The sequence below is a fragment of the Corvus cornix genome, chromosome 8 (assembly GCF_000738735.6).
Source record: "Corvus cornix cornix isolate S_Up_H32 chromosome 8, ASM73873v5, whole genome shotgun sequence".
Taxonomy (NCBI): Eukaryota; Metazoa; Chordata; class Aves; order Passeriformes; family Corvidae; genus Corvus; species Corvus cornix.
This window is the reverse complement of record NC_046338.1, coordinates 1,095,331-1,576,194: the sequence shown is the minus strand read 5'-3', so window position 1 is coordinate 1,576,194 and position 480,864 is coordinate 1,095,331. Positions and strand designations below refer to the sequence as shown.

At 50.4% G+C, this 480,864-nt stretch overlaps 15 protein-coding genes and 1 long non-coding RNA gene across 34 annotated transcripts; 9 read left to right on the top strand and 7 right to left on the bottom strand.

Annotated features, from left to right (window-relative positions):
- Positions 1-7,399: 7,399 nt before the first annotated feature.
- Positions 7,400-36,825, top strand: LEPR (leptin receptor). Of its 6 annotated transcripts, none has more exons than XR_005602532.1 (20): positions 7,400-7,542; positions 10,993-11,051; positions 13,206-13,499; positions 14,422-14,539; positions 18,912-19,117; positions 20,988-21,133; positions 21,841-21,985; positions 23,582-23,878; positions 24,033-24,147; positions 26,341-26,540; positions 28,019-28,170; positions 28,398-28,557; positions 28,640-28,722; positions 29,248-29,464; positions 30,205-30,387; positions 30,924-31,019; positions 31,395-31,497; positions 32,114-32,189; positions 33,242-34,567; positions 35,913-36,825. XR_005602532.1 is itself a non-coding variant. In XM_039556436.1 (19 exons), the coding sequence occupies exons 1-19, from the start codon at positions 7,478-7,480 to the stop codon at positions 34,022-34,024; spliced, it is 3,498 nt and encodes a 1,165-aa protein (XP_039412370.1). In that variant the 5' UTR covers positions 7,400-7,477; the 3' UTR covers positions 34,025-36,825. The 6 variants fall into 6 exon arrangements, 4 of the variants coding, with proteins under 4 accessions (XP_039412370.1, XP_010407026.2, XP_019147197.2 ...); XR_005602531.1 differs by having other exon boundaries at positions 33,242-36,054; positions 36,543-36,825; XM_039556436.1 differs by having other exon boundaries at positions 33,242-36,825.
- An 8,396-nt stretch (positions 36,826-45,221) lies between these two features.
- On the top strand, positions 45,222-214,542 carry PDE4B (phosphodiesterase 4B). Of its 7 annotated transcripts, none has more exons than XM_039555792.1 (17): positions 45,222-45,457; positions 61,466-61,565; positions 66,194-66,302; positions 154,806-155,000; positions 156,827-156,863; positions 156,952-157,022; positions 161,074-161,123; positions 186,757-186,869; positions 202,073-202,166; positions 205,696-205,874; positions 206,249-206,347; positions 206,465-206,629; positions 206,860-206,959; positions 207,665-207,819; positions 207,911-208,033; positions 209,427-209,609; positions 212,508-214,542. In XM_039555792.1, the coding sequence occupies exons 3-17, from the start codon at positions 66,298-66,300 to the stop codon at positions 212,871-212,873; spliced, it is 1,935 nt and encodes a 644-aa protein (XP_039411726.1). In that variant the 5' UTR covers positions 45,222-45,457; positions 61,466-61,565; positions 66,194-66,297; the 3' UTR covers positions 212,874-214,542. The 7 variants fall into 7 exon arrangements, with proteins under 7 accessions (XP_039411726.1, XP_039411725.1, XP_039411724.1 ...); XM_039555791.1 differs by having other exon boundaries at positions 61,466-61,600; XM_039555790.1 differs by lacking the exon at positions 61,466-61,565.
- A 6,892-nt stretch (positions 214,543-221,434) lies between these two features.
- On the top strand, positions 221,435-267,953 carry SGIP1 (SH3GL interacting endocytic adaptor 1). The gene is given in 27 exon segments (XM_039555968.1): positions 221,435-221,545; positions 222,871-222,915; positions 235,473-235,536; positions 238,199-238,223; positions 239,471-239,527; positions 239,930-239,984; positions 240,768-240,943; positions 242,737-242,748; positions 243,260-243,271; positions 243,848-243,872; positions 244,223-244,274; positions 245,166-245,251; positions 246,552-246,644; positions 247,497-247,505; positions 247,508-247,570; positions 249,376-249,822; positions 252,435-252,556; positions 253,298-253,424; positions 255,784-255,843; positions 256,620-256,679; positions 261,645-261,756; positions 262,357-262,512; positions 263,364-263,496; positions 263,791-263,993; positions 264,797-264,861; positions 265,370-265,534; positions 265,964-267,953. Coding segments are annotated over 27 exon segments (2,460 nt in total). The 5' UTR covers positions 221,435-221,532; the 3' UTR covers positions 265,987-267,953.
- Positions 267,954-272,226: 4,273 nt separating this feature from the next.
- DYNLT5 (dynein light chain Tctex-type family member 5) lies at positions 272,227-287,855 on the top strand. 2 transcript variants are annotated; one of them, XM_039556345.1, is made up of 5 exons: positions 272,227-272,330; positions 272,407-272,531; positions 273,035-273,221; positions 285,940-286,122; positions 287,766-287,855. In XM_039556345.1, exons 1-4 carry the CDS (start codon positions 272,294-272,296, stop codon positions 285,978-285,980), a joined length of 390 nt encoding a protein of 129 aa, XP_039412279.1. In that variant the 5' UTR covers positions 272,227-272,293; the 3' UTR covers positions 285,981-286,122; positions 287,766-287,855. The 2 variants fall into 2 exon arrangements, with proteins under 2 accessions (XP_039412279.1, XP_039412280.1); XM_039556346.1 differs by lacking the exons at positions 285,940-286,122; positions 287,766-287,855 and adding exons at positions 273,515-274,582; positions 275,575-275,792.
- On the bottom strand, positions 273,985-275,643 carry INSL5 (insulin like 5). The gene is made up of 2 exons (XM_010408718.4): positions 275,445-275,643; positions 273,985-274,241 (listed from the first exon to the last, which is right to left on the bottom strand). The coding sequence occupies exons 1-2, from the start codon at positions 275,617-275,619 to the stop codon at positions 274,006-274,008; spliced, it is 411 nt and encodes a 136-aa protein (XP_010407020.2). The 5' UTR covers positions 275,620-275,643; the 3' UTR covers positions 273,985-274,005.
- DNAI4 (dynein axonemal intermediate chain 4) lies at positions 277,219-290,337 on the bottom strand. 4 transcript variants are annotated; one of them, XM_010408716.4, is made up of 17 exons: positions 290,301-290,337; positions 287,819-287,963; positions 287,102-287,175; positions 286,327-286,424; positions 286,040-286,175; positions 285,263-285,402; positions 284,071-284,226; positions 283,380-283,544; positions 282,813-283,048; positions 281,643-281,729; positions 280,845-280,996; positions 280,054-280,211; positions 279,789-279,910; positions 279,082-279,180; positions 278,472-278,701; positions 277,694-277,844; positions 277,219-277,372 (listed from the first exon to the last, which is right to left on the bottom strand). In XM_010408716.4, the coding sequence occupies exons 1-17, from the start codon at positions 290,330-290,332 to the stop codon at positions 277,328-277,330; spliced, it is 2,226 nt and encodes a 741-aa protein (XP_010407018.3). In that variant the 5' UTR covers positions 290,333-290,337; the 3' UTR covers positions 277,219-277,327. The 4 variants fall into 4 exon arrangements, with proteins under 4 accessions (XP_010407018.3, XP_019147409.3, XP_019147410.3 ...); XM_019291864.3 differs by having other exon boundaries at positions 278,472-278,698; XM_019291865.3 differs by having other exon boundaries at positions 286,040-286,169.
- A 156-nt stretch (positions 290,338-290,493) lies between these two features.
- MIER1 (MIER1 transcriptional regulator) lies at positions 290,494-322,786 on the top strand. Of its 2 annotated transcripts, XM_039555774.1 has the most exons (14): positions 290,494-290,845; positions 290,972-291,064; positions 302,732-302,756; positions 303,643-303,788; positions 307,322-307,489; positions 310,497-310,629; positions 312,246-312,310; positions 312,626-312,698; positions 314,294-314,445; positions 315,056-315,137; positions 316,067-316,161; positions 316,811-316,938; positions 318,529-318,668; positions 319,738-322,786. In XM_039555774.1, exons 4-14 carry the CDS (start codon positions 303,690-303,692, stop codon positions 320,061-320,063), a joined length of 1,461 nt encoding a protein of 486 aa, XP_039411708.1. In that variant the 5' UTR covers positions 290,494-290,845; positions 290,972-291,064; positions 302,732-302,756; positions 303,643-303,689; the 3' UTR covers positions 320,064-322,786. The 2 variants fall into 2 exon arrangements, with proteins under 2 accessions (XP_039411708.1, XP_039411707.1); XM_039555773.1 differs by lacking the exons at positions 290,494-290,845; positions 290,972-291,064 and adding an exon at positions 291,742-291,869.
- Positions 322,787-323,139: 353 nt separating this feature from the next.
- Positions 323,140-332,347, bottom strand: SLC35D1 (solute carrier family 35 member D1). Its single transcript, XM_039555775.1, is given in 14 exon segments — positions 323,140-325,284; positions 325,847-325,929; positions 326,089-326,167; positions 326,532-326,599; positions 328,981-329,073; positions 329,613-329,715; positions 329,993-330,061; positions 330,618-330,689; positions 331,147-331,214; positions 331,593-331,679; positions 331,754-331,787; positions 332,133-332,232; positions 332,235-332,319; positions 332,321-332,347. Coding segments are annotated over 14 exon segments (1,077 nt in total). The 3' UTR covers positions 323,140-325,175.
- Positions 332,348-339,367: 7,020 nt separating this feature from the next.
- IL23R (interleukin 23 receptor) lies at positions 339,368-352,042 on the top strand. The gene is made up of 15 exons (XM_039556052.1): positions 339,368-339,425; positions 340,327-340,428; positions 340,479-340,620; positions 340,720-340,842; positions 341,642-341,808; positions 341,977-342,122; positions 342,746-342,905; positions 343,461-343,543; positions 343,773-343,977; positions 345,740-345,937; positions 346,342-346,425; positions 348,055-348,105; positions 348,621-348,717; positions 349,104-349,194; positions 349,828-352,042. Exons 1-15 carry the CDS (start codon positions 339,368-339,370, stop codon positions 350,428-350,430), a joined length of 2,310 nt encoding a protein of 769 aa, XP_039411986.1. The 3' UTR covers positions 350,431-352,042.
- A 3,470-nt stretch (positions 352,043-355,512) lies between these two features.
- IL12RB2 (interleukin 12 receptor subunit beta 2) lies at positions 355,513-370,802 on the top strand. Of its 2 annotated transcripts, XM_039555741.1 has the most exons (17): positions 355,513-355,967; positions 358,325-358,390; positions 359,351-359,677; positions 360,540-360,654; positions 360,865-361,040; positions 361,229-361,368; positions 362,076-362,220; positions 363,931-364,010; positions 365,736-365,952; positions 366,486-366,686; positions 367,230-367,331; positions 367,410-367,565; positions 368,057-368,194; positions 368,510-368,606; positions 369,238-369,337; positions 369,603-370,030; positions 370,191-370,802. In XM_039555741.1, the coding sequence occupies exons 2-17, from the start codon at positions 358,333-358,335 to the stop codon at positions 370,237-370,239; spliced, it is 2,529 nt and encodes an 842-aa protein (XP_039411675.1). In that variant the 5' UTR covers positions 355,513-355,967; positions 358,325-358,332; the 3' UTR covers positions 370,240-370,802. The 2 variants fall into 2 exon arrangements, with proteins under 2 accessions (XP_039411675.1, XP_039411676.1); XM_039555742.1 differs by lacking the exons at positions 362,076-362,220; positions 363,931-364,010.
- Positions 370,803-373,865: 3,063 nt separating this feature from the next.
- SERBP1 (SERPINE1 mRNA binding protein 1) lies at positions 373,866-389,389 on the bottom strand. The gene is given in 11 exon segments (XM_039555743.1): positions 373,866-374,299; positions 375,144-375,182; positions 376,068-376,241; positions 381,737-381,914; positions 383,601-383,675; positions 384,241-384,312; positions 384,454-384,591; positions 385,680-385,842; positions 388,911-389,193; positions 389,195-389,215; positions 389,217-389,389. Coding segments are annotated over 11 exon segments (1,257 nt in total). The 5' UTR covers positions 389,274-389,389; the 3' UTR covers positions 373,866-374,242.
- Positions 389,390-403,337: 13,948 nt separating this feature from the next.
- GADD45A (growth arrest and DNA damage inducible alpha) lies at positions 403,338-405,303 on the top strand. Its single transcript, XM_039556522.1, has 4 exons — positions 403,338-403,510; positions 403,594-403,695; positions 403,765-403,978; positions 404,528-405,303. Exons 1-4 carry the CDS (start codon positions 403,467-403,469, stop codon positions 404,639-404,641), a joined length of 474 nt encoding a protein of 157 aa, XP_039412456.1. The 5' UTR covers positions 403,338-403,466; the 3' UTR covers positions 404,642-405,303.
- Positions 405,304-406,901: 1,598 nt separating this feature from the next.
- Positions 406,902-424,134, bottom strand: GNG12 (G protein subunit gamma 12). Of its 2 annotated transcripts, none has more exons than XM_039556238.1 (4): positions 424,053-424,134; positions 417,292-417,349; positions 408,865-408,984; positions 406,902-408,325 (listed from the first exon to the last, which is right to left on the bottom strand). In XM_039556238.1, exons 3-4 carry the CDS (start codon positions 408,958-408,960, stop codon positions 408,200-408,202), a joined length of 222 nt encoding a protein of 73 aa, XP_039412172.1. In that variant the 5' UTR covers positions 408,961-408,984; positions 417,292-417,349; positions 424,053-424,134; the 3' UTR covers positions 406,902-408,199. The 2 variants fall into 2 exon arrangements, with proteins under 2 accessions (XP_039412172.1, XP_039412171.1); XM_039556237.1 differs by having other exon boundaries at positions 408,865-408,981.
- A 38-nt stretch (positions 424,135-424,172) lies between these two features.
- On the top strand, positions 424,173-429,476 carry LOC109145904. Its single transcript, XR_002047585.3, has 3 exons — positions 424,173-424,234; positions 425,692-425,833; positions 428,915-429,476. It is a non-coding gene; the product is annotated as an uncharacterized LOC109145904 (long non-coding RNA).
- A 3,908-nt stretch (positions 429,477-433,384) lies between these two features.
- Positions 433,385-434,959, bottom strand: DIRAS3 (DIRAS family GTPase 3). The gene is made up of 2 exons (XM_010408711.3): positions 434,650-434,959; positions 433,385-434,497 (listed from the first exon to the last, which is right to left on the bottom strand). The coding sequence occupies exon 2, from the start codon at positions 434,410-434,412 to the stop codon at positions 433,816-433,818; it is 597 nt and encodes a 198-aa protein (XP_010407013.1). The 5' UTR covers positions 434,413-434,497; positions 434,650-434,959; the 3' UTR covers positions 433,385-433,815.
- Positions 434,960-438,768: 3,809 nt separating this feature from the next.
- Positions 438,769-465,293, bottom strand: WLS (Wnt ligand secretion mediator). The gene is made up of 12 exons (XM_039556120.1): positions 465,122-465,293; positions 453,648-453,920; positions 447,641-447,765; positions 447,015-447,176; positions 446,114-446,250; positions 445,586-445,754; positions 445,322-445,419; positions 444,863-444,926; positions 444,510-444,653; positions 443,122-443,205; positions 441,505-441,658; positions 438,769-440,912 (listed from the first exon to the last, which is right to left on the bottom strand). The coding sequence occupies exons 1-12, from the start codon at positions 465,225-465,227 to the stop codon at positions 440,803-440,805; spliced, it is 1,626 nt and encodes a 541-aa protein (XP_039412054.1). The 5' UTR covers positions 465,228-465,293; the 3' UTR covers positions 438,769-440,802.
- Between the last annotated feature and the right edge of the window lie 15,571 nt (positions 465,294-480,864).

Below are 480,864 nucleotides of genomic sequence, written 5' to 3'. Positions count from 1 at the left end.
GAGACCGTTGTGGCAGCAGAATTTAGGCTGATTTGGTCCCATTTAAACCTCAGAACTCCTGACCTGAAGTGAAACCTTTCGAAATTAGTGTTATTAATCAAGTTTAATAGTCAGTTTTATCTCTTATTAACCCATGTACAAAGAAAGGAGTGGTGATGTGGAGGGAAAGAGCTGATGTTTAACTGGGATGATTCAGGGCTGCTCAGATACCCTGCAGCCAGATCCAGGATGGAATAACTCTGCATTAAATGTGACCTTTCTGAGGGGAAAACTGAATAATCAAATTAGATTTGTGTTTGACAGCCTTTAAGTGGAGACTTTTTGCCTCAAATACCTGATCAGTAAGGGAGAGCCTTGATGTTTGGAGATGCAGAGTGTCTCTAGAAGTCCAAAAATGGCATTAGAAATGGTGCAGGGCCTGGGATGTGAGCGGAGACTGGAGCGTGTTGTGTGTGTGGATGTTCTGCTCTCACCTCGTGTGCTACGAGCAGCTCTGTGTGCAAACAGCACGGAGTCTGGCTGTGTGGAAGGGCTGGAATTCCTGCCTGATTCCCTTGGGATCCAGGTTCTGCTCTTTGGGGAGGTGCTTTCCGAAGCACCCACTGTGAGAGCTGCTCATTCCCTGCTCATTCCCTGCTCGTTCCCTGCTCATTCCCGTCTCCTGCAGCCCCAGCAGTGCCTTGGCCTCTCCCTCCTCCTGCAGGAGCACTTGGCAGGGGGTGGTGGTGCTGGCTGAGGGGACATTCCCGTGTGGAATTCCTGTGGGAAAGGCACAAGCACGCAGATCACCCCTCTCCATGTGCCACATGCTCCCAGCCTGGCCCAGAGGCACCAAAAGCTGGGAATGGCTGTCCCAGGCAGTGCTGCTCCCATTTTTCTGCCAAGTAAAGAGAGAACAATTTCAAAATCCAGCAATCCAAGTGCTCCCATAAATCTGAGGGCAGATCAGTCCTGCCAGTCCCCTTCACAGGGACTTCATCCCCCCTTTTATTGGGACTTTGTGTCCTTGACCCTTTCCCTCCTATCAGAATTCCAGGATCATTCCTTCAGCCACACTTCCTCTGTGCCAGCACTACCTGGACACATCATTCCCACCCCAGAAGGATCCATCTACTTCTTGTTCTTGCCTCTTCCCATATCTTCCCTTCCAAGCCCATTTTTTCCACCACACACTCTATATCCCTGTATTTTTTTCCCCTCATGCAATTCCTTCTCACTCATTATTATCTAGGAAATAAGCAGAAAATCAACACCTCAGCAGATGCATCCAGCCATTCCACACTCCAGCTTAACAGGGATGAAATGCTGCCAGATTTTGGACACTGAAACCCAAATCTTCCAGGGATTTACCCTAAAATTAGTGCCCAAACCTGTGCTTAGTAGTAGTTAAAAGCTTAACACTTATTCCAAGACTTCCCTTGATGTTAAGGTAAAATAATTTGATTTTTGAGAATAATGCAGCTGAAAAGAGCCATGAAAGATGTGTGATGATGTCTCTTATTTAGGAATTTTTTCTCCCTTTTGGGATGGTGGGACAAGGTGGGTAAGGATCCTTGTGCCCATTTCCTAACTTCCCCTGCTCTAATGAAAAAATGGTGGCATTTTAAAAAAAATCCTTAAGGCCCCTTCCAACCATTACATGATTTTCATTTATTGTGGGCATGAGTAGATGGGGTTTCTATTTCATGTTGGATGAAACTCATCACTGAGATATAAACATTTAAGTAAAATCCTCTCTCCATAGCCAAAAACACAAAAGTGGCCTCAATTTGGATTAAACCACTCATTTGATATTTTTTCCGAGTCTGTGAATACGACAAGCTGAATTTTTGACAGATTTAGAAACATCTAAATTGATAAAAAGCCTAGAATTTTAATTTTTTTTTTTTTTTAATGAAGGCATTTATTCAGAATACCTTCTCATTTTCTGCAGCATTTCTCTCTCTGCCGGCTCTGCGCTGTGAATTCCTGGCCTCTGCGTGAGATCCCACTTGAGAAACCCAGATTGGTGCCAGGTTTTCTAAAGTGCTGCTGGAAATAGATTCCCAGCACCACCCCCTAAGGGAAAAAGTCGTGGTGTTTACTTTCTCCTCCCTGTGATGGAGCTGAGTGGTGCTGTCACCCTGGCAGGGACTGTGGGGATAACAGACAAACAATGCTTTGGAATCTGAAGTAAATCCTGGTGTTTTCATGGTTAGGACATCAGCAAAGAGTAGCTTTACGTGGCCAGCAGTGTTTGGGTTGTGCCACAGGCCCATCCAGGGAGGTCTTCACTAAAATCTGATTTTAAATGATGCGCATCAGGAAGGAAAATAGAAGGAAAATCAAGTCAAGCCATTGGAGAGATGTCTGGTGGCTCTAAGTTGCCTTTACTCTTCCCGTTGTCCTCTTTATTTCCCAGCTGCTAATTCCTGTTAAAGACATGCACAACTAAAAAGTCTTTTGAGTGGAATTGAGGAGCCTGGGTGGTTTCATTTCCTCATCCAAAGAGGATCACGTTTTGCTGTGTAAACATTCTGGTTCTGTAGAACGAAAGGAGAGTTGGACCAGGAAAACCTCATGGAGAACTAGAAGAGCAAAATTCGTCTTATTTCATGGAATTGTAGAGTCCTGGAATGGTTTGGCTTGGATAGGACCTTAAAGCCCATCTCATTCCCACAGCAGGGACACTTTCCACTATCCCAGGTTGCTCCAAGAGTCCAGCCTGGCCTGGAACACTTCCAGGGATCCAGGATGGATTTCCCCACGCTGCAGTTTCCTTTTTATGCACATCCTTGTTCCCCCTGGCACCACGAGTCCTGTTCCCACACACAGGACTTAGTCATTGCAAAGCCAAGCAGAGCAAATCTAGTTTCATTTACAAGCTGAGGAGGAAAATACTCAGAAAAAGGAAATTATTTATTAGAAAACAGGTTTGTCATGTAAAATACTGGAGTGAAGTACAAAGGTGAGCAGAGCAGATTGGTTTTCTGTACCTCAGAGGCAGCATGAGCACAACCTCTGATGTAAATGTTACTATAGTAACAGTGGTTTTATTTAAAAGCCCATTAAATAGACATATCAAACCCATCCAGCCTGTCAAAATGAAAGTTAAACTGCACAGCCTGCTGCTTCAAGGACCACTTTTTTTGCCAAACTTGTGGTTTTTTGCTGCAATTTCCCCCTTGAATGCACTCAGGATCATCATCTTGCCAAATGACACTGTGGCACTTGGGAAATAAGCTGCACTAATGGTGACAGCACTAATTACCTGGGACCTCTCATGCAGCCATATGAAGGCTTAAAAAGGGCTGAAAATTCCTTCTGGGGAGTTTGCTGTAGATCATTCCCTTCTGCCTCCCTCAAAAGCTTATTCCTCACAGAGCTTAACTATTCAAAAAATAAAGAATATGTTATGAAATACTGTCTATTCATCCTTCCCATTCCACTGGTTCAGCTGAACTTCCTTTGGGAAGCCAAGGGTGTTTAGTGCCACTTGGTTTTCCTCCCTTTTTTCCTTCTTCCCTCTCCATGAGCGGCTGCTGTGGCTCTGTGCCCCTCGGGGCCTGGTGTTGGGGCTGCTCGCTGGGGTGTCAGTTCTGCCTCTCAAATGGTGCTTTGATTAGAAAGTAGTTACACATTTGCATAAATGAAGAGTCATATCTGGTGAATGTCAGGGTTTTATGGGTTTTGTGCTCCTGTTTTTCATTTTGGAAACTGCGCTGTGCTTGCTGTGGTGTAAACTCCTCGTGTTCTTTGCCTAAATGTGAATAGTTTGGACAATGGCCTGGAGTGACAGGAAAACGGGGAATGGCTTCACATGGAAAGAAAGTAGGTGTGGATTGGATATTGGGAAGGAATTCCTGGCTGGGAGGGTGGGCAGGCCCTGGCACAGGGTGCCCAGAGCAGCTGGGGCTGCCCCTGGATCCCTGGCAGTGCCCAAGGCCAGGCTGGACATTGGGGCTGGGAGCAGCCTGGGACAGTGGGAGGTGTCCCTGCCATGGCAGGGCTGGCACTGGATGGGTTTTGATCCCCTTCCATCCCAAACCAGCCTGGCATTCTCTGATCCTCCTTAGATAATCTGTATGGATGTAGAACTGGGCAGGAGACTGGAGAGCTGAGGAGGGGATTAGGAATTTTTATTTGTAAGAGAGCAGGGAATTATTATTCTCTGCCACACAGAGGCTCTGTGTCTGCATCCAGCATAATTGGTGGAAGGAATTGCTTTAATGTCACATCCTAAAAATAAATAAACCCTCAAGACTAAAGTTTTGTTCTGTGTTTCTTGCTCACACTTAGATTCAAAACATGCACATAGGTCACTGAAATCTTCTCATGTGCTTTGCAAAACCACTTGGGGCTTGGTATTTTATGGTATTTTGTTGTTCTTCAACATGAAACTTGTTGAAAGACTTCTGGACCCTTGTTATTTTTATAATGCTTTGAGGGAGAAAATCTGAGGTGAAGTGTGGAGGCTGAGAGAAAAAACATTTCCTTGTTTGTAGTTACAATAAAAGACTCTTCAAAAGTTGTTCTAATTCCACAAACGGGGAGGCCCTTAGCAGAGAGGATTCTGTGCTGAGGCTGGAGAACATCGTGGGTCCTGGATGTCCATATCCAAGTGAATAAAGCACGGAGACACTGGAAATCCTGGAGACAAAATGGTAACGGCACTGGCAAAATAGAAACTTGGTGAGGTTAATTCAGACATGAAGGGAAACAACAGAACAGGAATGAAAATATTTGAGCAAGAAGATGTCAATAAACCCAGCTAAAGTAATAGAATCATGGAATCACTGAGGATGGAAAAACCCTTCAGGACTGAGCCCAGCCTGTGCCTGATGCCCACCTTGTTCCCAGCCCAGAGCACCGAGTGCCACGGCCAGGAATTCCTTGGACAGCTCCAGGGATGGGCACTCCAAACCTCCCTGGGCAGCCCCTGCCAAGGCCTGAGCACCCTTTCCATGGGGAAATTCCTGCTGCTGTCCACCCCGAGCTTCCCCTGGCCCAGCCTGGGGCTGTTCCCTCTCCTCCTGTCCCTGTTCCCTGACTCCCACCTGGTTCCCCCCTCCTGTCAGGGAGTTGTGCAGAGCCAGATCAGCCTTAGGAGGTCTCCAGGAAAGCTGATCTATGAAGAGAGACAGGAAGAACTGGAATTTATGTTTACACAAAGGGTGATCAGTATGAAACGATGACGTAGCACACGTCAAAGAACTCTGAAAGGAGGAATTGCCTGTCTTCTGTCTTCCTCAAGTCTGTGAAAAGGTAAGAGGATTAAACTCAAGGAAGATTTAGTTTAGGTGTTAATGACAGGGGAAAAAAACCCTTCAAAAATAAATAAATATGCACTAGTGGCAGCTTTGGAGGGGATTTTTTTTTCCTGGTTTGCTGAACAGCATTGGCACATGGGGAAGTGAAAGAAAACTCTGTCAAATGTTTGACTCAAGATATTCTAAATAACAGGATTTTCTAGTTGCAGCTTTTGACAGCTTTTGCTTATGCTGTGAAAGTCTGGGATACAAAAGCTTCAGTGGCTTCCTAACCTCAGACATGAGTTGTATTTAGTCAGATTTCCCAAACTGCCATATTAGAATCAGGAAATATTTTAAAAATAGAATTTATCAATTAAGAGATGGTTATTTTAATAAGGAGTGAAATTGGCTGATGCTGCTTTGAGGAAATGGATCGTGAATTACAGAAAGTCAATAAATAAATTAAAGCAAATCAGTGGGTTTGCTCATGGGAGAAGTGTTTACACCACTCAAAAGATAGTTCCAGTCTGGTTACGTGAGAAGAGCTTGCAGTAGGGAAACAAAAATATTTGTCTTCATACCTCATGAAGCAGAGAAAGCGGGTTTGCATTTCTTTTGAAATAATATTGCTAAAAAGAAAAAACACTGTATAAAGCCCTCAGTTGGGCCTGGCTGGGACTTTCCAGACTCTGGTTTACTGTTCTAAATTTTGCTGCCTTTTACAGAAGGATCAGTGCAAGTGAGATTAAATGTGCATCTTTTCTAGCAGGGCTCAGTCCTTGCTTGAAATTCCTTGAAATAATTTTTGGGTGTTGTTTTTTAATTGCAAGTTCCTGTTAAATACGTGGTATTGCTTTTCATCTGTCAGCTCCTCAAACACTGAAGTGCAGAAGGGTCAAAAATGTGATTTAGTCCATTACTTGTGAAGTAAAAGGTGATTTATATCAACTGCTCTTAAATTTGAGCCAGCAGATAATGGATATGTGCATTATAGCACAATCAGGTGTTGAGATATTTGAATGAATTAACCTCAGTAAGAGGTGCCAGGCCAGGTTGGATGAGCCTTGGGCAACCTGGTCTAGTGGAAAGCAGCAAGGGTGGAATGAGATGTGATTTAACTCTTCCAATGTTCTCCTACTGTGTCTGTAGGAATTTTAGTTTCCTGCTCCCTTGTTATCTGTCCTGCTCCTGGTCAACATTGGTGTCTTTATGACAAAGCGAGGAGATTCTGATCTAACGTGGGGAGCAGAGCCCGAGCCCCCGGCTGTCCCCTCCTGTCAGGGACTTGTGCAGAGCCACAAGGTCCCCCCTGAGCCTCCTTTGCTCCAGCCTGAGCCCCTTTCCCAGCTCCCTGAGGAATTCTCCTGGGGCTCCAGCCCCTTCCCAGCTCCCTGAGGAATTCTCCTGGGGCTCCAGCCCCTTCCCAGCTCCCTCAGCCTCTCCTGGGGCTCCAGCCCCTTCCCAGCTCCCTCAGCCTCTCCTGGGGCTCCAGCCCCTTCCCAGCTCCCTCAGCCTCTCCTGGGGCTCCAGCCCCTTCCCAGCTCCCTCAGCCTCTCCTGGGGCTCCAGCCCCTTCCCCAGCTCCCTCAGCCTCTCCTGGGGCTCCAGCCCCTTCCCAGCTCCCTCAGCCTCTCCTGGGGCTCCAGCCCCTTCCCAGCTCCCTCAGCCTCTCCTGGGGCTCCAGCCCCTTCCCAGCTCCCTCAGTCGCTCCTGGGGCTCCAGCCCCTTCCCAGCTCCCTCAGTCGCTCCTGGGGCTCCAGCCCCTTCCCCAGCTCCTTCCCCGCTATCCCGTGTGAGGGTCCCGGTGCTCCAGCTCCTTCCCCAGCTCCTTCCCCATTATCCCGTGTGAGGGTCCCGGTGCTCCAGCCCCTTCCCCAGCTCCTTCCCCGCTATCCCGTGTGAGGGTCCCGGTGCTCCAGCCCCTTCCCAGCTCCTTCCCCGCTATCCCGTGTGAGGGGCCGGGGCGGGCGGGGCGCACGGCCGGGGCGGGGCGGCGGAAGGGTCGGGGCTGAGGGGAACCGGGGAAGCTGAGGGGAGTCGGGCTGGGGACGGAGGGATCGGGGCTGAAGGGAAGCGGGGCAGCAGAGGGGAGTCAGGCTGGGGACGGAGGGATCGGGGCTGAAGGGAAACGGGGCAGCAGAGGGGAGTCAGGCTGGGGACGGAGGGATCGGGGCTGAAGGGAAGCGGGGCAGCAGAGGGGAGCCGGGCTGAGGAAGGCTCCCGTCCGGGGCTCGCCATCGGAGCAACATGTGGCAGCGTCACTTCAAGCCGCCGTCACTTCAAGTCGGGACCCCGAGAGCAAAGAGAAGCAGGTCGGTGAATTTACTTTTTTTCCCTGCTTTTTTCCCCTCTCATTTCCTGAAACGTCCCCCCTAAGCACAGCCCGCAGCCGGCTCCACATCCCCTCGCAGATCCAGGCGATTTTAGTGTACCCGAATCAGCCCTTTCCCTCCTTACATTCCCTGAGATTCAGTGTCAGAAGGAAAAGGAAAATAAATCTCAGCGGATGTGGGCTGTGAGTCCCTGATGCTGCGGGAGCTGTGATAGAAGAGCACTTTGGAAAGTTAGTGAGTGGTACAGCACTTATAAATAGAGTTTATAATGAACACGCTGAGAGCCCTTAACTTCTAAGTGTGCCTGTAACGTGGATATAACCTTTAAGTGCCAAGGAATCCCAGGAGCTCTGCACGTAAGGAAAGACAGGTCCACAGCGTGAACGAGGAGTGGTTTCACTACAAACAAGAGAAATTCCACGATCTGGAGAAACTCTGAAGAGTTTGAGACGTTTTGCTGTCGAGTCTTGGGGAAGAGGCTCCACCAGCAGCTTTAGAGCTGGATTTGTAGCTGTGCTTCTGCCTAACTTGGGTTGCTTTTATGAAAGCTTTAATATTAGCAAGCAAAATTATTCAGTGTGGGTCATACTCGTTTCTGTTTTGTGCATACCACTTACTCAGAACTCTTTATTAAGAATGATTGCTAATATACTCAATGGCAAACATATGCAATGAAATTCCATACTCGGGAAGGTCTTGGCCGAACCCACAGGACTGGAAAGCCCCTAAAGAACAGGTCAGAAGATGCTGTGCATAGACATTATTACTAAAATATTTTTATGCTTTCTAGAGATTTTTAATATTTAAAACCAGCTGTAGTGCAGTGCTTGCAAGAGTCAGGGATGGTTTCTCTGGCTTTCCATGCCCAGTGCAGGTGTTTGTGGGCCCTGCTCATTTCAGGTTGTGCTGAACACGTTTTCCATGCTGATAAACCAGGGGATTTTATGATTTCTCACCTGACCTGTAAATAAAAATGATTTTATTTCGTTGCTCTCCTCCTTGCCTGTCATATCTGCTGTGTTTTGCTTTTAACCCCAACTCTACTTGCTGAGCTATTCTGTGATTCTGTTGGTATGGAGCAGAATATAGTATTTACATAAGAAATCAGAAAATTTCTTGTACACAGCAGTAGCAAAATCAGTGGTTCCAGAAAAATTCAAGGTATGTTTGTTAAAAAGGACCTCAATTCCTTCCTTGTGTATGGACACTTCCCCAGCCACAAATAAACCAATTTGTCCTGGCTGTGTTAATTTATTCTCTCCAGGACAGAGCTTACAAGTTTTAATAATTCTCTTTATTGAACTCCCCATTCTCTGTAAATGTTCTTGTAAAACTTGTATTCTTTCTTTCTTACACTGGAGTAAGGAATTCTGGCAAGTTCACTGTTCTCACTGGAAAAGATTTTGGGGAATCCTGTCTGCTCCAGTAGTGCATTTATCCTGCCCTGGGATTTATCTGTACATACCTCTTTTTTACCCAATTCTCCTGTAAAGTTTACACAAGGAAGGCTGAACTTTGAACAGAAAAGGGGCTAATTCTGGGATCATGCAGCTTGCAGGGCTTTTTGGTCATGTACAGCACTGGTGTTGTTCAGGAATGTTGTTGGAGCCTGGATTGGAAAAACACCTCTATAAAAACCAGCCTAGGTTGATGTGATAGGGGAGATTCCAAGCTGGGCTGAAATGTGGTTCTGCCTTCTGCTCCAAATATTGTTAAATTAGGGCTGACATCAGAACATCTGATTGCTCTTTATGGTAATTTTTTATGGGAAAATCCCAGAATCATTAATGTTGGAAAAGCCCTCCAAGACCATCGAGTCCAACATTGTCCCCAGCCCAGAGCCCTGAGTGCCACCTCCAGCCCTTCCTTGGACACCCCCAGGGATGGGCACTCCAAACCTCCCTGAGCATCCCCTGCCAAGGCCTGAGCACCCTTTCCATGCAGAAATTCTCCCTTAATTTTTTTCACTTCCATCAGGAAATTAAAAAGCCTTTTTCTTCACTAAACTGCATATCATTATAATTTTCCTTCTGTATGGGGTTCTGGGGCTCTCTGATTTCTTGTTGGTGTAAATGGGTATTTCATGGGAGAAACTCTAACACCCAGGACCTATGGATAACTTTAGACGTTTTGGAAATGCGTGTCCAGTTTTCTTGGAAGTGATCTCTGCCAGTTTCCTGCTGAGAAGTGATTGAAGTATGAACAGGGAATTTTTGTTGCACCTGTAAAAGAGGAATATGGGCTGTTTGTCATTAAACCCCTTATAGTGTGAATAATATACATTTATGTCAAATAAACCCTTTTAAAAGGTTTTTTCTTTTACTTCAGTCAGAAATCAGGGAAAATCTAAGTAACTTCAAATATAGGCTCTTGGAAATAATTCCTGCCTGTATCTTTGGGAAATGACAGACCTGATAGCTCCATAATTCCTCTGGCCCTCATGGTAGGAATAAACTAATGGAAGAGGAGCAGGTAAGGTGGGCCACCTACCAGCTGTGCTGAGAGCCAAATTGTCCTCTGAAATAGGGGCTGGGAGAAGCTGAGATTCCCTCTTCAATTGCTGAAAATGGAGCTTAAAAAGCACCTGGTGGATGGGGAGAAAAGTGGATGGGACTGATTCATCCTGCAGAGCACAGTGCTGGAGAAATTCTGCTCCAGCTGAATTTGTGGGAGAGCAGGGGGAGACAAGGATCTGGAAATTGTAACTTCACTGGGCAGCTGGCTGCTGCTTCAGGTAGATATTGAATATATAAGTGTATTTATTTTACAGGACATGCAGCCCCAAAGTGCAAGGCCAGTGCATTACATAACCTTGGCACTGCCTCTTTTGGCTCCATGGATGTTCTCAAGGAAACTGTCCTCAGAAGTATTTAAGGAATGGAACACTTTGGAGGGGTTCCCTAACTCAAATTTCTTGCCCTGGCATTTGCTGTCTGACTTGAGCTGTGGATTTTACTCAGCACTCAGTTCTGCTGGACTACAACAGCAGCCAAACTCTCCTCTATGGAGCTTTAAGTATAAAAATATATTTAGATTTTAACAGAATTTATGTAACTATTGGATGAAAATAAACAAAAGAAAAAAAAGTAACTGAAATGAAAGAGCAATAATGAAATGTTGCTGTGAAGTTTGGTGGAGTCTTCACTGTTGAAATGGGTGAGTGATTTTGAGTGTGTTGCACTTGGAAAATTCTGATTTTTTTCTTCCTTTCCGGCCTGTTCTTCCTTTCCTGCTCTAGAGAGAAGTGTCTCTCCCCGTCCCAGGGTGTTGGAATTAGATGATCTTTAAGTTCCTTTCCATCCCAAACCATTCTGGGATTCCATGATTCTGCTTACAAAGGTGTGAGCCTCAAATGAACTGAAGTGCACTGAAATGAAATAAGAGACTGATAATTACAAGCTTTCCATTAATTTTCTACTTGTTTTTCAGGTCAGCTCTACAAAACAAGATGTGTGGGCAAATCATCCCAACCATGTTTGTGTTGATGGGTAAGTCACTAAAAAATATCCCAGAAACCAGTTTGGGATAACTTTTCAGATCAGGAAACATCAGTAAAAAGTATGTGGTGAGTCCAGGCACATCCAAACAAATGCCCTAGACAGAACTAGAAATTTGTGGGGAATTTGTTTTGTTGCCCTAAATTGTAAGGAAAAATACTATTTCCACCAGAAGTGCAGTTTTTTAGCTGAGTGCAGCCAGGTTTGAGCTCTGCTCCTGGGGGGTGCTGCCATTCCTGCTTCCATGGGCACAGGGCTGCCAAAGGGTGCTCAGCTCACTCCAAATGCTGGATTAATAAACTGCTTTCCTGATTGGGAAATGCCTCGGACAATATTGGCATCTGCTGTGCAGGGACAGCTGGTATTTGCCTTTCTTTTCTCTTTTTTGTTTAACTCTAATAAGAACTATTTAAATACTTCTGATGATGATGCGTAGGGAGAAAGCAGACCCTGTAATCCAGTGAAGTTATTTTGAAAATTTGTGTCATCTTTACAAAATATAAATGAAAAAGATGAAGAAATCATTAGATATAGGCACCTTTTTATATACATACACACCTTTTTATCTTGCTATCTGTACTCTTTTATCCACTCAGTATCAAATATTGCATCGTTGACATTCTTTTAAATACCCTTTGTGATCTAAACAGATTGAGTAGCTTTAATTGGAAAACCTGGATGCTCCAGGGAGGTTTCCTGGGATTCAGAGCAGTTTGTCACCATCTGATGGCCCTGTTAGCCCAGCCACACTGCTGCTCTGGGGACAGAACTACAAGTCATGGCTTCCTCTGGGTCATTTTGACTTTATTTTGTCCATTTCTGAAGAAGGGAGCTGAGCACATTTTTGACTTTATAAGATTTAATTAATCCCTGGAGATGATCTGTGATACATGAGGGGGAAGTTCCTGAGAAAAAGAGAGGAGCTGGGGACAGTGTTGCTTCGCTGTCCTGCTCCATGGCACTTGTTTGTCCCTTTTTTAATCGTGGATTATGGCCTGAGAGTCTGTTTGCTCCACTGCCTCCTGCAGGAGGCCTAATGAAGCCGGGATTCACAGAGGCACAAACTCTGTTCCGTGGGAGGGGAGGGAAGAGCAGAGCCCCGCAGGAGTCTGGCAGCACGAAATCCGTGTGGAGAGAGAGCAGAACGCTCTGCAGAATAACACACTGCATCTCCTGTTTTTAACAGCTTTTTAAAAGCTCTCCGTGCATATTTGGGTATTATTTAGCTCATGCTCTGTGCTATTAATCAAACAGTGCTAGAAATATTCTGGTGTATCTTATTTTGGCTATTGCAAGGCATAGAGCATCAGTTAATTTCTATTTAATGAACTGCTTAAAATTTCTGCCCTTCCTGAGCAAAGAGCTGAATGCAAAGTGCACAAATGGCCCTGTGCCTTGCTGCAAGTAGAGCTTTAATCTTTGAATTCACAGAGTGTTTTACAGGAAGTTGTTTCCTGCTCATCCTTCTCTGAGCCATTGCGAGCACAGGTCAAGCTATGACTTATCAACAAATGTGCTCAGAGTGGTTTTATTTGGAAGGATCCAAGTCTGATGGGAAAAATGATCATTTTCCTGCCTCTCATTTCCCAGATAATGCCCTGGGGCTGTGCAGTTGCACCCACAGTGATATTGTCCTTTTTTATTTAAGAGTTACAGTGGGGACTGTGTTTTATATTTAAAACAGGATTATTTTTTTTATTGAAATGGAGCTGTTTTAAAAGAGCTGGAGGGAATCTGTTCCAGCACTGCATGGGAAGATGAGGCTCATACCCAGTTTAGGATTCCCGTCAGTTCAGGATTTTTGGTTAATAAAAGGCAATTTCTGTCAAAGAGATGCTTCACCTACAATTTTGGCCTTGACCTATTTCAAGAAATTGAGAAAACAAAAGTTTGGGTGCAGTGAGGTTGGGGTAAAAGGCTGGAATCTGTCACCTGTGACACCAGTCAGAGGGGATGTTTTTAGTAATTTTGTCTTTACCTAGAGGGGATGTTTTTATTAATTTTGTCTTTACCTCAGGGAACAACCCATGGAAACCACCTGATTTTTACCTAATGAATGCATTTCTCCATGACATCAGCCACTCCCTTTGTACTGTTTAATAATATGAACTTTCATTTCCAATGCTTTTCCCTTTATATTTGCAGACTTCCTTCAGATGGCAGCTGCCCATTGCATGGTCCATCCAGTTCCTCCCAGGAACTTCACACTGCCCTGTGTGCTGCTGAATGAGACCTTTCTGAGCCCTTTCTCAGCTGGGAGCTGGTCTGGTCTGAGGAGAGAACTTGGAACACCCAAAACCAAGTCTTTAATGAATGAAGAAAGTTTTCTGTGTTGCCTTTGGAGTGCCAGCAACATTGGCTGTTCTTTGTACAGAGCAAGCATGCAGGCAAGGAAGTTTATTCCTTCAGAAATAAATATCTCTGCTCATCAGCAAATAGGTGGGTTTAGCACTCAAGGGCACAAGAAGTTAATTCTTAAAATATTTAGGTTTTTTTGTTGTTTGGGAGGAGAGGGGTGGGTTGGATTAATGGGGATTCACTTCTATCTCGGGCAGGCAAGGCAGTGTGGTAAAATCCTTCCTCAGCGTGGTAAAATCCTTCCTCAGCGTGGTAAAATCCTTCCTCAGAATGTAGTGGAAGATGGAGGGAATTGTACAGCAGAGTTTCAAAAGGGGAAGAAAAAGTTGGCTGTCTTTCCAGGGGAATTGTAATTAAAATATAGAGCACTGCATAAGAGGACATAAACCCAGATCTTCAAAGGAGTTTAGACACTGTGAGGAATATTTTAAATATTTTTGGTGGATATGGGCTTTAAACTCCATCAGAAGGCAGGGGAGATGGAGAGCAAATGGCATCATTTCTACATGAATTATGGTGCTTTAAATAATAAATATGCAGTAAATATCTGTACATGGATTAGGATCTTTTTTCCCGAGGTTTTTTCCCTCCTCCTGTCTGAGGAACACGGAGCTGGCATCCTGCTGCCAGGAATCTCATTGACCTCAGTAGATAGAATTTCATTTCACACATCCCCAGTACAGCCACACTGAGGCTGTGCCACTTCCCAGGACACAATGACCACCATCAGCTTCATTTTTCTTCACCCTGCAGCCTTGTCCCTAAATCCAGGTTAAATATATTCCTTCTTTAATCATGACAGTGCAGGACCACATGGATTGCAAGCCTTGGAAGTGTTTAAGGTGCCCAACTTGGATTATTCATAAATATTTTCCCATTTGTGCTGCAGCCTCACCTTCATCAATATCTGTTCCTTGTCCTCTCTTTGTGAGTGAGTTCTATCCTGTTGTTTTATTTTGTTTTAATACAGCTCAGAAATGTGTAATCCCTTTCTTTTGCCCAGATTGGAGCTGGAACGTGGAATGTAGGATTAGAGGCAAGCTGGACCTGTTAGTTTGTAACCTGCAGCTTTTGAAGCTGGACCTGAGAGATGACCTGAAGGTTAATCTTCTATACTCTGGGTAAGTACAGGCTCTGTTAAATTTGCCTGGAAATCTGAAAGCATTTTCTAAAGCAGCAGCATTTCAGCTTCCAGCACGGTGGGAGCTTTAGCTTCGCAGATTTTACTTTGTCCTGTCTAAAAGTAATCCTGGACCATATGGAAAGTTTGTGTATCTTTGAATGAAAAAGGTTGGAATGGAGAGTCCCCCTTCTCTGCCCTTCCCATGTTTCTTAAAATGTTTTCATGAAATCAGCATTGACTTCTTAAAGTATCTTTGTTGTTAGAATTTCTTAATTTTAAAGTCTTGGGTCTGCTTTTTATTTGCTTTTGACCATAATATTGTCTCTCTTGAAGTAAGTGTGGTACTTCAGCGTAATCCAATGGCAAATGCTGCTCTCATCTCATTGTCACTGTGGTGAATATTCCCTGGAATGCTGAGAGATGGAATCATCCTGGCTGTGGGGTGGGCAGGTCTTGTGTACATTGCTTATCAAAAGATCTGTTTGATTGCATGAAGCCACTCTGTTTCTTTCTGAATTGATTTCTGATTTTTTGATAGATTTGAAGGGTTGGTATAAACACCCAGACTTCATTTCCTTGGCAAACAGGAGAAGCCGAAATAGTTGAATTAGCTGAATTTATAGGGGAGGACTTCCTAACCAGCCAGATACCATTTGGCACAAATCATCCCTGTAGTCAGGGTAGAAACCAAGTGTATTATCCAGGAATAAATATGCTTGTTTAGCTGACATAATATTTTAATCCTATTTTGGTGAAGTGGGTTCCCATTTCCAGTGTTCCTCATGACTTTGATTCCCAAAATACCATTCCATGGGTGTTTGTGGGGGAAGCAGCTCTGGCTTTGCTCTGCTCCATCCAGGCTCAGCTGCAATAGGAAAAGCTTTGCCAGTGGTCCCAGTGCAGTAATCTCTATATTGAATTTTTTTTGGGATGCCAGCAGATTGGAGCCCCAGCTGGGATGAAGAGGTTCTTTGTGTTAGGAAGGGAATTCAGTAAGTGCCGTGCAATTTAGGAGAGCAGGCCCTATGGACTCACCAGAGTCTCTGTTTGATTCCTCTTTGCTGCAAAGATGAGAAACAAAGCAAAACCTTGGAGCACTCATTTCCCTCCCCAGATCCCACATTGCTATTTTCCTTTTAGGGTCCCTGTGTTCTGAGGGAAGAGCAGGCACAAGCATTTCAGACTTTGGGAAGGTGACAGCTTTCCCTGTTGGCTCTCTGATACCTTAACATTTTATTCCCGAGCCAAAATACCTTGAAAACATTCCCAGTTTTAAAAATATGCATTCCTGGCATGTGTTTCTCCCTGGGAGTCTGGAGATCCAGCCAGGATTCTCACATACAGGGCAATGCACAAAAATAATGATCCAGAGGAACCTACAACACAAAACCTTGGGTCTCTCACAGCTTTTGTTTTTTTCAGCATTAGAGAAGTAACCTCTGATTTACCACATCCACAGTTTTCCTGCTTGGAAATGGTATCAGGGATGGGAATGTTTTGTTCTGCCCATGGCAGGGCTGTGTGAGAGGCTTAAGTAAGGGAGATGATGGGGTTTTGGGGGAGAAAAGGTTATTCCAAAGCTTCGTTTGGCAAGTTGGGTTAATTGTCTACCAAACATCTTCCCAGCTGTGTGATTCCAGGAATGCTCTAAAGCCCATGGTTAATTCCAGGAGCTGGAACCTTGGGGAGTGCTCCCAGTTTAATTTTGAGCACTGGTTATCATTTGCCCTTTGAGCTCATGAGGCTGCACTCGTATTTTGACTTACTTGAAGTACCTGTGAGGCTCTCCTTCAGTTCTGGGACTAAATTTCCGTGCTTTTTAAGGAAAAATCATGCAATTTGCCTTAAGTGCATCAGTTGTACATTGAGCCTCTCCAGCCAGAGAAAACCAACCTTTCATTAGAGATTTATGAGCTCAGCAGCCCTCAGATCTGCTGCAGTTTAATGGGGCAGCTTCTTCAAATAAGTATTTTTCTGGAGCTACCATTTATCAAAAACACTGGAAAATGTTTATGGAAAGTCCTGGAACCCCCAGACAGCTTTTCTCCATCCATTCCTAATAAAGGCAGTGCTTGAAAAGGAATAATGACAGGAATAATGACAGCAGGGTTCCAATGGTGACCCTATTTCAGAACCACCTGCTTGGGATGGACCTTCCCTGAAATGAGAGCAAGCGTAGAAATTTATGTAATTCTTCCTAAAATAAGTTTTACTTTTTCTTTTCAATTGCAAGAACAGGATTGAAATCCAGTCAGGACATTTTGCAGCATCTATTTGAAAGTCTCCAAGTTCACCATGGGGCCACAGATGCAATTAGCAGGAGAAGCATCACCTTCTGAAGAGGGTTGAATATAAATATAAAACATTTAGGACTTCCTAAATGTTTTTTTCTCCGAGGTTTTCCAAGGTGTTGGCTAAAAGAACTCTCTGTGACAGGGTTTGGAGTGGAGGAGCCACTGACCTCCTCAGCTTGCGAGGGCTAATAAGTCAGAAGAGGAGCTCTTTAGCACTTTTCTCCCTTTACACTGGTTTTTTTTGGTGCAGACAATCTCATTTTGATGGTTAAAAATTGAAATATTAGGAATGATGAGGGGCTGGGGTGGTGGTAACCACTTTCCAGTTAGATCAGATCAAAGACATGGTTTGAAGAAAAAATACATGTTTTATGGACTGATTGTGGCTTTTGGAGACCAATAAAATCTTGTGAGCAACAGGAGAAGGCAGGGAAGCTTCAAAGAAAATTCTGCGAAGTCTTTGAAAGGAAATTCAGGAAAAACCAGTGGAGCCACATGTAGAAAAACAAAATGATTCCAAGTAACTGAAAAGCTCTATGTCTGCCAGATACCATCAGCATAATTCCTGTGTCCCAAAGTCTGGGAGTCCTGGAGAGAATTATTTTAGGAATGTCAGGATTGACTGTCTGGAGCATTAATGAACGTAAACCATACCCCGAACGGACCTGCTTGGGGTTGTTCCTGCAGAGCACAGGGCTGGGAGGGCAGTGCTGCTGAAATTCCATGATTTTCCAGCCTCAGGGTATCCCAACCCCAAGGTGGATGCACAAAGCTCAGTGAGGGATGAGGGGAGTGGTGCTGGGATGATCCAGGAGTGGTTTCCCTGCAGTCCCAGCCTGTGCTTTGCATGAGCTTTTCCCATCCTCCATAAATCCTCAGTTTTTGACCTTTTCCTCTCTAAGTAGGGCAGGATATGGAAATGGGATTGGTGAATCATGCCCAGTTCCCTGTGCTCTGCACTCAGATAAATGGACCAGATAACAAATGGACTAAACCCAAAAAATAAAGCACCAAATCTTGTCCTTCCCTCTCCTCCAGTGCAGAGATCTCTGCCCTCCCTGAATCCGAGGGTTCCAGTAAGTCATGCCAGCTATAAAACCGTTTGAAAAATGAACCAGAAAAAGGCTCTGATTCTATGAATTTCCATTTCTTTCTCTGAATTAGTAAAACAAAACCCTTACTGGACAGAAATAACGCCAAAATCACTTCAGAACAATTCAAAACAGGAGCTTTTTTTTTTGGGTGAGGATGAAAAAGTCAAAAGCAGGAAAGAATCCGAGGTGATTGAACTGTCAGGATTTGTCTTGGCTTTGCTGCTGTGAGAAATTTGGCCACAAATTATTTGCACTATTGAATTCCCAGCCTTAGGGAGGCCTTTGTCACTGGATACCTGCAGAACTCCATCAGTGTGGATCTCTGGAAGAGCCTGAAGAGTAGAGGTGGCAATGAAGAATCCTTTGGGAACTGCTGGTTCCAAAGATTTAGATGGGAGATTGAGAAGGAATTGTTCCCTGTGAGAGGGGGGAGATCCTGGCACAGGGTGCCCAGAGCAGCTGTGGCTGCCCCTGGATCCCTGGCAGTGCCCAAGGATGGAGCTTGGAGCAGCCTGGGATAGTGGAAGGTGTCCCTGTCCCTGGCACGGGATTGGGGTGGGATGAGATTTAAGGTCCCTCCCATCCCAACCCATTCCATGATTATAATATTCCCTGTAAAGATTAACTGTAGCAGGAGCTGGAAGGAACATTTAATTGTTTTGATATTATTTCAGTGCCTCAGGAATGGGAAGTAGAAATTCATCTCTTTTGGGATGGCAGGGAGCTGCCATGGGAAGGTAAAACAGTATTGTGTGCCTAGAAAAGATCTGGGAATACTTTAAGGGAATTGTGTTCATTACCTGGAAACCATTTAAAAAGGGAGAAGCAGCAAAGTTAAAGCAATAGGTTACAATTACTACTTTTTTACCTTAATTGATTTTATTTTCTGATCAATAAACCATATCCAGATGGACAAGCCTATTGGGATAGAGAAGAAAAGATTTCATTGTTTTGTTCCCTGGTTTGCTTTGTCCCCCTGTAGATCAGAGCTGTCCCAGGGAGCTGCATCCACGAGCTCTCTGCAGGGGACAGTGAGGGTGGCTCGGTGTGACTGCAGGGAGCAGGACACCTGTGAGTGCCCGGTGGCCTCCCCGAGCCTCAACCACACCTACCTCCTGTGGCTGGAGATGGTGGCTGGTGGCACAGCCCTGGGGTCCCCTCCGATGTCACTGCAGCCCACGGACATAGGTAAGCAGCCTTTAACCCCGTGTCCATGGAAAACAGCAGCAGCAGCACGGCTCTGCTGGGAAAGGGGGCACAGACAGGACAGGAAAAGCTCCCTAATCCCTGTCTGGGCTCCAGTGCAAACCACACTGAGCAGGGCCCAGGCAGGCAATAAATTGGTTAGTTGTAGTTTTTTCCATTCTAATCAGGAGCTCTCTGTGCCCAGGACTGGGCCAGTGGTGGAGCTTTTCTGGCCATGTTGCTGAGGACTTAAATTTAAAAAGCTGTTCCAAAAGTTGCTTAGCAAATGCTCCCACCCATTTTCCCGAGCAGCTCTCTGATCCTGATGTTTTCTTCCTCACCCATGCAACCCCAGCGTTTTCCAAGCTGGGAAATATTCCTCTGTGTTTGATCAAGCTCAAACTCTCCTGACATGATGAATTTGATATGTGTTGCTATCCAACATGCCCAGTTATTGCAGATTTGGGCAGATTTCATAAAGGTGGGAGCTGTCAGCTGCAGGCGAAAAAAATTAAAGTTTTATGAACATCTTATTAACTTAAAAACTTGGGAATTTTATGAACTTCCTCCTAACTGATGCGCTCTGCAGACAGAACCAGTTAAAAGTCTCTGGGTGGGCTTGTTTGGAAGATGAGAGGTGGCATTTTTCATCCTGCTGGTTTGAGATGATGCTACAGGAAGAAATTAAAAATTCAGGCTGGAGTCTGCCAGTATTTAAAAATGACATAATGAGTTTGCTCTGCTTAGGGAAGTATGTTTTAGAAATGCATAATATTCATATATGTTCTGCCAAGATTTAGCTCAATTAAAACTATTTTGAATGTAAAACTCTGAATGCTTGTGTCATGTGGATTTTATTTGCTTATAGTGGAGCAGGTGGCATCACAACCATCATTATCTGTGTTCAGGAAGTGGGATCTGAATCAGGGAATTGTGATGGAAAAGCCACTGACTTTGTTTGCCTCCTCCCCAATCACTCCCTGCTGGCTTTCATTAAGTTAATTGCTTTGAGATGGTTTAGAAGTAGAAATTAAATAAAATTTGACTTAGTGTGGTGGATTTACAGTGAAAATAATAAGATATTTTTGGTGTAACTGAGTGAGATTCCAGTAATACCACTTGGAGAGCTGGACACCAGTGCAGATGGAATTTGAAGGGAACATCTGCCCACTGCCCAAGATTTTTGGGGATGTTTTCCCTTCAGCTTTTGCACGTGGTGTTCACCCTGCAGTGGTTTGGAGCGGGATTTTACTCTTCCATGGGAGAAACTTGGCTGTGAATGAGGACAAGGCCAGCCAAGGTCTCAGTAACAGGTAAAAGTAGGGCCTTGATTCCTTGTGATTGTCCAAGGAGTGTAATCCTAAGGATTGCCCATCCATTCCCCACTCCAGAGTTCCCTTCATCCTGATGGGACTATCCAAACTCCCCCTTTTTACTTTGTCCTAATGCAGCTCTCCTGGAGACATCCTTTCAGAGCCATAATCCCTGTGGAAGGATGGGAATATTTAGAAAATCCTTGTGTGCAGTCTGAGGCCATTTTAAGGAGCAAATTGATTTTTGCAGCACTCCCATCCCTCACTTCCCCATTCCCTCTTTTCAGCAAGGCAGGTAAACCAGGGAAGAGTTGTGGCCTGAGAGAAGAAATTCCTGCAGGTTTAAGGGAAGTGGGAGGTCAAACAGCATTTCTTGGTAACTGCACCAGTGCCTGGGTGACTTTTGCAGGGGTATTACACATCACTGCCACGCAGCAGAGCAGCTCTTGAGAATGGAGTTCAGGAGAACTGAGTTCAGTTCTGAGGGAGAGTTGTGACTCAGTAAAACCCAGCAGTCCTGGGTGAAGCTGGGGCTAAATTGCCAATGAATTTGTGTGCAGTGAAGCCTGAGGCCCCTGTGAACCTGCAGCTGGAGCTGGCTGAGAGGGGCCAGGTGAAGCTCTGCTGGTCCAGCCCCGTGCTGCTGCCATTCCCTCTGCAGCACCAAGTGAGGATCTCTGCTCCCCCGGGACACGGGGAGTGCCAGGTGAGGCAGCGCCGGTGCTCGGCTTTCCAGGGTGGGGGGCTCTCCCAAATCCCGGGGTTCCCACCACCCTCCTTGGCCTTGGGTTGAGAGTATGGCTGCTCTGGTGGAGCTGGGCTTAGCACGCTGCTTTCTCCTGAGCTGGAAAAGCTGGGAAGCTGGACTGGGCATCTGTAAACACTGAGAGAAGCCCCATCTCCTGCTGGGTCTTACAAACAAACTCCCATTTTTCTCTTTGGATGAAATCCTGGATTCTGTGACGTCTAAAGCCATTTTCTTTCTGCACTCTGTATGTTCTGTAACACATCTATGTTTAATATTTATAAGTTTTGTATAAATAGGGTTCTTTTCTGTTCTACCACGCAAATAGCTCTGGAATAACAAGCAGCTGTTAATTAGCAATCCATAATGATACAACTTGTTTTCCACAGTTATGCAACTTCTACCACTCTCAGATTGACAGTAAATTTAAAGGAGAAAGCTTTTTAATCCAACTTGCTACCTAAAAACCTAGAAAATCCTTGTGTAGAATAGGAGGACATTATCTCCTGTCTCTTAAGGAGTAAATCGATTTACTCAGCACTCCCAAAAACTGAGTTTAAAGAGAAGGCATGAGGAGAATTCTGACTTTATAGATTATTTGTTTTGCTTCCCTCTGTCTCTTTTCCTGTTTCATTTTACAACAATAATGGATTTTGATAATCCAACAGATGCTTCAGGTTGCTCTGGAAACCTCAGTGGCCATAGACAGTGCCCTACTTGACTCTCCATCCTCAGTGCAAGTGAGGAGCAGGAATCTCCGTGGTCCAGGGTTCTGGAGTGACTGGAGCACACCCTACAACCCCACTTTGGGAGGTAGGACACCTGCAGGCTTTTGGAATAAAACTGATTTCCCAGTTTGTTTAGTGGATTTGGTATTGGAGAACATGAGTTGGGATGAAAAATCCTGTGGGAGCTTTTCCCCTTCTGCCCTCCCTGGCTGGCTTTGCCTGAGGCTCAGCTCCTCCCCTGTGCCAGGCTGGCGTTAGGGGCTCTGGAGAACACACCTCCGTGGCTGTCACTCCCTCACCAGCCCCTCTTCAGACCCAGAAACAGCTCTTTGCCTCAGAGCTTTTCCATCCAATTTCAGTTGGCAGCACTGAACCTCTCCTCAATTCAAGATTTTTCTCCTAATGCTTTCTCTCACCTCTGGTTTTGGTTTTGTAGCTGAACTAAAGGCCCAGAGCAAAATGAAATGTACTTTTTATATAGTCCAGCTTGGTTTGCAATGCTGAGCCCTGTGCAAAACTGACTTTCTGATTATTTTGTATTTTTCCACACTCTGCTTAAATATTCCCCACCTGGGAATATTTTGGTCTGTGCTGTCACAGGAATTCTCTGAACTCTGTGCTTTTCCTGGGCCTTTACATGGGCACCTGTGCTCTGTGTTAAACTTTTGTGTTGTGGGCTTAAACCAAGTTCCAAGGAAAGAACTAAACCTTGGAAAAAGAGCTTTTTTTCTAATAAAACCTTCAACAACAGATCCTAAATCTGTTTTGCTGCCTGAGAAAGGGAAATTTGGGGGAAATCCTAAAAATCTCTGCTTGGTTCCTCAGTATGGGAAGCAAACCTCACCTTTAAAGGATTTTCAGGCTGGCTTTGGGTGATCTTTGCAAACAGCTCCGTTCCAGCTCCACCTGTAGCTTCCCTGAATCCCTGAGTGATGGGGGCTGAGCTCACACATCTTTAAATCCTTGGAAAATTCAGTGTCTTTAAGCCTGGATTGTACTACTGCTACAATTTGGTGTTAATTGCAGTGTAAAACCAGGTTTTGAGACTTTAATCTCCTGCTGACTTCAGGAGGAGGAGGAGGAACAGCAACTCCTGAAAAGATTGATTAATTTTATTATGTTCCCCTTGTGCTGCTGTGTATTGCTTGCACTGCACCCTCCAGTGATTTTCTGCTCATTTAATTCAGATTTGCCTGGGGATATTAAAGATTATTTGAATCAGAGTTTAGAAACTTCAGGTGTGCAGGGAGACAGTACAAGGCTCATTTCTGCTCTTGTTCATAGTGATTAAGAAGTAGGAGAGTTAGAAATAAAACTGGATGATGATAACAATAATAATAATGATATTTTTCTATTGACAAATATGTTTATGGTTTTTTGGTTCAATTTTGAGTCTCAATGGATCTTTTTCACCTTTTTTTCCTTTTGTGTAGCCTGGGGATATTGAAGATTATTTTAATCAGAGTTTAGAAACTTCAGTTGTGGAGGGAGACACTCCAAGGCTCATTTCTGCACCTGTAGTTGTTCACAGGGATTAAGAAGTAGGAAAGCTAGAAATACAACTAGACTAATAATAATAATAATTAATAATAATAATAATTTATTGACAAATGCTCTATGTTTTTTGCTTCAGTTTCAAATCTCAATGGATTCCTTCCCCTTTTCCCCCCTTTTTGTGCAGCTCAAGTCCTGTACTTCCCTCCCAAGACCCTGACCAGTGCTGGCTCCAACATTTCATTTCTGTGCATCTATAAAAACAAAAGCAAGCCTGTAGAGGCCCAGGAGGTGGTTTGGTGGCTGAATTTAGCAGAAGAAATCCCAGCCAGCCAATATTCTCTTGTGAACAATCGTGTAAGCAAAGTTACTCTTTTCAACTTGAAAGCAACCAAACCTAGAGGAAGTTTCTTCTATAACGCTTTGTACTGTTGTCACCAAAGTAGGGAATGTCACCATAGATACGCTGAATTATATGTAGTAGGTAAGATTCCAGAGGATTTTCCATTCTCCTTTTGGGGCATTTTCCTAGTGAGGATGGAATATTTCCATTGAAACTCCATTTATTATTGCCTTTGGGGTTTTTTTGTAGCAACCATTGTGTCTCATTAATTAAGCTTTTAATGTCTTTTAATTAGACATGGATTTTAATATCTCCTGTGAGACTGATGGATACTTAACTAAAATGACTTGCAGATGGTCTGCAAACCCAACCACCTTGCTCCTGGGGAGTTTGCAGTTAAGATATTACAGGTATGGATGGATTTTAATTCTCTTTTTATGCTTGGAAAGCATTCCTCAAAATATTACTGCATCAAAGAATTCTGGATAAATGTACTTATAAAATGAACAGATTCTTTAAGGAGGATTTATTCTGTGTGCAGGAAGGGAACCAGAGATACCTGAGTATGTAACAGATCATATTTATAAGGTTTTTCAGCATTTTGCAAACAGTTTGGGAGGCAGTTCTCTTCAAGCAGTTTGCTTGCAGCAGTTACAAAAATTATTCCAGTTGCTCTTATCTCCAAGTTGTAAGGAAATAAGGGAAAAGCCCATTCCCAGTGGGAATGTCTGGCCTGGGGGAGCTGTAGAATCCCTGTTCTTGGAGACTCTCAGATCCCAGCTGGATGGGACCCTGGGCAGCTCCATGTGATTTGAATTTAACCCTGCTCTTAGTCTGAGATAGGACTTGAGACCTCCTGAGGTCTCCACTCAGTCTTTGATTTTTCTGTAATTCTGTACTTTTTTTCCTATGTACAGATAGATAAAAATAGAGGATGAAATAAATTCATTCCAAGATGGAAAAAAATCTTGCTTAGAGAATCAGACCTTAGCTCACAAAGGGAATATTGCTTTGTGAGGCAGCAGCTTCGACTGCAGCAATTCCCAGAATCCCAGACTGGTTTGGGTTGGGAGGGACCTCAAAGCTCATCCCATTCCACCCCTGATGTATTGAGCTTGAGAGCTTCCTAGAACCACTCAGACAGACAGACAGACAGACAACCCTTCCTGAGACAGAAATCCATAATTTTACTGCTCTGCTGGGCTGGAGATGCAGAAATTTTGGCAAACAGCTTCCATCAGCTCTGAGGGCTTAATCCTTTGGGAAGCCAGCCTGTCTTCTCTGGTGGAGGTGGACTGGAGTTTTGAATTATGCTGGTGCCCAGGTGAAATATTTCTCACGGTTTTGTGGACTAAAGGAATAACTGGAATGCTGGAAAGTTCAAGTGGAGGCTTTTGGGGCAGGATTAATGCCTGGCCGAGTGCTGAGGTAGCTTTTGCTTGAACTGCCTTCACAAATATGGATATAATGAGTGCACTGCTGGGCAGGGAGCTGGGAATAAACCCCATGCTGCTCATCATGGCTTGTATTCCCACTTCTTCACTGTTCAGGTTTAGCTAAAAATGTAATTTTCTAGTAGGAGGTGATAATGTGTAGATTTGTTAGTGTTCCTGCTCGATCAAACAGTGACATTCACACTGCCTGCAAATCCTTCCCAGATGCTGCCAATCCTTCTTTTTGTTCTTATTTCTGTGGTTATTTGTTCAGAGTAAGACCTGAAAGACGAAAATGCAATCAAATTCCTGCTGCTGTTCCATTTTGGAGCTGGAGTGCAGCGCTGCTGTGCTGTGTGTGATGCTTTGGCTGCTGGGGTTTTGTTTTGCTTGGGTTGTTACTACGTCTTCCTCTGCAGTCGGTGCTGCCAAGAGAAACAGCTCCTGTGGGATCATCCTGAGGGAGCAGGGAATGCCAATCCCAACCTCCAAAGCACCAGGCACTGCTTTAATCCTGGAGACAGGAAGAGGAGACTTCAACCAAGAGTAACTCTGGTGGTTCAGCTGAGTAACGCACGCCCTCTCTGGCCCTCTCCTCACGAGTCTGAGGAGAAATCTGAAACCTTCCCACTCCAAGAACGTATCCAGTTCCATTTCATCCAGAATCCAGGGCTCCTCTCTTCTGTTGCCAGCTGTGGTAACTGGACGTGGGATTTTTAATCCAGAGTTGATGTTTTTATGGGATTTCCATCTCCTGGAGACCTCTCTGGGTCTGACTGGTCTGCGTGGCAGCTTCCCTCTGGTTGCCAGTTGGGATTTTGGAAGTCATTCCTGACTGGAGTCAATTCTTGGCAGATTTGCCTTGCTGTGTTTATTGCCAATACCTAAAATGCCACAATTGATGAGGATTTGGAGCTGCTGTACCTGTTGCTTTTTGTCACACCAAAACTTTTCGCAGTGGGAAGAGCCTCCATGTCCTGCTTTTTCCGGAGCCAAAGCTTTGAGCAGTGACACTGGAGTGTTAATTATCCATTCCATGCAGATTCAGCTTCAAGATCCAAATAATCCTCAAAATCCCAGGCTGCTTCCAGTGCCACCAGTTCTTTTAGTTCCCTCCAGACTTACACTTGCAATGTAGCAACTGAATGTGGTTTTTTCCCCTCTTTTAAGGAGCCAAATTTATTGCTCTGACTTTCCAAGCCCATCTCCAAACTCAGAGGTGAAGGAATGCCATTTGCAGAGGAATCATTCCTACGAGTGCACATTCCAGCCTATTTTCCTTTTATCTGGATATACCATGTGGATAGAGTTTGAGCACTTCCTGGGAACACTGGAATCCTCCCCAACTTGTGTCATTCCAGCAGATGTGGGTAGGTCGAGATCCATGAATCTCTCTTCCCTTGTGCCCCTGGATTTTCCATGGTGTAGGGAGAGTACTTTTCCACAGGCTTTAAATAAAAACATGAGAGTTTTGATATTACCTTAAAAACCAAATGGGATTAAATGTTATTTCCATACATTTAGCTTGGCACAGGAGCAGTTTGTAAATGAAACATCCACTCTTGCCTGTTATTCCCTCTACAGAAAATGCAAGTGTTATATTGAAAAATGGAGCTTATTTTTAAGGGTTTGGTTATTTAATTTTTCAGACTAATTTGTCTTCAATTAATTAAGTTTCTACTCCAGTACAGTGTATTGTTTACGCTGTCATATATCCATTTAAAATCATGGCCACTGCCCATGCTCTTTCCTGCTACTGCAAAGTTTTGTGACACACAGAGCACTTAAATTTGGATGAAAACAAGAGGCAGGAGCACTGTTTGGGTGCACCAAAATGTGCAAATCACCTCTTCTCATCTGCTCTGTGACAGAGTATTCACTGGGTATCTTTTGGGCACAAATGTGAACATAGGTGAGAGCAAACAAGGCAGCTGGACCCTAGAGGTGCTACATTAAATAAGTTAGAGTCATATAATTATGAAATAAATTAGTTATTTAATTATGAAATGCATTTTTTATGTGGTGACAACGAATAGAATGATTTATCCTGAATGCAGTGTGCTCTGTTTTGTAGTAAACCAAAACAAACCCGTTCTAGCACCATCCAAAATGAAATTTTTTTTTTTTTTTGTTTTTTTTCTCCTCTTTCACATCTGATTATCCAAAATAAGTTATTCCAACTTGGCTTGCTTAACAGTCACGGGCTTTGGGAGATTCCTGTTCTGGAGGAGCTGGATTTGGGGGGAATTTCCAATTAATAAAATAAAACCATTTCCATTAATCACTGCACAGTGTCTGTCACCAGCTTTACAGGAGCTGCTGCTTTCTGCAGGGCTGACCCCATTAGGATAATGGAATTGTGGAATTGCTAAGGTTGGAAAAGCCCCTGGAGACCATGGAGTTCAACCATGCCCGGGTGCCAAGGCCACCACTGACCATGTCCCCAAGTGCCACATCCATATGGATTTTAAATCCCTCCTGGAATGGGGACTCAGCACTGCCCTGGGCAGCTGTTCCAATGCCTGACCACCCTTTCCATGGAGAAATTTTCCCAAATATCCAACCTAAACCTCTAAATTTATTGCAAGGCTCTGTCTTTTGCTCTTTATCCCAGGGCAGGCACCAGGTGCCAGCACCAAAATAATCTGTTTTGCTTTAAATGAAAGTGAAATCCGTGGAAACATTCCCATGGATTCTGTGTTTCCAGCACAGTCCTGCTTTCCTTGGAATAGCAGAGGCCGTGTGTTACCTGCCACTCTTGGGACAAGGAAAAGTAATCCATGCTTTGATTTAATGGGAATTGTCAGTGCAGACACTGCAGTCATTTCTCAATCTTTCCATTTTCCAGTAAAGCCTCTCCCCCCTTCCAACGTGGGAGCAGAACTCACCAGGAACGTGGGGCTGCTGAACGTGAGCTGGACCAAGCCTGTCTTTGCCAACAGGGATCTGACCTTCCAGATCCGCTGGAATGCAGGGAACAGGGAAGGGATTCCATGGCAGGTAGTGTCTGTTTCATTTGGATGGGAGCAGGGATCATTGCATTGCTGGCCTGTAGTGTGGAGCTGCTTTTTATGGAATTTATCCATGGAGGAAATCACAGTGTCTAGCAAAGGAATATTCCTCATAACCCCACTTCCTCACTGGATTCATTTTCAGGAATTTTGACTCCAAGAGCTGCCTAAACATCCTCCTGTTCTCACTCTGACTTTTTTTGCCTTCTCTCCCAGCTTTATGAAGTCCCAAACTCCACAGGCAGCTCAGCTGTGATAAAAGTTGAGCAGCTTTGTGTGGAATACGTGGTGCAGGTGCGGTGCAGGGAATTGGATGGATCTGGATTCTGGAGCGACTGGAGCAGAGCAGCCCAAACCCTCGTGCAGGACATCAGAGGTCTGTGCTTCCAGGGACATCCTGAGGGCTGGGATTTTCCAGACTCAGGTGTGACTGTCCTTCCCAAATTGTCGTTTTGCAGCTCCTTTGCACGGCCCTGAATTTTGGAGAATCATTTCTGAGGATCCAGCAAGGAAGCAGAGGAATGTTACACTTGTGTGGAAGGTGGGAGCAGCTGCATTTGGGGCTTTCCCTTTGATCCTAAATCCAGGTGGAATTGCCAGAAAGGGAGTCTGACACGCACATGAGGCAAACTCAGGCCGTCAGTGCTTGTGGGAATTTGGGATTTGCCTTTTTCTGTGTTCCTGACAATTTCTTGGCTCATCCTAGAGGCAAGAGGTGAATCCTGGTGGTAATTCTGGGTAATTCTGGGATTCCTGTTTGCTCATGTGCTGCTCTGGGGTTTGAACTCTGAAAAATGTGTAAAACAGGGAATTCCTGTGGGAATCCTAAAGTTTGGCTTTCCTTGTCCTTCACTTCCCTTTGCTGGGAAAAGAGGGAATAAGGGTCAGCTCTCAGAGTGGGACACAGGAAATGAAGTCTTTCAAAGGACTCCAGTCCTTGGCTAAAAGGCCAGGAGTCAGAATATCTTACTGAGTCCTGTTTCCTTAAAATTGGAGCTTCCCACTCAGGGAATCAGGGAGTAGGGAAGGAATTCAGGAATTAATGCCCAGTTATTAATTGCTGCAGCCCCTGATGGAGAATCACTCGTTGTGCAGCGTGAGCAGATACATCATAAAGCACCAGATCCCAGGAAACCCCTCCTGGGAGGAATACGTGGATCATGGCACCACCTGGTCCTTTCCATGGATTGAGCCAACACACACCATCACCATTTTAGCCATGAATTCTGTTGGAATTTCTGCAGTTAATTCTAATTTAACTCTATCCCAGCAAATGAGCACAGGTAAGAGCAGCAACAAGTGGGATGTGGAAAATGCTGGGAATCCTTGTGATGTTCATGGGGAAAGCTTTCTTTGGGATAAAATTCCCTCTGGTAGGAGAAAGAATATTTTATGGGGATACATTCAGCACCAACAGAGCTGTTGGAAAACTGAAATTTCCATCATGAAAATCCTGATGATTTTTGGGCTGGGAAATGAGTTGTCTGCCTCTGGGCTGTCTTCCCTTTTCTAATAAAATATAAAGCACTTAATCAAAGAACAATTAAATCCTGCTGGAGAACTGATCTTCCATCTCCTTTGATTTGGGAACACCCAACATTCCTGCTGGGGAATATTTTGTTGTTTCCAGAATGAAATGTGGCCTTGTTTTGGGCTGCCAGGGTACAGAGTCCTCAGACTTCCTGAGCAGCAATTCCTGCTCAACTTCCTAAGCAGCAGTTCCTGGATTTGGCTGCACTCTGCTGAATTTATTCTTGAGAATTCAGGAGCTGTTAATTTTTTGGTTAAGGGTAATTAAGGAACTGCAGGTGAGAATTGGGATATTTCATGTCTGTAAGAAACTTGATCTGTTTAGTGCTTGGGACTGGTTTAGTGCAACCCAAATTTTGGTGACTTAAAGAAAAATCTCTCTGCTGCTGTGGCTTTATCATAGAGAAGATCGTGAGAGTGATAAAGTGGTGGAGCTTTAGCAGTGGTGCAGTTTATAGGATGTGGATCCCAGGTGTTTTTCCTGTTTTCCCAGTGGATGCTGTGCAATCCCTGAGCGCTTACCTGGTGAACAGCACCTGTGTGGTTGTGGTTTGGACTCTGTCCCCCCACATCCCTGAGGTAACATCCTTTGTGATTGAGTGGAAGAACCTCAACAAAGAGGAGGAGATGAAATGGCTGCGAGTTCCTCCAAATCTCAGGAAATATTTTATTTATGGTGAGCGTGTGCTTGGAAATAAAATTTATTATGTTAATTGGTGTGGAACAGAAAAAATGTAGAATTTCTGAGCTCTGAGCCCTTGTTCCCCCTTCCTGTTTCTAATGACTTTCATTGTAAGGACCAATAAACCAAATTTTGATGCTCATTAGAGGATTGACTGTTGCATTAATAATCAGTTTAACAGAGAGTGAAGCTCTGGAGCGAGTTCATTTTGTGGCAATACAATAAAATTAGTTCTGGAATATTGAACACACCAGCTAATTATTCAAATCAATGTGTGCATTTTCTTTGCATTTTGACTTTATCCTTAGACATTATCGCAGTAGCTCCATAAGGTGTTCATTCCACGACAGAATAATGCTGGATTAATCGTTTTAATCTTGGGATACTGAGGTAGGCATCTATAAAAGATGGATGCATTATTGCCCTCTCTGGGCTGATCTGAACTCGGGTGTGTGACCAGAGCCTCTGTGGAGGGAATTGTTTAAAAGTTGGATGCCAGTGGATTCCAAAGGCTGATTTCCCCTTTCCAGATCACTTTATCCTGATTGAGAAGTACCAGTTCAGCCTGTACCCTGTGTTTGCTGGAGGAGTTGGCAAAGCCAGAGCCACGGATCAGTTTGCCAAAGGTGACTGACAGGATCTTTTTCCATGTCTTTTATGAAGTCGAAGTGACCTTTAAATGCAAAAGTCTCTGTCTCACCAGAAAAAAAATGTGCTAAAGTCATTGTAGTGTACCTACAAACAGTGAACAGGCTTCAGCTTTAATTTGAAAACTCTCTGTGGGCTGAGCTGAGTGAGGGATTAAATTCCTGTTTAAAATAATTCCTTTTTGTCTATTTATTCCCAAGGGAAAGGTTTGTCCGTGTGCAATAAAACTGTTGCTCAAGGTTGTTTCCCCATCTAAGCTGTTGTTTCTACTGTTTGTTATTTCCCTGTTGCAAACTATTTGCTCACAGAAAAATTATTTTGCTGCATTAATAGCTGAACTCCTTTATTTCCAGGTGGATTTGAAACTGGGAATAATGGCAGCCTCCACGTGGTTCTGCCAATTGTTTTTTCCACCTCAGTGTTGCTGCTGGGAGCGTTGCTGGTTTCACATCCAAGGTACCTTGTTCCTTGTTATCCAAAGGTCCAGGTGGTGCAGCTGCACTGGTGCCACTCTGCTGAACTGGTGTCACAGAGTTCCAGACTGGTTTGGGTGGGAAGGGACCTTAAATCCCATCCAGTGCCACCCCAGGGACACCTCCCACTGTCCCAGGCTGCTCCCAGCCCCAGTGTCCAGCCTGGCCTTGGGCACTGCCAGGGATCCAGGGGCAGCCCCAGCTGCTCTGGGCACCCTGTGCCAGGGCCTCCCCACCCTCCCAGGGAACAATTCCTGCCCAAGATCCCATCCAGCCCTGCCCTCTGGCACTGGGAAGCCATTCCCTGTGTCCTGTCCCTCCAGGCCTTGTCCCCAGTCCCTCTGCAGCTCTCCTGGAGCCCCTTCAGGCCCTGTGGGTTGGGCTCATTCAGCACAGACCATACCCTTTGTATTTTCCCAAACTGCCACCTGGAATGTCCCTTCTTTATGGTTTGGATTAAATTGGGGCCATTTATAATCTCTCAATGATTATTTCATTGCCATAGTGCTGTGGATAAATAAAATTGCAGAGATTCCTTCCCTGCACAGTGCAGCCCCTATGGGAACAGTGCCAACTCCAGCATTTCCCTGACATTTCAGGATGAAGAAGCTGTTCTGGGAGGACGTTCCCAACCCCAAGAACTGCTCGTGGGCACAAGGAGTTAATTTCCAGCAGGTTTGTGTTTCCCTGGGGCCGCTGCTTTCCCCTACCCAGCTCTTGTTCCTGCTCTGTCCATGTGCCTCCAGTGGAAATCCAGCCCTGTTCACGCCATCCAGAGGTTCCCATTTCCCAGGCCTCTGGATTATGCATTGGATATGATAAATATCTGCCAGCTCTTCATGAGTGATGTGGCAGAGGTGACAGATGGTGGCCTTTGCCAAAACACCCCTGGCCTTGGCTGTGAGGGGTTTCATCTGCGTTTGCTGTGGTGCCCATGGAGCAGGGGCTGCGCCGAGGAAAGGGATACAAACCCCTCCATTAGGGATAAACCAGGGGCAGCAGGAGAAAAAAATGTTATTGTTCAAAAGCTCCCTGTTCATTTTGGTGTGGGAAGGTGATGGATTTGTGTGGGACCAACCCCAAATTCAGGGCCCACATGTCACCAACAGCGAGTCTGGGCTGAGTAGAGCCCAAGAGTTTTACTCTTTAATTTCCCACTACTCCAGGTATTTTGACATTTTCCTCATTATTTTGGCAGCTTCCCTGCTGTAAAACATGGTTTGTTAATGCACAAAAAACCTGGGTTTCTTCTGTTTTGTTTGGAATCCATTAGGAAATACAAGGGAATTATCCTTGGAGCTCTCGTGCTGCTGTCAGTTCATCCTGGTGGATAATGCATACGTGCATGTATTAGGGAGCAGTAAATCCTGCATTTCTCCCAAATAAAGGTGTTTCTCACACTCAGTTCAAACAAGCAGCTGCTACTCAGGTGGGAATGCTCCAAAAATCCTATGGAAAGGCTGGATTTGACCTGGATAATCCAATCCTAGCAGGGAAAGCTACTTCAGCTGATGTATCAATGATTAAATCTGTCAAGGAAATTTTGTTGTAGAGGATTTTCAACTATAAATTCTTTAAAAACGCTGTGTGAACTTGATGTGGCAAAATTCCAGGGTCCTGGGAATGACCTTTGGTGTTGGGTTCTGTGATCCATAAAACCAGAGGCTGGATAGGGAAATAAAGCTGTTCCATAATAAATGAGCTTTAAAATCTCTCTTTTCTTCCAGCCGGAAGCTCTGGAGCATCTCTTTGCCAAGCATCCCGAGCCAATGTCATTTGAGCCTCTTCTCCTGGAGGCAGAGATCGTGCTGGAAGACATCAGTGTCACCAAAGCCTTGGAAAAAGAAGAGCCACGGGATTTTTTAGGAATTGATTCCATGTTTCCAACCCCCCAGGAGTCGGAATGTGACTCCGCGTGCTCCAGCAGCCACTTCCAGGGCAGCAGCTTCTCCAGGAGCTCCCAGGACGGAGAAACCACGGCTCAGTGTGACCTCAAATATGCCACTGTCATCAGTGATTCCCAATCCAGTGGGCTTTGCCGACAGAAAACGAACCCAAGGAGTTGTTTTGATGAGTGTTTCCTAGCAGAAGATTCCGTAGTTTTCAGGGCCTTCTCCAGTGGTGCTTGGGAGGTGGGCAGTGGGGCACTGGTGGCATTCCCTGGCTCCCCTGGCTGGCAGCCCAGCAGGGCTCTCTCCCTGACTTCCTCAGAGGGATTCTCGGAGCCTTTGGATGACGCTTTCCCAGGCAGCGCTGAGCGGAGCCTCTATTACCTCGGGATAACATCCCTGCAAAAGGGAGAAAGGGACATTTTCCTGACAGAAAGTTCCAGGGGGATGTGTCAGCTCCAAAGCACGGATCTGCTCACGGAGGGGGCGGTTCTCCAGCACATCCCAGCAAATGTCAAGGAGTTTATCCACAGCAGCCTCAAGCCTAAAGCCACTGTTCCCTATGTTCCACAGTTCCGGATGGCTGCATCCAAAGGGCAGGAGGCCACGGAGAAAAAGTGACATAATCATCCCCAAATTCAGTATTCCTGAAGTGTTTCCAGGTGTTGATGCATTCCCCATTTTTCCTCTTCTGACTTCTCCAGCTTGTTCTGTTTCAGGCTTCGCCTGGAGCCCCCAAGGGTGAGAGAGCAGGGAGTGAGCTGATCCGGGGCCTGAAATATTTATGTGGGGGAAAAGCTGGAATGTGCCATTTCCCTGGGAATGATCTGTGTCGCTGAGTCAGCCTGGACGTGGTTGGAAGGAATGGATCAAGTAGTGAAAGGCTCAGCACTGCAGGAAGAGAATCTGAATTCCTGTGTCTCTGTTAATTGGATAAAATGATGTATTTAAAATGAAACATCCACATTTTATTGTTGAACACAAGATTCCAAACAGGGCGCTTTTAGACTGACCTCTCTTCCCAAGCTCTTTCCTAAGATTCCATGGGAGAAGAGACAGGAATTTGATCCAAGGAGCCTGCATTTTGGATTTTGGGGGATCCAACCTGCCTGTATGGCCTTGGAGAAGTCACTTTGCCTCTACGACCCTGCCAGGAAGCCTCAGGTGGGAGGAAAACCAGGTCTGGATTTTCTGGGATAAGCAGGAAAACAAACCCACTCCTATTTGCAAGCCAAAGCTTTTTTTTTTTTTTTTTTTTTTTTAATTTCCTAGTTCATAAATATTTTTCTACACCTGCCTTTTCAGAGATCTATTTTGAGGAGACAAGAAGGATGAATTTATTGTGTATTCCAAAGAATAAATTTCTGTCAGACTTCAGAGAGACAAAACCAAAAGGGCAAAACCGACAATAGCAAAAACCAAAGCAAGAGTGAATTTAAGCCCAGCTTAACACACACAACCCCACTGCTGGTTTTTGTTAAGCTGCTGACCTAGCTCTTGTGGGGCTGGATGTGACACAGATTTGTTGTTCTGGTTTCCAAAATGTTGTGTGGGGTGAGGAATGAAAACCTGTTTTATGTTAGGAACCAAAACTTGGCACTGTGATTGGAGAGAAACCTGCAGGTTCCTGTAGCATTCCAGGGGAAAGCTGTGGGGGATGCTGGATTTAGGATTCGCTTCCTGCTGTTGGGAAGGGACAGGAGAGCCCAGTTCTCTGGAGAATGGAGTGATCCTTTAATGGAAGGGTCCAGAAAAATGATTTGGTTGTGTTTGAAGATCATCTTTCCCAAGAAATAAAAAGCTGGGGTTGATTTTAGCCTGCACAGTCCTTTCCCAGTAGTTCCATAAGGACAGGGGGAGCATTAGCCATGGGAATGATGGGCTGAGGGACCAGGGGAGGCTTTCCTGGGAAATGGGAGAATGCAGGAGTTAGGAGATGTGCAGGAGGTCTTTCCTCAGTGGACACTGGCAGATCCCCAGGTTTCACCTCCTTTGGGAGCCCAGCCTGTCCTCCCGCTGCCAGCCCATGATTTTCCTAATGGCCAGAGCAGGTGGTGCTCCTCAGGAAAACAAATGGATCTCCTCTGCAAAAATCCTGCAGGAAATGCAGCAAATCTGAGCTGCTTCAGCAAAAGGAGAAGATTTTGGTGTGATCAGTGTAGAACCAAGGGATTGAATCCGTTCCACACCCCATCTGCAATCCCAGCGTTCCTGAGCGTGCTGCAAATCCAGGTGCTGACCCACAGCACAGGGCAGGCCACAGCTCCATAAATAATTCCTAAAACTGCCTCCCAGGCTGGCATTTCCATCCTGATGGAAGGGACATTCAATCCTGCTCGTCATCTCGCTGTGCTCCCACAGAAGGCCAAAATCTGCATATCCTGAACCCTCCATCTGCTGCCTCTGGCTCCGGTTACGGCTCCGGCCGCTCCCTCAGGCAGCAGCTGCCTCGGGGAGGGAAAACTGGGAGCTGGGGCCAGTTATTTTCCATCATTATTTTTTCCCTCAGCTTCAGGTCAGGTTGTTTCCCACAGCTGAGCCCTTCCCAAGCCATGGAGGATTGCTGTTTCCAGCCACAGGAGGAAAATGTCCCTGGCTTATTCCTGGCTGAGCTGGAGGTGGGAATGGGCAGTGCCTGGGGATTTTGGAAGGTAAGGACATTTTTGTCGGAGCCAGAAGAAGCTCCCACTCATTCCAGAACAACTGTCCCTGCAAGGGACACAGGTGTCACCCCGGGGAGGGCTGGAAGGGCCTTTGTTCCAGGAGCTGTCCTTGAAAATGTCTGGAGTAGGGAGTCTGCTCACTGCCTCTCCTGGGCTCCAGCTGCATCTTGGCAGGAGAGCTGGGAAAGCCCTGCCAAGAACCAGGGAGAAAGTAGGGAACAGGGTCATGCCGGGATCTGCGCTGGGAGAAGAGGTGCTGGGGGAAAAACGGGTTTAAAGGATGATCTTCACCTTCAGCTCTGCCCTGAGGGGTCTCCTCCAGCCAGCGCCACTCCTGGGCTCAGTGCCTGGCACATCCAGAGGGTCTCACCTGCCCCTGGGCACGGGGAGGGAAGAGGAACCTGTGGAATTGCATTTGGGAGCATCCCAAGAGCAGCCACAGGAGTGACCCAGCACAGTTTCTGTTTCCTTCACAGGGAAAATGTTGCTGCTTCTCCAGAAATGTTCCTGTGCCACAAACAATCCTGAGCCAATTCCCAGGGAATCTGGGCATTTTGCAGAGAAATGGGATTTTTTGGCCGTGGCCTCACACTCAGCAGGAGAGGCCTTTTCAGTTTGAACCGAACAATTTTAGGAACCATGTGCAGCTTCTGAAGTACAAATTAAGGTCCTGCAGATTCCTTTTGAAGAGCATTCAGGAGTGCAGCTCATTTATGTAAGAAAATGAATCAAATGGGTCATTTTTCCTTTGCCATGTCACTTGCAGCTCCAGTTAAATTCCCCCTTTTTAAAAAAATCTGGGATTGATGTTTGAAGCAGCAAAAAAAGTGATTTTCATGTTTAGAATCCCAGAATGGTTTGGGTTGGGCGGGACCTTAAATCCCATCCCATTCCACCCCCTGCCATGGGCAGGGATGCCTTTCACTATCCCAGGGTGCTCCAAGCTCTGTCCAACCTGGCCTGGGACACTTCCAGGGATGGGACAACACTTCCAGGGATTCCACAGAGCCTGGGTGGCACCTCCCTGCCTGGGAGTTTGGGAACAATGGATCACTGATCTTGGGACACATGAGGAAAAGTCCTGGGATGCCAGTGGGCTTTGCAGCTGGAAGCTGGAGGGGAAGAGGGATCAATGGAGGTGGACACACAGAAAGTTGGGTTTTTCCGGGAAATCCACACCTGCTTTGGTGGGGGCTGCTGGAGGAAGGGTTTGCCTTTAAATAAGCACAAAAAAAGGTAAAACTGCCCCTTGAGGCATTTCTTTTATAGCTCCAGGGGAAAGGACTGAAATCCATGTTTTCTGTGTGCTTCTGGGACAAGAAAGTCCTCCAGCATCCCGGGCTGTGCTCAGAGCATTTCCTGTGCCAGGGATTTGGAACTAGGTGATCTTTAAGGTCCCTTCCCACCCAGGCCATTCCATGATTCCCTGATTTTAAAGCACAGAAGGGATCAATACATCCTTCAAATCCTTACCCAGGCCCTGCTTTTGCCAAGGATATTGCAGATGTCCTGTTCCCTGTTGGAGAAAAGGGAATTAAAATGCAGGTTTCTGGTGGGAATTTCTGCAAGAGGAAGGATCCCATTCCTCCAATCTTCCTTCTGCTGGGAAAGCAACTTGTGTCAAGGTTTGAATTAAATCTATCTGGGGTGTGCATCCAGGTTTTTCTGAATAAAACACCGGGATTTCAGCGCCTGACCCAGTGCCCAGATCCTGCTGTTGACAAGGACACTGCAGCACTGGCACACAGCCCCAGGAACACCAAAAAGACCCCAAAACCCCCAAATCCCTTTCAGGAAGAGCCAAACTGGAAAGCCACAGCATCCTTGTGGCTGGAGAACCGCGGGTTTGGCAGGTGCCATTATGCTCGCTAACGATCCCAAACAAAAAATAGGGAATTGTCTGTGGGAGCCGCTAATTACCGACTCCCCGTCAGGAGCTGCTTGTGCCGGAGCTGTCAGCAGCAGAGCAGGGCCGGGCGCTGAGAGCCTCTCCCTAGGAAGCTGCAAAACAGCCTTGATGGCTCCTGGAATAATGCAGCGTCCTGCTGGGACGGAATGAATGGGAAAACAAGGGATGCAGAGGGATGGAGGAAGGGACAGCCCGGGGGGGGCTGTGAATGGTGATGAAAAGCCGTGGCCAGCGAGGTCTGGGGGCCTGTGAGAGATAAAGGTCACGGCGGTGCCACCTGTGCAGTTCAGAGCTCATTAAAGGGTCTTGTCTGGCCTTTTTTACCCTTTTTTACACACAACGGCCCTTTCCCCCCTTTTGCCATCGTCCTGGATGGGTCCTTTCGGGATGCAAATGAAGCTCATTTCCTATGCCTGAAAATCACTTGAAAAGCAGCGTTTGTGCCTTCAAATCCACGAGGAGAGTTAGGGACAGGTGACAAGCACAAACCTGCCCGGTGCTACTTTCCCAGAGCTTTTCCAGCAATGAAGCTCATTTCCCTATGGATCCAGCACCTGGCAAAGGAGAAGGAGCAGCCTGGGCTGGTGGAAGGTGTCCCATGCCCTGGGTGGGACGAGATGGGCTTTAAGCTCCATCCAAACCCAAACCATTGTGGGATTTTAGAATTCCGTGAGTTCTGTGAATGGGATTTTAGAATTCTCTGAATGGAGGGGATGGGAAAGCCAAGGAACAGCTCTCCGTTAGATCTCCCAAATCCATCTGGGACACACCACCCCAGGTGGGCAGGAGACCCAGAGCAGGCTGCAAAGGAGCACTCAGAGCCTCATTTAGAGCTTCCAACGATGGTTAAAGATCTGGCAGGGAAAGAATTATTTAATCTTGTGCCTGCCTAATGTCAGAAGCTTGTCGGAGACCGGCTGCTGTTGGCAGGAACAGCTTGGAATCCCTCTGCTCCAGCTGGGTGGTCGGGAAAACTCCAGCTGGATGGTCGGGAAAGCTCCAGCTGGATGGTCAGGAAAACTCCAGCTGGGAGGGGACCAACTCCCTCCTCAGCACAGGGACCAGCAGGGACAGTGATGGACTCAGCCCTGATCCCCATTTCTGCCCCCTGAACCATCCCACACACCCTGGAAACAACTTCTGGCAGGAGCAGGAGATGGTTCCAGAGAGATTTCTTCCAACAGCTCCAGCTGAAGTGAAGGATGTTGGCTTTCTTTTTGTGTTCAGTCGGCAGCGTTTCGAATATGCTCTGAAAGGAAAAACATCGTTTTAGTTGCTGCTTGTCCTGGAGCTGGGAGGGGGCTGGAGCCCCAGGAGAGGCTGAGGGAGCTGGGAAGGGGCTGGAGCCCCAGGAGAATTCCTGAGGGAGCTGGGAAGGGGCTGGAGCCCCAGGAGAATTCTTGAGGGAGCTGGGAAAGGGCTGGAGCCCCAGGAGAATTCCTGAGGGAGCTGGGAAGGGGCTGGAGCCCCAGGAGAATTCCTGAGGGAGCTGGGAAGGGGCTCAGGCTGGAGCAAAGGAGGCTCCGGGGGGACCTTGTGGCTCTGCACAAGTCCCTGACAGGAGGGGGCAGCCGGGGGGGGTCGGGCTCTGCTGGCAGGGAACAGGGACAGGAGGAGAGGGAACGGCCTCAGCCTGGGCCAGGGCAGGCTCAGGGTGGATATTATGGAAAATTTCTTTATGGAAGCAGTTTTCCACCCCTGGCACAGCTGCCCAGGGCAGTGCTGAGTCCCCGTCCCTGGAGGGATTTCAAAGCCCTGTGGATGTGGCACTTGGGGACGTGGGGCAGTGGTGGCCTTGGCCTTGCAGGGAAACAATTGGACTTGATGGTCTCAGAGGACTTGTCCAAGATTAATGATTCCAGGATTCTGTGGTTTTATAAGTGTGGGAGCCTTTTTCTCTTTTTCCCATCAGTTGATGTGAAAATAGATGTTGAAGCAGGAACCCTGCCCTCATTCCTGTGAGGACTCCAATCCAATTCCCTGTCTGGAGCTGGGAGAGATTGCTCGGAACCCCCTCAGAGCTCTGTGGCTTCTCTGGCTGAAACAGGGAGGTTGAAACTGCAGAGATGGAAATTCAGGAGATCTGAAGATTATTTCCCTGCAAGTCCTGCTTTGTGTCACCTGCCCAGACCCTTTCAGTGGTGACAGCACCCAGAAACACAAGCCAGGGCTGTCAGCCTAAAACACAGAAGGGTTTCTTGTTTCAAAAATCTGCTCTGGGTTTTTTGTAGGCAAAAAGACAGTGGAACCTTTCCTGCAAATTTGACATCCTTTTTCCCTCTCCAAAAAAACCAGTCCCAGGATTAGGGACTAAAGTCTTTATGGCTACTGCTTTGGTGTGGTTTTAGGGAACTGATGTTAATTAACTGAGCTCTTTACAGTGAGGAAAATCCCTTCCCTCTGCACTTCCCAGACTCTCCCAGGGAGGGTGCGGAGGCCCTGGCACAGTTTCTCTTCCCTGGAAGCATCCAAGGCCAGGTTGGAGCAACCTGGACTAGTGGAAGGTGTCCCTGCCCATGGAGGGGGGACTGGATAATCCCTGAGGTTCCTCCCAACCCAAACCATTCCAGGATTCTATTCCATGAGGAATTCAAGCTTCAATGCCAGGACTTCTTGTCTGTGTGTTACTTGTGTTTATTAGACAAAATTTTAGCAGCTTCCTTCATCAAACCCAAGAACCTTCCAGCCTTGGCTATTTTGCAGGATGAAAAATCTTGTCTGTGGGTATTTTTTCCCAGAATTTATTGACTTCCATACACAAATCCTCCTCCAGCTGGATAAACTGGGCTGAGGACAAGCTGTGGGTTCAGGGCTGGCAGCCAGAGAGGAGAATTTTTCCCCAGCACCTCTCTCAGCCCTGACCCACAGCTCCACCTGGACCCTCTCAGCGATTGGGATGCTCCTAGAGAACTCGGTGGGATGAGTCAGCTCCGTGTCTGCCAGCCTGGTGGCTGAGGGGGAGGAAGAGGAGTGAGGAGCTTGTGCTGATCCAGGCTCTGGGGAAGCTGCAGCACAGGAGAAAAGTGACAGAAGCTTCCTCCTTTCTCAGTTCCTTGCCTGAAAAATCCGCCTTTTCCTGCTAAACCAACCCCTGATCCTGGTGGCACCTTCGGGGCTGCCCTGAAAGCTGAGGTGGTGGGAACATCCAGCTTTTCCAAAGCAGGCACAACATAATCCTTATCCACCTTCCTGCTGCTATTTTTTCTGCTCTGATCCATGTTTTTTTCCAGAGCATCCAGCACTTCCCAGCTCTGTCAGGGATGATGCCCATGGCTAAGGATTCAAGCCCAGCCTCCCTCTTAAAGGCCAGGCTACAGAGAAAAATGGGAATCTGAGATCTCAGCCTCGCACCCCAGGAAGTGCTGTAATGTTCCTTGCTGTGGTCTTTAAACAAAATATTTGGGTTTCCAGGCTTGGGTCAGGAGAAATCATTCATGGAATTACCCTCGTTGTTTTAGGACTATGACAAATCCTTCCCACTTCCCATCTCCTGCACCTGCCTGCTGGTTTATGGATGAGGAATTCCAGTGGTTCCATTCCAGCCCTGGCAGTGCTTCAGGGAAATGGCTGCCTTCAAAAACTGCCCAGCATTTTCAAAGTAATAAAAAGCTGCAGTGGTTCCATAAGCTCCTGCCCTTTTCCTAGGAAAGCCAGGTGGTCTTTTTTAGGGAAGCCACCCTGTTGGAGGGGAGCTGCCTGGATTGCTGTGTTTATCCATTTACATGGAGGATTTGGGACTCCACTGCAGCCTCCTCAGCCACTCCCGAGAGTGAAAAGCCTCGTGAACGCCTCCCAAAGGGATTTTGGAAGGGATAGGAAGCACATCCATCACTGCACAGCTGCTGCTCCATCCATGTCTCCCAGTAAATCCCTGATAATGCTCAGGAAGCAAAGGAGGGATGGAGTGTCTGCCCTGCGCCTCTTCCCTCCTTGCTCAGCTCTTCTCTCCCCTCTTGATATCCAACCCAACAATTCTTCCACTCCTGGTATGAAATGGGGAGGTAAATTCCAACAGCTCCCAGCATCTGTTATATCCCATTTAATTCCCATTTATTTGATATCCATGAGCTTCTTCAGCTCCTTCAGCTGAAAGGACAGAGGAGGGAGCACAAACATTCATTAATTCTGCCCAATGAATTAATTCACGGATCTCTTACAGTATCCAGGGTATTTGTTTCCTTTCCCTGTTTCCATACTGTCCTATCAATCTGCCAACAATCCACAGCCTCCCATCAGTTTTCATTTGGATCCCTTTTCCTGGCACCAAGATCTTTATGGAAGAGGAGAGAAGATGACAAAGACATCTGGGTTTGATGAGCTGAGGGCACAGAGGGGAAGAAATCCTGCGGGGAGTCACTGGCTGGCTTTGCTTGGTGTTGGCAGTGCCAAGAAATGTCCTGATCCTCCCTGAAAAGAGGGATTTTGGAGCAGGGAGGGCACCAAATCCAGAGCAAACCCAGAAAACGGTGTAAAATACCCCAAAATTATCTCAGTGGAGGTTCTGAGTCTGCCTTGGGGGTGGTGGAGGGCACAGGAACCAGGACCCCCTTGTGCTTGATACCAGCCATTCTCATTCCAAACACATTTCCTTGTGCTGCCTTCCTATTTTAATGGGAAATGTATCCTTTGACAGGACCTCACCAAATCCATTTATCCTGTTCTGTACCAGCTCTCCCGCCACATTTGTCACCCGAGGATCTGAGTGCATTCAGCACAACCACAGACATCTGCCAGCTTATTTTTTTCCCCTCTCAATCTCCTCAGGAAAAAAAAAATGAAATGAGTGCAACAGTTTTCCTATTTTAGGAAGTTGGACTTTTCCCCCAGCCTCTCTCACACAAACACTGCTTCTGTTTCTTTTCTAGTAGAGAATACAAATCCCCACAGGATCCACATCCCCAGGTTTGGTTCTGAGACAGTTCTGTTTTCCAAACACAAAGCTGGACCATCCCTCCACTGCCCAGTGCTAGGGAAGGGGTCAGGAATATCAGGGCAAAGGCGGTGACTGCACAGTGTTGGCCACTGGGAAGTGACCTTTTCCCAAGGCTGGCAGGATCCCAGCCAGATTTATGGCTGTGGAGTCCTTTAGGATGGTTAGAGCTTCTCCATAATGAAAAATTGGTGCCTGTGAGTGGTGTTTGGTAACTGCAGCAGGGCAGAGGCAGATCAGGGAGTGCTGCAGCTCTCAGGATCCACTTTGGTGTGGATTAGGAGTGCTCAGGGCCTCTGGAATATCTCAGTGCCAGGGATGACTTCTTGGAGTCGGCTTGGCAGACTCAGAGGAGGGAGATAAGAATGACATGAGCCTGTGATTATGATCGCAGCAGGAGCTCTGCGGAGTTCCTTAATTTCATCCTCCTGCTATCAGCCTTCCCTACCTGCATCCAAGCTTCCAGGAGGATGTCAGCCAGCCAGGGAAGAGAGGAGGAACCCTGGGAGCTGCTGCTTCCCACAGCTGCTTGTTCCCAGGCTCTGGAATTGCATCCATGACTCTGAATTGCTGCCCGAATCAGGATTGCTGATCTTTCCTGTTGCCAGGGAGTTGAAAAGCTTGGATGTGCTGCTGAAGGCTGGGAATGACCAAGAGCAAACTTGAATTTCCCTGGCCTTGTAGTCTGGAAGAGCAGAGTTTCTTTCAGCCATTTGGGAATTCTGTATCCTGCCATCATTTGTGTTGTTCAGTGCTTACAGATAAGAAACAACTCCTAAATATTCCAAGGACTTGCCTGAGCCTAAACCACAGGGTTCAAACCTAGAAGTGACTTCTCTGTGAAGTTTCACAGAGTTTAACACCTTTGCACAGCGGACTCTGGACCAGATTCCTCACACCTGACTCTGTGTCCAAGGCAGCAGAGAGAGGGAAAAATTCCCCGTGGTTCTCCTCACTGCAGCCCAAACTTTGTAGAAGGTATTGGCATGTTGAAATTTGGTTGATAGTTAGTTTTATAGTTTAAAAAAAACTCCTGTATGTTATAGAAATCTCTCAATTAATTATTAACTCTTGATTTTACTGAGCTGGACAGACAGTCTTTTCTCCTCTGTATGATTACGTGGCACAAAACTTTCATTCAATATTGTTCTTTGCCTTCATAAAGACTGGTTTATCAAGACCTGCTGTGGTCTGGCCTCTGGGTCTGTGGGATATTGGGCCATGGGATGGTACTTGAGCAAGAATCCCAACACAGCAGCCTTCTGTTCACTTTTCAGAGGCTGCAGTCATAAATCCCTGGAAAAAATCAAGGGGCTGTGTGTCATCCACAAATAACCAGTTTAGCTCTTAATTTAAAATGTTTTATAATGAATAGATTTTATTTTTCTCTGCTGGACTCTGAGGTTTTGGGGAGTTGGGGTGGGTTCTTTAAGCCTTTTAAATGCTGCTCCTCAGCCCTGAAGACCAGAACATTCCTCTTTTACCACGTGAGCCAAGTTCTTCATGTTGTTACTCCAGAAACTTGGCCTTTGATGAGGACATCAAACACCCAAAGATCTCATGTTTAGGATCAAACCGAAGTTCCTACTGTGACAAACCATATAAAGAGAACTATCCTTTATCTGCTGGGTGTTTGGGGTGGTGTGACCAGGCGGCAGCTCCCATAGGTGTGAGATGTGAGGCTTTGCCATGAAATCTTTGAGGTGAGCAGCTCTTGTTTGCCAGGGCCTCAGCTCCCTCAGAGGGAAGGATTCCTTCCCAAAATCCCATCCCAGCCTGGCCCAGCTGTGCCACCGCGGTGTCCCGGGGTTTGTCCCTGCTGCTTGCCCTGGGTGTGGATTGTCCTCTGCTCCAGGCAACATTCCCTAGGGAGAGTCTTCAAACCACCACCAGCTGCTTCCTCGCTCCTGCTCTGCCCCTACGGATGCAATGATACCGATAAATTTGTGCTCGATTCCTTGGAATCCCAGACTGGTTTGGGTTGGGAGGGACCTCAGCGCTCCCCTCATCCCACCCCCGCCATGGGCAAGGCATGCCACGCACCAGCCCAGGTTGCTCCCAGCCCCATCCAGGCTGGAATTTGGCTGGATTTGCTGCAGAGCTGCTCCCGGAGCTCGCCTTGGCTCAAACCCGGCCGGGGGGGACCCGGGGCCGGGGCTGCGGCGGGGGAGGGACAGAGAGCGGGGCGGGACGGACGGAACCGGGAGGGGAGAGCGGAGCCGAGCGCGGAGGGAAGGAAGGAGCGGAGCGGAGAGGGAAGGGAAGGAGAGGAGCAGGCAGGGAAGGAAAGGGAAAGGAGGGGAAGGAGCGGATCGAGGAGCGAAGGGAAGGCAGGGAAGGAGCCGAGCCGAGCCGCCAGCGCTCCCGGCCCCGCTCGCTCCGCAGCGCTGGGGAAGCGCGGCCGCCGTTCCGCCGCCAGCGCCGGGGCCATGGGGCGCTGAGGGGCCGCGGGAGCCTGAGGGGAGCCTGAGGGGAGCCTGCGCGAGCCTGAGGGGAGCCTGAGGGGAAGCTGAGAGGAACCTGCGGGAGCCTGCGGGGAGCCCCCGCCGAAGGTAAGCGCTGCCCGCCTGTGGGGCCGCGGCCGCCGCCCGGGGCCGGGGCTGAGGCGGCACCGGGCTGTGAGGGGACCCGGCCCGGCCCGGCCCTGAGGGGGTCCCGCTGGGTCCCAGTCCCTGCTCCGTGCCCGGGGCTGCGGGGCCCATGGAGCCCAAGGACTGAGTCACTTGTGGGGTGTTTGGGTGGCCTCAGTTAAGTTTAGTCGTGGGGAATCATCACATGGCATTGAGAGGAAAAACCCCCAAACAAACGAGGGTTGTGGTTTGCCAGAGAACGGATATACACTTTAATTGGTTTTTTTAAAATTACTTTATTTCTGTGCTCTCTGCATCTTCTAGATATTCTATGTATATGTTTATATCCCTTCTATTTCTTCCTGTATTCTTTCTGCCTGGGTTTTCTGTTGGAATCGCTCATTTTATCCTGGCGGTGTTGAGGCTGCCGAGTGGCAGCATGGTGTTCCATAGAATCGCATTCCCGGGATTTGTGCCTTCCCAGCAGCCTGGGATGGGGGCTGCCCTGCCGGATTCCCCCTCCCAAACAGGCCAGCCCCATCCCAGAAACCTCGATGCACCCTGGATCCTCGGAACTCCGTGTGGGATGAGCGCTCCCGATGCTCCTCTCCCGGAGACATTTCCTCTGCATCATTTCCCTGACTGGTGCTTTGAGTCAGTTTGTTTTTCCTGAGCCTCCTTTTCTCAGTTCGGAGCCTGGTGGGAGTTGCGAGTTCAGAGAGGATCTGGGAGTTGTTGCCTTGCTGTGGCTCCACATCAGCTGCCTCAGAGCCCGTGGGGCAGAGAGAGGAGCTTTTTCCCCTCCTCAGGTGGAGGCTGAGGAGTTACAAATCAGTTCTGCTAAGGAACGAGGTGTTTGCTGTGATCTCTGGGGCTGGGATGTAGCCACGAGGGCACTGAATTGTTCTTTGAGATTCTCAGCATCTGTTGCAACAGGAAACATCCTAAGAGATCACCTGCACTGAGGAGAATTCCTGCTAGATATCTCTTGTATGAGATTCTTTTCAGCAGAATCCGTACAATGCCTTTTATTTTCTCCCTCTGGAATTCTGGTGTCCGTAAGAAGCAGCAGTGAATAAGCTGCATAATTGCATTTGCAGGTTGTAAATCCAGTGGAACACAGAACTTTTTAGGCCACTTCGAGAGAGATGCTCATTTGTTGTGCCCCTCATTATCAGCTCCAGAGAGGGAGATGATGGTTAAAAAGGTTATGAACAAATCTGCGATCTATAAATCATCTGGAATAAAAGCTTGTTAGTACAACAAGTGCTTCTCCTGGCAGATTATTCATTGTAATTCTCTGTTTCTCTTGTCATCTCATCTATTATAATGTTTCCTTGTACCTGCTCGGGTGCTCCAGGTACAGCTTTGTTCTCGTTTTTGGAATTTTAGATTCCAGGAAATAATTTTTAATGCAGTACTTTAATATGAACCTGAAGTAAAGGATGATACTGAGTCTTGTTGGTTGTTTTTTTCCAAAAATGCATTCAGGTTTTTCCTCCACCACTTCTGTATTTACTTCCCAGCTCTTCCCACGTCACATGGAAACCTCTCCTTGTTCAGCATTCAAATCCTGATTTATCCATCAGGAAGCTTAACCCAGATTAGCTGAGTAATCGTCTCTGGGAACACAAGGCTCCTTTAAAAAGTCACTCCAGTCAACTCTCTGGAATTTCCATGTTTGAAATGGATAGCCACGGATGGAGCTGGAAAATCCTGCCTAAAATGGCAGTTTTTAATTGGGATGGTTTCTTTCACCCACACATCCTTTCCTTGGAATGATCCACGTGGAGCTGTCCCTGGAGAGATGTGGGAAGTTTGAAACATTTGGGAAAAACAGTGACAAAACAATGCTTGGAAACACCTTTATTCCTTTAAATTAAGTGCCCGTTTTTCCAATTTTCAATCTTTATATGGTTCCCTTAGCAAATAAAATTGTCTGATTATGGCAGTGCCGTAAGTCCAGCCTTGGCAGATGGAAAAAAAAAACCTCTGGGGAAGGTGTAGGACAAACAACGAGGTGAAAAACCTCCCTTAAACTTGCTGACTGTTGCAAACAGATGAGTAGATATTTATATGAAATATTGCTTTGAAGGAGAAGGATTTTAAGCTGATGTTATTACTCATGCTCTGGGTTTTTTTCCCCCTTTCCCTCAGTTTAGAGAATGAAAATAATTTGTCAGCTTCACTTTGGGCTCCTTGCTGCTGCAGTGTTTTGGTTTCAGGCGATGCAGGGGGATGCTTTAGCTGGGGTAGGTGAATTAGAGCTGAATTTCTTTAATTATGAAAACAGCTTTCAGCTTAAAGCTTGTTTTTACAAAAAAAGAACAAATTGATGCCACCCTGTTGCTGCTGAAAACATGCAGGGGAAGCCAGGCTGTGTTTCCTGTTACATCTCTGAGTGTTCTGATCATCTGTGAGCCCTTCATCCCGTCATATCCCACATAATTTAGGATACATCCATTATTCAGATTAAAATCTTAGAAAGAGCTTGATGAATGGTACAGAGAAAGTAAATTAAGAACTTTTTTCTTGGTTATGCAGCAAAATTGAAAAATCCAGGCCTTTGAATTTAATCTTTTAACTTAATTTTTCATTAAATGTCTAATTAGACCAAGGGCCCGTTTGCTGCAGTGTTCTTGAAGCACAAAACTTGGCAGAATAATTCCTGTAAATCACAGAAGTCTCCAGAAGTCTGAGCAATTTTGCAAATGTAAGAAGACCATTTTTAGAGAACAATAAAAAAAGGTAAAATGGGTTATCCTTTGTATTTGAAACCAGTCTGAGAAAGAAGAGGAAACTTCCTGGGAGAGCAGATTATTCCATGTCTGCCTCCAGTGGAATTCCTGCACTTTCTGGTGCAGCATCTGGCACTGCTGGCAGTGATGAGAAAATAGATTAGAGGATGAGGCTGGATTAAATCTGTGCTTATTCAGCTGCTTAAAAAATGTCATTCTGTGCACCCTGAGTTTGGCTTTTCCTCGTGTTTGGGCACCTAAGGATACACTTTGTTTATAAATAGCTCAGGGGTGGAAAATCCAGAAAACTCCCCTAGTTTTGTTGTTGTTTCTCCCTTTTCTGCCTGTCCATGTGGGGTTCTGTGTGTGTGGATTATGAGATTTTTTCCCCTCCCCTCCATCCATTTTCTTTCCTGATTTTTCTCTCCTCTTTGGAAGCTGAGCAAAGAGGGTTGTGGATATTTTTACCACTGGGAATGAAGTGGAACCAAAGCAGATCCAGGGCCTGGGAGAAGTTAAGGACAATCTTGGTGGTGCTGAAAATATAGGCTGGAAATTGGGACAGTGTGGAGCAAAGATATTGCATAGAGTGAGATATTTGATAGAGCAAAATTGGAAAAAAATTGCTTATTTGGGGTAGAATGATAAAACTTGGTACCTTTAGGGCTGAACACCAGAAAAATGCTGAATTATAGGCTTTGAACTGTGGGGGCTGGAGCCAAGTGGGCAAAATCTCTTTGGATTGGAGATGAGCTGTGGTTAAGGCCCAGTTTTCCATTAAAACCTGCTGTGGTTCTGGGATTCCCTGTTGGGATTTTTCCCTCAGCTCTTTCTGTTGGTTGCCCAGGGAATATTGCAGCATTCCCATTGTCCTGTGGGCTGCAGGAGAAGTGAGGCAATGCCAGTATTTCAGTGGATGGTCCCCTCTGTGGTAAATTAAATTAATTTCTGGTGACAGAAAAGCAGCAGAAGCCACCAGGATCCTCTACACCAGAGCAGTTGAGGGGACTGATGTCCCCTTTGTTTCTCGGAGTGTCCTGGAAGAGGATGGAAAACCTCCTCGGTGGTTTTGTGTTCTGTGGAAGAGCTGGGCTCTGTTCCAACGGATGCAGACTCTGAGATGACGTTTTTGAGGAATACTTGGAATATTCATTTGCAGGCAGCTGTTGAGAACTATCCACTGAGCTGAGCCAGCTGCTGAAGAGTTAACTCAGCCTCATTTGCTCTCTAATTAATTTGCTGGGGGATAATACCCCACATTTGACCTGGTTTTGGCAGCAGATTTGGTGGGAGCAGCTGCTGATGCTGGCACAGCCTTTGCCTCCCGTGCAGGAGGTGTTCAGGACCAGTGTGACCACAATGAGCACATGAAAGGCTGCTGGAGGTGCTGAGACCTTCCTCATCCAAGCCTTGCCGGGCTGCAGGAAGTAGGACAGGGATTGTTGGCAATAAAAGGATGTTTTTTCACGAGGTAGTCAAGGCAGATCTTGTGAAACAACGGCCAGAGCTCGCTGTGCTACAAGTGAAGGTGTAGGAAGAGAGAAGAGGGGAAGGAGAGGTCAGCTAAAATAAATCCAAGGAAACAATCCAGCCTTGGAGACTCCAGAGAGCCAGGGAAGCGCAGCAGAGAGGGAACAGCAAATCAGCTCATGCCAGGGGGGGTTTCTAAGACAGGTCTGCAGGAGAATTCACCTGAGCTCTCCTAAATCCAGAGGGAATCTCGACCTGCTGTAGGGACAACATTCCCTGGGTGTTTCTGACCCAGGGAAGCTGCTGGAGACAGCCTGAGTGGAGCTGCCAGAGGATTTGCTCCTCAGGATTCTTTTGGGTGCTGTGCTTTTATTTCAGTGGTTCTGAACCTGTAAGCAAGAAGTTGACCCTTTGCTTGAGTAAATAACCACCAGATTTTCAGTTTTGTTTCTGCCTGGGCTCCTTGGTGAGCTCAGGTGCCTCTGGCACATCCGAGGAGCTGTGTTCCTTCTGGGAGATAAGGCAAATTAAGGCACTGCCTGAAGCTCGTAGGGAATCTGGGAGTTGTTGGAGCTGTGGTGTTTTCTCACTGATGTGCAGGAATCAGCTTTGGTGCCTAAAATCTGAAATGTAAAGAAAAAAGGGGAGAAATTTCCCTTGACGGAAGAGAACCTTCTGTAACCTTGTTGTTGCTAAACAAAGCTCAGCTTCTGAGTCACTCCCATTGATCTGGATTGAGTATTTGCTGCCTGCAGGATGGGCACCGAGGGATAAATCCCTCCTGAGCTTTGGGGGAGGATTAGGACCATGCTCAGCTGGAAAAATAAATTCTTGCCATTGATTTTTGTCCCATTCACGCTTCTGTAATTCAGTCATTGCTCAAGGAAGCCACAGACTGCATCCCAGCACGGAAAATCTCAGGCTGCCAGAGCACTTGGGAAATGTGGAGGATAAATCTGGCGAGGAGCTCCTTGCAACAGGGACACTTCCAAGGGTTCTCCTACAGAACTGGACACACACAGGTAACACATCAAACTCTGGAAGTACAGGCAGGGATTTCATGAATTCAGTAGGAAAGTGCGGGGAAAGGGGCTTGGAATAGGAATTTTGGGATGAATTCCAGAAAGGAAATGCAAAACCGAGGCAGAGAAAAGAAAGAAGAAGGCCAGGTCTGCAGGAGAATTCACCTCCTAAATCCAGAGAGAATCTCAACCTGCTGTAGGGACAACATTCCCTGGGTGTTTTTGAAACAGGGAAGCTGCTGGAGACAGCCTGAGTGGAGCTGCCAGAGGATTTGCTCCCTTTATATTCCTATAAATAGTGGAAGCAGGAACTTCGAGAAGAGAGGAATCCAAAAGGATGAAGCCTCGGGAGTCACCGTTTCTGAAAGCAGCAGCTCAAATGAGAAGCAGAAAATGATCCAGCAGCACAAGAGCTCTTGAGGAGAAAATAAGTGTCGGACATATGGGAACCTTCAGGGCGAGGCTGCTGTTTGATGGGACTCTGCTCAAGGAAAAGCAGATTCTGGGGATGCACAGCGTGCTCAGGAATGCTGATCAGGAATCTCCCAGGGCCTCTGCTGCTGGGGCTAAACCCACTCCTGCCTGGAGGGACAAACATCCCACTTTAACATTGGAAAAGTGTCACTGGCACAGCACAGGATTCTCCATTTTCCAGCTGGGAGTGGCTGCTGGTGGTTGAGTTCCCAGTAACACCAGCGTGGGCAGGAGCAGAGCAGGATGTGGGATGTTCTTTGGAGGGTTTGGATTCCCAGCCCTGCTCCTTCCAGAGGTGCTGCTCTTCCTGCTGGAGAAGCCTCTGTGTGGGTGTTTTGGGATCCTCAGGGGAGGGCAGGGAGCTTGTCCCAGATTATCCTTGGAGAGAGGCCTCTCCAGGATCTCAGTGATGAGGGACAGGGCAGGGAGAGAGGAGCAGGACGTGGGATGTCCATTGGAGGGTTTGGAATCACAGCCCTGCTCCTTCCAGCAGTGCTGCTCTTCCTGCTGGAGAAACCTCTGTGTGGATGTTTTGGGATCCTCAGGGGAGGGCAGGAAGCTTGTCCCAGGTTGTTATCCTTGGAGAGAGGCCTCTCTGGGAGTGGGTTCCAGGGCAGGAAGAGTAGAGCTGGGGTTCCATGGCGTGCACAGCATCCTGCTGATCCCAGAGATTCCATGGCAGGCTCTTGCTGGAGACAATTCCAAAGGAGGCTCCTCGTAGGAAACTCCAGGAAAAGTGTCTCCCACTGCCATAACTGTTACTATTCATCCCAAATAATTGTTGGGATGCCCTTTCCCACTGGTTCTTCCCAGGTGTGCCAGGCTGGGAGAAGGGAATATTCCTCTGTTGCTTTTGTGTCGCTTTTTCTTTCCCTTCTTTCTGCAAATTCTTTTTGCATTTCCTTTCTGGAATTCTTCCCAAAATTCCTATTCCAAGCCCCTTTCCCTGCACTTTCACATAATGAATTCATGAAATCCCTGCCTGTACTTGCAGAGTTTGATGTGTTATTTGTGCATGTCCAGTTCTGGAGGAGAACTGGGCCTGGGTTTTTCCCATTTTCCTTATTCCTTCAGGAGCCATGGGAACATCGTGGGTTTTTCCCAGCTGCTTGTGGGTCACTGATGAATCAATTCCATTCTAAATGGAAGGTTTTCCATGCCTTTTTCCCAGAAAAGCAAGAACAAGGCAGTGTTCAAATGAAGTCAGGCAAAAGAACTATAAAAATAAACATTTATTTCACCTAATTCTTTGTTTCCTTCTGGAGCCGTATTCCCAGAAAATCAGATATTTTTAAAAAAGGGAAAAATAATCCACTCACAGGCACTGAAAGGAAGTAGAAAAATACATTTTTTTTATCTTCCCTTGTTTTTTATTCACCCACTCTCAGTATAAGAATATTTAACACTCTTTTAGTGCAAGACTCCTGTCATGTAAAATAATTGTAATTAATTCCTCAATTCAGGACTGTGTAGGAAAATTCAGGATGAATTTCCCAAGCGCAGGATAAGGGATTTATTTAGACTTATGGAAAAACAGAGATGCTTTATGATTAAAAAATAATGATTGAGCTCTGAGCAGACTCTTCCTGACTTTTAAGAAGCTTTGGTGAGTTTTCCTGGATGAAATACTGGATTTCTTCTGTGACCTGAGGTGTTCCTGGTGTGGGTTTTGCTGGTGGCTCTCACTGCAGGAGGAATTGATGCAGCATCTTGGGGTTGTTTGTTTAGAAAGCCAGGAATAAGCAGGAGAAATCTCCCAAACTCCTCTCATGGAATAGCAGCCAATCCCCCCAAAATTCCCTTCTCCCTTCCATGAGTCACTGTATGATCAGGCTGGAATACAGTGCAATCCCTGGAGTATTCCTGGCTATTCCTTTTCCCATTTTACTCACCAGAGATGTTTAATTATTCCATTTTTTTGTCCATCTGGTGCTGTCTCATGGATCCAACACCAGTTTGGTGCTGGGCATTTGCTTCCCAGTAGAGCAATTCCTACGTTTTTGGTTGGATAAACCAGATTTTCTTTAACTTTCCAGGAAACCAAGCCTATTTTGGGGTTTATTGTTGATACTGTGCCTTTGGGAGCAAGGAAGTTGTGCCTGGATTGATGCTGGGAGTTCCAGCAGCTGCCTTGTGCTGCTTTGGATTTCAGACCCATAGTTCCATTAATTTTTTTTGGAAGTGTGGTTGCATGGATGGGTTTTTAAAGGGTATTTGTAGGTGTGTTACAGCTGCCCTTTAATGGGAGGAATGAAATTTATGGGAATTTGTCATTTGAGATGGAAAAAAATTGGAGGCAGCATAAAAATGTTCCCCCTGTATTTATCTGTGACTTGGTGACTAAAGCAGTGCAGCTTTTCACACTAAATATAATCAAATCATCTTTTCCATGATTCTTTTTAAGGTAAAATATCTGGAGAAGGCTTCTTTCCCTGTTGGAATCCTGTGGGCTCAGATCCTCTTCCCTTTTCCTGCAGAGGAGGGTGCAAGGAGTGTTCTCCATCTGGCTGGGGGCTTAAAATTATCCTGTGTTTTGATGGCTCTGCAGATGAGTTCAGTTCTGCATTCCATGCCTAAAACTGGGAAATTAAATGGAGAAAAGAGCAGGAATGCTTCATTCCTGAGCCATTCCAGCTGCAGGAAGTTCAGGTTCTCCATTGCACCCAGTGGTTTTTGTATTTTTGGGCTGGCATATGAAGTGGGACTTCTTTCTTTCAGTGAGCAGGAGACACATTTCCAAAAATAAACGGATCAAGTGATATTGGAATTTTCATTTATAAATTCTCTGGGAATCTGCCAAAACTTCCATCAGAGACCTGCAGTCATTTGTGAGGAGGCACAGGCTGTTCCCAAGCCAAGGGAAATCGGGTGGGAGAGATGTGGTGAGGGGGAAGAAATTCCTGACTGTGAGGGTAAAGTTGAGCTTTTCCAGAGCAGCTGGGGCTGCCCCTGGATCCCTGGCAGTGTCCAAGGCCAGGCTGGACATTGGGGCTTGGAGCAGCCTGGGATAGTGGAAGGTGTCCCTGCCCATGGTGGGGGTGGGATGGGATGGAATTGAAGGTCCCTCCTAGCCCAGACCAGTCTGGAATGCTGTGGTTCTGTGGGGTCAGTGCTGTTTGATCCCCGTGGGAATGGAGCAGGCAATGCCCTCTTTCCCTGCTATCCTTCCCTGCTCTTCAGCCTGAGGAAACTCTTCCATCCTCGCCATCCCATGGTGCTGCCAAGGGAAGGGAGGGGAAATCCCTCTGTTCTCCTCTCTTGGGTAGAGGTGGCCCTTCAGCTCTCCAGCTCCAAAGCTGATGCAGAGGAAAATGGAAGGGGCTCATTCTGCTCACTCTGGCACCTCAGGACCTTGGCATTGGCCTGGGGTTCATTGCCTTTTCCTGCCTTTTCCAGCAGCAGAGGTTTCCCACTCATGCCCCGAGGATGTGCAGTTCAGACCCAATAAATCAGGTTCCAGCTGCTTCTTTGCTCTGGCTTTGCTTCCAAAGGGCTCATTCTCTCCGTGCTAGGCTGGATTATATTCCAAGCTGTTCCCTGCTCCACATTTGCTGCGGGAAAACAGCTGAGGGCCCAGATTTTGCAGTTTTATTTTGGGCATCTTGTTTGTTTTGAGGAAAAAATCCATTTCCTTCTATTCTGAGTTTTCAAAGGGAGGAATATGAGCATTTCCTTATCTCTGGGGAAGCAGCTTCATGAGGGCAGCACCTGAATGTGGGAGCGAGCTGGGGATGAAAAGCCCTTGGCAGGGAGAAGGGAAAAGGGAAGCTCTCCTGGAGTGCTTCCCCCTGATGCTGGAGCAGCAGATTAGGGCAGAATGTAATTAATAATGAGAAGAAATCCATTAAGTTGTTATAGTAACTGGGAAGCTGAGGTTGGAATGTATGATCCGAGTGACTCAGCTCCGGGGGAAGGGATCTGGGAGCCCACAGAAGGAGAGCTGGAGCTTCGCTTTCCCTGCTTTCCGCTCTGTCTGTGCCTGGGAAGCTCTGGAATAGGCATGGAAAAGGATCTCCCAAACCTTGAGCAGGAAAACCAACTCATGCCATCACTCTCGTCTCTCTGCATGTCTGGTGATCCATGAAAAGTTGGGAAAACTCACCCCAAATAAGTGGCAGTGTCATTCCAAGAGGCTCTTTCAGGATGGGGAATAAGGAAGGAGGAATCTGGAGGTTCCTGTGTCCTTCAAAGCAGCACCAGCTCCTTTCTGGAGGCCCCTTGGAAGGAGGATACCTACAAAAAAAAGGAATTTATTTCCCAGAATTTATGTGGGATCTTCCTGCAGAAGGAAGTGCATTCATTTTGTTGTCCTCATTAAAAATATTGGTGTAAAATGGGAAAGTTTTACTGGAAAATCTGTATCACCTGCCTCTCTCCAGGTGTTTCTGGCAGGGATTCATGGATGAATCGAGGAGTGCAGAAATCTGGGATGCTTCTTTAATGGAAGGTTTCCCTGCCTGTGGAAAGGTTTGGCATGAAATGATCCTTAAGGACCCTCCCAATCCCAACCAATCTGGGATTTTGGCTGCTTTTTGGAGTATTTTGCATCCAGAATTAATAATAAACCTTTCTAGCCAAGGTTTGTTATTCCCTAATTCTCCTGGCTGTGTGCAGCCCCTTGGGAACAACGAGGTTTTGGTGAGGAATTAACTGGGTAATTATTTTCCGGTTGTAAAGCTGAAGTAATTTGCTGTTGGAATGGTCTGTGGTGATCTGAAAATCCCTGGGCAATATTTAGGGATTTCTTGCATCTGCTCAGGTGTAAATGAGTTTTTAAAAGGGCAAGAATTTGGATTTATTAAAAAAAAAATATAGATTTAAGACTCAACTTGGAGATGTCTCTGTGTTTGCCCCTCAGCTTCAGGTTTATGTGGAATTCATGTGTTCAGTTTAATTTCTGAACCAAATTTAACCTTTTATCTATCAGCAGCTAAGGTTCAAAACAATCAGTCTTCATTTAATCAATAGAAACATTTATTGTGAGATCCCTGGAGGATCTTTAAGGTCCCTTCCGACCCCGCCCGTTGTGATTCTCTGTTCCTGCAAGATGAATGAACATACATTTAATGTAAAAAAATTGCAGGGGAGTGTCTGATTGTAGTAAAAATTCCAAGAAAATATTCTGTTCCTTGGATAACGTGGGATTTTTGATCTTCTCCTTCCCGAGGTGATGAGGACAGGTTGAAAAACTGATTTTTAAATTCTGTTTTAATAATTATCTTCTCCAGCTGTAAGAAAGACGTTGTTTTGCTTTAAATTTTACAGGGAGGAAAATCCCTGCTGTCAAATCCATGTAGTAATTAAATCCTGCTGGCTTTTTCCAGGAATACAGGTGCCCTTCAGCTTTCCAGCAAAGTAGTCCCAAAAGATGAGAGTTTAAAACTCCTCTCCTGGTGCTCCTTGGGGATTCAGGGAGCTGGGCAGGGATTTCATGATTTGGGAGGCTCCAAGTGAGTTGTGCATCCTCTTAATCCACATTTTTTGTCCAAGAAAAACACATCCTAAGAATAAAACGGGAAATCCTGCAGAGAAGTTGGGTGGCTCCTGTGACTTGAAGAATTTCTGTGTTGAATTTTTGTATTTGCAGCACTGGTTGCCCAGAAATAAAATACTTGGGTGTTGTTGGGACATTGTTCTTTCCAAAGAGCCTTAGGTTAGGGTGGAAGAATATCCTGGCTTAGCTGGAAATGATCCTTTTGTGCCTCAAAGCCTCAGCCTCCAAAATCCCAGGATCCCAGACTGGTTTGGGTTGGAAGGGAAATTAAAACTCCTCCAGTGCCACCCCTGCCATGGCAGGGACACCTCCCACTGTCCCAGGCTGCTCCCAGCCCCAATGTCCAGCCTGGCCATGGGCACTGCCAGGGATCCAGGGGCAGCCCCAGCTGCTCTGGGAAATCCATTCCAGGGCCTCCCCACCCTCCCAGCCAAGAATTCCTTCCCAATATCCCATGGAATTCCATCCTCTGGTGGCTTTTGACATCCAGGCTCCATTTGCAGTTGCTGCCCTTTCCCAGAACTGCACAGAACTGTGATTTTCCTGGTGAGGCTGGATGTATCCAGGTTGGGATTCCTCTTGGAACACCCTGGGACACGCCCACATCCCAAAATTCTGGAATTTCCACTTTTTCAATTCCCTCTGTAACTTCAGCATTGAATAACCTGGCCAGAAGAGCCAGATTTTTTATGGTGTCACACACAAAAGGGCGCTGACACGGAGCTGATCCCTGTGGAATGATAATTCCTTGCGGGAAGCGCCGGGATTTTGGAAGCAGGGGTTACTGAGCAGGGCTCTCCTCGTTAATTGCAGCCTTTGAAGGATGGAATTGGTTCAAAACTTCCCAAAGTGTTCAGCAAGAGGCAGCCCTGGAGTGCTGCAAGGATCACTCTACATAATTAAAGGAGGTTTTGATAACTGGGAAAGAAATTACCGGGAGAAGCTGGAAGAAAATGCTGGAGTTGGCACTCTCACCTCACTTCACAGCACTCCATTTTGGAGCAAATTGCAGAATGAGCTAAGTCACTTTTTCATTTAAAAAAAAGAAAATAAAACCTGATAATTCAGCCTGGCATGGAAAATAATGCAAATATTTTCCCAATAAGCAAAATCTCAGATCCAGAAGGAAGGAAAACAACCACAGTCAAAGGAAACAGGAACATCTGCTTTGGCTCCAAGGAAAAATCCTGGAAGAAGAAAGCTGAAATATCCCTCTAAATCAATTTTCCCCCCTAAATCTCCTGCTATAAATCAGTGTTGTCAAAGATGCCACTTGGAATATAGGAAATCAAATATGGAAGTGCTCGTGGTGGCTGCTGGAAAACATGGGAGCATCTCCAGAATGCCAAATACTTTCCCTTTAGTCTTAATTTCCTTTTTTTTTAATTGGATGGGCAGACAGAAATTTCAATGTGGAAATTGCGAACATGGAAAAAAACCCTGGGATAAAGCTGGTTTGGAGCTGACCACGGTGCTGTCGTGGCTTTTTTAATATTCCCAGTGCCAGGCATTGCCTTTGCAGTTTTGGGTGAATATTTAGGAAAATGCGATTTCTCTGCTCCAGAATCCTTTTCCTGGGAAAAGAGAGGACGTGGATGGTGGAATTTAACCAGCAGGAGCTTGCTGTGGCACAGATCCCCATTTTCCCTTTTTAGTTGGATTTTGGGTGTCCCTGTGGTGAGAAAAGCGGGATACTTGTCTGGAAATGGTGGTTCTAATTGGCCATGGAATGTGTTTTTCCTCAGGTGTTGGAGTTGATTTTTAGCTGGTGTTCCCTGGCCCTCAGGGTTGTGTTTTGGAATCTGGGATGTGAGAAAAGCAGGAGCTATCGTGGACAGAAAACCAGGATGCTCCATCCTGGAGAGCCCTTTTCCCACTCTCGGGTCAGTCAGATCCTTGCCTCCCATGTTCTGGGAATAAATCATGGAATCCTGGAGTGGTTTGGGTTGGGAGAGACCTTAAAGCTCATTTTTTCCCAACAACTTCCGCTTACTCAAAGCTCCCTCCATGCAGGTCTCAGCTTTCCCCTGGTTCTCCAGAGTTCTCCTAGAAAAAGTGGATTTAAAAACCTAAAAAAGGTGAATTTAAAAGCCTAAAAAAAGTGGGGTTTGGGGGCGATTTTTGCCTCTGCAAAGATGGAGTTTTGGGTTTAAGGACTTTTAGGTTTCCGTGATGGAATTCTGATGTTCTTGTGGTGTTCCCGAGGGGGTTGAGCTTAGAAAGCCTAAAAAAAGGGGATTTAAAGGCCTAAAAAAGTGGATTTTAGGACAATTTTTGGCTCTGTAGAGGTGGAGTTTTGGGTTTGAGGGGTTTGGAGATTCAGCCTGGAATTCCTTTGTGGAATTCTGGTGTTCTTACAGTGTTCCAAGGGGGGTTGAGCTTGGAAAACCTCCAAAAAGTGGATTTAAAAGCCTAAAAATGAAGTTGCTGCTCTGATGATGGATTTCATCTTTCCCCACTATTCTTAGTGGTTTTTCCAACAGGAAAAACGGGCAAAGTGAGGAATATCCTGCTGTTCCAAGACTTCTGGAGGATGAGGATGAGGATGGTCTCTGTTTGTAGGCTTGTTTCTGTTCTGTGCTTGGGGTCATTGTGTGGCTTTGCTGCTTGGCTCTAAAAAAAAATTTTAAAAAAGGGGGGAAAAAAATCCTTCTTTTCGGGATATTTGGCTCTTCCCAGAAAAACAAAGAAAAGGATTTTAGAACTTTTTCTCTTGGAGCAGAGCAACCTGTGGGTGAGTTCAGGACGGGAAGAAGTGAACGAGGGGCAGGAGCTTTGCTTCTCCGGTGTTTATCCCACATTAATCCCGATGGATCTGCAGCATCCCCCTTCTCTGGGAAGGCCAGCAAGGCTCAGTGATGCTGCTCCTTTCCCAACAGAAACACAAGGGGAACATCAAATCTAATTTTTAAAAAACCAGCCTGAAAATCTACAGGGGGAAGATCCACGTGGGTGAATTTTCTGGGGTTTGGTGTATTTTTAAACTGATTTTTAAATAATAATAATAATAACAATAATAAATAATAATAATTGTTCTTTGCTCTCTGAGAGCTGCTCAGCTGCTCTGAGGAGTGGGAGGCTCTGCAAGTCATTTGCTCAGGGAACAAGGAGGAGAGAAATTGCATCTTTTAATAGTCTGCCTCATTTTTCCTGGTAATTACCTTGGAATTCCTGATGCAGGGAACACTTCAACTGAATCCTTTGGAGCTGTCAGAACTGATTTTTAATTTCAGTTCACTTTCCCACAATAGGAGATGAGCTTTTGAGAAAGAGAAGAATAAAAGTCCCTGACATAGTCAGGAAAACAGAAATTTTTTTTCTGCCCAAGCTGTGAATATTTGTCTGGAAGTTTCCTGTCAAACCAGGGCCATATATTCCAGTGAAAATTCCAGCTCATGTTTCATGGGAATGCTGCAGAGCACGTCAGGCCTAAGGACAGCAAAATACACATTTTTTTATTGGAACTGAAAGAAATGAAGAGAAATGACAACTTGGTCATCCCCTCTGCTGGAAATCCAAGAATTACTGGAATTTCTGGGACAGGCTGACTGGGTTATTGGCAGCCTTAATGATTGGATTGACTCCAGGGAAAGAGGAGTCCTTGCAATCCTCTTAATCTTGCTGATACCCTGGGAAGGAACCTCCTAATCAAAGTTAAGGCACTGTTTAATAATAATTAATTATTTTGAAGGGATTTTTTTGGGCCATGCCCAACTTTGTTGGAATTTTCTCAGGCATCTACAAACATCATCCTGCCTTTAACATTTTTTATAGTAGGAAAATTGGTTGGATTTGTTATTAGAGATAAATTTATGACCTTATCCTGGTGCCTGTTGGCTTAAACCAGCAAACTTGGGATTTAGACTCAGCCTGGCAATTAGGACAGAGCTCAGAGCAGCTTTGGGAGAGGCTGAAGTGGAGGAATCCCTTCTCCAGAGCCTTGGGGGAGGCCAAAGTGGAAAAATCCCTTCTCCAGCGGGATGGTACTGGTAGGTCTCAATTAGCAGAAGTTATTTGTGATAAGAATTGCAGTGACAGGAAATAAAGGTGCTGCCGGCTCTCAGGGAGAATCCTGCTCATGGAATCAGCGTAGGGAGGACATGGAGCTGTTGGAAGGAATCCAGAGGAGGCTGGGAATCCCAAACTTGCACATGAAGCTGTGTTTTAGGAATTTCTGTAAGTAGTGGATTTCCCACTGGATGAACTGGGGAGCTGTTTTTAAAACCAGCGTGTAGGAAAATCAGGCTTCATCCCATGCATCCGTGGGATTTTATCCTCCATCTCCAGGATGATCCAAGGGATGGAGCAGCTCTGCTGGGAGGAAAGGCTGGGAGAGCTGGGAATGTTCAGCCTGGAGAAGAGGAGCTTTGGGATGACCTCAGTGTGGTCTTGCAGGGCCTGAAGGGGCTGCAGGAGAGCTGGAGAGGGACTTTGGACAAGGGATGGAGGGACAGGACACAGGGAATGGCTTCCCAGTGCCAGAGGGCAGGGCTGGATGGGATCTTGGGAAGGAATTCTTGGCTGGGAAGGTGGGGAGGCTCTGGAATGGATTTCCCAGAGCAGCTGTGGCTGCCCCTGGATCCCTGGCAGTGTCCAAGGCCAGGTTTGGATGAGGCTTGGAGCAGCCTGGGACAGTGGCAGGTGTCCCATGACAGGGATTAGAACTGGATGAGCTTTAAGGTCCCTGCCAACCCACACTATTCCATCATTCCATGAAATCCCTCCTTTCTGAGTCACTTTTCCCAAGTTCCAGCCATGGGTGCTAATAGATGCCCTTGCTTGTATTTTGCAGAGTGCTGTGAAATCTTCCCAGCTTTTGATGGAAATGAGAACAGATTGAGTTTTCTGAGGAGGAGGGAATTTCTCGGAGCTGCCAGGAGCTCTTCAGAGCAGTTGAGTTGCTGCTGTTCACAAGAAAGAGGAAAAGGTCACAGAAAAGAGCAACGTTTTCCTCAGCAAATAAGTAACCAAAAGGGGCTGGTTGGGAAATTCTTAGGGATGTGTCCAGGGAGGGCTGGAGCAGCTGAGGGAGCTGGGAAGGGGCTGGAGCCCCAGGAGAGGCTGAGGGAGCTGGGAAGGGGCTGGAGCCCCAGGAGAGGCTGAGGGAGCTGGGGAAGGGGCTGGAGCCCCAGGAGAGGCTGAGGGAAAGCTGGGGGAAGGGGCTGGAGCCCCAGGAGAGGCTGAGGGAGCTGGGAAGGGGCTGGAGCCCCAGGAGAGAGGGCTGAGGGGGAGCTGGGAAGGGGCTGGAGCCCCAGGAGAGGCTGAGGGAGCTGGGGAAGGGGCTGGAGCCCCAGGAGAGGCTGAGGGAGCTGGGAAAGGGGCTGGAGCCCCAGAGAGGCTGAGGGAGCTGGGGAAGGGTGAGCCTGGAGCAAAGGAGGCTCAGGGGGGACCTTGTGGCTCTGCACAAGTCCCTGACAGGAGGGGGCAGCCGGGGGGGTCGGGCTCTGCTGGCAGGGAACAGGGACAGGAGGAGAGGGAACGGCCTCAGAGGAGGTTCAGGTTGGATACTGGAGAACAGTTTTTCCCTGGAAGGGTGGTGAGGCATTGGAATAAGTTGCCCAGGGAGGTGCTGGAGTGACACTCTCTGAAAGTGTTCCAGCCTTTCCCTCCTTCCTCATTGCCCAGAGCAGCTGGGGCTGCCCCTGGATCCCTGGCAGTGCCCAAGGCCAGGCTGGACAGTGGGGCTGGGAGCAGCCTGGGACAGTGGGAGGTGTCCCTGCCATGGTGGGGGTGGCACTGGATGATTTTTAAAATCCCTTCCAATCCAAAGCATTCCATGATTCTATGTTAAATAGGAGCCCATATGTTCCTCCTGGGAGAGGCAGAGCTGAGATTGTCACTTTTCTTTGGTGGCTGTCACCCTGTCTGAGTAGGTGCTTCTCCCTGTGAAGTTCTCACGGATTTTAAGGATAATCCAGTTTGAATCCCAGTTCACAAATGATGTAATTCCCTGTGGGATCAGATGATCTCCTTCATCCCAGCCCTTTCCTTAGCAAAGCTTCTCCAATAATTCTCAATTCAGGTGCCTGGGTTTATCTCTGAGCATTTTTAGGATCGGCATTTTGTTGGGAGGAAAAATCCTGCTCCAGGAATGTGGTGGAGTTGAGGAAGAACAGGTGTGGGACTGCAGGATGTGCTGTGTTACGGGACTTTCACTGGGGTTTGTTGTGGTTTTTCACTGTGGATTTGTGTCCTGCCTTCTGCAGAAGTGGGAGGAACTGGATTTAGAGGCTGGAAGGAGCTGGATAAACAGCTGCTGTTCCAAAAAGCTGCTGTTCATCCAGGGAACAGCTCCACAGGAGCAGCAGGAATGGGATTCTGACCCAGCCTTGGCTGTGTTTTGGGAGAGAGGAGGATCTTCAGGGGTGAGGGGATCAATGGGCTCCTCACATCCCCCTTTGGCTTTAATCCTGCCCATGGAGAAGCCCAAATGTGTGGGAGAACGGCACCGTGATGGAATGTGAGCCTCATATTCCAAACCTTCCCAAACTTGCGTGTGAGGATGTGTTTTAGGGATTTCTCTAAGTAGAGGATTTCCCGCTGGATGAGCTGGGTAGCTGTTTTTAACCAGAGTGTAGGAAAATCAGGAAAACCAGTGCATCCATGGGATTTTATCCTCACCACTGTCAGCTGCCTGTTGGGAACCCTGTAATCCCTACCTTGGCTGGATCCCTCTGGAATTGCTGGAGCGTTTTCCCATCAGTTTTGAAACACAAGGGCATGGAACACAAAAATCTTCAGGTGTAAAAAGAAAATGCATATTCCATGTAGGGATATATTCCAAGAAAATAGTTTACACCCAACTGCAGCACTGATTTTTCTTCACAAATTAGTAACAAATCCAAAGCTTTGCTGCTGTTCAGCATTCCCTGCTCCCACACCCAACCAATCCTCTGGGATACAGGGTTTTTTTGGAGGATTTGGGTGCTGGAGAGGAACTCGTTGCATGTAATAAAAGTCTGCATCAATGAGAAAAAGTTCGTGAGGAAAAAATTCCCAGGAAGCCTCTTTGGAGTGTTTTCCTCTGGTTTATTCTCCCCTTAAATGTTCATCCCAAGTGTCAGATTTTCCTGGGAAGGCACAGGAAAGAATGAGTCAGATTTTAATGGGAATTTAGTCATGACTAAAGGAAGCATTGGGTTTTCTTCAGGCCTCAGAACTGCAATTCCCACAGAACAAAAGCTGGGTTTTGTCTTTATCCGTGTCCTGCTTAAATTTGCTTGGACAAATTGATAAATATTTATGAAGTTGTGGTGTGAGCAGCCTCAGATTTTCACAGAAATGATCTTCCAGGTGAGTCAGCCTGGTCCATCCCTCCACATCCCATTTCCTGCTGTCCAGCCTGATCCTGGAGTTCAGCAAAATTTTGGAGATATTCTTAAACTCTTATTCCTCCAGATTTTTTTTTCCCAAAGAATGTGTGGGTTGAGGTTTAGTGGAGAATGTGAAGGTGGTGCTGGTTGAAATTGATGATCTTAGAGGTCTTTTCCTGGCCTTGATGATTCCGTGATTCTCAGAAGTTTCCCTGGATATTTGTTTCTGTGGGTGTTTCTTTATTTTGTCTTCGCTTACTTCTCCATGCCAGTTTGTGAACTTGCACATTTTCAGGAAGGAAATGCAGTTTGTGTTGGGATCCCAATCCCTGTAGAGCAGGGCAGTGACAAACACCCCAAACTGGGCTTTATTAAGCCCAAATTGGACTTCATTAAACACAATTCTGCTGCTTCCTTTTGGTTTTTCCATGGATTTTGCCAACATATAAAGGGGAATCCGTTTCTTTTTCTGGCAGCAAGCAGTCATCCCATGTTATCCCTCTGTGTGCATGTCATGGGAATATTTAACATTGATATCTGGGAATGGATCATTTAATCCTTTTAGTAACAGGGTTTTAATTTCTCATCATTGTTGAAGATCAATAAAATCATTCAACCTAATCTAAACTTCGACTGCCTCTTGAGCACAACTTCAGTGCTGCTGGAAGGGCGAAGGCTCTTGGAGGCAGGAGGAGAATTGGTCACAATGGGATCATTCCCCAGGGAAGCAGTGCATTCCCAGCAGTGCATTCCCAGCAGTGCATTCCCAGCACCGGACACGTTCAGCTGCAGAGGGTGCTGGGGCTCGTCCAGACAGGGGTGCTGCCAAGGAAGGTGGGAGCAGGTGATCCTTGGGGTCTCTTCCACGTTAGCATTCCACAATTCCATGATCCATGATTCCATGAGTTCTCTCACTCCTAAATGTGCTGAGGGTGAGGAGCCAGCTGAGGTTTGTGGAGATGGAATTTTGCCACGCTTCGGGGTTTTAAAAACCCTTCCACTGCTCCAGGGTCTAACCCCACCCTGGGGGCTGTGCAGGTCACACCTTAATCTTAATCCTAGCCCTAATCCTAACCCTAAACCCATCCTGGGGCTGTGCAGATCCTGCCCTAACTGTAACCCTTCACACACCCTGGGGGCTGTGCAGGTCATGCCCTAAACCTAATCTTAACCCTAAATTCACCCTAGGGGCTGGGCAGATCAGGCCCTAATCCTAACCCTAAACTCACCCTGAGGGCTGTGCAGGTCCTGCCCTAACCCTAACTCTAAACCTAACCCTAATCCTAACCCTAAACTCACCCTGAGGGCTGTGCAGGTCCTGCCCTAACCCTAACTCTAAACCTAACCCTAATCCTAACCCTAAACCCACCCTGGGGCTGCGCAGGTCATTCCTGTGGGTTCTTACCATAACAGCAGGGTTCCACCAGGCCATACTCCTGCTTTTCCCACTGTCTGGCTCTGGTGACGGCCGTGGATCCTGGGGGAAGCATCCCCGAGTCCTCGTTGCTGTCCTTGGCTCATCCCTGCCCATGCCTGTGTGCAGAGAAGCTGGGGAGGTGCTTTGGGACACAGATCCCACAGCCCCGGGATGGGCACTGCTGCAGCAGCACCATCCACAAACGTGGTGTGCATGTGAGCACTGGGAATGCTCTGGCTGCCAGGGAGGGATAAATGGGAGTGCTGCATGAGGAAGCCCAAGGAAATGGAAACAACTGGGAGTGCCCCAGCTGCGAATGGCAGGAAGGAAAACCCCTCTCCTGCAGGAGGATCTGGCTCCTCCTGCCTTTTCCAACAGGCTTTGGTAATTATTTGTAATTATTTGAGAAGTGCCCAGCAGGCTTTTGTGCCTTCCCAGCACATTTGAGATGGTTTTCCATGAAAATCAGGACTGAGGACTGAGCAGATCCAGCCTCGTGCTCAGGAAAAGGGCCCGTGGAGCTGTGCAAAACTTGGGATAAGAGTGGGAAACAGAAGTGTGGGAAGCCAGCGCTGGCGTGGGGGTGGCACTTGGGGACACAGATTAGTAGGGGACACAGAGGTGCTGCTTGAGGGTTGGACTTGATGAGCTTAAAAATCTTCTCTCCAGCCTTAATTCGATAATTTTATCTGAATGGGGAGCCAGGGATAAACCAGCTCTGAATTTAGCAGTTCATTTGTTAGCAAACCCAGCTGGTTATTCAAAAATAGGTTGGTTTTTTTTCTTTCAGCTTGCCCCTCGGAAGAAATTGCATTCACCAGAAGTTTTTTATCCGGGGCTGCACTCAAATCTCAATAATGAAGAAAAGCAGAAGTGTCATGACAGTGACTGCAGATGAGGTGAGTTCCTGCTGAAGTTCTAGTTTTCTTTTTTTCCCTTTCCTTTTCCGTTTTTTTCCGTAGTAAAAATGAGCTAAAAAGATGATTTTGTCTCATTTTTTAAATATAATCTGGTTTGGTTTTGATTGCTGACGGATCATTGTGGAGGATTTTTATATAATAAGCAGAAAATAAGCCCAGCACATTAAAAAAGGAACCTGTGAAAGGTTTAGAGGAGTTTTATACAGGTTTTGTATGGGCTGGTGGTCTGTGGGCAGGGAATGTTGGTGGGATTTATGGAGTATTTGCTCTGGATCCCACCTTCTTTATGTATAAATATATTGGTATTTCAACAACTCAACACTTGATATGATGATGGATTTTTTATTTCGTTATTACCTTTGCTAATTGCCATGGAAATTCCCAAATAATTGAACCCCAGATCCCATTCCCTGGGGAAATGTCTCCGTTGGGAATGATGGCCTGATAACCACAGCCTCAATTGGCTGGTTTGTCATAGGGCTCCCAAAAAACGGGAAATCACTTGGAATGTTTAGGAAAAGAGTGGAAAATAAGGGTTGGTGTATCCTGGAGCAGTTCTCCAGTAAATAAGTGTTGTTTCCCACTCTTATCCCAAGTTTTGCACAGCTCCATGGGCCCTTTTCCTGAGCACGAGGCTGGATCTGCTCAGTCCTCAGTCCTGATTTTCATGGAAAACCATCTCAAATGTGCTGAGAAGGCACAAAAGCCTGCTGGGCACTTCTCAAATAATTACAAATAATTACCAAAGCCTGTTGGAAAAGGCAGGTGGAGCCAGATCCTCCTGCAGGAGAGGGGTTTTCCTTCCTGCCATTCCAGGAGTGTTTTCCACCCGATTTTGGGCTGTGAAAGACAATGGAGAGCTCGTGCTTTGCATTCCATGGAATCATTTAGGTTGGAAAAGACCTCCAAGATCATGGAGTCCAACCAGTCATGAAGGACTTCATAAGTGATGATGGATAACTAAACCTCACTCATTTTCTCTGGGTCCCCAGTCCTGGCTGAGAATGTGGTAGGGATTTATAGGGAAAGTGAACAGAGGGATTTAGGGTTTGGAAAAATTAAAATTCGGGAGCAGGTAGAAGAAGAGGATCAATGTGGCCATAAAGATAAATATTCTGTGATTAAATTCAGCTTCTCCTGAAAGCTCACCACATGGAATACAAAAATAACCTCATTTATTTTGGACAACTCTCTTTGAGGAGCTGAATTCTTTGGGTGACACCAAAGCTGTTCTGCTGTGGGAGAACTCCTGGATGAGCTTCTGGGAGACTGACAGCCCACTCTGAGATCATGGGGGTGTTTCAAATAAAAATCAGGAGGAATTAGAAGAGGGAAAAGCTTCAACTGATCAAAACAGAGATCAAATTGGAGAAATCTGGGAACAGCCCTGAAGGATTTTGTCTGCTCTGGGATTTTGTTTTCAGTCGGTGCAAATATTTCCTGGTCTGTTCAGGGCTTGTTCCTGGGAATGGAATCTGGATTTGGTGGGAGCTTGGAGTGCTGGGATCCCTCAGGCCAGTGGGAAAAGCTGGGAATGTTGCTGGGAGATGAGAGTCCCTGGGTTGTCTGCAGGTGGATCATAAAAATTACAGGTGGGCACCAAAGCTGGAATCCGTTTGAAAAGCCCAAAGTGGGAAGCAGGGGCCTGGTTTGGTGTGGGAAGAGGCAATTCCTTGGATTTTTCATCCTTGTTGCTGCCATTTTAACACCTCACAGAGATCTGGAGGAGGAAATGGTGATGGAGAATTTAGGGAAACGACTTCTCCAAAATTTGTTGTTTCCTCACACTGTGAAGTGTTCCCACAGGGAATATCCCATCTCCTGCACTGCTTGGGCTGGGGTTATTCCCAATGTTGTGAAGTGTTCCCACAGGGAATATCCCATCTCCTGCACTGCTTGGGATGGGGTTACTCCCACATGGAACAGAGGCTCAGTCAGAGCAATGAACCCAAGCCATGGTGGTGCGTGGCACTCACAGGGGTTTGGGGGGGTCACATCTGACATCCCACCTCAAATCCTGGAGTTCTTTTATAAAAATAAACCCCAAAAATCCTTTATATCCAGAAAAACCCGTCTGCACCCTGAATATCCAGTGGTCACTGCTGCTGTGTCAGTCCAAATGCCAACCTATCCCAAAAAAACCTGGGAAAAAAGGTGATGACTCTGACTTAGCTCTGCAGTTAATTCCCAGCTAAAAATACCCAGAGAAGTGTTTTGTCTGCCTATATTTAGATTTTGGCTGGTGCCATCCGTTTCTGGAGCTCTTGCAGCTTCCAAAAACTTTATGTTTCCTTGGAGGCCTAAATAAAATACCTATGATTAATACCAGGTGTAGTTGCACTGAGGGATTTTAAGATGGATTAATCATAGGTCATGAATTAAAATTATCATTATTTCGAAATCACTTTTTGGCCACAACTTCTATTTTGTTGTTGCCACCTAATCTTTTAATCCATTTACATTTATTAAATTCATTGAATTTTACTCTAAATGCTCCAAACACAACACCCCCTTTTTGTGTGAATTGCAAGGTGATCCCAATAATTTTATTAAGGATCAGCCTGAAGTTCGGAGCTGCACGATTTGCCTGGAGATAAAAGTGGTAGAAAACAGAGGCACACACCAAAAAAGGCTTTTAATGCTTCAGTTTTAATTATACACCTCAACCCTGAGTGCAAAAAGACAGCTCGGGGTGTGTGTGGAACGGGAAGGAATGAGTCACTGTTAATCAGCAGAAGACAACGAAGCTTCTGAAATATTTTCTTCAAACTTCACCCTCGCTCGAAGAGAAAATAAATGAAAATTATGGAAATAGACTTGATGGAAAAGCTGAATCAGACACGAGTTTGACAGAATTCTCTGACTAATGATAACTCATCTCAAAGGAAAGAGCAAACCCAGTTTGTTTTTACCTGCAGAACCTGCTGGGTCTCAGCTGATCCAGGACATTCAAGCCTGGGGAGTGTCCAAGGCCGAGGATTCGGAGCGAGCTGAGCTTTGAGGGCCCTCCCGACCCCAACTGTTCCATGACTCCATGATTAGATGGCTCTCGTTCAGTTTTGGTTGGCTTTGGTCAGGATTTGATTCTTTTCCTTCAGGTTTTGGTTGGCTTTGGTCAGGATTTGATTCTTTTCCTTCAGTTTTTGGTTGGCTTTGGTCAGGATTTGATTCTTTTCCTTCAGGTTTTGGTTGGCTTTGGTCAGGATTTGATTCTTTCAGTTCCATTTTTGGTTGGTTTTGTTCAGGATTTGATTCTTTCAGTTCCATTTTTGGTTGGTTTTGTTCAGGATTTGATACTTTCCCTTCAGTTTTGGTTGGTTTTGTTCAGGATTTGATTCTTTTCCTTCAGGTTTTGGTTGGCTTTGGTCAGGATTTGATTCTTTTCCTTCAGGTTTTGGTTGGTTTAGTTCAGGATTTGATTCTTTCCGTTCCGTTTTTGGTTGGTTTAGTTCAGGATTTGATTCTTTCCCTTCAATTTTTGGTTGGCTTTGTTCAATATTGGATTGAACAATTTTCAATTTGTTCATATTGTTCAATTTTGGTTGGTTTAGGTCAGTTTTTCCTCAGTTTTCTTCAGTTTTAGGTTGATTTAGTTCAGTTTTTGGTTGGTTTCATTCAGTTTTTGGTTGTTTTTGTTCAGGATTTGGTCAGTTTAGTTCAGTTTTTGGTTGGTTTTCTTCAGTTTTAGGTTGGTTTTGTTCAGTTTTTCATTGGTTTTGTCCAGTTTTAGGTTGATTTAGTTCAGTTTTTGGTTGGTTTTGTCCAGTTTTTGGTTGATTTAGTTCAGTTTTAGGTTGGTTTCATTCAGTTTTTGGCTGGTTTGGTTCAGTTTTTCGTTATTTTTGTGCAGTTTTTGGCCTGCACACCATCACCTGTCCTCTTCTCCCTCACACTGCCATAGAGGAGAAACCCATGGAGTCCAACATTGTTTGACAAGGACTTAGGGAATATATTGAGGTTGCTCCTCCCTCTGCCTTCCAGCATCATTCCATGTCCATTTGACAGCCCCTCTGCCTCTCCTGGGTGTTGTCATTTGGGAAGTTTGAATGCCTGGAGTTTATCACACACGGATTTTCTCATTCCTCCCAGGAACAAGGGATAGGATGAGCTGAAACGGCCTCAGGTTGTGCCAGGGGAGGTTTAGATTGGATATTGGGGAAAAATTCCTGCAGTGGGGTGCAAAGCACTGGGACAGGCTGTCCATGGAAGGGCTGGAGTGAGCATCCCTGGAAGTGTTCCAAAGCACATGGATGTGGCAGCTGGGGACACGGTCACTGGTGGACATGGAGGTGCTGCTGCTTGAGGGTTGGATTTGCTGATCCTAAAGGTCTTTTCCAACCTTAATGATTCTGTGATTCCATGATTTTGTGATTTCCCAAGTAAAATTCACCAAAATCCACTTATAAATCCTGGTTTTAAACACTTGTGGCCAAGTTGCTCCCTCAGTTTCCCAAATTCCTCGTGGTCCATCTCCAGCTGGCCCTGGGGAGGGCTCCGATGCCTTTGGACCTTTCCTTGTGTGCTTTCAGTACCCATGTCTGGAATATTTCCAGACTTTTTGTGGCAGTTCCCTGCTGGAATATTTTGAACAGAGGCCTGGATAACACTGGGAATGTCACTGGAATGAAGCAGAGGATTGGGAATGTGGGATCATCTTGCGCTGGTGCCTCAGCCACGTTCTCACCCCGACTGCAGATCCAGAGGCTTTTGACCCATCACTGGAGACTTCTTATCCATTAAAAAATCATGGAATTTTTTATGTCCTTGGACAGGCCACAGCCACCTCCTCCCTGACCCTGTTTTTATTGGCAGTGGCCCCGAGCTGCTCTCGAGGATTTTTGGCTGTGGATTTATTCCTTTAATTAAGCCATAATGGACAAAGCTTTCTGGGAATTCTGACAACTGAGCAAATCCCATTCTTTCCCAGCTCCCAAACATGAGGCACTGGCAAAGCTGGAGTTGTTGAACAGGGAATTTTGCCTGGAATTCCTTAGGGAAAAATAACTATAAATAAATCCACCTTATAAACCTGATCCTGGTTAATCCAAGGGAGCTGAGAAGGGGGTGATGATCTGAGACACAAAGAAATCAAAATAACTGGAATGAAACTGGAATTATATCCTGTCAATCAACTGAGAGGCTGGAAAAGCAGGAGGAAAATACAAAACCTTGGATTACTGGTGGAATTTTCTGTTCCTCAGCCATTGTGAGACCAATATCAGAGAAATCTGTTGGCTCGTGAAGATGATTTCAGTCATTTTGTGGCAAGGCAGAGGAGGGTGCTCCAAGGCTAAACATTCCTTTTTGTCCCTTTTTTGGGGCAGTTTTCCATGGGAATCCATGGCAGGATGCAAAAATGGCCTGGCAAAGTGGGTGCCTGGATTAGATCCATGGGATTGTTTGGGAGTACCAAGAAATGGCAGAGCAATACTTGGGGTTTTTTTGTGTTTGTCATTGTATTAAAAAATCATGGAATTGTTTAGGTTGGAAAAGCTGCTGAGGTTATCAAATCCAGCCATTCCCCAAGGCCACCACTGATCCGTGTCCCCAAGGGCCACATCCACATGGATTTTAAATTCCTCCAGGAAAGGAGACTCCACCACTGCCCTGGGCTGGAAAATCCTTTCCATAAAGGAATTTTCCCTGCTCCATCTCTGCATTAGAACAAAGCCTTTTCTCATCAGCATGTATCAAATTTTCAGAATTTTTTCCATTGGCTTCTCCTTTCTCTGGAGTCACCCCAGAGGTCTCTGGCTGTGAGGAATAAATTGAATTTTTTGGGTAATATATTACAAATATCTCCTCCTCTACTTAACTTGCAATAGATGAATCTATAGCTGTGAAATGAGGAAATAATCACAATTAATACAGATTGCTCTGCCATATGGGATTACTCACTCTGGATATATAGAAGGCATTTCAGTGTTCTCTGGGAATAAATCAGGCACAATCCCAAGTTGCTAAGCAAATTCCCTTCTTACGTCACGCCCTGGTGGCTTATGTAATTTGATGATAAAAGTATAAATGATATAAATTTATAATGAATTTGTAAATATCAATTTATTCTCAGTCACTAGGAGGGAACAGCAGAAATACCTGTAAGAAAGAGGGGGCATTGCAGTGTGGTAAGAAATGGTAATTTGTGGCAGATAAATTGTGTTTTGTGGGGGATTTAATATGGAAAAAACTGTTCCAAATCCAGTTTAGGACAACTGGAAAGGGAAAAGCTCCAGGTTTGATGTTATTCCCAACTCCTTCGTGCATGTTCTGAATGCAGATAATTTTCCTGTGCCAGGGAATGCCTTGTAAAGCTCAGCTCAAACAGAACCAGGCCTGGCTGACGTAGGGAATTAATTCAGGGTGAGCAGATGAGCACCCAGCCACTCCCAGCTCCCAGGGAATGTTTCCTAAAGATGGAATTGATTTTTTGGGACTGATCTGAGAAATATTCTGGGTCCTCTTGGCCTTGTTGAGATACTGGGTGTTTTAATACTGGAAAAGCTACGGAATCATAAGGAGAGGCTGCCTTCCCAAACACTCCCCATCATCTGTGGGAATGGAGATCCAAAGTGTGTCATTTTAAATTATTAAATACAGAAAAACTTTATCTCCCAACAGGAATCTAAAAACAGTGGATTGTTATTAATTTTTTTTGCCTCTCAAATGTGGGGAATTTGTCGCATAAACCTGTAATTAGGGATGGATTCCTGCTTCTCATGCAGCAGGAAACTTTCAGGCAAGGAGGAGGAAAATCCTAAACATGTAATTTCGAGTTTCCTGTCATGGAGCCATCCTTCAGGAGCTCAGCCTGGGAGGCAGCAGGTGCAAAGGCAGGTGGTTTTGGGGAGTTTTTTCCTTAAAAATTAACCAGCTGAGCACTGTGAAACCTTCTGCTTTTGGGCTGGAAAGATTTTCCTGGGATTTGCTCAGCCTTCTGTTAAAAAGAGATTATGAAGGGAGCGTTGAAGATTTTATTGTACAGAATCCCAGACTCGTTTGGGTTGGAAGGGATTTTAAGGATCTTCTCATCTCGTGCCATGGGCAGGGACACCTCCCACTATCCCAGGTTGCTCCAAGCCCTGTCCAGCCTGGCCTTGGACACTCGCAGGGATGGGACATCCACATTATCTCTGGGAAACATCCTCAGCCCCTTATCACAGATGAGGAGATGATGCTCCCAGGTGTTTCTCTCCTGTTCCCTTTTTATTCCTGTTAAACCCTGGGATTGGTTTGTGTGTTCTGGAAGGGGGGCTTTGCTTTCCTGCCTTGCAGGGGGATGTGGCTGATCCAGTGCAGCTCAAATTCCAGTGGTGAATTCCTGTTTTTCAGGTGAAATCACAGTTCGGTGTGGTGGTTAAAATGCCAGTCTCGTGTTTAAGTCGAGCCTAGCAGTAGGTTTGCTGCTACTCTGAGGGAGCTAAAGTAAAATCGGGACTAGGATGGAGTGGAATTAACTAGGACTGATCTGTCTCTGATGGAATTAGTGGCAGTCACCAGTGTGATGGACACAGGGCATCTCTTGGATGTGACAGAAGGGAAATAAGGGAAAAATGAATTTATTTTGTATCATTTTCTCTTGTGTCAGTCCCTTCCGTGCTGCTCTCCTTTCTTTTCCATTTCCTCCACTCCTGTTGTGTCTCCAGAGCTGCTCCATCCCTGCAGGGGTTTCAGTTCTGTGCCACAAGCACATCCTTCCCTCCAGCTTTGCATTTCCTTGGAATGTTCTCCCGCTTTTCGCAGTGCTGCTCCCAGCTCTCCTTTCCACATCGCTGCCACCTCTCAGCTCTCTCCTCCCAGCCACTGCTCGCACTCCAAGCCTTGCCTGTTATTCCCTATATTTACATTTTCATCCACTTCCAGTTCCCCATTAAAGCCCCATTCCCTGGCATCCCTTTCCTGGCTGCTTCCCTTCTCCAGCTTCCAGTTCATTGATGTTCTCCTTGTCTCCCTGCAGACATTTCTCTCCTTGATTCTTTTTCTTCCCCCCTCACATCTCTGCCTGTCTCCCATTCCCGGGGTTGCTGTGATTTATTCCCGCTGCTGGCTCATCCTGGCACTTCCAGCTGCCGCCTCAGGGGCTGAGCTGAGGATCACATCCCTGTCAGTCCTGTGACATTTCCACCGCTCATTTATTCCGTCCTCTGCTGCCGTCTGTGGCACTGAGTTATTTTCCAGTACAAATCACTGTTCCCATGTTCTCCACTCTCTCATTCCTTCTCATTCCCTCTTCTTTCTCTCCAGTTGCTGTGTTGGTTTAGTCCAAGACAAAGTTGTCATTTTTTCCTGCCTTAGCTTAGTTTGCTTTTCCCTTTTTCCTCAAAATCTTGTTCTTCCACCCCTTCCCAAAGCCAGACATTCCTCTTTTCCTTTTATTTCCTAACGGGAACGTGCTTTGGCTGATTTCCCTGCCTCCTCTTTAGGCTCACGTTCATCTCTCCCAGAGCTAATGGAGCTGATTGGCTCCTGGAGTTTCTCTCCTGGAAATCCATCGTGGATCCTTTCCCAACCCATTTGGCAGAAATCCACATTAAGTAGGGACAGTGCAGTGAAATTCCATAAAGTCCTGGCCCAATAATGGTTTTATTTCCCATCAAATGTGGTCTAATTTTAGTCTAGAAGGGATTTTAAGGGTTTGAATCCTTCCTTTGTGCATCCTCAGCTTCAGTAAATGTTCTGGAATTGTCCATCTCTCCTGGCCTTCCAATCCTGTGCCTGATTTAAGCCAAGGAATCTGATGTGGGTGAGGGACCTTCCAAGCCCTTCCAGGACTAACCGAGGAACAGCCCCTGTTGCTCCAGGAGCACATGGATATTGCATGGATTAAACAACAAATTACTGAACAGCAATTAAAACACCCAGAGAGAATCTGTGGTATATATTTTATAAAAAATAATCTTAATTTTCAAATTATTTCAAAGTTTGATAAGGATTTTATTTTTCCTGGTAAAGAGGGAATTCTACCAGGCAGGATTTCTGGACAGGAGACTTTGTACTTCATTAAAAATCTTTTCCCTGGGTTTCCTTGCTTGGAAAAAGAAGTCCGAGCAGCACCAGCAAAGCACAATCCCTTGAAATAATTTCTTAAATGATTTCTGTAATTAATTTGCAGTGGGGTTGGCGGGATTCATCTTTTTGGGATGCCTTTGGGATGGATGGAATAATGACTGGAGCAACAGAGCGGAGTTTCTGACTGTTCTTATCTAAATGTGCTCTGGCCAATTACTGTGCCCCTGGCTGAAAGTGCTGTGAAAAGTCAACTAAAAGCTTTTCCTTTGCTACTGGAGCGTGTAGGACACTTCACAATTCCCTTTTCCCTGGGGTTTTATTCCATCCTGGCTATCAGGACTTGGGAACAGGTAAATAATGGTGCTGCTAAAGAAAAAAAAGATGTGTTCTAGTTGCTTAGCAATTGCTCTCAGCACACTCCAGATCAGCTTTTGTTGAGGAGTTGCGGGCTTGGAAATGTTGTTTCCCACCCTATCACTTATTTTAATCAAATATATTAAAACTTCCAGCACTTCCAGACTCTTCAGGGAGTTTGGAAGCGTGGATGGAATCTCACCCAAGTGCACTTACACTGCTGAAAGCTTCCTTGCTTGTCCTGTTTCTTCCAAGTGGTCCCATTTTCCTGCCAGACACTTCCCTTCAATTATCTTCTCCTCCTCCTCAACAATTCCTTCATATTTCTGATCCCTTTTCTGATGGAACTGTTATCTTGGACTGCAGACAATAATCTGTGCTGATGGACAGGGTATTCCAGTCCCAGGTGTTCCTGGGGTGTTCAGGGAACATCTGCCATCTCTCCTGTTGCTGGAGGTAACCTCAGTAAACACAGCAAAATTCCTTTGTGGGAGTTCCTGCCAGGATTTTCACATCCCAGGCTTTCCTGCCAGTCAGCTCCAGTGTCTGGTTCTCACCTCCTCTTGGCTCATCCTGGAGTAAAGCAGCGTGTCTGGCCAGAATTCCAGGCTGTAAATCCATGGAGAATACGGAGCTGTTGGCTGCAGGGTTGGTCCTGTGTGTGTGGAACACCAGGAGTTGGCAGCGTGAGGGTGGGAGCTGGAGCACCAGGAGAGCTGTGCTAGGACCTTTCCCAGGGAATTTTGTCGGGGAAATGTGGATCCATTGGCACCAGGAGCTGCGTGATGTTGGAAAAAAGGAACCTCCTCTGCTCAGGGTCAGCCTTCAAAGTGCTCCAAGCAACCTCAGCTTGGAGAAACCCCTGCATTCCGGCTCCCTGGGTGGGTGGCGCTTGGTATTCCCACTCCTTCTGCTTTCCCAGGGGAATGGAGCCTTTCCTCCTCCCCCAGGCTCCTTCTCCCTTCTCATCAGCTCCATTTGCTGGCATTTCTGTGCCCATCTCACCACAGGACCTCGTCCAGGCTGTGGGGCTGCCAGTTCATTACCAGCTGATGGATGTCCAGGTGATGGGAAGCACTCCCTTAATGGACACATTGGAAAGCACCTTTAGTGCTCTTCAAGGGTGACTTCCCTCTGTCCCCCTGCCCTTGGAAAAGCTTTAGGAAAAGGCAAGTGTATCCTCAGAAACCCTCTCCAATATCCCATCAGAGTTAGAAAGTTCATTTGTTATTTCTGTTAGGAATTCCAGGTTTTATTTCTGTTGGGAATTCCAGCTTCAAAACATTTGTGTGGGTTTGATTCCTCCTTCAGCTCCCAAGCTTCCCTTTGTCTCTCCCTGTGTGTCAGTAACAGATCCCAGCCGACCACGTCATAATTCCTAAAGCATCCAATATTCCCGTTTTGCTGCTGCCCGAACCTGTCAGGATTGAATCCCACTGCAGTTCTACTGCCCTTGAGTGAGGCTTGGGCAGATATTTTGGTTTATTTGGGTTTGTAATACCTGGGAATGGTGAATAGGGCAGGTTGGGTGGGATGTCTGGGAGCTCCTCTATAGGGAAGTTCTCTGCAATAAAGCTTTGCTGGAAGCTGAGGAAGGCAGGCTGGTGTTCCTGTCAAGTGTTTTGGGATATTTGAGGGAAAACCCACTGGAATGGACAGGGATTTGCTGTGGAATTGATGCCTGCACTGTGCAATCAGAGCACTTTCCCCACATGCTCTCCCTGTCTCCTCCTGCTTCGAAAAGATTTCTTGTATTTGAATTTTTCATCACCTATTTTTGACCAGTTTAAAAGGTGCTCTGCCCCTCCCTCAGGGATTTATTGTGCTCTTACACTCAGCTTCTGGTCTTTGACTTCTTTCCCTGAATGTTGCTTTTTATTCTTGGAAGAGTAGAACTTGCTTTTGTTGTGTTTACATCCAGAGCTAAAATTCCTGGGGTTTTTTGTTTTAGACACATAGAATCCTAAATGGATTGGCATTAACTTCGCCAGCTCCCCATCCTTTGATCTGGCAGTGGTTTGACCCTTCGGCTCTGCATCCCAGGACAGTGGAGCCTGTCCACGGAGCAGGAATTCCTGCATGCTTTGTTCCCGCAGAACAGTACTCCTTGCCTTTGTTTCTGTTCCCTTTTAGCCTTTTTCTCCACTCCTAGCGCTCTCCCATCTCTCCCAGAGCCGGGGATCTCTCCGGGTGTGCCCGAGAGCAACGTCGGGACGTTGGACAGGTCCTTAAAATTCCCTGGGAGTGCTGCCCGCTCCCCGCAGGGCAGGACAGAGTCCGGCTGTCACAATAACCCCGAGCCAATGAGCGCGGCTCGGGTGGAGCCACGGCGGTGCGGGCAAAACTAATTCTCAATGGAAGGCTCGGGCGCAGCGGGGCGCGCAGGCTGCGCGGTTCCCGGAGCGCCTTCCTGACAGCGCCGCGCTTCTCCCGCTCGGGGAGGGCGGGATGCTGGAGTGATGAATTTTGCATGAGCGGCCCCGCCAGCGCTGACACAACAGCACCGGGAGCATCCTCCCAGGAAAGCCGGGCTGAGCGGGGCTTGGCGGCAGCGCTGCCGGATCACCCTGCCGCTTATGCCGCTCCAGGCGGGCTTTGCCTTCGGAGCGCAGCCCGGTGAATGAGCGGGGCTCGGGGGATGCGCTCCCGTGGCGAGCCCTGAGCGCTCGCAGCTCGCCCAGCGCCGCAGCGATGACGGCCAGGGAGCCTTCCCGGGAACTCGCCACTCCCGAGGCCGAGGTTTACATCAGGACTTTCAAAGAGCAGATGCACCTGGAGCTGGAGCTGCCCAAGCTGCCCGGGAACAGACCCACGTCGCCAAAGATTTCTCCTCGCAGCTCGCCCAGGAACTCTCCCTGCTTTTTCAGAAAGTTGCTGGTGAATAAAAGCATCCGCCAGCGCCGTCGCTTCACGGTGGCACACACTTGGTAAGGTCTCCCGGGCGTCACCTGCGTTTAAACTGGGTTTAACACCAGTGTAGCTGTGGTTTGAACTGGGGAGGACGAGCCGCGGGTCGCTCACGGGTTCTCCTGGCAGTGAATAGAGCAGAGAGGCAGCCAGGGGATGTTTAATGCAGGGCCTGACCGTTGTCATTCAGCCGCTGTTCTCCGGGAGAAATCCAGCCCTGTATTCCTGAGAGCCGGAGAAATCCAGCCCTTTATTCCCGGGAACAAAGGCAGCAGCCGGCAACTTTCCCAGGCGCGGTGTGGTTGTGTGTGAGAGCCCGGGAATTCGTTGCAGGACCTGGGAATTCATTTCAGAGCCCATCAGTGCATTTCAGAACCGATGAAATAATTTCAGAACTCAGCAATTCATTTCAGAGCCCGTGAATTCATTTCAGAGCCCGTGAATTCATCTTGGAACACATTTCAGGACCCATGAATTCCTTTCAGAGCCTATGAATTCATTTCAAACCCAGGAATTCATTTCAGGACCCATGAATTCATTTCAGGACTCATTTCTGAGCCCATGAATTCATCTCAGGACCCATGAATCCATCTCAGAACACATTTCAGAGCCCAGGAATTCGTTTCAGAGCCCAGGAATTCATCTGAGAGCCTTCAGGACGCGTTTTTTCCGTCACTCTCTCAGCACAGGGCGATTGGCGCAGGGCACTCTTGGAGTTAAATCCTGGCAAAGGCTTTGAGACAGTTTTTGCTGGCTACAGATCTCCCTCCTTTCCACCTTTTTTCCAAGGGAATCCTGGCTGAGACTCTTCTTTTCCCTCCCCACAATTTTCTAACCCCAAATAGTCAATTTGGGTGCCATTCCAGCTGATTGGGGCTGCCCCTGAGGGTCACTTATCCTCCTTAAACCATAAACAGCCATCAAAAGATAAAATGCAGGAAAATCCATGAGGATCTCACTGGTTCATTTCCTAAATTTCCTCTGGATGTGCCTTGCATGATCCACCTCTTAAATCCCAAAAGTCTCCTTAAATATGCACCAGTTGAGTGTGGGAATTGGACCAGAAAACTTTGGGTAATGTGAATTTTTTAATATTATCCATTACTTTCCCATTCCTTCAGAATTCTGGAACCATGCAGATTCCCTGCTTTTTTTGGTTTTTTTTTATTTAAATCCAAGCAGTAATAACGACCTGAAGCTGGTTATGAGCTGTAGCAGCTCCAGAGTGTTCTTCGGGATTTTAATTGCTTGGAGTCACTGGTGTTTAGGGTTATTCACATTAATTCCCTGGAACATCTGTCATGGAGCTCATCTGATCCCAGCAGCCTATCCAGAGAAATGAGGGAGAGATGGTCCAGATGGGAATTAGGGGGGAGCAGGATGTGGCCAGGCTCAGCACTGAGCATCTGTATTGTTTGGTGAAAAAAGAATTCGGATCTTTCATTTGGAGATGGAACTTGGATCAACTTGTGAAGGAGGTGGGGTCCCTCCAAATGGAAAAAAAGGGAAGGTTTTCTACTCAGTTTTTAGAAGTTTTTAATCTCAGGTGATTTGGAACAGTTTTAAGCTTAGATAAGAAAGAAACAATTGTAGAAATGGAGAAAATCACCTTTTGAAAGGTTCCAAGAATGTTTGAGTGTGAGCACACCCTCAGCACAAACCACACGCCAAGCCCAGCTGCCTTCTCAGTTTAAATGAAATATTTCCCTGTGCTCCAGCATTTCCTTGGAGTCTGGAGGGTGTTTGTTCCACGTGTGCCGTGGGCAGGGGGGTCCCGCTGAGCCCCTGGATCTGTGAGGAGCTGTGGGATTGGGATGCAGGGCATGGAGCAGCCTCACCTGTGCTCAACCAAATGCCACTTACATAAGGTGCCCTTTTGTGGGAGCTGGGGAGCAAAGGAGTTGCCTCGGGAGTAAACGGGCACTAAATACCAAGCACGCAGCAGTGCCAGGCCAGGGAATTAATCCATGTTGGATTTTCTGGAATGTCTGACTTTTACAGCCTCCTAACCAGGGAACTTCCTCACTTTGGGGTGGGAAATGAGCATTTTCCACCCCGTCGACGCCGTTGTGGGAGGAATCTTCTGCTCCTTTTTCTTCTTTTCAGTTTGCTGCCTCCCCTCATTCCTCGTTCCCTTTGAAATAATTGCCTATTCCCAGGCCTTCTCCTGCTTTTAGGACTGCGTGCACGGCAGTTCCCTTCTGCTGCTGGTGCTGATGGAATCTGTGTCACCACAGGCTGCTCCCATATCCAGTCAGCAGATCTTGCCCAGAAAAGAAAAGGAAAGCAAATGCTGAGGGATTTTTTTTTTTAAGAATAAGGCCATGATTCAAGTGTTTCCACGATCCACATGGTTCTTTTCCTCAGGGAAAGGCAGTTTCCGCTGGCCACGATCCACATGTCACCACAGTGACCTCTGAACCTGTGTCAGCCTCATCCCTGCCTGCTCCAAGCCCTGGATCCCATCTCCAAATGCCTCATTCCCATAAAATAACAGCACAAAACCTCGGTAGCCTTTGGGATTTTCCTCCACCACAATCTGCCAGTCTCGTTGCTGTCTTGCATCTGTCAGTTTTGCCTCAGAGATCCCAGAATTCCATATGCTCCTTCTTCCTTTGATAATTCCCCTCATATCCCGTGGTGCATTTTGGGGGGATTTTTTGGGGAAAAAGGCAGGCAGAAGCCATGAAAATTTTGGGCATGGAGAGTTTCATTTGGAGTGACTGGAGAGGGAACAGCATCTCTTGAAGATGGTCCTCAGGGCTTTCTCCTGCCAGCCAAATCCCAGTGTATTCCCATTCCACAGCCCACAGTCTCCTCTCCCTCTCCCCATCCATATCTTGAGGATTCCAAAGGAATAGTTTTAAAAATATCTTTGATTTTTACACCTCTTCCATCTTATTTTTGCCAAGCAAGAGCTTTAAATCATCCATTTTACACCCATAGCAAACTCCTTCCCAGGAGGAAGAGCTTGGAAGATCCCAAAATTCAGCGCTTCCCAAGTGCACTCTGCAGTTTATAAAACAGATTCCTTTGTTTTGCTGGATTAATCCTCAAAATTATAAATACTTCCTCAAGGCTGGGTTGGACAGGCTTGGAGCCACGTGGGATATGGGATATTCCCTGCCCATGGGAATGGGAAGGGCTTTAAGGTCCCTTTGATCCTCCTGGGATCCTGGGAATACTTATCCAGCCTAAATCACTTACTCAGTTTTTATTTATTCAGGCCCTGCTGGGCTTTTAAAGAAGGGATTTCTACAATATGATGTTGATTGTCTTTTCTTAATTAAGACTTTTTTGGGTTTTTCCCCAAATTAATTCACATTTAGCTTCGTTAATTTAATAATTACCTGTTACCTTGTTGATGAAGAAACTACAGAACAGAAATTAAATATTAGGAAATTTTGCTCTGCTTTTCCTCTTGGTTATCCCTCAGTGCAGCAAAACACTGCCAGGAATTTGCTTTTTAATATCCATCTTTTTTTTTGAAAACGTGCTCAGTTTTCATGGCACAACAATCTCCCGTGGTGGAATTCAGGGAGTTCAATAAGATGGCACAATCCAGTTGAGATTTTTCTAAGCCTGGTGAGTAACAACGGAACTCTTGAATTCCTGGAAGCTGCAAAATTTAATGGAGGCGTTGGAAATGATCAAATTATCGTGTTGGGTTTTATGATCATGGAGCCAAATAGGAGAGAATTCCATGGAATGTGCTTCAGAAAGATGGAATTTTGGAGAGTGTTTACTTGGAATTGCTGAGGAGAATGGGAATTGATAAGATCCATGGATTTCTCTGGTGGTTTGGAGGTGCTGGAGGAGCTCAGGTGCTGCTGGTGGCTCCCTGGAGTTGATAAGATCCATGGATTTCTGTGGTGGTTTGGTGGTGCTGGAGGAGCTCAGGTGCTGCTGGTGGCTCCCTGGAGCTGATAAGATCCATGGATTTCCCCCATGGTTTGGTGGTGCTGGAGGAGCTCAGGTGCTGCTGGTGGCTCCCTGTGCCACCCCTGCCTGTCCCTCTCTGCTGAGGTGGCCCTGCGCTGTGCTGGCATTCCAGGATCCCAAATCTGAGCTCTCCTGGGCACCTTCTCCCAGGATTTGGCGTGGAGGAGCCGATTCCCGCGCTGGATCAAACGCAGTGTCTGTCACTAGTGCTGGGTGATGCCGATCTCCGAGGTCTCTTCCAACCTCGGCGATTCCAGGATTCTTCAGGATGTGCTGTTGGAGCCGTTTCCACTCCGCTCCATATTTAGCAGGATGCATTCCCTATCCCAGTGTTGGAAACACCCTTGGCTGTGCTTTGATGAGCTGCTCTGCTTGTGTTTCTCACCCTCTGTTGATGTGATTTCAAGCTTCTTTTCCCAGTGTGGAAAAAACAGGATGATTCCCATGCTTCCTGCAGTTTCTCTTCCAGCCTGGGGCTGGGATTGGACACAGTGTGTTGCTCAGTTCTCCACTGAAAGTTCCAGGAGAAACAAGCTGAACAGGGAAAAGGATGGGGGGGGAAGCAGAAGGTTCCTCACTTTTTCTCAGCTGAGTATGTTCTCCCATCTGTCTCCATCTCCAAGGAAAGTGCCTCAGCACTTGGAGGAGGGATTGCAAAGGACATGGAGGTGAGGAGGAGACAGAAACAAGCCCACACAACAAACACAGAACCAGCTGTGCCATCCCTGCATCTGCTCTCTCCAGGGAAATTGGCTCCCAGCCCTGGCTAAACCCATGGAAAACAGAAAGGAGCAACTTCCTTCATCCCCCGGCCACATATGTGGGAAAAGATGGTGTTAAAAGAGTGCCCAGCTGTTCAAAATTCCGGCAAAATACAACAGATCTTTGAATTAATGATAACTGGAGTTTGATGGATTCAGGCATTCCCTGGGAAGGGGAGAGGGGAGGAGATTCCTTCTCAGAGGAATTATTTCTCAAGGTTTTAATACCTTTGAATAAGTTTTAATCCCTTTAAGTAAGTTTTTAAATGTTTGCCGTATCCTGATCTCTGAGGAATAAACATTCCCAGAGGATCTCTGGTGGCTGAGGCCTGCCTGGAGAATCCCTGACCTCCAACCCTCACGCACAGGCTTAACTGAAATGAAATTTTCTGTGGCAAAATGGTTTCTCCAGGAGGTTTTCCTGTTGGATTTGGCTTTGTTGGAAGTGTTGCTGTGTGGAACTTCCCTTGTGGAAGTGGCAGCATCCCTGCGTTTGGACTGTGTGTTTTTGGGATGTACTCTTGGCTTCTCCCGGGCTCCACTTGGGTGCCAGGACAGACTGTGGCAGACACATTCCTGGTTTATCATAATTTATGTGCTGTGGCTTGGCTTCACTCGACATTCTCTGATCCCTTTTTGGGTTTTTTTAGTCTTTTCCAGCTTTTTGGTTCTGACTAATCCCAAGGTCTTACTTGGGTTGTCCGGCGTCGCCTCATGGGTTCCACAGGGATCAGGAGATCGTGGACTCATAAACCCAGGATGGTTTGGGATGAGAGGGACCTTAAAAATCCTCCCATCCCACCCCCTGCCATGGGCAGGGACACCTTCCACCATCCCAGGTTGCTCCAAGCCCTGTCTCCACCCCTGCCCTGGGCAGCCTGTTCCAATGGATCACAGCCCTTTCCATGAAAAAAATTACCTGGATATCCACCCTGAGCCTGCCCTGGCCCAGCCTGAGGCCGTTCCCTCTCCTCCTGTCCCTGTTCCCTGCCAGCAGAGCCCGACCCCCCCGGCTGCCCCCTCCTGTCAGGGACTTGTGCAGAGCCACAAGGTCCCCCCTGAGCCTCCTTTGCTCCTCCTTTTTTTTTTCCTAGGATTTTCTGTATATTCTTAAAATGTTTTGTGCTGCAGCTCCGTTTCCAAAAGCTTTAACGAGCCCTGCAGGTAAAAACTGCCGAGTGATGGACAACTTCATTAGGTGAAAGTTTCCTTCCCTAACAATAACAGGAAATTAGCTTTTCCATGTTATTGGGTTCGTTATTCCTGAGCTGACTGGGGAAGCTGAGCCTGATGTATTTTGGAGCTCATCCTACAAAAACGAGGTTTAAGGGACCTCAGCAACGTTCAAAGACATCCAGGCCTTTTAGGTTCAAGGGTGTTTTCAGATTTCTGTTCCTTAAAAAAGCTTGGGAAGTCAAATTATGTGTTACTGATTGGAGTTGTTAATGCTCCAAGCCTTGGGAACATGGACAGCGCTCCCTGGGACAGGCTGGAATTCGGAGGTGTCTGCAGGGCCAGGAGCTGGACTGGATGATCCTTGTGGGTCCCTTCCAGCTCAGGAATTTCTCCTGCTTGGATAAACAATCCTCTTGCTTATCTAGGGGTTCTTCTATTTTGTATTTTTTTTCTGAGGAAGGTGGAAAAAGAATGGGAAACTTTCAAATATGAAATGTTGGATTTTGGGAAGGGGTTGACAAGGAGCACGGGACAAAGCAAGGAGAGAAAGGGAGAAGGGCAAGTAACTCCAGCTCCTGGTGCTGTCCATACATCCTAAAGCTTTGGGGAAATAAGCAAAATTCATGGCCTGAGACACTGGTATTCCTCATCCTGCCTTCTCTTCCAAACCTGGCATTTTATCCTGGAATTGCTGGTGGGTATTGGAGTGCTGGACAGCGTTTTATATTGAGCATTTCCTTAGTGGCTGACTGAAGGAGGAAGGTTTTGAAAGCAAATGGTAATTATAGAACTGGGATGGCTATAAATTAATGATGGCAAGAGCTGAGTATCCGGCTGTTTTCCAGAGCTCTCTCGTGTCCTTAGGGAATGTGTCCTTTTAAATGGGGCTTGTCAGACCGGCTCCTCTGAACGAACTGTTCTGTGGAGCTGCTGGAGGTCAGGGCTGGGACAGGAGGACAAATGGCCCTGGTGTCATCCCCCTATGGATGGAGCTGCTGCCAGCTGCTGCTGGGCTCCGTGTTCCCCTTTTCCAGGAGTTTCCCATAGGATGAAACCCCTGCATCCATTTGTAAACACGCTCATGGAGAGGTCACAGTGTGCTCATAAATTACGACTTTGGGTTTGATACCATTTGATATCAATTTCATCTGGAGCCTCCTTCGGCTCCACAGGAGATGGATAAAAGCAGCAAATGGATTTCTGAGGCAGAGCCAGGGACAGCATTTATGGATTTGGTTTTCCTCTCAAAGACAGCTGGGAACAAGGGAGGAATTATGTCCTCACCACAAAAAAATCCCACTAAAAACGTCAGACAACTCCATTGTCGTGTAACTGATACTGGGCAGACAAAGATCCATCAATACTGAGGGGAATCCATGAGGAACAATCCTGCTGTCTCAGGAGATGTCTCCACCATCCTGTTGGTACTGAGATCCGGGTGATCCCGCTGGGATAATGGCAAAGGAGGAACCAGAGGGAGGAGGTGGGATGGGATGGAGGAGGAGGCACTGGAAGATGCATGTGGAATGAGAATTGGGGTGATGGGCAGCCCCACTCTGTACAGACCTGACCTGGAAGGGCTTCCCTGGAGCACCACGTCTTGGCAAGCTCCAGTCTGGGATCCAGACTCAGCTGCTGCCATCTTTCCAGCTTTTCCTTCCCTAGAAACATCAGGTTCTCTTCTCCCACCCTGCCTCCAACACCACCTTCCCAAGTCACCCAGACCTCAGACTTTGCACTGGTTTTTCAAGCAGAGGTTGATGGAAATCTGCTCAGGCTGCCTCCAGAAGGAAGGAGAAAAATCCTGAAATGTCAGCCTTGGCTATTTTTACAGCCTTTCCCAGGAAGCAGCTCCAGCTTTGCCGTCTGCATCCACAGTCGGGATCCGCTGGAGCCCATTATCCCTGTTTGTCTTGGCCTTGTCAGTTGTTGTTCTACAGGGAAAAAGCTGTTGTAGCAACTTGTAAATGCCTTTGGTTGGTCAGCCCGGGGTGAACGGAGTGGGAATAACCCTGAGCCGTGCTTGGAATGCATTGGGAGCTTTGGGGAGTAGCCTTGAAGCTTTGGGTTGGGATGTCACGGATTCTGTGAATTACAGAATCCTGGAATGGTTCGGGTTGGGAGGGACCTTAAAGCTCATTCCATGGGCAGGGACACCTTCCGCTATGCCAGGCTGCCCATCCAGCCTATCCTTGAACAATTCCATGGGGAGTCCACACCCCTGGCATTCCCTGACAACAACAACAGCAGCCAGGTCTCCACGGAAGGTTAAGGAAAAAAGGCAGGGCTCCGTGGGATGGAAATCTCTCCTGAGGGCTTGTTTTGTGGTGTTTGTATTGTTGGGAATTCACATGTTCCCGCTAACAACCTTTGACAGGGCCCTCCCTCCCTTTGGAGGGAACTCGCTGGAAATCGCCTCCAGCTGAGCTTGAGGAACGGGTTTGGGCTTAATGCTGGGCCCAAATAAGCTCAATTTCATTAAATGGATTTAAATTGATGTTAATCACAAAGCAAAGCTTGAAAAATACTGTGAATTAAGCTCGTGGATCTATTGTGTAAGAATAGATGGAAATAGGAGGAATTCTCCCCGTGGGCGGGGCTGACAATTGGATTGTCAGAGAATTCTGTCAGTCCCGGTTTGGATCACTCACTGCCCATCACCTCTGTCACTGGACATCATTCACACTCAAATACCTCTCACACTCAAATTTCAGACCAGGTTCTTTACTCATTTTGCTGTTAATTAACTTATTTTCCTTTATTATTTGAATCTCCAAAGCACAATTAGATGGAAAACCAGGATTTCCTTCAGTGCTGGAGGGTGGGAGAGGAACAGCAATGGTGGGACTTGATCTTAGAGGTCTTTTCCAGCATTTGTGGTTCTGTGGTTTTAAGGAGCAGGAAATAACCAAGCACAGTAATTAGAGCTGCTTTGTTAATGGTGTAATTAATGGGGATGGAAGCAAGCTCAGAAATATTTGGGGTTGATGTTTTAAATACTCATTTAGAGTTCTGTGCGTGGCAATATGAGGTAAATATTGACAGATCTCGAAGAGATGGAATTTATGAGTTAAAATTTACAAAACCATTGACTGGACAGTCAGAACTGGTGTCAACTGGGCCCCCAAACTGGGGACAACTGGAGAGGTCAAGCTGGAGATTCAAATCTCAGGCATTTCGTTCTGTTGGTTGGGTTCTGTATTTATTTAGTGCTTCCCACTGTATTTTAGTGTTAAAAATCTAATTTTCGAGCTGTTCAGGATAAATTGCTCTCCTAAACCAGGTCTTAGATTATTTCTGATTTCTCTTAATGAAGGCAAAGAGAAGGAAATTCGAATTATTTCAAGGCTTCAAAGAAAACATTCACAGTGCAATCAGCACCCGGGGTTCGTTCATTCAGGTGTCCTGCAGTGGGAAGCGATTCCTTGGGGAAGCAGTAATTTGGGAATGAGTGGCAGCAGCCATTGTCACATCCCAGTTCCCTCCTTGGAAAGGGAATGGTCCCGGGGAGCAGTGACACAAACCGGGAATGGCATTGCCTGAGGCAAATCAGCCGCTGTCGGGCGGATTTGATTTTGCAAAGATAACAAGCTGAGCTCCATTTCTGCTTTGCTTCCATTCGTGGCTCGAGGAAAGGGAGGAGAAGAAAGTGGAACAGATTATTAAATGTGCCTTTTAGCCTAGGATCACTCCAGGCAAAACCAGGCATGCCTTAAGGAATCTTTGGGAAAAAAATTTGCGGTGTTTAGAGAGAAAAATAGAATATTTAATGTGGTTCTGTTTAGTAGAAAACGACTGGGGGTTTGGGGAGAGCATTTGGCTAAATAGCTAATGAATAATTCAGGGTCACTAATTTAGGAACTCTGTCACAGAGATGAAAATCCAGTGGGTTTGGCTGTAAACAAAGAGCATAAACACCCAGCATTTATCTAAACAACAAATCAGGGGTTGAAGCCTGTGGACCTTTGAAGGGCACCAGCTCTTGGCTGAGAGAGGCACAATTTAATTAGCATGGATTTTTTTATTAGTCAATATTAAAATCTCTCCCCAGAAGCTGTAATTCTGATTCCATAATATTATATTCCTAAAGCACCAGGATTTATGGGGAGAGAAGTTTGGATCCAAGCACACAGGGGGACTTCAGGAGCTCCATCTTTATCCCATAATTCCATGGGTATTTGTTGAACCAAATACCTGAGGCTGCTGTCCCTCTGCCAGGCCTGATAGGGAGCTGGAAAACAAAGGGGAGGATGTTCCCTGGTGAGCTCGCAGCCTTAATTAACACGACTTAACAAATACAATTACCACAGAGAAAGGTTAAAAAGAGATAGGAGAGATAAAAGCAGATCTCCAAGTGGGACAAGAATTAAAGCGGGGATATCAGTGTTCAATCCTGGGAGCAGGACACACGGATCCAGACGCTTTTCCCAGCTCCAAGTGCCCCATTTTCGTCCTGGATCTCTTGATCTGCATTTGCGGGATTGAAATGCTGCATTTCAAAGGCAAAGGAAGAATTCCTGAGACTTCAAGAACAGAGGATTGTAACATATGTCACCTTTCCAGGCAGACACAGTTGGGAGGCATTTGGGATTTACAAGAATGCAGAAATCTCTGGAAAGTGTTTGTTGTACTTGAAAAGTAACCCTTTAGTTCCCATTCCAGTGGGGTCCCAGCATAGGGAATACTCTGATCTTCCCATTGACAAATAACCCCTCATTTCTCACTCCAGTGTGATCCCAGTGTAGGGAATTACTTGATATTCCCATTTGCCATCTCCCTGGGTTGGGAATCCTGTAGCCTGTAAGAGTTGAGTGGATGCTGCTACTCCAAGGGAGAGCTGCTCCCAAAATCCCAGCTAACTTTACCTGAGACAAAAAGCCAGCAGTGATCAGTCAGAGTTTCAGAGCTGTCCCTTCAGTGCCCTTGTTTTGGGACAGACTTCTCCTGGAAATCCCTTTTTCCTTGATTTTTGCTGCTCCACTGGTGGCTTTGGCTGTAATTTTATTGATTTGTTTATTTAGAAGAGGCAGCAGGGATGTGTTGGGGTTTTTTTCTGAGGATCTGCTCTTCCGTAGGGCTTTCCTGTGGATCTGGGAGCTGGGCTGGGAGGATTTCGTGGTGCTGGCAAATCGATCTGTGCAGCTCCGTGCTCTGAATTCAATTGGTGTGAGAACTGTGCCTGGTTTTGTCACCGATAATTCCTGCCTCCAGCAGGATATTAAAGAGGACAAATGAATTCAAACCAAAAGCACCACCAACCACACCTTTTTATTTGACTTCCTTAATGTTCAATTAATTGTTGACAGAGATTCTTTGGGTAGATTGGGTTGGGGCTGCACTTTAAATTAAGCTTTTGTGGGTTTACTTTGCATGCAGGGAAGATCCTGCCCAATTTGGAAAAGGTCACCACCATTAATCATTTCAGGAAGGCAAGAAAATATTCTAGTAGTGACTCAGCTGAAAGGAATAACCAAGATTAAAAGCTTCTTAGTGCTTAGTAAGTGTGATCTTGATTAATTCATGTTTTGGTCACAAAGGATCGATTATCGAGCTGAAAAATATAATTTTTTGGGGGGGGTGTTATTTGGTTTTAGGGTTTTTGGCTCGCTGCCACAATGAAAAAATTGGAGATTGATGAGTGCACAGCAGAAGGAATAACAGGGACCTGATGCAGCCATTCCTGCTCTGGAATTGTCACAAATGTATTTTCCAGGATGGAAAAATGGTCACAGGTCTCATAGGAACAAGATCCTGTTTTCGTTCTCAGGCTGCATTATTTGTCCGCATTTTTAGTCATCCTTTCAGCACCACCACCAAGTGATTTTTGGGTATGATCCATCAGATTTCCATACAGCCTGAAACTTATGGTAAATAGGAAGTATGGATATAATACAAATAGAGAATTGACCATCTTTGGAGGAACTCAGAGTTACTTCTCTTGTTTTCCTTCCCCTCATCCCAAAGTCTGTCATTCCTGGCTAAACACTGAAGGATTTATCACAATAATATTCATTTATTGTATTTTTTAATATCTGGCCTGTGTTTAAATGTATTTTTAATACACCGAATTATCAGGACTATTCATACTCAGTAAACACTGTGGTCTAGAAGGTTCTTTTAATAATCCACACTTCTATTCTGCATTTCATTCCATTATTGCTGGTAATACTTTTATCTTCTACCACTCTAATATGATTTTTTTCTTTTTTTGTATTAATACCTGCAAACAAATGTTGACAATCAGCATAACTACTTTAGCTAAAAGAGAGCTGTTTTCTTATCTAAATCCTTCTATATTCTAATCCTGTGGGCTTTTTATGCTGTTTTTTAATTTCCTTTCAAACCCATCTGGTTTCTCCCACACATTTCAGGTGTGAGCATTGAGTGTCCATGCCTGGAGTATCCATATTGTGCTAATTTTTCTTGATAAACAAGGGAATTTTGAATGCTTCAGACACATGATCCAAAGAATCCAATTTCATCCGAGTGTCCTGCTGCTCTTACATCTCTCTAATGCATTTTCCTGCAGACAATTTGTTTAGCTGAGGATTTAATCAGCTGTAACATCTATTTTTGGTCTTGCTTTTACCAAGCCGGGCCTTGTAGGGAGTGGATGAATTTGCACTCAAGCTGAGGTGAAAAATGTGACATTTCTAATCTTGCATCCAGTTTTTAGAACGATGGGGTGCATCTTCATATTTTTCAATATTTTTAAGGCCCTGGCTCGAGCTTTTAAAGCATTTTCCCTCGTTTGACTGCTCTAATCCTTTGCTGAACTGCTTTTGATTGGTGTGACATGTGTGGGCCTCCCGCCGCTATCCTTGGATTTACGTTCCCTGCACAAGATTAATCTCCAGGCCATCAAGCTGAAGTCTCCTGAGGACAGAGCAGGAGGCATTGTCTGTGCTGGATGTTTCTGAGTTTCAGGGGCTTCACCAGCATCCAGGCAGTGGCTGCTCTCCCTCTTCCCTGGCCCGTTTGGAGTGCTGGCAGGCAAAGCCAGGGGTGTGAGTGCCCAGGGAAGCGGTGGCACTGCTCTGCACTGGCAGGGGACAGCAGCAGGGCTGGGAGCGGCTCTTGGCTCCCGTGGGATTCCATCCCACAGCCTGAGGCATCACCGCTGAGCTGGCTCATCCCTCGGGTCCAGGCTTGGATATTTGGGTGGATATTTGGGAACTGGGAGCAAGACCAGTGGTCACTCTGGATGTGCGTGAGGAGGAGCTCCAGAGGGAGAGGAGATGGAGAGGGGGGCTGGTCGCAGAGGGAAGGAGCCACACTTCAGATAGGATTTAAGTTAAGGGGGAACGATTTTAAAGTGCCAGAGGGCAGGGCTGGGTGGGATATTGGGAAGGAATTCCTCCCTGTGAGGGTGGGGAGGCCCTGGCACAGGGCTGGAGGGACAGGACCCAGGGAATGGCTTCCCAGTGCCAGAGGGCAGGGCTGGATGGGATCTTGGGCAGGAATTGTTCCCTGGGAGGGTGGGCAGGCCCTGGCACAGGGTGCCCAGAGCAGCTGGGGCTGCCCCTGGATCCCTGGCAGTGCCCAAGGCCAGGCTGGACACTGGGGCTGGGAGCAGCCTGGGACAGTGGGAGGTGTCCCTGCCATGGAATGGGATGGGATTTCAGGTCCTTCCAGCCCAACCCATCATGTGCTGCCAGCTCAGGGGTGCAGAGGAGCTGTGCCAGGCCGTCCCTCTGCAGAGCTTGGCATGGGAATCATTAAATCGCAGACTCGTGGAACGCTTTGGGTGGAAAGGGACCTTAGAGCCCATCCATCCCCTTCCCTGCACTGAAGGTTTCACTGGAGTCCCCAAGGGATTATCCCAAAGTGCAAATCAGTGAGAAGAGATTAAATTCCCTTTTTTTATTATGTATTTTTAAGCTGAACTTAGCCCAGGTTCTGTTGGTAGGGTTTTTTTGGGTTTTCTGTTCCTGGCAAACCAATATTCCAGGGCACCATGCTGTGTTTGTAGCAGTAGCAGACCCAATCCAGCAATTAGCCCAAAAAATGTTTAGGTTCATCTCCTGTTTTTAATTGGGTTTTGGTGCCTTAATAAGCTCCCTGTGGGTAATTCTGTGGAAAAGTGCAGTGTGATCACTTTATTTCTTCATTCTCAGCATGCCTTTGTGTGGAACCACCACGGTTAAACCTGTGATCCCTGACAGTGTTTTGGGTTTTGTGGAGCTGGATTTTATGAGTTTGGGAAAACAATTTCCAGTTTCCTTCAATTAATGCGTTAACTTTTAATGGCTGAAAATATCCATGGAGTGTCCTGACAGAGTACAAATGAAGATGGTTCCAGTTTTGTTGTTGAAATAAGAATTGGAAATTCAGCCAGTCCAAAGTCTGAGTAGTTGTGTGATTGGGGGCAGTCAACCTCTGATAAAAACGAGGCTGAAAACCACGAATTTCCATCAGAAATCCCAGTTCTTTGTTCTGCTTCCAACCCCAGTTGACCAAGGGTTCTTTGCAGTGCCTATGGGTGAGCTTTGAACTCAGCACAGCACGAGGGGAGCTGCAGGTTCCTTGAAATGCTTCATTTTGAAGTTCTCTGATTATGGATGTTCACAGTCATCCCATTAATTTTTTTGGGATTTTAGTCGTTCTTCCCTAATGGAATAATTAATATTGCAGGTAGAAATTATTTGTATCTGAGGGACTTTAGTGAGTAGTATAGTCAGGATTTGTGGGGGACTGAGTGTGTCTGGTTTGTTGTTTTCCAGTCAAAATCATGGAAAAAAGGTTTGTGGAAGCTCTCTTTGACCTAACCACAATTACCGGGCTCTGGTGTAAGTTATGGTGGGAAAAAAGAGGGAAAGGATATGGAATGTGGAGATTGCTGCCTCATCTTGGCTGCTGATCCTCCCCAGCGTGGGGAATTTCCTCTGCTTGGAGGAGTGGCCGTCCTGTTGTTGTTTTCCATGGGATTTTGGGACTCTCTGCAGACACCTGTCAGGTGAAGCTGCTTCTGTGTCAGATCCCAAGGACCACCTGGAAGCTGTGGGGAATTCTGGAAGCTGGGAGTCACGAGAGATTGATTTTCCCCATTATTTCAGCATGTTCATGGCTGATTTTTCCCTTTGAGGAGCATGACTGTTCTGATGATTCACGGCTGCTTTCCGTAGGCATTCCAGCAAGGAATCACAACCACAGCGCTCCTGGTGCTGCTTGTTTACTGCAGAAAACATCCAGAACACAAATTGGAATTCATTAATCTGGCTTGCATCTTCCCAGTTATAATTGTTAATTAATTTTCGGGGGTTTTGAGCCAATTTCATGGGGATGATCTCCGTGTGCACATCACACTTCAACACTGGCCTTGTGCTGAAAGCTGAGCTGCTTTCATATTGAAATCTTGATTTTAGGCCAGCAGAGAGGATTGATATTTTTGCCTCCAGCACTAAAAAGGAATTGTTTTGTGCTTTGTAATCTGTCACAACAACAATTTGCTTCTTCTTGCAATACATCTTTTTATTTGGCTGGCTGAGCAGTATTTTCATTTGTAACCTCTGTGTCCAGAAAGGAAAACGTAACATCAGAGCAGCCCGAGGAAACCCCCTCAGAGCAAATAATTTGCATTTTCACAGGTTAACTTTAGGAGATGCTACAGAATTTTGCTGTGAAAAAGTGTGGAAGAAGCAAAGTCAGATTTTCATCAGAAAAGAAAAAGGCAGAAATAGCAAAACATCAGGGGAGATTTAAAAATTGGTATTATTTACTCTTCAGGCAGTTACTTTCTCTTATTTCCATGAAAATTGCAGGAGAAGGAAACTTCTTCCCGTTTAGGGCAAGGAATAATTAGCAAGACATGCAGCAAGGGACACAATCAGGATCTGGGCACAGGGAAAAGCTTTGGAGGGAGGATGGAGAGGCCTGAGCTCCATTCCCAGGGCAGGCTGGGAGGTCCTGAGCCTGAATCCTTTGTTGAATGAGGCTGGGAAGTTTGGGATTAATTAGGACCAGCTTTGGATGGTGGGAAGAGATCAGAACATTCTGGAAACGCCTCCCAGGGGTGGTTTTCAGTTCACAACAGAGGTACGGTGGGAATTCCAGGGAACTTCTGTGGGGAATGGTGGAATTCATGGAGCAGATTGGGTTGGGAGGGATCTCAGGGATTATCCAGTCCCCCCACCATGGGCAGGGACACCTTCCACCATCCCAGGCTGCTCCAGCCTGGCCTTGGATGCTGCCAGGGATCCAGGGGCAGCCACAGCTGCTCTGGGAATTCCATCCCAGCCCAGGGAACAATTCCTTCCCAAGATCCCATCCAGCCCTGCCCTCTGGCACTGGGAAGCCATTCCCTGTGTCCTGTCCCTCCAGGCCTTGTCCCCAGTCCCTCTGCAGCTCTCCTGGAGCCCCTTTAGGCCCTGGAAGGCCTCCCCATAACAATGTAGTACAAAGTAGTAAATCAACAGCTCTGAGCATAGAAGAACATTTCTGCTGAAAACCATTACTCATTTATCTATTTAAAGCCCCTTTTTAATGCAGGTGAGTACAAATCTCATTGTACTCCATAAATCCAGGGAAAAGGAGCCTCTGGCAGCAGAGCCAGGATGTTCTGCACTGTCAGTTGTACTCCACTCCCACCTGTGCCTCTCCGGGCTCTGTTGGCCCACTTGACTCCAAAGGAGTAAAAGCTGGATCTGCTCTAAAAAAAAGCTGGAGAGGGTTAGAGTGCAGTGGGAAGGGAGGGTTGGAGCAGTCACATCCCTGCTTTGACTGGAGGGTTTTTTTCCATAAGAATCCATGGTTTTGGTGCATGTGTTGTGTCACAGTTCTGCTGCCCAAGCTGATTAGTCACTTAATTAAAGCCTAAACCTCCCTGGGGAGGCAAAAGGCCCCTGATTTCTGTGAGTGTTGTTTGAACTGCAGGTCAGGGAGGGGAATAATCGCTGGAAAATTGATGGCTGCAGTTCCAAAAGTCACAGATCCCACTTTGTGCATTCTCACACTCCCAGGGTGTGATGTTAAACGTGTCAGGAATGTTACCAGGGAACAGCAGCAGGGGCAGCAGGAGAGGGGGGATTCTGCCCCTCTGCCCCTCTCAGGTGAGGCCCCACCTGCAGAGCTGCCCCAGCCCTGGGATCAACACCAGGAGGACGTGGAGCTGCTGGAGAAATCCAGAGGAGGCCCCGGAGCTGCTGCAGGGCTGGAGCCCCTCTGCTCTGGAGCCAGGCTGGGAGAGCTGGGGGTGCTCACCTGGAGAGGAGAAGGCTCCAGGGAGAGCTCAGAGCCCCTGGCAGGGCCTGAAGGGGCTCCAGGAGAGCTGCAGAGGGACTGGGGACAAGGCCTGGAGGGACAGGACACAGGGAATGGCTTCCCAGTGCCAGAGGGCAGGGCTGGATGGGAGATTGGGAAGGAATTGTTCCCTGGGAGGGTGGGCAGGCCCTGGCACAGGGTGCCCAGAGCAGCTGGGGCTGCCCCTGGATCCCTGGCAGTGCCCAAGGCCAGGCTGGACATTGGGGCTGGAGCATCCTGGGACAGTGGGAGGTATCCCTGCCATGGAACAGGGGTGGGATGGGATGAGCTTTAAGGTCCCTCCCAACCCAAACCATTCCAGGATTCTTTAGTCCTACAACATTCCCATCCTCACTGGGACTGTTCCCAGCAGATTATTGACTTCCATAAAGACTCCAATCCTCCAGGTCCCTTCAGTGAACTCATTTTATTTATAGGAGTTTTTCCTTGTTTAACCTGGAGCAGCAGCTGTGTCTCTCCTGCCTCCCTTCTCCAAATGTTGGTATCCGGATTGTTGGAAAAGCTGCATTCCATTATCCCCTCCGCTGTGGGCATCCCTCTCCCTGTGAGACCAAAGCCCTCTCTGTGGGGAGGTGGTGCTGCTGCCATCTTTGCATCCCCCAAGCAGGAAATCTCCCTAAAAGTCTTGTCCCCCTGAACTATATCCATGTTTTCATGGAACCAGAATGGAATTTTTAAAAAAATCCATTGGAATTGTGTCTTGTCCAGCACTGGAGTGAGGCTGAGATTGCTTTATTCCAATTATCGAAACGAATGGTCTGTGAAATCCGGGAAATTCTTATTTAATTCCATTTTTTATGGAATTGAGGAGCTGGCAAATGGTGCAGCTCTTCCAGAGGAATTTTCACCTGGTTGCAGTGGTGGGAAATGGTGCCAGTTACTGCCTGTATTCCCAGATTTTGTGTATCCAACTCTGTGATGCCAAAACACTGCAGGATTTTCCTGGGCAGGATTTAATTTTGTACTTCTTTCTTACTGAAGTATAAATCTTTGTGTTGTTAATCCAATTCCTTGGTTTCTGTCTTACAGAACAGAATAAAATCAGCCCTTTATGTTAGGCAGGACCTGGATCCAAGGTTAATTAGAATTTAATGGATAATCCCTCACTCTGTTCTGGACACAATTGGATAGACCGACCCAGAATGTGAACATCACATCCTTAATAAGCTTTTATTTTGTTTTTAAAGCATTTTAGTGGCAGTGGATGAGTGTTCCCACTCAGGTATCACCTCTGGAGTGTATTCCTTGATTGTTTTATTTTTAATTTATTTGGCCATTACTTTGTCTTAGGTTAAAAGCTGCTCTGCTTCCTGGGACACCTTGTCCCTTCACCCAGGAGTTCATTCAGTGAGGTGAACTCATGGAATTCACACTAAAAAAATAGAAATCTAGCTTTTGTTAATCCTGTTATGCCAATTACTGACCATTTGCAGGGGTTCAAACAAAGATTATTTCTTTTGGCTTCTCTTCTTAAATCCCTCAAAATGTTGTTTCTGTTGTAAGGATATTATGGAATCGTGGAATGGGTTGGCTTGGGGTGGAACTGGATGAGCTTTGAGGCCCCTCCCAACCTGAACCAGTCTGGAATTCCATGTTCATGGTGAGATGACAGAATTGATTTAGGAAGGGAGTGAATTTTGTCCTGTTCCTGGGAATTTCTTCTTTGCTCCAGAGAATCATTGAGTGCTGTCCAATTCCCAGTACTGGGAATCCTTTCTGCTGGAATCTGCCCTTCTCTGTTTGCTGCTGTGGATGCAGATCCTTATTTTGTAACTAATTCCCTCATTCCCAGATTGGCAGGACCCTGTTGCCTGCATATGGAGCAAGGTTCAGTGCCAACAAATCCAGAACAAGAGGAAATGATTGGATAATTCCCTGGGTCAGCAATAGTGGGGACTAATTCAGGGTAGTTTGGGAGATTGAATTGGGATTTGAAGTGGATTCTTTATTAAGAGCAATTTCTGAGGGTCTCCTTCACCATCAAGCACCAATTCTTAGGGGAAAATGCTCCAGACACCTCAAAGCAGACACAAAAAAAGCGATTTTCAGTGCTATTTGTAAGAGGGAGCACTGGGAGTTTTGACCTCTAAATACACACATTTTTTTGTCTTTTTGATATTTAAATCAAACAGGGATTTTTCTTTCCTGTGTTGGGTGTTACACACACATTAAAGGAGGTGCCAGCACCCACATCCTGTTCAGTTGTAAATAAATAAGAAATAATTACTGATTTTGGGTTGAATTGCCCCAAAGATGGCATTGCATGCAGAAAAATCATCCTTATTTTAGGGAAATGGCATCAGCAGAGCCTAATAAAGGAAAATAAATTCCCACCACTAAAAGAATTCCCTTTTTTAAGCATTTCCATGGGTGGAAGTTTCCATTCTGTCCTGCAGTTGGATGTGTTTGAGTTTGAGGTGACTTAGGGAAATGCTGGATGTTATTCCAACACTGGAAGAAGCAGGAGCTGCTCCTCTTTAATCATCAGGAATCAATAGATTTTACTTAAAGTCAAACAATATTCATTTCTGACAGGGCTTTTCCATAGGATCTCCTGGTTGGAATCGCTCTCAGAGGTCTCTTCCAACCTAAACAATTCTGCTGGAATCTTAAGACCTGTTTTTGTAGGAACTCTAAAGGTTTAAGGTGAGGGACATGGATGTTGTAGCAGCGTCGGGATGTTTTTCCAAGGAATCTTTCCCTGCTTTTATTTCAGTGGAAGCCTTGCCTTCCTCACTGATTTACTGAGGAACGTGCTATCAGTGTCAGAACTTGGGAATTCAAGCAGACTTCCCCTGAAATTGGGGGGTTTTAGTTGAATTGAACTTAAATTTTTAATTTAGTTGTGCCAAAGGCTGGGCGTCTTCGACTGCAGACACATCCCAGGCATTCATCTGATGATTAAAACCCCAAAAAAAAGGTGGAAAGAGCAAAAAAACGGCTGAAAACAGAAAGATTTGGGGGTTGGCCTTTTCAAATTTGTTTTAAATTTGAACTAAACCAAATTTAAACCAAATTTGGCTTGTATTCCGTGGATGCTGTGGCAGGGAGTGGTTTGGAGTAGGTTCAGTCCCAAATATTTTGCTGTCATTTCCAGTTCCCTGTGACATTTAATGTCTGTCACTTGCTCATCACTTTAAAAACAGTGGTGGAGGGGGAGAAAACTGGGAAATAATGGGAAAGCAACGCTTGTGTCAAGAAAATGCTTGAAATCCTGCACTTTAATTACTGCCTTCTGCCATGAAAGGCACAGGTGGGAGTCATTAACTCCAAAATAACCCCCAAAAAACAACACACCCCAAAGCAGCCTCTTTGAAAACAGATAATGGGGAAATTACAGGTGAATTCAGTAATGATAAAAATGAGAAAATTGCATAACAAGGAGAGGATTGACAGGAGTAATCTTCTTCTCAGGAAGGACCAACAGGGAACAGAAAAGGGGGAATGTTTTGAAATTCCAGTGAAGATTTCGACTTGCACACAGGGCCTGAGATAAGAACAAATATTGTGAGGGAAAAACCACTGCAAATTCCAACTGTGGGGATTCCTGCCTGGAAAAGGGTCTCTTACCTGCACTGCAGAGCTGTTATTTGGGTCTTAATCCCAGGAATGTTTGGGAATCCCAATGAAAAATTCAGATTGCACACAAGGCCTGAGATATGAGAAAATATCGTGAGGGAAAATCCACTGCAAATCCCAGCCATGGAGATTCCTGCCTGGAAAAGGGTCTCTTACCTGCACTGCAGAGCTGTTATTTGGGTCTTAATCCCAGGAATGTTTGGGAATTCTAATGGAGATTTTGAATTGCACACAAAGCTTGAGGTACAAAATAATATTGTGAGGGAAAAACCACAGGAAAGCCTAACTGTGAGGATTCCTGCCTGGAAAAGGGTCTCTTACCTGCACTGCAGAGCTGTTATTTGGGTCTTAATCCCAGGAATGTTTGGGAATCCCAATGAAAATTTCCAAGTGGACACAAGGCCCAAGATACAAGCAAATATTGTGAGGGAAAAACTGCTGGAAAACCTAGCTGTGAGGATTCCTGCCTGGAAAAGGGTCTCTTACCTGCACTGCAGAGCTGTTATTTGGGTCTTAATCCCAGGAATGTCTTGGCAAGATGGAAAGTGAGCGGGTTTGGAAATGAGGGAAAATGGGATGGAGAGCAGGCTGGAATTACACCTCACAGGGAAAAGGTTCAAAGGCCTCTCCTGGAGCTTCCAGGGATTCCTGAGTGTCCCTCCAGTCAGGAATATTGCTGGTTGTTCTTTGTGGCACGGAATGGGGACTGTGACAAGTGACAGAATATTCAGGAGAGCTCGGAGCCGGCTCGGGAGCCTTTGGAATTGCTGCGTAACTTCTTTAATAATCAAAGCCATTAAAATATAATGAGAAGGCGAGGGGAGGGGGGGGCTCATCCTGCCTCATCCTGCCTCATCCCGTTATTTGCTGCTGTATGGGGGCAAATTTCCTGTGGATTCTTCCCAGGGTATTAAAACACCGCCTGCCCCCTCCAAACCCCGCCCTTGATGTGGGATTCAGCCTGGGGAAGGGATCTGTGCATGGCTCAGCTGTTCCCGAGCAGGAGAGGCGAGGGATGCTTCCTGCGGCATTGTTGTAACCATGACTCCACGGACGTCATCCCGGGAAAATAGCGCTGGGAACATTTGTGGAACAAAGCTGAGGGTCCTCGGCAGAGCGCTGCCATATGCACGCCGCTCATTTGCATATAGATTAACTCCCTGGCTGCTCAGAAATTGGAATTGGAGCTGCAAACTGAGCCACAGGAATCGTTTCAGGTTTCAGGAAGGTGCTTCCAGAGGGATGTTGGGATGGGGACTGGGCAGGTTCATTCCCAATGATGCTTTGACTCTGCTGATTCAGCAGCTTTGGTCCTGCCCTCTCCGGAATAATCCTGGTGGGAGCTGGGATGGAAAAGCATCAGAGCCCTGGAAATGCTCCTAAAGTCATTTTTATGGCTCTGTTGGACCCTGAGTGACCCTGTAAATAAAAACGCCGGGAAAAGGGGGGAAACAGATGGAAAGACAGTGTAAAGGTAAAGAGAGGGATGAAGGAATGCCAGCGGAGAGGGAAGGACCAAGGGGATGGAAGCTGGAGGAGGAGTGAGGAAGGAAGGAGGCAGAGCGGGGCATGGCGTCAGCAGAGCTCGGACTCTGGGGCCTGACCTCCCTCCTCTTCCCTATCCCATCGAGATTCCATTCTGCTGCCTGGTTTTCCCTAAAAGCTGGGAAGGGGACAGGAGCTCTGGGAGCATCCATAGGCACGATCCTCTCTGGATGCACATGGATCCTCTGCTCCTGGGAATGTGGGGCTTCCCTCGGCCCTGCTGCCCTGCTGGAGGCACATTCCCTCTTCTTCCCAGATGCTCCAGGCCGTGGTTGGGATATTTTCCACCTGGAAGAGCCTAACAAGGTACAGACATTGCACCTGAGGGTTTCTGTGTGTTGGTACCTTAGGATTTGTCACAAAAACACTTCACAGGGAGTTTGGGGGTTTTTTTGTTTGTGCCAAGGCCTCCCAGTTCTGTTCCAGTTTCCCCTGGAGCAGAATAAAAAAAAAATAATGGGATTAAACAGGAATGATCCCATTGGAAATGCCCAAAAGGGAAATCCTGCCTCGTTCGCAGCGGAGTTGTTTGGCAGCAGGTCAGAGCAACAAGAAATCCTTCCAAAGGAATTCCCAGGTGTCCTTCCAAGCTAGAAATCATTCCAAGGGAATTCCAAGGTGTCCATCCAAGCTGACAGGGTCTCCCTGGAAATATGAAACCCACTTCCAAGGAACAGGGGCTTTTTCCCCCTTGAAAATGGAAAGTTTACCAGTAATTCCCAATTCTTTTCCCATGAAAACTGAACCTTTACTGGTAATTAACAAAACTAATTAACAGGAAGATTCATTATTATTTTGGATATTTGACCTTTTAAAAAAGATGGAGTTTATCCATTTAAAATTAATTTTAAAATTAATTGTCAGGAAATAAATTGATACTGAACATTTCTATCTCTTGACGTAGTGAGAGGAAAATGAAGTTGTGAATGAATTTCTGGATTTTTTTTGTGCTGCTCAGAGAAGTCCAGGGAAGATTTACTTCACTTCAGGGAATAAATTCAGTAGAAATCCTGGAGAAATTAAGATTTCTTTTAATTCCTGTGGGCTTTTCCAGTCGAAAAACTGGATATCACTTTCCCAGTCAGGAACATTCCTGTGCTCGGGTGATTCTCCTGCCTCTTTTAAGCAAAAAAAAAAAAAAAAAAAAGCATGTTTTTCCCAGTAAAAAAATCCAATAAATCCTAAAGTAGTTACAATCCATACCATATTCCATGAGGCTACTGCTTTTGGGATTCTCCCATCATTTAGGAAGTTTTTCCCTGTGTTTTGAGGGCTTCCAGATCATCTGCAGTAGTTCAAAGTCCCTCTTCATGGAGTGATGGGTCTGACTCATCCTCAGCTGAGTCATCCCTAATATTGGACCATCCTTCAAAGAAAGGATATCTTGGAAAACTTTGCACTCCTGGCATCTGCCACAACAAAGACTCGAGTCAATAAATCCAACACAAGAGAGGTGACATCAAAGGATTCCAAGTTTTCTTTGGCAAAACACATCCCAGCGTGAGAAGAAAGGTAAATCCCTTCCCAGCCGTGCCAAAATCATGGATCATCTGCATCAAAGGGGCCGTGTCCTGGGATCAAAGCTTCCTCTCTCCATAATTTATCCTCACTGGAAATCATGGATGAGTTTTCCATAATTCCCTCGCGCTCTGCATATCCCTGAAGGTGGAGTTTGGAGCGAGCCACGGGAGGGAGCAGGAAGAGAGGATGGGTGGGATGAGCTCAGGCAGAAACTTGGGAGCAAAGGACGGGGCTGCTGCAGTGATTCCCTGCCAGGGATTGGCCGGATGCACCCCTGGATTTGTGCTGGGTGTCGTTGTCCAAAGGGATTCCTGCCAGCCCTGTGCCAGCCTGGCAGGAGGCGTTGGAGTGAGGAGCATCCAGGCTGCAGCGCAAACGTGGAATCGTGGCATGGGTTGGGAGGAAGGACCTCAAAGCCCACCCAGTGCCACCCGTGCCATGGCAGGGACACCTCCCACTGTCCCAGGCTGCTCCCAGCCCCAATGTCCAGCCTGGCCTTGGGCACTGCCAGGGATCCAGGGGCAGCCCCAGCTGCTCGGAGAATTCCATCCCAGCGCCTGCCCACCCTCCCAGGGAACAATTCCTTCCCAAGATCCCACCCATCCCTGCCCTCTGGCACTGGGAAGCCATTCCCTGTGTCCTGTCCCTCCGTGCCTTGTCCCCAGTCCCTCTGCAGCTCTCCTGGAGCCCCTTCAGGCCCTGCCAGGGGCTCTGAGCTCTCCCTGGAGCCTTCTCCTCTCCAGGTGAGCACCCCCAGCTCTCCCAGCCTGGCTCCAGCGCCGAGGGGCTCCAGCCCTCGAGCAGCTCCATGCTATCCTTTGGAATCCCTCCAGCAGCTCCACATCCTCCTGCTCCCGTATTCCTGGTGTCTACAGCTTTAAAGCTGAGCTGGATTGACTCAAATCCTTTCGCTGGGATGTGTGGAAGTGGGACTTGTACTACTCCATCTGCTACCTGAGGAGGAGGGAGAGAAACGCACTTGAATAAGGAGAGCTTTGGGAAGACAAACATATGGACTTGGGAATTTGATGGATTCTTTTTTAATAGTGTGGAGCTCTCAAAGTGGGCTGGAAGCATTCTGATTCCCAGGAAAAAGGCACAGGGAACAGCTCTTGAATTGGACCTGAACAAGATGATGTGAATGGAAAACAGGGAGCACTGAAATAGCTTCCCGTGGTAGATCCTCCATCAGGGGAGTTTTGCAGGAGTTCTTCCCTCGTAAATCAACAATTTAGGATAAAAACCCAGGAATTTCTCAGCTGGATTTTTAAGTGTAACAGGATTGTACGAATTTGGGGGGAAATGGAACAACTGGGGACTTCCAGCATAGTTACACAACTCACACTGAGCTGTTTTTATTCCATATCCAAGTGGAGTGAGGTGGAGTTACAGGGATGGGGTTTGGAAACAGAACAGATCCTTTGGGAATATTTCTTTGCCACTTACAGTTTTTCCCTGGCTTCCACCTTTGCAAAAAAAATTCCCTTTGGATGGCAGGTCACAGCCAGCAAAGCTGCATTCCCACCTCCTGATTCCTCTGCTTTCCACCTCAGCATTTCCAGGTTTTTCCTTCCTCTTTCCTGGCTTTCTCCCAGAAATTTACGAGCTTTTTTAAAGCCTTTAAAACAAAAGTTTAATTAAATGTAAACAATGCAGCCGAGTTCATTTTAATTTAGATTTTAAGGATTCATGGAGTATCCGTTCCAGGCTTAGGGAATACCACAGTGGTGTTGCCACAGAATTCCAGTGGTGCTTTTTATCTGCTTATCCTCTTCCAGACCTGTATTTTTAAGGATTCTGATCCATAGGCACTAAAAGAGCTAAAATTCAATGTTTTGTTCTCTTAGAGGATTTAAATGGCTTTGGGAAAGAGCTTTTCAATAAATTATTCAAATAATAAAGTATTTGGGAAGTGTTCAAGGATGGATGGGACTTGGAGCAACCTGGGATAGTGGGGGGTATCCCTGTCCATGGCAGGACGTGGAATGGGATGGGATTTCAGCTCCTTTTCCATCCCAAACCACTCACAAAATACAGATTTATCTTTTCATCCTAAATGTGAAATCCATGCTTTTATTGACTTGATATAGTGTTTAGTGTTTTTCCCAAATTTCTTACGTTTATGGAAAGCTTCCTAATTGCCAGCCATGGGATTTGGTGGTTTCCTTGAGTTTCTTCCCAGAGAAGTCTGGGAGAATATAGGATAATAACTAGGTGCTACTTTCTTCTATGTAGCTATAAAAAATACATATAAATATATAAATATGGATCTAAAATCCTGGAATGACAAACACATGCACAGCCAGGATGCAGCTGTTTGGGAAAAACATCCCTCAGTCACGGGAGCAATTGGGAAAACAAACCCTGTGCCGTTTTTAGGCCGTCTCAGGGAAGGGCTCATAAAATCTGCATGAATTCCGTCCCAGAAATGGCTCCCAGTTCTCCCTGTGCCCGTGTTTTTTCTGGAATGTTGTGTTCTGCACATCCAGGCAGGGTTCAGGGGGGTCAGCACTGCCAGCCGGCTCTGATGGATCGGACTTGGCAGCTCCGTGGCCTCAGGGCTTCCTTGGGAGCTTCCTTGGCAAGCAGGTGAGCTGCTGGTACAGAGCAATTCCCCTTTGGTGTCCCTCCTGCCGTTTTCCCCTGGAACTTTCCCTTTTTTTTGCATTTCTATGGATTAGTTGGTGATTTAAAACATCCATCAGCGTTCCCAGCTGATGGAAAAGGCGGAGCAGCTGGAGCCCTGTGGGACACACGGGGTCAGAGGTGTCCTTGGGACGTGGCACCAGGGCTCCTTTGGCTCATCCAGGTGTAGGATTGGATTTATTCCAGTGGGATTCCATCAGAGTCAGCCAGGCTGGGAGCTGTCACAGGTGGTGGTTCTGAGGGGACGTGAATGTTGTGTGAGGGCTGAGAGCTGCTGGCACCCTCTCTGTCACCAGTGATGCCACCAGGATTAAACCTCTGGGCTGGAGAGGAGAAGGCTCCAGGGAGAGCTCCGAGCCCCTGGCAGGGCCTGAAGGGGCTCCAGGAGAGCTGCAGAGGGACTGGGGACAAGGCATGGAGGGACAGGACCCAGGGAATGGCTTCCCAGTGCCAGAGGGCAGGGCTGGATGGGAGATTGGGCAGGAATTGTTCCCTGGGAGGGTGGGCAGGGGCTGGCACAGGGTGCCCAGAGCAGCTGGGGCTGCCCCTGGATCCCTGGCAGTGCCCAAGGCCAGGCTGGACAGTGGGGCTGGGAGCAGCCTGGGACAGTGGGAGGTGTCCCTGCCCATGGAACAGGGGTGGCATGGAATGAGCTTTAAGGTCCTTCCCAATCCAACCCATTCCAGGAGTCCATGCTAGAGCGGGGAGTGCCACATTCCATTTTTCTGGATATTTTACCTGGAGAACAAATGGGAGCATTTACAACAGCTGGGGAAGGATCCTGGAGTTCTTGAGCTGCTGCCTTTTCCTGGCAGAGGATTTTTGGGAGCTGCCATGGGATCAGCACTCCTGGAATGCTTTTTAATCTCCCAGAATCAAGTCCATCATCAACATAATGAATTCCCATCCTGCTGCTCTCCTTGGTTCTCATGGAAAACCATCCAAGATTGCTCAAATGCTCCTAATTCAGGGGGAGGATTTCCCTGAAGTATTCTGGGTAATTCCCTCTTGATCCAGGTGCTAATTGCTAATTTTGATGGCATTTGTTTGACCTGGAGTTACCTTTTCCCAAAGTGTGGAAAAGCTTTGGCAGGGAGGTCTCTTGGCATAAATTTAAACCCAAGAAAGGATTTTCCTGCACATGGAATTTTTTGTGGTTGTGTTGGAAGTTTTCCATGGTCGACTGGGGCTGGAATTTCATGTGAAGAGTGAACTTTGCATTCTCATTTTATTTTATGATTTTAGTTGAATGCTAATGAGCCTTTAATTACCGTTTCTGAAAGTTAATGACTGAGCTAATGGGCTCGGGGCTGTTCCCTCTGGTGCTCCATGGGGGATACCCACATTCCTGCACATCCTCGGGATGAGCAGCTTGCATACAGCCTCAGGGTGGGAATAAACCCTGCTTTCCCCAGCTCTGGTTGGTTGAGGAGGAATGGAAGGGCAGGTGCCAATCCTTCCTCTCCGTGACCAGGGACAGGATCCAGGGAATGGCTGGAGCTGTGCCAGGGAAAGTTTAGGGTGGATATTGGGGAAAGGGGGTGGTGGGGCACCGAACAGATCCCCAGGGAATGGTCACAGCTCCAGGAGCATTTGGAAAACAGGCACAGGGATTGTTGGGGTGGCTGTGCAGGGCCAGCAGTTGGATCGATGATCCCTGTGGATCCCTTCCAGCTCAGGAGATTCCATGATTTTATGATTGTGACATTCCTTTTGTCCCTGATGTTCTGGACTGGCACCACCTCGTTCCTGTCCCGCTCCACCCCTGCGTGGTTCTTCCTGGGCCTGGAAGCACAGGATTGATCCCAGTGCTGGGAATACCCAGCTTTCCATCCTCATCCTCATATTCCCTTTGAAAATTCCCCAAAACTGTTGAACTGGGTTAATTAAACCCAAATTTTGAACTCTTATCCTCAAGACCCCGGCGCTCGTTCTGCTGTCGCTGCTGCAGACCCACTCTGCCTTCCCCAAGTTGTTTTCTTGTTGCTTTTCCTTGGAAAAAGAGGATTATTCTGGTTGCAATTTCCATGGAAACAATTACCATAAAGTATTGATTGCCCAGGATAGATTAGGAAGCATGAAAGGATAGAGGTTGTCTCCATGGAAACACGGACATTTCGAGCTTTCTATTCCTTAAGAAAAGCATGATTGTGGCTTTCCTTGGAGCAAGTTTCTGGTCCAGTTGAAAATAATTTGTGGTTTTAATTACATTTGTTTGTGTAATTGATAATCTGTTTTAATATCATTTCTATATCACAAGGAAAAGTCTGGAACAGGGTTTTCCTAAAAAAAAAATAAAGGATTTGCATCATTTGCACGGCATTTTTCAGGCTGAAAAGGAGCTGAATTGGATCATTAACTGTCAGGGAAAACAGGTCCAAAATTGGTCTTTTCCTTGTGGAAGGTAGCATTTTGTAGGATTTTAATGGATTGATAAAGGGATCCCCAACCTGGGACAGCTCCGGGTGGCACAGGGAGTTCAGCTCCTCCGGTTGGATTTGGTTTGGGAAGAGCTGAGGTTGGACTTGAATTCTTCTGATTTCAATATTTTATTGCTCACCTCAGAACCTGCACAGCTTCGGTTGCTGGGGATGTTTTAGGCACTTCAGGAATTCCTCCAGACAAATGAAGGGAGAAGGGATTCTTTGTTGTTTCAGGAATGGTTTGGATGCTCAGACTTTGAATCAGAGAATCCTGGAGTGGTTTGGGTTGGGACTTAAACCCCGGACACCTTCCACTGTCCCAGGCTGCTCCAAGCCCTGTCCAGCCTGGCCTTGGACACTGCCAGGGATCCAGAGACTCCACAACATCTCTGGTTGAAAAGTCCCAAAATTTGAAAATAACCCATCCTCACTGCCAGCCTGGAAATCATTCCAAGCCTTTCCCTGGATGGTTTGGTACCAGTGGATACTTTACAGGAGCTTTTAAATGGATTTAGAAATCCAGCGGAATAAACAGCCCAGAGGAAACCCTTGGAACATCCAAATCCTTATGGATGAGTCTGGAACAAGATGGGCTTGGAAGTTCCTTCCAACGTGGCCTCATGGAATCATGGGATGGTTTGGGTTGGGAAGGACCTTAAAGCTCATCCAGTTCCATGGGCAGGGACACCTCCCACTGTCCCAGGCTGCTCCCAGCCCCAGTGTCCAGCCTGGCCTTGGGCACTGCCAGGGATCCAGGGGGCAGCCCCAGCTGCTCTGGGCACCCTGTGCCAGGGCCTGCCCACCCTCCCAGGGAACAATTCCTTCCCAAGATCCCATCCAGCCCTGCCCTCTGGCACTGGAAGCCATTCCCTGGGTCCTGTCCCTCCAGGCCTTGTCCCCAGTCCCTCTGCAGCTCTCCTGGAGCCCCTTCAGGCCCTGCCAGGGGCTCTGAGCTCTCCCTGGAGCCTTCTCCTCTCCAGGTGAGCACCCCCAGCTCTCCCAGCCTGGCTCCAGAGGGGCTCCAGCCCTGGAGCAGCTCCGGGGCCTCCTCTGGATTCTCTCCAGCAGCTCCAGGTCCTCCCTGTGCTGTTGCTCCCAGAGCTGTCCCTGCTCAGTTCCATTGGGAATTTTTCACACATCGCTGCTTTCAGCAGTGCAAGTTGGGTTTGGGATGTTTCTTGCCATCGTTTCTGCTGGAATTTGTTCTCCCAGCTGTTTGTGCAGCGTTAGGAATTCCATGGCTCCATGTAATATTGATGCCCTCTCCAGGGGAGAAGTGGAGATTTTCAGAAGGAAAACGTGTATCCGATGTGTATTCCTCCTCCTGAGGAATTCCACGTGGCGCGTGGATGGGAATCACTGGCGTTTCATGGCAAGCTGAAAATTGGGAAAAGAGGCACATGCAAAGGGATAAAGAAATCTCCTGAATGTTCTGATTTTCTGGATAAGGCTTTGCCCCAAGTTGTTGCTATTACTATAATTATTATTATTATTAAGTATTAATTAAGCACAACACATCCTTTCTGCCGTTGGATTTTCCCTGTCTTGCTCCTGGATTGCATCCCTTAGACTTTGAAAAACTCTCCAAATTTTAGGGATTAAAAAATAATCCCAATAAAAAAATCCAGCCATCCTAAATCCCGGAATCAATTAGGCTGGAAAAGACCTTTAGGATCGCTGAGTCCAACCTTTAGGAATTAAAGGAATCAATATGAAGTGTTAATTAGCTTTTGATTTCATGAATTTTATGGACACCACTCTCTGTTTTCTGGGAAAGAAGCTCTGTGAGGAAACCAGCATCATTAGGTCATAAAATCATGGAATTATTAAGGTTGGAAAAGATCTCCAAGCACCACTAAATGATCTTAAATTTTTATTTGAAAATATCCTTTCTTATATTATAATAATCAAACTGTGTTTTCCATTTCCATGGAAATTCTGGGAATCATCAGGCAGCACTGCTTTATTGGAAGTGCAGGCTGGGATGCTGGAGCCAAGGGAAATCCTGATTAAATCCTGCCCTGTGAATTCCCATCCGAATCTTTGGCTTTGTTTCCTTTTTTTTAACGTATTCAACCCAAATCTTTAATTTAATTCGGTTTTTTTTTAATGAATTCCAAACAATTTTCTCCCTCCAGTGTCTCTTCCAGTGGTTATTTTTTAGGAGATTCATCCAGATAAACTTAATTTGGGAAGTTTCTATCCAGATCTCTGGATCCAAACCAGCTCCCTTATTCCTGGAATATTTAATTCACCTTCTCCCGGTGATGGGGATCATTCCAAGCCAGGTCAATTCCTGGATTTTGATTCCAGGATGGATGAGCTGTGGGTGGAATTGTGTTCACCTTCCTGGCAGTAAATCCTGGGATCTGGGTCTGCTCTTCCCAACCTGAATCCCTCCACCTCCTCCTTTTTTCCTGGAATTGCAACAAGTTTTGACATTAAAGGATTGGGAGGCAAGAGGTGGAATCTCACTTCTGGAAAACAAAGGGATAAATGTGTTCCAAACCTGGTTCTCCTGGATTTCTCTGGGAAATAGTGCAGAATTCCAGTGGTTGGGGATCTTCCTGGTGCTGGAAGGAGCCTTTTCCCAGAGGGAATATCACTAAAAAAACTGCATTTTGGGGAATAAGGTGGGGGGGCTTTGCATGAAAGAATTCCATGAAAAACAGAATTATAGAGCACTAAAGTTGGAAAAAAATTCCAAGATCATGGAGCTGAACCACCCCTGCCAAGGCCAGCCCTGCCCCATGTCCCCAAGTGCCACATCCACAGGGATTTTAAATCCCTCCAGGAATGGGAATTCCACCCCTGCCCTGGCCACACAAACCGATTTAGGGAAGTTCTTTGGAAAGGAGGAGAAAGCCAGGCTGGAAAACGGGAATGAAATACTCTGGGTTTGGCTGGGGCAGAGTTAATTTTCTTCCTGGTGGGATTTCCAGGTCCAAAGCCGTGGGAAGAGGTTTATTTAATCCAGCAGACAGGAATGAATTATTAAAGCCTGGGAAATGGAAGAATTTTGTTTAAGTTGCACGTCAGGGGTGGATGGGGTTGTGTGTCCTGTCAGGGCTTGGAATTCCATGTCCTTGAGCCAGGTCTGGATCTTTCCTGTGCCTCCAGAGAGCTCCGAAAAAACCATGGATGTGGATGACAGCAATGGCGTGGCCAAGTTTTCCCGAGTTTTAGCAGAGAGACTGGAAAGGAGGTGGAGTTTGGGGTTGTTTTCCCATTTTGCTTGGGCTTGGTTGGCATCCAGGGGTGTCAGGAAGGGAAGGGATGCTGGGAATGCCTAAACATGAGGATATAGGGAATATTCCTCCTGCCTGGCTCCTCTCCACCCGCTGGATTCCCAACTTCCCACATTCTGGGATAGGTTTGGCTGCTCAGTAATCCCCGTGTGGGACATGGCTTTGAACATGTCCTGCTGGTGGATTTCTCATTCCAGAATCCCGGATCCAGCAGAATTTACCTTCCCCTATTTCTTTCCAGTTTCCAAGGGATTTTTGGGAGGATCAAACCAGGCTGGGTGACATTTAGGGACTCAGCCTTGAATCTGTTCCCAGGTCCCCAGGCAAAGCTCTCCAGTACAAACCATCCCTAAATCCTCATTTTCCTGGCCCAGTGACCTCCTGGGATCCCATCCCTGGGATTGGGATTTCCCCACATCAGGATTTCTGAAGAATGGTTTTAGGAGCCCGCTCTAAGCTGGGCTCAGCTTCACCACCTTAACCTGAGCCAGATGTACCCCACAAAGGAGCGCTGCTCCCTCGGACTAAATGAGTCCCTCTCCATTGGAAAATCAGGAATTCCCCTGGAAAATATGGCCTGGGAATGGATTTTTTGTATTTAGCTAAATACTGAGAAATTGATTTTTGCTTTTATGGCTTTTTATCCATTTTTTGCACCGGACTCCGGGGAGATTTTCATAATTCCCCTTTTGGAGTCGGAGGTTCGGAGCTGACCTCACTTCCCCGCCCTGCTCTGCATCATTCCTTACGTTTAGATCTCAATTATTCCCAGCAAATCCAATCTTTTTCCTGCTTTATCCCCAAACCCTTTGCTTTCTGTGCTCTGTCTGGGTGCTCTGGTTCCCTTCAGCAGCACCAGAGCTGATAAATATTTAGTGTGATATAAATAAGTACCTCGATCCCACATTAAACATTCCATCAATTAAATTCCCTGCTAATTGCAGGCAAAACTCGTCAGTCTGAAGGAAAATAATTCCATGTAGGCAGGAAAAATGGCATTGGGAAGGATTGGGATTGTTTTGGCAGCTGTAAAACAATTGCAGGTTTTTCAGACTAAATGTAATTCTTTTTTACTCTTTTTAAGCCTTTTTCCATGCAAATGGAGGGGGAGACCTTGCTGGGGCTTTGGGAATTTCCCTGCCAGAATCCATAAACAGGAATGTGCAAACTCCTCCTTTTCAGCAGGAAATAGTCCGGCTGTGGAGACAAAACAAAGGGGTTTTTAGATCTTTTTTTGCCTTTTTTGGTGGTGTCAGGAATGTCTGGGGTTTGTGACTTTGATTCCAGTTGTTTCTGTTTGTACTTGGATTTATGGAGTCAATCCCTGCTTTGGAATGCCAGAATCCTGGAGTGCTTTGGGTTGGGAAGGACCTTGAAGATGATCCCAGGGGCAGGGACACCTTCCCATTATCTATCCCAGGTTACTCCAAGCCCCATCCAACCTCAGATAAAAGCAGGAATACTCCGTGCTGAATTTTGGAATTGAGGGGGAAATGGGAATTAACGTTACACAGCAGATCTGCTGGAGCAAGAGGAAGGGGGTAGTGACAGGATCCAGGAAAAGCTGAGCATGACGGAGCAGATGAAAACCGGGAGCGGGAAGATCCGCGAGTGTGTGGGCTGGCAGAAAATGGGGATCAGAGGAGATGGAGCAGGCTGGGTGGAGGGGACAGGGCAGGGATTTAAAGCTGCAACCTGCCACTGGCCCAGGGATTTGCTTCCCAAATTCCCAGCTCAGCCCCGAGCTGGCAGCAGGAAGCAGAGCTGCTGAAGTGGGGCTGGAGTTTGTCCCTGCAGATCTGCAGGGAAAATTGGGATTTGTGGTGGAGACCTGGAGTGAAGGACTTGGAGATGCCTGGGAAAGTCATAACGAGTCAAAACATTCCCGTTTCACATCCTTTTTCCTGGAGAAGAGCAAACAAATGGATATGGGGAGGACGCAGAAGGTTTCCTGTGCTGGGATACGGGGTGGATTTGGGCTGATGAGTTCGCTGAGTTGGAGAAGGGATCAGCCTTGGAATTCGGGATGTTCCCACTGCTCCCTGGTGCTGCCTCTTGTGGGCCCAGGGGGATGTGTTGGTTTCCTTCCGCTCCCAGAGCTGAACCTCTGCCCCAAGAAGGGGAAGAGCTGGGAAATCTCCAGCTGGGAATTTGTGCTTTGATCACAGACATTGCCCTGGGCAAGCAGGAGCTGTTTGGGAAGGAGCCTGTTCAGTCCATGAATTTATCCCCAATTTAGGCAGAGTTTCCTGCCCAGTGTTCCCAATTTTTATGTAATTCTTGGTGGCTTTGGGAAGTTTCTTCTCAGATTCTGCTCTGGCAGTTGGAGATTTTCCATCTCAGGAAAATCAGATTTTCCATCCCAGACTGGTTTGGATTGGGAAGGACCTTAAAGCTCATCCCATCCATGGGCAGGGACACCTTCCACTGTCCCAGGCTGCTCCAGCCTGGCCTTGGGCACTGCCAGGGATCCAGGGGCAGCCCCAGCTGCTCTGGGCACCCTGTGCCAGGGCCTGCCCACCCTCCCAGGGAACAATTCCTGCCCAAGATCCCATCCAGCCCTGCCCTCTGGCACTGGGAAGCCATTCCCTGTGTCCTGTCCCTCCATGCCTTGTCCCCAGTCCCTCTGCAGCTCTCCTGGAGCCCTTTAGGCCCTGGGAAGCTCCAAAAAGCTGGAATTCTGGAGCAGTGCCCGTGGGATCCCTGCTCCTGGTGGAGGGGGCTCTTTTCCGCCTGCTCTGCCCTCGGGATCTGTGGAAGCACAGGAACAAGGCGAGGCTTTGGAGCTGAGCTGTCATTCCAGGCTCTCTCCGTGTTATCAATCTCATTTTGGTGTTCTCTGAATCAAATCAGGGACAGCAGCGGTGGCTTTGTCACGGCGGCCCCAGCAAATCCCATTTTTATAAAGCCCAGCCGTTCCTGTTTGTTCTGAAAACTCTGAGGTGAATATTCCAATATCCAGAGGAATAGCCCATTTTCTCTTGGAAAAGAGAATGTGTCCCTCATCAGGCTCAGCAGAATTCCAGGATCAGAAATGTCAGGCGGAAAAGAAAGGGGTTTTTTTTAATTATTGAGGTCTTCGGTGACGTCTTTAATCTCCAGCTGAAACTCTTCCATCTTTTATGGAAAGAGATGATTAAATATCCCTGCGAGGTGCAGAGCAAACTCTGACTTGCTTCCACATCATTCCATGGGGTCAATCCACTGGAATTCCATCCCTTTCCCACAGCCCTGTGCTGCAGGAAGCCCACCTGGAATTCCATGTTTGAAACACCAAGCAAACCCATTATTCTCCAGCTGTCCCAGCTGCTGCTTCCCTGGAAGCTGAGGGGTTATTTTGGGTTCGTTTGGAAGGAATGTCTGGAAAAATTCAGGACGCTGTCTGTGAATTCCAGAATCCCAGAATCACTGAGGCTGGAAAAGCCCTCCAGGACCATCTTCCTACAGCACCAGTGTGGAAAGAGGAGGGAAAAACAGAGGAGAAGAGGGGGATGAAGCAGGTGGAATACTCTGCTGCATCCACATTATTCCATGTTCCAAGTGTTTCACTTGGGTGCCTGACAAATGTGGGATTTTTGGAGGGAATCTTGGTAAAAACGAGGCGAAAATTGGATTATTTCCATGCTATCCTGGCGTTTCCTTCCTCCACGGTGTTCTGGAGAATCCCTGGGTTATGGGATAGCTCATCCTACTCTCCTGCCACCTCAAAGCCTGGTAGATCCCACCTGTTCTCATTTCCACGTAAAAAGCTGGAGAAAATATTCCTCCTGTTCTCCCACAAGTTAATGGGATACAGAATCCCCACTCCTTGGAAGAGGCTGTAATTATTTAGAGGATCTTCCCAAATTAAAAATGCCATCCAGGAGAGCTTTATTCCGCTGGGAACCGATCCCCTCTTGGAAAAACACCGGGAAAAGAAAGCTCCTGCACTTCATCCATCGCTGCTGTTACTTCAATTCCTTTGTGTCCTGTTTGCACAGAAGCGTCACAATTCCATTTGCTGCCTCCCACACGGAGCTGGTGCCTCCCAAATGCAGCAGGTTCCTCTGGAAGCAGGAGCAAATCCACCTGGAATCCCCCAAAAAAGCCAGGAATTTGGTTTTCATCCTGTTATCTGAGTTGCCAGTGAGGGGATTTTTGGATTTTGGGATTGGATTGGAAGAGGCTCTAAATTGATTTTAGATGTCAGTTCTTGGAATTGAATATTTGTTCTTTCCCAGAATATATAAAATCAATATATCAATATATAAATATTCATACGTTAAATTTATTGAAGTTATGTTTGGTTCTGGATTTACCTCCCACTTCCCAGTTCCCATTAAATTATTTATAAATTACTTTGGGATAGAAGAGCAGGGTTTGGGCTTTAGGAGTTGTTTCAATGCTTTCCTTGCGTGTGGTTTCCATAATGTTATCTTGAATTTCATGGTTTGAAAGAATTAAATGAATAGAAAATGTTGATTTAAATGAATATAAGAGATTGATTTAAATGAATAGAAAATACTGATTTAAATGAATAGAAAATACTGATTTAAATGAATATAAGATATTGATTTAAATGAATATAAGATATTGATTTAAATTAATAGAAAATAGTGATTTAAATCAGTATAAAATATTGTTTCAAATGAATAGAAAATAGTGATTTAAATCAATATAAAACATCCATTGAATGCCATGAAATTGTCACCACCAAAATCCAGGAGAGGTTGTGGTTTATTATTGGGTTTGACTGAAGGTTTGGTTTAGATTTAACTGAAAATTCCTGTTTAAAGTGCAGCAACTCATCCCAAACGTTGGGAATTGGCAGATTCCGTGGGATCCTGGGAGTGGCTGCCAGGCTGGAGAAGCCAAATGCATGGATCCCATAATACTGGGGTGGGAATTTTGTCCAGAGGTTCCAGATGGATGCAGGAATAGGAGGTGAGGCAGGTGAACATTCCTGGGCAAGAGGAGTTGCAGATTTATGGGAATCAGTTTCTTGGAACTGAGTTTCCTGGATTTCCATCCATTTCAGGAGCTGTTCTCGGGAATATTTGGGACATTCCTGGCACATGTTATGTGTCACGGATGGATATTGTGGACATTGGAATTGGAAGTGACAGCGTTTTGCTGGGTGGGATTCCTCATTAACTCCCTAACGAGCTGCTGGGGCAATTAGCAACGCCGGCGCTGTCAGTGAGTCCTGTCTCTGGTGCAGGGAGAGCTGGATTCCATGGATGTGGGTGGGGAAGTCGGGCTTGGAATTAAATGGGAAAAGCAGAATTTATTACCCAGTGTTTCATTGCCCCAGTGCTGGCTGGGAGACACGGATCCAGTGATCCAGTGGGATTATTTTTTAGGAAACCAGGAGTTTATCCCAGCGGTTGCCTTTGGCCAGGTCTCCAACTGCTCCTGAGAGATCAATCCCTAATTTTTAGCCTTCCTGAGGCAGATTTCCAGGAATAGGCTTTAAACTGAAGGGTTAAATGGGATATTGGGAAGGAATTGCTGGCTGGGACGGTGGGGAGGCCCTGGGATGGAATTCCCAGAGAAGCTGCCGGAATCCCTGGCAGTGTCCAGGGCCAGGCTGGAGCAGCCTGGGATGGTGGAAGTGTCCCTGGGCTGGGAATGGAGCTTTAAGGTCCTTCCAAGCCAAACCATTCCAAGATTCCCTGATATTCCAACAGGATTTCATTGGAGCCAAAGGTAATTGGATTAATTAGCTTCCCTCAGATAAGGAGAGAGTTGAAAATGGGAACAGAGGAGCTGAAATCCCGACAAATCGAACAAATCCCGCATTTCCATTTCCCACACGGGGAGGAGAAAACTGGGACTAAAATCCATATAAAGGCAGATTTGTCCAACCAGCTGAATTATTCATGGACATCTGCAATGGCAGGGAGGGGCTGCAGGGAGATTAATTAATTAATTAATTAATTACCCCCCCCTCAGCCTCGTTAGTGCCACTGGAACCCCCTGGGTGGAATTCCTGCTGTGTCCAATTAGTAGCTCATTAATCCAGCAGTGATTGTTTCCTATGGAATCACATCCCATTTGTTTGGTTCTGATTTCCTTCATTGGATTCTGATTCCCACTTGTTTGATTCTGATTTTATTCATTCGGGACCATTTCCAGACAAAACAATTCCCAGTTGCTCTCCAAATCCCAAAAAAATAAACATTCCCGGGCCTAAAAACTGCGTTTTCCCGATTTTCCAGTCGAAACACACCAATATAGGAGACTGAGGTTTTCCAGGTGTGCTCCTCGTGTGGAGAACTTGGGAAAAAATCAGGCTCAGGCCAAGTTTTTGTTCTCCTAAATTCAGGAATAACCTTGCAGCTGAGTCTGGCCCCCCTTGGAGTGGCAAATCCTCAGAGGTTGTCAGAGCTTCACCTTGGAGGTTTTGGGGGAGCCTCTGGAAAATGTGGGTGGTATCCATGTGGAATATGTGCAAGAATGGTGGAATCAGGGAATATTCTTGCAAGGATCCACAAGGATCATTGATCCAACTCCTGGCCATGGGACAATCCCAAAATCCACCCCCCCTGTGCATCCCTGAGAGCGTTGTCCAAACTCTCCTGGAGCTCTGGCAGGTTTGGGAATGTGCCTGTTCCCTGGGGAGCTGTTCCAGTGCCCAGCACCCTCAGGGGGAGGGATTTTTCCCGGTATTTAGACAGGAATCAGCTCCAGTGGTGGAATTGAGACAAACTGATCCTGGTTCTGTGCTCCCACGGATCCACATTTCCCTTCCCTGCATATCCATGGCTTCATGTGACTCCAGCCTTCCTTGTCATCCATCTGTGGCACAGCAGATCCTACAATTCCCTGAGGACTGTGGGAATAGCAGGCATTCCAGCAGCTCTGCATCCCATCCTTCACAACAGCACGCTTTTCCCAGCAGCTCTGGAGTTCCATGAGAAGCAGGGCAGGTTTCCTGCTCAGCAGCTGGAGGGGCTCTGGCAGGGAGCAGCACCGTGGTCAGGAGGAGAGGGATGCACGGGGATGGAATCAGGATCCAGCCCCACTTGGAATAATGGGATCTTTTCCCTGGGAGCGCAGTGGGAGCTGAGCTGGATCTTAATGAAGCATTCCTTGGGCAGGCAGAGAAATGTCCTGGGTCAGCTGGGAATTCTCTCCTTTAGGGGACAGAAACCATCCCAGGATTGCTGTGTTGTGCCCATCCTTTCAGAAAATAGGGAAAATCTCATATCCAAGCTGCTCTTTGGGGGGAAGCACCAATAAATCCCATCCTGCTGTGATAATTGGGGTTTCAGCTGGCTGGGAATGGCAGGAATGAGGGGGGTGACACCTGTGGGGTCACACCTGGATACTTGGGATTGTCTTGCTTCAAGCAGGGAGATCCCCCCCAAAAAATAATTCCCAAAAAGCTGAGGAATTCTGGGATTTTGGGGTTTGTGCAGTGTCTGAGTCCCTATCTTTTAAGGGAAAACACAACTGGATGAAGAAGGGAGAGGATTTCTCCTCCTCAAATCGACTTCAATAGAAAAACCAGGAATTCTTGGCTTGCAGGGATTTGCTTCAGTCCGCAAGGCACAAAACCTGGTACATTTGGGATTTGCAACCCCAAATCCTGGTCTTTAAAAGGCCAAACTCTGTGGGATTGAGAAGATCAGAGCAATGAGCAGATTTCTGTCCAGGCTCTCCGATTTTCTTGGATCTTGTGGCAGTTTCAATCATCCAGAACTTCCAGGAACAGTAGATTCCATAACTTTTCCAGTAGGATCTTCAAGGGGATTCTCATCATCTTCTTGTCCCGTAATCATAAGGTTATAAATTCCTGGGATGGTTTCAGTTGGAAGTGCCCTAACGGGGTTTTTCTGCCCCAAAAGCTGCTAAAATATTGTCCTAAATAGGAGAAAAACTCATTCCTGCTCAACAGGAATAAAAATTGCTGCTGGTTGGGATAGTGGGGGGGGGACACATCCAAATCCCACCCGTGGAGTCTCTCCTTGCTGACTCAATTTTTTGTGGATGGCACGAGGTGAAATTTAGCCTGAAATCCCTTTTTCTCCTCTTCCCTCCCCTGATTTCCATGAATGAACATTCCCTTTTTTCCTCCCATGAGTTGCCCACCCAAGATCTGCTTCTGGTTTTCTGTGAATTATTTGAGGGCTTTTGCTGCAGTCAGAACCCAATAATTTCCTTCAAAAGGACAGCTCAGACCCCCCCAAAAATTCCGAATTTCCGTCGAGTTTTCTATTTCCAAATGGTCATTCCAGATTTGGCTCCTCTCAGTGGCTGCGATGGTTCCCGGGGCATTTCTTTGGTGATGAAGAGATTAAAACTCGGTTTTAACAAGAAATTTCAGCTCATTTTCAACATTCAGCACAATAATCTTTACCCATAAAAGCCTTGAAATTCCCTGCCCTTTGCTTCACCTCAACTGCTTCAACTCAGAAGTGTCGGGATGCTTCCTTTGATTGAAAATTCCTTGATTTATGGTGGAAAAAACCTCCTAAAATGCGATGTTTACTCCAAAGCCGTGATGGGCAGAGGATAAATCTTCCTCATTTCCAAACATTTATACAAGGAAAAGGAAAATCCATCCAAATCCGAGGGAAGAATCTCCAGAGAACAAATCAAACTTCAGGGCTGTGGAAGGATTTCACTCCTGGGTTTGGTTTTTTTTTGCTGTGTAAAACACGAAGTTGGGATTTTGGAACTGTTGTTTTTCTGCTCGTTTTTAATTTGATAAAGTCGTTTTTAATGTTTGATTTCCCCCAGCAGCCCAGCAGTGCAACTGAACAGAAATGTTTGATGATCTGCTCAGAGCACAGCAAAAATACCCTGGAATTTATAAAAGTACCCAAGGATCCAACCCAACAGTGGAGCTGGAGAATGATCCAAAATTACAGATTTGTGGAAGAAACAATTCCCTGACTTTGGGTACTTTCTTAGGAGAAAATTGCTACTCCACAAAGGGTGAATTCTTTTAAATTTCAGGGTGAATCCTTGTAAATTCCAGAGTGAATTCGTCTAAATTGATCTTTCCAGGTGGTTTTTGAGTAGAATTCCATTGGCATCTCTTTAACTGCAGTGCTACAGAGGTTTTCTCCAGGAAAACCAGCAAGGAATCATCAGCACAAAAGGATTGGCCAACGTATTTTCAGTTGAACTCTCCAATTCCTTGATCTAATTCCATTATCCCAGAATCATTAGGGCTGGAAAAGAGCTCCGGGATCAAGCCCAAGCTCCAGGGAATGAATCGATTTTCCCTCCTGGTTGTTTCAGGTTTGTCACCTCAAGTTTTTCTTTTAACCCTGCTGCAGAGGGTCCTAAAATCCAAATCTCCCAATTTCTTTCGTATTTTCAAAGGGCCAAGCAATTCTTTTCCGTAGCACAATTCCGTGGGTTCATTGTTTGGGTGGATACAAAGATTCCCTCCTCCAATAATTGAGCTAAGTGTGTTTTCCTTGGGTTCCATTCCTAATAAAACAGTTGGGATTTCACATCTCGGGGGCTAAAAATAGCCAGGCCTTGGCTTTAATTACAGAGTTTTCTTTTCCCGAGGATTGTGTGTGCTGGAGGTTGGAAGGGTTTTGTTTCCAAGGAAACAAATGCTCTGCGCTCGCCGTGCATCCGATGGCTCCTGCAGGAAAACGCCATCGCCGGGCTCCCGGGAGAGGGGAGGCCTGGGAGGTGGCATCACCTCTCGAACAGCACCTGCATCCCCAGGAACTGGGGATTTCCCGGGAACTGGGAGTGGTTGTCTCCAGCTGCTGTTGGGATTGCATGGAAAGGGTGGTGGCCCCATCCCAATCCCAGCCCGTGGGGTCGCTTGGTGCTCCGAGGGCTCTTGGGAGATGTGGGGCTGCAGGAGCATCGTTTACAGCTGGAATGACACCCCTGGGATGGATTCCAGCTCTGCTTTCACATGGAAGAGTAAATTCCAGAGTACAGAAAGGAAGTCAGAGTGGTTTTACACTTCTGCGTGGTGAGAGGACCCAGGGAATGGCTTCCCAGTGCCAGAGGGCAGGGCTGGATGGGATTTTGGGAAGGAATTGTTCCCTGGGAGGGTGGGGAGGGGCTGGGATGGAATTCCCAGAGCAGCTGGGGCTGCCCCTGGATCCCTGGCAGTGCCCAAGGCCAGGCTGGACATTGGGGCTGGGAGCAGCCTGGGACAGTGGGAGGTGTCAGGGTTGAAACAGGATGAGCTTTAAGGTCCCTCCCAACACAAACCATCCCAGGATTCCAGGATTTTGGGAATGGTGGTTTTTCTGTGTTGCAGCTGTCAGGGGTATAGGACTGTGCCTTTGGCAGAGCAGTGCCAAGGGGAGAGGCTTCCCAATGCCATCCCCATTCCTATGAAAATCAGGGAAATAGGAGCAATAAAAACCAGTGTGAAAATCACAGGAATGGGCAAACACCTTGGAAAGAGTCCAGATGCCAAAGTCCAAAGGTTTTTGTGTGAGTGGAGGGGTTTTTTGGGAAAACTTTGGGAAGAGCCTCTCTTCTCCCTGTTCCGAGCTAGGGGTATTTAGAGGAGAAGGAATGTAAGTGCTAAGGAATTGCAGTTAAATTCATACATTCACCATGTGGAATATTCTGGGAATCAGGATTAAATCCCTCAAAGGACTTGAACCTCTCCCTGGAAACTGCTCTGGGAGCAGCCCTTCCTCAGCAGATCCAGAGGGGCTCCAGGAGAGCTGCAGAGGGACCTCCCAAAGCCATTCCTTTGTGGCTTGGAAGTTTATTGCTGAACCTCCTCGGAGAACAGGTGGAATTTGAAGGAATATCCACTTCTATTCCCAATGGAGCAGCTCCAAGGCTCTGCTTTTCTGTACCAGGCTCTGCATAACAAAGCTCAGCTTAACTGTGTGCAGCTAAGCCTGGGAAATGTTCTGGCACATCCACTCTTCCCAAATTATTTAAAAATTAGTGCTGTTGTGAACGTTCACAGTTCCCAGCGTGCCAGAATCTCCTGGCTTGGCTGAGAGCACGGAGAAATGAATATTAATGAGCTGCTGGGGGTTGGAATGGGAATTATTTTCCATGGAAAAATAACTGCTGTCAAGAGAAGTTCATTTTGTGGCAGAAATTTAAGGTAGAATTGAGAGGGGAGCTTCAGTGTGTCAGGGAAATGATCCCAGAATTCCAGACTGGTTTGGGTTGGGAGGGATCTCAGAGTTGATCTCATTCCTTGGGCAGGGACACATTCCAACCTCATCCACCCTCATCATCCGAAGGATGTATGGAACTAAATCCCAGTGTTGGTTTTCCAGTATTTTCACTTCTTCAGTTGTCAGAAAGGCTTTGGGAAACAGAAGATTCCCAACTTTTCAGGGCTTAGGAGCCATCTTAGAGAGAAGATCAGGGCTTGGAGTGTTTGCTAAAGGAGGATGAAGAGCTTTGTCCTTAGGATTGGAAGTAGGACCCTTCCCTCTGTCCTCGTGTTCCCAGCTTTTCTTTGGATGCTGTAGGGACGGGACAGTGGCGGCACCAGGCAGCCTTCAGGAGCTGCTGGGGCCGTTTGCAAAGCCTTGGGATCTTCTCCTCCTGGGATTCCCCTGGGATCACCATGGCTGAGGCAGCTGTGGAGGTTTAAGTGATAAGGAGTAACCTCTGGAAAACGGGATTAAATTCCCCTGTCTGCTCTGGACCTTCCTCCCCACCACAAAATCCGAGGGAACGGGAAGTGTTGGAAAACATTTCCGTGCGGATGGGTTTGTGCTCCGAGGAGGGAGCTCCGGTGGGAGTGACCGCCGAGGGATGGAGCAGGAAGGAGCAATCGGAGAGCCGGAGCAGAGCGCTGCTCTCCCCGGTCCTGGCACAAAACCCAAATTGTCAGCTGCTTGTTTTAACACAAAATGTGTGAAAATCCAGCCCTGCCTCGCTCCAGGAGATGGGAAAGCTCTGGAGAGAGCTTGGAGACAGGGAGAAAAAAACTGTGGAGGGCTATAATCACAATATTATGACCTATTCCAGAGGCAGTGATTTTATTCCCGTATAACTCAGCGCTGTGGAGGAGGTGCAGGGAAACCAGGAATGTTTGGGGATGCTCAGGGCCTTCCCCCCCCCATCCTGCTCCTTGTGCCCTGGCTGGAGATCCGGATCTTTGTGCTGGGACCTGAATCCAAGCCCAGCTTTGGATGCTCCGGGCTGGAAACGCCTTGTCAGAGCCCAGGGCTGTTCGTGGGGGTTCCTTACTCATCCAGAAACATCCAGGGGCTCTGCTTCCCTTTGGGCCTGCAGGTGGGAGTGGGAAGAGGAAAGAGAATTCCAGCAGCTGCTTTTCCAGATGGTTTCCCTGGTGGAGGGGGACCCAGAGTCAAGGCTTGGAGAGCTTGGGAAGCCTCAGGATGCCGGATGGGAGAGATGGCTCATCCCTGATCATCCCACAGGGATCCTGATCCACAGGGAATTTGCAGCTGGAGCAAAGGAGGCTCAGGGGGAACCTTGTGGCTCTGCACAAGTCCCTGACAGGAGGGGGCAGCCGGGGGGGTCGGGCTCTGCTGGCAGGGAACAGGGACAGGAGGAGAGGGAACGGCCTCAGGCTGGGCTGGGGAGGCTCAGAGTGGACATCAGCAGGAATTTCTGCATGGAAAGGGTACTCAGGGATTGGCAGGGGCTGCCCAGGGAGGTTTGGAGTGCCCATCCCTGGAGGTGTCCCAGGAAGGGCTGGAGACAAGGGGAGGATGGGGCACAACTTGGGCTCGATGACCTTGAAGGGCTTTTCCAACCTCAATGATTCCATGAATTCCAGCACTTTTCCCTGTTGCTTCATTTAGTTTCACGCAGAGAACAGGCAGCACTGCTGCTCCTCTAGCTGAGGGAATATCTGCGCTCCAAAGATGTGGAGCATCAAAGGAATTTCATTTCAGGCCCCAGGTCCGTGGTGGTTTCTGCTCCTGTCAGGTGGAGGGGGCCGGGTTTTCCAGGAATCACTTCCATGCTGGGACCCCACATCCCTGCAGCAGCTTCTCCACAACCTGTGGCAGCTCCAGAGGCTGGAAGGAGCCAAAGTGGAGCATAAAAGATGCAATAAAACGGGAGGTCAGGATCTGATCCAGATGGGAACCTGGGAATCTGCCGGGAGCGCGCGCTGCTCATTCCCAGCTCCCGGGTTTGCCGTGCTCCCGTCAGTGTGCGCCGTAAGGATGTCAGCAGAGCTGGTGTTGATGGAAAATAGATCCAAACATTCATTAATTGCCAGCTCAGCGACTCCCAGACCCCTTTGCTCAAAGCAGCCGCCGCTGTTGAGTCATTTGGTTGGAAAATTTTCAGGAACTTTGCAGGGATGATTTTCCTTCTTCTTTTTCCATGCTTTCATTCCCTCTGCTCCTGGTACAGCTTTTCCTGCCTGTGTCCCGCTCCCCCCCCCCAGTCTGGTGGCTCTGTCTCTCAGTTTGGCCCCTCTGGGTGAACCTTCAGTCTGCTTGGAAATGCCTCCTCTTCCACGCTGAGTTCCTTGGATAGAGCGTTACCCGCCAGAAAACGGCATTTTATTTATGGGAAGAGGGGAAGGGAAGTGTTGGTGAGAAAGACGCTGGGGATGTGTTGGCTTTGGGAAGATGAAGGGTCCTGGGGGCACTTTGGGGTCGGATTTGTGGAGCACAGATCAGGGCTGGGTCAGGAGCAGTGCTCCAGAAACTGCAAATTCCTGCTGAAAAATGACTTCTAGGGATCCCATTTTTGGAGAACATCAAGTGCTTGTGCCACCTCCTGCCTGTTTTTGTCCAGAGCTCCATAAAGCGAGAACAACCTTCTGGAGAGAGTCCAAAGGAGGCCCCAGAGCTGCTCCAGGGCTGGAGCCCCTCTGCTCTGGAGCCAGGCTGGCAGAGCTGGGGGTGCTCACCTGGAGAGGAGAAGGCTCCAGGGAGAGCTCAGAGCCCCTGGCAGGGCCTGAAGGGGCTCCAGGAGAGCTGCAGAGGGACTGGGGACAAGGCCTGGAGGGACAGGACACAGGGAATGGCTTCCCAGTGCCAGAGGGCAGGGCTGGATGGGATCTTGGGCAGGAATTGTTCCCTGGGAGGGTGGGCAGGCCCTGGCACAGGGTGCCCAGAGCAGCTGGGGCTGCCCCTGGATCCCTGGCAGTGCCCAAGGCCAGGCTGGACGGGGCTGGGATTGTGGAAGATTTCCCTGCCCATGGCATGGGATGGGAATTTAGGTTCCCTTCCCACCCAAACCATTCCAGGATTTAATGATTCAGCACCCAGCACACCAAATCTCCTGCAGGTTTCAAGCCACCCTACAGCAGGTACAGCTCATTGATCTGTGGATAGAATTCCAAAATTTCTGGAAAAAATCGATTTTGAGAATCAGAGTTTGTGAGCGAATTACCGTGAGTGGGTCTGTGTTCTGTGAGCTGGAATGAGTGTGTTTTTCAGGATGTCGTGGAGAGTGGGGGTGTTTATTGTAGGGTTGGCAAAATAATATTCCTGGAGCTCTTGGGCAGCCTGTTCAGGAAAAAGAAGGGAATTAGAATTGCAAATCAGGATTTCATCATCCTCAATCAGCGTGGCCAGCAAGGAGGGATGAATGAAAAGCTGCTCAGGAGCCCCAGCAATCGCTGCCTCCCCACACCAATCAATGGCTTTGTGCTCCCAGAATGCCACTGGCATGGGGCAAAAAACCCAGGAATTCCGATATTTGGGAAAGGGTCGATGCTGCCCTAGGGAACAGAGAGTAAAACGCCAGGAGCAGCGTGGGGGAAGTTCCTTTGGGGTGGTGTTCGGTGTCAGCCGGGCTGGTTGTGTTCTCCCGATCGTTCCGTAATTAGCAACGAGGAGGAAGAGAAACATCGCCCAAAACAAATGTGGGATTTATTTATCTGGGGTGAAAGCCCCATCTTCCATTAGTGCAGGTCTTTCCTCAGGGAGGACAGAGTACTGAATACACACCTGGTTTTATATTCTCTGCTTCTGGTTTGTCTCGAAAGTCCCAAAATATCCAGTGCTGCTTCCCAGGCTGCTGGGAGGACAGGGAGCATTCCTGAGCCTCCACAGGATCCTGCTGCTGATGGAGGGAGTAAAGATGCCCGAGCGCTGAGGGCCTGGAGAGTTTCAAGGCAGCAGCAGAGCAGGGGCTGCCTTATGTAACTTTGCTGAAAGATGTGGGAAAAAACCCCTGTTCCGGGCTGGTTTTCCGGTTTTGTGCGAGTTTTCAGGCAATGTCTGAAGTTTCCCTGGAGGAGCATCAGTGCTGGGGCTGCCGGGCTGGCCCGGTGGGAGGAGGGCTCCTCGTTAGCGCAGCTTGCGAAGGCTGCTTAATCAACAGATGGGATCTGGAGATGCGCCTTCGGATCCAAATGGACAATTTGGGGATTTGGGAAGCGCGTGGGAGTGGCAGGGAGGGAGGCCCAGGGGGTTCTGATCCCAGCCCTGGGAGTTTTATCCATTTCTGTCCTGTTGATCCTGCAATTCCTGCGTTTGCACTCGGGATAATTATTGAACTGTCTAAGAAACTACAGGAGAAAAATCCCAGGGAATGATTATTATCGTTCCCAGCCAGCCACCCTGTGATTACTGCCACGCTCCCTGCAATTAGCCACGTCAAATTCAGGATGCTGGATGCAGGGAAAGGCTGGATTGTGAAGGGAGACGCCAGAAAAAATGGGAATGGGGAGGGAAAACGCACAAACTCAGCGTGGTGGGGTAGGAAAAACCAACAGCTCGTGGAATTGTCTGCTCCAGAATTAGCAGGGAATTAATTTGGGTTTTTTTCCGAGAACAATGAGGAGAATGTTGGTGGCCAATGTGGCAGATGTTCGTTCCTCAGGGTGGGGTTTTCCAAGGCATGGAGGGACAGGACACAGGGAATGGCTTCCCAGTGCCAGAGGGCAGGGCTGGATGGGATCTTGGGAAGGAATTGTTCCCTGGGAGGGTGGGCAGGCCCTGGCACAGGGTGCCCAGAGCAGCTGGGGCTGCCCCTGGATCCCTGGCAGTGCCCAAGGCCAGGCTGGACACTGGGGCTTGGAGCAGCCTGGGATGGTGGAAGGTGTCCCTGCCCATGGAATGGGATGGGTTTAAGGTCCCTTCCATCCCAAACCATTCCATGATTTGGATACATCTGTGTATCTCTGTATTTACCTCCATCCATGGATGTTTGGCACCTTTTCCATGGATAAGATGCAGAATTCCACGGTCTCCACAAAATTCTTTACCACTGAGAGTAACACTGGCTCCTGCCGAACCAGACTGGAGATGCAGCAAGGCCAAGGAGAGGTGCAAACTTTCGGAGCGTGGATTATCCATACTCCATCCTGACCTTTTCCTTATACCTTTAGTTTGCCCCTATTTTTATAAATATTTTATATATTTATAAATAATATAAATATATAAATATGAATAGAAATTAATAATAATGAATAGGAAAATATAGATTTATGTCTCATCTCCCAGTTAGAGGCGAGAACCACACCATTTTTCCAGTCAGGAAGAGCCTTTCCTCAGCTTTGAGTGCGTCGGAGCAGCCTGGGAGTCTGAGTGGGGATGGAATGACACTGTCTCTCTCCCCCTTCCCTGTATTTTTAAATTGGATTTGGCATCTTAGTTGCTTAAACAGCTCCTCATTCCTCCTTTCCTGCTCGGAATTACCTGGAGGGAGCGGGGCTTGGATTATGGATCCTCTGAGATTGACCCCTGCTCTGTCCCCTCCTGTCCCCTGCTGTCCCCTCCTGCTGCTTTGGCACCCCTTCCTGGGGAATAGGGAATGTTACGGATCACTGATGGCTGATGGAATTTACCCTTCACCTATAGAAATCCCGCTCACACATCACCTGTAAAATGCCATTTATCCGTCACCTACACAGATGCATCACCTATAAAATTCCCCTCTATGCCCGTTTCCCGACACCTCCGATTCCAGCTGATGGATAAAATCCCTTCCCTTGATTGTCAAGGTGAAACGCCTGGAGACTTCAGGGGCAAAGCCAAACGCGGCGAAGGGAGAACGTTGCTGTGCCCGCGGCGCGTTCGGTGCCGCTGAACTTTGCGCTCCCCGGGCTGCGGAAGCGCCGCGCCCGCGCGGCCCCATCGGCGTCCCTTTGTCAGCCCCGCAAGGTGCGGGCGGGGCAGGGCGGCGTGGGCAGCTCCCTGCCAGCCTTCCCGATCCACCGCCCGGCGCCGCTGGAACGCTCTCCTTCTCCTCCATCCCTCCATCCTCGGCTCTCCCAGCCCTGCCTTTGTCCCGGGGTCCCCTCCCGGCTCCGGCGGGGGCGCGGGGGGGGAGGGGGGGGGGGCCGGAATTTCGGGAGCCGCTCCCGGGCGGATGCAGCCCCATTCCCACCCACCCCTGACGTCTCCATGCACCAGGGAGCCGCGGCGGGTTTGATGTGGAGCGGCGGGATTCGGATCCTGTAAATCTTGTAAAATTCCATTTCATGCAGACAGAGCCGCGAATCCGCCGGCGCTGCGCGGGGCGAGGCTGCGGCTGGTCCCTGCTCCCGGGATTTTCCCGCAGGCACGGCACCTGGAGCCGGGCAGGGATGGGCAGGGCTGGGAGCCCGTGCGGAGGCACAGCCCCGCTGCCGGGTGACAGGAGGGACGGCGGGAGTGACAGCAGGAGCGCAGGGCACTCGGCTCGCCGCTCGCAGTGACCCCTGGCAGGGAGCTGGCAGCTCTGGCAGCGCATTCCTGCCTCTCCCGCTTTGGCGGGATGGAAAATCCAGGCCTTTTCCCACCAAGCCCCGCTCCCGGCTGCCTGTAACCCCGCAGCTGGAGCCGCATCCCTGCTGCACCCCGGGAATCTCATCCCTGTGGATGCTCCGCGGGAGGGACCCGCCAGCGGAGTTTCTGCAGCGTCACAAAACTTTCGGCTCTGAAGGAAGGAGGGATGTGACCTGGAAAGGAGAAACAGGAAAAAGGGCATGTTGCTGCAGCTTGGAAAAGCCTTTCCCCCCGTGTCTCAGGATCACTGGAAGGGATTATACAAATGAGAGCAGGAAACTGCCGTCAGGGGGGTGCCAGAAATAGATTCATTTTCTCTTTCTCCTGCTAGAAATGAAGAAATTTGGGAGTCCATAGAGGCTGCTCCACAGGCACCCCCACTCTTTGGTTCCTCCTCTAGAAAGTGACATCCACCTGCAATGGGAGTTGCCATGTAATCCCAAAGAATAAAAACTCCTGGAAACATCTGCGTGCCACTGAGGCAACTTCAGAGAGACACAAGTTTGGGATAAGCAGGACGTGTCCTGACTCTTCTCGGATGATAGAAGGGAAGGATCAGCCGGGAAGATGTTAAATATTAATATTTTACCCAACCGCCGCCATTCGTGGATTTGGTGAGTATGCCATGGGTTTGTCCGGATCGCAGCAGTTCTGGTGGGCACAAAAGCTTGGAAATCAGGATTTTTCCTGGCTGGAAAGCAGCTGCTGGACGGGAGCATGGATAAGGGGGTTCCTGGAGCTATGGGGTTGCTGAATATTTTCTTCTCCAATCTTCCCTGCTCAGAGTTTGATCTGAGGCGCCCTCGCGACGCCTCCACAGGGGGACTGTGGGGACAGGGTGGGGAAAGGATGGGAAACTTCCTGTTGTCCTGGTTTATTTTCCTTCTCAGGTGTTTATGAGTCTCAGTTTTCCTTTAAACATTAATGAGTCCCCAAAATGTCCTTTCCCTGGAGCAATTCCGTGGTGCCACCTCGGCACCTTCTCTGGGCTGTTGGCAGCCCCTGTTGCATTGTAATGAGCAGATGGAGCAGCTGCTGCTGCCTCTGCTCCGGCCAGGGCAGCACGAGAGGGAGAGGACAGGGAAATTCCAGAGGCATTTCCCAGGTTGGGGTTGGGAGACAGCACCAAAACATCGTTTTGTAGGTGAAGATCTGCTGGTGGAGTTCAGGGCTGGAGTCTTTGGGTGGTGTGATCTCTGTGGTCTTCCAGTGTGGATAATCTATGGAATCTGTGAGAATAGGGAGATAATTTTATATTTTAGACATTCAAATCCTGCATTCTGGGATCTCACCTCTGCGCAGATACTCTGGTTTTACACAGAATCCATTCTCTGTGGTCTCATTAGGGCTGACAATCGTTTCACCCTGGGATGAACCTACAGCTCGATATTTGTAGGTAGGAATAAAAATATCCAGGCTCTGAGCCTTGGAATGCTGCTGGGGACGGACGGGGCTGGGTTGGGTTCTCCAGAGTACATCCTGCTCCTGAGGGAAAGCCCTGTGTGGACTTCCAGGGACAAGAGAACGGGAAGGGAAACGTTTAGAGAATGCAGGGCCTGGATTAAAGTCATCCTGGAATCCTGGAAGCGGTTGGGTTGGAGATCATCTCATTCCATCCCTGCCATGGGCAGGGACACCTTCCACTATCCCAGGCTGCTCCAGCCTGGCCTTGGACACTGCCAGGGATCCAGGGGCAGCCAGGGCCTGCCCACCCTCCCAGGGAACAATTCCTTCCCAACATTTCTTCCTAACATCCAATCTAACCCAACCCATCTTGGAATTTTTCCCACGGCTTCCCCTTGATGTTTTGCAGGGGCAGTTGTTGGTTTGGTTTGGGAAGTTCCTCCTGAGGAAGAGCCCCAATAAGCCAAGAAAGAGGAATATTGGGTGGGAAGTGTTAATTAATTTACCAGAGTTACAAATGAAGGGAAGAGGAGAGACCATGGGGATGAGTTATGGGCAGCTGAGGGAATGAAGGAAAAAAGCGCTTCCTTTGGAGAAAGGAGAACAAAGGAGAACCGCATTTCTGTGGTTGCAAGAGAACAGAAATAATTTTAGCTCTAGGAACTGAAATAAACACTGAGCAGCCCCGAAATCCCAGCAGGGGAGGTTGGCAGGGATGGGGCCTGGGACAGATCAGAGCCGTCGGATCAGGCAGGGAAGTTCCAGGTAATGGAAGCTGTGCAGCTCAAAGGGAGCCTTGTCAGGGGATGGATTTAGGAAGGAAGGAAGGGATAAAGTTACCCCATAAAAACTCACCTCACCTGTGCCCAGGTGGAAACAAAATCAGTTCTTCACCCTGTGCTGGCCTAGCTTGAGTCAGACTGAGCCTTGCTAATCCTGACCTGCTAATCCAGCTCCTGGTTGCTGTTCAGAGCCCACATCGTGGGTGAGACTCATTCATTCCTGGCTGAAATTTCTTCAGGGATTTCTTTCCTCTGGAATAAGTTTTTGGGCTTCTTTGGAGCTTCTCCCTCCTCTGTTCCATCACCCAAAAGGAAATTTTTACCTGGATCTTCACCCTGGCCTGGGGGAAGGTGTCGGGCCCATGGCAGGGGTTGGATTAGATGAGCTTTCAGGCTCCCTTCCAAACCATTCCAGGACTCCATGGATGGCCTTCAGCTTCCATGCTGTCCCCCAAGTTCAGGAGAGGAGCCGGTGCCCTCCATCCCCATGGACAGTGGGGGACATCGGCCACTGCTGCTTCTGGGGTGCAGAGGGGAGGGCTCTGCTCTGTGCTGAGGGCTGGGAATGGGGCTCGGGAGCACGTTCTGGGCACATGGAAACTGGGATTGCACCATGGAGACATGTGGGAATTCGTGGTTGTTCGCAGGGATGGCTCCAAACTCAGGCCTGGCCCCTGCACTGGAGCTGCAGAGGCTGAACTTTGGCTGGGGGGGCGAGGGAGGGAGGGAGCAGAAACTCTGTCCTGATACGAAGTGGTGGGACCAAATCCCAGGATTTCTGACAGCTCAGGAATCTTGGAGAGGTGCTCCACAGCTCCCAGATAGCAGCTAGAGTGGCAGGTCCTCCTGGAACACAAACAGAGTTATCAGTGCAGTGATAACCATGGGATCAGGAGTCACCCTGACCTTGATCCCTCAGCTCCCCTGGGTCTGCCTGAGGTGTTGCAGGTGGGTGTGAGCCTGGAGGGGTTTTCCATAATGTGGTACCATAATCATGGAATTACTGAGGTTGGAAAAGTCCTCTGAGGCCACTGAGTCCCCCAGCAAGGCCAAGGCCACCACTGCCCCGTGTCCCCAAGGGTCACATCCACAGGGCTTTGAAATCCCCCCCAGGGATGGGGACTCAGCACTGCCCTGGGCAGCTGTGCCAGGGCTGGAAAGGAAGAAATTTTCCCAAATATCCAATCTAAACCTCCTCTGGCACAACTTGAAGCTGTTTCCTGTTGTCCTGTCCCTGTTCCCTGGGAGAAGAACCCGACCCCCCCTCACTTCACTGCCAAATTTCACTTCGATTTTTGTATTGAGTTTCGAAATACTCGAGGTTTGCTCTGGGAATTAACACTCTGCAAACCTGTGGGTTAAACCTTCCAGTCACCTTATTTCCATGGATTTGAGCTGGATCTTAAACCATTTTGGTTTTCCTCAAGGATTAATTCCTCAGCCTCCTATAAATAGGCAGGATTTCCAACAAAGCCATGATTTATGTGCAGGAGGTAGATTTGAGAGACAGAACTCTGAAATCTGTAGGCACAATTTAGGAAGGAGAGGCCAAATATTTCTCCTGTGCTCACAAGTGCCTGGAGGAAGCACAAAGAACTCGCTGTGTCTGCAGCAGAGACAATGCCTGCCTGGAAGGGAATTGGGGATAAAACGCTGGGATTTACGTGGCAGCGTTTGGCTGGGTGGGAAGCTGGACACGGAGGGATCCGGGTGGAGGGATGGGGTTGGCATTTCGTGACCTTTCCCTTCTCTTCAGGCTGGGGCTTTTCAAGTTGTTCCTGGCTGTGTTTTCCTGCTGCTTTTGAAAGGCAGCAGATAAGGGTTCGGGGCTGCTCCTGACGTGTTTACATTTCCATATTTCCATTCATTATCTGCACTTCCAGGGAGAGGATCTGGGCAGCTTCACTGGGATGGGAAACTTCTCAGCCACGTTCATGGACATCTCTGCCTGTCATGCACACAGAGATGTTTTTCCAGGCTATTCCTCCTCCTCCTCCTCCCTGCCTTGTCCAAGAGTTGCAGTCTGAGTCCTCCCTGACTGCAGAGACCCTCGGGATGAGCCTGGACGGAGGAGCTGCTCCCCAGCCTGGCTTTGGGGGTCTCCAGTGAGCATTCCCTGGGACAGTGACAGCCAGGGATGAGCAGGAAGCCCCAGGATGACTTTCTCTGGGTTCATGTGACTCCAGAAGGATGTGGAGCTGCTGGAGAAATCCGGAGGAGGCCACGGAGCTGCTCCAGGGCTGGAGCCCCTCTGCTCTGGAGCCAGGCTGGGAGAGCTGGGGGTGCTCACCTGGAGAGGAGAAGGCTCCAGGGAGAGCTCAGAGCCCCTGGCAGGGCCTGAAGGGGCTCCAGGAGAGCTGCAGAGGGACTGGGGACAAGGCATGGAGGGACAGGACCCAGGGAATGGCTTCCCAGTGCCAGAGGGCAGGGATAGATGGGATTTTGGGAAGGAATTGTTCCCTGGGAGGGTGGGCAGGCCCTGGCACAGGGTGCCCAGAGCAGCTGTGGCTGCCCCTGGATCCCTGGCAGTGCCCAAGGCCAGGCTGGAGCAGCCTGGGACAGTGGGAGGTGTCCCTGCCATGGCAGGGGGTTGGAATCATGGAATGAGATGATCCTTGAGGTCTTTTCCAGCCTGAACCATTCCGGGATCCTGTGAATACCAACTCAGCTCTCAGCATTTCTAAGAAGTTCGGGGCTTTTCCCGCTCTCACATCTTAGCAGGATTAGGGATGCAGATTCCTGTTCCGAAAGCTTGATCAGGATTTCTTTCCTAACCCTCTTCTCCAGGGGCTAATAACTGGGATGTGGATTTCTTTTAGCTCCAAACTGCCTGGCAGATGAGGCAATCTCCGGCGCTCAGTGAGCACCACGATGGAAAAGGGGTTTCTTTTCTTCTTTCCAGCAGAAAGAAGTGAAATTTAATAAAGGAAATTTGGGCTTCCTGCTGCCCTGGGGTTTGTCCCACACAAAGAATTCCAGAAGTTGAGCGAATTGTTCTGTTTAAACACAGCCTGCACAGCCTGTGATCCCCAGCTCTGCCCTCCTGAGAGCAGCTCCCCGTTCCCACTGAGCCAGGCCCCTGCAATTTATCCCCTTGAAGGGGGGAATAATGGAGGAGCTTTTCCAGGGGCTGGGCAACGTTCCCAGCCACTTGCTGTGCTCAAGTTCTGTCTAGGATAAATCCAGGTGCTCCCTGTGTCCGAGTTCCCTTCCCAACACAGAGCAGGGCAGGTGGATGTTGGGACCTGTCCTCTGCTCCCCAGGCCCAAAGCTCAGCCCAAGTTTAATGCTAAGAACTAAACAAAGGATTTTCCGCTGCTTTTCCCTGACCTGACTTCCACAGGAGCCTCCTCAGGACTTCTCCAAGGAATCCAGGTGTGATTAAAAACCTTTCTCCCCAAACTGCAACCCCAAACCTATCATCATCATCCCTCTCCTGGTCCCACTGCCCCGGGAATTCTGGATTGTGGCAGAAGGATTCGGTGCCTGGATGCCACCAGAGAAGAACTCTGGCACCAGACAGGGAACCTCTTTGCTGCTCATTTTGAGGGCAGCAGCTACAAAACAGAGATTCTGGAGCTTAGAATCATGGAATCATGGAATAACAGAATCATGGAATCCCGGAATATCCTGGAATGACAGAACATCCTGAGCTGGAAGTGACCCCGGGTGTTAAGCCCAGCCTGTATCACAGAACGCCTTCACTCCATGCTTTCTGAAATGGGATTTTTAATGAGGGTTGGACAAATACTCCCTAAACCCTGAGAACTCCAGTAAAAAGAGCCACTCCATTACCTCTGGAAGCACACAGAGTGTCCTTCACAGCATTTGCTTTGTCTTGGTTCAGTTTATCACAGAACCCCAGCCTGGGGTGGGCTGGAAAGAGCCTCGAAACCCCTCCCGCCCCATTCCCCCACCACGGGCAGGGCCGGCCCTCGCTGCTTGCTCCGATGGCGTTTTGATTGATTTAAGCACTCGATGAAGGGTGTGGAGAAAGGAAAACAAACCCGCCAAAGGTTCAGGGCAGAGAAAACCGCCGCGTTTCGCTGCTGCTGAAGGAGCCGCCAGGTTTTGCAGCCTTTCCTTGCTGAGTTCACCAGACGTGCGGGGCTGCTTTGAAAGCTCCCACTGACGTCAATGGAGCGGCGGAATGGGAGCATCCGCACATCCCAGCCCTGCCCTGGCACCGCTCCAGCCACGGGCTGCTCCCAAAACCCCTCCCCGGCACCCAGGGAATCGGTTCCGTCCAGTACAATTAACATTGGTGAGATGAGGAATGTGTTACAGTGCTGAAGCTGCTCGTTAAATGCTGGGATTTTCATGTTTTCGGGGGAGAAAAAAGCAAATTCCAAAGTGACAAAATTGTTGCTTGGCTTAAAAAGGGGTTTAATAATCATTTTACAGGCTCTATTCAGCATTTTACAGGGTCTGTTCCTCCCCAGCCCCTAATACTTGTATGGTTTTGTTGCTTTTTTAATGTAAACTCTTATTTAGAAGTCTCGGGTTTTTACGTAACTCGAAATTCTAGGACAGAAAATGCCTGCGAGCCTTTCAGAGCAGTTTCGCTTTTTTTAGCTTTTTGTTGGGAGGAAAAGCCTGGGAAAAACGTGTTAATTGTCTCAATCTGGGAATGCTGCGAAGGAGCTCAGTAGGGAACCAACCCATGACACTGAGCTGATGAATTCCTGCTGGGAGGCCTCATCCCACAGATCCTTTGGTTTTTGAGGGATTGTGCCAGTTCATCCAACCTTTCTTGTTGAATCTGAGCACAGGACAGCATCTGCTCAGGCCCCATGGAGCACGGGAGTGGGAAATGCCGGGAGAAACGGGAATTAGCAGGGGAAACGGGAATTAATGGGGGAAACGTGGTCGGGATGAGGTCTCAGGGCACGGCGGGGAAGGGGAAAATCATGTAGGAAGAAATCAGATGATCTTCACTCTCCGTAGCACTACGGAAAATTCAATTCCCAGGTTTATTCACCCTGCTGATGAGGGGAAGAAAAACGGGATACGGAAGTTGGAGAGCAGGGAAGGGCATCAGGAGACCTCTGCAAGCTGGGGGAGCATCCATCGGATACCCCTGGCTGGGATGAAACCCTCGGAAGGCATTCCTGAATCCTGGAATGGTCTGGCTTGGGAATGACCTTAGAGCTCATCCTGTGGGCAGGGACACCTTGCCCAGCCCAGGGTGCTCCTGGTTTTCCCTGGGGCTCCTCAGTGTCCCTTGGGAATGCTGAAGAGGCTCCAGTCGGTGCCTGGGGCTTGGATTCCCTTCCAAAAGACCATCCGTGAGTCAGCCCGGGTGTTCTTCCCGGGAAGAGGCTGCTCCTGACTGACGCTGCCGGGGCTCTCCTGCCGAGTGGAAAATGAAACCTTTACAGGAGAGAAAACAAAAGAATCCGAAGGCCGCGGCTGCTGCAGAGAGCAGGGGGAGCTGGGGCACTGCAGCTTCGCCAGGGTTTATTCCCGAAATCAGCTCCCTTCGTGCAGCAACTTCCCAGGCACATTCCAGGGTTTATTCCCGAAATCAGCTCCGTTCCGCGGGAACTTCCCAGGCACATTCCATCCCAAGCAGGGGTAGCTTGGCCGGCTCCGGCATCACCCCTGGGATTGCAGGGGGAAGCTTTAGGGGGTTTTTGCTGTGTCTCCCTCAGGTATTTCCATGGGAATTCCAAATAAACGTGAACAATTCAGGTGAGCAGCAACTACAGAACTAAACCTAATTCTGGGGGGGTTACCACAGCTCTGAAACTTCATAAAAATTCCCACTTTTCCAATGGAAGGTTCCCACAGTTCCTTTTCTGGTGGTTTAGGTGTGCCTGGATTGGACTTCAGCAGGAAATCTGGGGTTGTAATCAAGTGGCACATGTGGAATTTGGGATTAGGACAATTCCCTTCTGTCTCCCTTTGCTTCCCTGGGAGCTGCTGGATCACAGGGATTGGGGGATCCTATGAAATGTCCCAGGCTGTGCTCCTGCTCATTGTGAGGGAATGATGCTCAGTGTTCCCTGGAAGCTCCAGGATATTCCAGCCTGATGTTTGTCCCTGTTTTCTTAGATGGAGGCCGTAGGTGTAGGTTTGCTGGTGGAATGAGAGTGAAGTGAATTAATCCAAAGGGTTGGGTTCATTTATGAAATATTTTTAGAAGCCATGGATGAAACATGATGGGTCGATAGGAAAAACTCCTGGGATGATTGCATTATTTGATGGGGTTTTGGGTAGGAATAGGAAAAATCAGAGAACTGGCAAAAGAAAATATGGTTGGAAAAGATGCCCAGGGAGTGGTGTGGACTTCTGCTCCCACAGGATTAAACTTTGCCATGGCTAGCTCCCAAAAAAGCAGATTTGCCCCACTGGAAGCAGCAGATTCCGTGGTGCCTCCCTGGCTCGGGAGTGTTTGGATTTCGGGGCTTTGGCCCACGCTGGGAAGCCCCAGCAGGAGCCGAGCACAGCAGCTGGGATCGGTGGGATTGTTTCTGGGAGTTGGGGAATTGGGAGAGGAGCTGGCTGTGGCAGACAGGATATTTTTGGCTTTTAGGAGAGCACAAAATACAACTCAGAGTACTCGAGTTGAGGCTCCCAACAGGAGAGCTCTGGCTGGGAGCTGAGGATGAGAGTGGGCGATCCCGGAGCATCCATGGGATCCCACAGGGACAGGCTGCTCCAGGAAGCCCGGGATCACCCCTCCGGGAGGAATTCAGGCGTGCAGGGGGGTGAGCAGGACCCTCAGTGTGTGAAGGTGGGAAAATGAGAAATAAACACTTGGTTTGCTGCGTGTTGGAGAAGGAGAGGGAGCTGGGAAGGGCTGGACGTGGGTAGCGGGAAAGGTGAAACGAGGATGAACCCAAAACTGCTGGGAGTAACGTGAGAAATAATGTGGAGTCTGGGAAGGAGCGTTCGGAGCAGCAGCCTCGGGATCTGGGGCAGCACTGACGTCTTTCCTGGGAAGGCAGAGCAGCTCTCAGGAGCTCAGGGCTGGGAGCAGCAAACGAGGCAGATCCAGCACGAGGCAGCCTGGGGAGGGCTGGGGGGACCTGCGGGAGCCCCCTCAGAGACCCCACCTGCAGAGCTGCTCCAGCCTCGGGATTCCAGCACAGGGAGGACCTGGAGCTGCTGGAGAGAGTCCAGAGGAGGCCCCGGAGCTGCTCCAAGGGCTGGAGCCCCTCTGCTCTGGAGCCAGGCTGGGAGAGCTGGGGGTGCTCACCTGGAGAGGAGAAGGCTCCAGGGAGAGCTCCGAGCCCCTGGCAGGGCCTGAAGGGGCTCCAGGAGAGCTGCAGAGGGACTGGGGACAAGGCCTGGAGGGACAGGACCCAGGGAATGGCTTCCCAGTGCCAGAGGGCAGGGCTGGATGGGATCTTGGGCAGGAATTGTTCCCTGGGAGGGTGGGCAGGGGTTGGCACAGGGTGCCCAGAGCAGCTGGGGCTGCCCCTGGATCCCTGGCAGTGCCCAAGGCCTGGCTGGACATTGGGGCTTGGAGCAGCCTGGGACAGTGGGAGGTGTCCCTGCCATGGAACAGGGGTGGGATGGGATGAGCTTTGAGGTCCCTCCCAACCCAAACCAGTCTGGGATTCCATAACCCAGTTAAAATCTCTGTCCCTGTGTAATTAGCTATTCGCTACCTGTAAGTGTTCTCTAGCCTTATGTGCCACACCAGTGTGTTTGCCACTTTCAGGGAATATCAGGAGCCTTTGGGAATTGTAGGACAGATCCCCACACGGGGGAGACTGACAGAATGACAGGACTCAGAAAGGCCTTTCCCCACCTGACTTCACAACCTCATTTCCAAACAGGTTCTGTTCTTTCATCTCCTGGTGTTTACGCACATCTCAAAGTGTGTCTACAGCCTTCGCCTTCCAACATATTCACTGGAAGGAACATTGGGAACATCCAAAGTTTCTTTTTTGGATGAATAAAACTCCTCTCCCTGTGCATTATCACAGAATCCCAGACTGGTTTGGGTTGGAAGGGACCTTAAGAGTCACTTAGTTCCACCCGTGATGGAGGGACACTGTGGGCAGGGACACCTCCCACTGTCCCGGCTGCTCCCAGCCCCAGTGTCCAGCCTGGCCTTGGGCACTGCCAGGGATCCAGGGGCAGCCCCAGCTGCTCTGGGCACCCTGTGCCAGGGCCTGCCCACCCTCCCAGGGAACAATTCCTTCCCAATCTCCCATCCAGCCCTGCCCTCTGGCACTGGGAAGCCATTCCCTGTGTCCTGTCCCTCCATGCCTTGTCCCCAGTCCCTCTGCAGCTCTCCTGGAGCCCCTTCAGGCCCTGCCAGGGGCTCTGAGCTCTCCCTGGAGCCTTCTCCTCTCCAGGCTGGGCATTCCCAGCTTTCCCAGCCTCGACAGTCTCTTCCTTTTGCATTCCCTGTATCCCATCCTGGGTTTGTTCCCTTGTGTTTCCCTGATTCCATGATGGTTTTTCTCTCTCAGTGGTTTTAGCTGCTGTGTGCAGGACCGAATTGTGGGATCGGGAATCCTTCCCTGCAAACCCCTGGGGTCGGTTTAAGCCGTTCCAATCGTGTGGGATGGGCAGCAAAGCCTCCGGGTGGGGCGTGCCCCATGCCCTGCATCCCAGCGAAATACTGCCCAGCTTCTGTTTTTATGGCACGGCCACACGAGTGCTGACCCCAGAGCTGTTGCACTGAACAGTGAGCCCCTGCTGGCTGATTTTCCATGCAGCACACACAGGAGCAGGACTATTCTGGGATCAGATCCCGGGAACAGCGGTGACTCATCAGCTGCAGCAGCACAAGGAGATGAGGAGCTATTTATTACAGCTCTTCCAGGCTGTGAATTCTTCTGAGCAGCGAGTTCAGCTCGGAGTTATGTAATTATTCCTCCTGGATGATTTCTCTTATTGGTTTGTAATTACAAAATCTTCGCAGCACACTCCTGGATTTTAAAATGAAATCCTGGGAATGACTTAATGTGAGGAGAAGGGAGGGATTCGATCTTCCCTCGTTTGTGTTTGTTTTGTTTGGCAGGGATGGGTTTGTGGTGGTGTTGCACAAACTTCACCTTTGCTTGGTGAAACTTTCACTCGTCATTTCCTGGTTTGGAAGTTTAGAAACAAATGTTCGGGGTGAAATCCTCTGGAAACTGGCAGGAGGGGAATTCCGTGGGGGAGTTCCCGGCTCGCTGGGTGGGAGAAGGGCTGGAGCTGTAAGGAGTTGTCCTTACGCCTCCCAGATGCCGGCTCTCCCCAGAGAGGGATGAGCGGATCCAGGAGTTTCTAGGGAGGGTGTGCTGCCCTCCCCCAGCCGTCCTTGTTTCCATAAACAGCCGGCATCGCCCTTACGTGCTCATCCCAGGAAAAGCATCCCCACTCCTCCCCAGAAGTGAGAGGAAGACTATTGGCAAAACCTTTTTCCTAAAAAAAGAGAGGGAAGTGGGTGTGAAACCCTCCCCGAGGCTCCTGGAACAGCCTGGGCGTGGTGGGAGCCTGGAGCCGAGCTGGGGATGCTCCTGGTGCCACCCACAGCCCTTGGAGCGGGAGGGGAGCTCTGGAGCAGCATTCCCAGCCTGCAGTGTCCCTTTCCAGCCGGGTGGAAGCAGATCCTCCACTCTGATGCTCAGCAGAATCAGGATCCTGCTCCAGGGCATCCAGGAGAGCTGAAAGCGGGGAATTGGGAATCTCTTGAACCTCACCGAAGCGCTGGCTCCTGACAGGCTGCACTCGTGCTTTGCTGAGGGGTTGGATAAATATTTCTTAGTTGTAATCCCCATTAAAAGAGAAGAAAGCCACGTCCTGCTATTTGTCAGCTCAGAACTGTGCAATAAACTCATCACAGCCTGAGTATTCCAGAAGTTACACAGAGGCTGAGCTGGCAGAGCTCTTGGAAAGCTCTAAATCACGTTTTAGGGTCTGGTTATCTTGGGGAAGTCTGTTATTTTTACAGTGATCGTGGATAATTTGGCTTTAATCTTTATTCTGTGCTCTGTTATCACATTGCTGGTCAATTTTTATCACTCCCTCAGGAAGAGACATGTAAAGATGGTTTAGCAATGGGTTTGGAAAGGGAGATTGATCCAAAATTGGAAGGCAGTGATGGAATGGGTCTGTCTCGGGTGTTGGGTGTTTGGGTGTTTCAAATTAGACTATTTTTTTTCCCAAGATCATGTAGGATCATGGAATTGTTTAGGTTGGAAAAGCCCTCTCAGACCATCGGCTCCAACCATTTCCAGCACTGCCAAGGCCACCACTGCCCCGTGTCCCCAGGTGCCACATCCACAGGAATTTGAAATCTCTCCAGGGATGGGGACTCACCCCTGCCCTGGGCAGCTGTGCCAGGGCTGGACAACCCCTTCCATGAAAAAATGTTCCCAATATCCGAGGTGGGTAAGGAATGAGCCATCCCAGTCCTGATGGTGTCAGAGTCGCTGATCCCAGCTCTTGTTCTTTCGGGAGCCATTCCCTCTGCCAGCCCCTTATCCCAGCCATGGCATCAGTGGCTCAGTGTCCCCTGCCCGCCTGTGTCCCAGCTCCAGAAACCCCTGGAACATTCCTTGGCCTCGGCTGAGCGTTGTGTGGGGTGGGATTAGGGGGATGGGAACAGGGCCAGCCATGGGCAGGCTGAGCCCTGGACAAACTTTACCGGAAAAACCCCCAGGGAAAGATCCTGAAGGCAGCCGGAGGAAGCGCAGGCAGGAATTTCTTTAACTCATCCGTGTGTCAGCTAAAAGGAGATTTCCCACACACGTCAGCCCTTCCCAGCTCCGGCAAAAGCCCCGGGGGCGTTGGAGCCCGGTGACATCACAAGGATCGGGAATGAATTCACTGCGAGGGTGACGCCAGGGAAAATTCCGGGCTTGGGCGGCTGAGCTGAGCCTTGCAAAGCGGGGCAGGGAAAGGCTGAGCGCACAGAGAGGCTCCGTGTGTGTCTCAGTTTGATCTGAGCCTGGTTTTGGGGCTGAGAGCGCCTTGATGTCCCAAACAAACATTTCCTGGTGGCCTTGAACGAGGAGCAGGCAGGATTCTGTGGCTCTGTGGTCCCACATCGATCCTGGTGCTGGATGAATTGTCCAGTCCCCTGTGACCACCTCGGCAGGGCCCTGGAGCTCCCGGGGCTGTGGGACACTGGAGCTGGGGAGAGCAGCTGGATCCCAGCTGTTGGCACTTAGGGACACTCATGAGGACAGGGATTTACTGGGCCAGAGTGGCACTGAAGGAGAGGCTCTGTCTCTATCTCTCCATTTAAGTGCATAAAAGGACTTCTGGAAAATCCAGAGAATAAATATTGGCTGGAGGAATAGAGGTCTGAGAGTGAAGGCTTGAAGTGGGGCTGGATTGAATGTCCCAGTTTCCCTCAGATCACAAAAGGCTGCCGACATTTTTCATCCATAAAGACAGGAAATTGTTTGGAGTGGAGGCTGGAAGAACAAGCTGACCCCCTTTTGCTTTGCTGCGTTCAAATTGTGCTGTGTAAGAACCATTCCATTAAACTCTGCCCTCATTGCTGTTCCCCCAGACCAGTTTAACTCCAGGAAAGAAAGTCCAGCTGATGACAGATGGAACATTATGGATTTTCTTCAGATTAAAAGTGGGAAAAAAATGGATTCTGGCAGGAAAAAAAACTGTTTTCCTGAGGAAACACAGAAAATTGCCAAAGCTCTGAGTGTCACCTTCCGTGAGGCCTGATGTGTCACACAGCAGCTGTGGAGGGAGGAACTGTGTGAGGCTGACAAAGGTCAGCTCGTTCTTCATGCAGGCTGGGAGGGGCTGGGGCTGCATAAAAGGGGGAGCATCCATGGAATCATGGAATCATCCAGTGCCACCCCTGCCATGGGCAGGGACACCTCCCACTGTCCCAGGCTGCTCCCAGCCCCAATGTCCAGCCTGGCCTTGGGCACTGCCAGGGATCCAGGGGCAGCCCCAGCTGCTCTGGGCACCCTGTGCCAGGGCCTGCCCACCCTCCCAGGGAACAATTCCTTCCCAATCTCCCATCCAGCCCTGCCCTCTGGCACTGGGAAGCCATTCCCTGTGTCCTGTCCCTCCAGGCCTTGTCCCCAGTCCCTCTGCAGCTCTCCTGGAGCCCCTTCAGGCCCTGCCAGGGGCTCGGAGCTCTCCCTGGAGCCTTCTCCTCTCCAGGTGAGCACCCCCAGCTCTGCCAGCCTGGCTCCAGAGCAGAGGGGCTCCAGCCCTGGAGCATCTCCTTGTATCTTTATGGAATAAGAGATGGAGTTTTAAGCATTGACCAGCCCCTCATGTCACCCTTCAATAAACTCTGGAGTTCCATCCTCTGTCCCAAAGAGGTGGAATTTCTCAGGGTAGTGCTGCAAGGCTCCGGGCTCCCAGCTGGGGACGGTGGCAGCCAGCACTGCCAGCCCAAATCCCGTCTCTCTCTGCTTCTCTGAGTTTGTGCATTTGCCACTCACCTATTCTTATGCAATTGAATATCTTTTCCGTGCCTTCATTTTCCCTGCTGTTATTAGGGAAGCAAAGGAAAAGCTCTCCTGGGCATGAATGAGGAGCTGTGTAATGGGTTGCAATGGCTCCATCCAAACCATTGTGCTCTGTCTTGTGAATATCTATTTAATCAGTGCTTTTAAAAGAGCTGATTTGTGCTAAGTGATTTTTCTTTCTTAGACTGCAGCAAGAATCTCATCCTCTTGTGAAGATGCAGCACAGGCAGCCCAGCTATTCTGGGCTTCAATGGCTCCATTGAGCCGGGAAGAGGTTCAAGTAGCAGGCATCCTATTCAGATGATTGTGGAGCTGCTGTGAGGAGGGAGCACTGCAGGATGCTCTGCTGGGATGGAGTACCAGGGTTTATTAACTCATCCATCCCACTCAAGTCAATCAGCAGCTCGGTTATGTTTTCTACTCCACACATCTGCTGTGCTTTGGGAGTTAGGCCAGCGCTGGATGTCTTGGAGACATCCAGGTTTCAGCCCTCGCTCCTGCAGGGAACTTTGCTCCATCAGCCCTCACCCAGTCAGAGCAGTGGATTCTTGAGGTGGCACTGCTGCCTCTCTGCCACCTCAGGAGAGTCACGGGGGGACAAGACTGTAACCAGTGTGTCCATGGTTACATTCTCTGGCTGTCTCAGTGGCTTTTTGCTTCCCCCTCATGAGAAGGGATTGGGGTTCATTGTGCCTTTGCTCCCTGCAGGTACGAATTTAGCCAGAATTAGGGGTTTGTGAGTTAATGGCACACAGAGAAGCACTGATGGGTTTAGATTCAATCCCAGGGAACATTCCTTACAAAGCACAGTAAGAAGCCGTCATGAGCGTGTTGTGAGCAGCAATAAACCTTTCACCGACGCAGGGCGAGCCCAGCACAGCTCCCCAGGCTGGCACACGCTGTTCCCCCCTCACTGCTGTCACTGAGCCCTGCACAGCCTCCCTGCCCAACTACGGCAGCGCCTTGGCAGAAGGCAAAACCCCAACAGTTCTGGGCTGAGTGCTCAGCACAGAAGCCTTTGACACGAGGGTTTTGTTGCCTCTCCTGCCACCCAGCTTATCTTGTTTGCTCCTCACATGATCGCCAGCAGGCCCTGGCTATCTGCGTGGCATTTGCTGTCCCCTGCTCAGATGTTCTGCTGGGTGACACTGGGGTATTAATAGAGAGTGTCACGTTGGGTTCTGGCTGAGGGATATCAGGAGAATCCTGTTGTTTGCCTCCCACCCTGGCTCTGGATGTTGATGGGTCCCAGATGCTGCTGGGACTGGCACTGATCAGCCTCTTGGCCAGCAGCCAGCCCCAGGGATAACCACACAGTGCCACAAAGGGTTCCTGACCCGAGAACCCAGAGCTGGCCCCAGAAGGAAAAGGAGATGGATTTCTGCTGGAGGCAGGGTCACCCAGAGCTGCAACACAGGGACACATCCAGGTGGGTTTGGAATATCTCCAGAGAGAAACTCCATGACCCCCCTGGGCAGCTGTTCCGGTGCTCTGCCACCCTCAGTGTACAGAAGCTCTTCCCTATGTTCAGGTAGAACTTGTGGTTTAGTTTAGGGCCATTACTCCAGTCCTGTGGCTGGGCTCCTCTGGAAGATCTGGCACCATCTGTTCCAGCAGCTCCTTACCAGTTTCAGGTGTTTTTATCAGCTCCTTACCAGTTGCAGGTGTTTCCAGCAACTCCTCACTAATTTAATGTGTTTTTTCTCCTCTGTTCCATCAGTGAACTCAAACATCTCCTCCTCCCCTTGGGAGTGACCCCTCAGTGCCTCCTCTCCAGATTTCACCACACCCAATGTTTCCACACAGTGAGTCAATATTTTTAAGTGGATCCATTTTGGCCATTGATTACCTCTGCCCACTTATTCTTCATTAGCTCAAGTCAAACCCTTTATCAATACCCTTTATCAATACCCTAAAACACCCAGGATGGCTCAATTCTTATTAGCTCAGGAAGGAAGCTTTAACTACAATCAGAGACAATGATTTTGTGCCAGGCCCACATATTTGTGCTTATTCACACTGCAAACTTCACCTTCTGTGTAATTAAGCAGTAATTAATCGTAGCAAGTGCTCTGCTCATATTTATTCCAAATTTCCAATGGCTGTTGCTGCTTTGTTGCCTTGTTTGAAGCTCCTGGACTTGATGACTCGTTTCAGATATTAGGTTTGGGGTGATTTCGCTCAGTGCCCCCACATCTCTTACTTCTTTTGAAAAGCTTTATGGTTTGGAGGAAGTGACTCCAAAACAGTGATTCCAGCAAGTGATTTTCAACATGAAACAGAGCTTCTAAAGGATCATTAATTAAGGAAGATCAAAATGAGCCCTGGAGCAGGTCTGGAGAAGTTTTGCAGGTCTAGGGAACATTAGCAGTGTTATTAAATGCTATTTTGGGTGCCAGCAGTTCTCTATCTGCTTTCACATCAGCGAAATCAACCCTTCCCAAGAGCGTTTTTAGGAGCTGGTGGAGGTGGGGTGTGAGGAGGCTGCAGGAGCCTTTCCATGATCACCTGAGGTAGGGCTTGAGCAAGGAATGATTCGACAGGGAGAAGATGGGGACTGCTGCCAGCACAGATGTGTTCTGGAGGAGTCACAGGGTGGTTGGGAAACTGGGAGGAGAGGAAGGGGCAAACTGGGTGTGTGCACTCCAGGAGTGGAGCGGAGATTCCTACGCCAGGGAGAGTGGGAGAGCTGCGGTGAGGATGGTGATCCAGGCGCCCAGCAGGGTTTGCAGGATTTGCTTTGGATGGAGGAGCTGGAAGGCTGCTGGAAAGGTTCAGGGGGAATGAAAGCAGATAAGGGATGTGTGTGCAGGGTGATGGTGTTCCCTTCTTCCTGAAGTGCTCTGTAGCTGTCAGGCCTGCAAAGATCGATATCCTGAGCACACCTGGAAAATCCATGGCCTTGTGTTTACTGCCTGACCCCACCATTTGGCACAAACCACATGAAATGTGCTGTAGGAGTTTTGCCCTGCTTGAATTTTTGGGCTCACAATCATTCCTTTAGAAGGTTTTGTTCCTGCTGCTCACCACCTCTGTCTTCTCTCCACGCTGAGGAAGCTTTTCCTTTTGCTAAATCCAGTTTGCTGTCCTTAGTGATTAAAGCTCATCGCAGACCGCATGATTTAATAGCAGAAAATCGAAATCTGGGCTTTAACTTGACCCTCTTTCCCTCCCTTTTGTTTTGCAGCTGCCCGAGGAGGAGGTGGGGAGGCAGTGTGGGCAGGCAGAGCCTGTCCCTGCCGCCTCCTGCTGAGGAGTCCCTTCCGCCTCACTGGCGGTAGGAAAAATGCAAATTTATGGAAATACTGTCGGGCCTGGCAGGCTTTGTGTTCCCTGGCTCTGCCTGCGCCTGAGCTGGGCTGGGCATTTCACAGGATCTTGGAAACATGGAATGGTTTATGTTGGAAGGGATCTTAAAGCTCATCTTGTTCCTGCCATGGGCAGGGACACCTTCCACTGTCCCAGGCTGCTCCAAGCCCTGTCCAGCCTGGCCTGGGACACTTCCAGGGATCCAGGGGCAGCCACAGCTGCTCTGGGAATTCTATTCTAGGGCCTGCCCACCCTCCCAGGGAACAATTCCTTCCCAAGATCCCACCCATCCCTGCCCTCTGGCCGTAGGAAGCCATTCCCTGTGTCCTGTCCCTCCAGGCCTTGTCCCCAGTCCCTCTGCAGCTCTCCTGGAGCCCCTTCAGGCCCTGCCAGGGGCTCTGAGCTCTCCCTGGAGCAATGTTCCATGAATTACGCTATTAATCCCACCAGGAATATCATCAAGTTGGTGTTTACCCCATCACTCCCACGGGAAAGCTGTTCACTGCTCTGGCTGCTCTCGAGGCACAGATTTCCCTCCGATTTCCAACCTCAGTTTATTCCTGTCCATTTTATCCCCCCTTGTTTTCACAGCAGCATTGTCCTTTAGCACGAAGATCCTGTTTGCTTTGGTGGCCTGTGCCGCTGGCACTTGTGACCCGCCTCCATGGGGGAACAGCAGGTGCCATTCCCAGCATCCCTGTGATCCATGTGCCAAACCCCTCGGACAGAGCAAGCACTTCATGCTAAAGGGCCAGGATTTTCCATCCTTAATATTGTCCCCTCAAACAGCACCAGGTGGCAGCTGCTCATGATTTAGATGAGGCAACTTGTGCATTGAGCTTCTGCTGGCCCTGAAATGATCAATGAGAGCTATAAAAAAGATTGTCCTTGGAATCACATCTGTGGGCTCTGACATTTGCTATCGCAGTGTCCTTTCCCATGGATAGAAAAGATGGAGAGTGCAGGCATTTGAGAGATGAGAAGCAAGGAAAATTTTGCTGAAATGTACCCAACTGGATTAATTCTTGTTAAAGGCTGAGTCTCCAAAGGATTTAATGATCTGAATACCATCTTAGGACATTTCACTGTCTTTTTACTGACAGGCTCCACAGATCCCAATTATGGAGATAAATCCAAAAACCAGGTCAAATAATTATTCCATGAATCAAGTGGAAAGGCTGGATGCATTTCCGAGCACAGCAGCTTTCCACGCGCTCACTGCTGGACTTTTGGGTACTGTGGAAGGGCTGGGGGGAGTTTAAAACATTAGTGCAGAAAATGTGTAAATCTTCCACCTCAAAGGCTGCCTGTGCAGCTCAGGTAAAATGGAAGCTCTGTGGCGTCTGTAAGTTGTCAGCACGGTTGTCACTTTGTTCCTGTCTCCAGCGTGGCTGACAGCAGATGAGAGGAGCTCTGTGAAGTGGGGCCGGACGGAGCAAAGCAGCTCTGAGCTTCCCCCCTGCTTGAAAAGGCAGAAGTGCCTCTGGACTCATGCCAGGAGATTCTCTGTTTAAGGGCAGGATGGAATAAAGCCTGGCTCTGGCCAGCAGCCTCCTGACGCTCTGGCTCCGTGCGGATCCGGGAATGCTTTCCTGAGTGCTGGAAGCAGAGGTCATTTGTGGATGGGACCCTTGAGACCCCTGCTGAAGGCTTGGCTTTGCCATCAGTACTCTGGGAGGGGAGTTAAGTGCAGATTGCACTTAAGAGGGGTAGGAGATACTTGAAGATGCATCAATAAAAGATGGGATATAGGACTGGGATTCCCCTTCTGCTGCCGGTAATATCCCGGTGGGGAAAAGGCAGGGCTGGACCCCGTGTTCCCACTTGCTGGGTGGAATTATCCCCCCAAGCTGGTTCTGGGCAGGGAGCAGGGCTTGTCCAGAGGCAGAAGGGCTGGAAGGTGTCCTGGAGCCCCACCAGAAGGCACCAGTGTCTCTGTCACACGAGCCAGGCCACCACGGGCAGCCTCCTCCACGGGAGGCAACATCTGTGTGCTGCGGATCAGGAGAGGCAGTCTGAGAAATGCTACAGGGCTTAGCTGGGGCTGGGGGAGCTGGAAAAGCTGAAGTGACACTGAACAGAGCAGAGCAGCCAGGCCAGGCTGGGATAAACACTGCCCTGGAGCTGGCATGGAAACATCTGTGCCATGGGACAGCGGCGTTTCACAGAGCAGGTGCTGCCAAAATCCAGCGTGTGGAGCACCGTGCTGTCCCTGTGCCACCTGTCCCACTGGCCACAAGCCATTCCAGACTTTCCAGCAGGGAAAAGTGGCAGTTTCCCCCTGGGGAGGCTCAGCTGGGTTCTTCCGTGCAGCAAAAGCACGGCTCATGTGCTGGAGATTTGGTCCTGGTGAGCTGTGGGTGGGTGGAGAGTGCTGGGCAGGAACACCTGGAAGGTGAGGAGAGCTGTGAGTGCTGCACCCGGAGGGGCAGCAGAGAATCCTGGGATGCTCTGGATTGGGAGGGACCTTAAAGCTCATCTCATCCCACTCCTGCCATGGGCAGGGACACCTCCCACTGTCCCAGGCTGCTCCAAGCCCTGTCCAACCTGGCCTTGGACACTGCCAGGGATCCAGGGGCAGCCCCAGCTGCTCTGGGCACCCTGTGCCAGTTGTAACTACCTTAGCTGGGCAGGAAGGGAAGCAACTGCTCCATCAGTTGTTAGCTGGAATATTTTCAGGAGGAAAAAGCCCTTAGGAAATGGCATTGCTGCCCATGTTGGGAATGATCACTCTCACATCCATATGTCTTTCCAAGCTCTGGAAGTAAAAACAGAGGTGGGGTGTCTGGTGTCTGCTGTGTTTGACTGTGCCTTGCATTTTCCAGAGATTAATGGCAGTGAACCAATGGAAGAGGATAAAATAGCCCAGGGTGTACATTTGGAAAAATAACAACTGGATTTTTGCACTCAGGATTCCTTCTCTGGGGGACTTAAACAACCCCATGATGTTCACTTGTTACAGGATAGTGTCAAGCTGCTTATCTGTGGTAAACATGAAAAGGATTACATTTTTTGGAACCTTTCGTGCTAAGAGAGAATCCAAACTCATTTTCACCTCCCGCTGTACTTTTCCAACCATCTCCTGGTGGCTGCTCCAACCAGGCACAGTGCTGGATGCAATCCCTGACATCTGCTGTGTAAACCAGGAGCCTCCCCAGGGTGCTGCTGATGAGTTCTGAGAGCTGCGAGGGCTCTGGGGACTCACTTTTATCTTGGGGCTCTGCTGAAGGTGGATTTGGGTTGTACAGGGAGCAGCAGCAGCTCTCAGGTCTGTTTTGGGCTCTGGGTGGGAGCAGGGCAGGGGCTCTGGTTGTTCTGCCTCTGTTGTACCCATTGAGAACAGCAACAGAGTGAATTAATGTCACAGAATGGTTTGGGTTGGCAGGCATCTTAAAGATCATCCAGTGCCACCCCCTGCCAAGAGCAGGGACACCTCCCACCAGCCCAGTTTGCTCCAAGCCCTGTCCGACCTGGCCTTGAACTTCTTTATTCAGAGATTACAAAGTCAAGTAAACACATATTTTTGCTTCTGGATACATGCAGAGGCTTAATGATGTGTTTAGCAGCAGCTGACAGTTTCTGTTGCAAACACTTCAGTCAGTGCTGCCGGGTTCCTGTGCCAGGCAGCTGTGACAGCACAGGGAGGGGCTGCAGGGGCTGCTGGCACTGGGTGGGGACACCGAGCTCCAGAGATTGCAGGATCCTGGAGCCACAGAGCAGTTTGGGATGGATGGGACCTTGAAAATCATCCCGTTCCACCCCTGCCATGGGCAGGGACACCTCCCACTGTCCCAGGCTGCTCCAAGTCCCAATGTCCAGCCTGGCCTTGGGCACTGCCAGGGATCCAGGGGCAGCCCCAGCTGCTCTGGGCACCCTGTGCCAGGGCCTGTCCGCCCTCCCAGGGAACAATTCCTTCCCAATCTCCCATCCAGCCCTGCCCTCTGGCACTGGGAAGCCATTCCCTGTGTCCTGTCCCTCCATGCCTTGTCCCCAGTCCCTCTGCAGCTCTCCTGGAGCCCCTTCAGGCCCTGCCAGGGGCTCTGAGCTGTCCCTGGAGCCTTCTCCTCTCCAGGTGAGCACCCCCAGCTCTCCCAGCCTGGCTCCAGAGCAGAGGGGCTCCAGCCCTGCAGCAGCTCCGGAGCCTCCTCCAGACTTGCTCCAGCAGCTCCACGTCCTCCTGGTGTTGGACCCTAGGGCTGGGGCAGCTCTGCAGGTGGGGAATTGCCTGGATAAAAAAGTTAGGAGCCACATGAGGGACAAATCCAGCAGAGGGATTTGAACTCTTAAGAGGTTTCTAAGAACAAAGAGGTTTTCCCTAAGTGGGAGAAGGTCGGGAGGGGAAGGAGGTCAATAATGCCTGTGGAGCTGTGAGCTGTGACCCCAGGGAGCCCATGCCAGGGCTGTGCTCAGCTCTGTGTGTCCCACCCTGGGCCATTAAGTGCTGATGGTTTCAAGCTCAGCCCTTTCCACATGGAAGATTATTCAGGAAAAGCAGCAAGCTGTTCTGATAATGGGGAACAGGTGCACACCATTAGAGGGCGGCCAGGCAGTGGAAGGAACAGCATTTTTCCTTGCTTACGGTTTTAAGAATCCTGAGGGATGTCTTGGTAAGATTCACGAATCTCAAAAAGGATCTTTATAATTAACGAAGTCTGCCCAAACCTCTGGAAATATTTTGAAAACGTACTTGATATCATAGAGGTGGTACTGTAGTTTGGAGATGGGGAGTGATGTCCTCAGGAATGACTCTGGGAAGGCAAAGCAGATGGTGAAGCTTCTTGGAGAGTCAGTGCTGTCATGCTCGGGAAAAGTGTAAATTCCCAACATAAACAAAGATCCACGAGCCTGCCTGGTCTGCTGGGCTGAGATGTGTTTGTGTTTCATACTCCAGAGCAAACTGTGGGGCGGCGCAGCTCTCATGGAAACCACTTGACTTGCACTTGACTGTTCAAATGACTCTGAATTGCATCCAAATCATGGCACATTCCTGTTACTCAGTCTTGTTGCTGAGTTTTGCCATGTTCCAAGACTACTGGTGCGCAGTGCTAGTCCAGGGACATCAGCTCCTGATGCTGGTGAGGGGTCTGGAGTGGAACCTTATGAGGAAGAGGTGAGGACACTTGGGTTGTTCATCCTGGAGGAGACTGAGGGAGACTTACCAGGGTCTGCAGCTCCTCCCGAGGGGCAGTGGAGAGGCAGGCACTGATTGATTCTCTCTGTGACCAGGGACACGATCCCAGGGAGCGGCTGGAGCTGTGCCAGGGAGGTTTAGGTTGGATATCAGGGAAAGGTTCTTCCCCCAGAGGGTGCTGGGCACTGCCAGAGCTCCGGGAGCGTTTGGACATTGGGGTGTCTGTGCAGGACCAGCAGTTGGATCCATGATCCCTGCGAGTCGCTTCCAGCTCAGGATATTCTCTGATGCTGTAGCTGTTTTACAGTAACGCTGCAGCATTTGAACAGTTGGGGGTTGCTGTTATGATTCCCTTTGTTTGCAGAGTGACTCACGAAGCCTCGCTGTGTTGTACAATGATTTCTCCTGGCTCGCCGTTGTCTGTTCATTACCGTGTGTCAGCACAGCTTTGCACGGGTCCAAGGCCGGTGCTCGCTCGCAGCTAACTCCTGCCACCTGCTGTCTCCTTCCTCCTTCCTCGCTTCCTTCAGATCCCGCTTTGCTTCGGAATGCTGAGGGATAGAGGAATGGAGCTGCAGCTGCCCCGCGGCTTGGGCTGAGCGCTGCTGTGCAGCCCCTGCTGCTGCTCTGCCTGCCCTGCGCCTCCCCTGCTGCACCATCCCACCGGCATCCCAGACACCTGCATGTGGAGTCCCTGGAGAGAAACGCAGGGAAAGGCCACCTTTCTTCCCAGCTCTGCCGTGCTGAGAGACGGTACTGGCTGGGTTAAGGCCCATCCCATATGGATCGTGGAATCACTTAGTTTGGAAGAGATCTCTGAGATTATCAAATCCATCTATTCCCACCACTGCCCCATGTCCCCAAGTGCCACATTTACACAGCTTTGAAATCCCTCCAGGAATGGAGACTCCACCGCTGCCCTGGGCAGCTGTGCCAGGGCTGCTGTCACCTTTCCTCCTCTGGAGCCACTTTGGCTCTGGCAGGGCTCAATTCCCTGGAATTCCTTGGTGGCCTCCAGACACACGGTCACCCCTGAGAGTGTCCCAGCACTAGGAAACGTTGATCTGATAACCCAGGTTGGAGGCAGGCAGGGAATGGCATCAGCTCCCACGTGTCTTAGAGAGATCTGCTATGGAGACAGGGATTTCGGAAGGATTTATAGGGACCTTAGATACCACATTTCTGGCCCATATGTTTAGATAACACAGTTTATATCACAAATGGGGTGTCTCGCTGTGACTGCTGTCGCTTGAAGATAAACTGCAAAGGAAATTTTGGGGTTTTTGGTGCTTTGTACTCTGCCATCCTTATTTTAAAGTAGGCAAATGCAGCTTCTTTTCCACTTGGACAAAGCCTGTAGGGTGTGCAAACTTTGGAGAGGACCCTCACAGTCTGTGCAGTGTTCTGAACATGATGATGAAGTTTTTCCAGCAGAGCTCAGCAGTTAACTTCCAATAAAAAAAATAAAAAAGAGTGGGAAATGCAGATCTGAGAGGGCAACTTTAGAATCCAATTGCAATTCTTACCAATTCCAGCAAATGTTTGTTTGGGGGATATTTTTGGCATCAGGACACAGTTCCAGGTGGGTGTTGTGCACCAAGAGCAGCTGGTGACAAACACAAGGTTGAGCTCTTGCTCTGTGTATCTCAGGTCACATTTTCCTAATGCTGGATCATCCAAGGGGAATAGTTTCCCATATTCCACTTCTTGTAACTATTAAAAAGCCATGGCAGCAGAGTTATTCCTGGATTTTGAGGATCTTGCTCACAGGCTCTACCTGCGGGAGTGCCTGTTCACATGGAATACTCCTGGCAGAGGTAACTCCAAACTCTGGTATCTGTCACTTTTTGGGGAATTTTCTGTTAACTTCTGGCTGAGCACATGGGTGGCTGAGTGCTGGATCAAGGCCGAGGAAAAAGAGCCTGAGGAACACTGGTGTGGCTGCACATTGAACTTGAGGAAAGGAATAAAAGCACTTTTCAGTTGGATTAACCACGTGATCCGTACGGCAGCGTTCCAGGTGCTGGAACAGGGAGCACGGGAAGCAGGCAGCCAGGAGCTGCAGCAGCCACAGTATTCCCAGCTGGGCATTGGCTGTGCCAGGCGTCTCACTGAGGCAGCCTGGATGTGTCCAGCTCATCCCAGTGCTGTAGAAATGTGGAAAACTTGCAGGATTCAGGCAAGTTCAGGGATTAATACTTTATGTGCTCTTCCTGCCACGGTTAAAGCACTCTGCAGAGGAGGGAGAGCTGGGGTCTTCCCTGCCACTGTGCTCAGGGAATCTTCTGGATTAAAGGGTGGAGGGATGGAGAAAGGCATGGCAGGGACCACAGCCTGGTGTCCTGGTGGAACGGCATCGGGCATGGCAAGAGGCACTGGAGCAAGCACTCAGCTCCTACTGCCAGGAGACAAAGCCTGACTTCCAAAGGCAAGGAAATTCCTCCTGAGCGTGGCCGTACCTCACTTGGCTTCGCTGGGCCACGCTCACACAGATGGTGTTTCTATCAGGCCCAAATGCCCAGGCAAAGGAGGCCGCCTGCTCATTTGCAGTGTTTACGAGGGGTGTCACTTGCTAGAGTGGCCAGGGGGACTTCAGCCACAGGTTGCAGCAGCCAAGTTATGAAACCACAAGGAAGTGGGTGTAAAATGGAAAAGGACAGAAAGTTTAGTGCTTTTTTTTTTTTTTGGTTTTTAAACAGCCCTTCATTTTGCAGCCCAGCTGTTTAAAATTCACTGAACTGATACCTTGAATGGCTAAAACACGATTTGGGCATCCAGCTCCCACAGCTGCCAAGTGCTCGCCCATCTTGCAGGATTTCAAAGGCTTGGCTCCAGGGCTGGGCTGGAGGGTGGTGTCACTTCGTGGTGTCTTTAGTCCCTGTTGTGCTTGTAAGGCTTGGAGTGAGGTTTGGCAAATTGAACCCCAGGGCTTGTGCAAACGGCCTTGAGGGTGGAGTGGGGTGTTTAAAACCATGGAATCCTGGAATGGTTTGGGTTGGGAGGGACCTTAAAGCCCATCCCATTCCAGGGACACTTTCCACTGTCCCAGGCTGCTCCAAGCCCCAATGTCCAGCCTGGCCTTGGGCACTTCCAGGGATCCGGGGGCAGCCCCAGCTGCTCTGGACACCCTGTGCCAGGGCCTCCCCACCCTCCCAGGGAAGAATTTCCCCGTCATGTCTCATCTAACCCTGCCCTCTTCAGCTGCTGTGTGGTCATGCTGAGAGCTGTGCTGAGCCGGGAGAAATTCATGCTGAAGGCAGCGTGAGGAGGCAGTGAGGACAGGAGCCTCCGGGTAAATGTTTACGGTCCCGCAGAGTCCTGCTTGCACGCAAGAGACGTGCCAGCGGGCGGCTCCGGTGACCGCAGGCGGTGACCGCAGGCCGGTGGTGACACGGTGTGAGCCGCGCTGAGGTGACACATGCCCTGATAGCCCTCTTGTGGCAGACGTGTGACACTCATCTGTGTTCCGTTCGCAGCTTCGATGTGGAAAATGGCCCGTCCCCAGGGCGCAGCCCGCTGGACCCGCAGGCCAGCTCCTCGTCGGGACTCGTCCTGCACACGACGTTCCCGGGCCACAGCCAGCGCCGGGAGTCGTTCCTGTACAGATCCGACAGCGACTATGACCTCTCACCAAAGACCATGTCCAGGAACTCCTCCCTCCCCAGTGAACAGTAAGCATCAATTCAGCTCGCATTTTACACTCTCTAAGAGCTTTCTGTGCTGCTCTCATCCTCAGAGCTCTATTAGGAAGAGCTTATGGGTGGTACACACACATTTCGTAGCTGGAATGCACAAAACAGGTGCTGATCCAACATCCTCTCCCATCCTTCAACTATTCCCGTTTTCTCCAGAATTTAGCAAAAGAGCTTTCAAAGCCGTATCCTGGGATAATAGAGAAGTTGTGCTGTACTGTTATTTACAGGATTGCTGTTACTCCATCCTGTTTTGGGGGCTGTTCCCTAGAACTGAGTGGAAAACAAGCCGAGACAGATGGCTGAGCTCGAGAGAATCAGTGCCCACAGAGAGTCCTGGATTCTCAGCTCTTTATTTTGAAAGGCCCAATTTAAAGTTTTAAAGTGGCCATTAAGCGATAAAAAAAGTGCTCATAAAAAGAAGTTGAACTGTTGTGAAAGTTTTGTCACGGAATGGAAATCTGAATATTAGCCAGATCCATGAGAATTTGGCAAGAAAATATCCCTGCTGTGAGTTAAAATGGAGTAAATATTTATTGAAGGAACCACTTCAAATTATGCAAATAGTGTTTGGTGTAAACGGTGGGTTGTAATGATTCCCGGCAGTGTGCAGGGGTGGGGGAATCCCATAATTTCCCCCAAATTCATGGCTCTCTGCAGAAGTGTCCATCCACTGTGGGTGTCAAGGCTCTGTTAGCACTTGGGAGAGAGTCTCCATCAGTGTGGAGACAATTTTAATTAAGTTGTGGACTTAATAGCACTGATACCCGAGGCAGGACAAGGGGATGAGCTCTGTGGCAGCACAGCAGGGACAATTCCTCTTTGCAGGACACCTCTCCAAAGGGTCCTGTGGCAGCCAGGAGCCGACTCTGCTGCCCCCACTTAGTGAATCCTGTTATTGATTATGGGATCAATAATAGAACTGTCTACAACATTGCTCCTAAGAGTGCCTAAAGGGGCTCCAAAAGAGCTGGAGAGGGACTGGGGACAAGGAATGGAGGGACAGGACAAGGGGGAATGGCTTCCCACTGCCAGATGGATAGTTGGGATATTGGGAAGGAATTCTTGGCTGAGAGGGAGGTGAGGCCCTGGCACAGGGTGCCCAGAGCAGCTGGGGCTGCCCCTGGATCCCTGGAAGTGCCCAAAGCCAGGCTGGACATTGGGGCTGGGAGCAGCCTGGGACAGTGGGAGGTAGCCCATGGCAGGGGTGGGACTGGATGGGGGTTTTAAGCTCCCTTCCAACCCCAACGATTTGATGATTCTATCCTCTGCCATCTCTCAGTTAGGTGAATCATAAAGGATTTTCCATACACGCACAAGTACCGTATATAATACCAAAAAAAAAAAAAAAAAATTCCCTCTTATTGCTGGCAATGGTGTATTTTGCTCAGAACTTCTGCTCAAATCTTCCATGATGAAAACAGCCGGACAAAACCCGGCGTCTGAACAAGATTAAAGACTGCGACAGAGATCAACAAAAGCCAGGAAATTCAAAGGTGACCTTTCCCCGCACCACTACGGTTGGTTTTTTTCCGCCGCAGTGCAAGCGTGAGCCTTAACTTTTGAATTTCCTGGCTTTTATTGCCTGGCGTTCCCAGTCCTCACGCTCGCTCCCGCCGGTTGTTTTGGATATACACGGTGACCGTTCCATTAGGAACAAGTTTTTATGTGGTGTTAACTAAACGCTGCATGGGTTCATTCGTGAGGAAAACCCCTTAGGGAAACCGCTCCTTCCCTGAGGTGAATTTCGCTGTTTGAAGGTAAATTTATGCAGAAATTTATACATTTTCTCCGTTTTTCCTTAGGCATGGTGACGACCTGATTGTCACACCTTTCGCCCAGGTAAGTTGGTGGCATATTGGCCTCTAAAATAGTTTTTATAAAGCACTTACGTGGAGACGGTTGATGCCTGTGGTTTTGTCTCCCTCAGGTGTTGGCCAGCCTAAGAAGCGTGAGGAACAACTTCACACTCCTCACCAATTTACACGGCACCTCCAACAAGTAAGCCTGGCTTTTTAAGCTCCTTTCGTTCACGAGAGGAGCCGGCGGGGGCTGAGCAGGGGCGGCGGGGCCGGGGGGCCGCGGTGCCTCAGGCTCCGCCATGGCCTCACGGCTCCGCCGCGTTCGCGAGGGACGCCAGGGGGCGCCATCTCCTCTCCCCTCATGGCGTCCGTCCCCTCAGCCCTTCGTCCCCTAATCGCTTTGTCCCCCCCATCCCTTCATCCCCTTGTCACCTCATCCCTTCATCCCCTCCTCCCCTTGTCCCCTCATCCCCTCAGCCCTCAGGTCCTCCCTGAGGAGCGAGCGATGTGTTTTGGCTTTTGTGATGTCTACTGTGAATCATGGGGGCAGTTTGGGGCCTTGTGCCACAAAAAAAGATATTGAGGGGTTGGAGAGTAAGAAGGGGATGGATCTGGGGAAGGGTCTGGAGCACGAGGAGCAGCTGAGGGAGCTGGGAAAGGGGCTCAGCCTGGAGAAAAGAGGCTCAGGGGGGACCTTGTGGCTCTGCACAATTCCCTAACAGGAGGGGGCAGCCAGGAGGGAGTTGGACTCTGCTCCCAGGAAACAGGGACAGGATGAGAGGAGAAGGCCCCAGGTTGCACCAGAGGTGGTTTATTTGAATATCAGTAAGAGTTTCTTCCTTGAAAGGGCTGTCTGGCCCTGGCACAGCTGCCCAGGGCAGGGGTGAGTCCCCATCCCTGGCGGGATTTAAAAGCCGTGTGAATGTGGCACTTGGGGACGTGGGGCAGTGGTGGCCTTGGCAGTGTTGGATTGGACTTGGTGATCTCTGCCAACCTAAACAATTCTGTGATCTTCATCACGTTGCCACCTTGGCTGTCCCAGGCGTTCCACAGGTGCCCAGCTCCGAGCAGAGGCATCATCTCTGTTCAAGCTATGGTCCTGCCCTGCATTTCCACCACTGCTTCCCAGAGCAATAATAATCCCAGAATTGTCCAAGTTGGAAGGGATCCAGCAGAATCAAGTCCAGCTCTTAACTGAATGGCCCATTCAGGGATGAAACTCACAACCTTGGTGTTATCAGCACCAGGCTCTACCCAACTGAGCTGATCTCATGTGAGTTTTCAGGGCCAAAGGGCAGGTGCCAAGGCAGGGGGCATCCCAAGCGTGAGGCTCTGGGGACAACAAGGATTTCCCAACAGAACTGGCAGCAGCATCCTGGAGCTCAACTCTGAGGGGGCTGACCAGAGAACTGAATCCCACATCACTTCCTTTGACACTGATTGCTCTGAATGAGGAAGGTGATGCACTCGGGAGGAGGATGTTGTTTTTTCTACCTGCTGAACAGGAGAAACCAAACAAACTCCTTTTTATGCCTTTGTCCGGAACCACCGCTTCCCTTTGGCTATTTATACTGAGCCAGTCATCGTCATCCTCTGGCCTGCTTTGCCCCAGGAGAGCTGTTTTGCCTCAAACCAACATCATTCATTCCTGGCGAGATCTGGTGTGCACCCACCCATCCCACTGATCCCACCCTGGGACCGGCAGGCGCTGCTCGCACCAAGCGTCCCACTGGCTCCAGAAGGGCAGGATGAGGTGCAGGTGTGAGCGGCATCACCTGGTGCCCACCACCAGCTCACAATCTTTATTTTACATAAAGCCCAGCATTTTATCCAGGAGTGAAGTTTTCCTCCTGTTGATTCCCATTGGCAATTTTGATGGGAAGGAACTGCTACATTCCAAGATGGAGGTTAGTGAAAAACCAGATGGCTTAAATATTCCTTTTTTTTAGGCTTTGCTTTTTTGGACAGCTCGGGCATTTTGGCAGTTCCTAATGAGGAATCTGAAACTGGACAGGGCCAGAAGGAAGTGAGGGCGTAACCTGTAGGACACAAAGGCATCTTACAGTGTTCTTTGGAAAACATTCCCAGATTTGATTGAGATATAAAGTTGTTTGCCCGGCCAAAGTAAAAGTCATTAAATTTTTATACCATCCTATGGCAAACATCCCAGTCCGTGGCGGAATGTGCTTCCAGGTGCCGCGGAACTTCCTGCACAGTTTCCAAAGAGCTCTGCTGGGTTACAGCCATGCTGCCAGCTCATGATTTTATCATCTGTCTCATGATATGTGATATCTGACTTCAACTTCTGCTCTGGGGACCATGAGAATCTCAGCTTTTCTTTAACCCCTCCTCTCCACTCTTTTTTCCTCCTCCTCCTCCACCCCTCCTGGCCCAAGCAAGGAAAAAGAGGATGCTGTCCCACATATTTGCTGGAAAATATGAATGTTAAGGCCTGGAGGAAAAGAAAACAACTGGCAGTCATATTTTTTGGACTTTAACGTCAGGGTTCTTGAGGCAGTTTCCTGATTGGAAAAGAGGAGAGGATGATTAATGGGTTTGGAGTGCCCGAGTTTGGCAGTTGCAGCCCAGGACGCGGTCAGAAAGCATCCGGAGCCTGCTCCTTGTAATCCCCTGCGGCAGGAGGGAAGGAGCGGGCAGCGGGAGCCCTGTCCACTGGAGCACAGTGGTGGTTGAGAAGGGATCACATCTCCAATCCTGCACCCTGGCTGCCTGGAAAACAGGATGGGCACGGCCAGGACATGGATTTGAGGATGGCGGGAGCGGTGCCGGCTGTGGAGCGGGGAATACCCTAGAGAACAGCAGCTCATCCCTCCCCACCCCCCCAAAGTCATGTCTGTGCAGCTCAGGGTTTGGAGATCCCTGGAGCATGGATCCTTCGGTTCTGGGAGTGCTGCAGCCGTGGCGTGGTGTCCCTGTCGGGGAGTTTCTGTTTTTTAGAGATTTCAAGATCTGGCTTTTCAAAAAAGGCTCGGCAGAGGCAGGTCGGGGCACATTTGCAGGGAATTCAGCACCCAACGTGTGTGCCCTGTGCTGAACCCTTCAGAGAACCTGGGTCCTGCACATCCTGCCAGCACAGCCTTTGAATCGCAGGGAGGCTCCTGCTGGGAGCCGGCTGTGGAGCCCGCTGGGGCGGGAGTCGGGACGGAGGGCTGGAAGCAGGGCTGGAATTGCACTCCTTTCACGCAGACCTCACCTGGGCAGCGAGGCCTTCCCAGAACACTTCTGAAGAACCCCCCGGAGCTACAATTGCAGCACAATTGAGCCGCTCTGCCTGCTTTGATTCAAGCTTCAAAGGAGAGCTGGCGAATAATGGATGTTGCAGTTCAGTGGCTGACTCCAAAATTTGGGGTTAGGAAGGAGGTTGGCGAGGGGAGAGTGCGGGGAAATCTGGCTTCAGTTAAAATGGATCCGAAACTTCTTAGGGAAGCAGAAGCCCGAAGTTTCATTTTTGGTCAGCCTGAAGTACTGCAGTCAGTCCAAACTGAAGTATCTTGATTTTGGTATCAACTCTTTTAAATTCCTTTAAAAAACAAGTCTCTGATGATGGTTTCAGCTTGAAAAATTAACAGTTTTGTTTGGCAAGTCTCACAGGGAACTGTGTTGACATATGGAGAGGATCTGCACCTTTTTCCAGTCAGACCCTGTTGGCTTGACTTGAACCAATTTTTTCAAATAGGTTTTGGCCCCTCCAAAATCCAGGAATTGCTGCTGAAATTGTTGCTCAGAATCCAAAAAGTGTCCTTCAGCTGTTTCAGAGCTAAACAATAGTGACTGCAGCATCTTCTTCCTCGCTTCAGGAGCAATTCCAGTGTTAACTGGAAGATATAAAGACACATTTCTGACCTTACCTGTGGCACTGCCTTGCAGCAGTTTGACATCACTTCAGGGTCTGTTCCAGACTCTGTAGGGAAAAGCTTTGTGGGAAAAGGCCTTGACCATGGGGGAGCCACCAGAGCCTGGCCCTTGCTGCCTTCTGGCAGATTTTGAGCAGAACGTTGCAAAGGTAGCATGGGATGGTGGCACATTTCTCCTCATTTCCAGCTCATGGGACAGGCAGGGAACAGCCATCTCTGGCTCTTCCTAACACATCGATCAATACTGCTCAACAAATCATTGTGAAGTGTTTGGGTTTCTCTGGGAGAATGAAAAGGATTTTTAACTGAGGGAGCTGGCAGGGTTTGGAAGGATGAAATCCTACCTATTGACAGAGTATTCTTTATCCCTCTTAGGAGATCTCCAGCCACGAGTCAACCCCCTGTCTCCAGAGTGAATCTGCAAGGTACGTGTGGGATTTGGGAATCGGCTGCCAGGCCAAATGCACACAACATTCATTGCACAGTTCTGCTCACAGCTGCTTCTCTGCCCCCTCCCCGGTGCAATTCTGGGTTCCTCCTGCAAAACCAATAGGAGAGAACTATCAGGCTCCAAATATTGTTATTTTAATTGTTTGGTTTGGGGTTTCTACTGGTATATTAGCACAGGAGATGAACATGATTTTGGTTTGATAGTCATGGCCACAGTGGCTGCTGTTCTTGTGAGTCCCTGTGTGCACAGGCCTGGACAAGCCCCAGCCTACGAGCCTTGAACAGGCTCAGACACAGCTGGATCTTTTTTTTATCCTGTTTATTTCAGTTTGTTTCCATGTAATCTGTGTACTCGAACCTTTCCTGGGTGAGACTTCCTTGGCTTCCTGCTGGGAAGGGGGTGTCATGGCAAGGTGGGGTGGGCAGCACTGGGAGGGCTGCTCGGGCAGGGGGAAGGATGAGGGTGAGCAGCAGAAGCTGATTACTTAGGACAGGTTTATTCATTTCAACAGCTGGGTTTAGCCAAGCTGAGGGTCTGTAGAACCCCTCTCAGGATCAGAGCTGGCCCTATTTGCACTAATCCAAAGGTTGCTCCAGAGAGAAGGAGATAAGATTTGGAGCAGTGCCCATTTTTAAGGTTTAATCTCGGCCTCTCCAGTAATTACATGCTTGGAGGGACTAATAAAGCTTAATTTTTACAGCGTGTGAAGCCTGGATAGCTATCATTTCCTTTCCTGCTGTGTGTTATTTGCTCTCAAGGGACACACAGAGTCCTGGACACTTCCAGATTAGGTTCCTCCAAAATTGTTAATGGGAGGTGGAAACCTCTGATGCAAAAACAAAACTGGACAACACAATCTTAAACTCCTTGTCTTGCTGTCAGAGCCAGCAGGAATGCAGCTCATCACCTGAATTAAAGTTGGGTCTAGCAAGGCTTTGAATTTGTGCCTGTGTGAAAAAAAAATCATGGAAAATTTCCTAGGCTTTCCACAGATCTGTTTATGTAAGTCAGAGAATCTAATAATGAGGAGAGAATGCCCTTCCAGGAATTTTTAGGTTCATTTTCTTAACACTTTCCGTGGAAAAAATTGCTCTCAACTTTTTAACACTTCGGGGATATTTTTCTACAGTATTTCCAATGTGAGCTGTAGAACACTTGGTACTTTTTAGCTGATCCAAGCTTCTAATGCTGGGAATACATGAAAATTCCTTTTGGAATGAAGTGTTTGACACACAAAATTGTAGAGCAAGTTTTGTGTTACCATGGAGAAGTTGGATTTGTAGCCCCTCAAGTAAATGGGTTTTTAACCACAAATCTTAGCTGCTTTTAAGTGAAACCTTCAAATAAAATTTTAAGAAGTGAGTTGGATCATTGCAATTTAAGTAAATCGTGACACTTTGTGGGTAGGAAGGAGATGCATTTTTGAGATTAATAAGAATGACGTTATTTCGTACGTCTAACCAGCCAATATTGGCATTATTGGTAGAAAATCCCGGGATCCTTGGTTAAATTCAGGTGATTGCCTTCCTCTGTCTCTTCACAGCCACTGTCACACTCTGTAACTCCTTTCCAGGCAGCAGAAAAAAATCACAACCCTTGACTTTCTAAGGAAGTTTCCATGTAAATGCAGCAAGAACAGAGATTTTTAAGGAATTTTTTTCAGTGTTTGCACCTTTTTTTTTATCCTTGGTGGCTTCTGCTTTGGAAATTATGGACGGAAGGAGAGATTTTCCTATCAGAACCCTTGTGGTTCTGTGCCAGTGGCTGAGAGGATGCAGAGTGTTTTTCCTGAAGGTTTTGCAGAAGGAAGCAGTCGTGTTTTGATTGGGACTAGGCTGCCTCACATCTCTCTAGATGAAAGACTGTGTTTGGAATGAACTGGGTTTAGATTCTCTAGATTTGTTGAAGCTTGGAATTTGATTTTAACCCTCCAGTGTCACCCATTGATTCATGGCTTTACCACAATCCATTGACATCACTGTGAGCATCTCATGGATGTCTCCTTTGATTTGTCATTAGTGGGGTGATTTATATCCTGTTCTGAGAAGTACAGAACCCAGGGTTTAAAGCAAACAAGCCTGCATTAATAAAATTACCCCGGAGGGAGGCAAATTATATCCAGCATTTGCACTGCAAGGAATACATGCCAGCTGTTTAGTCCAGCTGGAATATTCCAGGATTTTCCAAGCAGCAACAGCCAAATTTATTGCTGGTGTTGCATCACTAAGGACCAAGGCCCGTGGTGAAATAAATGAGCTGTGGTGAAATGAGGGAATTCTTTTTTGCTTTCATTTTCTTCAAAGTAGGAAAACTTCTGGCCGGGTTTCTCCTGGGACAAAGGGCTTTGAAAGGCACTGCTGGTGTCACCGTGAATTTCAGAGCTTTCTTAACCTCGCAAGCACAGCCAGAGAAGGAAGGGGAATATGGATTGAACATCCTGTGTTTTGTCCTTGGTATCAGCTGAAGTAAATCTGGCAGATTTTTCCTGTTATTTTGTTATAACTGCAGCTCACAGGAACGCACAAAATCGCTTTTATGAATTAACTGAGAAACCATCACGTGGAAATACAAAGCCATAGCAGAAGTCCATCAATCCCTAATTATCTGGTGAGGCCACAGCTGGGCAGGATGATGGGAATGCTGTGGGGTTCCTACGTGGCGTGTGGCATCCCCAGCAGCTGTGCAGGGCCGGGGCAGGAGCGGTGCTGCTCAGCCACGTCTGGGTTACAGAAACAATGAGGGACACAGTGTCACACAGTGTCCCTGACGGTTCTTTCTCCTGATGTTTCTTTCTGCTGTTTCCCTTTGTTTCTGCTGAGCGTGGCCTCTGCCACAGTTACTTTGGGTGACCTTTGTGCCACCTTGGGCTCAGGAATCCATCCGCGCCTTCCCTTCTCCATCCAGCTCTCCCCTCCCCTGGCCCCAGCGAAATGTCTGCAGTTCCTACCCAATGATTCAACCAATAACATCTTTAACCAGCAACAATTCTGGCTTTTCCTGCTTGGTTTTGTTCCTTCTTCCATATTTATTCCCTTCAGTGACCCTTATTCCCTCTGAATTAAATCGCCTTTTGCTGGTTGCCACCATCAGTCGAAGCTTCACGTTCTTCCACAAATTTAGTACAAACTTTTCCCAGTCTGTTTGGCCCATGTGCCACACCATCAATCCTGGGAGGGACAGTGTTTTCCCATTCCTGTTTGATCCACTGCCACATTTAATGTCACCAGTGGTGACAGGAGCAAAGCACAGAGTTATGGATCAAACAGCACCAGGTTCTTCCCAGGCTGTAGGGGGTTTGCAGAGACTCTTTTCAGGAGCCCCTTGGATACTCTCAGCACTCAGTAATGACAGTTCTCCTCACAATTAATGATAAAATATCGCTGATCTGCCTGCAATATTTTATTGCAGCCCCAGGCTTGGGGGGTGTAGCCCTTTGGGATATTCACCCACAGCATTTCAGGGCTCACGGGATTAAAGCTTTGTTCAAATTCCTCTCTGGGGATGGGAGGGAAGGATCGGTGTTTTTCTTGCTTGTGCCTTAGCTCTGCTTTCCTGTACCTCGGCACGTTTGTCTGCACCTCTCACATGCCTTTACACGACCTCCAAACTCGTACTCTTTCATTTTTCCTGTGGGTGTAGGATGTACACAGACTCGTGCACGAACCTTTGTATAAAGCATAAACAAAGACTGGATAATGCCTGTGCTACTGAGAGCCCCAACTTTTTGTAGGAGTTAAGGAGCCTTGTGCATCCAAGTGAGCTCTGGGTTACAAATATCTCTAAGTCCCGGGTAATTAGCACAGAGCTGCTGCTCTTGCACCATCCTCCTCTGCTTGGCACGTGGAGAATGGCTCTGGGCACACACAGAGTAGAGGATTCATTTTGAAATTCTGTTTCTTTGCTGGGAGTTTGGCTGAAGATTTGACCTTTTGATTTGGAGAGCGATTGTAAAAGTCAAGTGGTTGTGGTGCTTTGGGCTTTTACAGGAGTTCAGAGGAAGCGCGCGTGTTCCTGAGCAGCTGAGCTCAGAGTAACTGGCTGTGTGCACAAATGGAGGCTTCTTAGCACCTACAGATAGGATTTTTAAAGGATGCAGTGCTAGCACGAGGCAGATTATTCAGGAACTAAACAAAACCGTGTAAGAAATCAGGTAGATAACGAGCTTAATGACGCGACTAAACGAGGGCTGGTGAGTGCTGAAGCGATTCTTGCTGCTTGTCAGGTTAAAAGAGCGTTTCAAAGCGATTTTTAGAGTGGGGCTGATGCAGCTCCAGCCTGCACGGGGCCATCCCGAGACTCTTCCCGGCTTTCCGGGGGGAGTTCATTCCCGCTGGAGTCCGTTCCGCGTGTTGCGCCTGCCTGCCTCGAACACACCCCCCGAAAGTTGGACTCATGCATCTTAGTAAGTATTTCAGTTATGCTATTGACGTCAATGCAGTCATTAAATAGATTGCCGGCCCTCCCAGCGGCGAACCTGTGCCAAAGACCTAGAGGCAGACACATTTTAAAAGAAGAACATCAGGTTTGCTTTTAGCGTTTGGAGAGAATAAGGGAAAAGTTTCTTCTGAAGTCACCCTTTGCAATAAGGGTGGTTTTTGCTTCATTTTCTAAGGCTCATTTTCGGTGAAGATAATTGCTGTGTTTTATTGAACACACGTTTGTGATGTTGCTGTGTGCATAAACAGCTCCAAAAGAGACTAAAAAGTCATTTTTGCGACCAGCTCTGGCTGACAAGTGACACTTGTTTCAGGTCCCCTGGCTAGATTTATTTGTGTATCAAGTGACAGGAGGCACTCAGGCAAACCTGCTTAGCCTTTGACTCCCGAAATTCTGCCAGGATTGATTTCATGACATCTATATAAGAAAATAGCCTTCATTTCTCCTCGGCAGGCTCTGAAGACACACAAGCTAATCATGACTCCATAGCAACGGATAAAAACTGTTTTCCCCTCCGCCCCACCTGTGGATGTCACATGAAGATGCTCCACGTGCTGCTGCCATCAAGAGCCTGTCACTCCCCGGGGCCAGCTGCCTCCTGCAGCCGTGGGTGAGCGGGACTCCCTGAGCATTCCCGCTGTCCTGCTGTATTCCCGAGGCAGGCTGGGCTGCCCGAGACAGTCGTTCACCCCCCGTGGGAGATACCCAGGGCTGGAGGCAGCTCTGGGCGTGCAGGTCCCTTCGCCTGGTCAGGAATGGCTCTGGACAGAGGCTCCCGAGGGGCTGGGAGCTGAGCCCTGAGGACACACATCCTCAGGCAGGGGCAGGAAGCAGCTTTGCTTTGCCAGGAGGAGCAGGTATGTTGTGTTTCGAAGAGGTCACAGAGCCAAACCTCTAGGTTTTGGTGCGGTTGTCATTTCACTGATGATCCCACCCGCAGCTACGTAGGATAAAGCATCAGTCCAGACCGGGTTATTAAAAGGGCTTTATCTGATGGGTGGCTTCTTTCGGAGTGACCCAGGCAGCTGCAGCCCCACGGTGGCGGTGCCGGGACCTTCGGGGTGGCACAGCCGCGTTGTGTCCCTGACTCCACTCTGCTCTTTAGGGCCGGGTCAGGCCCTGGCGGCTCCGCTCCGCTCCCGTCCCGCTGCATTGCGCAAGGGCTCTGCGGAGACAATTGGGCTCTGCCATCGCTGATATCAGAGCTGATAAAATCTGTGTCTCTTTTGTTTGCTGCACAGAATGATCAGGGCTGCTGGGGGGAGATTTTGACAGCGCAGTCCTCAGCACCCTGAATCAGTTCCAGATGAGAATGAGAGATGTGTCCTCGGTCAGAGGGAAAAACAACCCAAACCAAACCACCCAAACCAAACCTCTGGCAGGCTAGGTTACTGTTTAGGTCGCGGGGCACAGTCTGTGCATGCCTTAGGGATGAGCAGCGTCCTTCATTGCCCCACTGCTTGAGCCCCTTCCATGTCACAGCAGTTCCAGGTATCCCCATTTGGGGAGCCGGAGAGAGCTCCCCAAAGCTCTCAGCAGCAGCTCGGCCCCACAGCTCTGTAGAAGTTTCTCCTTCCTCCCCAAGGCTGAGCTCAGTGCACAGCGTTGTGTCCCCAGCACAGCCGGCCACGGCAGTGGGAGAGGCTGCATCCAAAATCTGTGTGGAGACATTCCCAGGGAAACGCACTGCTCAAATCCCAGAGCCGGCCCCAATGGCCAGACCTTTGTCTTCCTGCAGGATCTGATTGCCAGTGGAAATTGCTTTCTTCTTGTGTTTTTTAAAAAGTGTTTCCGACGTTGTGTTCTGATTCTCAGCAGCCAAATCGTTTGGTTCGTAGTTGGGCAGGAATTCCCAAATGTTTTTTTTGTATTTATTAGTCTTGGTGGGAGCAGGGGTTAGTTCCAGGTTGGAGGGGAATATAGAGGGGAAAGAGCTGTTCCTGATGGACAGAATTGGAATTTGCTGTCCTTGGCAGGGACATTCTGCCCACCAAACTTAACTCTACAATCAAGGTAGATTAAAATCAAGGTAGAATTAAAAGAGGGAGCAAAGGGTTGCTCTGGAACTTTCCCCTCTATTCCGTATGGAATTGCATCCATTGTGATTCACACTCAGCAGTTGCCAAACAATGACACTGAACAATGAACATATTGATTGTTTCGATGTTCAAATCAGCCAGAACTGTTCTGGTTTTATCACCAGTTTCATCTCCTGATGGACTAAAAATGATTTCTGTAGCCAGGCAAGATGTGCTAATTACTGTAACCATCATTGTGCAACCGGGCAGGAATGTTACACCAAGAGTTAATGAAACATTTCATTGTAATATTTGCTCTAAGAAGTGCCTGTAAATGACAGCCTTAAGGATGCTATAATTGCAATACCTTTTTTGACAGAAAGGAAACAGCTGTTAATTATTTATGCTTATTAATCAAACCTGTCAGTTTATTCAAAGTTCATTCAGTTCACTGTAAATATGTATGATTACCAACATTTAAATGTTTTAAGCAGTAGCCTTTTAAAACTATTTAAATACACCTCTCCCTGTGGGATATATTCTCACATCTAAAGGTTGCATTGATTGGCTTTGCTGTGCACTCAAGCACCGAATCATTTTAGGAATTCAGGATAAAAACCCCTCCAAAATCCTGCAGGGTGTTGATTTGACAATTAATATCTTTTGATTTTGTAATCAGGACTGTGCCTCTGGAAGTGACAAGCATGAGCCAGGAGCAGGATCTGACCCAAGGTTCGGGTATTTGCTGAGATCCACGGTCCATTATTCGGTGCTAAGGAACTCCATGGTTAAAGGGAATTTTAAAGGAACTGTGCATTTTAATGTAGATATTCCAGTATAAATATCCTGCTGTCAGAAATCTCCCTTTCCAGGAGCAAATTAATCATCTGTGCATGCTAAACTCCTCCACCACACCTTCACACTCTTCAAAAGCTTTCTGAAACAGACTTTTTCCCTGTACCTCAAAGCCTCCAGGTTCCAAGCATTTGGAGAGAGGCTTTGGATGCAGCTTGCCAAGTCCCTTGGAGCATATTCCAGACACCCCAATGTTTTCATTCCAAGTGAGTTGAATCCAGTCAGACCTTTCATGCCTCAAGCGTGTGTTTAGGGAGGTTTGACAAGCTTAGCACTTCATCGCAAAATGCTTCTGAAATGTCACATTTTACAAGCAATGTCTTTTTCTTTAAATACCATATATTAGGCTGACAAAAGCAGGAGCTGGTCAGAGCAATCTTTGTGTTCTCTGAAAAACCAGGGGAGAATTCTGGAAAGTGGAAAAGCCAGCCTGTTTTCCTGTACGTCTTCCCTCCCTCTCTGCCTCACTCCCTGGATAAATTTTACAAGAAGTGACCCAAAATCATGTCCCTGCTCTTACTGACTCAAGAACAGGACGTTTGGTTCCATGCTGGGAGCATTTGTGCTGGTCTGGGACAGCCCAGGAGGATGTGGGATAATGGCTGTTCGTGGGGATTGTCACTGAGCACAGCATGGGGCCAGTCCTGCTCAGAAAATTCCAAGAATAAACACACACGAGTGCAGGGTTTGTTGCAAATGGACTTCGCTGGCATTGGACAGCTGTGAAATGTTTTCCTCCCTTTTCTTCCCAAAGATCCTCTTGAAGAAGAGAACTCCAGGGAGAAGTTTCCAGTTGAACTGGAGTGTTTCTGGTTTAGACTTTATGGGACATGCTCCCCATCCAGCTCCTCCTCAAATACTGCAGGGCCTTCATCTGAATCCCAGCTCTTTGGGCAGGGTATTTCCCAAAATTCCTGTTGCTGAACTGTTTGCACCTTCCTGGGTTTCAGCTCTATTGCATGGAGCTTTTCACCATTTCCATCCCCTTCCAGTGGGAATGTTCTGTGCAGGTAAAAGCCAAAAAGCTGCTCCCCACCCTCTCCAGATCAGGAAGGAGGAACGTGAGCAGAGATGATGCTCACACCACATTTTCCAGCAGCAGCTGCTCCCTCTTTTGTAACACTTCCAGATGTGGCTGCAAGTGCTGCTGGAACAGCTCCTGGTGCACATTGCCTCGAGTGGGGAGTCGTGTGCTGCCTAAAATCCACAGAAATTGTGTGGATTGTGCTGAATTTACTGCGCTGAATTAATGACAGCGTGAGTGACAGTGCAGAGACCTTGGCCAAGGCTGATACGAGGTGCCTCTTGTGCTGCTAAATGTAAGAACTTCTGGAAGGTGCCCCAGAGTATAAGACTTAGAGCAGGAAAAGTAACCCCTGGGATAATCCCCTGCAGGCCAAGCCATAGCTGACCTTCAGTGGGGAACATTTCCATTTCCATGTCCGTTCAATCTGATATTTGAGCTGGGATTGTTAATAAGAGGTGCTTTTAATGCTGACATTTTGATTTCCTTGAACTCAGATCGAGGTGCTTAAATGAATGTATTTTTGAGGGCTTTAATCAAATGGTTTTTGAGAGTGAAAGGCTGTTCTTACCTCTGCTGGCTGCAGCCATCTGGGGAGTGGTTACACTTTCAAGTCTGCCTGTCATTACTGGGCCAGATTTGTCCCCATCTGCCCCTTCCAGGCATCTCTGTGGTGTAAACAACCTCATTTGGGTCAGGGCTGACCCCAGGTTTAAGGAATGTCGTCATACGGGACTCAGACCCTCACATTTGGCTAAAATAGTCCAGATATAGAAAAAACCCTATAAATAAATTAATATCTGGTGTTCTGTAATATCAAATTCTGATCATGGATAACCAGGGAATGAATCTGATGTAGTTTCCCTGGTAATTTCAGAGAAAATATGGTCCCATGTCCCAAACACCCCTTTTAAAATGCCAGGGTGTGCTGGCCTCAGCTCACAGGTGGAGATCAGCACGTGCAAGGTTTAATATGGAACATTAAAAGCTGTCAAAACAAATGATGCTGCTTTGTAGGATCCTGCCATCTCCCTCTTCCTCCCCACCCCGTTCCCCGTGGGACTCACTCCGTGATTTTCAGCAGATTATTCCAAAAGCTCTACGTGCACTTGGGGAAACAGAAAGGCCAGTGAGTCACAAGCTGTGCACAGAGGGAGATGAATACCCAGGATTAGCACAGGGATGTTTTAGCTCTGCTGTCAGCCACTGAGGAGTTGGAGTTTGGGACTTGAGGCTCACCCCAAAATCAGAGTTACGGTGTGGGAGTGGCAAAAGCTGTGTGTTTTGGGGAGCCACCACAGAGCTCTCTGGCTTCACATGCAAAACATTCTGCATTTTTAAAAGCTGTAGGATTGTGGATTAGGAAACAGCTTTTAATTGCCGTGCTGTGAGATTGTCCGAGCTCTCTGTGCTGGTTCTGCTCCCTGACTTCGCGCCGTGTCCCGCGCTGCAATCCCAGATCCGCCGATAGCGCTGACTCACGGCTTCACCTCACAACCCACTAGGTCCGAACAGGCCATTTTTTGCAACATTCTGCATTCTTGGGTGACTCTGCTCCGTGCAGATATCCCTGCATTTCAGCTGGGGGATGACAGTCCCAGGCATCTCGGTGAGAGGCAAACCGAGGGCACAGAGTTCAGCTGAGGTGAATCGGCGAGGTTGACATTTCCCCTTGGGTACACAAAATATCTATTGGAGGAAAACAGATTAAAATTCCAAACTATAGCAGGTTTTTAAGCTGCCATCCTAAAGGATAATGCTTTCAAGTAATTATGCTTAGCCATAGAAAAACCCACTGTTTCATTATGTTTTATAATTAATATCATTGAAATGCTCACTCATAATGTAAGGGGTGACTTTATGTCCTGTCTTTCCATCATGGCTTGAGCAAGGCATGGGGACACAGAGGGTGCTATGTGTCCTAAAGAATTCCTATGGATTATAGCTGGGATGCTTCCAGAAACACACTCTTAACTTTCATATTGAAAACCTCCAGGAAATTAAATTGAGAGGAAATAAAGGACAATTTAGTGTTAAACTGTGACCTTTTAACCTTCCCAGGAGCCAAGGAAGCTGATTTAAACAGGTCTAACATTTTACTCACGTGGCTGAGGTGATGTGGGCAGCCTTGCTCTGACCCTTGTTTAACATTTCTGAATAATTTTCCTCTTGAAGAGCTAAGGATTGTTAATAAACTTTGTCTTTGCATCCAATGCCAGTGGCCAAGTGGAGCTTTTCAGGTAGATCCAGCATTGTGCTTTGAACTTCCAGGATTCATCCCTGAGGTTCCTTCTCCATTTCCTACTCCAGCATTTGTTTCACTACAAAGGACTTTCACTCTTGTCAGACTCTTTAGACCATCTATTTTACTGTCTCCAGGTTAACCCCGTTCAGAACCCAGTTTAATAGCTCCAGACAGGTCTGGGGATGAAAGCAACACCTGGGTTCGGGGGCAGATGCAAGCGAGGACCTTTCTGCTCATGGTTTGCCAAACTCTTGTGAAACAGAGCACAGTTAATCCTCTGCACCTCTCAGACTCTGGGGTTGTTTTTCCTCTGGTTGAACTCAGATCGTTGCTGTGTGGTCTGGCTGAGGAGTTCCTTCCGTGCCGTGGGCCTCTTGTGAAAGTCAGCTTTCAGGTTTCAGAGGAGGAGTTTTTGGGGCGGCTGCAGGGGTGCAGGAGGTGTTTTTGCACAGATGTGAGGATGGAGGAGTTGGGGATGGGGAGAGCCCCTCTCCAGCAGGGCCAGCTCCCAGTAGGAATCCTCGGCCGGGCTGTGGCTGAGCCAGCTCCAGAGCCGGAAGCCGTCCAGCCACAACAGCCCAGGATGGTGCCCCACCTAATTAAGGCTGTTGAAAGGCAGGGCTAATTAGTTTAGGTGGAGCACCTCGTTAGCACAAGGATGTTGCTTCCAGGATCCAAGTTGGTTTCCCTGCACGTGTGAGCTCCCCAGCGCTCCTGGAGCCGGCCCACATGGAGCAAATGAGATAATGCAGTGCCCAGGTAAATCCTAGGTGGGTACCGAGGTCATTGCATCATCATATCCTGAGTTTTCCAGGGCTTTCTCACACTCCTGCACTCACGTGTGCTCGGGAAGAAAACACTTCTGCTCACACAGTAAAATGTTCTTGCTGTGACCCAGCCTGGCCTCGTTTAGTTAGAGAAACAAAAACACAGTGTGGGCACACTGTGATTTGCAGGAAGCTGGGATTGGGATTTGAAATCCTCAGGCTCAGCTCCGGGGCTGGGCTGGAGGCTTCCTTCCCATCCAAGATAATGGACATCTCCATCCCAGCCTGCAGCTCTCTGGGCTCTTTTCACTGCTCTTCGAGGACTATGTGGAGTAAAGGTGTGATGGGGATTCACTGAATTTAAAAATTCATCATGACCTTGGAAATTCTGTCTTCAGAAATGTGTTCAAAGTGTGTTAAATTCCCTACAAAATCATCCCCAGTGTTCTCCTTGCAGCTCCCTCCCTTGTGTGCACTGTCCATCTTCTGCACTCATTGTTAGACCCTGAGTAGGAGAATTCCTCTCTTGCTTCCTATTTTTCCTCCTGTCTTGTGATTAAGGCAAGAGTCCTACACGGCAACGAGGAATCAGTGTGGTCAGTAAGAGGATAACGTGCCAAACCCTGAGATAAAGTTGGAACTGAGGAATCTTTCCCGTTCATCCGACAGGCCAAGATTAGATTCTGCCCCTCTTGCCATTTCTGCTTCTCCCTCTCGGTGAACCGGGGAATTCCTACTATGCAGGCAAATCCCGTTCCCAGATTCCCCGGTGATGGCGCTGCTAAGTGACATCTGACAGGATGCTTCCTGCATTTTGTTACTTCCATTTGGCACCATAAAAGCACTGTCACTTACCGCTCTGATTTGTGGCACCTCTGCTGCATTGTTCCCTGCGGGGGGAGGGACAGTGGGAAACGGGATTGCCTTGTGGTAAAACGCTCCATCCCACCCTACAGGAGATGCTATCTCCAGTCGAAATCCTTCCTCAGAATGTCTCCAGTTCTCCTTCCTCGTTAGCATTTCAGATTAAACCTCTAGGCTTATCTCCACATCAGAAATTACCTCTCTGGGAAGCTTCATCAACTTCTATCAGCCACCTTTAGGTGTTCTTGGTGTTCACGCCTCGTTTTTTCACCTCATTGTCATGCAGAAGGTGCAGTGGAGCTTTGCTTTGGGAATCTGGAGCTTTCATCTCTTCCTGTAGCATCTTCAAAGCTGAGCTTTACGCGGCTGACGTAGAGTTGGACACATTAAAACACACAAAATAGATATAAAAGTGCCTTTTTAGTTTAATTCAGGACCAAGACTTTTTATTAGCTGGTCCTTTCCAAGTGTTCCCAATGCTCTGTTGGAGATGTTAGTGTTGTTTGTTCATTGTGTGGCAATGAAGATTCCTGGTGAAATATCTTCTGCAGTGCCCATTGAAGCTCAGGTCCTTCACTCCCAGCAACATCTGGGACATCCAGATCTCGGAAAGACAATACTTGAGTAGCCTCATCTCTACATTCTTCAGTCTGTTCTTAAGGTGTCTGGGGGGGTATCCCAGGGTGTCCCTGAAAAACTACAGCTGGAGCCCCAGTGGGCTCTGTCGGTTCAGAGCTTCGGTTTGTGGTGCTTGGCCAGGCACTGATCCAGCTGGCCTTATCCAAGGTGATGTCCCGGCTCCTGGCTGCCTCTTCCATGTCATCCTCCTCTCCCAGAAGGAGCCTTCCCATCCTCTCCCAGAAGGGGCCATGCTGCTGGCACTCTCAGTGCCCTGCTGCCCACCCAGGGGGACCCTGACCACTGCCACTGAAGGACTGGCTCCAATGGGAAGCACCGTTCCCGCCAAGCCTGGCCAAACCGGGGACTTCTCCAGCTCCGGAGATAACCAGCTGCAGTCGCCGTGCTGTGCCCTAACTGCAGAGCAATCCTGGTTCCTCTAACAGTCAGTGGGCTGGCAGTGAGCTGCCAGCCCGTGGTGGCCTCAGTGACCCGATTCTCATGACCTGGGTGGTGATCCACCACCCCAACCAGTACTGGTGGGTACAGTCAGGACTCTGCAGGTTTGTCCAGTTCTGCCCTAACCGGCTTCCTTGGGGCTTGGCTCCCGCTCTGGGCTGACCTCTTGGGATGAGCTCCCTGGAAATGCTTCAGTTCTGCTTCCAAACCACGGCTGGGCCCCCATGGCTGATGTCCTGCTGTGCACCCTGGAGTGGGTTAAGGAGCCGGGATCAAACTGGGACTGGCCAGCACCAGGGCTCTGCAAGGACTCCTTTGTTTGCTGCCCAGGCCTTCCACTCCTGCTGGCTCTCAAGACTGGCTGTCATTGCAATAAGATTCATTTCACCTCACTTCAGCCACCTAAAAATTACAGACCAATCTTAAGTGATGGCTGCTTTTTGAAGAAAACCTAGTGTGAGCTCGGGAGCAAACCATCCTGTTGTGCAGGGAGATCAGGAATTTCAGTGGAAGCCAACTCGGTGAAGCAAGGAGCTCCTCCGAGAGTCAAAATGCAACAAGAGAGCAGGCAAAGAGTGAGAAAAACTGGGAACAAGGGAGGCATGGAAAGCTTTGGGCATGTGGGGTGAGTTGGCCTGACCAAAGGCTGATGGAGCTGTGAGTGGTGAGGGGACTCCAGTGTGGGTATGGAGTAGGGAAAGAAAATCCAGAAAAAAGTGTTGGTCCCTGGGTGAAGCAACCTAATGATAACTGGTACTGGAAAGGCCAAAATACTCAGTGGTTTTTTTGTCTCAGTCTTCATCCCCCAACCTGCTTGAGAGGATAAGGGATGGAGGACAATGAGGGAGCAGCGGGTTAGGGACAACCTAGAGGAGGTGGAGGTGTCCAAGTCCACACCATTGGATAAGGGTCAGAGCTGTGAGGTCAATGTGAGTTGCTCATGAAAATTGTGGTGCATAGAAAGGTCTGTGACAACAGGAAAAAGGTGCATCTTTGAGAAAGGTGGAGCGGATTTGGGGAACTATGGACCAGTCAGACTCTTCTCCTCACCAAGAGGTCACGGAGGGTGTCCAGGAGTCTATTTCCAAACACTAGAAAGACAAGAAAGAAAATTGGGAATGGTAGATGCAGACTTGCCAAAGATACTGTGTTGCAAAGGCCCAACCTCCTCCTGCAAGGGCTGGAGGGTGGCCTGGCCCTGGGGCCATGGAGGGCCGTGGGTGGGTGTGCAGGGAGCACTTTGGCACCACTTCCCACAGCATTCCCACATGGCAGCTGCTGACAGGGCTGGATATTGCTGGACACCAGGCTGCAGGGTGGGGATGAAGGCTGTGTGTCCAGTTGGTGGCTGCTGACAGGGAGGCTGTGGTGTGTCCAGCAGTGCCCTGCAGCTACTCAGGCATCAGGCTGGCGCTGGGGCTCAGCTGGCATGGTCCTGCTGCGGGTGGGAGGCTGGGACAGGTGACCTCTGGGGGCCCCTTCCCGTGGCTGGGGCAGAGAGCGACAGCACCTCCGGAGGGTGATCCAGCCCATCCCAGGGTGCTGAGAATAGACCAGGATCACCCCTTGGAGCTCCTAGCCACTTTCCACTGCTGCGTGGGGAGCTTAGGTGATTAACTTTGGGCTGGCTAAAGATAGCCCAGCTGGGCCCCCCACGGTAGTGACATTTCTGCAGGCGAAGATTCCTGCTCAGATTACCCCGCAGCTGGCCCGGGGCTCCGAGCTCGGGCTCGCTGTTGACTCAGAAACATCACTGCTACTATGGCACTGAGCGGCTGCCCAGCTCTGCTGCTCTTCTGGCCCAGCCGAGTCACACTGCAGGAATTCCTGCCCTCGCTCAGAGCCTCTGCTTCCCAGCTGGGCCTTCTTCCTTCTTGGGATGCTGCAGCCCTTTGGTGTTGTGGCATTCCCAGCAGACAGGAGGTTTTTCCTTCTCCTTTTCATTCCCCGTCGTAAGCGGAGTTGGGGCTCCTTCTTGCAACCGTTTTGTTCTGTGGCATTCCCTGCATCCAGGAGATTTTTCCTTCTCCTTTTCCTTCCCTGTGCCTTCACTTGGTGAGACATCTCCTCCTGCTTCCCAGAATCTTCCAGTTTGAACCTGGATGTGTCCTGGACGTTCTTGGCGAGTGCTGTTTAATCACTGCCATGACGTCTTCAGCAGTTTGGAGCCGTTTTTCTTGGGGCTGAGTTTTCCCAGCAGCTGGAATGGTGTGTCCCAGAAAGGAGCTGTCTTTAATTAGGGAACTTAGAATGCCAGGCTCCTCAGCAACCCAACAAAAAAAGTTAATTTCTCCTGCTCCCTGTTGTTTGGAAAAGAGAAAAGAAAATAAAAATCCCCCCAAAATCTTGGCTGGATTTTACCAGAGGCTGTAGCTCATGTCAAACACTCTCATCCCCAATTTCAGTCTCCCACATTATTCCTGGCAGCTCCAGCTCACTCATTTCCTGGCATTTTTCGCAATTAGCAGTAGAAAGCTTTCGTTTCATTTTTTTGTCTCTATCTTCCCCTCTCATCTCTGAACCCAGCCTGAATACAGGCTCCATTGTTCCTGCTGCTTTGGAGCCCCTGTTAGGATTTTATCCCACAGCTGGATCTCCTCCAGTGCCACCTCCTCAGTGACCCCCTGCCAGTGGCTTTGCCAGTTCATCCCATCGCCTCTCTCCACAGGGATTTCACTTCCCAAGCCTTCCTGCCCACATCTCATGTATTAACGCTGGGTAACAGAGAAAAGCTACATTTCCAAAGTATTTTTTTGTTAGAAGAATAACTCTGAGACAACTCCATGCTCATTTGCATGCAGTGCCCAAGCCCGCTCTGGCTGCAGCATTCCCAGCTCCTGCCGAGCTCTGGCCCCACTCCACAGCCAACAAAGAGCCCTTCCTCTCACTGCCACCTCCCCTGCACGCTGGAGGGAGGCTGCAGGTGTGAGAAACCTGAGAGGGGATAGCTCGAGTGACTGGTCAGACTGGAGTCCCAAAAATACAACGAGGGGAGAAGGGCAGGCTCGTCCATTTGTTGGGGAATTGCTCAAGAGCGTCGTGGCTCCACCTGTTCCGCGGGCGCTGGGTCTTTGTGCCTTTCTTGGCACATCTGCACTTATCTTTGCAAAAGATATAATTAGGCTGCGTTGCACACAATGGGACAGTGGGGAGGAGGGGAGGTGCAGCTAAAGGCTCCGTGGTTCCCATGATTTTAGCTCACTCCTCATTCCAGCCCTGCGGTCCGGCGGATCAGGAATGCGCAGTGTCCGAAGGAGCTGCAAGAGGGAACACGCAGGGCTCTGGCAGCGCTGCGGGCACGTGTGGGGCTGGGTGGTTCTGCTGGATGCAGCTTGCTTTTCAATCGCATCTTCTTCAGGTGCTTGTGTGGCTTTTGTGCTGGGAAAAAAGGCTGGGAGTCTGTTCCATAGATTGCCTGGATATCGGAAGGCGCACGGGGGATCTATAAAAGAAAGCTGCAATTACAGGGTTTTTTTGGTGCTTGCAGTTTGGGAGCTGGTGCTGTAAGATTTGGACATTTCATTGCAGATTTAAAGTGAATCCCGGGGGTTGTGCTCTGTGCCTTTGGTTGTTTTCCATGTGAATTTCCAAACCCGTCTAACAGAAGGATTTCCACGGGAGTATTTTCTGGATCTGGTAGAACAATGCTTTAATTCAAGGAAACAGCTCTCAGAATGCGCTAACAGGATACATTAAACAAATAAATCACTTGGTGTCAGTTATTCCCTCGGCATTGTGAGGGATAAATATGTAAACATGTCCACACGATCCGTGAGCAACCACAGCTCCATTAGGGAAGGCAAAGGGTGAATGGCTCCCAGCTGCACAAGGCCCTTTTCCATCAAGTTTTGGCATGTCCTTTGTTGACAAACCTGTTTTACCCAGCGTGCTCCGGGCTTTTAGAGTGATGCTAGGCACTGGTAGTAATTAACGTGGGGCAATATTGCTGCTAATGAACCTCATGTTGTGGAGGTGAAATAGGCACTTTGTGACACTGGTTAGTAACTAACATGGGGTGATATTCCTGCTAACGAATTTGGCATTGGGAAGGTAAAAGAGCCATTTGCTTTTGGTGAACGGGAGGTCCTTTGGTCACCTGGATTTGTGGGACTTCTCTCTGAGCCATGGCCACATGGGTGCCTTGGTAAATCACTCAGAGCACCCTCCTCCTTCCTCCTCCTTCCTCCTCCTTCCTCCTCCTTCCTCCTCCTTCCTCCTCCTTCCTCCTCCTTCCTCCTCCTTCCTCCTCCTTCCTCCTCCTTCTCCTCCTTTTTTCTCCTTCCTTCACCTTCTCCTCCTTTTTTCTCCTTCTCATTCCCCTATCCCTTCCATGTCTCTTCTCCATCTCCTTCTCCTCTTTCTTTCTCCTTCTCCTTCCTCTCCTTCCTCTCCTTTTCTCCTTCTCCTTCTGCTGTTTCTCCTTCCCCTCTCCATCTCTTTTCCATTTCCTTCTCCTTCCCTTTCTCTTCTCCCTCTCTTTCTCTCTCCTTCCTTTTCCTCCCCTCTCACCAGCCTCAGGAGTTAAGATACCGCAGTTCCCAGCTAAGCCCAGGTGGGATCAGCTGCTGGATCAGTTGGGATGGACTCTCCCACAGAAGGGCCCTCTCCCACCTTCCCCCCACACGAGCTCTTAGTCATGAGCAGCCAAGGAGTGAGGAATACAAACGAGGCCCTCAGTGACATTAATGAGATCTATCAGCTCCCAAATAATCATCTGCCATTCACGTGATCAGCTCCAGCATCTGCCTTCTCTTCTGAATCTTTTGTGTCATCTGCAATAATGACAACAATTAGGATAACTATAATAAATAGAGAATAATTAAAAATGGGCTGGTTTAAGGTCCTCTGATGAATGCAAACTCTGGGCTTGTATCCTATGCCTTCACCTGGGAATTAGATACATTTTCAAATTACACCCTCAGTGTATTTTCCGGTTGGGAGTCTGGGATTGTGCTGGCAGACTTTTCCTAAAGCAGAGTTTTCATGCACCAGGATAAACATTTCCACCTTCCCCTACAAGGACACGAGGACTCCAAAATCCTCATCTCACCCAAGAGCTGTGGTGGAGCTCCGGTTCCCAAACCTGCTCCCTCTTCACCCAGTTCTCTGTCCCTCCTGGAGGGAGGGAAGCATTTTCCCATTTAATAGTTGGATTTTAATCTCTGGGGGTTTATGAGTGTTTGTCTGCTTTAGGTTTTGTTGAATTTGATCAGCTTGTCCAACACTGGGGGAGCATTTCAGTTCCATGTTGTCCGCACTAGATTTGGGAATAAATCCAGCATCAAAACCCTACTAAGGCAAAAGGGAGCAACTGCTCTTATTAATTTTCCTTTTAGAGGAACAGATTTGATCCTGAGTCTAAACTGTTGAGGTAGGGTTTAGATAGTCTGATAATATTTTATTAACTCAGTTGGAATCACTGGAAAATGACTTTGGTGACCTCGAGTCTCAGCTGTTGTTGCTTCAAAGGCAGCTGGAGCTTGGGGTGGGAAGGACGGTCCCAAACACTGAAGAACTTTATAAATAGTCCCAGTTTGTTGCAGCCAGGATGCAATGAAAAGTAAATAACTTAGAAGATGTCTTCTGACGCTGTAAACAAGTGCTGTGCATGTGGAATAGGATGGATAGACTGGGTAAAGTTGGGAAAACTGCTGCAAGCTGCAGGGCCTTGCTTTTAACCTTCCCTGTGAAAGTTTCTCTTGGAATTTTTGGACAGCGTGTTTTGACAAAGTCTATCAGGATTTTTTTTAAGTCTTAAGCTCCACATGCCCAAGGTTTACAAGGAAAGTTGTGATCCATTAGAAGGAATTACTCTTTTTTCCTTGCAGAAGTAGAAATGAAGACTTTTACCAGCACAGCGACCCCACAATTTGATCTTTAAGAGTTAAGGGGAGCTGAGTTTGAAAAGATGCTGGCAAATATTTGTCTTCAACATTTCTTGTCCACCAGACTGGAAAATCTGCTCACAACTCAATCCCACTGGGAATATTCCTCCTAGGTTATGGAAAGTTTAGTTATTTGGCAGCTGGAAAGGGAACTGCAACTGCTCTCCAAGGTTTTTAACTCACCTGGTTGGGATGTGGCATTTTGGCCATTGTTAAAACTCTTACAGCTTTATGGCCTTTGCACTTTCCTCCAGAAGAAATCTTAATGTTTTTCTTTATCGGGACTGGGGTGACAAGAGAGAACCATGAGGGAATCAGGAGAGAGAAAATAAACCCCACTTGAAATTTTGGCATTTGGAGCTCATTTCAAAACGTTTCCTAACTCGGTTCATCTCCTGCGGCAGTCAAGGGCGAGGCCACCAATCCCTCCTACAGAGCGGGGACTCTGCCCACCATCCTGCCTCGCTGTGGCACTTGGCCACAGGATGGGCACAGTTTGTGGCTTAAGAGGGGAACTCTGCAGCTCCAGATAATGTTGGCCTCGTGCTCAGATCTCTGTGGGCACCGAGGGGCTGGAGTTCTGCTGGGAGAAGGATGGCACAGATGGGATTTGGGGGGAGCCACGGGTGAGTGTTTGTCCCTTTCACCCCCCTTCCCAGCTGTGACACTTCATGGGCCTCCTGATGAAGTGTGTGCCTGCCCTTACACTGAAGTGCTCCCAGAAAAGAGGATGTGCTGCACAACCTTTCACTTTCCAAGTACTGAAGAAAGACAAAAGGCCTCAAGTCCACATTGATGAGCAGCTTTCACTTTTCCCCTGTGCCCAGAACTGGTGAGGCCACACCTCAAATCCTGGGGTCAGTTTTGGGCCCCTCATGACAAGAAGGGCATGGAGGGGCTGGAGCGTGTCCAAGGAAGGGAACAGAGCTGGGAAGGGGCTGGAGAATTCCTGAGGGAGCTGGGAAAGGGGCTCAGGCTGGAGCAAAGGAGGCTCAGGGGGGACCTTGTGGCTCTGCACAAGTCCCTGACAGGAGGGGGCAGCCGGGGGGGTCGGGCTCTGCTGGCAGGGAACAGGGACAGGAGGAGAGGGAACGGCCTCAGGCTGGGCCAGGGCAGGCTCAGGGTGGATATTGGGGAAATTCCTTCCTGGAAAAGGCTGTCTGGCCCTGGCACAGCTGCCCAGAGCAGGGGTGAGTCCCCATCCCTGGAGAGATTTAAAAGCCGTGTGGATGTGGCACTTGGGGACGTGGGGCAGTGGTGGCCTTGGCAGTGCTGGGCATGGTTGGATTTGATGATCTGAGAGGGCCTTTCCAACCCAAACAATTGTGTGAGAGAAAGAGAGCACGGAAAGTCAGTAAGTGGGAAAAAGCCTCTAAAAAGGGGCTGCTAAGTCACCTTGCAGTGAGAGATTCCATGTGTGCCATCACCTTCCAGAGCTGCAAAAGGAACAGATGGCAGAACATACCAGAAATGCAGTTGTTGCAAAATCCTGGCACGTAAAGGAGCTGCATTTCAGGACATTGGAGCATTCCAGAAGCCAGTGGAGAAGCACGAGGCGAGGGCTGCCTCTGTCCTCGGAGGGACTGGCAGCAGCTCAGGTCTTGTGAGGAAATGTCACCTCAGTTCCTGCTGGAGTGCCACCAGCACCAACCCTCCTGCACAAACACTGGGTAGGATTTAAAAACTGAAACTCCTGTTGTTCCTCACTTCCCTATTCTGTGTCAGCAATGACTTCACGCAGGGCCCTAGAAAACATGAGCAAACCACGGTTATGATTTACGGGTTTGGGTTATGCAACCCCCAAATATAAACTGAAATGTGAGCCAGTTGAAGGCACATCCTGAAGTATTCCAGGAGTCCAGACCCTGAAATTGCAGGGTGTTTCTGTAAGTGACCATGTGCCTTGGCTGTACCAGGAAGGGGATCGAAGTCAGCCCCTGGCCGGGGTTTAGGAGCGATTCTGGCGGGGGGAGTTGCTCTGCTGATGTCAGTGGGACGCTCACATTGGGTTCAGGGAAAGAACAAGTCATGGAGCATCTAAACTCGTGTTTACTGTTTGTGTGAGTCGCTGTAGCAACAGCAGATACCACTCAGGGAGACAATCCCAGGGCACTTCATCCCTGTCCTCTGCTCTGGAGCCAGGCTGGGAGAGCTGGGGGTGGCCAGCCTGGACAAGAGAAGGCTCTTGAGAGCCTCCTTCAGTGCCTAAAGTGGCTCCAGGAGAGCTGCAGAGGGACTGGGGACAAGGCATGGAGGGACAGGACCCAGGGAATGGCTTCCCAGTGCCAGAGGGCAGGGCTGGATGGGATCTTGGGAAGGAATTGTTCCCTGGGAGGGTGGGCAGGCCCTGGCACAGGGTGCCCAGAGCAGCTGGGGCTGCCCCTGGATCCCTGGCAGTGCCCAAGGCCAGGTTGGATGGGGCTGGGAGCATCCAGGGATAGTGGAAGGTGTCCCTGCCTGTAACTGGATGGGCTTTAAGGTCCCTTCCAGCCCGAACCATTCCCTGATACTCATGAATATTAAATATGAAGAAAGCCAGAAAATATTTGTTATTTTAAGATCATTCCCACATGAAGTTTTTAGATTGGTAGAAGAGCAACTCCTAATGGATTCTATATCTGGCTGTTATTTTGGGGTAGCTGTGGCTCTTAAAATATTTCATGGGGGACTTGGAGGATATATTTTAATTTCACATGCTGGTTTCAAAAGCAAATTTAGCTTTAGGAGTGGGAATGGAGCCTCTGCTTTCATAATTTATTTGTAAATAGTCCCAAGTTCATCACCGAGAGTTCGTGGAGTTGCACAGAGCCAAGGAGGGCTGGTTTGATAAGAGTTGGGGTTTCCGGGGTGCTGGGCTCAGACTGCGTCACTCGGTGGCTTTAGGGACAGTTCTGAGTTTCTAAGAAGGGTTGAACTGGGCTCCCTTCCTGCTGTGGGCAAGGACAGTGACTCTTCTTGTCTTGCCTGCCTGGTTCCGTGAAATGAGCGGGAATGTGGCATCTGTGACGTCCTTACTGCCCGAGCAAAGGAGCCAGAGCTCGGCAGCAGGTTCAGAAATGACTGCCCAGTGACCACGGAGGGCAGGCAGGAGGAGCTGGAAGGCACGCACGCCATCAAGCATCATCTCACCACTGTTTACTTGAGAAAATGAGTGAAAAAACAAGGTTTAGATGAGTCAAAAGCCAAAGAGCCCAAGCAGAGCTGCACAGGGATGCAGGTGCTGCATCTCGCTGGGTGCCAAGACCAGAGGGAGCTGTGGGCAGGCTGGCCAATGTCCAAAAAAAAGCAAATTCTGAAAGAAAGAGTTCATGGTGCTTTTTAAAACCCACTTCTGCGCTGGAGCAGCCACAGAGCTCACTCTTTTCTCCTTAAAATGACCCTTAGCAAGAGCTGTTTGCTCTCACTTTTTTGTGTCTTTGCTGTTGAAATGACCTGAGGTATCTTCAGTGGCTGTTTTCAAAATATCCACGTTTAAATCGTGAATCCGTTGGCCTCGCAGTGGTTTTGGTGCAAAGGCTCAGGCAGGTGACAATGCTCGTGTTTCACATGGGTGAACCCCCTGCAGCCTGGAGGGATCCCCGCTGCTCCCAGGATTCCTTCAGGGAACCTCACTGGAGTGAAGCAGGAAGGCAGAAACAGAGGGAGGGAAAGTCCTGATGCACCCTGCTAAAAATTCTGAGGAACACTGCAAATGTGTAAAATAGTCACTCTTTATTTAGCTCATCTTCTGAAGCCCAAAAATAAATATAAAATACTTACAGCCAAACCCTCTAAGCCCTGAAGTTTCCTAGTTCACCTCAATCTCCTTAATATGTAATAGCTTTGCTTGTTTGGGGCTTTTTTTTCCCTTTTATTACATAAAACTCAGATACAAAGTAAAGGGATATCCTGAATATCAGCTCTGGGGAACTGATATTATTAACTGATATTATGAATCCTTCAATATCAAGAGTAGATTTCTGTTCTTGATCCTGCATTGCCCTGATGGCTCTTTCCGAGGGGAAGATTGAAAGTGAAGTGACAGTGGCAGCGGGTCCTGCCGACCTGGGCAAGGCTGGAAATCCCCCAAAAGGCTAAAATTAGGGTCTGGTGTCAGAGTCTCTGTGAACCTGTTCCTTCTCCTCCTCCAGGAATGCACACATGCCATGGCTGTGCTTCCTGAGGAGTCTCAGAGCAGGAGAACAGCACAAGAACTCAGGATTTTATTGAAACATATGGGGTTTAGTTTGGCTGAGGAGATGGGTTTTACCTATTCCTAAACTCATAATTTTGCCTGTGCTGGTTTTAGTGATCCAAACATTTTCTGTAACAAGGGATTTGAGCCCTTCCAGGTCAACTAATTTACATGATAAAATAGTTGAGAGGGAATGCTTGTGGTAGGAAGGAAAATACACTGAGCTTTGTGTGATTTTGGCTATTTTCACCTGATTTTTGATTATGCAGGAATGAGATGACTTCCCATGTTTGGAGCTCAGAAAAAAACCCCATTAACTTCCAACACCACAAAGATTTGGATTTACCAAATCTTTAAAAGGTGTCTGTGCCAGGTTTACGGCTGCATTACCCTTCGGCAGGGTTTATTTTACATTGGTGCAGCTTCAAATGTTTAATGGAAGGTCTCTATCCAGTGATGCTTTATTGATGCGGTGAGTGAAAGAGAGGATCTGTCCCTGGGAAGAGATCCCAGCACAGGGTGCAGTTGCTTCCCCTGGGGACACTGGGACACCAGGAACACGAGGTGGGGAGGGCAGGGGGACACGTCTGGAGCTCCAGCTCAGCTGCTGAGTGTGTCTGAGCAGTCCTGCCCTGTGATGTCACTGGTACCTGCCAGTAGAAATGCTGAACCCATTAGCTCTGACAGATTTATGGGATGAGCATATGTCACTGGGATTATGAGAAGCACTTACATTCATGGGGAGATTTTATGATTCACTGTATCCGCTTGTGGAAACCTTAACTTTTACGCCAGAGCTGCTGGGGCGCGCGGTGTCCTGCTGGCAGGGTCAGGGAGCTGAGCCCGGTGGGAGCAGGGAGCAGGGATGGTGGGTTTGGGGTGCAGGGCCTGCTGCGGAGCACAGGTGGCAAGTGGGACTGGTGGGGTGTGAGGCTGATGGGGACAAGGCCAGCAGAGCTGGGGAGCCAGGAGTGACAGGGAGCAGGGCCAGGATTGGGGAACAGGGCCAGGACTGGGGAGTGGGGCTGGTAGGGACTGGGGTTGAGGAGCAGGGCTGGAGGGGTTGGAGAATGGATGTAGGGAGCAGGGCTTTTGGGGCTCAGGGCTGTTGGGGTGCAGGGATGTTGGGGTGCAGGCTTTGGCTGCTGCAGGGAGCGGGGCTGTTGGAGTGCAGGGCTGTTGGGGAGCGGGGCTGTTGGGGAGTGGGGCTGTTGGGGAGCAGGGTTGTTGGGGAGCGGGGCTGTTGGGGAGCAGGGTTGTTGGGGTTCAGGGCTGTTGGGGAGTGGGGCTGTTGGGGTGCAGGGCTGCTACGGGGTGCAGGCTCTGGCTGCTGCGGGGAGCGGGGCTGTTGGGGTGCAGGGTTGTTGGGGTGCAGGGCTGTTGGGGTAGCGGGGCTGTTGGAGTGCAGGGTTGTTGGGGAGCAGGGCTGTTGGGGTGCAGGCTCTGGCTGCTGCAGGGAGCGGGGCTGTTGGGTTCAGGGCTGTTGGGGTGCAGGCTCTGGCTGCTGCAGGGAGCGGGGCTATTGTGTTCAGGGCTGTTGGGGTGCAGGCTCTGGCTGCTGCAGGGAGCGGGGCTATTGTGTTCAGGGCTGTTGGGGTGCAGGCTCTGGCTGCTGCGGGGAGCGGGGCTGTTGGGTTCAGGGCTGTTGGGGTGCAGGCTCTGGCTGCTGCGGGGAGCGGGGCTGTTGGGTTCAGGGCTGTTGGGGTGCAGGCTCTGGCTGCTGCGGGGAGCGGGGCTGTTGGGTTCAGGGCTGTTGGGGTGCAGGCTCTGGCTGCTGCAGGGAGCGGGGCTGTTGGGTTCAGGGCTGTTGGGGTGCAGGCTCTGGCTGCTGTGGGAAGCAGGGCTGTTGGGTTCAGGGCTGTTGGGGTGCAGACTCTGGCTGCTGCGGGAGCGGGGCTGTTGGGGGGAGCAGGAGCAGCATCCCGCGAGCGCTGGGGGAGGCCGAGCCCCGCAGCAGCCGGGGCGGGGGGGGCCGGGATGACGCTCCCCGAGCCTCAGCCCTGCCCTGCCCTGCCCCGGGGGCGCCCGGTTCCCCCGTGCGGCGGGGGGCAGGGCGGGGCGGGCCGGGGCGGGGGCCGGGGCCGGGCCGGGGCGGGGGCGGGCGGGGACTCGCCGGCGGCGGCCGGGGCAGCGCAGCGGCGGCCGCGTGATGAAGGAGCGGAGCAGCACCTCCGGCGGCGCTGGCGGCGGCTCGGGCGGCCCCGCCATGGAGAGGCCGCCGCAGCGCCAGCCCGACTACATGTCCGTGTGCCTCTTCGCAGAGGAGCCCTACCAGAAGCTGGCCATGGAGACGCTGGAGGAGCTCGACTGGTGCCTGGATCAGCTGGAGACCATCCAAACCTACCGCTCCGTCAGCGAGATGGCATCCAACAAGGTGAGCCCACGTGCGGCACCGGGATGCGGGACGGGGATACGGAGAGGCGCGGGGCTCTGAGCCTGATCCCGACACGTCTTCGCGTCTGTCCAGGACAGCGGCTCCAAGTCAGTTGCGGTGACGGGGCTGCGGGTTCCCCCGCGGAGACGCGTCCAGGGAGAACTCGCGGCGGGTGGCGTGGGGAGCGCGATCCGGGATGGAGCGGGCAGAGCGATCCGGGATGGAGCGGGGAGCGCGATCCGGGGTGGTCTGGGGAGACCGATCGCTGCCGCAGGCTCATTTCCGAAAATTAAAGAGGTTTCAATTAGCGTCGGTCCCTTGGAGCCGATATGAGCAGGAACAGTGTGGAAACGCCCGCGTTTAGCAAATCATCACGCCAGGAGTCAATTCATTGTTGTCTGGCCGTAATAACGGCAAACTGTAAACATTGTGGTCCGGTGTTTTACGGCTGTTTTGGCTTTCGGGAACGTTTTAATTTGGTTTCTAATGCCCTGGGCTGGCTCGGCAGCGCTTGGCGGCACATGGTGAGGGTGGGCAGCAGGGATGGTGCACAGGGAATCAGCTCCGGGGGCTCCTGCTCTGCGGAGCTTTCCGGGGGAGCAAAGAGGAGTTGCGAGTTTGTCTGCACAGAATAAAGTGCTGAAGTAAAGCAAGAAAAGCCCGTTGTGTTTAAAGTCAGGGAAGCAGGAGAGCAGAGTGCCAGGATTATCCTGACAAGCAGCAGAGAGCGAAACGCGAGTTCTGAGCGCCTGTGTGCAACTTTGGGGAGTTGCTGTTCCGGTCCGCCTGAGCCCAGCTCGGCTCCAACATCTCCCGGAGCCCGGCCGCCTCCCCGCCCGCTGCCCGCGGCTGCAGCGGAGCCGGGCACAGCCCCGGGCCAGCCTGGCAGCTCCCAGCCCGCTCCTGCCCCTTCCAGCCCCGCGGTGCCCGCTGGAGTTGTCACAATCACAAATTCCCAGCCCAGTGCCCGTCGCATCCACATTTTTGCCCAGTTGCGATGGTTTTAAACTTAGTTCTGCAGCACTCCGATGTTGTTATTGTTTGGGTTTTTTTCCCCTAATTGGAAATTACTGCCATCAGAAATGCTGAATCAGAAACTGAATTTATGGAAAAAGTTGAGCAAAGAAATCCCGTGTTGTTTCAGCTTCCTCTGCTGGTAGTGGTTACCACGGTGTGCAGGGGCAAAGGAAGCAGTAAAAGTTTTATAGACCGAGCTTTCAAGAAAAAAATATTATTTTTTCGTTTGAGTTTGTGTTGAGGGAACCCTGGATGAAAGTTGAGAGGGGTTCAGACTGCACCTCCAGTGTGAACGCGATGCCCTTCAGTTTGAGGTTGAGTGACAAATCTGGCCTCGTGAAGGTGAAACTAAATTGCTTATCGTAGCACTTCAAAGTTGCGATTACTCGGGGTGCAGATGGCTTGCAGCTGGCTCGAGCAAAAGCTTCCTGAAACTCTGTTCTTTCATAACCCGTTTCTGAAATGTCTGCACTTTTTGGTCAACTTCCAGTTTCACAGTTTTCAGCTGTGAAAGAGAAGCATAAAATGGCCTCACACCTCGTTTGCCTTTCCTCTGGAGCTGTAAATATTGTCACAATTCATGGCACGGTTTGGGCTGGAAAGGACTCTGAAGATCGTTTCAATGCCTGGTGATTTGGGGGGTTTGTGGCTTTTTGAGGGGTTTGGTGGCAGACAATGTGCAGAGTGGTCTGGCTGTGCAAGGAGCTGCTGGGTCGCTCCTGCATCTTCAGGAGGAGGCTGCGGCAGCCTTTCCCTGCTCCGAGCATCCCGTCCCACCGCCAGCTCCTCTCCGAGGCATCTCCATTTGTCACCGGTAAATAGCGAACCCGGCAGATGTTTTGAAAACAGGATGCTGGGGCTGCGCATTATTAAAGAAAAAACGGAAAGAGAAACAGTCTAGATAGGAAGAAAGCAAATAGGCTCGGCATGCTCCCAAGCGCAGGAGCAGAATAAACACTGACCTATCTTCCTGACCTCCGCTCTCGCCAGTTCCTGGCCCCGCGCCACCCAAGCCAAACGACGTCATTTCAGCCTGATAGTAGGCATGGCACAGCTGTTGCAAGTGTGACTCGAATTTCCTGTCTCCTTCCTGACAGACGTAGTTTAGAAAATCCAGAGTTGCAACAACAGCACTGAGAGAGACGGAGAGGGAGGCTCTCGGCATCCGTGTGCGCAGGGGGATTCTCGGAAGCGCTGCGGCAAAAAGGAGGCAGCGGAGGGGGAAGAGCCATGCGGGACGGCAGCCGGGCTTTGAGCTGATGGGGTTCGGAAGGCAGCGCGTTAAACATGTGCGTATTGTTCGTTGAGCCGGGAGTTAATGACAGGAGAGTGAGGGAATGAGCGGCTCAGCTTGCAGCGGGCTGAGGGCTGTGTGACATCAGGGAGCCGAGGGACCCCGCAGTGCCACCCGCAGGGATCCCATGGAATGCTGGCAAAGAGGGAACTCTGTTCCCTGGGATGCTGTCGGTGTTTGTGAGTCCTGATGCGTTTCCAGAGCAGTGCTTGATGCGCAAACCAGCCCGGGCTCTCTGCAGAACTCACCATGCACAGCGCCTTACCTTTCTGATTTAGAGAGAAAAATAACCTGTGAAAATACCTGACTGCAGCTGCCATGAAGGGATTTTATTTTCCCAACACTGAATTTCCTAACATCTTTTGCTGGGAGCTGATACAGCCCTGCAGCTTTGCACTGGAGCAGAGTAACATGTGAGGAGCTCTGCAGGCACTCGGTGCTGCCTGAGGGAGCAAACCACACTTATTTACATTACTGTTACATATATACTCTATTTTCCTGCATTTATCACACCGTCCAGCTTTCAGCTCAGGCAGCTGCTGTGTCAGAAGGGTTTGTGAGTCAATGATGATAAAGAAGGGGGTATTTTCTCTCTTGGTGTGGGGTTGTGTTGGCGTTAAGCTGCTGTCCTTAGCCTTGCTTCCCTGCAGATGGGACCTGCTCTAGTCCCTAATTTGGGATCTGGGGCAGGATGTGCTCAGTGCATCCCCTGGATCGTAAGAAGGAGCAGGCTTTTTTCCCAGCTGAAATGCTGGGCTTGCCAGCTCCAGGTTCTTATGGGGCCATCACATCATAAAATGGAGGCATGGAGAACATGGGTTGTTTCTGCAGAGCTGCCTGTCCGTGCGGGATGCAGCCCAAACAGAGGTACCTGCATGGACCTGAGCAGCACCTTTGCCTCTCCTTAAATTAGACCGGGCTAATTCAGAGCTTTTTGCAGTGCATCGAGTCCAGAGAGCAGAATTTGGTCTCTGGGGATATTCTAAGTTTAAATAGACAGTGTGAGTGGTGTCCTCAGCCTGCCGGGTGCTCTGATGACTTTGCAAACCCTCTTGTCTCTACTCAAACTGTCCCCTGGGGGACCCTTCCTTGCAAATCCTTAAACTCTCTTATTGCAACTCTTAAAGACGTCTCTGTTATTCCCAAGTGCTGGATAACCCAACTCAAGCCTTGCCAGCCGAGGCCGTGTCCGGCCAGCGGCTCGGGACAGCAGCACAAGTGCTCCGTGCTCCTCTCTCGCTTGTGAGCCACAAGATAAACACAACTGATTTCGTTTTGACTGGATTTCAAAGGACATTTCGGTCAGAAAAGCGGAGCAAGGCCGCACCTCGCTTTCGGGAGAGAGTGGCTAAATAAACATCTGGCCACTAATGTAAACTGCCGGGGCCGCGCTGGAGGTCGCGGCCAAGTGCCAGCGGTGGATGTGCCGGGCTGCACAAAGTCCCGCTCGTCCCCTCCCTCCTGCCAGCCTGGCAGCCCCCAGCCCTGTCCCCTTCCTACGTGATGTTTCCCTTAAGTGGTGCCGAGCTGTTTAGTCTTCCCCTGGCTTTGCGCTGGGACTTCCTTTGTTTAATCGCCGCACAAAGAGAGGTTTGTTCGCTGCGGCAGCCGGCGGAACAAAGACACTTCCACGTCTCCTGTTTTTCCAAGGCGGGATGAATCACTGAGCTCCGAGCGCCGGTATTCCCCTCGCTCGCGCGGGGATTTGCGTTGGGGAAGCGGCGATCGGAGCGCCCTGGCGGGGCCGGGAGAGCCGCGGAGCAGCGCTGGCAGCGCTCCCCGCAGCGCCGCTCCTGCAGAGCCCCGCGCACATCGTGGCGCTTTGACGTCGCTCTTTAACCATTCCCTGGCCGTGCAGCCGCCGCTGCCGAGCAGGACCCCGCGCCATCGGCATGCTCCAGGAGGTAGGAGCTGGTTCTGGCTCAGTTTGGGAATATTCCCCCCAAGCTGGGTGTTATCGGATGGGTTTGGTCCGTGCTGGGGATGTCCTTGTGCTAGAGGACAGGGCACTGCGGGAGCGGGGTTTGCAACAGAAGCGCTCGGAGGGGTGAGCAGGAGCTTCCCGAGAAAGCTGCTGGATAGGGAGGGAACAGCTCGGGATGCTGGCTCTAAGCCAGGCTGGGAAAGCCCTCAGGATTTGGGGAGCTTGGTCCCAGTCAGCTCCTGTGTATCAGTCTCATCACCGTCATAAATGGACTTTAGGGTGGCTGTCTCTGTATCCATCCCGTTCCTCCTCCCGTGCTCATTGCCCTCTAAAGTAAATCATTCTGGGGGTGTCAAATACGCCCTAAAAGCGGGGTGGGATATTGGGGCCAGACGCATTTAACAATCTAATATTTTGTTCTTGCGAGCCCTCTGGGCTGTGTGTCCAGACATCTTGGTTAAACTGCTTCAAATGTTTTAAAAACTGAAATATTGGAAAGCTGCAGTGTTGGCTGTGGGATGCGTGGGGACGGGATTAGGAGACAGTGTCACCATCTGGGATACCCTCCTGGAGCAAAGGGGTTTTGAGTGCTGGATGATTTCCCATCTCTTGGGGTGTTGTGGAAAATGTGTGGGAAAAGCCCTTCCTGGGGGGATCCCTTGGCCACTGCTGGTGCAGAGATCAAGGCTTTGGGGGTAGAATTTTGGTTCAAATCTATCTTTTGGCATCTGTCACCCATCCTCCGGGCCACAACGGTGCCCAGGACCTTCCAGCGTGTCCTTTAACCAATTCTGGTTTTCCTGGGACGTGATGGGGTTTTAAAAGTTCTGCATTCTCAGACTTTTACGTTGTAACACATCAGGGTGGGGCTTAAATAAATAATAGCTCAAAGGCAGGTTCAAAATGAATCATGAGCTGAGGGCAGGACTGGAGAGTGACTAAATGCTGGGAGCAGGGACCTCGCCGGAGTGAAGGATACTGGTGACATGTGACATCCCAGAGGAGCGGCATCACTTGGCATGAGGGAGCTGAGAAGGATTTCAGTGCAGTCCTAATCCTCGCCCTTGAGTCTGAGTGATTTTCTGGACCAGGCCATTTCCCACAGGCTCCAGACCCTAACTTTTTTCCCCAGCTGTGTTCCATGGGGCAGCTGCCGATGCAAATATTTGCATTGAGTGAAATTCATTGAAAGTCGTTGAGTTATCAAAGGCAGGACAAGTTGTGGAGATGGATCGGGATGGAGATTCACCCTCAGAGCTCTGAGAGGGAGAGATTCCCCCGATTAAAGCCTGGCTTAAAGCAAACAAACCAGAAGTGCCTCACCTTGCTGCTGGTTTAGCACAGCTGGGCCAACTGCAGCAAAAGGATTCTGGGGAGCATTTGCCTATCTCTGTGTGAGAAGGAGTTTTAATTTCATTTTATCTCCATTAATTAGTGCCTTCTGTATGGGTTTGATGCTTGCATTAGGCTCATTTTCTTTTTGGCAGGACCAACTGTCACAGCTTTGGGGGGATGCTGAGCTACAACAACTTCTTCCCAGGATTTTCACTGTCCTCTTCCCAGGACTCCGTCTTTATTCCATGTTTTCCGAAGCAAACAAACTTCTGTTGATTCAAAGTTGCCAGATTTTTTTTTTTTTCAACACGGGCATCTTGGAAAAGTCATCTCAGGGCACAAAGTTATTTGAATTTTCCAAAGCCTGTTCTCCTACTCAGGTGAAACCCCAGCTGGATTTGCCTAAATGATGACTGCAGAGCTTGATTCAAATTTAAATTAAATTTAAATTGCTGCTTCATACGATTAACAAAATCCCATGTTTAATTGCATGGCTCTCTTGTTAAATGACAAATGCTCTTCCCTCTCTGTTAGTTGATATTTTGGGGGTGTTTGTTTCTGATTGAGGGCATAATCCAGGTTATTCCACCCAAATTCCCAGCATCTCCTGGCTCCCCAGAGGAGCAGGGACGGCTGTGTGAGCACAGGGGAGACTCTTTGGTTTGTGGGCTCCCCTTACGCAGTCACTTGGCCTCCTCTGGCACCGAGGCCCTGGCGCTGTGGTTTGCAGGGGTGTGACTGACACAAGATTTGGGGCTGAGATCTGCAGCTCTCTCTGCTCTCGGGGCCACAGATGCTGTCAGCTGCATCAGGGCTTGCTTTAATCAACTTTGTGTCAACAAAGGAGCTGCTGGAGGTTTGCATTTTGTGCTGCTTCCTGACCTTCAGCACTGGCTGGTTCTCAGCAGCTTCCCTTCCTCAGCCTCCTTTTGCTCTCAACACGACCGACATTCTTCCAGCTGGTAAAATTGTTTGAAAAATGATTTTGCAGAACAAGTGTTTTGGCCTGTTTCTGCTTTTATTTGCTCTCCTCTCCCCAGAGGGAAGAATAAAAGCAGTGCTGGGATGAGAAATTGGTGTGGACACTCACCGTGCTGCTCTGGGAAAGATGGGACTGATGTGGGGAGTTATCCCTGGCCTGGATGTGCCTTTGGTGTGGTTCTTCCTCCCAGCAGTGCAATTTGTGTCATAAAATGCACCTTTCAGTGGGGGAGAGAGAGGAAATCCATACAAAATCCAACCTGATGCGCTGTAGACTCCAGGTGTAGCTGCCAAGATAATTTGGTAGGAGAGATCTGTTTTGGATATTGGAAAAGCATTTTGGATGAAGCAGAAGCCAACCTGAGCTTCCTCCAAAGGATCCCAAAGCTTCACACTGGACCAAACCTCCCTGCTGGGGTTTTTCCACCCAAGGAGACAAACAGTCTGTGCTTTGTCACATCCCACAGCGAGAAATGACTGTCCAAGGCCAGGCTGGACAGGGCTGGGAGCAACCTGGGATAGCAGAAGGGGTGGAAGGGCTGGAACGAGATGGTTTTCAAGGTCCTGTCCAACCCAAACCAGGCTGGGCTTCTCTGAGATCTTAAACTCTGTCAGTCCAGGTAATTCCTATCAATCCGGACAAAGGGAAACCCAACCTGAGGGTTTGGGCAGTGGTGTTGGACACTCCAGGACAGGGATCCAAGTGCAGTGGTGCTGGATACTGGGATCCACGGGTGGTGCTGGACACTCCAGGGCTGGGATCCAAGTGCAGTGGTGTTGGATACTGGGATCCACAGGCGGTGCTGGACACTCCAGGACAGGGATCCAAGTGCAGTGGTGCTGGATACTGGGATCCACAGGCGGTGCTGGACACTCCAGGACTGGGATCCACGGCAGTGGTGCTGGATCCTGGGATCCACAGGTGGTGCTGGACACTCCAGGGCTGGGATCCACAGCAGTGGTGCTGGATCCTGGGATCCACAGGTGGTGGTGCTGGACACTCCAGGACTGGGATCCACGGCAGTGGTGCTGCATACTGGGATCCACAGGCGGTGCTGCATGCTGGGATCCACAGGTGGTGCTGGACACTCCAGGGCTGGGATCCACAGCAGTGGTGCTGGATACTGGGATCCACAGGCGGTGCTGGATACTGGGATCCACAGGTGGTGGTGCTGGACACTCCAGGGCTGGGATCCACGGCAGTGGTGCTGGATCCTGGGATCCACAGGCGGTGCTGGACACTCCAGGGCTGGGATCCACGGCAGTGGTGCTGGATCCTGGGATCCACAGGCGGTGCTGGACACTCCAGGGCTGGGATCCACGGCAGTGGCCGCAGGAGCAGGCAGGAGCGGATCTGGCCCCGCAGGGCACACAGGGATTTCTCCAGGTGCCAGCACAAAGGCGGGCGGGCTCACCTTGCCCACACATGACACACCGATTTTCAGGGAAGCACAGCGCTGGTTTCTCCATGACCTGAGCTCTTCCCCCGCGGCTGAGGGGGATTTTCCTCCGCAGTGAGTAACACCCGGAGCCTGCTCAGGAGTGGAGAAATCTGATCTCGCAGTGGAGCAGCACAAACCCCCGGCGCTTTCCCTGGGCAGGCTCCTGTAGGGAGTTTTTCCTTTCCGGCATTCGGAGCAATTTGCATATTTCGAGTCTCATTTGGCTAGAAATGAGCTGGAAATGCCCCAGTGCTGCAAACACTCAGCTCGAGCTTCCAATTCATCACTTTTTTTAAAGCCCCGTGTTGCGTAAATCCCGTCCCACCCAAGGGAGGTTCTGCTGCGCTCAGAAATGCTAAACTTCACGGGGGAAAATCTGAATATTGTTCTGTCTACATCAGATAGATGTTGTTGCTTTCATGAGCAGCCACATGCTGATTTATGGCAACCTGCTATTTATTTATCAACATTTACATTGTGGATTCCTAAATTATTCTAATAACATCAGGCCAACAAGTTGGTCATGATGTTGCTCCTTTAAAGTCTTCCTTTGAACATCTCTATAAATCAAGGCTGCTTTGATGTGAAATTGGAGATTTCATAAGCCTCTGTTTACTTTTGGGTTTCAAAAATCAGCTGAAGGGAAAACAAAAAAACCCCAAAAAAACAAACAGTACTTTGTATCTCATTAAAAAGAGTTCCTAGCGCATTAAACGTGATATTGTTTTAGGAAATAAGAACTAGAAAGAGCTGCAAAAGAAATTTGATTTTTTTAATGACTGATAGTTGACTGCAACCATTCCACTTTTCTCCAGGCACTGAAATATGGCTGGAAACTTTCTCCTTTAGTGCTGTTTAGTGTAAAACAGGCTTGTGTTGGTTTTTTTTTTTAAATTCGAGCATTAAATGCACCTCCCATCATTCTCCATGGAGTGCCCAGGAAGGAAAATCAATGGGAATTATGAAGTAACAAGGACAGCTGCAAATTTGTTTGCCATGGTCCTTTCTGTAAGTGATGTAACAGCAGGAAAACACAGATAAGCGGGGTTACTGCTCCTCCAAATCCAGGAATTTTAACTCTTCACTTCCAAACTTTCGAAGAAATGCTCCACACTTCCAAAACCCAGGAGTTGGGTTCGGTGCCTCTGTGCAACGCAGGAATGACATGTCAGGAAGAGAGGGCTGGGAATAACAAATGTTCCTTCAATGGGGTGCTATTAATCCCATTTTTTTTTTTAACCTGGAGTAGAGCGTCACATCCATCCCATCCCAGACAAAGGCATTACACATTCCCTGTCTGAGCCCGCTGCTGATTGCACGGATGAGTAATTTCCCCCCTGTGTGTAAATCATTTCCGATGGGACGGGACTCCCGTCCCTGCTCCGGCACTCGGGCAGGTGAGGGGCGGCTCTTCCCAGAGCCAGGCATCCCGCGATTCCCAGGAACAGAGCTGCTCATCAGAGTCCCACCAAGCTTTAATTGCGCCTCTGGACCTGCAGTAATTACCCGGGTAATTAAGCGAGGAGGATTCAGCCCGGCTGCCTCAGCGAAAGTAACCCTCGGCCCACAAATCCTTTTGTTCTGGGGATTTCTAGGAGCGCTGGGAGAGCCAGGGATGGAAGCTTTGCGTCAGAAGGGTGGGTCGGGAACAGAGTTTATAAACACTGGAGATCTGCAGCGAGATTCCTCCATCAAAGTTGGGGTGGGACCCCTCTCTCCAGAGCTTCTGCAGGCCGGAGCCCCAGAGCATCCGAGCTGCTCTTTTATCTCCAAATCGCCCTCAGCTCCTGCAAATGACTCCGACTGGTTTTAAGCAGCCTCTTTGCATAAGGGCTCTTGGCCTCGGGGAACCCCAGCTGGTCTAAATCGACTTCAAAGGATTTCCATCAGCAGCAGATCCCTGCTCCTGTCTTCATTCTCCCTGTGATGCGCCAGGAACACCTCTCCAAGCTCCAGAGGGAATGGGAACAGGAATAACAGCAGGATTCATCACTGGAGTCAGTGTGAGACTGGAGAGGCCAAGAGCTGCGGGTGCTTCTTCATGGCTGTCCTTAGGAGGGGAACTTAGGAGTTCTTTCCATGAAGAGCCAGAGGAGTGGAAATTTCCACACAAAAATCATCAGGCAGGTTTTCCCAATCCCCATCTGGGTCATAGCATGGAATCCCAGAATGGTTTGGGTTGGAAGGGACCTTAAAGCCCATCTCATCCCAAAATATCAGGCTGCTCCAAGCCCCAATGTCCAGCCTGGCCTTGGGCACTGCCAGGGATCCAGGGGCAGCCCCAGCTGCTCTGGGCACCCTGTGCCAGGGCCTGCCCACCCTCCCGGGAACAATTCCTTCCCAAGATCCCATCCATCCCTGCCCTCTGGCACTGGGAAGCCATTCCCTGTGTCCTGTCCCTCCATGCCTTGTCCCCAGTCCCTCTGCAGCTCTCCTGGAGCCCCTTCAGGCCCTGGAAGGTCATGACAAGGTCCCCCTGGACCCCCAGCATGGTTGGGCTCCTAAATCTGGCGAATTCAGTCATAAATTAGGCCAAATTTTCTTCCTCTGCACAAAAATGAAGCACACTTGATCAGGATGGGGTCCCAGGGCAGCTGCCAAGGGGCTCCAGGAGCTGCCGTGCCCTTGGTGCCAACGTCACCACCCTCCCACGGGCCCTCACCGAGGATTTCCACGTCTGGAAGCAGAGCTCAGCAAAGGAATAAAGGTGGGGAGAAGCCCTGAGCAGCGAGGGCCTGGTGTGGGCAGCAGGAAGGGAACCAGGAGCGAACTTTCCCACTGGTAATCAAGGAAATTCCCGCCCGCACACACGGCTGGAAAGCTGGAAAGGAACTGTGATTCCCTGGAGCAGAGGATGCATGGAACAGGGTCACTGCTGGTAATCAAGGAATGATTCAATTTTGGGAGACTTAATTTGGTGCAGATGAGTTCTGCAGTCAGACAAAACAGGAAAGCTCCACGCGATGCCGGGGCCGCTTCTCACACAATGCTCCAGATGCTTCCAGACTCGCTGGGAACGTCAGCTGAGCTTCCACGTGCCTTTGGATATGGCACGTGGCACTTGGGCTTCATCTTATTTGTGTTCTCTGCACTGTTCTCATTGGTTAAAGGTGTCCATGGCGTGGTCCTGTGGGCAGAATTTGGGGGTGGGGGGAAAGAAGCACTGAGCCCATTTCCTGATTTTCTTCTTTTTAAGGGAAACCCCCTGGAGCTGGGGCAGGCATGCCCTCCTCATTGATGCACTCCATCTCTTAGCGAGCCTATCTGTGCTGATTTCCTTTGGAAAAGGCACGGGGATGATTATTAATTTTGAAAATTAATGAAAATAACAGCACGGGTCCGCGTGCTGCTAATGGGCATTACCGTAATTACCCGCGCGGCTGCCGGGCGTTACCGTAATTGCACGTGGGGCTCTCCAAAGCCCCAATCCCTGCGTTTGCTCCACGTGGAGCAGTTGGAATTTTCTCCTCTCTCCCTGCAATCCGTTTGTTTTCCCCGTCGCTGTCGCACCGATGTAAGGACGGGATTGCCACGGGGCTGGGGGGTTGCTCATGACCTCAGCCATTGATCCCTGCAGAGGCAGCAGCCTGCTTGCTCCCTGCAGAGCAATTCTCAGGAAGCAGCATCGCTCCAGAGCATCCTGACATCAAGGAAGAATCCCAAAAACCCGTCACAAGCCGTGGAACAGCTGGGATGCCTCCCTGTTTTTGAAAGGGGTTCGTGTGATTAAGTAAATCCTGCTTAGGTGCCAACATGGTTGGGATGGCAAATCCCAAAAAACTTTGCAAGTCCTATGGGAATTCCCACAGCTCCAGGAAGCTCAGCTGGGTTTGAGCCTCCCAGTCCTTATAGCAGTGCTGTGACTCTGCTGCCTGTGTTTGTAAAAGACTGCTGATTAAAGGGCTGGAAAAGCGATGGAGGTTAAGGCTGTGGGGGGCAGATTCCCACTTCCAGATGGGATACGAGAATCCCGAGGATTTTTCTCTGCTGCAGATGGCTCGGGTGACCCTGTGGAGGCCAGTTCATTGCTCTGTGCCTCTGTGGAGAGGCCCTGGCCACCCTTTGTGCTTTGTGGGACCACTTGTGAGGTAAAGCCATTTTTATCAGCTGTTTGCCCACCGCCACTCGGGCTCACTGATCTGAAAGGGGCCATTGTGAGGAAACCCGAGTGACTCAGGGGTGCTCAAACGTGGTTTGCGTGATCCATCTGCTGACGGTGTTTTCCCGGTGCGGATAAAGGCCTGGATGCAGGGAAATGCTGCAGCACATGCTTGGCTGTAGGGCCGTGGGAGGGCTCACGTGTCCTGGCTGCCGCTTGTGACCACTGCAAAGACGTCACTGGGAGGAGAGATGGGGTCAGGGCTCCCCTCGCCTGCCATGGGCTCGCCCTGCCTCGGGTTTCACTCCTGCTGCCCCTCCTGCGCCTCCTCCAAGGTTGTTCTTGGTGGTTTCAAAAGGGCTTTTGTCCCTTGTGGTTGGCAGGATGCACAGGGGAGACTCTGTGGGACAAAATCCATGGCCCAGCGCTGTGGGATGTGTTCCTGGGCAGCCAGAATCCTTCACATCCCAATCCTTCCTGTATCACGTGAGATTCCAACCTTCACATCCTGCTCTTTCCTGTATCCCATGGGATACCAACCTTCTCATCCCTCTTCTTTCTGTATCCCATGAGATAGGATTTAAGCTGCTTGAGTTACCTGGAAAGTGAGGCCTCCCTATGTGATGGTGAGAGTAGGATTGGATGGGATAATGGGGAGAAATCCTTCCCTGTGAGGGAGGGGAGGCCCTGGAATGGATTTCCCAGAGCAGCTGGGGCTGCCCCTGGATCCCTGGCAATGCCCAAAGCCAGGTTGGACATTGGGGCTTGGAGCACCCTGGGATAGTGGGAGGTGTCCCTGCCCATGGCAAGGGTGGAATGGGATGGGCTCTGAAGTTCTTTCCAACCCAAACCATTCCAGGATCCCCTGTTTCAGTGACACTGGCAGGACTGGGCAGGAGGGGACAGCAGCCACAGAAGTGGCATTGTCCCAGCAGGTTTCCCCCCCCGTTGGGCTGCTCAGGTGAAAGGGAGGTGCCATCAGCTTCCCACCTCTGCTCATCTTGAGTTTAAGGAGAGGAGAAGGTGGGTCACAGCTTCCTTCGCTCCATGTGGCCAAAGGTTGAGCTGGAATCCCATCTGGATGTTCTGGAGCCGTGCCTTGGCCAGCCTGGGCTGTCCATGGGAGCAGGGACCAGGATTCCAGGCTGTGCCCACACCTCACGTGTCCCACAGCACGTGGGGACGCCTCGTGCCATCATTCCAGGAGAGGCTGATAGCTGTGAAGGCAGCTGGAGACAGGAGAAGGTTTCACAGCAAAGATGGCCCTTTTATTTTGGGAATCCTGGCCTCTGGCATGTGCTGTGTTCCCGGCAGGATCAGCAAGGACGTCCTGAGCAGCGGGAGAGCTGCTCATCCTGGTGATCCCGTGCTGGGAGCTGTGCGCAGGCACGGCACAAGGGATTGTCTTTGGATTCCATGTCAAGGACAGCTCCAGCTTCCTCACAGCGGGATTGCTTGTCCGTTTGAAAGAAAAACTGCAGGAATGATTCAGTCTTGAAATTTGGATTGTGGGTCACAGGAGGGCTGGGGCTGGGAAGGACCTTAAAGCTCGTCTCGTTCCACCCCCTGCCTCGGGCAGGGACATTACAGAAGCATTCTTTCGAGAATGAATGTATGAATTTATGAATTGCAGTTACAGGTTTAAGGTGATTATTTTTCATGCCTCTTAGCTGAAGGATATTTCCAGTTTGGAAAAGGACATTTTGCTGCGTTGCTGCATTTTGCCCTTTACCATGTAGGAGGAAAAACCTGATCACACTGAAAATGTGCAAAATGCTTTGAAAAATCCTGCTGGGAATACTTCAAATATCCCGTAAGGAATAGGATTAAAGCAAAGCAGGAATAGAGACGAGACTGCTGCCTGCTTTTCCCTTATTTAAATATTCCCGAGCTTCCTCCATTTTAATTTCCCCTTAAAAACATGGCTGTGTTAGCAGAGCTGGCAGCCCCTCCGAAACCAGCATCATTTTCCTGGCACTGCTCAGCTGAGCCGGGCTCATGTGGAGTGGGGACCCCCTTCAGGAACTGAGCGAGCAGCACGATCCCAAATTCCCCAGCGCCTCCAGGCGCGCGGCTGGATCCGTGCGGATCCGTTCCCGTTCCTTTGTGCATTCCCGGATCTCATCCCTCTCTCCCCGGCGAGCGCATCCACCCACGGGCAGCCTCGGCAAGGATGTGCTGCCAGGCTGGGCTTTGGCTGGGATTAGCAGCTGCCGGCTCTTGCGGGATCTCTGCCTTGGATGAACGCTGATTTTTTGGGATTGGGAAAGGGTCCGTGTGCCCCAGGAGCTCTCCCGTCGGAGCGGCGATTTCTCCGGGAGGATTTGTGCTGGCTTGCAAGGAGCTTTCCAAAATGCCTGAAGCCAACTATTTGTTATCTGTGTCTTGGGGTTACATTAAGGTGGGTTTAATTCCTGCAGGATTATTAATTCCCGAATTATTAATGGCTGCTTTTTTTTTGTGCTGTGTTGCTCGGAGAAAGGCGCTGTGAGGAAAATCTGCTTTTAAAAGGCTGATTTCTGTGTGTTCTGGCTAATCGTGTGTAGTGTGCATGCAGAATCCATGGATGTCGTTTTTTTGGGAATTCATTGTTGCAGGATAAAATGATGCAGCAGTGAAAATGTTGGATTATAAAAGCAGGAGCATCACAGCGTGAACATCTAAGGGAATAATGCCCGAATCCCACATTTTGCTGTGTGATCTTCAGATTTAGGGCTTATTTCTCCTCTGGATGTGCAGCTGTGTGTTTGTGTCATACAAAATGGAGCAACTTTAGAAAATCCAGAACAAAAGAAGGTTTGGGGATGGGGAATCTCAACCTGAGGTAAAAATCTGAGCTTTCAGAGACATTCATCTGAAACGGTCTCTCCTCGCTTGTGCCAGCGACAATTAATGAGCATCTTTAGAGGAAGTCAATCCCGTGGGCTGAAAAGAAATATCCAGTCATGGTGCTGCCGAGCAGGATGGAAATGAAACCATCTGCCGCTGACTCCATCCCAAATATCCCCGGAATTTTGCTCGCTGGGGGAGTCTCCCGCGCGAACGCTGCGTGGATGTGGGAAAGGATTCCATAAAAATGCCGCTTTTGTCTGTGCTCTTCCCCCCCTGCAGTTCAAGAGGATGCTGAACCGGGAGCTCACACACCTGTCCGAGATGAGCCGCTCCGGCAACCAGGTGTCCGAGTACATTTCCAACACTTTCCTGGGTAAGGAATGCATCCCAAGCTTTTCGTGGCTCAGGGAAGGGTTAACGCAGCCTGATTGCCCCCATTCACAGCTTCCCTGTTGGGTTTTCACTTTCAAATGGCTGCGGGAAGGGGAAGAATGGTGTTTGGATAAGTGTATCCACAGAGGAATTCCTTCCCGAGCCATGGGATGTTTCTGGGAGGATTCCATGGGGCTGGCGGTGGCTGCCTTATGCAATGCTGGGGTTTGTGGTGACCTTATGGAAAGGACAAAGTCACACAAGCCCCGCTGCAGCCTCTGCCTCGCTCAGGCGCATCTCCCCTTCAGAGATGGGGTTCAGACTGAACCATTCCCAAAGTTTTATTCATTACTGTGTGTAAATCTGCTCATTTTGCACCAGAAGTCAGAAAAAAAAAGGGAATATTTTGCATTTCATTCATAGTGTCGGAGCTCACAGCTCTCCAGACATGAATGAATTCTCTGCGTCAACCTTTGTTAGGAGAAGTGGGATTTTCTCAGGGAGCAGCTTTTAAGATTTGTGACCATTTGTGTAGAAAATGAGCAGCCTCATATTTACAGATATCCCTGAATCCAACAGCTCTGAAGGCTGAGTGTCCATGGGTGCTGTGGGTGCTGGTGCTCGTGGGGATTCATGCCCTGAGGTTGGAATGGCCCGGAATGCGTTCCCTGTGTGACACACAATTATTCCCATTACGGATTTCAAAGTGATCCCAATAGCCAGCTGCAACTGGAACTGCTGCCTGCATTTAGGACACAGCACAGCATCCATAATCCATGGAAGTTTGGAGCTGCTTTGTGGGAATGCACTGGGCTTATTGCTCAGCTAAATCGTGACATCCAGAGCATGGATTCAAACAGGGAATAGGAGCAAGGCAGGGACGCAGAGGGACAAATCCAGGGATTTGGCTGGAGGTCAGCACTTCCCAGCAGCCACGTGAGTGTGGAGCAGGGTGTGCTGAGCAGGAATTGCCCATGTGGCTACCAAAAATAAACCCCACAAACACTCAGGTTAATGGGGCCTGAATCCCAGCAGGGGCTGATGAGCCAGAGCTGCTGCTGGTGCTGTGGGCATTGTTTTATCCATGGAATCCCAAACTGGTTTGGGTTGGGAGGGACCGTAAAGGATCATCCAGTGCCACCCCTGCCATGGCAGGGACACCTCCCACTGTCCCAGGCTGCTCCCAGCCCCAATGTCCAGCCTGGCCTTGGGCACTGCCAGGGATCCAGGGGCAGCCCCAGCTGCTCTGGGCACCCTGTGCCAGGGCCTGCCCACCCTCCCAGGGAACAATTCCTTCCCAATCTCCCATCCAGCCCTGCCCTCTGGCACTGGGAAGCCATTCCCTGTGTCCTGTCCCTCCATGCCTTGTCCCCAGTCCCTCTGCAGCTCTCCTGGAGCCCCTTCAGGCCCTGCCAGGGGCTCTGAGCTCTCCCTGGAGCCTTCTCCTCTCCAGGTGAGCACCCCCAGCTCTCCCAGCCTGGCTCCAGAGCAGAGGGGCTCCAGCCCTGCAGCAGCTCTGGGGCTCCTGGACCTGCTCCAGCAGCTCCATGTCTGAATTCCTGCTATTCCCCGTGCTCGGGCAGCTCCGTTTCCCTTGGCAGGGCTGGACAAGGCTCTGTCCATCGCTGTCCTGCTGCTCCTCACGTGCCCGGTGCTGGTGACAGCCCTGTGTTGGGTGGCAGTGTGAGGCCACTCGGGGCCCTGGCACTGCTGAGGGGGGCAGGCTCTCCAGTTTGGGCCAGATTGCAGCCTGATTGCTCATGCTAAAAAAAAATGAGGGAAGCTTTTAAAAGGGTTATCAGCTGTTCCAGGAAGTCGTGCTGCTATGGGTTTTATGAATTAGCTTTTTCCTGCCTAAAATTTAATGAAATTAAATGAACACACAAAATAACAGGAGTCTGCAAGTGAGGAGGTTGAAGGAACAAACAAACAGAAATCTGTGGGTAGGACACTCATTGATCTCCAGAGATGGGGATAATTCAGAGATGTTAAACCCACATCATGTGACTTCATTCAGCCTTTTGATTTTATTAGGGCAAGGAGTGACAGGACACAGGGAATGGCTTCCCACTGCCAGAGGGCAGGGATGGATGGGATCTTGGGAAGGAACTGTTCCCTGGGAGGGTGGGCAGGCCCTGGCACAGGGTGCCCAACACCCCTGGCAGTGTCCAAGTCCAGGCTGGAGCAGCCTGGGACAGTGGGAGGTGTCCCTGCCATGGCAGGGGGTAGAACTGGATGATCTTTATGGTCCCTCCCATCCCAACTTACTGTGTAATTCCATGATGAAATGAGCTGAGAAGGCTCCAAGAAGGAGCAGAGGGTCCAGCCCTGCAGCATCCATCGAGGACACGGTGTGGGAAGGTCAGAGATGGCCAGCAGAGGTTTCACACTGGCCACTGATCACGCTGGCCTCGGGTCACACGCTCCGGCCCGAGGGCTGAGCCGTGCTGCTGCCACCCCCGTGGGGACACGATGGAACAAATCAGGGATTTCTGCTCCAGAATGGCCATTTGATGCTGCCTTAGTCATTGCTAAGGAGATTATGGAGAGGAAAGTCCTTGAGTGGTTCAGCAAAATCCAGGGAACACCCAGTGATGTCAGCCAGGCTTTGCTGTGAATAATGACTCCTTTCCTAATTGCGGTGCTGCTGCTTGGGATTTCAGAGGGGTTTAATTAAGCCCAGGCAAAAGCAACTCATGCCTGGAAGCCTTGTCCCTCTGGAGGTCCTCAAGGTGTGCAGAGGTTACGGTGAAATCCATGAAAAATGGTTTGGATGGAAGTAATGAGCCACTGGATCTGCACTTCAATAAATCAGCTGTAAATAACCCACGGGTTTAAGGTTTATTTATTTACTAAACACATCTCCACAGCCAAGTTTGGGCCTCTTCATGTGCACTAAAACTGTGATTATCCCTGAGAATGGCAATGGGAATTCGGCCTGTGCTTTGGATATTATTCCCAATATATTTGTGAAGGATAAACCTTTAATAAATCAGTGACACTCGTTTGTTACTGGTTTTAGGAGCAGGGGGTATTGACCCTAAAAAAGTGAAAATAGCAAAAATAGATGTGGTTTTACTTTCTTCAGGAAAAATGTGCTGTTTGAACGTATCTTTTATTTTCTTGAAAATAGGTAATGAAATTAATTGGGATTTCTCCCTAAGGAGAACCTGGTGCCCTTCTGGCATGGAAAATCAAAGAATCATTTATGTTGGAAACCACGGGGTCCAACCATTCCCTCAGCACTGCCATTCCCAGCACTAATCCATGTCCCCAAGTGCCACATCCACGCACAGAGAGACATTCCTGGACATGTCCTGTATCCCCAAACCACACAGTGGCTGCAAGAGAGCAACCACAGAGTTTGGGACTGGGTTTTTTTTTAATTTTTGGGTCCCAAAATGAGGAGACCCTCAGCAGGAACCCCTGGCTTTGAGCAGGGCTGCAGAGGCAGCAGCTCAAGGGTAGCTTTTGGGGGATGTGCTGGGAGCTCACGTTGTGCTGACTCATTTCCCCCTGTTCTGTTCCAGACAAGCAGAACGATGTGGAGATTCCTTCTCCCACCCAGAAGGACAGGGAGAAGAAGAAAAAACAGCAGCTCATGACCCAGATCAGTGGGGTGAAGAAATTAATGCACAGTTCCAGCTTAAACAACACCAGCATCTCCCGGTTTGGGGTGAAGACAGAAAAGGAAGATCACCTGGCCAAGGTATGAGGGATTCCTGCTCTTCTGGGAGAGTCTGGAAGCTGAGGATGGATTGTTCCCCCTTGGAATTATTATCCCTGAAATGATGTGGCCATTAGAAATGCTGTAATTAATGGTAGCAGGCCCTAACAGCGTATTTTATATTCAAAAAACCATGAAAATGGCCCTGAAATAAAAAGGAAAAAGGTGATGAAGGCTGAGGAGAGCAATTATGAAACACAAAATCAGCCCTTCACAGCTGCTCTGTGTTCATTAATTCACACATTCGGCACTTACATAATTATAATAATCGTGAAATTTGCATATATGTGAACTTTGGGGAAATGCAGAATTGCCTGGGAAAACATGAAACCATTCTCTTTTTGTGCCCTCCAAAGGAGCTGGAAGACCTGAATAAGTGGGGCCTCAACATCTTCAACGTGGCCAGGTACTCCCACAACCGCCCGCTGACCTGCATCATGTACGCCATATTCCAGGTGTGTATTCCCAGCCTGAACCTGCTGCTTCCAGCACTGTTTTCATCCCTAATTCCTCTCTGCCTCGCTGCCTTTGTCCAGCATGCTCTGACACTCCCTTGTGCTGTGATCCCACAGGAGCGGGATCTGCTGAAAACGTTCAAGATCTCGTCGGACACGTTCGTGACGTACATGATGACCCTGGAGGATCACTACCACTCGGACGTGGCCTACCACAACAGCCTCCACGCTGCTGACGTGGCCCAGTCCACCCACGTGCTGCTCTCCACCCCTGCCCTGGATGTGAGTTTTGGCTTGGTTTTGAACGTGGGGTGGGCACTGGTGGCTCTTCCGAGCGCTCGCTTCGCTCCAGGGCCTTCGTTGTTTGGGAATCTCAGCAGCATCTGGAATCTCTGCTTTATCTCCTTGTCTCAGAAAACCGACTGAAAAAGCACAATTTGTGTCCCTAAACCAGCTTCCCCAGCTGTTGAGAGGTAAAACCCCTCTGACAGATCCCTGTTGTTCCATCCTAGGCCGTCTTCACGGATCTGGAAATCCTCGCTGCCATTTTTGCAGCTGCGATCCACGATGTGGATCACCCCGGGGTCTCCAATCAATTCCTGATCAACACAAGTGAGTTTTGTTCTGAATCACTCAGAATTTCACCCACCAACTTGGAAATCAATGGGAATGCTTTTTCCATGCCACAAATGATGACTTGCAGCCTGTGCTGCCCTCTCAGAATATCGTGCAGTAAACGAGGGAGACATTTTGGAATCCCTGCCAAAGGCAGCCACTGTAGCACAATTTGTAAAGTCAGTATTTACTACTTGCTACCACATAATAATTCTGCCAGCCCTGGGTGCAAACTTCATCATTAAGATAAGATAAATAACCCTATTGCTACTGGCAACCAGAAAGCCAAATATCGGGCTTCATGTTGTGTTCTGCCACAGGCTGAGCACGGATCTGGACTCCAAAACATGGGGATTGTCGTGTTTTGGGAAGGGTTTTTGCAGGATTCTGTTGTCAGTGATTTGTGACTGAGCATTATTTTGTCACTAGGACTGAGCAAAGGCTGGTTAAGTGCTGGGGTTGGCACTCATGGAGCTAAAAAGAATCCCAGAATCCCAAAATCATCCAGTGTCCCATGGGCAGGGACACTTTCCACTACCCCAGGTTGCTCCAAACCCCATCCACCCTGGCCTTGGACCCTTCCAGGGATGGGGAAAGGAAACTTTCCCCCATTAAAACATTTCAGTGGCCAGGACAAGTGCTGGCTGTTGGAAATCCCACATTTCCCAGGCTGGAGTCCCACGTTTGGTGTTCCTTCCCCAGATTCCGAGCTGGCCCTGATGTACAACGACGAATCCGTGCTGGAGAACCACCACCTTGCAGTGGGCTTCAAACTGCTCCAGGAGGAGCACTGTGACATCTTCCAGAACCTGACCAAGAAGCAGCGCCAGACCCTCAGGAAGATGGTGATTGACATGGTATGGCCACTCCCTGAGCCTCTTCTTAACCAAAAATGCTCATTTTTGTGGATTCCCCTCCTGAAATCCTGTTTTTCCTCCTTCTGGAAAGGTGTTGGCCACTGATATGTCCAAGCACATGAGTCTGTTGGCTGATCTGAAGACTATGGTGGAAACGAAGAAGGTGACCAGTTCAGGAGTTCTCCTTCTGGACAACTACACAGACAGAATACAGGTGAGGCAGCCAAATTCCCTGGATTTGGGGTGTTTTGGTCAGGGTGAGGAAGCCACACTCCTGGGTTTTTTACTGTGGCTTTTGAATTGATCCTATAGAGAAATTCTCAGCTGTCATTTTCTTCTGCACTAAAAGAAGCACAAGGTGGTCCCATATTTTTTAGGGGAAGGGAATTAGGGGTTTTTTTTAACACCTGGAGCATGGAACTGCAAGCCTGGCACATTCTGAGGTCAGTTTTTGAGGGCTCCTAAATTTCCCTGCTGCTTTCTCCTTTTTGTTTTTCCTGTTACAACAGGAGAATTCCCATATCTGAAGCAACTCAGAGGGAGCTGGAATTACTGATGTACAGGCTGTTCCCTAAATAATTCAACCTTTGATTAGCAGAAATGACCAGGAAATGCTGGAACAGGGATGTGTAGTGAGCAGGACAAGATACATCCTGCTCTGCTCTCACTTTGATGACCAGCTTCTTAAGGCCAGGCTCCTGGGAAAACTCTTTAAATCTTTATTTCAGACACTGTTGCTGCCTAAATCCTTGTGGCTGCTTAGTCAGGCCCCTTCCATGTGTGTGTGGAAGGGATATTACTCATTCCATAAAGTGGGAGCGCTTAACCTCTTTCCCCGAGAGCGTGGAAGTGGGTTTTGAATGGTGGGAAGCAGCTGGATTCCGAACGAAACCTGTGTGATATCATTGACACTTCCACAACTGCCCCAGGTGTCAGGCTTGAGTTGTGTGAGCACCAGAGAGCACGTCTGGACCTGGGGCTGTGGCAGCTGAGCTCATCCCTGGAGATGGAATCACACAATTCCAGACTGGTCTGGGTTGGGAGTGACTTTAAACTCATCTCATCCCACCCCAACACCTTCCACTGTCCCAGCCCCATCCAACCTGGCCTTGGGCACTGCCAGGGATCCAGGGGCAGCCCCAGCTGCTCTGGGCACCCTGTGCCAGGGCCTGCCCACCCTCCCAGGGAACAATTCCTTCCCAATCTCCCATCCAGCCCTGCCCTCTGGCACTGGGAAGCCATTCCCTGGGTCCTGTCCCTCCATGCCTTGTCCCCAGTCCCTCTCCAGCTCTCCTGGAGCCCCTTTAGGCCCTGGAAGGGGCTCTGAGCTCTCCCTGGAGCCTTCTCCTCTCCAGGTGAGCACCCCCAGCTCTCCCAGCCTGGCTCCAGAGCAGAGGGGCTCCAGCCCTGGAGCAGCTCCGGGGCCTCCTCTGGGCTTGCTCCAGCAGTTCCATGTCTTTAACGTGGTACCATGGAATATTTTTGATATTTTTATGGTCTGTTTCATAACCAGAGACTCCTCTGGTGCGATGTTCCGCAGATACAGCTTGAAACCCTCCTGGTTTTTGCGGCTGATCTGCTGAGTTTCCTGGTGGATGTAATTGCAGGTTCTCCGGAATATGGTGCATTGTGCAGACCTGAGTAACCCCACAAAGTCCCTGGAGCTGTACCGGCAGTGGACGGACAGGATCATGGAGGAGTTCTTCCAGCAGGGAGACAAGGAGCGGGAGAGAGGCATGGAAATCAGCCCCATGTGTGACAAGCACACGGCCTCCGTGGAGAAATCCCAGGTAATTGGCCCTGAGCTGCTGCTTTTCCTGCCTCAGCTTGGGACTTGAAAGCAGAGACAGAATTCTGCTGCTTTTGCAGCACAATTAGGAGAGGAGCCAGCGGTTCAGAGCGTGGGTTCAGATCCACCCTGACACCCAGCTGTGCCTGGGGCTCTCACAGGCTGGAGAGGCTCTCCCAGCTCCTCTCATCCCCCTCAGCCTCTCCTCATTCCCTGCTTGTGTCCCAGTTTCCAGAGGGAGCTGGGTCCTTTTGTTCCCCAGGCTGGAAAAGGGCAGTTGTGCTCTGCCCACCCTCTGCCAGGCCTGTCCTGCCCTCACACCCTCCTAACCCCTGCCAGCCCCACTGACCTGCAGGGCTGGGAGCTTCTCCTTGCTGAGATCCACCTCAGGACCCTGGAAAATCCTGGATGTCACTCATTATCCAGGACAATTTTGCAGTGCATGTATCCAGTTGAATTAGAGGCCTTTGGAGCTGCCCTGTGCAGGGTGAATCCCAGAAATACTCATTTGTGTCCATCCAAACCTTAAAACGAGCTGGATTTGCCCCTTTTTTGGGATGAACTGGCTCATCCCTAGTTCTGATTCATAAAATGGTTTCGAGGTCAGATTTTGTTCTGACCTGTGTAGCACAGGCCATAAAATTTCACCCGGATAGTCTGGAATGAAACCAGGAATTTACGTTTGTCCAAACAGATTCCAGCCTTTATATAACGCTGTCTTGGATGTTGTTTTTGCATGACTCCAGCAAGTCATCACTGAGGTTTTTCAGCTTGAACAAGTAACAAAATTGATGATAATTCTTTCCAAATGTCCTCTTGGGCTCAGCCAAGTGGTTTCAAAATTATTCACTCAAGCGCGTGGTGATTTTGTTGGAAAAGTCTGATTCCTTAACCTACCAAGAAACGAATCCTCCAGCCAGGCTCGCCCGTGTGCTCCACACGAGAGGTCCAATTCATTCTTTGCTCCACATCTGCACTTCCCAGAGGCATCCAAATGGCATTTTTGCCGTGCAAAAAGATGGGAATTGCACAAAATGGCCATCATGGAATGGCACGGGAGAAAGGGAGGTGGTATGTCCGTGCTGGAGGGAAACAAGGAGTGGATTGCAAAATCATCTGCAAATATTTCAAAGCTTGAGATGTCCCCTCTTTACATGCAAATATTTTAGGATCAGTGCTGAGCCGTGTGGCCAATTATTCCAGGATTTGGGATGTTTTGAAAGGAACAGTGACCTGAAACAACGATTTTAAAGAAACAGTGATTAATGAGCGCTGATTTTTATCCACGGGTGCCGTGGAGCCCTGGAGCATTTTGGGTTCCAACCATCCCAAACCCTTTTTTTCCCCACTTTCCCCCTGTGCAGCAGGAACTTTTCATCACCTTTTTGCTGGAGCTGCCTCCCCAGCCCGTTCCAATTGGATGGTCACGGTGCTATTGACATCCTGTTGTGTCTGAGGGAGCCGGCTGTGATTCCAAAGCAAACATCTGCACGCTGAGCCCGGCTCCTGGGAGAGCCATTTCCCTGCTCCACACAAAGCCATCCAGCAGGGCAGGGAGCAGGGAAAGGCTCTGCCAAGACGGAAGAATTCCAATCCCCTTTATGGCCGTTCCGCCGGCTCCATCCTGGACGTGGTTCCTCCCTGAGTCAGGAGGAGGAGGAGGAGGAGGGCTGAGCTCAGCGGAAGGGCTGACGGAGCAGCGCATCCCTCACTCTTTCCACCGCTGCAACGTCACTCCAGGGGGCCAGGCAGCGGCTCCCGCCCGCCCTGGGCCGGGGCAGGATTCCCGGGATGAGTACACTGCCTCTCCGTAGAACCACAGAGGCTGCTTGGCACAGGGCAGGAGGAAAACGGGAATGCTGAAAGTGCAGGATCGTGGGGCAGCTCCCAACAGGGACAAACTGCACCCCGCAGCAAAATACACCCAAAGCTTGAAGTTCAGCCCGTAAAGGCTGCTCCCCTTGGGAGCACTGGGCTATTCCCAGCTGCCAGCCACGTGGCAACCCTGGGATGAGGCCATAAATGCACCGGCCTTGTCCCCAGTCCCCCGGGAATTCTGAGAGGAGCAGACTCTCTCAATGCTGAGAGTCCCATCCAGGTCCAGCTCCATGGCAGGGACACCTCCCACTGTCCCAGGCTGCTCCCAGCCCCAATGTCCAGCCTGGCCTTGGGCACTGCCAGGGATCCAGGGGCAGCCACAGCTGCTCTGGGAATTCCATCCCAGCCCCTCCCCACCCTCCCAGGGAACAATTCCTTCCCAAGATCCCACCCATCCCTGCCCTCTGGCACTGGGAAGCCATTCCCTGGGTCCTGTCCCTCCAGGCCTTGGCCCCAGTCCCTCTGCAGCTCTCCTGGAGCCCCTTCAGGCCCTGCCAGGGGCTCTGAGCTCTCCCTGGAGCCTTCTCCTCTCCAGGTGAGCACCCCCAGCTCTGCCAGCCTGGCTCCAGAGCAGAGGGGCTCCAGCCCTGCAGGAGCTCCGGGGCCTCCTCTGGACTCTCTCCAGCAGCTCCACATCCCTGTGCTGTTGGCCCCAGGGCTGGGGCAGCTCTGCAGGTGGGGTCTCACGTGGGCGGGGCAGAGGGGCAGAATTCCCCCTCTCCTTTCCTGCTGCCCACGCTGGGGATCAGCCCAGGGCTCCATGTGCTGCGTTTCCTGCTGGCTCCAGCTTTTAGTGAAACTTCCATCCAAGGTTTGGTTTTGGACAAGACGTCAGCCCAACCCAAAGCTGTGGGTGGGTGCAGCTCTGGGTGTCAGATGATTGTGTCTGCATTAGGCTGTGCTGGTTTGGGGACTTGCCCCTGGTATTTTGCTTGTAAAATTAATGCAATATGAACTTTTCACACATCCACCTTTTCCTGGTTATTCCCTTGCCCTGAGGGTGTGTCCCTTTGTTTTCCAGGTGGGATTCATTGACTACATCGTCCATCCGCTCTGGGAGACGTGGGCTGACCTGGTGCAGCCCGACGCCCAGGACATCCTGGACACTCTGGAGGACAACAGGAACTGGTACCAGAGCATGATACCTCAGAGCCCATCCCCTCCCCTGGAGGAGCGGGGCCAGGACTGCCAGGGCCTGATGGAGAAGTTCCAGTTCGAACTGACGCTGGAGGAGGAGGATTCGGACGGGCCGGAGAAGGACGGCGAGAGCCTCGGCTACTTCAGCAATACAGAGACGCTCTGCATGGCCCAGCCAGGGCAGGAGGAGCCCCAGAGGGAGGCAACCATCGAAATTGTGACAGAAGACACATCTCCTGTGGACACATAATGGCCCGGCCCCGCGGGAGTGGCTTTTAAACACTTGCGGAGCTCTTGCAAGCGGCCTCCGACAGCCTCTTAGGCCGGGTCTGAGGCCTCTGCCACGGGGGTGACAGATCCTCCAGCTACTTGAGATTGGAGTCAGGGTTACAGATGGGGTAGGGAATGATTGCTCAGGAAATGCACGGGTGATTGGCGTTGTGGTTTGAGCCTTGTCAGCCAAGAGCATCGCGGTGTCCTGGAGCTGGCTTGGGTCGGGCCTGAGGCGGCGGTGACACACAACTGAGAGATTTTATACTGTTAGCTCTGGAGTTTATACCGGTTAGACTGATAGAAACTACTGATCAATAACTCATATCCAACCTGTCCACCCGACCACCTGTCTGCAGACCTGTGTGCCTTCTTTGTAAACACTTTCATGTCTTTTCAAGAGTCTTTCAGTCCAACACACGGAGTTTGGTAGTTCAAAAGCGACACAAAGTGTTTCAGAATTGACGGCTCCTTTTTGGATTCTTCCTGTTACCAGAAGCAGTCTTCCTTTTTTTCCATGGGCAATACCTGTCACTTTATTGCAGTTAATCACTTTGACAGACTAAACAGAAGGGGAAACCCTCTGCTTTGCATTACTGCACCTTTAACGTGTTCTCAATCCCCCCGGTGACCCACTGGGAGTCACTTGGTGCTGCTGTGCACCGTTCCCTCGCTAGGAACAGCAGGATTTTTTCCACCCCGGGGTTTGGGTTTGTGGGGAGCAGGACAGAGGGCAGGTTTTTTTCCCTGGCACAGCTCAGTCCATCCCTGAGTAAGCGAGGCAAGGCAGCGTGTGACACGCCTTCCCCCTCGGCAGCTCCCTGGAATTTGCACGCTCGGATATTTGTGTTTCTCTGGCCTCTTGTCCACGTTCCCTAGGTTTAGGTCCACCATCCTCCTCCTCCTCCTGCACTGCCTCGAGCTCTACCACCTCCATTACTGTTTATAACAGTGTATTTATTACCTACTGTACATACTGTAATGTTTTGTAAGTTATTAATTTATATGAATTAGCATCGCCTGTCGGCGGCGATGTTAATGGGGTAGAAAACTCGGAATAAGAGTTGCCTTTTTTTCTTGTAACCTTTTGTATTGCATAAAGTCCAAGAACCTGAACATAGCTGAAGAGACAGACACAACCCAGGAAGGGCATTCGGGTGGCAGCCGCCCGTGGGGAGGGAACACTGCATCCCAGGGCAGCAAATTTGGGAATTTGCTGGGAACGCAGAGAGCGGGAACCGAACAAAGAACTCCCCACGCCCGGGCCGGCTTTTCAATGTCACAATGTTCCAATTTCTGAACAACCCAATGTGAATCTCTATGACAAAAAAAAATGTGAACTGATGTAATAATTGTGCTGTGAAACTTCCTCTGACAAAGCTTGTCCGGCATCGTGAGCGATGTCAATCTCAGTTTGTAAAATACGTTTCAAGCTTTTTGGTCCAACTCGTGACTGATTAGTTCATGACAATAGCACAGTTGTGCATGATCAATGGGTTTGTTTGTCTGTTGAACACTGCATTGTTCCAGGTGGTTATTTTATTGTTCCCCAGAGTTTCACACGATGTATGTTATAGTATTCTATATTGTGTTCAGATGCATTCTTAAGAGATTTTTATATGAAGTGAATAAATGAAAGCATGACCCAGCCTGCGGCTCCTCGGGAGGCTTTTGTCACCAGTGCTCAGGGGACAGAAAATGGGACCCTCCAAACCCAGAACCCTCCCCTGGCCGAATCCCAGAACCGTGCTGCAGCCCAAAACCCAGAACCTCGCACAGCTGAAACCCAGAACCCTCCTGTGGCCAAAACCCAGAACGCTTCTGTGGCCAAAATGCAAAACCCTCCAATAGCTGAAATCCAGAACCCCCCTTTGGCCAAAATCCAGAACCTCCTATAGCTGAAATCCAGAACCCTCCTGGAGCCGAAACCCCAAACCCTCCCGTGGCCAAAACCCAGAACCTCCTGTAGCCCAGCCCCAGAGCCTCCCGTGGCCAAGCCCGGAGCGTCCCGCGGCCCGTTCCCGGTGGCCCCAGCGGAGCCGCTCCCTGGGCACGGGCACAGGAGCGCTCCCGGGGCCCCGGGCACCGTCCGTGGCGCGGCTGGGACCTCGTCCTTCCTGCGGGGCCGTGGCAGCGCAGGCGACAGGAAGGCGAGCGCAGACAGGAAGCGGTGGCCACGCACGGCCCGGCCCGCGGGAGCTTTCATGTCCCGGCCTGACCCAAAACAAGCGACTTTCCAGTAAAAAACATCCTGTGCCAGGGCAGGAGCTGCAGGAGAGCGGGGCCGCTGCGCCGCCCTCGCCGCGGGTGACACCGGCGCTGTTCCCTGTGGGGCTCCACAGGCGTTCCCTGGATTCGCTGGCTCCGAAGGGAAGCCACAGGAACAAGTGTGGGTCTCATCCCACGCCCGCCCTCCCGCCCAGCATCCGTGGGAGCAGCGCCTGCCAGGCCACCTTCCAGCACATCCCTCCTGTCCCAGCAGAAGGGGCTTCAGCCAGCGGATCCTGGGGGATTCTCCCAGCTCCTGGCCAGGGTTTGAACCTCTGGAACTCTTTGGTGAAAATTCCTTGGTGGAAACTCCTTGGAAGGGCCAGTAGTGATTTGTCTTTCCCAGTGGATTGATGGAATCCCAGACTGGTCTGGGTTGGGAGGGACCTCAAAGCCCATCCAGCACCACCCGTGCCATGGGCAGGGACACCTCCCACTGTCCCAGGCTGCTCCAAGCCAATGTCCAGCCTGGCCTTGGACACTGCCAGGGATCCAGGGGCAGCCCCAGCTGCTCTGGGCACCCTGTGCCAGGGCCTGCCCACCCTCCCAGGGAACAATTCCTTCCTAATTTCCAATCCAAATATCTCCTCTTTTGGCTTAAACCATCCCCCCCATTCAGCCCAAACTCATCCTTTCCACGTCCCTGTGCTGTGGCAGCCGCATCCTGCCCGTGGCTCCGGGGATGTGCAGGGATGGGAAGGGGGCTATTGGGATGGGAAAGGAGTTACTGGGATGGGAAAGGAGTTACTGGGATGGGAAAGGAGTCATTGGGATGGGAAAGCACCGGCACCTCCGGGGGGGACGCACCAAACCAGGAGAGAGCAGCAGCGCTGGGGCTGCAGGGGAAGCACCCACCCTGTGACAGGGGCAGGTGGGTGCCAGGGTGGGTGCCCGGGTGCGGGGGTGCCCTCCCCTCCAGCCCTCGCTGGCTTCATTCCTGTCCCTTCCCTGACCTAGTTCTGCCAGGCAGCTTCCTCGGGATCGCAGGCACGCGGCGGCGCAGCTCCGGAGCCGGGAAGAGCCGCCTTTCCCTGCCCCTTCCCCGCAGCAGCAGCAGGGAAAATGTTCCAGCGGCCACTGCACGGCAAATCCAACCCGGACCCTTCTGTTTCCCCTCCAGTTTTAGGGTGGAAATCCCAGTTCAGGTGCTGGGAGGTTCGCCGGCTCAGTGTCCTCGTTCCTCAGGGGATGAGGATTCCCCGTGGCTCTGCTTCGCCATCCTCACATCCAGAGCTCCCGTGGGATTCGCCCGGATTCCTTCGGCATCGGAAGGTGTCAGATGGAGCAGGGACGTGCTGCTTCCTTCTTGCTGTGGAGCGGAGCTGCTCCCCCTCCCTGGTGGTCCCCCAGTCACTTCCAGTGACTCCCAGCAGCTCCTGGTGAGGGACCCCAGCTCGGGGTCTGCAGCTCCGGGGACAGGGACGCTCAGGGATGCACGCGGATCTGTCTCTCTGTGCTGCCAGCATTAACCATGGATGTCACCCAGAGCCCCTGGGTGACAGCTGGCCTTGTCCCCGAGGACATAATTTCCCACTGAGGCCATGGAGCTGGGATTTCAGGGGGATTTCCACCAGCCATGAACCCACCCAGGGCATCAATCCCGGGGATGAGCAGTGGGAGCAGATCCAGCCCTTCCCAGGGCGTGGGGACAAGGGTCCCACAGAGCCCCTGCCACTGCCAGGAAACTTCTGACCCGCAGGTCAGCGTTGTTCACAGAAACTGTGATGCAGAGAAATAAAATTATCAACCAGCCCTGCTGCTTTTTCCCAGCTCAGCCTGCTCTCCTGGGGGTGCAGCCAGATTTCCATGTCCTTTTCCCCCCAATCCATGGGAATAAGGGACGAGCGTGGATGTTCCCACCTGCCCAGGGATGTGTGACAGAGCCAGAACAAGGGACAAGGGACAGGACAAAATGGCTTCAAGCGGCACAAAGGGAGGTTTAGGTTGGATATTTGGGAACATTTCTTCATGGAAAGGGTGGCCAGGCATTGGAACAGCTGCCCAGGGCAGGGGTGGAGTCCCCATCCCTGGAGGGATTTAAAAGCCGTGTGGATGTGGCACTTGGGGACATGGGGCAGTGGTGGCCTCAGAGGGCTTTTCCACCCTCAGTGATTCCAATTTCTCTGTCCCTGGTCCACAGCCCCGTGTCCCTCTGTTTGGGATGGAGCATTCCCAGGTCTAATCCAGCCATGAGGATCTGCAGAGCGCCGGGAGCTCCGTGCCAGCCGAGGGCATTTGGGTGCCACTGGGGCAGAGTTCACCTGGAAGTCCCGCAGATGAGAAAAGAGAAGTGAAAATGGGAAGCACCGACAGCTCTGCAGTCAAAAACAGGAAGGAGCCGGGGCAGGCGCACAGGGCCCAGATTTTATCAGAGCTGGAGCGGGGCCGAGGGCTCCCGGCGGCAGCAGCTTCCATGGGAAGGGGAGATGGGACCCCAGTCTGGCAGAGGGAACACCAGCGGCACACGGGGGTGGCCAGGAAGGACAGGGAAGGTTTTGGCCCCGCTGATGGGGTTTAAGAAGGGTTTAGGAGTTTCAACTCTCCCAAATGTCCCTTTTGGGGTAGCACAAAACCCCCATCCCTGCGAATTCCCATTCCCAAGGTCTCCCTGTCCCCCAGAGCTCCCCGTCCCCAAGCCCTGCTCTCGCTGCCCAGTTTCCTGCCCTGCTGAGGTATTTCTGCCACCCTGGTGTGCCACCGTCCCCACCTCTGTCACTGCGGTGCTGGGGACGCGGGGCACAGCAGAGCTCTGCCCGCATGGGTGCGGGCTGGGCCCGGGGGGGACGGCGGGACCAGGTGTGCACGGGGTGCCTGCACATCTGTCCGGCCCCGTCCCGTCCCTGCACATCTGTCCGGCCCCGTCCCGTCCCTGCACAGCTGCACAGCTCCATCTGCTGAGCTCCCGGCGCCGCGCAGGGCACGGGACGCTCCAGAGCCGGGAAGTGCCCCGGGAATGGGGAATGTCCGCTCTGGGGACACGGCAGGGACACGCGGGGCCGGGACGTGCCCTGCAGGGCGGCACAGCTGGATCCCTGCTGGATCCCGGCACAGCTGGATCCCCGCAGAGGCTCCAGGGCTGCACTGGGATCCCTCTGCCTTTGCTGCCCCAGATGTTTCCCAGCACCGCCTCCCACGTCTCTCCCCTCCCCATCCCGTTCCTTTTTTGTGAATAACTTAATTTTAAGGAGAATTAAATATTCGTTGTCGGCACTGGTCTGAGCAGACAGGCCCAAAGATGATCAAGGTGATTCCGAAAGGTACCTTAAATTTTAATGGAAGACCCCACTGACGTTTCCGAGGCTCTGGATTATGTCGGGGTGGGATTTAATTCTCTTTATTTCATTACTCAGCTGCTAAATTTTACCTAAAGGAGGCAGAAGCTCCGTTCCAGTACCAGGAGTGAAAAACCACGGGAATGGTCTGGGCAGGTGGGTAAACTCCTGCAGCACTGACCCCCCAGCCCGGCTCGGGGGCACGGGGGGATGGATCCACTCCCCTCCCTAAAGCACATTCCGGGCTGATGCTCCCAGGGATCAAATCCAAAGTGGGCTCAATATTTAGGATGAGGCACGTGGTGTGAGGCGGGGGTGCTGGCTGCAGCCCCCCGGGCCTGCACGAGGGCTTTGCCAGCGTTCCTGAATCCCTTCTAGCCCAAAAAAGTAATGATGACTCAATTATCGGTGTTCTGGAGCATCCCGGGGCAGCCGCACCTCGTCCCCATCGCGGGGTGGTGCTGAGGTGCTGCTGATGAACCTGATTAGTCCTGATTAGTCCCTGCTTATCAGGGCTGAGGGTGGGGGCCGGGAGGAGCTCCTGGTGCAGGGGAGGAAGAGCAGCAGCAGAGGGAGGTGGGACGGGGTGCGCAGGGATGTTCCCTTGGGATTTGGGGGCTGCTGGTGAAGGGGTGTTCCCGGGCGTGGCTGCAGTGGGATTTGTGGGGATGTGGAGCAGGAATCCGGCGGCGCTGCCGGGAGCAGCTCCCAGGGGGGTGTGGGACCTTCTCCCTTTGTGCCCCGGGCACGGCCCGGTCACCTCCGGTCCCGGGGAAGCCCTTAAATGAGGCAGCGCTGGCCCCGGGGCTGTTAAATCCTCCCGAGCGTCCCCACTCCGCCCGTGCCCTGGGGACGCCCGGCTGCCACCCGGCAGAGGGGCCCTGCTCGCCAAAATGTGAGGTTTGGTGGCCCTGAGCAGAGCTGCTGGCACGTGGGGTGCCACCCTCCCTGCCCGCTGCTCGGTCCCACAAATGCTCGGGTTTAGGGAATCCCTGCCCAGCCCCAACCTAGGGACAGGACACAGGGAATGGTTCCCACTGCCGGAGGGCAGGGCTGGATGGGAGATTGGGCAGGAATTGTTCCCTGGGAGGGTGGGCAGGCCCTGGCACAGGGTGCCCAGAGCAGCTGGGGCTGCCCCTGGATCCCTGGCAGTGCCCAAGGCCAGGCTGGACATTGGGGCTTGGAGCAGCCCGGGACAGTGGGAGGTGTCCCTGCCCGTGGCTCCGGTAAACCCAGATTTACAGGGAATGAGGCAAATGGCTGAACTTCCTGGGAAATCCATCCTGCAGTGCCCAGGGCTATGGCAGTGGGAGCCACCGGACAGGAGCGGCCGCAGCTCCGGCCTCTCCGGCCGCATTCCCGCCAGGAGCAGCTCAAGGCTGAGCCTATTCCCATCCAGGTTTAATTATGGCCGACCCAAAGGGCTGCGGGTTGTAAACAACCCCCTGGCTGCTTTAATGCCGGGGATTTGCCAGGGCCACGTCCTGCCCGAGGCCGAGGATTGGGGTTTTATTTAGCAAATCCCATCGCTGCTCCGGGGCCGGGCCGGCTCCTGCGCGCCGCTGTCACATGGAGCTGCGGCTGACTCTGCCGGGGATGAGTAATGCGCTCCCTGACTCATTTTCTGCCTTTTTTATTTGGATTTTTTCTCATCTTCAGGCCCTCCACTTCGTCTGCCGCCGGTTGCTGGCGGCTCCTTGCGCGTTGCCTTCGGGAGCTGCCGGAGATTTCCAGTGCTTTTCATGGGAATTGTCCCTGCGGCTGCTCAGTGGGGTTGGGAGGCGTTAGGAAATCAAATTGCCAATTCTGTAATTTGGAAAGATCAGCTTTGCCTTGGAAAGAGGGGTTTGGTGGCAGCTGCCCTCCCCAGGGACGCGGGAAGGCTCCCGCAGGGACCCGGCTCTCCCTGTGCCGCCTTTTTTTGGGAAGAGCCTGTTCCGGGAGTGGCTTTGTGGTGTCCTGAGTGTGGGGTTAGTTTTGCCTGCAGGGAGGGGAGTTTTGGCCTTGCCCCATGGCAGGAGCTGTTTCATAAGGAGGAGGCATCCCACGGATCCAGGGAAAGCTGGAGCTGCGCTGGGAGGAGCCGCAGCCAAGGGATTTCCGGCGTGACGGGGAGGCTGCCCAAAGCCGGTGCTGAAATGAGGGGATTTGGTGAAAAGGACTGGTTTTTATCCATAGTCCAGCCTGGGAAGGGGTTTGCAGGGGATATCCCAGTTCTCCTTGCTTTTTTAAGGAATATCAGCCCTCTGGAGCTGTGGGAAGGGGGCCCTGGGTCTGTCCTGGCTGGCAGTGGAGCCACTGGATGTGGGATCACAGAATCCCCAGATTTGGGTTGGAAGGGACCTTAAAGCTCATCCCATTCCAGCCCTGCCATGAATTCCACTAGGATTGCTCCAAACCCCGCCCAGCCTGGCCTTGGACACTCCCAGGGATGGGAATCCTGGGCCGCGCTCTGCTGTGCAGCAGCTCCATGAGCTTTTGGGGGATTGGTGGTGTTTTGTTGTGTCCAGGAGGAATTTGGACACGGAAGGTGCCTGTCCATCACTGGGACATCCTTCCACGTGTGCCAGCCTGGGGTGTTTTAGGGCTGGGCTGGGGGGACAGTGGAACAACATTCCATGGGTTGTGCTCAGCCTGGGATTACAGCCGCAATTCCCGAGGGCTCTGGGCTCCCTTCCCTGTGCTGGAAGCGCTGCAGGCAGCTCGCAGGAGCTCCTTGCGGGGATTAAGGAACCATCTGTTCCATAATCCCGTCCCTGTGCCCGCTGCTGGGGCACTTCCCACCAGCTGGGACGGGGCCGTGCCGGATGCGGAGACCCTGCTGAGGTGCTGTTCCCTCGCCGGTGTCTCCAGACCCTTGGAGGTGCTTGGCTTTGGGATTACTCTTTAAATGGGAAGGGAAAAACCGCATTTATTTATTTATTACTAGAGAAATTTTATTTTAATGGGGGGGAAAATCTGATTTTCATTAATGAAAAACAGCTTTTTTTTTTGCTTTTTTTTTTTTTTTTTTCCAATGGGGAAAACGATGTGGGCATTGCCGCCGAGCAGGGACAAATCCTGACGGGGCACGTGGGGCTGCCGGCGGTGACCCCAAAGATGCTGATGCGGGGTGAGCGGCAGAAGGGAAGTTTTCCCTCCCCGCTCCGCGGTCACGTTGAAAAGCCACATTCGCGAGCGCCGGAACGCGCGGGTTGTCCCCAAAACGCCGCTGTTGTGCCCGGAGGGCAGAGGAGGGGCAGAGGCAGCTCCTCCATCGGCAGCTGGGTGCTGATAGTGCCAATCCCGGTTTTTCCGGGCGCTGGGATGCGGCGGTGGCCCCGGGGACGGAGCCCGGGCTGTCCCCCCTGTCCCGGCGGGTGCTGTGCGGGATGAGGATCCCGGGGATGCTCGTGGGAACCACTTCAGGAGAAGCCTGAGGGGGCTCGGAGCACTTTTCCTGCCAGGAAAAAAAATACACCCGGACTTGCGGAGCTGCTGAAAGCCAATTTCACCAGAAACGATTTAAAATCCCGCATTTTCTTGGATAAACCTGGCGGTACCCCCATGACTTGGGCTGTGCCCCCGGCAGGGCCCCCCCCGGCCCTGGGGCAGCTCTGGGAAGAGGTCGGGAAGGGGTGAGGGACGCACATCCCCCGGGGGGAGCTGGTGCCGGGGTGGGATCGCGGGGCACAGCCCGGCCTCGGCTCCCGCAGCCCCCCCGCCGCCTCCCCGGCCTCTTTTGTTCCCCGCTCCGGCTTCCCTTCATGCGAGATTAATTCCCGGGCGCTGCTGGAAGCGGTCGGGGAGAGATTTCTCCCGCATCCTCCTTTCGGGGCTAATTGCTGGCGCTGTGACGTCAGCCGATGGATTTGTCCCTTGGATGGCTGCGGGAGAGGCTGCGAGGAGGGCCCGGCGCTGCCGAGCTCGCATCCCTGAGCTCGCACCCGGCTGCGCTGCCTTCTCCAGCCGGGATTGATCCCTTTTCCCCGATTCCCAGCCCCGCACGCTTCTAATCTGACAGCGGCCGGGAATTAATCGGGCTGGCGCGGGCGCTGCAATAGGATTAAGGGAGGGGAAGTGCGTCACGAGGTGCGGACAGGGGTTCTGCTTTTGGGGAAAGTGGCGGTGCTGGGGAGGGTGGAAAAGGGGGAAAAAAAAAAAACCAACAACCTGGGAAATAGGTTGGAGTGTTCCCGGGGGGTGTGTCGGGAGCGAGCGCGCATGTGAGGAGTGCGGGGCGGGAGGCGAGCCCGCCTCGTCCTCCCTTTCTCCGAGCATCCTCCGCGATGCCATCCTGGAGGTGATACAGGCACAGCAGCATCCATGGCCTGCCCCTAGCCGCGGCATTCCCGCTTCCTCCTCCTCCTCCTCCTCCTCCTCATCCTCCCCGCCGCCTGGGAAGGGCTGACGCCGAGCGCCTGCTGACCGGGATCGTATTCTCCTGGATTTTTTCAGGCTCCTTGGAAATTGAGGAATGCAATTCTGCCACCATGATGGAAGGTAGGTGATGAGCCGGGCGCGTTCTTCCTCGGGGAGCGCCCGACTTTTTAGAGGAGGAGGCGCCGAACCTGCGCCAGGGGGTGTTTTAGCCTTTCCTAAATAAAATAATAATAATAATAATTAATAACCATAATTAAATCAAATCCTCCCCCTAATCCCAGGCAATTCCAGGCTCTGCCGAGCGGGAGGGTGGTGATCTAATATCGAGCCCATCCGATTATTTGCAATTCCATCCCCAGCCCTGTGTAGGCAGCTCCGGCCGGGCAAACGCCCGGTTTTCCATGGATCTGCCGCTTCCTCCAGCCCAGACCCGGCTGCATCCGTCAGGATTGGGATCCTGAAATGGTTATTTTATCCCTCAGCCTGATGCGCTGCGCAGAGGGTGGATCTGGGGGTTAGCAGCTGATGGATGGGGTTTGGTGGTTTTCCCGGGATGGATGAGCATCATTCCAGTGGGAAACGAGGGAATCGGAACTTAGGGTGATTTTTTTTTTTTTTTTTTTTTTTTTTTTGGCCGTGCCGTGGAGATGCAGGTCTGGGGAAGGAGGAGGAGATGTTGGATTGGGGTTTGTGGGCATAGCGAAGGAAATGAGAAGGGAATATGGGCTCTGGGCACAGGATGCTTCAGGGAGGCTGTGTCTGATCCTGTGTGGGAAAAGCCTCCGGGCATGACAGGAATTTTCTCCTCTGTCGTCTGTCTCAGCCGTATGTAAAGCTCTTCTTTATCATTTATAATTTTAATTCCTCCTGGAGCAGGATGCAGGGAAGGGATGCCTTGGATTTAGTTATATTTCAGCAGAATGGATACTTCAGGGCCGGCAGGAGCAGAATTTATTGAATTTTGGGGGATTTCTGGCCCGTTGGTGGCAGCAGCAGGGCCTGGCTTGGTGGAGCCACATCCAAGCTCGGTGCTGCCAGGGAGCTTCCTGGGATGACAGGCAGAAATTGGGCTGCTTCCTGGTGTATCCCTGAAATCTGGGGCTGCCCCCCTGCCCCAATTCACCTGGAGAGGCCTCAGGATCCATGGGATTCGTACAGGTTTAAAATATCCCCCCTGGTCTCGGGAATTCAGGTGTCGTCACGGCCGTGTGTGGCCACATGGAATGGCCTCTCCCAGGAATGGTTTCTGGATGCTTTGGTGTGAAGGAAATGAGTTCTGTTGTCCTTTAGATGTGAGGAAAAGCCTTCCCTGCTCTCCCTGATGCTGATGAGAGTCACAAGCAGAAGAGGTTTTAATTTTAGCCCATGACATCAAACCCATCCCACGATGGGAGCCAGGCAGGAGCAGGTCATGGCAGGGAAAATGCCATTGAAAACCTGGCTTCTCCCAATATTCCAATGCTTACGGAGGAATTAATGTGGATAAATTGAAGTTGCCTTGTTGTATGTCTTGGTTTGGGTTATTTATTCAGTTTTGAGGCTTCTTGGGGGAAGTAGGTTGGGGTTTTGAGCCTCTTCTGGGATTTGGGGGTTTGGGTTTGGGATTTTTTGGGGTTTGGTTTTATTCCTTGAGGATTTTGGCCTGGCAGGAGCTTTGGTCACTTCCCAGCTCCACACTGGAGATGGATCCAGGGCTGGGACACTGAGCTCTGGCAGAGGTGGAATCACCTTCCATGACCCAGCCTTGCATGGAAAAAAAAATCCTAATCATAAAAAGTGAATTATTAAAGAGCTGGAAATGCTCCCCAAGCTGTTGATGCGAACCTAGAACAGAGGTGAGGAAATCAGAAATAATTCCTGGTTTTTTTGAGTTTTGAAATAGCTGGAAATTGGTTGGATTTGTGGGAGAGTGGAACTTCAGTCCAAGATCCCGCTGAAACCCTGGCCCCTTATATTAAGACTGGCTTTAACAGGCTCGGCTTAACTGGAACTGAAACTTTTAAACCTGTGCAAGACACTGAGAGTTCCTTGCAGTGAGCACCTTAAAAGGGTTTAATTATTATTATTATTATTAATTTTTGGAACAGGTTTTCATGCTGGAATGCCGGACACTGAGCTGGGAGTGGAGGGTGGGTGCAGGACATGGGGCCACCCATGGCCAGCAGGATGAACCAGGCTCAAGGATCCTCTTTGGATCCTTTTCCTTGGAAAAAAGGGAATTCACTTTGTTGGGAATGGTGCAGGATGAGCAACTTTTGCTGGTAATGGGTATTTTACTCAATATATGGAATATTTTTTTGTTCTTCTGGGAGATGGGAGAAAAATGTTTATTTCCCATGGATGTCTAAAAATCCCAATGCGACCCAAACAAAAGGAGTTGTGGGAGATATTTCCAGACCCCAATCCCTGCTGGAGGACACCAAATGTGTCCCAGGTGTCTCCAGCAGAGGAAGTTCCTCTGCCTCCATGGAGTGGTGGAAGGATGGGATGCAGGAACATTCCATGGATTTGTTGTTCTTGGCTTCGCTCAGCCGGGTGGGAAGCAGGGATTGGGATGGGGATCGAACCCCTCTGAGAGGAGGGTCTGGAGAGGTCCCTCACGTGTGGCTGTAGGAGTGAGAGGGGTTGGGGTGTTCCCTGGGATTGTAAAATCCTCGGGAGTGCCCCGGGCAGGCGGTGCAGGTGAACATCCGGGCACGGGAACGGGTTTGTCTCCTTTTGGGATCCCTCTGTTGCATCTCCAGGGCACTGAGGGTGTTCAGAGCCTTAATTAAGTTTGGAAATCACTGCTCAGGCAGGAGCTCCGGATGTTGGGAAGACGGGGGCAGCCGTGGTTCCTCTGGAGAAGGTCGTTCCTTCTTTCCCTGTGTTTCTCCAGAGCCCAAACAGGGCCAGCAGCCTTCCCAGAGTGGGAGAGTCTCTGACCCTCTTCTCCAGGCTTTTTACACCAAACCGGGACGTTTGGTCGCTCAGGGAACTTCCATGGGAGTGTCCTGTCCAGCCTGGGATGGGGGGAGGTGTCCAAGCCCATGGCAAGGGTGGAATGAGAAGATCCTTCAAATCCTCCCAACCCAACCCATTCTCTGGGATTCTCTGGTCGTGTCCAAGCTGGGAAAATCTTTCTGGCGTCGTCTTTCAGCCTCGGTGGGCTCTGGTTTTGGAATGCTGGGCCCAGAGGCATCGAAGGCACATTGGAAAAATCCTTTGGGTTGATAGAAAATTGACTTTGTTTTCTTCTTTGGTGGTCTCATTCCAGCAAACTGTGTTTGAGTGCGCTCAGGGTTGTCTGCAGGACTCAGCAGGGAAATGGCCTGCGAGGAAAACTTGGGGGTTTTGATTGGAGGAGGAAAATTTGGGGGTTCCTTTGAGAAAGCCACGGGCAGGTTTGGTGGAAATATCATAAATTCAGGCATGGATGGCAAAACCATCCCAGAAAACACCCAGAGCTCTCAATAAGGAGCTGGATTTTCCAGCATTTGAGCAGAAATCCATGCCTGAGCTCAGGTCCAAGGAGAATCAGGGCTTGAGCTTGGTTGGGCATCTCCACCTTTGCCCTCCGAGATGGATTTTTCCAGACCTGCTGGACCTTTCCACAGAACTGAGGCAGAAACAACATTTCAGGATGCAGGAGAAGATTTTTTTTTTTCCCCCCTCTTTTCCATGTCCAGCCCAGGGAAATGCTGAGCCTGATCCAGGGATTTGGCTCCTCTTGTATCCCAGGGTGGGCTGAGGGTTGGGGCCATGCCACCACTCTCAAGACCAAAAATGTCCATTAGGACTTTTGGGATATTTTTGGGGGGTTGATCCAGGTGGGTCTGAGCTGTCAAGGAGGAAATTTGGGGAAATGAGGCCTTGGGAGTGGAAAGCTTGGAAGAGAAGTGGGAAAAAGCTCTGGAGCCCTTGGATTTGGGGGTCAGAAGCTGGGGCTGAGCTGCCCAGGGAATGGTGCTGCAATTCCAGGGACATCTCCCACACTCTGGGAGCCCCAAAGCTGGACCTGCATCCCAAAACCTGGAGTTTTTTCCAGGTGTTCCCACCCTTCCCACTGAGCTTTTGGGTTTCCCAGCTCTATTCCATTTGCAGGGTGTTTTTCCATGGGAAGGGAGAGGAGGGACAAAGGGCTGGAGCTCCAAACCAACACCCACCGAGCCAAAGATGCCACCCACACCTCGGGAATTGGGGCAATGCTTGGGAATGCACCCGGTTCCTGCCAGTTACACCCCAAGGGGTGCCAAGGGCTGAGAATTTGGACCAAATACGTTCAAGGAGGGAGGTGGCAAAGCCTCAAAGGGGCAGTGCGACGTGGTGCTGGCAGCAAAACCCAAACGGGGTTTTTTGGGGCCGGAAAAGGTCGAAAATGTGGCAAAACTTGGGGGGAAAAAAATATGGTGAGGCCTAAAAAAATATGGCAAAACTCCTCCTTGGAGTGAGCCCCGGTTGAAAATGTGCCCTTGGGCGGCTGGAACTGGTGCGCAAATGCGGGAATTTGGGTTTCTCTGCCAAGGCAGGAACTTCCTGCGTGACTCACCGGCCTTGCTCTTGTTCTAAGGATTGGAGGAATAAGAATTCCAGGTGAAGTCAGGTGGTGTTCACCTTGAACCTCCTCCAGGGCGGGGTTTTATCCGTTAAAGGTGGAAAAACGTGGCTTTGGGTGGGAATCCTGCCCTAAACGCTGCTGCTGAGCCCCCGGAGCTGTTGGGGGTGTACAATGGGATTTATGCAGAGCTCGTGGCAGGAATCCCGACCCAATAGCGGGACTGGAGAGGAGGAACACGAAGGAAAAAGTGGGAAGGAGGGGAAGGCAGAGCTCCTCCCCAGAGCAGTGACCTGGAAGCGCTGGGATGCTCCAGAGCTGTCGCGGAGGATCCGTCAGCCTCGGGAAGCGCAGGGGGTGCGATTCCGGCTGGCTCCCAGCAAAGCTCATTCCCCTTTTCCCTGCCAGCCGGTTTCTTAACTTCTTCCTTTAATCCCAGGCCGGGCATGGGGTTTTTTTTTCCCCCCAGCTTTGGTAGGAAAAATCCAAGCAAATCCAAGCCCTTGAGCGCCGTGCAGATGGTTTTTTAGGGAATGAGCTCTTCCCGAGCGGTTCAGGAGCACAAAGTGTGGCCCTGTGCGCTCTGCCAGCGATTGAGGAGCTCGGCTCTTTGTTCAGAACCCAAATTCCGTTGCAGGCGGCTGTTCCTGGGGACTTCCGAAGGGTTTTCTGCTCTGGCTGTGGGAATGAAAGGGGCTCGAGGCTGGCAGCGCTTCCAGCTGCTGGGGTCGTGCACTCAGAGCCCCACAAAGTGATTTATTTGGAATTTCTAGTTTAGTTGTAGGTGGTGTTGTTTTGGTTTTTTTTTTGGTTTGGTTTTTTTTTTTTTTATTTTTAAATTAAATTTTATTTTTTTCAATTTTCATTCCTGGAGCCAGAGGTTTCGGGGCTGTCCTGGAGGAGCAGCGTGGAATTCCTGCCCTGTCCTACAGACACCTCCTCCCCTGCCCAGGGAGTTTTGAGGTGGGATTGGGAAGGGGGAATTCCCTGGCACATCCCAGTTTACGCTGGATTAGGGCTGGCAGTGATAACGCTGTTTGGAAGCGTATTTTAAATCCCATATTATCTGGGAAACGTTCCTTACCCATCCCAGCCTTGGCAAAGCACCGCTGCCATTGACATGTTTTAATTTATATTTAATTTATTACTTTTTTGTGGGTGTTATTTGTGTTCAGTTCATTTTTTAGGTGATGTTTTGAGGGGAAAAAAATCTTAAAATTCTTCATCTACACCTGGTCAGGAATTTAAAACCTCAAATTGGGATTAATTTGTGGAAAATTGCGGGAATTTTGGGATAGGTTAGGCCGGGAAGGATGAGGTTCCCCAGCCTGCCCTTGCTTTGAGTGCATCAAGGATTTCAAGCAGCCCCACAAATGTATTAAAGAAATATAATTTTAAAAAAATATATAAAAAAGCAATATTAAAAATAATATAAAATATATTTTAAAGATAACATAAAAATATAAAAAGATAACATAAAAATATAAAAAGATAACATAAAAATATAAAAAGATAACATAAAATATAAAAAGATAACATAAAAATATAAAAAGATAACATAAAAATATAAAAAGATAACATAAAAATATAAAAAGATAACATAAAAATATAAAAAGATAACATAAAAATATAAAAAGATAACATAAAAATATAAAAAGATAACATAAAAATATAAAAAGATAACATAAAAATATAAAAAGATAACATAAAATAATATAAAATATAATATGAAATATATATAAAAATATATTAAAAGAATATAAAATATTAAAAATAAAAAATAATATAAATAATAGAAGAAAAATAATAATAGAAGAAAATTTTAAAAAGAATTAGTAAAGAATTAAAAAATTTTAAAATAATAAAAATATAAAAAATTTAAGAAATAATATTAAATAATATAAAAAATATAAAATACATCAATTCAGATTTTTGGAAATCATTAAAGGTGCAGCTTGTTATTAGAGCTAATTAACCGTCATCAAATCCTGGAATGGTTTGGCTTGGAAACACCTTAAAGCTCTTCCCATTCCAGCCCTGCCAGGGCAGGGACACTTCCCACTCTCCCAGGTTATTCCAAGCCCTGTCCAGCCTGGCCTTGGACACTTAAACAGCCTTAAATTTACTAATAAGCTAATTTATACTGCAGCATTAATTAATAGCAAGATCATTAATGCTCTGTGTTTACCTGGCTGCCCTCACAGGGAGAGGGGAGCGTGGAAAAACCTCCCTCAGCCTGGAAATTAAACCTTGCTTTAGGTCAGGCCTGCTGCTCTTATTTTTAGTCCCAGACTTAATCACTGCTTTAAAATCCAGGTGCTCCTCAGGCAGCGGGAGCTGGATGCTTTGAGGAATTCCAGGGAAGGGTTTTGATGCTTCATTTTGGCCGTAAATCCCGGTTTTCGCATGGAAATGGGAATATTGCAGGTGTGGGGGTGACCACGTCGGGAACAAGGGATGCTTTCCCAGAGTTGTCCCCCAGGAAGCTGTGACAGCCCGGGTGTTCCCTTTTCCACCTGGAAAACTGGGAATGGGAGCTGCTGGAGGGTCACTGGGGTGGCCTTGACCACGGGGTGGACTAAAAGCTGGTTTAGGCGAGGATTTAGGTGGGGTTTAACAAATCTTTATGTTTATAGCCCCAAAAATCGGTGGGTTTTTCCATAAATATTGTCAGAGGGGTTGCTGGGGATCCGTGGGGGTGTGGAGGTGATGGATTTTGAGGAGATGCCTTGGAAAACAGGGACAGACGGAATGACAAAGCCTCATGGAGGAAAAAAGACGCTTCCAATGGAATTTTTTTGGGGTTTTTTTGAGGGATGGATGCCAACCTGGGGGTTTAACATTGCTATTTATATATTAACACTTTAAAATTGATCTTTGGAGGGGGTGGTGGGGTGTTTTCCCTGGATGTGCTGTGTGCAGGGAAGGCAACTGGGAGCTCTGTCACCTCCCTTTTATCCCCAAACCCCCTGGAATTCCCTAAAAATTGCACTCTGGGTGTGAGCTGGGAGCGAGAGCCCGTCCTGGGCAGCCTCAGAGACAGCACAGGAACCTTTGGAAGCGCATCTGGCGTTCCTGTGGCGGTGCCAGCCGGGAATGAAAGCCACAAGTGTCCCCAGGCTGAATTCCCCGGGAGCAGGGATTGTCCCGGCCCTCGGGCGCTGCACGCTCGGGGGTCTCTGAGCTGAGGTCACAAATCCCATCTCCGGGGAAAGCGGGGGCTGAGAGGCTCCTGCAGCTGCTTTGCCGAGGAGCCTTGAGCAGGGATTTGCATCCTCCTGCTGTTGGATATTCCCGAAATCCTCCACGAATTGCTGCGGTTGGGTTGGGATGCACCCTGCTGGTGCTGCCCTGGATTTTAAGGAGAGCTTTTCTCTGCTGGCTTTGCTCTGGGCTCGGGCCTCGTCCTGTGGCATTTATCCCATTTCGATGTGGAATATAAACCATTTCCGTGGTTTGGGGCGTGCTCCCACATCCAGTAAAAGGCTGGAACCTTGTCCCTGGTACCTGAGTTACTTGAGCTGTGCCTGCAGAGTGAAGGGCCTGGGCTAAAGCCCAGCCCAGGTTTTTATGTCTGGCTGGATTTTAGGGACTATTTCTTCATGGGAAGGGTTTTCCAGCCCTGGCACAGTGGTGGGTCCCCATCCCTGGGGGGCCGGAACAGCCCTGTGGAGGTGGCACCTGGGGACACAGGGCAGTGGTGGCCTTGGCAGTGCTGGGAATGGTTGGCGTGGACCTTGGGGGGCTTTTCCAGCCTAAACAGTTCCATGATTCCAAAGCAGCCCGTGGTGTTCCCTCCCTGTGCAAGGAGCAGGGTTTGACCCCAGGGCTCCGGCATTCCCAGCCCTTGGAGCTCCTGACTCCAACTCCTGCCGTGAGTGTTTGGGGAGCTGGCAAAGGGAGGAAGGTGCAGAAGGTCTGGGAAGGTCCTGGGAGCCCAAACCCCACTGGGAATGTGGGGCTGGATCCTGCTCTGGGACAGGGGGGACACAACCCCAAACCCCGGGGTGGAATCCTGGGATTCCTTCCCACCGTGCAACTGGAATGGGATGGGAGCTTGGAGAAGGGCTTGGATGTTGATTCACCCCCCTGGGCAGAGTTGAGCCTCATCAGAGACTGAGTTACCCTCAGGGCTGGGTTGGGACTGGATTTGGGATCAGCTGTGGGATTTTGGATCACCTCTGTCCGATGGAGTGAGATCCTTCATTCCCACACTGGAATAACCCTGTCAGTCCTTCGGTGCTTTCAACTGAAAGTTCTGGTAAGGGCCCAACTTCTCAGCATTTGTTGAGCATTTGTGGGCCCCAGCAGCCGAGCCCACGATTGTCATTGCTCACTTTGATTTCCAAGGGTTTCCTCTCCTCAGAGCCACGGGCAAAATGCCAACAGTGTCCTGCTCTGGCTGAGAGTGGTGGAACATCCCTCTTTCCTCCTTTTTTTTTTTTTTTTGCTTTCCAGCGGGGAGGAACAGCTGTAAGCCTGGGGAGGATTGGAATTGTAAAATCATGGAATTGTTTCATTGGAAAGGACCTTAAAGCTCATCCCACAGGCAGGGACACCTCCCACTGTCCCAGGCTGCTCCCAGCCCCACTGTCCAGCCCGGCCTTGGACACTGCCAGGGATCCAGGGGCAGCCCCAGCTGCTCTGGGAATTTCATCCCAGACCTTCCCCACCCTCCCAGGGAACAATTCCTTCCCAATCTCCCATCCAGCCCTGCCCTCTGGCACTGGGAAGCCATTCCCTGGGTCCTGTCCCTCCATGCCTTGTCCCCAGTCCCTCTGCAGCTCTCCTGGAGCCCCTTCAGGCCCTGCCAGGGGCTCTGAGCTCTCCCTGGAGCCTTCTCCTCTCCAGTTGAACAATCCCAGCTCTCCCAGGTGATGGATTTGCTGCTGGATCCCAGTGACACCATGGCCAGTCCCGAAGGATTTCTGCCACAACCCCTCCCAGGGCTGTGCAGGACCAGCCTTTGGGTGCTGCCTCTCCAGGATCTGCCCTCTGGAATAAGATCTGGAACGAGACTTGGAAATGAGGGAGGTTGAAATATTAATGCTGTGCTGAAGGGCTCAGGTTACCCCTGCAGTGCTGGGCTGCTCCCAAGCTCTGAGGCAGAGCTTGGGATAGGGAAAGCCTTTGGAATGTTAGGAAGGCATTAATTAACTTAACTTAATTCCACACAAAAACTGGACAAAATTAAAAGCAACAGGGGATCACAGGGATTTGGCTTTTCTGGTGCAGAGGGGGAAGAAGTTGAGGATTTGGGGGTGTGCCAAGGACCAAAAGTGGCCATTTTTATGCCAGAATGTCCTTGGCGGTGTCCAGGCTGCTGCTGTGTGTGGGGATCTTCAGAGAGCCAGCAGAGAGAGCAGCTGGGCACCGAGTTCGGGCTTGGTGTGCTTTACCCTGCCCCAAAACTGAATTTCCTGGGAGACTTTTCCCTCTGGGAATGACCGAGGGTTTCTGGAGCTTTGCCTCGCCTTCGGTGTTGCCATGCTGGGCAGAGGGAGGGCTGTTCTTCCTTTAGGTTCCCACATCTCTGGGCTCACCCCGGAGTTCAGCAGGAACATGCAGGTTTGTGTGTGGTGGAGAAAGCAGAGGTTGCTCAAATCCGGCTCTGAAAACCCCACCCTGCACCCAGAGCAAAGAAAAACCAAACCTCAGAGCGATTATCTCACCTTTCCCCTCCTCTCCCTCCTCCTCCTCCCTTCTTTCCCTGCTCCCCACAGGTCTCGGGTCTGTCATGGCCACGGATAAAGTTTATCCTTGTGCACAGACCAAGTAGAATTAATTTAAAGCATTTTTTTTTTAAGCTCTACTCATCTCAAAGAGCATTAAAAACTCCACCTTTCCTCTTGGGTAAGAGTTCCTTTGAAGTTTCATGCTCCCCAGTGAGTAAATTTTTCCTCCAGGGAATTCCCCTCAATATTTGGGGGTCCAGAGGCAGCAGCTGCTCCCCCAGCCTGGAGTGAGGGGCTGGATGTGGGAGAACAGGGTTGGTTTGCATCTAGAATTAAGCTTTTGGTGCAAAAAATGATGTTGGTCGTTCTCAAGAATAAAATAGAGGAAGTTTTGCGGTGTTAAATGGTGAATTGTGCTTCTCAGGCAGAATTCTTAAGGATAGCAGGAAAAATGATGGCCTGGATTTGGAGAGACTTTGTGTTTGAAGGGAGAGGAACCAGCACTGGGGTTGGTTCAGCTTTGGGGCTGCTCTGGCAGTGCTGGAATCGCCAGTCCAGAGAATTCCAGTCCACATGGAATTTCTGTGGCTGAAGGCTGTGACCTCTATGGAAAAGATGTGATTACTTTTTGTAAGGCTGAGTCTTGCCAGGACAGGTCTTAGGGTTCTTCAGCCCTAAAACCACCTGACAGGGGACTTGAGGCGCAGAGGGTGCGAATCCCAACCCTTGGCTCAGTCCCTGCACCTCTGGATGGGAAATTTCCCCATGTCAGGGGACACCGGAGCTCCTGGGAAATCCCAGTCCTGGGGAATGCCAGCCCTGTCCCCCTCTGAGCCGTGTCCCTTTGTGGGGTCACCCTCACTGCCTCGCCCTGGGGTGACCGGGGGAGTTGCTGGGGATCTGCTCCCAGCAGCCCTGTCCTCTCCAAAGGCAGAGCTCCTTTTTGTTCTCCTGCTCCCAAATATCCCTTTTTTTCCCCTCCATCACCCCCACTCCGAGCAGATGGAACTCTTACATAACCCAGCAGAAGGCTTCTGACAAATTTCAGCCAGCTTGGGTTCTGCTTCAGAGGAGACCAAACAACAGCTCGGTTCTGGGGGTTTCCAGCCCTCCTTGTTCTGCTCTGGGTTTGGAGGGTGAGGATTTTCCAGGGGGGAGAAGAATGGGAATGTTGCTCTGTTATTAATGACTCCCCTGAGCCTTGGAGCAGTGGGAATGGGGAAAAGGGTGGATGTGGGGAGAGCAGAGCCACCCGGGAATGGGGCGGGATGAGCCTGCGGGGCTCAGCGGCACTCCCAGCTGGTGCTATGGGATACATGGATCTCACTGGAATCTGCTGGAAAACCTGGGATAGGGGAAGGTGAAACAGGATAAGCATCGAAATCCTCTCCAGCCCAAACCATGCTGGCATCCTGCAAAAAGAGGGAAAAGCTTGGAGAAACCCCCTCTCCTCCATCTGCTTTGGGGGGCTCTGGGATTCCAGGACTTTCCGCCTGGCTCCAGCATCCTTGGTCCCAGGAATGGTGCAGATCCAAACCTGTGCTGGGCACGGCCAACCTCAGGGGTTAAACCGGGTTTTAACTCCCAGGAGGGTTTTCCCTCCTTTCATCAGTGCCCACCAACAGCACAGGAAAGGAGGGAGGAAGTGGGACAGAAAGCTTGGGAATATGAACTGGGAAATATGGACTGGGGAATAACTCAGTGCCACATGCTGGGAGGGAGTTCATAGGTGTTGAATGAACAAATAAATAAATAAATGTCCACACAACCTCCTGGCAGCTCCTTAACACTGTGATCCCTTGGCTTTGGCTCTTCCCTGTCTTCCCTGCATTTATGGATTGCAGCCGGCCAGGGAATGAGGAACCTTTAGGAGGATTTATTGGAAGGGTTATATTATTTATATAGATATACACCTATATATATATATATATTTATATATATAAAATTTCTATTTCTAATAGATATTATATATGTATTATATTTCCTAAATATATATATTTTATATTTTTAAAAAATATTTATGTGTATATTTTTAATATGTGTATATTTTTAATATGTGTATATTTTTAATATGTGTATATTTTTAATATGTGTATATTTTTAATATGTGTATATTTTTAATATGTGTATATCTTTAATATGTGTATATCTTTAATATGTGTATATTTTTAATATGTGTATATTTTTAATATGTGTATATTTTTAATATGTGTATATTTTATATATGTATTTTTAAGATGCATTTTAATATATTTTAACATATTTTCTTATATTTTTAAAATATATTTTTGCATATTTCTATATTTAATTTTTTCTTATATTATTATATACATATAAATATATATTTATATAGAGTGCATTTAATTAATGAAATTATTATCATTAATTAAATCTATATGATTAATATCTATTGATAATGTATCATATTATTAACACTGCCTTCTTCTTGGTGTTCCTTTTCCCCTCAGGACTGAAAAAACGTACCCGGAAGGCCTTTGGCATACGCAAGAAAGAAAAGGACACTGATTCCACGTAAGTTGAGAAGAGCTCATGGGATATTGATGGGATAGGGCAGGAGCTGCTGTGGTGCGCCAGGAAAAGAGGGAATTTGGGGCATCCCGGGCTGGTGTTATCTTTGGAGCGAGTCTGAAGAGCGATCCCATCTCAGCTGTTGCCCCTTGCAGGCCCAGCGTGTGCGGGATCTCCTCGGAGCTGGGCAGAGCTCTCCTCCCCTGGGGGATTTTTGGGCACCGGTGGAAAACAACTCCTTGGAGCTTGGGCAGATTCATCTCTGCCCGTGCCCCAAGTTCCTCAGAGACGCAAATTCCTTTTTGTTTACCCAGAAGTTTGTGCAGGTTCCGGGTGGGGAAGGTGCAGGGGCTGGAGCTGCACTGGGATTTTGCTGCCCAGAAAGCATCTGGCAGGGAATTCTGCTGGGGGATGCTGGGTGTGGGTGCTGAGCCCGGCCCAGGGAAGGGGCTGGAGCCCCAGGAGAATTCCTGAGGGAGCTGGGAAGGGGCTGGAGCCCCAGGAGGATTCCTGAGGGAGCTGGGAAAGGGGCTCAGGCTGGAGAAAAGAGGCTCAGGGGGGACCTTGTGGCTCTGCACAAGTCCCTGACAGGAGGGGGCAGCCGGGGGGGTCGGGCTCTGCTGGCAGGGAACAGGGACAGGAGGAGAGGGAACGGCCTCAGGCTGGGCCAGGGGAGGGGCAGGGTGGATATTGGGAACATTCCTTCTGGAAAAGGCTGTCCAGCCCTGGCACAGCTGCCCAGGGCAGGGGTGGAGTCCCCATCCCTGGCAGGGTTTAAAAGCCGTGTGGATGTGGCACTTGGGGACGTGGGGCAGTGGTGGCCTTGGCAGTGCTGGGAATGGTTGGATTTGATGATCTGAGAGGGCCTTTCCAACCCAGCCAATTCCGTGGTTCCCAGCCAATTCCGTGGTTCCCAGCCACCACTGCTGTGGCTTTGGGGTGGATGTCCCAAAGTGCTGTGGCAAAGGGGGCTGTGCCACCACGCCCTGGGGACAGCAGGGGACAGGCAGCAGGGAGTCCCCTCCTGCAGCGCTGCTCAGGTGTTGAATGTCTGCCAGCAGGAATGTGGGGGTTTTTCCTTTCATTCCATTTGGGTTTGCTTCCCTGAGCCTTTTTACATCCTGGTGGGAATTGCTTTGGAGGTGGCCGAGGTGACCCAGGCCAGGTGACCCTCGTGGCCTTGGCATCTCTGCAGGGCTTGTCCTGCTGAACAGAGAGGCCCAGAACAGGGGACACATGGAGCACATCCCAACAGAGGGATGTGCAGCCCCGAGCTGTCATCCTGCTGTCCCCAGGGATGGTGGCATCCATCCACCAGGAGCTCCAGCCGTGTGTGAGTTACCAGGATGGGTGGGAATGAGGCTCCTTGGCATCTCCTCCTCAGGGAACATCGCTGGAGCTGGGGCTGGGCGCTGCCTTTATCCAGCGCTGTGATTTCCACGGCTCCATCCCGCTGTTCCCATGGATTGGGAAGCTGGTGGCGGGGGCACGAGGGATCCCAGCGCGCCGGGGGTGGTGGGGAGGTCGCAAAGAGGCCACCCTGGAGGACACCGCAATTAGCAGCAGCCGTGATTAGCACGGCGGGGTCACGGCGCGGTCACGGCCCAAAGGGCTTTGGGGCGCTCTCCAAATCCCTGCCAGCAGCGGGGATGGAACGGGAGAAGGGGCGAGTGGTGGCATCTGCCACACCCTGCGGCCACCCCCGGCCACGGCCAGGCCACCACATCCCCAGGACACCGCACTGGGGTCCCTGGGGCTGCTGTGGGGAAGGAGCTGCTGCTCTTTCTCCCCCTCGGGAGGGTCCCCACAGCAATTCCAGCTGGGATGGCAGCGGGAGGTGACACCCCTGTGCTGGGATCACGCAGCGAGGGGGAAACATGAAAGCAGAGGGGATTTTTGCCACTTCCGAAGGATTTCAGGGATTTTTTTGCAACGAGACAAAGCCTAAAATAGGAGAGATGGGACACAAGCACGGATTAATTGGAAAACTTTAAGGAAAGGCGTTATTCCCAGTGAGACCAAGCAGCTCCCAGAGGGTTTCCATGATGCCTCGAGTCAGATGGGAGCTGGTGGCACATCCCTGGCAGCGCAGGGAACTCGGGAATGTGTGGGAGGTGGAGGAGCCCGTCTGGATTCCATGGACATTCGTGTTCCCTAAATCCCTCAGCATCTCTGGGCAGTGCCAGAATGTGGCTGCAGAGCTGCCGTGACCCAGCCCCAATCCCAAATCCCATAAGCAGCTGGGGATTAGGATCCCTGAGGAGCCTCAGCAGTTTCCCAGTCCATTCAGCAGAGGAGGGTCTGTCCTTGTGGCGGAATTAAAGCCTGGAAATTGCTCCAGATGGGATTTTTGTCTGCTGCAAAAGGAGGGACGCGGGGCAGGGATGTGGCTGTGGGATGGGTGCAGGAGCTGGCTGGGACAGTGCCAGCCCCAGTGGCAGCAGGAGCACTTTATTTACTGCTAAACCTAAAATTTCTCATCTGATAACGTGAGGGAAAGAGTTCAGTGTCCTTGTGTGGGCTCCACAAGGGGCAGGTGACTCGGATGTGCTGATAATGCCACAATTACGGGTTTTGCTGTTATGAATTCATTAAAAAACGATTTCCGTGGGTTAATTGGGTGCAGTTTGGGCACTAACACAGCTCCTTTCTCTGTTCTTTCCAGAGGGTCACCAGACAGGGATGGCATCGTGAGTATTGCCCAGCCCTCTGCTCCTCCAGCCTCACCTCCACCTCCCCTTCCACCACCATCAGCATTTCGGGGAGTTTTCTGTTTAACGTAGAAAAGAAATGTAAAAATCCATGTGAAAACGGACAAATTCCAGGTTTCCTCTAAAAATATCAACCGAGGGAGGCCTGAGGAGTGCCGGGGGCAGAGGGACCAGGTGTCCTGCTAAAGCGCAGTCCCTCATCCTCCTTCCCACTCCTGCTAATTGGCTTGGGCCAGATTTGCTGGCTGAGGAGTTTGGGGGCAATTGCCAGAGCAGCTGTTTCCAATCTCTATTTTTATTTTCTACATTAACCTGAAAACAAGGAGAGGTTTGTGGGTTGTTTTTTTTTTTTTTTTTTAAATAATTATTGCTGCTTTTATCCCTGGTGTTAGACTGAAATGTCCCTGCTAGAGCTGGGCCCTGTAGTGTTCAATTCCAAAATGTGCTGGGTTCAGACTGGGCTTTATTTCTGGAGAAAATCCAGATTTTAGAATTTCACCTTAAAATAAAGATGGGGATCAGGGAGTGCATCCTGTCAGACCCTTGGCAGGGAGCTGGGCTGGGAATGCTCCCTCTGGATTATCCCATTTAGGTGCCCAAAATCGTGAGCCCAGCCCAAGGCCAGGCCCCGGGGGCCTTGCTGGTCACTGGCTGTGGTGGCCATGGGACTCAGGATGGGTTTTGGGTGCCCAGAGCCAACCAGGAAAGGATTCCAGAGGTGACGGATGCCTGGAGCCGCTTCCAAGCCGAATTCCCTCAATCCAAAGCAGCAATTCCTCTGTGTGTTGGTGTCCCGTGGCATGGACTGACTCATCCCAGACCCTTCCCACTGCTCCATCCCGAATTCACAACGCCTGGCATGCGGGATAATGGGATCGGAATCCTTCCCGGGATTCCCCTTTCTTGGGGAAGGGGTTTACCCCAATAAATTTCCCTGCTCGACTGGCATTGGGAGCTTCCACGGCTGCCAGCTCTTCCCGAGGGCTGGAGCATCCCAGCACACGGAGAAACAGCCATTCCCTCGCTTTTCCTGAAGAAATGTTGGATGTTCACCTAATGAATGTTCAAAAAGCTCCCTCCTCTCATCTCTCTGCTATGGGAGAATTCCAGAGATGGGGAATGCTGCTGGATCTCTGCTGTGGGGGTGTGGAATAACACCCAGTGGCATGTGGGATGCGCTGCACTCCGGGTTCCTTCACTTAAACCGTGGGAATTTTCCCTTGCAGAAGAAAACCAACGGAGCCCCGAATGGATTTTACGCGGAGATCGACTGGGACAGATATGTAAGTGCCCCCCGGAGCTTCCCTGTGTCCAGCTGCATCCCATGGGAATCCCAGGCTGTTCCCACACAGATTTGGGGCTTTTGGGGTGAAATCAGTTGTGCCCAGATCCCAGTTCCATGTCTGCAGATCAATCAGAATTCCCAGGAATGAGGTGGTTCTGGAGAGCTCTGTCCTGGCCCAAGGGATGTTGCAGTTTACCCAGGGAAAACCTTGGATTATAAAAAAGGATTAAAACCTTTCCTTCTGCAAAATAATCGTGGAATCTGAGGTGCCCTTTGGTCCATGTGGCCCCAGGGCTCGGGCAGTGCAGGACATCCCTCCCCACAGGAGGAGAGAGCTGCTCCAGCTTTCCAGGAACTGACATTCCTCATTCTTCTGGGTTTTTTTTTGTTCCCTATCCAGAACTCACCTGAGCTGGATGAGGAGGGATACAGCATCCGACCCGAGGAACCAGGATATATCCTTTGGTTTTGGCTTTGCCTCTTGGGTTACAGCCTGGAACAGGAGCTGCGTTCACGGGCTCTCTTTATTTCATTATTATTATTTCTTAGTAATTGTTATCACTGTTTATTGCCACCTTTTGCTTTTCATTTGGAGCTGGCACTCCACAGATAAAGCCAAATTCCCGAGGGAATTGCCTGAGGCTCTGGAGCATAGGGCAATTTGAATTCTTTGATTCACTGCTATGGAATGAGGGAGTGGGAGCATCCCATAGGATGCTCCATGGAGATCACCGTGTCTAGGATTATCCTGGGGAAAAGGAGGCTCGGGGAGGAGCTTCTGGCTCTCAGCAAGGAGGGAGCAGCCAGAGGGGTCGGGCTCTGCTCCCAGGGAACAGGGACAGGAGGAGAGGGAACGGCCTCAAGTTGCAGGGGAGGTTTAGGTTGGATATTGGGGAAATTCCTTCATGGAAAAGGCTGGTCAGGAATTGGAAGGGGCTGGAGTCCCCATCCCTGGAGGGATTTAAAATCCCTGTGGATGTGGCACTTGGGGGCACAGGGCTGCACTGGGGGATGGTTGGACCTCATTGTCTCCTAGGGCTTTTCCAACCAAAACAATTCCACGAAACCCGGACATGGATACAACCCCTGCTGGGCTGACCCAGGGCCGGAGTTATCCCTGGGAGCAGCAGCTCCACATCCTCTGGCTGTGTAGGGGCACGGCACAGGATCGCCTGTGGGGTCAGCATTTGGGAACCACCAGCTCCCCAGGGAAGGGAATTTCCTTAACTGTGCTGTACCCACCAAAGGAAAGCACTTCTACTCCTCGAGCGAGTCGGAGGAGGAGGAGGAGGCACACAAGAAGTTCAACATCAAGATCAAGCCCCTGCAGGCCAAGGATGTCCTGCGCAGTGCGGCCACCGTGGACGAGCTCAAGGCCTCCATAGGCAACATCGCGCTGTCTCCCTCCCCCGTGGTGAGTTATTCCTGCTTCCCGCTCTCCCAGCGCTCCCAGAGCAGTGCTGCTCCACAGGGATCATCCCAAAGGTGGTGGGAGCTGATGCTCTGGTTGGCTTTGGTGTCCTTCTTTTGGGGTCTGCTCCGTAGGGATGTGGCTGCAGGTGTTGCTCAGATGTGTCAAAAGGATGTTTCCAGTTCAAAACACCTTAGAAATTCCCTTTCCTGCTCAAAAAAGAGGTCAGGATGGACTATTCCTTGATTTCCCCCCCTTCCCCCTTCTCATTTTTCAACAAGGAAAAAGGGGGAATTTCAATCATTTCCAGTCAAGAGGAATTTTCAATCAGCATCATTCAGGGCCTTGCCCTGATTCCCAAGCCAGGGAAAGTATCTGTGAGAATTTTCCATGGGATTTTAGCGGGATATTTCTCACCCTGGAGGTGAGTCCAGGTTCCTGGAAGGAAAGGTTGTTTTTCCTTAGTCCATCCTGGTATAAAAACCATCCCCTTCTGCTTTTCCTGAGGCTTGTTAAGATTCTCATTGGCTCATCCCAATCTGTTCAGCCATGAAAAGATTGGATTCTGGGCTTTCAGGAGGTTTTAGTGTGGGCTTTAGTGTCTTCCCAGACAGAGCTTTCCATGATTCATAAATAACCTGGATCTGAAGTGTGAATGACTCTCCAAGCCAAAGCAAAGCTGAAATAAAACCCGTGGATTTTATTTCTGCTTCCCAAGCAGGGAGTTTCTGTTGGCATTTAAGGATTAGAAATGGCAGTTGGACGCTTTGGGAAGCATAAAAAAGGGGGGAAAAACCACAACATCAAAATGAACAATTGAAATATTATAATTATTATTAATAATAATAGGAAAACCAAGTTCTTATGGAATGTGCATTTCCCTAAATCTGAGTTTTGTCTCCTCTTTCCCGTGGTGCTTTTCCTGCCGAGGCTGGGAAGGGGTGAGGAGGATCCCTGTGTGGGCTGGGCTGTGGGATTGGGCTGCTGGGCTGGGCCACTGCTGTGCCTTGGAGAGATCCCTGGGGCCGGAGCTGGAGCCTCCCTGCGGGATGTGCTCAGGGAAAAGCCCCTGCCAGGCTGGGCAGGAGGATCCCTGCTGCTGCTGCTGCACGTGGGGATCCCAAATCCGGCGTGTGGAGCCAAAGGGAGCAGATGGGCCAGGGAGCGGGGCTGCTCCGGATCCTGGCATGGGCCAGGAAAGCTCCAGAGCCCCGGGCAGGAGCTGCCTGCAGGAGTCTGGCATCCACAGGAATTCCAGGATTTGCTGCCAGGTCCCTGCCCTTGTCCTGGACTTGTCTTCTCTCCCAAACCAGCTCCGGCACCACATCCCCGCTGGAAGGGAGCAGTGGGGTGGGAGATCCTAAATCCCATGGATTGGGCTGGGAGGGGCCCCAATGTCCAGCCTGGCCTTGGGCACTGCCAGGGATCCAGGGGCAGCCCCAGCTGCTCTGGGCACCCTGTGCCAGGGCCTGTGTCCGCTGTGTCCATAGTCCCCGTTGTTCCCAGCCCTCTGGACTGGGAGTCCTGGTGCCTTGACTGGGAATGGACAGCAGGGCCTGGAATGATAAAACAATGGAATTCTTTCCAGGAGATGGCTCACACACAACTTTCACATTTCCAAACGTTTTATATTTCCTCTCCCTCCGGTCTCCCACGTGGACGGGTGACCCTGGCGCGCTGCTGTCCCTCTGCTTTGCCATGTCCTTAACCTGACACAAACCTTTGGTTCCTCTTTATAAAAAAACCCCTCACCTTCTCATTCTCTTTGTTTTTTTCCTCTCTCTGCCTTCTTTTAGAGGAAAAGTCCGGTAAGACACACCGTTTTTATCTCCCGGAATATTTTAACCCAGCCTCGTGTGCTCTTGTCCTGTCTCTAGAGCTGAACTGTCAAAAGCAAATAACAAATCCTGCCCTTCTAGAAGGAAGTTTAATTTCCTCTGTGGCTGGCTTAGTGCGTTTTAAAATAGGATGTTTAAAAATAGAGCTGGGCTTGGCTCTCACTGTGCTCTGGGGGTGTGGTTTGGGCCCAAGAATTTGGACAAGGTGTGCAAGGGCTGGGTTTTACCTGGACCATGGTGCATCCAAAGGTAGGAGAAGGCAGGAATCCCATCTGTGGTGCTGTCGGGGTTTCTCCAAGTGATGAGGAAATAAATCCCCCCCATTTCCCAGGATCAGGGTTGCCCTGGGGGCTCTCCCAGGGTGACCACGAGGTGTGGGGAAGGAGCCCCCCGGGAGGTGTGGTGGCTGCTGGGGACCCTGGGGTGCTGACCTGTCGCTCTCTGACCAGGTGTCTCTTCTCTCCCCTCTCGCTGACCGCAGCGGCGCAGCCCGGTAAGAACCTGCTCCTCTTGCTCCCAGGAATGCAGCCACGGAGGGGTCCCTGCCCATGCTGGGGCTCTGGGGTGGGCACAGGGCGTGGGGACAGGTGCCAGTGGTGTCACACACCCCGTCGTGTGATCCCAGCTGATGGGGGGACCTGGATAACACAAAGGGCCCTCAGTGATGGGAGTTCTCCACCTGCTTCCTTGAGAACCCCCGGAGACCCCGCTTGCTCTGGGATGTCCCCGCTCCTGTGGTTGGGGGGATCTGGCTTTTGCTCCACAAGCTGCTGGCACAGCTGCCCATGGCAGTGAGGAGTCCCCATCCCTGGGGGGTTTGAAATCCCTGTGGATGTGGCACTTGGGATAACTCTGAAGGCGGAGCTGCCAGTGGTGGCTTCGTGTGGCTCAGAACTTTTCTGTAGGGTTTTCTGTAGGGCTTTCTGCTCCCTGGAGTTCAGCCATGTCCAGTAAATGTCCCCTCTGACAGCTCCTGCCCCTTCTGCTGGGCTGCCTCGCTCCTGGGGTGCCACCTGCCATGCACTCGTGGCCCTGTGCATCCCACTTATTCTTGTGTTTCTCCTTCCAGGGCACGATTAAAAGGAATTTATCCAGTAAGTATCTCCTGCAGCCTGGAAAAAATAAGTTCTTGCAGTTGGTGGAGGTGTTTTGGAGGGTGGTGGGGAAAAATGAGTGAGTTTTCTGGCAGAGCTGGTGGCTCCCAAAAACCCTTCTTTGGAGAAGGGTGTGGGGGACATCCTTGGGATACCTGTGGCAGTGCAGCTCCCTGCTTCTGTTCTCCCCAGCGATAAACCTGAATTCAAAGCAGATTTTTCCTGCCAGCACCTCCCCAGCAGGGCAGCTGGGACACCAGGTGTGACCCCCCTGCCACCACGGGGTCTGGGGGACCAGGGGGATGCTCTGGAATGGGAACAACTCTCATCCATGTCTGTCCCGCCTGCAGGTGAGGAGATCACGCGGCCCCGGCGCTCCACGCCCACGCCAGACCCCGCCAGGTCAGTCCAGAGCCCTGGGGGGGATCATCCAAGGTTCAGGCACCTCATCCCAGTGTGGGTTTGGAACCTTCCCACTTGCACTGTGCTTGATGGGAAGATTGAAGGGTTAGATGGGAGATTGGGAAGGAATTGTTCCCTGGGAGGGTGGGCAGGCCCTGGCACAGGGTGCCCAGCGTGGCTGTGGCTGCCCCTGGATCCCTGGCAGTGCCCAAGGCCAGGTTGGATGAGCCTGGGATAGTGGAAGGTGTCCCTGCCATGTAATGGGATGAGATGGGCTTTAAGGTCTTTCCAACCGAAACCATTTCAGGATTTTGGCAGGACTGAGGGGCTGACAATGGTTGGGATGCTCAGTGTCCGTCCCTGTTCTCCCCCAAAAGCACCTGCTGGAAGCCACCTTGAGCCTGATCCATAGGGAGAGCTGGCCAACCTTTGGCAGGGATATCCTGGTTCAGGACAGCAAACACGCAGGGTTTTCTGGAATAACCCCAAATCTCACTGGGAACGTGCCCTGTGCAGCTCCAGGGTCCGACTCAAGGTGTGTTGGACCAGAGCATGGCCCAGATCTCAAGGGGTTTTTTTGTTTGTTTTTTGTTTGTTTGGTTTTTTTTTTTGGTTGGGGTTTTGTTTTTTTTTTTTTGATCCTTTCCCATGAGGTTTGGACTGATCCTAAAGCAGCTTGAGCTGTCCCCCAGCTGCTGTGGCACCACAGGGTTGGCACCGTGCTGCTACCACTCTCCTTTCCCTTTTTCCCACCTGGAATCCTGTGTTTGGACAGCTCCTCGTTGGTCTGGGATAGAAAAAGCCCTTGAAAATATCTGTGTTTGCCTCGAACATGGGGTCAGAACTCAAGAAGGACCCTCATGGATTCTCTGTTCTTGTCTCATCCCACAGCAGGAAAAGCGGGGAAGATCCGGCGGCGCTGGCCCCACTCTTCGGGCCCCCGCTGGAGTCGGCGTTCGAGGAGCAGAAGTTGGATGGTAAGTTTGGGGGCTGTGGCGGGTGAGTTTGGGGGCTGTGGCGGGTGAGTTTGGGGTTGTGGTGAATTTGGGGCCGTGGTGGCATCTCCTGGCAGGGACACAGGAAGGTTCTCCAGCCCTGGCAGGGGTGGAGGCCCCGTCCCTGGAGGGATCTCAAAGCCGTGTGGCTGTGGCACCTGGGGACAAAGTCGGGGTGGAATTTGCAGTGCTGGGGGATGGTTGGGCTCGATGGGCTCAGAGGGCTTTTCCAAGCTCACCAATTCCCTGATTCCCAGGTTCCCAGCCCTCCTGCTGGAGGAGGAAGAAGCTGAAGCAGGGGTTGAAGGACGGGTGGCCACGTTCCGGGCGGCCTCAGGCCGGGGTTAATTCGGGTTGGATGGAAACAGAGCAAGGGCTTAAGTCAATTAGTTAATTACGAAGTCTGGGAGAGATCCTGACAGGGAACAGCTCAAGAATATCCAAACTCAGGACTTCCCCATCAAACCCTTGAGCAGGGGGAGTTTAACTCCACCCAGGATTCTGGATGCAGCTGTTGGACAAGCGCCTCCATTCCTAGGAAATGCCACCTCAAAAACGGCATTTTTCCCCCCAAAACAGTGCTTGTTTGACAGAGACACTTTGCTTCCTTCCAAACCTGGTTTTTTCCCGCTCTCCCAAAGCACAGGGACCTTGCAAGGCTTGTTTTCCCCAAAACCAACCTCATTCACCCCCTGGAGCGGGTTGTCCCTCCCTCCCTCCTCCTCCTTCTGGAGCCTCCAGGACCTCAGGGAGTGGTCACTGCCCTTGTAGCCTCATTATGTCCTGTCATTAACGACTCCAGTTAATTCCTTTCATCAAAGCAATGTTTGTGTGCAGTTTTCTGCACAAAAAACTCCAAGAAATTTCAATTCTATATAAAAATATCCATTTCCCCCCCCCTTTATTCCCAGTGAATACAATTCTCTTTTCATTTTAGTACCTGATGGGGTTTGGTTTTTTTGCCTATCCTGAAATTCTGGACCGTTTTTGCCATCAGTACAATGCTTTCCTTCCCATAAAAAGCCTCCAAATCCATCCCTGGCATTGTTTTGTTTGTCAAGCAGCATGAGTGTCAAACTAATTGCACGTCCTGCTTCAAACCCAGACAGGCTTTTAATTATCCACTGTTACAGAACCCCCTGTCTTTAATTAATGAGGTTTCTGTCACTGTCTGGTCCCTCTTTTCCCAGAGCCTCAGCGTCTCATCCGCGTGCTTTGGTGTTTGGAAGGAAATGTTTGGGTTTTTCATTGCTTTCAAATGGTTATTTTTGATTTTTTTCAGCTGCTCTGGACCAGCCTGAGATATGGGGGTCAGCCCAGCCCGTCAACACAAACGTAGAGTCCCCAAAACTTCCAAGACCTTTTCCAACTGGAAGTAAGTGACCACAAAACTAAATTAATACCTACAGAAATCAGGTCAAAGATTTGGGTTTTCCTCATCTGGGCTGTGCAATTCCATAATATTTTAAATTAGAGGTTGTTTTGGTTTTTTCCCCTTGGTTTGACTTGGGTTACAGCACTGTGGGCTGGAGGAGGGAGTGGGATTGATACGGGATGGAGGGATGGATCCTGATCCTGCACGTTCATGCCGTGGTTATTTGGCTGGAAAAGTTGGAAGCACCAGTTTTTCCAGGATAACATCAGGAAGAGCTGCACAGCCCCGAATCCCTGATTTTTCATTGCAGCTCTCCCTTTGCCTGGGGCAGCTGGGGAACCATTTCCTTTGCAGAAATGCCCCTGTAAAGCAGCGCTGGTTAATTAGCCACTGTTAATTAGCCCCAGCATTCCCCATCCCGTAGGCACATCCTGGATCCACGTGGGATGGGCGCGGGAGAAAGGTGGAGGCAGCTCCGTGCCTCAGAGGCTCCAGGTTTCATTTAAGTGCTAATTTAGGGGTTTGAAACAGGAGCGTGGGCTGAGATGTAAAAATGGGGGGGAAAAATTCCATAAAACCCAACGAAAATGGCTTCCCAGTTCCAGAGGGCTGGGATAGATGGGATGTTGGGAAGGAATTCCTGCTGTGAGGGTGGGGAGGGGCTGGGCTGGAATTCCCACAGATGCTGTGGCTGCTCCAGCCCTGGAAGTGCCCAAGGCCGGCTCGGACGGGGCTCGGAGCTCATCGCAGCCTTATCCCCTTTTCCCAGCAATCCTGTTTCATATTCCATGGAATATTCCATGCTTCCTGCTGCTCTCCAGCTGAACTTCTCCCCTCTGTGCTCTGTTCCAGCCCCTCCGCCGCTCCCCCGAAGAACATCCCGGCCACGCCGCCGCGCACCGGCTCCCCCCTGCCCCTGGCACTCGGTAACAGCCCTGGCAGCGCCGGCCCTGGGGTGGCACTGGAGGGGGACAGGTCCTAATCCAGGCCCTGGGGTGGCACTGGGGGGGACAGGTCCTAATCCGGGCCCTGGGGTGGCACTGGAGGGGGACAGGTCCCTGTGGCTGTGTTTTGGACACGGATTTGGTCCCTGTGCATCCTCTTCCCTCGGAATTCAGAGAATTCCAGACCGGGTTGGGTTGGGAGGGAGTGTAAAGCTCATCCAGCTCCACCCTGCCATGGCAGGGACACCTCCCACTGTCCCAGGCTGCTCCCAGCCCCAATGTCCAGCCTGGCCTTGGGCACTGCCAGGGATCCAGGGCAGCCACAGCTCTGTGGTGTTTCAGTGGATGCTGCAGTAGAAGCAGCACAAAGATTTTTTTGGCTCCCAAGTTGGTGAAATTAATGTTCTTTACAGCATCCCTGCCTTTGGATCAGTCACTCTGGGAATGCAATGCAGGATTAGTCTTAATATCCTGCTGAGAACTGGGATATATTCCCAAATTCCGGAGCCCTGTTCTTGCCTGGAGCAGCCCTGCATGGGCTGTGCTGAGGAAATAATGGGGTGTGCAGGCTCTGCCTGGGGCAGGGAGCTGCTCCTGCATTCCCTGCCCCCCGATTCCTACTGAAAGGTGGGAAAAGCCCCCCTGGTACTGCAGCCCGGGGCAGGGAGGGAGAATGGTGCTGGGAATGAAGGAAAACCCGAGGGCGGGGATGGAAAGGTGTCGGATGCAGCCGGAGGACATCAGGTGCTTCCAAGCATATAATTCATGGTGCTGGCTGATGGAAAAGCGGGATGTGAGCAGGGAAGGCAGTGCCTTTGGATCGGGCACTGTGTGGGGGCAGTCAGAGCCCCTTGGGATGAAACTCCTTTGCCACGAAGAGCTCCCCTGCTCTGGCCTCACTGCTCTGTCCATCACCACCTCACCTGTGTTCCTGTATCCCAATTTTCCTGTCTGTGGGAGCAGCCAGGCTGGCAGGGTGTCCATGTCCATCCATCAATCCATTCCCAGCAGCAAATGCTGGATCATTTGCTGGGCTGTGTCTTGTGGATTTGTAAAGCAAGTGGCTGAGGTCTGGTTTAGCAAAATCCTATTTCATCCCCTCCACCCTAAATGTAGAGCCGTGGATGGATCCCCAAAAGAGAGGAGCAGGGATGGGGTGATGCTGTTTCAGTGTTAGGATCTCCCTTCCCTGGATGTGAAATGCTTGGCTGACGGATCTGTGGTGGTTCTGGAGTCAGGTGGGAATGTTGGTGTGTGGTGGCTCAGTGAGCAGAGCTCTGAAGTCCCGATCTGTTCCCGCTTGTGGCTGGAATAACATTCCCTGTGGCTGGAATACATTCCCTGTGTGCATCCTGTGCTGCATGTCCAGCCTCCAGCAGTGTCCAAGCAGCATGTTGAAATATATATATTTATACCTGAGTGTTTATAAATATATATTCAGACAGAGAGCGGGGCGTGCCAGAGTGCTGTGCACACCTTTGGTATCTGCTGGTACCTCCGAGCTGCTGATAAGGACGTGATGTGGTTTAGAGGACAAAAAAGGCTGTCAGTTTGGGGGGATTTGGGATTCTTGGCTCGTGGTGCATGCTCCCTCCTCCAGCCTCTGGATCCCGCAGGATTCATTCCATGTCGCACATGGCTGTGGTGGAAACGTTCTTGCCCATGAATTATATAAATAGAAATAAGAAAAGGTGGTTTTAGGGCCTCTCCCGTAGAAGTAGAGCCCGTAGAGAGTAGCGGAGCCCTCGCTTAATGCTCGGTGTAAAATAAACCTCCTCTGACCACAGGAGGGGACCAGGCAGCAGCAGAGCCCAAACGGGACAAACTCCCGTCCATCAATGACTTGGACAGCATTTTTGGCCCCGTGCCGTCCCCCAAATCTGTTGCTGCCACGGCGGAAGACAAGTGGGTCAATTTTTCCGATCAATCCCCGGAAAACGCGCCTCCGGAATTGTCGCCCCGGGACAAAGCGCCGTCCCCGCCGGCGGCCGCGGGCAGCCCGGCCAGCGCTCCGGCCGAGCATCCCCGCCCGCTGCCCTCGCCGCTGCAGCTCGAAGACGTTCCCAAGAAGCTTTCCGAGCAGCCCCACCTTAAGGATGATTCCGCCGAGCCGGTCGCCTCTCCCAAAGATTTTGGGCCGGGCCAAAGAGCCACCCCGCCGCCCCCTCCGCCGCCCACCTACCGCGCGGTGGTGTCGTCCCCCGGACCGGGCGCCAGCACGGGAAGCACCAGCGGTACGTGCTGAGAGCTCGGGTGTGCTTCGGTGTGCCCGTGCTGACCGCTGCCGTCCCCTCCCGCCTGGCTGTGCCCGTGCCCGGCCGTCCCGTGCTTCCAGCGTGTGTCCCGCGCCTCCCGTGTCCTTCCCTGCCCCTCGCTGTGCTCCCGTGGGGCGGCTTCCCCAAAGCTCCCGGGAGCCGCACCCCAAAATTGGGCGCGGGGTTGTTGTTGCTGCAGTTTTGTCCTCCGTGGGTATAGAAATGTTTCAGCCAAATCATCTGAGCGAGCCTCAGATCCCGGGGGGTTTTAAATCGATTATTTACAGGTCTGAGCGGTGCTTGGTCCTTCCTGGCTCTGGGTGTGGATGCTCAGCTGGGGATGGGGAGATGTGTTCCAGGGTGAGCCTCTCCCACGGGAGAGCCTGCTGCCTCTGCCTGCCTTCACCTGCTTCATTAGAAATGTTCATTAGGGCCAGCGAGCTCGGGGAGGCTCGGTTTCCTCACCCTCCTTGCTTGAGGAGCTGCAGCCTGAGCCTGCTCTTTTAGGGCCTGACCCCAGTTCAGCCCTGTGTTCCCATCCTGCACCCACCAGCGGTGATTTTTGAGGGAATCACCTCACAGAGCCTTGAGGAACCTGCACCGGTGGTGGGGTGGGTGTGCAGCCCCCCAGCTCCGTATCCCACCACTGTCACCCTCGTCACGGGAGCTTGGAAGTTGTGTCACTGCCTGGGGCGTTTGTCACCTCCATGGAGGGGCCCCCCGAGTGTGTGGCTGGTGCTGTGAGTGTGGCTTTGCTTCAGTGCTGGTGGCTTTTCTGTGCTGGTTTGGGGGTGGCTGGGGGGCCCTGTGGGGGCTGCAGTGTCTAGCTGCTGCTGCCACTGCTGGAGCTGGGCCTTCTCCAGGAGCTTCCAGCAGCAGGAACCACCAGGATTCATCCTGCACTGCTCTCCAGCCCCTTCCCAGCTGAGTGCAGGATGAAGATGTGCTGGGGCTCCCCATGTGGGAGTGGATGAGATGGAGAAGCCCTGCTCAGCCTGTCCCAGAAGATCCACATCCCTTCTCCCCAGGAATTGTCTCCTGGCTCAGTTCTGGACTGCTTTGCATCCTGCTGCACCTCGGCATTCCCCAGCGCAGCGAACTGGAAAATGGAAGAGTTGACACAGGCACCCAAAAATGGTGCAAATCCTCCAAAAGCTGCAGCCCGTGGCAGCTGATCCAGGGGTGTGGCACAGACCCAGCACCTGTCCTTCCACCCTCCCAAGGCCGGTTTTTGGGTGCTGGGGAGCAGAGCCATGCCAGGATCCCCTCCTGCCTTCAGCTCCTGTGGGTGTCCCCGAGGCAGGGCTGGGGCCCTGTGCGGGGTCACGGTGGAAGGGTGGGGGTGGAAGGGATCTCAGAGCTCATCTTGTTCCAGCCCCGTTCCACCACACCACGCTGCTCCAAGCCCAGCCTTCCAGCAGGTTTCTGATTCCATGCTGGTTTCCACATGCTGTCAGTTTCTGGTGCTAGGAAATACCCATTCCCTGGACAGAAGCCACCATCTGGCAGGGCTCTGGCTACCTGGTGGCCACAGAACCTTCCCTGTGCCACTCACTTAGTCCTGCAAGGATATTTTCCCACAATGTTTCCTATTTTGTCAGGCTTTTATTAGGATAAGGAAGGGGAAAATTCAGGCTTTGGTTGCCAAATTAGGCTTTTTAATAAAAGTAGCCTGAATGTTGGATTTGTGCAAAGGAAGGACTGGAATTTACTCCCTTTAAGCCAGGCCCTCTCTTGTCTGAGCCTGCTCTCCTTCACCTCCTGTCGTTTCTATAAATCCAGCTTTGCTCCTTCCTTAATCTGGGTCTCATCCAAACGATTTAGGAAATTATTCTCTTGGAAGTGGGAAAATTATTAAGTCATCATCTCATCAGTGTGAGCCAACCCTGGGGCTGCTGAGCTCCATGGAAGTTCATGGCAAACACTGGGTCAGTTGTCCTGGGAATGGGGACTGAATTCCCTCCCACTCCTGCTGCCCTTCACGTCCTGGTGCCACCCCTGCCCGCTCTGTCCAGCTCCAGTCAGTGCTGGACTCCTCCTGGAAGGAATTCCTGTGTGTGGAGTGAAGCAGGCTCCTGGATCTCTGGTGAAGCACCTGTTGGAATTTCCATTGGATCCCAAAAATCCCCCTTTGCAGCAGGGCCAGGGCCCATGTGAGCCCTGGGATCAGCACCCCTTCCTCTGGGAGCCTCTTCCAGAGGGTTGGGATTTGTGTGGGAGATTTGCTCCCAGCACATCCCAGAACCTTCCTCTTCCACCCTTTCCCTTCTGTGCTGGGACAAAGCTTTATCCCTGTGCTGAGGATCCCTAATTCCCGGTTGTGCTGCCCCTGGAGCAGTGGTTCATCCATCACCATCTTCCCGCTGCCCCTGTTTTTTTGGGAGAGCTGTACGACTCCTCTGATAACAACTTTGCTGAGGGAACCGGGCACTGAGCAGCCCCTGCCAGGACCCCGTGGGCATCAGCAATCCTGCAATGTTCCGTGCAAAGCTGCTGGCCTGTGCTGTGGTCACGGGGAGCTCGTGGGGCTCTGGGGTGGGCACCCGTGGGGGCACAGCTCGTGGGGCGCTCACAGCTCCCGTTTGTTGCAGGTTCCTCGTCCCCGGCTCGCCCCGGAACGCCGCTGGCCACATGTGGCACCCCCCCGCCGCCGCCGCCCCGGCCCCCGTCCCGGCCCAAGCTGCCCCCTGGCAAACCCCCCGTCAGCGACGTGGTACGTGGGGGGCACCGGGGCCACGGCAGGGATGTGCCAGGGGTGGTGGTGGGTGGCATTCCCAGTCTGGAACGAGACAGTGGAGCGGAGCGGTCACCGGGATGGGCTGGGGATTGTTTTCTAGGATTTGTCCGCTGGGGTGAATTCCCTGTGGGAAGGGCTGTGCCCACCTCTGCTCTGCCAGTCTGGTGATGCCAACCGTGGGCAAACCGCGGTCCGCAGTCGTGGCAGAGGCAGGGAATGGGCTGAGATGGGAATGGGCCCCAGGGAAGGGTCTGGGGGCGGGGCAGAGCGCATCGGGCTGTCCCGGGAACGGTGGACCCAGCTGGGCCGTGGTGTCCTGTCCTGCCGCCCCCGGCTGCTTCAGGTAAGGTGTGAGGGTTTTAGGATTGATCCCAAAGGATCCCTGAGGGCCTGGGGAGCTGGCATCTGGTGGGCACTGCTCCCTTCCCAGTGCCGAGCCCATCCCATCCATCCCACAGCCCCTGGGGGCTCCCATCCTCAGCGTGGATGGGTGGGAATCTCAAACGCTCACCCCCACACGATGGTGGGGATAATCTGTTTTCCCAGCTCCGAGCTCAAATGCCATTGGCACTAAAAGAACTCATTCCAGTTTTTCCTCCGGGACACCAGCGGAGCAATCAGGAGGCTCTGAGGGTCCAGGCAAAACTTTATTGGTTTGATGCAAATGTTTCTGTGCAGATTTGCTTTAACTCTGTGTTGTTTTATGTTTCTCTCCAGTCCAGGCCTTTTAGCCCTCCCATCCACTCCTCCAGCCCTCCTCCGATAGCACCTCTAGCCCGTGCTGAAAGTACTTCTTCCATATCTTCCACCAATTCCCTGAGTGCAGCCACCACTCCCACCGTCGGTAAACACACACAGCACTGCTGTTCTTTCACCTTTCCTACGTCCTCCAGTAATTCCCGAGGCCTTTTCACTCGTTAGATCGTTCTTTGGGGTTGGATTCGTTAGCTTTCATCAGGGTTTTAAATGCTAGCAGGGATTTGAGGGGGGTGATGGATCAGGAGGGTGATGCTGGGAGGGAAGTTTTTCCAAATGTTGTGGGAAATGGATGTTTGGTGAAAGTCAAGGGAATTGTAATGTGAAATGTGGTTCTGGGCTGTAAATTGGGGCAAAATAAGCTTTTCTTGCAGGGGATGCTTGTGCCTGGAGGGGAGTGGGGCTGGAAGCCAGACCTTGGGATCCAGGAATATTAAGTCTCTTGGAATGCCTTAAATTCACACTTCCCCTTAAAGCGGTAACAGGAAAAGGGGTCTTGGAAAAGCCTCTTCCCAGCCACTTGGCACGTCCTAGAGCAGAACCAAACGCTGCAGTTTCCTTTCGGAGGAGGGTCCTGAAAAAAATGGGGTTTGCCAAAACCCCGGGGCTGAGACAAGGAGTGGGAATCGAGTCTGGCTGGCAGCTCCCAGCTCCAGGCGCTGGGTCCCCCCACACCTCCCTCCTCCATCCCCTCCTGTCCCCTCCTGTCCCCTCCTGTCCCCCCATCCCTGCTGCCAGCGCTCCCCCCCCTCCATCCCCGCCACCCCCTGGCTGCCAGCCCCTCGCTTCCTGCAGCTCCATCTTCTCCCAGGAACACCCTCCTCCTTTGTCTTCTCTTCCCAACCCTCTGGAAAACCCAGCCTGGCGGGAGTTCCCGTGCGCTCGGCCACCGTGCTGGCTGCAGCGTTTGCCGCTGCTGTCACCGTGGGGAGCGGTGGCATTGCCACCAACCCCGCCTGTGGCAGCTGGAAGGTGCTGGTGACGGCGCTGTCCCCGCGGTGCCGGTGGCACCGAGCCCTCCCCGTGGGTTTGCTGGAGTCTCCGACTGCGTCTCCATCCTGTCGTTGCTTCACTCTCAGCTGTTGTGGGTGCTCGTACCTGTTCCGGCTCTTGTCACTGTCACAGCACCTCGCTGGGGAAAGCGTCACCTGGAGCGAGGGGCAGCCAGCCCTGAGCGTCCCCTGTGCCACAGGCCACCGCTGCTGGCACTGGCAGTGGCCTTGACTGGTGCCTGAGGGCACGGTAGCCACAGGGACGTGGTTTTGGTGGAGGGGACAGCCAGGCTGAGGACAGGGATGGTCCCAGGGGCTGCAGGAGGCTGGGAAGGGCAATGGGAGCGGACTGAGGGCTGCTCCCACCTCTCGAGGTGCCTCAGGCTCTCAGTTTAGATTTATTTTTTTCTCTCATACATTTTTTGGGAACAAGAGCTGCTGTTGGGTGTTTTAACCACCTCCCCACGCTGAGCAGGGGGGGTGAGGCTGCTGGGCTGGGGTCCCAGACTGGGGTCCCACCCCCTCCATGGGGGTTTCCTTGGAGGAGAGCCAAAATCAGGGCTCTGGGGTCACCCCTGATGGGGAGCTCCAAATGGGGCAGCCAGGAGGAGCATCCCGTATTTTGCATCTCCAGCTCCATGCGGAGATTGTGCTGAGTGGGAAGGGATCCACCAGGATCACTGATCCAATTCCTGCCCTACACAGACACCCTAACAATCCCACCCTGGGCATCCCTGGCAGTGTTGTCCCAACGCTCCTGGGGCTCTGGCAGCCTCAGGGCCGTGCCCATTCCCTGGGGAGCCTGGGCAGTGCCCAGCACCCTCTGGATGAGGAACCTTTTCAGCTGGCGTCCAACCTAAACCTTGGGAAAAGCTGGATGGGGGACAGGCAGGGACAGACAGGGTTTGGGATCTGCATTGGGAAAGCATCTCCTTGTCCCCACCAAGGCAAGGGCGGGTGCTGGTGCTGGGCGAGCATCCAGGAAAACCCACAGCAGAGGAGGGAGCACTTCTAATTCCCAAACGAGGAGAAGCTGGGGTGGGAGGTGTGCAGGGATGGGCAGGTCTGGGATCAGGGAGCACTGCAGGTCACGGGGGTCTGGGACACCCCAATGCAGCTGGGGCTGGAGTCCATCTCCACCGCATTCCCCGTTCCCTGTGGCAAAGTCCGATGGAGTTTGTCCAAGAGCACGTGAAGGGTTGTTCCATCTCCGTGTCCTCCATGCTGTTCTGGTGTGCTTTCCTCGTTGGCTGCGTGTCAGTCTGGACAATTCCTGGCAGAGCAAGGAGCTGGTTTATTCCCGTGTCGGTGCCCCTTCCGTCATCTCTCTGTCTCTCCGTTGATACAAGTGCGCTGCTTGGTTTCACTTGGGATCCGTGTTTTCATTCTTTTTGTGTTCTTCTTTTCTTTTTTCTTTCTTTCTTTCCTTTGCGTTTCTTCTGCTTGTGTTATCAGAGGATGATGCTTTTATTGCCAAACTGCCCGCGTTTGAAAGGCGCAGTGAAACGCCGGCAGGTACTGTACTAGCAGGGAGTTTTCCAAGAAATCCGCCTTCGGAGCGGCACCCACCGCTCGCAGCACCTTGCATGACAGTTTCTCAGTGACTCAAAGGACTCGGAGGTGGAAGGTTGGCACCTCCCAAATTCCAAAAGGTTCATTTAGCAGCTCAAAAAGCTGTTTCTCCCCACCCCACACACACACCCCATCCCGAGTTATTCCAGCGTGGTGGCTTTGGAGGCGGTGGGAGTGCAGGGAGCTGGTTGTGACGGGAAAGGGAAGATTCCAGCTAGGGTCTGCTGCTCTGTGTGCGTGTGTCTGGTTCTCTGCAAGTGTCGTGTCCTGAGATGCGAGAGCAAACAGCCACGTGTCACTGTCCCTGAGTGTCCCTGCGGGGTGGCATTCCCGCCGGGAATGCTGGCGGAGGCGGCGCCGGCGCTGAGGGGCGCAGGGCGCGCTGGCCCCGCTCCGCGCAGGCAGAACACGCTGACGGATGCATGAGCCGACAAAGCCTCTTCTACTGTAGCCAAAAAAAAAAGCGAGAGCACCCCTCCAAACTGCTCACCCAGCGGGCAGAACGACTCTTCCATCTGGGCTTCCATAGCTTTGCTTTCCGCTTTGTCTCCCAAGCCAGCGCCCGGGTGTCACGCCCCTGTCCCTGCACGTGTGACCGCCCTGCAGCGCCCGCCCCCTCCCCGTAGCGACATTAATGACCTGCTCTGTGACTCACACTGTGTCCTTCTCTCTCCCTCTCCTTGACCTTTCCCATCCCGCTTCAACTCCTGGCCATACAGAGAATGAACAGCCTTCCCTCGTTTGGTTTGACAGAGGAAAGTTTTATTTGACTTTCGAAGGTAAGTTGTGCAAAGCACGCCCGGTAACCACTCGCTCTCCCCCGCTCTCGCTCTCTCGCTCCCGGGGTTCCCTTCCGAGGCTCCATCCAATCCAGCTTTCCAGGCTCCATCCAATCGAGCTTCCCGTGCGGAATGCTATGGCTACTTAGATGACATCGCCGGTCCGACCGGAATCGTTTTGATTTGATTTGTGCATTTTGTCCCGCTGATCTCTTGTTCCTCGTTGATTCCCTTTTCAAAAAACAAAACAAAACAACAACAAAAAAAAACCCACCAAAAAATTCCGCCCCAAACCAAAAACCCAAAACCCCAAACGAACATTCCGAATGTTCCCAGACGGAGGTGAAAACCAGGGAGCGGAGCCGCTTGCGCTGCCGAGGAACTTGACTCTGTCAACCAGGGCTTCTCTCCACTCTCCCCGCGAGCTGCTCGTTCCCCGGAGCAGGCTGGTTAATTCAAACCCAAAGGGTGTCGGCTTCGCTGCCTCCTCCCCACCTCCCATCCCAGTTTTCGGCAGGAAGGGCTCCGGGAATGCGCTGGCACTGCCAGCACCTCCCCTGCGCTGCTGCCAGGTTGTGCTGCTGGGGTGCTTGGTTGGAGGTGCTGGAGGTTTTTGGGTCCCTGGTGGATGAGGAGCGTTGGGGAGGATGCGGGGAGGGGAAACCCTCGGTTTGGGGCCGATGGCACCTTCTCCGAGCAGTGTCACATCCCAGAGGGGACAAAGGGTGAGTGGCCAGTCCCCCGAGGCTTTGGGGGAAGTTTCATCCCGCGGGCACTGAGCCAACATTATCCTTTCAACAAGAACGAAAAGCAGGAGGTTCGCTTGCAGCAGGGCGAGGAGCTTCAAATCCCCAGGGAAGCATTTGGGAGCTGTTGTGGTGCTTGCAGGCAGAGCTGGGGGTGCTGCTGGCACGGGGCGTGCCGGAGAATGTTCCATGTGTGATCCCAAAGTGTGTCCCCTCCTGCAAAGGAGTGGCCTGGGGTGGCACTGCCTGGCACGGGTTGTTGGGATCATGGAGCAAACCCCTGCAGGTGACCGTGATGGCTGAGCAGCAGCAGGAGGCAGGGATCAGGCTGGTGGTGACCAGGGGCGTTGGGTCCTTCCTTTCCTCCTTTTTCCTTGGCTCCAAGGTCCCCACTCGGGCAATTCCCACTTTGATGTCCCCACTCCAGCGGCATCTCCCAGTTTAGACCCAGGAGAGGCCGTGGAGGAGCTGCCTCCTCCTGGTGCTCGGGGCAGTTTTGCTGTTTCCAGCTAAAATCCCGGCTTGGGTTTCCTTTCTCAGGTGCTTGCTGGGAGCTCTGGGAAGAGCTGAGGGCAGCAGGGACTGCGTTATCCCTCAGCACGGATATTCCAGCAGCACATTCCCCCTGCTCCGTGCTTCCTCCTGCCCCTCGCTCAGTCCAGCACCAGCACTGCACATCCACCTTTGGGGGTCTTCTTGTGCCTTGGAATAGTACCCTTGTATTGGAATTCTTGGTTCTGGTGGTGTGAATGGTGTGGAGCATGGGGTGGGATTATCCTGGGAAAGCAGGAGTGTGGCACTGCCTCCGGGCTCATCCCACAGCCCACGAAGGAGCTGTCTCACTTCCACACGCTGGATTTCCTGATTTATCTCTAAATATTTAAGCCCAACTTGAAAATAAAAAAGATGAACTTCATCTGCAGGGAAGTGAGAGGAGATCTGCTGAGTTTGGCGTCTGGAACTCAGGGCATGGAATGCCAGAAGGGAAATCATGGTTTCTGTCTGGATTTGGGGTTTTTTTTTTGTGGCAAGATCCGTGTGCTTGATGAACATGGGGCAGTTTGCTCCTGTGTGAAAAGAGATGTGGCGATGCTCTCATGCAGAGTCATGTTCTGGGATCCCTGGCTACTCCAAAGCTGCATTTTCCACCTTTTTTAGGGAAATAAGGCAGATTAAGCTGGTCTGCTCCTTATGGCTGGATCCAAAACTCCATAAAGTGGATTTATTTTTGCCTCCGTGATTATCAGGTCGTTTGTGCAAATGAAATGTTCATAAAAATGACTTCAGAAGCAGGAGCTGAAAAGGCAAGTTTGGGGTGGAGTTGTGCCACAGCAACTGGATTGGTCTCTCAGGTTTCTGGAAAATAATTCTAATGCTTATAATAGTTTATACTTTTGTAGCGAAAACCTGAGTTTTCACTATTTATTTCTTCTCTGAAGCCATGAAGAGAAGAATTTATGGATTCATGAGGGAAGAGTGGAGGGAACCAAGAACCCCAATTCCACCCACATGATTTTTAGATAATTAGAAATGAGGATGTTTTGTTGTTACTGATGCTCGGATGGACTCAGATTCCCACAGCCCAGCTGAGCCTGCTCAGGGGATCCATGAGATCTCCCTGTGTATTCCTGATTTTTCATCCTGGAGAATCAAGGAATCTCATACAGATGCAGAGAAACAGGGGAAAAGGAGGAGATGGGAAACAAAGAGAACGGTGTGGTGGTGCGGGAGACCCCTGCCCCTCATTCCATACCCTGGTGCGGGGTCCAGGCTAAACCCAGCTGGAGTTTGCACATTTGGGAAGTGGGCTTTTCCTTTTCCAAGGAATGATGATTCCATTGCCAAGCCCTTCCTTGTGCCTTCCCTATGAGATGAGCCTGAGGCTCCTCTGCTTGGTGACACCTCCGGTTTCCCCCTCCACAGCCAGACTTTGTGGATGTTTTTGGAATCCCATCTGTATTTCCAGGTGGATGCAGTGGGAATATCCCGCTGCTGGGATATCAGCTGGGTGTGATGCTCTGAGGGGTTGTTGCTCTGGGTGGGGAGCAAGGATTTGCTCCCAGTGGTGTCTTTGGAAAGGATTGATAGAAAATGTGCTGTCCCATGTCCTGCACGTCCCCTCAGTCATGGGGCTTTGGGGTTTGGCGTCCCGTGGCTTTAGGGAGCTGCCCGTGCCCTCATCTGGAACTGTGTCTATCCTTCAGTGGGATGTCCATCAGGGAATCCCTGAGGGATATCCTGGGCTGTGGCCTCGGGAGCAAGAGGCTCTGGGTTCGTTAGGGTAATTAATTAATAATTAATGGATGCGTGTGTGGCAATGGGTCTGGCGTGTGTGGGGGAGATGTTGCAGCTGCCCATCCCGGAACAGCCGGATACGCTCCCTGAGCATCCTCATCCCGGGCTGCAGCTGGGATCCCCGATTCCCCTGAGCTTCTTCGGATGCGTGACCGAGAGGGACACGTGTGGCTGCATCCATTTTTTACACTTTTAGGCTGCATTAGACCTTGGAAGGGAAAATCCTTCATCTGTGCCTCTAGGAAAGAGCACTTAGGATTTATCCATTAACGCACGGGTGCCTTGGGAAGGTGTGAGGAATCCTCCTTGTTGGTGAAAACCATAATTTCTCCCATTAATACACCCAAACTCAAAGTGTAATTGAAGTGACAGAAGTGCTTCCCCCCAGGAGATGTTGCAAATCCCAATTTCCTGCCCCCAAACCCTGTTATTCACTGGGGCAGCAATGGGAAGCAGCAGAGAAAGAAGGGAAGGGATCATTTTTGAGGATAGCCCAAGCAGAAGAGCTCACCAGCAACGTGGCACATTTTGCTCGGCGTTGCATCCTCCTCATCCGCTGCCTGTGGAGGTGCTGCCCATCCCGGGGCTGGCGTTGGAATTCCTATGGCTCTGGCTGGAGCTGGCAGGGGCTCACATGCTCCGAGCAAACCCCGGGCTGGATCCATCCCCCCTTCCACCCACCCGGTGATGACAGTGACGGAGTGAGGGGGTCCTTGGATAAGGTGCCCCTCTGGAGTCCTCTGCTGTTCCTTTTTAGCTGGTTTGGGGCAAAATAATCCTCGTGCTTCACCTGGTGTACAGAATGTGGGATGAAAAAAAGTTCCAAAGGGGCATTGCAGGAAATAGAGGAGGCTGAAGGGCACTGCCAGGGCAGGGAGTGACCTCTCCAGGAGCTTTGGGGTGGTACAACACCTTGTACATCTGGGCTGATCTTTGGATGCTTTCCGTTGGGAAGAGGTGAGGGCTTGGCTATGCCAACCCCTTGGTGGTGGGCACAGAGCTTGTGGTCCCACAGAGGGTTTCCAGCATGCCAGGGGCACCTGCAGTGATGATTTCATCCTCAAATGTCTTTTGGAAGCAACAATTCCTGGCCAGCCAAGGGAAACCCGTGTGTGACCCTGCAGGGCTGAATTATTTCAGAGCCTGGTGAGTGTCCATGGATGCACAGCACCACCGAAGCAAACTTTTCCCCTTTTTCAAATCATGGAATCCGAGAATGGTTTGGCTTGGTTGGAACCTTAAATCTTGGCTCATTCCAGCCCTGCCATGGGCAGGGACAGCTTCCACCATCCCAGGTGGCTCCTGTCCAGGCTGGCCTTGGACACTGCCAGGGATCCAGGGGCAGCCACGGCTGCTCTGGGCACCCTGTGCCAGGGCCTCTGTTCTTCCAGGTTTCTGATGATTTGCAGATTTCCCGTCGGGCACTGAGGGTTTTGTGGAACGAGCAGGGTGTGAAGGATGCTCCTGGCACAGCGGGCAGGAGAGGAGAGCAGAGCGTGCCGGGGACTGCAGGACCCCCCTGAGCTTGGGGGAACATCAGGGGGACACTGCCAACACCCCGATCCCCAGGGGCAGCCTGAGCTCCCCGGGGGTGACACAATGAACCCCCCCAGCCCCTTTTTGCGGGGCCCAAAAAGCGACTGCAAAAACTGTCATGCAAAGCTGCCGTGTGGCAGCCCCCGCGCCGGGGGCCCCGCATGCTGCTCCCGCCTGGCCATCTCCATCCTTTTCTTTGCTTGCTTTTGGCAGCGGGGGGAAAAAATCATTTTCCAAACGTTTTGAAAGCCTCATCCAAAGCCTGGGGGATTTTTTTGGTGATGATTTGCCCATCGAGTCAGGCTGGGGGGCACAGCGAGCTGCCAGTCCCGGGGAGCGGGGCCGTGGTGCCCGGGGGTGCCAAGGCGTGCTGTTTGCTCTGTTGCAGGCTCGTCGCGGGGGCCCAGCCCCCTCACCATGGGGGCACAGGACACCCTGCCCGTGGCCGCCGCCTTCACCGAAACCGTCAACGCGTACTTCAAAGGGGCCGACCCCAACAAGTAGGTGCCGACCCCCAGGGTCGGGGTGTCCCTGGGGGGTTTTGGGGTTGGGACAGGCAGGGGGTGCTGGAGAGGCTTTGTGAGGGATGGGGAGGGGGACAGGAGGTGATGTGGGCTCGGCATGTGCGTGTTGGGGTGTCCAGGGGTGGGACACGGCTGGGGTGCCCTGTTTGAAAGGGAGGTGAGGACTTGGTGTGAGGAATCTCAGAGAGCAGCACGGGAAGGGTGGGAGGGGGCTGCACCTTCCCTCCCCATGCCCTGACCAAAATGGGATGGCATTCCAACAGAAACTTGGAGGGTTTTCCCTGTTTTAAAACCCTCTAATAGATAAAACCCGAAAGGGCAGACCAAAGACAAATTCATTTCACTGAAATACTGAATGACAGCAAAAATAAGAAGCTTTAAACAGGGCACTGATATTCAAGAATATCCCTGTCAGCCCTTCTGCTGTTTCTGCTCTCTCTGAGGCCACCAGAGGCTCAGATGTGTCGGGTGGGCAGTGGGGGCTGTCCCCACACCATCCACGGTGCAGCCCCTCCCTCCTTGCTGCATTTTGAGCCCCGTCTCCTCCCCCCTGGGTCTCTGTGCTGGGTGCTGCAGGTGCATCGTGAAGATCACGGGGGAGATGGTGCTCTCCTTCCCGGCGGGCATCACCCGACACTTTGCCAACAACCCCTCTCCAGCCGTGCTCACCTTCCGTGTGCTCAACTACAACAGGCTGGAGCACGTCCTGCCAAACCCCCAGCTCCTCTGCTGGTAAGCCCTTCCCTCACCAGCATTCCACGGGAAGGCGGGATTCCAGGAAAACAGGGTGTTTGCAGTTTGGCCTGAAGTATCTTCCTCGGTTTTGGGAGGGAAACTCTTAAGACCTTAAATACTTTAAAAAATCCCAGAATGGTTTGGGTTGATAGATCATCAGGATCATCCAGTTCCAATCCTGTCTGCTGTGGGCAAAGATACATTTCACTAGATCATGTTGTTCCAAGCCCCGTCCAGCCTGGCCTTGGGCACTGCCAGGGATCCAGGGGCAGCCCCAGCTGCTCTGGGCACCCTGTGCCAGGGCCTGCCCACCCTCCCAGGGAACAATTCCTTCCCAATATCCCATCCAGCCCTGCCCTCTGGCACTGGGAAGCCATTCCCTGTGTCCTGTCCCTCCATGCCTTGTCCCCAGTCCCTCTGCAGCTTTCCTGGAGCCCCTTCAGGCCCTGCCAGGGGCTCTGAGCTCTCCCTGGAGCCTTCTCCTCTCCAGGTGAGCACCCCCAGCTCTGCCAGCCTGGCTCCAGAGCAGAGGGGCTCCAGCCCTGTGGCCTCCTCTGGGCTCCACATCCTGTTGGCCCCAGGGCTGGGGCAGCTCTGCAGGTGGGGTCTCACCTGAGTGGGGCAGAGGGGTAGAATCCCCCCCTTTCCTGCTGCCCACACTGCGGGATCAGCCCAGGGCATGGGGGTTTCTGACTCGCAGCACACAGGGATCAGGACGAGCCAGAGCTGTGTGGGAGGGAGCCAATATTCCTCGGGATGTGGGATGGAGTGTGGTCCCTGTGCTGTGTAGAACAGCTCTCTGCTGCCCAGGTGGGTTTGTCCAAAGGGTTCATTCTCCCTCTGTGCAGTGACAACGTGCAGAGTGACTCCAGCTCCAAGGAGTTCTGGGTCAACATGCCAAACCTGATGACTCACCTAAAGAAGGTATCGGAACAGAAACCTCAAGCCACCTATTACAATGTGGATATGCTCAAATACCAGGTAGGGGTTTTTTTGTGAGCTAAAACCGTGCAAAAAAAAAAAAACACAAACGCCAGAGGGAATTATAGCTGTAAAAAATGGTGTTTCCCTAGTGCAGAGTGGAGCTAATGTGAGGTGGGGGCTTGCTGTCCCACTGTCCCTTCTGTGTGGCACTGGGTTGTCTGGCTTTAAGCCCAGTACTAAATTCAGTGGGAATTCAAGGTATTGCCTCCAAATGCGATGTCCGCGTCTGTAAAATGGGATTTCTCCCTTCAGCCCTATGGAAACTAAATGTTTTTTCTGTCATTTTGGAAGGTATCTGCCCAGGGTATTCAGTCTACTCCATTAAACCTTGCAGTGAGCTGGCGGTGTGACCCTGCAAGCACTGACCTGCGCATCGACTACAAATACAATACAGAGGCAATGACCACACCGGTAGCTCTAAACAACGTCCAGTTCCTCGTCCCCGTCGACGGAGGAGTAACCAAACTCCAAGCTGTGCTTCCTCCTGCTGTCTGGTAGGCATTGCTCATCCTGTCCCTGCCTGGAATTCCCATCCTGCTGCAGGAGGGTCTGTGGGTGGGAGCTGGGGCCACGATGGGGACCCAAACCTGCCCTCCTCTTGTAGGAGGAAACATGAAACACCACTCTGATTCCCTTTGTCTTGCCACTCCCACAAGAAAATGGTCAGAGATGAAGGAATATGTGCAGGCAGCAGAGCATCAGCCCTTATTTGTGTTTTGGCTGCTTTATCCAGGGTTTAGAGGGATGCGCAGCCATTGCTGCCATAGGCCCTGGCACAGGGTGCCCCGAGCAGCTGTGGCTGCCTCATCCTTGGAAGTGTCCCAGGCCAGGTTGGACATTGGGGCTTGGAGCAACCTGGGATAGTGGAAGGTGTCCCTGCCATGGCAGGGGGTGGGATTAGACGATTTTAAAAGTCCCTTCCAACCAAAGCAGTCTGGGATTCTGGGATTCTGTGGAAGGATGTGTGGCTGTCACTGCCATAGCCACCGGCACATTCCCATGCCTGTTACCCATCACTCCTGCAATCCAAGAACAGCATTTTCCTGCTCAGCTTATACAATCATAGAATTCTTTTGGTTGGAAAAGCCTTCTAGGACTATCCAGTCCAGACACCAACCCAGCACTGCCAAACCCACCAGGTGAAACCCAAATCCAAGCTCCCAGAATTGCTGCTCCAGAGGGCAGCACCAGAGTAGTTCCCTCCCCACCTCTACCTCCACAGCCTTTAGCAAAATTCAAATGACTCCTTGGCAATTTCTCGATGCTTACAGAAATGCTCTTCTCCATGTGTTTGCAGGAATGCTGAACAGCAAAGGATATTGTGGAAGATCCCTGATATCTCCCAGAAGTCAGAAAATGGAGGTAATCCTACAAATATGCACGTTATTAACTCGGAATCCTTCAGTCAGACCCTGACCCGCTGATGGTGCCAGCACACGAGCCCAGGCACTCCAGGAGTCCTGCTGGGGCTTGCTGGGGACAAAGCTATTTAAAGTTTGGAGCTTAAAAAGCAGGGCTGTGTGCCACCAGCGCTGCCTTGCCAACCACCTTGGCACCACGAGGGGCGTTCACACACCCGGTTGGGATGTGGTGGTTTGCCAAGGCCTGTGCTCCCCTGTATTAGAAGGCTGAGGCCCCACTCCCATCCCTGTTGGGAGGATTGCTGGCTCCCACAAGAGGTTTTCCATGTGGAAAGCTGTTCCTGTCTCTGGGGTGTGTGAAAAGCCGGATCCTGCTGGGAGGATGAGGGGATTTCACCCCGGGGTCTCTGCCTGCAGCACTTTGGGCATCCCATTGTCCGTGCCGGTGCTGGGACGCTCCGAGTGCCCCTCCGTGCTCATCAGGGTCTCCTTTGGGGTTCCAATTGCAGGTGTGGGGTCACTGCTGGCGCGGTTCCAGCTGTCGGAGGGCCCGAGCAGCCCAGCCCCCCTGGCCGTGCAGTTCACCAGCGAGGGCAGCACCTTGTCCAGCTGCGACATCGAGCTGGTGGGCGCCGGGTACCGCTTCTCCCTCATCAAGAAGAGGTTTGCGGCAGGTGGGTGCCTCACCAGCGGCTCCTTTGGGATGGCGGTGTCCCTGCAGGTGCCCTCTGGCTGTGCCGGGATGCTGGGAATGCTGGTGCTGTGTATTTGGTTGCTGCTCAAGCCCAGAGCTCCCCGGGTGGGGACAGAGGGACAGCAGCTCCCCTGCATGAAATAAATCCTGCTGCCACTCACCAGAGCCTTGGATTTCATGGCTCATCCCTGCTCCTGCATGAAAGACAAGGGCTGGGATCTCCAGGGCATCTCCAGGAGGAGCTTTTGCCCCATTGCTGCAGAGAGTAATGAGGATTTTTCCTTGTGTTCATTGCTGCAGAGAAAGATGGGGATTTTCCCATGGGCCGCAGGGCTGGTGGAGGTGGGCAAGAACTCCTGGGAATCAGGGCTGCTCCCTCCCCCCAGCTGATCTCTGATCCCGTTTCTAGGTAAATATTTGGCGGATAACTGATGGAAGCTTATGCAAGTCAATGGAAAATGCTATGGAAAATACCCAAGGACTGCTGTGCGTGGAACGGGTTTTAATTACAGTTTAAGGAAAATGAACTAAATCCTGCACTCGGGACATTTCTGTTGGAAGTGTCGACAACTTTCAGCATTTTTTTCCTTGGAAAACACCGTCTTGACCAGTCCTCCAGTATTTACTTCTAGATGTAACATTGTTAATGGTTTTAAAATGTAATTATTGTATTTGTAAATTGTACTCATTCCAGTAAGGCTGTATTTTGGCAGTTAGACACTTGAGTTTTAGCATTTTACCATTCATGAAATGGATGTAATTTAAACTGTGGTATATAAATCTAATAGTAGTACTGTTGAATGGCACAATGCTTACAGAGGTAGATTACATTTTGTCAATATATACAATTTAAATACAATACTGGTAGCTGTTATGAAGGGGGTGCCTCATCAAAAGAGAGTTCAGTAGAACCCACAGGCTGATTTAATTTTCCTTCAGTCCTTAGTACGTCTCACAGTGATCAATAAAAAGCTCAACCTCCAGGTTTAGCTGGTTTAACTCCAGAAAAATATCATTGGAAAGGTGGAGGTTCCTAGGACAGTCTCCCAGGAAGAAAATCTCACTTTTACAAGGAGTATTTACTCCAACTTTCCAGCCCTGTGTTCTCTCACAGCTGCAGATTCCCTGTTGGAATCCCAGCAGCTCTTCCCTGCCCCGTGTCCGTGTATTTTGCAGGGATACAGATAAGGAAAGAAGCAGCAAAGAGGCTGGGTGGTAGCTCTGAGCTCACAGCACTGGCATAAAATGTCACTGCTGGCTTTAAGGATGTGTTTTCCGAGCCGCCTCCGGATGTTCGGTTGCATTTTTATGTTGCTTTGCTCGCTTTTTTCTGCCTTTCCCCCCCATTTTTGAAAGCTCTACGGGTTTAGAAAATGCTTTAAGGAATTGCAGCTGCACCTGCTTCTCTATTTCAGCACTGAGGCAGGAAAATGCATACGGAAAAACACTGGGAAACAATTCCCCAGGGAACAGGAGCAGCATGGGGGCTGTTGAGAGCAGTCAGGGCAGGAGCCAGCTCGCCAGCATTGGGAGCAGCTGTCCTGTGGAGATGGGAAAACACATGGAAGTGCTAAACTGGAGGATGGGGGACAAAATATTATCCCTCTGTGTTTTCCCTGGGAGCTGGTGTCCCACTGTGTGCTGCTCGTTCCCATGGATTCTGGTCTCATCCTACTCCTGGCAACACGGTGAGAGCGTTGGTGGCATTAATGGTGCTGCATCTGCCGAGATGAGCTCGGTGACTGGGAGAACTTGGCAGTATTGGGAGAAAAAAATGAAGGAATCTCTGTGAAATTAAACACAGATGCCCAGAGGAGCACAGGAGCATCCACTGACCGGGGTGCTGGGACTTTGGGAATGTGTAAGATGACAAAAAGTGCTGATTTTACAGTCACAAGTGTTGCCAGGATTGGGGTGGTGCATTTACGTTGGAAAACAGCCTGGGAATGTTGGGAATTGCTTGCTCACAGCGCAGTTTGATGTAGGAGAACAGAGACCTGTGCCCATCTGAAAAGAAAAGAAGGAAATGTGGGGATATTTCAGGTGTGAGGTGACTGCCAGGCTGAGATAGGGGCGTGAGTTGTGTGTGTGTTCACAAAGGCAGCAGCCGGAAAGGAAAAGCACAATTCACTCCTGCAGCTTCCCACATCTTGGCAGATTTTGGGAGTGCGCTCCTCAGTGTTCCACTCCATTAATGATTTCCCCCCTGAACTAGAAATTTGTATAAAGTGTGTAACTCGCCCCTTTCTGACACAGAAATGTAGGGCAAACCCTAAGAATCAGGTTTATGGTGTGTACAATTGTTCCAAAGCCATCCTTCCAAAAGAGATCTAGGGCATAGGCCTGAAAAGAATGGTTTTATAATGTAAATATTGCCAGAACATAGAGATTTTACTTTATATTTCATTTGAAAGACAAGGTGTTTACATTAGCATTGGGTTTTTGAATGCTTTTTAAACAGAAAAACCCATAACCCAAAGCTCCCAAGCTCATCCCATTCCAGCTGTCGAACAAAACAGAGGTCGCTTTCTTGGGATGCAGCCCTCAGGGCCTGGGGAGAGAGATGGGAACAGTCTGGGACATTTTGTCCCATTTCTGGGACAAACCGGCTGGCAGGCCCATGGGGGATGTGCCAGCACTGCCAGCCCCACAGGGACAGTCCCTGCTCCAGCCACTGGCAGGTGACACCAACCCTGTGACACTGGGACCAAAAGCAGCGATTTGGGACAGGTTTTTCTATACTGCTCTTGCCAATTTTTGGCACAGTGTTTTCTCAGCGTGCCCCAGGGAAGCTGGGTTTGTTGGCAGTTTGGTGAGAGCACCTGGCTCCAGAGAGGGCCCTGTAGGGTTCAGGGCATTCATGCTCTGCAGGCTTCACCTCGGCTTTTAGGCAGGAAAATCTGTGTATTTTCAGGGAATTCATCTGCTTGCAGCTCCCTGCCCACTCTGAGAGCAGCTGAGGCAGCAGAGGTGAAATGGCAGCCATCTGGTCTCATACAGATCCCAGAGTGGTGTGGGTTGGGAGGGACCTTAAAAATCATCCAGTGCCACCCAATGCCAAGGCCAGGGACAGCTCCCACTGTCCCAGGCTGCTCCCAGCCCCGTCCAGCCTGGCCTTGGGCACTGCCAGGGATCCAGGGGCAGCCACAGCTGCTCTGGGAATTCCATCCCAGCTCCTGCCCGCCCTCCCAGGGAACAATTCCTTCCCAATCTCCCATCCAGCCCTGCCCTCTGGCAGTGGGAAGCCATTCCCTGGGTCCTGTCCCTCCATGCCTTGTCCCCAGTCCCTCTGCAGCTCTCCTGGAGCCCCTTCAGGCCCTGCCAGGGGCTCTGAGCTCTCCCTGGAGCCTTCTCCTCTCCAGGTGAGCACCCCCAGCTCTGCCAGCCTGGCTCCAGAGCAGAGGGGCTCCAGCCCTGGAGCATTCCCAGAGGGAAGCACCACAGCTCTGTTTCCCAGCATGTGGTCCAGCAGGGCTTTTTCCAAGTCAGACTGAGGCTGGAAAGGGAGTCAGGCCTCTGGCACCGCCCAGCCCTGGCACGCCAGAGCTCAGCAGCACTGGGATGCACCCGAGTAAACAGAAGGGTAAATAAAGGAGGCATTAAATAATAAATATGTGGATGCATGCACAGAAAGGCTTTAGCTCCGTTACTTCCATGCACCTTCCCCTTTACATGTTGTCCTCAACAACTTCTCCCAAAGGAATTTTCCCCTGGGAATTCGGCAGCCCACACCTGCAGGGCCAAGGTCCCCCTGACAGAGCAGGAGGGTTTTTCCCCACGGACACCCTCAGACTTGGGAGTTTACATGGTAGGAGCAGGAAGTCAATTTTTTGCAACCTTTCTGCTGTTTGTTGCAAACAGTCACAATTCTCAGCCAGCTTCTGGTGCTCCTCACAGGAGACCTTTCAGAGCAGTTTTCTACTTTAACAGTATTTCTTAATAACTATGAAATCTCTCAATAGTATAAAAAACCACCACATAATGAGTTTTTCATTTGGTGTCTGCATTTGTTCTTAAATATCACTGCCCCGTTTAAAGCTTCTTCTTATTTTTGTTGTCATACAGTATTTCAGTTAAATTAATTTGCCTTCACTCTGCCTTTTCAGGCTTTATCTATTATTTTTTCAAACATAGGTGGGAAGCTCTGGAATTTTCTGTTGGAATGCCATCCCTTTTTAACCAGGCAGAGAGGGGATGGGAAGGGAAGGCTGGAGCCCCCCTGCCACCCTTCCTGTGCTGCTCTCCGAGATTCCTCCAGCAGGAGCATCCCACAGAGTCACCACCTCCCTTTCTCCCAGCAGAAGCATTTTTAAACAGCTGGAGTGCACAGAAAAGGTGACAGATTTTTAAATTACCTAAGAGGAGAAAGTCAAACATTTTTTCCCTACCCTTTTATTGTTTTTATGTGAAAATATCTTGGTCAAACCCCTTAATTTTGAAGCTTGTCATGACCAAAATATGTAACATCATCCTGTTGTACTTTCCTGGCTAGAAATTACTGCCTCAAAGGTTTTGTTTCATAGCCAGAATTCTTCTGTTCCTCTTTTCCTCACAATTTCCCAAGGAAATTAATCTGTGTAGAGCTGGGGAGATTTTATGATAATCAGGATTATTCCAGTCAGGACCTGAATCCTTCTTTCACTGCAAGGCAAGGAGAAGATTTGTGGGAATACGCCCTGCTCCTGCCTGGCTTCCCTCGTCCCTTTAGGAGGGATGATGCTGCTGGCAGTGGTTCTTGGAGCCACAAATTGATGGTGGTGATGCTCTTCAAAGGTTTGTGGGCAAACAGGATGTGGTGGAACTCAGCAGGTGCTGGTGAGGTGTTTGGGATATCTCGTTCCTCCCTTAGAAATCCCTGGTTTTGTGGGACAGCGGGAATGGCTGTGGATGTGCTGTCCTGCTGTTGGGTTCCTCATCCATGCAGGAAGGGGTTTTTCACTCCCAAACATTTTAAGGTTGATGAAATCCCCTGGATGCTTGGATGACATAAAACAAACGGAGATGTGTCGTGGTCTGAGCCAGGAATTGAGTCGGGATGTGCCGGGAAGCTCCCAAGGCTGGTGGGAGGAGGGCCCAGGATGTGGGACAACCCCACTGTGACACTCCAGCTGTGAATCAGATATCCCCAGGTATCACCCTGGACCGTTTAATGAACTCCCTCATGTATAAAATGTTTATAAATATTTGTGGATGAAGATACACAGGTCTATTTTTAAGATTTAAGTTAAATAAGTTAATGAACGGCTGGCCTTTTCTGCCTAAACGTGCAATGAGATATAATATACCTTTAGTCTAAGATGGCCTAGGTACTGCTTAGTCTGTGATGAAAACTTTGCTGCTTTCCTACTGTTCTCAGAGAAAAAAAACCTATAAAAGACGTACAGGTTTGTTGCACAGGGACTACTGCAGCGAAGCTTTGTATTTGACCACTGGTAATATGAATGTGTTGTATTGACTTGTTGAAGATAATCATGAAACAACATATTTTAAATGTTACTTGCCTTATAGATTAGAGTACGACTATGTGGATATCATTTTTGTAAATACTGTTTTTTATAAATGTCTCTCCTCCATCCTCCCCGTCACCCATTTCACTGACTCTCAAATATGCAATTATTTACCACGCAGAGCATTGTGACAAAGAAATCCCCACGTCAGAACAAAGTTTATTCATTCTATACATAAGAACCACACGAAATACCCAATTGAGTTGCAATTTAAATGTGATTATTATTTTTTTTTTCCTTGAAAATAAACAAAAAAAGTATAACATTTCTTTTTCTGAGTGAGTTTTGCTTCCACATGCAGGAGCACCTAGAGGAGTGAGGCTGGCCCAGAAAAGGGTCCCTTGCCCCAAAAAAAGAGTCCCTGCCCCAAAACCATCATTGTTGCTGGAGTTATGTACAGGGTCCCAGCATGGGGACAGGTCAAGGTTGGCATGTGGGGACACATGTGGATCCACAGGGACAGTGGGGATGGATAGAGCTTGAGGGAATGCATGGGGGGCATGAGGGACCCATGGAGGCCATGGGGACATGTCAGGGCTGTAGGGGCACGTGGGGTCTGTCTGGATCCATAGGGATCATGGCAATCTGTGTGGGCTCTAGGGACCCACGGGCACCATAGGGACCCATAGGAGCCATAGGGACATTTGGGGGGGCTGTGGGAACCTGTGGGGCCATGGGGACCTGCAGAGCTCACAGGAACCCTCAGGAGCCATGAGAACATAAAGGAGCTGTGGGGACATGTGGGGACACGTGGAGTCCATGGGGTCATACGGGATCTTTAGGCGTATGTGGGGACACGTGGGAGCTCTGGGGACCTGTGGGAACTGTAGGGATATGTGGGAACCGTGGGACCCTCTGGGGACTGTAAAGGAATACAGGCACCTGTGGAAAACATGGGGACAGGCGGGAGCCTTGGGAACCTGTAGGGACACACAGGGAGCTGTGGGGGCACCAGGGACTGTAGGACTTTGTGGAAGCCATGGGGACACGCAGGGAGCTGTGGAAGCTGTGGGGACCCGTGGTAGCCACGGGGACCTGTGAGGGCTGCGGGGACACACAGGGACGGGTGGAAATTATAGGGAACCGTGGGAGCCGCAGGAACACGAAGCCGTGAGGATGGGAATGCCGGGGGATGGGAATGCGGCGGGATAGAGGCGGGGAACGGGAATGCGGCGGGCGGGCCCCGCTCCCGGCGCCACCGCCCTTCCGCCTCCTCTCCGCGGCTGAGGGCGATGCAGGGCCGGGAAAGCCCCGCCGAGCCCGGCTCGGGTGGGTCTCGATTGCCCCTCCAAAAACCCTCCAGCGCGGCGGCTCTTCCCTCATAAACCCGAGCTTTGCCTCCCAGGGCCTGCCAGGCGCTTCCCAGTGGCGGCGGTGGACGAGATCCTGAGGGATGTGGTGGGGAGCGCCCTGAGGGAGCAGCGCTACGAGGCGGGGCCGTGCCGGGAGGCGGCCAGGGACATCGCGGAGGTGGGGATGTGTGCTTCCCCGTGTGCTTCCAGGGGTGTCACCTCGACGGGTGCCTTGGGGGCTCCCCAGATGTGCCCCCAAAATACCGCTAAGGTGTACAATAAAGGCTGGAGGCGGCTGTCGAGATGCCCCAAGGGTTGCTCAGAGGGCAGTACAGACATATACGAGTTAATGAATAGATTTACAGACTGGTTTGGGTTGGGAGGGACCTCAAAGCCCATCCAGCCTCATCCTTGCCATGGGCAGGGACATCTTCCACCATCCCAGACTGCTCCAAGCCCCAATGTCCAGCCTGGCCTTGGGCACTGCCAGGGATCCAGGGGCAGCCCCAGCTGCTCTGAGCACCCTGTGCCAGGGCCTGCCCACCCTCCCAGGGAACAATTCCTGCCCAAGATGCCATCCATCCCTGCCCTCTTGTCAGTTTAATACCATTCCCCCTTGCCCTGCTGTAAGTCCATCCCCATCTTTGAACATGTATGGATTAACCTTGTTTTTCTCTGCAGGTTGTTAAGGCGCGGGTCAAAGAGCTGGGGGTGCCCAGGTACAAGATCGTGGTGGTGACACACATTGGGCAGCTGGGTGAGCAGAGCCTGCAGATTGGGAGCAGGTGCCTCTGGGATCCTGGGACTGACACATTTTCCTCATTTGTGTTCAAGAACACCTCGCTGTTTGCTGTGGCAAATGTCTATGGTGTGTATTTTGAATAGGGAGGTAGTCGAGTTTAACAGTAGGAGAAATGAATATTCAGCCTAACTCTTCCTGTCTGTGTTGTTAAAAGCATCTGTGAAGGACCAAGGTACTCTCACCTGCTTTGAAATGAGAGCCTCTGGGTGAATGTAATAAGGGTCTTTCCCAGAATTTTCTCTGGGAAGTGGATGTCTGTGATATGTTGTTTTGCACCTGATTGCTGCTTTCAGAACTCTTCCTGTAGGAGAAATATTTTCAGAATATTCCCTGTAAGTAATGTTTTCCCTGTTCTCCAGGAAACATGACTGGAAGTATCTGGATTAGGAAATAAACCATGGGTTTTGCCTGCCTGGTTTTGGGGCTGATGGTCCTAAGTCTCTCCTGGTGCAGCCATTCCCCACTGAGGTAGGGTCTGGCTGACCTTGCTCTGATTTTGAAACCAGACTTTTTGCTACCTGTATTTCCCAGCTGAAACCTGCTGTTAGATTTTCCTGAGCCAGAGAACAAACCTGTCATAAATTGCTTATTTTACTACATTTTAGGTGCCAGGCTGAAACCAGAACAGTAGTTAGTTGGGAAGAAATACTTGTACTCATGACTAAAAGTAACTCTAACCCACTGTAAACACTGTGAAATGCAGACAACCTGAAGCCACTTGCTGGTGTGCCCTGTGACATTTAACACCCAAAAAGGGTAAAGCTACAATTAAAGACCACAACTGAACCAACTGAGGTTTACGTCATGATTATTTTAATCCCTGGGAGCTGTGACACCGAGCTGTTGCATCTCAGCACAGGGAGCTGATCTCTCTCCTGCTGCAGCCCACGTTGCAGCAGGATGTGGTGAGCAGCTTGACTGCCTCACGCTTGTTTAGCACAGAAACTTTGCTGGTGTTTTGCAAGTCTTGCTCAGGTTTGACATCCTGGGGTTCTTGGCTGTGGATCCCCAGCCTCTGCTCTGGGTGTGATGAGAAGTCAGTGTCACCCTTGTCCTCGTGTGGGAAATGCTGGGGGTTTTCACTCTCTGTCGCAGGAAAGCGAGAAGCTAAAAGTTAGAAGTCATGGAAAGATGAGTAATTTATGCTTTTTATCTTTACTAGAAAGACAGACCAACCTACAGCCAGGGAGCTGAGTGTTACTCTCTGATAGGAGCACCACATCACTGACTCCTCACTGAGAGCAGATGTGTGAGGAACAATCTGTGATCAACGTGGTAAAACCCAGTGGTTTAGGGATTTCTAGTGAAGAGAGTCCCGTGTTGCCTTGAGTCTTACATTGATACATTTGCTTCCCCAGGAAAAGCTGTGATTTGCTGTGTCAGAGGCTGGACCTGTGGGTTTCCTGAAATGCAGGAAATGCAATAAGGTATCATCCAACCCAGGGTTTCAAAGTTCTGGGTGTTTCTACAGAAATTACAATTCAGCAGCAGTTGAAACACCTCAGTACAGCTGGGCCTTATGGAGTCTGTAAAGGTGTAGCAGTTCTCACTTTTTAGAAGCAAGGTTCTTCAACAGACTTTATGGAGGGGGTTGCCCGTGTTACCAATTTTGTGTTTGTTTAAAGCTGCTGCTACACAAGAATATTCCAAAAATGCAGATGTAGGAAGTGCAGAAAGCCTCTGTTGCTGTCATCTGCCTCAGTTACTTTCTTGTTCTCTATTTATTTTAATCTGTCAGAGTACAAATTTCTAGCAGTGCATGTTGAATTTTCTGACTATCAAATCAAAATTTTCTGAGTATCAAAAAATGTGCTAATAAGTATAAATATACACAGAAACGTGAAGGTACTTAAATTGCAGAGTAACTGTTCAACATGTTTTAGTAATAATGTTTTAAAGTTGTAATACAGTTTCTGGTTTCTGGTGGGGAAGGTGAAGACCACAGTAAGACACTTGCACCGACTTCAGTGAAACTTGTCACTGTCACTTGAAATGTGATGGCAGAGAGATTTTCAGTGATAGCCTTGAATCCTGCCGCTCAGGTGAGCTTGGAAAAGCTTGGTCTAAATGATTTTTCTGTAGCGAAATAGCCCAGGAAGCTGAGCCAGACCAGCTGCACACTGAGGGAACATGAGGAGTTGCAGCTCTTCGCTGGCTGCCTCCCAGCACAGCCCGTGCTGCACGGATTGAGGGGAGCAGGGGATGTGCTGCTTCCCAGTCCCCTTGGATCCCCTTGGATGCAGGTGCAGTGGGCAGGGATGAGCCTGGGATGCTTTAATTGGTACTCACCCCCCAGGTCGTGGTGCTCAGTGAGGTGCCTCTTCCAGCGCGAGCCGCCGCACGTGAAGACCACGGCTCTGATGAAGTCTCTCCCGCAGAGCTTCACCGTGTTCCCTTCCCCTTTTCCTTCCTGTGCCAGGAGCAGGAGAACGAGGCAAGCCAGTGCCAGCACCGTGCCCCTCATGCTGCCAACGTGGTGCTTCCCAGCTGGGTGTGGGCAGGGCAGAAGGGAGTGAGTGGGGAATTCTGCTGGAACCTTCCCATTTATACTGACGGTTCATCCACTCCGCTGAGTAACGGCTCACTCTGAGGGTGACTTAATGTTTGCTAAAAACAAATAAACTGCTTGTTTCTGGTCATGCTTGAAGTGCTTTGGGATCTCAGTCAGGTATTAAAGATTTCTTAGGTCTACGTAGCTGCTTTACTGGGAACACCTGAGGTGTAGCATGTTTATGGGGTATGGCTTAGGTGGATGCAGTTAATGTGTGTGCTGCCAGAACAAAAGGGTGTTTATGACGTGATTTGTGCTTAATGGGTTTGGTGTCTGTGTGCCCCACACTGGTGTGTTGCACAGCCTGATGCCTGGTCCTGACTGGGGTCTTTGTGTTGATGATCCCAAAGAAAAAGGGAGCTAACTCCTTCCCGTGATGTGTGCACCTCCTCATTCCCCCACCTTGTTTGCTGGTGACTGTGGATGCTTGTGGGGAAAACCCTGCCAGTACCAGGCACTGCTGAGAAAATCCACTCTGGAGCGGGAGTTTGTGACATATATAGGTATCCCAGCCAGAATTCCCAGTGTGCCAAGTGATAGGACATGATCCTGCAGCACATGGAGCTGGGTCACTCTGCTCTGGGAGCAGAGGTTGGGTCCGAATTATTGGTTCCTAATGTTGGCTTCAGTGTCTTTATGTTTCCATAAAAATCCGTGCAATACAGTGGGTTTAGGAGGAAATTTCTCAGTTACATGGTCAGAAATTCCATGTTTAAGGACAAAATACACGAGGAACTTTGGAGATCTTGAGCCCTTCCTAGCACCACGAGGGTTTTGCAGCACCATAATGTTACAGTTAATTAACTTTCACTGTGTGCAGGGTGGGTTATGATGTGTTACAGCTTGTTTTTTAGCAGTGAGCAAACAGTCATGGGCATGGATGGAAAATACAGGGTGTATTTTGGTCAGATTTATAATAATGATTAACAAATGATTCACCCTAACGAGTGTCTTTCTCTGAAACACACCAAGATGAATTTTATGTCGGGAGCAGTTTGCACGTCCCCTGTCAGATGTGCAGCACACAGAAGGAAGTGGATGTTAATGCATCACAAATGATCCTTAATTCAGTGATGTGTTTGAGTGTTGGGTGTTTATTGTCAGGATAATGAGAGAGGCTGGATGTTCTGCATCTATAAAATACACGTTTCCATACGTGATGTGCTCAGCAGCAGGGCTACAACTTGTGCTTAATCGCTCCTCTGGAGATGCTCCCTATTTCCTGTGGGCAGGAAGTTCCTGAAAATTCTCCAGCTGGGTGGTTTTTTTCTGTTTCTTCTGCTCTGCCCCCAGAAAAAGCCAGCCTAGACAGCCAAATGCTGCCTGCTTCCAACCCGGGGAGAAAAGACCTTGGGGGAAAACCAGAAAGGGATAAAGGCCCCAAGAGGAAAGATAGCCGAGACCTTTCCATGATCAGAATTGCAGAGAAGGCCATCCATGTATGAGCACTGATAGTGCAATGAGGGGACTTCAGGAGGAAATTTAGGGCATTTGAAAGAAGTTTCTAAGCAGTGTGCTTCAAAGAGAAATTTTAATGATTAAAAAAGGATAACCAGTTTATGTTCATACTACAGCAAGTCTTTCCTGCTGTTTCCCAAAGGAGAAGGGATATCAGCTACTGTTAAACAGCTCCAGCAGGAGACACGATGTCATGCAAGGAACCAACCTGGAAAACAAGAGGAAGAGGAGCCGGTTCTTCCTCGGAATTCTGTTAATGCTGTGCTCACCTGTCCTGGAAAACACCACTTTTTGGCAGGCCAGGTTGGGTTGCATTTGTGCTGTCCTATTTGGCAGCATGCAAACATGTATCTTGTTTAAAAAGGCAATGAATTTCCAGTGGTGTGGCAGCAGAGGACCCACCTCAGTTTTAGCCTGGTGCTGGAATTGTGATCCCACCTATTCCGGTGTTCCCTAGTTGGGTGTTTCCCAGAATTGCCTTGCTGAGGAATGCGGCCCCGGGCAGCCCTGGCCCTCAGCACAGCCGTACCTTGGTGCTGGGAGCAGCCAGGTTGTGCAGCTGCCACACTCCCACCTGCCCACAGCTGTCCCCCAGCAGCAGGCACTCGGCGTTCTTGGCAAAGAGGATGGAGCTGAGATTCCCTTCGGGGCTGGCAGCACAGGAGAGCACGGGGTTGAAGCTGCAACCCAAGAATTAACAGGTACCATGCATTTACCAGCTGAAAAGCTGCACATCTCACTTTCTGTCTTCTAGATTATCTCAAAAACCGGGAAGTGAGGCAGTGTTTGGTTTGGGCTCTGCCAGAACAAAAATCCCAGCTGCTGTTAACTAAGATATCCTGCTTGCTTAAAATCTGTCCTAACCTGGAGAGTGGTGGTTAATATTTTCATTATATGAATAATTTGCATTATGTGGCAGGGCTTTGGATCCACCAGGGCTTCACACAGTCAGTAACACAAAATCCAGACCAGCTGGACAAGCCCACAGGTAACTGAGTCATCTCAACTTCAGACCATCCAATCTTTATAAAAGCAGCTCAGTTTTGTTATTTTTCCTTCTAGCTCTGCCATGGTTTCTGCAGGAAAAGGGCAGTTTATCACTTTATCAGCTCCATGAGGCATCCAGCTCCTCTTCTAACCCCAAATCTCTGGGAGCTACCATTTCCTTTTACACAATGAGTATTTCAAACTGCAATAGTTTGAGCAAGCAAAGTGCGGAGCTGTAATGATCTGATAAAAACACTGATGAGGAAACAATGTGTGCCAATTAAATTTCAGAATCTTCTTTGAGAAAAGTCATTACTCACATGCTGACACTCAGATCCCAAATCTCCACGCTCCTTTCATTCACTGCTACGAAGATGAGGGCTGATTTTGGAGCCCACTTGATGTCATGAACAAAAGCTGTGACAGAAGTGAAAGTTAAAAGAGGGGTGTGGGAATCCCGGTGCCATAAAAGGATACTCCAGTCTGCAGAGCAGCTGAGGAACATGTCCGTGCTTGAGGGATTCCAGGCAACTTTGTACACGGGACCCTGCTGGGAGAGAAACAAAACAGAACTTGGTGTTGCTGTAAAGCTACAGAATCTATTCTAGAGCTACCCAGAGATAAGATTATTTAACTGTACAGGCCAATCAGATTTCTGATTGCTGTCTTAAAATAAAACCAGAACTAAAGATTTAAACCAGTTTATAGTACCAGTTTTAGTGAGTTATTTGAAAAAATCCTTTTAGTGTAGAAAGTAATCCTGTAAGACTGTGATACTTTATGCTGTGGGAATTCATTCCTAATATAAGAGAAGTTTAGGTTTCTGTTGTTGCACATATTATATTTACTAAATATAAGCAAAGAAACTGTTACATTTTTGAACTGAATTGAACAGTTCCTGCTGTCCTTGTTTACAGGTGTATCACTCACCTTATGGCCCCTGTATGTCCCCAGAATCTGCTCCTGGCCTGAGCAGGAGCACAGGTGGATGTGGCCCTCTTCTGTTCCAGCAAGAAAAATATCAGTGTCCTGAAAGAAAGGGAAAAGGAGCTTAGGCTGGATGAATTTATCACTCATGCAGAAATCAGCCAGGGCTGGATGAGTTCAGAGCCAGTGCTCTGCAGAGCCAAGGAGGAGCTCCTGTGGCGGGGGGGGTAAAGGGGCCCACAACGTTGGACATTTGCTGGGTGTGTTCTCCGTCAATGCACAGTTTATGCTGGAGCTTTTGACTCCTGAAAATCTTGGATTTTCAGCAATCCATGTGGAAAACACATGTATTCTTTGAGTGCTCTGTGGAGGAAATACTCAGCTGGATGAAGAGAAGCACAGCTGAGTCGTGGACGTGGGAGGTGTTGAACAAATTCTCCCAGCCTTGGCCAACACACAGAGGGGAATGTGCCCCAGGGCCCGTCCAAGGAAATGTAGCATGGCTGGGAGGACAGGGCTTGTTCTACCATTTCACCCAGTTGGGGTAGCTCTTAGTAGCTAGGAAGCAATTTATTTCAAAATTAATATGCTTTAAATGCCAGTGCCAAGTCCCTGGCTAGTTCCCATTAAAGCAGCTCCAGCTGAGCATCCCTCCTCTGCTGCAGTTATCCTGGGTAATACTTCAGCCAGGATGGGCTTTCTGAGCCTACCTCTGGGTGGAAGTCAAAGCACATTCCAGCTGCCTGTTGAGATATGGGAGCTTCACTTTTCCTTTCTCTCTCACCTGGTAATTTTTTCTTCCTGCTTTGTGTTCGCTTGATTGTCATCACATCTGTGCAAAGAGCAAAGGTTGTGTCAAACAGGTGTGAGGAACTCGTGCTGCTTTGCAGTGCCCAGCAGCTCTTAAATGTTTTGTGGGATAACTGGTGTGAAGAATGTCAGCTGAAATCAAAGAGAGCAGTTTCAGGTGCTCACCAAAGCAATCCAGCCTTTGCTGTATGAACCACTGGGTCATTCGCCCATCTCCCGAGATACACATCAGTCTCTCTTTCTTGTCACCTCCTGTCGCACCTCTGTCCTGTTCCACCCACCTCAGCTGCCACACAGGACCTGTGTGTTTATTTAGGGATGCACTGGGACAAAAAAAAAATGCATGTGGTAAATCATATATGAGCAAAGACAAGGCAATATATTTCAAAAATAATTAAGCTTCCACTTTGTAATGAGCGTTAAGTCTTAGGACAGAAGTGTTTAGCTTTTCTTTTAAAAAATGGTCTGAGCATTGATTGTTTTCTCCAGGAAAATGTCTCCTTTATTAAACATGTTTGATAATCAGTTTCAGGGCACTGGTTTATGTGCTGCCACCTTTCAGTAACACCTGCACCATGAAATCAGTCTGCACCTTGCAGGAGAGTTCCTGAGACCTGGGAGCTGCCCTTAGGGCAAGTGTTTCCCTCATCACCCTCCCATCCCCTCTCTCATTTTCTTCTTAATTCCTGCTCACCCCTCACTTATTCTGATGTTCTTTCCATTTTTGGCAAGAGGGATCAGAGAGAAAGCACCAAAAGCTACCACTGGTCTCCTGTAAGGATTTGTTGTCCAGGGTTGGATTGTCCTAGTTAGGACATGGAGTAGAAATGATAGGTGGGGTAACTTGCTGCAATTCCTTAAAAAATGAGGGAATGGGACTCCTTTGTTGCCCCTTTCCCAGGTTTGCTCGCTCAGAGGTGCCCCAGGTGGGAGGAGGTGGGAGCTCCCAGCCTGACCTGCTGTCCAGCAGCGCGGCGGCGTTCCGGCTCCGGACGTCGTAGATGGCCACGTGTCCATTGGCCATCCCAACTGCCAAGAGATTTGGGCTTGCCAGGGAAAAATCCACAGCAGTAACACCGTGCTCGCAGCGGAAAATGCGCTCTGGCCACTGCCCAGGAGAGAAATACAACCATGTTGTGAGTTGGGTTATTATTCACCTCTCTTTTCTTAACACTGGGCACTAAATTTCTGCTGGAAAACTCAAGTGGTGGTGGCCACAGCGACCCGAAATTATTCTCTATTCTGACTGGCTCCTTGTATTTCTTGCTGCAACTGATAAAATTAGGAAAAAGATTGTGCAGAAATATGACACTGGAAAGTAGGTGAGGCTACTGCTCCAAACTAAATACCTAAAAATGTCTATGGTGACAGCAGGGAATCATGAGAGTATTTGATGTGGTAAAGATACATCAGAAATTTGACTCTGCCTGGTTTAAATTAGTCTAATACAGTTTTGGCCAAGAGAAGTTTGTAGAAGAAATCAAACTGAAGTGTTGTCATTTATGGCAATCAGAGTTTTTTTACTGGGACACTTTGTAACTAAGATTTCCAAATATTTTTTTAATGGCCGGTTTTAAAAGGATCCCTTTTCAGATGGATCTGCAGAGGTGTAAATGTTACATCTATAAATTTTCCTCTCTTTTTGACCGTGTTGTGAGAAGTTAGAGTAGATAATTGCAGTTAAAAGGGAAACAAAGCAGAAATTGTGCAGAGAAAAGCACATTGCAGAAAAAGCAAACAAAGGGGCTCGTTACCATGGGGTTCTTCAGTGACCAACAGCAAGCCAGGCCTCCCTTCTGATCCTGAGAAACAAACTCTCTGTAACCAACTGCTAAGAGATCCTGCAAGCACAGAGCAACAGGAATATCTCAGTTCAACTCGAAGCTCAGCAGGACATTTCCACAGGCACCTCTGTGTTAACAGCAGCTCTCAAGGCAAAGTCTGGAGTAACAAAGCTCCTGTCCTATGCAGGGAGAATCACACAGGATATAAAGCAACAGGATACACGTTGTTCTATAACCATATTCTAATGTGCATTATTTAATGGAGTACGTAAGAATGCTTCTGGTTTTCTCTCTCAAGGTTGGCTGTAAAAGGAGCTTCAGAGAGCACCTCAAACTCCTGGCTTTTAGCTTTCCACAGTCCAGTGAATTCCCTTCATTGCTTTCCACAGGCAGAAGTAAAAACCAGCAGCAAGTCTTTAGCCTTCAGCTCCATTAATTTTTCTTTCCCTGTACTCAACAAGTAGTTTGTGAAACTCACACTTTAAAAGGAGCTGTTTGCTTGCCCCGTGTTCTCAAACTGAAGTCTCTAAATGTGTCTAAGCTTTTTAATATCTGGAGATCTGGTGTACTAAAAGTATGAAATGGTCTTTATTTTCTTTTTTTCCCTCACTGGGTTCCTGTTTCTCATCCTCAGCTGCCTTTTACCTTTCTTCCATTCATTATTTTTGTTTGGCCATAAGTGAGTTCTGTTGGGAAAACTGAGCTTTACATGACCAGATTAAAGAAGTTTTGGCTTCTGTGCTGTTATTGTGCATCTTCTTTTGAGGAATGCTGCTTTTTCGGGAGGTTACTGTTAGAGACAAAGATGTGATGTCTAAACTATCAGAAATAAACTCCCTCAGTGATAATAAAGTTTAGCAGCAGGGGTTAAATTTCAATTCTAGACCAGACTAAGTCTATTAACATTGCTGTTCAGGGCAAACTGGAGCAATCAATGAAATTCTGAGCCAATTAAAGCCGTGGTGATCCATGTGCAGGGAAAGCCTAGTGCAACCTGTAGATTAAGGCAGCAAGAGTGAGGGGTTGGATGCATCTCTCTGAGATCCCTCCCAGCAAAGCACACCTCAGTCAGGAGTTTATTCCCACCACCAATTGCTTGTCCCAGTTTGGGACCAGCTCAGGAAGGATTTTTTAACTCACAGGGTTCACTTTGTTCCAAGCCATGCTGCTCACGCTGTGACCACTGGTTAAATCACACCTGTATGACCACAGCTGCTCCAGGCTGGGAGCTGCAGCTTCTGCTGGGCTTTGATTTACATCTGACAAAGCTGATGATTTAAAGGATGTTTCCTCTTGCTTTTTCTCATCCTTCTTTTCCTCCTCATCCTCTTCCTCTTCACCTTCTTCCCTGTCAGTGTCTGAGGTAACATCAGGTTCTAAAATGCACAGATGTGGTAGAGTCTGAGTAGAAACATTTCACTTATCCCACTCCAGACATTCACACCAGAAGAAAAATTTGCCTTTGCAGCAAATATTTTGCAGGGGAAAATAAAAGAAATGAAGATTTGAGGAGTTAAGACATCCTAACTTCTAAAACTGTGACTAAAAGTGGCTGGGGACAGAGCAGACAGCTGGATTGGGCTGGAGCGTGCCAGGTCTGCTGCAGGTGTTTAACGAGTGGGTTTAGCTACCCAGCAAAAAGTGAGGCATTTCTGTGGAAAGTGAGGAATTTATGGCTGGAAAGAGGGCACTGAGCAAGGAACAAACCTATAAGGACAGGAATCTGCCGATAAACTGCAAGTTTGGGCTGAAAAATATTCTCCATGAGAATCCTCTCCATGACAACTAAATCCTGCTTCAGCTTTTCTGATGTTAAGATGGCTTCTGAAAGGCATTCTCTCCCCTCGTGGCTCCTGGCAGGAACAGCACTTTCTGGAATGATTATGGAAGAAGTTGAATCACAGAATCATGGGATATTCCAGGGTGGAATGGATCCATAAGGATCATAGGGTCCAACAGGCCCGTGCTGCCTGATAAGAGATAAATGGGATATAAATGCTTTGAACATGGTAAAACTTCACACAGAAAAATCAAGGGATAAGAATTCTCCTCCACCTGCAAAAAGCAGAGAATTCAAAAAAATACTTTCACTATGAATTTTTTCTTGCTTTAATTTTGTTTTCTTTCATTGCTCAGATACTTCTGGAATTTTTCACAATTGGTGTTTTGCTTCTACTTATTTGAGTACCAGCAAACCTTACCCCCGAGTATTTATCTTCATTTAAGATAATTTCTGATGGCAATGTACAGAGAAGTGCAACCCTGTCCAAGGTTCTTTAGCAAACTCTCTTGCAGGTTCCAGGCAGGCCAAACGTGTTTTACTGGAAGTTTTCCCCACAAATCACGGGGATGTGCCTGTTTAGGAGGATGAAAACAGAGCAGCAATGTAAAATGTTACCTCTGGCAGAAGGGACAGCCACAGCCTGACCGTGCTCTTCAGCTGTGGGAGATTTGCTGCTCTTCTCTTCTGTGTCTGTGGGTTCTTCTGTCTCTGTAGGTTCTGTTTCTGAGGCATCCAGTGAATTGTCAAAGTCCCAGGAAGTCACCATCATCCCTGGGAATGAATTTCCCCGTCACACAGGTCTCTTGTTTTGGTCCTACAGCCCAGCAAAGCTTTGCTGTGTGCTCTACACCCCAACTGCTGGGCTGGGGGGCTTTGGAACCAGCTCTGGTTCCAAACATGTTGGTATTTGAACTGATGTTTTTGATTTAATATTTTCATTTCATCTTTTAATTGCCCTATTTTACAAATTTATAAAAAAGGTTGCCTGCCCGTGCTTAATACAAATCATTAAAGCAGATAAAATTCTCTAAATCTCCTCCTGTTGTATGATTGCTGCAGCTCCATCAGGGGTTTTTTGGGGTGTGGCTCCCCTTGAGCAGGGCCAGCTCTCACCCAAACCTAGCCTTGATGCGCTCAGGGGTTGGAATGAGCCCTGCTGATGCTCAAGGCACACAAAAAAGTGGCAAATATCTTTTCAAAACAGATTATTATCTACTTTTGGTGTTTATTCCTTCGTTTTACATACATTAACAGACACAAAATGTTTGGAACAGCTTTGCCCATAATTTTTTTGGCCTCTTACACACAAAAATGCCCCCAGTGAGGCAAAGCTCACCCCGTGCACAACTCAGAGATTCCTCTACAATGGTTTTTAGAGCACTGAGGTTGTACATCCTGTAAAATTGCACTGAGCCTGCCAAGGTGTCCTGTGCTCCCCAAGGTTTTAAATCTCCTGCCACAGGTTCTCTTCTTTGCATTGTGGCCAACAGAAACAGAAACCTGAAAAGTCAAGGGGGCAGAAAGGGAACTGTGTCCTTTGCTATTTCAAGGGAAGAGGTGAGGATTAGCTGGACAGCACTGAGGCAGGCAGGGCACAGCAGCTCTCTGGGAGCATTAATAACGATTTTATTGCAATGGATTCAGTGTTCCAGCACCAAAATCAAGATTTAGGAGGGGCAGAAACGGCCACCACAAACCACACTGTCCTGTCTGAACTTAAAGCTCTGGAAGTGGAAGTCGAGGAAACATCTCCTGCTTAGAGATGAAAGTAAAAAATCCCTTTTCTCAGTATCCTGCCCAGGTTTACCTTTCTCTGCCACGGTGATTGTCTCACATTGCACCTCCTTGGTTTTGGCAGCTCCAGAGATGGTTTGCACCATTTTTTCTTCAAAGTACTCACTGTCAATTTTAGCTTTGCAAATCTCCACATAAATCTTATTCCTCTCCCTGGAAAACAAAGGAAACACTGGGAGCTGACTCCCTGGAAAAATTTTGCCTGGAATTCTCAGTGTCTTTAACCAGGAGTTGATCAGGAGAGGCTTTTCCATGTCTTAAATTTCCAGCTTTTTGGATTGCTGGATGTTATTTCAGCAGCTCTTTCTGATCTTTGTGATGCTGCTCTAAAACAGGAATGGTCTGTGGAGAACAGAACCCAAAACCAGCAAAAATCCCTACTCCAGCTGCCTGTGAACTTTGGGGGAATGCAGAGTTCAGAGCTCCCATCACTCGGGAGGGAAAGGCACAGCATCAAGAGACAAAAAGGAAACTTCTCCTTTTTCATTTCAGCATTTCCACCAAAGTTATGGTAGTTCAGGGAGGACCCAGGGGAGCTGCCTGCTATGTTTAATCTTCTTAATTAATAAATAATTAGAAGCTACACACAAGAATCAATGCAGCAGTTTGGCATTTCTTACTGTCTTCGTGAAAATTTAATTATCACCCTCCTCCATCCCTGGATTTTCCTAACCTGCCATCATTTTTCAGTGGAAGGGAGTAAGAATTTCATCAAGAACGTGGAGCTGTAAGAAATGGAGTCTCATCCAAGAGGCTTTGCACACAGAGAAACGGGTGCCAGCTGACTTACAGAACTCTCCCAGCTTCCTCTGCCTCCGTGGACAGCACAGCAGTTGGCAGATCCAACATCCAGAGCGTGTCTGTCTCTGACAGGTAAATATCCACCCTCTGCTCCAGCTCTGCTTCTGTCAGGGCTGCTTCTACACCTGAAACACCAGGGCAACAAACAAGACCTTTTCTGCTCTAAATTAAGAGAAGACAAATTAATTCTCTAAGGGCTCTAAGGCCCTGGGCTGGCTCAGGGTCTCATAAATCCCAGAACGGTTTAAATTTATAATTATTGGGTGTGTTCTTTACCAGACAAGCTCAAAGTTGGGTCTTGTTGAGGTTCTGTTTCATCTAAACCAAACTCAGTTGTCAATAAGTTCGATATCCAAGTGCTGCTTCCATGTGTCCTTCAGGGACAAGAAACAAGCAGAAATTGTCACCAAAAAAACTAAAAAAAGTGTTTATCTTCAAGAGATATTTTGTACTTTTAAGTCATTTTAAATGTATATTTGCTCCTGGTTGATATCCCAGCCCCTGGGATTATCCTTTGGAAGAGCCAGTCTGGGAAACATGGCAAAACCAGCAATCACTTCATCCCAGAAATCAATATTTACAATTGTAATTATAAATCATAAATCATAAATAATTACAATTATTTCTTGCATTTTGATAATGATGTGGCTCAGGACTTTTCATTTAAAACACCAATAATTATTTACCCTCTGTGCAATACTTAAATGAGTTTGTCAGCCCAAAGTCCACTGACTGTTTTTTTCCCTCTGTGCTGGATTTTGTAAATCAAAGTATGTAGTGAAACACAATTTAGGAGTTTTAACTCCAAGTTTTTTGTTGAAGAGAATTTTTGCAGATGGATGCACATAATCACACAGAGGTAACTTACTTAAATCATATTAAAACAGAGAATTCTTATTATGTTAACGATATTTTGTTAGTAGAACTGATACTTTTAATATTTTAATTTGCTATTTTAATGGATGCATTTTTTAATTTTGCATAAAAGGTTGGCTGCACTTAATAAATATCACTAAAACAGATAAAATACTTAAAATAAAGCTTTTCTTGCCTGGGTACAGCAGTATTTGAGTCTGGCTGGAAGAGGGGGTGGGGTGTCACGTTCTTGCCTTCATCATCAAAAACCTGAAGAAATATTTAAATAATCAGGATAATTTCCCTGTGTTCCCAACCCAAGCAACAGGGAGGGCACTTGGAAGGGGTTTCCTGCAGGGACCAGCTGGAGTTTGCTGGGATTCTTTGGGAAAAGCCCCATTCCTGTCATTGCCAGACCCACTTGTCCTGCTTCTCCCTGTGGCTTTTCCAGCTCATTTATTCCATAATGACCACCAAGGGTGAATTATTGATTCTGACTATTCCAGTCCAATTAACAGTGCAGCCAAATAAATAAGATGAACAATTACACATTTTTTTATTGACAGCATTTAAAATATTTTAGTGCAGGAAGGTCAGTGAGGTGTTTAAATGATTCCCAGGTTGTATCTTTCGGGAATCTTTGGGGGTTTGGGTGAAGACATGATGGAGGTGCTACTGCTGAAATAAGTTCCAGCTTAGAAGTGTTAATTATTGTGAAGCTCTGGCTGCCCCTGGATCCCTGAAGTGTCCAAGGCCAGCCTGGAGCACCCTGGGATGGTGGGAGCTGTCCCTGCCCATGGCAATGGGATGAGCTTTGAGCTCCAAGCCAGCCATGCCAGGGTTCTGCCGTTTTCCTGCAGGTGGATTCTGGCCTCTTCCCACCTTTCCCAAGGGTGCTCATGGATCATCTCACCTGCACAGCTCCCTGGCTGCCCACCAGGACCCCCCTGCGCGCGGCTTTTCCCTCGGAAGCCGTGGAAGTTCTCCGGGAATTCAGGGCCTTGGTGCCGGTGCTGCCTCGGCGGAGGAGGGGGGCACATCCCACTCCTGCTCCTGCCCTGGAATCACCCACAGGGACCCTCAAAAACCGGGAAAACCCACCCAGGCAGGGCCTTGGCGGGAAGGATTGCACTAAACACAGCGGGATGGGATGGCTGAAGAGAAAGGGCCATCAGATAGAAAGGGCTGCCATGGTTAGAATGTCACTGTTAACCCCACTCGCAGCCTCTCTGCAGAGCAGGCGTGGGGCTGCTGCAGGGCCAGTGCCTGGGAGGGCACCTCGTGTTCCTAAAAATGGCAATATTTCTACAAAGTTCTACTTAGAAAGTCTCCAACTGAAGCTAAAGGGTTTCACCGTTTATTTATTATCACTCCCAATTTATTGTAATGCGCTACGTGCTACCAATTATTGTAAAGGATGTAAACCAGCTATAATAAAGGATTTTTACAGCTCCTTCTACATGATCATTTATTATATGGAACCAATTATTGTAAAGAATTTTTTCAGCTTCTTATACATTTATTTATGTAACCAATTGTTTTAAAGGATTTTTACAGCTCCTTATACAATTTATTATGTGTAACCATTTATAATAAAGGATTTTTACAGCTCCTTATACATTATCATTTTTTATTTGTAACCAATTATTTTAAAGGATTTTTACAGCTCCTTATACATTTATTTATTATATGTAACCAATTGTTTTAAAGGATTTTTACAGCTCCTCATACCTTATCATTTATTGTATGTAACCAATTATTTTAAAGGATTTTTTTAGCTTCTTATACATTTATTTATTATATGTAACCAATTGTTTTAAAGGATTCTTACAGCTCCTTATACATGATCATTTATTATATGTAACCAATTATTTTAAAGGATTTTTTCAGCTCCTTATACATAATCATTTATTATATGTAACCAATTATTGTAAAGAATTTTTTCAGCTTCTTATACATTTATTTATTATATGGAACCAATTATTTTAAAGGATTTTTTCAGCTCCTTATACATTTATTTATTATATGTAACCAATTATTTTAAAGAACTTTTACAGCTCCTTATACAATTTATTATATGTAACCAATTATTTTAAAGGATTTTTTCAGCTTCTTATACATTTATTTATTATATGTAACCAATTATTTTAAAGGATTTTAACCATTGATAGTAAAGGATTCTTACAGTTTCTTATGTATTATAATTGATTGCATTGCCAATTATGTCAAGGCAAGTAAACCACTTCATAATAAATGTAATAATATAATAAATAAAGCATTTTTCATCATTTATTTATCTATCATAACTCATTATCTATTGTGACTTATTACAGAATGTAATTTATAACATATTATAATTTATTATATATTACCAATTATTTTATAATTATATTTATATAATATTATATAAAATAATATAAATATATAAATATATAAAAATATAATATAAATATAATATATATTATATATTATATGTTATATATATTATATATATTTTTATATAAAATATATATTATATACATAATATATATTTTATATAAAAATATATTTATATTTATATATAAATATAATATAAATACTTTATATATTATTTTATAATAAAGGCTTTTTATCCTTTATTTATTATAACTTATTAGGTATTATGATTTATTATAGAATATAAGTATAATGTATTAGACATTATAATTTCTTATATATCACAAATTATTTTAAGGGATGTAAACCATTTATAAGAAAAGACTGCAGCCATTTATTATAATTTATTATATATATAATAATTAATTATAATATAATTAATATATAATAATTATATATTATAATTATTAATAATAATTAATTACCAATTATTGTAAAGGATTTAGACCCTTTATAATAAGGGCTTTTGACTATTTATTATAACTTCTTATGCTTTATAATTTATTATAGAATATAATTTATTATATATTACAATTCATTATATATTGCCCATTCATTTAAAAATGTAAACCATTTATAATAAAGGCTTTTTACCATTCATTTATTATGCCTTAGTATAGAATATAATTTATTGCATATTATAATTGATTACATCTTGCCAATTATTTTAAGGGATGTAAACCATTTATAATTAGGGGTTTGGACATTAATGTAATTTATTAAATATAATTTATTATTATGTTTTATTATAGCATATAACTTATTACATATTTTAAATTATTATATATTACTCAGCATTTTAAGGGACGCAATCCATTTATAATAAAGGAATTTTTTCCATTCATTAATTATAACTAATGATCTATTATAATTGATTCTGTATTATAATTTATCCTCTATTCCCAGGCATTTTAAAGTCTTTGAAGCCTTTTTGATTTCAATAACTTTGAAGTTTAGGCCCGATCCGGCCGCTCACTCACGGCGAAGGCCGCGGCCCGGCGGGGCTCGTCATGGCGTCGCACCGTTACCATGACAACGCCGCCCAAGACGCGGCGCGGCGATTGGCCGCCAGCAAGGACGCCGCCGATTGGTCGCTGCGCGGTGCGCGGGCCGCGCTGTGCTGGCGGCCGCAGCCCCGGGCCGTCCCTGGGCCCCGGTTCGGGTCCCGCCCCCGCCCCGTGTCACCGAACCAGCGCTGCCCGCGCCCGCCGCGACACCGCCCCGCCGGCGGCTCGGCGTTCCCGCGGGGCTGCAGCGCCTCGCTCGAGGGTTCACCCCTGAGTCAGCAAAGTCGCGCCCGCGGGTTCTTTCGGCACCGCCCGCAGGGATCGTGTGAGGGTTGGGGATGCGGCTCCTCGGCGGAGGCGCCGGGCGTGCGTGAGCCGCGCGGCTCTGCAGGGGCACGGCCGAGGCGTTTAACACAACCCAGGGACGCGGTGTCCTCGCTGTGACAGCAGCCGCGATGCCCGACGGGCGCGCCGGGCGCTGCCCCGCGCCGGCCCGGGGACAGCGCTGAGCCGGGCAGGTGAGGCACCGGGGCTGCAGGGAGGACACGGTGAATTTCCACTGGTTTTGGATCTTTTCTCTGCTTATTTGGGGTGGTTTTTTCGGGTTTTGTGTTTAACCTAGAGTTATTATTGTGTCACCCAAGGGCCTCACGCCCAGCAGGAGCCCCCGTTCCCCGAGGACCCCCTGTTCGCCTCACGGCCGATGAGACACCCCCCGCGCCTCTGCGGCTCCCCGCGTGAGTACGGCGGCCGGGCGGGAGGGGGGCAGCGGCACCGGCACGGCGAGCGAGAGCGGCGCGGGGCGATGCTGTGGAGCCGGTGCCGGCGGCGGGCGGGGCCGGAGGGCACCGCCGGGACCGTGAGGGGCCGCGGCGAGCGGGAGCCTCCGCGCTGGCCGGGGCGTGGCCTGGGCAGTGAATGACATCAAAGGGGGCGCGGCCGGTGGCTTGAGTGACACGTGAGGGGGCGTGGCTTGTGCCGAATGACATATAAGGGCATGAGGGGCCGCGGCGGGGCGGGGGCGTGGCCTTGCGTTGTGAGTGACAGGCGGAGCGTGTGCTCTCGGTGACAGGAGAGGGGGCGTGGCCTGCGCGCTGAATGGCAGGCGGTGGGGAGCGGGCTGCGCTTTGACTGACATGTAAGGAGGTGGCCTTAGACCTTGATTGACAGATGGGGGCTGCTCCCTGAGTTACACAGGCGCTCTGCCTGTACCAAGTGACATGCGATGTGCCTGAGTGACGCGAAGGGGGCGTGGCCGCCACCCTGATTGACAGGTCGGGCCAGCGCTATGTGACATGCGAGGGGGCGTGCCCTCCCGTTGACTGACAGGCGCGGTGGGCGTGGCCTCCGCTGACTGACAGCGGCCGCACGCACCCTGTCCGCTTCCCGCGGTGCGCGGTGACGTCGTGCGTAACGTGGCCACGCCCCTCCCGCCCCGCCGCTCCCGGTCCCGTCCCCGCCGCTCCCGCCGCTCCCACCGGGACCCGGCGGCGCTTCCGGCGATGTGACCCTTTCCCGGGAATACCAGCGATCATGGCTGAGGTGAGAGCGGTGGGCGCTTGCCCGGGAACTTGTTGCGCGGGGCCGTAAGTTTGTTGTGGGGACCGGAGGCCCGCGGGCACCGGCGGTCCCGCCCGTACCCCTCAGGGGCCTTCAGCCCCCGGGACGGCCCCGTTCGGGGCCGTCCCGGGGGCTGAAGGCCCCTGAGGGGTACGGGCGGGACCGAGCGCGGCGCCTCCCGTTTTTTTTTTTTTTTTTATGGACCGCATATGCTAAAACATCGCTTTATTTCCTTTAAGTATCTTTTTGTAGTCGTTAAGACAAAGGGGGATTGCTTAAAAGGTAGCGCGGTGTCCTGGGAGGGAGAGGTTTCTGGTGGAAAACGCAGGAATTCCCAGGATTTGCGGGGAGTGGGGGGGTGTTATTTGGGGATAATGGGGGTTATGTTGTGGGATGTAATGGGGATATAATATAATAACGATGGGGAAATGTGTAAAAAGCCTCTTTATGGCAGTGTTGGATTGGTGGGGGTTGGATTTGCCCATCCCAATAGGATCAGCTCTTCCCCTTTGAGGAGGGGAATTAGGGCTGATGAATGGATATTCCATTAAGTTTTCCCCGAATTATCCCCAGATCTCAATCTCGAGGCTGTTTGCTGCTCTGTGTTGACAAATGTGTTGGAAATGAAAATTTGGGAAGTATGCTTTGGAAAAGTAAAATCTGTGGGACAGGTGTTGCTTCCAGGGCAAGCTGAAAGTGTCAGGATTAGAAGATTTTACGGATGACGCTTCTTCCCTTGGAATTCCCGAATGTACAGGGATTTTTCCTTAAATTATTTTATCTTTTCCTCCCAAACCAAAACTTTAATGGACCAGTCTTCCTGTTGTTGGGACAACACGTCCTGAGCTAATCTTAGAAGTTTTAAGAACCTGCCTGTGTGGTTTTGTATCTCAAGAGGGAATCACGGGTCTGATCCCTGTGTGATTCCAAAAAATGTGGATATTAAACTCCTGCCTTCTACAAAGTTGGAGAGACAGTGGGGGCCTGTGTTCCGGGTATCAGAGTATTCGGGATCTTTGGCTTGAGTTTTTGTACATTTTGTTCATTTTTTTGTTAATTCACCCCAATATCCTGGGCTAAATCCCGCTGTTCTGCGGGCTCCCGGCGCTGTGTCCTGTGGGGCTGAGCCATGAGTAACTTCCTACTCGGTGTCACGTCCTCACGTCGACGTCACAGCAGTGACAGCACCGAGGGCTGGGGGTTTGTGCTGCCCAGGGCAGGGAGATCCCACTGGGATCTGGGGCTGGGCATGTTTGGCTTTTCCCTTCATGGATGTTGTTCCAGTGGGTGAGGCCTTTGCTACGTATCAGTCTTGATATCACACTCAGAGGGGAGCAGGAGTTTTCATCTTTGCTTTTTTGAAGGTGAATTCCTTGTCCTGTTTTGGCATCTCTGTTTGAGGTGAAGGGCCAGGAGGAGCCTTTGATCCACTTGTGGATGAGTTTAGGAGCAGCAGCACCTGGAGTTCATTCCCACCACTGAGTTGTGCAGGCAACTGTTGCATCTGCATGGAGAAACAGTAACAATTAAAAAAAATTTAATACTCTGAGTGATTTAAGCAGGAGCAATGTCCTGGATACAGTTCCCAGCTTGCTTTGTGTCCCTGCCCATGGAAAGAAGTTGGAACTGGATGGTTTTAGTGTTCCTTCCAGGATTCTGTGAACTTAGGAAATACAGAGGGAGCAGAGTGGGAATTCTCCTTAGCATGGCGTTTCCTCATAGCTCTGGTGTCAACCACGGCCTGGAGGAGCTGCAGATGATGAAAATGTGGATGGGAAGGTATAAGACTGATGTGCTTCTTGCCCTCTTTCCCATCCTCCTCTCCCAGTGGAAAATCTTGTGCTGACCGTTCTGAAGGGACGCACAGGAGCTCATCCTTCACTGAGGAACGATCCTAAAATGTTGTGGTGTAGAGATTTAGCTACAGACACCAACTTAAAAGCCCAATAAAACTGAAACCTGTTGAGTTGGACAGGAAGGCTCTTCAGAAGGCAGGGCTGAGCCTGGGTAGTCAGTGAGGGAGACCAGAAAGTGAAACTAAATTCACTAAAAGTGCTGCTTCACTTTTGCAGAAGTGATTTGAATACAGGACAGACAAAGGAAAAAAAATATTTTGAATATATATTAAATTTGGGATTAATAACCTTTGTTAGGGTTCTTTTTACTTTTACGTGATTCCTCATATTCCAACGTGAGAAGTTTGTTCCAGGCATAAACTGGAAGGAAAATATCTCTAACTTAAGATCAGCTGAAGCTTTGTGAGTGTTACAATATCCTTCTTTAAGCTGCTTACAGGGTGGTTTTGGTGGAGGGAATGCTGATACACACAGATTTTCTCCAAAATAAGTATTTTAATGCCTTCTGAGAAGAAAAGATTGGGGCTGAAAAGCTTGATTAGCAGCTGAAAGAGAATGTTTTTTGTTAATTCAGCCTTTGTAATGTTGGAGTGAAATGTAAGTGAGAGAATGAGATCTTCTGATCCCAAAACTGGAAGAGCTGGGGTCAGACTTTTGTGTTGAACAGAGGCAGCTCAATACCTGCTGTAATTTCCAGAAGTGCCGGATTCCTGCTGTTCCCTTTGTTCCGTGAAGGGATGCACCAATCCGGTTGCTACAGGCACTTGCCAGGATACTGAACATGGAAAACTAAAGGGAAGAAGATGAGGGTTTGGGGTTTTTCATTATTCTTCAGTGAATTAGGAGGAGTACCAGGGCAGCTGCATGGCAAAGAGGGTGGTCAGTGTGGTCAGAGGTGAGGTGGGAGCGTTGGGGACAAAATATCTCTGGTTTTGGGTTGGTGTAGCTTGGAATTAACTGCAGGCTGGTTTAGTTATGGGTCACGGTCCTCAGACTGGTCCTGAAAGGGGAGATCCTGCTCCTCCTGCTGCTTTTGTGTAAATGCCCCTGAACTTCCATGAGTTGGCCCATCCCTGGCTGAGAACCTAAAAGCTTCCTGCAGGAGAAGCCGCTCTCTCAGCTGAGGGAAAGTTGCCACAGGAACTGGAGCTGGAATGGGGCAGCAGGACCAGCCCTGGGGATCAGCAGAGCCTCCTCCGGGGGGACCTTGTGGCTCTGCACAAGTCCCTGACAGGAGGGGGCAGCCGGGGGGGTCGGGCTCTGCTGGCAGGGAACAGGGACAGGAGGAGAGGGAACGGCCTCAGGCTGGGCCAGGGGAGGCTCAGAGTGGATATTGGGGAAATTCCTTCCTGGAAAGGCTGTCCTGCCCTGGCCCAGGGCAGGGGTGAGTCCCCATCCCTGGCAGGGTTTAAAAGCTGTGTGGATGTGGCACTTGGGGACGTGGGGCAGTGGTGGCCTTGGCAGTGCTGGGAATGGTCTTGGAGATGTTTTCCAACCTAAAGGATTCCACGATTCCCTTCCCCATGATTGATGCTGGAACAGACACTCCTGTTTCTCCCAAACCTCCAGCAGGCAGCTGAGCAGCTCCTTGTGTTTCTCACCCATCACTGAGGTTCTTCAATTTTCTGACTTGCTGAAATAAGAACTTCAATTTTTGCTTCTGCAGAGTGAATTTCTGGGGGGTTAAAAACCTGGATTGGCATTTTAGGGTGTTAAGAGAGTATGAGAAGAAGCAGGAGCTGTCTTGGAGCAGGAGCATTTCTCTTGTGGTGTCAGTGGACAGTTACATGCCTCAACCTAATTCCTTTGAGTCCACTTTAATGGTTTTGAGTTTCTGAAAGTTTAGTTGTTTTCCACCAAAAAATCGGTTTATTAACATTGTGTGCTTTAAGAAGTCATCTATAAATTCCTATTGTCTGGGAAATTTTCCCTTTTTCTCAATGTTCTGCTTCTTTCAGCTGAGGGATTTTAAACTTTGGGAATGTCACTGAATTCTATTTTCATATTTTGAAAATTACTTCCTGATTTCTATTTTGAAACAGCTTCAGGACAGAATGCTGAAGAAATACATGCTCTGATAACTGTTCTTAGTAACCTTTTTGCATTCTTAGTATTTTTATTGAACTAAGGTGTAGTAGGAAGCAGTAGTAAAGTTCACACAGTCACTGATGTGTTTGCAAACTGAGGTGTTTGAACAGTCAGAGTTTTTGAGTAGCTCCTGGATACAGAACAAGGTCAAAATAGATTAAATCCGGGTTTCCTACTGATCTAAATCATGATTAAAATCAGGGATTGACATCAATCAATCATATTTTTCCTGGTTTGATCATAGCTGTAACTAATTGGGGGTCATTTTTATGTCATTTTGAGCAGTGTTTGTAGAATACTCCCCTGAGGTATCAGTGAACCTAGCAGAGAGCTGGGAATTCTCTTTTTTCCCTTTCTTGATGAGGGAATAAACCCCAAAGTGGTTGGTTATAGGCACGGGTTGTATTCTCTCAAGGGAAAGCTCTGGGAAATTGCAGAGAATGCAATGGCACTCTGCATTTCTAATCTTAAAAAGAGGGTGGCCCTTGGTTTATTTTGTCACAACAGGAGAGTTTTGTGGATATTTTTTGCATATGATAAAATATTGATGTTTGTGGGCTTCCAGCTCAGGACTTCAAATCCTTCCTAAAGCAGCAGAGGGATTCAGGCAGACGCTGGAATTGCTGTAAGGTTGTTTCTTTTTGAGCCTTTTCGTGACCAGAAGCCCCAGGCTGCATTAATATTTCCCTCTTAATCCATTCACGTCACAAACTGTCCATATGAATGTTTCCCTGTGGTGCCTGGCATACGACTGTGGCTGGTTTCTTCTGGAATTCTGTAGTAGGATCCGATCACTCCATAGAATCCCGGTTTTCTTAGCACGGTATTTTAGATTATTACAAGAAGTTAAGGAAGTTTGTAGTGGAAATGAATGTTAAATAGAAAATGGGGAAGTGTGGAACTGTGTGCTTCAGGTAGGGCTGGTGGAGTTCTGATTGCCTGTGGTGTCATGCTCCATAATTCTCTTGGAATGGGAAGTTCTCCTGGTGGAGTTGCAGGGAGCATCATGTCCTGTCAGCCAAAGCCTCCCCTTGGCTGCAGCTGCCTCCCTGCAGCAGCTTCCTTAGCCTGGAGCACCAGCACTTCTCCGAGGACCCAGCCCCTTGGGAAAATCCCTGCACAGTGGTGCTGGAGTGGGACCTTGGACAGAACCTGCTTTCAGCATCCTGAAGTTTCCTGTCCCTTCCTGTGACTTGGCACCCCAAGAGCTGCAGCTCCCCCTGCTCTGCGGGAATGCAGAGCTCTGTGCTCCCCTTGGGAGGGGATTTTGGGCTGGGATGGACCTGAGTCCTTTAGTGCAGAGATCCAAGGGGGGATCAGCAGCTCTCCTGACACTCTGACGTTACTGTCACCTCTCTGTCCTGCCCTGTCCCTGCTGGACACCTCAGAGCCCCTGGCAGGGCCTAAAGGGGCTCCAGGAGAGCTGCAGAGGGACTGGGGACAAGGCCTGGAGGGACAGGACCCAGGGAATGGCTTCCCAGTGCCAGAGGGCAGGGCTGGATGGGATATTGGGAAGGAATTGTTCCTGGGAGGGTGGGGAGGGGCTGGCACAGGGTGCCCAGAGCAGCTGGGGCTGCCCCTGGATCCCTGGCAGTGCCCAAGGCCAGGCTGGACATTGGGGCTGGGAGCAGCCTGGGATGGTGGAAGGTGTCCCTGCCATGGCACTGGGTGGGCTTTGAGGTCCCTTCTCCCGTAGCTCTCTCAAAAATCTCAAAAGTCAGCATTAAGGGATAATTTGGGGTGGAAGGGAGCTCAGGAGGTCTCTGGTCCTACCTGCTCACAGCAGGCTCTGCTCTGAGGTCTCCTTAGCTCACTCAGGGCTGTCTCCAGTCTGGTCTAGAAAACTTCCAAGGAAAAACACTGGGAAAAGTCCTCATTATAGAGGAATCAAGCCTCAGAAGGGAATGGCCAAGCCAGGGGACCTTTGCTGAGGTAGAATCTTCAAGGTTTTAATGATCACGTTTGGGATCTTGGGAATTCAAACATTGCACTTGATCTTTGTCCTCTGGAAGGACAGGAAGTTTCTCATTTAGCCACCAAACTAAAAAAGTACAAATCCGTGGATGTAAAGGCTTCCCTTTCAGGGATGTCACTACAGTTCGGGCTGTGCAAGTGTTCACATGTAGAACTGTAAAAGAGGACCAGAAGTGTTTTTTTCTTTTTCCCTTGCTTCAATATGTTGTTCTTTTCTCCCCAAGGTAAAAATGAGGCTTTTAAAATATATTTTAACACAAGTTAATTTGTAACACAACACAGAGAGAGAGGGAAAGCTGGGACTGTAGCCTTCCTCTTATGGAAAGGGACACATTCCCTCTGGAATAAAAGATATTATTCCCTATTTTAAACAGTTCTTTTCTCCAGGGCCAACTTAGAGGCGAGTATATTAACTTAGGGATATTTTCCTGTTGCAGAGTTCAAGACCTGAACAAACTGATGGGTTTGTCAGGCATATCGCTATCAACATGAAGAGAATTTAATTCTAGTTTTGAATTGTTTTATGTAACACTTCAAGAGCTGTTAAAGATAACTGAGTCAATTTGAACAGGATTTGTATTTGTCTTGTGGCCACTGCAGATTGTTCTGCAAATTTTAAGATGTTTCATTATTAATCACTTCTGTTAAACAGTGTGAAAGGTGTCAGCCAAGACAACAGTTTTGTGGGTAGAAGTGAAACTGTGCAGTGTTCTGTTCAGGTGTTTTTGCTGTAGGGGAAAGAGAGAAAGCTTAGTGCATTCCTTCTCCAGCTTTCATGCTTTGGAGTATCCCAGTCCATTCCAAGCAGCTCTGAAGCTTTGGAATAAGACCTGGCCATCTCCTGCCAGCGTGCGGCACTGGGAATTGCCTGGAATAAACTGTGCAAGGCTGCTCTCTCCTGAAGGCTGCTTGTATTAAATAAACTGTCACAATGCCAGTTCAGTGGGATAATTTAATTTCCATCCCAAATGATGGCGTAAGACAGATCCCAAAGTCCAGGGAGTTGTTTTAGGGGAACGCTGTGGGTGTTCCCATGTTTGACACATCCCTGCTGCATTTGCCTCTTGGCACTAAACGGTGTCTGAAGGAGACTGGCCAACTTCAGTCTGTGTATTCCATATCCATACCCAGAGAAGGTATTGGATGGGATCTGTCCCATCTATTCCATATCCATACCCAGAGAAGGTATTGGATGGGATCTGTCCCATCTATTCCATATCCATACTCTGGGAATGTACTGGATGGGATCTGTCCCATCTATTCCATATCCATACTCTGGGAATGTACTGGATGGGATCTGTCCCATCTATTCCATATCCATACTCTGGGAATGTACTGGATGGGATCTGTCCCATCTATTCCATATCCATACCCTGGGAATGTACTGGATGGGATCTTTTGGCTGGTTGTTGCTACAAGTGTCCCTAACCTTGGGAAAGGCCTGTCTTTCCTGCGACTCCCAAAAATACCTGTGGAATAAAACAGTGACAAACCAATAGTGCTGATGGTTTGTGGCTCAGTGTCTCTCCTTTTTCTCTTTACCTGAGGTTTGTTTTCTTCACCCCTCAGAGCCGGGCTTTCCTTCAAATTGTTCATCTGGAGTGTTAGCAAACGTGCTCCTCGGTGTATCCATGCAGCAGGAATCCTTGGTCACTGGAGTTTTTCCTCATTGTCCATGAGTTGGGAGTTCATGGATGATTTTTCATTCTTTTGAGCTCACAGCAGACTGTTCTCTGTTACCTTTGCTGATGGTGCAATTCACAGAACAGTTGGAGTGCGTATTGCCTGTGTATTGTCAGTATCCCATATTTTTCTCTCCTGAGCCTTGGATCCCATTATCCTTTGATAGATAGCAGCTCTTTGTTCCCACAAGTGCCCTTGAGGCAAATCCTGCTTTGTGCTTCCCTGGGAATGGCTGAGCAGAAAATGAAAAGCCACTGAAGAACAGGGGTGGCCTTTTCCTGGGAATTCCCATTCCATGGCCGTGCCATCCTTAGGAATTGGGATCTGCCAGTGCTAACACAGCCATATGATCCTTAACCAGTGCCAGGAAATTTTCATAATTAAATGCCCCCAAAGCCATCTGTTCTAGCCTGGCCAGAGCCACCACCCCTTGGAGGCACGGAATGAGACGGGCTCACCAGGCCGTGCAGGAATTGTCTTCCACAGCTCTTCAATCAGAGGATGCTCCTTCACCTTCTGTGCTGCCAGACTGGCACTGAAGGGTTTTGCAGCTCTCCCTTTTCCACGTGTCCAGCCTCAAACTCCTGCTCAGGACTGTTTGCAGCACGTCTGCACTCGTAGAGGCCCGGGATAAAGTCCTTTGGCTTGGGGAGAGGCTGGAAAAGTGGTGTCAGTCGTCTTGGAGATGGGGCTACTGCCCCAGCACATGAAGTGGCCCGTGGGCTGAGCCTGGCACAGGTGGCACAGGCACGGGAGTGGTGGCAGGAGGTCAGGGAACTGCTTTTGGCAGCAGCTGGCCAGTAATAAAGATGAGCTGGAATGTGACACTGGTTCAGGCTGGAAATAGAAGCAGGAAATGATTGGCAGCTCATCCCAGACTGGAAACCCAGGAAATGCAGACCAGAGAATCCACAGACAGGGCAGATGTGGTTGGCAAAGCTTGGGAGGGAGGAAGAGACCCAGAGGCTGCTTTCCTATAGGCTGAAAGCAAAGCCGTGGTTTTGGGGCTGGATTTTGGAGTCAGGGCTCCCTGGACTCCTGTTACCCCTGGTTTCTGTGCTGGTTTTCCTTCTGAATTGAGGCCTTTCCCCAGAACTTCCCTTCCCAGGTTGGAGATGAGGTGAATCAGCTCGCTGGTGCATGCATGGACCAGCCAGAATTCCCAAAGGATTACCAATAGGAAGCCAAGACTAACACTACTGGTTTGTAAATCCATAAACTGTTTCCCAGCTGAGACCCCCTCAAAACTCCTCTGTTACATCAAAAATTATCCAGGGAAGCTGGGAACGTTTTGGAAAAAGGTTTTTTTTCTTTGCAAAATGAGTGTTAATTTGTGTAAGGGGCTCCCAGTAACAACACATTTTAATGGCTGGGCAGAAAGAGGAGTTCTAAGATGGCATTTGCAGAATTTATTGTTTACTAAGGAAAATATTTTATCCCTCAGAATAAATTCTCCTCAGGCCCTTCCAGGCCTTTAAATCCAGCTCTGTTCCTTGGAGGGCGGAGTCATTTCTGGAATAATTTTTTGTTGTGGAATTAAGGTTGGAAAAGAGTTTTAAGATCATTGAGTCAAACCATCAGCACCACCACTAATCCGTGTTCCCACCTCCACCTGGTTTTGAACACTTCCAGGGATGCTGATTCCAACCCTTTCCCTGGAGAAAAGGGGAGGCTCTCCATGGCTTTTTTCCTGGCCTGGGAAGATTGCGTTTATTTGGTTTCCAACCAATGATTGCTGCAATAAACACATTAAGACTTTGTTAATTTTATTAATTATTCTGTATTGCATTTTATTAATTACCCAGGTTTACCAGACAAACAAAACACCAAATAGAGATCAGTCCTTGCTGGCTGATCCTGATATTCAGCTCCAGCTCAGTAATACTGGACTCTGGAATTTGTTAAGATAATCTTTGCAAATAAAGACTTTTTTGGGTGTAGTGATTAGCAAAACTTCCCCTGGTGTTGTGCAACAATCCACAGAAATGTTTGTAGTGCTTACCCACTTCATATGAATTTCTCTGGGGACACCTTAGAGCCCTGAAGGGGCTCCAGGAGAGCTGGAGAGGGACTGGGGACAAGGCCTGGAGGGACAGGACCCAGGGAATGGCTTCCCAGTGCCAGAGGGCAGGGCTGGATGGGAGATTGGCAAGGAATTCTGTGTATAATCTGTATTTTCCCTATGCTGGACATATTTTGAGTTCATTTATGCATTGTAGACTCCCACAAAAGGGAGACAGATGTGTAAGTGAATTTTTTTTTCCCAAAGAAGGTTTTTTTCTTCTCACTTTGAAGAGCTTTTGATATAAAAGAATTTCAAATTGCACAGGATTTTTTCACCTGTAGATTTTGCTTTGCTGCGTCACTAGGCCGAGTTGAGAAGGAGGCAAGGAGAAGGAAATTCCTTTAAAAAATCCTGGAATAGTAGCACAAGATTCTCCCTGAAGACAGCATTATATATTAATTAATATAACAATATCCATGGTGCCAAACAGTATCTGAGTTTGCAGGAGGTGACAGGGACTGTGGCACCATAGGGAAAAGTCAGTTTTCCTAACTTGGAAATAAATATTTCATCACTCTGGACCTGAAAAGGGTTGGAACATTTGCTTGAATTATCAAAACAAATGAGCTTTGAATGTCTGACATGCAAATTTCCCCCCAGGAGGTTAAAGACTGGCAAAGGGATAAGCAAGGAAAAGCAGGATTTTATGAAAGAATTTGTTTGTGGAGGTTATAAATATCAGGTTACCAAATTTTGGGTCAAAGAGGGGCTCTGTTACGTGGATTATTGGGGAAGCCTCATTTTCTTTATCTCAAAAATAAGATTTTTTTGGTGGTGTTTCTTGTTTTTTCCTCGCAGCTGGGTTGGAGATGAAGTTGATTTTTCCTTTATTCTGTATGGAATTCTTATTATGATTTGGGATTCCTTTAAAAAGTGTGTCCCTGAATTGGAGTAGAACAGGGAATTTGTGCTCAGCTTCAAATGGGAAGAATAATTTCTCTTAAACTGGGACTCACTGGCAGTGGAATCTGGGTTCTCCCTGGGTTGTGGAATTATACCTGGAGTTAGATCAGAGCTAAAGTTAAAGTCCTATTTACCTTGGTGCTTTATTTATAAATTTGATTATTATTTATAAATATATTTTTTTGCAGTGAGTTGCTCTGTATCAGCTGAATAATTGAATTTGTACAGGTTCAACATAGCAAAAATAATTTCCGTTATTTTCTTTTTTTTTTCAGCCTTCTGTTGAGTCTTCAAGCCCAGGTAAGTATTTTTAATAATTTCCAAGGGTTTTGGCATCCTATGAGTGGAAAAGCTTTCCAGGAGTTCCTTTAGCTGCATTGTTGTTGCCTCTTGAGGTTTTATTTCTTTCAGAGAAATAATTAATTGCTTCATAATTAAACCTTAGAGTCACCCCTCCCTGTCACACCCTTAGTGTGGCTACAAGGTTTGGAAAATGGAATTTAAATTGTCCAGGGAAAAAGGGGGGGAAATAGGAGCAGGATTGGGATTAAAAATCAGGAAGAAAGGGGGAAATATGAGCAGGGTTGGGATTAAAACTCAGGAAAAAAGGGGGAAATATGAGCAGGGTTGGGATTAAAACTCAGGTATTTGCGTGACATCTGCCAAACCATTCATCCATTCATTGCTTTGTCATTGTCACCAAATGGAACCAAAGAACTGGGGAAAAAAGGGATGAGGGAAAATAACTCAGGAATAAAATCTGCATAACTGGGAAACTTGGTTAATGGAAATTTTGGAGAAGGCGTAAGTTTATCTTTGTAGTTGTAAATGAGGAAGGTGCCCAAGAATGAAGGAGTTTTTATTTTATGAGTATTTTTACTCCCCGTAGGACTGGATTTAGGCAGGTTTGTGATGATTTAAGAGTTAAATGACCACAAATTGAATTTTCCAGGCATTAACTAGGGCCTGATGTGCAGAGAGAGGGACCTGGTCCTTCCTGCCAGGATCTCTTCCCCACAAAGGAAATTCCCCTGAATAATGAGGCAAAGCCAAAGGAGCGAGGGACGATATTTGAATTTCTGATCACAATTCTGCTTCAAATGTCACCTAAAGAAGCAGCTAAAGCAATTCAGCTCTGCGAGGCCGTGGTGTAACTAAAACCATTGTTGGAAATGTTTCCCATCAGGAGGTTCAGCAACATCTGATGACCATGAATTTGACCCATCAGCTGATATGCTGGTGCATGACTTTGATGATGAACGGACATTAGAAGAGGAGGAAATGATGGAAGGAGAAACAAACTTCAGATCTGAAATAGAGGATCTTAACAGGGTAGGTGGCCTGAAGGAGTCCCAAAGCAGACCCACACAAAACTTTCAGGGTTTTATCCCTTGTGTTTGGAATTTTAAAAAAAAATCACCTTAAACCCCTGAATAGCTAAGTAATAAAGAGGGAGGAAAGGGGCTGAATAAATTTATCAAAAACTGGGGAAAAGAAATGGCACATAAATATTAATAATGGATAAAGCTGTGCTTGGTTAGTTGCTTTTTGCATCTATAGGATTTGCATTTTCGAACTAATATAAATTAAGATATCCTCTGACTAAACTTGTGTATTCCAACTGCACCTGAGTAGTGCTTGTAGATTTTTATTTAAAGCCAAAACCCTCATAATTTTACATTTCTTGTGCATTTGGATACAAATATCTGTCTAATCTAGTGGAGCCCATAGGAGTATCTTCATTTAAAGGAAGATGCAGAGGAAATGATATCCAAGCCCTATTTAGCATGAGTGATTATGCCAATAGCACTTTAAATTAATTTAGTGCATTTAATCAATATTTCCAGTGGAAATGATCATTTCTTTCTGGCAATTCCAGGTTCTGCTGTCACTTCTGTATTGTCTTAAATTATTTCTCAGGCAGGAATAATATTCTTAAATTACCAAGTAGGTTCATTATAAATGCAAAGTAATTTAGATGCTGTCTGTGGCCTTGTTGGCCTCCAGAACAGATCATTAATGATTCACAGATGAATATTTGATGTACAAATCCTATTTAGCTTAAGTGATTCTACCAATATGGCTTTAAATTCATTTACTCCATTTAATCTATATTTCCAGTGTAAATTTCTAGGTTGATATTAATTGGAAAACATAAAGATAAATAAATAGTTGGTGAATCTAAATATGCTTCATGTCGATTAAGTGAGGAATGGAGCTCCACATGTCTCACATGGGGTTTAAATTGAAAATGTGCTTTTTTCCCTTCATATTTTGTGTAATTCTTTCACCACATTACAACTCTTCAGTTTATCCCCTCATATCCAGTGGTTACCTCGAGTTGTGGGTAAATGTTAAATAAATACATAATTTGTATTATTTATGTTTGTATAATTTTATCTTTTTTCAGACATGGGTGATAGGCCATTTAGTTCTCAAAACTGCTCTCAGGATAAATGCTATCCTGTGTTTTTCCCCCAAAATTTACCTGGATTATTTCAGATTTCCCCAGTCTGGGAATGTCCCTGATGGAGCAGTTCAGCCCTGGCAGTTGGGTTTTGCAAAAGCATTTTTGAACCTTGGTGGTTGTCATAAAAACTCCCCCTTCCTGTGAGGGTTGGGATCTTTCCTGCTCATGGATTAAACTCTGGTGGGTCTGGAATGTGCTGGTCCTTGAGGGCCTGGGATTGTTCACCTGGAGAGGAGAAGGCTCCAGGGAGAGCTCAGAGCCCCTGGCAGGGCCTGAAGGGGCTCCAGGAGAGCTGCAGAGGGACTGGGGACAAGGCCTGGAGGGCCAGGACCCAGGGAATGGCTTCCCAGTGCCAGAGGGCAGGGCTGGATGGGATCTTGGGAAGGAATTGTTCCCTGGGAGGGTGGGCAGGCCCTGGCACAGGGTGCCCAGAGCAGCTGGGGCTGCCCCTGGATCCCTGGCAGTGCCCAAGGCCAGGCTGGACATTGGGGCTCTGGAGCTCTCCTTCCACAGAAGGAATTTCAGTGTCTTGGATAATCCTTGTGATTTTTTTAACCTTTTCCATTTTTGCAATACCCTGAAGTGATACAGAAATCCCAATTTGTGTTTTCTCTTGGAGAGTTGCTGGTCCTTGGAACTCTGGGAATTGGAATGGACTATTTGAAGTTAAGAGGCTTTACCTGAGAAAAATATTATAAATACAAACCCCCCTTTCCTAGGTAACGCAGGGTCAGTAATATTCCTGTTCCATAATTCACAAATACCTACAAATTCCAGTAAAAGTTCTTTCTAATTCTCAGCTCTATAGGATAGGAGCACTTAAAGAAAGGATATTCCTTTCCAAAATGTACTGGAGGACATTTGGATAATTAAAATACGATTTTTCTGCTAGCTCTGCTGCCAGGTTTAATTAAGACCACAGGCCTTTCATGTTGTCTGTGTCAGTAAAATATTAATTCCTCACTTCTAAGAGTTCCTCCCATGCACTGACAGGATGGGGACCAAGGAGTCAAGAGGGAAGGGGAGAACATTTAATTCCACATTATTTGCATTACTGGGAGTAAAACTTAACCAAAGAGTAGAGGAATAAGTGGTAGGATGGCTTAGTTCTTTGAAATGAAATAAAATGAAATAACATACAATACAATACAATACAATACACAGACAATGAGTGCTGATAACCCCTGTGTCACTCTTTTTACAGAGCACAGCTAACCCCACTCTTGTCATTGGAATTGTTGGGATGTTTCCAGGAATTAGATCAGTGCAGGCCCTTAAGATAGGAAGTCTAAGGTCAGCCAGTAACTAAAAATATCTGATTATCAGCCAACGTGTACATTAAATACTAAGAAAAACTATTTAGAGCAAGCAGACACCTCCAATTAATAAACAAAGGATTTGATGTTTTGAGAGAGAATTTTTAAATGATCCCTGAAAGTTTCTGCTCTGAAAAATCTCCTTAGGGATGACTGTCCTGAAGGCTGGACACTGAGGATTAAAAGTAGTAAAGGAAGTAATTAGCAGAGCCAGCAATTAGTAATTTTTATTAATAAAGGTAAGAGTTTGGGAGCCTCTAAATTTGAGAAGTGGCAGTATAATTTGAAATGTCTCTTCAGAGTGGACCAGCCTTTTAAGGATTTTTAAATAAAATTTTCTAAGATTTTCACAGATTTGCTTTCAGCTGGGGATGGGTTTGTAGCCAACCAGCTTAAAATAAACATGAAACAAACATTCCTGCTCTCCTTCCCTGGGTATCAGGTGATCCCTCACCCCATCCAAACCCTCCTTGCCTGAAGAAGGAGAGGTACAGGGACACTGAGAGGTGCAGTTTGGGTGGAATTTTACATTCAAGCATTGAGGAACTCTGTGGAATTGTCCCTGGAGCACAACTCCCCCTAAGAAGATCTAATTCCATGTTCCAGCCAGGTATTGCAAGTTCTGATGGAGCTGAATTCTTGGAGTCACTGCAGGAATTCCTGCCTTGCGCTGGGACAGGTTCCTGCCTCGCAGGATCTCAGCTGTCTGTGTGAAGCACTTGCTGCTGACACCCATTTTATCCATTTTCCCCACAAATTTGTACTAAATAGCACCATTTTCCCAGCTGGTTTGGGGCAGTGGAGGGAATACCAATAAATCTTCCAGTAAGGAATGTGTTTGCTGTGGGTACTGAAGGTGTTTGGTAAAACCGAGCCCCTTTAATGGGTTTGTGGCTCCGTGGAGATCCCCTTGGTGTGGGAGGTCTGCTGTAAATAAATCGAGGATTGGGAAAGAAATTATCCTGCACAAAAGCCCCCCACGTTTTTCTTTGGTGGAGAGGTGCTCACCTTGATGCTGTAGAGCAGTTCCTGTGGCATTATCCCTGTTAAATCCCAGTTTTTGTTTGGCTGTTGCCCAGGAGAGCGACATGCCCATCCAGGAGCTGCTGAGCCGCTACGGCTACGATGGCACCGTGCCCCTGCAGGAGGAGGAGGAGGAGGAGGAGGAAGAGGAGGAAGAGGAGGAGGGAGAAGATGATGATGATGTTGATAACGATGACAACAGTGGCTGCAGTGGGGAAAACAAAGTAAGTGTGTGCTCATTTGCATATGTAAATTCATGGCTTGCATGCATGTGCTACTCAATATCCCAGGCTAATCTGTAATAGAGTTGATTTTATAAACCTTGCTTTACTAATAAGGTTTATTCTGATTTACCTATCTGCATTTCTCTTAATTGCTCTTAATTCCATCTCTCTCATCCCAAACTGAGGCAATTTAAAATACATGGATGCAGCAGCATCTAAGAAGGGATTGGAATTGGCCTTCAGAACTTCAGCACTGACATTTTAAATGCCTGCAGACACCTTTAGAGATACAACTGAACACTTCTTTTGAGGTGGAAAAGCTGATTATTGAAACTGCACAAGGGTGGAGCTGGATTAAATGTGGTTCTGGGTGTTGGAAATCCTGCAAGTTTTCCAACTTGAACGTTTAAATTGTATTTTCCCAGCCTGGTTGTACTTGAATTAACTGAACCGAAGTGTCTTTGCAAAATGTTTAATTTTGAGCTTAGCATCTTCAAACTCCTTTTCTGTGTTCTCTCCAAATAATTTTCTGATTTTAGAAGAGTTTCTTCTACTTGGAATTTAGACTCCTGTCATGGGCACAGCTGTAACTTCTCCATCACTACTGCATCCTGAATTCCATTAAAATACAAACCCCTTGGCATTGTCAGCGACACAAACGCTGAGGCATTAGTGGAGGTTTCATTACCTAATCTGGCTTTGAAAAAGATCCATTCTGGGCTTTTGGTACTTCACCTATTTTAGAATCCCTGGAATGCCACACAGAGATGAGGAATGGTACATCTGATTCAGGAACTGAAGTTCCTGGGATTTACAGGCTCCCTTGACAGATGCTGGAGAAGGTTGTTATTTGTGGGGGCTGAATAGTTCAAAAGGAAGATCCATTGTTAGATTGTACCAGGAAAGGTTCAGGAAGCTGGAGAGGGGGAGAAACTTACATAACATGAAGGATGCAGGAAGAATTCTTTCAGGGAGAATTCTTTCAGGAAAATTTCCTCATGGAAAGGGTGGACAGGCTTTGGAAGGGGCTGGAGTCCCCATCCCTGGAGGTGTCCCAGGAACACTTGGATGTGGCACTCAGGGCTCTGGGCTGGTGACAAGGTGGGGATGGGGCACAGCTTGGACTGGATGATCCTGGAGGGCTTTTCCAACATCAGTAATCCTGTGCAGAATCAAACTAAGGCACAAATGTTTGTTTTGTTGTGCTCAGTGCTGCTCCTGACGTGTCACTTCCTTCTGTGTCCTCACTTTTAATTCCCTCCTGGTACAACTTCCATCTTGTGTGTCCTCAGGACTCTGCAGTGGCTGATTTAAGGCCCTGCCTGTCCTGTCCCTGTGTCCCAGCAGAGGAGCCACCCCTGTCCCCCTGCAGGGCCTCACCCTCCTTGGGGACAGTGCAGAGCCAGTGCCTTGCTGCCCCTCAGCAGCCACAGCTCAGGGACTGGCCCAGTTCTCACCAGTTTAGCCCATCCCAGCCCTGCACTGGGAGCAGGCACTCCCCAATCCCAGCCCAGTTCACACCAGTTCAGCCCATCCCATCCCAGCCCTGCACTGGGAGCAGGCACTCCCCAATCCCAGCCCTGCACTGGGAGCAGGCACTGCCCAATCCCAGCCCAGTTCACACCAGTTCAGCCCATCCCATCCCAGCCCTGCACTGGGAGCAGGCACTGCCCAATCCCAGCCCAGTTCACACCAGTTCAGCCCATCCCATCCCAGCCCTGCACTGGGAGCAGGCACTGCCCAATCCCAGCCCAGTTCACACCAGTTCAGCCCATCCCATCCCAGCCCTGCACTGGGAGCAGGCACTGCCCAATCCCAGCCCAGTTCACACCAGTTCAGCCCATCCCATCCCAGCCCTGCACTGGGAGCAGGCACTGCCCAATCCCAGCCCAGTTCACACCAGTTCAGCCCATCCCATCCCAGCCCTGCACTGGGAGCAGGCACTGCCCAATCCCAGCCCAGTTCACACCAGTTCAGCCCATCCCATCCCAGCCCTGCACTGGGAGCAGGCACTCCCCAGTCCCATCCCAGTTCACACCAGTTCAGCCCATCCCAGCCCGGCAGTGGGAGCAGGCACTCCCCAGTCCATCCCAGTTGGATTTTAGGTGCCTGGGCCCTGAGCTGGCTCGGCTGGGCTGGGAGTTCAGAGCTCCGAGGCACAAAATGCAGCTGTGGGGGTGGAATAATTGTATAAATCATTGAAGCTTTCCCTGCAAGTGCTCATCTCTGCACAGCCTATTTAGCTCCCCTGCACTTAGCTGGGTTCTATTTTTAATCTGCTTTAAGCTGCACATGTGACAATGCTCTGGTGGCTGCTGAAGGTGCACATCAATGTGTGCTGGGCCTGATGCTCCAGGGCCACGAGCAGCCACTGTGTGTGCAACATAAAACACAGCAAGGGCACAAACAGCGTGCTTTGAAGTAGAAAAAAAAAAAGATCTGTTAAAAAAATATTTATGATTTTCGTTTTCTCTGCTTGTAATGATTCCCATAGTTGTGGTGGTTTATCCTCTCGTAAAGGAATTGATTCTAATTTTTGATCTTGACTCAGTGGACTGAGCCAACCCTGCTGTTCCTGTGGAGTTGAACCACTCTGTGCACATGAATTTTTATGGAAGATACCATTTCCATCTAAATCCCTCCTCTTTTCATTGAAAATTCATAAGAAAGGACTTTCAAGACCAAAGTAAAATTTAAAGTGAAATGAAATCCAGTGAAAACCACAAAGATTAAAAAAAGCAAAGATTAAGATTTCATTTGGGTTCATATTTCTGATTTGTTACAGTCTGGCTGTTCTATTGATCTGCTTCAAATCCTGCTCAAAAAATAACCTCAGGATGTGTTCACACGTTGAAATGGTACATTTGTGGTGGCTCAGCCTGGACAGGCCACAAATAAAAGAGATTTGGGGTTGATCTGTTGATAATCCTGGCAAAAATATTGTCACAATCACATTTCTCACTAGCAGGGATAACTGAGCTGCTGTTTATTTTTTTCCATGTGTCAGGAGGAGACCATAAAAGATTCCTCAGGGCAGGAAGATGAGACCCAGTCCTCAAATGATGACCCAGCCCCATCTGTTGCTTCTCAAGACCCCCAGGAGATCATTCGCCCTCGGCGGTGTAAATATTTTGATACAAGTAAGTCCAGTTTAATAAATCTCAGTATCACTGACTTCTGGTAAGCTCAGCTCCAGTTAAGCCAGTATTCTGTGCCACAAGTGCATGTTGATCCCCAAAAATACTGAGTTTTCCTCTTCATGCCACTGCTGTTGATGAGAATTATCCTCGAAACAAAAGGCAGAAAAGTCCTGGTTTTAGCTGAGTGCTCTGCTGACTCTGTGTGAGGAGGGGAGATGTTCTCTGGTCTTAGAAGAGAGGATGAAATTCGGGGGAAAATTGAAAGTTGAAATTTTACAGATTAAAATTAATTGGTGTGCTCTGATTATTTGCCAAATCCTGTGCTCTGTCCTCATCCAAATGAGCTCAGAGTCCACCTGAAGGGAAAAATAAACTGAAATTTTCTATGAATAGAACCCAGATTTCCTCACAAACAGGAAAGCAGTAAAATCTGGAAAAGGCCAAGAATTGTTAACCCTGAAATAATGAAGAGGGGGGTCACAAAGAAGAAAATTTGCTTCAAGAATTCCATGTTTGATTCTGTTGCCAGCATTGAACTGATCCTTTTCTCTCTTACTTTGTTTACAAACTGATTTTGCATCCACTACTGGTGTAGCTGTCCCTTCAGGCAACTCTGATTTCCCTGGAATCTCCCCTAGTGGGATCTGAACCTTTTGAGCTGCTTGGGACAGCAGATATTTTACCTTTCTGTAATGAAAGTGACTTTTGGTATTTGAATTCCTTGTGTTCTGTGTTTGAACAAATAAAAGGTTCCTCACCATACCTTACTCTTGGTATTTATTAGTTATGACTTTGTAGGAATGCAGTTTTTAATCTGGAGTTTATTTAACTCCAGAATTGCCACGGAACCTTTAAATTTAAATGAACAAATGTGTGGCTGTGCAGAGGACTGCAGATATCTTCCATAAATTCCTATTTTTAAGCATAGAATTAACTTAATTCAAGTGTATTGCGTTAGGTTTGGGGGGTTTTTACAGCTTTCAGCTGTGTAAAAAATGTCATTTGATGCATAAATAATTTTAATGTTGCTATATCATTCAGTACATAAACCAGCACCTTGTGAAAGGCAACTGGCCTATATCATAAAGAGCTTAACATTCCTGGCAATCCTTATCCCAAATAATCTGTTGGAAGGGCTGTTGTGCCTAAATCCTAAATCCCAGGAAGACACACTTCCAGATTTCTCACACCTCCTGCTGAGATCTGCCTTAAATTCCCTGACAGCTGGAAAAGAGCAGCAGGAACTAAGCCAGGAGCTCATGGAAAAGGGGTTGAAACCTGCAAAAATATTCCCACAAATTTAGAATAAACTTGGATGTGCACCATTCAAAGCTGAAGGAGAAGAAATCTAAATGTAGTAACACGATTTAGGGATGTGTTTATTTGTGCCTGAACTTCTCAGATCCTGTTGTGTACCTTAATCCAAATGTGGGTGGGTCGTTTTTTAATCTTGTCACTGCTGAGCCATTAATGTTGTCCCCAAAAGTGTCCCTTGCTCTGGTGGGGCAGAGATAAGGAGGGAGGGAGGGAGCAGAGCGGGGCTGGAGGCTGCTGGGCTCGGAGGCCTCTGCCACCCCTGCTCTTCCTGGCTTCAATGTCTGCAAAATTTCTTGTAGATAGTGAAATAGAGGAGGAATCTGAAGAAGATGAAGATTATATTCCCTCAGAAGACTGGAAAAAGGTAAATACTCAGCCTGTATTTCATGGATAATAAATTAATCTGTTACTGGGTAACTCTGAGCTCTGTAGAGCACCCAAATCCTCTGTGGTTTTTCCCCATAAATAAGAGAGTTTTGATAATGAGAAGTCTTTGAATCCTCCCCAAACAATCAGAAATCCATTTCCATGTATCTGTTTGAGATTTTTGAGCTGTTCTTTGCATTTTTAAATTTCAAACAATGAAAGTTTTAAGAGGGGAGGAAAAAAGATGTGGTTGTGCTCCTGTTTGCCAACAAAAAATCTCAGGGTTGCTTCACTTCTTTTTATTTCCAAACAGGAAATCATGGTGGGCTCTATGTTTCAAGCTGAAATTCCAGCTGGCACCTGCAAATACAAAGAGAATGAAAAAGGTGAGACTTGACCATTATTGCTGTTTGGGATTAATGTCTAATTAGGAGAAAAAAAAGATTTGATTGGTGTCATGAGCCTTGCTAATGACAATAAATAAATGAGTGACAATTAGAGCCACCATCTCAAATTATAGCTCATCCTGTACTTCATGAGGGCGAGAGGAAGAGGAAAAGAAGGATTTTATTCCTGGCCTGATGCCTCTTGAACCCTTGGATTCTGATTTAGCGATGCACACAAGCTGTAACCTCTTCACTCATAGATTTAGGGAAAAAAACCAGCTAATGGAGAAATTGTCTTTCTGGAACTGTATTAGCACATTGAAAGAGGCAAAATGGTACCAGCAGCTTTGATTTTCACGTTTTGTACCTCTTCAATCAGCAATAAAAAGTTCTACTTTTGTAGATTTTTTTTTCCCCAGGAATTTTTCACCTTGTCTCAACCAGAGGCTTTGGCTGGATCCTGTCAGGAAAGGCAGATCCAGTTTAAACCCAGCTGTGAACATGGAGGAAGCCAATTTTCCTGCTCATTCAGCCCATTCCTAAGAATTTGCTCCCACTGCAGGTCAATGAGGATGGATTTTCTGTAGCTTTATATAATTTAGTTTTTAAATAACCGGCACAAAACCAGGAGCCTTCCTAGAATCCAGCTTTATACTCAATTATCTCATTGCCCAGAGAGGTTGTGGCTTCCCCATCCGTGAAAGTGCCCAAGGCCAGGCTGGACAGGGCTTGGAGCAGCTGGGATAGGGGAAGGTGTCCCTGCCCATGGAATTGGATGGGCTTTAAGGTCCATTTCAACCCAAACCGTTCCAGGATTCTCTGAGGGTTCCTAGAGTTCTTTTTTTCTTGAATCAGCAGCCAAACTGAGTCAACTGAGTTGTACCCTTTGAAAGAAAAACCTCCCAGAAAACTCTTGGGAGCTGTTCCCAAAGTGTATCCTGGCTGAAATGAAGCTGCTTTCTTTTGAAGGCACTTCATCATTTTCTTTGCCCCTTTGAGAGTTTTTATTTGTATTTATTTCCATGTTAAAATACTTTTTCCGAGCAGAGATTCATCTCTCAACCCCTCTGTACCTCCCTTCCTGTGCTGACCATGCTTTCCCAAGCATTCCTCTTGGAATCAATGTTCAAATTCCTTTCTTGCTGACCTTTCTAAGGTTGCTGGAGACCACAGCCAAGGTCTGGATATTTTTCTGCTTTAATAGCCAGAATTTCACTTTATTTTGCTACAATCCAAAGCTTGGCTCTTCCAAAATAAAACTTGGAGATAATCAGGGGATATCTCACTTGGCCCACGTTTCTCCATTAATTTCAGTTTACTGTGGCTTCCCTGCTCTCAAACTCCTGTGGAGGCTCTGGAAGAGGTGGAGATTAAAATTCTGGAGTTGCAGAATGAGTCCTATGATCCAGAACCCAGACTATGCCAGGGATTTGAAGGCAAAGTACAAAATCCAAGTCATTTGGATCTCTGCATCCAGGAGATTTTACCTGTGTGTTCCCAATTAATGGTGCTCCAGTGATCTTCAGGTTTATCAGAGACAATAAATGTCTTAATAATCACTTGATTTTCTTGTGTTCTCCCTGGGGTTTATCCAGTGTATGAAAATGATGATCAGCTGCTCTGGAATCCTGACTTTTTACCAGAGGATAAAGTCATAGAATTCCTAAATGAAGCCTCGAGGCGCACGGGAGAGGAGAAAGGCCTGGATGCAATTCCTGAGGGATCCCATATTAAAGACAATGAGCAGGTATAGAAAAATAACCACAATGTGTCGTTTATTTTATAGAATTAATCATCCTTTTATTTAATTTTACTCCCAAGAGTTAAAATTGTGCTTGAGATGGTTTTATTGCTCCTTGTGGAAATAGAAACGATGAGGTTTTTACCTCTCAGTGAATATTAAACTGTTGACTTGGGCTTAATGCTGGTTTATATAAAATAAATATATAATAGAAGATAAATAAAATCAAGGCTTTATTTTCTATATAAATCTGTGTGAGTTAATTCTCTCAGGTACAGAATTTTTCAGTTACGAAATTTTCAATTCTCTATGAATGCACACTTATTTTTTTCTTCATTTATTCTTTTTTTTTCTTCATACCCAAAAAAAGCCCTACCTCAATTTTACAAATGTGTGTAGTGGATGAAAAAGTTGCAGTGCTTTGCCTGGGTATATTTTTGTTATGTAAATAGAGATTTGGGAATTTAGACACAGTAAATGCATCTTAAATTACACTGCATTCATTCCAAGAGTTTAATCTAAACAGGTATCAGTGATTTTCTGAGTGTGCTGCTGTGGCACAGCATAATTTGGGTGGTCTCTGGAGTGTTAAATGTGTGGATTTTCCTCTCTCCAGGCATTGTATGAACTGGTGAAGTGCAATTTTGATACTGAGGAATCATTACGAAGGCTGAGATTTAATGTCAAAGCAGCCAGAGGTGAGCGTGCACTGAAAAGGACTTTGTTTATATTCCTGAATTTTCATTTTATTTCTCACCCAGGCTTGGGGTTTTGCTGTCAACAGGCTGAGAAGGTTGATTTAAGCTTCATTTAAATGCAGCCTCAGTGAATCTCTCATTGTTCTCTGGGAGAATGGAATCAGCAGATGTGTAAATTCACTTCCTGTCCACAGAGCTTGATACAAATATCTGTGGCTTCAGCAGCAACTTAAAATTGAAAATGACTTCTTAACAACTCAACTGTGCATTTTGTAGGTGTTTTTATTGTGCTCTTCTAGAGCTTTCAGTCATCAAAGTGAACACAGCAAATGTGAGACATAAAATGAAATCATTCTAAAGGAAGGAGCAAATAAAGCTTTTATTTTACCAAGTGCAGCATTGAAAACCCTGATCTTAAAGGTGCTGTGGGAGCCTTGAGCATTTCCTGTGCTGTTATTGATCCCTGCATTCAAACAGCAAACTGAGGAACAACAAACTGAGGGAAGAAGACAGGAGCTGTTTTCCCACACATTGATCTGTTGGTGCTGCTTCCCAACCTCTCCCGAGTTCCCTGGGCACGGCACGAGGCAGCAATGATCAAAGAAATGAGATTACTTTGTTCTCCCACTGTTTTAAACCTTATTTACTTGTGACCTGAAGAATCAATGAGGCCAGATCATAATCAGTTTATAGCAGTCCCTACAAACCAGCTCCTGCCAGCAGCCACATTTCCCTATCTTGTCCTTAGAAGGGAGAATTCCCATTATTATACTAAAAGGTGAAATTCCTGGAAGTGGTTCCTATGGAGTCAGCAGCTGGAGAAAGGACCCTGCTCATCCCAGATGTTTTCTGTCACTTCAGTTGGCTTTTAGTGGCTTTTTAAATTAAATATTGTCTTTCTTGCATTTTTATTTTTGATTTTCCTATAGAAGAATTATCTGTTTGGACGGAAGAGGAATGCAGGAATTTTGAACAAGGGCTGAAAGTCTATGGCAAGGATTTCCACGTGATTCAGGCAAACAAGGTAAACTCTAAGTGCAATTCTCACTTTTTACATTTTAAAACCATGTAATTGTAAATAAATTAATTTCCTTGATAAAGAAGTGAACAAAATCATTTTATTTTTAGCTGTAGAATCCCAGAATCCCCAAATGGGTTGGGTTGCAAGGGGCCTTAGAGATCCCATTCCACCCCCTGCCATGGGCAGGGACACTTCCACTATCCCAGCTTGCTTCAGCCTGGCCTTGGACACTTCCAGGGATGGATCCAGGGGCAGCCACAGCTTCTCTGGGCACCCTGTGCCAGGGAGGAATTTTTTCCCACTATTTTCAGCCAAATTGGTTCTCAAAGCCCAGAATTTGTAACTGTGAAAGTGCAGAAATCCTGCAAAACTCCTGTGGGAAGAGCTGCCTCCCTGGAGCCTGGCTCTGGGCTGAAGAGACTCTGGCCACCCTTGGAATATTCCTCCTGGAGCTGTTCCTTGCATGACATCTCCAATATTTTTAGAAACACCCTTAACTTCCATTTCTGGGCCTTTGAAATTCTGAGCCAAGAGTGTCCACTAATCCAAGCAGCTTTGACATGGAATTTCACACTTTTTGCTGGAAATGCTGGCTCTTTTTGGCCCAGAAATACCTTTAAATTCACGAGGACTTGCTTGGCCCCTGTTCCAGGTGCGGACCCGCTCCGTGGGGGAATGTGTGGCCTTCTATTACATGTGGAAGAAGTCGGAGCGTTACGATTTCTTCGCTCAGCAGACCCGTTTTGGGAAGAAAAAATACAACCTGCACCCCGGGGTCACGTAAGATGTGCCTGATTTCATCATTTCATTGTCATGCTGGGGTTAAATCTGTATTTCATCCTGCTCTCAGCTGAAAACTGAGGGGTTCAGAGGCGAATTTGCAGCAGGAAACAGCCAAAGTGTAAAAAATGTCATTGGTGTGTATAAATAATCTGTAAAATACATTTATTTGGACTAAGGCCAACACTTTGCATTGAGCAGCAATTTGAGTTTTGTTAGAATTCCGTTGGTTTTCTTTTTAAATGTAAATAGGTCTTTCTTTTCAATGCTTGTTTTAATTAAATATGTTTTGTACAAAAGCAGTAACCACAATTTCAGGTGGAATTTGTGGTGCATTGTTTGTCAGTCATTCTGGCCAGCCCAACACCAAGTCCCAGGGCATTTGGGGTATCCATAACTCCTTTTCCCATTCCCGTCCTGGCTGAGGAAAGAGGGAATGTGTGAGCAGAGCTGCATTCCCAGCTCAGATCCAGCTTGTTCTCCTGCCCTTCATTCCAAAGCTCTGATCTGGCTGTCCCACTCTTTCCACTGCCTCTTGCCAAGCTTTTTTACTATTATTTTCATTCCTCATTTGTTCCTGGCTCCTCTGTTGATCCTTCCTTGGCATATTATTGTTTCTCCAAACATCTGAGGGCTGTGTGACACCCAGAGTTGCCATCTGGGACTTTGTGGATGTTACAGAGAGTTTCTTAACTGCTTGGCAGGGACTGTCTGGCTCCTCCTCTCCTCCCATCTCTTGCTGGGTTTTTTTTTCCCCTATTTTCCATTTTTCCCCAGATGAGGCATTTTTGGTTGTTAATCACTCAAACCTCTCTTCCTGCAGTTGGCTGTGCAGGGGCAGCAGCAGCAGTGTCATTAAGGATCAGACTTGTCTGTTCTTGAATGATTTTGCAGATAAATTAGGGAATTCAGGGTGCAATTCCAGCATGATGACGTGTGAGGAGATGCTGATCCAGCCTTCCCACCACACATCCAAGGGCTTTACCCACCAGCTCCCTTTGTTTCAGTCTTCCATTCCTGACCTAAGCTGGAGCACTGGAATCAGTGGCAGAGATGGGAATGTCTTTAACTCTGGAGTTTTTCACTTGGTTTTGACTTTACCCCTTTGGGGTCCTTGTGCACAAATATGATTTATATTTACTGGAATGGTTTGTTCTTGGTGACTCAGCAAATTGCGAGGGTTTAGCGCCTGAAGGGATCACCTTGGAAGCACAGCCACAACATAAAACATTTGGAATCATGGAATGGTTTGGGTTGGGAGGGACCTTAAAGCCCACCCGGTGCCACCCCTGTTCCATGGGCAGGGACACCTCCCACTGTCCCAGGCTGCTCCAGCCCCAATGTCCAGCCTGGCCTTGGGCACTGCCAGGGATCCAGGGGCAGCCCCAGCTGCTCTGGGCACCCTGTGCCAGGGCCTGCCCACCCTCCCAGGGAACAATTCCTGCCCAAAATCCCATCCATCCCTGCCCTCTGGCAGTGGGAAGCCTTTCCCACAGAATAGGCCATGCCTGCAGTGTGTGCAGGGGTATTTCCACCCCAGTACCACCAAGCTTTCCCAGCCAGGGCTGAGTGTGTGTGTGTGTTGTGCAGGGATTACATGGATCGGCTCCTGGATGAGAGTGAGAGTGCTGCTTCCAGCAGAGCTCCGTCCCCTCCGCCCACCGCCTCCAACAGCAGCACCAGCCAGTCCGAGAGGGACGACAGCACCACCAGCAGCAGCAACCAGAACGGTGAGAGGGGCCCTGTCCTGCCACAGTCACACAGCTCCAGCCTGCTCGGGGTCAGGAGGGACCTTAAAGCCCATCCAGTGCCACCCCTGCCATGGCAGGGACACCTCCCACTGTCCCAGGCTGCTCCCAGCCCCAATGTCCAGCCTGGCCTTGGGCACTGCCAGGGATCCAGGGGCAGCCCCAGCTGCTCTGGGCACCCTGTGCCAGGGCCTGCCCACCCTCCCAGGGAACAATTCCTTCCCAATCTCCCATCCAGCCCTGCCCTCTTACCAGTTTAATACCATTCCCTGTGTCCTGTCCCTCCATGCCTTGTCCCCAGTCCCTCTGCAGCTCTCCTGGAGCCCCTTCAGGCCCTGCCAGGGGCTCTGAGCTCTCCCAAAACCTTCCCTTCTCCAGGTGAGCACCCCCAGACACAAACAGCCTGTTGTAGTTTAAGTATTTTCTCAGCTTTAAGTTTAAAACTCTTTTTTTCAAAACCCCTCCATGTTTGCATTTAGGGCAGGGGCCTTGCCTTGAAGATAAATCCCCCCCTGGAATTTCCTGTTAACTTATTTGTGAGTTCTTGTCCCTGCTGTGCCAGTGGAGAGGTGTAATGCCAGTGCTGGGAGGGGTCCTGAGCAGGACACTGAGCCCCTGAGGGGGGAGCTGGGCTGGGGGCAGCTCCCTGGGGCTCCTCAGGAGCTCTTCCCCCAGCCCTGGGCCTTGGAAGGGAGTTGGGAATGGGAGAGCAGCCAGGAAGAAAAGCGAGGAGAGCCGAGCTGAGGGAGGAGCTCAGGGACTCACTCAGAGTGTGGAAATCACCTGGAAACTGCACAAAATGCCCAGGTGAGGAGAGTCCACCTGCAGCTCCTGGAGTTCTGGGATTCCAGGACATTCTCTGCTCCTCTATAGGACTTCCACAAACTCCCTGTGTCATTTGTATGCACATCATTCCCACAGTGAGGATAAGGAGAAAAACAGTGAATTTTTAATCATTTGAGTTCAGGTTCTGCTTTCCTGACCCAGCCCGGGCTGTTCTGTTGCTGCTGATGCTGCTGTGCTTTGCTGATGGGGTTTCTCTCCCACCCAGGTGTCTCTGCCAACGGCCCAGGGGAGGTGCCAGGGAAAGAGGAGGCAAAGCTCGAGGGATTGCACGTGAATGGACCTTCCAGTGGGAAGAAAACACCTCACACGGAGCTGGATACCAATGGGTATGAACCTGAAAACCTCTCCATTGACCCCAAACTTGCTCATTCAGCTTCAAGGAATGACCCTGAGCTGGAAGAAAAGAGTGAAAGACCTCTGAAAAGAAGGAGAATTAACAGCAATGGGAAGGAGAGTCCAGGTGCTTCAGAGTTCTTCCAGGAAGCCAACTCCCACGGGAAGCTGGAGGAGCTAGAAACTTTGGATGACTGAGTGCTGGGAGCTGATTTTATTCCTTGGAGTAAATTTTGGGTGTCTAAAATTTTCAGGGTTGATGGGTTACCTTACAAAATCCAGTTCCATAAACAATCTGAGATTTTTTTTTTGTTTCCTGAGACCTTCTAGTTGGCTCTAAAGATCTGATGATTTGGTGGTTTTTTTAGTGCTGAAAAGCAGCAGGAAAATACTGAATTTCTCAGAGCTGGCAGCTGCAGTTCTGGGATAAAAGGCCCTTAAACATTTGAGGAACAAAGCAGAGAGTTGCTGCAAAAATACTCCCAGCCTAATACATTAAAGAATGTGTTAATACAGCATTTAATGTATAATACAGCATTTAATAAGTGTACAAGTGAACAAAGCATTTGGGGCTTTGCAGGAAGTGAAAATAAAACGGGAAAAGCCAAGACAGAGCAGGCACAGAGACTTCCACTCCTGCTGGAGAGAGGAAAATGTCATCCCATCATTAAGGAACCCTCATGAATCCTGAAAGTTATGAGCACAACTATTTTTATATATAGAAGTTTTAAAAGGTAAATAAATAAACCAGGTCAGGTTTGTCTATGTAAAATTGTTGACATCAATGATGTCTTTCCATATTCTTTATCTGGGCTAAAGAAATACATTCTGTATTTTTCCAGATTTCTCTGTAGCCTTTGAAAGATTTTTACAGTACTTATGTCTTGATTGAACTGTCCTTTCTTAAAACAAAAGCTTGTATAATTTTCTTACCTTGTACAGTTGGTAAACTTTTATGAGAGAGTTGATACCCTGAGTCTAATGTCAGCTTCCTTTTATTTTGCTGAAGTCTTTTCTAAAAAAAATACCCAACCAAAAACAAAACAAAAAACAAACAAACAAAAAAAAACCAAACCAAACCAATGGAGTTAAAAATTAATCACCAACGTGTTAATTTTCTTCCCAGAAACTGGTAAATAATTAACATAAGAATGGTTAGAAGGCATTTGATGATTTTGGAAACGTGTTTTTTTTTTTTTTCCTTGTTTTATGGCAAATAATGATGTTTAAATTTTTGTTAAGCATGCTGCTTGCATTGCACACATTTCCTTGCTTTCTTTCTCCCTTTCCTCACTTTATTTGGAACTTGGAGAAATTTCACAGCAGCCAAATTCTGGAGTTTACTGAACCTTCTTCAAGTTCAGCCGTCCATTATCCACTGGTTTATTTCCAGTCTGTCACCTGCCACGTTTCAGGGAGCACAGCAAGGGCTGGAGTGTGGCTGGACTGGTTGGAAATGCAGCTGGAAACTGGTGCTGGACTGGAATTCCTGAGGACCACAGGGATGGCTTCAGTGGGAGCAGCACACACAGGTCAGAGGTTGGACTTGATGATCTCAAAGGTCTTTCCCAACCTAGTAAATCCTGGGATTGTGTATTGGTGCACAGGGATGCACTCACCTGGAGAAGGGAGAGGAGGAATTTAAGATTGAGCTGTGGAGAACTAATTTCAGTGTGAAAACCAAAAATTGCTTATAAATAAATGTGGAGGGGGTGATGCTCACCGTGCCAGCAGCACCACTGAAAAGCTGTGGATGTAGGATTTACATCCATCAGCCTGGAACATTTTAAATCCAAATTCGTTTTGGTTTTGTTTGGTTTCTTTCAGCCCAGCTCCAGTTCTACTCTGCCAAAATCCAGGAAAATTGTTCCTTTGTGTCATGGATAACCCTGTGTCCTCCTCCTCACAGCTGTGCTGTTTATCCTTAACTGGTTCTTTTCTCTTCAAGTTTATGGTTCCAGTTGAAATGAATGGTTTGAAGTGCATGTTTCAACCCAAACCCCACTGCTGAGGGGTTGGGCTGATTGGGTTTCTCCACTGAACTTCCCTTGGACTTTGTGATGAGGAGTGAGCCAAATCCTCGGGGTGTGGGTTATGGATGGAGGAACCTGCTGTTCCCAGCTCTTCCTGCCAGCCCTGTTCCTGGAGAGGCTCTGGGTGAGGTTCATTAATTAAGGCCTGTGTTAATTAAGGAATGCAGTGATTAATGCCTGAGGCAAAGGTTGCTGTTAACTCTCCCCTCTGGTTATGAGCAGAACCCCAAAGTTTCCCCTTGGCTCAAAAACGGTTCTACACAAGCACAATCCTATTTTCAGTTTTATTTTGATGCTCTTTGTTTTTGGTTGCAACTTGGAAATACTTCCCAAAAATCCATAGGAAAGTTTCCCAGTGAATTGTCTCAGGCTCGTGTGTGAAATCCAGCACTGTGTATATTTTCAGGAATGTTGCTTTGTTTTTTATCTTTCCTTTTTTTTTTTTTCTTTTGGTGATATGTAGAAGAGACCTGACATTCCATAATCCACTATGTAATGCTCAGCTAGACTTGGAGAATATTTAATTCTAATTTACCTTTTGTTTATGCTGGTGTTTTATACAATACTTTGTTCATGTTTCAAACTGCAGCCACTAGAACTCGATAAAAGTCATTGCACTACTAAAGCTACTTCAAACCCTGGAAATCTGCTAACTTTGCCTTCATTTTCCAAGCCTTCAGTACAGTTGGGAATGCAATCCAACAGGAAATCCTTGGGCTTCCCAAAGGGTTCAATGTGCTATAGGATGTCCACACACACACAAACCCTACAGATCAGTTTGATACATTTTTCCCACACAGTATTTTGCACTGTTAGTAATTCCCTCCTCTTATTCCCCTTCCCTGTCTGCAATTCTGGAAAAGCTTATTAAAATATTTTTAAACTTACTGTCTGCATCCAAAATTCCTGACTCTTTCTGCTCCAGAGGGTGGAGTATTTCTGCTCAGAGGATGGGAAGCCCCAGGCTGCTGCAGCAGCAGTGACTCTGTTACTCTGCAGTGAAACCCATGGGAACAAACCCCCCTTTTCTGGATGAACTTCCAGCTGTTTCCTTCATTCCCCAGAAACAGGGTTGTCCTCCACATCCCCTCTCAAGGAATATTCAAAGCTGGAAACCCAGGAGACCTCTCCTCACCCTGCTGGAACCGGGGGGTTGTCAGAGCCCCCTAAATCCCTGATTTATCCACCCATCCTCTCCAGCCTTTTCCTGCTGCTCAGGGAAGGGAGGGGTGAGGCAGGAGCAGCTTTGGTTCATTGGTTTATTGGAAGCAAATACAAAAATACAGAGGCACATAAATCCTGTCTGCTCTCATTGCTCACATCCACAGCCTGCCATACATTCAGATTTTCAGCACTAAAATGCTCATTTTGTAAATAGATTCTCTATAGAAAACATTTTTTTAGTCAATTAAGAGCATAGAAAATACTGTTAGAGGAACTCTTGACTTTCCCAGTGTTTAGGATCCAGCAGGATCCCGGCATGGACAAAATAAGCTTTAAAAATACTTCCCTGTTAGGACTCCAAATCTAACCAGTAGATTCAAAAACAAACATAAAATCATAAAAAAACCCCTCTGACAGAATCAACCTCCTGGCTGTGAACTCAGCACGGCGGAGTCGGAGCACACGTGGGAAAAAGGGATTTGGGAATGCTGCAGGAGAGGAAGGAGGAGGTGGGAGGGGCCCCAGCCCCACCTGGATACTGGGAACCAGCACGGGGACCAGCAACCCCAGCTGGGCTGGGACTGGGGGGCTTCTGCACAGCAGGAAGGGCTTGCCAGCCTCCCTCCCCTGGGATAAAGCTGAGGTTTTACTGGAATTTTGGGAGACAATCAGGGATCGCTTTTTTACTGTGCTCTGAGGGGGAACCCGCTGAGGGGCTGCTCCAGAACACCCCAACTCCCTACAGTGCCCACACAATCCCACAGAAAAAGGGGGAGGTTGTGGCTCTGGAATTGTTGGAGCAGGCAGCAGCTCACTCACTGCACACCAGGCTGGAGCAGCACCCTCACACAAAATCTCTTTCCCATCCAAAAACTTCCCAAAAACTCCAACAAATGCAGCTTTGCCCGAGAGCAGTTCCAGCTGGAGCAAGTATCTCCCAAAAAACCCCAATGTCAGTGTCTGGAGAAGCAGTTTGGGTACAAAAATCTCTAAAAACATTATTTTACCAAAAGTTTTTTAACCAAACTTAAAAACAATTCTTTTTAACCCAAAAGACAACCCAAAGGGACCTGGAAAGAAGTGCTGGGTAAAACAACCTTTAAAAGTCAGTGACCACCACCCAATGAATGAAAATTCCCATTCTTTTGGTGGGTCACAAATCCAGGGTGACTCATTCCATGGAACACAAGAATTGTGGGGCCCCCTGTACTTGCCAAAAAAGAAGATTTAAGTCCTTGTGCCTCTTCCAGGGGTGGGAGCTGCAGCCTTTGCAGATTCCCTGGATGTGCTGTGCCAGGTGGGACAACCTCAGCTCTCCTGTGATCCCAGCAGCTTCTCCCTGGTGGATCTTCCCAGTAAGGCCAGCAGCTTTCCCAAATCCAAGGCTTTCTGACCCCAGGTGAGGGAGGCTGCAGAGCTCAGCAGTGGCAGGGAAAACCTTCCTGCTGGGAATGTCCCCGAGCCTCACAAAGACAGAGGAGAATGCAAGGCTCTGCTAAGCCCAGGAGGGCAAACCCAGCTTGAAAAGCGGGTTAATGGAACAAAAAACCAGAAAATAACCAGAAAACAGCTCAAACTGAAGTCCAGAGAGCACTGAACATTCATCCAAGAGGTTTTGGCCCAGCCCAGGAGCATCCTGCATCTTCCAGGGAATGCCGGCGCTGGCATCCTCGGAGCCGGGCACCGCCGGGTGCCACGGCATTCCCTCCCTTCCAGAGGGAGCGGGCTGGGCACGGAGCCAGCCCCAGCATCCCTCCACTGAGGAGCAGATCCTCGGATCCCACGGAGCAGATCCAGCCAGGGATACCCCTGGCACATCCCTCAGAGCAGAACGTCTTCCAGCCCTCGCCCTGCCCGCTGCTCGTGCCCATCTCCGCTGCCGACTCCCAGCTTGATTAGAAACCCATTAATTCCTCCCGATCACACTTAATTAGGCTCATCCTTCCCCTTGCAGGCCGCTCTCTTCCCAAGGATTTGTGAAGGCAGCAATCTCGGCTGTGCAAATTAAGAGCATCCCTGTGGCTCCTGGCAGGCGCCCCGGATCCCTTCCCACGTCCTGCCCGCGATCAAGCGAACAGGAAGAGGTTGGTTCCCAAAAAAAGCCTCTCCCTGCTCACACGGAGCTTTTCCCTTTAATATCCATCTTGCTGCCAGCATCCGACTCCTTGTTCATTTGCTCCTCGGTGAAAGTGATGTAGGAATACACCAGGCTTCCAGCAATACTGCAAGAGATTCAGGGAACACGTTGGGAATGAGCTCGGCTCCTGCAGCAGCCACACAGCCCCGCCCCAGGAAAAGCCAGGGCCACGGGACGAGGATCTGCTGGAATTTCCATGGAAACTGCCAGTTTTCCTCCTAAACCCAGGTATCTTGTTTCATTCCTGCCCAAATGCTTCCCAGCCTAGGGCTGGATCCATCCCACCCCCAAAGGGATCCTGCTGAAGGACAGGGAAGGAACAGGAAGACTCCCCCAACACAGCCCAGAAGGGAGACTTTTCCAAAAGGTGAATAATAATACCAGGTGAAAGAACCCCAAAAATTCTTCTTTTGCTGCCTTCATTCCATTGGGAACTCTGGGAAAACTCAAATTTTCCTGCTAAAATACTCCTGTGGATTCTCCTGGCTTTGAAACAAGCCAAGTCTGGGAGCATCCCACAGCCTGAGCAGGGACCAAGCATAAGAACCCAATTCCATGGGGGTTTTTCGGGGAAAAAAATCCATTAAATCAGTCAAATCATTTCCGTTTCACCCCAATTTTCACTTACAAATCATAAATAATCTTACCTGATATTCAGACCAATGAAGTTCATCCATGTAAAAATATAATCTCCTCCAAAAAACATCCCAATATAGGTTATTAAAATATTCTGCAAAGGAACAAGATGGGAGGAACAAACAGCCTGAGACACGGGAATGTACGGAAAAGGGAATGCAGGGCGGGGAACGGGGAGGACACAGGGGCTGTCATGAGGGGTTAATGCAATTCCCAAGGGATAACGAGGTGCTTTCCTGGGAATGCCACTCACCTTAATGCAGCCAACTATTGTAGTTGTAAGAGCAGAGTTGTACTGAGTGCACAGAACTGTGGAATACATCAAAATAAACCTACAGAAAAGAGCCACCATCAGGGACACGCCTTGGGAATCCCCTCATCCCATCACCCTGGCCATGGAAGGGGTCCCTGCCCTTCAGGGAATGAGGTGAGCTTAAGGTCCCTCCCAAGCCAAAACATTTCAGCATTCCATGATCCATTCCCATCCTTTCTCCAGCAGTATTTATCCCACCACTTTTTTACCACTTGGAGGAAGGTGGGAGATAATTCCCACCCCCCCCCCCAACTCTCAGCAATGGTGTCCCTGTAAGGACTGAGGATTTATTAGGAATTTTTCATAATATAAGGGCACCAAAATTCCCAACTTCCGGAATGGAAACTCCTTCCCTGCTCCCAGGCCAGCATCCCAGTCCTTACCCCATCACACATGACAGCGTGAACTGCACGACGAAGAACGTGTCTGCCCAGCCCTGGTATTCCATTGCCTGCAGGAAACACCAGCTTCAGACCCTCAGGAAGCACAGAATTCCCAGCAAGACAAGGAACAACCCCCCAGCATCGGCTTTCACCTCACAGCAGGAAAAACCAACCCAATTCCCAGCCTGGAGTGACATCCCGGGGCTGTGGGAAGGCCGGGGGTCCCCACTGGCATCACCTCCAGCCTCAGCACTCAGCTCATCCCTCCTGGAAAAAGCAGGGAACGAGTTCACACACCAGAGGAATCAGGAGAGGCATTTCCCAGCTGGCTGTTATCCAGAATTGGATCACTCTGGAATTCCTTCACTGCAAACACTCAGACAGCACATCCCAAGGGAAGTGTAACCTCCGGAGACGCTGCTGACAGAGCGGCTCAAGGCAGCCTGGCTTTCAGGGAAGCGCTTTTTTCCTGGGATTTTGGAGCATCTGGAGTGCTGGGTCCAGTGCTGGGCAGTGCCACAGACAGGGAGAGTCCAGAGGGGTCACCAAGATCCTGCAGAGACTGGAGCATCTCCCTGAGGAGAGCTCAGAGCAGGCTCCAGGATCTCACCCAGGGAGCCGAGGAGAAGGAGCCAGGCTCTTCCAGAGGTGCCCAGGGACAGGACCACGGAGCCAGGGGCACACACGGACACACACGAGGATCCCTCTGGATGCCTGCAGGCACTTGGAGAGGGTGCACAGGCTGCCCAGGGAAGTGGTGGAGTCTCCACCCTTGGAGACAGCCAGAATCCGAGTGGAATCCTCATCTGCTCCAGAGGGACCAGAGGCGCCCCAGAGGGCCCTGCCAGCCTCAGCCACGAGCAGGGCAGGGCAAGAGCTGCTTCCCTCACTCCCTTCCCAGCCAGCCAGGGAATGCCAAAGCACCCAGAACCTGGCCAGGCAGCTGGGAATGCACTTCCCACAGGGCCACGGACCTCCAGCCCTGGAGGGACCTTCCTGTGGATCATCCACCCCCTTCTCCCCCAGGAACTCCTCGCAGGGCTTTGCTCAGCACCCCCAGCACACCGCTCACAAAGCAGGATGTGTTCCCTGGGATGCCTCTTAAGGAACCACAAGAATTCCCAGATCCACAGGCACAGGAAAGGCTCCCAGCCCCCCCCAGGCACAGGCCCTTCCCAAGGGGGTTTTCCTGGAGCTGCCAAGGCGGAGTTTCCTGGCAGCAGCCCCGGCACACAGCGCATCTTTGTCCAGCAGCTCTGGGCCTGGCAGAAAGGAGTTTATTCAGGGGAAAAGCAAATAAAAAAAGGCCATTTCTCTCTCCAGGCTGAACAGAGGCTGCTCACAGCAGCGTTTCCCTGCCCAGGCTCAGCTCCCGCTCCTAAATGAGCACTTTATCCCAAATCCAGCCCTCGGAGCCGCTCCGGAGGGTGGGGCTGAGCCACCTTCACCCGCTGCTAATCCCAGCTCCGTATCCGGGGCTCCAAGCCCCTAATGGGGACAAAGCCACCAGGCTGGGACAGAGGGGGCTGGCAGGGCCCCCCAGGGTCACCCACAGGGTGGGCAACACCTCCAGCCTTTGGAGGAGGGAATTTATCTGAATCCCCTGCACAGGGAGAGGAGGACGCCGAAAAAACAGGCAGGAAAAAGGGATTTCTTGCTCAGGAGAGCCAGCTGCACATCAGTGAGTGCAATAAAAATACCAATCAAATGTAAAAAATAATAGTAGTGGTAGTAATAGCAGGAACAACAATTAATAATAATAATAATAATAATAATAATAATAATAATAATAATAATAACAGAAGAATTTCACGTATACAGGACCAGAGGAATAATAATAATAATAATAATAATAATAATAATAATGGAAGAATTTCATGTATACAGGATCAGAGGTAAATTATTATTATTATTATTATTAGTCATAATAATAATAACAACAATAATAAAAAGAAGAACTTAACACATACAGGACCAGAGATAATATTTTAAAAAAATTTAAAAAAAAATAATAGAAGAATTTAATGTATACAGGACCAGAAGTAAAATATTATTATTATTAATAATAATAATAATAATAATAATTTCACATCTTCAGGACCCCAGCCCTGATGGGGCACCACAAGCAAACTGAACCCACACAGCAACTCAGCAAAACTGCCCCAGCGAGAGGGGAAGGGCAGAAAAGTTTGAAGAACCTTATTGATTCTAAAAATGCTCAGCTTCTTTAAATAATATTCGGGTTTCTTCTCGCTCTCCACTTCCCCATTCCTCAGGCATTACAAAAATGCCTGAATGGAGCAACTCCGGGGGTTTGGGTCCAACGTAAAAGTCGCAGTTCCTTTGTGCTGAGGTGGCTTTGGGGCAGTGACCCCCCCACCCCTTGCCCCCCCATGCTGTCCATACAGTTGTGCCACTAAAACCATGGATTTTGGGATGGGAATCCTACCTTCTGTGCATCTCCAGTGATGTAGGCAATGGCCAGGGTGGGGACGATCATGAACAGTGCATTGTAGTAGAGCAGACCATACTTCCCCAGCTCCTGGAGATGGGAAATACCCATGGGTTTGAGTGGGAACAGAAAATCTTTCTCATATTGCTGCTGGGACTGGGCCTGGAGCTGAATCCATGTGGGATTCTCTGAGACAGAGGAGCTGGAGGGTGGGAATTTTTAAGTATCTTGGAATGCCAGACTGGACTGGGTTGGGAGGGACCTTAAAGCTCATCCAGTCCCACAGGCAGGGACACTTTCCGCTATGCCAGGCTGCTCCAGCCTGGCCTTGGACACTGCCAGGGATCCAGGGGCAGCCCCAGCTGCTCTGGGAAATCCAATCCAGGGTCTCATCACCCTCCCAGCCAGGAATTCCCAATTCCCCATATCCCGTCCATCCCTGCCCTCTGGCAGTGGGCAGCCATTCCCTGTGTCCTGTCCCTCCATCCCCTGCCCCAAGTCCCTCTCCAGCTCTGGACAGGAGATTTTGGGAGAGGGATGGCTGAGCCTCCCCCCTTTGCCCTCCCAGAATAAGCTGGTGACAAGCCCAGCCCAACATCCCAACATCCCAAAGCTGAAGGTCACCCCACCTTTGAATCCAGCTTCTGTTTCACGTAGGCACCGTTTGCAGCCGTTAAGGCATCGTTAATGAGGATAAAAATGTATCCTTCCAGATCGAATGCCAAGTCAGCACTGGGAAAGGGAAAAAGCAGGAGTTAAAGCTCTGGGCTGCGCAGGGACAACGCTTGGAAGAGTCCTTCCACCTTCTGTGGAGCCAGCAAGTTGTCAGGAAAAGTTAATCATGGGAGGAGGGGTTGGGATTTGGGTCAGGAAAACATTCTTTCCTACTGGAGAGCACGTCTGGAGAGGGGAAAGTCGGTGTTTAATCCCTCTCTGCTTGGGACACACCGTGGAACTCGATTCCCATTAGCACGGAGCCTCTGGAGATGTGGGAATGGGGACAGCTCACCTGGCAGCTACAAATGCACCAAAGATCATAGCAAATACTGTCATCTGAATGCTCCAGGAAAACTTCTTCCTGGAAAAGAGAGGCAGGAGGACACGGCATCAGCCACAGTTCAGTCCTTGGGAATACTCTGAGGGCTTTGGAGCAGAGCAGGGAGAAGCTTTTCCTCCTCTGGAAAGGGGGAAAAAACCCCAAACCAACCCCAAACAAACCAAGCTGTGCAGGAGCTGCGAGTAAAGACATTTTTAGCCAATTATCTCTGTGATTTTTTGGAAGATAAAGAACTCAGCCTCGAGGAGTTGGGAGTTTATGGAGGGAGAGCTGCAGCTCTGCCTGGGGCAGGGAAGGGCTCAGCCAGGCACGGAGCAGCTCCCAGCCCTGGGAAGGGGCTGTGGGCACTCTGGGAGTGGTTTGGGGTCCCTGCAGGAACCAGGGCTGGCACAGCCAGGCTGCTGGACACGCACACAGAGCACATCCCTCTCTCCCAGCTCCCTCTGGACACCTGGGAAAGGGATTGGGACAAGCTGCTCCTGCACCCACCTCCTCCCAGCCCAGCCCGGAGCCAAACCCCGGCCAGGCAGCCCCGGAACCCGAGCCCGGAGCTGTCACACGGGCTGGGGACACTCACTTGAGCAAGAATCCTTCGGCAAACATCGTAAACAGGATGGAAAACCTCCGCAGGACGGTGAACATGGGCAGGCTGCAGGAGGAAGGGGCAGCGCGGTGAAAGGGTGTTCCCCCCCTCCCCACATCCCAAATGGAGCAGGGATACAGGTTCTGGGAAACAGCACGGATTGGCCTGCCCGTTCCCTTACGGGAATGGCATTGCTCCTTATGGGAATGGCATTGCTCCCACACCCACTTTGATCTGACCCTGCCACGGTGGGGGACCCCAAGGACGCCCCCAGACCCTCACCCCACGGATGAGGGCCAGCCCCGTGTCCCTCCCTGCCCGCGGGAAGCATTTGGAACTCGCACGTGGCACATTCCCTCGTGGGCAGGGAAGGAAGTGCGTGGCCCCGAGCGGCTCCTGCCCGGATCACCCAGAGCCCGCACAGCCCCGGGGCCCGGCAGCGGCTCCCTGGAAAACCCTGCGGCAATCCTGGAAACCCCCAAGGCCCTGTTAAACCCCCCCTGTGCCGGAAACCCATCCGTACTTCAGTTTCTTTGTGCTGAACAGTCCTGTGATCTGGTTCCCGAAGTACAGAAGAGGTAGAGGAAATGTCTGGAAAGAAGCGGGATAAGGCTCTGTGAGCGACCCGAGGCGCCCGGGGAGCTCCCCAGAGCACCCTCCGCGGATAAATATAGACACGGAATTATTCCCACCCCGCCGTGGAAGCCTCCACACGCACACACGTGTCCCGGAGCTGCTCCGTGGCCGCAGGATCCCAGGAACGGGCACGGGCATCCCGCTGCCAAAGAGCCCGTGGTGGGCACGGAGCCCCGGAGCTGGGGTCAGGGGCCCAGGGAGGGGAGCTGGGTGTCTGGAAAAGGGAGCTGGGTGCTGGGGAGGGGAGCTGGGTGCTTGGGAGGGGATTTGGGTGCTCGAGGAGGGGAACTGGGTGTCTGGAAAAGGGAGCTGGGCGCTGGGGAGGGGTCTCACCCGCCGGGGGACGTGTCTGTCCAGGTCAGGGAACTTGACCACCCGCAGCGCCTTCCCCGCCCAGAGCACGGCCACCGTCGCCAGCATCTGCAAGAGAGCAGGGGGTCACCCCACGGGCCCCCAAAACACGGGGCGCGGGGACACGGGGGGGTCCCACTCACCTGGCCCAGCCCCACGCACAGCGAGGACGGGAACCTGCGGGAGGAAAGCACAAATCAGGGGGGGCACCCGCACCGGGGGGGTCCCGGAGGCCACGAACCCACAGCCGGGGGGGCCGGGCAGGGGGACACCCAAGGAGCGGAAAGGGTGCGGTGGGTGGAGGGGGGCAGCCCCAAGCAGGGGGTGCAGGGGGGTGCCAAGGGCTGGAAGGACCCCGGGGCAGGGGGGGTCACACAGGAGGTGAGCGGCGGGGTCCCGCATGGAGGGGGAGGTCCCGATACCCATCCCACGGGGGGCTCCGCACGCCGATCCCGGGCGGGTACCCCGATCCCAGAGGGGCTATCCCGATCCCGGGGGGGGGTCCCGCCGGCGCGGCCGTACCCGTAGGTGGTGAGGACGCTCTTGTTGACGACGACGATGAGGAAGGAGCTGAGGCCGTAGAAGGCGGCGGCCAGCAGGCGCAGGCAGAGCGGCGGGGCGCCATGCCCCGCTCCGCATCGCCGGGCGCGGGGGCTCCGGCGGGGGCTCCCCCCTCGGCCGCCCCCTCGGGCCCCCCCCCGGCAGCGGCCCGCGGGGCGTCTGCGCGGGGCCGACATGGCTGGGGCGGGGCTGCGGCGGGGGCGGCGCCGCGCAGCCCGCGGGGACAGCGCGGGGCGGACCCCGGACGGGCCGGGGGAGCGGCCCCGGGGCCGGGGCGGGGGACTGGGGAGGGGGCACGGCACCGGGATGGGGAGGGGACTGGGGAGGGGGCACGGCACCGGGATGGGGAGGGGACTGGGAGGGGGCACGGCGCCGGGGATGGGGAGGGGACTGGGGAGGGGGCACGGCACCGGGGATGGGGAGGGGACTGGGGAGGGGGCACGGCACCGGGGATGGGAGGGGACTGGGGAGGGCACGGACCGGGGATGGGAGGGGCTGGGGAGGGACACGGCACCGGGGATGGGGAGGGGACTGGGGAGGGGGCACGGCACCGGGGATGGGGAGGGGACTGGGGAGGGGGCACGGCCACCAGGGATGGGGAGGGGGCTGGGGATGGGGGCATGGTACAGGGAGGCTGGGGTGGAGGCTGGGGGTGGGGTACGGCACAGGAGACATGTGGAGGCTGGGGTGGGGGCACAGGACAGGGGGCTGGGGTGGGACATGGTACAGGGGGACATGGCACAGGCGGACATGGCACAGGGGGCTGGGGTGGGGACGTGGTACAGGGGACATGGCACAGGGGGCTGGGATGGGTCCTGGGATGGAGGGACATTGCACAGGGGGCTGGGATGGAGGGACATGGCACAGGGGGCAGTGATGGGGTGGGGGCTGGGATGGAGGGACATGGCACAGGGGACATGGCACAGGGGGCTGGGATGGAGGCACGGCACAGGGGACATGGCACAGGGGGCTGGGGGTGGGGACGTTGGTACAGGGGACATGGCACAGGGGGCTGGGATGGAGGGACATGGCACAGGGGACATGGCACAGGGGGCTGGGATGGGTCCTGGGATGGAGGGACATGGCACAGGGGGCTGGGATGGGGTGGGGGCTGGGATGGAGGGACATGGCACGGGGGGCAGTCATGGGGTGGTGGCACGGGAGCTGGTATGGGGGCATTGATAGGGGGACATCGCACAAGGGGGCTGGGATGAGGGGGCTCAGACCGGGGAGGGGGAGACTGAATGGGGGCTGGGATGGGGGGCTCGGACCAGGTGCATAGAACAGAGATCTGGGGTGGGGCATTGATGGAAGGGCACCGAACAGCGGCTGGGATGGGGGGCATTGACAGGGAGGGCTGGGATGCGGGGGCACTGATGCGGGTGAGCAGCCGAGGGTCTGGATAGGGGACACAGCAAGGGGGGCAGCTCACGGGAGGTTGGCATGGGGGGCACTGATGAGGGGAACCCCCCGGGGTCTGGCGGGGGGCATGAAGAGAGGAAGGGGCGCGTAGGTGAGGTCCCACGGGGCCTGAGGTGGGGGGCACCGGGCACTGCATGGGGGGCACTGCAGGGACCAGGGCACACCAGACGCGTGTCCCCTCTCTGGGCAGCGGGACAGGGGTCCTTCCACCCGTCCCCACAGCAGGACTGGGGGGTTAGACCCGTGCTGGCACCGCTGTCGCTGGCACGGCGGCCCCGGGGGCCCCGGCACCCTGCCGGCTGTTGCCCTCGGGTGACCCCGCACGAAGGATTTTGGCACCAGCCCTTCTCTTTCAGAGATTAAATCTTCCCCTCCGGGCTATGCTCTGCCAAGTGGAAAAATCCCAAAACAAGGCAGCTTGGAGCACAAAAACACCTCCGCCCTACGGGACGCAGTGGAGAGAACAGATTTAGCTGGGGGACAAGGAGTGACACGCACAGCTCAGTCCGTCGCTGCTGCGGAATCTGCTTCCCATCACCCTGATCCCGGCCGGGGAGCAGAGCCCAGCTGGTCACAGCTCTCAGAGCCCACGGGGCAAAGTGTCCTGGAGCCCCCCAAGGGACGGGACACGGATGGAGGGACAAAGCTGCAGCCACGGGAAAGCCGCGCCGGCTGGTGTGGGGGATGGAGGGTGGGCCTGGGGGGCGATGCAGGGGATGTGGGATGAGCCTCAGCTCGGAAATAGCAGCAATTCCATAGAACCTTGGATCATTTAAGTTGGAAAAGCCCTCAAAGAACACAGAGTCCAACCATTCCAGCACTGCCAAGGCCACCACTATCCCATGTCCATCCACACGGCTTTTAAATCCCTCCAGGGATTGTTTCGGGGATCGCTCCCAGCGTGAGGAGGGAAGGCAGCAGCGGGACATTCCTTGCCCGTGGCCGTGGTGGTGCTCACAGAGGAAACAGCCCCTTTTGGAGAGCGTCATTCCCGATTATCTCTCTGCCGTGACCTGCCTGGGCACAGCCAGGGCCTGCAGAGGGAAATGGGGCATCGTGGCCCCGTGGGCAGGAGCTGCTGCTCGTCCCGGCACGCTCGGCTCACCGCAGCACCTTCCCCTCGCAGGGAAAAGCAAACTCTGCCCAAACTTTCCTTCTGGCGGCCTATTCGTGTCCCTGCTGCTGCCCCACTCGAAGGGCAGGAGCTGGGGCTGTTCCCTGGCACGGCTCACAGGAAGGACAAACTGACTTTAAAGGCCGGGAGCAACTTTCCCATATCTCGGGTGTCCTTTTACCCCGGCCAAAAATCACAGTCGAACCCCCTTTGACATTGGCATCACCTTCCTTGTTCCTGCACCGAGCCCTGGCTGTCCTGAACCCTCAGCGGAGCTTGGACTTGGGAATATTTACTGCTCCAGCAGTACAAAGGAACCTAATCCTGCCTGGGCCGCGGTGCCAGCGGCCCTGACGCAAGCGGCGCTGATTCCCAGCCCTGCCCTCCCTCTGGAATGTCCCTGTCCCCCGGGACCCTCACTGGGGGGGACAGGGAAGCCCCCGTGGGGCAGCGTCCCCGGCCCCGGAGCCACCGCGGCGATTTTAAGGTCAAATATCTGGGTGTCGCCTCGCAGCGCTGCCAGCAGGGCGAGCAGGGGGCGAGCTGCGCCTGTGCCGTGTCTGTGGCCCCCGTGGCCCCCGTGCCGGGCACAGCTCCGGGGGTGACACAAGAGCCCCGCTCTTGGCAGCAGGGCCGGGTCTGTCCCGACCTTTCCTTCCTGCTGCCCTCAGCCTCCGAGGCAGGGCAGGGATCCCAGCGTGCCCACCAAAGATAACAAGTGTTCAATCAATCCGCTTTAATCCTCATCTCATCTGACAGCCAGCTCCGTGCCAAACTGCTGAGGGCTCCGGCGCTGCGGGCACGTCCCAGGGAGGGGAAAGGGGCTCCGGAGCCCGGCACCAGGACGGGGCACAGGGGTGGTGGCAGTGGCAGTGACAGTGGCGGTGGCAGTGGGGAGCTGGCGCGGGGGCAGCGCCGGCACGGCGAGGAAGTGCCCGGGAGATCCTATCGGCTGCGCGGGGGCGGCGGGGAAAGCACGGCACAGCCCGGGGAGGGCTCACGGTGCCCCCAAACCTGGGTGCTGCTGGGGGGGAAGGGAGCTGACCCCACCCCTGTGCCAGGCTGGGGAGCACTGGATCCCAAGGCTGTGCTGGGGGAACCTGCTGGGCTGTGGCGGCCTCGGGAGGGACTCTCTGCCGGGCACCCAAATGCTGGAGAGGCGTTTCCACCTCTGGAGACAGGATCACGGAATCCTGGAATGGTTCGGGTTGGCGGGGAGCAGAAACCTCATCTTGTTCCACCTTGTGCTATCCCAGGCTGCTCCAAGCCCCGTCCAGCCTGGCCTTCGACACTTCCAGCAATCCAGGGGCAGCCACAGCTTCTCCAGCACCCTGCGCCAGGGCCTCCCCACCCTCCCAGGGAGGAATTTCTCCCTGAACCCGTCTATCCCTGTCCTCAGTTTCCATCAGGCTCTGAGGAATTTCTGAACAAACCTCAGAGAACCCCAAACACGATGGGGGTTGGAAGGCCGGGGCAGTGTAGCTGCCCCAGAGGAAGGCGACAGCAGCTGAGATTCCTGAGCACGGGAAAGAGAAATCTGCAGGAAAGAGCCCGGTGTGAGCCCTGGCTCTGCTCCCCTGCTGCCCGCGGGGCTCTGAGCTGCAGCTCGCAGTGCTCAGGAAGAGATAAGGACATCTCAGCCAAACGGCAGCCGGGGCCTGGGAAATGCAGGGGCCAGCAGCTCCGAGGGGCTCTGGCACCTGTCCTGGGGCAGCTCCACATCCCACCGCACTGTGCCAGCTCCAGATGTGCTGCCCTGGCTCCAGATGTGCTGCCCTGGCTCCAGATGTGCCACCCGGGCCCAGATGTGCTTGTCCTTGGCCAGACGGGATGAGCTGGCTGCAGATGTGCACGCTCGCCGTGCTGCCCCAGCGCCAGCTGTGCAGCCCTAGCCCCGTGCATTAAACACTCCCAGGACATCCCCAAACTAAAATTCCCACTGAAACCCTCGCAGTCCTGCTCAGGGTGTGTGTAACTGCACAAACCCACCCGTTCCTATAACCACACAGGTTCCATACATCATATACGTTACATAACCACACCACCCAGCGAGGTTTCACCCCGTGGCGCCGGCAGCCTCTTGCTCTCACTTCCACAAAAGTCCCCGTGGATCAGCCAAAACCCGGAGCAGTCAGGGCTTGCTGGCAGAGGGAGGCTCTGCCTTGCCCCGGGGGGGTGAATTCTGCTCCCCAACATTTCCTCCTGCGAGGCAGAGGCAGGAGCAGTGCGGGGTTTCCTGTGGTTGCACTGTCTAATGAGGTTAACACTGTTTTTGAGGTTTAACTCCTCAACCGACACGAAAAAGGAAGCCCCGGGCTCTGCAGAGCCGGAGTTTGGGAGCAGCAGAGGGAGCCGGCGGGATGGAGAGCGCCGGAGCATCCCTGGAGCCTTGGACCTCCCAACCCTGCCTGTAACATCCTGGGAGGAGCTGGGGACCAGCACAAGCACAGGGGGTGACACTCAGTGCTGGTGAGAACAACCCCGCTCCTTAAGGACTTTCCATTCCATGCCTCTGGGATCGGCAGGAAAATGTTCTTTCCGCGACAGCAGCCGGGACTCTCCGCCAGCGCTCCCGCCTCACACCCAGCGGCGAGACCGTAACGATCCGCTCGGGATGGGTCCCAAATCCTGCCAGAACTTTAAGACGCCCCTTCCCCCGAGGCTGCTCCTCTAAGGGATGCCGGGTTTCCCCACGGGCTGACTCAGACTGGAAAAGAAACTCCGGTGCTCTATGTAGGTCAGCCCCACACTGCCCTCGCTGCCGATGCTCGGCAGCTCCGGCCACAGCGGCAGGAGGAGGCTCCCGGTGCCACATGTCCTGAGGACTGCCAAGGTAAGGAACCCCTGCTTTTCCCAGCTTCCAGCCCCCCGCATTTAACCCCAAAATACCCCAGCTCCTGCTCCTCACCTGCTGCTCCGGTGTTTATCCGCTCCTGGCACAGCCGCCGGTGGAGATTCCGTGTGGTTTGGGTTGGCACCATGGAGCAGCTTTTCCCTTCTTTATTGAATTCACGTTTCTTTAGCCTAATGCACGAGGAGACTTCACCAGAGATGAGATCAAAGCCCAGCATCTCCAAACGGTCTCATTCCTTTGGCTCTGGAGTTTACAGACGCCTCTAAATTGGAATAAAAACACAAATGTGATTCCCAGAGGAGGCAGAGCCTGCGATCCCCCGGAGAGCTGGGCAGATTGAGAGTTTTGAGCTCTTCTCTTAGGACCCAAATTGCATTTTTTCATTTGCTCTGACTTGCAGAAGGTTCGTGGGCACTTGGGAACCGACAGCTTCTCTTTGTAGGTCAGGTAATAGGGAGGCACTTGAAATTTGACTCACTCGTGATGAGCACTTGAGCAGCCCCAAAACCAAACCAGGTCACCTCATCCCGCACGAGAAACAACGAAGCACTCGCTCTTGCTGGTGGCCTGGTTTGGGTTGAAAAACAGCATTTTGAAGCTTTTACTGTGGACTCTGGCCTCCCTGCAGGGGAAACTCGCCCTTCCTGACTGCAGGTATTGCATGGGGAAAGGAAATGATGGCGTGTGGGGCTTTGCTGGGTGTTCAGTCCCGGGCAGGTGAATGGGGGTGTCAGGGCTGGTTCAGGGCTGCTCTGTGCCCATCTCCCACCCCCAGACAGGCTTGTGGGGAGGCTGGAGTCACCCCAGCTCCAGGGGCTGGGGGGTGCCATGCTGGCTGCTTCCAGGAGGACGCTTGTCTTGGAAAAGAGGAAATTCCCCCCAGGAGCTGCATTTCCCTGCACCTCACCCATCTGTGCCTTGGTTGCTGCAAAGCCCTCCCAGCCCCACAGCCCAAGTCCCACGAGGCTGGTGGGGCTGGGCTTTCTTTCCTGGATTGTGGGAATGCTTCCAAGGAGGCTGTGGAGAGAGGCAAAGGGAGCAGGGAAGAATTTAAGCAACTGTGGGGTGCAGGGACAAGGGTGGCTCCTTGGGGACAGGTGGGAAGCCCTGGCCTGGGGTTTTGGGGCTGTCTCAGGGGGTCACTGCTGGGCAGAGCCATTGCTCAGCCTGGGCAGGACCTGAGGGAAAGATCTTATGGAAGCAGGAAATTTCTATCCCATAAAACTGTGTCTGAGCACCCCCAGGGATGGAGACTGTGGGATGAGCCCTCAGGGCAGCAGCCCCACTCTGGCCACCTTTAAAGAGCTTTTCCTTACGTTTAGCTGCGATTCCCTGACTTCCAGTGGGAGCCCATTGCCACCTGTGTGTCCCTGGGCGGCCCTGGGAGGAGTTTGGCTCCCTCATCTTTACTTCCCCATCACACATCCATTCCCAAGGATCTGCCCCCCTTGAGCCCCCTCCTCTCCAGGCTGAGCAGCTCTCCCAACCCTTCCACACTTCTCAGGTGCTCCTGACCCTCAGGCACCTCTGGTGGACTCATTCCAGAGTGTCCATGTCTCTCCTGATCTGTGGCACCCCAGCCCCGGAGCCAACACTCGGGATGGGTCTGAGCAGAGGGGCAGCACCCCCTGCCCCACCAAATCCATTTTCTCAAGGGAAGATTTCCCTGTCACAAATCCTCGCTGCCTTCTCCCCTCCCCTCCCTGTCCTCCTGCCTGTGCTGGAGCTGGTTTCCAGGAGGATTTGCTCCAGCATTTTTTATCCCCCAGACTATGCCACGCGCGGGCAGCAGCCGCAGTGCAGGCCATGGCAGGGTCCGGCGAGGCTTTGGTGCTCCACGTCCTGCTCTGCTGCCTGTGCCAAGGTGAGTGACGGTGACAGGGCTCAGCACGGCCACCTCGTGACACCAGAGCAGTGCCCTGGGCCTGCAGGGGGTTTAGAGTGGGAACTGGACAATCACAGAGCTGTGGGGTTTGGGGGGAGCATTGCAGGGGGGGATCCCACGGCCTGCAGCTCCTTCTCCTTCCCTCTCACATCCTTGGAATGGGGCCATATCCAGGCTCCCGGGGCCATAACCAGGCTCCCAGGGCTATTTTCAGGCTCCTTGCAGCCCCTGTACAGTTGTGCCCTTTCCAGGAAGGGCAGATGGAGCCTGATAGCGCCTGTGAGCCGGGGCTGCTGCAGAGCTTCATCTGATAGGGAAGGGCAGCGCCTCCGCTGCCCTAATCTTGGGGATCAGAGCTCTTGAGAGTGCAGGTTATTTCCCTGCAGTCATTTGAACATTAGAGCAATGCCTAAAATTGTTGAAACTGGCGAATCTGGCTGTTTCTGATGTGCCAGGATGAGTCACCGGGGGCCAGGGTGCTGCTGCAGACGGGGAGCTCAGCACAGAGCCACAGCCTGGTTTGGGCTGGGAGAGACCTCAGGGCTCATCCAGCCCTGGGCAGGGACACCTTCTGCTATCCCAGGCTGCTCCAAATCCTATCCAGCCTGGCCTTGGGCACTGCCAGGGATCCAGGGGCAGCCACAGCTTCTCTGGGCACCCTGTGCCAGGGCCTGCCCACCCTCCCAGGGAACAATTTCTCTCCGGCATCACTCGTGACCCCTGGTTTATCCCCATCCCGTGGGGTGCCAGGTAGCCGGGACGGGGTGTAATCCCCTCGCTGCAGGCTCCAGATGCAGAGCAGTTCCCTGCCGAGCAGCGCAGCCCACGGGCACCTCCTCCTCCCATGGGACACCCCCCGAGCCCACCCGCTTTGGCGCAGGTGTTGCAACCATCGAGTGCAGGGGGCACGTCTGGATCGAGCCCGCGCCGGTGGTGCGGATGGGCTCCGACATCTCCATCACCTGCCGGTCCGCCCTGGACTGTCCCTCGGCCCAGCTCCTCATCCTCCTCAACTACAGCCGCACTGAGGAGACCCCGCTGGTCCTGGACGGCAGCACCGTGCGGCTCCGCCTGCGCGATTTCCGGATGCCCTTCGCGACCGTCGCCTGTTTCTCCCTCTGTGCCAGCAACCACAGGCACCGCCTGGTGTGCGGCGCGGAGGTCCGGGCCGGCTGTGAGTACCCCCGTGCCCCCAGCCCGTGCCAAGCTCCGAGGGGGTGGCGTTTGGCTCCTCCCGGGGTGTCCGAGCCCTCACCCGGCCTCGCCCCCGCAGACCCTCCGGACCCCCCGGCAACCTGAGCTGCGCCATCGCCGAGGGCTCGGAGTGCCTGCAGTGCGCCTGGGATGCAGGACGGGACACCCACCTGCCCACCCGGCACAGCCTCCACCTGCGCAGGTGAGGCCCCGGGGCAGCGCGGCTGGGAGGGGGCGCGGGAGGGTGGCAGCCCCGGGTGGCAGCCCCGGGTGGCAGCCCCGGGTGGCAGCGGAGCTGCCGTGCCCCACTTCCACTTCCCACAGCTCACGTTTTGCCACCTCCTGCCCGAGAACCGCGGTGCGTTCCGCAGGTCAGAGCTCTGTCGGTGACCCGGCACACGTTCCATCGCGCCTGCCACATGGAAGCAGCAGTGTCCAGCTTCTTGGACTCTCTCCAAGATAGAGAGGGTGAACACAACGCTGCCCAAAACCCAAAACTGCAAGGCCAGCCTGAAGCTGAAGCTGAGGTGCTGGCTGCTGCGTGCCGTGCCACAGTCCCACCCTGGGATGCTCCCTGTCCCCAAAGCCCCCATGGCACCAGCCTGGCATGCCACACCCCATCCCCGGATGCTCCTTACCACTGAATCCCCATGGCACCAACCTAGCAGGCTCTCAGTTATCCTGACTCAGTTTTCAAGACATTAAATCCTATCATATGGAGGCTTTGTGAAGAGATAAAGCTCCTGCCTAAATTCGCTTGGGACCAAACTGAACCACACAGCCAGAAAGGAAGGAGAAAGTTCCCTTCCCACCGGGAAAACAGCAGGGGTGTCAGAACAGAAGGGAATGACTTTCCAGTTTGCTTTAGGGGTGACAAACCCCGGTTTGGGGGATGGCCATGCCCTGGTCATGAGCTGTGACACCTCAGGAGCCGGGGTGGCCGTGCCAGCGGGTGTGTGGTGCTGGGATGGGCACTGACGGGGCTGCCTTCTGCTTCCCAGGCTGGCGGATGATGAAGATGAGGAGGAAGAAAAGACCTTCCCTGCAGACTCACCTGTGCTGCTGAGAGAGCTGCACAATGCGAGCCACTACTCGGTGTGGGTGCAGGCCAGCAACGCGCTGGGCACTGCCCGCTCGGCCCCTCGGCACCTCAGCCTGCAGGAGCTCGGTATGTCCGTCCTTCCCTCCTTCCCTCCATCCATCCATCCATCCATGAGCAGCACGGCGTGTGCTGGGGCTGTGCATGGCCACCCACACTGCCCTGCAGTGTCACTTTGGGGACCCCCCTGAGTACAAGGACAGCCCTCACCCCACCCATTCCCGTCTCTCCCCACAGTGGTCCCCGCCCTGCCCGTGGTCATCGGCGCCGAGACGACAGAGACGTCCCCTCCCAGCACCACCACCCGCTGGAGGAGCCGGACACAGCTGCAGAACGTGCACTGTGAGGAGAGGCACAGAGCCACGGGCACCCCAACGTGGCATGTGAGACCCCCGGGACCCCCCAGACCTCCCCCCACACGCACAACCTGCCCCCGTTAAAGAGGTGCAAGTCCCGTTCCCGCTGGGGACCCCCGTGGGCAATGGGAATATTTGGGGTCATTCAAAACTCACCCCTTTTCTCCAGTGCTGGTGGGGAATGAGCACCCCCGGCCACAGGCAGCCCCCACTTTGGGGGGGGCGGGAGAGCTGATGCCACCTGAGAGAGGAGACGGCCTCGTGGGCAGGGCTGTCTCAGCCTTTTAAGCAAAGGCACAGAATTCCAAATATTTCCAAATGTCCTGCTCGGCAAGGACAAGGCACAAAATCCTCCGGGATGCTCAACGCACACCCCAAACAAAACTACACTGGGACAGCTCCACCTGAGCCCCTTCGGAAACACCCCTGGTGCCGGCAGGGGCTGAGCCTGGATCCCCGCTCCCACAGGAGCCCCCAAAATCTCCGCGCTGGCAGAATCCCAGCGTGGCAGCCGGCTGGGGGCTCTGGCTGTGCCCCGCAGTGTGGCACTGAGGGGACAGGGTGGCTCCTGCCCATCCCTGCCCGTGGGGACGAGGGAGGCGGTGGCAGTGGGGGTCCCGCTGCCCCAGCTCCCCGTGCTTGCCTTGCAGGTGGAGCTGGGCCACAGCGTGGCACAGGAGGGCCCCCGCTGGCAGCACGAGCTGCAGAGCGACACCCAGTTCGTGTTCCAGGTCAGGTGCCGGCTCAGCACCGCCCACAGCCCCTGGAGCGCCTGGAGCCCCCCCTTCCTCTACAGCACCCCCGAGGCAGGTGGGCTCAGCCGCGGTGCCACCCGTGTGTGGCGTTTGTCACCGCTGCCCGGGGTGCCCACGCCGGAGGGATTTCAAAGCCCTGTGGATGTGGCACTTTGGGGACACGGGGCAGTGGTGGCCTGGGCAGTGCCGGGGAATGGGTGGGCTCGGTGGTCCCAGAGGGCTTTTCCGGCCTAACAAATTCCATGGTCTTTAGTGGCTTGCTTGCTCCCCCGGGTGGAAAAATCGCATCAGTCGCTGTGTCGTGACAAATTCCTGTCACCCTGAGGCAGCTGCCCCCATCCATGCCAGCTTCCGACCCCAGGATGAGCCTAGGCACGGCCGGCTCAGCGACCCCGGGATGGCCGAGGAGCGCTGCCCTCGCACCCCGGTGGCAGCGGGGAACCGGGGATGTCCTCACCCCAAAAAGCAGCGCCCGCCCGTGCTTTCCATCTGCGCTGTTTCCTCTCCCAGCCGCAGATCCGGCAGCCGGGAGGGGCTTCCCGGAGGGCTGCGGGTGTGCGGGAGCCCCGGGTCCGCTCCGGTGTCTCACCGTGTCCCCCTCCTCCCGCAGCCCCCGCCGCCGCTCCCGGGGTGTGGCGGCGTCTGGGCCCGGCGCTGCCCAACGGCAGCCGCGAGGTGACGGTCTTGATCAAGGTAAGGTGCTTTGGGGCAGCCTCCGAATTTTTGGCTCTGCTGCTCCTCCCCGAGCAGCCGGAGGTGCCGCCCTCCCTGAGGAGAGGGGCGGGGAGGAAAATGCCAGCCCAGCTTGGAGCCAAATCTCTCCGTCCTTGTAAAATGTGTCCCCCAGCCGAGGGGACAGCTGTCCTGACCGCGTGTCTCGGGGTCAGACCCCACAAATCTCTGTCCGTCTCGCCCCTCCCAGCCGCTGCCAGCCCGGGATGCCCGCGGGAGGATCCTGGGCTATGCCGTGTCCGCCGAGGGAACAGGGACGCTCTGCCGCACCTCCGGCACCGAGTGCGCTGTCCTGGTGCCGCCGGGAGCCCGCGCCCTCCTCGTCACCGCTCACAACTCCAAAGGGGCTTCCAGCCCCGCCAGCATCCCCCTAAACCGGGGCGCGGGTCAGGAAGGTAGGATCCCACACGTGCCAGTTACAGGGACTGGATGTTATCCGGATTGTGGGGGAAATGCTGGAATGTGCAAGGGGAAAGCCCCGGCAGAGCTCTGCCCGCTCCACCGAGGGAGCACAACATCCTCCAGGCAAGTCAGCATCCCCTGGAGATGCTCCACGGCTGCACATGGAATCATGGAATTCTGGAATAGTCTGGGTTGAGGGAGATCCTAAAGCCCATCTCATTTCACTGTTCCGTGGACACAGACACCTCCCACTGTCCCAGGCTGCTCCAAGCCCCAGTGTCCAGCCTGGCCTTGGGCACTGCCAGGGATCCAGGGGCAGCCCCAGCTGCTCTGGGCACCCTGTGCCAGGGCCTGCCCACCCTCCCAGGGAACAATTCCTGCCCAATCTCCCATCCATCCCTGCCCTCTGGCAGTGGGAAGCCATTCCCTGTGTCCTGTCCCTCCATGCCTTGTCCCCAGTCCCTCTCCAGCTCTCCTGGAGCCCCTTTAGGCCCTGGCATCTCATTCCTTGATCTCCTAAGGCTGCAGCAACAAATTTAAAAATGAGTTTGCCCTGTCCATGTTGGCGGGCAAAGCAAAGGGTACAAGGCTGCTCCTCCGCTCCCTGCCCCCCAAAACAGCTCCTGCAGCTCTGCCAGCCCCCACTGTGAGCTGGGTCCACACAAACTGAAGAGGAAGGAAAGAAAAAATCCTTTTAAAATCCTTTTAGGACCACCTCATGCTCCATGTGCCCATGGGCTGTGGTTTTCCCCACAACCACACTTGCCTAGTTCTGAAAAATGTCTCTTTGAATGAGCAATGGGAGGGGAAAGTCCCATTCAAGCTGAGGACAAATACATGAGTAAAAAGAAACTGAAGAGAAATAAGGTGGAAAAAACTCTCTAAGCTCTCATGTTTATCAGAACCGTGCACGTTTCTGGTAAGACATGACAGGTGAAGATTTCAGGGACATGACAGAGCTGATGATGTGTTTTTTGGGATTCACAGAGATCTACATCTGGCTGGACATGAGCACAGCTGGCCAGGAGGGCCCCAGGGCAATGCCTGTCCCCTGTGCTGGCACTGCTGGGGCTCCTCCAGTCCTGGGGACAGCTCTGGGATCACCACTCCAAGAAGGGCATGGAGGGGCTGGAGCGTGTCCAGGGAAGGGAATGGAGCTGGGAAGGGAATGGAGCTGGGAAGGGAATGGAGAATTCCTGAGGGAGCTGGGAAAGGGGCTCAGGCTGGAGCAAAGGAGGCTCAGGGGGGACCTTGTGGCTCTGCACAAGTCCCTGACAGGAGGGGGCAGCCGGGGGGGTCGGGCTCTGCTGGCAGGGAACAGGGACAGGAGGAGAGGGAACAGCCTCAGGCTGGGCCAGGGGAGGTGCAGGGTGGATATGATGGAAAATTTCTTCATGGAAGGGGTTGTCCATCCCTGGCACAGCTGCCCAGGGCAATGCTGAGTCCCCATCCCTGGAGGGATTCCCAAGCCCTGTGGATGTGGCACTTGGGGACACGGGGCAGTGGTGGCCTTGATCTTTAAGGTCTTTTCCAACCTAAATAATTCTATGAAATACAGATCAATACATAAAGCTGGATTTTTATGTATATTTTGTGTGTCTATATATAAACCCACAACACTCTCTAATTTCCTGCTCACCTTTCAGTTCGTGAACACTTCCAGGAAAGCCACGCTTTTCCTGGGCGTGGCTGACCCTTCCCAGGCCCCAAGGACGAGGTTGGGGTGACAGCCCCCCTTTCCCTCTTTCTCCACAGAATTCCCAGCACCAGAGGCCGTGGAGGTGAAGCCTGAGAACCAGAGCAGGGTCCTGGTTCAGTGGCAGCCGCCCCAGCACAGCCAGAGACCCCTGCTCTGGTTCATACTGGAGTGGGTTTCCAACTCCCAGCAGCACCAGGAGGAGCAGTACTTCTGGGAGAAGGTCCCACACCAGGAAACACACACCTACATCCAAGGTAGGACATCCCAGGAATCCCTCTTCTGCTTGGGACAGCTCATCAGGACACCATAAATCTGAATTAGATTATAAATCCAAATTAGATCATAAAGGCAGCTTCATTTGAATTTGAGCCCACTTGTTTTTGGGGAGTGGGGCTGTGAAGAGAAGAAAAAAGGAGGAGGGGAGGAATTGGAGATTTGAGGGCAGTCAGTGGGATTTGGTTCCCTGGGTGAAGATCTCAGGGAAAGGAGAAGATGGAGACAGAAAGAAAATGAAGTGAGCTGCCAGGCCAGGAACAACCCCGGACCCACAAAGGCCAATCCATCTGCTTCCACCACTCAGCAGCAAGCCCCTGACCGAGCCTAGAGCCTGCCCAGCAGAGAAAAACACGTTTTTGAAGGCAAATCTGGCTTTTCCCAGCAGAGGCAGCGGCGGGAGCTCCCCTCAGCGTGTCCCTGTACGCGGTGTATCCCGACGGGATCAGCAACCCCAGCTCCGGCCGAGGTGAGCCTGCCCGGGGGAAAAGCTGCTGCTCCTCCCCACAGCCTGCCAGGTCTGGGAACAGGATAAACCCTCCCCAGCGAGCAGAGGAAAGCAGGATGGGAAAAGAAAGGGTTTAATCAAAGTATTTGTGTAAAACCCTGCTCGAGGTGGTCTTTGCTCGCCCGCATGGACCTGAAACACCCAAGAACCACATTTCCCCTCACCAGATGCAGCAGTGGAGCCGCTGTCCCTTTCTGTGGCAGAAAGGCGAGGTTCCTGTTTGTTCCAGATAAACCAAAGCACAGCAAACAGCTTTTCCAGAGAGCAGCTGGGCTGTCACAGCCTGTCCTTCCTTACCTGGAGTGGGAATCACAGAACGGTTTGGAATTTGGCTGGATCAGGCAGCTTCAGTGCTGGAAATGGTGTCAGAGAAGAGCATGAGCCAGCTTGCGAAGGAGCAGCGTCACCTCCATCGCTGGGGGTGGCTCTGGGTGTCCTCCAGAGCTGGGCAGGTCCTCAGCTGGGCTGAGGCCAGGCCATGGCAGCGGAGCAGGGTCTGACCTCCAGAGCTGCTCCAGCACAGCCCCACTGGGGACTGAGGGCCAGGGCTGGGCTTAAATAGAGCAGGGGTGGGTGGAGGGGCCAGGTGAGGCTGGGCAGGGCCATCAAGGGCTGTCAGAGCCAGAGGTACCTGCGGGTGACACCTGAGGGGACACCTGAGGGTGTCCTCAGCTCCCACCTGGGATGGGCCATCTGCAGCTGCTCAGAGACTTCTCCTGTGACAAAGCAGCTCCATGGCTGTGCCTGGCCCCTCTCTGAGCTGCAGAAGGGCAGTTATTCCCAGGAAATGGAAGCAAACACTCCTGCCTTGGTAGCCCTGGCTGTTGGGTGTTCTCCTCCGGGCAGGACCCAATGGCACCAAATGTTTGTCAAGGAAAAGTGATCCCGAGGGAATTGCTGAACTCAGCCGGGATCAAAGCCGGCTGCTTGTTTTGGCAGAAAGAGGCTTCTTGCCATGGCAGGTCCTTCAGCTGTGGATCTTCCCTCACTGCACAGAAATGATCAGGAAATTCATTCCCGTGGGGTTCAGGCACTTTGGGATCACAGAATCCCACAGTGGTTTGGGTTGGGAGGGACTCAAAGCCCACCCAGTGCCACCCCTGCCACACCTTCCACTGTCCCAGGCTGCTCCAAGCCCCAGTGTCCAGCCTGGCCTTGGACACTGCCAGGGATCCAGGGGCAGCCCCAGCTGCTCTGGAAAACCTGTTAAACAACCTGGGAGTGCTCATGCAAAATGATGGAGCTCCCCAGGGGTTCTAAATTCCCATTTCAGGTGCTGAGGGGAGGGGCGTGCAGGGAGGATGTTTTATAGCTGGGGACAGGTGTTGACCAACATTTCATTTAATTGGATCTCTGAGAAATGGGATGTGGTGGAGAACCCAGCCAGAGCTGGAGTTACTCATTACTTCAGGGAGCTTAATTTTTCTTGTTACACCGTTATTTATTTTTCTAAAAAGATAACACCAAACCAGGGCTTCTGTTCACCCCCTGTCCTCTAAATGAATTACAGACATTCCCCCTCTCTAAATGAATTACAGACATTCCCCCCTCTCTAAATGAATTACAGACGTTTCCCCCTCTCTGTTCCAGTCCCTCCGGAGGAGCCGCTCCTGGGCAGCACCTACAGCGAGATGTCCCAGGGTAAGGAGGGCAGCTCTGCCTTGTTAAGCCAGGCTTTCTCCCGGCCATAAGTGGGAGGTTTAACCCAAGCAGCACCTGGCAGTGGGAACTGAGAGCTCCCGGACACTTTGGGGAGGTCAGAGCCAAAAAAAGGGACATTTTCACTCTCTCATGACCCACGTGGAGGGAAGGCTGTGGTGCTCTCATGGGTGAGCAGCACCCACGGAATGCAAGCTTTGAGTTCTGCTTTCTAAAGAGGTTAAAATACAATGCCCAGTCCAAGTGGGAGGTGCCAAAACCAGGAAAATACAAAATCAACCTACACGAGAGACCGATTCCACCCCGCAGTTAGAACCAGGGCCTGCTCTGCTTTGCACATCCTGCACATTACGATCTGTTGCAGCACTCAAACCAAAAGCAAAACCAACATGAGCCGAGGAATTCATGTCAGTGTTTCTGGCAGCTGAGGTAGGAAATGGTGACTGACTGAGTGGCTGAGCCCCAGGCATGACCTCCTGCCTCTCCATCCTTTGCAGATGATGACATCGGAGCTCTCTTGGGACTGAGCCTCAGCGTGGTCGGACTGGCAGTTCTTTTTGCGATTGCGATGTTTAAAAAATCAGTCAGGAAAAGGTATTCCCTTCTCCTCCATATTTTTTTTCCCTTATTTCCATGTCACACTTTTTTTACTCTGTGTTCTTGGTGTGTAGAAGAAGCATAAGATTTCTTCTGGGATGTTTTAAAGTCAACTACAGGGTCCCTTTCACCTCAGCCTGAGGGCAGTGTCACCCACTTATCAGGCTGTGGTATGAAGGACATTTGTGTGCTCCACAGTAAGGCAGAGACCAACCAAAAAAATCAAATAAACACAGATCTGGGGAAACTCAAGAATGAGGAACCCAGAGTTTCCAAGCCCCCCTCAAAGACTGGGTGCACTTCATGTGCCCCTCCTGCCAGGACAGTTTCATCCTGCATGAGGACTATCTGAATAATAAATTGGACTTTTCCCTTTGGTGAAGGATTAAGGCCACCCTTGTGTCCCTCCTGCCAAAGTGGCTGTTTGAAGAGTTCCCCCACATGGAGAACAGCACCGTGGTGAAGTCACTGCAGGTAAGGGCAGGGACATCTCCCGGCTTTGCTTCACTCCAGATTAAAGCTTGGCTTCACAGAATTGTGGAATTGTCCAGGTTGGAAACCATTCTGAGATCACTGAGTCCAACCATCCCCCAGCAGCGCCAAGGCTGCCACTGCCCCGTGTCCCCACGTGCCACGTGGCTTTGAAATCCCTCCAGGTTTGGGGACTCCACCCCTGTGCCAGGGCTGGACAGCCCTTTCCACAAAGAAATTCTCCCTAAAATCCCACCAAAACCTCCCCTGGCACAACTTGAGGCCGTTTCCTCTGGTAATACTCCTTGTTACCTGGGAGAAGGCAGCTTGCTCCAGAGCTGTGAGAAACGTGGATGGGAGGAGGATTGAGCTCTCAGGGACTGGGAACTGCTCAGGAATCATTTCCCAGGCATTTGCAAGGTGTGTGGGAGCCTGGATTAGCTGAGGCTTTTAAACCTTAATTCCATCTACTCTGTATTCCGTGGCCACAGCTGAGTCAGGCTCATCCCATCCCATCCCATCCCCTGCCACGGGCAGGGAATCTTCCCCTAGACCGGGTTGCTCCAAGCTCTAATCACAGCTCTCCTCCTAACAAAATTCACCAGTTCATTGCCATAGGCATCATTTTTTCCCCAGGACGAGGGTGATTTCCCCAGTGCCAGTCTCCACGAGCCATTCCTGGCCTCCGGCGATCCCACACTTACGGAAATCGAGGAGGTGCCAGCACAGGAGGAGCACGGGAGCCCGGACACGGGGAGCAAGCCCAGGGCAGAGGTGGCCGAGGACAGGGAGCTCCCAAGGAGCGTGGTGGCCCCCAGCAGCCCGAGCCAGGAGCAGCTCAGTGCCTACAGACCGCAGCTCTCCGATGGGAATGCGCTGGGATACGTCGCTGCTGGGATTTACCAGGAGCAGCCGCCCGCGGCCAGCCCGGAACCGGAGCTGGGAATCTTCTGCGGGGACTACACCAGCCCTGTCCCCCAGCTGTGGGACCAGCAGGGAGGGGTGCCCCAGGTGTGTCCGCTGGACAAGATCAACCTCATCCTCAACAGCAGCCAGGCATTCCCAGTGCGGGCGGGACACGGACCCTTCCTGGAGAATCCGTGGGAGCAGAGGCCGCCCAGCGATGTCCCGGAGCAGATGCTGGTCCCTGAGGAGCTGCTGTCCTGCCTGAGAGCTGTGAACAGGGAGTCTGTGGATGTAAATCCCTGCTTCCCACAAGGCATGGGAAGGTTGTTCTGAGAGGAGGTGGAATTGTGGATAAAACCCTGGAGCAGTGACCGAGGCGCTGTCAGAGCTGGGATTTCCAATGGAAGAACCAGAGCAAAACTCCAGATTGGAATTTTGCCCTCTTACTCCACTGCAGGTTCTTGTGGCTGCCTGGAAAGCTTGGGCCAGTAAATCCTGAATTTAACCTTACCTCACACTGGCAGGAGCAAAAATCCATAAAACTTGGATTCCTGGAATGCCACGCAGGAGATTCCTGCAGGGTGCAATATCTTCAATTGCTGCTCAACATCGTCCTCTTGTCAAATGTTTGGAGTACTTCATTCCCAAATGTTTGGAGCTGTTTGGAGCACTTCATTCCCAAATGTTTGGAGCACTCGTTCCTGGAGCTGATTGCAATTAAAATGGTTAAAACAATCCCTCAGACATCCTGGCAGGGGTGTGGAAAATATTTTGGGATTGCTCCTGATGAGCAGACGCTGCACCAAGGAGGATTTATGTGTCACACACGGGCACCAAGAACATGGAATCCTTTCTGTATTTCATTTTCCTCCCATTCCCGATAAAAACCCACTCAGGTAGGAGCAAACCTCCACCACCTGCCAGGCTGGTTTAAAATCCCTCGGAATTGCTCCCTGGCCCTTTGGGTGAGGGATTTATCATCTCACAGAGCTTTGCCACCCCTCAGCCTCCCTGTGGGAAGGGCACAGAAAAACAGGATTTTTCAGGGACGTGACCGGGAATTTGGATCTTCCAACATCCAGAAGGTGAAACACAGGAGTCTCCTTCCTTCAGCAGCCAGGAAACCATTTACAGGTGTTCCTGGGACTTACGAAATATTCCCAAATCATATGTTTTTTCAATTTTTCCTAGGCACCGTGAGCATTTCTCCATCAGCTGTTGCACAAATGGATTCATTTTGTCGTTTATCATCACTACTTCCAAACCAGCCTCGCGTGTGCTGGGCTTTTTTTCCTTCCATACCCCCAGGAATCTGCTGCTGGTGATTCCAGAGGAGCAGTGACCTGGCAAGGAGGGGCAGGATTCTTCTTCAGAAGCAGCAAACACGCACAGAAGTGTGAGTGCAGCAAGGCAGGGAGTCTAAAATTAGTGAGTGCTGCCAGTGCAGGAAGGAAATTGTTCAAGAACAGCCACACACTTTCAGCAGCCCAAGGGTGAGGTGGGGACAGCTTTTGTTTCCATGTCCACATCCTGAGACTCGTGCTGCCTCTGCCACCTGAGCTGCCAGATCTCGAGGGAGGGAATGCTCATCTTGCCAGGAAACAGGGCAGCTCTGGCATGTCAGGGAGCTGCTGGGTGAATTTCCAGCCACAGGAGGGATCCCTGCACACAGATCAGCGGCCAGAGGAGCACAGATCCTGTTTTTCCAGCAGTGGGGCAGGGATAGAGCATTCCCAGCTCCCAGTGCCAATTCTCCCACTGATCCCTGGGTGCCAAAGGAAACATTTCTGCTTTCCATGGTTGCATCTGGTAACTCTGGACTACGAAAGAGAAGGGCACAAATATATACAGAGGGCTTCACCAAGCAGAGATAAACATGGGGAGGCCCTGGCACAGGGTGCCCAGAGCAGCTGGGGCTGCCCCTGGATCCCTGGCAGTGCCCAAGGCCAGGCTGGACATTGGGGCTTGGAGCAGCCTGGGACAGTGGGAAATGTCCCTGCCATGGCAGGGGGTTGAAATAAAAAGAGCTTTAAGGTGTCTCCAAACCCAAACCAGTCTGGGATTCTGTGATCCCAAACACTCTCCCAGGTTGCTCCAAGCCCCATCCAACCCGGCCTTGAACATTTCCAGGGATGGAACCCAATCACAAAGTCACTCTCAGCTGATTTATTTTAACACCTCAGGGTTTCCTCCTTCCCTCAAATATTACACCCTCCCTGAGTTTTGATATCAGGATTTTCTATCCCTTTTCCTAAGCTTGGTTTTACTGTTGGCAGTGATTCCCACAGGCTGTTTATCAGCTCGGGAATGAATTCCACAATTTTCACGACCCACAGAGATGCACCACGGTGCTGTCTCATCATCACCAAAGTTCTAACAAAACCTCACTAAGAAAGGTCTTTTCATTCAAAGGGGAGGATGGAACAGATTAAAAAGAAGTAAGAAATTGGGTGCAGAGAGTTCAAAGCTCCAGGGGGGTTGGAGAACACAGAGCCACCCACTCCTGCTCTGAGCTCCATCCCGTCAGAGCAGGGTGTGTCTGCTGGGTGTGCCAGGGCTGAGCTCGAGGTGCAGGGAGTTCCCACCACCACCAGAGATCAGCCAGGGACACTCTCCTTGTGGGATTTGCTTCAAAAAGTGGGCTCGGAAAAAAAATAGACCAAATGAAGAACGAAGAAACAACAAATAAACTTCACACATAATAAACTGTGTATGAAACGTGCATCCGAGTGGCAAGGTTAAACCCTTCATGCCATTACCATGCAGGAGGATGTGGAATCTGTTCTGCTTTGAGGCTGGCAGCACAGAGAGCTGGGTTTAGGCTCAGCTTAGTCACCAACTGACAGCCTGACCTTCGTTTGCTTCTTTTCTACAGAGTCTGGGTAGCACCAATTACTGCAGCTGGCAAAGCCCTGGGACCGAAGGCACCCTGAACCCTTTGGGAACAGCACCAGGGCCAGCAGATCACAGAGACGTCCTCTGAGTAATCTGGTGCTGCCGGGTTTTACTCCGTGTTTGCACTCAGCAGCCTGCCCTACGCTGGAAGCTCTGCAAGGGTTTGGCTGTCAGTAAATTGTGGGAGAGATTCGGTGGCAGATAAAGGCGCTGCAGAGGCTAAAATTGGATTACAGGCTCGGAGGTTTCACAGAGCTCAGTAACACCCGTAGACCTTCGGGGATTTCTGAGTTCACCAAGCAGAGATCAAAGCCCAGATTGTGACCAAGGCTCGTGCAAAGCTGCAAAGAAGAGCCTGGGTCAGCAAAACCCTCCTGAAAACGTGGCAGGGCAAAACCAGCAGCAGCTGGAGCAGCCTCACAACAAAACTGGGAATAATCGTTCGAAATGGCGGGATCTGGGGGAGCCTCTCCCATCCCCGAGCCTTTGGGGGGTTTGGGGAGGAGGATGAGGATGAGGAGTCCTGCACAGGGCTGAGCTCAGTGGCGGAGACTGAAACCAGGCTGAGGAGCAGGTTTCAGAGCAGAGGATGTGAGCGGTGGTTTGGGTCCCACGAGGCTCCCCGTCAGTGTCAGCTTCCAAATGTCAGCTTCCCAGGGCAAATCCCATGAGAAAGGCATCGGGAAAGCCGTGGGAGCAGGGCTGGGATTAAGGAGCAGAGCTGAGCTCAGTGAATAGGAAACAAACCAAAAAGGTGATCTCACAGGGGAGATTCTCTGATTGCTGCTCAAACCAACCGAGAACCGAGCCTTTCCTCAACAGAGGGGAATTAATCTTGCCACAAGAATATTTAAAAAACCCCACAGTTTGAACCTCTGAAGGATACAGACGTCGATGCCTTTTGCGCATCATCTGATTTCCTAAAGCAGCACCGCTGGACCCAAACTCTCCCTGTGGGTCCTTCCTTGGCTTGGCCGTAGGCTCAGACGGAAGCAGAACAGTTGGATTTCCCAGGCTGAGTGACTCATTTCACCCTGCTGGGGAAGGCAGAGTCAGTGAGAGTCACCGGCACACACCGGGGATGGAAAACCAGCGGAGCCGCTGCAGAGGGGACCTGGAAACAGCCGCCCTGCAGGGAGGGACTGCTCACTCTGCTGCTGCAGCCGGCATTCGGCTCTGCCGGGCCACAGCTCCGGGCTCCAGGTTCCAAGGAAGCAGAGATAACACCAGAAGGAAGTTATGGAGCTGCTGGAAAAAATCCAGAGGAATCCACGGAGCTGCTCCAGGGCTGGAGCCCCTCTGCTCTGGAGCCAGGCTGGCAGAGCTGGGGGTGCTCACCTGGAGAGGAGAAGGCTCCAGGGAGAGCTCAGAGCCCCTGGCAGGGCCTGAAGGGGCTCCAGGAGAGCTGCAGAGGGACTGGGGACAAGGCATGGAGGGACAGGACCCAGGGAATGGCTTCCCACTGCCAGAGGGCAGGGCTGGATGGGAGATTGGGAAGGAATTGTTCCCTGGGAGGGTGGGCAGGGGCTGGGATGGAATTCCCAGAGCAGCTGTGGCTGCCCCTGGATCCCTGGCAGTGCCCAAGGCCAGGCTGGACATTGGGGCTGGGAGCAGCCTGGGACAGTGGGAGGTGTCCCTGCCCATGGCACGGGTGGCACTGGGTGGGCTTTGAGGTCCCCTCCATCCCAAACCATTCCGGAATCCAGGATTCTGTCACTCCCACCCCTCCCCTCCTCTCCCTCATTCCCAGCCGTGTCCCGGGCCGTGCTCACCGGTTCCCCCGAGCCCCCGGAGGTGACACCGCAGCCCCCGGGAGCCTCTGGCCGTGTCCCCACCCTGCAGCCTCGCTGCCCCACTCGGCGCTGCCGCCTCCACCCCCGACACGTTCGTGCTGCCGGGGGCTTTCCCAGCGCCGCCCGCAGCCCCGCAGACACCCCCGGGGGACAAGCAGGGACTCCGGACTTCCCCCGGCACCAGCCCGGGCACCGGAGCTGGCACAGCGTCCTCAGCTCCGCCGGCACCGCGACCTCCTGCTCTGCCTCTCCTCTCGCAGCCAAGAGAGCCAGGAGGCACCAGATTGAAGGGACAGCAGGTTTTCCTCATTGTTCATCCGCACCGCCGGTTTTCTCCTTTTTTTTCTGGAGCTCTGTGGTCAGCAGGAGTCAGCGAAGAAGGAATCATAAGAAGAAGAAGAGTTAGGTGTTAAAAATTCAGGGAAAGGGGAAAGGAAAAATAAAAAAAAAAAGAGGGAAAGGAAAAAGAAAAAAAGGAAAAGAAAAAGAAAAAAAAGGAAAAGAAAAAGAATAAAAAGGAAAAGAAAAAAAAGGAAAAGAAAAAAGGAAAAGAAAAAAAGGAAAAGAAAAAGGACAGAGAAAAAAAGAGAAAAAGGAAGAAGTAAGACAAAATAATAAAAAAAAAGAAGGAAAAGGAAAAGTGAAAAAGACAAAGCAAAAATACGAAAGAAGAAAAGAGAAAGGGGGAAAAAAGAAAAGTGAAAAAAGATAACATGTAAAGGAAAGAAAATTTAAAAAAAACCCAAAAGCATTTTTAAAAGGAGAAGAAAAAGGAAATGAGAAAAAAAATAGAAGAAAGAAGGAGGCAACCGTGCTTTGTGGAGGGTGACGGACTGGTGATTTCCTCCTGCCTGTCACTGCAACACAAAACTGATCCCCTGGGCATCCGATCAGCATCTTCCCTTAAAAACGTCCTGGCTGAGTGGAACGGCCCCATCCCGGTGATGCCAGCGGAGCGCCGGGAGTGAGCATTCCTGGGAAACCCGCACAGGCAGGAGGGCTGTGGATGGACGAGGCCGCGGCAGGAAAGGCAGGATTGGATTCCCTGGAACTCCTCATGGTGTCCCGGTTTAAACTCACCCGAATCCTGGTGCAGCCGCGTGGAGCTGGAGCTGTGCTGGGAAGGGCTCTGGAAAAGGGGAAGTGTCACGGGAACTGATGAAGACAGAGGGGAAACGAGAGGTAAAAGGAAGCTGTTGATATTCGGAATTTCGTGGGGTAGCAGCTCGCACGGCAGATTAATGATAATTAACGGCAGCTCTGCAAAGGAGCCCAGATGATGCTCCAGGCTTTGGGAGGGAGGGAGGGAGGAGAAGCAGCTGGAGGCTCAAAGGCAGAATTTGGGATTCCTGAAGGCTGCAAACTTTGTGCCCCCTCATTTCAAGAGCTGTCCCTGAAATACCTGTGCTGTGTTGTCCAAGGTAGAAAAAACCGATCATAATCAGCCAGGAAAACCGAGTTTATGTCATTGATGGCCCGAAAAGAGGAGGAACAACAAGAGAAGACACTTATTCATTAAAAGCTCTGTTAAATGTGGCAGTAGGTTGTGGGAGTGCTGAAAAAAATGAGAGAAAGCAAAAATCGGGTAAAAGAGAAGGTAAAATGAGAGTAGATGTGTCTCTGGACAAGCCCCTTGTTCCGAGCAAGGGAAACCGGGCCGCATTTTATTTTATATCTCCTCTCCTCTTCCTCTGCCTCTCCTCCCCTTCCCTTTTTCCTTTTCCCTTCCCTTTCCCACCCTTCCCCTCCTTTCCCGTCCCGAGCATCCCCCTGGGGCGGGCGGGGCCGGGGCTGCCGCACACGCGGGAGCTGCCGGCGCCCGGAGCGGCCGCGGGGCTCGGGGTGAGTAACCCCGGCCTGGGGAGCGGGGGGCGCCGGGGGACCCCCCCGAGCCTCCCGGGGCTGCGGATCCCCCGCGGTGCCGGGGGGCGATTCCTGGGAAAGGCGGCATCCCGCGGGATGCGGCTGCCTCGGGATGCTCCTTGCCGCGGGATGCTGCTGCCATGGGATGGTCACTGCTTTGGGATGCTCCTGCCCTGGAATGCTCCTGCCGCGGGATGTTCCTGCCCTGGGACGCTGCTTCCCCGGGATTTTCACTGCCCTGGGTTGCTCCTGCCCCGGGATTTTCCTGCCTCAGGATGATGCTGTTCTGGGATGCTCATTGCTTTGGGATGCTCCTTCCCTGGGATTTTTCATTGCCCTGGGATGCTCCCGTGCCTGGATTTTCCTGGCCCGGGACGCTCCGGGATGCTCCTGCCCTGGGATGCTCGCTTTCCCGGGGATGCCGCTGCCCTGGAATGATTGCATCCCGGGATGCTGCCCGCCCTGGGATGCTGCTGCCCGGGAATTCTCACTATCCCAGATATTCCCTGCACCCCGGGATGGAGCAGCCTAAGGAGTGCAGTGCTGAAGGTCCATCCTGCCGGAACACCGCTGTCCTCACCCCCCCGGCATTCCCCCACACCCAGCAGCTTCGGGAAAGAGCCCCCGGCCTCGGGCGGGATGGTCCCAAGGCTGTGGGATGACCTGAGGTGCCACTGTCCTCACTGAGCCTGGGGGGGCAGCCAGAGTGTGGGAAAGCTTCCCTAAAAACTCAGCCAGTGTCAGTAATCAGTGATGTGTAAGGTTTGGGGCACAAGAAGTGATTTTCTTCTGGCTGAAATGAGTGAGATGTTCCTCTTTCCACCGGTGATCGGCCGGCTGTTCCTGCCAGTTCTTGGAATGCACAACGGGGCTTTTTAGGGAGAAGTGGGGTCGAAAGGCAACTCTGGAGCTGTGGTGCTTCACGGCTGCTTTCATTTCGGAGCTCCGGGGCTGCAGTGACCGCCAGAGCCCCTGTGGCACATCCACGGGCTCACGGAGTGTGTGGCCTGTGGCCCTGGCGCTCTCAGCTGAGAGTTTGGAGATGAGAGCACAGACAGGCACAGGCTGTACCCCACAGACACCTCGGGACTGCTCCACCTCCTGCCTGGGACAATGTCCTTGCTGTATTTCAGTACCCTCCACACAGCAAGGCCAGTTTCCCTCACTGGTGTGCAATTTCCATCAGATTTCCCCCCATATCTCTCTCTGAGCTGGGGCTTGCTCCTCAGCAGTCTCCCATCCTCTGCTCGGATCACAGATTACGAGGCCGCATCTTCAGCGCTTCCCTGGCTGCACCTGTGACCGAAGGGTTCCAAGTGGGGCTGGTTTTGCCCGCAGACTCGGCTGTTTTGGGCAGCTGCGCTGTTCACGCAGCCCCCAGACAATTTCTGTTTAGTGGAAGGCAGAGCATTTCCCTGAAGAAGCTGGGCGCTGTGATTGCTCATCCTGGCACTTACGAATCACCTACAGAAGGCCCCACATGAAGAGGCTCTGGGCAAGCTGAGTCTCTGCTGCTGCAAGGCTGAACATCTGAGCCTCTGGATTTAAACAAAACAAGGGAATGTTCAGTGGAAAGCTCCCACGAAATGGGCATTTGGGGTTTTCTGAAGCACCAAGATCTGTACATAATATCTGCAGTCTTTAGGAGCTGGTAACAGGAATTTCTCTCTCTCTAGGCACCAAAATGCCATTTGCATGGATCGTGCCCTCAGCAATTTGGTTGGTGCTGCACTTCACGGCAGGTAAGAGGGGTTCCATCCTACAGAGCAATTATCTCTCAAATGAAGCACTCGGGCTAATTAAGGTGGGGGTTTTGCAGCTTCTACTCCAAGCCCAGTGAACATCTTCCTTCCTGGAGAGCAAAGAGTTGTTAATGAGTCATTGTTAATGACGGAGGTTGCTCGGGTTTTAGTTCAAGGTGGAGCTGTTGGTGATGTGAGAAAAGGCACCGAGACAGGCAGAGCTCGTGGACAGGAAAAAACCCTGGTCACAGAATTCCAGACTGGTTTGGGTTGGGAGGGAGCTTAAAGCCCACCCAGTGCCACCCCTGCCATGGCAGGGACACCTCCCACTGTCCCAGGCTGCTCCCAGCCCCAATGTCCAGCCTGGCCTTGGGCACTGCCAGGGATCCAGGGGCAGCCCCAGCTGCTCTGGGAATTCCATCCCAGCCCCTGCCCACCCTCCCAGCCTGGAATTCCTTCCCAATATCCCATCCAGCCCTGCCCTCTGGCACTGGGAAACCATTCCCTGGGTCCTGTCCCTCCAGGCCTTGTCCCCAGTCCCTCTGCAGCTCTCCTGGAGCCCCTTCAGGCCCTGCCAGGGGCTCGGAGCTCTCCCTGGAGCCTTCTCCTCTCCAGGTGAGCACCCCCAGCTCTGCCAGCCTGGCTCCAGAGCAGAGGGGCTCCAGCCCTGGAGCAGCTCCGGGGCCTCCTCCAGCAGCTCCACGTCCTTCCTGTGCCTCCTGCCACAGCTTTACTGACTCGGGCACTTTTTAATCCCCAGTGAAAGAAGGGTTCTGGTAGTTTTTACCTGGGGTTGTGTTGGTTTGTTGATGACAGAGCAATCCCGTGGCTGCTGATCCCAGACGACATCCCACGAGTTCCTGCACAGAGCCAGGAATTTTTCCATCACACATTCGGGGAGAGCACGGCACGCGGTGCAGATGGATCCCCGTCTGAGTTTGTTTTCCCGTTCCCTTGCAGAATCCTGCAGGAAAGGGGTGGTGGGGGCCAGCAGAGCTGCCCGTGGCACCGTGGGGGTCTGTGGCAATGGGAACGTGACAGCCAACACGGCCTGTGCCATCCGGCAGGGCACCAACGTCACCCTGTCCTGCCAGCTGGGAGCCCTGCAGGGAGCTGCCCCGTGCTGGGCCGCGATTTTCCTCAACAACTCCGAGCAAGTCAGAAACCAGGGAGGCTCAGTCAGCAAAACCTTTGCGGTCACTACCTACGGCAAACACACCTTCACGTGCAAAACCCTCTGTGGAGACAAGACCAGACTCGTTTGTGGAATCGATATCCAGTGTGGAAGTAAGGGAAATTAGATGTTAATTACTCCAGTGATGCCATGAAGAATTTTTGCCTTTTCTTTTATACCCCTGTTATACCTTTTACAGCTTCTGCATTCCTGGTGCTTTTTGCCTACATTCTTGGCCTTGTTTGTCAAGCTGAGAGACTCAACATTTTAGAAGCTTCGTAGCTAGGGATCAGTGTGCCCCAGACCCCAAGGTCCTCTCCAGAACACATCCTGTAAACCAAGATAGAACCATCCAGGGGAAGGCTCCTTGGGGAGGGGGGCTCACTGGAGCCTCTCATTGGGGAATCTTTGATAGATCTGCTAATTAGTAACGCCTATAATGTTATACCCGATCTTTGGGGACACACTCCGTGGGGTGCATCTCGATGCTTATGACCTGGGTGTGTGCACCTAAGGATCCTTAAAATAAATACCAAGGTAAAACCCCTTTTCCCCTTCTGACCCTGTCTGACTCTTGATTTTAAGACCAGGAAAAGGCACCACGGGTCCTTAAAGCTTCCCCGTGGAGGAGGGAAGCCCGTTAGACACCGGCAGGGGGTGGCTTTGTCCAGGACGGGTGCTGTCTGTGAGGGGCTCTTCCTATGGAAAATATTCCTGGCTGGAACTGAGCCACTGTGTTATTCCTGAGGGGAGAGAGGCTGAATAAACCTGCCTGCTCGGAGCAAACAACATCCTCCCTACCAAGCATCCCCTAAAAGATCTCCTACCAACATCTTTGAGGAAGAAACACTGAAGGCCGGGCTGGAGGGAGCTCTGAGCAGCCTGGTCTGGTTGGAGATGTTGGACTGAAGGACCCTTAAAGGTCCAACCCAAGCCAGGCTGTGATTCTGAGACTGACAGGAATATCTGTTCCAGATCCTCCAGATGAGCCCAGAAATGTGTCCTGTATCCAGCATGGGACACGGGGACATCTCACCTGCACCTGGGACAAAGGAAGGCTCACCTACCTCGACACTGCCTATGGAATCGAGTAAGTGATGGTGCTGGAAATATAATTAATACCTAATTATCCCCTGGAGTGGTTTTCTGATCATGCCCTGCAGCAGGGCAGCTCCCTCAGGGTTCAGCAGACAGAGGCTGTGCCAAGATATCCCTTTGGGAAGGGAACCCTGTCCCACACACCCGGGGTTCACCTTTCTTGCTCCACAGAAACACAGCCAAACCTTTCCTCCTGCTCCAGGCTCTCCAATGGGACAGACACCTTTTGCTTTCCAGAAGAAACTCCCAGTCAGGTGTTCGGCTCTCGGGCTCTGAGCAAGCTGGATTTTGACTCCAATTACACCGTGGTGGTCTCTGCCTCCAATAAATTAGGAAATGCCTCGTCCCAGCCACTCACCTTCATGCTAATAGACATAGGTAAAGCTCCACTCCCCACCTCTCAGCCTGCCCCAGCCCTTCGGGAAGACCTGGAAACATTCAGGGCACTTTAAAACTTGTGGTAAAATCATCCATCCAGCCTATACCAATAATCCTATTTTCCACCTTTCCCTCCAAGCTGTGCTGCCTCTCTGAGCCCCCTTTGCTTCTTTCTGTTTCGGTGCCAGTGAAGCCACATCCTCCCGCGTTTTCAGTGGAATTTGATGACTCTTCTGCCACCAACTGCACCTTTTCGTGGCACGACGAGGCACAAGCACAGCACTACAGGCTGAGATACCGTCCCCTCAGCAGGCACACCTGGAGCGTGGTAATCCTTTTGGGATTGAGGGAGTTATGGACCTGCTGGAGAGGAGAAGGCTCCAGGGAGAGCTCAGAGCCCTTTCTGGTGCCTGAAGGGGCTCCAGGAGAGCTGCAGAGGGACTGGGGACAAGGCATGGAGGGACAGGACACAGGGAATGGCTTCCCAGTGCCAGAGGGCAGGGATGGGTGGGATATTGGGAAGGAATTCCTGGTTGGGAGGGTGGGCAGGGGCTGGGATGGAATTCCCAGAGCAGCTGTGGCTGCCCCTGGATCCCTGGCAGTGTCCAAGGCCAGGCTGGACATTGGGGCTGGGAGCAGCCTGGGACAGTGGGAGGTGTCCCTGCCCATGGCCCACTGGAAGGGCTGTGAGGTCCCTCCCAACCCAAACCATCCCATCACTCTGTGAAGTTTTTGCTTTTACTTGAGAAGTGGCAAAAGGAACGTTTTTCTGGGAGCTGAGCAAATCACTCAAACAGAGATTTCGCTCTTGGCACGCAATAAGTGAGGGATTTTTCAGCTGAAGCCCTGCAAGCCCGACGATTCCTTGCATCATTCTCTGAGTTATGGAAGCTGCCTCAGATCAGGGTTTCCCTGTTGGTTTTTAAGCTGCTCCTGGCTGGGCTGCACGTGGCCATTTGCAATTCAGCCTCTCGCTGCCTGCAACCTTTGTTTCCTTGTGGGTTTAATATTCCACGTTCTGCATCCCTGTTGAAGGTTGAAAGCTTCCACAGGGAGGAATACCACCTGCAGGGGCTGGAGCCTGACACAGCCTACGAGTTCCAGGTGAGCTGCAGGATCCTCCGGGGGCGAGGGCAGTGGAGCGACTGGAGCAGGAGGCAGATGCACACCCCAGCAGCAGGTAAGGAGCCCTCCTGCCCCAAAGCCGGCTCTGGGGCCTGCATCCCACGGGAAACTCCAGCTCATGAGGCCAAACCGCTGCTGGGTGGTTTCGTGGGGACTCCAGATCCAGCCTCGGAGCCGAGAGAGAGAAGTTTCTGTAAGAAAATTGCTTTTTAACGAACCGGCGGTGGAGCCGTTCGTGTTTCTCGCGGAGCAGGAATTTCCAGAGCTCACGGAAGGATTTGGGGGTTCCAAAACCCTTCTAATTCTGTGATTCTCCACTCTCCTGCTCAGCTTTGGCTGCTCTTTTTTGTGAATTACTCGGAGCCGTGGGGCTGGTGCTGTTGTGACTCAGCCCATTTCCCATTTCCCATTTCCCATTTCCCATTTCCCATTTCCCATTTCCCATTTCCTACTGCGACAGCGGCACTTTCTGTAAGAAGCATTGATTATTGATCCCTCCCCCACCTCCCTCTCAGCAGTTTTCTCCCCTTCTCCTTGCACCCTGCGCTCGTGGTCATCGCTCCCACCCCGCCCCTGCTGCAGGAGGAGAACGAGAAGGTTTTTAGCTGATGGAGGAGCACTTGCTGCCCTCACACGAGGTGGCAGCAAGGGGAGGTTGCAGACGAGAAGCTCTGGGGGCATCAGCACCGCTCTTTGTTGGAAGTGCTCCACAAGTCAGCTCGCTGCAAACCCCAAATTAACACTTTTTCAAGGAGAAATTCCTTTTCCTGCTCCTTTTCGTGCGAGCTGCCAAAAACCTTGCCTTACTCATGTGGTTCACAGGCTTTCAAAGCCAGGCTGGAGGGCGGCAGATGCAATCCCATATTCTGATTTTTCTCTTTATCTCACCCTTCCCTAGCTCAGAGGGCTCTGGTTTTATTTCTGCTGCTGCTCCTGCTTCTCGTTTCTGTTCTTGTCACTCTTTGCAGTTCACACAGGACAAACTGCTCTGAACATCGCTGACAGGGAGGGTTTTGTGTCCTTGTTACAGCCCTGCTCCAGCGGGGTTTGTCCATCAGCTGCCCCTGCCCCAGCTATCAACAATCAGGATTTGAATTTGATGAGTTTATGCTGGTCAGGGTCCTTGAGGAGCCAAGCTCTGTCATTCTCTGTCACCTCAGCTTTCCTTACGTATTCCTCTCTGATTCTGGATTTCTGGAGCACATCCACCGGCCAGAGCTTCCCTTTAATGTTATTTTGGGACGTTTATTCAAAACATCAAGAGTTTCCAGTGAGAATTGTGGAAGGAACTGGGGGTTTAAGCTACCTCAGACAAGCTGTTAAAGGCACTTATTGCCTGGAGCCAGACAGGAAAATCCCACAGATCCCACAAGCCCCCTCATCCGAGGCTGCCTGTTGTTCTAGGACTGATGGAGCCAACCCCAAGGACCTTCATAAGCCTCAAATTTATGCAAAGACAGGAGCTAACGCTGTGCCTTTGATGTGTGGGTTTCCTTGGGAGCCATCCGGATTACTGAGGGCAGGATAAAGTCAGCAGCAGATCCAAACCCTTTTCCTTGGATTTATGGCTTGTTCTCCTCATGATCCCCATCCTCAAAGCAGCCAAAGAGCAGCAAAGGTGGATTATCACACCCTGCAGCACTTCAGGGGCATTTTAAAGCTTAAATTTAAATTTTCTCAGGGGTTTTGCCTCCTTTGCCTGCTCGTTGTTTGTTGGCTTCAAACCCCAGCCACTGCCACTGCTCCCCTTTTCCTTCCCCACCAGTGCCCACTGGGATCCTGGATGTCTGGTACCGGCAGCAGGACGTGGACTCTGGGCACCAGAACCTCTCCCTTTTTTGGAAGGTGAGTTCAGGGCAACCCCAGCAGAGGCAGGAAAGCTCAGCCAGGTGAGAGGGGAGACAAAACCCAGAGAGGGGAAACTCTGATTTTTAGGATTGCAGGAAAGGGCTGAACCCTGGGAGAGCACCTGGGTTTCACCAGGGACAGGGACATGGACCAAGAGTCCCCTCCCTGGGAGGAGGTTCATCATCACTTTTCTACCTAAAATTTCATGGAATGCCGGGATTATTTGGATTGGGAGGGATTTTGAATGTCATCTTGTTCCATGGGCAGGGACACCTCCCACTGTCCCAGGCTGCTCCAAGCCCCAATGTCCAGCCTGGCCTTGGACACTTCCAGGGATCCAGGGGCAGCCCCAGCTGCTCTGGGAATTCCATTCCGGCCCCTCCCCACCCTCCCAGGGAACAATTCCTTCCCAATCTCCCATCCAGCCCTGCCCTCTGGCAGTGGAAGCCATTCCCTGTGTCCTGTCCCTCCATCCCTGTATCCAAAACCCCTCTCCAGCTTCCCCAGCATTTTTGGGGTCTGGTGGGCAAAGCACATTCCACACAGAATTTGGGTTAAAGCCCCCCAGAGCTGGGTAAAGAAATTCACTGTGTTTCCCCCCCACACGAACGAGCAGCATGCTGAAAGTGAAAGCAGAAATTCTCGTGTGATTCTGTGACCCCAGAGGTTGTGGCTTTAACTTGAAGACCTTTATCTTGCAGCACTTTCTTTATCACGAGTGACTTCCTGCAGCATCATTCATAAAACAGGGTAATAAACTGCCTCGAGAGTTTTCACAGCAGCTTCAAAGCCAGGCTGAAACTCAGTACAACACCCTGCAGGAGGTGTGTCCTGTTCTCAGACAAACACCCCAAAAACCTCCAAAAAACGGTTCAACAATTTAATTCCAGCAGGTTTTCGGAGTGGTTCCAGCAGTGCCTCTGTCCTGGGGCGCTGCCGAAGCACCAGAAACTCTGCAAACATTTTGGTGTGTGCTTTGTTTTGTTATGACAAAAATCAGCCAAACAGATGAATTCATGTCATAGAAACCTCAGGAAACTGAAACTGGGAGTACAAGGGCAGGCTCCTGGAGAGGAGTTAAAGCCAGGGTGTGGTGTTACTGTCAGAGATGTGTGTTCTGAGAGGCTCCGTGTAAATAATTCTTTATGGGGGCTTTATGTAAAATCCAGGTTTTCCCTCCAAATCAAAACCCGCTCATTGTGACAAACCCAGCTGAGCAGTTCATAATCTTTTTTTTTCCCTCCCTTGTGAAAAGCGTGGCTGGAATTCAGCCTCAGGGCGGGATGTGTTTTACTGTCCCCAGCTGGAGGAATCAGCACCTCACAGCAAAAGAGCTTCACTAAACTGGAATTGAATGGGAAAAATAAATTCTGGAATGGTTTGGGTTGGGATGGACCTCAAAGCTCCTCCAGTGCCACCCCTGCCATGGCAGGGACACGTCCCACTGTCCCAGGCTGCTCCCAGCCCCAATGTCCAGCCTGGCCTTGGGCACTGCCAGGGATCCAGGGGCAGCCCCAGCTGCTCTGGGCACCCTGTGCCAGGGCCTGCCCACCCTCCCAGGGAACAATTCCTTCCCAATATCCCACCCATCTCTGCCCTCTGGCAGTGGGAAGCCATTCCCTGTGTCCTGGCTCTCCAGGCTCTCACCCAAAGCCCCTCTCCAGCTTTCCCAGCTGACAGCACCTTTTTCAGAAGACAGTGACAGATACGCTTTCCCCGCAGGCTCTGAGCAAGCCAGAGGCAGGAGGGAGAATCCTGGGATACACGGTGACCTTGGAAGCCCTGGACCACGGGAAGCTCCCAGCACAATCCCACCAAACCACCCAGACCAGCTTCTCCAGGGTGACCCCCAGGGTGGGCCACAGGATCACGGTCAGCGCCCACAACTCCCGGGGCAGCTCCCCCCCTGTGGCCATCCTGGCCCGCCCGGGCAGCCAGGGTAAGGCTCCTGCTGGCTCGGGGTCCCTGCGAGGGACAGCAGTGCTCTGCTCTGTGCCACACACCACGAACCCTTCCAGGCCCTCCACTCTCTGCTCCTCTCAGAGGAACCTCGGGCATCTGCAGATCCACTTTTCCCTGCACCCCCAGCTCTCCCAGCCTGGCTCCACACCAGAGGGGCTCCAGCCCTTGGAGCATCCCCGTTCCTCCTCTGGAATCACTCCAGCAGCTCCACATCCTTCCTTGTGGATCAGGGCAGGGTGTTGGGATGTGCCGTGACAGCACCTCCCAGGGTTTGGGATGGCACAGCCAAGCAGGGCTGGGGGTGTTCAATCCACGAGAAAAGACAGGAATGTGACTGTTCCTGTCAGCAAACCCTCCCATCATCACCTTTTCTTTAATTCGAGTTCATTTCTATCCTTCTCACGGTGCCAAAGTGGATGGGACCCAGTAAAAACCACACATCCCATTTAATGGTTCGATTGAGGCTACAACAACTTTGTGCTGACCGCGGTTTTTGCTCTCCCCTGTAAGATCTGCCCCCTCCTCAGCGAGTCTCTGCCGTGGCCCTGGGGAACAGCAGCATCCTGGTGAGCTGGAGCCCCCCCCTCGGATCCGCCGTGTCCGTGGGGGGCTATGTGGTGGAGTGGGAAGAGCCCTGGAGGGAGCCACGCCTGCAGCCCCAGCACAGCTGGGTGAAGCTGCCCCCGTCCCACCTGTCCACGGTGCTAGCAGGTAAATGCCACCCCGGCCTGGGACACCAGCAAAGCACCAGCTTGGTTTGGAAGTATTTGAAGTGACAAGTCAGGTTTGAATTTGGCCTCCAAATGGAGCAGCTGGGGCTGGTGGGAGGTGTTGCTGCCATGGCAGGGATGGCACTGGATGGGCTTTAAGGTCCCTCCCAACCCAAACCAGTCTGGGATTCTGTATTTCTGTATTTCTATAATTTTTACTAAAATCACTTCCAGGGATCCAGGGGCAGCCACAGCTTCTCTGGGCACCCTGTGCCAGCGCCTTCCCACCCTCACAGGGAGGAATTTCTTGCCAGTATCTCATCCAACCCTGCTCTCCGGCCGTGGGAAGCCATTAGTTTCCAGTTTAATGCCCAGTAAGGCTCTGCTGGGCTCAGTAGATCAGAGGAAATTTCTTTCCTTTCTTTATGAAAGATCTATCAATAATCACAAGATTTATCTCAGATCTAAGCAGCTGATGCAATATTTCTGCCCTGGCTGCAAATCCTTGAACAAGCAACTCTCCCATTGTAATTTCTCTCTCCAGAGCACATCAGAGATAACGTCTGCTATCAGATCCACGTGTCTGCACTTTATCAGGACAGAGCTGGACAGGCAGCATCAGTCAGGGGAAACTCCACAGCACAAGGTAAACCACAGGAACGCCCTCCCAGGTGTTTTTAAGGCATTTTAAGCTCAGCTCTAAAGTCAGTCCTGTGTCTTGCAGCCCCATCAGCTGGGCCCCAGATGCTCACAACCCCCTGGGCCAGCGGCGTCCTGGTTTCCTGGGAGGAGATCCCAGCTCCCCAGCAGAGGGGCTGCATCACTGGGTACCACATCTACCTGCAGAGGAGGGACAGGCAGGGCCAGCCCGAGGTCCATGGTGGGTGCCTGCGGGCTGGAAATGCTTCTCCTGTTCCCCTTTCATCACTGACAGTCCACAGTGGGATCATTCTAAGTTGCTTTCAGTGTGAAACTATCAGATTTCTCCCTGCTTCTTCTTCCCCCTGCTCCTCTTATTCTCCCTCCTCCTCTTCTTATTCCTCTTCATCTTATTCTTCTTCCTCTTCCTTCTCCTCTTATTCTTCTTCTCATTCCTCCTCTTATTTTTCTTCCTATCCCTTCTCTTGTTCTTTTTCCTCTTATTCTCCTTCCTCTTTTTTCCTTATTCCTCCTCCTCTTCCTCTTCTTTCTCTCCCTCCTCTTTTTCTTCCTCTTCCTCTACTTCATTTCTCTTCCTCCTCTTTTTATTCTTCCTCTCCTCCTTCCTCTTCCTCCTCCTCTCCTTCCTAACTTTATTCAGAGCCCCATTCCAGCTGAAGGCAGTAAAATCCCGTGCCAGGCTCTCCATTTCCATCCCCGTTTTCCCTCCAGCCGTTCCTGCCGGGAAGGCTCCTTGCTCCCTGCACATCCCTGACCTGGAGCCAGGGGAGCACCACGACCTTTGGATGACGGCGGTGACCGCGGCCGGGGAGGGGCCCCGGGGCAACAGCGACAGCGTCTGCCTGGAAAGTAAGGAACCAGTGCCAGGGTGCTCCTTGCTCTTGGATCCTCTTTCCCACAGATTGGGAATGCTTTTCCTGCTCCTCTGAAATCACTGGAGCTCTCCAGGCGTTCTGAAGATCTCTTGGTGTTCTTCAATTGCTAAAAATTTGTAGTTCCAGCTGGTTTTAAGATGTGCCATCTCTTTCGTAGCCTTTAAGCTCCCAGTGCTGTGCCGAGCTGTTTCCTTGGAGTTGAAGGGTGGTTTATTTATGGAACACAGAAAGATTTGGGATTTTTTTCATCTTTTTGATGGAGCTGAATGGTGGCTGCTCTGCATTTCAGGTGCTGGGGGCTGGGTCACTCTGGTGCTCATCTGCAGCTTCTGCAGCTTCTTCATCCTCTCAGCCTGCGTTTGTTCTGTGCCTCCAGTGAGGAAAGTGTGAGTGGATCCATCTGCTGTGTCCCAATAAAAGTGGGATGGTTATCAGAAGGGATTAAATCCCAGACTGGCTTGGGATGGAAAGGACCTCAAAGCCCACCCAGTGCCACCCCCAGCCATGGGCAGGGACACCTCCCACTGTCCCAGGCTGCTCCCAGCCCCAATGTCCAGCCTGGCCTTGGGCACTGCCAGGGATCCAGGGGCAGCCCCAGCTGCTCTGGGCACCCTGTGCCAGTGCATTTTAAAAATCTTTTCTCCTATCTAATCTAAATCGACCCTCTTTTAGTTTAAAACAATTTTCCCTTATCCTATGGGATGGCCATGCCCCTTCATGAGCATGGAACAGCGAGGATTGTTCAAAATGAAGGTTTCAGAGTACAGGAATGATAATAAAAACACGCTCTGAGCTTAAAACAGCTGTACTCCACAGATAGGTGAATTTTTACCCAGATCTTAAAACCAAACTGAATGGCATCAATCCTTGGGAATTATCCCCAGCCAGCTGAGAGCTCTGCAGGTCTCTCTGCGGGGAGATCCACAATCCCACCTGGGTTAATTCCACACCCAAGGAGCACAAGGGTGCTGCAGGTCTCACCATTCCTGTTTTTTATTGCATTTATCCCCCCTGCAGATTCCAGGCGCTTTTCTCCCTCCTCCTGCCGCAGTGGCAGAGCAAAGCCATTCCCGACCCTGCCAACGCCACGTGGGCCAGGAGCTTAACGGCTACCAAGGTAAATTAGAGGGGTTTTTCATTCTAATCCCACAACCTTCATTAAAAAAAAGCCATTGGAGCCATGCGAGCCAGTAATCTCCTAAAGCAGCAAATCCAGCAATCTCTGGCAGCGGATAATCTCCCTTGGAGCAGACTGGAGGATGCGCTGGGCAAATTAAACGCAACAAGAACGCAGAGATGTTCCATTTTTAGCAGGATGAGCGGCTGCGGGGAGGGAGTCCCAGGAGATCCATGCCGGGATTCATTCCGTGTTCCCCCCGCAGGCGGAGCTGAGCGCTCCCTCCAGCCCCTTCCTGCCCAGCGGCTTCGAAGAGCCCGAAACGACCCCGGTGGAGGAAACCTTCGCGCACCCCGAGCCCCCCGTGCCTGGGGACAAGCTGCTGGTGGGCAGCGCTGGCAGCAGGGGGCACGGGGACTGGGCACAGGAGAGCTCGGGGGAGGAGCAGCAGCTCCCTGAGCTGTACCAGAGGCTGGTGGCGGAGGCGATGGAGCCCCCGGAGCCCGTGTCCGAGTACATCTCCAACCCCGGCACCTCCGCCCTGCCCCCGGAGCCCGACACTGCCCCCGACCCCCCCGAGCCCGACTGCAGCCCCCTCTCCGTCTTCCCAACCACATTCCTGACTCCTGCCCTCTGCTGCGAAGGGAATCTGACGCTGGATAGAGTGAAACTGAACTGCAGCTCCTTCCCAAGGTAGGCGGAGGGCGATGTGAGCCCGGCAGGAATTTTGGCACTTTACAGAGTATTTGTGTTTCAGTGCGAGCTCAGCCTGAATGTTGGCACTTTACGGAGTATTTCAGTGTGTTTTGATGTGAGCCCAGCCTGGATTTTGGCACTTTACGAACTATTTCAGTGTTTCAGCACAGCCAGTCCAGTCAGTCACACGTGACGCCTCCAAGTGACAAAACCCTTCCCAAGTCACTCCTCACCGTAGGACACGGCTGCTCCTCTCCCACAGCACACTTTGGAATCAAAGGCACAGCTGGGAATGCCAGAGCTGGATTTTGGGAACCCCTCGCACAGCCTGGGCTGCCTCAAGCCCTGTGCCACAGCCTGGCCACGAGTGGCTCAGCCTGGCTGGGCCTAGCCCAGGATCCAAGCTGGAAAACATTTCCTCCATAAAGAGAAGGAACTGCAAAAGAGAAGGATGGAACAGCTCAGACCCAGGATGACAGCCGCAGCTCTTGTTCCTCCGCTGGCACCAAGCCACAGCGTCCCAGGAGACACCAGAGCCATGAGGGACACAGCACCAGAGCCAGGCTCCCTTCCTGCCTCAGTTCAGGGGAGGAAAATTCCTCACCAGAACTAAAAGCAGCAGGCAGCACCTGTACTCAGTCAAATGGATCGTCAAGAGGAATTTAAGTGATTTATTGGAGTGTTCTAATTACAGGTTGGAAGGGTGTTACACATTTAATGACTTTGTTTACGAGATACGTGTATATAAATAAAATGTTGGAAATCTGAACTTGGCTTCCTGTTGTTTTCTCTGGTCAAGCTCCAGCTTTACGCAGAACAATTGAAAAATAAAAATAAGCCAGAAGCAAGAGGATTCTGCCTGAGCACACAACTCAGCCCCTCAACTCAGCTCTGCATAACCAAAGTGAACTGGAAAGGCAGATTAGATGCCAATAAAAGGTGGTTTTTTTAAAAAGCCCTATTTTGCCATTCATCTCTTTCTGCATGTTGATTTTCTACCCCAACACAAGGATAAGAGAACACTGGAATTCATTTTCTCCTCGCTCTGCAAATCTCCACCTAAATCAAAATGTAGGGCTTCATGTCCAGACTTGAACTCTCCCAGTAATGGCCCTGAGCACCCCAGGAAGTGTTCTCCCCTCAGTCAGGATACCCTTCCTAGCAGGAGTATCAGGTTTGGCTTTCCTGGGGACACCTCAAGTGTGGAATCCGGCCGAGACAGAGCAGCCCAGGAGCGCCAGAGGCGGGCAGTGTGGTCCTTGGCACGCCTCGGGGAGAGCAGCAGGTTGGCACAGCTGGAATTGCCACCTCTGGGTGTCAGTGCTGGGTTTATTAAACCAGAGCTGTGGCTGTGCAAAGCCATCCCCGTGGGCAGAGCTGTTACAGGTGAGGGTGGGCTCAGCTCTTCCAACTGCTGCCACCACACGTTCCCAGTGACTCCTGACATTCCAGAAGAATCCATGTCCTTTCTTGCACTGATCAACCCCCCCCCGCTCCCTCCCAGCATTCCAGCTCTGAGATGAATTTCCACACTCAAACCTTGCCACTGTTCATTCCAAAGCCAATTTGTTCCGTGCTTCCAACTTTTCCTGCTGCCCATCTTTTCCAATGGATCAGAATTTAAAAGTTGTAGTCCCCTAGATTTGGTGTGACAGAAATAATTTGATGTGACAGCAGGAGCAAGCAAGAGGACAGAAAACGTTACTAAAAGCAAGTTCATTAATCATAAATAACCTACTTGGGAGATGCTTTTCCAAGGCAAAGTCCATCCTAGGAATGGGAATGCAAGCTGGACTTCCTGGGACAGACCCTAGATGAGCCACTATGAACCTAAGTGGTTTCATTTCCGTGTGTTTTCAGGACATTTTTTTTAAAAGAGCATGAAAATAAACCTTTATTTCAGTTAACACCCACCAATATTAAAGATAAATGTTCACAGTTTTTAGTTCTTGACACAAATGGACTGAAAGAGGCAAATTTACATCTGGCAGAACAGCAGAAGGACCAATTTAAGTACAAGCTGTGTTGAAAATCACTCCAGGTGCTATTTGGGAATGCTCTACAGCAGGAAAAGGGAAAGGTGCTGGGCAAATCCAGCCAGTGGGGCCCCAAAATCACCTGGGTGGCCCCAAAATCACCTGGGTGGCAACTGGAATAGCAACTACAGATTGATCAAGGAAGGTTTGTGTTCCAGGGAAAGCTTTGCTCCAAGTGTTTGTGTTGGGGGTGTTATCCAGGGTGTCCCTAAGGCTGGAAGTGCAGCACATCCCACTGAAGCACAACGGGAGAGGGAAGGGGAACAACTCAGTGTTCCTACAACAGCCCCACACCGAGAGCAGAGTCAGGGGAGATAAACCAAGAGATTTTCCCCCCCTCTGATGGAAGCTTTGCCTCCTCCTCCTACCTGGGCTGGAAATCCAGGTGAGGGAACTGATCCATGATACTCACAGCGGGTCACAACACAAGCTCTCATGGAAAACAGCTCAGGAAAAGCAAAGCCAGCTACTAACACCACAGCTGAGCAGGCTGGTATTCCATATTCCAAGGTCTCCAACACTTACTGCCTGTCCTGTACAGTCTTTACAAAAATAGGGCGTTACCTTTAGTTTTCTACCTACCTAAGGAACTACAAATATGTTCTAAGCTGGCCAAAGAGGGAAACATGAAATAAAATGAGAGATTTGTTCCTATTCTCCTAATAAATGCTGATAAAACCCCTATGAAATCCTCTTTATTAAGTCATTCCCTCAACTCTTTTTATGTATTAAAGGGATACATAGGGATGAAATTAAACCTGTGGTGAATTTTGATGGGGGAGAAGGAATTTCTTACAATCACTCTCTGGAAAAACATTCACTGGTGATGTCCCAAGCAGACCTTGAGCCCTGCACTGAGCCAGAGCTGCATTTGGAAGGAGAGGTGAAGTGTTGAGGTTTTGGGTTGAGTTTTTGGTGTCTCATGCACAGATTGCCGTTGCCCCAGTCCGAAGCCACGAGCCACAACTCCCTCCTGAGCCAGCCTAGTTCCTTCCTCGGAACACCTGGAGCAGTGCTGGGAATGCCTCAGGTACTGCTGTACCTGCCTGTCAACCCCACATACCACCTGGAATCCATGTGGGCTTCCAGAGCCACAGCTGCCACCCTCCCCCAGCTCCCACAACAGGAATGACCCCAATCTTGGGGTATCCCAGCTCCAATAACAGCCATTACCCCAAATCTTGGGGTATCTCAGCTCCAAGGACAGCAATCACCCCAAACTCATGGAATCCCAGCTCCAACAACAGGAATTCCCCCAATCTCACGGTATCCTCTCAAACAAAATGCAAAGGTAATTTAAAAACTTTTTTTTTGCCAACAAAGCATCTTGTTCTGTTCAAGGGAAGGAGGAGAGAATAAAGGTCCAAAGGGGAAGTGAAAGGTGGGATACAGGAATTTTAAAAACCTGATTTTCAGACCAGTTACCCACTGCTGGATCCATACACAGGTATTGAACTATAAACCAATGTGCTTTGAATCTTGATTTCAAGTATCTGCTTCCAATTTTCTAGAAAGATTTTTGTGTAAACAAACTACCCAACAGAGATGAAAACATGACTGGTTGTCCATGTTGGAAATGAAGCATTAGAACTTAAGTACTCCAGGAGTTCATTCCATGCAGCACTAACAGTCTGCCAAATTAATATTCCAAGATTCCATGGGCTGAGAAAAACCTGCCAAAGTGGAATTAAGGAAACCAAAGTAGTGTGCAATAATTAAAACCCAGTTTGGAGTTTGGGGAGGAAGGGGAAAAGTCTAAAATCCTGAATTAAAAAAAAAGAACACAAATGAAGGGAAAGCTTTTAACTGGTACACACTGTTCACACCTATATTTCAAGTTTGGAAACGCATATTTTCAAGCAGCAATACAAAAAAGTATCCATGAAGAATGCATAATCTCTGAAAAAATTATGAAAACATCCCTGCTACCATTACATTTCTAAATACAAAACTTGACTACCATATTGTTGCTTCTGTGTAGCGAGAGAAGTTCATTTTCAAAACAGATAAAATTCAGTCTTTAGGTGTGAATGGTATGAATGACAGTCTCTTTTTTTGTTTTTTTTTTGTTTGTTTGTTTTTTTCAATTTCTTAGTTGTTTTAGGATCCTTAAGCATGCAAGCCTCGGAGAGGAAGGCCCGACCAGGGCAGGGTTGGCTTTATGACATCCAGTTTAGGACAGAGCTGGGAAAGCCTCTGGGTCATCTACATCAGGAGCAGAAGCACTTGACTGAAAGAGAAACATCACAAGAGTTACTGCCTTGAGGCAGAGGTGGCAGCACTTTGGGGCTGGAGAAATGACTACAAAAACAATGCTTTTTTATTTATCCCACGGATTACAAAGCCTTCCATACTGTTTTTTGAATCTAAGCTATCTGGAGAGGAACTGTAGGCAAATTGATACTTGCACATCAATTCTCTTTTTTAAAGAGATCTCAGAATGGTCTGGGTTGGAAAGGACCTTAAAGGCCATGGAATTCCAACCTCCTGCCATGGGCAGATCCTTCCCTGTGGATCATCAATCCTTACTGAGGGACACAACTGAAATGTTACAGAAAAGGCCCTGTCTGGAGCACAAATTATATTTTCAAGTTTAATTTTTCCCACTCAGAAACCAGATGTCGATAAAAGTAATTTTTGTGATAACTTAGCCCTAAAAATTCATGCATTAGCCAAGAATCTCCTCAGTAGTTTCCAACAGAGCTTTCTGAAAGGCTCTGCACCACATCTGAAAACCAGTGGAGAAATTGGAATTTCACGATACTCTTCACTTGGGCCATGAAGGATAAGGATGAGAAGAACGGCGAGAGCCGAGATAGTGGAACTTCCTGTCATGATATTAATTTATCAAGAAATGTATTTCAGATGAAAGTTGCATCAACACCTGTAGCTGCAGAGCCTCTGCTTTGCCTGAGACTCCACAGGCCACAAACCAGAATTAAAAAGTAATAGCAGGGTTTAAGCTGCAGGCTCAGCATCTCCAGTTGCTGAGCACACAAGAGCAGAAACAGCCAAAAAAAGGAGGGAAATTTTGGTGCCTGAGCCCAGGGAATGCACATGCAGAGATCACCCACCTGGTTGGGCGTGTGGATCACATCAAACTCCTTGACCAACTGCAAGGAAACAAAGGCAACACAAAATCAGGTGCAGGAAAGCTTGGAATTACTTTATGGCAGCGTTCTTGAAGAGTATTAGTGAATCAACTCAGAGCAAACCATCACTGTTGAACTTCAATTCCTTAAAATACTCTGGTATTGCTGTCAGGAGAGAGCTTCCCAGCTAATAAACCTAAAGTCTGTGAAGTCTTTGTCTGCTAAAAGGGACAAAAATGAGCAAATCTGTGTGAAGAAAACCACAGCACACAGACTGAGCTCATTTTCCAATCTGTAACAATTTGATTGACACCTTTAAGCCAAATAAGTGATTCATATTAAATCAGATCTTCACTGTAGCTACACTACAGTGCTTGAACTTAGCACCAAAGAAGAGAAAAACATTACTGGAGGTTAGAGAAAAACCAGTAAGAGCCCTATTTTCATCTGGAAAATCTGAATTCCTCAGGTTCAGGATATGACATGCAGTTGTACAACCAGTCCTTCACCCCCACCAGGTCACAATGCACACAGAGTGTCCTGGCTGTGGGCTGAAAATAACCAGCCCAGCACTTGTGGTTCTGCTCTGGCACCAGCTGAGGCAGCTCACGGTACATTCAGATCTGTTCACACTGGAAAGTCATTTTTCAGGTCTAGACACAAAGACAGGCACTCTTTAAAAATCCACCCTCCCTTTTTTGTGTTTGATGACAACACTGCTCAAACATCCATCCTTCTGTCCTAACAACCTGGTTTAAAACGAACTTGCACAAAAGAATTTTCACTTGAGTTTAGAACGCGCTGTTTGTTGTCAGAGCATCTCCCCCAGAAACAAGGAACCTGTAGGAAAATCCCACCAGCAAATGAAGCGAATTCCCTGTGGATGAGAGCTGGGGTGGTGCTCACCTTGTCAGTTCTGCCTCCACGGCTGGCCCTGCCCCCACGCCCTCGGCCCCCCCGGCCCCCTCTGCCGCCGCGGCCGGGGCGGCCCAGGTCTCCAAAGTTGATCTCCAGCTGGGATGTGATGTCGTTGGCGGGCTTGCGGAAGTGGTGATCCATTACCGAGTCCTCAGCATGAGCCTGGAATGAGGATTTCTTCATCAGCAAGAAAAATCACCCCAAAAGCCCTTCTGTGCACCTGTAGCTGGGCTCTGGCCACCACAGCCCCCGCTCGCCTCTGATCACACAATCCCATCATCCACTGCCCGGAGAGACTCAAGAAACTTGGAATTTCTCAGAAACCAAGGTATTCTGCCTTTCCAAGATAATTCATGAGTTCACACAATCACTGAGGTTGGAAAAGCCCTCCAGCAGGATTGAGTCCAACCTGTGCCCAATCCCCACTTTGTCACCAGCCCACATCCAGTCCTTCCCTGGACACCTCCAGGGATGGGCACTCCAAACCTCCTGGACAGCCCCTTCCAATGCCTGACCACCTTTTCCATGGAGAAATTCCTCCTGAAATTCCATCAGAGCAACACGTCCTTATCCCAGACCAGGCCAGACTATTACCAAGCCAGCAGAGACTCTCATGTTGTAGCAATTCTCATTTTGTGTCCTGGTTCCATGAATCCATTCCGTTCTTTTTCCACACTTGGGTCACCCATCCTAATTTTGCTCCCTGGGGATTTACACTTTATTTGCTTTAGCCCTTGATGAATACTTAAGACCAGGGAGCTGATGAGAATCCCTCATTGCCCTGCATTCACTGTAACAGCAAATGAGGCACAAAAAGCTCAAACACGAGGAACTGAAGGAGCTAAAACAGAACCGGTCTCACCAGTGACACTGGAAAATGTGGATCTCAGCACCTTTGCCATGATATTCTCTTACTGGTTTGTTCCCAGCACATTTGGTGGAAACCTGAGCCTGGAGGAGCAAGGGACGTTCCCAGGAGTTACAAGCACCATCACTTGTTATTCAGCACCTTGGAGACTTTCAGTTACACACTGAACCCCACCAGGTGTTATTAAAGCAATTCCTTCTCCTATTTTACACAAGCATTTTTTCCATGTGCAAGCCAGTTTTTGGCACTTAGGATAATACCAAAAATGTCAAAACCTGCCTATTATAAGGCTCAACGATCATGTTTTGCAAACAAGACAATATCCAACATTTTCCTTCCCTCCAAGCCCCCAACTCCTGGCACAGCAATCATCACTTCCCTGGTTTTCCTACACAAGTGCCATGTGCAGGCTCAAGCTTCTCAACTGCAATTTAGTTTTCTGCTGTACACAACATTCAGACTTTCAAAGGCAACACATTGTGCAACTAAACCCTACACCCTTTAATTACCATTTGTGGAGCCTTCACAAGGCTGCCAAGGGATGGAGAGGTCTGGAGCCAAGGCTGCTGTCAGGGATTCCATAGGTCCTTCTCAATATCCCATCTATCCCCACCCTCTGGCAGTGGGAAGCCATTCCCCCTTGTCCTGTCCCTCCATCCCCAGTTTAATTAGAAATACCCCTTCCATGCTGCTTTGTTTCCAACACATTCCACTGGGATGTATCCCACATAACAGCTGGTCCCTACTCCACTCCTGATTTTATTCATTTAATTGTACACCCCTCCCTTGGAAATCTCTTTCCCAAACTTAGGAATTCAGCCTGAACGGTTTTCAGAGAAAAGTCAAACACTACAGAACACCTTAAAGACGTTTTAAATTCCTTTCTTATGATTTAACTTTTTATCTGCAGTTTTTATCACTGCAGTGTATTGAGATTCTACTTCCAACTACTGGTAGCCATGTGATAATTCCCTTTTCTGAGTGGTGGGATCAGTGGATTTGTACAATATTTCTGTGCATTTTCTTCCCTATGCTGCTTTTATTTAAAAACAAATCACTACAGCCTACCAAAAATCATTGTATTTCCAGAACTTGACTTTGGTGTAACCACTGTACCAACAAATTGCAAATTCCCTATGTATCCTAATGATTTCTCTATCCAAAGTAATGAAAGCTCATTTAAAACTCCAACAAAAGACTTGGGACGCTCTCCTCAGACTCTTCCACTTGGGTGATAAGTCAGACACACTGAACAAGTTGCTTATCCTGAACAATCTTTGGAAATACCAAATTTCTATGTATTGGTGACTCAATGGTACTGATTTAATAACTGACCACTTCTTGAAGGCAGTGCTGCACCTAAGGGTCTTGGGTAAGGCTGTTGAAAATTAAGAACAAACTACCAAGAGAGCCAAAGCAGACAGTGAGAGATGGAAGAACAGCAATGAAAAATACTCATGATAGAAGTTTTTATGGTAAGGTTTGAAATCAGCAGGATGAGGAACAAGGGGACTAAAACCATGACAGGTGCTGGATGGTGCACAGTGAGACAACAGGCATGGACAGAAGAGCTCCATATTCAATAAAATTCTCTATTTTGGTGAGTTTTTAATATCCAAATGTTCCCTGCTGAAGGGGCTCACGTTAACACACAGGTATCACCAGTTAGAGAGAAAGGATCAGTACCTCATTTGAATCCAGCAGACTCCCCTGCATTTCTGTCATCGCCTTTGTCTGGTGACAGTTGTGTGTCCACGCCAAAGTGACAAAAGGAACAAAGGGAGAAAACAAAAGGAAGAAATGAGACTCAACTACATACAGGAACAACAGGTAATCAGGTCACATGAACTGCTGGGTACAGATGGCACTGAGCACATGGAGCAGCAGAGGGATGAAGGAGCAGCTGTGCAAGTGTCCAGAGACGGCACAGGATGGATGTGCCAAGTGAGGAGACAAGAGAAAGCTCAGATGGACACCGAAGAGCTCAGATGGATGGACACCAAAAAGCTCAGATGGATGGACACCAAAAAGCTGCCCAGGAGCTGCTGGAAGCCCGGGCAGAGACCACACATGCAGGCTGGTCTCCAGCACGGCCGCACGTCAGGCACAGAGATGGGAAGAGCTGGGATGTTTGAATCACTGTTCATGGAAATCTTCCTGCAAAGCCTCCATTCAGGAGTCATTCCTCCCAACTTTGAGAAGATGAATTATTCTTTTCCAAAATATATTTCCTAATCTCCCACTGCTACCTCCTCTAAGGAAGTGAGTGGAGTAGTGAGGAGGTTTGAAGAGGCACAACAGCTACACAGATCTGGGTATCAGTTTTTCCAGGAATCCTGAATTCCACTTTTGGAATAAATCTTAAGATCTGTCCACAGTAGAACTCCTTCCTGGTTTTCATAGAAATTAAGACTCAAGCCAGCTGCAGAGAAAAAGAGGATCTCTGTTTTATGGCATGACTCCATATCCTGGGAAGAGGGTCACTGGACCAGGGCTGCCAATGCCCCTGGATTTCAGATTAAAGCAGCAAGAATCTGAGACAGAACTGAGAGTTCGTTTTATCAGTACCTGTAGAATAAATGCGAAAAAGAGTAAAGACCTCAGACAGGGCCAAGCATTTCACTCCTCAGTGAGGAGGACAAGCAGGAGGAAAAGGAGGACAGCTCTTTCCCAAGACTGAGGCAGATGAGCAGCACTAGATCCTCATTCTCCCTTTTCCCAGACTCCTAGGGCATTCTCCAAGGAATTCTCAAGCTACAGCAATGCAGGTGCTCATCACACCACTTCAAAATTCTGAGAGATCTACTGGGGCACACGGTGTTTTTCAACCGTAAGAGTACAGAAGATCTGAGGCTGAAAATCAGAATTTACCTATAAACCAAATAACTTCCATACATCATCTCCCTTCCTACCAGTAAGAATCAGAGGAACCTTAATTTCTTGACTCATAAGTACATTCAGGAGGACAAAGAGAGGAAACAGCAGGTGATTGGTGGTTTTTAAAACATTTTGCCTTCTAAAGCTGCTCACAAAGGAGCTGCAGTGGAAGCTTTCCTAACGCCTGTATTATAGAGCCATTCTCCTATAATCCTGAGAGAAAATCCCCACACTGCTTCCCATGGGATCAGGGAACAATGAAGAAGGGAGATGGGGAGACACATCTGCTGGATGTACAATAAAGCAGGCTAAAAGCAGCTCAATTTAAAGGCAGATTTGTTAATACCTCACTTTCATGCTTACGCAGCAAGAGGCTGTTACCTTCTTATGTGATGGTGCTAAAAATATCCAACTTGTTTACTTGAAGTTAACCTCTTAAATAGAACAATCTACTAATTATGTCAGGTCTTCCACAGGAGTAATTTGATTATTCACAGTTTTTGTTCAGGTTCTTTTATTTGTTCTTGTTTTTTTGCTTGGTTTTTCTGAGTTAACTGCTTCAGTTTTCAAATGGAAAATACAGTCTGTCTTTCTAGCCTCTAAATTACTCACAAGTATCATCACCTTTACCATCACATACGCTCATATGTTCAAAAAGATTGCCCTGAGCTCACTAAATGTCAAATAAATCTGATTCAGAGGGATTGAGGGAATTTGAAGGACTACAAGTTTAGTAAATCTTGGTAAAGTACATAAATACTTCTGTTTAATACATTTTTTCAGTACACAGCAACATTAAATGTAACTCAAATTCCCTTTTCTACCCAAGCCAGACAAAGCAACATTTAATGAACACTTCAGTGAACAGCTCGAAGAAAACACAGCCATGCAATCATTTCAAGAACTGAACTACCCCACACAGCAAAAAAACAGCCTGATTTGTGACCAAGTCAGACTCATTGTGAGTTCAATCAGAACAGAAATGGAATTTTCACTGGAAAACTGAGCAGTGCCCCCCACCCTGGACTATATCCCAGCTCTCAGGATAAAAGCTGGCAAGGTGTGAAAAAGCAGGAACACATTTTAGGAGAGCAGAGTATTACACACTATCCAGTTACTTCAAAGGACTCAGCACCATCAGTATACAAAGTTGTAGCCACCAATCTCTTAAGTGAGCCACTTAACATATTACAGAGTGTTAAAAACAAAGATTAGAACTAAAGATCAGCACAGCCCTGCATTACAAAACAGAGCTCTCAGCACTTCCCTCCCTTGCCCATCACCCCTTGCCACTCTTGGAACAGAATAATTAACATTATGCAATGCCTGAAATGAGAAACTACAAATTTAAAGCAATTCTACAGCAACGATGCTGAGTGTCACTGGAGCACACAAAAGGATTTCAACTGCCTTCCCAAGAGCTTGTCTGTGTAACAGCACTAAGTGAGGAGACACCCACGGCACAAATTTAAGATGCACAGTTTAGGTTTAAGGCCTCTGAGGCAGGACCAGTCTTCCTTCAAGCTGACATCATTCAGCAACACCATAAATCCGCGTACTGCAGAACAGATGCTAAATAACGTAAGTTTCCTTTTTTAAAAGGCAAACTTGACAACATTCCCCTAAAATTCTCATCAAGAGGCAATTCTTACACACCTAAGGGCACGGCTCAGATCCTAAACCCAACCACAGTCAGAATGGCCACTTGTGCCACTGCAGAAATGGAATTCTGCTAAAAGAATGTTGTTCAAATGAACAAGAATGAAATTCAAATTAAAAAATGCTATTCCCACTTTCTAAACTTCCAGCTGCAGGTCGGCATCTCTCAGAACGGAGCTTCCAATCCAAGAACTGCTCATCAATAACAAAACCTTTACAAAGTGGACACTGCAAGTATGGAAAGGCACTTTACCTCCTCACTCTTTGACTTGTGGAGCACAAATCCTTTTTTCCATTGCCCATCAGCTCCCTCGTTTGGTTTGCGGATGTTGAACTCGACTTTTGCACGATCCTTACTTTGAATGGCTTTCCACTCATCCAGGGTCATTTCCTTGGGGCCTTCTTCCTTAACTTCTTCAACCTCATTCTCTCTGCAGTGAATTCATGGAGATTATGATCACAATGTAGAATTTACACTCTGGATACAATTTCAAAATCATTTGCTGGCTGGCACCAGGTTATAAATTAAAAGTTTGTCAAGGCTTTAGCAGTTAAGAGGTGAAAATATAAAACATTCAATTTCACTACAGGAAAATTCATCTCCTTTAGAGAGAGCGCCAAAAAAATTACACCCAGCCACCTCTGAGCACAGAAAAACGTTAAAATTAAAACTGACCCATGCCATCAAATCTCCACATTACCGTCAGCTTTATTTCCCAACATGAAAGCCTAACTTCTGTCATGCCTTGTTTGGAGCTTCTTCCCCCCCTTTTTGAAATACATCTCTCACACACATTCAAGTCAAGGCAGTGAGAACTTGTTCTTCCCACGGTTTTCAAGCTTTTTAGTATTTTAAAACCCAGAATTTAAGCAGCTTTGGTTAATTTGCTTCCTTTTTTGAACCAATTATTCAAACAAGTTTTACTTCCAGCTAATGTGAAAAAATAACAGCACACACCTTATTTGTGAGATACATCAGCTCTACCTTGTGCCAAAGGCTATTTTTAAGTAAAACACACAACCTCTGTGCTCAATAACAGATCATATTCCAGCCACTGGAAGCCTCTGGTCATTGTTCAGTGTATTTATGCAACTGAATTTCTGCTTTATAGGAAACCAGTGCTGCGTATGTGCAGCAAAAAGATCATGAAAGCCTCAATTTCAAAGGTCTTCATTTGGCAGCCATTAATTTTGAACAATAACAAAGGTTTTAAGTAAAAATCACTGTATTTCAACTTTTTCTCACTGTGTAGGAGAGCATGATTTTTGACATGGGATGTAATCAGAATTTGTTTTGTTCAAGGCAAAGATTTTACTGCAAAGGGTTTAGGGTAAAGAGCCACACCGAACCAGCCAAACAAGGTTACCCATGTGGAGCTGCTTTTCTATAAAGTTTTTAGTGAGGGAATCAAGCTACAGCAAGCACCACATTAAGAATCATTAGGAAGAAGTATTTCAAAATTCTGTTTGCTGTTTTTTTTGAATCCACTGTAAAGCCCATTCCTCCTTACAATACAACGTTTTGTCATACTAGGCTACCATATAAATTTGTATCGTATTTTTACATCAACTCAGTATCAGTAAGGCTCCTTCTGCTTCTCTGGTTACTCTTTCATTCATCCAGTCCCTGGCTCCTTCTGTAACAGTGTCCAACTGAGATGGGAAGAGATCCAGGTAACTTTGAAAACTGTGTGGAGAATGAAAGATACAACCTTTTTCCTACAGCTCAGTCACATGGTCTCCAAGGCTGTTTTGAAAAACTAAGTTCAAAAAATTGCCTTCCCCTGGCATTTTTGTCCCATTTTCTTGGTGCTTCTATCTAGTCTGAGCACAGATGCTTTTGGGTTTGGAATTTGGAGTTGCAATCCCAAAACCCAAAGTGTATTAGAAATGATTACTAATAAATAAAGCTGAAAGAGCCTGCAGGACACCAAGGAATGGTTTAAAGACAATTTCCAGACATGAGGTTTTTAAGGGGACTCATTCAGCAGCACTGTGGATAATCTACTGATAATCTGAGTTCAGCAAAACAGATGTGGAAATAAATAACAGAGGTTAAAGGTAATGCAATAGCACCTCTGAAGCAACCCAGGAGCACGGAGAGGGGTGGTACTCACTTATTTTCAGAATCAGCAGGCGGATGCTCCTCTCCCTCTGGCGTTTCCTCAGTTACAGCTGACTGATCCAATTCACTGCAATTACATAACGTTGGGAGTTGGGGCTTTTTTACAACTTCATCCCTCTTTAAAGCTACATAAGATTAACAATCAAGATCTACAGTGGATTTACTGTTTCAACAAGGATTGGTGCTCTCTGTGCCTTTTAAATTTGATGCTTTTCACTTAACTAATGGTTTTCCCCAACGCTTCCTACCACCCCTCCTGAAAGGCTCCCGCAGTCCCTTCCAACACAAAATGGATCTGGGCATTAAAAATAGATTTCAATGGAATAGCTGAATTTTTGTAATACAACATGCATGCTTACACCTGATCAAAATTTACTAAAAATAGAACGGTTTCATTTTAACAAAGAATTGTTACAAAACCAGCACGAGGCCTCCCAAACTTCCCCAAAATTCTGGCTGAACAGCGAAGCTATTCTTACATTACAAGAAATCGCTTGGGTTTTAAACTCAGCAGAAGCGTGGCAAAAATCATGGAGATCAAAGGCAAAAAGGCAGCTAAATGTGTGTGTTCTGAAAGCCATAATTAGGGCTGATTAACATAATAGTTTTCTGAGCAATGACAGATTACTAACGTTAGCTCGTCTTTGACGGTTCCCCAGTTGTGTGATCCGCTGCCACCGCGCTTGTCCTCGTGCTTTAGGCCGCTGAAATGTGAATGTGAAACAGAACTAACAAAACTGAGTTAACATTATAGTGTCCAAACACAGAAATTCAAAGGATCAATTTTAAATGGGGTCAGAGTGGTAAAGAAGAGCCAAAAGGACTAGGAAAAGGTAAAGACTTACGATCTATCGCTGCCACTGTGTCTGTCAAATTCCCGTTTGCCACGAGAGTCAAACCCATCTCCTCGGCCCATCCCGCGCCCGCGGCCACGGCCCCGGCCCAGTCCTCCACGTCCACGCATGGGTCGGTCCAGGATGGGTCTGGCACAGAACAGCCACAGGTCAGGGATTCACTCCAAAAATGGACAGCATTTCATGGTTCTTGTCCTCTTTGAGGATTTTGTTTACTTGGTTTTCCTTTGATAATTACTGTTAGTAGCTGAGTCAAGTGATTCACCTCCAAAAATGCACAGTGGGTTTCACCATTCTTTTCTTCTTTGAGAACTTTATTTACTTGTTTTTCCTTTGATAATTCGTTTGTAGCTGGGTTCAGGCTCTAACTGCAGAAAAGTCACTCCCCAACCCCTGGAAGAGTCCAAGGCCAGGCTGGACGGGCTGGGAGCAATCTGGTTTGGTAGAAGGTGTCCCGGCCCATGGTATGGGTTGGAACCAGACCACGTTTAAGGTCCATTCCAACCCAAACCATTCTGTGGTTCCATGATTTTAGAATCCAGAAACAAATGCTCAGGATTGTTGTTTGTTTGCATCTTCTGGCATTAATTCCAAAATTTAGTGTTTGTATTGTGTTATGAAATTAACTGATGCCAAAACTTCAACTAAACTCACTTTTATCCAACGTACTTTTAAAAGGATCTTAACTTTGGCTACTAAAGCTTTAATATTTGAACATTACTTGAATTCTGGCTGCTTCACAACACGTAAGACACTTTAAATCTCACGTAGATCTACGATGGCTTCACCACTTCCAGGTCTGAAGCCATTGTAGCCAAGGCTGCAAGAAGGAAACACCTACGTGGACAAACTTTTGCTGGCTTTAAGTCAGCTGGGCAGATTAAAGCCACAGCTGTAACAGCAAACAAATCTCATCCTGCAGCTATGCTTGGGTTCCTTTCCTGAGTTATCTGCTATAGATGTACAGAATTATGGTGAATATCTTGATTTAAGCCATAATTTCAGTTACACCCATGAACCTGTTCATGTAGACCACTCTCAGCCTAAAACTTGAGTTAAGTTTGCAAACAAAACCATGGAAAAGGGAAGTGTTATGGTCTGCACGACACGAATTTAATCTTGATTCAATCAGCTCTTTTACCTGAGCAGCAGAAGGCAGGACAGCCCTGTCCTGCCAAAGCTAGGAAAGCTGTTTATCACCAAGACAAAACTCTTACTTATCCACAGAGAACTCTCCTCCCTCGCCCTTCTCCTCGGCGGGTTTCTCGAAGCGGCGCTCGCGGGGAGGTCGTCGCTCGGGTCTCCTGTCGATGGGTTTGCCTTCCCCCTGCTGCTGTTGCTGCTGCTGCTGATCAGGCCTCCTGCCAATCCTCCTTATCCCTGAAACATCAGGCCAGACACATCAACGGAATGTGGAGTGCTCCGGGACAGATACCGACCCCCCAGGGAAACAAGCGGGAATAAAAGTTTTACTTCTGCAGAACCTGAGCAACTGCACCTTCACCTGACTCTTCCCAGCCACATTTCTACCCAGGATTTCAAATTGTGTTTGACTGAAAAGTTTAGTAACCCCTGCTGAAATAACAGGGTCAGCTTTCAAACAAGAATCAAGGTAAGCAAGATTTTATTACATTTTTTTTTTCTCTGAAAGGTGCTTTTCAGGTAAAACAAGTGGGTTTTATTTGAAAAACACACAAAGGAAGCGAGCATCACCTCACTGGCCCTAAGACAGTCCTGTGCTCCCTAAAACAGTCATCCTGTGCTGTTCTAACAGTTGCACTCCATGATCTTGGAGGTGTTTTCCGACCTAAATGATCCTGTGATTCTGTCCTTGGAAACTCTTCTGGGCAGCAGTACCACCAGCTGTACCAGACAGGTGCCACCTGCACGTACAGGTCAGTGACTAACTGGGATCCACACAGATCCTCCCAATCCAACACACATTCCCTGACAAAGATTCTCCTTCTTGTGCACTTCTCAAAATAGCTTAAGACTCCACAGTGCCACCGAGCTGCCCAGCATTCTTCCTCCCTGCCTAGGCCCCCTAAAAGGGTTTTTATTGCAAATAAAAACCTCCCGTGGGCATTCTCTTCTTTACCAAGCCCTCTGAAGGATCTAACACAGTTTTCTTTTCCACTCATGTGAAAGGCCTTGCTTACTCTTTTTTAAAAGATCAGGACAAACACATTGCTACTTTGTTATATCATTTTCTTGCCAAAACACTGGCTCCAGAATTAAGGAGCCAGCTTTTAAATTCAAAGCTGATTTTTACATTTTTTTGAAGAACCAAGTTCCTGCCTAGCAAGCAATGTCAAATTTGGGTGGGGCTACAGAAGTTGCAGTTGTAATGATATCCAAGCCAACACACCCAGATGAACAATGTCTCTCTCACCTTACAAGCTGTATTTAACATGAAGTTTGCATGGCATACCTAGCTCCCTAAGTGTTCCCGACTCCCTGAGGAAACAAGGGGTTAAACTCAGCAGCCTGCACTTGGAAAAGGGCTCTCCAATGAGGACAGGCATTCCATGTGAGGAGGTGAAGCAGGGAGAGGAGCAGGCATGCTGCAGAACTGGAATGGAACAGCCACGGCTTTTGAATTTCGAGTTAAACGCCCTGAACTCAGACAAACTCGGTTCCTGCTGAAGCCTAACCCAAAATACCAGTTATTTCTCAGCATCACCAAGCTTTGAACTGTTAATTCAGCAGGCAAATCACTTGCAGCTTTACGGAGTAGTGGAATAGCTTAAAATACATTCACACAGGAAACAAACCCTGGCATCGAGCACCTTTATGATGCCAGAACTGCAAGAACAGCCACGCACAAAAATAGACATTTTCAAATTGGAAACTGACTTTGTTTACGACACTGCTACAACAGCAGCCCCGACTTTCTCTGTTTCACTACCACAACAAACCACGAAAATACTTATTTTTCACACTGCTGTTGAAAACAAGATGCAAAAAGCAGAAGGTGAAGAGGGGCTGCCAGCCCTGCCCAAACCCCTCCTGCGGTGCCAAAGACACTGCCATGTCCCCAGGTGTACCTCGCGGGGGACAGCACCGGAATCCCGCACCTGGCTAAGGTTTCCAGAGGACACTGGTTAAAGGAATTGAGACTCCGGACAAATCATTGCATCCCTCACACAGGAAACACTCCCGAGCGTTAAAGAGCAACAGATCCATAAGCAAAGAGTATTTGTAACATAGTTCCTAAATCTGTCTTCTCACGAGGTGTTTTCAAGTAACATTGGTAAGACTCGCTTTCCAAAACAAGTAATATATTACATAAAACACAGTGGAGAATCAGAATCACTTTGTAACATAAATGCTGAAGTATTAAGACGCTTTCACTTAGCATCGTGCTCTCTGAAAAGCTTGTTTAAATTGCAGTTAACCTGTTATTCCCTTGCTCCCACGTAATCTGCTGTCACCACACATTGATGCTTTTCAAGGATTCCTTTTAACCCGAGTTGTGACCCACCTGCCGAGCGCCCAAGTTTGGGCGCGGTGGAGCTGCCTGCACGGGACGCCATGTGCCCACATCCATCCCTCCCTATCCATGTGGGACCGTGGCCTACTAATTTGCAGAGCATGTTCCTTTAATCTATTTATACTTGGATTTCTTTTTTCCAAAGTTTTCTACGTAGGATGTCTTAGAAATTTACAGAAACTAAGAATTCATACAAGCTATTATTTAAATATATATGAAAACAAAAATATTGCTATCAACGCTATTCACTAGAAAATTACCCAAACGGATTTTGGAAAGCCCAGGAACTTCCAGGCATCCTGTCAAATCCATCGGACCACCTGAAACACGAGTCAAGTTCAGGACACGAGGCTGGACGGGGCTTGGAGCAACCTGGTCTAGTGGAAGGTGTCCCTGCCCATGGCAGGGGGAGAACGAAAAGGCCCTTCCAACCAAAACCATTCCAGGATTCCTTGTGATGGTTTAGATGGGATATCGGGAAAGAATTCTTGGCTGTGAAGGTGGGGAGACCCTGGCACAGGGTGCCCAGAGCAGCTGTGGCTGCCCCTGGATCCCTGGCAGTGTCCAAGGCCAGGCTGGACATTGGGGCTTGGAGCAGCCTGGGACAGTGGAAAGTGTCCCATGCCAGGGGACGGAACGAGGTGGGCTTTAAGCTCTATTCCCACACGAACCACTCCACGATTCTCTTCACTGCCAGGCTTTCCTATTTCGCGTTACTCCTCTCCCTCCCGCCGGCACCGAGGCAGCTCCGGGCGCCCCGCACGCCCGACTCCATTTTGCGCGGGCCGAGCCGCGGGACACGTGGGGCCGGGCGAGCCCGGGGCCGCCGCCACCGGCCCCGCGGCGCCCCGGGCGGCCTCCGCCATGCACGGCCCCACGTGCGGCTCGGCCTTGCCCGGGCCCCCTTTGTGCGGGCCGGGCCGCCCCCTCCCCGCCGACCCCCCGGCCCGCTCACCCTCCTTCCGCAGCGGCGCTCCGGGCTGGCCCCCGCCATCCTCCCGGCGGTCCCCGCCGGCGAAGGGCGGCAGCGGGTTCTTGCGCTCCTTCTGCGACTCCCTGCGCAGCTGCTTGGCCGCACTGCCCGCGCCGCCGCCCGCCTGGCCTGCGCCGCCAGCCCCACCCGAGGAGCCGCTCTGGGCGCCCGCCGGGCCGCGGCCCCGCCGCCCGCTTGGCTTCCCGCCGCCGCCGCCGCCGCTCTCCTTCCTCCGGCTCTCCGCCGCGCGCAGCACCTCGAAGGGGTTCGGACTCGTCATCGAAGAGCTTGATCGAAGCGGTTGGTGACGACGCACCCGAAGCCCTCCTGCAGGTGTCCGGGCATGATGGGCCCCCGTCGGCGGGATCCTGCGCGGATGCTACCGGGGCCCCCCGCGCCCTGCTCGCTGCCGCACAAGATGGCGGGCCCTGAGGAGGACGCGCTTCTCTTCCGGCGCGGCCACATCCGGGCACCTCCGCGGGGAGGGCGGGCGGGCGCTGCAGCGCCGCCGGCGGCCGCGCCGCGAACTGCGCGCACATTGTGTGAGGCGGGAGCGCGGTTTCCCGCCGTGGACTCTACCATCAGCGAGGGAGGGGGGATAGGTCGACGGGGGAGGCGGGGGGGGGACGCGGGGCGGGGCGGAGCCCCGCACGCGCCCCCCCCGCCTCCCCCGTCGACCCCCGCGCCGATGGTACCGCCCGCGTGTGGGCTCCCTCAGAAATAAAACCTAAATAAAGCGGAATTAAGAGATTTGCAGTTATTGACTAATAAAAGTTGATTTCCAGGCCTTGAGCTGAAAGTTAGAACAAGATTTCCCGCCTTCGTGGGTATTTCTGCTCGTCTAATTAGCGGACAGACGTAGCAGGCAGTGTCAAGTGGAGGTGGTAGATGTTTGCGCGATTAATACGTATTAATATACTATTAATATAGCGGTATACAGTAGAAATAAATACTGTATATTGCTGTATATAATAATATGTAATATATATCATATGTGATAATATCTACGGCGATGTATAGTATATAATAACATAATAACACATAATGCATAATACATAATATGCGACACACAATATTAATATTAATATATTAAATATTGTATACTAATAGTAATAAGTTGATGCAATTATGTCAGTACACCACTATTATAATATTTTTATACATGAATACGTGTGTGTGTGTGTGTGTGTGTATCTGGTTATAGCCAAAAGGCATTCTATCAAGAGATTAAAATGTAATAAACAGGCACAGATTTGACATGTCCTTCAAAACACGATTTGATTGCTCACAGTTTATATCTCTAAGTCATCAGAACCTTTTGGCACCTGTTATAAAGTAAACTTTGTTCTCAGCAAGGATGTTATTTCCAATATTTGCTTTGCCTGTTCCAAGAAGCTTGAAATAATTGCTTTCAAAATTAATTTAATTACATTTGTTCAGTTCTTGAATGCGCGTTGCTCATAAATTCAAGACTCAACACCAACTGGTTTGGAAAACTCCATAGTTTAGTTTCTTCAAATAAACTAAAAATTTTTGGTTTTATGGATTGTTCTTCATTATATTTCCCTGCAGTGCCACAGCTCCCTGTGCTCTGTTTTTGGGAGGTTTTCGAGGAAACCCCTCCTGCAGTGGCTCTGAGGGGGATTGGAGCAGCTCACCCCCTTCCCGGGATATGAATAATCACCATAAATTATACCCTGAGAACTGAAAACATTCTTTTCTCAAAGCCTTTTAGGGATGAATCAAATGGCACCAAGCAACACCTAATTAAAACACTGCGTGGACGTGCCGATGTTTCCAGGAAAAGCCTGGATGCCCCGTCACACGCTCTGAGGCCGCGTTGCATCACACGCAGATTTTATGAACAAAACGCAAACGATTCCTACTCGGATCCCTGACGTGCTTTTGCCAGATGGCACCGGCAGCTTTATGGGAGGGGATTTGCTCACGGAAATGGTCTGCCTGGCTCCGAGGGTTGGGATTTGCAACTCCAAGGGAAGCCAGAGCATCTGCCTTTTGTTGCTTTGGAAAGGGCTGCGCACGTCCAGCTCCCCTGTGCTGCTGATGTGCGCTCGGTATTTCACAATTTTCCAAGTGCATGAAAGGTTTGGGATGACAGCTTGAGTTAAACACGTGCCAAACACAGGCAGATAGTGACAGGACAAGGGGGAACGGCTTCCCACTGCCAGAGGGCAGGGATAGATGGGATACTGGGAAGGAATTGTTCGCTGGGAGGGTGGGGAGGCCCTGGAATGGATTTCCCAGAGCAGCTGTGGCTGCCCCTGGATCCCTGGCAGTGTCCAAGGCCAGGTTTGGACGGGGCTTGGAGCAGCCTGGGACAGTGGAAGGTGTCCCTGCCCATGGCAGGAGATGGAACCAGATGGTCTGTAAGGTCCTTTCCAACCCAAACCATTCCATCATTGTATGATGAAAACAGACTCCAAGTATTTAATACAAACGGGGAAACCGATCATCACGTGAACGCGGTTACCGGAGCTGGGCATTCTGCGCAGCAGGAAGCGGGAATTGCAGCCTGCAGGAAGCTCCTCTCTGGAGCGTCACACTCTGTGTTTGCATGTTGCTGTTTGCATTTAAGCAGCCCCACAATCAGCCATGTGGGTCAAAAGTCCAAATGACAACGCTGTCCACGAGTATAATTCACAGTTTTCAAGCACTGCTGGCCACAAGACAACACTTCCATTCCTAACATTAAAAAAGGGGGTTTAAAATATTCAAACTAAAAGGGAGCCTTTACACCAAGGGAGGATCCTAGTGCTCTACCCACACAAGCGTTGTGGGTCACGCAAAGGACCAGGACAGGACAGAAGTCACCTGTGTTTAGACCTCATTTGAAAAACAACTCTAACTGGCACATTCCAATTGATAAGTTTTCCTTGGTGGACAGGCACAGCCTTGCAGGAATCCCAGCCCACACTGGATCAGCACACTGTGACTGGCTGAGGGAAGGACGGATGGCAAGGTCTGCACTCATTAGGCACTAGCAGACAGCGAGGGTGATTAAAAAACACAAAGAAGTCTTCCAGGAGCTGCCACCAAAAGCTGGGCCGGCTTCTTCCATCCTCCTGCATGACAGACATGGGTGTTCTCCTTCCCCGCTGGAGTAAACCAGCATTTCCACCGGCCAGAGGAGCAGATCTCCAGTGCTATTTCTGGCTGGGACACACAGCGCTCCGTGGCCTATGGATATCCCACCTAAAGAGCTGCTGCCCAAAAGAGGCCCCGAGAGCCTTCGGACACGCTACACTCCTCTGCTATTCCAAAGCTTTGCCAGCAGCTGCCAGCTGCCTGCTTAATAAGCAGGAATAGGAAATGCAGCAAGTTTACAGCAGGGAGAAGAGTATTCAGCTGGGTCCTTGCTCCATTCCAAAACCATGGTTTTCCTACTTTTTGACTTTATAAATCTGGTTTACGGGGTTTTCAGTTATTTCACAGTCAGCATAGACAATATGTGAACGAGGAGGATACTGCTTGGAGGTTTCTTCGAGATGAATCTTTCCTTAGGTTGGCCTCAATGATCTTGGATGTCTTTTCCAACTTTAATGATTCTGTGATTCCAGGCCACAGGAAATACAGGGATTGCTTCCAAATAAAGTCAAATATGGCCATGACTTCTGAGAATGAAAAAATTCACACACATCACAGAGAAATGTAGCAACTTCTCAGCTTGCATCCACACATGGATCCCTTCTGAGAAGAACTCCCGGAATTACCCAGCACTGCCCAGGGGGACAGCAGGAATGACCAGGAGAAGGCAGAAGTCACGAGGACATTCACGATCTGCAATGCACATCTTTATCCTCCCACATATTCTGCTCATTTCAGCACAGCACTAATTGGTTTTTTTTTTAATATGGCAGAAAATGCAGCAGTTTCATTATGAGGAGGGCTGTAAAGATGTGAATAACAGCAGTATTTCTACCCTAAGTACGTGCAGTGAAAAATGCCCTCCCCCAGCATTGCTCTGTGCTTTAAAATGTGCACAGACAAGCGAAGCAAATCATGCAGACACAGAAGTTGGCTTGTAAATTAAGGCAGAGTAATTGAGCTCTGCCTGAACTTTCTTCCCCTGAATCCTAAACAACCTGTCGAGCAAGTGTTCTTCCTTGGAGCAGTCAAGGTAAGAGGTATTTTTAGTTTGGAAAAGCAGCACTGGAGCTGTACGAAGCAGAAGGTCGGGTACACCAAACACTCCTTCTGTCGCTGCTATTTCTGTGAGCTGGGCTGGTTTCTGTGAGCTGGGCTGGTTTCTGTGAGCTGTGCTCCAGCCACCCCTTCCCTGGCTCCCAAAGCCTGGTGCTGCAGAATGGGGGGGGCCAGGAGGGGCTGGGGCACGGAGTCATAGAATCACAGAATGGGTTGGGTTGGAAAGACCTAAAAGCTCATTCTGTTCCAGCCCCTGCCATGGGCAAGGACACCTTCCAAAACTCCAAGATTGCTCCAACCTGGCCTTGAACACTTCCAGGGGTGGGTGCACAGGAGCCTCCTTGGCTGCGGTGATCAAACACCTCCCTTGGAAACTGCCCTGGAGGAGAGAGGCTTTCCCTTCCTAATCTGAAAAGATGGAGAAGAGGAGAAAATTATATTTCCCCTTCATAAAAGGCTCAGGCACACTGGGATCACGGTGCTGCGGGACCAAGGGGAGCCTCCACATCCCAGCACCCACCACTGCTGGGCTCAGCTCCCAGTGGGCACCAAGCCCTCCTGCCCAAGCCCCTCCGGCTGCCACCTCCAGCACCCGCAGCAGCTCTTCCCAGGGTCATTACTGGGGGAAATTAGGGGTGAAAAATTAGGAGGCGTCTCCATGGAACAGCCAAGGGCCAGGTGCAGCAGTGCTGGGAGGACTGGGACGTGCCTAAGTGGAACCCGCTGGGCAGGCTGGTAACTGTCTGAGCAGAAAGCTGCTCCTCCCTGCCAGCTCAAGCTGCCTCTGCTTCCACAGGCTGCTCCCGTCTCGCTGCCGCTGACACGGCCACTTTGTGCCCGCTGCCTCCTCCCACGCGCCCGCCGCTGGCACCGCCACACGGCCACGGGAACGCACCGGCAGCTGGAGCAGGGCCTGCTCTGCCTGGAAAAAGCAAAGACGCTGTGTTTTTCCCCCTGTGCCGCCTTATTTCAGGCTGGCTGTGCTGGTGTTGCAGCCCTGTGGGTGGCAGGAAAGGGAACACGTTAAACCGCGATTGCAGCCGAGCGTGGGGCAGCCCACGGCCGCGTGTTCGGTGTTGGGAGTTGTGCCTCCCCCACTCCTTCCCCACTGCCTGGCCTGGAGCAGCTCAGCCTCCTGCTCCAGGCTCGCTGCTGACCCTGGCCCACGGCCACAGGCCTTGGTGCTGAGGGAATCAGGTCCCTGAGAGGGATACGGGGATGCCAGTGATGACTGGGATACCCTCGCACATGGAATGTGCACAGGAGCTCCTGCAACAGCCATCTTCCAGCAGGCTGACTCACTGCCCTTTATCCTGAACCGACAGACAGACAAAATCTGGGCTGGCACTGTCCCTGGGGCAATGAAACCCTCTGGGGTACAAGTGTCAGCATGCCCCACGGTGACACTGCCACTGAGGCTGTCCAGGAGACCCTCAGCCAGTCACGGTCCCCCTGGGGAAGCGATGGTGGGGATGGAGCTGCCTCCAAGCCCTGCCAGCGCCAAGCCCGGCTCGTTCTCGCCGTGCCGAAAACCAGCCCGTCCTGTTTGCTCACCCAGCTCCGAGCGGGACCGGCCGCGGGGTGTGGAGGGCGGCCAAGGGAGCTGGGCCGGGCTGCTGAGCCGGCAGCTCCGCTGGATCCGCGGGAATTGCTGCGGAGCCGGGGCAGGCGAGAGTGCTCTGAGTCACCCCACACCAACCCTGCCTGGCGTGGGGCTGCGGAGGGACAGTGCCCACCATCATCATCCTCGTCCGTCCCGCTCACTCTCACCATCCTCATCCTTCCCGCTCACTCTCACCATCCTCAGCCTGCCTGCTCACTCTCACCACCCTCAGCCTGCCCCTCCAGCGGCTGCGGGGAGCAGAGAGTTCATCCGCTGCACAAATAAAAACGGCCTTTTTGTTTTATGGAGCACAATGCAGGGCAGGAACGAGTGTAGGTTTATTTTGGGGCACGGCCAAGGCAGGGCTGAGTTAAGGAAGACACAGTTTCCCACCTGGCAGCTGCAGGAGAGCAAGGAGATTGAGCTTGGCCGAGGTCTTTGCTGCACCAGCTGAGCCCTGAGCCTGGTGGCACCAGGATAAACTCTGCTGGAGCAGGGATCAGCGCAGCCCATCCCAGGCCCTCTGGCACCCAAAGCCCTTCTCACACGAGGCACCTGTCCCAAACACGACCCAGCCCCAAGTGCTTGGTTTTTCTCGTCCCTGCAGTTGCATTTGACACAAAACTGACCTGAGCCAAGCCCTCCGTGCCAGCAGCCCAGCCTGGGAGCACCCAGCTGCTGCTGTTTGCACATGGGGCAGGGCCCTCAGTTTTCCTTGTCTAGCCTGATCCTCCTGCCTGCTTCTCCTGCCTGTTTCGGTTCTGGGAGGAGCCCAGCCCTGCAGGACCCCCGGGGAAGTGGGGAGAAATCCTTGAGGGGCGTGCAGCACACGGAGTGATCCCAGCACCAGCTCCCCAGCACTCAGCTGAGCACCCCTTTGCTCTGCTGTGCTTGATTGAAACAGGCTTGGCGCAAACTCCAGGACCTCGGTGGGACTCTGGGCAGAGCAGGACGTGCAGGAGCAGCAGCAGCAGCTCCCGTGCAGAAACCTCGCGTGTTCCAGGCGCGGGGATGACACCGCCTCCGCCACCAGCGTGGTGCCAGGTTTGGGCCCTGAGCCGGAGCCATTCCTGCCGGCACCGTCTGTCATGGACCAGGCTGGTATTCCCAGGCTGGTATTCCCAGGGGCTGAGCAGGGCACCGGCTCAGCCCACGTGCTGTTCCCGGGAGCCCCGGGCCCACGCGTGCCGACTGAGCTGCTGCGGCAACAGCTGGCCCGGCTAAGGAAATACAGGAACAGGCAGATCAAACACGCCGAAAGGAGGTCACGGAACTGCCTCTGCTGCTGCTCGGCGAGGCACCTACTCATTAGGGTGATTACAGGCACCCAGCTCTGCTAACGAGCGGCGTGGGCTGCCCGACCCGCACGTCTCAAACAAGCCTCGGGGCTGTTGTCGCACGTTCGGCTCAGCTGCGGCTCGGGTGGCAGCTTGGAAGGTGTCCCCACTGCTCCCGCCTGTCCCAAGCCCTCCAAAGGGGATCCCAAATCCTGGTAGGTGCAGTGCACCCCGGGTAGGCTTGCTGTGCATCCTTGGGGTGTAGAGCGGGGTTGGGGTGCTTCCTGAGCCCGGAGCTGATGTACAGGCAGGAATATTGAGGTGCAGAGACCACCCTTTTCCATGGATGTTTGGGGGGATGAAGGGGCTGGACCTCAGGGCAGTGCACAGGAGGCGGCTCACAGGCTGAGCATCCGGGGGCTGGCTCTCCATCACACACCGTCCTTAAGGCATCGGCCACAAAAGTGTCTCCTGAGGAGGAGATGCAAAGGCTCGGGATGTGTTTGCGAGAGCTCCTGCCCAGGAAGTGAACCTTTGCCTGGCCACCCGTCCTGCCTGGATCCCACCCATCCCGCCTGGCTCCTGGGCTGCAGGCACCACAGACAAATGAAAGATGCTCAGCCTGCAGCCCAGGACCTGCAGCAAGACCCCCAACCCCTCCCCACACTGAGGATTCTTCCCCTGAGTTCTTCACCCTCTGCCTTGTGTAGCTCATGGACTGTCCCAGTGCTGATGTCCCACAGGGTCCCCACAGCTGCTCCCTTAGATAAGGACACAAATGAGCAGGGAGCTGCAGGACTGACAGCTCTGATAAGGTGCCACAGGGAGCGCACTCCCCAGGCTGGTGGCATGGTGGGCATCATCCCCAGGCTGGTGGCATGGTGGGCATCCCATCCTGTCCATGGCACAGGTCCTGTTTGTGGTCAAGGTGATTGGATCACAGAATGGTTTGGGCTGGAAGGGACCTTAAAGATCATCTCTTTCCAACTAATTCTAATTCTAATTCTGATTAGAAAATTATGCATATTAAAAAAGAAGTGTGCGTTTTCACAAGACAAACAAATCACCCTTGTTAACAGGTTCATGTTAAAGGATTGGCCTGACTGCTCCAGGAAGTGAGTGCAGGTCCTCCTCCCCCCGTGGCAGGTGGGAAGCGGTGTCAGCCACATCCCCGGTGTCAGCCACATCCCTGGTGACACGGCAGCGCTCAGGGATGCCGGGAGCCCCCGGCCCTGCTCCTGCTCCACAGGACATTGCTGCTCCATGAGGCCAGCCAGGAAGCAGCTCCCTGCAGGTGCCCTGGAGCATGTGCAGCTGCATTTTTCTGCTTCTTTCATCACCTCTAATTCCTCCTAAAGAGCTTCTGGGCTTGGGGCACAAGCCCCACATTCCCCTGGGGCTCCCCTGCTCTCTGCACCGCTGGACAGGTTTGGTGTGGAGATGCCATCAGGATAGGACGTCCTGAGGTCCATCCCACCCTGCTCCCACTGCTCCTGCAGCCGCTGCCTCCATCCTCCATGGGATGGTTTCTCACCCAATGTTTCCTCTGGTTTCGCAGCCCAAGTGACTCCCTGGGATGTTGGCGGCCCCCAGCCTGCAGCCCCACAGTGGGGCAGGGGGGTCAGCACAAACAGACCCTAATCCCACTGGTGCCACCAGGCTGTCCTTGTCAGGATCCCATGATTAAAGGCTGCACTCATCGTTCTCTTTTTCCTTACTGCAAAACTACATCAAAAAAACCAACAAACGCATTTTTCCTGCCTTGCCAGAGCCGCGATATCCCGGCTTGAGCTCCCGGGTGCTCCCCCCGGTGCGGCCGCCAGAGGGCACCGGAGCGACGGCGGCCGCGTCCCCTCCGTGTCCCTGTCCCTGTCCGTGTGCGGGCAGGGGCCGAACCTGGGCAGGGATGCTCCAAACCCATCCAGGCTGGCCTTGGACACTGCCAGGGATCCAGGGGCAGCCACAGCTGCTCTGGGAATTCTATTCCAGGGCCTCCCCACCTCCCCAGCCAGGAATTCCTTCCCAAGATCCCATCCAGCCCTGCCCTCTGGCACTGGGAAGCCATTCCCTGGGTCCTGTCCCTCCAGGCCTTGTCCCCAGTCCCTCTGCAGCTCTCCTGGAGCCCCTTCAGGCCCTGCCAGGGGCTCTGAGCTCTCCCTGGAGCCTTCTCCTCTCCAGGTGAGCACCCCCAGCTCTGCCAGCCTGGCTCCAGAGCAGAGGGGCTCCAGCCGTGCAGCAGCTCCTGGGGTTCCTCTGGAATCACTCCAGCAGCTCCAAGTCCTCCTGCTGTTGGACCCCAGGGCTGGAGGCAGCTCTGCAATGGGGTCTCATAAACATTATATGCATTTTATATTATATATTTTAGTTTATATTTTGTAATCTGCTCTCAAATAAACATCCCCGTCTCATTATCTCTGCTGCAATGACCATCGAACTCAGGGCTTCGCTCCAAGGTCCTTCCCCTTTGCTTTCCAAACACTCTTCCCACTCCGTGTATTTATAGGAGACAAAATGAATTCAGATGAATGATTTAATGTCCCCCCCCGAGCTCCCTGCTGCCCACAGAACACCAGGAAATGTAACTCTGACTGGAGGCTGAACCAGCCCGGTTCCCTGATTCCACGTTCATGACTGGGGGCTGGTTTGGGGAGGGTCCAGCCCTCCCTCTGCTCATACTGGAGCTCTTCTGCATGCACAGGGAAAGCAAAGCACCTGGGAAACAGGGAGCTGCCCGTGGGAGGCTGGGTGTCTCCAGCAGGGCACAGGAAGCCAATTCCTTGTGGGGCAGGACAGTGTTCCCTCACGGAAGAGCCACTCGTGTGCTGGTTTATGGCCCCACGCTGCCATTAAATGGACAAAGTTTGGTTTTATTTTCCTGCAGCTCTCCCTGTCCCCATCCTGGACTTCGCCCGGCGCTGCCCGGCCGGATGATTCCCACCAGCACTCGAGGCTGCCACGTGAGGCCGGCCTGCACAGGGTGTGAAAAACACCTGCTCCATGCAGGGAGGAGGGGTGGAGGGATGCATCCAGGGCAAGGGATGGCAGGCAGATGGAATTTCCCTGCCAGCAGCAGCGCAGGTTTCTGCTGCCCTGAATTCACAGGTGTGAGGAGCTGCTGGGAGCTGAGCAGGGACTTGCTGGGGCAGCACCTCACAGGCTGGGGAAGGAAAAGACATTCCAGCAGCTACCCAGGGTGGTGGGACATGGGTGATCCATATAATCATAGAACCCTGGGCTGGAAGCCACCTTAGAGCTCATCCAGTTCCACTCTCCTGGGGAGTGGGCAGGGACACCTTCCACTATCCCAGGCTGCTCCAAGCCCTGTCCAACCCGGCTTTGAGCACTTCCAGGAATGGAGCAGCCACAGCTGCCAGGGTCTCACCACCCTCACAGCCAAGAATTTCCTCCTAATCTCTAATTTCCATCCCCCCTCCTTCAGTTCAAAGCCATTAAAGCACTCCCAGGCTCCCACTTGTGCTCCCTGTTTGCAGAGTTCCTGCTGCCGAGCCCCAGAGTGCTGCAGCCAGGGAGACCCAGCGATGTTCCAGCACCACGGAGGGCCACAGGAATGTGCTGAGTGCAGGCAAACCGGGTGGGATAAACACATCCCAGATCCCGCAGCCCCCCAGCCCCCTGCCCTCCCACCTTTGGGGGAGGTAACCCCCAGTCAGGAGCCTGCAAAGGAGCCTGGGCCAGGCAGGAGGTGGCTGTCTGTTCCAGGGAAGTCCCATCCCTGCTCCGTGCCACCGAGCCGGGCTCTCAGCTGCACTCCCGTGACCTGGGAGGTTGAGAAAGCTGCTGGCACCGTGCCCAGATCCAGAGCCAAACCCAGCCAGGCCCAGACTTCCTGGCTGCCCTGTGCGCTCCCAGGTCTGGCCAAAGTCAAACCCTGAACACCAGCAGGGGTAGCTCCAGCTGAACCCCGCTTTTAGTTCCATCAGGGATGGAGAAACTCCAAGGAAAACAGGGGGAAAGTGCCTTCTTGCTCTTGTTGTGCTGCCAGCGCTGGAGGGGACATGGCACTGATGGTGCCAGGGAAGCTGGACCCTGGGGCAACGCCAGGCTTCTGCCCTGCTCCACAGGGAGGCAAAGCCAAAGTTTCCTGGGTGTCAGAGCCTGGGGGATCTGCTCCTGCAAGGCTCCGGGGTGGCATGCCCTGCTCTGGGAAGGTGGAAGCTGCACAGAGCAGTGAGCTGGGGCACCGGGGTCAGGTCGGTGACATGGAACTGGTGGCACTGGGAAAACAGCGGCTGCTGGACCAGAGGCCGCCCCTGGAATGTGCAAGCTGGCGTTTGCTTTGCAGCAGCACCCGCTGCCCTCGGTATCCAGCGGATCCCGGAGGGGACTGGGAACACTCAGTGGCCCTGGCACAGCAGCGTGGGCTGCCCAGGGGACGGGTGGGGTGTCCCAGCAAACGGACACAGCGGGATCTGCCCCTTGCAGCGGGATGGTCAAGGGGCCAGCGGGGCTGGACAGAGGCCCCATGTGGGACAGGGCAATGCAGGGAAAGAAGGGAACGGATCAGGGACACCCAAACAAGGGACAGCAGAGAGCCAAGTGGGAAGGGAGCAGAAGGCCCTATGGGGCTCAGGGGCTGGGACCACCCGGAGGCAGCCCCCGGGAAGGGCCTTGGCTGTCTGCCGGTGGCTCCGGCAGGGACGGGGCTTTGTCACCTCTCACCGACACTGTTTGATGGTTGGTCTCATTCCCAAAAACTGAAATTAAACAACTTGAGGCTCTGACGTGCAGGAAGCACCTCTCCAGCTGGCCCAGAAGTCCTCCCCAGCACAGCTCCCATCGAGGGCTCCAGTGGGCATCTCCCACATCCCCGGGGGTTAACCCACTGCTCGCCAAGCTGCCTCCAACCACGGGCAGCCAAACCCCACAGCCAGAGAACATTTGGGGTGAGGGTCTGCCAGGTGAGGGGAAGAGCTGAGCCCCTTGGCTGAGCCTGACACAGCTCCTGACCCCCGACTCTGTGATGCTGAACACGGAGGGAAGGGCAAGCACAGCCTGGTGAATGATGAAAGTCAGGATTAAAGGGCAGGGGGAGAGCAAAACACCCCGGCCGCTTTTGGCAGGCGATGAAAGGAAGGTTTAGCAGCAGCTGCCAGCTGGGAACTGATGGAGGGACAACTGCGGGTCCGGCTCCATCCCGGGCTGCCCAGGCCGGCAGCCACGGCACATCCCCAGCACAGCCACCCACTGTCCCCGCAGCAGAGCCGAGGCACCCAGGCACCTCCCGAGCATCCCTGCTGCTCCTCTGGGAAAAGGGAGAGACAGGAAAACTGCGCCCAGCCGGGAAGCCTGCAGGGAAAGCGCAGTTTCAGAGCATTGCCTGCCGGGTCCCGGAGCTGCCGCCGCCCAGGAGAGAGAAAAGAGGCTTCAGCTGCCTCCCAGCTGCCTCCGAGACAGATTTAGCTCTGGGGCCGGCACAGATGGGGCTGCGGGGCCGGAGCCCTCGCCGCAGAGCCCTCGCCTGCAGTTGCTAATAGAGATACAGCAAATTAAGCGAACTTAATTCGGAGGGTCACCACACAATGCTCCCACCTGTTTTGCCGCGGTCCGGCCATCTGCCACCCCTCCACCTGATGCAAAAAGGGCTTTTTCCCCCTTTCTCCCAACGCTGTGGGCTTCGTTAAGTCGTGTCGGGTCTCATCAGGCTGCAGCAGCAGGACGGGGGCAGCCAGAGCCCAGCCGGGGGGGGCACTTGCAGAACAAACTCCTGCCAGGTTTCCTCCCGGAGCCAACGCACCCGGGGGGTACTGAAATCACCCTCTGCATTCTGGTTTCATATGTCCCTGAAGTGTTCCAGGCGGGACAGGGCTTGGAGAAACCTGGGATGGTGGGAGCTGTCCTTGCCAAGGCAGGGGGTGGGACAAAACGGTCCCTAAGGTCCCTTCCAACCCAAACCATCCCAGGACGCTGTGATTCTGTGATATCTCGTGTCCCAGATGGCCAATTCAGTGATCCTGCAGGAGGTGCACGGAGAGCAGCTCGGCACCACCCTCTGCACATTGTGCTTCAGCAAACACCACTGTGGAAAATGGCTCCTGCTGTTCAGGAGCTGGAGGAAAACACTGACACAAGCAAAACTTTAAAGCACACGCTGCCAAAATCTCTGTGAGGGACCACCAAGGGTCCCGACTGCAGCCCTGCTCTATGGAGCCAGTGGGAATGTGCCAGCCCACAGCCAGGCTGGGAAAGAGCTCTGGTACCGGCTGTGGGAGGATGGAGGGGTTTGGGTGCAACAGCTGAGAAAGCTTTGACACAGCACCCGTCAGGAGAAATCCTCCCCGGAGGTCTGCAGGGCTGACACGGGACATCTGGAGTGGGAGCAGCTTCCCAGAGAAGCACCAAGTTCTTGGAAACCTGCAAAGGGAGAGATCACAGAACCACAGACTGGTTTGGGTTGGGAGGGACCTTAAAGATCATCCAGTGCCACCCCTGCCATGAGCAGGGTCACCTTCCACCATCCCAGATTGCTCCAAGCCCCATCCAGCCTGGCCTTGGACACTGCCAGGGATGGGGCAGCCACGTTGTTCCCTGTGGCAAACGTTGTCCCTGTGTTTGAAGGTTGGTGAGGCTGTGTCCTGAGCACACTGGTGTCCCCTGGAAGGAGCACTGCAAGAGTGCAACCCCTGTGGAGGCAGGGAAGACAGAGAACTGCATCCATCGAAGGATGGGATTCTGTCCCACTGCCCCGCTCAGGTGAGGCCCCACCTGCAGAGCTGCCCCAGCCCTGGGATCAACACCAGGAGGACGTGGAGCTGCTGGAGAAATCCAGAGGAGCCCCCGGAGCTGCTCCAGGGCTGGAGCCCCTCTGCTCTGGAGCCAGGCTGGCAGAGCTGGGGGTGCTCACCTGGAGAGGAGGAGGCTCCAGGGACAGCTCAGAGCCCCTGGCAGGGCCTGAAGGGGCTCCAGGAGAGCTGCAGAGGGACTGGGGACAAGGCATGGAGGGACAGGACACAGGGAATGGCTTCCCAGTGCCAGAGGGCAGGGCTGGATGGGAGATTGGGAAGGAATTCCTGGCTGGGAAGGTGACGAGGCCCTGGAATAGAATTCCCAGAGCAGCTGTGGCTGCCCCTGGATCCCTGGCAGTGTCCAAGGCCAGGCTGGACATTGGGGCTGGGAGCAGCCTGGGACAGTGGCAGGTGTCCCTGCCCGTGTCCCATTCCCACTCCCAATCCCATTCCCAATCCCATTCCCTGTCCCCGTTCCCGACCGCTCCGAGCGGGGTCAGGCCCGGCCGGGCTCCGCAGCACGTGGGCGTGGTCTCATTTGCATAGGCCAATGGCAGCGGTGTATGCAAATGAGGGTGGCGCGGGTTGGCCGGGGCGGGCGGGGGTAGCGCGCGCGGGGCGCCTTTGTCCGGCACAGGCGGCGGGGCCGGAGCGGCCGGAGCGCGGCCGCGTCCCGTGCCCGGTGTCCGTCCGTGCCCGGTGTCCGTCCGTGTCCCGCGTCCGGCCCTGTCCCCGTGCCCTCGTCCCCGTGATGACTCTGGAGGAGCTGCCCGGGGAGCGCCGCGCCGCCGGGAGGTTGAGGCCGGGGGGCGGCGGGGGTCGGGCGGGGAGCGGCGCGGGGTGGCCGGTGACGGCCGGTGCCGCGTGTCCCGGCGCAGGATGGAGCAGGCGGGGGACGCGCTCGAGGAGGTGCTGAGCAAGGCGCTGAGCCAGCGGAGCCTCACCCTCGGCGTCTACGAGGCGGCCAAGCTGCTCAACGTGTGAGTGACCCCCCGTACCCCCCGCTGCCCCCTGCCCGGTGCGCCCGCGGTGACGGCGGTGCCCCGCAGGGACCCCGATAACGTGGTGCTGTGCCTGCTGGCGGCCGAGGAGGAGGAGGCGGGGGACGCGGCGCTGCAGATCCACTTCACTCTGCTGCGGGCCTTCTGCTGCGAGAACGACATCAACATCCTGCGCGTCAGCAACCCGGCGCGCCTGGCGCAGCTGCTGCTGCCCGCCGCGGGCCCCGACCCGCCCGCGGACCTGCACTGCGTGCTCGTCACGGTGAGCCCGGGCCGCCGCCGCGGGGGGACACCCGCGGGTCCCCGCTGCCGGCCGGGACCCCTCGACATGCCGCGCCCGGGGCTCGAACCCGCGGCCTCAGCGGGCCGGCACCGGGGGTCCCGCGGGGCTTCCCGCGCCCCGGGGAAAGCGGGGTCCTGCTCCCCTTCTTCTGCTTTATCTCCCCCATCTTTCTCCTTTGTTTTTCCCCTCTTTCTCCTGTTGTTCTGGGGGGGGGTTTCCCTATTTTTCCTCCCTTCCCCTTCTCTATTTTTCCCCTCCCCTCTTTATTTTTCCCTTTTTCTTTCCTTTCCCTCCCCCCTTTTATCTCTCTCTCTTTTTATTTTTTTTCCCCCCTTCCCTACTCTGCCCCAGAGTCCAAAGCTAAACTCCTCACATGCTTCCAGGCTTGACTTGTTTGTTTGCCTCGGTAGCAATTTAAGATGATTCACACTCCTGGGCCTTCTGCTGTGCTTTTTGTTTTTCCCCCCCCGTGCCGCGCTCGGGTTGTTTTTGCTGCCCTGCTGAAGCTTTTTGCCGTCCCCTTTCCAGAACCCGCAGGCCTCGCAGTGGAAGGATCCAGCGCTGAGTCAGCTGATGTGTTTCTGCCGGGAGAGCCGGTACCTGGACCAGTGGGTGCCGGTGATCAACCTCCCGGAGCGGTGACCCCGAGCCCGGCCCCATCCCGCTGGAGTGGTGCAAGACTTTCGCAGTTGCTCAGGAAGGAACTCCCTGTCCCGGCTCCAGGATTCCGGGGGGTGGGGGGGGGAGGAAAAATAAAACCCAACAACAACAAAAAAAAATATAAAATTATAAAGCTAAAACTGACGTCGGGGGGGGTTTGGCTGCAGTGGAGCGAGGTGTGGGACTGGAGCCGAGCGATGCCGAGTGTGGGAGCCAAGGAAAACAAGGGATGAGCCCAGCCCGACGTGCCCGGGGTGCCCTCCCGAGAGCACCCCTCACTCTTTCTGTCCTTAAGTGCCACTTAAAGTTCCTGCTTTAAACACCTTAACGAGCAAACAAGGTTAATCGAGGCCTTTTGCCAGCAATGTTGTTGTATTTTTGGGATGGTAATTCTCACGTTTTTATGCTAAGATATATAATAATAATAAGTTATTTTCTGATATTGATGGAGAAATTATTTATACTTGGAGGTTTGAGAACCGAAATGCCCTCAAGCAGTTGGTCTGCAACCACGAATCTTCTCCCAGCTGGCTGCAAGAGCAGCGCCATTAATATAATTGTTTGAAATTCGAGTGTTTTTTGGGGTTATGGTGTTCTTGTTTTGTGTTTTCTTTTTTTTGAAATAAAGTGTAAAATCAAACCTTTGGCCCAGGGTTTTATTTCCTTACTCTGTGAGTGCACAGGCATCAGGGCTGAGCAGCAGCTGCTTCCTTGTCCTGGCCATGGGCAAGGTCCTGTTGTGCAGCTCCAGTGTGGGTTTATTCCCGGCCCCTCCCAAGCAATTAAACGCCAAAGCAGCCGATGTGCTGCAGGAAAGGTTGGGAATGTTATTTATTTATTTGTTTGTTTGTTTTGCTTGACTGCTGCCACAACAGGGGCTAAAAAACTGGGGCTTTGCTGCCGAGGCTTCCACGCTCCTGCAGCTCCTTCTCGGCAGGTGGGAAACCTGATTCCTCGGAGGAGGAAAAGCTGCCCCAGTGTTTCCTTGCAACGCCCCGGGGATTTGTTTGCACCCCCAGCTCGGCCCGTGTCCCCCGGGGCCGGGAGCTCCCGGTGCCAGGCTCCTCCTTACTGACACAGCCAGGCTGGCACAGATGGGATTTCTCCGTGTGGCAGGAAAATCCACACCCCCCCTGCTGCTGGCACTGCCCGGGGAGGCCACGGGGACGCCGGTGCCCCACCCTGTCCCTCCCTGAGGGCACCCAGCTGGACCCCAGGGCCCCCGTGTGCCCCAGCAGTGGCACGGGGTCACTCTGTGCCCAGCCCCGCAGGAAAGGTGCCAGCCCAGCCGGGAGGGGAGGCTGGACCTGTTCTCCCACTCGCGGGATGCTCCAGCACGGGGCCACCCAGCCCTGTCCGTGTCCAGCCCGGGGCTCAGGACAGGCCGGTGCCACCCTGGGCCCGGCGACGCTGCAGCAGCACCAGCAGCCGATTTATTTCTCCAAGCTCAGACTCCATCCAAACCCTCCCGAATCCCCGGCTCCTCCTGGTGTCACCCCCAGGCCTGTCCCCACACTACAAAATGGGTGGCCCTGGGAGCACCTGGCCCAGCACCCAAATTCTCATTTTTCTCCCCAAATCAGCCAGCTTGGCCAAAGCTAAAGATGGGCAGCCCAATGCTGCAGCATGGTGGGGTCTCACCACGAGTTTCTCCCAGCACCTGTGGATGCAATGGTCTCACTTCTCCTTTTTTAAAAAATTCTATGAGGGCAGAGTCTGTATTTCCCCCAAATTTTACAATCCCTGTTTTTTCTTGGGCGTATTGATGGCAAAAAGTGAAGTGCAAACGTCACCACTCCAGATTTCACGTGTCCCTGCATACTGTATTTAAAAAATGGCGACTTTACCAAAAACCTATGGATTAAATGCTGTCAGATTTGGGCAGTTGTGCTGGGTCACCATCCAGGATCCCACATCTGGATCAGCAGCCAGCCCCTCCCCCAGGCTTTATTTAAGGGGCAAAGAACACCCCTGCAGCCACACCAGGGAGCTGGTTTGGGGCTGGGAACAGGGATCCCAAACCAAACAAAAATTCCAATTCCTTCCCAGATTCCTGGGAAGAAAACAATCAACAGCACGAGGCTCCTTCCCTCCCCACACCCCACCCGGAGCTGGGCACCTCTGGGCACCTCTGGACTTCTCCCAGCACCTCCAGCCCTGCAGCCCCACAGTGAGTAATTAACAGAGCTCATTAACTCTAACCAGGTGTGGGACAAATAGACACAAACACAGTGAAAAGGAATTAGTGCAGAGCTACATTGTTGGTTTTTTCAACTGCCACTAGAAAAATACTCTGATTACAAAAATAATTTGCACACAAGCACAGGGTGAGCAGCAGGTTTCTCGTGCCAGGCTGACTTTGGAGCTCTGCCAAAGAGATTTGTTAAACAAAGTTGAATTTCTTAATCTATATCAAAAGTGGGTCTATGATTTCATATAGAAATGACAAATATGCAACGTAAATGACACGTGGTTCATAAATTCTGCAAATATCCTCCCAGAAATGCAGGGTTATAGCACATCACAACTTCAGCTGCCTGCACAGAAGGACATTTGCAGCCAGCTGAAGTCAGGATTATTTTTAAACCCTTCCAAATTTGCTGTTAATATATAAAGTTTATATATCTACACACACACACAGAGAAAGACTTTTTTATTCTATGTATATATAAAATATATGCTAGATGGAAAGGCCCTGCAATTAGAAATGCATAACCACAAGCTGGAGATAATTTGGCATTTTTCCCGTTTAAAAATGTATTTCTTTATAAAAATGAGTCAAGTTCTGACTCCCTGCACAGAACCCAGCTGGGATTGGGAGCGAGGGCAGCGTTCCTCCAGCTCTGCCAGGGCACTTCCAGCCTCCCATTCTTTTTCCATTTCTTTGAGGGTGTGTTTTAACCTAACACAGGTTTTTAATTCGAGAAGAAAATGCAGCAGAATCCAAGCTGGAAATTCTGCTTTTTCAACTTTTGGAAAGCAGGGAAAGCATCTCTGATTCCAAACTCTGTCCTTTGAAAGCCCTGGGAAGAGAGGCCAGCAGGAGGAAGGCTGAGGCACAGCTCCCTGGAGTTCCCCAGCAGCTGCTACAATCATTTTTCAAGGTAGTTTTTGCTAGAAAATGCACTTTGAACGTGTCTGTGCACAAACAGGTGCTGCCAGCACAGGCACTAACCCCACTCCCCCCCACCCCAAAATCCATAATTTTAAAAAATGTAAACCCAGTGATTCCATCAGGTCTCTACAACTTTGCTCCCTCAGCAAAGCTCAGGCAACTTTGGTCTTGTTGGAGTTGGCAAATGCCCCCAGGACCCCCTGTGCAGAGACCCTGGACCCCATTCCCTTGGCCAGGAAAGACAGGGATTCAGTCAGAAACCTCCTAACAGAGACAGGGATCAGCAGGAATGCCTTGGGAAGCTCAGGGAATGGTCTGTACAGGGTCAGGGAGTGGCCGTGGGGCGCAGGTACCTGGGGGAGTGGTGGTGCTTGGCCAGGCCCAGCTGGGCTGGCAGGGGCTGGGCAGGAGGAGCTGCCCCTCTCCTATAACAAAATGCAGGTTTTCTTGTCCTTGAAAGGGTTCTCAGAGGCTGGAATTCCCATGAGCAACGGGTCCTTCTTGGCGTGCTCCTCACAGTACAGCATGAGGTCTGCCGAGGCTTTGGACACCTGCAAGAGATGGGAAAAGTCAGCATAAAACGGGGTTTTCCATGGAAATGGGATCAAAAGGCTGAGAGCTGTGAGGGAACCAAGTGGGATGGGAGAGTGCTGGGAGATGGAAATGTTCTCCAGGGCCCTTTCTGCTGGTTTGATCCGCAGGGAATGAAGGACAGGAGGGAGCCCGGTGCTCTTTGGGGTTGGTTGTGACACCAGGCAAAGGCTCCACCTGGCTCCTACAGAAACCTGAAAACAAACAGGAGGGGCTTCAAAACAATTCCAGAGGAATTTCTCATCTCTCCTGGAGTGACAGGACAGCGGGGAACGGCTTCCCACTGCCAGAGGGCAGGGTTGGGTGGGACAGTGGGCCACAGGAAGTGGACTTATTTGGGTTTGTTGAGCTGAGATGTTGGTGTCAGGCTTTGAGGGGGGGAAGGCTGAGCTGTGGGTGCTCAAACACAAAACACACACACACACTCTGTTATCCCATCATCCGACAGCTGGGAGGGGAAAAACAAGGAAAAGGAGGGGGAAGGAGGCTGGGCTCTCACCTTTATCCTCTCTATGGAGGCTTCTATCCTGAGCTGCTGCACGGTCCTGCGGGCCTGAGCGATGTTGTTGGTCGTGGTGGCTGTTTTGCCAGACATTTTCAGTGGAGCAGGGAAGTTCTGCTTGGAAAGACAGAGGGTTATTATTCCAGAAGGCAGCACAGCACCCTGAAGTGCTTCTACACAGAGGCATCCACTACACGCTGCAAAATGTACATTTCAAAATTATTACTGTTCTATCCAACCAGGACCAGTCAGCTAAAAATCAACTCTGGAAGTAAAGCACACTCCGGAGAAAAGCATGGAGCTGCTGTGCAGGTTTCTGAGCCTGTGGCAGAGCAGGATGGCACAGGCATGGCTGGTCCAGCAGTGATCCTAGCACAGCTTGGGCCACTTGATCGCCCCCATCTGCAGCTTCCCCTGGGATTCCAGCAGATCCCAGAGTGTGCTGGGAGGCCACAACTTCCCTGGGAGCTGGAGCAAGGAAAGAAACAAGGTCCTGAGCCCAGCAGAGTGATGGGAAGGAGTGAGCCACGATGGAAACACAGAATATTGGGGCTGGAGAAGCTCTCTGAGCTCATCAAGTCCAATCATTTCCCCAGCACTGCCAAGGCCACCCCTGACCATGTCCCCCAGTGCCACATCCACAGGGCATTTAAACCCCTCCAGGGACAGGGACTCCACCACTGCCCTGGGCAGCTGTGCCAGGGCTGGAAAACCTTTCTGGGGAGAAATATCCACGGCACAGGCTGATCCCAGCATCCCTGGCTGGTTCTCCACCCAGGCAGGCTTAGTCCTAAGTGTCCCAGGCCAGGCTGGACACTGGGGCTTGGAGCCACCTGGGATAGTGGGAGGTGTCCCTGCCATGGCAGAGGGTGGGATGGGAGGGGCTTTAAGGTCTCTCCCAACCAAACCAGTCTGGGATTCCAAATTATTCAGGTCTCTGGGAGTCCAAAGAGTTTAGCCCAGCCCTGCCCATGTCCCTGTCCTGGATCCCAGCCTCCAGCAGGACTCTGCTTGCTTTGCACAGCTCCAGGAGGACGAGTGCTGGAATCCCTCATGGCACTGCAGTGACTCGAGCCCAAGGCAGCTCCGTGACCTTTCCGAGCTCTGCCTGAGCAGCTCCTGCAGGATTCAGGTTTCTCTCACCCAGCCTGGGCAGCAGGGCTGTGTTCCAGCTGATGCTCGTGCCAGCCCAGCAAGCTGGGAGCACCATTATCCTGCTCCAAGTCCCTGTTTTGAGGGGACATTCTTTGGAAAAGCTTCGGGCAGGGCAATTCCCAAGCGGCAGCAAACGCCTGCCCAGGCACAGGAGGAGGGACATTCATTCCTCATCTTTGGTGTCACTGAAAACTGATTTCCTACAGGGAATATTAAAGAGCATCCTCCTGCAGATCCATGCAGGGTGATGGATGCTCCAAGCCCCAATGTCCAGCCTGGCCTTGGGCACTGCCAGGGATCCAGGGGCAGCCACAGCTGCTCTGGGAATTCTATTCCAGGGCCTCCCCACCTTCCCAGCCAGGAATTCCTTCCCAATATCCCATCCAGCCCTGCCCTCTGGCACTGGGAAGCCATTCCCTGGGTCCTGTCCCTCCATGCCTTGTCCCCAGTCCCTCTGCAGCTCTCCTGGAGCCCCTTCAGATTGAAAATGAGTCTTCCAAGCAGGAAACTCCGACAGGCACTGCCAGAGCTGATAAATGCAGCTGTTGGGTTCAGTAGTGCTCCAACCTGTGGGAGCTCCAAACCCCTCACTTCTGGAATAACAAGGAGCTGTTCCACATGGACACAAGAGCACAGATCCACCACAAACTAAGCCCACACTCCCAGCCCAGTCCCTGCAGTTTTCCCTCACAATATTCAAAACCTGCAGTGTGAAAAACCCAATGCAAAGCAATTTATTTTTATCAAGTCATGGATGCAGCTCTGAGAGGACACTTCAGGAGTTGCTGATTCCTGTAATTTTAGTACTTTTTTTTTTTTTTAAGGTTAGAAAAGTTGCAAAATTAAAAGATAAACCATTATCCCCTCATTTAACTGCGGAAAGGCCATGCTCAGCCTTCCCTCCCCCAGCCCCAACCCCCCCTTTTGCCACTGGAGCTGTTTGATTCTCTGGATCCCTTCCCACCCTACATGGATGACCTCCTTAGGAAAGTTCCAGTGCTCGTTTTCCCAGCTGCTTAGCTTTGTTAATAAATGAGATGTCTGGGGGAAAAAAAACCCAACCAAAACAACCCAAACCATAAGATTTGAAAATTAAATTGCTGCATTTGCCCATCTCCAAACAAACACGAGCTTTAATAGCCCTCCTAAGATTACTGGATCTCTTCTACAGGGAGATTTACAACAACTAGGTCAGCTCCCAATAAATCTGTTTCCCGTCCCAGTTCCTGGCAACACGTCCGAGCTGCTGCAACCACGGATTGCTCACGGGGCACCCTGGACTTCACAAAACTCCCCAGATTTAAACTGGAGGTGTCAGAATTCTGCAGAACTTGGGGGTTCAGAGCCCTGGGCAGGGTTTTCTGGGGTAGGAGAATTTCCCAGGAGAACGAAGTTGCTCCCTGAAGAAACGACCACTCGGTCGGAGAGGGCACTGCTCTGATTTCTAGGAAATGATCCCTCGTGCTCAGCAGGCAGCCCGGAGCCAAAAGGGGCCCTGAGAGCCTCCCTCATCTCAGTACTTTCCCACTGGGATCTCTCGTGTCCCAGCAGTCACAGTCACAACTCCTTGTTCCCTAAATCAGTTTCCAACAAGTTTTTCCATTCACCTCCTCAGACAAAACAAGGTTGCTGATCCAATCCAGGTTGGACAGGGCTTGGAGCAACCCGGGACAGTGGGAGGTGTCCCTGCCCATGGCAGGGGTGGCACTGGATGGGCTTCAAGGTCCTTTCCAGCCCAACCCACTCCGGGATTTTCTGCTGTGACCTCACGCTGTTCCAAGCAGGAGGGGGTTCCCTGTAGGAACACGCGGTGACAACCTCGGTCCCCTGGGGGTGACAAAGCTCAGCAGGGGCTTGCAGGACCCAGGGTGGTGGTGAGAGAGATTCCCAAACCCCAGAGCAGCTGCAGGCACGGCTGCAACTCTCACTTGGGTCTGACTCAGAGCCTAAAACGAGACAAAAGGATCAGTCCCAGGACAGCCTCCCCTGGCCACCACCCCTGCCATGGGCAGGGACACCTCCCACTGTCCCAGGCTGCTCCACCCTGGCCTTGGACACTTCCAGGGATCCAGGGGCAGCCCCAGCTGCTCTGGGCACCCTGTGCCAGGGCCTGCCCACCCTCCCAGGGAAGAATTTCTAATTTACCCGTGGAAAACTGAGGCCTGCAGAGGAGGATGCTCCCCAGCTGCACTTTGCCAGGGAAAGAGAAGAACACAGGAAACTTCCAGTGCACTTCCTGCAGCCACGCACATGCATTTTTTTCTTTCTTGAAACACCTGCAAACAGGTGGAGCTGCCCCTCTTCCACAGAAAAGCCCTATTTTTCCAGGCCTTGCCCTATTTCTTTCCTCAGGCTTTAGGTAATGAGGTTGCCATGCAGCAGATCCCCAGATCCGCCTGGGCTGGGTGCCAGACTCCAGCTCCAGCAGGATAATTAAACTCTGGACTATCTTATTTACTCTTTTAGATCCAGGACTCGTGAAGCACCTGCTGAGTGAAAGGTAATTAAATCAGCACTGCTAAAGCAGGGCTGGGAATCTGCTGGAAATCCCAGCAGCTCTGCCTGGAAAACAGCTCCCAGTTTGCTCCAGTTATACAGAGCCAGCTCCTACCGGAGCAGGAAAGCCTGGCTGGCAGCGGGACAAAGGCTCAAAGGGGAAAAAACGTGTTCTGTAATTGTTTCTTTTGAAATAAAGCAGACTTTGAGGTGAATAACTCGAAACTTAGATCGACAGAGCAGGTTGGACAAAACACAAACCAACACCAGTGACAACAGCAGCAGCTACAAGTGTAACACCCCGTCAGCCCCTGCTTTTCCAGCCCCTGCTTTTGCAGGGCTGGCAGCAGGGATCTAAAGTTACAGCTAATCTGCAAATGCCAGTTTCAAAGGCTTCTCCCTTTCCAGAGCCACTGGAGCCCTGCTGTGGAGGACACGGAGCAGAGAGGTGGAAAGGCCTCTGCACTGGGCAGGCTCCAAACTCGCCAGGGAAATGGCAGGAAAAGAAAGCCACGGGGTGTTCCCAACATTCCCTGTTCCCACTGGGAGGGAGGCCCTGCAGCAGCACCCCTGGTCTGGGTGCCCTGCACACCCTGCACTCCCATGGGATGGAGGGAGCACCCTAGGGAGTCACTGCTGCTGCTGCAGGGAATCGCTGCTGGGAGCAGCTCCGGCTTGGAAATGTTTGGATGCTGCTGCCTGATAAACCAGAAACAAACACCACCATGGGAATTATCCCACTTTTCTTAAAAACACAGGAAAAGGGGGAAAAGAGGGAACCAAGCAGCTGGACAAGTTTGGAGCTGCTGCTCCCAGCTCATTCCCGGCCCTGAGCTCGGGTTAAGGATTTCAGTGGTTCCACCACAAACGCTGCAGGTTTCCAAGTGACACCATTCCCAGTCCTGCAACTTCCCTGGTGTTTGCTGGGAGAGTTTGATGCTGGATCTGGTTTGTCACCACCACTAACACAGGCTCTGGCTGCTGCTTCACAGCCCTGCCTGCAAAACCATTTCACTCCCTCCTCCCTGGCATCCCCTCATCCCGCTGCCTTCAGCTGGGACCCTGCAAACAATTTGGGAATAACACACCAGCAAACTCCAAATCCAGCTGCCTCCTCTTAGCGACTCACATTCCCTAGAGCTCACAGGAATAAAAAGAATAACATTTTGCTTCTGCAAATGCAGGGATTTGTGGGGCTGGAAGGTGGTTGGGAGGAGGAAGAGGAAGAGGGGCTGCATGGAGTGGCACCAAGCTGAGGTCAGGCCTCATGGAGAGCAGGGAAGAAGGGCCACGATGACCCCTGGAGGGGTGGCACAAGCAGGAGCTGATGCCAGAGCTGCATGCCCCACTCCCAGGTGCAGAGCAGGACGTGAGGTGAGGTTTCCATGGATCCTGAGGCTGCTCTGCACGTGCTGCTTTCCCAGGAACTCTGTGGGAGCGCGAGGGCCGGCGGCTGGTCGGGACTTGAATGCTGGAGGTTGGTTTTCCTACAGGGCACCCTTGGGAGCTCGGGAGCAGGTTTGTCATGACTTGCAGAACCTGAAAATGCTCCGAGTCCAAGCCAAGAGGCCACTGCTGGCATTCAAGGTGGGGGCAGGAATAAACAACTCAGTTCCAAGGGCGCATTGGAGCACAACCAGCTACAGCAACAGATAAAACAATTCCACACAAACATCAAAAAGTCTGTGATATTCCCTGGTTTTGATTTTTTGAATTTTTAGGCCTCCAGTGGCAGAGTCTGTTGGAGGAATCTCAGTGTGCCTGGCTCTATTTTCAGCCAGAGCGCTGCAGAGGATTTGGAGTCCCAGCAAGAGCTGACGTGTCCCCCCGGATCCTGCACAGCCCGGAGCACAGCAGCACCTGGCACAAGGTGGGACAGGCACGGGGTCCCTGACAGCAGCAGCAGGCGGAGGAAAGGAGCACCCAAGGGAGGCCTCTGCCCACCTGAAACCCGAATGGCCCTCGGGTGCTGCTTCTCCCTCAGCGCTGACAGTCAGGGGCTGAAGGAGGTGCCTTGCCCTGGCAGGCCCAAGGATTTCGGAAAGCACCTGGGAAGCCTGGATGCTTACTGAGAGTGGAAAAGGAGTGAAAGGGCCGGCGTGGAGGGGGAGCAGCCCTGAGCTGTCCCCAGAGCCCGCGTGTCCCCGCAGCACCTCTGGGAACGCTGCTGTTTGCATCCACACCTCCAAAGCAAACACTGCCCAGCTCCCCACGCTGCTCCTGCAGCAGCAGGGACCCACTGTCCCGGCTGTCACCCTAATTAGGGAGCACTGGAACGAGGCAGGCACGTCCCACGCTGCTCCTGCTCCAACCGGTTGTCCTGCTCGGAGAAGGAAGGAGATTCCAGCCAAACACCCCCTTCTTCCCGGCCCCATCCCGGCCTGGCAGAGCTGCTCCCCAGCCAGCTCCCTGCTCCGGACATGCAGCCAGCCTGGTTTTTCCAGCGGTGGGAGCAGCCCAAGGGAAAGCCCAGGGCGGCTGTGAGGGCTCTGCTGGCCCAGTGTGGGGCCGTGCTGACACCCAGTGGAAGCACCGGAGCTGGAATCTTTTCCTTCTGCTGCGTTGCCAAAGAGAATGGAAAATGAACCTGGGCAGCAGGAAAACACCGGGGTCCTGCCCTCAGCGAGCAAACAGAACTGAGGGGGAAATAAAACAGGGATTAGAGCTGCTTTTGGGTCGTTTCTCTTCTTATGGTGCTTTTGTCCCATCCCTGGAAGGGTCCAAGACCAGGATGGAGCGGCCTGGGATAGTGGAAGGTGTCCCTGCCCATGGCAGGGGGTGGAATGGGATGGGCTTTAAGGTCCCTCCCATCCCAACCATTCTGGAATTCCATGGTCCTTATTCCCCACACAACGAGCAGAGACACAAGTGATGAGATGCTCCAGAGATTTCCAGGAGCACCCGGAGCCACTCCTGCACCTTCCAGACTGAACACAACAGCCACAGGGCAAACTTCCCAGGAAAAATGGCAACAGGGATCATCCATGACCTCCCTGCTCCCATCACAGGCAACCAGTGGCCAGGAGAAGGATTTTTCCACACCTACCCCAAACCAAAGAGTGAAGAGCAGCTCCCTGGTTCCTGGCAGGTGAGAGGGGCTGGATTATTAAACAGGATTGGAATTTTAAACAGGTCTCAGGCAAGAATTACAGTTGTGGAACAAATACTTTATACACAAAAAAGTTTGGGTTTGGTGAAAGAAAACAAGATCCTCCCCCAAGGATGACACTGTGGAAAAGGAAAGCTGGAACATCCGGCAGCTGCAGGACTTGCAGTGGTTTTGGGGAGGATGGGGATGCTCTGGGGTGCACCATAGCTGAAGGACTGGGGGAGCTCAGGCACTTCAGATTTCAAACCCAATTTTCCAGCAGGAAAGGTCCAGCAAGGCCGAACTCTGCTCCCACCCCCCTCCTGGAGGAGGGGCAGTATCCAGGCCTGGATGAGAAATGGGAATTCTGGCCATGCAGACAGACCTGGTTTGCACAGGATGCCTGTCAGTGCAAACAGAGAATAAAAGCCCCTTAAAGCACAGAACATCCATTTGTGATGTTTCCTTCTTCAGAGAATTTACACCTGAGAGCATTGAGAGATTCTACAGTGGAGATCTTTTCTTGCCAATTATAAATAATGCTGCCAGTGTCTTAATTGGGGATTAAAACCCTTAATAATGTGAAATGAAAGGAAACAGACAACTCCCAAGATCTTCAATTGGACTTGGCGTTCTGGGTGTTTAATTAAGGCCATGTTCCTTCATAACCTCCACTTCATAAGTTATTCCAGCACCATCCTGCTGATCAAACCTGGGCTGTAGCTCCCTTTGATTTTCAAAGCCAGCCTCCACTGTGGGATTCTGTCAAACCCAATGTACATTTTGGGAGAGGAGCACTGGAAAAACCTGCTTTTATTTTCCTCTGCTTTTCTTCTGACTGAACTTTTTACATCTTTAGCACGCATGAAAGCCATGAAAAGTGACTTTTAGATCAAGGTTACTTTGAAAAACATCTGAGCATTTAAAGACATCAGCCTGAAGCCACTGGAAAAGGCAACGACCTGCAGGGCAGTTTCTCCACAGAAGGTCCCTGCTCCTCCCCACGGGGCACTACCCAGCTAATTCCCACTGGGAAAGAGGGGAAAACTGCAAAGACACATTTGCAAAGAGACTTTCAGCTGGATCAAAATCAGCCTGCAAAGCAGGAGAGGGCTGTGCTGAAAGCTCCAGCCTGGCAGTCACGGGATGCAGCCTGGCCCCAGGTTATGTGACCTTCAGCAGATTCTTTCGTCTGCCAGAGATAAAGCCGAGGACGCTGGCGGGAGATGCTCTGGGAAGAGCTCCACGGGGCTCAGCTCAAAGAACTGGGAAGGTGGGAAGGATTTCACCACCTCCTTGGCTACAGGAATTTATCAAAGCACCTATTTTTAAGGATGGGGGGGGGGTGGATATAGAATAATTTGCATTTTTTGATGGTCAAACAAAATACAGTTAACACAGCAAAGACAGAAATGATGAAGATTTGCAGGCTGGTCCTTCCCAACCAGGGGAATAAACAAGGAAAAGCTTAAATTCTATGGGGAAAGCAGGTTTTTCTGCCCCCTAAATTCAACACAAAAGCAGCCAGGCTGTTAAAAAAATGAGGTGAAAAGCGTCAGCAATTCTGCCAAGGACTTTACATTCGTTCTGCTCCAGAATAAAATTAAATCACCAGGGTTTGGGACCTGTCGTGCTGCTTTGTATTTCGCATGAAAGGAAGGAACCAGAGTGCACTGGAAACTCACCTACATAGGCAGACTTGCTCCCTGTCCAGCTTGCCTTGATTTTATCAGTGCAATGATCCTGAAACAAGAATAAAATAAAAATTATAAGGATTTCACAGTGCAAGAAAGCCAAAGCTGAGGGGGGTTGGCACTTGTGGTTTAAGGCTAATCACCAAAACAGTATTTTGAGACTGGAAAATCCACCTCAAACTTGGAGCAGCCTGGGACAGTGGGAGGTGTCCCTGCCCATGGCAGGGGTGGTACTGGATGGGCTTTGAGGTCCATTCCAACCCAAACCATTCCAGGATTACTCTGTCCCTGGAGACTCGGAGCTGTCAGCCTCCAGTGATGTGTTCTCACAGCTGGGTTTAAATCAGTGCCTAAACAAATCTGAGAGCTCACATTCCCTATGGAGGCCTTACACACCCAGAAAAACCCTGGAATTATACCAGTCCTCTCCTGGAGCTCCTTTAGGCACTGGAAGGGGCTCTGAGTTCTCCCTGGAGCCTTCTCCTCTCCAGGTGAGCACCCCCAGCTCTCCCAGCCTGGGAGGGTGATAAAAGCCATCAGGTGATGGGAATTCTGTGAGAGCTGGAGCAGGGACTGTATTTACAAGTAAAATCATCTTTTCTTTCATTCTCCTGGCTGTGCTACTGCCGGGAGCCCTAGGGCTGCTCAATCACTGCAGGTCACACACGGGTGTGCAAACAGATGTGTCAGGTTCTGATATCTAATAATCCAACAGGGACTGGCAATTCCTGTGTTACCCTTTCCTGGAATTTCCAGTGCAGGCTCCCACCCCTGCAGACACCCCCAGTGTGGAACTGGGATTAGAGGCACCGGGCATTTCCTGAGCTGGCACAGCCAGGGCACAGATCCCTCGCTGAGCAGGGCACGGCCGGATCCGGGATTGCCGCTGACACCCTTTGGAATGAATCCAACCTCCAGTTGCTCCTCCAGCTCTGGCACCGAGCCCTGGAGCTGCTCCATGCCCGGCTGAGGAGTGACCACGGGCCTGGAGAAGCCACAGCCATCCAGTTCCCTCCTTCCCAGGGAACCAGGAGGGCAAAACCCACCTAAAATTCCCAAGGGATGGTCCTGAGCAAGGCAGAGAGGGGGTGGGCAGCATGGGCAGTATTCCCATTATAATCACATGCCCCTTCCTGTGCTGGAAATGGGATCACACTTTTAATAAGTGCTGGTCAAATCATTGTGTGGAGGAGGAAAATAAATTGTCTTAAAGACAGTCTGCCTTGCTACAGTCCTTGTCCCTGTGCCAGGCTTGTCCTGTCCACATCCAGCAAGGAAACCAAAATAAATAACTGTGACATGTAAGCTCCTCCACAGACGTGGGACTGCTGCACAAAATCGAAGTTTGATTGGAAAAGCTGCTGCTCTGCTTATCAGTGCAAGGTCCCACTCTGCTCACACCCCCTGGAAATCGCCAGGGAAAAATAAGAAACATTTTAATATTGACTTGTGCATCCCGAGGGAGATGAGAACACAGTCAAAACAAGCACGGAGCCCACGGAACGGTTTGGGTTGGGAGAGACCTTCAGGGATCAGCCGGTCCGAGCCCATCTTTAATGCGCCTGAGAAGCGATTCCGGCTCCCGGGGCCGCTTTCCACCGCGCAGCCACGCTGATATTCCTGCCTAATCAAAGCTCCTATCAAACCAGGCATAAAAACCCACAAACCCAGCATTGCTGGCATAGTTTGAGGCCGGTGTAATGCACCCCCTCTAAAAGCCTCTGCTCAGAGGCCAGGCCATGCTCGGGAAGGAATAAATCAGGGAAGGGCACGTGGGATGAGGAAATTCCACAGCTGGATGGGTCCCAGTCCCTCTGGCCAAGGCTGGCAGCACCAGCCAGGTCCTCCTGCACTGCGGGAGTTCCAGTTCCAGCTGGAGCATCCCTGCTTTGCAGGAGGAATCCCTGCAAGTTTTACAGCAACATAAAGCAGATTCAGCTGGGAAAAGGATGGTCCCTCTCCCAAAACAGTGACACTTCCTGCTTATCCCAGCTCTAAGCTTAGACCAAAAACCCTGACTTTGGGAAGGGGCTTGAAGCTACAAACAGGGCTGAAAATGTCATTTGGGATCTGCTCAAAATTATTCACAGCAACCACAGAATCCCAAATGGTTTGGGTTGGGAGGGAGCTTAAAGCCCACCTCATCCCAACCCCCCTGCCACAGGCAGGGACACCTCCCACTGTCCCAGGCTGCTCCAAGCCCCAGTGTCCAGCCTGGCCTTGGACACTGCCAGGGATCCAGGGACAGCCACAGCTGCTCTGGGCACCCTGTGCCAGGGCCTCACCTCCCTCACAGGGAGGAATTTATCCCTAATATCTCTTCCAAACGTGCCACATTTCTCCTTTTCTATGACAGCCACCAGTCCCTGATGTTTCCCTACTTCAGGCAGCAAGGGCACTGCTGGGTCCCAGGGGATCCCCTTGGCATTCTCTTGGAAACTGGAAAACTGACAATTTTCTCTTGTCAGCTTAAAGCACCTGGTTTTGTGCTCTGGGGGAGCTTTGGCACAAGGAAAACCCTCATTCAGCTGGGAGAATCAGACAAAATCTCCCCTGTGTGCTCCCACTGCCTCTGCACAGGGAAGGGTTCTGGAGAGCAGAGGGGCGATGGCACAGAGCAGCTGAGCTCAGCCTGGATCAGGGCAGCAGGGGAGTGCAGGCTGCTCCCTTCCCAGCAGGACAAAGATGGGCTCTTCCACCTCCAAACACTCCGGAGAGCCACGCTGGAGGATCACAGCCCACGCAGAGAGCCAGGGCTCGGAGCTGTGCTGCACGTCGGAGCGGGGGCAGGAAGGCTTGGATCACACATCCCAAACCAAAGCGTGCCAAAAAGTCACCTGTCCCTGCACAGCAGGTTTGGAAAGACACGGGAGAAGGGATGGGAAGACAAAGGGGGTAAACAAAGGGGGAGCAAGGCTGCTTCCTGCCTGAGCTGAGCCGAATGTTTAAACAAGGAGCTGATCCCAGCAGCCACGTCCCGCCGTCCTCAGCTGCTGCAGCACAAATAATCCTCACATCACAGTTTTTCCCTTTCCCTCCTCCCTCTGGAACTCCATCACATGCCAAGACGTTGATACGGACACAGGAAGCTGAATATAAACACATTGCCTGTTTTACCAAATATTCAAAGGAACACAACTAAAAATACTCAGCTGCTGGTGTCCAGGAACATCCCAAAGCTGTGATCCGCCCCCAGCCACACTGCCTGGGGCTCCAGGAACCAGGGAGCTGGGATTTGGGGTACACTGAACCCCAGGCCTCAGCTTTCACAGAATCCCAACTGGTTGTTCTGCTCCTCTGCCATGGGCAGGGACATCTCCCACTGTCCCAGGCTGCTCCAAGCCCCAATGTCCAGCCTGGCCTTGGGCACTGCCAGGGATCCAGGGGCAGCCCCAGCTGCTCTGGGCACCCTGTGCCAGGGCCTCCCCACCCTCCCAGGGAACAATTCCCGCCCAAGATCCCATCCAGCCCTGCCCTCTGGCACTGGGAAGCCATTCCCTGGGTCCTGTCCCTCCATGCCTTGTCCCCAGTCCCTCTGCAGCTCTCCTGGAGCCCCTTCAGGCCCTGCCAGGGGCTCTGAGCTCTCCCTGGAGCCTTCCCTTCTCCAGGCTGAACAATCCCAGCTCTCCCAGCTTTTTCTCCCAGCAGAGCTGCTCCATCCCTCAGATCATCCTGGCGCTTCCTCTGGATTCCCTCCAACAGCTCCAGGTCCTTCCTCTCCTGGGGGCCCCAGAGCTGGAGGCAGCTCTGCAGGAGAGTGTCACCAGAAGATCCAGGAGTGGATCCTCTCCTCCCCAGGGACACCTGGCTGGAAGGGCTTCAGCAGCTCCACAGTAATGAGTGCTACATCCCATGGGAATGCCGGATCCCCTGGAGCCACGTGTCTCTCCAGGGGAGGGATGTACCCCCACATGCTCCCACCTCCCCTGGGCATCCCACTGCTCCCCCCACCTTCCTGCTTCTACCCACCTCCCTAAAATCCCATGGAGAATCCCACCACAACCCAGTCACCCTGAGGACTTCTGTCACAGCCTCTGCTCTTTCTCATCAGTCCTTGCAAAATACGGAATGAAAACTTTTTACTCGTGCCATCAGTGTTTTATTACCCTTCCGAATTCCGCCTCGGGTTATTCCTGAGAGCAGAAATGGTGTGGGCCCAAGAGCTCCCAACACTGAGTGCAGGATGAACATGAGGTTTGGAAAAACGAGCCCCAGTTGTGAAATATTGCAAAATTCACCAAATAACTGCACAATTCCAGCAGTGCAGGAATCCCACGAGTCACCAAACATCTGCAGCTCCCATTTCTCAAGAAACAGTGAGTCCACGATGCCTTTCAAGATCTGGGTGACTTCCATCCCAATTAATGGAGTTTCACTCCAATTCCTGCCAGTGCACAGGGGTATTTCTGTGCCAGGACACAGGACCCAGCAACCTTCCCCCATTCCCATGGTTTGTGTAAGCACAGATGAAGCTGCAGCAACTCAATCCTCCCTGGAATCCGGCTCCGTGGCTCGGCCAAGGCTGCCGTGGTGTTTCCCTCGATAACTATAAACCTTTGGAAATTATTCCCTCCGCCCCCTGCAGTGATCTCTGCTCTGGCAAAGGGGACAAAGGGAAAGGGCAGAGGGTGAGGATTTATGGGGCTGCACCATGGATTTCTGGAGCAATATGGACTTGCTTTCGCAACAGAGCCTAATCAGAGAGGGGTACACTGGGATTTGGGAAGCTGTGTCCAGGGAAGGAGCACATTCCCACCCTGCAGAGCTGTGGTGTTCAGCATCTTCCACTCAGAATTTCAGCAACGTTTGCAGGGATGGCGGAGCCACAGAAAAGGGAGGGAGAGGGACTTTTTAAGCAGGCAGATGGAGACAGGACACAGAGAATGGCTTCCCACTGCCAGAGGGGAGGGATAGATTGGATATTAGGGAGGGTGGGCAGGCCCTGGCACAGGGTGCCCAGAGCAGCTGGGGCTGCCCCTGGATCCCTGGCAGTGCCCAAGGCCAGGCTGGACATTGGGGCTGGGAGCAGCCTGGGACAGTGGGAGGTGTCCCTGCCATGGCAGGGCTGGCACTGGAGGGGCTTTGAGGTTCCTTCCCACCCAAACCATTTGGGATTCCCTAATTTTACTGTGTCATCCCAGGCCCCACTACAGAGAACTTGACATGAATCTGGCTCAAATATTCTGAGTCTTTTTAGCAACAGAACCTAAAAACTTAAGAACTGTCAGTGCTTAAAAAGTTATCATATTGTCAAAGAAACATCATATTTGAAATAAAAGAAATATCTGAAACCTACAGCACAACTCCATAATTTGATTTAACACCAGCAAGAGATGAGAGATCAGTTGTTCTGCTGCCTGGGAGCCCAGGAAACTCCTCCAGGGATAACAGGAGAGCTTCATTTTCCAAGGAAAAATCCTTCATCAGCTGGGTGATTATGGAATGAGCTCACCCTCAGCATCAGACCCCATGTATTGTTCCTCTCTGGAGTTTATTGCTCCTTGATTAGAGATATCCCAAATGCTGCAGTGCATCCCACGCCGGGATGAAATACGGGATCGAGGAGTCATTAACTCCATACTAATCCCTCAATCTCATTTAGTGGCGCTGAGCAGCACAAAATCCTGCCACTGCCCATTACTCGCCCTTTACTCCCAGAACTGTATTTCTAAACCAATTTACAGCCCAGAAAAACCCACACAAGTAACATGTCCCTGATCCTGTGGGTTCTAGGCCAATAAAAACACCGGATAATCGCCTGGAAAATTGCTGGGAATTCCATTTGATGTGCCAGACGAATCAAATCATAAAATCACGGAATATCTTGAGCTGGAAGGGACCCACAAGGATCATTTAGTCCAGCTCCTGGCCCTGCACAGCACAATCCCAAAACAATTCCCAAGCTTGGAATAGAGAATTGCAATTTAAAAGTTAGTAAAAGAACTCAAAAATTCAAGGAGTTGGGCTCGATGATCCACGTGGGTCCCTTCCAACTCAGGATGTTCTGTAATTCCATGATTCTAAGCAAATTATTACTGCAACAGGGTGTGTAATCTCAGTATCAACACGAAACCTCCTGGAATAATGACGCTTCCCACTAATTAACCTCCTTCCCACATTCATCCCACAACTCCCCGCACGTGGGAAGTTTCCTCCGTCAAGCAGAGCTCCGCGATTCCAAGGAAAACCCATGGCCTGATGGCTGGGAATACTAAAATCGGTAAAATTTAAAGGATTTAGCTGAAAGCTGGGGCTGCCCCCGTGTAGTTGGAGCCGCCAGCTCTGGGTATCCATCGGTGCCACGGGGAAGGTCTGGAGGGAAGGAGGTGGGAAGGAGAAGGAAAGGAAGAAAAAACTGCCTGTTTTAGAATGATTTTTACCTAATGAAGAAGATTATTTTTTTACATAATTAAGTAGATTTCGCCTCACTCCCTTGCCACACGCCACTTGTTGAACCACATCGCAGCTGCGCGCTGCCTCCCGCCGGGAATCCTCCTCAGGACAACAACAACAAAAAAAAAGCGGGGGGAAAAAAAAAAACCACCCATAAAAAAAAAAACTCCAAACCAACTCCAAAACCACCCAAGCACCACACGGGCCCGGCCCGCCCCGCCAGGCCCGGCAACTAAAACGAGCCGGGCTGCCGCTTTCCCGCTGCCTCCGCCGTGCCGGGAGGGCTATCCCGGGAACCGGAGCTTGGTATTCCAGGCTGGAACCCCCCCTGTCCGGGATCCCGGGATCCCGGTACTCACCGAGCGCCGCTCCGGTGTCTCCACGGGCGACCGGAGCGGGAGCTGAGGCCACGCCCACCGAGCCAAGCCACGCCCACTCCCCTGGGCCACGCGGGGATGGGCGGGGCCAGAAGGGTTGTGGGCGTGGCCAAGTTGGCGCGTCTTGTATCCCAAATCCATGCGTAATTCCACAGCCAAACCCGGTTCGTCCTGTGGCGGAGGGGTGGGTTGAGGCGTGCCCCTGGTGTTTGAGTGAGAAAAGCGTGGCCCCGAGGGGTTGGGATGGCGGGTAGAGGATGCGGCGGGATGGAGCGTGGCTGTCCTGGGAATTTTCGGAGTTTGGCAGTCGCCAGGGAGGGGCGGATCTGGTATTTGCGAAGGCTTGTCTGCTGCCCGAACGAGCCTGGCGTGCCTGTGCTTGTGGGGCTTTGATCCTGGGATCGCTTGGGAATTCATTTGTCTCCAGAGGCAGGGGAGGGTGTGGATTAAAATTGAAATGCGGGTTCCCGCAGGAGGGAGAAGGGTTGGAAAATGAGGGTGGGGAGGCCCCTGGCGCAGATTGTCCAGGGAAACTGTGGCTGCCCCGTGCCTGGAAGTGCCCGAGACAAGGTTGCACGGGGCTTGGAGCAGCCTGGGATAGTGGAAGGTGTCCCTGCCTAGGGAAAGGCTTGGAATGGGATGGGCTTTAAGGTCCCTCCCAACTCAAACCGGTCTAGAATTCTATGAAATTCCATGAAAACTGGGAAATGAAAGCTGTGCTCATTACCAACAACACCTGTGCCCCGAGTGTGTCCCCATGGAGCATCCCTGCTCTGGGAGCACCTCACCTGAGGAAAACCTCTCCTTGCTCTTTTCCACGGTTTTGCCCAATGCCAGCACGGGCAGGTTGTTGTCCTGTTGTCCTGTCCCTGGCACAGCCAGGCTCTCCCGGCTCCAGGCTGTCTCCGCAGGCAGCTTTTATGGGAGAGGAGATGGGATCATCAGTCTGCTCGGCTCCTCTTTATTGCTATTCCAGCTGGGAGCACAGGCGGATGTTGCCTTGCATTATGCCCCAATGAAAAAAACCCAAACAAAACCTTTTGGAAAACTGTTCAAAGGCAAGGAATTCCTCATTCGATTCTGAATTAAAAATACAGAAATCCAGTTTTCCCAAGTGTGGCCACCAGCCAGGCGGGAAGCATTGCCCTCTCGTGGGCTAAAGTAGCAGCTTCCCACCATTCAGCCCTGACCGGGAGCTTAATTAACCAGCGTTAATTAACTACCTGTGGCCTCACAGTGCAGCACTCCCGAGAGAGCCGACCCAAGCAGGAGCTCGTCGGGGTTCCCTGGAGCTTGTCTGGGATTCCCAGGAGCTTTGCTGCGGCTCCCGTCCCACCCCAGCGTTTGCCGCGGGGCACACGCTGGACACACCGGGAGGGCACAGTGGGGCATGAACTGGACACACTGGGTGCACTGGGGCTTGTGCTGAGCATACTGGGAGCACTGGGACATGCAATGGACACACCGGGAGGGCACAGTGGGGCATGAACTGGACACACTGGGTGCACTGGGGCTTGTGCTGAGCATACTGGGAGCACTGGGACATGCAGTGGACACACCGGGAGGGCACACTGGTTTGAACTTTGTGTTTTCTCTATTAAACATTTATTTTCCTTTTCAGCAGGGGCTGGGTAAAGACTCATCAGGAGGAGAGCTCTTGTTTTCCCTTCCTTTTGTTCCACCCCAGACATTCACCCAGTGGATGCCTCACCTATTTCTGAAGGCAGGACTGAATTCTGCAGATCCCAGTGATACAAGCACAGGTTTCCCTTTCTCCTACAAGCACAAATATATATGTAAATGTTAATTATTAGTACTGGTATTATTATTAGTGTGTAGTAGTAGCCTAGATCAGGGCACTCACTCTTAGATATTGGGAAGGAATTCTTCCCTATGAGGCCCTGGCACAGGGTGCCCAGAGCAGCTGGGGCTGCCCCTGGATCCCTGGCAGTGCCCAAGGCCAGGCTGGACATTGGGGCTGGGAGCAGCCTGGGACAGTGGGAGGTGTCCCTGCCCATGGCAGGGGGGGCATTGGATCGGCTTTGAGATCCCTTCCAACTCAAACCAGTCTGGAGGTGAGGCACTGGGAGGGACTCGGAGCAGGACTCGGAGCAGTATCCAGGGTGGAATCCTGTCCCCCAGCACTATTTATCTCTGTGAGCTCTCTTTATTTCCTGCATAACGAGGTTCAGAGTTCAGCCAAGGGCTGCCTGCAATGCACAGCCTGGGAGGTTTTGCAGCAGCTCTGCTCTCAGGGTGCACTTTGGCCGGAGAAAGCAAAGCCAGATTTCTTCTGCCTGTTTGACACTGCTTCTCCTTCCCACCTTGGATGCTCTGTATCCCTTTCCAGGGAGGTGGGGGATTCACTGAATGAGCTCGGGGGGCTTTCCCAGATGGATCATGGAAATCTCTGACGCTGGAGAAAATGAGCCACATCACTCCAGCCCCAGTGATCCTGACAGGAGCCAGGCAGGAGCAGGCAGAGCAGAAAAGTCCAATTCTTGGACAAAATAGTCAAAATTATACCATGTTCCCCCTCAAAATGTAGTGATTTTCCCCCAGGATCTGTGCAGAACAATTTTGACTTGGTTTTCCCAGGACCTTTGCAGAATGGGAATTTTGGCTTGGTGGCTTCACTGAGCTTGTACTTAACCAGAAATGCACAGGAAAATGATCCTGAAATTCACTGGGATCAGGCAGGGGCTCATTCCCAGTTATGTGCTGGTGTGGGGTGGAGGTCGTTGTCCTGTCTTTTAGGAAAGAGGTGCTCCCAGCAATCCTGGGACTATCCCTGGGCATGGAGTCCAGAGTGACAGTCACAGAAAGGGACTTGATAAACAAAGCAGACAGCTGTGCACAGCCAGCAGCCAAGGAAGGCTTCCTCTGGAGCAGAAGAGTAATCAAATTCCGCGTGGGAGAACCGGAGGTGCAGGAGACAGCACAATGTGATTTCCAGAACAGCCATCCCTCATTGCTCCTCTCTGCAGGGCCACAGCCTGTGCCTGTCACCGTGGGCCTGGCCAGGAGCAGTTCCTGCTCTCTCATCTCCATCCCTGCTACATCAACATTCCCTCCCTGCAGGATCATCGGAGAAGGAATGGGAGCCCAGGCTTCCTTGGCTTTTCCCACCCTTGTCAGGAGGGAGCCAGCCCCCAGGAATATGATCTGAACCCCACCAATGCTTATTTTCCCTTACTCTTTATCATGTATTTCTTCCACAAAGGAGTGTCTCACTTAAATGCCCATCCCTGGGCTGCTGGACCCAGCCTTCCCTGGAAAAGCTGTCCAAAAGGAGCACGTGTGATAAACAATCCTGTTTTGGGTGTCCATGCTGGACACCCCCGGGAAGAGCCTTGCTAAGGCTGTTTTGAGCAATAATTAATGCAACAACAATTATTAAGCACCAAATTTCCTTGTGTTCCACATGACAAACACCAACCACGCTTCAGCATCCTCTTTCTTGGGTGTAAAGACTTATTTTTCCACTAAAAATTAACCAAATGAATCAATGCCTGGAATTACGCCTGTGGGAATGAGTAATTTCTTACAGTTCATAGAAATATTTCCCATTTTTGAGCCATATTTCATTGGCTCATCTTTCCGGATAATCACAAAACCAGCCGCTCTCCCCTAGTTCCAGCTTGGACAGCTGGTAAAGCATCTGACAGCAGAAATGGCTGAAACAATCTGAGCATGAACATTCCCTTATTTATTAATTTTCTTCCCTATTTTTGGGCTTTATGTTGTTGAAATGGCACATCAGGACTGCCCAGGGTCAGACCTGTGTGCTGCAACTCAGTTGTGCTCTTCCTCAGGGGCACAAGGAGTATATTCAGTTATTCCCTCACTTCCTTATCAATCCCAGCAGGTCCATATGGACCTGTACAGGGCTGAATGTGAGTGCAGGCTGGGATCTGCTCCATCCCTGCTCCAGGGACGCTCCAAGCAGTCAGGAGGATGTGGGCAGCAGGATGTGGGCAGCCAGCACTGGCAGAAGAAGCCTTTTCATCACTCCCATCCCAGATGAGACCTTGGTCTTGATCCAAGGACTCCATGTGATGGATGGATTTTTCCCTCCAAGGAGGGATTTTCACTGCCTGGGTGTGAGCTGCTCATCCTTCACCCACGGGCAGCCTGAGGCAGATAATGGGATGCAGGGGTTGGAAGACAAGTTGTGGGAACAAAGGAAAACCATAACGTAGGAGAGACAAGTTTTCATCTCTCCATCCTTAGATATTTTTAGTCTGAAAGGCACAAATGCATCACTGAGATATGAAAGGAAAGCTCCCTGCTGCTCTCCGTGTCAGAGGCTTCAGAGCAGTGCTCTGCCTGCTTTGGAGGAGGTACCTGTGGGCACCTATATCCAGGTGTAGGAAAACGGTGTCCCTTTAGCTGGAGGAGTCACAAGCAGGGACACTTTCCACTATCCCAGGCTGCTCCAAGCCCCATCCAACCTGGCCTTGGACACTTCCAGGGATAGGGCAGCCACAGCTGCTCTGGGCACCCTGTGCCAGGGCCTCACCACCCGCACAGGGAAAAAATTTTTTCCCAATATTCCATCTAAACCTTCCCTTCAAACTGCCCTGCAGTTTAAATCAAATCCCCCTTGTGAAAAGCCCCTATCACAGCAGATCAGCTGCGTTTGCCCTCTGCTCAGGGCTTGGAGCAAGTTCTCAGCACAGGCTGCCAAGAAGTGATGGGCTGTGGTGGGACCCCACACCCCCCTTCCCACCTGGATAGGGCGGAGGGCAACAGGAGGAACAGTTGGGATGGTTGAGTTGGAAGACTCTGGTTCTGTGCTAAGCCAGGAAAACACAATCATTCCTTTCCCCTCTAATTTTCAGACTTGCTGGAAGTGTGAAGAGGACAAAGAGCACCAAATGGGATGGAGGCAGCAGCCCAAGTCAGACCCTGTTCCAGTGCCCAGCTGTGCCAGCGAGGTTCAGCTCCACCACCATGGGACTGTGAACAAACCCAACCCAACCCAGCAATGCTGGGTTCCCCTCCTTCCTCTGCTCCTCCATCCTTTTTGCATTATTAAATGTATTCCAGTCTAATAGGATTTTATATATCATCATTTTCCCCCGAAGTGGGAAAAAAGGAAACAATTAGGAGCGGCAGGTCTAGCCTGGCACGAAGCAATGCCGTTAAGCAGGAGGCTGCTACGCTGCTGTTGGTTTGGAGCCTCTTTAGCATTTTCATTAGTTCCCAAAGCTTTTGATGTCCCTAATTTACGCCACAGACACTGCAGAGGAGGCAGGCGATGATTAAGACAAGCTTTTACTCTTCTGGAGTGCACCGGGTACCTCGTGGCTACAGACCCTGCATATAAAGCAATATTGCTTATTATTCTGCGCTGTTTGTTCCATTAATCATGAGCCTGCCTTGCTCTGGGAAGAGGAACTGGAATACAGCAATATTCTGTCTGCTTGTTTTTAAAATACATGTGTGGGTGGACACTCCAGCTACTGCTCATATTTTTCACTTGCAAGAAGAGCTGTTCGTGATTCTCCTCCCCAGTGTTTTCTCTTGACACTGATTTTGTTGGTCGGACTCGGGAAGGGAACTGCCTCAAGTGGTCCCTTGTCAGTGAGTGTTGTATGGAAATATTGAGTATTAATTGAGAAATGCTTGAAATTCAGCATTGCAGAGAGGAAAAGAATTTCTTCGTGGAAAGGGTGGTCAGGCTGGACATTGCAATGGGCTGCCCAGGGAGGTGGTGGAGTCCCCATCCAAGGAAGGGCTACATGTGGCACTCAGTGTTCTGGGCTGGATGGCCAGGTGGGGGTTGGGCCAAGTTGGACTTCATGATCTTAGAGGGCTTTTCCAACCTGAATGATTCCATGATTCTGTGATTCAGTTTGAAGTCACTCGCTGCCCCCACAGTCTCAGCCTTCGCCAGCCACCTGGGAACCAGCAGGTCTTGGGATTCCTTCAGTGTATCCCAAAGGGAATTTTCAGAGACAACTGTGTTCAACTCGTGATCCCGAAAAGACATTATGGAGGCATTAAAAGCAACTCAACAAGTTGTGTCAGCATCTTCCATGACCTTGCCTCACCACATCTGACCTCATGAAGAACCTTCCAGAAAACTGGCAAGTTCTGGGGTTGAATGAAACGAAAAAGGGAATAAAACAACCAATTTGAGTATTATTAGTGAGCTCCCATCCTGCTCTCCAGACATGGACAGTGTGTCAGGGCATGTCTCCAAGCTGGAGGGTTTACAGGATTCATTAATAGCTCCATAAAAATCATATTGTTACCAGCTCCTGGAAAAGCACTGCTGGAAACAGCAGGTAAGGCCAGGCCAGCTCCATCAGACAGCAGAACGTGATGGATGGTTTCACCTGAATGTCCTTCATCAAATGATTGACTGGAAAACTGCAGGTCTGTTACTTTTTTAAACTGCACTTACTCAAAAAAGGCATTTCCTTCCAACATATACCCTCACTACAAAACACAGCATCCACTCCAATGAAATTAATTTCCCTTCCTGTAAGAATGATAGATTGTACACACACAAACCAGGTTAGTTCAGCTTATATGGAAGCAGCCAATTATATAATTTATTTATTAACACAGTTTTAATTTTCAGTACAGTTGAGCTGCACGCCCAAGACATAGATTATTTACAGAGCATGAAAGGCAGACACAGCAGCTGTCACTTGTTCCCCATCTGGTTTGGGTTTCTAAGCTGGGACACCCCCAGGAGCACCCCAGACTCTCCATTGCCACACAGTCCTGGTCTCCTGGCAACCAAAGGAAGCTTTGAACCATGGAATTGTTTAGGTTGGAAAAGTCCACTAAGATGATCCAGCTGAATCATTCCCCCAGCACTGCCAAGGCCACCACTGACCCATGTCCCCAGGTGCCACAACTACATGGCTTTGAAATCCCTGCATGGATGGGGATTCCACTCCTGCCCTGGAGAGCCTGCACCAGGGCTGGACAACCTTCTCCATGAAGAAATTTTCCTCAATATCCACCCTGCCCCTCCTCTGGCCCAGCCTGAGGCCGTTCCCTCTCCTCCTGTCCCTGTTCCCTTCGAGCAGAGCCCGATCCCCCCGGCTGCCCCCTCCTGTCAGGGACTTGTGCAGAGCCACAAGGTCCCCCCTGAGCCTCCTTTGCTCCAGGCTGAGCCCCTTTCCCAGCTCCCTCAGGAATCCTCCTGGGTGCAGGAATGTCTGAGCCTGTTTTGTTCCTATGGATTGTTGCTCTGACAGATCCCAGCCCTCGGAGACCTCCACACCCCGCACAGGGAACACACAGCATCGATAATGACACATTCCAGAACATCCTGGCTGTGTGAGTAATTGCAGATCCTTTGCACAGGCATCTCCATGAAGGCAGTGGGAGTTGTAGAGACATTATTAGGTCTCCTGACATTTTAAAAAGGCTTAGACAGAAAATGTCTTCGAGGGGTTTCAAAGGCTGCAATGGAACCGAAATAGTTTTTGTAATAATAACCAAACAACCCACGAGAAGCTTTGTGTAACTGCTTGGACATGAGAGAACAGAGAGAGAAAATCCATGCACAAAGAGAGGAGAAAGGAAGACTTATGTCCAAGCAAAGCTATCAGGGCTGCTTCCACAGCCCCCTGACTGCCCTAGGAGAGGTCACACACAGGGGATGACACCAGCCAGCACTGCAGGTTGAGTACTGGGAGCTTGGGGGTCCCTTCTCCAATAAGGAAAATCAGGAGCAGAGCCTCTGTGCTGATTTTGGCAACTGAGCGTAATGTTTTGGACAGTTCCAAACTCTCCTGCAGAAGCTGGGTTTCTGAAATCATAAGGAATATATCTTTCTGATGAAGCAAATGGTGTGAGGGCTCCAGCTGAAACTGGGGCAAACTCCCCTGGCACACAGAGAGCCAACAGATCCCATGTGTGTGTAGGGACAGCCTAAGGAGACTGGAACAGCAGCTCAAGGACAGCACGGGAGACAAGGGAGCACCAGGTGCCAAGAGTTGATAAAATGTCATACATTCACGTGGATACAAACTTCATGGCTTTGTGTATTAGTCTGCAACATGAACAAAAACATTTGGGAGAAAAGGCCGTTCTTTAGCACCTTCCATTGAAACCCAGCCTGGTTTGGGTTGGGAGGGAACTTAAAACCCACCCAGTGCCACCCCTGCCACAAGCTGGGACACCTTCCACTGTCCCAGGCTGCTCCAAGCCCCAGTATCCAACCTGGCCTGGGACACTGCCAGGGATCCAGGGGCAGCCCCAGCTGCTCTGGGCACCCTGTGCCAGGGCCTGCCCACCCTCCCAGGGAACAATTCCTTCCCAAGATCCCATCCAGCCCTGCCCTCTGGCAGTGGAAGCCATTCCCCTTTGTCCTGGCTCTCCAGGCCCCCATATTTCTTGCAGGCTCCCCTCAGGTCATACTTGACACAAATACTTTCACAGTAAGAGCCTGAAAGCCTCCCTCACCTCCTGTTCCACATCGTGTTCACCTTCAACAATGAAATCACTTCACTGGAAAAGTGCTATAAAAAGCAGCAATTCCTCTCCTCCCGTGTCTCATGTGTCAAGACCATGTTGCTGTGTAAAAATCAAACCCACAGTGCAACACTGAGGTCTTACAGTCTTCTGCTTGGGCTAAGACACACCAAAACAGGAGACAGAATCATGGAATTATTTAGCTTGGAAAAGCCCTCTAAGAGTTCAACTGTTCCCCAGCACTGTCAAGGCCATCACTGACCCACATCCCCAAATGTCACCTCCACACAGCTTTTAAAAACCTCCAGTCCTTTCATTCATGGGAAGCATCTGCTAAAAGTTCTCATCAGAGGGGGGGTTGCTTTGTGTAGATGCTCCTTCCCCAGGGCAGTGTTACCTGAACTGAGTCGTCCCAGGTCTCAACTAAAACCTGGGTAACTTGGATGGCGGGGGGAAAACGAGTATCTAGTAGAATTCCAGGAAGGCTGGGAAAAGGAGCTTCAGACAGCAAAACCAGGGTGATGGTTGGGCAAGGAAAAGATAACCAGCTTCTATCAATGGGCACTTACAACCTCCTGGTTACCTTCATCAGGAGGCAGCTCCTGCTCAAGGACACCAAGGATCGCTCCTGGATTGGGAGTGAGAGCACATGGAATCTCCTGCCTGAGTGAACAGAGGGAGTTGGAGCAAAGGAGGAAAGACAGACTGATTTTATGCAGATACAGCTGTAGTCACCCCCAGAACTGCACAAGTCTCAGGACGTGCACAGCACACAGGAAATCTTCACTTCTGCCATGCAAAAACTGCAGCTTTGGTGGGCAAGCCAGTCTGTCAATCAAAAATTTAGGCACCCAGAGCCACACATATGGTCATTTTTAGTGCAAGTGCCTCACTTTGTCAGGGATTTGCTCTGGTCAATAGATTCCTGAAAACAATTTCACTCTACACATTATAGATGATTTTCTCTGAGTTAACAGGCTGGAGATATTTAAAAACTGGCACATACACACAGGAATAGAGAGGTTTGTTCTGACAGACATTTTTTTCCTCTGGAAAACTTCTTACATTAAAAACTTCTAGTCATAGGTAATTGCTAACATGGAACATTTATTGGTTTAAAAAAATAAACATGCAGAAGCCATCCTCCTTAAAAACAACACATACAATTACCCAGTGGGGATTTTAGAGCAAAGCAACAACCCTGCAAGGCGTGGATTCCTCCCAAATCTCCAGCAGAAATGTATTTTCTGTGGGAGTCCACGCTCTGGCTGTGCCGTGCAGTGAGTCCAGCCAAAGGTAATCACATAACAGAGCATTTGCCTTGCAGTTTATCTTTCTTTTTCTGCTGTTTGGATTTCTTTCCATCCACCTGGAGACTGATAGTTCTCCTCTGCTCCAGATTCAAGAGCTCCTGGAAGAGCTCCTGCACGTTGTAGTTCATTTTGGCTGACGTCTCCATGAAGGCACATTTCCACTTGCTGGCCAGCGCTTGCCCCTCGCTGGCATCCAGCTCCCTCTGCGTGTCGTCGCTTTTGTTCCCCACCAACATTATCGGGATTTTCTGGATGTCGCCTTTAATCTGACAAATCTCATCGAAGATGGGGTGAAGATCTTCCATGGATTGCCTGCTGGTGACGGAGTACACCAAGATGAAGGCATGCCCTTTGGATATGGACAGCCGCTGCATGGCAGGGAACTGATGGCTGCCCGTGGTGTCCGTGATCTGCAGGGTGCAGATGCTCTTGTCACAGCTGATCACCTGCCGGTACGTATCCTCGATGGTGGGGATATAGGTTTCCCTGAAAGTGCCCCTTACAAAGCGCAGGACTAGGGAGCTTTTGCCGACCCCCGCTGCTCCGAACACCACCACCCTGTAATCATTGCTCTGCTCAGGCATGTTCGCTGCGCCGCGACGCGAGGGGAGGTTTTCACCCAAAAAACCCGAGTTCCAGCAAGTTTACACACCCCTATGCAGAGGTGGGCTGTGGAGACGGAGGGGGAAAGGTGCGTTATTGAAATCAGCATTTAATAAATCACTCCCATCCTTTTCCCTTGAAATAAATCACTGTCCTCCCCTACCCCAGCCATGCATCCCGTGCACGTTTCGCGCTACGAGAAGAGAATAAGAATTCACCTGCAGCCATCAGCTCCACCGAGCAGCGGAACGGGGCTGAAATCGCCTGGCAGAGCCGCAGGGAAGAGGTATTCCAGCTCTAGGGAAGCCGTGCTTCAGCCCCGGGAAAGCCGCGCTCCAGCCCCCGGGAAGGCGTGTTCCAGCCCCCGGGAAGCGGTACCACCCTCGGCCGGGAGCGCCGCGGGAGGGGAGGCTCCGTGCCGCCGTAAATCCAGCCTTCCCCTCAACCTCCCCGTGAAAACAAATAAATAATCAACACAGCCGCCTGAATTAAAGCCGCTGCAGCCGAGTTCTGCTGCTCCATCCCTCACTCCGCGCACAAAGGCGAGTCTCGCCCTCCCTCACCGCCCCGCGCCGCAGACCCCCAGGCACTGCCGGGCTCTGCCGTCTCTCTTCCACCCTGCGCATCTCCCAGCTTAATTTAGGGCTTAATTAATTTAAAAACTTCAAATCCGGGTCAGGTTTTCACCCCCCCTCACCACACCACCCCCCCCCGCCATTAAGCGGAGCAGGGATGCCCTGAGCAGCTTCTCAGCCCTCCCCGGGGAAGCCACCGAGCCCTGGGGCCATGGCCAGCAAGGTCCACCCAGGACTTTATCCATGTAATCCCTTCCAACTCCAGATATTCTGTGATTCTACTCTTTGGTTTTTCTCCCTCACACCGGCGGATGAAATAGAGTAGCTGTGTGTCACAATCACAAGTATTTCTCCTCGTTTATTAGGAATTTCCCCCAACGCCGTCCCTCCACACGCCCTCACGCGGTGACACCGGAGCTCGCACCACCTGGTGCCTGACAGGAGCATGCGGCCGTGTGTCCCCGCTCTTCCCCCTCCGGGGTGGCTCCTCCTCGCCCCGCTCCGTCCCGGCCTCCACCGTGGGCTCGGCTCTGCCCTCACGGCCCCTTCCCGCCCATGGGTTCCCGTCCCGGGCTCGGCTCTGCCCTCACGGCCCCTTCCCGCCCATGGGTTCCCGCCCCGGGCTCGGCTCTGCCCTCACGGCCCCTTCCCGCCCCTTCCCGCCCGCGCGTTCCCGCCCAGGCACCGCCCGCCCTCACGCCCAAAATGGCTGTCGGCCCCTCAGGGGATCGGTTGGAAATTAATGCAATTTATGAAGTGTTTCTTTTTGTGGGTCATCTACAGCCTGGTCACGTTGCAAAATGTGGAATATGTAAAATTTCCGTAAGAAAGGTTTCTTTGATGTTTGATCTTTGTATGCTTTCAAGCCTAATCAACAAGAAGTGATACTGAATCTGTGAAACAGCAGCCAACAAGCTCTAAGTGATGCCCATGTGTTAAAAGAACCAAATGAATTGTTGGTAGAATTGTTAAGGTTAGGGCTGGACGTGTTTCTCTGCTCTCAGACCTGGGGGAGGTTAACAAAGCTTGAGAAGGACGATGAACCACTGATAGTAGGCACAGGGAATGATGCAGGATTTACAGACCACAGGGACATCTGTCAGAACTCCCAAGATGAGGAAGAAACTCATAAAAGCAATTAGTAATTGTGCTGAAATCAGCACTTGTGGAGGAAACGCTTTCCAGTCCTTCCCCAAGCTCGTTCTTCCCAAACCATTTGTGGTTTTCCGGGTTATCATTTCTTATTTTTCTGATCCTTGTTGCATTCCTGACTCTGGTATTCTCCTATTTTAAATCCACTTCTATCAGCCTTACAATGCTCCTATCCCAGACCAACAAAAAGTATCTCTTTAGATCTATTTCATGCTGCTGTGGATTTTGTTGCTGTTGTTGTTTGTTTGTTTGTTTGTTTTGTCTAACACAAAAAACACAGAGGAATTTCAATCTTGACATGAGGCCAAAATACCTGGGATAGAACTTGAACCAAATCCATCCCCATGCAAAGGGAACTAAACCCGAGACCTTAAAAAGAAACAGCCTCTCTAAAGCCAGTAAGGTGCCCATTTCTAGTGAGATGCTTTGAAAGTTCCTGTCTGAATTCATATTGATAATAATGAAAATAGGGGAATAAAGCAGAATTCTGGAAGTCCACTAATCAACATTAGTGGGGTCAACACGGGGTCAGGGGTCACCCCTCACCTTCCCTTTGCTGGAAAAAATTCCTGCTCATCTTACATCTGCTTTTATGGTTCCTGTCTCTCCAGGCAGGATGATTTGCCTGTAGCAAGCCATTCACTTTGAATCCCATCATTGATGGGGATTTTCAGAGCAGATTTACAAACCGTCATTTCTAGTGTTTATGGGGTATTTCTAAACCATCGTTTCTGGTGTTTATGAGGTATTTATTAGCCACAATGAAATGCTGGCTAGGAATGTGCAGCTAATTCGCTCTCTGTGCTAGCCGCTTTTGCTCAAAGGCAGTTATCCCATTTTCAGATATTTTCCAAGCCTTCCAGTGGTTCTTTCTAAGAGGTGTTTTATTTAAACCTCCAGCTCTAAAGCCCAAAGCTGGGATTGATTTCCTATAATAGGCTCTGACAAGGGAAGAACTCTAAGAGCTCTTGCACAGCGTGGTGTCAGGTGCTAAGTGGGAAGCAGACCCGTGACATGTCCATGTGCCCACCACAGATCAAAACCTTCCAAAAATAAATCTGTTGCTGCTTATTGCTTATTTTACCCCAATCAAAGTGCACTGACGCTGTCCCGTCGTCGAGAGCAGGTGGCAGTCATTGTAACCAGAACCAGTGCTTGTCTCCCGCAGCTCCATCTCCTGCCATTCTGTCCCCAGCTACACAGCCATTCACCGGCATCCTAACAAAATCCCAGAAAACGGCCTTGGGCTACGGGATTTGTGGTGGGAGAGGGGATGTGTTTCAGTGTCCCACAGCATACGAATTGTTTGGGGGCTGCCGGGAGCGGGTTTAAAGAGGACAAGAAACGAAGTCCAGCACCTCCCTCTCCCCAGCCAGTGCTGACAGTCACAGGTGGCTTTTCCCATTCCTGCCTGTTCTCACTGTGTCCCTGCGCGGCGACACGAACACACAAAGCTCCAGGGGCAGCACCTTGCAGGCAATGGGAGCTTCTACACATCAGCATTTCCAAATCCACATCTTATTGGCGAGGGATCGCTGGTTCGCGTTCAGTCCAGCCGGGAGCCGGGTTCTGGTGGCAGCAGGTGGCAGCAGAGCCCTGCCAGGGCAGGACGCGCCCGGGAAAGGAGCGTGTGGGAGGGGTTGGCGGCTCTACAGGCACTGAAATCTCATTTATTCGCTCTTTTGACACTCATTAGGTCCCAAAGAGCCGCCCTGCCTGTGGCCTGGCTGGAGCCAGCACAGGCTGCAGCGGGAACGGGGACTCTTTTTAGGGCTCTGCCTAAAGCCGCTCCCACCCAGACCCTCTCTCAGGTGCTGTTTTATCAGGGCAGTTGCTCCTGCAAGGGGGCTTCAGGCTCTTGATACTGAATTTCATCTGTTTTCATCAAAATTTCCACTACTCCCTAAGTGTGAGTCAAAGAATTATGGCATTTAGGTTGGAAAAGCCCTCTCAGACCACCGAGTCCAATCATTCCCCCAGCACTGCCAAGGCCACCACTGACCCGTGTCCCCAAGTGCCACATCCACACGGCTCTTAAATCTCTCCAGGGATGGGGACTCACCCCTGCCCTGGGCAGCTGTGCCAGGACTGGACAACTGCTTCCATGAAAAAATTTTCCCAAATATCCACTCTAAACCTCCCCGGCACAACCTGAGGCTGTTTCCTGTTGTCCTGTCACTTGTTCCCTGGGAGGAAAGACCAAAATTTTTTTTTAAAATTTATTTACCCTGGATCATAGACAGCAAGACAACATGGGGAGAGCAGGCTCCAAGCAGCGGGCAGCAGCACCCTGAAATACGGCAGCCGATGGAGGATGATGCCCAAATCAACACTGCAGTGGGGTGATGGCCAACACACAAAGGTCACAGCACAGCTGTGACAACTCCAGGGCTGGCAAGCAGGGACAGGAAGGAAAACCCTACAGCTGGAGTTGTTCAGGCTGGAGAAGAGAAGGCTCCAGGGAGACCTTAAGAGCCCCTTCCCATAATTAAAGGGGCTCCAGGAGGGATGGAGAGGGACTTTGGATGAGGGTCTGGAAGGACAGGACAAGGGGGAATGGCTTCCCACTGCCAGAGGAGATTGGAGATGAGGAGAAATTCCAGCAACAAATCCACAATATTGTATATTTTATTTAAATTAACAAAACTACGTGTTTTCCAGGTTGCTTAAAGCATTCTGTAAAAACTGAACTCAACCTAAACAAAAAGAAAGGATATATTTTAATAAGACCCAGGGACTATTTCCGAGACACATGAGTAGGGCTGAGGAATGAAGAAATAAAAAACCCACCCACACACACACACGTACACGTGCCCCGTAAACAAATTGTTAGTGTTTGACACAAAATTTGGTTTGAAAGCTGCGGCTCCCTGTTCGTGGGGTGCCTTTACAAAACGCACTGCTATAGTCTAAGCTGGAAAAGAACCCACGGACACAGCTATGGGAACAACATAAATATCACGTAAGAACCCAAGGGAAAAGGGATGGTAAAGTTGCAAAGTCGAGCGTTCAGCTGGGAACGTTCTGGAGTTACGGGGATCTGCGTTGATGTAATTCACTCTGTAATGGAGTAACTACTACCAAGTAGGAACACTGCTTGGAGCTGCTTTGCCTCCAGGGGCAGGGGAAGCTGGGACCCTGGTGAGGGTGAACACAACAAATGGAATTGCTTTAGGAAAATCCTACAGGGGCTCCAATTAATACACATGGAGCAGCTTTTTGGCAGTGTGTCTGGTGTGACACATCCTGACTGGACGAGCCCCATGTGATGGTGCACAACTTGGGGTGCCCAGCAACCAAACCCCATGCAAGGTGATCTTGTGGTGCCACCCTCTCTTTTTTCACAGTCTTGAGCTTTACTAAATGGATTGTGGTAAATGAATAAATTCTGGAGTGGGAATCGTGATGGTACCTGGGCTGACAGGAAGGAGTTTCCCCTCTCTGCCTCCTCTCTAACCCTTCAGCAACACACAGCAGCAGCAGCAGCTTCTTATCTTGTAGGGCCAAAACTGGGAGTTACGTGTTACCAGCAGTTAACACAGACATTTACTACTGCCAGCTCATGAGGCTCTCTGGATGCTCCAGGCCACGGAAGGTGTGCCCTGAGCAGCACAGACCCTTCCCCAACATTCACTTCTCCAAACTGGTCCCAGCAGGGTCCAGCTCAAGCCTCCACCCCGGATCAGTTCCCACTCCCCACTCTCTGCCAAAGGCCTCCCAGCATGGGGCTGAGTGAGCCCAGAGCCTGCGTCTGCTCTGGGAAAGCAAAGATCCACATTAGTGCGTGACCAGCGGATTCTTTCAAGTCCGATAATCCCTGGAAGAATCCAGCTCTCCTCCAGCCCGGCAGTGCATGGAGCGAGACTGCCCAGCTCCCAGGGATGCACCATAACAAAAGGGGAAGGTGGAGGAGGCCACAAAAGCACGGGAAGCCAAAGGGACTGAGAACAGGAAGGAGCCGGCTGCGGGATCAGCACATTGGGAATTTGAGTCAGGAGCGCTCTGTTCTCCTGCAACTCAGCTCAGCATCCAGGCTGGACATTCCCTGTATTCAACAAACAGCTGTAAAACCTGCTGAGAAAGCAGTCCCTGCTTCTACTAAAACCTTACTAACAGCGTACTCCTCTCCCAGCTGTGCTTCATCCAGTGACAGAGCATGGCTGTAGGGCTGCACCTAAGACTCAGACAAGGGTCCATACAGTTACAGTGGTGGAATTAAATGTTTTTACAACAAGGCTCCCCCCACAACCAACACCTTGTGTCACTTGCACACAGGAGCAAACCCAGAGTACTGAGCATGTGCTCCTGCAGCACCTTTATGCACCAGGACACACAGCAAAATCAGACCAGCCCCACGGCAGCTCTGCCCCAGCCCCACATCTGGATGCGCGACTTTGCAACCTCAGTGCCCTTCCAGCAGGGTTTTACGTGCCCGAGTGTAACACAATATACACAGCCCTCCCCCCAGGAATAACTACACCATAGTAAAGAGTTACAAATGTTCTGCTCGCTGTCACTGCTCTGTGAATGCACCAGGGACGGGGTGCTCGAGGAGCGGATGCAGCCAGAGCGGTCTCCTGCCAGAGGGACTCGTGTGTCCTCTGCTCCCCACCCCAGGCTGGTCCCTGCTGAGGCACCTCCGTGTCACTCCTGAGCCTCCTTTCGAGCCAGCTTGTAGACCTCTGTGGGCCCATCCACGTGGGTGATGGTGGTGGTGAGCTGCAGCTCCTCCCCGCTGTTCACCCCCAGGTCACCTGAGAAACAAAGGTATTCCTTAGTGCAGTCTCACAATAAAATATGGGACTATTTATTCCCTCCAGGCTTTCAGCTGCCTAAGCCACGGACCAGCAACCTTCCTATAAATTATTTTATTTATAGTTATTTAAATAGAAGCACAAGAAACACATTGAGGGGCTAGAACATGTCCAGAGAAGGGAATGGATCTGGGGAAGGGGCTGGAGCCCCAGGAGCGGCTGAGGGAGCTGGGAAAGGGGCTCAGCCTGGGAAAAAGGAGGCTCGGGGGGACCTTCTGGCTCTGCACAGCTCCCTGACAGGAGGGTATATTTTCTCCACTCCTCATCCCTCCATCTGAGCTACACGGTTCCATTTGGGCAATGCTAAAAGGCACAAAAACCATCCCAAAGGCTCCAGCCAGCCTTGGCTAAAAGTCAAACCTACCTAACCCAGCCATTAATTAAAATGCCTGCTTGGGAACCCAAACCATCATTTACAAAACTTTTCACACACTGAGTGTGCACTTGGGCCAAAAAAAATGCACAGAGGGCACCCCCTACTTTGTATCTCTTTGTCCCCATGAGAGCCCTCAGGTCATTTGGGGACATTTACCATTGGACTGGTCTTCGCCGTAGTTCTTGTGGGATGGCGCGTACAGGAACATGAGGGCGAACACGTAGAGATTCCACATCCCATAGATGCCAGTAAAGAAGGCGCTGTTCACCTGGATCGTGATGTCCCCCCACTTCCAGTGGCCTTCTGTCACCTGTCCAGAGTAAACAGACACAGACAGGCCCTCAGGAAGAGCAAATTCCATAAAGATACAGCCTTGCAGCAAATCAGTGAGAAAAGCATCGATTCAACAGGACGCAGGAAATGGAGTGTAACAGGTTCAGTGAGGCAGAAGTCAGGCTGGGATTCTCCACTTCAGACTCAGTCTGCAGGGAAAAAATGCTCCTGACAAAATTATTCCCTCAGGACTCCTTCAACTCTGATGTCTCATTTAATGTGACCGAACTGCTGTGCTCTGTGATACCCCTGCCACAACCATGTGCTCAGCACAGATTGGCACACAAAGGGCACTACCTGGGGACATCCCAACACATCCGACTGCTAGAAATAGACCTTTTATAGCAGGAAAACCAGCGTGAATAATGGGGGAATTGATGTGCTGAGCACGGCTGGCTGAGGAGGGGCCAGGCTGACAGCACCAACCTGCTACATGCTGAGGGCTGTCAAGATCCATGAAAATATCATCAATATTAATATTCCTTGAAGATACACAGACTGCTCAGGCTGAAGTGTTGCTTTCTGTTAAAGAAAAGCATAAAGGCCAAGAAGAAAACTAAAGTAGCTTAAAAACAGAGCCATGGAGATGCTCCGAGGGCTGGAGCCCCTCTGCTCTGGAGCCAGGCTGGGAGAGCTGGGGGTGTTCACCTGGAGAAGCAAAAGATCCAGGGAGAGCTCAGAGCCCCTTGCACGGCCTGAAGGGGTTCCAGGAGAACTGGAGAGGGACTGGGGCCAAGGGATGGAGGGACATCTGCCAGAGGGCAGGGCTGGATGGGAGATTGGGAAGGAATTGTTCCCTGGGAGGGTGGGCAGGCCCTGGCACAGGGTGCCCAGAGCAGCTGCGGCTGCCCCTGGATCCCTGGCAGTGCCCAAGGCCAGGCTGGACATTGGGGCTTGGAGCAGCCTGGGACAGTGGGAGGTGTCCCTGTCCATGAGATGGGCTTTAAGGTCCCTTCCAGCCCAAGCCAGTCTGTGACTCCATGATTCAAGCAGTGATAAAAGCTCATTCGTACGGAGGCGACATCAGAGCTCAGGACAAACAGGTACAGCTACTGCTGGGCACAGCAGGGCTGCAAAGTCAACCCAGGGAAGGTTGGATGCTGTCACATCTCCGTGGGCACACAAAGCCACCCGAGTGTTTCAGTGTGAACAGAACATTTTCCTCTCGCTGAGTTCTCAGAAATGACTAAACTCTGTTGGCCGATTTTCTGAACGGCGCAGCCCCAACGCCGCTGGGAGCCAAGGGCCTTTGTGCCGGCTCCAGCCTCAGCAATTGCATGGCAGAGCTTCAAATAAATGAAAACAACTTCTTCAAAAGCAACTTGTTATCAAACGTGCTCAGAACAGGCCAGTCCTGTCTGACCAGCGATGAGCCGGCGTCGGGAGCGGCTGGGAAGCGGCGGCTGATGCTCTCCCAGGAAGCCCAGAGCCCTCCCTCACCTGGCTCACAATGAAGAAGATGACGGTCATGGCTGCACAGGCCAGGGTGATGAGCATCAGGAACTTGAACCTAAAAATCAGCCCCTGTTTAGAGAGAAATGTCACTGGTCACATTAACAGAATCCACAAAACCCATTTTTGGTTTTAGGATAGACAAGACACGAGGATAAAAAATAAAAAATAAAACAAGGGTCCAACCCACGAAACCCCAAAGCAAAACAACCTCCACCCACTCCCGTGCCGTGCTCAGCACAGCCCATATCCTCCGCTCCCCACACGTCTGCGCTCCTGCCGGAAGCTCCGCGCGGGGTGGGCACGTCTGGACAGCGCTGCCTTTCCATGACATTTACTCGGTGACTGATTGAGCAGCAGTTAATTGAGTGGAAGAGGTGGCACACTGGTGTGAGCAAGGCTGCAGGAGGGGACAGCCTGACAGCTCACGGCTCTTGTAAAACAAACACGTGGCGGGTCGGTGTCTCAGCGTGGGCTCGGGGTCTCACCACATTCATCCTCATCCCCAGCCCGGCTGGGAGGGAGCTGCAGCGATTCCAGTGTCTGGAAAACCTGGCTGGCTATCACAGAATGGAGATTTCAAGACAAACTCCTTGGCTGGAAATCCCACTGCCCACCACCCCTGCTTTCACTGGTTTTACAGTTTTACTTACAAATTCTTTTGGTTTTGGGTGAGTGCGTGGGTTTTTTTAGCCTGGTTCTGGAATTTAGGTGGAAATGTCAGTGTCTGCGTAATTACCCTGCCACACCACGACAACAAAGGACTATTAATTTAACTCTTCCACACCAGATCTGTGCTCCCCAGATGTCTGGATGTGGAGCATTGCATCAGCAACTCTGTACCATGAGCTGAACTCCTGTGCCTCCTGCTAGAGGGAAAAACACTCCGTATCTGCTTCAAATTCTCTCAAGTCCAATTTTCTAAATTTTTTATGTGAACTCACGATGGATGATAATGATTTATTTAGAGCAGAAGCGACCACGGTTTAACAGAATAACTTTGGGGATAAAGATTTGCACCCCTGTAGAAGCAGGTTGAGCACTGAGGGTGAGTTCCTAGGGGCTGGCAGCAGGCAAATCAGGTAGGACAGAAAAATATACAAAATTAGGGGCTAAAAACGGGGATAATGGGGGGAATGTGTTCTGCTTTGACCTTCCAGCAACTTTGTAAGGAAATGACCCAACCCCAACAATCTGAATTTACACCATGAAATACCAGCTGGTCTTAGCAACGCTCGCCACTAAGCACAAAAATTAATATTAGAGGAGGAGAAATGGAAGTATGAGATTATGGATAAAGGAGGTCTCAGAACAGACTCTGAGGTCCAAAATATCTTTTAAAAACAAGGAATCTGTGCCACCAGGAGGGCCCTTACCTCGTAGTGAAGGCGGCGAGCCTTGCTCATGGCAGGGAGGCTCGACTGCTTCCCACTGATGTTTCTGAACACTTGGAAGACCATGAAACACAGGAAGAGAAAATAGAGGCATAGGCAGATCCCTGCGACTATAATAAAGGCCATCTGTGCAGAGGAAGTTACGGGAAAATGGTACAAACTAACAAGAAATCCTAGAAAACATGATCCAGGTGATTCCCATATTCAGTTCCCCAGTGATCTCCTGCAGTGCCTGAGCCACCCCTGGCCACCCAAAAGCAGGGGGTTTCCCCACACCTCCCAGGCACCTGGCAGGAGGGAGCACCTCCCTCTCCCACAAAGCAGGGGAAGGATACAGCCAGCTCTGTGCCCACCTCGGTGGTCCAGATGCTGTAGAAGGGGTTCTTGAGCTGCACTCCCCTGCAGAGAGGAGAGAAATCACCAACTGTATCAGAGGCCAACAGGCTCAGAGGGCCCCTTGGTCACTCTGCAGCCTGGGAATCATAGAGTGAGGGAATATCCTGAGTTGGAAGGACTCACAAGAATCACTGATCCAACTGCTGCCCTGCACAGACACCCCAACAATCCCACCCTGTGCCTGAGAGCACTTTCCAAACGCTCCTGGAGCTCTGGCAGCCTCGGGGCCGTGCCCATTCCTTGGGGAGCCTGGGCAGTGCCCAGCACCCTCTGCGGGAAGAATCTTTTCCCAAGGCTCCGCATGGGAAGAGCCAGGTGTGCTGCAGGTCCCTGCTGCAGGAGGTGACCAGGAACCTCTGCTCCGGGATGGCCGAGCCTGGGAGTGGAGCTGCACCCACCGCTCGCACATGTCGAAGATGAAGAGGCAGAAGGAGCCCACAGCAATGGGTCCAACCTGCTTCCAGTACCCCGAAAGCCGATTCCGCTCGTTCTGGTCCTGATCACGAGGTTGGGAGGAGGAGAAAAAGGAAAAGCAAGTTAGCCTCAAGTCCCCTCAGCTGGTGCAAGTCCCCACAGCATGATTTCCAACCATCAGCAAGGGAGCTGCCAGGTTTTCCTGGAAGCGGGGCTGGAAATCACCTTCCCACAGGTGTGGTACCCACCATCATGTGCTCCCCGCAGAAGATGATCCAAAATGAGAGCAGCATGGCATAGAAGATGCCCTGTCGAATGTCTCCGAAGAGCAGCATCCAAGTCCAGTCAAATCCGATGGAAAACCACTCCACGGGGATGTTAATGAACGTCATGGAAATTCCCAGAGCAAAGATGACCCTGGAGAGGCACAAACACCATCTCTGTCCAGTGTGCAAGGGAAGGACAGAGCCCCAAAAGCCAAAGCTGTGCGTGGAGAGCAGCAGGTGGAAATCCAGCACCATTTGGGAAGTGTCACCTCCTGCCACCAAACCCCCTAGGACTGAGCTCCTCCGAGCAGCTCCTCCTTCTCCGTGGGTTTAATGGGAAAGAAAAGAGAAGCTGTGGGGTCTCCAGGTCCCACTGTGCCTGGGTGGAGGGAGGGGATGGAGAAGAAACAATTCCTATGCCCCAGTCTTGGGCTCTGCCTGGGAACAATGATCCCCTCAGTGGGGTCCCCTTGTTCGAGGTCCCCTGGGCCACCACAGGCCCCTACTCACTTCTCCAGCAGGACGGGAGCGCGCGTCATCAGCGTGATCCGCCTCCAGTACCACACCATGATGATCAGAATGCTGGGCGTCAGGAAGGTCTTCATGGCGAACCACACCTTGGTGAAGCCTCCGTTTTGATGGATGCCCTGAGGAAAACCAGGGTACAGGGCTTAACATCATCATCCTGTGCTTCTCCTCATGGCAGTGTCAGGAGAGGCACACACATGGAAGTGCATCCCAAAGATGGTTTGGCCAATGATGGACAGGGAACGGGTGAGCCCCCAGGCCACCTGGGCAGGTTCCAGAAGGTCTGAGAACAAATGCCAACAGACACGGCTTCCACGGCGAGGAAGAGAGGGAATTCTGACACAGCATGGAAAAAGCTGGCGGAATTACTCCCAGACAAGTAACGAGATACTCATGGAGCCAAGTCACCCTGGTGGGAAGAGCACTGGCTCATTAACATGTTTCTCCAGCCACGCGTCCTCCCACCGCCGTCTGCAGCCACCGCAGCCGGGGTGGGAGGGCCTCCAGCTGGGAAAAGCATCCCTGCTCACCAAGCCTCGAGGGCGGGCAGAGCAAGGATCACTGACAGCCTTCCCAGACATGGCCACAGACAACTCCAGGACAGACCAGGCCCCCTCTGAACTCTCCTGTTCCTCCTCAGCTCCTATCCATAAGGAGGACTCTGCATCCCAGGCAGACTGTGATGGGAAGCAGAGGACACAGGCAGCTCGGAGGCATGGAAGAGGCCAGCTCTGGAGGCCTGGGGAGGGCTCCTCAGAAGAGCAGGCAGAGAGGGCATCCCCTGGGAAGCAGGACGGTGCCACTGCAGGCAGAGGAGCTCGGGCCAGGAGCTGCAGAGCCCGAGCACACATCCTGGGTGGCAGAGGGCAGACAGGACACTCACCACGAGGCGGATGTCCTTGATCTCGCCGATGCCCACGTTGATGCCCTTCCTGTCGTTGACGGGCAGGCGGATGTTGATGAGGTAGTACTTGTGTGCCACGCTGCCGATCTCCATGAAGGGCAGGAAGTCGCAGTCGTAGTGACGGCCCTCGGACTCCACGGTCTGCAGGAAGGGCAGGGAGCAGAACCATGGCCCTCAGCCCCCAGGGACCAGCACACCACGGAGCCCTCAAACTGGGAGCACTGGGAGCACCCAGGGCCTGTTTGCAAATTCCAGCCTGTGCGAGACAGTGGCTGAGGGACATTTTTCCTCAAGTTTGATTGTTTAGGATCACTGAGTAAATAAGGTTTGACCTCAAACAGGTTCACATTTCAGGCTTTAATGGCAGGCTCCCAAGACAAACCCTCCACATCTCCCTAACAGGAGGTGAGAGCCAGAGAGGGATTGGCCTTTTCTTCCAGGTAAAAAGTGACAGGACAAGAGAAAACAGCCTCAAGCTGTGCCAGGGGAGGTTTAGGTTGGATATTGGGGAAATTTTTTCATGGAAAGGGCGAATCGATGGTTCTGTGATTGGAAGAGGACAACTCCCACTCATCCCCACCACCAGTGTCATCCAAATTCCTTACTTTTGGAGAGCCAAAGGTGCACTTCAGCTTCCTGATCTCTATGGCATGTGCTATTTCCTCCCAGTCATTGAACATGTCGTCGCGATAGGCCAGCGACACATCCAGGGTGATCTCTGCGTTTTCCTCTGCAACAGCAAAGAGACAGGAGGCTCAGAAGCTTCCCAGAGTAATTAAAAATACTACACAAAGCTCCTTTATGAAGACAATTAACGAACTGAAGTTGAGCTACGCTGGCCTTGCTGGAAAAAGCCTCGGAACCAGCTGCACACAACAGCATTGATGTTTTCTATGTGTCTTGTTTAGCTTAAGCTGTTCTACAGAAGGTTTTTGGAGCCCTCCCCTGCTCCTCCACACCTGCCCTGACTCGTTCCTGCCTCTGCAGATGCCCCAACTCGCACGTCAGTGACACACACAGAGCTCATGGCCTGGCAAGGTCACACATCCGTGTGGGGCCAGGAGCTCGTCCTCTCCTGGAGCTGTTCACAGTGACAGTCTGGGATACAACTGCTTGGAAAGGTGCTCCTGCCAGGAGACTGCCAGGGGGTCCTTGCTGCCAGGACGGAATGAGGCTGCAACAGGCTTGTTCAGGCTGGAGCGGGCTCATTGAGGAGCCGTAACTGAGCGAGTTCATGCACTGGAGCTGCAGCTGAGGTTGCCAAGGAGCAACACACCAACACTTTCAAAAACCTGAGGCAAGTCTGTACCAGCTGCACCAGCTGGAAAATCCTCCTGTTTACCAGGCACAGATCCCAGGGAAGGCTCTGAACGAGGAACACGCTCCAAAACGAGCATGTGCATGTTACAGCCCAGCCTCCTTTTGTAGGGCACCAAACTCTGAGAGCTGAGGCTGGAAAACCTATAGAACCATCCACCATGGAGAAGTGTTGGGAGATGGCTCCAGAACCATCCACCATGGAGAAGTGTTGGGAGATGGCTCCAGAACCATCCACCACGGAGGAGTGTTGGGAGATGGCTCCAGAACCCATCTTTTCAGCTATATTTTTGTTGGGAATACGTGGTGCCACACTCATCCCACCGGATGGGAAGGGGCGTGGATGGGATCTGTGGTTTGGAGTTCTATTTTTACGCCCTTCGGAGGTGGCCGGGTTGTGCATCTGATGTGGACACTTCAGGATTTTTCTGAGCATTTTTGGTGCATGTGATCTATACCATCCAGATCCATATCCAGTCCCTTTCCAGAGCTGCCAGGAGTTGGGTTTCCATGAAACATGGATTTGCCATCTCAGATCCGCTGTTTAGGAGACCAGCAAAACAGATAAATGGGAACATAAGGTTGAACTTGGCCCGGCTAAAAAGAACTATGAACTCCATTTCAGAAGCCATAAAACCAACTGGAATGCTTGGGATTAAATCCAAGGAAAACAGCTTTCAGTTATTTCGTCTTTGCAGTCCAAATGTTGCTGCTGCCATCGAGTATGAAAACCAGAAGGCAGAAGATGAACTGCTGTGTGCCTTTCCAGGCCAATGGATTAGAAGCTCCCTCTGGAATTCCATCAGTCTCTCCGTTGGGGTGACACCTCCCCTTGGAAATGAGTTTTGTGCAAAGACCTTTCAGGGCTGTCAACATAAAATATAGATATATCCATATATCCATAGATTTCAGCACAGCAGACTGATGGCAGAGCTGTGTTAGTGGTTGGACTCCATCTTAAAGGTCTTTTCCAACCTACATGATTCCATGATCATCCTATGTCAGCCTTCCATCAGCAACTCCCATTGTCCCTGAGGAACAAATAAGGACAGTGACAGAGAACCAAATTTTCAGAAGATTCATGCCTTATTCACATTAATCAGACAGAGATTGTGAATAGACAATTTTTTTGGGAGGGGAGGGTGCCCTTTTCCTGCACAGCATTAAACAGCCTTAAACTGAGAGGAAGCAGGGTCAGATTGGAGCTTAGGGATAAATCCTTCCCTGTGAGGGTGGGCAGGCCCTGGCACAGGGTGCCCAGAGCAGCTGGGGCTGCCCCTGGATCCCTGGCAGTGCCCAAGGCCAGGCTGGACATCGGGGCTTTTAGCCTGGCACAGTGGGAGGTGTCCCTGCCCATGGCAGGGGGTGGAACGGGATGGGCTTCAAGGCCCCTTCCAGCCCAAATGAGGACAAGACACACTCCTGGAGGCTTCCCAGCCTTGAGCCCTGTGACCCCCCCAGTGAGGGACTCCCTGCTCGTGCTCCAAGCACCACCAGTGTAATTTTTCCCGCTGGCATTTTACTGCCCAGGATCTTTTCCATGAACCACTTTTTAGGACAATACTTGCCCAGGATATCTTCACTCATATTACAATGGCCTAAAAATAGCAGAGTTGTTTCAGGAGGGGGCTCTGTGCCAGCTGCACACTAACACAGCTGGCTGGGGAGAAGCCTATGGCAGGCAAGCAGAAATGCTGGAATTATTTCCATTACACTTCCATGCTTCAGCAGCTCCCTAAAATTACAAAACCTACCAAAAAGCCCAAGGCTGGATGAATTAGAAAAGGAGGCTGCAGCACTCAGCCCTCTGACTGTACACAGTTGCTTTCCAGCTGCAAAGAAACTCCATCTCCTTCCTCTGGCCCCCTTCTTTCCCAGTTCTGGGAAGGGGTTTTAATAATTGAGTGCACAATGCATCAAGAAAGGACAGGGACAGCACAGAAATAGCCTCTTCCTCAGAAGAGCACTCTGAGTCTTTCCCAGCTTTCTGGGAAGGAGAAACACAGGGAAGTAGCTCAGCTTCTAAACATCTGTGTTTTCCAAAAACATTCCAAAAACATCTGTATTTCAAAACCACTGGAAGTTCAGAGGGAGTTCCCAAGGTGAAGGTGATTAGGGCTGGTTGATCCTCCGAAAGGTGCAGATCCCACGGGGTATTCCAGGAGGCTCAGCCCCTGCCAGGCTCTTCCAGGGCATCTTACCAGGGCTGCCCTTCCCCTCTGTCCCAGGAAAACCCTTGCAGATGAGGAGAGCTGACACAGGACTGGATGAGGAGAGCTAACACAGGACCTGGATGAGGAGAGCTGACCCAGGACTGGATGAGGAGAGCTGACACAGGACTGGATGAGGAGAGCTGACCCAGGACTGGATGAGGAGAGCTGACACAGGACCTGGATGAGGAGAGCTGACCCGGGACTGGATGAGGAGAGCTGACACAGGACCTGGATGAGGAGAGCTGACACAGGACTGGATGAGGAGAGCTGACACAGGACCTGGATGAGGAGAGCTGACCCAGGACTGGATGAGGAGAGCTGACACAGGACTGGATGAGGAGAGCTGACACAGGACTGGATGAGGAGAGCTGACCCAGGACCTGGATGAGGAGAGCTGACCCAGGACCTGGATGAGGAGAGCTGACACAGGACCTGGATGAGGAGAGCTGACCCAGGACTGGATGAGGAGAGCTGACACAGGACTGGATGAGGAGAGCTGACACAGGACTGGATGAGGAGAGCTGACACAGGACCTGGATGAGGAGAGCTGACCCAGGACTGGATGAGGAGAGCTGACCCGGGACTGGATGAGGAGAGCTGACCCGGGACTGGATGAGGAGAGCTGACACAGGACTGGATGAGGAGAGCTGACAGGACCTGGATGAGGAGAGCTGACACAGGACTGGATGAGGAGAGCTGACACAGGACTGGATGAGGAGAGCTGACACAGGACTGGATGAGGAGAGCTGACACAGGACCTGGATGAGGAGAGCTGACCCAGGACTGGATGAGGAGAGCTGACCCGGGACTGGATGAGGAGAGCTGACACAGGACCTGGATGAGGAGAACTGACAGGACCTGGATGAGGAGAGCTGACCCAGGGTCTGACTGCTGCTCTCTGGAGATGAGGAGTCAGCCATGAGTCACTGACACCTCCCAACAGGCCCAGCCCGGGAGGCCCTGCCCCTGAGCTTCCCTGTCCCAGGAGGGCTGCCGCATCCTGGAAAAACCAAACTCAGGTTTACTCTGTGCGTTGGCCTTGCTTAGGGATTGCAGGGGAAGAGGACAACCAAGGGCCTTCGAGGAAAAAGCAGGAGACAGTTTGATGTGGCTCAGCAACATCCCTGGTGAAGGCCAAGGGGAACTGGCAGAGCCCAGGACCCTGCACAGCACCTTGGGAGCCTGGGGTGGAGCTGCAGGAGCCAGGAGAGCAGGATGTGCCCCAGGCAGCAGCTCCTTCAGGAGGATAAAGCCTGTGCAGCTCCCAGCAGTGCTGCTTTCCTGGATGATCCGAGGTAGTTCCAAGACAGTTTTTAGGACAGTGACCGGAGGCTTCAGCAGCTGCGGTGCCCTCCAGGAGTGGCCCTGGTTTGGGACCAGCCCCTGCTGGAATCGACCACAGCAGGAGGAGGCCTGGAGGGCTCAGAGCCCCAGAGGGAAGAAACTTGAATTGTTGCTTTAAAAGAAGAAATGAGGTTATTTCACATCCTTATCACTGCCCCTTTAGAGGAGCTGATCCCAATCACCTGATCAATGAGGCCCTTTCATTTAACAGCAGGGGACAGACCCACACATGCAATTAGTCCAGCTTAACAAGTCTTCTGTTTATTTCCTTAAGAGCTGTTATAACACAATCTAGCAAGCAATAAATGTGTTACTAGTTCCTGAGATTTCACACTTAATTTACATCTGCCTTCAGCTTGGCACAAAGCGTTGGAAAATCCCAAAACCTTCTTTTTATTACCCAGGGGGTGGCCCAAGATGAGCTTTTCTGCTTTGAGATCTGAAAATAACCTCCCACCTTCGCAGGACTCAGTCTCTGAAGGGCACAAAACTGAAGCACAGGCTCTGCTCTTGCAGCAGAAATACTGCCAAGAGCTGGTTTAGCATTCCAGCAGCCTGCTCCAAGTGCTCAGCCAGCTCCTGACTCCAGCACGGTGGTTCAACTTGAAAATCCCTGGAATAAAGAGCTGTTTCCCTAATGCAATCATCTATCCAAGTGTAAGGAGGTGAGACCTTAATAAAGGCACAAAACTTGTCTCTCTGTATTTCAGAGATAATTACAGGGATAGGAACACAGGTGAAAGCTTTCTACAATCTCATTTCTAACCTATCTGAATGATAATGCATTAAATAATCCCTGCTCCATCTCTGCAAGTGCTCAAGGTTGGGCAGGGCTTGGAGCAACCTGGGACAGTGGAAGGTGTCCCTGCTCATGGCAGGGGTGGCACTGGAGCTCTGAGGTCCTTCCCAACCCAAACCAGTCTGGAATTCTGGGATAAATAGCTGGAGGAACAGTTCCATGCTGAGCAGGAAGGGCGTCAAGGACACAAAGCTGGCTAAAAAAGCTCCTAACCCTGACTAACTCCCTGAACTGATCCCACTCCACAGATCCCTGAACATGGAGCCAGCCCAACAGCCAGGCTGGAGCCAGGGCAGGAGCTGCACACACCCCAGCTCAACCAGTCTGGAAAGCAAATTGTTTATTCACTGTAGCTTATAGTTAGAGAGGGATTTTCCCCAAACACTTTAAAACATGCACACACATGGACAACTTCTGTTCCAGGGAGGGCCAGAGCAGTCCTGCCCTTGCTGCTCTCAACAGTTTTGCAGGTTTTTTTGCAGCATTATTTTTGAGTTTGGGTGGGCTTTTTGCATTTTGGGGTTTTTTTTGTATATTTATTTAGTATTTATATAATAGCTTCAAAGTGAAAGATGGGAAATTTAAGTTAGATATGGGGAAGGAATTGTTCCCTGGGAGGGTGGGCAGGCCCTGGCACAGCGTGCCCAGAGCAGCTGTGGCTGCCCCTGGATCCCTGGAACTGTCAAATGGCCAGGCTGGATGGGCCTGGGACAGTGGAAGGTGTCCCTGCTCATGGCAGGAAGGAACAGGACGGGCTTTGAGGTCCCTCCCAACCCAAACCATTCCAGGATCACCAATTCCCAGGTTCAGAACACGCTCCAGCACCACCTCACTGTGCGTGGCACCCACACAGCTCACGGCCCAAGGTAAGAACCCCTTTAGAGGAGGCACACTGGGACATGAGAGCCAGGCAGCACCTCCGGGGTGCCAGTCACTTACTGAGGTCGTTGTCCATCTTGAAGGCGATGTCCAGCTGCATGATGAAGAGCATGAACTGGAACCAGGGGCTCATCTCCTTGCTGGGCAGCGGGATGTGCACGGCGAACACGATGTCGTTGGCCTCAATCTGCCGGCTCACGGCCTCGTCGAAGTCCTTGAGCTTCTTGCAGTGGTTGGGTCCCCAGGGCATCAGCCACTTGGTTTTGTGGTGGTTCTTCCTCACATCAATGCACTTCACTGACATGTAGGGAACAGCTGTCGTGGGGCTGGGAGCTGGGAATGCAAGAGAACCACATTTGTAGCATCTTCAGACATCTGATACAGTGGTTTCCCCAGCAAAACTCGCAGCTCCCCACTCGACTCTTTGAAGGCAATTTAAAACAAATGCACCCAGTGCTGCTCCTTCACAGCTCTTTGATCTCACAGTCAAGTAATTAAGTTTATTACATCCACAGATGTATTACTGACTTTGTAGTGGGATCAAATTAGGATTAATTGAAGAGCTGGGATCTGCTGGTTCGGTCTCAGTCACACAAAATCATCCTGATTTACTGAAATCTTTTCCTTCCTCTGTGCTCACTCAAGCAAATCCACACAGAAAGCATGTGCCCAGAGAAACCTGGATGGATAAACTAATCTCAGACCTCGTGGTCCAGCAGGGCAGGGCAGGATTTACCCAGGGGATTTGCACCATGCAAGGCCACACATCTCCTTGGGCAGGAAGGTTTCCTCCAGAGCAGTGAGTGGGATGGGAAATGAGACTGCAGAAGGTGATTTTCATGTTGTCACTACCCTCATTCTGACAGGTAATCCAGGACTTCCCTTCCAGATCACAGCCCCCCCCCCCCCAAACCTCCAGCAGCAATAACACCACCCTACAAACTTCCAACATTCCAACGAGGAAAACAACCCCAGAGTGAGTTTCACCCTCCCGCTGCCCCCAGCCCCGTACTGCTACACCCAGATGATTCAGCCCTGGCTCCCTTGTAATTTGGGCACAGCAGGATCATCACAGCAGCTCTGGAGCTGTTTGGGATGGCAGCCAGGAACCCTGTGGAGCACCTTCCCCAGCGTGCCACCTCGGCACAGGGTGACATCCACACAGCTTCCCACGGGCAGGGAGAGGTGACTCAACGCCAGGCGGGAGGAAGTTACTCAAAAGCCAAATGTTTATAAACTGCATTTTTTCCATTTTTTCACAGCACTGAGTTTCTTCCAGCTCCAAAGGCACAGGGGTGCCAGGATAAGGGTGGGCTCCAGGGGATTGGCATGAGCAATGGTGGGCAGTGCTGGGTTAATGGTTGGACTCCCTGACTTTAGAGGGCTTTTCCAGCTGAAAGGATTCCATGAGTACTCCCAGATTCATTCATCTCAATCCACATGTGCTTGGTGGATCCGTTGCACTGCCACATCCCAAACCCTCGCTGCATACAGCTGTCCCCCGGGAATGACACAACACTTGGAGGTTAAAGCAACCCGAAAACCAAACAAGTTCTTGATATCAGAATCAGGGAGTGTTCTGAGTGGGAAGGGAAGCACAAGGATCAGAGTCCAACCCCTGCCCTGCCCAGACCCCCCAGCAACCCCACCCTGGGCATCCCTGGCAGCGCTGTCCAAACGCTCCTGGAGCTCTGGCAGCCTCGGGGCCGTGCCCATTCCCTGGGGAGCCTGGGCAGTGCCCAGCAGCCTCTGGGGGAAGAACCTTTCCCAATATCCACCCTAAATACTGCAGCAAGAAACAGCAAAGTAGAATAAAACGAAGCATTCAACAAACAAACACAAATGAAGCTGCAAGTCGAAGGTTACAGAACGCTCATGACGTGCCCATAGTGCATAAAACACTACAACAAATGTTGATTCCTCCACCATGCCTCGATGCAGAGCCCAGTAACCACAGCTAAAACTGCGGCTGGAAGGAAATATCGGGAATATTGCTGTGAAATAAGCCAGGCATTTCAGCCGAGCTCTCTGAGCTCTTTAACTCCAACAGATTCTGGGTGATTTCGAAGGCATTTCTGAATTAAGAGACATCGTTCCCTCTACAGAGAAGCCGAATGTTTCTTGCTTTGATGCAACTCATTATAGCCATAAATACATGTTTTCATCACTGCCTGATTATGATTTTAAACACTTGGCATGCTCCCTGCAGCCTCCCCTCTGCCAAAGTTACAGCTTTGAGGAGCATGAGACAATTACTATACATATTCCTCGTCGGGAATCGCGCACCAAACAAACGTCGGCACTTGGCTTCCATTACTGATTTGGCTCCTGGCCCATTAAATCCAAGTGAGTGTTGAACCAAGTGGAAAAAAAATGCTTTGTGGAGCTGCAGCCAAGTCAGCCAACAGCATTACAAAGTGCTATGCAAAACAAAGCTCACACCGAGGGATTGGAGCTGTGCTGTGGTGCCAAGGGCTGCTCCCAGCCCCGCTGCCCCCAGCTCTGGTACCCCCAGCCCCACCACCCCCAGTCTGGGGGATGCAGCAGCTCCATGGATTCCAGGATCTCTGTCAGCCTGTAAATAATTGAACAGCTCTGTGTGCATAACACGCTGGATCAGCCTCGTGCTCCGGGCTGCTCCTGCCACGAGAACTGCAGGAATGCAGGTACCACTTGCAGTAAGAGGAGCAGGGCTTCCAGAGGAAGGTTTGGCAGAAGCCACTTGGAGTGCAGCTCTCTGGGAGCCAGCTCAGGCAGGAGCACCCAGGAAGGAGTCCTGGCCCCAGGGGCTGGCACAGCCACGAGGCAGAGACCCCTCGTGCCTGTGGTTGGACACCAGCAGTGCCAAATGCCAAGGGCAGGAGGTGCTGGAACTGCCAGCACTGCCACAGGATCACAGACTGGTTTGGGTTGAAAATGACCTTAAAGTTTGTCTCATCCAACCCCCTGCTACGGACAGGGACACCTCCCACTGTCCCAGGCTGCTCCAAGTCCTGTCCAGCCTGGCCTTGGGCACTGCCAGGGATCCAGGGGCAGCCCCAGCTGCTCTGGGCACCCTGTGCCAGGGCCTGCCCACCCTCCCAGGGAACAATTCCTTCCCAGTATCTATCCTAAACTTCCCTTCTGCCTCTGCATCTCCTCCAGCAGGGCCTCTGGAGGTGCCCAGCTGACTGCAGAAATCCCAAGTGTATCCCAGATTACAGGGGCAGAGCAGATCCTGCTGCTCCCTGTGATGGTTTTAGCCAGCAAATACTTGGAAAGCTGGACACCTTCACCAGTGCGGCCACCACTGCCCAGGGAGGGCTTCCCGTGGACTGCCAGGGCCACCTCAGCCGTGTGTCACTGACTGAAACAATCCTGCACGGAATTCCATCCTTTCCATTCAGCCAGGAGGTCAGGGCAGGGTGCTCAGGGCCTGATCCCACCAGGGCAGCAGGAAATAAGATTCAAGGGGCTTCACTCAGGAGCTAGTCCTCAAAGAAAAAAAAAATACACTGCTTTTCTGGTTTTATACTTAAATCTTTAGGTAAAAAAAATTACTGAGACAAGTGAACTCAATTTTTAGCATTTTTTGGGGGGGAATGTTATGTACACCCAGTTTCAGGCAAGAGCCACCATCACTCAGTATTTTAATTTCAATATATTAAGCAGATCTTCAAAAAGCTTCTGTGATGAAGCCTCAATCACCTCCTTCCTCCTGCACACAAGTTCCAGGATTTCCATCCCCTCTGAGTCGTCCACCAGCCCTCACCTTGGGAAACACATCCTGCACCTTCTCATCCCAGCACCTCCAGCACTCCCATTAACCACCGACCCTTGCTCCAGCACCATAAACAAGCCCTTTGGAAACTCTCAATTGCATTGTGTCCACATTGATTAAAGCCTGAATCCCCCTGACCTCGGGGGGATTTAACTTCTCCCGGCACCGGGAGCATTCTGCTTTTCTACTCAATTACCCCCTTCGGAGCCAGCCAGCACTTCCCATCGAGCACACACAAAGGGCTTCTGCTTCATTACCCTAAGCGACTGCAGGGTAGGAATAAACAAGCTAATTTATCATGGACAGACCCAGCTTTTCCAACTGGAACAGCCAGAACCTGAATAACACCGTATATACACTCAGGATTATAAATATGTCTTTATTGCAGCATGGATTTTTCTTTTCTGCCTCCTTCTTCCCTGACCTCGATGCCACCAGTTTAATATATTTGAGTGACACAGAGCCTTTTAATTACTGTTTCTTTCATAGTTCTTATTTCACAAAGCTTTTTGGAACATTGCAGTAGCTTTTATACACAGAATAACTATATTTAAAGAAGCCCACTGCCTACAGGAAGCCCACTCCCCCTTGGGAAACGTTTTTCTTTCTTATATTTGACTTCAAGCTTTATCCAGACCAAAATCCTTTAAAGCCCCATATTTCTGTCATCTCCAAGATATTTTTTTCAGTACTACAGGTTTCTCTTTTTTGTTTCAGACCATTAAAGTGAGCCTGTCCAAACCATCAAACCCAAGCTTGTTGGATCAGAACAGAAATATTGTGGCTGCCCCTGGATCCCTGGAAGTGTCCATGGCCAGGCTGGACGGAGCTGGGAGCAGCTTGGGATAGTGGAAGTGTCCCTGCCCATGGCAGGGGTGGGATAAGATGGGATTTAAGGTCCATCCAACCCAAACCATGCTGGGATTCTGAGACTCTACAACCACCCAGTCACATATTCCTGGGCACTCTCACGTCCCAAGGGTTGTGTTTTTCCTCGAGGTTTGTTCTCCAGTGTTACTTTTGCAACCTTGCTACCAGCAAAGGCTCTTGAAAGCAGCACAAACTGGAGGTTTTTCCCAATAAATCAGTTCCCAAGGAGCTGCAGGAGCAGCCGTGCCCAGAGCCCTTAGAACTCAGGGAACAGGGGATTCCCAGCTCCCTGATAAGCAGCCAAAGGGCTCCTGGGGAACAGAGATAAAGAATTATTCCCTCAGCCCCAGGCAAGTCACAAAGCAGGGAAATCTTATGAGGCACAACTTGCTGGGAGAACTAAATGAATGATCTCCATAATTCACATCCATATTCAACAGCAGCAACGAATGCAAATGAGGTGAGCACGAGCAGAGCTCCCTAAATGCAGAAATGGATATTCAAAAATATTTTATTTAAAAGAAGAAAGAAAGAAAGAAAGAAAGAAAAAAAAAAAAAAAAAAAAAGAGGTAGAACAGCTTTACTGATTGCCACAGAGAGCCTGATCTTCTTCCAAGTCAGTTTTCCAATGGGATGAGATGCATTTCCTGCAACGCCCAGGCAGGGTATGAAATCCCTGCACACAGATCCGAAAGAGCAGGAGAAGCTGTTGTTATCCAGCAGCTTTTCTCCTGAGCCTGACACTCCCCAAGATAAGATACCTTGGAAACTGCCCGTGCTCAGATATGTGAGGAATTTCATCTCCATGTGAATGGGCTGGTCCAGGCCCTTCCCCACTGGACACCTTGAGCCCTTCAAAGGCTTTCCCAGGCTATCAGGGAGTTACAGCCTGACTTCAAAGGCCGTAAGTGTTATTTACCAAGGAAAAGGCTTCCTGTGTAATGGCTTTCCCTCACAAAGGGCAGGGAGGCAGCAGGACCACTGCTTGGGAAGTGCTCAGGTCACATTTAAATCGACAGAACAGGGGAGCAGCGGGAGGACTGAACTTGTCACCTGAGCTCTCCCAAGTTTGCATTTGGAAGCGATGCAGCTGTGAAAAGAGAAAAACCCAGCACCTCAGAGGATTCCCAGCTCCTCAGGCCCCAGCACTGACATTCCTGCCTGGGAACTCTCAATTTCTGGCACTTTTGCCCATTCAGCTACAGTTACAGCTCTTCAAAAGAAGAATTGAGCAGACCTAAACTAAACAGACATGACCTTTCGTGTCTGCTTCTCCTCGGCTCCCAGCGCCTCTGCCAAGGCTGCAGCCCTGCAGGAATGTGTCTATACAGAGGATCCATTGGCATTCATGGCCACGGAGCACCGACCAGCTCCTGGAGAGGCCCTGGATGAAAGGAAGTCAGGCACACAAAAATGTTCTTTGTCCCCAGCCTGAAACACTCTTTCCTATCCATACCTTGGAAATCCGAGCGCCTCCCCTGTCAAAAGATCAGCTCAGCCCGAGGAAGGTAATGAAATCCCAGGAAAGAAAATGAAATCCTGGAAACTCGCGGCTCAGGAGCCAAATCAGACATTTAGATAATGAGCTGGGATTGTGGAGAGCTGCTCAGCCATGGCCACACATGACTCATTATCTCTCCAGGCCAGACACACAAGGAAGTTTGAGCTCCTCCAGTCACAACAATTCTGTTTTTTCCAGCCTAAACCAGGGAAGGGAGCAGTGAACCTGCACCTCCTTAAATCCATCCTCTCAGCCCAGAGGACTCATGTGCTAAATAAATCTCTCCACTTTTCCAATCAGTTAAATTTGTAAAGTGTACGGGTGGGCACTGGACTCCCAGCATTTCCCTGCGTGTGAACCTGCTCTGGATTTGCCTGCAACACAGAGAGTTCTCCTGCATTCCCTGGGCTTGTCTGAACCAAGAATCTATGATCTGGGACAAGGCATCCTTAGAATCACGGAAGTTTGAGTTGGGAAAGGACCTTTAAAGTAACTCACAAAAAATAAGTCAATGAAAATTCCCTTCTGAGAAGTTTTTGAAGCTGGGATGTTGCTGCACAGACATGTGGGGTTATTTTCCTTTAAAAAATACTTTATATATACAAAAATTCTAGGATGCAAAGGTAACTATAAACGGACACCAACAGCTTCCCAGAGGGGAAGGTAATTTGTAATCAAAAGCTTTGCTTTCAAAACAACCAAGAGGCATCAAACCCACATAAATCCAGTCAGATTCCATACACACAACTTCCACCCCAGCAGCTGTCGGGAGATGACACCGGTGTGTCCCAGCTCTGCTTTGGCCTGGAGCAGTTGTGGTGACCTCCACTGGAACATCCCAGTCAAAATTCCCAGTAACAGGCACAGCCAGATGGATGCTGCAGCTGGTCCAGCTGTGGGAATCATGGAATTGTTTAGGGTGGAAAAGCCCTCTTAGGCCAGCGAATCGAACTGTTCCCAGCACTGCCAAGGCCACCCTGACCATGTCCCCAAGGGCTTTTAAACCCCTCCAGGGATGGGCACTCACCCCTGCCCTGGGCAGCTGTGCCAGGGCCGGACAGCCCTTTCCAGGAAGGAATTTCCCCAATATCCACCCTGAGCCTGCCCTGGCCCAGCCTGAGGCCGTTCCCTCTCCTCCTGTCCCTGTTCCCTGCCAGCAGAGCCCGACCCCCCCGGCTGCCCCCTCCTGTCAGGGACTTGTGCAGAGCCACAAGGTCCCCCTGAGCCTCCTTTGCTCCAGCCTGAGCCCCTTCCCAGCTCCCTCAGCCTCTCCTGGGGCTCCAGCCCCTTCCCAGCTCCCTCAGGAATTCTCCTGGGGCTCCAGCCCTTTCCCAGCTCCCTCAGCCTCTCCTGGGGCTCCAGCCCCTTTCCCAGCTCCTTTCCCTGCCCTGGACACGCTCCAGCCCCACAGGGTCTCTCTTGTCCTGAGGGACCCAACGCTGCAGCCAGGGTTTGGAGGTGTCAGGTTTGTCCTCATGCCTTGTCCAGGGCTCTCACAGCTCCCAGCCTGCACAAGCCTGGTGGCATCCCAGGACAGCCACGCTGGATCCAGAGGAGGCAGAGCAGGCAGGGCTCCTGGGAATGCCGGCATGGCTGTAAATTATCATCAGCCTCATTCCTCACAAACGGTAACAGAAACCATTCCTGGGGATCCCATTCTCCTGTGATACACACATGCCATCATTTACAGCGGATAGTGGAGACAAGGCTGCATTAGGACTAATTTTATGGATCATGTTCTGTCTCCCACTGCTGCATCCCAACTGAACACATCACACACAGCCCAGAAGCGTGACCTTTAAACAAGATGTTTTCCATGAAGGGAGCAGGCACCGTGAATTCCATGGGGTCTGAAGTAGTGACAGCCCCACTTTCTGGAGCCAACAGTTCATTACCATAGCACAACAAAGAAACAGCTCAATAAAATTCTCTTTTGGGGTGTTTTCTCCCTTTTGAGCTTTGCAAAGCTCCCTCCAGGCATGGGGACTCCACCTCTGCCCTGGAGAGCCTGCACCAGCACTGGACAACCTTTTCCATGAAGAAATTTTCCCAAATATTCAGCCTAAAACTCCCCTGGCACAGCTTGAGGCTGTTTCCCCTCATCCTGTCCCTCGTTCCCTGGGAGCAGAGCCTGACCCCCACCTGGCTACCCTCTCCTGCCCTGGGAATGTCTCCCATCCATATGCATCTCATGCTTTGCCAACAGCCAGCTCTGAGCAAATCCCACCTGAGAGCTGATAAGGTTCCCACTGCTAAATAAAAGAGCTGTTGGAAATGTGAAAGATGCATTAAAACTCTGGCATCACACACTGACTGCCTGAAAACGAGCTGGGAACCAGCAGTGGCAGAAACCCCCTGATGTGAGGAAAATCAGCTCTGTGGTGGTTGTATCAGGTACCAGCTGCTGCATTTGGGTATTTTGGACTGGCACGAGGGATCTGTTAAAATAGAGCACTTAGTCATTGTTTTGAAACATGACCTAAGTGCCTGCGAGGGGAAAGGCTGGCTTGGCTTTGCAGCCCTGTCCCACTCGTGTACGTATTTTGGGTTGTCTAGACCTGGGCACACCAAAATAACTGGATTTTGGTGTCTGTTGGGTGTGCTGCATCAAACCAGAGCAGGGCCACTGTGTCAGTGCCACCTCTGCTCCCACCCCACCTGGTGTCACCCTTGGGAGCAGCTGTGGGGTGGCACTGGAGCGCTCCCAGCACGGCTCCGGTCCCTTCGGAACGCCGGCCACCGACCCACTGCCCACCACAAGGAGATTCCTTGCAGGAAACACCACGTGCTTGGGAACAACTAAAGGGGTCGGTCCCAAGCCCCTGGATCAGAGTTTCCAGGGATACAGGGAGCCCAAAACAAGGCAGGGTCCTGGGAAGAGCTGCCTAGCCTCCCAGGCTGTGTGTCACCCTGCCAGATGTTGGGGACCACACCTAGGTTACACATGGAACTTAGTGTTTCATGAGCACCAAATATCCCTGGATTTCCAGCTCCCAGGAGGGCTGGCTGGGAGCTGCTGGCTCAGGGAGGAGCCTCTAAACTCCTCAAATGCATCAGAAAGGGTGAATGGTACAGAGGAAAAACCTGTTTGGATGATTGATTAGAGCAGTTTGATCTGAGGGAAGATCAGAAGTGGGGATTTCCAGGAATTAAAGAACTTTTGGGGCAACACCCCCTAGGACTTGACCACAGACAGAAGATGCATTTACTCCAGCAGTTTGGAGTGACTGAGCTTGCGCAGGAATTCCAGCAGTTTGGAGTGACTGAGCTTGTGCATGGCATTGAACTCAGCCCCAAATCCCTGTCCCTGCTGGCCCCAGCCCATCCAACCTGTCCATGCAGCTTTCCAGCCCCACCTGGGAGACCCATCGTGGATGCCCAGCAGCAGCAGCCAAGAAAGCAGGGCATAAACCAGCTGGAAAACTGAACCAACAGAATTTGAGTTCTTTAATCTCTGAATCCCTACAAAACTGAACAGAAACATTTGTCTTTCCCCTGTAAAGCCAACCATAAGCATCTGTTTGTCACATCTGTCCCCAGATGCCAGCACAAGCGGGGCTTTCTGAGCACACCAGCCTTTGGAACAAGCAACTATTTAAACTTAGTAGCAAGAAACTGCTAGAAAAACCCCTTTTAAGATAAAGTCTGGCTTCTCTGCATAGCACAAGCCAAGACATTTTATCTCAGGAATCAGCGGCAGGTTCAGTAACCTGCTCTCGAACCAGCTCTTAAAGAGAAAAAAAAAGGAAGGAAGAAAGCTAATCCTGATAAACTTTGTGTGGTTTCGGGCCTGCAAGAGCAGTAAAACTGGGTTTTAGTCAAGATGTGCCAGTGAATCCCTTGAGATGGAGGTGAGGAAGCTTTCCACAATTATGTTTAATGGAATTTTATGGTTATTAGAAGCTGGTAATTAGAGGGTTCACAAAGGCAAAGCACCAATGGGCACCAGGGACACGGAATTTGCTTCCTGAGGAAGGGTGAGAGCTGTTCCTTCAATCCCTCTCAAACAGGGAGAGCGTCCCAACTTTATTCTCCCAACGAAGTGCAACAAAGTTTCAGAGTGGTGTTGACCCCGATTCTTCCTGAAAACCCCAAGAGCCCCGCACGGACCCTGCCCGGGAGGAAGGGGATGGACCCCGGGGGAGCCGGCCCTGCCCTAGGGATGAGGGATGCCCCCGCAGGGCTGGACAGTCCTTCCCGGACAGAAGGGCAACATTCCCACCCTGGAAATGAAAACCCATCATTCCAAGGAGCCGGCGCAGAACTCAGCTGCTTTCTAGTAAAAAAAAAAAAAAAAAGAAAAGAAAAAATTAAAAAAACCCCAGGACTGCCCCAAACTCACTCTCCTCCATCCTCCTCCTTCCATCCCGCAGGGAAAACTCCCCTCGCCGGAGGCAGCCCCCGCCGCAGGGCTGTGTCCCAGTTCCCATATCCCTGCCTTTGGGAATGCTCAGGGATAAATAAACAAAATCTGGGCTTTAAAGTGCCCGGTGCGGAGCTCAGCGTGCGGAGCCGGGGGGGCCCAGAGCCGAGGGGTGTCGGGGAAGGGGATTTAATCCCCCGCTCGCAGCCACGAGGGTTTTCCACGGGCAGGAAAACCCAGGCCAAGCCCGCGCGGATTTGAGCTTCTCCTGGAAGAGGATCGGGAATGGGGGGTCCCTCCTGGAGCAGGAGCGGGAGGTGGAAGGGAGGGGGCTCCTCTTGGAAGAGGATCGGGATGTGGAAGGGAAGGGGTCCGTCCTGAGAGAGGCCGGGAGGAGGAAGGGAAGAGCGGCGATCCCTCCTGGAACGGGATCGGGAGGGAGTGGGGAGGTCCCCCGCAGAAACGAGCCCGGACAAAGGGCGAGTCCCCCAAAAAACCCCAGAGCCGGGACCCCCTCTCCCACCAGTCATTCCCCTTTTTCTTTTCTTTTTTTCCCCTAGATTTTTTATTAATATTTTTTTTTTGTTCTCATTCTGGCAAGGGGCGAGGTTTCCTCCCGCGGCCGAGGCACGGGGAGGTGCAGCGCCAAGAAGGGAGGAAAAATCCTTTTAAAAAAATAAATTATTATTATTTTCTAAGCCAACTTTGAAACGCGAGGCTCCCTGCGCGATCCGTCGCCATACTGAAGCTTTCCCACTTCCCTCTTTCTTTAAGTCCAGGCTGAAACCAGGCCAAAAAAAAAAAAAAAAAAAAAAAAAAAGAGAAAGCAACACAAAAACTTTTCCTTGGCCGGCTCCCCCCGCAGCAGCCGCGGGACGGGCACAAAGGGCCCGGAGCCGGGATCGCTTGGCTACAAAAGCGGGTAATGAGATCATGGGAGCGAGTCAGCGATACTGTAACCAGCACTGAACAAGCGGGCAGCAGCGGGAGGAGGAGGAGGAGGAGGAGGAGGAGGAAGGCAAGCGGCCCCCGGCACTCACCGATGAGCCCTCCCACCAGGAAGGCGATGACTTGGAACACGAGCAGGATGCCCCCGACGATGCAGAGCTTGCGGGTGCTCATGTTCTCGATGATGGCCCCGGCCATGCTGGCGGGGCTGCGCGGGCCGGGCGCTGCGGACGGAGCGGGGGCCGCGGGCAGCGGGCGGGCCCCGCTCGCCGCCCCAGCCGTGATTGTGCCGCTCCCGCCGCCCGCGGCCGCTTTAACCGGGCAGCCACACGTGACCGCCGCCCCTCCCCGCGCCCCGCCCGGGCCGCGCCGGCAGCGGGAGCGGCAGCGGGAGCGGCAGCGGGAGCGGGATCGCGATTGGCACCGCCGTGCGCACACCGCTGCCCGGCACCGGCCCGGGGATCGGCCCGGCACCGGCCCGGGGATCGGCCCGGCCCGCCCCTGCCGCGGCGAGGACACCTTCCACCGTCCCAGGCTGCTCCAACCTGGCCTTGGAAACTTAGAGGGATCCAGGGGCAGCCACAGCTGTTCTGGGCACCCTGTGCCAGGGCCTGCCCGCCCTCCCAGGGAACAATTCCGTCCCAATATCCCGTCTAAATCTACCCTTTTCCAGCTTAAAGCCATTCCCTGTGTCCTGTCCCCCCATGCCTTGTCCCCAGTCCCTCTCCAGCTCTCCTGGAGCCCCTTTAGCCTCTGGAAGAGGCTCTGAGGTCTTCCCGGAGCGTTCTCCTCTCCAGCCTAAACTCACCATCACATTTTCCCCACTGCTCTCCCATCCCCACGGCTCTGGGCAATGCTTTGTTCTTCCATCAGCACAAGTTTAATTCATCACAGTCATTCACGCTGAGCAGTTTTCCCAGTTTTGCTCCCCTCCATCTATCTCCCTTTCCCAGAGGAGGATGCTGTGTACCCATCCCACCCTCTGGAAGCTGCTGGCCTCCTGCTCCAAGCTCTGTCTGCTCGAAGGGTCCTTTGCATGACCCAGAATGAGCTCATCACCCCCTGCCATCACCTTTTAGCAGCAGGACAAGGGGAAATAGTTTTAAACTGAAGGAGGAGAGATTTAGATCAGGAATTAGGCAGACTTTTACAGTGAGGGTGGGCAGGCCCTGGCACAGGGTGCCCAGAGCAGCTGGGGCTGCCCCTGGATCCCTGGCAGTGCCCAAGGCCAGGCTGGACATTGGGGCTGGGAGCAGCCTGGGACAGTGGGAGGTGTCCCTGCCATGGCAGGGGTGGGATGGGATGGGCTTTAAGGTCCCTCCCAAGCCAAACCAGGCTGGGATTCTGTCTCTGGTGTTTATTTACTGGATACCTCAAGGATTCATGCTCTGTTCCCCTGTTACCCTGGAATGATGGATGCAGAACATCATCCTGTACGGCTGAAACTAGATGGGGAGTTGCCAGAAACACTTGAGGACAAATAAGCCATGAAAGGAAACAACTGATAATGAAAATACAGACAGGAACAAAACGAAAGACAGGTCAAAGATGTAGAAGCACAAACCAGTGATGAGCTGAAGCAAAAAGCAATAGGAAGAAAGTTGGGAAAGACTCCAAGACACCTTGACCATTCAATGTAGGAGCACTGTCTGTACTCAGGGTTTTGTTGGTAGATCCTTAGGAACAATATAACTTGGGATGATATATGTTGGGATATAGGCACCAGGAATAACTTTAGCTATTTTGTAACTGCAGGACAGTTTAATCTTTAAGAATATTGCAAGTTTAACCTTTTTTTAGTTTAGTCTTAGCTTTACTTTCACATTCCAGCTCTGACTTCACTGTTAAAAATAGCTCTTAATGGACGGGTCCTTGTAGCCATTATGATCCCACTCGGATCAGTCACATGGATTTGCTTCCAAAAATCAAAGCCTCTTAATGGCTTTTTGCCAACACTATTAAAGACTCCAAATACCAAATACTTTATACTGAAATTAAAAAAAAGAAAAAAATCCCACATAGAACAATTGCTGTTAAAAAGGCTTCTTTTGAAATATCTAATAATAATTTTTTGGATGTCTGTCTGACACAGTGTTGATTCTGAGTGATGATTTTTGCTCTTTTCTCTGTTGGGGATGGATCAAGCCTTGGAATTGTGTTTGTTCCCTCACAGCCTGTAAGCACTGCTGACAAGGAGAGTCAGACCAGTCCCAGCCACTCTTTGAGGTACTGCTTATCCAAATGCAGGGACCTGTGTGACCAAACAGAATCCTGGAATGGTTTGGTTTGGAGGGACCTTAAATCCCATCCAGTGCCACCCCCTTCCACCTTCCATGATCCCAGGCTGCTCCAAACCCTGTCCAACCTGGCCTTGGACACTGCCAGGGATCATGGGGCAGCTGCTCTGGGCAGCATCTTTGGAGCCAGGAGTGCCACTAAATCCAATCTGCCTTTAATGACTCTACAGAAGGTGCACGGTGCAATCTCCTGTTAAAAGTCCCTTTTGTTCCAAGCCATTTATTTCTGGGACAAAAATCTCAGAGGTAGAGCTCAAATCCTGCCATCAGGAAAAAAATCTGGATTGAAAAAAGTTAAATAACTAAACCACAGGAAACAATTCTTCACATTTATAAGGCACTTTCCGTTTCTACGACCTTCCTACACCTTTAATACTGCGAAGTTTGGAGAAATTAATGACATGTGACTTTTGACACGTGTCCAAAGGGCATATGGAGCACATTCCAAAGTGACCACACACAGACTGGCACCAGAGAGGAGCCAGCAGTGCTTTCCAGCTGTTCACAAATCAGAATTCCTGTCTCTGAAAGACATCAATCATCAGGGAACTCATCTGTTTGCCACTCCTGACATGATTTTTCCCTGCCTGCTTTAGGCTGTTTGGAAAGCTGAGACTTTGTGAGAGCTGTGCCAGGGTCAGCCCCAGGCAGGAGGAGGAGCTTTCCACAGAGAACTCTTGGCAGGGTTGGGCCTAAAGCCCAGATTTTCAAAGGGATTTTGCTGCCTGAAGGTGTAGTAAGGGCCCAGCAGGGTTTCCACACACTCCTAAGTTTTGGGGCTGTGAGCTCTGTGTTCAGCATGGATATTGGTATTACTTGATGCAGGTCCTTGTTTGTTTTGGGGTACACCTAAAACATTACAAAGATGCTCCTGGTAGTAAATAATGAGCAGTTTAAGGATGATTGAAAGTATGAACTGCTTTGAAAGGTAAATTCTTAGTTCTGTTCTCCCACAGATACTGATAACATGGAACATTTTCTCACTGTACAGGAAAAGGGTGTTTGATGTCATTTCCAGCACACAGAGAGTGGGGAACATTTTCTGTTTGTTAAAAAACCCTTTTCCGTGGTTTGTAAAGATACTCAGATGTGGCACACATCAAAACCAGCATGTGGGGGTTGAGACTGGTGAGCAGACAGAGATTTACACCTGGTCATGTCCACTGCAGCTGGGAGTAGGAAGAAAATCCACAGGTCTGCAGTGTTCCTGCTGAAGCAGCCCCACTCCAGAGTGTAAACAGCTGGAGTGATTTCCAAGGCAAACATTTATCACTGATTAGGAAGGAGGAAAGCTGAATTTTGCCACTGTTCCTACATCTGGAAACTCAGAGTTAGGCTTAATATTTCACAGAATCACAGATTGATTGAGGCTGGAAAATACCTCCAAGACCACTGAGTCCAAGCTGTGAGCACCAGAGCAGCACTGGCTGGGTGACACTGCCCAGCTTAGGTCCTTCAGAGCCACTGTCTCCACTCAGCTGTCCTGGCCTCCCTCAGCAAGGGACTGGGCAAGAAAAGCCACAATTCATGAGTTCATGGAGTCATTTTCATCTGAAAAACATGGAGAGAACAGTCCCAGACAACTCTGCTGGTGGCTCTTCCCTAATATCCTTTCAGGCGACAAAGCTTTCCTCACACTGGGTGAAGCTTCAATGGAATCACAGAATGGTTTAGGCTGGAAAATCTCTGGGACCATCGAGTCCAGCTGCTCCCCCAGCACTGCCCCATGTCCCCAAATGCCACATCTACAAACAGTGGATCTAGGCTTCCCTCAGTCTGTAAGACAGCTGAGCTGTTGATTTGACAGAGCACATTTCAGCCTGTCAGACTGACAGTGCAGACTTGTGATATCCTGAAGGAGGGGGCCAATAACAGCACATTAAAATAATTTATTGAGGACTGTTTGAACTGGATTTTTAAGTGTTATTTATAGTCTTTATAATTACCATGTGGTTAAAAGGCTCAAGCCCTCCAAAGCTGTGGAAGTCTTTGATTTGAGTCTGCCAAGATGTCTTTTTCAATCATCAACAGGCAGAGTTCCTGCAATGGGATATCTGACAAGTCTAGGGAGGATTCATCATTACTCTATCACTAAATTCCCAAGTTCTTCCATCCAAACCTCTTCCATAACATAATGATCATCTGGCAGTAAGAGCAGCTCTGCTTGAATCCTTCAGCTTGATTGAGCAATCATCTGGAGGCCCGTTAGTTTTGTCTCATCAAAACCACTCCTGACACTCCCCCCTCCACCCATGAGTCCCTCTCACCTCCACAAAATCGGTTCACAAAAAGCCAGGTCTCCCAGCAGGCACCACAGGCAGGAGCATGGAACATCAGGATGGCTTCAGGCATCCATCCAGGCTGGAATCTGCCTTTCCCTGGAGTGTGACCTCCTCAAAAGCAAGCAAAGAAAGTTGTATTGCTAACAGATACGGGCATTTTGTTATGTAAAATGATGTCCAGCATCCTGTCTTAGCACAGCAAGGTTAGCAAAAGTAAAACCTGAATTGCACAACTGTTTATAGCAAAATCTTCATGGTCCAATCACTCCTATCCACATTCAGAATACAAAGGCTGAATTCCATTTCTTTATCAAGCTTCTATATTTCCATTAATCCAATCCATTCCAAATTTAGCACTGAAGACAAAACTAGCAGATGCTAAATTTAAAAAAATAAATAAATTAAAACAAAGCCATTTCTTCATATTCCCAGGAGAAGTGAACTCCAGGGGGCTGAGTGTTTGTGCTGGTGGCACCTGGTTTAGAATTATAACACCGAGTAACGAGCTGTAATTAAATTTCAGTGAAGGCTGATATCAGTGACTTAATGGCAGGGATTTAATCAAGTTCCAGCGCTGTCTTCAGATGAAGAGTTGACCAATATGAACCTGCTTTATCATTTTATTCTTCTGTTACGATAGATAATGTGCATTTTATAGGTGGTGAGAAATGATCTGCAGTTCTTGATGTGTACACACAGAGTTATCAGTTCATGCAATCTGAAGCCTTGGAAGTCTGGAGAAATTAAAAATTTCAAGTTCAACCAAAGCAATACATGCCCCAAATGCTACCTAAACCCAAATATAAAGCATGGGTTAGGTTTTAGGATCTCCTAGAAAGAGAAATCTGTTTTGGAACGGTCACAGAGGGCTATGGCCAAAACTACCCCGTAATAGTTACGAGCTGTAATTTGACATTTTAGATACACATTCCTCTTGCCAAGCAATATCATATTTTGGCTCTTGGAGGAGAAAATAAAGAGAAGGATGTGTCCAGGATGAGTAATTTAGTGCAATGTAATCAAGGCAAGCTGCCCCACAGACTGGGGACTGAATTAAAATTAGCAAGTCAGCGGTTTTGTCTTCTTAAATAAAAGTGTGTGCATTAAACAGGAGAAAAATTAGAAATAAAAATGTTTTTTTCTCATTAGACTTCTTTTCCATCTGAGCCCAAGTGTAGGCTTGTGCTCCAAGAGCAGCTGATTTGAGGTGGGGTGGCTAAAGCAGTTACTGCTGTGAGCTGTGCTCCTTGCAGGTTTCCATCCCTGGAGACACATCCCAGTCCGGGAAGCTCCTGCTCCTCCTGTCCCTGTCCCCCAGCCAGCACAGTCACTGAATTCACTGATTCCACACTGCATCAGATGCGTGGAGCTGGCCAGGAGGCACAGGCAGATCCCAAACCTCGAGGGGGGATCCCTGGCAGCAGAGTGCAGCTGGCGGCTGGCACAGATTAATCCACCTGTAATTAGGAGTTCCTGAGCTCCCTGGGCAGGGAAATGCCTTGGAACTGGAGCAGTGAATTGCTGCCTCTGTGACTGTTCCAGCACCATTTCACTGAGCTGTGACACAAACACTGAGTGGCAAAAGGACTCTGTATTTGAGGATCTGGCCATCCTGGTTTTACTCAGTCTGAAGCGGTGAATAAGGCAAAGGGCCAATTTAGGGGCAATAATCCGTGGTGTCCAACCTCCAGGCAGGGATTCATTCCCATTCTTACCCAGCAGTTTGGGTGATTGCTGAGCCCTCAGCCTCACTGCTCCCACTGCACTCAACTCCCAGCTCCCTTTTTAGGGGTCTTTTCCCACCTGAAAATTCCATGGTTTTGGTGCAAACGCACCCACAGCAGCTGTAAGGCCGCTTCCTGTCACTCCCATGTGGGGACCCACCAGAGCTCAGATTCTGTGAGCTCTCTGCTCTAACTGCAGGAGGAAATGACCCAGATAGTTTTTATTATTGGCTTCTCTCACATTCTGGGTTTTAAAATTTGAATAATTTCCTTGGTTTGCTGTCAGCATTTATTTAAAGGCAAAGCACTCAGGGTAAGCACATGTTGTAAACCCTGACATGGATTTTTTAATGTTATTTAAGTGCTCATTCAGCCTTCTGAGAACACAGACCTGCAAATGTATTTGTTAAACACACTATTATTTTTAAGAAGTCTTATGGTATATTAAAAATGCATCAATATAAGCAAAAGAAAATAATTTAAACAATACATTTAGATACTTAAATTAACTTGCACCACAATTAAGTGAATATTTCTCAAATTATACCACATGCTGATGCAAATCACTCTTTCTATACAATAAATCAAATTTCAGCTGAAAAAGACTGATTTGCTGATCTTATGTGTTGCTGCGACTTCAAATTTTTATCCAAGTGTTTTTACCAGTTCAAGCAATGGAATACAACGAGCTGAAAGGGTGAAAAAAGCAAACCCTATTCCTTAGCTCCAGCACTGCTCATGGTTTAAGGGAATGAATGAATTTCTACAGAAAACTCTGCTCTCACAACAGCCAAAAATTGTGCCCATCTCATGTCAAGGATTATATTTTCCTATATTTTCAGGGGATCTGATTCTGTAAGAGCAATAAATCCTGGCTAAAAGAGTAATGCAGAATATGGCACAGTCAAGCCACATTTCCTCTCCAGGCAAAAGAGAAACCTGGAATCATTGTCCTGGAATGCACCGAAACCTCTCAGCAGGATTCCTGAAATATTCATGAACATTAAGGAAACAGCAAACTTTTGGGGAGTGTGCTATTTAGCTGGAACTTGCTATGTGCTGCCATGCTCTGAGCTCTAAAATTACCAAGGGAAGGCTTTTTGCAGAAAGTAAATGAAGTAACAAACACTTGGGAATTTTATCTCCCTGCTGCCACAGACCACACAGTGCTGAATAATTCAGCTCCTCAATTGCTCATCCTAACTGGGAAGATTCTTATGTGTTTGCTGGTGTAGATCAGCAGGGAGCTCAGAGTTTTAAGATGAGATTTACTAAGTGTGTAAATTCTTAGTAAATAGTAGAGGAAACACCAAACTGCCATTTACCAGCTGAATTTACATGAAGTGAATGACTAAATTTACATTCACCAGCTGATTTACAGGAACTTCCCCAACTTCTCCTGTGTTTTTGTTCCTTTTGGAAGGTTCAGAGGCAAATGCTTTTTGAAGGGGGAAGGAGGGAAAAAAGGAAGGAAAAAGGGTAATAAGGAAGGCAGGGAACTGCAGGTGGGGAACACACAACAGTGCAGAGGTTTCTGTCACCACTTCCCATCCCTCCCCTGCCTGGATGTGGATCTGGGGATTGGATTCTGGGGCTTAGGATCTCTGGATTGGATTCTGGGGCTCCGTGACTCTGGTGAGGCAAGTCAGGAACTCCCCCAGTGTGAATTAGTCATATTGAAGGGGGTTTAGGAGTGTGGAAACAACAACTTCACATGAAATGCTAGGAATAAGAGACCTCTGTTGAAATGTTTATGTGTTTCACAAAGACATAAATATTTGGAGAATAGCAAAGGACACGGCTTGGCCTGGGCAGACTGAAAGCATTTACCTGATTAGTTGGCCCCAGTTGCAAAGACTTTTCCTTGGCAGCAGCCCCAGCTCTCCCCAGCCCTGGGCACAGGAGTGATCCCTGCTCCGTGCTTGTGAAGCCGTTTGTGGTGCTGCACAGGGAAACCAAGGCACGCTGCAGGGAAAGAGAGAGGGAAAAAGGGATGGAGGGAAAATTGTTTCCAGGTGGAGCTTCAGACTGTCTCGCATTCCCAGGCTGGGTTGCTTCAGGCAGAACTCAGCACTTTGTCCTGTCTGCACACAGCACAGACTGAGCAGCAATCTGGCTGGGAGAGCCTTTTTTTTGTTGGAATGGGATGTGGATTTTTGCTTCTCCAGCTGGATCGATTTCTCATCCGGTTCATCAAGAGGCTGTGTGAATTCTTGTGCAAGTGGGGGGAGCGGGATGAGGAATTCAGCCCGGTTAAAAATACACAGCGGGGTGCTGGGTGTTGGTGATTTTGGTGCTTCTGGCCTGATTCACAGCATGGCTACACAAGAGTCAGGCAGCTCTCCTGCTTCTCTGTGTACTTGGAGATGAATCCAGGAGAAACTGCAGAAGGACAGGAGCACAACCTGTTCTGAGGCAGCAGGAAGCGTTTCCCAGGGCAGGACTATTTCTGGCAACACTCTCCCAGCTATTGATCACAAGTCTGATGTTGTGAATAACACTCTGATCTGGAGTCTGTCTGGAACTGCTATTTTTATAGGTGTATGGACTTATTTCGGATGCAGATATTTTGAAAAACAGCCAAGCTTCCCACACTGTGCTTAATAAAATTATTTGAATATATAATAATGTCAAGTTGCAGCATTGTGTGGATTCTGAGAGCTTGTTACTGCCTCAGAAGGTTTGGCTGATTGGAACATTTATGAGAAGGTTTGGCAGAGGGGTGGGACAAGATCATTAAGGTCCCTTCCAGCCCAAACTGTTCCAGGATTCTATAATTCTATGAATTTGGGATGTGGGGATTTGTTTACATTTTAAAGTCTATCATTCCAAAATTATATTTCCTTGTTATTTTGCCATTACACACCTGTGTTTTCAATCTCTCTTTGATTTGCAAGGCCAGTTCAGGGCCACTTCAGCCCCAGCCTGTGCAGAACAAGGATATATCACACAGCCCCTCATGCCAGGATAACACAAGGTTGGGAATAAGCAGTTGGAAGTGGTAAAGGTGCTGAACCTGGAGCCAGTGCTGCCACTGAAAAATGTCTTGTGAAACACAACCTGGGAGGAGGGACGTGGAAAAATGAGATGGGGGTGAGATGAATGACATGGGGGAAGGGATTTTTAAATCAGCATTGCCACTGGAAAAATCCTTTTCTATGCCTTTCTGCTGTATCTGTCATGTCCTCAGGCTCCTGAAATTTGGCTGGGAAGAGCTGAACAGGCCTGTTTGCTGTTCAGTACTTTTCATGCTTCTGTGATTCTCTGGGCTTGTGTATCTCGTACATGCACATGTAAAAATCTCATATTTGAGTCATTTTTTCTTTGTTTGTATTCCTACCAGTGAGGACTTGCTGGACACTAAGCAGGCATTGTTTAAACCCTTCCCCTGCAGCTCCACTGGGATGCTTCAATCTGTCTTGCTAAAGAGAAAAAAGATTAATCATTCTTGTTTTGTGCTTTTTATTCTGAATGCTTGATTCTGACAGTGAAAGCAATTTGTGTGCCTTAACTGTGCTGCAGACACGTTCCTCCTGTTGTTTGAGTCATACCCACCTTATTTTATCCAAGTTTTTTGAAATAACTCTCTGAAAGGTCAATCTTAGTTTAGTAATTGGGATTTGGGGGGTTTGGTAGGAACAATCTAGTTCCAAATCATTAAGCTGGACATGTTATTCAAGGAAGGAAAAATACCTCCCCCCTTTTCTCTGGATGCCAGACTGAAGGTGACACTGTCTGCTCACCTGTTTATCCTTCTGGAGAGGTGAGGAATGAGCAGAACGTGCCCGAATTCCTTCTTCACAGGAGAGCTGAGCTGGGGGGAATAATTGACTGCAGATACAGACTGACAATAAATTAGCACACCCCCAAGAGTCTGGAAGGAACAGAGGAGGAGCAGTGAGTCATTCCTGAGTCATAGAGCCTCCCTGGATTTATCCCAGGATGAGGTACTGCACGCACCACTCCTTGATCTGGTCTGCCTCGAAAGGACAACCCTGAAAATAATTGTGGAAAAATAAATGCTAGCAGCAATCATTCCTTGGCAGCAGCAGGCTTTATTATGTTTTGTAAGGGCCTCCCTGTATCAGGGCAGTGTTTTGATAAGAAATGGCCGAAAAGATGCAGAGCAGGTTGGTTTGGCTGCTCAGGCAGCCTGCAGTCAGGGGTTGTCCCATCACCCCTCTCAGCCCTTGGCACGAGTTGTGGGGGCTGTTTTGGGAGGATTTTGGGCATCAGTCAGAGTACCCTGCTTTGTTCAACAGGCAACACATACCGTGCTTTTTCTCCTCCTCCATTGCTGTAAAGGTTGTGCCAGCTGGGAGTGTTTTCCCTGTTCAGCACTGTTTGATGCCTGAGGCCACATGGATGTCCAGCCCTGGTGTGCTCAGCTCCCATCCCTGAGGGCAGAGAGATGGAGGAGACCTCAGGCACAAACAAAGTGTCTTGCAATCAAAACCAGCTGGGTTTTGCACTGGGTGGGAACCACCACTGGAGAATACCAATTGTACCAGGAGCTTTCTCAGTACAGCAAAGCTCACAGGAGGGACTTGTGCCCGTCCTGGATTCCTTGTTCCAGGAGCAGAGGCATCTGGAAAGCCCTGCAGTCTCCTGTGCCTGGTGCTCCAGTGTGCTCCAGTGTGGTTCTGCTTCCACTCTGTTATTCCAAGGATAGCACTCATTAGACTTTTTGGTGAGCTGATAAAACTCCCTGTCTGGCAAGGACCTCTCAGCTGTGCCAGATAAAAACTGTGTTTTCTGCTTGGTTTGCAGCTGGAGGGGCCCAAGCAGAGCCAGCACATGATAAGCTGGGGGAATGCATGGAGGAGGAGGAGGAACAGTTCCTCCCCCAGTAAGGATCTATCAGATCAGATTGCTCCATCCCTGTAACTTCACCCTGAACCTCCCACCTTGTTCCAAATTTGATCAGGCACCAGGTTAATTAAAACTGAACAGGCTTTCAAACTCAGGGAGGGCCCAGCAAGTTAAAACAACCCCAGAAACTCAGCTGAGGGTGCAAATGGACCAGGAGATCTCTGATTTCTCCTTGTCTAATTATATCTCTTTCCTCGTGAAAGTTTTATGAATCTTAAGTACATTTAATGTACCTATTTGGCAGGGGTCTGTCTTAGTGGCAGTTCTGTTTTAAAGATGATGAATGTCCACCATAAAAATTCATTTTCCTTCTTCCCCTTGACTGAGAGAGGTATTGATAACACCCAGAAGATGAAGCCTTCAGAACTAAGTATCGTAAGCTTTAAAAATGTTTGTAAATAAATAAACTTCCCTACTCCTGTTTCATTTGCACACATCAAGTATGGTATAAATGAGAGGTTTGGGTTAAAGATTAGTGCTGAGTTTAAGATTTAATGAACTAACTGTGGTGGACACTGTGCTGAATCATTCAGTGTCACCAGTGCTGAACATACCTGGAGAAAAAAGCCAAAATTAATTGGAAATGCCATAGCACAAGAAGAAGCATTTATTTCTGTGATTTTTCTTTCAGATGGAGTCCTGGTTCATGAGCAATTCTTACTTCCTGCTGCACGAGTAGCAGTTCTCCATGAGTCTTCCAGGACTCATGGAACGGTTTGGGTTGGAATGGACCTTAAATCCCACCCAGTGCCACCCCTGCCATGGGCAGGGACACCTCCCACTGTCCCAGGCTGCTCCCAGCCCCAATGTCCAACCTGGACTTGGACACTGCCAGGGACCCAGGGGCAGCCACAGCTGTGGGACAACCTGTGCCAGGGTCTCAGTAAATAAATACTAAAGAAAACAGAATTCTCCATGAAAATCTCCTTAAGAACTTAAGATCAGGAAAAGAACAACTCTGAAGTGGCAAGACAATGGGCTGCCAGTGAATTCTCCTAGCCCTGGTTTTTGTGATGCCGAGGCCTAACATTCCAAAATATCTTCATTCTCATCTTGCTTCAGAGAATTCGGTAACTCCAAAAATTAACCCAAAAGCTGGAAGAGTGAGGTGTATTGAGCTTGGATTGCTCCTGTGCCCAACCTGGCAGAGGGAGCAGCACCTGAGCGACCCTCTGGGGCCAATCCATGCCCTGAAAAGCTGGGAGCTGCCAGCCCTGCTCTCCCCTGGCAGTGTCCCCAGCACCAGGGAAAGAAAGAGCAGGCAGGAATTCGCAGCATTCCCGCTCGGATTAATCCCCGGCCGTCCCGCTGCGCCTCAGTGAACTGGGCTGTGGTTCGGAGCTCTGCCGGGGAGAGCTGCTGATTCCTTTGAGCTCCTGCGGAGAAGTGATACAGAGAGCAAAGAAGGGAGGCCGGGGCCGGGGCACAGAGCCCGTCACCTCAGTCCCGCCGCTGCCCTGGTCCTTCTCCCATGTGGGCTCCGGAGGAACGGGGAATTCCAGGGGCAAGGCTCCGTGGCTGCTCCAACCACACCCCTCAGCAGCTGCCCCATAACCTCCTGCCTGGCTCCCTCCTGTCCAGGCTGAACAATAATTAAATATCAAATTATAGTGTGCTTTTAAAAATGAGAGCAAATGAAGGAGTGGTGGGAAGGCCCTGGAAGTGTTAAACTTCCCAGAAACTCATCCCAGACTTGGGAAGTCATTCAGGAATCTGATTAACCAGGTACCTCAGGACTACTTGAAAATGTGCATGGAAATTCTAACTTTAATTATTCAGGCCATTACATAATTATGCAGGGCCAGGTTGGATGGGGCTTGGAGCAACATGGTCTATGGAAGGGGTCCCTGCCCATGGAACTGGATGAGCTTCAAGGTCCTTTCCAACCCAAACCATTCCAGGATTCTATTCCATGATTCTGTGAAGATGTTCATTCTGAAATCTAGTGTGGTGACTCTGAGAATATTTGCATATTACATCCATAAGTAGAAATGTGATAAACAGAAAGCAAACAGAAACTGTCATCTGGATTATTTGACCAATTATAAATATCAAGCACAATTCTGAATTTTGCATTGAAAAACTTCACGGCAGACACATTGTAATCGTGCTGTAGCAAGGAAAGAAATGAAAACTAATCATTTGAAACACTGTTATAATTGAAATCTATGTACAGACACTGTGTAATCAACCTGCAATGTTTCCTCTTTTTTAACATATTGGTATTTGTAATACCAATTAATATTTTTCCCTATTTTTTTACCTTTACATGTGTCTCCTCAGTTCTGAAGAGCCAAAAAGCTGCTGCAGTTCTACAAGAGGAATTCCTCATGCAACAGCCATTCCTGCAGTTCATAATTATTACTCTGGTATTCATGAAGCTGTTAATTACACCACTGCTCTTCTGCTGAGACCGGAAGATAACGGTCAGAGACCTAAAAATGAAAATTTTTGTTATATTTTCAAAGTTCAAAATGTTAACAACTGGAAATCTCTTGGAGGTTTTTGAAGGAGAATTCCCTCTGCTAACAGCTAATCCCATCCGTGGTTTCTGGGCTTTCTGCAACATCCTCTTTTTGAATGTCCCAAAGTTCCCTGTTTGTTCCCTGGGTCACCTGTTTGGGCTGGATTTACTGGGGGCAAAGAGAGCTGCACATCCAGAGTCCCAGCTCCATGTGCTGCAGGAAGCTCTCAGTGACACCTGCCAGCAGGAAAACTCTTGCCCCATCCCTTTTTTCCCCATATTATGGATATGTTCAGCCTAATTCACAGAAATTCCTCATCCAGCATCTGAACCAGAACAAGGTAAGTAAGTGATGGGCCAGGTCTGAAGCCAGTGAGTTTCCACATCCAGTTCCTGCTCTCACAGTCCTGATTTTACTGGATTAAAGTCACTTGCCAGGACATTGAAATTTCCTTCCATTTCTTTAGCAGTTATCCAGAACAGTTCCTTAAAAGTACCTGTGTGCTTCCAGATTGAAAGCCTGTGTTCATTTTTTTAACTTCATTTCTAACAATACCAGCTCAAAATGTCTCTGTTAAAAATGAGAACCCACTGTTAGGTGGTTTTTGTCACCTGAAATGATTCAATTGTGGCCCATCAAGGCTGAATGCTGGAAAAAGGATCCAGTCAGACAAACAGGGGGAAATGTGAAGGCCTCTTTTATGCACCTACGAGGCTGAGTGCTGCAGTAGGTGAGCCCAGCTCAAAAAGATTTTGAATCAGAGGATCTCTCCCTTGCCTTAGGAGTTCCAAGGAGGCTTTATCCAGAGCTGTACTGAGGGGGTTTGGAGAATCCCACCCCTCCCTCCCAGCCCAGCTGAAGGGCTCCCTGTGGTGCCGGCGCCTGCAGCTGTTGAGTGAATGTTTCTCACACACAGCTCAATCAAACCAAGGCTGTCAGGGGGAAGATGATCCAAGTAGCCTGGAGAGGAGAGGTAACCCACGGGGAGCTGGAGAATCCAAACCCTCCCACCAACCCTTTAAAATGTACCTTAACACTTCACAGAGTGCTCTGACTCTGATTTTGATTTTTCACTCTTTTTCTGGCATCATTAATTGTTCACTGTTTCATACCACAGACGTAATTTTTTAGTGCACCAAACTTAGCTAATTATGTTACCAATAACTAAAATTATTATTATTATATCAAGGCAGTACACGCAAACCAAGGATAAAACAATTCCAGTACGAAGAGGCAACAGAATTTTCACCAAAATCTAACAACTATTAATTTTTTATCATAATTCCATTTGAACTGTAAATATTCACATAGGGGTTACCAGCAGGAGTAAAATAAGCTACTTGATGTGTAACTGCATGGATTCTTAGAGACTGGAGGGTTGTAGCCCTGATGTTTGCCAGAGGTTGAGATGCTGAAGTGATTTTTGGAACCCCACTTCTGTTCTGTCACTGCAAGATGTGAATTCACATGGTACCAATTACTGGATCTTGGACAAAACAAGTAGCAGTGAGAAGAAACCCCTGTGGTTTTTATGAGAATAGTAAGTAGAAGTCAAGAAAACATTTCATGCCAAGTGGATCAGGAAAGAAGGAACTGGAGGAGGATTTTTTGGTATCACTGCAGCATCTTGCCTGTGATTTTCTATGTATTGTTGGTTAATATTCAGTTTTGTGCTGAAACTTTGCACCAGAACTCAAGGTGGAGATGTTTTACAAATTTAATGGAGTTCAAAGCTGAGAAATCAGGTTTTTGTCTCCAAAAATGTGCTCCATGATTTCAAAACTACCCAGCTTTGCTAAGGACTTTGCTGTCACAGAGTGGGAGCATTTGGGAGCTGAGGGCTGAAATGGTGAATTAAGTGAACACTCAGCATAAAGCGAATGTCCTGAACACACTGAAATAAATGTTGATTTTTCTTTCTTCTGAACAAAGATCTTTCCTTATAAATAAAATAAACACTAGGGAGCTGGAAAATTCATTTCAGCACATATATATACAAATCATATATCACTCCATGCTTTTCGTCTTGTAACAGGGTGATTAAATATCTAATTTTTCCGCTAATTAGGGCTTTTTAATGGTCAAGTCTCAACACTGTAAACAGAAATGAACGAACTCTTTACCTGGATACACACAAAGGGTGGCACCCAGCGTTCTGCTGTGGCTCCTCTTTGCTCCCAACAAGGGTGATGGAT

Excerpts from the sequence above, each read along its gene's own strand:
- LEPR (XM_039556436.1), top strand. The coding sequence starts at position 7,478 with ATGTGGCAGCGTCACTTCAAGCCGCCGTCACTTCAAGTCGGGACCCCG. Across the intron at positions 21,134-21,840 it reads CGGGACACGGGGAGTGCCAG|ATGCTTCAGGTTGCTCTGGA; the intron begins GTGAGGCAGCGC and ends ATAATCCAACAG. Across the intron at positions 32,190-33,241 it reads AAGGAGTTAATTTCCAGCAG|CCGGAAGCTCTGGAGCATCT; the intron begins GTTTGTGTTTCC and ends CTTTTCTTCCAG.
- PDE4B (XM_039555788.1), top strand. The coding sequence starts at position 78,375 with ATGACGGCCAGGGAGCCTTCCCGGGAACTCGCCACTCCCGAGGCCGAG. Across the intron at positions 78,611-154,805 it reads TTCACGGTGGCACACACTTG|CTTCGATGTGGAAAATGGCC; the intron begins GTAAGGTCTCCC and ends TTCCGTTCGCAG. Across the intron at positions 207,820-207,910 it reads GGAAGATGGTGATTGACATG|GTGTTGGCCACTGATATGTC; the intron begins GTATGGCCACTC and ends CCTTCTGGAAAG.
- DYNLT5 (XM_039556345.1), top strand. The coding sequence starts at position 272,294 with ATGCAGGGCCGGGAAAGCCCCGCCGAGCCCGGCTCGG. Across the intron at positions 272,532-273,034 it reads CGGCCAGGGACATCGCGGAG|GTTGTTAAGGCGCGGGTCAA; the intron begins GTGGGGATGTGT and ends TTTTCTCTGCAG. Across the intron at positions 273,222-285,939 it reads TGCTGTGGCAAATGTCTATG|TGGAAGGGAGTAAGAATTTC; the intron begins GTGTGTATTTTG and ends ATCATTTTTCAG.
- INSL5 (XM_010408718.4), bottom strand. The coding sequence starts at position 275,619 with ATGAGGGGCACGGTGCTGGCACTGGCTTGCCTCGTTCTCCTGCTCCTG. Across the intron at positions 274,242-275,444 it reads TGAGCACCACGACCTGGGGG|AGAGTGAAAACCCCCAGCAT; the intron begins GTGAGTACCAAT and ends TTCCTGCGACAG.
- DNAI4 (XM_010408716.4), bottom strand. The coding sequence starts at position 290,332 with ATGACGAGCCCCGCCGGGCCGCGGCCTTCGCC. Across the intron at positions 280,212-280,844 it reads GCCGCGCTGCTGGACAGCAG|TGCATCCCTAAATAAACACA; the intron begins GTCAGGCTGGGA and ends TTTTTGTCCCAG. Across the intron at positions 278,702-279,081 it reads GGACATACAGGGGCCATAAG|CAGGGTCCCGTGTACAAAGT; the intron begins GTGAGTGATACA and ends TTTCTCTCCCAG.
- MIER1 (XM_039555773.1), top strand. Across the intron at positions 314,446-315,055 it reads ATATTAAAGACAATGAGCAG|GCATTGTATGAACTGGTGAA; the intron begins GTATAGAAAAAT and ends TCCTCTCTCCAG. Across the intron at positions 318,669-319,737 it reads CAGCAGCAGCAACCAGAACG|GTGTCTCTGCCAACGGCCCA; the intron begins GTGAGAGGGGCC and ends TCTCCCACCCAG.
- IL23R (XM_039556052.1), top strand. The coding sequence starts at position 339,368 with ATGGCAGGGTCCGGCGAGGCTTTGGTGCTCCACGTCCTGCTCTGCTGC. Across the intron at positions 340,621-340,719 it reads CGCGGAGGTCCGGGCCGGCT|ACCCTCCGGACCCCCCGGCA; the intron begins GTGAGTACCCCC and ends TCGCCCCCGCAG. Across the intron at positions 346,426-348,054 it reads CAACCCCAGCTCCGGCCGAG|TCCCTCCGGAGGAGCCGCTC; the intron begins GTGAGCCTGCCC and ends TCTCTGTTCCAG.
- IL12RB2 (XM_039555741.1), top strand. The coding sequence starts at position 358,333 with ATGCCATTTGCATGGATCGTGCCCTCAGCAATTTGGTTGGTGCTGCAC. Across the intron at positions 359,678-360,539 it reads AATCGATATCCAGTGTGGAA|ATCCTCCAGATGAGCCCAGA; the intron begins GTAAGGGAAATT and ends TATCTGTTCCAG. Across the intron at positions 361,369-362,075 it reads GCAGGCACACCTGGAGCGTG|GTTGAAAGCTTCCACAGGGA; the intron begins GTAATCCTTTTG and ends TCCCTGTTGAAG.
- GADD45A (XM_039556522.1), top strand. The coding sequence starts at position 403,467 with ATGACTCTGGAGGAGCTGCCCGGGGAGCGCCGCGCCGCCGGGAG. Across the intron at positions 403,511-403,593 it reads GAGCGCCGCGCCGCCGGGAG|GATGGAGCAGGCGGGGGACG; the intron begins GTTGAGGCCGGG and ends GTCCCGGCGCAG. Across the intron at positions 403,979-404,527 it reads TGCACTGCGTGCTCGTCACG|AACCCGCAGGCCTCGCAGTG; the intron begins GTGAGCCCGGGC and ends TCCCCTTTCCAG.
- GNG12 (XM_039556238.1), bottom strand. The coding sequence starts at position 408,960 with ATGTCTGGCAAAACAGCCACCACGACCAACAACATCGCTCAGGCCCGC. Across the intron at positions 408,326-408,864 it reads CCTCCATAGAGAGGATAAAG|GTGTCCAAAGCCTCGGCAGA; the intron begins GTGAGAGCCCAG and ends CATCTCTTGCAG.
- DIRAS3 (XM_010408711.3), bottom strand. The coding sequence starts at position 434,412 with ATGCCTGAGCAGAGCAATGATTACAGGGTGGTGGTGTTCGGAGCAGCG.
- WLS (XM_039556120.1), bottom strand. The coding sequence starts at position 465,227 with ATGGCCGGGGCCATCATCGAGAACATGAGCACCCGCAAGCTCTGCATC. Across the intron at positions 445,755-446,113 it reads GCTCCCGTCCTGCTGGAGAA|GGTCATCTTTGCTCTGGGAA; the intron begins GTGAGTAGGGGC and ends GTGCCTCTCCAG. Across the intron at positions 440,913-441,504 it reads CGGCGAAGACCAGTCCAATG|GTGACCTGGGGGTGAACAGC; the intron begins GTAAATGTCCCC and ends TTTGTTTCTCAG.